The sequence below is a fragment of the Rana temporaria genome, chromosome 3, assembly GCF_905171775.1.
Source record: "Rana temporaria chromosome 3, aRanTem1.1, whole genome shotgun sequence".
Lineage (NCBI taxonomy): Eukaryota > Metazoa > Chordata > Amphibia > Anura > Ranidae > Rana > Rana temporaria.
In genome coordinates this window covers 130691914-131268629 of record NC_053491.1, presented here as the reverse complement: position 1 = coordinate 131268629, position 576716 = coordinate 130691914, and the positions used below count along the sequence as shown (strand labels likewise).

At 40.8% G+C, this 576716-nt stretch overlaps 1 protein-coding gene across 2 annotated transcripts; it reads right to left on the bottom strand.

Moving 5' to 3' along the window:
* Positions 1–139749: 139749 nt before the first annotated feature.
* SEMA3D (semaphorin 3D) lies at positions 139750–392360 on the bottom strand. Of its 2 annotated transcripts, none has more exons than XM_040343436.1 (18): positions 391795–392360; positions 326184–326367; positions 293565–293728; positions 271726–271788; positions 268370–268489; positions 264806–264899; positions 242034–242162; positions 239244–239386; positions 209597–209711; positions 207624–207693; positions 203166–203310; positions 170734–170956; positions 168674–168762; positions 166856–166897; positions 165431–165588; positions 164693–164757; positions 162931–163070; positions 139750–140844 (listed from the first exon to the last, which is right to left on the bottom strand). In XM_040343436.1, the coding sequence occupies exons 1-18, from the start codon at positions 392002–392004 to the stop codon at positions 140419–140421; spliced, it is 2580 nt and encodes an 859-aa protein (XP_040199370.1). In that variant the 5' UTR covers positions 392005–392360; the 3' UTR covers positions 139750–140418. The 2 variants fall into 2 exon arrangements, with proteins under 2 accessions (XP_040199370.1, XP_040199371.1); XM_040343437.1 differs by having other exon boundaries at positions 391855–392360.
* Between the last annotated feature and the right edge of the window lie 184356 nt (positions 392361–576716).

The window sequence follows — 576716 nt, the reverse complement described above, 5'->3', positions numbered from 1 at the left end:
GTGTGTACAACCCAGCGGATTTTTTTCGGGCCGACCGATTTCCAGCGGATAAAAATTTCTTAGCATGCTAAGAAATCTATCCGCTGGAATCGGCTCCAGCGGATTGATCCGGTGGTCTGTACAGACTCACCGGATCAATCTGTCCGATTCCATCCCTCGCATGCGTCGTAATGATTCGACGCATGCGTGGAAGTCCTTATATTACAGCGTCGCGCACGTCGCCGCGTCATCATTGCGGCGACGGCGCGATACGTCACCACGGAGGGAATTCCGCGCGGATTTTGATTTGATGGTTAGTACAACCATCAGATCAAAATCCGCCAGAAGATTTATCCGCGGAAACGGTCCGGAGGACCGTTCCCGTGGAAAAATCCTCTCGTGTGTACGGGGCCTAACATGTGAAGGGATGCACAGGGAAACAATAATTTCTAATAGCACATATAGCATAGAAAATTCGAGAGAGTAAATCTTTGCAATAAAATCTCACAACATCTTTTATGACATAGCAATAATTTAAACCAACACAGATAAAAAAAGTAGCATAATTAATTATAAACATCAGTATACTGTGTTATCTGGCTTTGTAAATGTATTTGTCAAACAGATGTATGTGCAGATCAGAAAATACATTCACTAGATCTTTTGCTGACATACCAATTATTTTTGTGCTGATATTCTGTTTCTTGGTATCACATATTTTTGTTTGATTTTTCATTAGATAAAACAATTCAGTTCCAAAGTAGACATTTAAAGAAGGGAATATTTCCAAACCATACCATTTATTTTTTCCAACCACACTAACTCTTCCAATTATTTTTGTTGTAATAATTGGGTGAATGGATGAAAAATATCAGTCATTACAAATTTTAAATGCATGCATCCATTTGATTTGCTCAATTTGTTGAGCATTTAAATCCAACGGACTGTAGCATAAATTCTGTGTATTTCTTCAGAAGTAGCTGAAAGTGAAAAGTAGGCAGGTGGCAGTTCAATGGTAGACATACAGTATTACAGGTGCATCTCATAAAATCATCAAAAAGTAAATGTATTTCAGCAATTCAATTCAAACAGTGAAACTCATATATTTTATATTGATGCGTTACACACAGTGATATATTTCAAGCATTTCTTTCTTTTAATTTTGATGATTATGGCTTACAGCTAGTGAAAACCCCAAATTCTGTATCTCAGAAAATTATAATATAACATAAGACTGGATTCACACCTATGCAATTTTAGTGCTTTTTGCTGATTTGCCTTTTAATATGGATTCCCATGGAACACGTTCTGTAGGGCAAATCTGCAAAATGCAAAGGTGTGAACCAGCCTAAGACCAATAAACAACGGATGTTTTTGAATATAGAAATGTTGGCTTACTGAAAAGTATGCCCATGTACAGTATAGTATGCACTCAATACTTGGTCGGGGCTCCTTTTGCATGAATTACTGCATCGATGCAGTGTGTCATGGAGGCGATCAGCCTGTGGCACTGCTCGGGTGTTATGCAAACCCAGGTATCTTTGATAGTGGCTTTCAGCTCATCTGCATTGTTGGGTCTGGTGTATTTCATCTTCCTCTTGACAATACCCCACAGATTCTCTAGGGAGTTTAGGTCAGGCGAGTTTGCTGACCAATCAAGCACAGGGATACCAAGATCAATAAACCAGGTATTAGTACTTTTGGCAGTGTGGGCAGGTCCCAAGTCCAGCTGCAAAATTATATCAGCATCTCCATAGCTGGTCAGCAGAGGGAAGCATGAAGTGCTCTAGAATTTTCTGGTAGAGGGCTGTACTGACTTTGGACTTCATAAAACACAGTGGACCAACACCTGCAGATGATATGGCTCCCAAAATCATCAGGTTGTGGAAATGTTTACATTTCATTTGGAAATCAAGATCCCAGAGTCTGGAGGAAGAGTGAAGAGGCAAAGAATGCATGAGGTCCAATGTGATGTTTCCACAGTCAGTGATAATTTGAGGAGGACCTGTATAAAAAAAAGGAATTATTATAATGTGCAATTAGAAATTTGGAGCATTTCTCAGTCACCAAAAATATTGAGCATAATAGAATATCATTCAGGGCACTGCTGAAATCCTCTAAAATCATTTAAGAGAATTATTTACAAAATGTAATTGAAAAAAATTAATTTGAAAATAACAAATTGGTTAAAGGGCTTGGCATAAAGAAAGTTATGGACAATTTAGGTTGTTGTTATTGCACAACGTGTGGCCTTAAAGCAGAGTTCCACCCAAAAATGGAACTTACGCTTTTCGGAACCCCCTCCGGTGTCACATTTGGCACCTTTCAGGTGTCAGCTATTAGTGTCCATCAGTGCTGCCAATCAGTGCCTCACCATCAGTGCCCATCAGTACCACCTCTTAGTGCCACCTATCAGTGTAGCCTCATCAGTGCCTCCTCATCAGTGCTGCCTCATCAGTGCCCACCAGTGCCACCTCAGTGTCGCCTCATCAGTGCCCATCAGTGCAGCTTCATTAGGGCCCATCAGTGCCACATATCAGTGTCACCTCATTAGTGCCTATCAGTGCCCATATGTGCAGCCTCATCAGCGCACATCAGTGAAAGAGAAAAATTACCTGTTTGCAAAGTTTTATAACAAACTATGGAAATGTTTTCTTCTTTGTTTTTCGATTTTTTTGTTTCTTTAGCAAAAAATAAAAAAACAAGTAGTGATTAAATATCACCAAAAGAACGCTCTAATTGTGTGAAAAAAATAATAACAATTTAGTTTGGGTATAAGATTGCATGACCCTGCAATTGTTGTTCAAAGCACGACAGTGCTGAAAGCTGAAAATTGGCCTTGGCAGGAAGGGGGTATATGTACCCAGTAGGCAAGTGGTTAATACTGTACATGAAGTTTTTACATTACAAAAAAAAACTAAAGAGAGGAAAAGCAGAAAAGCAGGAAAATATGCATAGAGTAATCATACACCTGGCAGAAATTCTAAACCAAATAAAATGTAGAAACATTTTTGTTTCTACATTATATCATGGTATATGATCTATTATGACTATACCTAAGCAGTGCATTTTAAGTTTACCTAATATCTCATGATAATTACCTTTTAAGCTTTAAATAGTAAAGGTATATAACAAATCATATTTATTTTTTATGTCTGGTATTAGTCAGTGTTACTAACTAACCTAGTTATTGATTACATTTTGTTAGACAAATTGCACTATAAATAACATTAAATCACACTGGTCTAGACTCAATTTCTGTTAAACACACTGATGGCTCTAAAACTACAAATAATGGGACAATAAGGTGAAATTGGGCTCTTTAGATAAAAGTAATGGATTTATAGTATACAGACATATATATCATACACAAACAAAAACATTTTTTTAAAAATTCAGATGTTTTGGGATTAATGAACATTTGATTATGCATTACAAAGCATGTATACATTTTCCACAACTGACAAGAAGTTTAAAAATACTGCATGGATGATAGTGGAAATAAATATATTTCCTGTTCAGTCCCCTCAACAGGCATGAGAAACTTGTAGGAAGAATATAGGCAGCAGGTGTTCATAGAGACGAGCGCTGAGCACCTGCTGTGATATGGGAGCAAGTCCATCAAAGGGTACTAAAAGACACATATGGCTAACAAAGCACTTGCAGGAGAAGCACTGCTGTAATTCATCACCTGTGAAGAGAGTGTGTGTGTGGAATGGAAATAAAAAATAAACAAGGCATTTTTGCTGTGTGGTAGGTATTGCAGATTGTTATCAAAAGTTAGCGAATTACATTTTTTTGAATGTGTTTTTTAATTCCTTTTCAAGAAAGAATTACATGACATATGTCTGCTTGAGTCTTACATATAGTGTACAGTCACACGGTAATAATTCCTTCAGTATTGCTAACAGATGTAACCATGTAGTAAATAATGACTCAGAAATGAAATGTGTTTTTTTATAGGATCTGCTTACCTCATGCAAAGAATGTTAAATATTATTTGAGGGCATTTTCTATCATAACGTCAATCTTCCCCACTGCAGTGTCTACAGAAGAGCTTTTGAGTATAATGTTAGTAATATAAACCTTTACTTAAAGTGGATGTAAACTCTCACATATACCTAGTGAAGTGAACAACCTCAGATGATACATAGAGATAAGACAAATCTCCCTATATAAGTTTTACTTTTACTTTTATCTTCTGTCTTCAGCTTTCTACAATGTTTAGAAAGTAAACAAATTTGTTAGAATTTTTTTTCCTGTTCCACCACTGGGTGTAGAGTCTTGGGGAAAGGGAATAGCGGCTCCAGGTGGGAACCCAAACGAACATCCACCGTTGCAGACAACTCAGGTGCAGGCAATGCACTTAGCAAAGCAGGGACAAGGATTGTCTCTGGACAGCCGCACACTGAACAAATTGTAGGCTTTATTGAAAAAATGACAGCACTACAAGTCACAGCAAAGTGAAGTAAAATAAAACCCATCCTCTGACGCGTTTCACACTAACACTAGTGCTTAGTCATAGCTCGGGTGTAGAGTCTTGGCATACACTGTGTGACAGCTGATTGGAGGAAAGAAACACACCCCCTCGCCACATAGGCAGAGGAATGAAGAAACATGCAGAGCTGCAGTGTGAATAGACCAGCTCTCTGCTTATCTGTCTCTATGCACCCACCCCGACACAAATTTCCATCTGAGGAAAAAAGGGGAGAGTGTCGCCTCTTTTAGAATAAAAATACAAAAAGTGACAAGGTGCCTACATCCCATTTGATATGAAGAATGAGTTTGTACAGATACTCAACATCAACGAGTTTAATTTAAAGTTTACGGTGGTGTTTGATGAAAGCCAGGTCCCCTTTTTGGACCTGACGGTCATCAAACAGGCTGACGGCACATTATATACCGATCTCTATAGAAAACCAACAGCGGGTAACACCCTTCTATATGCCTCCAGTGCCCACCCTAAACCTCTTATTCGAAGTATCCCATTCGCCCAATACTTACGGTTGCGGAGAAACTGCACAATATCAACAGACTTTAAAAGACAGGCGGACGAACTATGAGACCGCCTCCTTGCCCGTGGCTACACCCACACTAATTTAAAAAGGGCCTACAACAGGGCGTGCCTTCGACCTAGACACTCCCTGTTGTATGATCCCTCAAAAAATATAAAAAAACGCACACATGAGTCAGTACGATTCATTACAACGTACTCTGCACACCATAATGAATTGCGCAATATATTGCAAGCTAATTGGCACATCCTCGCTGAAAATAATATTCTGAAAAAATATGTCAAACAACAACCTGAAATGGTGTTCCGCCGGGCCCACTCACTGCGCGACCGATTGACCAAGAGTCACTATACCACAGAACATACAACACATACATCACCCAGGGGCACCTATAAATGTGGCAATTGCCCAAGATGCCCGTGGGTAATGGAAGGTGAACATTTTTTATTACCCAATGGTGAAGATTTTTACCCCCCCTTCCTTGCCAATTGTGGCACAAAGGGTATTGTTTATCTTATGATTTGTATCTGTGGAGCCTTTTATATAGGCAAGACTTTTAGAGAATTTCGGCAACGTATGGGTGATCACCTTTACGATTCAAATGTAGGGAAACTAACAACAGTAGGGCGTCACATTGGACTATACCACAGATATGATCTCTCTGTTGTAAAGTTTTTCATTTTGGAAATAATTCCACAACACCCACGGGGGGAGACTGGAATAGGACCATTTTACAAAAAGAATGTCTGTGGATCGAGCATCTCGATGCCACGACATTCCCAGGATTAAATGAAATGAATTCCTACAAATCCTTTTTACACTAACATCAATAATCCATTAATGGATCCTCTCCCAGTCTCCCAAACCCCCCCCCCTCTTCTTCCCCTCCCCCTCCCCTTGCCCCCTTCCCCCCTCTTCTCCTGATTCCTCATGTCCCTTCCCTTTACCCCCATACCCCCCCTTTTTCCCCCGCCCCCCTTCCTCCTCTCCTCCCCCCCCCTTCTCCTTGCCTTCCCTTGTTGATGTCCTAATTGCCATTCATCTTTAAATAGGTTGTGGCATCAATTTGGAGGCTTTAGTTTGCCTCAATATATACATATATATGGACACTAAAGGGTAAATGTCTGATGCTACCCCAGCACCCCGTCTTGGCAATAATTAACCTTGAACTCTGAATCAATAGCCAAGCATCATGGTGGACTAATCCCCCGCCATTTATATGTATTCAGTACTGATCTTGTTTATTGCTGTCCATGCAATGTAAATGTCTATGTATTTTTTGTTTATAATACGGTGCGTTTTCTGGAGCTCTGACAGCCTGGTTGATTGATCGGGCCTCGGACCTGGTTCTTTCCCTTTGATTGGCGCGTGGAGTGTCGTCCCCGGCAGAGAGCACCAATTGGAGCTCTCTGCTTGCAGCCTATGACCTGGCGTCGTGCCATTGGGTCAGCAGCTGCACACCCTTGCACTCATGTGCTGGGATTGGTGGGACGTTGGACGGCGGCGGCGTCGCAATTCGATGACGTCACGCGCCGTCCAGGGATGCTTACAAAAGCGGCTGACACAGCCGCTTCTGTGAGTTAGCATGGATGCTCTCCCTGGGGACACACGTGGACACTCTTGAGCCTAGGTGAGTAAGATTTATGCCTAATTACAAAGGCTCCTTTCCTACTGACCCTTTAATCATTTTTATGGCTAAAAACTCCTTCCTTTGGACTCCTCAGTTGGATCGAGTGCCTAATGTTTGCCTTTACCCTGGCATTGTGAGATAGTACACACAAGGCTATTATTGTCCGGTTCTCTGTGCCCCAGTAATCTGCGTACCTTTGCTGCAGTCCTGGTAAGGACCCCTTGGGGAGTATGTATTGTTGGTTGGTCACCCTGGTGATGGACTCTTCTAATTCACTGACGTGTCTGTTGATGGGCTTTTTCCATTCACCACCTTCCCATTTCCATGTATCCCTGTATATAACAATGCACTTCCTGTATATGCTGATGTTTTCCTATCAAGGTCACTAACTTTACGATCCTTTCTAGCCCTCTCACTGCCCCTTCCATTCCCCTGTCCCGTCTCCCCCTCCTCCATCTCCCTTATCCAACACCCTCCCCCCCCTTTTTTTTCCCCTTCTTAAACAAACCCCCACTTCCCTGTTCCCCCACTTTTCCCCTCCCCTCCCCCTCCCTTTCCTTTTCCCCCCCCTGTCCCTCCTCCACCCCACACACTCCACACACACCCTTTCCCCCCCCCCTTCCTTACACACCCCCCTTCTTCCCCTTTTTACCCCTTGTCCAGACACTTTATGCACCACTTCACTAGTCCTCGCTGATCCTTCTTCCTTTCCCCCTTCTTTCTTTTCTCCTTTACCCCTGTTTTTCCTCCCCTCTTTCTTTCCCTTTCCCATCCTTCCCTTGATAATATTATCCAATTGTTTACCCTTATCCTCAATAATACCTGTTCCCCCCCTCCCTATTTCTTCCTCCCCCTATTCCCCTTTCCCTTCTCCCCTTCTCTTTTTCCCCCCACCCTTTTCCTCTCTTCTCCTCCTTCCCTCCCTCCCCTCTCCTTTCCCCCTTTCACGTTAATCCTAACCTAATTTATTTTAATTCCCAAACCCCCCCCCTTCCCCCATTTCCCTTCTCCCCCCCCGCCCTTTTTTCCTCCTCCCCCCCCAAACAACCTCTCCCTTCCTCACCCCCCCTCCTTTTTTCCCTCCCCCAATTTTCTACCCCCATCCCTCTCTTTCCTCCTTCTTTTCCCCCCTCAACCTTCCCCCCCCCCCTTTTTTTTTTTTTTTTTTTACGTCACCCACACACACTTCCTTCCACTCACTGGTGACCCACACCTCAATAACTAACTGACCATTCCCTGTATATTTGATTTATTCTACTCCTCACCTTAATAGAGCCCGTCTAAATAAAATATCCCCCTCCACGCGCCACAGAAGGCCTATACCAGGCTCCACGTCTGATCACATGACCAACCTGGGTGAATACTCGGCTCCATTATATAACGCATTGTATTGAATTGTACACAATGTATACACATGTTGTATATCCTGCTTGTTTATTTATATGTTTATGCATACTTTTTAGAAGAGAAAAGAATCTCCTCCTGAAGAAGCGGTAAATCACCGCGAAACCGGTTGAGGTCATCGATTCCTTACATTAAGACACAGTCTGTTTTTTGCTTTCTGTTGTGAAATGTGGGGTTTGTTCTTAATTGTCTATGAACTATACTTATTTTCTTTTTTGTTAAATAAATATTGAATTTTTATCAGATTGTCTTTATCAGTGCCGCGAAAAGTCCCTTCCAAAATCCCTCCCCCCTTCCCTCGACCTAAATACTGACACACATTGGCCCCAAGCAGCCAAATGTTGTCAAATTATTTTTGTCACATTACAAATTTCCATCTGCTTTTATCTCCTGTGTCGGAGAACTTGTCAGAAGTTATAATGCTGATAACAGAGACATGGAGCATCAGAAAGACACAGGACTTGGAGAGAGATAAGTAAACACTGCAGATATACTGTATGTGCCTAAATCAGGGTTTACATCCACTTTAATAAAATAATCATGATTTAGGTTTTTAAGATAAAATAAGATAAAAAATTAGGGCCTATTGAGCCAGATGGCTCAAACCATAGCCCAATATGTAGTAGAAGAACATCAAATAATTTGTAGGTGGTGGGCCTTTTGACTGGTGTTCCCATGGGTACATTCGAATATATCACAAACATGCATATAGGTATTATTATGAAAATTTAAAAAAGTTTTTTATTATTGGTACATATAATATATAATATCAAAACACAAAGGCAACAAATAAGCCCAAAAAAAAAACATTTACATGTATCAGACAAAGTGTAGCCAGGGCAGCCATCACAAATTATGGGGCCCCTTGCACAGCTTTAGGCAGGGCCCCCTGGAGCAGAGAACTGGGGGGCCCTCCTCTCTCCTACCGCAAGATAATAAGCGGGGGGGGGGTTGTGGTATTGAAAGTGTCATCTCTTCTCTTCTCTCTCCTGCCGCGAGATGATAAGCGGGACGGGGGGGTTGGTTGGTGCTGACGAACAAAACAAGGTCAAGTCAAATCTTCTCTTCTCTCTCCCGTCGCAAGTTTCTAAAGTCAGAAGGAAAAGAAAAATGGGGGGCGGGCCCCTGCCGCGAGTTGCTAAAGGTGGGGGGTCAGACGAAAAATTATTTAATAAAAAAATATACATATAAAAAAAATGGGGCTTCCGGGCACCTGGGGACCATTGGGACCCTTACGGGTGTAATTCCTGTACCCCCCTGATGGCGGCCCTGAATGTAGCATGTCATACAGAAACTGCCAACATGTTTTGCGGTGCAAATTGCTTTTTCAGGGCTTAATTATCCATGTCTGACTCAAAGTATCTAGTATTTACATAAACCAAGACACAATTAATGGCTATACAGAAAAAAATGTACATTTATTCGAATACATATACACGTGTATATTCAAAAATCTGTCCCCTGGCAGGAATGGGAAGGAAAAAAAAATATTGGAATTTAGATATATATAAGTATACCTTAAAAATCTGCATTGGATGTATTCAAGCCAAGGGGAGAGTATTATTGACACTGCATCTCGCTGGCATGAGATAGAAGCAGAAAATAGGCCTCAAAGACAATATCGGTCTGAAAAACAAACAAATATAAACAAGATGCCCAAAAGGAAAATGGTAGAAACAAGACCCAGTTCAAACATCGGTATCACCAGGTATGTGGGACAAACAAATGAATACAGATATTACACTGACCTGTATAAAGAAACAGCATGCTCGGACATTAAAGAGCAGGACTCAGAATATTGCCCAAACAATCTATGAGCCACCAGTATTTAAATGGTAAAAACACTATGGGATCAACAAAACAAATATACAGATAACTAGATTTTCCTTTATCGCATAACCGTCCCACTGCAATTTTATTATATTTATTTATTTATTTATTTATTTATATATTATAGTGAATTACACTACTACAGAACTATAACAATATTTTGTGGATTTACCAGTTAGAACAGAAAATCTACTGTAGTTGGCAGTATACTTGTGTTTCCCAGATCATAAAATAGCTTGAAACCACTAGATCAGCTAACCAATGTGTATAACACATTTCTGCGCCCATAGATTTTACAGGTAAGCCCTTTCATAGGTAGAAATGAGCCAAAATACTGGGGTTCAGTTCAAATAGGATTCAGAAAACTTCAATGGAGTTCGAATGCCAAACCTGAATTCAAATGAAGTCAATAAGCGCCGAATCTGCCATATCAAAAATGCCAATTTTCTGGGCTAACACTGTAAGCAATAGGTTGTCAAAAAATAGCATTTTCTTGGGGAACACACACCAATGCTATATTTTTTTAATTATTATTCCATTTGGCTGGGCAAAAATGAAAAACAAATGTTTAGCACAGATTCCATCTAAAACGCATAGTTTGAGTTTGGTATGGGTTTACCCCATGCAAGGTCCCTATAAAAAATCAAAACCAGACCCTTAATCTGAGCAATCAGCCATCACCACATGCCCTTTTCTGGGGCGACATGTTGATGAGGACACAATCCTCTTCCACACAACCCTGGCCAGTAGTTGCACTTCCAAAAATCCTTTTATTGAAGCTTCATATGAAGTGGTTGACAGATGGAGCAGGGGACAAATAGGTAGAGGCGTTTCGTGCAAATATCAGTGCTTAGTCAATGACTAAGAGCTCTTATTTATGAAAAACGCGTCTACTGTACCTTGTTGTCCCCTGCTCCATCTGTCAACCACTTGTCATATGGAGCTTCAATAAAAGGATTTTTGGAAGTACAGCCGCCCGTAATTATTTCTTCAGGTTACACAGCATGCGAGCTGGGCTAGCAACTGACTAGTGTGTGTGGGGATTAACCAGAGACTTACTCACATGGAGCAGCTTTTCTTGTTTCCTGGCCAGTAGTTGGGGGAGACCTATCAGAATCTAGAAGCCCTCTTTAATAATAAGGGGTTCCCAGATACCATTGATCCCTTATGTGAATGAGTTGGGGGAACATAGTACCCCTACTCATTCACAAAATAAAATTTAACCTATTAACCACTTAAGACCCGGACCATTATGCAGGTTAAGGACCTTGCCCCTTTTTGCGATTCGGCACTGCGTCGCTTTAACTGACAATTGCGCGGTCGTGCGACGTGGCTCCCAAACAAAATTGGCGTCCTTTTTTCCCCACAAATATAGCTTTTTTTTGGTGGTATTTGATCACCTCTGCGGTTTTTATTTTTTGCGCTATTAACAAAAATAGAGCAACAATTTTTTTTACTTTTTGCTATAATAAATATCCCCAAAAAAGATATATAAAAAAAGTTTTTTTTTTCCCTCAGTTTAGGCCGATACGTATTCTTCTACCTATTTTTGGTAAAAAAAAATCGCAATAAGTGTTTATCGATTTATTTGTGCAAAATGTATAGCGTTTATAAAATAGGGGATAGTTTTATTGTGTTTTTTTTTTTTACTACTAATGGCGGCGATCAGCGATTTTTTTTCCGTGACTGCGACATTATGGCGGACACATTGGACAATTTTGACACATGCTATAAAAATGCACTGTTTTCTGTTAAAATTACAATTTCAGTTTAGGAGTTAACCACTAGGGGGCACTGTAGGGGTTAAGAGTGACCTTTATATGTGTTTCTAACTGTAGGGGGGTGGGGCTGGATGTGTGACGTCAGTGATCGTCTTTCCCTATATCAGGGAAGAGACGATCACTGACACTGCCACAATGAAGAACGGGGAAGGTGTGTTTACACACACCTCTTCCCGTTCTTTAGCTCTGGTGACCGATTGCAGGACACTGGCGGTGATCGGGCGTCGTCACGGAGCTTCAGACCGGGTTGGCGATGCACTCGCGACCCCAAGGCTGGGCTTAAAGAGACACGTACAGGTACGTGATTGTGCCCAGCCGTGCCATTCTGCCGACGTATATCGGCGTGAAGGGGTCCTTAAGTGGTTAATAAAGATACCCACATTGACAAACCCTTTATTAAAAAAAAATAGAAGTTCTAAAAAAGGCTCCTCATAATAAATCCATCATCATTCACCAGGAAAAAAACAAACGACCCACACACACGACCGATCCTATTGATACCACTAACCTAATTACAGATACCCCAAAAAAATCCAAAAAGGCCTAGTATCCTGGGTGACAAAATATATTTTCTGGCTGCTGTTTGTAAACAATGTTACTTGTTACTACTTGCTGACTGCACACTGTAGTTTTACTGCTACAGTGAATCTGCTCTTCGGTGTAGTGGGCGCTCGTGCCACTGGGTATGCTGTGATTAAAGCTGATTAGAGGGTATCAGCCAAAGGAAGATAGAACAGAGCTCTGTCTATGTAAACATTACAGAGCTCTGTACTGTCAGCAGGGAGCAGCACCTCCTTTAGTGAAAGCACCTCACAGTACACACATAAACACTTTTAACCCTAAGATCAACCTAGTTGTTTAACCCCTTCCCAGACAGTGTCATTAGTACAGTGACAGTGTATATTTTTAGCACTGATCATTGTATTAGTGTCCGTTAGGGTCAGACTGCCAATCATACTCCTGCAGTCCCACTATAAGAAGCTGATTGCCACCATTACTAGTATAAAATAAATAAATACAAATTACAGTATATATCCCATCGTTTGTAGACGCTATAACTTTTGGGCAAACCAATCAATCCATGCTTATTGGGACTTTTTTTTTACCAAAAAGTATGTAGTAGACCACATATTGGCCTACATTTATGAAGAAATTAGATTTTTTTTAATGTTTTATTATTATTATTATTATTATTATTATTATTATTATTATATAGTTTTATAGTAGAAAGTAAACAATATTGTATTTTTTCAAAATTGTGTTTAACTCAGTGAAGATCAAATACCACCAAAAAAAAACTTTTTTTTTTTTGTGGGGGAAAAAATATATAATTTTCAATTGTGTTTAGGGTTGCATGACCGCGTAATCGTCAGTTAAAATAACAGCGCAGAATAGCAAAAAACAGCCTGGTCATGAAGGGGAGTAAATCTTTTGGAGGTCAAGTGGTTGAAGAAGTACATCCTACTGCTCTGTATCTTCTCGTAAAGTCTTAAGGCATCCCCAAAACATGGTATTTGAGGATTTGTGTATTTTTAATGCTGTCCTTTAAGCTGTTCTAAAAATCTCTCTTCCCACTAAACTGCATTTTTATATAAAAACGTTTTTACAATAGTACATGTCCTTTGTCCTATGTACCTATGCCCTTTGTTTAACAAAAGCTTGCAAGTCAGCCCAGAAAAACAACAAATTCAGCTCCCATAGACTTCAGTGGGGTTCAGTGTTATTTTCAGTGTTTGCAAACTTCTCGCTTGGTTCATAAACCATCCAGCAAACCTAACCTCCACTAATCACTTCACTACCAAGAATTTTCTCTTCTCCCCATACCCCTCATCTGCTTATCCCAGAGGAAGTTTAAGGCAGGCCATACATTATGCAATTTCCTTTCTTGCAACCAAGGGTGGAACCCCTTCTCGTGAAGCTATTGTATTCTGACAGCGAGGGGTTTCCCCACCACCAGAATACAATGATCACTGCTTGCAGCTATAGCCACTGGCAGTGATAGAAAAAAAAAAAAAGACAGGCTGGTTGTCCTGAAGTTGACTTTAGTACAACCATCTTGCCCATACATGGATCAAAGTTTAGCCAGTTCCTGCTGAACTGGCAGAATTTAAATCTGTCTATGACTGGCTTAACTCTGTCTGTGTTTCCACCTTGCCTTTTCCATCCTCCGTTGTGTAAATACATTAGGAATCCCACCTGATTAGAGACAGCTTTTATTGTTATGGCTGTGTTTGGTATATGGACCTGAAAGAGAAAATCAGTAAGCTAACTGCCTTAGAGACTCATACAGTAGTAGGAGGTGATTAAGTGATTTATAATGTACAGTATCTAAATAAAAAATAAATAAATACAATACAGCTTCCCATATTGGTTTGCCCTTTTCCTGTATTTTCATCTGCTGATCTTGCCAGAGATAACTCATGTTGGGGTGATAAATTTAAATGCAATCCTAGTTTAGCGTTGTAGCTCACTGCAAATTATTATGATATATGGGGATTTTCTTTCTTTATTTTTTTAAATCAAACAGCTGTAACAAAACATTTTTAATGGCATATGTATTATGCCGTGTACACACAACCGTTTTTAATGTCATGGAAAAAAACAACGTTTTTCTCGATGTGATTCTTGTCAAGCCTGCCTTGCATACACACGATCAAATTTCTCTTCTCATAACTTGCCTCTGAGCATGCACGTTTTTTTTTTCTCGTCGTTAAAGCCTACACATGACCGTTTTTCATGACGACGTGAAAAACAACGAGAAAAAATAGAGCAGGTTCAACATTTTTAATAGAAGAAGGAAGAAAAGAAAAAGGCGCACCAGCCTAGTGTGTTACCGTTATACCTATTTAATAGATTAAAAATATATAAAAAACCCTACTCACAAGGAAAGACTGACTGCTGGGCTCTGATGAAGAGGTCTTTGGAGATTTGAAACGCGTCAGCCAGCAGTGACATCCCCCCATTTGGTGTGTGGTTCAAGGATTAGCCACTACAGCCTTTGTCGATAAGCCTACTGTCATTCTTTCCTTGTGAGTAGGTTTTTTATATATTTTTAATCTATTAAATTGGTATAACGGTAACACACTAGGCTGGTGCACTTTTTTCTTTTCTTCCTTCTTTTGCTACTAGGATATTCCCCATCCATGAAGGGCAGCAAGGCCAGTGTTACTGTTTTTGGAACTTTTTCCATGGAACATTGACTGTTGGACAATCCACTAGTGCGCTGGAGAATTTGTTTTCTTTGTTCTAAATTTTTAATGCCCATTTTTCTCGTTGAGAAAAATGCTCTGGAGCCTACACACGGTCGTTTTTAATGACCAGGGTGGAAGGCCAGAGGCCAACTCGTGATTTGCTCTGGGGTCCTATTTATTTATGTGCATAAATAACTGCTGCATTAATATTTCTATGAATAAATATAGATTGTGTTCCTATATGTCTAGCTGAGACCTCTTAGGTTACCTTCATTTTCCATTATTCTTACAATAAATAAAATAATTGCAAATAGTAAAACAGTAAAAAGTCTTACTATTTATTTTACTTATTATTTTTTTTATCTAATGATAGATCTGTGTTTATCTCTGGATAACATTATTAAAAGATGACCTGCACATAATATACAGTCATAAATCATGCACGTGCAATCAAGTGATTGTTTGAAATAAAGTCATTTTAAGAAAAATACATAATAATACAAAAATGCAAACACTACTTGCATGAGAATATGTATTTAATTAAGTTTATAAACTTGACAGACTTATGCTGAAGGCACCCACAAAAGAGCACATAAGTCATATAGCAGCTGCAGAGGGCAAAGCTTCACAGTAGAAGATAAAATCAGATCTTGCTATTCAGCAATTTTATCTTCTATTAGTTTGGATATTGTACATTGAGTAGTACAAATCAGCAATTTCTTAAACTTAATGAGGCATAGCAAATAGCATTGCAGCATACAGTGATGGTTTAAACTTTCATTACTCTAGCTAGACAGATCATTACTTTTTGATATGGTCTGATGAGCATATTGCTTATCCAATATGCTTCCTTCTTTGAACCCCAGGAAAATCAAAGGACAAGCATCAAAACAAGCTTGCAGTAAGAAGCTTAGACATTTCTTCATTGCACTGGTTAACTGAACTTTTCCACGACATCTGAACAGTGTTAACTGTAGGGAAAAAAATATCTGCATGACTGCTGTGACTAGAAAGGATGAAAGTTAGTTAGCCTCTTTTAACAATTGAACCATTCAAATTAATACTAAGAACATGCAGACAACATTGTAATGGTTACTGTTTAACTGAAATAAAACATAATGGCAAGCATAGTTTAATCAAATGTAAGATTAATGTCAAAGCCACTTATTATTTTCTGTTATGATGATAATGATGATGGGATTTTTAGTAGTAGTAGTAGTAGTAGTAGTAGTATCATTACTATTATTACTATTAACATACAGAGTCTAATCTTCACATTCTTCTCTACTGCTCACAAGTCCTCTCCTTTCCATAATCCCTTTCCACATACCTGTACTATTTGGCATTTTCAATTTTTTTAAATCCTTCTATGCACATTTAAAGCACATCTCCTTCACTTACCTCATCCTTCGATTTTGCTTTTAAATGTCCTTATTTCTTTAGAGAAATCCTCACTTCCTGTTCTTCTGTCTGTAACTCCACACAGTAATGCAAGGCTTTCTCCCTGGTGTGGAGTGTCATGCTTGCCCCCTCCCTTGGACTACAGTAGAGTCAGAATGCTCTCTACGTTGCAGTTAGAGAAAAGAACTATGTGTTAGTAGGCGTCCTGACTCTCCTGTAGTCCAAGGAAGGGGGCGAGCACGACACTCCACACCAGGGAGAAAGCATTGCATTACTGTGTGGAGTTACAAACAGAAGAACAGGAAGTGAGGATTTCTCATTAAAAATAAGGACATTTAAAAGCAAAATCGAAGGATGAGGTAAGTGAAGGAGGACTGATAATGAATGTGATGAGCGCAATAAATGTGCAAAATGTGAAAATGAGCACAGCTGCGTCCCAAACTAGCAATGTGCTGAAGGTGTAACTTATATAAATAAGTACAATAAACAAGTGATAATACTGAAAAGCAGATGAGCTAACAATGTAGCAAATAATAAAAGTAAAGAGTCCCAATAATAAACACTTCGTGAGGTACTGAGACAGTGATGATGATGATGATAATGTTCTTTCAAAAGATCTTCTAACGTAAATCTTCAATGTAGTGGGCTCACAGAGCGCTTACCTTCCCAAAGTGATAATGGTGCCTTGAGTATATGGATCTCTGTTAGTAATGGATGCGGCTCACCACATGTCCGGTTTCTCCTGGCGTCCTGCGATATGGGCTCAATCCTCCAGATGAACATCAATAGTACTCAGGATAAAATAAAAAGGCATCCCATAGTGAAGTAAATAAAATCCTATTTAATAAAAAACGCTGCTTAGAATAGAAAAACTAGTGGAATGCTTCCTGATATGGTTCCTTAGTCCCTTACATGTTACGCCACGTCACGTGGCTTCATCAGAGGTGATGGATTGGCTGCTAGGCTTGTCTTTTATGTATAACTACAGGAAATGACCCAGCGGCCATCTTGCCAGAGTTTGTGTCTCTATACAGGCGGCGGTCATTTTAATGGTTGGTATTGGTTAACATGACATCGATATACTGAGCATAGACATAGATAATAACATCTTGAAAAATGCAATTAAAATATAGAAAATATAATTAATGTATACATAACATGTATAATATCAAAGACTTCATTAGATGTCATACGGAGGGAGTGGTCTATGTATTGCAATGCACTTGCAATTTGCAGTATGCAGGGCGAACAAAAATACCCCTCATGGTTAGAATCAGGGAACACATTCAAAACATCAAAAAAGGTTTCCCTAAGCACAATGTTAGTAAACATTTTTCACAATTTCACGAAAAAGACCCCACACACCTCACCTTTCTGGGGTATAGAAAAATACAAAAAAACATGGAGGGGGCACATATGGTGAGATCCATCAGTCAGAAGGAGTCCAGGTGGATCCACAGTTTACAAACTATGGTACCTGATGGTATGAACGTGAAATTTGACTTAAACTGTTTTTTAAGTAATTTTTAATCTAATTTTATACACATTATTGAACGTACTTGTATCGATTTATTATCAATTTATTATGGCCCTTTTTATATATCCATATATTTTGATATATATTCATTTATTTTGGTATCCCAGTTCCATTATCTGCTACAATGTTTTAATCAGAATTTATTATGTGTTATGTATACATTATATATATATATATATATATATATATATATATATATATATATATATATATATATATATATTTTAATTTCATTTTTCAAGAAGTTATTATCTGTATGTCTATGCTCAGTATATTGATCTAGACAGCACCCACTTAGCATTTGCCAGCAGCAAACAGTGGCTTCACACAGTCTCTAAAAATGATTTATGTATGTGAGACTGGGTATTTTCAGCTTCAGAATTAGCCACACATTGTAATCTCCCACCCACTTAATGGCGCCATCCTGGATGAAGATGGGTGCTCCAACAAAATGGCCGCCGGGAGCCTATTGCAATAATATACAATCTAAAATGTCATGTTAACCAATACCAACCATTAAAATGGCCACCGCCTGTATAGAGACACAAACTCTGGCAAGATGGCCGCCGGGTCACTTCCTGTAGTTATACATAAAAGACAAGCCTAGCAGCCAATCCGTCACCTCTGATGAAGCCACGTGACATGGCGTAACATGTAAGGGACGGGCAGACTAAGGAACCATATCAGGAAGCATTGCACTCGTTTTTCTATTTATCATCATCACTGTCTCAGTCACTCACGAAGTGTTTATTATTGGGACTCTGCTTTTATTATTTGCTACATTGTTAGCTCATCTGCTTTTCAGTATTATCACTTGTTTATTGTACTTATCAATATAAGTTACACCTTCAGCACATTGCTAGTTTGGCATGCAGCTGTGCTCATTTTTACATTTTGCACATTTATTGCGCTCATCACCTTCATTATCAGTCACATATGTATTTATTCATTCATTTACAATTAGATTGAGCAGCATTATTCACACTTTATCCTCACATATACCACTATTTGAAGGCGCGAGAACTCTCTACATATTTTAAGTGAAGGAGGACTGCACTAAGATAAAGGAAGCTATTTAGGAAAACAAAATTGTACCTTTACAACCCCTTTAAGCCCGAGAATTGAGCGATCATATGACTGCTCATTCTTGGTCTTCAATGAACAGAGAGAAGTGACTGTCAGTCTCAATGCTCATTGGGGCACCAGGCTATGGGGAGACAAGAGCAGCTGTCTCAGGATCTCAGCAGCACGCTGAGACAGCTGCTTGTCAGGCATCTGGGTTTATCCTAACATTGTTGTCAGGATCCTTCCAAAGTGGAGCGGCTCTGCACCTTTAACAGGCGATCTGCGCGCCTGTTACTTTCTCTATGTGACAGGTGCTTTCAGCGCCATAGTGCGTTTCATGCTGGAACGCATACGGCGCTCGCGCAATGATGTCATCGCCCGGCGCCATCCTGCATTCCAGCGTGGAACAACGAAGAGCGCCGTGGAGTACGGTGGTCTCTTTTGAATCAGTGCGATGCACTGTAGCTGCATACCTGCCTATAAAGGCACTCATTACACTCTCAGGCGTTGTTCTATTATTGTCAGCCGTAGCTCGGCCACGCTACTGAGAAGGGTGTCATCGCTCCCTAAGCCGGAACAGCGCTCCAGCCGCAACTACTCCTTTAGTACCATCTGCAGCTACTGCAACTGGGAGCCATTGCTGGGGACAACCTAGAGACTTCCTTGAAGAACATCCTTCACCACAGAATCCCTACTACCTATACTGAAGCCTGCAAAATGGATAAGTAGCTATTATGTTACTTGTAGTACTATAGCAAGATCTGCTACTTATGTGCCAGCTATACAATTGCTATTGTTTATCATGCCTTCTGTTGATGAACATATCTAGGATATACTGTTGTGTTAAAGGACTGTCTGCAAAAGAAATATCTTAAAGGGACATCTATGCTCAAATACCCTGAGCTATATTCACCTCTCATATATAACTATTAGTTGTTACTACAGCTCCTAATTACTATATGTACTCTCAAAGTACCTAAGCTATATTCATTTCTCATATGTAACTAATAGTTATTACTACAGCTCCTAATTACTATATGTACTCTCAATGTACCTGAGCTATATTGCCTCTCATAAGTAACTATTAGTTGCCACTACAACTCGTGTATTACTACGTGTACTCTCAAAGTACCTGAGCTATATTGCCTCTCATACGCAACTATTAGTTGTTACTACAACTCATATTTACTACTTGCTTGACAGAAGTATAAATTACTTATAGGCCTTGTCCTAACTGTTTGAACATGTTCGCTTTTCTATGCTAGGGGTTGATGCTATTTCATGGCATCTCCCTTAGTGGCCTAATACATCCCTATATGCTCAAAGTGATATGATGTAGAGAACCCCCAAACTCCTGTTGCGAGGAGTGACGCCTGGGGTCCCTTAATGATAATCACTTGCATATTGAGGTGTATTGGAATATTGACCTTGAACTATAATTTTAAAAGCTAAGGGCCAGATTCACAGAAGAGATACGACTGCGTTTCTCTGAAACACCGTCGTATCTCTCAGAGTATCTATGCGACTGATTCATAGAATCAGTTACGCATAGATAGCCCTTAGATCCGACAGGTGTAATTGACTTACACCATCGGATCTTAGGATGCAGTACCTCGGCCGCCGCTGGGTGGAGTTTGCGTCGTATTCCAGCGTCAGGTATGCAAATTAGCAGTTACTGCGATCCACAAAGGTTTTTCCCGTCGTTTCGTCGGCGCAAGTCTTAGTTTCACGTAGCAAAGTTAGGGCTGCTATTAACATGGTGTAAAATTACTCCACCATGTTAAAGTATGCCCGTCGTTCCCGCGTCGCTTTTTTTTTCCCGGCGTAAGTACGTTACGCTCGTCGCGATTCACAAACACGTTGCGCCGCCGTATTTCGCGCAAAGCACGTCGGGGAAAATTGCGAACGGAGCATGCGCAGTACGTCCGGCGTGGGAGCGCGCCTAATTTAAATGGTACCCACCCTATTTGAATTGGGCGGGCTTGCGCCGGACATGTTTACGATACACCGCGCAAGTTTACAGGTAAGTGCTTTGTGGATCGGGCACTAACACTGTAAACTTGCGGCAGTGTAACGTAAACAGGTTACGTTACATGGCCGCAATTGTATGTGAATCTGGCCCTAAGCTCTCTCTGGTCGCATGTTGTAATGCATCCATGCTTAGTAGATCAACGCATTTCTTTATGTGACACAGAGATGATGTATAGATCCCCAAACTCCTGTTGCGAGGAATGACGCCTGGGGCACAATACTGAGTTGTCGCATAGAGAATCGCATTGAAATCTTTGCTAACCGCAGTTGTGGTTAACTCCGTTCACCAGTGCTGTTACAGCACTCCTGTGACCCACATGAGAAGAACGGCTAAAAGAGCTTTGGCCATTTTTCTCTTTTAAGACAAATATCTCATCCAGCATAATATATTTTCTTCAATTACTGAGCCAGTACGGTTTGTATCATCTGCTATTTGATAAAGCACACATTTTACCTTATATAAATTGAGTTATAACCTTACCTTTTCTTTCTACTCTTTTAGATTGTCACATGAGATTATGGGATGGGAATCTCTACATTCTGTGATGTCATTGACATAATAAGGAAGTAATATATTTCCTTCTTTCTTTCCTATAAGGATATGATAACCCTTCTCTATTAGGACAATGGTATCACACAGGGGATGTCCTGTGTGTGTGACTTATGATAGATATGTATCTTACAGTAACAATCTTAAGCTGTCCTGTCACTAACTTTACAAGTCTGCCTGAATAAATCCAACATGAGTTACAATATATAACATTATTTTTAAGAATAACCTTTTATCACTTAGGGCAGTGGTGGTCATCAACCCTGTCCTCAGGGCCCACTAACAGGCCAGGTTTTATGTATTACCTTGGGGAGATGCAGACTAGAATACTGCAATCACTAAGCAGCAAATGATATCACCTGTGATATATTTCAGTTATCTTGCAAACCTGGCCTGTTAGGGGGCCCTGAAGATAGAGTTGATGACCACTGACTTAGGGCCCATTTATTTCTATGTGTTGTGCTCATGTGGAGCAACATACACTATATTACCAAAAGTATTGAGATGCCTGCGTTTACACGCACATTAATTTGATGGCATCCCAGTATTAGTACGTAGGGTTCAATATTGAGTTGGCCCACCCATTGCAGATATAACAGCTTCAACTCTTCTGGGAAGGCTGTCCACGAGGTTTAAGTGTGTGTCTATGGGAATGTTTGACCATTCTTCCAGAAGTGCATTTGTGAGGTCAGGCACTGATATGGACAAGAAGGCCTGGAACAGTAAGTTGGGAGTATGAAATTGTCCAAAATGTCTAGGTATGATAACTCTTTAAGAGTTCCCTTCACTGGAACCAGGGGCCAGGCCCAACCCCTGAAAAACAACCCCACACCATTATTCCTTCTCCACCAAGTGATTTAGAAGGGTGGCCCAATACATTTTCCAATATAGGCCCGGATACTTAAACCACTTACGCTGACGTATCTTTATATACGCCGCGTAAGTGCACTGATGCGCCGTCGTATCTATGCGCCTTATTCTTAATACTAGATACGCCTGAAATGTGGCTTCATCCGACCAACGTAAGTTTCCTACGCCGTCGGAGCCTGGGCGCATATTTACGCTGGCAGCAAGGGGCGCTTCCATTGATTTACAAATGACCGAGATACGCCGATTCACGAACGTACTTGCGCCCGTCGCTGTAATCTAAGCCGTTTACGTAAGGCGTACGTCCGGCGTAAAGTTATTCCACATAAAGCCATGTAAGTTATGTTAGGGTATGGACCAGGGAACAGCCGTCGTATTTTACGTCGTAAATCGTACGTGAATGGGGCTGGGCGTAGGTTACATTCACGTCGTAGGCATTGAGCCATCATATCTTAGGGAGTATATGCGACGTGATTCTAAGCATGCGCGTGCTTGCGCCGTTCGTTCGGCCCTTCATTTACATGGGGTCATGCTTCATTTTAATTGTTCACGCCCACTACCTTCCTACTTTGAATTAGGCGGGCTTACGCCGGCCAATTTATGTTAGACCGGCGCAACAAAGGGAGCAAGTGCTTTGTGAATACTGTTCTTGCCTCTCTGTGTTACGTCGGTGTAGCGCATATGAGATGTACGCCGCTCTACGTGAATCCGGGCCAATGTGTGGATGAGCGAGCTCTGGGCGGAGGAACTGGCCTCAACTTCAATAGAACACCTTTGGGATAAATTAGAGCTGAGACTGCAAGCCAGGCATTCTTGTCCACCATCAGATCCTAACCTTACAAATGTGCTTCTGAAACAATGGTCAAATATTCCCATAGACACAATCCTAAACCTTGTGGACAGCCTTCCTATAAGATAGGAAGCTGTTATAGCTGCAAAGGGTGGGCTAACACAATATTGAAGCCTACAGACTAAGACTTGGATGCCATTAAAGTTCATGTGCATATAATGGCAGGTGTCTCAATACTTTTGGTAATAAACTGTATGTTACATGCATTTCTGTGTTGGGGTGACATTTATTTTGCACTAAGGCAATGCATTGCAGCACGGCACACAGCAACACACCATAATGCATTCAAAAATGTGTGGCACATTTTTAGGATACTTTGGTGCATTGGCAGCCTATATATTTCAATGGGATGTCTTACCATGGTGCATATTAACGTGTTGGGCGCCCCTTTCTCCTTCACATGGTATATAACTGAAGTACCACTACCATCATAGCAGGGACGGGACAATCTCCAGGGTGCCACACAGTGGCCAACACTGTAAATTCCTCATACCCCAAGCGGAGAAGGAATATCTGATGAGTGCAGCAATAATAAGAGCACGGATAAGTCACGAATGCTGTGATCACTTATTAGAATTTTTCAAGAGCACACAGCACGGTTCTTATTACCAAGCACTAGAATCAAAGACAAAGACTTTAATACATATGTTTTCTGATGCACTGTATTGCTTATTTTGCACGTTTTTTAAATTAAGCACTTGACTAAATGGAAAAAGACTTTATTTATTTATATATGTCCATTTGATGTATTTCATTGCTAATTTGCACATTTATTTCATCTATTGCATACAATCACTTACCTTTAACACAGCACTTTATATATAGCTTATGGGTACCCAGGATGGTATATACATCTATTGCACACCATTACTTACCTCTAACTCAGCACTTTATATAGCTTATAGGTACCTAAGTTGGTACATACAAATTCTGTTCCTATATTTTTTGAGAAATCAATAGAACAGCGCTACATCTACCTCACCTGCTCTCTGCATATTAACGTGTGACATAAGGCAGTACACTGGTGCACCATAAAAATGTAAATAGACCCCAACACATCCTCAAGCTCCAGGTAAATGACTAGGATTATGTTAAAAGACTGTTGCAGACAGGCTAAAATATTTGCCCAGTCTCCCGTTCCCCAGTGATGGGACTGAAACAGTTTTAAATATGTGTAAACACAACCACATAGCCACCGGGATATAGGTGATTGTGTCATCTCTATTGCTGCGTACAGACGATCGGACATTCCAACAACAAAACTGTGGATTTTTTTCTGACGTATGTTGGCTCAAACTTGTCTTGTTTACACACGGTCGCATAAATGTTGTCGGAAATTCCGAACGCCGTCACATACCACAGGTACGACGGCACTATTAAAGGGAAGTTCAATACCAGTCGTGTTAGTAGAAGTTTGGTGAGAGACAATTTGCGCTTTTCAGCCTTGTGCTTTTCAGTCCGTTACAGCGTGATTAATGAGCTATCTCCATTACGAACGCTAGTTTTACCAGACCGAGCGCTTCCGTCTCGTACTTGATTCAGAGCATGCGTGGAATTTTGTGCATCGGAATGTAAAAGAACAGATTTTGTTGTCGGAAAATTTGAGAACCAGCTCTCAAATATTTGTTGTCGTAAATTGCGACAGCAAATGTCCGATGGAGCCTACACACAGTCGGAACTTCCGACAACAAGCTCCCATCGAACATTTGTTGTCGGAAATTCTGAGCTTGTGTACGTGGCATAAGTCAGAAGCCCTAGAGAAGCCCTAAGCCCCAGAATCCCTAGAGCTCTAGCCCTAGATAGTACCAAAACAAATTATGATTTTTCCTTTTATAAAGAAAAAACGACAAAAGGTATTGCCAGAAGTAATCTTGTGTTCTCTGGCAGATGTAACACTTACACATTACCTAGCATGAATTCATATATTTCAGTATTTGAAATTACAGTATATCTGATGCAAGGATCTCTTTAAGTTGAGATGTTACAGAGCTATAGAGTCTATCACTGAACAAAAATTTGATCAAAGTAAAATGAGAAGATGAATGTCACAGACTGAAGGCTGGTAAAGGTTCATTTATCCACAGGGGTATTACAACATTAAATAAGTGCACTTTCTAACATATGGTTAGAGTATGTTATGGTATCTGTATGTGGTTAATTTGTTTGATAAGTTGGTCAGGTAACACATAAAACCAGAAAATGCACCCCGGAAAATCACAGCAAACAACGTTATGGCATTGTGTTGGAATTATTATCTTGCTATTTCTTCAAATCACGACGCATATTGTGGCAAATACAAGTCTGCCATGCTTTTGTTTTATTTAAGTGGTTTCACTAACCTTCTGCTAATTGAATTCAGATGCAAATGAATCATCCTGGTCTCTAAGGCAATAGGCAAGTAGAGCATATGTTATAACGTGTGGACAGCTGAGTAATTTAATTTATTTTCCTTTTATAGATACACATGTGACATCTAATTTAATCCAGTGTCATGTCCCTTTTTATTCAGTCTCCCTTGTTTTATTATCACTTCATAAATACTCCCATAGATGTTAAAGCCGAAAATATCAATGCAAAATCAAGCATTGCATGGTCTTCATATGCACATTAACACCAGCTAAAGACTAATAAAAGGGAAATTTCCAGCTGTTAAATGCACACCACATGCATTAAAAAGCTAATTGAACTTCATTTGTTCTGTTTTATCCTCCATATTTAATTGGAAGAAATAAAGTTCAGTGAGCTACAAAAAGCTTTAACAGAAATGTATGCTTTCATGTTTAAGGGATAACATTTGAAAAACCTCACTCAGAAATCAAAACTGTGAAGTTATTTCATATTTGCAGCAAATAGTTATCATGTTATCAAATCCTAGGGTTGAGGTGTAATGGAAATGTTTTACAGCACTGCTTTTTTTTATTGAAAACTAACAAATCTTTGTTTTTTACTTCCTAACCTTTTCTAGAAAAAAAGACAGCTGCCAAGGAAATTAAACACAATTATAATTTGATATAATGGCACTACAACTCCACTAGCTGTAAAATATGCAGCAAATATAATTTTAATAATGTATGAGTATTGTGCCAACATAAATAGTGTTGTCTTAGGGTTTGTTTACACATGATTTACCCTCTGATGACCTATCTGCAGTGTATTGCTTTTCAGAGGGAGTTTGACAGGTTTGTGTCCTGTTTTAACCTCCAAAAGTCCACACCTCTGTGCCATAAATACATGCATTTTGCAGTGGTTGGGGCATGGCCCTGTGCACTTGAATGGGTCATGTTCAGCAGGTGGTACTGCCCACCAAACACAATGGGGCGTATTTTTTGCTGCACTGCAATGCAAAGCCTCGTGACTGCAGGTGGGATACACCTCCCTCTGAAACCTTTGCAAGCTTGCTTTAACAAGCTTTTCCACTAAGAAACACATGATGCCTGAAAATAAACTATCAAAAAGTTTTAAGAGTTGTTATATGCAACATCACTTTATTGTCCTTACATTTGTTTTTGAAGTTAGCAAAGTAATATCCTGAAGGACTAAACAAACATATAAGCCAGATTATTATACATGTAAGGCTTATTCCACTTTTCTAACCATATTTATAAAAAGTTGCAACTGTTTGCCCTTGGGACTTTTAATGATGTGCGACACGCCCAATGATGAGATATTGTATTTTAGGTGGAAGACACCTCTCGCCCATATGTGACTTGCTGCACCCGTTGGGCCATGTATTTTCTGCATTTTTATACTTTGATACCTTGTGATACTTTGATATGATGTGAACTTTTCAACCAATTGTCCCATGCTCCCTTCCCTGGAGCAGAAATTGGTGTCTCTGTCCCAGGAGCTGTGATGTTTCTTCATCCTTCGTGGTCCCCACCCACCCAGGATGGTCCTGCGAGAGTTTCGGCATCACATGGGGAACCCTGTGAAAGGCACCGTCGCCCCAGCCGTGATGTCATCACTTCAATTATCAAATCATGTAAACAGAAATTTTCTTTACACATAATTGTATAATTGTAGTCACTCTTCACACATTTTATTGTTTTATTCTCAAATCTTTTAGTAAATAAGCCTTTGTGAGGCTAGTTCACTAAGACACTGAAGCTTGCTGCTCAATCAACATGGTAAACAACCTACAGACTATGCTGGAATTTAATAGTTTACCTTTGAGTTACATTTATATGTCAATAAAGTAAAATGTAGTTGATATTTTCTGCCAACAGCAAAATAACAAATATATACTATATGTAAAGAAGCTCCTTATTGGGTCCACTCGATTTAACTGCTTGGATTGTTTGGCCACCACAGGTCCTAATATGGGAAGTGTGTCACTATGCACTATATAGGAAAGTTCATAGGATGTATTTCTGTCTAAAAAGAGGTGCGTGTTTAGTTATATATAGTAGTTTGATTCACTAATTAGTGATAAGTAAGTACCGTATTATTGCACAAACCTTAAATTGATATTAAAGCTTCGTTTTTTTCTTTAGATAACAAACATCTTAATTTAAAGTGTTAATAAACCCAGTAATATACAAATAGTTCATCTGCCCCCCCCCCCCACCCCCCACAGTGCCCACAGCTTATAAATATTCGTTTTACATTACAATATTGCCACTATATACCTTTTTGTATGATCTGTATTCCAAGGTCAGTGATAAACTGCACAGTTTCTCCAGTGCTGACGGTTCAGGAAAGAGGAGATTTCCACTTCAGCCTGTATACACACCCACATGTGTGATGCCAATATCATGTGACCTGGCTAGCTTTGAGAACAAGTAAATATTCTTTCCAGCATAAAACACACAACTGAGCATGTGCAGGTGGCTACCCTTCCTGTGTTAGCTGCCCTTCCCCAGATAGACAGTGCAGGAGGGGGAGGATCTGTGCATACTGGATAAAACAGACTTTTTACACAATGCAGAAGATTAACCCCTTAAGTTTCACAGTGAGTATAACAAGCATGCTAAGCTGCATAACATACAGATTTTACTGTTGTGGGTTTAGTAACACTTTAATTGTTCTGTGCAGTGGTTTTGTACAAAGGAGTTCCATTCCTCCTCTTTTCGATTCCCCCGTCAGTTCTCCTGGCTCTTCCCCCTCGAGCAGTGCCCGCAGAAAAAGCAGCTTGCCTTGGGGGCATGTTGCATGCTTGCTCCTGAGCTGCTGCTCTATGCGTCCACAAGACACATAGAGCCACGGTTCAGCCCTGCCCCCCACACCCTGCAATCCTCTTTGGCTAAATGGCTGTGATTGATACTAGTGAAAGCCAGTGGGCTCCCACTGCTGTCTCAGTCATGTGACTTTACATCGCTGGATCAGAGGGGGCTCAAATAAGGATTGGGGGGCTGGGGTGGCTGCTGCACACAGAATTTGTTTTCCTTATCTTTATAACGCATAAAGGTAAAAATACTGCCAGCCTTTAGAACTACTTTAAAGCTAAACTCTGTGATAAAAAAATACAGTCTAAATATAAGAGGAAAGCATTTCTTCTAGATATGTGCAGTAATCCTGTGTGAAACATTACCTCTGTGCATGAACTTCTTGTAATAAAGACCAGTCACTGCTGCTCTCTCCCCTTATGAAGGGTGACTGGTCTTGTCTCCACCCCTGTAGTTTGCTGCAGACAGCCTATAGTGGATAGGTTTGTTGGCCTCTCCCATCCCTCTGCTCTCTGCACAGGTTATCTACAGCATAGTCATGATGTCCCTGTTGCTTGTAATGATAATATCTGTGTTTAAAGAGGCATTTGGTATACATAAAGTAGATATATACTGTATATTCTTTGTGGCTAATGAGGAATATATTTGAATTAACATTTTTTGGCCTAGAGTTCAGCTTTAAAGAACTAAACCCTGGGTAGTAACTTCTGACTAGGATTTAATACTGATCAAATAAAAAAGCATTTTCCTATTTATGCAACCACGTCCTTTGTGAGTATGTACCTACTGATGATGTGGGGCCACACTTCTGAATGTGTAAGTGTCAGCACAACAGCCTGTAGTCCAAATCCGGGGTGTACCTACTTTTTCCCCGTGACAAATCTGACATTGGTAATTAAGGCTGGGTTCACATATGAACATGCAGCGGCTCACAGCAGGAGTCTGTGTGTCCTTGTTCACCGTCGCCATCGGTTATTTATCCATCTGTTAAAAAAAGCCAACTTGTTTTAAATTTAACCAATGGATTCCTAACCGATAGGAAAAAAACGATCGTTAGTAGGCACAATCATTGGTTAAAAATCCACGCATGCTCATAATCAAGTCGACTCATGCTTGGAAGCATTGAACTCCGTTTTTTTTCAGCACGTCATTGTGTTTTACGTCACCGCGTTCTGACACGATTAGTTTTTAACCGATGGTGTGTAGGCACGACTGATCATCAGTCAGCTTCATCGGTTAACCGATGAAAACGGTCCATCAGACCGTTCTCATCGGATGGACCGATCGTGTGTACAGGGCTTCAGTCACAATCTCCTGCTGTGCGGATTGGATGCGGTGAAACTTGCATCCAGTTCGCACTAGTGTTAAACCACCCTAACGCATATGCCCATATACTGACCTGTAGGAAGAACCATGTTAAATTGACATACTTAAATTTGTTTTGTTTTATTTAGACAGGTCTACTGTATTTTTTCTAAACAGTTTTTGTTATGCCTGTCATTTACATTTAGGCATTGTGACAGAAAAATTGATTTTCATTATATATTGCATAAAGAAATAAAATATACAGCCGATCAATTATGTTTGAAGACTCTTTAAGGCTTTGACTACCATTGTCAAATAAATCTAATCAAAGCAGTGTATCTGTTTGTTAGATAAATTAGACTTTGTATATTGTAGTCTAAATGGCTTGTCTGTCTTATCAAAACAATCATTTACAATTATCATGTAGTTTTTCCAGTATGAATAAACGGATATTACTGGTATTGTTATTATTACCAAATTCAGGACCAGTGGAATTAATCCTTTTCTGAGACAAATTATATTTCATGTTGTATATTGCATTAACAAAACCTGCACGTTTTTCCTGGTTAATCCCACATCTTTCTGTAAACGGATAACCTTTATTTTGGTAGTAACAGTTAATATCTTTATTATATTTCTCTCAAAGTTGACTAAGAAAAAGTTGCCAGGGCAAGGTAAACATGTCTGTAAGCCAGAAAATTAAACTATAGAATGAACAGTGAAACAAATAGTACTAATGAAAAGTAGAGATAAACATAAAAAAATATTCTTAATTGACATACAAGCAGAATATACATGTATATTTAAAAAATGCTATTTTATTTGCAGTCAACCATAGCGATGAGTCATATATTGTATATCGGAATTTACTGAAGCCCAAACAAAAAGAAAAGGCCATTATAAGATATAAATCACTGTTGCTCAAGCAGCGTTTGTAATCAGTATTTATCTTGTTGAAACGTGTTAATAACTTTGTAATTTCTTAATTCCTATGCTCTAGTATCTTTATTTATTAACCACTTAATAAGCATCTCCCTCCTGTGTTGGTCTTAGACCCCTTTCACATTGAGGAGTTTTTCAGGCGGTACAGCGCTAAAAATAGCGCTGCTATACCGCCTGAAAAACTCCTGCCCAGCTACCTCAATGTGAAAGCCGGAGGGCTTTCACACTGAGGCGATGCGCTGGTGGGAGTAAAAAAAATCTCCTGTCAGCAGCATCTTTGGAGCGGTGAGAGGAGCGGCGTGTATACCGCCCCTTCCCATTGAAAACAATGGGAAACCGCGGCAATACCGCCCGCAATGTGCCTCTATAGAGGCGCATTGGTGGGCGGTATTAACCCTTTATCGGCCGCTGGCGAGGGTTAATACCGCACCGCTAGCGGCCGATTCCCGCGGCAATCCCGGCGGTATAGCGCCGCTATTTTTAGCGGCGATATACCGCCACTGCGGCTACAGGTCCAATGTGAAAGGGGCCTTTACATATACTAAGCACTGTGAGTAAGTTGTAACAGAAGCTCTTATATATATGTAGCACTACCCCCGGAGGAGCTGCTGGCTTGTTTTGGGTGGCAGATTTACCTCATGACTCTTCTGAATTCCTAGGGGTGAACGGTGCATATAGCAGAAGTATAGGAATGTCCGCAACAGGTGCTCTTTGCTGCGCTCTTTATAACCCAGCCGGATAAAAAATAATACATTTTGTGATGAGGAAAGTAGAATTGAAGGAAGAAGGAGAATAGCAAATTCAGGCATAGCAATAGGGAAACAGTCCTGCTCCCACGTGTAACACTTCTCTGCGCCACTCCTGCCTGAGTGGGAATAGCATACCTGGACAGGCCTCTCTCACTGACCTGGCAGCCAGAGTATCACTCGAACCTTTGAGGAAAAGTCTCTAACACAGACCCTCCTGGAATGAACTTGGATTTGAGGAAAAGTCTCTGTCACAGATCCTCCTGTTTGGACTTCAGGGAGACACCTCTGCCACAGGCCCTCTCTGATTGCAAATACGGAGGAAGCCCTCCTCAGAAGAATTATGCCTGGATCTCCTTCTTACGTCGCCCAGGTACCGACTGGCAGGTGATCATTCCTTCAGTGTCTGGCTACCTTGATCCCTGGTGGTTTGTCGAAATCCTTTTGGACTGCCAGCCTCTCAATGGCGCTCCTCAGATGGACTCCCTACCGAACAGCAATACCTCTTGGGATCTTCAAAAGTGGGGACCCAGTCGATCACTGGGTCCCCGCCGCTGCTTAAATGTTCCGGACCAACATGGTCCCAGAACCAGGAACACCACGTGGCACGCACGCCCCGGCCAGGTAGGTCGCAATTTCGGGGCGCCGTGGTGCAGACACCCTAAAGGTGGATGCCGCACTTGAAGAAGACTCAGAACCAATGGCGTCTGCCCCATAAATACCCTCCCCCAGCATGCACAGCGAGGCTCAACCCTCCTGATTGGCTGCTGGGGAAGAGCACCCAAACCTTGACTCCACTGCTGCTACCTACTGCACTGGGGTGGGAAGAACACCCCAGCACAACAGAATGAGCCCACAGCACAGGCAAGCTGAGACAGAGACCCAATTTGAACATTTTAACCAGATCAGAGTTTAACCTGCCTGGCGGTATCCCCGAGCGTGACTCGGGGTGTTTTTTTCATGCTGCGATCGGTATCCCCGAGTCACGCTCGGGGTAGCTGTGCAGAGTGTGCAGCGGCGTGGCTTACCTGCTCGCAGAATCCACAGACAAGTTACTCACCTTGTCCCTGCATCCTGCGATGCATCCCTGCTGTGTGAGCGAGCGGGACCTCCTCGCTCGATTCACAGTGTCCCCGTGTGCCGCCTATCTCCTGCGACGTTACGACGCACGGGGGGCGGAGAACGGCGCCAAATTCAAAAAAGTAAATAAACACAATACACACAGTATACTGTAATCTTATAGATTACAGTACTGTATGTAAAAAATACACACACCCCTTGTCCCTAGTGGTCTGCCCAGTGCCCTACATGTTCTTTTGTATAATAAAAACTATTCTTTCTGCCTGAAAACTGTAGATTGTCCAAAAGTGTCCCTTTATGTCAAAAATGGTTTTAGAGCAGCTAGAAAACAGCGATAATAAATTATAATCACTTGCAGAATTGTGCGATAGCGATTTGTGGGGAAATACGTCATAAAAAAATAAAAGTAATGACAGCGACAATTCTGCAACTGAGCAAATTTCTGTGATTTTGAGTTGATTACATTATTGAATAATTTTTATTATAATTATATTATTATTTGTTATAATTATTTATAAGTATTTATTATATTATAATTTATAATTTTTTTTTTTTTTTTTAAATCATACCCGGGATGCCTACAAGACTCTTGTTTGGTCAGATTTAAGTGAGTTATTCCTAAAAATTACAGACCTACAGTATAAAACGCCAAATTTCCTTGCAAAATAATTGTACCGCTTTTGGTACGTAATTCCAGACAGAATCATATCGCCAGGGAGGTTAACTACACTCTGATCTCCCTCTAAATTTAAATAGCACCGGTACTTTGAAGTAACAAGGCGCATATATATATATATAATCATTAGAGTTGATCCAGAAATTTGGATATTGGTAAATTTGGACCAAATTTTATGAATTCTGATTATCCAAGCAGATCTAAATTTCAGAATTAATTTTGTCAGTTTGGATTCCCAGAAGGGATTAAAACAGTAAGGCCGCGTACACACGATCGGTCAAAACCGATGAAAGCGCACTGAAGGATTGTTTCATCGGTCCAAACCGATCGCGTGTAGCCCCCATCGGTCAGTTATCCTTTGGTCAAAAAAAAGAGAACTTGCTTTAAAATTGAGCTGATGGACGCCTAACCGATAGGTCAAAACTGGTCGTTAGTATGCAAAAGCATCGGTTAAAATCAAGTCGATGCATGCTTGGAAGCATTGAACTTTGTTTTTTTCAGCACGTCGTTGTGTTTTACGTCACCGCATTCTGACAGGATCGGTTCATTAACCAATGGTGTGTAGGCACATCAGACCATCAGTCAGCTTCATCGGTTAACCGATGACAACGGTCCTTCGGACTGTTCTCATCGGATCGACAGATTGTGTGTACGCGGCCTAACAGTTGTTTCAAATGTTGTTTCTGCCAAATAACTGTTTCTGCTTTTGCTGGACATCTATAATTTGATTTGGAATACAACAAAAGTTTTATCAGAAACAGGAACAGGCAAAGGGTCAGGGTGGATGACAAACAAGAAGTTAATTAGCATAGAAACAGGAATGCTGAAAATAGCATGGAATGTAGGCATTGGTTAGAAAATTAACCTAATGCTCAGGCTACAGGTGTTGTGTCTGTGCACAGCTAAATAGTAAGCTTGATTAATAGGCTGAGTCATCCTCTAGGTCAGTGATGGCGAACCTTGGCACCCAGATGTTTTGGAACTACATTTCCCATGATTCTCAACTCCACTGCAGAAAGCATGAGCATCATGAGTAATGTAGTTCCAAAAAATCTGGGGTGCCAAGGTTCGCCATCACTGCTCTAGATGCTAGGAAGGAGAGACCACATGCTAGGAAGGAGAGACCACCCTGTGCCCAAATGGGCATAGGGTGACTGAGAAATATTAATTAGAAATTACATGAGATGGGACATTACTGTTAATTCATGTATTGAGCCAGGAAATAAGGGACATATGTTGGATTGTTTTAGCATGGACAGTAATCCACAATACATTCCTTAATGTCTGCAAAGAACTAATATGCTGACCCCACCGGTCAGTAATGACTCATTCCTCTGTGTAACATAGGCTGTTGATATGCTAAATGAGTCTGGACTGGGGTGAGGTGGATTTGAGCTTGGTAGACAGCCTGGCTTCTGGATCTCTCATTATGTATGCTAAATACTGTTTTGTGTGTGGAATGTGACTTGTCAAGCTGTGGTAATTACCTCCTCTAATGCGGAGACAGGCTGTCTGGAATGTTTAGCAATTAGCCCATCTGAAGGTGTATTGAAGGCCCCCCAGTGTGTGATGTGTGGGTGGAGAGTTTGATTGTTCCTGTGATTACTGAAACATGCCTTGTAAACTGTATATAAACCTGAAGGCTAACCATTAAAAGTTCTCATACATTTTGACTCAGAAAACTGAGCTTGTCTCGTTATTCTGGGAAATGGGATGTCTGATGTCTGCTAGATTGTGGAGTGTCAGATAAGCTGTCGTGGTTGATGGAAGGGATATCGTAAACAGTGGTGACCGTTACAGTCATTGTACACCATCCCAGAGTTATCCAACTGTGCTGTAGCCATCATTTGGCTATGGTCTGACCGATAAGTAGTTAAGGATATATACCCTGTGAAAACAAACATGCAGGTGCTTGGCACTGAAATGCATGTGGACTTCTGGACAGGCTGTAAAAAACTAATTGTAGCCAGCAATTTTAAAAACACACATTCAGCCTGTTATATTATGTAGACAGTGCATGTGTAGATGCTGTAAAGTGTCTGTAGAACACACATAAGCAGCATTAAGGTGTAAAAAATCCTTCGCTCCTTCCACTTCAAAATTCCCAAAGATGCACAACATTTTGCTACAAAAATGACATTCACTGAAGGCTTTATTTACATCTACTTGAAGAGACCTAAACTTATCTTTCCCTATGCACTTTATCAGCAACACTTCCTAAGCTTTCCCTATCAGAGCTGAGAGCATTGTTATTTTTGCTCCTGGGAACCTTGGCACATAACAAAGCCCCATGATCTACGTTCAGAAGTCAGGAAGTGCATTATTGGCATTGGCAGTGAATGCTTCCGCAAACTTCGAACAGGTTGGGTTTGCCTTAAACCCAACCTCCACCTAAACCTGAAGCGCAATACTATTCATAAGTGAGGCTTGTAGGGTAGGGGGAGAGGACAAAGAGATATGCCTAGGGCCTCAAACAGATTTCATTCTGATGTGTATGACCTCAACAAGAGCCTCTATATGGCAGGTAAAAGCCAATTAAGATACAGCGTAGTTCATCAGGTATCTGCTTATAAAATTCCTAGTTTTCAAGAAAAACATATTAATCACAGTCCTGATCAGATAATGCGAAGAAGAGCAGAGCAACTTTGGATGATTTGTGGGAGTTTTATTGTTAATCAGACAGCTTGGTGGCTTAAATGACATATAGGAGTTGATTTACTAAAACTGGAGAGTGCAAAATCTGGTGCAGCTGTGCATGGTAGCCAATCAGCTTCTAATGTCAATTTGCTCAATTGAGCTTTGACAAAAAACCTGGCAGCTGATTGTTTTCTATGCAGAGCTGCACCAAATTTTGTACTCTACAGTTTTAGTAAATCAACCCTATAGAGTCTGTCAAAAAGGGTTTAAGGATTTTGGATTCTTTTAAGTCATACTTTTATTGATTTATTTTTGCTATCAAAGTTATGCTTTGGAACTACAAGGTCAAGACAATTTAAAATATCCTAATTTGGGGGGGGGGCGTGGCTAGCCAGCGAGCTGAATGGACGGCTGATCCCTCAGCTCCCGCACGGACCGGAGATTTGACCCGCTAACGGCACTGTCCCGAGCACAGAAATGCACCAACAAGACCCCCACACGGGGGGGAACCAAACAGGAACCTCCCGCAAGAGAAAGGAGTACCGGGCCCCTCGGAAGCTGACAGACTTCTTCTCCTCAGCGCCCGGCGGCCATATCCAAGATGGCGCCCGCGACCGCTCTCCGCGCGGCGAGCGGGCATATACTGACCTGCCTGATGAGGAGGACGTGTTCACCCAGCCACACAACGCATCCCCGGATCCCTCCACTGCTCTTGGACCTCCGTCCAACTCCAACAGCCCGGCGAAGGCGCGGATGCGGCTCGACTCAGGCATACAGGCCTCTGAGGTAAGGCCTGCCCAGGACTCGCTCCCCTCACTACTCCCCGCACCATCCCCTATTGCGGCCTTCCCCACGTCAGGCCAGCCTGTCGTGGACACGCAGCTGAAAGAAATGCTTACCTCCCTGCATAGTTCACTGCACAGTGACATTTCCTCTATGTTTGCTGCCTTTAAACTGGAGATGGGATACATAGGCAACAGGATGGGGCATATTGAAAGTCAGATGAGCGCCATGACAGGCACAGTAAACGACCTAGTGGATGCCCACGACCATGTCAGAGATGAGCAACAGTGGGTACGGGCCAAAATGGCGGACCTCGAAGACAGGTCGAGACGTAATAACGTCAAAATTCGCGGTATACCCGAATCGGTCACCCCAGCAGATCTAAATGCCTATGCTAGGGAAATGATTTCCACCTTATTGCCTGACCTTCCACCTGTGGAAACGATAATAGACCGCATACACCGCCTGCCAAAACCCCCCCACCTACCGGCAGAAGTCCCCCGCGACACACTAATGAAAATACATTTTTTCCATACCAAGGACATGCTCCTATCCAAAAACAGACGCCTGGACCGCCTACCGCCACCATACTCCAAACTGCAACTCTATGCGGACATTTCCCAATACACTAGGCAACAACGCCGGCAGCTACAGACCATCACCAAGCCGCTTATCAATCATAAAATACCCTACCAATGGGGGTTCCCGACCAAACTACTAGTGACCAAAAATGGAGTGAAACATGCCATACACACAGTGGAGGAGGGAATACGCTTGCTTACAAAATGGAAGGTTATCCCGGACGGGATACCACCACCCCACGCACTCACTGCAGGAAACCAACTGCCTCCCATGAAAGGCCCGCACTCCGGTGGGATCAAATGACCATGTTACAGGGATGCCATGTCTGTACTTTCACTAAACACTCCGGTCCGGTGCCTGCTCGTTGCACCTAGTTACAAACTTTTACCCTCCAGCTCCGCTCAGTGGTTCTGCTGATATACCACTGATCCTTATTGGTACTTACTGCTCCTTCCCCTCATTTCCTTACCTGATTCCATTGCATATCCGTTTTATTGCATTAACTGTTATCCTCTTCTTCCCCCCACCTATCCCGTTCCGGAAGAGCACCTCTCTACCACTACATAGCCTCCACTGAAGAAACTACCGTCGTACCCTCCAGAACCTCAGGACTCGCGAGCTCATTCCAGGCACTGATCCAGAGCCACACGAACTGTGAGTACTACCTCTTTCATCTACGCACCACACCCTTTTGCCTCCACGATGCCGAAATTCCTATCCCTAAATGTAAAGGGCCTGAACCACCCGGCCAAAAGGGCATCTTTATGGCAAACAGCCCAAGACTCCAAATGTGATATCCTCTGTGTACAGGAAACGCACTTTCAACTCACTGCTGAACCAAAATGCACGAACAAGAACTTTCCCACCATACTCAAAGCCTCGGGACCTGACAAAAAAAATGGCATACTGATGGCCTTCAGGTCCACGGTATCTCTAGTCATACACAATACTCTCACCGATCCCAATGGTAGATTCTTAGCACTAGACTGCTCTCTGAATGACGTCAGGCACACCATTGTGTCGGTATACGCACCAAACAAAGGCCAAATTCGCTTCTTAACCAAGCTGATGAAAAAAATAGACCGCTTTAAACAAGGCCGCATGGTCATATGCGGCGACTTCAACATCGTACCAGACAATTCAATCGATGCCTCTTCCAGGCTTAACAGAACGGCATCGCCTATGGGCACTTTCATACGCTCACATGACCTGTACGATGTATGGCGTTGCCACCACACCACCGAAAGAGACTATTCTTTTTTTTCTCCCTGCCATAACTCCTACACTCGAATTGACTACTTCTTAGTTGACAAGTGGACCCTGCCCACGGCCTCAGCATCTGAGATAGGTACCATCACGTGGTCAGACCACGCACCTATAACCCTGACTACAAATGACTCTCCATCTGCCTCTGCAACGAGAATCTGGAGGGCTAATTCAGCTCTCATGAACTCTCCGCTTTATTCAGATTATATCAAGACGAGTTTGGAAGAATTTTTTGAATTGAATACTGGTTCTGTTACCGATAATTCTGTATTATGGAATGCCCATAAGGCATTTATACGAGGGATTCTCATCCAGATTGGAGCTAGAGAGAGGAGGAGGAGAACACAGCGTCTAAATTCCCTGACAGCAGAAATAAAATCACTAGAAAACTTAAACCAAACCCAACCCGACAGGGCCCTCAAACATAAATTAGGTCTCCTTAGACAGGAGCTGAGGTCCCATCTCTTAGACTCTTATGAGAAAGCCCACACACGTTTCGGGGCTAAACACTACTCCACGGGCAATAAAGCCGGTAAAGCCATGGCTGCTAGGATCAAAGGGCATTATGCCAAAACCAAAATCGCCCACTTATATCACCCTGCCTCCAAACAAAAACTAGTAGACCCCTCGGCCATCGCCGAGGCTTTCCGCCACTATTATAATACCCTCTATAATCTGAAAGAAGATTCCTCTGTACCGCAGCCCTCCCCCCAAGACATTTCAACATTCCTAGAACACATTAACCTTCCCAGATTATCCAGCGACCAGCTCTCGACATTGAATACCCCGTTTACTCCTCCAGAACTTCTGGAAACCATTTCGAAACTACCCTCTAACAAGTCCCCGGGCCCAGATGGACTCACTAGTGAGTACTACAAACTCTTTGGACAAACACTAGCACCCTTCCTCTCGAATGTCTGCAACGACGCTGCCTCGTCCTCCTCTCTCCCTCCTGAAATGCTATCCGCCTTGATTATTACACTACCGAAGCCAGGCAAGGAACCCACCCAAGCGCAGAACTTTCGCCCTATATCATTGCTCAATATAGATACCAAGATTTATGCCAAACTCATAGCCAACCGGCTGATTAACTTGATGCCCCTGCTCATTCATAAAGACCAATCGGGTTTCACGAAGGGGAGGCAAACATATGACGCTACCCGCAGGATTCTCAACATCATACATGGTGCTGGATCCACCCGAACGCCTTCTCTGCTCCTTTCTTTGGATGCAGAGAAGGCGTTCGACAGAGTCCATTGGGATTATATGAAAGCGACTCTCATTAAATTCGGATTTCGGGGCCACATACTGTCGGCCATATTGGCACTATATTCTTCCCCCTCGGCCCAAGTATATACCTCGGAGATGCTTTCACAACCATTCTCCATAACCAATGGCACCCGCCAAGGCTGCCCTTTATCCCCGCTCATTTTCAACCTGGTCATGGAACCGCTCGCGGAACATGTCAGATCCCACCCCGGTATAACAGGCTTCCGATTCGGCGTCAAAGACCACAAAATCAATTTATTCGCGGACGATGTGATACTAATGATCACAGACCCAATATCCTCCCTGGCTTCGGTACAACTGCTGCTACAGAAATTTAGTGCTGTTTCGTATTACAAGGTAAATGAACAAAAATCTCATATTCTAGACCTGGGCTTGGACGCAATTACCAGTAACATACTCAGACACAAATATCCTTACTCCTGGGCGGAGGATGGCATAACATACCTGGGTGTAACACTTTACAAGTCACTAAAAGATACCTCAAAGCACAACTACACTTCCATTAAACAAATGTTGATCAAAGAAACTAACAAACTCTCAAAATACGAATTCTCATGGGCAGGCCGCCTTGCGGCATTCAAAATGATGCTGCTCCCCAGGTTGTTGTACATCTTCCGCACGTTGCCCGTGCCTCTCACACGCTCATATCTCAACTCTTTACAGTCCATCTTAACACAATTTGTGTGGCAAGGGAAAAAATCCCGATGTGGCCATTCTAAACTCATCAAACACAGGTCAGTAGGAGGAATGGGCCACGTAGATATCAGGGACTACTATCTAGCCTCGATCCTCTCCCAAATGAGGGACTGGTTCTCCTCTTCGCCATCTACACTATGGGGAGATATAGAAAACACCGCAACACCGGGACCTAACCTAGCCAGATGGATGTTTAGCATGTCCACAAAAAACACACCACTGACACTTTATTCGCCCACCGTCCAAGCCTCTGTTAAGGCATGGAGAATCCTTCACAACACCCGATGGACGAACCGTCCGACTAAGCCAATACCGGTCCCACTAGAAACATTAGAACTGCTATCACCTGACCTGACTATCCCGACTTGGCTTGCAGACCAAGTAAAATCTACATCTGACTTACGCTCCCTGGTGGCTACCACTTCCTTTCTACAACTACAACAAAGGTTCCTCGCTCCCACCAGGGACTATTTCACATATTATAGAATACAAAAGTGCCTAGCGGCAAACCCCTCCATAGAAGGCTCGTTACCGATTCACATCTGGAACTACTTCCTCAACGACGTTAGTAAACCGAGGGGTACCTCCATACTATACTCCACCTTCCAAGATAAGACCTTGTTCCAAAAAACTAAACCCCTGGACGATTGGGAAACTGATGTCCAATCTCTTTTTACTGAGGAGCAGTGGCAAATAGCAATTAAGTCCGTTTATAAATACACATCTTGCACCTCCCTGTGGGAACTAACCCAAAAAATAGTAATGAGATGGTACATGACACCACATAGGATAGCCAAATGTTACACACACGCCTCTGACACATGCTGGAGAGATTGTGGCATACCGGGTACACTCCTACACATCTTTTGGACATGTCCACTCATACGGCCACTCTGGTCAGCAGTTGAGGCGACCTTGCAGGACATCTTTCGCTTCCCCATACTTCTATCTCCACACCTAGCGGTCCTCAATCTGACTATCGAAGACCTACCACCGACACACCGACTAGTGACCACACACGTTTTCTTAGCGACGAAACTACTGATTGCTAGGAAATGGAAAACAAAAGATACCCCCACACTCACGGAAGTCATTAACCTAGTACAGACACACTACACATACGAAACAGTTCTAGCTCGGGGGAAACCCACTTACTCTAAACTGCTCGCCCTCTGGAAACCTTGGAATACCTGGTACACGAATACATACGCTAAGTAATACACCTCTGATCTAAATTACAATCCTCACTGGTGCTCTTCCTCCCCTTCCCCCCCCCCTTCCTCCCCGCACCCCTTGACAGGATCGCACCTACCCCCTATCTCCCCTACCCCCCCCCCCCCCTCTGTATTATGCTTTTTAAAGTTATGCATATTGTGTTAACACCAAGACCCTCCTTCTTGGAATGGCCTTTTGTTCATTCCGATGTTACTATAATACTAGAGTTATACTAAATCATCTTTGATGCACCTTAGCATGCTCATAGTACTTGCATAATACTCATCATAGATATGTTGTCATTCTTCTCTATGACATATTCTACTCTTGTTATTGTACGCATATATTGTAATCTGAAAACCACAATAAAAACTATTTGAATATAAAATATCCTAATTTATATGGTAGTTGCTCTTAGAAGCATAAATATTTTGTTGCTGCAGTGTTGCCTGTGACATGTACAAAAAGATACAAGCTGATTGCTGATTGACTGTTTGGAAGAAGTTTAAAAATAAATACCATGGAACAAATTTTTTGTAGTATAGATTACAAAATGAAATTTAATATGTAATTACCGACCAGGAGAAACCTCTCTGCATTATTTTTTGCTGATATCAATCAGCCCTGATCTCTGCAGAACCTATTTATTTTCACATGAATACGTCCTATTTATTTAATGTCAGCATCCATTAAACAACTTATGTCAAATATTTTCAAGCCATAAATGGCTTATGCGTTTGCAGTAATTTAGTGAGTAATATGTGCAGATAAAAGTTAGAAGTCATCTTACAAATTCAGCACATAAATAGTGGAAGTAATTAAGCAATGTTATTCTGCATCTCTGATTAATTGTGCACTGTTGCAAAGAATTTTGCAAGCACAAGATACAGTGCTACTTGAAAATATGATAAACCAAAAATAAATCTGTAATATACAATAAAAAAGTACACAAATCTTCAGTTGCACTAGACAGTAAGGCATACACTTAATCAACTTTTCTAAATGGATATTTAATTTATTATATAAGTATATTTGAAAAATGATTTTGTCATACCAATAATGTTGATCTTTGGTTATATATTTGACATCATAATCCATCTTCTATCATTAGATATTTGAAGTCAAGTGGAATTTTTCATCCTAAATGACCAGAGTTTTTATTTTATGTCATATAAGTTGACAAAAAAAGAGTAGTATCTGAAAGAAACAGCATAAACCTCTATAAATATTAATATTACTGAAAAAATGTGTTTCGCTATCAATATAAAGTGCATAAATTCATAACAATTAATCAGTCAAGTACAACATTCATTTATATCAAAAACTGTAAGAATGTGTTAAAAAATATTCATAAATAATCCAGTAAAATCCACCAGAAAAAAAGAAGAGAAGTACTCTTGTGCAAAAAGTTAATTTCTACTTTTGTATCAATAAAAATCCATAATTCAATAGGAATAGCAACATCTTCACCCCCCCCCCAAAAAAAAAGTGGACACCCAAATTTTAAGCCACTTGCCAGCTACTGGCTGCACCTTATCCCAGTATCCCCATGAGATGGATGGATGGATATCAGGAGACAAGATTCCAGGATGGTTACCATACAACCAGGATGTTTAACAGTGGGGTCAGAAAAGGGGAGAGACAAAGGAGGAACTCATATTGTAGTAATTAAAATCCCAGTCTTTTTAATGAAGGTTAAAACTACTTACAAGAAGGCAGGAGTAAAATTGCATATAAAATAACCAATCAAAGTCACTGTAGTTCCTCCCGACTAGTTTTATTCAAAAGAACATTATTAAGGGATAAACCTCTATACAGCAGATTAAAACATAATAATATTCAAAAAGATATGAAACTATTAAAAACTCTGATCACACTGGTTTTATTTCTTAAAAATCTGTGCATCTATAGTAAACCCCTATTATAGATGAGGGTCTGGTAAAGATGTTAATGGGGGACCCCTACACAGAAAACTGTGCATACCAGACCTTTATCAAAGCATGCAGCCTGGTTGGCCAGGAAAGAAGGGAAGAACGTGAACTCCTCTCCTCACATGATTGCTGTGAGGAGGGAGAGAACCAGATATGATTCCGGTTTGTTGACAGTGATTGTTCTGTCCAATTGGACAGAGCGATCACGTGGTAAAGCACCACTGGGGTTGACCCTTTACCCTGATCCGTGACGTGCCGGGTCCCGAGAACCGAGTGGTCATGGACATTCCCAGGTGCACTCCCCAGGGGGTGCATGGGAGCGCGATTCTGGGAGAACACCATTGTATGCCCTCCTGAAGTTATACGGCCGTGCTGATAGGCTTGAAATGGATAGAGTGCATAGAGCTTTTGCTCCACGGAAACCTAACAGTTTGTCACTGTTATTCTATGTGGGGATTCTAATGCTACAGTTCTCCCTTTTCTTGATAAGTCTCCATCAGGTCCTACCGATAACTTGTCTAAACTAACATTCCACCATTTACTCACTACACACTGTTTATTAGACACGTGGCAAGAAATAAACCCTTCCAGTAGACGTTATACTCATTATCCACACAAATGTTTATCGCGCATTGATCACATCCTAATCCCATCTAGTATGTTGCCTGAAGTCATCTCTTCCAAAATCATCCCCTTTCCATGGTCTGACCATTGCGCAGTATTTACTACTATTTTCTCCACTATTCCCAGATCACACATTAAAACCGGGTGTATTAATGACTCAATCTTGACTCACCCATCCCATAGCACTGAAATTGAGAAATTGATAACTGACTACTTGAACACTAATGATACAGATGCTATTGACGTTACTCTTTGGGAGGCTCATAAAGCTCTCATTAGGGGAGGTTTGATACAACAAGCATCTAAACTTAAAAGAGAATGCAAATTATTATTCGCTAAGCTTGAGACTGTTTTCAATTCATGCCACTCAGTGTTTCAAACCTCCACGAATGCCACTAACAACTCCAAATTGGAAAAGGCCCGTCTAGATCTTGATCTCTTCTTGACAGACTTGGCTGATAAACTTATATGCAAACGTAAACATATACAATATCTCAAGACTAATAAACCTGATACTCCCATGGCTAGAAGCCTTAAATACACACAACATTCACAGGTACCCATCAGGTTGAAAATATCCCGTGAAGCATACACCAGTAACCCAGTTAAGATTTTAGAGATTTTTTGCTCTAATTTGGGAAAACTATATTCCCTTGCTCAGAACTTTGATGTTACAAAAGCTGACTCTCTGTTTTCCAATATCAACCCTTTCCAACTCTTGACTAAGAGCAACGTTTTCTTCTTGAAAGCCCTATTACAGACACAGAGGTTTTAAATGCCATAAAAACCCTAAAACGTCATAAGAGACCGGGCCCTGATGGGTTTTCGGCAGCCTATTATAGGACATTTTCACATATTTTAACACCAGTCCTTACCAGAGCCTTTAATGCGATCTAGACTGCACAAACTGAGACTTTGACCTCTATTATAACTATGATCCCTAAACCACACTCCGACTCTACATCCTGGGCCAACTATCGCCCCATATCACTCCTAAACTTAGACATCAAACTAATAGCCAACATCCTGGCCTTTAGATTAAATAATATAATTAGCCGTTTAACCACTTACCCCCCGGACCATATTGCTGCCCAAAGACCAGAGTACTTTTTGCGATTCGGGACTGCGTCGCTTTAACAGACAATTGCGCGGTCGTGCGACGTGGCTCCCAAACAAAATTGGCGTCCTTTTTTTCCCACAAATAGAGCTTTCTTTTGGTGGTATTTGATCACCTCTGCGTTTTTTATTTTTTGCGCTATAAACAAAAATAGAACGACAATTTTGAAAAAAAATGAATATTTTTTACTTTTTGCTGTAATAAATATCCCCCAAAAATATATAAAAAAACATTTTTTTTCCTCAGTTTAGGCCGATACGTATTCTTCTACATATTTTTCGTAAAAAAAAAACGCAATAAGCGTTTATTGATTGGTTTGCGCAAAAGTTATAGCGTTTACAAAATAGGGGGTATTTTTATGACATTTTTATTAATATTTTTTTTTACTAGTAATGGCGGCGATCAGCGATTTTTTTTTCGGTATTGCGACATTATGGCGGACACTTCGGACATTTTTGACACATTTTTGGGACCATTGGCATTTTTATAGCGATCGGTGCTATAAAAATGCATTAGATTACTATAAAAATGCCACTGGCAGTGAAGGGGTTAACACTAGGGGGCGGGGAAGGGGTTAAGTATGCCTGGGTGTGTTCTTACTGTGGGGGGGGGTGGCCTTACTAGGGGAAACACTGATCTTCTGTTCATACATTGTATGAACAGAAAATCAGCATTTCCCCTGCTGACAGGAACGAGAGCTGTGTGTTTACACACACAGCTCCCGTTCCCCGCTCTGTACCGAGCGATCGCGTGTGCCCGGCGGCGATCGCGCCCGCCGGGCACACGCACGGGAGTCGGGGGCGAGCGGGGGTGCGCCCCTAGTGGCGGAAAAAAGGCAGGACGTCATATTACGTGGTCTCGCCTAGGAGAGCCACCTTGTGGACGTATTATGACGGTGCGGCGACGGCAAGTGGTTAATAAATAGAGAACAAACAGGTTTTATACCTAAGCGTCAGGCCAAAGATAATATAAAACGAGCACTCTTAATTATCCATGTGGCCAAGAATAGGCGTATCCCAGCTTGCCTACTGTCTCTAGACCTAATGAAGGCATTCGATTTTGTTTCATGGCCATATATGCAGTACACTCTTCAAAAATGGGGTTTTGGTAATCATTTCCTGACCTGGGTCTCCTCCTTATGCAACAACCCGAAAGCATACATTAAATATGCCGGTTACAAGTCACCAACGTTTGATATTCAAAGAGGTACTAGACAGGGATATCCCCTTTCCCCTTTACTTTTTGCTTTACTCATTGAGCCCCTAGCACAACTAATTAGAACCAATCCCGACATAAAGGGTATAGAATTAGGTGGTCATCACCAAAAACTATGTCTCTTTGCAGATGACATCCTCATTTTCATGTCACATCCTCACATATCAGCTCCAAATTTATTGAAAATATTAGATAATTTTGCCCAAATCTCAGGACTTCATGTTAACACCACAAAATCAAATGTGTTAAACATATCTCTACCACAATCAGATCTTCAACTCGCTCAAACCTCTTTACCGTTCAAGTGGGTTCCAAAACAACTTCCTTATTTAGGCATTCAACTCACTATTTCTCTTAAAGATATCTTTGACACTAACTATCTACCTCTTTTGAGACAGACTTCAGGCTTAATGAAATTATGGACTACTCTTTCAATGTCTTGGATGGGTAGACTTAACGCTATAAAAATGTCTATACTGCCTACATTTTTATATTTATATAGGGTGCTTCCCACTCCATTACCAGCTTACTTCCTAAGACTCATTCAAAGTAAAGTCATTTCTAAATCTACTCTTTATCTACAGTAGGTGCACGCGATATTGTGTCAATCTCGCTCCCTTTCTCGGCGAGATTGAGCACCTACGAGCCCCATCGCGGGAGCCAGCGCCGAGCTGGCTTGCCGCGATGGAGACAGAGCCGTCATAGAAGCGACGGGAGATCCGACTTGGATTCCCGCCAATTCTACACGTGTGCGGCGTTTGTTATGAATCCTGAGGGGGAAGTCCCCGCCGGATTTTAACTAAAAATCCGGTATGGGTTCCCCCCTCAGGAGCATACCGGGCCCTTAGGTCTGTTATGGGTTGTAAGGAGAGCCCCCCTACGCCGAAAAAAACGGCGTATGAGGTCCCCCTACAATCCATACCAGACCCGTATCCAAAGCACGCTACCTGGCCGGCCAGGAAGGGAGTGGGGACGAGCGAGCGCCCCCCCCCCTCCTGAGCCGTATCAGGCTGCATGCCCTCAACATGGGGGGGTTGGGTGCTCTGGGGCAGGGGGGCGCACTGTGGCCCCCCCACCTCAGAGCACCCTGTCCCCATGTTGATGAGGACAGGGCCCCTTCCCGACAACCCTGGCCGTTGGTTGTCGGGGTATGCGGGCTGGAGGCTTATCGGAATCTGGGAGCCCCCTTTAATAAGGGGGTCCCCAGATACCGGCCCCCCACCCTAAGTGAATGGATATGGGGTACATCGTACCCCTAACCATTCACCTGTAGGAAAAATGTCAAAGTTAATAAACACACCACACAAGGGTTTTTAAAATAATTTATTTTTCTGCTCCGGAGACTCCCCCTGTCTTCTTTATTAGCTCTTTTACCAAGGGGAGCTTCTTCTTTGACGTCTTCGGGTGGGTGGGGGCCGCCGTCTGGTTCTCTTCCACCGCCGGGGGGGGGGATCGCTTTTAAAAAAGCCCCCACCCCCCGGCGGGTTTCCTCCGGCGTCTTCGGCGGGGGGGCTTCTTCTTCCGCTATCCCGACGGGTCTTCTCCGCTATCCGGGGGGTCTTCTCAACTCTCCGGGGGTCTCCTTCTATGTTCGCCGCTCTCCGCTGTTGACTCGGCGCACCCCGGTTCTTCCTCTCGCTGTCCGGTGCCTTCTTCTTCCGTGCTGTACGTATTCTTCTCCTTCCGTGCTGTGAGTTCTTCTTCCGTGCTGTGACGTCATGTTCTTCACTTCTCTTCTTCTCCCGATGTTGCCACGTCGCCTTTCCTCGCTGCAATGACAGGTGCGCGGCTTGCATCGGAGCCTGTAGGGGGGACCTCCTACGCCGTTTTTTTCGGCGTAGGGGGGCTCTCCTTACAACCCATAACAGACCTAAGGGCCCGGTATGCTCCTGAGGGGGGAACCTATGCCGGATTTTTAGTTAAAATCCGGCGGGGACTTCCCCCTCAGGATTCATAACAAACGCTGCACACGTGTAGAATTGGCAGGAATCCAAGTCGGATCTCCTGTCGCTTCTATGACGCGCTTGCTGGGATGTGCTGTCACTATTCCAGTGAGTGCGAGATGTCGGCGAGATCTCGGCACCATGTCGCCGAGAATCAGCGCGATGCTGTCATGCTAAAAACACAATATAACAAACACCTACTGTACATAAGTTGAAAGGTGGATTGGGATTACCTAACTTCACTTCCTACTATAACGCTTCACAAATTGCATCTCTCTCTAAATACCATGCTGCGGTGAAAACACCTCTATGGGTTGCTATTGAATCAGTAGATACTGATCCCATATCAGTGGCTAATATGTTATGGCTCAAGCCCGCTGATAGATTTAATTTTTCTAACCCAATAACGAAGCATTCCTTAGCATTATGGGATAAATGTAAAAGCTCACATAAGCTCCAATCCACACACAATCCCTTGCTTTCGTACCTCAAGAATCCCGCCTTCTATCCAGCCTGGAAATATCCAAACACATTCTCAGCATGGTCATCTGCAAACTTGATCCGTCTACACAAACTAACATCTATTACAATTTTTCACACATTTCCTGTACTTTGTGAAACTTTTGGGCTTCCCAGAACTGAATATTTCCGCTATTTACAAACAAAGAATTTTTACGAACCATTCATCAATACAGATTCATCGCTTACTCAAATGTCTCAATTTGAGCGGATATGTATAAGCAACCCACATACTAGAGGACTCATTTCAACATTATATCAACTACTCACTGCAAACCCTAATGATTTATTACCCTTATATGCAACCAAATGGGAACAAGACTTGAATCGTTCTTTTGACATCAAAGACTGGTCAAGTATATGGCTAGCCCCGAAAAATTCCTCTCCAAATTGCTATGCGGTAGAGACAAATTACAAGGTTCTAGTGCGCTGGTACCTAGTCCCAGCTAGAGTTGCAAAATTCGTCCCCACTTACTCACCGAATTGTTTCAGAGGATGAGATTTACCAGGCACACATTTCCACATCTGGTGGCAATGTCCGGTGGTCCAAGATCTTTGGACGCATATATTTTCAATGGCATCTAAAATCTTTGATTTTTCCAATTCCTCCAGACCCTGCTACTGCTTTACTAAACCTTAAGCCTTCCACACTTACCCATACTCAATTTCAATTACTAATTCATCTCACTACAGCTTCCAAACAGACTATTGCCAAATCTTGGAAATCAAACTATCTAATCTTGGCAGAGGCTAAACATAGAGTGAATAGAGCAATGTTATATGCAAAAATGACAGCTATTGAAGAAAATAACGTAGTACATTTCGTAAAATGTGGCAGCCTTGGGTGAAACATTACCTCCCCGCCGATTTTGACCAGTCTTTGTTGTTACCAAACTAGAATCTTTTAAATTTTTCAAAGTATATGTATATGTATGCCAGGAGTCAGACCACCATCCCAGGTGCTTATTATTTCTCTCATATTCTTGACTCCCCTCTCCTGTACCCTTTATTATTTTTATTATCTACATTTTTTTTTATTTATCTTATTATTTTTTATTTTTTATCTTTTTTTTTTGTTTACCGATAGGATAATCACGAGGCGATTTAACAGATATTTTTTTCTAAGGTTACTCACTCATAACTCTATTATGGTTTCATGTTCTATTACATTATAATAATTCCTTGACAAATAGTTGGATCGATACATCTTCTATTTTTTCCTACTTAGTTTGTATACTCACTTAGGCCCGGATTCACAGACAGCGGCGCACATGTATGCCGCCGTAGCGTATCTCCTGTACGCTATGCCAACGCAGCGCAGAGAGGCAAGCACTGAATTCACAAAGCCAGTGCTGCCAAAACTGCGCTGGGTTTCCTAGGCGTAAGCCGGCGTAGGTAGAAGTGGGCGTGAGCCATGCAAATGAGGCGTGACCCCATGCAAATGATGGGCCGAGCGCCAGACAGATATGTATAACGAACGGCGCATGCGCCGTCCCATGGTCGCATCCCAGTGCGCATGCTCAGAATCACATCGGAACTACACCCTAAGATACGTCGGATCACTGCCTACGGCGTGAACATAACCTACGCCTAGTCATATTCACGTCCTACGTAAAATACGTTGGCTTGTGTTCCCTGGTGCAGCCCTTTGCATGGATGCTGCTGAGTTACACCTCCTTTATGGGGCATAACTTTACGCCGGACGTATGACTTTACGTGCACTGCGTCGGACAGACGTACGTTCGTGAATCGGCGTATCTCTCTCATTTGCATATGTGAATAGAAAATCAATGGGAGCGCCCAATACGTCCAGCGTAAATATGCGCCCACTCTGCACCGGCGTAGGCAAGTTACGTCGGTCGGATGAAGCCTATTTTCAGGGCATATCTTAGTTTCTGAGTCCGGCGCATAGATACGACGGCGCATATTTGCACTTACGCGGCGTATCTGGAGATACGTCAGCGCAAGTGCTTTGTGAATCTGGGCCTTAATTTTCTGTGTGTATTTATTAATTATAGGGAACAGTTAACTGCATATGTATTAATTAAATGTGTTGTACTAGGTACTGCAAATGTGACACAGATATATATATACACTTATGTATTTCAGTACATTTCCTTTTTTATTTTCTCCTCCCCCAACTTATGTTCCCCTATTGAAATCTCAATAAAAACATTTGACAAGAGTAAGCACAGTTTCAGGACGAAACATGTTGGGAACTACACTAATGTCGCTGTACTAATAAGGACTGTATTATGAGTCTACTGTACTGTATTACATTGTTTTTATGCGGACATAATACCCTTTAAACTAATATCTGAAATGAATATAAATTATTTTTAACAATCTTTCCTAAAATGCTTCTAAAATGTACCTAAACAGTCCAAAAAACCTGCAACTGTATATATTATTGAGGGATGCGGTGCTATAACTATGGTGTCCTGTCCAGAATAAACTGTGTCCTAATAGAGGAACACTGTCCACCATTGATAATTCCCCAAGAAATCATTAAATAAAATAACATTCTCTTTAGATTAAACGTTGTACAATAGGTGGACAGGAGTAATGGGAGGAGATGGTTGACTGGTCATTGCCATATAAATATGTTCATACATAAGAGTGTCCGATGTGTCCGCCGTAATATCGCAGTCATGACAAAAATCGCAGATCGCCGCCATTACTAGTAAAAAAAAATAATACAAAAAAAGTAATAATTATATCCCCTATTTTGTAGGCATTATAACGTTCGCACAAACCAATCACTATACGCTTATTATGATTTTTTTTTTACCAAAAATATGTAGAAGAATACGTATCGGACTAAACTGAAAAAATATATATATTTTTTTTTAAATGGGATATTTATTATAGCAAAAACAAAAAAATATTGTGTTTTTTCAAAATTGGTTATAGCGCAAAAAATAAAAACCGCACAGGTGATCAAATACCATCAAAATAAAGCTCTATTTGTGGTGAAAAAAGGACGTCAATTTTGTTTGGAAGCCACGTCGTGCAATTGTCATTCAAAGTGTGACAGTGCCGAAAGCTGAAATTTCGCCTGGGCAGGAAGGGGGTATATGTGCCCAGTAAGCAAGTGGTTAATCCGTTACTGCAGCTCTTGCAGAAACGGCAGATCAAATGTCAATGGAGGTCCCCCTTCCAATGCTGGGTCCACCACAAGGGCAAAATTGCACAATTCCACACCTTCGGTTACCTATCAAACTTTCTCAGTATGCTGAAATTGCCAAAAGTTTCCCTGCTGGATTGACCTTTTCTCCCAAGGACACCAGGCCTACCCTTCCTTCCGCAGTGGCAAAGAAAAGGCAAGCAGAAGTGTTCCAGATTTTCATCTCAGAGTTCCCCGGATGATTGACTCATACAGTATATTTTTTTCCCCCCTAAAAATCTTTTTTAGGTTAACAATGCATCCTGCCTTCATATAGAACTTTTGCACTACTCTTGGGACCATTTAGGGTCTGACCTACAGGTCCTCAATGATGACTCTTCCCACTACTAGACATGTGCCGTTCATTTTGTTCTGAATTAAAATTTAGACACATTTTTGTAAATTCGGATATATCCAAATTTCTGAATTAGAATTGTACCGAATTTAAATTAATCCGAAATAACGAAATTTTAATTTGGATGAAATTTGAATAGTTTTCGAATTCAAATTGTTTTCCAATTTCCATAGAGAATAAAATAGAATAGAAAATAAAGGAATGGAATAGAAAAAAATATATATTTTTTTCTGTTCTATTCCTTTATTTTCTATTCTATTTAATTATTTTTGGAAATTGGAAAACTATTTGGCCTGTTTAATTTTGGCATGGGGTTCACCTTAAAAGCAATTCCAGACCCAAAGGGCCAGGTATGAAATGGGGGGGCGCTGTTTTTTTATTGATTTTTCATCTATATTGCCAGAACCGGCAATACATTACAGCCTTGAGTTAAAAATGTCATTATTTCTGCGGCATGTTCCATACATCCCATGTATCTTTCTTTTCCAGTGCACATTTGCTTGTACACTGTAAAAATGTACACAGCTGCCTTAGGTGGGTGGTAGGATGGCTGGGATTTGAACTCGTAACCTGAGTTTTTTGTCACAGCACCACAGCACAGCACCAAGCCATTGTGCTAAATATACTGAGACCTGCATAATAGTGTAGTATGATTAACCACTTATAGATCACCCGCCATCATTATACGTTGGCACTTTGAAGAGGAATATCGTTGTAGGTGCCATAATCCTGGAATCTTCTTCTTCAGCGGGTGGTCAGCTTTTAGATAAAAGTGGTGTCTGTGGTGAATTCATTGTGAGATTATTTTTATCGGCGGTGGGACATGACCCCCTGCCGTGCTCCAGTGCCCACTGCAGCTTCCTGGACGGCGGAGGCCATCGGGTCCTGTCCCCTCTGTGGTATGGAGCTGAGTGGGGGTGAGATGGACCCAACCCGACTCCATACCATTGCAGGACGGAAGCTACGTGAAAATGTCACTTCTGCCCATAGCTCTTAACCACATCCATACCAGCCCATTGTAAAATGACGTCCACAAAGGACCTCTAACGATCCGGGTGGATGTCATATGACGTCCTGGGCTTTGTGGGGGAATATCTGAATGATGCCTGCAGCTAGAGGCATCATTCAGATATCCTTCTCTTCTGCTGGCGATTCTGCACAATGTAAGAATAATCATAGCGGCGGTTCCACCGCTAGATTGTTCTTACAGGCGGTGGGAGGGGACATCCCCCCCTCCCGCCGCCATCCAGTGCTTCTCCGGGCTCTACCGGGCCATCGGGGGCCCGGAGAACGAATCATCCAGCGCTGGCAGGAAGCATAGAGATGACTGGTGACCAGATGGTCACCAGTCATCTCTATGACCGTCGGAGGACCCGGGCACGATGTGATGACGTCACACCCGGGTCCCCGTAGGTAAACAAAGCCGCAATTGCGGCTGCTAAGCAACACTGATCATGAGATCGGTGAATTTTTTTTCACCGATTTCATGCTTTCCAGCCTGGAGGAGAGATGTGGGGTCTTATTGACCCCGCATCTCTCCATAAAGAGTACCTGTCACACACATTCCTATTGCAAGGGATGTTTACATTCCTTGTAATAGGAATAAAAGTGATAATAAAAAAAAAAAGTGTAAATAAATATGTAAAAAAAGAAATAAAAAAAACAACATTTTAACGCCCCTGTCCCCAGTAGCTCGCGCGCAGAAGCAAACGCACACGCAAGTCATATGTAAACGCCGTTTAAACCACATATGTGAGGTATCACCACGTGCGTTAGAGTGTCAGCAACAATTCTAGCACTAGACCTCCTCTGTAACTCTAAACTGGTAACATGTAAAAAAATTCAAAGCATTGCCTATGGAGATTTTTAAGTACCGAAGTTTGGCGCCATTCCATGAGTGTGCGCAATTTTAAAGCGTGACATGTTAGGTATATATTTACTCGGTGTAACATCATCTTTCATATTTTACAAAAAAATTGGGCTAACTTTACTGTTTTGTTATTTTTTAAATTCATGAAACAATTTTTTTCCAAAAAAAAAGGCATTTGAAAAATTATTGCGCAAATACCGTGCAAGATAAAATGATTCAATGACCGTTGTTTTATTCCCTAGGGTGTCTGCTAAAAAAAAATATATAATGTTTGGGGGTTCTGCGTAATTTTCGAGCAAAAAAATTATGATTTGTACACGTAGGAAAGAAGTGCCAGAATAGGTCCGGTATGGATGTGTGTGTATAACAGCCCTGTATGGAAGAGGTTAAAGGGACATTTTTTTATTTAATTTTTTTCAAACAATTTTTTTTATTATTATTGCATTTTAGTGAACCGTGACCTGTTGGGTATCAATTTACTCAGCATAACATCATATTCCTTGTGTCATTTTTGTTATGTACATGCTATGTGTTGGAAATATCTTATAAATGGACAACTTTGTGTAAAACAAAATGCGTTTTATTTTTTTTTCCACATTTATTAACCATCCATGCGGGCGTTTCCATTGACCTGGTGCTCCAGGGCCTTCAAAAGTGTAATAGGTGGTTGAGAGATTAGATGCGTAATTTATGCTCCTAGAACGCCTGAAGGTGCTACTTCAATGTTGGGCCTCTCTATGTGGCCAGACTATGTAAAAGTCTCACACATGTGGTATCGCAATACTCAGGAGTAGCAGAATATATTTTGGGGTGTCATTTGTGGAATGTATATGCCATGTGGGAGAAATAACCTGTTATAATGACAATTTGGTGTGAAACAAATAAAAAATAAACAAAATCTTAATTTTGCAAAGAATTGTGGGAAAAAATGACAACTTCAAAAAACTAACTATGCCTCTTACTAACTACATTGGAATGTCTACTTTCCAAAAAGGGGTCATTTGGGGGCATTTGTACTTTCCTGGCTTGTTAGGGTGTCAAGAAATGAGTCAGTACATCAGCTGTGATCAGATTGATACATTTTCAGTGATTGGCACCATAGCTTGTAGACTCTATAACTTTCACACAGACTAAGTAATATCCACTAATTTTGGTTATTTTGCCAAAGGTACAGTATGTAGCAGTATAAATTGTGGCCCAAATTTATGAAGAAAAATTACTTATTTTCTAAATTTTATAACAAAAACAAAGAAAAATATTTTTTTTTACAGAATTTTCAGTATTTTTTTCTTTTATAGAGCAAAAAAATTGGTGGTAATTAAATACCACCAAAATAAAGCTCTATTTGTGTGAAAAAAAAGACAGTGGCCCAGATTCAGGTAGATTTGCCCATTACTTACACCTGAGCCGCTCAGCTGAATTTCTCTGCGCTGGAGCAATTTTGCCAAATTGCCACCTGATTCAGGAATCGTTTGTTCATTTAATTTGCTCCTGTTTAAGGCAAAGCTGAGGGCGCAAGGCCGTGCAAGTCAAAGTGGGTGTGCCCCTATGTAAATGAGGAATTTTCGGCTCAGCAGAGGTTTGCTAGCATAATTTCAGGGCAAATCCTGCTCAGCTGCTTGCACTGAGCAAATAAATAGGAGCAGACTTGCGCAGGTTCTTTGCTGAATTTCATCCTGCTTTTTCCTACCCCCCCTGAGCAAGGAAATTCAGCCCTTTTGCAAGACATGGCACCTCCCAAAGGGACCAAAAAAAGGAAGGCCAACTTTGTGGCTGCAGAGATGGACATCCTGATTGCTGCACTCCAGCAGCATAAGGAAGTCCTATATGGTGCCCAGCGGGCAAACACCACCATTGCCCAAAGGAGGGCTATATATGAAGCCATTGCCCTGGACATCAATGCCCTGGGTAATGAAGTGCGTACCTGGGATGACATCCAGAAGAAATTAAATGATATGAGGCGCAGGGTCCGTGAAAAACTGGCTCTTATCAGGAAGCATACCGGTGGCACGGGAGGTGGTCCGCGATGTATGATCCGGCTCAATCAGGAGGAGCAGCTTATTGCACAAACGTTCGTGCAGGAGCAGGTGGAGGGACTTGAAGGGTACGACTCCACTGTTGGGAACTTGGGGACTGGTAAGTTATTTTTCTTTCATATCTGCTGTGCATCATGGGAGGGGGTACAAGTGAACATATTTGTGAGTAGAAGTGAAGATGTAAGTATTATTTTTCTTTCATATCTGCTGTGCATCATGGGAGGGGGTACAAGTGAACATATTTGTGGGTAGAAGTGAAGATGTAAGTATTATTTTTCTTTCATATCTGCTGTGCATCATGGGAGGGGGTACAAGTGAACATATTTGTGGGTAGAAGTGAAGATGTAAGTATTATTTTTCTTTCATATCTGCTGTGCATCATGGGAGGGGGTACAAGTGAACATATTTGTGGGTAGAAGTGAAGATGTAAGTATTATTTTTCTTTCATATCTGCTGTGCATCATGGGAGGGGGTACAAGTGAACATGTGAGAAGTGTGTTGCACCAGCAAAATATGTCGTTTTGGTGTCATCCACAGGTGGTGATGAGGAAGAAGAAGCTGGGCCGTCTTCGGCTGCGGCTCGACCCAGCCCATCCAGACCAGAGCCAGGGGTCCAGTCAGGCCCCATGGACATTCTGGCTATGCTGGTCCAGGAGGAGATCCTACCGGGGCCAAGTATGGTGGAGGAAGTTGTGTTGGAGGAGGATACCTTTCTCCTCATCCAGGAGGACTCTGGCTCCCTCCAGGAGGATACCACCATCCCTGTGCAACCCACCCCCCCCCCCCCCGCCCAGCACGTCATCCCCCTCCAGGGCAAGCCCCTCCAGGGCAAGCCCCTCCCTTGTGGACCCCTCCCCTTCTCCCTCTGTCCGTGGCCGAGCCTCTCCTCCCAGGAAGGCTCTGTCCAAAACGAGGCATATATCCTCCAGCCTCCGTGACGGTCTGCTGGAGGAGCAGGCCCTGCAGACCCGCCATATAGGGGCCATGGTGGGAGAGGTGCGTCGTCTGGCGGACAGCATGGCATCCACCTCCACCTCTATGCAGCATGCCCTCACCCTGCATGAGGACCGGGACAAACATGTGGCACAGAGCTTGGGGGAAATTAGTGGCAACTCTAAGGCCATAGTCACCTGCTTGGTGGCTCTGGAGACCACACCAGCTTTGTTAAGCAGGATGACAGCTGCGGTGGAGGCCAATACCGCTGCTGTGCAGGCCAACACCGCTGCAGTGCAGGAGGAGGCGAGAGTTACCCGCCGGCATCAGCGGGATACCACCACCCGCCAAATGCGGATGTTGGCCCAGACCAACACCATCCTTGCCCGCCTGGCCAACGCCATGGAGGGCATGCAGCCACCACCTGCAAGGAGTGTGGAAGTAGGGGTTGATGCTCCTCCCCCCCCTCCTCCCTCCATCCCCACCCCATGCCTCCTCCGCACCACGGAGATTGAGGAGCCAGAGCCGGGGCACCCTTGGCCCAAAGAAAAAAACAAAAAAATAATTTTATGTCTACATTTTTTTGCTCAACACAATATGATTTTTTTAATTATTTTTCTATATGCTCAGGGTATGAGATTATTTTTTTTTTATATGCTCAGGATATGAGTTTCTATTTTTTTTATATGCTCAGGATATGAGTTTTTATATTTATTTGTAGTCCCTACACACGGTGAGGAGTGTATACTACAGTGTGACTGGTGTGTGAATGGGGGGGGGGGTGGCACTCCTGCAGGATTGTTACCAACTCAAGGATGACTTCAGGGCTAAAGCGAAACGTGCGATACACCTCAGTATCAGTCATCTGAAAAAGGTTGTAGCGCCCTCTGTAAATCCTCTCCCGTGCCCTCCTACGAGTCGGCTCAGTCAATAGAATATCAAGAACCATAGCTGCCCCTGGCATGTTGGTGCATAGATGTGAGGTCCCGAAAATGTGGGTGCTCTGCTTGTTCAGCTCGTCTGTCTAGGTGCTGCTGAAGTTGCGCGCTCCTTCAGATGACATTTGGCCATCTTTTGCTAACTTGCCCCTGCTTTTAACAGGAGCAAGTTTGCCCAGGGAAAAAAGCTTGCACGCTTCCAGTGCAAGATGCGCATCACACGCGCATGTTTCTGAATCATCGGCAGTACCTAATTTGCATATCCGCTGAGGGAATTCCATGAAGGCGCAACTTACACCCCGCGCAAAATTGCGCGAAAATTGAGCTGGAACAGCTAGGCTGCGTGCGCGGGAAAATGGCCGCATTTCAGGCTTAACTGGTTTACAGAATCAGCCGCAAATTTGCATAGGAGCAAATCAGTACTTGCGCAGCGCAAATCACACTTGTTCCCGCGCAAGTGCTTCTTGAATCTGGGCCAATAATTGCATATGGGTACAGTGTTGTATGACTGAGTAATTGTCATTCAAAATATGAGAGCGCAGAAAGCTGAAAATTGGTCTGATTAGGAAGGGGGTTTAAGTGCCCAGTGGTCAAGTGGTTAAAGAATGAACATAAATAGTTACTGCTTTATAGTGACATAAAAAACAAAATTAACATAAAAAAAAACAGGTATGTAACTGTAAATGTTAAATACATGTAACTTTACAGAATAGCAGACATTACTCTGTAATACTCATTCATAACTGCATTCGTTAGCAAAAGAAAAAAAACTAGGAGTACTAATTGGAATATACATAAATAGGTGAAAACGAGGTAGAGCACATCTCACATAAAAATGTTTTATTCACAAACATGTGACCATGGCTGCAGTGCAGTTCCATATAATAAACTTGGCACGTGCAACTCTGCGGAAACGCAGAATAGCGCCGGTTCGGCATTTAGAAAAACAAATGTTCGCTGCTAATAGAGCTCTTTTTTATTCACATGTTCTCATAGTTGAAGTCTTAATTGGCTTAGTTGGGCTGTATTAAATGTACACCGACCATTACTTTCCGATTTTCCTTATGCGGATTTGAATTTACCCTCAAAGGTCTGATACCTACAATTTTGGTATATCTTTTATCAATGTCCCATTTTTGTTATTGGGAATCTATTGTTGATTCATTGTTATATGCAATAAAAATCTATTTCTCTCTAATCACAGCATGTGCATGTCCCCTGCCAGGAAATGCAGAATCACATATATATATATATATATATATATATATATATATATATATATATATATATATATATATATATATATATAATATGTTTGTGTGATTTTGTGCAGAGCGGCTTCCCTGTTGCAGAAAAGCTACGTGGACCAGTTGGGAAGTTTTCTTGACATGTTTATTCATTACAGAGCTGCCATCACATTTGTAAACATGGCAACAATATGTATGAACGTGCATTTACATTAATAGGCTGCATAATTTATTTACAAGTCTAATGTATGTCACCCTTCTTATGTCCATTGTTGTTTCTTGACATTTCACTTACTCTTCTTTCATTTTAATCAATAAACGTTTTTTCAATAAAACTGTTTTTCTGTTATCAACAAGTAGATCTCTTACCAATTTAAATTAATTCACTTTTACATTGGTACAATTTAATTCCTCTATGCATCAGCATGTTTTAACAGTTTCAGAGTAAGTTACTGCTATATTGTGTTTATCTAGTCCTGAAGTTTTATTTTAGCAAAAATATCTTTTTTACAGAGGTTCATAATTTATTTTATTATTCATCGACATAACCATGAGAACAACATTGTCTTCATGAATAATCATTCTTACAAAGAGAAAAGAGCCTGTAAATTACCCAGTGCCAGTTTAAATCTAAAGTCTAAATCTTTTCAGGATAAGGTGCAGCTTTAATAGTAAATAAAAGCTATTAAAATTAGATTTCACGGACTTCAATTCCCACAATGTTTTCTGGGCATCAGATTTGATGACCATTAACAGCCATTAGAAACCTTCAATGTAAAAATATCCTTTGAGGTTCCAAAGTAGAAAGAAACAGTTTTATACAGGACATTTTGATGCAAGTTGGAATTGTTTCAATTACATTTAAACTAAACACCAATAAGAAAGGAATGCCTTTTATATCATTTGCATATTCAGAATTTTTTCCCATCAGTTGTTACATTTTTAAACCCCCAAAAACATTTTTGCACTAAGTTGAATAGTTTTTACACAACAAAGGCCTACAGAATTGCAGGAAGATGATTGTTAAACTACAAATTAGCTTAAAAAGAAAGTGTCTTAGTTGAACAACTTTGAAACTAAATGCAAGACTCAGAAGCAACTGATGAGATTGAGACTAGATAACAATAACACATGATATAAGAAAACTGCTAAAATTCTTCTTTGAATTTAACATTTAAATATAAATATTCAATCTTAAACTAATCAGATTAAATAGACTTTTCCAATTCCATTTGCCCATCATCTAATAAGAAAGTGGAAAATCCTCTTACTCAAAAGCAAACGAGCATACAAAGCCAAGTTCACCGGAGATTAACTCAGTCCAAGACTGAATTGCTTTATTCTGGTTGTTTGCTAAGAGGAAACTAAAGAACATTTCCATTTAGGAAGTGTCTGTTTAAAAAGTGAATTACCAGACTTCATGCCTATATAGTAATGGTCTCCATCGTGGAAATATATTTCTTTGTGCCTATAGATCCACTAAGCTTTACAAATTAAATAATGAGAACTAAAAGACTACCAAATCATAGTATGAGAGCAAAATGTTTTTTTCATCCTGATGGTGGTGTGTCTACTACATGGAGCTACTATATTAAAGAATACATTTTCTACATGTGTTCACTTTGAATACCCAGTCATGTGCCGAAAATTTGTAAAAACTGTCATTCCCATTGCATGTCATTGGATTAAGTGAGGGTTCCTTTAGTCAACCCCATTTACTTAGTTTCTCCTTTTTTCTTTAAGGTGGTCATTTAGTGGCAGTGCACAAGACAACCTCATTTAAACATAATTAGAAAAGTATCCACTTGCTATTTAACATACAGTAATTGTTAACATGGCGCAATCAACATAACTTCATGGTACATTTTTGTATCTATTAATGTGATATCATATATGGTTGGGACCATATTATAACTTCTTAGTCTCACCATGAAGGTGTACTCATAGGGTCATGAATTTTAATGAAAAAATAATACATAGTCTTACAAGCTAATTATCAGTTATATTTAATATTTTTTTGCAAGTCCTAGAAGATGATAGGCTAAGTCAATGCAAGAGCTCAGAACTCTGACAAAGTGCACTTAATTTACTAAAGCAAATAGGCTGTTTACTTTGCAAGGCAAGCTTTCTTTAACTGGGGGAATTTTCACAACAATCACTAAGCTATAGGAAAATCCTCTTGCAAAGCAATAATTCTCTTGTAAAGGTGCCATCGTATTTGCCTTTAGTAGACTAATTCCACAGGGGCGGATTAACTAAAGGAAAGTAGGCTGTTTACTTTGCAGTGAAAGCTATACTTTTTTAGGGAGATTTCCATAGAGCTTAATAAATGTGGTGAAATTGTACAAAGAATATCCAATCATGTGCAAAGACAATTTTTAAAAAACAGCATTTTTGTTTGCATGTGATTGGATGGTGGAAGTCAGGGATTCACTTCAATCACAAAGTTCTGGGGAAAATTCCCTTGCCAAATGCAACTCGCCTTGCAAATTAGAACAGAACTTCAGTATTTTTTTTTATCTTTCCATCTATTAAATCTTCTGCCCTTGTTTTTTTAACTTTGGATAGTAAAATATTTTTTTCTGCCAATAAATACTTTATACAGCCCATTTCCTGTTTCTTGTCTGAAAAAAACCCTAAGCTTATGACATTAGGCCAAAAAACAAACCAATCATTTTTTTTATGACATCATGCACAGCCCTCACTCTCGTAAGAGTTTGCCAAGAAGGAAGGGGATGAGTCATAAGAGGTTCAATGAGAGCTGCAGAGCTGGAGGTGTGCCTATGTGTGTCTGTGTAAATCCAGGAAGTGAACAGGCAGCAGCTTCAGCTGCCCACAGTTAAAATGGATGCAGCCAGACTTAGTGGAGGGAGATTTCTGCAGCATATTTGGCATGTACAGAATCACATTATATATAAAATAATATGCAAAGTGGTTGGAGGGAAGGTTCAGAATGGCAAAGATGTTTTTATTACAAATTATGTGAGCAGACTGCAGTCCCTCTTTAAGTACTTCAACCCCACACTCTCATACAGCTAAACAAAAAGCCCCAGTAGTGGGAAAAAATAAAATGGTTATAAACCCTTACATATACCTGCAAAAAAAACAAAAACATCCTACATAAGTTGTACCTGTTTACTTGCAGTCCCTTCTATCTACTACAGCAAGTCAATGTACAGAATTTAGAGAACATTTCTGAGTCCCAGAAGGCAAGGGGCAGGGATCTGATGTCATACACTACACAACAAAGAAGAAGGAAATGATTGTAATCTGAGACCTACAGTAGGTGGAGGGAAAGAATGCACCTCTATATACTCATAGGAAAAGTGCACAACTGAGGCTGTCAATCACCTGTCAGCATATACTATCAGTAGTGACTCAAGGCAAGGCAAGCACACACTACAGAAGATGATTTGTTCATTTTTTATTTCAGAGGTTTACAACCTTTTTAAGTGCACTAGACACACACAATGAAAGAGACACAAGGTATACATTTCTATAATACTTCTTGTTTTTAGCCAGGCTGACAAAAAAAGAAAATGATTAATAACTGAACATTTAAAATCTTGGGATGTTCAGCCGCCGAGTGAACCACAATGCACTGCATGCTGCATAGTGCATAGCTGGTTGTTAATGAGCAGGCCGGGAAGCTGGCTGCTGCGTCCTTAACAACAGCTGAGTCGTCAGCCATCAACAAGTGAAAAAAATGCGTGGGGGTCCCCCAATCCAAGCCAGGCCCTTTAGGTCTGGTATGGTTTTTTTGAACCCCACGTCAAAAATGTTTTAAAGAATTTCATGGGGTCCTCCCAAAATCCATACCAGATCTTTATCCGAGTATGCAGTCCAGCATGTCAGGAAAGGGGGGGTGACTCTGTCCCCACCCCAAAGCACCTTGTCCCCATGTTGATGGGAACAAGGGCCTCTTCCCAACAACCCTGGATGGTGTTTGTGGGGATCTGTGGGCAGAGGGCTTATCAGAATATGGAAGCCCACAGCCCTACTCATTCACATAGGGAGGAGGCTGGGATCTGGGGCTCCCTTGTTAAATGGAGCTTCCAAATTCCAATAAGCCCCCTGCCCACAGACCCCCACAACCACTGCCCACGGTTGTTGGGAAGAGGCCCTTATCCCCATTAACATGGGGACAAGGTGCTTTGGGGTGGGTGGCAGGAGCATTCTTGGAAGGACATCATATCTTGTCATCCTAGAACAACAGTGTTCCCGGGTGCACTGTTGTTTTGGGACGACATGGGACAAGGTGTCAATATGCACCTAGTTTGTCGAAAATCTCAGACCTCTGCTCAGCAGTGTGTGGGACCAAATGATAATTTCAGCTACTGTATTAGAAGTGAGCTCAAAGGATTATGGGGAAGAGTCTTAGTAGGTTATGCCATAAAAAGGAGGTCTAGTACTCTTTATTAAAGCAATGTTGTCTCAGGGGACAATATTTGTTCAATTGAGCCCTTTTACATACAGTAGGTGTATTGTAGAACATGGCAAACATTAGCTCATTGCAGAGCAGTTTTGTTAAATAAGTTGTAAAGGATTTTTTTTTTGCTGAAATTACTGTTTACAGGGTATAGAGACATAGGCCAGGATTCAGAGAGATCGGCGCATCTTTAGATAGGCGTAGCACATCTGATATGCACCGACGTAACTTGGAGAGGCAAGTACTGTATTCACAAAGCACTTGCTCCCATATGTGCGCCGGCGTAACGTAAATGGGCCGGCGTAAGCCCGCGTAATTCAAAGTAGGCAGGGAGTGGGCGTGTTCTATTATAATTAACCGTGACCCCATGTAAATGAATGGCCGATCGAACGGCGCATGCGCGTGCATGCTCAGAATCACGTCGCAAATACTCCCTAACATACGCTGGCTCAATGCCTATGACGTGAACGTAACCTACGCCCAGCCCCATTCACGTACGACTTATGTAAACGAAGTAAAATCCGACGGCTGTTCCGTCGTCCATACCTTAGCATTGGCTGCGCCTCATATAGCAGGGGTAAAGTTACGCCGGACGTACGCCTTACGCAAACGGCGTAGCTTACTGCGACGGGCGCAAGTACGTTTGCATATCTAGCTCATTTACATATTCAATGGGTAAATCGACTGGAGCGCCCCTAGCGGCCAGCGTAAATATTCACCCAAGATACGGACGGCCTAGGAGACTTACGTTGGTCGTATCTTGGCATAATTCAGGCGTAAGCATATAGATACGACAGTGCACATTTGGACTTACGACGGCGTATCTGGAGATACGTCATCGTAAGTCCTTTCTGAATCTGGGCCATAATAGTTAACTGATTCCTTTTAAAAAATGATTAAAAATAGATAAAAATCAATCATATAATGTACCTGTAGTTTCAGTTTAGTTTTTGCATGCTGTTTCATGCTTCTGTGATGAACAGAGACAAAGAGCCAATACAGGGCAGTGATGGTTTGTAAAACTAAACTGATTGGTGTTGAGGGGTTTTAGACACACAGTAATCACACCTCCTTGATTAGTAACCACAGAGAGAAAGCTCCCATGACTTTTTTCATCAACAGACTGTCGAGAACAGAGAAGGATTACAGCAACATCAGAGCAAAAACGAACAATGAGGACATGAAACCAGGACTGCAGTAAGGTAAAGGAAGCTATTTAGCTAAAAAAAAAAAAATCCTTTAGTGACCCTTTAAGTTCAAATTCTAGATTCTGTTGGAGTGCACACAAGGCCTTCATGAGAGGTGTTCTGATGAAAATCAGTGCAATACATAAACGGAAGAGGACGCAGCGATAAGATGAGCTTTCATCCCAAATTGCCTCCCTAGAATCACAACATAAAGCTGACCCTCGTTCCCCACCCCCTGCACAACTTTATGAGCTACGTCAGGAACTACGGGCCCTACTCCTCCACTCTTACGAGACTGAAAGATACCACCTACTCCACTTCCAATAAAGCTGGTAAACGCCTGGCTCAGCGCCTTAAGGGCCAAAGGGCCAAGACCAAGATAAATCGACTCTATCATCCCCATGACCACACCCCGCTCACCAACCCCCAGGAAATCGCCAACGCGTTCAGCGACTAATATAGTGACCTGTATAACTTAAAAAAGGATCCTTCAACTCCACAACCCTCACAAGATGACATAGACAGATTTCTCCGAAACCTTCATCTACCTACCTTGACCGCTGATCAACTCTCTTCCCTAATGCCCCTTTTACAGAACAAGAATTACTAATGACAATTCGATCTCTCCCCTTGAACAAAGCCCCAGGGCCTGACGGCTTCTCGGGAGAATACTATAAATGTTTTTCTGCCCAATTAACTCCCCACTTGTTTGAGGTTTTTAATATGGCTGCCTCCTCTTCGTGATTCCAACACGAAATGTTAAATGCTCTTGTTATTACTATACCAAAACCGGGGAAGGAGACATCAACCCCCCAAAATGTTTGCCCGAATACCTTACTCAACCTTGATATCAAAATTTACTCCAAAACGATAGCGACGAGGATGTTGGATATAATGCCCACTATAATACACAGAGACCAAACGGGCTTCACGAAAGCAAGACAGGCATCAGATGCCACCAGACGACTTATTGACATTATACATCACGCAGAATCTACTGGAACGCCGTCTCTGCTCCTCTCCCTGGATGTAGAGAAGGCGTTCGATAGAGTGCACTGGGAAACTGTGCAAGTCTACAAGCAGTCAGCAAAATATCCTACTATCCGAGAGGGGTCTCTGATCACTCTCCTCTTGTGCTGTCACTTAGCACGGGGAAAAAATGTCCTTCAGGTAATTGGAAAATAAGTCCTTTCTGGCTAGAAGTGATAGGGAAGCCAGAAGAAATTGGCATTAAATTAAGGGAATTTCTGGACTTCAACACAGGGACAGCATCAGAGGGGGTGGTGTGGGACGCCCTTAAGGCATTCCTCAGGGGTATATTGATCCAGCAGGTAGCGAAGATTAAGAGGAACTCTAGGGAATGGGAGGAAAAAATTAGGGAAGAGGTTCTAGAGGCTGAAAAGCAATATGTGGAAAATCCAACACTGACAAAACAAAGGCTATGGTTGGAGAAGCAACAGGAATATAAGCTGGTGGTAAATAAGAAAGTTGAAAATAAGCGCCTATTTCAGGAGCAGATCGCTTTTTCGGAGGGAGAAAGTGTAGGTCACACTTTGCCCCTTCTAGCAAAAACTAATATGGCGCCCTCTAATGTTCCCGCAGTTAGGATGGTAGGAGATGGGATATCATCTGAAACATCTGTAATAGTAGACACATTTGCGGTATATTATAAAGATCTATATAGAACAAAAAAGGGGGAAGCTAAGGTGCAAATGGAAGAATTCTTCAGAGAAATAGGAATCCCAGTTCTATCAGAGGAGGACAGAAATGCTATGGAATCTCCAATTACATTACTGGAACTACAGCAGGCAGTCAAAGGGCTTTCCAATCAAAAGTCCCCAGGGCCAGATGGCCTACCAGCAGAGATTTATAAACAGTACAGTGAGGTGCTGCTCCCGGAATTATTAAAAACGCTGAACTGGGCAATAGAAGGAGGAAAGCTACCCCCCCTCAATGTTAGAAGCAATCATTATAGTGCTCCAGAAGGAAGGGAAGGATTAATTAGATACATCATCGTATAGACCAATATCTCTGCTCTGCTCAGATGTAAAAATTTTGGCCAAGGTACTGGCAATGAGAATAAACAAATATATTCAGAAACTAATACATCCAGATCAATCTGGATTTATTCCAAATCGGTCTACGAGTATAAACATAAGAAGGTTGTACCAAAACTTACAGACCCCGGCGGAGAATGCGGGAGATAGATCTATCCTATCATTGGATGCTACCAAGGCCTTTGATAGTCTGGAGTGGGACTATCTCTGGTACGCTCTGGAGAAGTTTGGGTTTGGTCCATCTCTTATTAAATGGATAAAGCTATTGTATAATTCCCCAAGGGCCAAAATAAAAATAAATAATGAAGTTTCACAGTCGTTTGAATTGGAGAGGGGAACGAGACAGGGATGTCCACTGTCCCCCCTCCTTTTCGCCCTGGCAATTGAGCCTTTGGCGGTTGCAATTAGAGCTAGACAGGAAATACAGGGGTTCCAGAGAGGAGCAGAGGAGGAAAAAGTTGCGCTTTATGCGGACGATATCCTCCTTTTCTTGGGCAATTCTACAACCTCCCTTAAAATTGCAGTTCAAACAGTAGAAGAGTTCGGACGATTCTCGGGCCTGGTAATAAACTGGGAAAAATCGACACTCTTACCAGTGGACCCGGTAAGCAATATGGATGGGATAGGAACCCCTCAATTAAAAATTGGGGAGAAGATGGAGTATCTGGGAATTGTGGTAACACGTAACCCAGAACAATTTATAAATAATAATCTAGTGCCACTGCTGGGTAAGTTTAAACGTAAAGCAGATATATGGGGACATTTGCCACTGTCAGTAGCCGGCCGCAGCAATCTTATTAAAATGATCTGGATGCCACAATTGCTCTATATACTTCACAATTCCCCAGTGTGGATTGATAACCGATGGTTCCAAAAGATAGAGACCCTCTTTAGAACCTTAATCTGAAAAAAGGGAAAAGCAAGGATTAGTCTTCGAACGTTGCAATTACCAACAAATAGGGGAGGGTTGGCGGTCCCACACCCCTACAGTTACTTCTTGGCAGCACAATTGCAGCACTTGGGGGGGTGTAGCATAGAGGGGGGAGGAAATGCAAGTGGGAAAATTATGTTAAGAGGGTCACCACATAGATCTGTAATAGAGACCTTAGAGGCCAACTCTTTTCTGGTAAAAAGCCCAACAGCAAAAATGGTGGTAAGAATATGGCAAGCGGGAAAACTAGCTTTGGGTTATAAAGGATTAACAGAATACTCTCCATTATGGGAGAATAATAACGTAAAAGAAATTTTGGCTATGGGGAAACTAAAAGAATGGGATAAACGTGGGGTAACCAGAGTGGCACAACTGTATACAGATTGCACATTAAAACCCTTTTCCGAGCTAAGTAGTGAATATAGCATTCCAAACTCCATGTTTTTTACCTATTTACAGGTCAGACACGCACTACAAGCCCAATTTAAGGAACAGCCGGTAAGATGGCAAAAGCTTACGCATCTTCAAAGACTAATTAAGACGGGGGTCATGAAAGGTCTTATCTCAGAACTATATGAACGGATTAGCGATCAGTTAATAGGAAAAGAGAAGCTGAGTAGGAATAAACAGAGGTGGGAGGAGGACATAGGCCTCATAACGAACGACCAATGGGACAGGATATTGGAACTGGGGACGGCAGTCTCACTAGCCCCGTCACAACGGGTTTCCTATTTATTCCTCCTCCATAGGGTTTATTATACCCCCAAGAAATTATATGGATTTGGATGGAAGTCAGATGATAAATGTCCCAGATGTCAAAATACAGGGGACCTCATCCATATGATGTGGAAATGCCCAAAACTGCATAGATATTGGGTTAAGATTTTGGACATTATAAATGCAACCTTTGGAATCACTCTGGAACTTGAAGCCAGGGTCTGTCTATTAGGATGCATTGAGGAGAGAATGGGGCAGAGGGATACATTAGAAGCAGTTATAAGATGCCTGTTTCAGGCGAGGAAATTGATAGCACTTAAATGGCAAGCACAAAATCCACCCACAGTAGCGGAATGGCTCAATGTAATGAACAGCACAATAGGGAAGGAGAGGGGAATATGGATTAGACGTGGTAACCTTAAAACATTTCATGCAATATGGGAGCACTGGTTATGTAAAGTAGGCCGTTCACTTTAATCAAGGAAAGATCGGTAAATAACAATTTAATCTAAGGAAAATAATAGGATTAAAAACGTGTATGCACTTTAAAAGAGAGATAGGAGGGCGGGAGGGGGGATGGGGTTTGATGGATATTTTTAGCCTTTGTTATTAATTAACATAAAATGCACTGAGTGTAAAATATGGATTTATATTTCCTGTTTTGTATTTGTTTGGAAACAATAAAAAAAAGCATTGAATTAAAAAAAGAGTGCACTGGTCGTACATTAGATCAGTGCTTCAGAAATTCGGCTTTGTTAACCACATCCTAAGCGCTATCATGGCACTCTACTCCTCCCCCTCGGCACTAGTCTTCGTGGAGGACATGACCTCCCGTCTGTTCCCCATAACCAATGGCACCCGCCAGGGATGCCCCCTATCCCCCCTTAATTTCAACCTACTCATGGAGCCCCTGGAATCCCACATTAGACACAACCCTTTTATCTTGGGCATTCAAATTGGCCAAGCTTCTCACAAAATCAGCTTATTCATGGACAATGTGATCCTAATCCTTACAAACCCAGCTTCTTCCCTGGTAGAGGTACAAAAGGTACTTCAACAGTTTAGCTTAACCTCGTACTACAAAGTAAATTCTACAAAATCACTAATACTAGACATCAACCTAGGTGCTACCACAAAAAAACTTGCTACAGATGCAATATGAATTCAATTGGGCAGAAAAAGAAATCCCCTATTTAGGAATACACCTAACCAGAGCAACCAAATCCCTGTTCTCAACCAATTTTGTACCCTTGATTTCTAAGATACGGGAGGAATCCCTGCAAATCTCGAAACACAAACTTTCTTGGTCAGGTAGGCTAGCAGCCTTCAAAATGAAATGTCTACCACAAATCCTGTATTACTTTAGAACCCTACCTATCCCGATCCCACATCATACTTTCAGTCCCTCCAAACAGTTTTGAACGCCCTTCTATGGAAAGGGAAGAAATCCAGATGTGCTCATTCCAACTTGATTAAACACAAGCTGGTGGGTGGAGTAGGCTCAATTGCCTTCGAGGACTACTACCTTGCCGCTGTCCTAGCCCAACTGCCAGACTGGTTCAGGCCCCAGCCTGCTTCTCCCTGGGCCCAATTGGAAAATTCCCTCCTCCAGTGCTCTAATTTGAAATCTTGGCTACTGAGTGTCCCGTTGGGGGCGAAAATTCCATCCTCCTTCCCTCCTACGATGAGAGTCTCAGTCTTATCATGGCAAAAACTTGTCACCCTTGTGGGCTGTGTCCCCTCTTCCCCATATCACCAAATTCCCCTGGAATCCCTACATTTCTTATCCCTAGATCTAAATCTCTCACAGTGGTCCCTTAAAGGGATCCGTTCGCTACAAAGTCTGCTTCTCAACTCTGCTCCCAAGCCCTTCTCTGTACTACAAGAGGAGTTTGGCCTCCCCAACTCAGACTTCTTCTCCCACCTAAGCATAAGCCATTGTCTGAATAAGGTTCCCTTGCCCCTATACGCCATTCCCACAAAGACCTGGGACTTTCTAACTAACAATGGGTCAAAGGTTAAAGGTATCTCCCACTTTTACAACTTCCTCCACTTCAAATGACAGTTCTCCAAACTGCCCTCCTGTCTCCAGTGGGAGAAGGATCTGTCTTTCTCCTACTCTGATGACCAATGGTCCTTGGCCCTTCGCTCCATCTACAAATCCACGAAATGCGCTGCTCTCTGGGAACTCACACAAAAAATTACCCTCCGGTGGTACATGACCCCGGCCAGAATAGCGATGTTTGCCCCACAATCCTCTAACCTGTGCTGGAGGTGTAACTCCTCTATAGGCAACATGTTGCATGTGTTTTGGTCCTGTCCCTGCGTCCAACCCTTCTGGAAAAAGTTTTTTAAACTCTTGTCTGACACTATTAATACCAGGGTGACCCCCTCTCCACAATTGGCGCTACTAAATCTACAGATTGAAGACATACCTTTCCCCTTCAGATATGTAACTTCTCACATACTTCTGGCATCCAGATTATGTATTACAAAGATGTGGAAGTCAGAAGTGACCCCTCAGGTTGCCCAAACTATTGACCTGGTTAACCTGCACTACTGTCACAAGTCTATACTAGCTGCCAGCAATGGCCTAGGCAAAAAAACCCGGAGGGCTTGGAACCCCTGGGCATCCGGTGCTAGAGTTGTGTTGTCATCAAATCCTTTCTCATAATTTTCTTGACCGAGCAGTATGTGTAAACATGTTCTTTCATTCTATTTGTTGTGTTTTAATGATTCTGTTACTAATGGTTAATAAAGCGTACTCTTCTAAGCGGTCAAACCCCTAGTTCGTTCAGGCGACGGTGGCCTGTTCTCCTCCGGAGCAGCAAAAGTGCTCCCAGTCGGGGTGGTTCCCGGGGGAGAGGAGCCCATAGACTCAGCAAATGTAATCCTTGTTAAATTGACATTCCTCTATTGGAGAAGCTTGTTCGTTATTCACATAATGTACCTATGTATGTCATGATGCATAAGATCTCAATGCTTTTGTACTTTTGTGTTAAATCCAATAAAAAATTTTGAAGAAAAAAAATTCTAGATACTGTGCTTTCTCATCATTAGTTATCTTAAATATTGTGTATACATTTTCAAAATTCAATTGAATAAAGATAAAGTATTTACTGAGTGACAAACAAGCAAATATTCAACAATTTTCAAGTAGACTTTATACTACTGTATATATCTTTCCATTTCCATTTCCTGAAAGCATAGTTGACTGGTATACCATATGACATCTTTTAATACCTTGTTACATTTAATTTTTTATCTTTATTTCATTTTGTTAGATTTGTCAAATGTTTGTACAGTTACAGGTGGTAAAATTATCTGTACTTTAAAATGTAGTTTAATATACTGTATGTCTGTGTTTTTTTCCTTAGTGGCTGTATTTAATAAAACATTATCATGGAAAAGTATTTCTCACAGATTTAATGTATGAAATGAGTAGCTTTATTATTTTACAACATAATTAGAAAAACAAAGCTATTTTCAAATTTGAAATTACACTTTTTTCACACTACCCACTTATTTTCACTGCCATTTCAGTGGTTCTTTTCACATATTTTTAAAACTATAGCAATTTATTTAGAAAAAAATTAATGCAAATGTTATTATAAATATTTTTTGATTACATAATTCCCCCGCAAACAGATAAGGAAACAAAAGTCAATATTCTATGATCTAGTTTTGCTAATTTAAAATAAATATTACTGGATTCAGCAAACTTTACAGTACAACTTCTGACAAACCTGTTTTTTTATAGTTTGAAGGATTACAACACTTTTTTATTAGTGTCTGTAGTCCCACTGATAACATTTCCTCTCACTGGTCAATGGTACAGGAAATGAGCAGAAATTTCTTCAATGAGTACTCAGATATCAATAAAAACACTCTCTTTAACAGGGTGGGAAAGACTAAAGACCTGCTGTGTTTTTCTCACTTTCTGTGTGGTAATTGGAATAAAAATTGTGGGCCAAAACCTGAAAAGAAAAAAAAAAAGACAGATGTTCTAACTCTTCCCCATAATGCTATAAAATAAAGATTTCTCTGGAGTTTGACTTTTATTTTAATGTCTACAAAAACTGAACTGTGGAGGTGACCCTGAGAAAGCACATTTACCTATAATTAAAACGTTTAGGAACAGAACCAAAAGTTACCTCATCAAGAAAGTGCTGTAGTTCTGTAGGCTAAGAGAATACTCATAATTTAGTTTGATTGCATTTACACTCATAACAGATTCATAAATATGATAATTTTACCTTGAACCCTGGTACCACTAAGTCCTTCTTACCCCTCCCAAGCACTCTTTCTCTAAACACACATTTTTTTTTAATCTCAGTCTCAACCAATCTCCAGCATCTGTACTCCTGCAAGTGATATCACTAGGTCTCTTTTGAAATGAAAAATAATTCTGGTTAAAGCACTTAATGAGATCATGAAAGCTACATACTTTGCAAAGGAATAAAGTAGTGCACAAGAGGGAAACAATATGAAGGATAACACTAATGCCGCGTACACACGACCATTTTTCATGTCATGGAAAAAAACAAAGTTTTTCTCGACGTGATTCTTGTCAAGCCTGCCTTGCATACACATGATCGTGAAAAAATGCTCTAGCAAAGCGCGGTGACATACAACACGTACGACGACACTATAAAGAAGAAGTTCCATTCAAATGGCGCCACCCTTTGGGCTGATTATGTAAATTTCCCTTCTCATAACTTGCTTCTGAGCATGTGTGTTTTTTTGCCGTTGTTAAAGAGTACACACGACCGTTTTTCATGACGTGAAAAACATCAAGAAAAAATAGAGCAGGTTCTTAATTTTAATTTTAACGGGCATTTTTCTCGTCGTGGAAAATGCCCTGGAGCCTACACATGATAATTTTTAATGAGCAATATAATAAATTACATTTTTCTCGTCATGAAAAATGGTCATGTGTACGCGGCATTAAAGTCAAAAAGCTGTCATTGATTGCAGTGTAGGTAATGATGGGTATGATAAAGCTAATGGAGGGAATAGTATGTTTGGTCAAAAAGCAATTGATGACTTTTCTTCTGGTCTCATATGTCTCATATGAGGACAATAATAAGTTAAATGATATTATATATTTTTTTAAGTTGAAAATTCACATTTGAATACAACCCAGCTCTTTAATAAAATGTGATCACTTCAGAAGATTATGTACCTCTTTCCCAGGTGACAATGAGAGGAAGACCGTGTTAAAGAAGATATAATAAGCTGCAGGATGTCTCTCAGCTGGATTGCTCTGGCAGAAGTTATGCTTCCCCTAGCTCTCTCTCACTCTTAAGCCTAGCACACAGCACTAGTTTATTTCATTCAACCCAGCGGGTTAAAAGAAAAAAAACTATCAGCTCAGGTCGGAGCTGCTGTAGTAACATGCTATTGTCATGGATGGCCTCTTTTCTGCAGGAGAGAGTTCAGCGGGTAAGATTGGGACCGTATTACTCTGCTGATAGTTCTCTCTCCTGTGGGGTCCCTCAGGGTTCGGCATTATCACCCATCCTGTTTAATATCTACATGAGACCATTGTTGTACATCATACGCCGCCATAACCTTCTCTTTCACTTCTTCGCAGACGACTCCCAGATATACTTCCGCCTTCCCAGGACCAACGAGAAGCAAGTTGATCTTGCCTCTTGTTTGGAGGAGATTAGAACCTGGATGGGAGCCAATTACCTCAAGCTTAATGGCTCCAAAACTGAAACTATGATCTTCAGTCCGGTACCAGTCTCTAAGGTCAGGGACCTGGGGGTTATCCTTGATTCTAAGTTGGCATTGTGTAGCCAGGTGAATCAAGTGGTAAGTGTATGCCACTTCCACTTGAGACTCCTGAGATCTACGTTTCGCTTTATCGAGGACTCTGACAAAATCTCTATAGTCAATGCAATGGTTGGTAGCCGACTTGATTATTGCAATGCCCTGTATATGGGTGTGTCTAAGAACATCTTGCACAAGCTTCAGCTGGTGCAGAATGCAGCTGCCAGGCTACTCACGGGCGTGGGCCGGTACGATCACATCACTCCATCCCTACAAGCCTTACACTGGCTGCCCGTGGCACAACAGGCTCAGTTCAAGACTAGGGGCCTGATTTACTATGCTCTGTGCGCTGCGCTGGTTCATGCGTTAATTAGTACTCCGGGTGGAGGCTTAATTGGGCGCATGAACCAGCGTAGCAGCCGGCGCATTGAAAGTAATATGTTAAGCCGCGCCGAACTCCCTATAGAAGTCTATGGGAGAAATCAAAAGTGTTCATTTTAAAGGCTAATCTGCTAGTTTTGTCCTAAAAAGTGTTTGGGGACCTCAGTCCTGTCCCAGGGAACATGTATCAATGCTTTTTTTATTTTTTAAAACGGCCGTTTTTTCGGGAGCAGTGAAATTAATAATTCTTAAAGTGAAACAATAAATGTGAAATATTCCTTTAAATTTCGTACCTAGGGGGGGTGTAATGTCAGCATGTGAAATAGCGCATTTTTCCCGCACTTAGAACTCCCCCTGCACAAAATGACATTCAGAAGGAAAAAAGTCATTTAAAAATTCACACGCGGCTATAATGAATTGTCGGCTCTGACAATTCTAAAGGGATTCATTCATAAAACAAACAAAAAAATGTGTAGGGGTTCCCCCAAATTAAATTTCCAGGCCCTTCAGGTCTGGAATGGATATTAAGGGGAACCCCGCCGTAAAAAACAAAAAAAAAAAAGACGTGCGGTTCCCGGCAAATATCCATTCCAGGCCCTTCAGGTCTGGTGTGGATTTTAAGGGGAACTCCACCCCAAATTGAAAAAAAAATGGCGTGGAGTCCCCCTAAAAATCCACACCAGACCCTTATCCGAGCACGTTGACCTGGCCGGCCGCAGAAAAGAGGGGGGGACAGAGTGCGGCCCCCCCCTCTCTCCTGAACCGCACCAGGCCACATGCCCTCAACATGGGGAGGATGTCCCCATGTTGATGGGGACAAGGGTCTCATCCCCACAACCCTTGCCCAGTGGTTGTGGGGGTATGCGGGCGGGAGGTTTATCAGAATCTGGAAGACCCCTTTAACAAAGGGGACCCCCAGATCCTGACCCCCCCCCTGTGTGAAATGGTAACGGGGTACATTGTACCTCTACCATTTCACCCCAAAAAAAATGTCAAAGTGTTAAAAATGACAGTAGCCGGTTTTTGACAAATCTTTTAATAAAATCTTCTTTTCTTCTTTCCTTCGGGTTTCTTCCGCTGCTTCTTTCTTCTCGTCCACATCTTGCCCGACGTCTTCTTCTATCTTCTCCGTCCGTCCTTCAGCCTTCTGGTCCCGCATCTTGTGTCTTCTGCGGTCTTCTTCTCGGTCCGCCAGCCTTCTCGTCCGCATCTTGTGTCTTCTCCGGACCCAGCGTTTGAATTTGAATTGGCCATCGTCTTCCCGCTCCTGGGACCCGCCCCCCTCTGACGCCACAAGTAAACTCCTTAGAAGGTCATGTGCGTCAGAGGGGGGCGGGGTCACATGAGTGTGACACGGCGGGAACTTCTTCTCCGGGCGGCGCGATTGAAATTGAATTCCCCCGCTGTGTGACGCTCTGTGACCCCGCCCCCCTCTGACGCCACAAGTAAACTCCTTAGAAGGTCATGTGCGTCAGAGGGGGGCGGGGTCACAGAGCGTCACACAGCGGGGGAATTCAATTTCAATCGCGCCGCCCGGAGAAGAAGTTCCCGCCGTGTCACACTCATGTGACCCCGCCCCCCTCTGACGCACATGACCTTCTAAGGAGTTTACTTGTGGCGTCAGAGGGGGGCGGGTCCCAGGAGCGGGAAGACGACGGCCAATTCAAATTCAAACGCTGGGTCCGGAGAAGACACAAGATGCGGACGAGAAGGCTGGCGGACCGAGAAGAAGACCGCAGAAGACACAAGATGCGGGACCAGAAGGCTGAAGGACGGACGGAGAAGATAGAAGAAGACGTCGGGCAAGATGTGGACGAGAAGAAAGAAGCAGCGGAAGAAACCCGAAGGAAAGAAGAAAAGAAGATTTTATTAAAAGATTTGTCAAAAACCGGCTACTGTCATTTTTAACACTTTGACATTTTTTTTGGGGTGAAATGGTAGAGGTACAATGTACCCCGTTACCATTTCACACAGGGGGGGGGTCAGGATCTGGGGGTCCCCTTTGTTAAAGGGGTCTTCCAGATTCTGATAAACCTCCCGCCCGCATACCCCCACAACCACCGGGCAAGGGTTGTGGGGATGAGACCCTTGTCCCCATCAACATGGGGACATCCTCCCCATGTTGAGGGCATGTGGCCTGGTGCGGTTCAGGAGAGGGGGGGGGCCGCACTCTGTCCCCCCCTCTTTTCTGCGGCTGGCCAGGTCAACGTGCTCGGATAAGGGTCTGGTGTGGATTTTTAGGGGGACTCCACGCCATTTTTTTTCTCAATTTGGGGTGGAGTTCCCCTTAAAATCCACACCAGACCTGAAGGGTCTGGTATGGATATTTGGGGGGACCCCACGCCATTTTTTTTCAATTTGGGGTGGAGTTCCCCTTAAAATCCACACCAGACCTGAAGGGTCTGGTATGGATATTTGGGGGGACCCCACGCCATTTTTTTTTTCAATTTGGGGTGGAGTTCCCCTTAAAATCCACACCAGACCTGAAGGGTCTGGTATGGATATTTGGGGGGACCCCACTCCATTTTTTGGGGGGGGGTTTATGGCGGGGTTCCCCTTAATATCCATTCCAGACCTGAAGGGCCTGGTAATTTAATTTGGAGGGACCCCCTTTTTTTTTTTTTTTTTTTTTAATGAGCAATGACTGTATTCTTTATAGCCATGAGTACTTTAAACTTCCTTTTTTTTGTTTCACTTCAGAAATGACATCTTGTACAGGGACAGTTCTAAGCACGGGAAACATGCGTGTACCCCCCCTCCCCCCCTGTATGAAATTTAAAGGAATATTTCACTTTTATTATTTCACTTTAACCACTTCCATACCGCGCCTATTCTGGCACTTCTCTCCTTCATATAAAAATTATATTTTGTTCCTGGGAAATTAATCAGGACCCCCAAACATTATATATAATTTTTTAGCAGACACCCTAGGGAATAAAGTTAGCGGTCATTTTTTATTTGATTTCCAACGGTATTTGCGCAATAATTTTTCAAACGACTTTTTTTTGGCCCAAAAAAAAAACACGGTTCATGAATTAAAAAAAAAAGTAAAGTTAGCCCAATTTTTATGGATAATGTTAAAGATGATGTTACACCGAGTAAATAGATACCTAACTTGTCAATACCTCACATGTGTGGTTTGAATGGTGTTTACATATGTGGGTCCTGTCAGGACGTCCTGTCAGGATTGTGTAACCACTTCCCGGACGTAAATCGGCCATAGGCTGGGCGGGAAGTGGTTAATTTGCATAGTTTTTCTCTCACTTCCTGTTTGGCTATGGGGCAGGAAGTGAAGGCAAATCTCCCCAATTGGACACAGATAATACAAAATAAACTGACAGGGCCTATAACCCTCCCTCACTCTATGCAAAATTAAAGAAAATAAAACTTGTTGATTATAGTTCTTGTCAGGGGCGGACTGACCATTGAGTCACTCGGGCACTGCCCGAGGGCCCCATGCCACTAGGGGGCCCCATCCGGGTTGCCAGGCTCAGTAAAACCAGGGACAGTATGTAAAAATCTGTGTTTTTTTTAGATCTGTCCCTGATATGTCCGAAAATGACATGCTTTTAATGTGAATATCCCAAGATTTTAGCTGCCCGCCTCTGCACTACCTCCTGGCGTGGTGGTCATCTGTAAGCCAGAGGGGCCCCATAATCTTCTATTGCCCAGGGGCCACATGAGTTGTCAGTCCGCCCCTGGTTCTAGTTTAAGCACAAATTTCATAGAGTTTTATTGAGAGCCCTAAGAAAATATAACCATGCCAATAGGCCAGGATAGAGCGTTGCTAATATGTAGGAATGTGTGTGTTAGAGCACCCCACCCAATGTTAACTAAAAAATTATTAATTTGCAAATAAGTATTATCTGCTCATTTTTTGGGGATGTCTGCACCCCTGATAGTGACAACATTTGTGAGGTGTCTTCACCCTTTCTAATTCATTCACTTCCTGTCACATAGCCAAACAGGAAGTGAGGGTAAAACCTTACTAATATATTTTCTTGGGGACACAGAGATCAATCTAAATAGTTTCCCATTATGTAAATTGCACTCTAGCATTTTGCTGTGTACACCCCAAATTATTAGGGATCTTGGACTTTGGGGTCCATTGACTAAAGGCAAATCCACTTTGCACTACAAGTGCAAAGCAAGGAAGAAAGAAAACAAAACAACTTTGCTTCTACAGGATTGGATGTTAAAACCATCAGTGCTTCCTCTCTGATTTTCAGCAACTATGCTTGTACTGCAGAGTGGCTTTGCCTTTACTAAACCCCAAACTAAATAATCATTTGGGGCAGGGATCCTCAAACTACGGCCCTCCAGCTGTTTTAGAACTACACATCCCATGAGGCCTTGTAATGCACTGACATTCACAGACATGACTAGGCATGATGGGAATTGTAGTTCCTGAACAACTGGAGGGCCGTAGTTTGAAGACCCATGATTTGGGGTGTACACAGCAGTGCTGGAGTGCAATTTGCTTAATGGGGACACTAGTTAGATTGACCTGTGTCCCCAAGAAATGACACTGGTAGGGTTTTAACCTCACTTCCTGTTCAGCTGTGTGACAGGAAGTGAAGCCAATTTTAAGAAAAGGGACACAAAGCTCAACACAAAAATAAAAAAACACAAAGCAGGGGTTCTAACACTCACTTGGCTTCCCTCAAACACCCACAATTTGAATAGGATTGCCTTGCGCTAGATTTAAGCACAGTGCTGTAAATCAGCACGTCAAGCCTGTCCACCAATAGCAAACCCCCCCCACAGGCCATGTTTGCAGGTTTTCCTTCATCTTGCACATGTGCTTTAAAATACAGTCTGGACAGCAATTCTTGATAAGAGAAATCCCCAAAACATGTCCTGTCGGGGGTACTTGAGGGCTGAGGACCACTGCAGAATAAATAAAATACTTACCAGTTTTTGTCTTTAAAGTCATGGAGAATAAACATGGCAAACATTTCATGATTACACACCAGGAAAGAAGCTTAGACAAAAATCACACATAATTTGTTAGGCCCAAACCTAGTTCAGCTGCAGCTGTCAACATATGTAGCATGAAAAAGTAACAAAAGACAAACTTAACAATTTTAAAGTAATTTTTATTGGTCAACAAAACAAGGAAAGCAAAAAAAGACAAACAAACAAAAATACATTTCAAAATTCTAAATAACCATAGCTTTACACATTTTTCATAAAATAAGGCCACATAGACAAATACATCAAAGTGAACATCATTTAAAAATAAACCAAAACCATTGGCAAAATAAAACAAAACCCATGCAACAAACCACATTTGTGTTTAGCAACAGCATTTCTGCCAGCCTGCCCCTTCTGAGGGCAGCTGAGGACTGATCGATCCAAGCTTTTTATAACAGTGCTAGTAATGAAGCAATTGAAATCACATGAACAAATTGCAGTCTCTAGTTTGGGTGAGCTTGTAATTGGGCACACCTGCAATTAATCCAAACCACGCTCTATGAGCATCCAATGAGTGTTTTTCACCTTTTAAAAAGAAAGGATATTTTTTTTCTAAGTGTTTGAGCATGCTCAGTTCATCACACATGTAGGAACCAAGCTGCAATGGAATGAGAGCTTTTTTTTTTTTGTTTCCCCTGATCTGATGCTTTCCAGCCTGAAGGGGAGGTGTTAAAGACAGAAGTAAACACGCACATTTAATAATCTATTTGTGTGAAAAAAAAGGTTGCCAATTTTGTTTGGGAGCCACGTCGCACGACTGCGCAATTGTCAGTTAAAGCGACGCCGCGCCGAATCACAAAAACTTGCCCGGTCATTGACCAGAAATATGGTCCGGGCTCAAGTGGTTAAAAATTAACAAAACACAAAAGTGAGCCCATTTTTTGGGGATAATGTGAAAGATGATGTTACACTGAGTAAATAGATACCTTACATGTCACGCTTTACTATTGGAAACACTCCTGCAATGGGGCCAAAATGAATTCCGTGAATATCCCCATAGGCGACCTTTTTCTTTTTTTTCCAGGTTACCAGTTTATAGTTACAAAGAAGGTCTAGTGGTAAAAGTATTGCTCTCGCTCTAACGCACGTGTCAATACCTCACATGTGTGGTTTGAACGATGTTTATATATGTGGGCGGGACTTGCGTAAGTCCCGCCCACATATGTAAAAATTATTTTTACTTTTTGCTATAATAAATATCCCCAAAAATATATATTCAAAAAACTAAAAAACCCCTCAGTTTAGGCCGATACGTATTCTACATCTTTTTGGTTCCAAAAAATCGCAAATAGCGTTTAGTGTTTGGTTTTTGCAAAAGTTATAGCGTCTACAAATTTTTTTTTTTTGTTGTTTTAACTAGTTATTGGGGCGATCAGCGATTTTTATCGGTACTGCGACATTATGGCGGACACATCGAACACTTTTTTGGAACCATTGGCATTTTTCTAGCGATCAGTGCTGTAAAAAATGCATTGCTTACTCAAAAAATGCCACTGGCAGGGAAGGGGTTAACACTAGGTGCGAGGGAGGGGTTAAATATGTTCCCTGGGTGTGTTCTAACTGTAGGGGGGGGGGACTGACATGTGTAAATGACAGATCGCTGTTCATGAAGGGGAACTCCAGACCCCCCAAAAAAAAAATAAGGTGGGTTCCCTCCAGGTGCATACCAGGCTCTTAGGCTTGGTCTGGAACATAAGGGGTTAAACCCGTGCAAAAAAAATAGCGTGGGGTCCCCCCCAAGATCCAAACCAAGCCCTTATCCCAGGCACGCAGTCTGGTCAGACAGGAATGGGGGTGGGGACGAGCGAGCGCCCCCCTCCCTCCTGAGCCATACCAGACCACATGCCCTCAACATGGGGGAGTGTGTGCTGTAGGGGAGGGGGGCACTGCCCCCCCACCCCAAAGCACTCTTGCCCCCATGTCGATAGGGACAAGAGCCTCTTCCCGACAACCCTGGCCGTTGGTTGTCGGGGTATGCGGGCGGAGAGCTTATCAGAATCTGAGAGACCCCTTTAATAAAGGGGTCCCCAGATTCCGGCCCCCCACCCTATGTGAATGAGTATGGGGTACATCGTACCTCTACCCATTCACATGGGGGAAATGTAAAGTTAAAAAAACACACCACACAGAATAAAATATTTTATTAATCTGCTCCAGAGCCCCCCCTTTCTTCTTTAGCTCTCTTAGAAGGGGGGGTTTCTTCTCTCCCGATCTTCCACCGGGACCCTGGGCTTCGGTGATTTCTGCCGGGGGAGGGCGCCATCCCTCGGTCCTCTCCGGAGCCTTCCGCCGGATGCCCCCACCCCATTTAAGCTCTTTTTCATTAGGGAGGGGCATCCGGACTTCGGGGTCTTCTGCCGGGGGATGGCGCCTATCCCCCGGTCTTTCCGGTGCCTTCCGCCAGGGTTCCGGTCTTCCTGGTCTTCTGCCGGGGGTGCGCCAACTCCCCGGTCTTTTCTCTTCTGTCTTCTCTGCTCCCTCTTCTGCCTGGCTCCCCCGCGGAGCCAGGGCTTTCTTCCGTCTTCTTTCTTCTCTCTTCCTTCTTCTGCCTGTCTCCTCCGCGGAGCACAGGGCTTGTCTCCGCTGTCTTCTTCCTTCTCTTCCATTCGATGTTGACACGACGAGGTTCCGCGCTGACATGCCGTGTCAGCGGCGGGCATGGACTTATATAGGGTAATGCCACCATGTGACCTCAACCCATGTGACATCACATTCCCTGGGCATGATGGGAATGTGATGTCACATGGGTTGAGGTCACATGGTGGCATTGCCCTATATAAGTCCATGCCCACTGCTCAGACGGCATTCCAGCGCCGAACCTCGTCGTGTCAACATCCAATGGAAGAGAAGGGAGAAGACAGCGGAGACAAGCCCTGGGCTCCCGGAGGAGACAGGCAGAAGAAGGAAGAAAGAAGACGGAAGAAAGCCCTGGCTCCGCGGGGGAGCCAGGCAGAAGAGGGAGCAGAGAAGACAGAAGAGAAAAGACCTGGGAGTTGGCGCACCCCCGGCAGAAGACCAGGAAGACCGGTACCCTGGCGGAAGGCACCGGAAAGACCGGGGGATAGGCGCCATCCCCCGGCAGAAGACCCCGAAGTCCGGATGCCCCTCCCTAATGAAAAAGAGCTTAAATGGGGTGGGGGCATCCGGCGGAAGGCTCCGGAGAGGACCGAGGGATGGCGCCCTCCCCCGGCAGAAATCACCGAAGCCCAGGGTCCCGGCGGAAGATCGGGAGAGAAGAAACCCCCCCTTCTAAGAGAGCTAAAGAAGAAAGGGGGGGCTCCGGAGCAGATTAATAAAATATTTTATTCTGTGTGGTGTGTTTTTTTAACTTTACATTTCCCCCATGTGAATGGGTAGAGGTACGATGTACCCCATACTCATTCACATAGGGTGGGGGGCCGGCATCTGGGGGCCCCCTTATTAAAGGGAGCTCGCAGATTCCGATTAGCCCCGCCCGCATACCCCGACAACCAATGGCAAGGGTTGTCGGGAAGAGGCTCTTGTCCCTATCGACATGGGGGCAAGAGTGCTGTGGGGTGGGGGGGCAGTGCCCCCCTCCCCCACAGCACACACTCCCCCATGTTGAGGGCATGCGGTCTGGTATGGCTCAGGAGGGGGGGGGCGCTCGCTCGTCCCCTCCCCCATTCCTGTCCGGGCCAGACTGCATGCTTGGGATGAGGGCTTGGTTTGGATCTGGGGGGGGCCCCCGCGCCGAATCGGCGCGGGTTTAACCCCTCACGTTCCGGACCAAGCCTAAGAGCCTAATGTAGCCCTGAAGGGGGACCCGCGCCGATTTCAAGTTTGAAATTTGGCGCCGAGTTCCCCTTCAGGGCTGAAAACAGCTCGGAGATTCCCGTGCGCCGCGTCACGCAGCGCAATCACGGGTACGCCGCTTGGTATTTACCAAGATTTTCACGGCGTACTGACAAGGCGCACGGGAATCCCTGACTTTTCTCTCTGCGCATGCCCAGTATGCAAATGAACCTCCCGAGGTTCAGGCGCACTGTGCAAGCGTACGGGGATCTGTTTTCAAAAAACACTTTCCCTTTCAATTCGGCCCGCCAAACACTTTAAAACACATGTCACTTCACTTCCCCTGCATCCCCCCACCTCCCCCCCTAATAAACTCCCGCCCAAACCCCCGCAATTTACAGTTTAATGTGCCGTGCGCCAGGTCTGTACTGGTGCACAATGCACCCTCTCCTGGGCGCACGGAGCACATTAGTAACTAGGGAAATACACTGCACTAGCAGCGTATTTCTTTAGTAAATGGCCAAACGGCTGCTACTCCTGCTTTTACTCCATGAGTCATGGAGTAAAGGCTTGGTAAATCAGGCCCGGGGTGTCTTGTGCATAAGGCCATCCATGGTTTTGGACCGGGCTATATCAGAGAAAAATTCATCAGACATGTGCCTACTGGATCGCTGCGGTCTGAGAATTTGGCTTTGTTGAACATCCCCAAATTTGCTAAAAACAAATGTGGTGGGAGGACCCTGGAAGTTCAAGGAGCTCAGTTCTGCAACTCCTTGCCCCTTCATATACGACTGGAAAATGATCTCCTAAAGTTTAGGAGATTGTTAAAAACATGGCTATATATCCAGGCTTTCGGGGTGACTTAAATATTAAGTATTCTAATAGCTCAAAAATGTTATATATTTAACTTTGTATGTTTTATATTTTCTTTTTCGCTGATTGTTATTGTTTTATTGTCACTTGTTTGGTCGATGTAGTTTTCGCCCCTTTTCTGTTCTGTTTTTATCCCGCCAGCGCATCGAGGCACGTGTGTAAGACTGCGCTGTTGTTTTATAAGCATTTTAATAAATAAATAAATAAATAAATATTGTTAGTACAGCGATTTACTCTGCTGTTCTTTTGTGTTCTGACAGGGGGAGCGCAGATCCGGAGCTGATTGGTTGACCTTTTTTGGTCATGAAACTTCAACAGAAGCTGGCTGAATAGACTGGCTGCCATATACACATGCCAAATGTTGGCCAGTTTCTATTGACCCTGTCGATTCCGGCTGACATTTAGCCCATGTGTACTAGACTTTAGGCTGTCAGATATATGATAAGCACTGCAATATTTTTTCCCTTCATCTCCACTCTGGCAATATTCTCAATCTCATAATCACATATATCTTACAAAGTTCACTGTATGAAATCAATAGATAATCTTTGGATGTTCTTCCTTCCCCTCCACATCCTCCTCACATGAATATTTCCTGTCTCCAGAAGCAAAATAACCAACTGTTTTTTATCTTCTACTGTGCAATTTTAATAGCAGCCATGTTACATTGTAACTCATGAGCCTGGAGACAGAAGTCACAGAGTGTGCAGTTTATTAGTATGTAATAATTAATAACTAACAACCTGGGAACTGGGGACCTTCATATTGTTAAAGGGGGCTTCCAGATTCCGATAAACCTTTCACCAACAGACCCCCTACAACTATAAGGCAGGGTTGTGGAGAAGAGGCCCTTGTTCTCATCAACACAGGGGCAATGTGTTTTGCAAGCGGGAGCCCCCTGGCAAAGTACCCCCAATGTTGAGGGCAGGTGGCCTAGTAAAGTGTGAAAATAAACCTGTGCTATGTGTTATTATTGATAATTGGACCTGAACCATAAAATGTGGCTTAGAATGATTCAGGTTGGGGGGGATGCACGCTCATACCCCCATTTTCCTGGCCAGTCAGGCTACATGCTTGGATAGGGGTCTGGTATGAATTTTGGTGGGACCCCACGCTATTTTTTTCTCATGGGGATGCCATTAAAATCCATACCAGACCTGAAGGATATGAATTTGTGGACCCCAAGCCTTTTTTAAAACACTAGCAATTTGTTTACAGTCAGCTTTCAGCCAGGCATAAGTCACTGGCTGAGATGAGTTACTGGTTGTTAGGGTGCCGGTGGGTACTGGTGGGTGCTGGGTTAGTTTCAGTTTCTTCTGCAACTGCAGGCTTGACTCATGTGTTTGGCTGTTCACTGAACCTCCCAAACAGTAAACCAATTTGTTGCTTTTAAACATCGCAAACAGTGTTGAGTTGTCATATTATTTCCCCTGCTGGTCAAATGTTCTTGTACTACAGGGTTAGGCTAATTTCTCTATTGTTACTCTTTTGTTCTTTAACACAGTCCCTGATGCAGAGACCAGGTTGGCCAGGACAGGAGGGACAATAATAACAGGTGTCACAGCTATGTCTGTGTTTTTCACAGCCACATTTTCTTTGGTATGCTCTTTGGGTAGGGGTACCAGGGAGGGCATCCAGAAAATGCCTCTCATGCAGCCGGCTCACTGCATTTGGATTGGGAAGTTGAGCCACAGCACCTTCTGGAAACAGATAGGCTGTGATAATCTCTTCCTGGAATTTTAGTCAGCTATGAGTAAGCACTAAGTATCAGTATTTTCTTGCTGTGGCTTGTAGTGTTTTTTATCCAATTTTACCAATAAAGGCAACCAAAGGAATCTTCCTGGAGTGCGGCTGTCCAAATATTTTTCGTTCTTTGCTATACGCATTGCCAGCACCCTTGGTCTCTGAGAGGAGGTTGATTACCAAAGCATATCCACCTTGAGCGGTCACTCCCTTTCCCCTGGAATTTTAGGAAGGATCCCATTTGTCCAGACACTTTGTACAGTACATAAGTGTTGAACAGAACCAATTAGAATAGGTGTACATACACTTTTTTGTACCAGCGTCTGGACTTATGGGCAATTAAGTACAGAGTCATCATCTGGTCATTGAAGTCCACCCCTCCAATTTTAAGGTTGTATTAGTGTACACAGAGGGGCTTCTCAACAACACCAGTCGCTGTAGTAATTTAGACTGCCATGTCTGTGTGAATGAAAGACAGAAAGAAAACTTTCCATTTGTCCTTCCATCTCATGGCAAGCAATGTATTGGACCTCAAGCAGACTCTCTCCCCCATCTAAGTCAGGTATCTACAAGCTATTGGGGGAAGCCACAGTAATAAGATTACACAGTGCCACATGTGCCAATTCCTAATTGAAAGAGGTGTCTAAAAAGTGGCACGCTTGCATAAAAATTGTCCATGTATAAATGGTACCCCTTTCGGAATAAGATTTGAAGTTCCACTAGCTGCAGAAAAAGGCGTTTTTCCATCTACATCTATTGAGTTATTCGAATTTCAATTACTTTTAGATAAAATTGTCAAAATTCAAGCTATGATTTCCTGTTTTTTAAGACGTAAGAACGTTTTGTTAATCACTTGCCGCCCACCATATAACAGAATGACAGCAGCAAAGTGGTTGTTATATCCTGACCGGACATCATATGACGTGATTAGGATATCACAGCCGTCGCGTGCCCATGTGGGCGATCGCAGGTGCTGTGTGTCAGTCTGAGATACATAATTTTTCGATTGTGGTATGAAGCCTCTGATCGCGTGAACCAGGAAGTTCCGGTAAACGGCTTTCCTCAGTTCACGCTCCCGTCGGAGTGTGGTCTGTGCTGATAATCAGCACATTGATTATCAGCACAGCCCCCATCAAAGGGTGCCAATCAGTGCTCAACACCTGCCATCCTGTCCCCTAATAAATGCCTGTCAGTGCCCACAACAGTGCTGATCAGTGCCTACAACAGTGCCAATCAGTGCCCACAAAAGTGCCAATCAGTGCCCTATTATTAATTCCTGTCAGTGCCTCATCAAAGTGCCAATCAGTGCCACTCAGTAATGCCTATCAGTAGCTCCTCATCAAAGCTGCCCATTGAGTGCCACCTATCAGTGCCGTCAGTGCCGTCAGTGCTGCCTAACAGTGCCCATCAGTTTTTTTTTCTTTAAATTGACGGTCTTTTTTCGTTTATCACGCAAAAAATAAAAACCGCAGAGGTGATCAAATACCACCAGAAGAAAGCTCTATTTGTGGGAAGAAAATGATAAACATTTAGTTTGGGTACAGTGTAGCATAACTGTGCAATTGTCATTCAAATTGCGACAGCGCTGAAAGCTAAAAATTGTCCTGGGCAGGAAGGGGTGAAAGTGCCCATTATGGAAGTGGTTAAAATACATTATTAGGGCTATTAGCATTTGGGACCAGAATTATGCCAGTAGACATGATATTCTCTCTTTGCCTATATTTATCTCCATTTGTGCATATGAGATTGACAGCACATATTAAGGAGGACCTTCTGGTATGGATGAAATACTTATATAATGGGCATTGCTGCTTTCAAGAGGAATTCGTACTTTCATTAGAACTGGAATTATATACCGGGTCTTGTGGTTTGTCTGCAATATGGAAAACTCACTGGTGCTGCGATGTATGGCCAGACAGATAGATACAAATTAAAGCCACTAAGAGCATAGTTCTGCTCGAATTAGTTCCCTTGGTAGTAGCATTAGAAATCTGGTGTGAACAATTTTCTAATAAAAGAATAGTAACTTCGACAATAAGGGAGTAATTAATGCAGTAAATTGTTCATCAACAAAATCATGTTTTGTGATAAAATTACTTAGGTACCTATTTTTCCTATTCCTATTTCCTTAACATCTGGTTAAAAGCAAAACATGTTCCAGGCAAGGAGAATCAAATTGTGGATGTCTTATCTTTGTTACAGATATTCAAATTCCGTCAACTACTGTCCAACATGGACAAAGAAGGTCAAGATTGTCCCGAACATTAGAAATTCTGATGAATTCAATCAAGCATTCGGTGGCTGGGAGTACATGGCTGAATACACAGCCTCATGGCACCGGTGGATAAAATTCACTAAAGAATTTGGACAGCAGTTTGATTTTGTTTGGTTTTGCTTCAGAAACCGACATTCAAATATTTGTATGCACTCTAATGCAGTCAGAATTATCCTAAAGCCACATTGCTAAGATACTGGCAGGTGTAACATTCTTCTTTAAATTGCAAGATTTTCCTCCATGTTCATCCTTCTTTTCCATACAATAGGCTCTTAAAGGTTATATCAAGAATCATTCTTATCATATACTAGAAGGTCTATGTTTATCCCATTAGGGCCCTTTCACATGTACGGACAAACGGTCCGTTTTTTACAAGTCCGTTTACGGCATTGTAATGTATCCCTATGGGATTGTGGACGTTAGCGGATGATGCATCCGCTAACGTCCGTAACGATCCGCCTCCGAAAAGATCCGCTTTTTCAGACGGAAGAAAACCCTATTTTTCTTCCGTCTGGCGTAACGGATCGGATGAATATGGACACACGGTCCGTATTCATCCGATCCCCTATAGGGGAGAGCGGAGGAAAGACAGGGTGGTCTCTGCACAGTGTGCGGGGACCGCCCTGTCCGCCGATAGTTCAGCGGGGATTTACGGATGATCCCCGCTGAGCTGACGGACACACACGGGGCGGATCAATACGGATCCACTCCATGTGAAAGGGCCCTTACTCAGATAAATTTGTAGGGTTACCAATTTTGTATGTTGCTCAGAATTCAAGTCAATTTAAATTAAAACTGCCTTTGTACTAACAATTTATGGCGCAATGAGAATATCTGAATGGTTACCTAAAAACAAAAGGTAAATTGCTGGTTTGTTAAAGCATCAAGTGATAGTTTATAGAACAGGGATAAATTATATTTATCCCTAGTTCAAAAACAGATAAAACAGGTAAAGGTATGTGGATCTCTCTTTATAGTTGTGAAGATGTGGATATTTGTCCATTAATGATAGTAAAAAATATCTGTCAATTAGGCCGTCCTGTGAGGGTACCTTTTTGGTTCATTTGAATGGGTCTCCACTCACAAGATACCAATTCAACATTGTTCTCAAAAAATGCATTAGGAAGTTAGGACTACATCTACTGAATTTGACCTCCCATTCATTTAGAATTGGAGCAATGATGGAAGCTGCAAAGATGGGCGTTGAAGATGCCATAATTAAAAAATTGTGCAGATGGGATTCTCACCGATTTCAGATTTATATCAGACCTGATCTCTCTCTTTAATTTTTTGTAGGGGGTAGAAGATATATTTGTATCCTGGGTCACTCTTTTATTTTCTTGGGCTAACAAAAGAAGAAGTGTTGCTATACACCCAATCTGTTGTTGGATTCTGAGAAATTTCAAGTTCTATAGAAAGGAATTTGTGACCTTCAATGGTTTAATCTTTTTTTTTTTATCTCTCCAGATTATTGGAAATGTGTCCAGTTCTGATGTGGAAATGAGGGAAATGATGTGGGTAAAATTAAAATGCAGGATCTTATGTTTCTGATGAAGCACGATCTTCATGGATTTAAATAATGTTCCTCGAATAACACAATATTTTTTTCTGAAATAGTGGCAAGGCAAATATGGGTGCAGGATGCCTATTTAAAAAACTGGGAGAACAGTTTATGCCAATTATTGCCCATTTTTCCTATAGACATAGATTAGAGGGAAGTTTTGCAGGTTCGTATAGGGCAGATGGATTTCATCTGACAGAACTAGGGTTAGACATTTTGTAACATTACAAAATAGCATTGGATTGGCCATGGTTGTGGGGTATTCTGTATTGCTCAAGTCCTTTAAGACTGATCTGTTTTTTGTACTTATTATGTACAAGTTAAGAATTTAATGAATTAACAAAAATTATTAAAATTATGTTGATTTTTTTTTTTACTACACCAATAAATGTGTCACAGCCATTTATATGCCAATCGTACAGTAGTTGCTGAGAGCCTTTAACCTCTTCCCGCCCGCACGGCGGGTTTTTACAGCCACATTGTGGTTCTTAATTGCCGGGAGGCCGTCTATATACAGCCTCCGGCCTCCAGGCCACTGGGGGGGGCACGCGAGCGGTGTCGGCGGCGCGCACGCCCTGCGTCAGTCAGGTGCCGATGCGCGTGCCTGGCGGCCGCGATGTCTTCCAGGCATCTGCAATCGGCAGTCACAGAGACAGGGACGTGGAGCTTTGTGTGTAAACACAGAGCTCCACGTCCTGTCAGGGAAAGGAGACCGATAGTGTGTCCCTTGTACATAGGGACAACCATCGGTCACCTCCCTCAGTCACCCCCCTCCCCCCACAGTAAGAATCACTAATTAGAGAATACATTAACCCCCTCCTCGCCCCCTAGTGTTAACCCCTTCCCTGACAGTCACATTTATACAGTAATAAGTGCATATTTATATCATTGTTCGCTGTATAAATGTGAATGGTCCCAAAAATGTGTCAAAAGTGTTCAATGTGTTCAATATCGCAGTCCTTACAAAAATCGCAGATCGCCGCCATTACTAGTAAAAAAAAATAATAATAAAAAAAATTTCACAATTATATCCCCTATTTTGTAGACGCTATAACGTTTGCGCAAACCAATCACTATAAGTTAATTGCAATTTTTATTTTTACCAGAAGAATATGTATCGGACTAAACTGAGAAAACATTTTTTTTTTTTTATTATTATTGGAAATTTATTATAGCAAAAAGTAAAAAAATTGTGTTTTTTTTTTCAAAATTGTAGCTCTATTTATGTTTATAATGGTGAAGGTGTCCAATGTTGCAAGTATTTACACCTAAGTCCTACCACATCCCTAAAAAATAGACTAACTGTATACACTCCGAGGAGTGTGTTTCCTCAGTGGGACTTTAAATTGGGAGGACTAGGTTGATTGAGTGACGAGACAAGTCACGAAGTATTCAAAAAATATATAAATTGGTTTTATTGACAAAAAAGTATATATATGTATAGAGAATTTTTCTTTTTCATAATAAAGGCTACACTACACATTGGAACGCTGAAGGGCTGAAGAAGAGGGGACAGCACAAAGTGGGAGGCAAACAATTATTATGTTGAGAACACTGACAACACATAAACAGACAAAGAAGATAATACAGAGCCCAGTTCTGTCTATAGGGTGAAGACAGATAACCCATAGGGTTGTATTCTGTCATACAGCAATTTTTGTAACTTTAGTAACCTATTGGTTTTAAATATGAGACTAGCATGCAGAAAAAAAGAGCAATCATTCGTTTGATATTCTTATCGGGTGTAAGATGCTTTAATTGCACTAGCAAATATAGGTGGACTTGACTAACAAGTTAAAGCTTAACTCCTGTTAACACTTTTAAGCATTTACAACAACACTGTTTTCCTTTTGGGAGAAAGGTTTAACATAAATGAATAAAATTGATAATGGGGAGGGTAGTGCTGCGCTAATCAGTGGTGAATGGATAGGTGAATAAGCAGGTGGGGGAAGAAAATGAAAATTTGTATAAATGAAATGAGGAGCAGTATAGCCCAAATGGCATCAGCATAAAAATAAATATAAAATGATCAGTGAACAATAACAGTACTGGTGCAAATCATATAACTCCACAGGTTCCTCTTAATGTGATGAAATACACTATGAATAAAGTGATAGGTGGTGCAAAAAATTCCCAAGTAACTGTGCTAGGTGACACTACTAAACTGGTGATAAACAATCCATCAACAAGGCTTGAGAAATATCAGCAAAAAATATATATAAATACAATTTCAAAAGTCCAAGAAGCAAAAGTGCAAGTGTGGGTCCGCAATATGAAGTGGAAGGGGAATGGGTATCCAGTGATCCTTTTAGGGTGAGTAAGGATGTCCCCTTACCTTACTGCTGTAAGGTAACAGCATATAGATCCAACCACATTAGATGGTTCTCTCGATGGGCTCTGATCCAACAATGGCAGGTCCTCCTTGGAGTTCTCGTCCCAGATTGGTCAGTTTCTCGCCCCAAAGAAATAAAGCATCGATAGTGTGATACCGTTTTAAAATTTTAATTCTCAGAGATAGTAGACAGGGGTACTCACATAATCTAAAATACAATTGAGCATGTAAAAAGAGGGGCAATCTGTCGCCAACGTCACCTCCGATACCTCTCAGTGGACTCATGCGCATTCGTCACTATCATGTGACTTCCTCAGGAAGTCCTGAGGAAGTCACATGATAGTGACGAATGCGCATGAGTCCACTGAGAGGTATCGGAGGTGACGTTGGCGACAGATTGCCCCTCTTTTTACATGCTCAATTGTATTTTAGATTATGTGAGTACCCCTGTCTACTATCTCTGAGAATTAAAATTTTAAAACGGTATCACACTATCGATGCTTTATTTCTTTGGGGCGAGAAACTGACCAATCTGGGACGAGAACTCCAAGGAGGACCTGCCGTTGTTGGATCAGAGCCCATCGAGAGAACCATCTAATGTGGTTGGATCTATATGCTGTTACCTTACAGCAGTAAGGTAAGGGGACATCCTTACTCACCCTAAAAGGATCACTGGATACCCATTCCCCTTCCACTTCATATTGCGGACCCACACTTGCACTTTTGCTTCTTGGACTTTTGAAATTTTATTTATATATATTTTTTGCTGATATTTCTCAAGCCTTGTTGATGGATTGTTTATCACCAGTTTAGTAGTGTCACCTAGCACAGTTACTTGGGAATTTTTTGCACCACCTATCACTTTATTCATAGTGTATTTCATCACATTAAGAGGAACCTGTGGAGTTATATGATTTGCACCAGTACTGTTATTGTTCACTGATCATTTTATATTTATTTTTATGCTGATGCCATTTGGGCTATACTGCTCCTCATTTCATTTATACAAATTTTCATTTTCTTCCCCCACCTGCTTATTCACCTATCCATTCACCACTGATTAGCGCAGCACTACCCTCCCCATTATCAATTGCTTATGGTTTGATACACCTTTCAGTGCCGCAGCTGTACCTCCACTCCTCCTCACTTCCATTCCCCCCCCCCCTTTTCTTTCTTCCCCTCCTTTGATAAGCGCGGTAATATCCATTTTTTCAATAAATGAATAAAAGCTTAAAAAAATAGCTGGGCAGCTTGGTCTGTTGAAAAAAACTGACTAACAGGATCAACAGGTGAAAATAAAAGAAAGAAAGCTTAATAAAAAAATGCAGCTACCATATCTAAGAAATGGTAAGCTGTAACATAACACTTTTGCTTTTAATATCACTTTCATTTACAAATTTTGTGCCTGGCTTATGTTTAAAATAACTTAACAACAGAATAAAGATCAAAATGTAAGTTAGAATTGTGTATTGTTCATACATGGTCAGCTGATCACAGTTTGGTAGTTTTCAACTAAACTCATATGCCAGGCCAGTATATATGTACAGTATATAGTGGATTTAAACATCTATGAAGTGCACCCTAACAAGCAAGTTAATTTTTCACCAAGTTAGTGCCTTTATAGTAAAACATTTTCGGACACTTACTATATTTTCTATTATATAACAACTTTACTATAGATATTTCACATATCATATTCATGTTTATTAGAAAGTATTTAAGAGTTGTGTGGCTCAAATGTATCCAATATACTATAGCAGGGAAGGTATTTTGCTGGTACTGCCAGAGTCACATAGTAAATTCATTAATCTTACAAGTTATAATTATGCATACATATTCAGGAGTATGTGGGTTATTCCATCATATGTGGCATGTTTGATGTGAGAACCTTATATGTGTTGAAATCTTTATTTGTAAAATTGATATATTTGCCTATTAAAAGATATCACATCCTACCCAGCTGCTTGGCTTGTTTGTCAAATAGATTTTTCTAAGATATTTCAGAAACTAGCAAGAAATACTTCACACAAGGAACCATATAAACAATACAATAGACCCTGGGATACAGTAAATCAAACAGTACATTGTCACAATACCTCATATAACAGACATCCTGTAAATTACCTCTACACTTCATTCTAAGATAATGACATTTCAAGGTCATCAACCCAGGACTATAAATTTCACTATAATACAGATGTTGCCACAAACAGATTAATTTTACAATATAAGATCAGTATCAGGCTGATGTGACAATAGAATTATTCTCTTGCTAGTATTTTCTTGAATATATATTTCCGACTATATAGAGTAAAGACACTTCTGATATATCAGCAAATACAACAGTCATTTTTTGTTTTACAGAAATATTTCTTTGATATCTGTATTACTTTAATAATTGAAAATATCATTGCCCTTTAATAAGAAAAAAAATATGTTATGTTTTCATGTTAGGTTAATTAACATTTAGAATTCTGTTTTTGATTATTTTTAAGGCATCTTCCACACAGACGGCAAGGATGAAGATAAGCATCTATTTTTGCCATCCCTGACTGCCCACATCCAAATGAATGCTTGCAGTTTTGGTGTGTGCACATTTGAACTTAGCACATTGAGTTTGGCAGATGGCACCACCTGTCAAACTTAGGCTCTTGAAGTCAACGGGACTGTTGCACAACCCCAAGTCAAGCGCTTTGTTAGCTGCTGTGTCACCAAATTCCAATACAAAATTTGCTTTCAGTTGGGAAAGCAGCCAAACGAACAAGCATTTGGGAGGTAGCTGTATTGACTAATAAAGGCCTGCAATCTGAGACATGGTAAAGACTGCCACCTGTGTGAAAGAAGCCTAATGGCGCGTACTAACGATCAGGCTTTTGCCCGGCCAAATCACATCGAAATTCAAACGGAATTCCATCAGAAAATGATAGACCATGTTCTATATCTAAAGTCCGATTGAATTCATCTGAGTTTCTGATAAAAAAATCTCCTATGGGGCTACACACGATCGAAAAATCCAATGGAAAAAGTAAATTTTCCACCGGAAATTTCAATAGTGTGTACGGGGCATAACAGTAGCAAACAAAAACTTTGGAAGCATGTCGAACAACAGTAAACAATTGCATAATGTAATAGTGTAGTATTTTTTTCTATTTTAACCATAAAATCTACAATTACATTATTAGTCAGGTTTAAAAAAGACTAATATTCAATTTTCATCAGTGCCACATGGAATTAATGTGGGTACCACATCCTGAACATATTAAAGATTATTTGGAGAGGACAAGAATTTTCTTGGTACCCCCAGGAACTAGACATACAGTACAACCTTTTCATGTAAAATTACAAAAGAATTTTTAATTCAGAAAAATATATTTGACCACTTCCATACAGGGCACTTATACACCCTCCCGCCCAGACCAATTTTTAGCTTTCAGCGCTGTTGCACTTTGAATGACAATTGCGCGGTCGTGCTGCACTGTACCCAAACTAAATTTTATAATTTTGTTCCCACAAATAGAGCTTTCTTTTGGTGGTACTTGAGCACATCTGGGATTTTTATTTTCTGCAAAAAAAATAAAAAATGATCGAAAATTTAGAAAAAATTTTTTTTTTTTGTTTCTGTTATAAAACATTGTAAATAAGTACGTTTTCTCCTTCACTGATGGGCACTGATGGTACTGCACTGACATGCACTGATAAGGTGGCACTGATGGGCAATGATGAGGTGGCCAAACTGATAAAAAACAGCGCTAATATGTGGATAATCATCCAAATAAATAAATAAGGTGGTGAAACCTGAATGATACTGATGGTGTGGAGGGTGATCTATAGCTGGTATAAGTGCACCTGGCACCAGATATTGCACCAATGATGTGGATAAATCCCAAAACAAATAATGGGATGTGTGCTTACCACAAAAAAAAAACCTTCAGATCAAACTGGTACTGTATGGGTTAATACTCAAGCAGGGTCATATGTGGAGACAAAAAGACAATAACATGATCATGGTACAGTATTGTCTACACAACAGCCCATTAGCCAAGCTGGATGACAAGTCCCTAGTGTATGCCCGTACAGTGATTATGAATGAAAAAAAACAAAGAAAACGAGTTCACCGCCTCTCACTGGTGTCCTCCCGTCCACAGGGGCCACGCTAGTGCTGCGGATGCGATGGTATGCTGTGTCCTGGATACGGTTGGATGATAGTGGAGCGCAGTGGAACGCACAAAGACTTCCTGTGTAGCGCTGTGTAGCCACGCCCTGCCGCGTTTCGTCACTTCCGACTTCAACTGAGGGCGTGGCTACGTGGCGCCGTCAATATCCCTTTATACCCATGTAGCTATCGGCTATTGGATGAATCATCACTGCCTGTTGGATCTGATTGGTGCTACTTAATCCGGATGTCAGGCAGGACATCAGCCGAGCTAATAGTGGGTTCAAAAGAGTATATATCGGGGGAGTCTGAAATTATAAACTTTAATGTGATCAATCATATCTGACCTTATGGAATAAAAAGAGATCAATGACCTCATTGTTAAAAAACGTACTACTTTATTGATTCTACTTGTTATATACTTGAAAGGGTTTCACCTCCCTTTTTTAAAATAGCTGCTCACAAAGTCTATGCCATTTGACTACCTTTGGCATAACCTTTTCACAGCATACTTTGCTTTTATTATACACATTTGTTTATCTCCACCTCCAACACACTCAGGTTGAGTCACTCAGTCTCCTTGGCGCCGGAAGTGCAATCTTAGGCCGCTCACGTTTGCACCTTTTATATAAATGATGAGGTGGCACTGATGTGGTGGCATTGATGGGCACTGATGATGGGCACTAATATGCAGCACTGATGGGCAGCACGGATGGGCACTGATAGGCGGCACGGATAGGAGGCACGGATGGGCATGGATAGGCGGCACAGATGGGCACAGATAGGCGGCACGGATAGGTGGCATGGATGGGCATGGATAGGTGGCACGGATGGGCATGGACAGGCGGCACAGATGGGCTCGGATAGGCGGCATGGATGGGCACTGATAGGAGGCATGGATGGGCATAGATGGGCACTGATAGGTGGCACTAACGTATGTGTTGTACTAATGGATGCTAATCAGTGCCAAACAATGCCTGCCAATCAGTGATGCCCATTGTGGGCACTGATTTGCATCCATTGCGGGCACTGATTGGCATCCATTGTTTGTGTATTTGTGTATCCCTGGTGGTCTAGGGTGGCATACCTTTGTTTTACAGTGGTCCAGTTTTACAGTGTTTTACAGTGGTCCAGTGGGCATCCTAGGGGGGGCTGTGCTGATAATCGATCAGCACAAACCTCCCCTGTCAGAGGAGCAGCCGATCGGCTCTCCGCTACTCGCGTCTGACAGACGCAAGTGAGGAAAAGCCGATTACCGGCTTTTCCTGTTTACATCGTGATCAGCCGTGATTGGACACGGCTGATCACATGGTAAAGAGTCTCCATGAGAGACTCTTTACCTAGATCGGTAAAGATCGGCAAGATCGGTCTTGCAACAACGATCGCCGTGATGCGTGCCCCCGGGGGCGCGCAGCGGCTCAATATCCTGAGGACGTCATATGATGTCCACTCAGGATATTGAAACCACTTTGCCGACGTCAATCTGTCATTGGCGGGCGGCAAGTGGTTAAAAACATAACGGTCATAAAACCCAATGTATACACAATCTCCCAAATAATTGGAGCACTCTTCCCACACTATAGATGTACAAGGATTACACTCTAACAGTGAATTTTACAAACAAGCATTTAGGGAACAGTCCCACAGTCAAAAACTCTCTACATGTTTCACGCTTCTATGCCGCTTCATCAGAAGACAGCAAAGCTGACATTGTCAGGCTAGGAGCATATAACAGTTCAGGTGTGCTAACTTTACAAACAGTTCAAGAACAAGCACATACAGTACCATGAGCAGGTCTGATGAGCAGGTCAGCTGGGACTTATAGTTCACCGCTGCAGATGAAGGTGGGATGAGCAGGTCTGATGAGCAGGTCAGCTGGGACTTGTAGTTCACCTCTGTAGATGAAGGTGGGATAAGCAGGTCTGATGAGCAGGTCAGCTGGGACTTGTAGTTCACTGCTGCAGATGAAGGTGGGATGAGCAGGTTTGATGAGCAGGTCAGCTGGGATTTGTAGTTCACCGCTGCAGATGAATGCTGCTACAGGAGAATCAGGTAAAGCATAGTCTAGGCAAGCTGGGTCATACACAGGTAGATCAGATTTCAAACGGTACCGAATCAGAAACGAACAAACAGGGACAAACAAGTCGAGTCATACACGAAATATACAGAGCAAAAGTCAGGCTGGATCACACAGTGGCAAGCAAAGGTAACTCTATCATGAGCACTGATTGGGTGATGACACAGGTGATTTAAAGGTGAGCTGGCCAATCACTGTTGTTTCCCAGGCAAAGGCTGTGTCAGGTGAGTTGTGCTGGGTCCTAAAGGGATCCTAGTACTGACAGACATTATCTATAAATAAAAACAAAATACATAGTAATAAACATTCACTTTACCACACCCCCTCCACACTGAAGAAACCCCCTCTAATTAACCTGACGCTCTGTAGTTTTAGAGAAGCATGTACAAAACTACACCTCTCTTCTGTTCCTGGACCCCTTACTCCTATAAAACTTAACCCAGTCTTTCCTAACAAATCAATTTTCCACCCCCAGAGATATTGACACATCATTTATTTTGCGATAGTACTTTCTCAGAACTTCCTGCCTTAGAACCTAATCTGACCAACAACCATCTTCCTCTCTGAACTATTCGCCATTTCCTCTGGGATATTGACCGCAATTCCTCAATCTCATGAGCACTCACTCCCTTTGAACACTTATGCTCCCAATCCATCCCCCAACAACATTTGATCTCTAACATTTACACTATGCTTTTTGCAGACATCTCAACTAAGTCTGGAAAGGCTTGCACAGCATGGAAAAAAGAAATACATTCAGAATTGTCCAAAGACCAATGGAAACGTATATTTATGATAGCCCACAAAGGCTCTCTAAACATCTCAATCCAAGAAAACAATTACAAGACCATGACTTGTTGGTACCGAACTCCAGCAATTATAAACAAGTATAATCCTACCATTCCCAGCAAATGCTGGAGATGCACCAGAGAGCAAGGCACATTTCTACATATCCTATGGTCATGCCCACTAATTCAGACATTTTGGTTACAAGTCAAAGAACTAACCATACTAATTTCCACATACTCTTAAGAACATACCCCAACCCAATTCATTTTTCCTCACTCTGACATACCGGCACACCATTATTGTAAAACCCTAATTCTGCCTCTGATTGATGCAGCCAATATTTGTATTCCTCGACATTGGGGCTCTTCCCACATACCGACCATCCCTCAATGGTTAATTTTTTTTCCAAAATCAATGAAACGGAAGACCCTATCTTCATATCCCGATTCTCCAGCAAAATACTGAAAGACTTGGACATGTTGGAACCACTTTAGATGGATACCTGACACTAATGGGACAACCCTAACCTGACTACTAATGCTAAACACTCACTGATTGTTACTGCATGTCACACCCAATCCCCCCCAGCCCATTTTTTATTTTTTACCATGAGACATGGACCTCCCACCCCTACCCAAGGGATGAGTCTGGGAGGACCCCTGTCAACATTTCTCCATCATTTTACTACATTATTATGCAGTAATTAATGAATTCCTAGCAGAGACTTGGGAGAGATCAACTAACTGACCCTCCCCTTAATTTCCCCTCCATTTTCAATTCCCCTTCTCTGCCCTCTCCTTCTTTTCCCTTTCCCCTCTATCCTTTCACCTCTATAACTGTCTTACCTCACTTACTAAACCCCAGTAATATTACCTATTGCTATTTGGGTGTTCAAGACGGAACACCCAGTTGACAACAATATATTTCTAATATCACAGATATCATACAAATATCTAAATTGCCATCTATGTTTATGAAACTTGCCCGGAATACTTTTAGCCAGAGACAGAAGACTTGACATTGTATCAAGCAATAATTGCTTTAAGCTTAACTACAGTTGATCTTTGTTCCTTACTTAATACTTCATTTCCCATTGGAATGTACTCAATATAATTGTTGACATTTATACGCCTTTGTCAAACCTGTTTTATCCACAACAAACTATGGGCCAGATTCACGTAGAATCGCGGCGGCGTAACGTATCGTAGATACGTTACACCGCCACAAGTTTTCATCGCAAGTGCCTGATTCACCAAGCACTTGCGTGAAAACTTACGCCGGCGGCCTCCGGCGTAAGTCCACGTAATTCAAAGGGGCGTGTGCCATTTAAATTAGGCGCGCTCCCGCGCCGAACCTACTGCGCATGCTCTGTTTTGAAATTCCCGCCGTGCTTTGCGCGAAGTGACGTCATTTTTTCGAACGGCGACGTGCGTAGCGTACTTTCGTATTCCCAGACGTCTTACGCAAGAAGAAAACATTTTTACATTTCGACGCGGGAACGGCGGCCATACTTTATACAGCACATAGGTGTGCTGTGCAAAGTTAGGGCAGGTAAAACGACGACTAAAATTGCGACGGGAAACTAGACTAGCGACGACGTACCAAACGCGAAAAACCGTTGTGGATCGCCGTAACTGCTAATTTGCATACCCAACGCTGGAATACGACGCAAACTCCACCCATCGGCGGCCGCGGTATTGCATCCTAAGATCTGACAGTGTAAAACAATTACACCTGTCGGATCTAAGGGCTATCTATCCGTAACTGATTCTATGAATCAGTCGCATAGATACTCTGAGAGATACGACGGAGTATCTGAGATACGACGGAGTATCTGAGATATGACGGAGTATCTCCGCTGTGAATCTGGCCCTATATTTTTTGTGTTATTATATTGTAAACCTAATACTGTTATCCAAAAAAACTTTTGAAAAAAATAAACATTCACAACATATGTGTATAATACAGAGGAAACATTTTTAAATATTTATGGTTTGCGGATCTTACCCAAGACCAGGACGTCTTAGTTTGGTCCACCTTCTGGTCTTGGGTAAGATCTGCAGTCAATATATGGGTTTGATTTGTCTAAAAATATTTCCTCTGTATTATGCACATACAGTATGTTGTGATGGTTTATTACTGTGTATTTTGTTTTATTTATAGATATTGTCAGCCACTGTCATGGTGACAGTTGGAGACGGCACTCAGTCATGCTGTGGTTTCTCCTTAATTCTTCCTCTCTTCATGATGTCTTCTTTTGCTAATTTTTTCTTTTGGACTTGAAACAAAAATGATTACTATTTCTGTTGTTGGTGTGAGAGTAATCCACCACTGATAGCTTTTGCAAAGGGAAGATTGTGATTTTTTTCAGCCTTTCAGAATTTGCTTAATTAAAATTCTGTCATCATTATACAGTTCAGTGAATCAATAGTGGCCAAATTACAAATCATTGACAACTGAACTGAGTGAGCCTTCAAATGCTCAATAACCAACCTTCATCTAATGTAATGTAGATTGAAATTCGCAAACCACTTTAACTGAATTTTTCTTCCATATACATGAGGCCAGTCATTTATTTTTATTTTTCAAATGAATGGCACTCTGTATAGTTGTTTTACCTTTTGCTGTATATAATTAATACATTCTTGTAGGAGTTTCTGCTGAAGTTAGTTAGCATTCTCTGTGTGAGAATATGCAGAGGGTTTTAAGTAAGAGTATGCAGTGCCTTGAAAAAGTATTCATACCCCTTGAAATGTTCCACATTTTGTCATAGTTACAACCAAAAACATGAATGCATTTTATTGGGATTTTATGGGATAGAACAACAAATTGGCACCTTCTTCCATGTTTGCTGTGTCCCCCACATGGCTTCTCACAAATTGCAAATGGGAATTTTTGTGGCTTTCTTTCAACAATGGCTTTCTTTTTGCTAAACTTCCATAAGAGCCAGATTTGTGGAGTGCACAACTAATAGTTTTCCTGTGAGCAGATTCTCTCACCTGAGCTGTGGATCCCTGCAGTTCCTCCAGAGTTACCATGCTTCCCTGATTAATGTTCTCCTTGCTCCCCCTGTCAGTTTAGGTGGACGGCCATGTCTAAGGCCTTGTACAGACGACCAGACATGTCCGATGAAAACGGTCCACGGACCATTTTCATCGGACATGTCTGCTGGGATCATTTGGTCTGATGCGTGTACACACCATCAGACCAAATTCCCCGTGGACAGAATACACGGTGACGTGGCGGCAACGATGACGCGGCGACGTGCGCGAACCCGGAAGTTCAATGCTTCCACGCATGCGTCGAATCACTTTGACGCATGCGTGGGATTTCGGCCCAGCGGACATGTCCGATGAGTCATACTGACCAGCGGACATGTCCGACGGACAATTGATGGGCACAGTGGCTGCGTTTGATGGCACAGTGGCTGCGTTTGATGGCACAGTGACTGCGTTTGATGGCACAGTGGCTGCGTTTGATGGCATGGCACGTTTGATGGCACAGTGGCGACTTTAGATGGCACAGTGAGGCTGCAATTGATTTTTTTTGTTTGTTTGCCCCCCAAAAATTTTGAGCACCAGACGCCACTGCTCAAATTAATACATAGAAATACACAGCAAGTAATTGCCAGCATGAGAGAAGGGCTGTGAGCATGTGGACCTGCAATCCCATATGCTTTTAACGTGGATCTAAACTCAGAAAGTGAAGATGTGCTATATTATATAGAAAGGGGTCTTTGATTTTATTTTGTTCAGGCTCAGTATAGTGAACTTGTTTGGCACACAGGCAAAGCCACCTTTTGTTAGCAACACATCACTGCACACTATTATGGTCCAATTTACTGCACCAATGCACAGTGTCAAGTGCACCAAAGAAGAACATCCTCAATCTCCCTGTTTTTCTAGCTGATGAACAATTAGGCAATTACATATTCTCATCAAGTCAGGGAGGTTTAAAGGAAGATACAGAGGTTCCTTAGCTAGTAGGGAACAAACAGGTTATGCAGGGCAAAGTGGTGATCAACCCGCACCTATGAGAGAAATGGCAAGTATTCCTTTGAGTGAGTGAGTGAGTGAGTGAGTGCAAACTGAATTGCCTCTGGGCGCTGTAACCATTCTGTTGGTAAAACCCCTTGACCTCAGAAGAGATGGGGGTATGCTATGCAGGCAGAGCTTGTGGTGAACGTGGTTAAGTGTATAACCAAATCTTCACCACCCTCTTTCTCCCAGGCACAAACTAGCACAGTGTCATAAGCAGATGCAAATGTGCACTCTTTTGCAGTATCTTCAACATCTAATCTCACCTTAGACTAACTTAGGGGTCACCTGAGATATTTAGGCACACCATCAGTCACTTGTTGTAGGAGGATGCACTTCATTTTATCTGATGTTGTTTGGGGATGAGCTCAAGGTTTAGTTCAAACACAAGTTTGGAGCAAACTTTGTGTGTTCAGGCATTCTATTTGCATGCCAAACTTGCTTGATCGGCAGGATTCAAACTTCATAAATATGACGTGATCAGGATAACAAGCCATAGCGCGCCCACAGTTGTGTGCAGCGCGGTGACTGACACACCACAACTATGATTGTGGTATGGAGCCTCTGCCAGAGGCTTCTTACCATGTGGTCAGCTGTGACCAATCACAGCTGATCATCGCGTGAACTAGAAAGTGCCGATAAATGTCTTTCCTAGGGTCATGATGACAGGGAGAGCCGATCGGCGGCTCTCCCTGTCAGAGGGGGGATCTGCACTGATAATCAACACATTGATTATCAGTGCAGTCCCCATGAGATGTTCCCATCACCTGCCAGCCTGTGCCCATCACCTGCCTGCCTGTGCCCCATAATAAACACCTACCAGTACCCATAAAAGTGGCAATCAGTGCCCACAACAGTGCCAATAAGTGTCCATAAAAGTGCCCATCAGTGTCCCATAAGTAATGCCTGTCAGTGCCCTTCAGATGCCACTCAGTCATGCCTGTCAGTAGCTCCTCATCAGTGCTGCCTATCCAGTGCCACATGTGCCCATCAGTGCTGCCTATCAGTGCTGTCAGTGCCACCTATCAGTGCTGCCTATCAGTGCATATAATTTTTTTAATTGTCGGTCTTTTTTGTTTATAGCGCAAAAAAATTAAAACGCAGAGGTGATCAAATAACCCCAAAAGAAAGTTCTATTTGTGGGAAGAAAATTATAAAAATTTAGTTTGGGTACAGTGTTGCATGACCGCGCAATTGTCATTCAAATTATGACAGCGCTGAAAGCTGAAAATTGTTTTGGGCAAGAAGGGGGGATGCCCAGTGTAGAAATGGTTAATAATATCACTACTCACCACACCTCACTGTGCTACGAGTCCCCCAGGAAGTGCCCAGCCCTCCTTTTATTTGAAAATCCCAAATTGACCCCACTTCTGCATTCAGGTGTATGCATGTTAGAAAACTCAGAAAAAAACTAGCACTGTAAAATGCAGATCAATCAGGGGCTGTGTAGCTATCCCTTAAATGTCAAGATAAAGTCGGTAGACAATCTGTATAAAAACGTGAAAAACTTTGACATTTTCCACATTTTGTCAAGTTACAACCAAGAACATAAATGTATTTTATTGGGATTTTATGTGACAGACCAACACAAAGTGGCACTTAATTATGAAGTGGAAGGAAAATGATAAATTGTTTTATTTATTTTTTACAAATAAATATGTGAAAAGTGTGGCGTTCCTGAGTCAATACTTTGTGGAACCACCTTTCACTGCAATTACAGCTTCAAGTCTTTTTGGGGATGTCTCTATCAGCTTTGCACATCTAGACAGTGCCATTTTTGCCCATTCTTCTTTGCAAGATTGCTCAAGCTCTGCCAGATTGGAGGGAGAACATCTGAAAACAGCAATTTTCAAGTTTTGCCACAGATTCTCGATTGGACTTAGGTCTGGACTTTGACTAGGCCATTCCAACACATGAATATACTTTCATCTAAACCATTCCATTACAGCCTCTGGCTGTATGTTTAGGGTCGTTGTCCTGCTGGAAGGTGAACCTCTGCCCCAGTCTCAAGCCTTTTGCAGGTTTTCTTCTAAGATTGCCCTGTATTAGGCTCCATCCGTCTTACCATCAACTCTGACCAATTTCCCTGACCCTGCTGAAGAAAAGCATCCCCATAACATGATGCTGCCAACACCACGTTTCACGGATGGTGTATTCAGGGTGATGTGCAGTGTTAGTTTTCCGCCACACATAGCATTTTGCTTTAAGGCCAAAACTTTCACTTTTGGTCTCATCTGACAAGAGCACCTTCTTCCATATGTTTGCTGCATCCCCCACATGGCATCTTGCAAACTGTAAATGGGACTTCTTGTGGCTGTCTTTCAACAATGGCTTTCTTCTTGCCACTCTTCCATAAAGGCCAAATTTGTGGAGTGCACAACTAGTAGTTGTCCCGTGGACAGATTTTTCCACCTGGGCTGTGGATCTCTGCAGCTACTCCAGAGTTACCATGGGCCTCTTGGCTGCTTCTCTGATGAATGCTCTCCTTACCCAGCCTGTCAGTTTAGGTGGACCGACATGTCTTGGTAAGTTTTCAGTTGTGCCATACTCTTTCAATTTTTCTATAATGGATTGAACAGTGCTCCATGAGATGTTCAAAGCTTGGGATATTATTTTTTTTATAACCTAACTAGTTTAACTTTTTCGAGAACTTTATCATTGACCTGTCTGGTGTGTTACTTGGCCTTAATGGTGCTGTTTGTTCACTAACATGCTCTTACAAACCTCTGAGGTATTCTCAGAACAACTGTATTTTTACTGAGATTAAATTACACACAGGTGGACTCTATTTACTAATTAGGCGACTTCTGAAGGCAATTGGTTCAACTAGATTTTAGTTAAGGGTATCAGAGTAAAGGGGGCAGAATACAAATACTCGCCACACTTTTCACGTATTTATTTGTAAAAAAAATTGAAAACCATTTATCATTTTCAGTCCACTTCACAATTATATATGTAGCGCCCCCCCCTTTTAGTTAGTGGGGCGTTACGCTAAAGTTAGTGGGGAGTGGGAGATCTAAGTTGCTCCCACTCACAAATTGTTTAGTTTGTGCTGTTGCCAGTTTGGTACTGCCTCATGGGTCAGTCTGCGTGCCAGGGGTGTGTTATCACCCCTGGGCGACAGTTGGCGCTAGAGGGGTTCTGACGGACCTATCTTTCCTCAGCAGCCAATCAGAGGGGTTTTCCCTCTTCGGGCATGCTGGCCGGGGGTATATCTTTGGCGACCGCCATGAGTAGTTCTGTTCTACACAGGGCCTGAGTCCCAGGTGCGGCATCCACCTTCAGGGTGCGCGCATCCATGGGCCCCGCCATCGAGGCCTGCCTGGCCGAATCTATGCACCTACCGAAACCACACCTTGTGATGCTGAGAGGGACCCCAGCGGCTCGCTGGGTCCCAGATCCTAAGCTGGGAGCTGTATGATGGGGGTCTGCTCGGGAGAACCTAGATACAGAGGTTGTCTGCGAGGTCTGGATGTGCCTTTGGGGATCTGGTCACCACGCCGCATGACAGGTACATTTTAGCTGTCTACTGGTGACCCTGAATTGGACTTGCTGGGAGGATTCGCTAGTTCTACCATTTAACCATATTCAAATATATACCAGGCCTGTGCAGGGGCCCTGCTTTCCTCCCAGTGACTTTATTTGCAAGTGACCTTCTGGCTGCCAGGCTCAAGTTAATCACCTGTCTGGAGGCACTTTACCTACTCCGGCGGGAGTGGCGACGTTTGAACTGTCTATGCTGAGAGCAGGCTTGCTCTCCATGCTCTTGATATCCAAGGCCTGATACTGCAGTTTTTTCTCTTTGCTCATCAACCCTTTTCCTATTGTGTGCCATGTTCATGTTGGCTATGTTGGCCTTGGAATAAAGCATTGGAAACTCACACTGTTGTCTGAACATTTGCTCCCTATCCACACTCACAAGTTGTACCCCTAGACAAGAGAACTTGGTAACTTAAATGCCGATCCCCAAATTATCCAGCGGCTCCTTTGGGGGTGAGCGCTACATATGCCACTTTGTGTTGGCCTACCACATAAAATCCCCAAAAAATACATTTATGTTTTTGGTTGTAACATGACAAAATGTGGAAAATTTCAAGGTGTATGAATACCTTTTCAAGGCACTGTATGTAAAAAACACAAATAAATTGCATTTACATAATCCCAATGGACACAAGCATCACTGAGAAACCAAAATCCGGCCAAGGTGGTAATCCATCTGCATGAGACTGAATGTCAAGGCACCAGCCTGTGTCTCTGTTTGCAGTATGAACTCCCCCACCTTCCCCAGTGTGTATTCAGAGGGAGAAAGGAGAGGGCACTCAGCCACACTCGTGACTTTGTTGCAAGTGCCAAAGCCGTGAATGGCTCTTTGTGGTGACATGTTCCTAGAAGGAGCGTCAGGTTGCCATGGTCACAATGTGTTTCAGAGCGCCTCCATTTTCAAGTATAAAATTACTTGAAAAAGCAGCCACGCCCTCATCCTGGGGGCCAGACCATACATGAGTATTTATGAAAATATGGCACAACTTGAGCTTGTCTCTTCCTCTTCAAATGTGGCCTTGTAAAAAGGTTTACATGATGTGTAGTGTGTCTCTGTAATATTTCTTCTTTGTGTCTCTGACATAATGCACTGTGATTTTTAAATCTGGTCTAAAAAAGTGCCTCTATGTTCTATCTATGTTTAAATGCAGCCTAATAAAAACAATGTGCAATGCGTCTGTAATATTTATGCTTTGTGTATTTGGCATAATTCACTATATTTGATATTTCTGGATAAAAATGTCCTGTTCAAATGAAGCCCACTAGAAAAGCTTACTTAATTTTATTTATTTTTTTTAAATCTGAGCTATCTCCTCCTTTTTTTGTGCATTCTGTGTTGACATTTTATTAAACTTTGCAGAAAGTATTGTACTGCACTTAACGAAGATAAGGGGCTATGCTATGAAACTGAAACAGGTTTTACCACAGTTTGGCAATTTTCATGAAGTTGAGGGTTTTAGCTTTATTTTATTTTGAAGTGGTAACCTGACTGATAAATATTAGAACTGTTCTATTTGCTACTGAACTGCTCAGGCCCCGTACACACGGCCGAGGAACTCGACGTGCTTGGCACGTCGAGTTCCTCGTCGATTTCTGGGATGAAGCCGCCGAGGAGCTCGGCGGGACGCCTTCTCCCATAGAACAACGAGAAAATAGAGAACATGTTCTCTATTTTCTCGTCGAGCTCCTCGGCGGCTCCATCGAGCCAAAACTGTACAGACGACAGAGTTTCTCGGCAGAATCCGGGTTTTGACCGAGTTTCTCGGTGAATTCTGCCGAGAAACTCTGTCGTGTGTACGGGGCCTCAAATTTGCCTAAAAACTTGTTATAGCAAAAACAACCTATTTTTTTACACTTAAATATATAGGGGTGCTGATGGTTTATGTAAGCTTAGGAATAATGTACAATTCAAAACAAAAATATTATACATGCAAATTATATGAATGTCTGCATGCTGATGATGTCCCTTCTTTGTAAAAAAAATATATATTAAAGTAGTAGTAAAGTTTGCTATATGTTTTTCTTTTTAGGGGTCCCCTGCATGTACAGTATATGTCAATAGTATGCACAGCATATTAGCACATTATGGCAGATTTACCAGCCAAAGAAACCCCAGTGTGATTGATTCAGTGGGTCCTAGGCACTTATATATTCGCCCAGTCTTTCTTTTGGGCTCTGTGTCTTCAGCCACTTGAATGGTTGGACCATGATGATGTCACTCATGATTGAGGGCAGTAAATGTATGCTGGGCTGGGCATGCATGGCTCAATGTACATGGTGGCTGACAGGCAGTAGGAAGTCTACTTGTTTAGTTAAATTTGTTTATTCCGTTTAATTTGTTTTCAGAATTTGTTTATTTTATTCGTATTGAAATTGTTTTCAAATTCAAAAAGTTTTTAAATTCAAATTGTTTTTCGAATTCGAAAGCTTTTTGAATTTGACAAGTTTTACAATTTCCAAGGAGAATAAAAATAGAATGGAAAATAAAGGAATAGAATAGAAAAAATATAATAGGATCAAAAAGAATATAACAGAACATAAAAGAATAGAATATAATATAGTAAAATAGGACAGAAAATAAAAGACCAGAATATAAAGGAATAGAATAGAATCGATACGAATATACTAGCAAAAAAAATGAAATAGAAATATATAAAAAGAATAGAATTAAATAGATTTTAACTATCTTCTGAAATTTAAATATAAAATAATAGAATTTAAAAAACAATAGAATAGAATAGAATAAAATAGAAATAATATAACCATTTTCCAAAATTCAAATAGAATCAATTTTAATTTGTTTTCAATCTCTTTTTATTAGTTTTATACAAAATGTATACAAATTATACAATGCAAATACATTCATATACTTTTATCGTTATTTCTTATCCTGTATACATGACAGGGGACCATAGTTTATAGTATAAGGTCTATTTACCTTCGTTATTCCCTTCTTTTTTTCCCCTAACATATATCGGGACTTCCAGTTTCCTTTTTTATTTTTCCATTCATTCACTTTTACACACACACACACACGTCACCTCCGTGGGGTGACATGTTCCTATTCATAGATATTTTATTAGGTTTGTTGAGGATCGAAATTCATCCCATTGTTGCCATATTTTTGGCATATGATTCTCTATAAACCTTCCTTCCCTTATCTGTTTTACCATATGCTGGATTTCGTTAATTTCACAAATCTATTTTGTTATTGTCGAACTTTTTGTTTTCCATTATCTACGGGCTATTAATGTTCTGGCTGCTGTAATCATGTGGTGAATGATATCCGTCTTTAGACCCCTTTCACACTGAAGCGTCTTTACAGTGTTAAAAATAGTGCTATTAAAACGCTCATAAAACGCTCTCCATGCATCTCAATGGACCCTTTCACACTGAGTCCTGCGAGCAGCCATTTGGAGCAGCTTTTGGGCGCTGAAAAAAACGCTCCAAAAATGCCCCTCTCCATTGAAATAATTTTGAAAGCTCTGTAAAAACGTCTTAACCTTTCACACTGAGGCACTGCAAAAATGCCCTAAAATGTTAGGGTCTTAGCGGTGCTTTACCAGCACATTGGGATTGCAGATGAGGCATCGCTCGAATAACGCTCGAATAACACTCAAATAACGATTGAAAAACACTCGAATAACGCTCAAAAAACGCTTGAATAACGCTCGAAAAAGGCCCCATAGTTTTTATTGATCCTGGTATTATAGATAATATTGCAATATTTATATTTGGATACATTTCACATCTACACATTTTCTGATATATCTCAAATTTTCTATTCCAGAAGTCCAGAGGGAAGTAGTAGATTATATACTTTAGACAATTTTTTTGTCGTTTTTTGTTCCTCTATTAATATGTTTTCGAATGTAGTTATTGGTAGTTATTGGTCTTTTAATCATAGATAGCTGTATCTTGGATTCAATATATGTATTTAGTTGGAGGTATTGTATCCAATTATTTTTATATTCAGGCCCTATATCCTGAAGTTTTGGGAGTTTACCGTCCATTAAGAATTTGAGTAGAATAGAAACGAATAAAGTAGAACAGAATAGAAAATAACACAATAGTATAGAAAAAAACACCAGAATAGAATAAAATAGAATGAATATAACCGTCTTCCTATTTTAATATATTATTTTCTATTCTATTCAAATTGATTCTATTTGAATTTTGGGAAATGGTTATATTCATTTTATTCTATAGTTTTTTTTAATTGTATTTTTTTTTGCTTATTCTATTCTATTGTATTTTCTATTCTATTTTATTCTATTCTTTTCTATTCAAATGTATTGTATTCAAAATTAGAATTTTGGAAGATGGTTATTCTTTCTATTCTATTCTTTTTTGTATAATATTCTGTTATTCTCTGTTCTATTCAAATCTATTATTTTCTATTCTATTCAAATATGAATTGATTCTATTTGAATTTTGAGAAATGTTTATATTCTTTCTATTCTATTGTTTTTTGTATTATTTTTTACTTTTCTTTTCTTTTCTATTATAGTCCTATTATATTCAATGTTTTCTATTATCTTCTATGCTATTATTTTCTTATGTATTCAAATTGAAATTTATTCTATTTGAAATTCAAATTTCAGAAGATGGTTATATTCTAAGTTATTCTAATCTATTCAATTTGTTTATATTATATTATAGTCTATTCTATTCTTTTATTTTCTGTTGTATTCTTTCCTATTCTATTATTTTTTTCTATTCTTTTTCTTTATGTTCTATTCTTTTTTATTCTCTGTGGAAATTTGATAACAATTTGAATTCGAAAACTATTAGAATTTGAAAACTATTTGAATTTGAATTTAAAAAGGAATGATATTCAAAAAGTATTCAAAAAGTATTCAAATTTCATCCGATTATTTTTTTTGTTATTTCAGATTTGTTTAATTTCAGTACTATTGCAATTTGGAAATTCGGATCTGAATTTCCAAAAAATGAAATTTTGTCAGAATTTCAGTTTAGAACTAAATGAACCGCACATGTCTAGTTTACATCTCCAGTATCATTGATGCAGTTCTGGAGGATAGTACAGTCCTGTAACCCTACATATAGCTTAAATGTATCTCTAAACCAGGTAATTTGAACAAGTGGTGTTTTTCTCATGCTGCTTTTCAGAGTCATCCTAGCATTAAGGGTCTTCTCCCTTCCAAACAATATTTTTGAATTTTTTGCATTGACTATGTCCCTCCTGTCAGTGCTTGGCTTCCCAAACGTAGGCAGGTTCACTCATCACTGGTTTTCCCCATTTTATTTACAGCTATCATGCATGATTTAGATGGGAAAGGGACAGTATGTAAAAAACAAACTGTGCCCCCCTTAATAGAACTTTACAGTCATATAGGAATGTTAAAAAAGAGTGGTAATGACCTATTATCAGTAAAGTACAACTTGACCTCTCAAAAAGACATGAGGCTATGAGAATATTTTAAAATTAAAAATACGTTTTTAAATTGTTGATATATGGTACTGTCCTATTTAACCCATACAAAAACTAAAATAATTAAACCTAGATAAACAAGATTTAACCCCTCTACCAAATACAAAATAATCAGGTAATATTTTAAGCTACATTTTAATTATACAAGTCTATCCTCAATACCATATGTGGCATATACAACGGATAGATATGTTAGCACAGCACAAAGCAATGACATTAAAATAAAATTTATCTTTATAGATTTTCTGTTTGTGCTGTCTGTATTAAGAAATTATTATTTCAACAAAATGAATTTCTGAAACTCCTGGCTTGTAACATGAAAAGGTCATTTTGAGTCCATTGATGATTTACAATCAGTAAACAAATATGGCATAGGCCTCTAGCATTAAATCACCCACACACACACAAATGCACACCAATGTCAAGTACAGAAAATAAATGTGGAGATCGCTGATGCAGCAAAGGTCACATCATCATCAATGAGGATAAAAACAATATATTTTTTTTATGAAGGCACAAATTTATTGCTACATTAATTAGCATGCATCAGTTTATGAAATTGTGTAAAATCGCAAAATGAGAAACCGAGAATTGTGCTACTTATTAACTACATGACCACTAGAGGGATCTACATGATCAAATAATACATATAAGTGAACTGAAACTAGAATATGTTTTTGTGTTGTAGACAAACAAGGTGATTCTATTTCAAATCCCAAATTGTTAGTGGACTAAGTTGAAAATTGTAGAAAAAAATACTGCGCTCCTCCAACAAAATAAATGAGAAATAAAAAATAAAACAGCAAGCAACTATAGGTGTTATATTACACTAAAAAACAGAATAGATACAAAAAGCTGCGCAAGTGACTATATGGAGATCCCTCTCTAATAGAGAAAATTGAATAATATAAATAAATAAAGTAACCCAAGTGATGGGTGTAAATACTAATTAAGCCCAGATATTAACAATCCAGATCAGTGAAACCAATGGCTGGGTTTAAACTTGTTAATATATAGAAACATGATAAATTGATAATACAATGTAAAAAATACAACAACCCAGTGACATGTGTATTTATAAAGTCCAAAAATAGCATAATCCGCCAAATAGCAGCGGCATCTCAAGACTGAGTGAATTCAGTGTAGAAAAAATCTCCCAACTTCCAGAAGAACATGAAGATAGGAAAGCCACCACCTTAGATAATACTGCCTCTTACCAGCTGGATTGATCTCTGATTAGGAGATCGCAAGTGCATGAGACAGATAACTCTCAACAGCTCTCCACCAGAGAACTCCTTGTAGTAACATTCACGTGTGAAGATGTACCATGGAAAAAAGGACTCGCATAGTATAAAATCAAAGGTGACTTTAATATTAAAGCGGTAGTTCACCCTCCTTAAGAACAATGCAGCATAAAAATCCGGCATAGTAGCGCGAGCTACACTATGCCGGTCTTAATTTTTTTATCCCGGTACTCACGGTTATATCGTGCATTGACGATTCCGTCTGCCGCGGGGAATGGGCGTTCCTAGCAAGAGGGAGGGTGATTGACGGCCGGCTCTGGCACGTCACGCTCCCCGAAGACAGCCGGAGTAGGTCTCGGCTCTTCACGGCGCCTGCGCACAGGCTATGCGCAGGCGCCGTCAATCACCTTCCCTGTCCATAGGAACGCCCATTCCCTGGAATCTTCTATGTACGCTATAACAGTGAGTACGGGGAAAAAAAAATTAAGACCGGCATAGTGTAGCTCGCGCTACTATGCCGGATTTAATGCTAGAGGGAACACATTTTTTTTTTTTTTTTATATAGGGTGAACCCCCGCTTTAAGTATAAAAATGTGCACTTAGTCAATTGTTATGGAGCATGAGAATAAAATCGAGCCAGCCGGCTCCTCGATGTGCCTGCCCGTGTCTTCCGGGTTCAGCTGGTGTCGCGGTGAAAATGCAGTAACTATTGACAATAAAACAACTTGTAGATGAAAGAAATATTATGAAATCTATTGATATCTGCACTTTTAGAGAAAATAGACAACACAAAACGTAATTCAGAAAAGTTTATTATTTGTTTATGGGAACATTGTAGGTTTACATTCTTTACTTAAAGCATATCGTTCCAGTTTTGGATAGTTTACTTAAGGCTTTAACCCCAGACTCAACAGCGTTTGGGAGAAAATTTCTGCAAAGTGAGGGAAATGTTTTTCTTAGACAGTTGTCGCAGATACAAGTGTCTTCATTGGAAGTTTTAGGTCTCATCTACACTGGGAATTTTCCCGCTCCTCTAAACCCCATCTACATCTTAGACATGTTTAACCACTTAAGGACTGCCGCGCGCCTATTTAAAGCGGGGGTTCACCCGAAAAACAAATTTTTAACATTAGATTGAGGCTAATTATGTGAAGCACAATCGGGTGTTTTTTTAAAAAATCAATGCAGTACATACCGTTTTAGAGATGGATGTTCTCCGCGGCTTCCGGGTATGGTCTGCGGGACTGGGCGTTCCTATTTGATTGACAGCCTTCCGACCGCCGCATACGGCGCGTCACAAGTTGCCGAAAGTAGCCGAACGTCGGTGCGCAGGCGCCGTATAGAGCCGCACCGACGTTCGGCTTCTTTCGGCAACTCGTGACGCGCTGTATGACACGGTCGGAAGGCTGTCAATCAAATAGGAACACCCGGTCCCGAAGATCATACCTGGAAGCCGCGGAGAACATCCATCTCTAAAACGGTATGCACTGCATTGATTTTAAAAAAAACACCCGATTGTGCTTCCCACAATTATCCTCAATCTAATGTTAAATTTTTTTTTTCGGGTGAACCCCCGCTTTAAGTAGACAAAATGGCACGGACAGGCATATGGGCATATAGGTACATTCCCTTTGAAACGCTGACCCTGCCGCGCGCTCCGTGAGCCCGACCGTGGGTCCCGCAGACTTGATCGCCATGAGGATACCCGCGATCGTCTCGTGGAGAGATAGAGCGGGGAGATGCTAATATAAACAAGCATCTCCCCGCTATGCCTAGTGACACTAACACTGGTCTCCGTTCCATGTAATCGGAGTGGAGATCAGTGTCATGTCACACACAGCCCATCCCCCCTACAGTAAGAATCACTCACCAGGTCACACTTTACCCCTAGAGTGCCACCTAGTGGTTAACCCCTTCACTGCCAGTGTAATTTTTACAGTAATCAGAGCATTTTTATAGCACTGATCACTGTAAAAATGACAATGGTCCCAAAATGGTGTCAAAAGTGTCCGATGTGTCCGCCATAATGTCGCAGTCATGATAAAAAACCGCTGATCACCGCCATTACTAGTAAACAATAATAATAAAAATGCCATAAAACTATCCCCTATTTTGTAGACGCTATGGGCCAGATTCATGTACCTTTACGGCGGTGTAACGTATCCCCTTTACGTTACACCGCCGCAAGTTTTCATCGTAAGTGCTTGATTCACAAAGCACTTGCGTGTAAACTTGCGGTGGCGTAGCGTAAAGCCGTCCGGCGCAAGCCCGCCTAATTAAAATTGTAATTCCCGCGCCGAACATACTGCGCATGCTCCGTTTTTAAATTTCCCGCCGTGCTTTGCGCGAAATGATGTCACCCCGACGTAATGTTTTGAACGGCGACGTGCGTTACGTACTTTCGTATTCCCGGACGACTTACGCATAAAAAAAAAATATTTGAAATTCGACGCGGGAACGACGGCCATACTTTAACATGGCCTGTCTATTGTTACACCACCTAAATAGCAGCCGTAACTTTGCGACGGGAAAAGCCGACTAGCGATGACGTGAGGCCCCGTACACACGACAGAGGAACTCGACGTGCTTTGCATGTCGAGTTACTCGTCGAGTTTTGGGATGAAGCCGCCGAGGAGCTCGGCGGGCCGCCTTCTCCCATAGAACAACGAGAACAACGAGAAAATAGAGAACATGTTCTCTATTTTCTCGTCGAGTTCCTCGGCGGCTCCATCGAGCCAAAACTGTACAGACATAGGTATGAGGGATGGGGGTGGTGGCGCTGTCTGTTGTATACCCTGTGTGACCAGGGTGTGGACCTGTGAACAATCCTAGTGCTGAATAGCAAGGATCAACAGGATAAATGAATAACCAAACTGAATACTCAGTGATATAGTGATACTAAGTGTACACTAGATGGCGGTATATGAGAATTACCTAAATTAAATGTAGTAATAAAAAGTAAAAGTGTACTCAAAATGTGACCAGTTAGAAAGTATTAAACCATAAACAATAATATATCAGGTGTATACATAAACTCTTCAGCGGCATACAGATTTATGTATGTTATACACTGTGAACATAATTCTACCATCCACAGCTGGAAGCAAAACGTGTAACAAATCAGTGGTCAATCAGGTGGGCATTCATCTGATAGTGTGATCAAAAAAGTATATATATAAAAATTGAAATAGTCCTTCCAATTTAGTAACTCTGAAGTGTAAAAAATAAACAGCAGCAGATATAAAGTTCATTCGGTGGGTGTCATCTTGGTGACTTGCTGGGTGAACAGACAAAATGATTTAAGTGCAGTCGCTGTGGCTCCGGTGCTCCCCCTTATGTATCCCCACTCACCAGAGTTGAACACCCCTGCAGGGGTAACAAGCGTAGGTAGGGATTTCCACCAGGTGCTCCTCAGCTCGGATCTCCAGGCACTCGATTCTCCCAACGTTCCCTTTAGATTCCACAGCGGGGCAAAAAGATATAAAGACGGCTGTCTTTATATACCTCCGGAGATAAAAAGGACAGGGACTCCCATAGTGTAGTAATTAAGAGGTAGCACTCATGCACTTTCCTGGTGGAAATCCCTACCTACGCTTGTTACCCCTGCAGGGGTGTTCAACTCTGGTGAGTGGGGATACATAAGGGGGAGCACCGGAGCCACAGCGACTGCACTTAAATCATTTTGTCTGTTCACCCAGCAAGTCACCAAGATGACACCCACCGAATGAACTTTATATCTGCTGCTGTTTATTTTTTACACTTCAGAGTTACTAAATTGGAAGGACTATTTCAATTTTTATATATATACTTTTTTGATCACACTATCAGATGAATGCACACCTGATTGACCACTGATTTGTTACACGTTTTGCTTCCAGCTGTGGATGGTAGAATTATGTTCACAGTGTATAACATACATAAATCTGTATGCCGCTGAAGAGTTTATGTATACACCTGATATATTATTGTTTATGGTTTAATACTTTCTAACTGGTCACATTTTGAGTACACTTTTACTTTTTATTACTACATTTAATTTAGGTAATTCTCATATACCGCCATCTAGTGTACACTTAGTATCACTATATCACTGAGTATTCAGTTTGGTTATTCATTTATCCTGTTGATCCTTGCTATTCAGCACTAGGATTGTTCACAGGTCCACACCCTGGTCACACAGGGTATACAACAGACAGCGCCACCACCCCCATCCCTCATACCTATATTATTTATGTTTTCCTTGGACAACATGTTTTAGGGGGGGCAGCAGTCTGTTACACTTTTCTTTTCTCTTCCTCATACCTACTTTACATACGCGCAGGCAACACCTTCTTTTTTCCTTTAAAACTGTACAGACGACAGAGTTTCTCGGCAGAATCCGGGTTTTGACCGAGTTTCTCGGTGAATTCTGCCGAGAAACTCTGTCGTGTGTACGAGGCCTAAGAGAATGCGATGAACGCGCGTACCTTTGTGAATTGCCGTAAACAGCTAATTAGCATACCCGACGCGGAAAACAACGCGATCTCCACCCAGCGGGCGCCGAAGTATTGCATCCTAAGATCCGAAGGTGTACGAAGCCGTACGCCTGTCGGATCTTAGCCAAATGCCGTCGTATCTTTGTTTGTGAATTACAAATAAAGATACGACGCGGCAAATTTGAAAGTACGCCGGTGTATCAGCAGATACTCCGGCGTACTGTTTCTGTGAATCTGGCCCTAAAACTTTTGCGCAAATAAATCAATAAACGCTTATTGCGATTTTTTTCACCAAAAATACATAGAAGAATACGTATTGGCCTAATTTGCATTTTTTCACAATTGTCGTTATTTTTGTTTATAACGCAAAAAATAAAAATCACAGAGGTGATCAAATACCACCAAAAGAAATCTCCATTTGTGGAAATAAAAGGACGTCAATTTTGTTTGGGAGCCACGTCGCATTACCGCGCAATTGTCAGTTACAGCGACGCAGTGCCGAATCGCAAAAAGTGGCCTGGTCTTTGACCAGCGAAATGGTCCGGATCTGAAGTGGTTAAACACTAAAGCCCTGAGCCTCTTTTTGAAACTCAAAAAGTAAAAGTATTTTTTTGCTAGAAAATTACTTAGAACCCCCAAACAGTATATAAATATTTTTTTCAGACACCGTAGAGAATAAAATGGTGGTCATTGCAATACTTTATGTCATACTGTACAAGCACAATATTTGGGGAAAAATAAGACAACAGGAAAGTAAGCCCAATTTGTTTCTATTTTGTGAAATATAATGTTACGCTGAGTAAATTGATACCCAACATGTCATAGTTCAAAATTGTGCCCGCTCGTGGAATGGCGAAACACGTTGGCACTCAAAAATCCCCATTGGTGACATTTAAAAATGTCTACAAGTTACCAGTTTCGAGTTACAGAGGGGATCTAGTGCTAGAATTATTTTTCTCACTCCGACGATTGCGGCGATACCTCACATATGTAGTTTGAACACCGTTTTCATATGAGGGCACGACTTGTGTATCCAGTCGCTTCTGCGCACAAACTTGGCAGAGTTTATTATTTTACTTTTTTTTACACTGTCTTTAAAAAAAAAAATCAGGTCACTTTTATTCCTATTACAAGGAATGTAAATGTGAGATCTGGGGTCAAAAAGATCTCAGATCTCATACTTACACTAGAATGCAATAAAAATAAATAAAAAATGTAAATGCCATTTAATTATTATTAAAAATTTGCCGCAGTGTCCACTTTTATCCTAAAGAGAACTGCACGCTGTTCCTGTTAGCATCAAAGTACGGACGTACAGGTACAACGATTTGCGTGAAGTGGTTAAGCACGTTAAGTGTTTGGCATTCATTCATTCTAGTGACCAGAATAATCATTTATTCCGGCCATTGAAATAATGGAATGCTCAAGCACACATGCCCAGATTCACAACCGAGATACGACGGCGTATCTCCAGATACGCCGTCGTATCTCTGCGTTGCGCCGTCGTATCTATGTAACTGATTCTTAGAATCAGTTACGCATAGATATCCATTAGACCCGACAGGCGTAAGTCTCTTACGCCGTCGGATCTAAACTGCATTTTTTTTTACCGGTAGGTGGCGCTTCCGTCGAATTCCGCATCGAGTATGCAAATTAGCTAGATACGCGAATTCCCGAACGTACGCGCGGCCGACGCAGTAAAGTTACAACGTTTACGTTACAACGCTTTTCCCGGCGTAAAGTTGCCCCTGCAATATGAGGCGCAGCCAATGTTAAGTATGGCCGTCGTTCTCACGTCGAAATTTTTAAAAGTTACGTCGTTTGCGTATGTCGTCCGTGAATGGGGCTGGACGTCATTTACGTTCACGTCAAAACCAATGACGTCCTTGCGACGTCATTTGGAGCAATGCACACTGGGATATTTTTTGGACGGCGCATGCGCAGTTCGTTCGGCGCGGGGACGCACTTGATTTAAATGATACACGCCCCCTACCCGCCGAATTTGAATTCCGCCGGGTGATTTATGCTACGCCACCGCAACTTACGGAGCAAGTGCTTTGAGAATACAGCACTTGCCCGTGTAAGTTGCGGAGGCGTAACGTAAATCAGATACGTTACGCCCACACATTTTTGCGCGGCTGTACGTGAATCTGTCCCTAAATGTGCTTGAGCATTCAGATGTGTTTAGATGCATTTAGAAATGTTTAGGTGTTTAGGTGCAGCAAGCATTTTTTTTTTCTGCTCAAAAGCTCCTCTCCTGATCACGCAAGTGATGTTTTTAATTTTTTTTAGCTTTTAAACACTATTCTGTCTATGTGTGCATGGCCACAAAGGCTAACATTAAGAGCTTTGTGAAAAACGATCCAAAAACTATTTTTTTACCTTTTTTCATTTTTCATTTTCTAATTATAATTTTTTAAATTTTCTTTTTTAATTTTTGTAACTGCCCTCTTGCAAAGCATTTGGTGAAATATCAGGGGTCTAAACAGATCCCTTATGTCTCACATTTGAGATGGAGAAAGGGACTGAGAACATAGATTCTTTAGTCCTTTTCTCGGCAGCCCCAACTGCACTGGACAGAGAATGAATGAGAAGTGCCTCGAGGCTTGCCGTTCATTCACAAACTGAAGTGATAAATGGATACAGGAGCGATCAGTATCATTGCTCACTGTGTTCAATCAGGAATGGACGGTGCCAGGAAACATGGCATATTTACTGGTCCCCTCCCAGCTCTCCATCCTAAAACCAATCCCCCTGCATGTTTGCAGCGGCTACCAGTGGGAGAGGTGAGAAGGGAAGCCAGCAGTGCTGTGGGGAAGGGGAGCACATAATGGGGCTTGACAGCATGTGGAAAGGGGCACGAATCTGAGAAGCGATTGCCCTGCAGTGCAGCCAGATGGAGAAAGAGTAATAGGAGCTGGCAGTGCTGCAGGGGTATCCACAAGAGTCACAAGTGTCAGCAATAAGGCAGTAAAGCCTGCCCTCCTGCTTAGAATGTTTCCAGGAACCCCTTTTGTACTGATGGGGCCTTGGCCCGGTATGGGGGGTGGCTGTACTGCCTTGCAGAGCGCTATAAAAAACTAACAGAGTTTCTAATCCTTCCCTATTTCCATTCAAAACTAAAACACTACACCAACTTGATTTTTAATAGAAACCTTTAAAATGGAGTGCCCCCTACTTACCATGTGCAGATACAGGTTCAAGATTCTCACAATCCCCTAGGCATCTCTACATGCCAAGTGAGTATAAATTGCTTTGTCTCCATCCCTCGGATGCTCAGAGAGACTGGGTATGTGAGCTGTAACTAGGTGTCTGGTCCTTCATTATGAATCCCAGTGTATGGACAGCCACATTGGAGCAGAATTGAATGCAGCTTCTTGAGATAACCAAGTCATCACCATGACTTGTGCAAGATGTGTCTGTAGTGCTGAGCCTAAAGTGGGGGGTTTTGTGCTTGAAGTGGAGGTACACCCAAAAACCTTTTTTTAAACATTAGATTGAAGCTCATTTTGTCAAGGGGAATCGGGTGTTTTTTTTACAATCGAAGCAGTACTTACCGTTTTAGAGATGCATCTTCTCCGCCGCTTCCGGGTATGGGCTGCGGGACTGGGCGTTCCTACTTGATTGACAGGCTTCCGACAGGCTTCCGACGGTCGCATACATCGCGTCACGATTTTCCGAAAGTAGCCGAACGGCGGTGCGCAGGCGCCGTATAGAGCCGCACCGACGTTTGGCTTCTTTCGGCTACTCGTGACGCGATGTATGCGACCGTCTGAAGCCTGTCGGAAGCCTGTCAATCAAATAGAAACGCCCAGTCCCGAAGACCATACCCGGAAGCGGCGGAGAAGATCGCTCTCTAAAACGGTAAGTACTGCTTCGATTTTAAAAAAACTACCCGATTCCCCTTGACAAAATGGGCATTAATCTAATGTTAAAAAAAAATATTCGGGTGAACTCCCGTTTTGAGTTTGTCTGTGAGCCCAGATCGTAGATTCCTTCTGCCACTTGCTTGTGAAGCCAGTCATAGGATTCCTCCATCTTCTCACCTGGACAGCAAGACCCAGCCTACCTCACTATGAGAGGGACACTGCCCTATGGAATATGTTTTTTATTTGTTTGCCTTGTTTGTAAAATTAATCTTACTCTGCCTTTATTCAGTAAACTCCAAGTTAAAGCTACTAAATACCACTTATTTCCTGCACTAGGCAAACTTCAAAAGAAACTCCCAGCTGCTGGTAAACGAATGCCCCCTTGTGTTTATAACCATAAAATGCTTCATATGAACCAGCGCTTACGTGATAAATATACTAAATAACACCCTTATTTAATCATCCAGTAATAAAATCAAAAACCCAAGAGAACCACTTATAATATTACAGAACAGTAATATAGTGTGGAAAGTGACATTAAAGTCTTGATTTAAAAAAATAAATAACAAACATGTTATACTTACCTGCTCTGTGAAGTGGTTTTGTACAAAGCAGCCCAGATCCTCCTCTGCTCAGATCACTCGCTGGTACTCCCTCCCTCCTACCAAGCACCTTGATGCTCCGGGTTTTCATTCAGACGCAGATCCGCAGCTCAACCCCCCTCTCTCTTCATTGGCTCACTGACTTTTATTGACAGCAGTGGGCGCCAATGGCGCCCACTGCTGCCTCAGCCAATGAGGAGGGAGAGTCTCCAGACACCCAAGGCTCTCATTGCTGGATTGAGGTGGTGCTCAGGTAAATATGAGGAAGCTGAGGGGGGCTGCTGCACACAGAAGTTTTTTTTTAAATTCTTTGTACAGAAGGATTTGTATTTTAATGCATAGAATGCATTGAGATAAAAAAACCTTCTGCCTTTAGAACCACTTTAAACCACACCCTCAGGAAAAGGTTTGGATTCACAGGATAATTTGCAGATTTGAAGCAATCTATAGCCAAATGACAAAATTAGGGGACCTTAGGGTCCATTAATTGGCAGGAAGCAGAGACCATACTGCAATAGGGACTAGAGCTCCAAGACATAGCAGTAGAGATCCACTGTATAGAGAGGGTCTGTGTAGGAAGTATCCGAAATTTGAAGTTCCATGAACTGTTAGAAACAGCTTCAGAATATTCAGTGCAGAACTACAACAAAAGCAACAAAAAACAAGGCGCACCGGCCTAGTGCACTAGTGCATTACCATAAAACCTTTTATTAATAAAAAAAATCAAATGTACTCACAAAAGTACAGGGTAAAACGCATGTAACACCATCCTATTCAATCCTTAATGCTGTAGCATATCCATGCTGAAGACTGTGGTTTATGCGTTTCAAGGCCTGTTTCCTCTTCATCAGAGCAGGGGTTCATTGGTGGCTGTCTCCTGTTCCTTCAATTTTACCTCTCAGACCTCAAGGTAGAGCCATTAAACTTGTTGATGTTGCAAGCCCACTGGCCCCCCTGCTTGAGTCCATGATCCTCCTGTGGTGACCTCTGGACCACCATCCACTGATGTGCCTAAAGGCAGAATGCTCTGCACTGGATAACTTTAGTCTGAAAACTCACCATGGATGGCAAGTTCAAGGGGGTGGGGTGTAGTGTGGTGCACAGATTCAAGCTCCCTTAACTCTGTTTTTCACAATCCTCTAGGCTCCCATACATACCCAGGCGGTATAAACTGCTTTCTCCCTCACCCCTGGTTCTGACAGACCAAGTCTGATGAGACAGCAGTGACTGGACATGTGAGCTTTTACTAAGTGACTGGTCCACCATATGTTAATATTGACGTGTGAGCAGCTGGGTTTGAGCAGAATAGCATATCTTCTTGAGAAGCCCCAGTCACTACGTAAAGCTCTATGTCTGGAGTGCAGAGCCTGAAGTTGATTGATTCTGTGCCTGTAACTACATGTGTCTAGATCTGGGAGTTCTTCTGTCACTTGCTTGTGAGTTAAGCACAAGTAGCAGTTTACATGTACTGCCTATTTGTCCCTATTGAACATCCCCTAGACTGAATTGTACTGTGCTACCTTCTTGGGACCTGATTTGGAAACTGCTTTTACTCACCTCATTTTATAAAACAGCTTCAGTATTTGCTAATTATTATTATATTACAGTAAAAACATAAACATACGCATCTCAGGTCTAGTTGTGATATAGACAGACCTAGATCAATTAACATTGGAAGTGATTGCCCTCCATCTTTATGATCATTTTAGCTTCTATTTGACTTCCATTATACCTTCCTGATGGACCCAAGATTATTCCTATTTTCTGATTATGGTGGATTGATTCATATTTTAGTTTAACTAATGTAAAACAAATCAAAATGTAGTACTTCTGGATTTGCAAATATTCAAAATATATATCTGCATTTTTATCATTAAAATTGCGATCAAAGAAACAAAGAAAATTTGTGTAAATCAATAGACATGTGCACACTGAAATATTTTGTTTCGGAAATTTAGTTTTTGTCCGGAAAATTAAATTATTTGGTTACTTCCGAAATTCGTTATTATTTATTTTGTTTAGTTAAAAAATGCATTGGTCCGAAAACCCGAATTAATTAAGGTAGAATCTGTCATTGAAGGCTTATGGTGTCTGTCGAATGTTCTAAGAAGATTTGACGAAGCAGCGAAACTGTACGACGCCGCAATCATACATTTCCGGTCGAATGCTCTGCCCACAAGCTATAGTAGAATTCTAATGTTGTATGACTAGTAATAATTATATTTATTAATTATTATTACTAGTCAGCCAACATTAGAATTCTTCTATAACCTATGGGCAGAGCATTTGACCATAAATGTCTGCTCGTGGTGATCGTATGTTTTTAGCTGCTTTGTCGAATCTTCATGTCTCTATAATGTTGAATCTTTTTTCTCTATGATGTCGAATATTTTCTCTCTATGTCGAATAATCTCGGACTTATAGAGTTAGGTTAGCCACATTCAACCGCAGATTCGATAGACACAGATCGTTATTGTCATCGTCATGTCGAATCTTCTATCTATATCGATCTCTATCGCAACAAAACAAAAATAAAGCTTTTTTTATGTCAGATCTTTTGGATTTAGGACTCTGCACATTCGTTTTTGTTTGTTAAAATAAATGAAATTTCAGACAAAAATGCATTTGGACGAAAGCGAATGCCTATGTCTATATATCAAATAGTTACAATCATTTGAACTATATATAGATAGAAACTTTAACATTTGCAGTGACAAATCCAAGAACCATTCTTTCAGAAAACAACTACCCAGAATTCATTGTGTTAAGATACCTACTTTCATCTCAAAATCTATTGTTATGATCAATATTAGTGAGATAACCTTAAATAATCCTGTAAGGATCCTGTAAAAGCTGCCATTGGCAATTTTCTCTTACAAAGTTTGTTTAGTGAATTGTGACCATCAGTTTTTTTTTTTTTTAACATCTGGAGGGTAGGGAACTGTTTAGTGCTTATCTGTGATCGGCAGTACTGATATGTCAACAACTTTTAGAGTATTTAGTTCTTCATGAATAGCTATGGAGACATCTCTCCCAACATTTAGTTTGTCTGAGCTGCACTGATCACATACAAAAGGCTAAGGGTTCAATACGTTTTTAGCTCCTAAGTGAAAGTTAAATAGCTAAAGGCTATAACACACAACAGTAGTTAAAAGTTAAAAATGTTCCTGGAGAGCTTAAATCGTATTTTTTGGAAAATTGTGTATTTTGAAACGTGGGCAGCTGTACAAGTATTATTAAGAACAAGTTTGGGAGAAATGTCACTTGAGTATGCAATGTTGGAATCCTTAGAGACATATATTATACAGCCATGTATAATTTAGACATAAAAAGAGCATTCATAACTGTGCCTGACCTAAGAAATAAGGACTTGATTAACAAGACAAGTACCTTGCAACATGTAAGATCTTCTCTAGGGATCAGAAATAAATGAGTCTAGTCCAAACATATGTCCCCTCTTCAGATCTAAATGAAGGTTTCAGCAGATGAGTGTTTCCATTTGGTCTTTTACTTTCCATTATGAAAATCAAACTTGATGCTGCCATGCGACAGTCAACAGCAACTGCAGAGTGTTTAATTATATCGCTGCTTATCTAAGACACCAGCTCCTTATGGTGGCCCTGTTGATTAACTAGAAACAAATGTTCATCAGTGCCATCTAATTTAATACTTTCAAAATGTCAAAACATTGTGGGTAATACATACATCTACAAAATGAACGTGTCCATACAATTTTCAAAGTATCATTTTCTGTACTGATTTAATAATAATGCCTCGGGATGGCAAACAGGGATGCTAACTTTCTATGTATTAATGGGCATCCCATGAAAATAAAAATTACCCCCAAACTCGATTTATTTGTATGTTCATATTGTGGAGGTAATATGTACAGTTTATGCAATGTCATTGATCCCTAACATGTAACAGTGACAGTAGTCTCAAGTCTGTAACGTGCAGTGGATCTCTAAATCTCCTTTCAGACTTTTGCACTGAAACCCATGGGTATAACCTTAAATGTGCAGTTTTAATACGAGGAAATGTTTTCCAATAGAAATCCTATTATTTATTGAATGCTGGAAAAAAAAAACACTAGTTTTAAGTGCAGAAAATTAATTAACAAACATGGCTGAATTGTAAGTGTGCTCTGTGGTTATAGGATATCTAAACTCAAGAGGAAAAATGCAATTTACATTGCAGCCTAACAGTCCTTAGATATAGTGGATGCATTTGTTTTCTTCTTTAAGTTTTTTCCTGTTCTAGAGTGACAAAGCTTAAAGGGGTTGTAAATGTACAATTTTTTTTCCTAAATAGCTTCCTTTACCGTAGTGCAGTCCTCCTTCACTTACCTCATCCTTCGATTTTGCTTTTAAATGTTCTTATTTCTTCTGAGAAATCCTAATTTCCTGTTCTTCTGTCTGTAACTCCACACAGTAATGCAAGGCTTTCTCCCTGGAGTGGAGTGTCATGCTTGCCCTCTCCCTTGGACTACGGGAGAGTTAGGACACTCTCAATGTTGCAGATAAAGAAAGGAGCATCCTGACTCTCCCGTAGTCCAAGGTAGGGGGCGAGCACGACACTCCACACCAGGGAGAAAGCCTTGAATTACTGCGTGGAGTTACAGACAGAAGAACAGAAAGTCAGGATTTCTCAGAAGAAATAAGGACATTTAAAATCAAAATTGGAGGATGAGTTAAGTGAATGAGGACTGCACTAAGGTAAAGTAAGCTATTTAAGAAAAAAATAAAATTGTACCTTTACAACCCTTTTAATCACTGTATTGTATCTATGAAGGGCAAGAGAATGGAATTTGTTTACCATGGCACAGATCATTCTCCTCTCCTTTTTTATAAAATGGCTGTCAGTGTGGAGTCTAAATAGCAATGTCTGGCTGGTCTGCGTGTGTGTTCCAGCAGCCAGCTTAGCCAGTAGCAGTAGCTACTATTTGTGAACCAGAACTTGCAGTTCTCACATTTTTGAAGAACTTAAAGTGGTTGTAAACCCACATTTTTTACTTTTACCTACAGGTAAGCCTATAATAAGGCTTACCTGTAGGTATAAAGAATATCTCCTAAACCTGTACGGTTTAGGAGATATTCCCCCCGCAATGCGCCACTGATTGCAGCGGCGCATGCGCAGCAGGGATCCTCGGCTAAAGGACCGGCAGCCGCCGGACCTTGCCGAATTGAAATCTCCCGCCGCTCCAGCCAATCACAGCGCTGGAGCGGCAATACCCAGAAGACACGCCGAGTCAAGATGACATCTCGCTCGGCGTGGACCAGGTAAATTCCTCTCACCTCGTTCCGAGGTAAGTATTTCATAATAAGCTAATATGCGGTGCATACTAGCTCATTATGGCTTTTGCCTTTCAGGTGAAAAAATAAATAAAAAATAATCGCGGGTTTACAACCGCTTTAAGAGAAGCTGTCAGTTCTGTTATAGAATTAGCAGCTGCTATTGCTTGCTGATCTGTATGCATATTCCTACACTATGCCTCAATGGGTGGCTATGATCATAACATAATTAAATAGGGGCACAGCATAGGAAAAATGGCTACCAGGAAAGGCCTGCATATACAGACTTGCTGTAAAGTGTTAGATGCCTTTGCTCAGCTGCTGCCGCTAGTGAGGAAGAGAGAAGACACTAGAGGGCACACATTTTTTGCACTCACACCTCAATGTTGCTAGAGGTTAACTCACAATTCAGGTAATTTGAATGCTTACTTGCAGCAATTTTCCTTTCCCATAAACATTTATGTTTTTCACTTGCAACATGCCTTTCAATTTGCTAGAAAATTTGACCACTCCAGGAAGAGTCAGTACCCTAGCATAGCCAACTGCCTCCTGCCACATAATAGTCATCTTCTAGGAGTATCTATTTACACTCTGTGCTTGGCCAGCTCTTCCTCCCCTCCCTTGACCTCCCTACCTAATTGAGGGAGGATTACTATAGAGCGCCACTTGCTGGGGCTGCTAACATCACATCCAGCAGCAGCCGCAAAGCTTTATGGGAGACATACAAGAGGTATTTACAGGTAAATACCATGGGCCAGATTCTCAAAGGAGTTACGGCGGCGTATCTCCAGATACGCCGTCATATCTCTGAGTCTGGGCGGTCGTATCTATGCGCCTGATTCTTAGAATTTCTATTAGATCCGACCGGCGTAAGTCTGTTACGCCGTCGGATCTTAACTGCATATTTACGCTGACCGCTAGGGGCGTGTACGCTGATTTACGCCTAGAAATATGTAAATCAGCTAGATACGCAAATTCACGAACGTACGCCCGGCCGACGCAGTACAGATACGCTGTTTACGTTAGGCTTTTCCCGGCGTAAAGTTACCCCTGCTATATGGTGGCGTACATGCGGCGTACCAATGTTAAAATGTTAAGTATGAACGTCGTTCCTGTGTCGAATTTTGAATATTTGACATCGTTTGCGTAAGTCGTCCGTGAATGGGGCTGGACGTCATTTACGTTCACGTCGAAACCAATACGTCCTTGCGGCGTACTTTGGAGCAATGCACACTGGGATATTCCACGGACGGCGCATGCGCCGTTCGTGAAAAACATCAATCACGTCGGGTCACAAGTTATTTACATAAAACACGCCCCCATGTTCCAAATTTGAATTAGGCGGGCTTATGCCGGCCTATTTACGCTACGCCGCCGCAACTTATGGAGCAAGTGCTTTGAGAATACAGCACTTGCCCGTCTAAGTTGCGGAGGCGTAACGTAAATAGGATACGTTACGCCCGCACAACAATACGCCGATCTACGAGAATCTGGCCCCATGAGTTCAAATTAAGTAAAATGCACATAAAAGCTTATTGGAAGATTGTTGTTAAATGGACTGGTCTGGTTCTCTAGGAAAGTGCATCTTCTAAAAATACAGAAAATACCTGTTATTCTTGGCTGAATATTTGAAACTTGTAACCCCTGCACTGAACCTTAAACAATACTATCAGCATTCTCAGCTTTGTTATATAAAATACAAAGCAATGACCATACATAATGGAAATAAGGAGAAAGGGAGGTGTTTGTTGTACAAATAAGCAAAGCAGCCAAGGGTGGCAAAGTTGCTCTTCCATGGATATGACAGACTGCAAAAATGTTCTTTGTGTAAGTTTCTTTCTTCTTGTTTACTGCTTTGAAGTGAAAATGAGGTTGATTTACAAGAATAGAGGGTACAATTAAAGTGTTTCTAAAGGCAGGACATTCTTTACCTTAATGTAATTGCTACATTAAGGTATACAATGTCCCAGTAGTAGAAGTATCGCCCCCTCACCTCCCTATATACTTAACTGAATCCTATATCACTCTAACACTGTGCCTATTTGCAGAGGCGCTGGTCTCTTTCCCTCTCCCCACAGGACATAGAGGCAGCAGTGGAAGCCATTGGCTCCTGCCGCTGCCAATCAAATAAAGTGAGGAGGAGACAGGGGAATGGGGCTGCGCCATGTGTGTCTATGGTCACACACAGTCTGTCTCGAGAGCTAGCCCACAGGTGTGCCCTCATAACAAGTGGCTTGCTATGGGGGCACACACAGAAGAGGAGTAACTGAGAAAGCTGGTGGAGGAACCCAAAATAGGAGGTTCTTGGCTGCTTGTATTGGTAAGATCGTATTATTTTAGGAAAGAAATACCTTTACAACCACTTTAACAAAGATGAACAAAGAATGTTCACTTTGGCAAGTGTATGTTTGTATGTAAGGGGTCAATTTAAGGGATACTGTTATCCTCCTATAGTAATAGTCTCTCTTAACTGACAGGGTGAAGCTTGGAACAATGTAAGATGGTTCTTGGCCAGGTTAAGGATGCTGAGAAGGAGAAGGTTCTTGAAAATATGAACTAAAAAATCTACATCTAGTTCTAAGCTTTCTGTAGCAAGTATAGAAAAATACATCTTGGTTTAGGTGCACTGATGCAGGGTAACCCATGAAAAGTGAGTACAGAGTTTTTGGTTAGAGAAGCATAGGGGGTTTACTTAAAGCGGGGTTCCAACCACAATTAGCATTTTTTAAATGTATGTCCTTTCATCATGCGGTTTTATAATATAAATCCGGTCACTTACTATTTTACAATCCGCCGCTCCGCATAGTTATTCAAAAAAGATGTCCACACCGTTGTCATTTTGCTTGTGGGCATTGTGAAGCCCACAAGCACTTCCTTCCTGGAAGTCTTGGATGGGGAGTGATAATTGGGTAGCGCACTGCATCCTGGGAAATGATGACACACATTTCCCAGGAGCATTAGAGGGAGATGATGTCACAATCCTAGGTGATTCCAAAGGCAGATTTTGTGGGACCGCATAGCAACAGGCATTTCCAGATGAGTAAAAATTGTATTTATTTTTTATTTTTTTATTTTTTAGGTCTAATGAGCAGTGCAGTCACTGTAGATTTGAGGGGGACATGCAAGGAAAAAAAAACAGCATTTTAGCTTGCACATGATTGGATGATAAAATCAGCAGAGCTTCCCCTCATTTCAGATCTACCCCTCAGATTTGCAGCGGCTGCACTTCCAAGTGTACTTTTACAAGTACACTTGCAATACCCAGCCATACTCTGCAATACCCTGCCATACCCAGCCATACTCTGCAATATCCAGCCATACTCTGCAATACCCTGCAGTACCCCGCCGAACTTTGCAATGCCCCGCCATACTCTGCAATACCCAGCCATACTCTGTAATAACCTGCCATACCCAGCCATACTCTGCAATACCCAGCCATACTCTGCAATATCCAGGCATTCTCTGCACTACCCAGCCACACTCTGCAATACCCAGCCATACCCTGCCATACTCTGCAATACACAACCATACTCTGCAATACCCAGCCATACTCTGCAATACCCAGTCATACCTTGCAATACCCAGTGTGAGGGATTAGCTCGTGGGGATCACCTTTTCTGAAATCACAGTCTGTAAGCAGGCACTTTCTTTTAAGTCTGGCGGATGCCAGATTTTATTTATAAACGGTTTGCAGATTAAAATAAACAAAACAGTAAATTAAATCCTTGCCGTCCGGCGCTAAACTAAACAAACAGGATCTCCTCTCTATACAGTGTGGGGCTAGTCCCTGACACCCACAAAACATGTATTAAAGCAAACCTTTTCAGTCCAGCACTCAGCGCTCCCCTCACTCAGGTCCTTTCCTGAGTTTCAAGCCAGAGCCCTGTTGTGCTCTCTTCCTGGACATTTAAAGTCCAGCTGATTGTGGACTCCAGTGGACCCAAACATCCGGACCGGAATCCTAGCCAGGCCCAGAGACTGTAAAACCCGGAATGGATTCCGGTTCAGTCTCTCATAATAGAACGTATGCGAGGTGAAATGTACCTATGATCATGTATCGCACCTCGCATACTGTCACATATCCTCCCCCTCTGCTCAAGCCCCTGCGGCTGAGCACTTGACCCAACCATACAGTGCACACGGGAGAGGGCATCTGCATTATTTTGGAGCTTCCCTGGCCTGTGCTCCACCGCAAATTTAAAAGGCTGTAGAGCCAGGAACCACCTTGTCACACGAGCATTTTTCTCCCTGTTATCACACATCCACTTCAGGGGAGCATGGTCTGTGACCAGCTTAAATGACCTCCCCAGTAGGTAATACCTCAGGGAGTCTAAGGCCCACTTAATGGCGAGACACTCCTTTTCTACGATGGCATAATTTTTCTCGTGCTTGTTCAGCTTCCTGCTCAGGTATACCACTGGGTGCTCCTCACCATCCCTGATCTGTGACAGTACGGCCCCTAGTCCCACCTCAGAGGCGTCCGTCTGTATAACAAACTCCTGGCTAAAATCCGGGGTTACTAGTACGGGTACCATACAAAGAGCCTGTTTTAACTTCTGAAATGCCCCCTCGGCTTCGGGGTTCCATTTGACCATGACCGACCCCTTACCCTTCGTTAGATCGGTCAAGGGGGCGGCAATGGTGGCAAAATTGGGTATAAAACGCCTGTAATACCCCGTAATGCCCAGGAAGGCCCTCACTTGTTTTTTATTGACTGGTTGGGGCCATTTTTGAATTGCCTCAATCTTATTGGTCTGCGGCTTGACCATCCCCCGGCCAATAATGTACCCAAGGTATTTGGCCTCCTCCAGGCCTATGGCACATTTCTTTGGATTGGCCGTGAGACGTGCTTCCCTAAGGGAATCTACGACCGCTTGTACACGGAGCAGGTGCGATTCCCAATCTGGGCTGTGGATGACCACATCGTCCAAGTACGCCGCTGCATACGAGCGATGTGGTCTCAAAATTTTGTCCATCATTCGCTGGAATGATGCAGGGGCTCCGTGCAGACCAAATGGCATCCGCTTATACTGAAACGAGCCCTCAGGAGTGGAAAAGGCAGTCTTCTCCTTGGCCAATTCAGTAAGCGGTATCTGCCAATAACCTTTCGTTAGGTCTAGGGTCGTTATGTAGCGAGCCTGTCCCAACCTGTCCACAAGTTCGTCGACCCGGGGCATCGGGTAGGCGTCAAATTTGGACACACTGTTAAGTTTTCTAAAATCATTACAAAACCTAATACTGCCATCAGGTTTTGGGACCAGCACTATGGGACTTGACCACTCACTGTGAGACTCCTCGATCACATCCAACTCTAACATATTTTTTATTTCTTCTGCAACTGCCTCTCGCCGGGCCTCTGGAATTCTATATGGTTTTACATTTACCCGAACCCCTGGTTCCGTCACTATGTCATGTTGGATCGTGTTGGTCAGTCCGGGTAAGGGGGAGAAAAAGTCTCTATTTTTCTGCACGAATGCCCTAACGTCACTTTGCTGTGCTACGGACAGGGAATCCGTGATGGGAACGTCAGGTATCACGGGTATCCGGTCTGTTGGAAGTGGGGACGTGGCCAGTAAAGTCTCTCGGTCCTTCCAGGGCTTTAAGAGATTTACATGGTAAATTTGGTGTGGTTTCCTTTTCCCTGGCTGGTAGACTTTGTAGTTTACCTCCCCCACCCTTTGGACAACCTCAAAGGGACCCTGCCACTTGGCTAAAAACTTGCTTTCTACCGTGGGAACCAGTACCAACACTCTGTCCCCCGGGTTGAAAGTACGGACCTTGGCACCCCGGTTATAGACCCTCCTTTGGGCCTCCTGGGCTCGCTCCATATGTTCCCGTACTAGGGGCAGAACGGCTGCGATTCGGTCCTGCATCAAGGAGACATGCTCTATGATGCTCCTATATGGACTGACCTCTCCTTCCCACGTTTCTTTAGCAATATCTAGCAGGCCCCTGGGATGCCTACCATACAAGAGCTCAAAGGGGGAATAGCCTGTGGAGGCCTGTGGAACCTCTCGTATGGCAAACATGAGATATGGTAGCAAAAAATCCCAGTCTCTCCCATCCTTGTCGACCACCTTTTTCAACATACTCTTCAATGTTTTATTAAACCTTTCGACCAGACCATCTGTCTGGGGGTGGTAGACAGAAGTACGGAGATGGGAGATTTTGTACAATCTACACAATTCCTTGGTAACCCTTGACATAAAAGGGGTGCCTTGATCGGTCAAGATCTCTTTTGGGATCCCCACTCGACTAAACACCTGGACTAATTCCTTGGCAATAACCTTGGCGGAGGTGTTACGCAAGGGTATGGCCTCAGGATAGCGAGTCGCATAATCCAGGATCACCAGAATATGCTGGTGACCTCGGGCAGATTTCACGACCGGCCCCACCAGGTCCATGCCAATCCTTTCAAAGGGGACCTCAATTATTGGTAGAGGAACAAGGGGGCTGCGAAAATGGGGCGATGGTGCTGACATTTGGCACTCGGGGCACGATTCGCAGTACTCCTTGACCTCTGCATGCAAACCGGGCCAGAAGAATCTTTGGGTGATTCTCTCCCTGGTTTTTTCGACCCCGAGATGTCCCCCCATTACGTGACCATGAGCCAGGTCTAGCACCATCCTGCGAAAGGGTTTGGGAACCAGTAGCTGTTCTACCTCTTCCTCTCCATGTTTTATCACCCGATATAACAAATTGTTTTTAATTGCCATGTAGGGAAAGGACACCACCCAATTAGGATCCACCGGTTCCCCATCCAACACCTTAACATTTTCCCTGGCATTCATGAGGGTGGGCTCTCGCAGCTGCTCGGTACAGAAATCCTCCCTCCTGACCTCCAAGTCGGGTACCACATTTTGGCTACTCTCCATGTCAGGGTCAGGCGAGGTTTCCTGTTCGTTACCCTCAGGCTGGGTGCTAGCTTCTAAGTCCTCCGGTTCCCCAGCCATGGCAGGGAATGGTGGAGGATCTCCGGCCTCCTCGATCCCACCAACAGCCTGCCCTTCCCTTTGGCAAAACGGGTCTGGTGAGAGTTCCCGTGTTTCCCCAGTAGGGGGAGCGCTATCTACGGGCCTCCCTTCACTCTCCCATAACTTCCAAAAATGAGGAAAGTCTCTCCCCACTAAGGCTTCATGGAGCAGTGAAGGTACCACCCCCACTGAATGTGTTACACAGCCCCAGGGGGTATCAACCTCAACCACCGCTGTCTGGTAGTCCCGAGTGTCCCCATGGATGCATATTACCCCAATACAACTGGGGTGTAGTTTTGCGGGGTCTACACACGCACTCCTGACTAAGGTCACCACACTACCAGAGTCTAGCAGGGCTGTAAGAGGCTTGCCATCTATTGAAATAACGCACATTTGTTTTTCAAGGCGACTCTGACTTGTCGCAACACATGCGACCTGTGCAAACAGAGAAATGCGTCTTACCCTATCAACATAATCACATTGCATAGGTTCATCATTTAGAGGGCAATCTGCAGCAATATGGCCTAATGCATGGCAACGAAAACACCGTATTTGCCCTACCCCCAGTCCTTTTAACGGTCCCAAAAACCTTCCTGGCTTCTTTGGCCAGTCTCCAGGTCTAGGACCTACCGTCTCATCTGCTGTAACAACAGTCTTATCCACTCTCCCCAAACTCTTGAACCCCGGAACAGTCTTACCCGAACCGTTGGGAGATCTTGCACCCCGAGACACACCGAAGTGGGGCGTAGGTGGGTTTATCAAGTCCTCAGTAGCACTGTACCTCTCCACTAGGTCCACCATTTGGGCTGCAGTGTTGGGGTCCCCCTGTCCGACCCACTTTCTCAGGGTAGCAGGGAGCGCACGCAGGTACCGGTCCATTACCACACGCTCCACAATCTGGGGGCTGGTCAGAGTCTCTGGCTGCAACCACTTCCTGGTGAGGTGGACCAGGTCAAACATTTGTGACCGAGGTGGCTTGTTGCTGGAATAGGACCACTGATGCACGCGCTGGGCCCGGACTGCCATGGTGACACCCAAGCGTGCGAGTATTTCTGTCTTTAGAGTCTCATAGTCCTGGGCCTTATCTGGTTCTAGGTCAAAATAGGCCTTTTGGGGTTCTCCTGTTAGGAATGGGGCCAATAGTCCCGCCCACTGCTCTTTTGGCCATCCTTCGCGGTCAGCGACTCTCTCGAAAGTCGCCATGTACGCCTCAACATCATCCGCCGGTGTCATCTTTTGCAGGTGGTAGGAAGCACGTACAATCTTTGGTTCCGCTAACACCGGAGGTGCGGACCCCTTTTTCAGTTCCACCAGAGCTTCGGCGAACTGTCGGTTCATCTCCTGCTGGGCAGCGTGTTGTGCTGCAACGGCCTCTGCGACTTGGCGGTGTTGTGCTGCAACGGCCTCTGCGACTTGGCGATGTTGTGCTGCAGCGGCCTCTGCGACTTGGCGGTTTATCTCCTGCTGGGCAGCCTGTTGTGCTGCAGCGGCCTCTGCGACTTGGCGGTTGGTTTCCCGCTGGGCTGCATTGGCCTGTAGCAGGGCCTTTAATATTTCTTCCATTTTCAGAAAAGTGCCCGCTGAATCCACCACGTGTGAGGGATTAGCTCGTGGGGATCACCTTTTCTGAAATCACAGTCTGTAAGCAGGCACTTTCTTTTAAGTCTGGCGGATGCCAGATTTTATTTATAAACGGTTTGCAGATTAAAATAAACAAAACAGTAAATTAAATCCTTGCCGTCCGGCGCTAAACTAAACAAACAGGATCTCCTCTCTATACAGTGTGGGGCTAGTCCCTGACACCCACAAAACATGTATTAAAGCAAACCTTTTCAGTCCAGCACTCAGCGCTCCCCTCACTCAGGTCCCTTCCTGAGTTTCAAGCCAGAGCCCTGTTGTGCTCTCTTCCTGGACATTTAAAGTCCAGCTGATTGTGGACTCCAGTGGACCCAAACATCCGGACCGGAATCCTAGCCAGGCCCAGAGACTGTAAAACCCGGAATGGATTCCGGTTCAGTCTCTCATAATAGAACGTATGCGAGGTGAAATGTACCTATGATCATGTATCGCACCTCGCATACTGTCACACCAGCCATACTCTGCAATACTGTGCAATACCCGTCAATACCCGACCATACTCAGTGATACCCAGCCATACTCTGCAATACTCAGCGATACCCAACCGTACCCAGCCATACTTGGTGATACCCAGCCATACCCAGCCATACTCGACTATACCCAGCCATACTCAGCCATGCTCAGCCATAGTCGGCTGTACTCAGTTGTACTCTGCCTCTGTATGAAAGTCTCACACATGTGGTATCGCCATACTCAGAAGGAGTAGGAGAATCTATTTTGGGGTGTCATTTTTGGTATGGTCATGCTATGTGTTAGAAATATTTTATAAATGGACAACTTTGTGTTTTAAAAAAATGTGTTTTAACCACTTCCTAGCCGTCATTTGATGTCCTTGACTTTGTGCAGGGATATCTGAATGATGCCTGCAGCTATAGGCATCATTCAGATATCAGCTTTTTCAGCCGGTGATTCCCTACACCATAAGAATGATCATAGCGTCTGTTCTGCCGCTTAATCATTCTTACGGAAGGCGAGAGGGGATGCCCCCTCCTTCCGCCGCTCTCCGGTGCTTCTAATGACTCACTGCTACAATCGAAGCCAGGATCATTTTTTTATTTTTTTTATTTCAGGCTTCCCAGCCTAGAGGTCATATTCCCAATACAAGGGATGTTTACATTCCATGTAATAGGAATAAAAGTGATCAGAAAATGTATTTTTGGAAAAAAAAGTGTCAAACTAAAATAAATAAAGTAAAATGAACAATAATAAAAAAAAATTAAAGCGCTCCTGTCCCCGTGTGCTCGCATGCAGAAGCATCCTCATACGTAAGTCTTGCCCACATATGGAGACGGTGTTCAAATCACACATGTGAAGTATCGCTGCGAACGTTACAGCAAGAGGAATAATTTTGGCCCTAGAACTCCTCTGTAACTCAAAACATGTAACCAGTAAAAAAAATTAAAATGTCACCTATGGGGATTTTTAAGTAGCAAAGTTTGGCACCATTCCACGAGCGTGTGCAATTTTGAAGGGTGACATGTTATGTATCTATTTACTCGGCGTAACTTCATCTTTCACATTATGCAAAAACATTGGGCTAACTTTACTGTTTTTTATTTAAAGCACAAAACATATTTTTTCCCAAAAAAAATGGGTTCGAAAACTTGCTGCGCAAACGCCTGAAGGTGCTCCCTGCATGTTGGGCCTCTGTATGCAGCCACGCTGTGTAAAAGTCTCATGCATTTGGTATCGCCATACTCGGGAGTAATAGCAGAATGTGTTTTGGGGTGTAATTTGTGGAATGCATATGCTGTGTGTGAGAAATAACCTGCTAATATTAAAATTCTGTGGAAAAAAAAACAATCTTGATTTTGCAAAGAATTGTGGGAAAAAAATACAACTTCAAAAACCTTACCATGCCTCTTTCTAAATACCTTGGAATGTCTTCTTTCCAAAAGGGGTCATTTGGTGGGTATTTGTACTTTTCTGGCATGTTAGGGTCTCAAGAAATTAGATAGGCCGTCAGTACTTCAGGTGTGACCAATTTTCAGATATTGGCACCATAGCTTGTGGACGCTATAACTTTCACACAGACCAAATAATATACACCAATTTGTAATTATTTTTACCAAAGATATGTAGCAGTATACATTTTGGCCCAAATTTATTAAGACAAATTACTAATTTGCTCAATTTTATAACAGAAAAAAAGAAAATTAAATTTTTTCACTTAATTTTCAGTCTTTTTTCTTTTATAGCGCAAAAATAAAAACCCAACAGTGATTAAATACCACCAAAAGAAAGCTCTATTTGTGTGAAAAAAGGACACAAATTTCATATGGGTACAGTGTTGTCATTCAAAATGTGAGAGCACCGAAAGCTGAAAATTCGTCTGGTTAGGAAGGCGGTTTAAGTGCCCAGTGGTCAAGTGGTTAAAAGTCAACAAAGTATTACCATGTTTAAAAAGCTAAGTGAGCATTCACTTTACAAAGTATAAGTAGAGTACAAACATTCCAAATACACTCCGTACCAATACTGCATAATAATGTCTTTATGTGATTATGGGGGTTATTTACTGAAGGCGAATTCACTTTGCACTACAAGTGCAAACTACAAGTGCAAAGTGCACTTGAAATTGCACTGAAAGTGCACTTGGAAGTACAGTAGCTGTAGATCCGAGGGGGACATGCAAGGAAAATAAAACAGCATTTTAGCTTGCACATGATTGGATAACAAAATCAGCAGCGCTTCCCCTCATTTCAGATCTACCCCTCAGATTTACAGCGACTGCACTTCCAAGTGCACTTTCAGTGCAATTTCAAGTGCACTTTGCACTTGTAGTTTGCACTTGTAGTGCAATGTAGATTTTTCTCTGTAAATCACCCCCAATAAAATACTGGCTGCCCCACTTTTCTTAAAAAATGCATAGAAACAAATGGGGCAGATTTTTAAAGCAGTGAATGTGACATTCACTGCATGGTAATCTGTCTGCTTTATGTGTTTAATTACACAGTAAATGATTGGTCACAGTGAATGCTCGGCAAATGTCACATTTACTTTTTAACACACTATTTAACACATTATTAACACATGTATTTACATTTGACTGGATACAATAACTTATACAGTATATCTAAAAATATATAAACTATAGATTACCATCAATATTACCCTAATATACCCCCCTCCTCTTAATTACTAAGGCATAATGTCAAAGTATAAATAGCTTCTGGACAAAAATGAAGCAAAGAAGAATTAAAAACTTAGGAAGTTCAAAAAATATATTTTATTGTGCGCAATTTCCTGATGTCGGAGAACTTTAACATTTTGGCACCTTTAATTTGCTACAAATACAATTGGAGTAGTTCATCGTCATTATTAATAATGCAGATTTAAAAAAATGTTTAAACACTGATATTAAACCATCAATGAATTTTAGAGCAGCAAAGGAATCCTAATTGATGTGTTATTACTGTTGATTATTTTTGCACATATTTTGCACCAATGTTGCTGAAAATTGAGTCTCGGAATCAGGTAGTCTTAAAAAAAATACATTTTTCATAATAAAATAAAAACATTACAAAAAGGTAAACATCCCAATATTAATTTATAACTTACAAAAAAGAAAAGAATGCAACACCTAAAAAACACAGTTTAATAAATAAAAGCCTGAATGACCAGTTATTATTAACTTAACCCAAAAGATAGAGCTACACACAAACAACACTACACAAAAAAAAGGATACTTATACCCCCTAAATCCATTCTAGTTTCTGAAAGCTGTAATACAAAAAATTGTGAATCGGCTTCACTTTTCTGTGATATTCTTGGTACTACATTGTCTTGTACATATTGGATCTTCCCAGTTCAAAAGGGGAATATGAATACAAGAAATGTACACAATGGAATAAGTGTATAAAAGTCTATACAGTCTATACAGGTAAGATTTTAGTAAGCTTCTCCCTTTGTTCATGGTGTCTCCTGTTCCTACTCTTTTTAATCTCTTGGACGTGTTTCCACTTTGCTCCACCTTTATTGCGTTGTCTCTTCTTTTCCTTGTGCCACATTTGCTCACAATACTCATCCATACTGAAGGTAGGACTGCTTAAAAGTTGCAGATAGTCTTTATACCTCAGCCTTGACTCGGGCATTATATCACGACTTTTGCCCTCCTCATCCTCCATCTTCTGTGTCTGTTCCATCTGCTCATTTTCTATGACTTTTACATTGAGTTTTACAAGGGTGTGAATGAACGTGTGCTCTTGTGCCTTACAATAGTAAATTCCAGAATCCTTCCTTTGTAGACTACGAATCAGAAGTCCATATTCAGTTTTAATAACCCTTTCATCCAATGTTATCTGTAAAAAAAACATACATTTTATTTAATATTTATAGATATAGAAAAACATATTATTTTATTACTTTAACAAAAAAAAGGTTAACAAGTGAATTTGTTATTTTGTTTCTACAGAAGCCTGCAAAATATTGCATAGACGATCAGTGTATTGCAGGTGCAATATCAAGCTCCTTTACACTCTCCCTCCAACTTTCTGCCCATACCTCTGAATCGGCTTTCAGTTTGAAAGCTGGAGGGAGTGTGAATGGACTACAAGCATGCTCATCTGAACGCTCAAAGTCTATTGAAACTACAATGCTGCCTGCTGCAGTGGAAGACGTGACTTGTCATTTATTCATTCACAGATCACTTTGATTAACCGACACAACTGTGGGGGTGTGCACCGTCACAAGGAGGGGGGGTGAGAGTGGTGCTTAACATGTTACACGTTACACCCTAAATACAGGTGTAACATGTGATGTGTTCAAAAGGTCAACCTATCCTTTATTCAATTTACAAATATAAATGCATTTGAATGTAGTATATTGTTCTTATATTGCTGCATTTACTAACTACTATTTTAGTAAAAAGAAAAGCTGACATCTCCTTTCTGTAAATCTTAACAAACTGATTCTTGCCCACATGTGAGGCCCCGTACACACGACCGATTTTCTCGGCAGAATTCAGCCAGAAACTCGATCGGAGCCGTATTCTGCCGAGAAACCCGGTCGTGTGTACATTTTTGGCCGAGGAAGCCGACGAGGAACTCGTCGAGCCAAATAGAGAACATGTTCTCTATTTCCTCATTAGTCAATGGGGAAACTTGGCTCGCCGAGATTCTCGGCGGCTTCACAAGGAACTCGACGAGCAAAACAATGTGTTTTGCCCGTCGAGTTCCTCAGACGTGTGTATGGGGCCTGACAGTGCTTGGGTCTCATGAATGGCTGTTCAGACATGTAGTGCTGTGTTATTCGGGAGCAAAGAAAAATTCATGTGTTCCCTCATACTCCAAATGCTTAAGATATATTGGGGGGCTCTTGTGGCTGATTACAGCTCATGGGGTTTCCTGAAAAGCAGTGAAGGACCAAGAGGTATATCAGTCCATCACAGGTACAGCCAATAAGAAGCAGAGTGTATCATGAAGATCATTTAGCTGGATTGATCTCCTGCCTGATGGTATCTGCATAGTTCTGGTGTCAAACATCAGAACCTGAAGTGCACGTGGATTGCCCTCTCGCTAAGGTAAGCAACCAATGTTGTCTGTAAGAGGTATTCATTCTACTTCCCACACATTTTAGAGACATTCCACTCATTGATTAATAATATAAGGGGCATTCTTTTTTTTTTTTTTTTTTTTTTTTTTTTTCTTTTTTATTTTTTTTTTTTTTTTTTTTTTTTTTTCACTTCAGACTCTACCTCATAGAGTGCGGATATATGCTCATGTTCTACGTACCAGCCCATTGCATCTCTATTTTGGTTTTGCATCATTAGTGTCGCTTTTCTTTATAAGGGTTTCTCTTTTTTTTTTTTTGTTTTTTTTTTAATTAATATATTATTTATTTATTTATTTCCTTTTTGTTATAATTTTTTTTTTTTTTTTTTTTTTTTTTTTTTTTTTATACATATGCTATTATAACATGCGCATATACAATAAACCCATATAAACCCATATATACCTCCTCTTGCAAAAGAGCAAATAAAAATACCAAAAGGTTGACCATTTCAAATTTTTACCCCCCCTTACCTCTACCCCTCCCCCCCCTCCCCTGTCTCACCTTAGACATTTTCTTCAGACCTGTAGATCTTTCTAATTTTCTTCTAGGAGAGCGTTTAAAATTTTTCCCTTAGCTTTTCTGCGTAGCTCCAAGTTTTCTTGAAGATCCTCCAGTTTTCCCATTTTGTACTTAATAAAATATTATTGCCCTCTAAACCCTCTTTCAGTTCTTCCATTTTGTATGTTTCTTCGACTGCGTCGATCCATTCCCAAATCAGAGGGGGGTCTGGGTCTTGCCACCTTCTAGGGATTAATCTCTTGGCGGCGTTCAGGAGGTGCGGTATCAGTGATTCCCTGTACCTTTTAATACCTTCATCTCCCCCATGAAATAAAACAACCCATGGGTCCATCTTGATCTTTTTCTTTGTGATCTCCTCAACGCATCCCAATATTTTTTCCCAGTACTCTTTTATCTTAGGGCATCCCCACCAAAGGTGTGCCATATTTCCTAGTGTGCTACACCCCCTCCAGCAGTTCCCTGTCTGCCCCTCTTTAAATTGTTTTAATTTATCCGGTGTCATATACCAACCGGCAATGCATTTAAAGCACATTTCCGCCGTGCGGCTATCCACCGCGGAGGAGTGGGTCAGAGTCAACATTCTCTCTATTGTAGTCCTATCCCGCTTTGTGCCCAATTCCCTTTCCCATTTTTCAATGAATGGGGGTATACCCGGCTCCCCCATCTTTATTAAGATCCTATAGAGTTTTGAAACAATACCTTTGGATCTTTCCGTGGTACAGATTTTTTCCAGGTCTGACAGCTGGTCTCCTGACCTCAACGGGTGTGGGAGACCTTGGATAAAATGGTTAAGCTGCTGATACCTCCACTCATTGATTTCCATTAAGTTTTTATTAAGTTTTAACTCCTGCAGTGTTCTAATGTGACCCTCACTCATTATATCTCTTAGTTGTGCCGTGTCTTTTTTAATCCAATGCCCCCCCACTTGTGTCTTACCCGGTGCAAAAAAATCATTGTTTTTCAGTGCTATGAGAGGTGAGTTATATTCTTTCTCAATTTTTTTATATACTATATCCCATGTTTTCAGTGCCTTTTTTGTTATCTCGTGTAAGTTTATGTCCAGTGTCCTAAATTTGGGGGGGTTCCAAATTATCTTATCTAACCTTGTCTGTGATAATTCATTTTCTAAACTTACCCATCTTTTTTCTTTATTGAGTCTGGCCCACTCCACCACCCTTGTCAAAATAACCGCATCGTAGTATCTCTTAACATCCGGAACGGCGAGTCCTCCCTTTTTTTTTGGTTGCATTAATGTTTGAGAAGATATCCTGTGTTTCTTGTTCTTCCATATAAAGTTCATAATTAATTTATTAAGGGCTGAGAGTAGAGTTCTCGGGAGGGCTATGGGGATCATCTGGAATTTATATAGGACCTTTGGCATAATGACCATTTTGCAATAATTGATTCGTCCTATCCATGATATTGCTCTATTTTCCACCCTTTTTGTCTCTTTCTTAATTTCGTTTAGCAATGGGATAAAATTTATCTCGTACGTTTTTTTAATTGATTTGGCTAACATGATCCCAAGGTATTTAAGTTCACTGACCCAGTCGAAACGATGGTTTTTTTTCAGGGATTTTTCTTCTATCTTACTAACATTTATGCTCATGATCTTCGTTTTGGTGATATTTAATTTAAAATTAGAAATTTCTCCATATTCATAGCAAAGGCTTAATAGGTTTGGAATTGATGTTTTGGGTTCAGTTAAATAGAAGAGGACGTCGTCTGCAAAAGCTGCAAGTTTATGTTCCTCCTCCCCTATTTTGATCCCTTTTATTTTTTGGCTATTACGAATCTTGGCTAGCAGGGGTTCCATTGACAACACAAACAGCAGTGGTGACAATGGGCACCCCTGCCGTGTTCCATTTTTCATTTGGAATGTTTGCGAGAAGCTGCCGTTTATTTTAATTTTGGCCATAGGGGACTGATATAGGGCTGCCACCCAGTTCATCATCCCCCGGCCAAACCCCATTTCCTTTAAAGTAGAAAGCATGAGTCCCCAGTCTACCCTGTCGAACGCTTTTTCTGCGTCTATTGACAGGAGTAGACCTGGGGACCCCATTGTCCTCATTTTCCTGATAATCAAAAGTGTTCTGACGCCATTGTCTCTCCCCTCTCGCCCCTGGATGAACCCCGTTTGGTCTGGGTGCACCAATTTATTCATTTCCTGCTTAACTCTCCCGGCCAAAATCTTTGCGAACAGTTTTATATCCGTGTTTAGCAAGGATATTGGCCGGTACCCCGAGCATCCTTTCAGGTCTTTGCCTTCCTTCGGGATGACAGTGATAATTGCTTCTGAGGCCTCCTTACCTAACTTGTACCCCTTCCCAAGGCCGTTGAAGTACTTACATAGCCTTGGTAGTAGTATCTCTTTACATTTTTTGTAGTACATTACTGTAAAGCCATCTGGGCCTGGGCTTTTACCTGAGGCTGAGTTTGTTAATGCTAACTTAATTTCATTCTCCGTGATTGGCCTGTCCATCCCCTCTGCGTCAAATTGACTAATTTTTGGGAGTCTTGCTTCTTTTAAAAAGGTTGTGATCTTATTTTCTTTCTCTCCTATCTGCCAAATTTTTTGTTCAACTGAGTATAATTTTTCATAGTATAATCTAAATGTTTCGGCGATTTCTTTTGTTGTATGGGCAACCTCTCCTTTATCATTTTTGATTTTGTCAATGTAATTCCTTAATTTTTTTTTTTTCACCAACCGAGCCAGATGTTTGCTTGTTTTATTTCCCCACCTATATCTTTCCCCTGCTATTAAGTTGAATTATTTTCTTGTATCCTGATCCATGAGATCTTTAAGTTTATTTCGTTTGTTAACAAGGGTTAGGTATACATCTCGTTGCTTACTATCTTTTTTGTGTATTTGTTCTAGGCTGAAGATCTCGTCTATTAATTTAACTTTTTTGCTGATCGCTTCCTTTTTTCTCCTTGCTCCTTCGGAGATCAGGACCCCTCTTATTACTGCCTTATGGGCATCCCATAGGGTAGCCGCCGAGATTTCCTCCGTTTCATTGATCTTAAAATATTCTTCTAGTTCTTTTTTGACCCTTGTTACGCTTCTCTCCTCGATCAGTAGTTCCTCATTTAATCTCCAGCTTTGATAGGGCCTTTGATTGCCCGAGATTTTTATAGAAATACTAATGGGCGCGTGGTCAGAGATCGTCATGGGCTCTATTCTCGTCTCGACCACACCCTCCAGCATTCTATGATCAACTAAGATGTGGTCGATCCGAGAATAGCTACCATGCACCTGGGAGTAAAAAGTATAATCTCGTTGACTAGGATTAAAAATCCTCCATGTATCCACTAGCTGACTTCTGTATAAGCTAGCTTTGGCCTTTCTTAATTGTGTGTCCTGAGTTTCTAATGTCCGGTGTGATTTATCCACTTTCGGATCCATACAGAAGTTTAGGTCTCCTCCTAGTATTATCTTTCCCCTACTGAAGTCTTTTAATTTCCCCAAAATTCCCACAATGTATTTCATTGGGGAAATGTTAGGTGCATATACGTTTACAAGGGTATAGTCTTCCTCCTCAAGTTTTCCTCTCAAGAAGAGGAATCTCCCTTCTGGGTCAGTTAGTCTATCTGTAAGCACAAACCTTGTACCCTTGGCTACCCCAATTGCGACCCCTCTAGCCCTCTTGGAGATGGTATCTCCATAATACCAAGTGGGAAAGTCTGGCGAGTACATCCTGACGTTTGATCCTATTGTCAGATGGGTCTCTTGTAGGAATGCGATATCTGCCCTGTAATATTTCAGTTCCTTCAACACCTTATGTCTCTTGTATGGGCTATTTAGTCCCTTAACGTTGTATGATAGGCATTTAATTACTGGCATCCTCGTTTTTTTTGTTTTTTAATCCTCGATCTAGATCTACAATTTTCCTTTCTATGGTTCACGCTCACTTCTAATTGTCCAGGTGAGACAGGGCGTCTTCCCCCCCCCCCTCCATCCCTCCCCCCCCTTCCCCCCTCCCCCCTCCCCCCTCATTCCCCCTCCCCCCTCCCTCTTTCCCACCCTCCCATTTGGTCTATTAAAGACCACTAGACCAACTACCATGTCTTGGTCCAGATCGCTCTGGGTGAGGTTTAGAGTTTTCCTCCCCCTCCTCTATCATTTAGATAGGGGTGGAGGGGAACAATCTCCAATCGTCTTCCCCGTGACCGCCTGAGGCCCTCTCGGGTCCCGGAAGCGGACCAGGGTGATAGATAGAAACAAGGAGAAAGAAGGAAAAAAAAAAAAAGATACAAAAGAAAGCACAACACCCCAAGGGGGCCCTCAAAAAGGAAGGGTCCTAACGTGGCACAATGTGCCAATGGTCAGGGCTGGGAAGGGAAGATTGGAGAGGACAGGGGGGCCTCGGAATAGAGCCCCCCCCGACCCCCCCCCCGACCCCACCCCAAACAGATTTGGTGCCCAATGTCCAGTTCCCCGCAGCGCCCGCCAAGCCCTCAGGAATTCTTGACACAGTAGATCTCCCCTCTCAAGACCCAGTTCAACAAGCGGGAGAAACCCCGGGTGATTTTGATCCTTTTGAGAAAAGAAAGACCTTGCTTCGACGTCCTCTCCCGTGTCCAACATGTGTCCCCCCCGTCCCCCAGGATAGATGGAAGGAAAGTAAGGAGAGAAAGGCACCATCGAAGGGGGTCCTAAGGGGGCAGATTTTTGCCTAAGTAGGAGCCGGGGAGGTAAGAGAGGGGACGGGATGGGGGGTCTCCTAAAAGAGCTCCCCTTCTCCCTCATCCCTCCCCCCCCTACTCCCAACCCGGCAAGTCGGGGATCTGAATATCCAGTTTCCTGCAAAATTCACTTAAGTCCTCGGGGAATCTCAAGGTCGCAGATCTACCCTCTCTTGACCCTATCAAACATGCTGGGAAACCCCAGTTATATTTAATATTTAAATCCATCATCTGTTTTAGGAGTGGTTTTAACGACCATCTCCTAGCCAAGGTTTCTGGGGCCACATCTGTAAATATCCGGAGATCCGCCCCCTCAAAAACTATCGGGGGTTTCCCCCTCATCTTCTTCCATATTTCTTCTTTCTCTTCGAAGAATCTGAATCTTATTATAACATCTCTAGTTCGCTCTGGGGGCCCTCTTTTCGGGTTTCCTACTCGATGTACCCGTTCAATCTTAATTGGGTTGTCCTCTGTTCTTTCTAGTACAGGGTTAAATATCGTTTGCATGATTGCCCTGAGATCTTCGCCCCTCTTCTCTGGTATTGATTTGATCCTCAAGTTTTGTCTCCGATTTCTATTTTCCTGATCTTCTAATTTGTAGAGAATATGCCTCTGTTGTAATTTGATCTGCTCGATCTGAGTTTTTATTGAGTTTGATTCCTGTTCTTGTTTCTCTATTTGTTCCTCTGCTGATTCTATTCTGGAAAGCATATGACCAAAATCTGCCCGTAAGTTCTGTATCTCCCCCTTTATCACATTTTCCAACTTAAGCAGCATCTCTGCCATTTCTCCCTTTGAGGGGGACTGTGTATCTGCACTTCGTTCTTCCATCCTGCTGCTTTCCAGTCCACTTCCCCTGGGCCCTTCCTCTCCTAATTCTATAGATGTTTCTCTGGAGGTGTCACTCTGGGGTATCTTATTATCGGTCCTTTTGATTTTATTTGCTTGTTGTTGTTGCTTCGTTGTTCCCTGGCCCCCTGGGGCACGCGGGCTTTCCCCCCTGGTCACAAATGGTCTAATTGAGCTTGTCGCTGTTGTATTGCTTGGGGTGATTGGGGGCCCCCCTTTAGTTGATCTACTCGTCATTCTACTCATATTCTTATTTTCTCTCCTTCTAATTCTCTTCCCCAGCTTGACCTCTTTTTTCGAATTTTTGAGAGAATTGGCGATTGGGGAGAGGTTCCTTTGGACTGGGGTAATTCATGTAAAATGCTGGGATAGGTGGAGCAGTAGATTTTTTCTTTCCTTCTTTCCCCCCTTTTTTATGTTTTTTTTTTATTTATATATATTTTTTTTTTTTTTTTTAAAGGTGAATTTTAAAGGCCTCTTCCCCTGTTTGTTTAATCGTCTCCTATTACAGGACGTTGCCTAGTCTTAACCGGGGGGTAATATTCCGTCCGCAAAGAGTTACGATCAGGCGGAGACCCCCTATTTCCCTTTAAATATAAAGGTTTTGTAGTAGAGGAAGGGTAGATTGGCTATGAACTTCCTTCTCAGACCTTTTCCCGGTATTGCAAATCCCGTCCAGCCTCCAAAAGATTAAGCAAGACCAGTGTATGAGCCTGGCCTATATATAGCACCTGGGGTTTTTTTTTTTTTTCAGGTCCTATGTATGTAATTCAGAATAGAGAGGGAGCTATACCCGACAGTTCACTATGTTTTTTCTCCCCCCCTGTCTTCCCCTAAAATCCGTAAGTATGATCCGTTTTTCACCAACAGCCTCTTAGCTCCGAAATTCAAACATCTTCCGCCATCATTTATCATGTGGTGATTTACACTGCGTCTCTTCATGTATTACAGGTCCCATTTGACTGGCACACATCAATATACCTGACATTTAATATTCACAGCGTAGCATATACTTAATATATAGTGGATCTCCTCCTCAGTGAGTCAAAAGAATTCAATCAGTTCAGTCATGCTATAATTAACAGACTTTCTGGATCTTTTACATCTATTGCAACAGAGATTTTTCACAGCTTGCAGGGTACCTCTCTACCTGGTGCATCAAAGAAGGGGAGTACAGGGATGGATCCTCTAGGCTCAGCAGACCCACTGGTTCCACATACTCACATCAGTGTAGGTGGATAATCTGATCGTGGATGACAGGTGCCTCCTCCATCTGCTTGCCCCGCTTACCATACCTTCCCAGCTGATGGTCGTGGCTCCCATGCGTCTCGTGTCTGTCTTCCAGCATCAGCTGTCCTGCGCTGCGTATCCCGTCCGACCGACCCGCCGACCCTACCACACTACGGTAGGAGCGGGCTTGGAGATCCAATGCAGGGCTGTTATAGTGAGAGCGGAGGGGGAGCGGGGACTGCAGGGAAGCTGGCGTCTCTCCCCCTCATTCGGCGTTCGGCACGGTCCGTCCTTCCTCCCAGCAGCTCATCTCGCACCCCCACCCATGAGCGCGTCGTTCCTCACGTCCTCACGTGCACACGCACGCCGTCATCTGAGCCTGATAAGGGGCATTCTGACCACTGACCACTAGTAGGAAACATTCTTCTCATTGACAACTAACAAAATGTGAATTTATCCCCCCACTGACCACCAATGTAAGGTTTATTTTTTCTTTCTGAACACTAATGAAATTATAATTTTCCCACTAACCATAAATTTAAGCAGTGTTATTCCCACTAACCGCCAATGAAAGGGTAATTATTCCCACTAACCACAAATGAAAGGATGCATTACTTTAATATTTTTATCATAGAATACCCACACACAGAAGTAGTTTTAAGCTACTTATATTACAGGTTTTGGACTTCATGACAGTATATTTTTTATGTAAACCATGTTTTTAAGCTGCCAAACTGATACATGGTTAATCACTTGCTTACTTGGCACTTTCATCCCCTTCCTGACCAGTTTTCAGTGCTGTCACATTTTATATGACAGTTACGCGTTCATGCAATGCTGCACCCAAATACATTTTTTATAATTTTTTTAAATAACAAATATAGCATACTTACCTTCACTGTGCAGTTCTTTTTGTACAGTGTGGCCCCAATCATCGTCTTCTGGGGTCCCCCGGTGGCGCTCACGGATCCTCCTTACGTGCTAAACCCCCTGGGAGAAGATGCATTTGCATCTATAGACACAGAATGCCAGACTTGGCCCTACCCACTGGCGCCTGCGTCATTGAATTTGATTGACAGAGCCAATGACTGTGTCTATCCAATCAAGAGCAAAGAACCCCGGGCAGAGAGGAAGAGCGGGTCTCCTCTGAGGGATCGAAGGGCTCAGGTGAGTAAAATGTGTCAGAAATGTTTTCAACATAATGCATAGGATGCATTAGATGAAAAAACACGAAGGTTTACAACCCCTTTAATCACCATTGGATTTTTTCTTTTTTGCTAAACAAACAAAAAAAGACCAAAGAATTTTGCACTCGTGGGCACTGACAGGCTGCATTGATGGGCTTTGATGGGGCTGCACTGATGATCAGTGCTCTGATTATCAGTGTGAATGATTTCATTAAAGCCTTTCCAGTTAATGGCTCTCCTTTCCTCCCACAGACATGGCGTGGGAGGAAAGGAATGCAGATAACCGGCAAGTCTGTTTACATGTGATCAGCTGTGATTGGACACTGCTGATTACATGGTAAAGGGTCACTGTGATTGGCCCTTTTCCTTGATCTGTGATAGAAGGACACAGAGTGTGCCTAATGCACACCACAGGAGGCGCAAAGGGAGAAAGGTTCTGTGAGGACATCTTTTGATGCTCTCCCAGAACTGGACGACTGCACTGTAGCCATCATTTGGCTATAGCATGGTCGGTAAGTGGTTAAAATGCAGTCACCTACTGTTGTGTCTGCATACACCTTCAAACATTTTCATGAAAGACCCTCAGCCCCAACATTTAGTTTGAGAAGTTCAGAGCTGGCTTAAGTTCTACTATCTCCCACAGCTGCCTGACCAGTTAACCTGCCCATGAAACAGTTGGTTAGAAAGGTAGGTTCAAGTAATTTAAAAATGATAGGATAGAAATTTTAGGGCAGCTCAAATAACGGTGTGTGTTCATGTATGTGTGTTCAACTACTGTATGTGCATGAATTTTAAGGTGCATTATATACTAATTTTGGTGATGAGTTGACTTTAAATATTTTACAATGTCCTAATAAAAATGTATTTTACACATGTTCAGCTAGCATTTAAAGTTTGTTTTCCTTTATTCACAAACGTATTGCTATCTGAAAATGTAATTACACAGTGTACACTGAACACGTTTTTGTGACATCATCTCCATACTGTATAACAGATATTTGGAATGCATTCAGGTAATTTTATTAAAGGTTGTTGGCTCAATAGGAGTCCTTCTAAACCAAACTCAGTTGAGTTTTGTGTTGATGAGTGTATTTTTATATTAAATTTGTAACAGGTATTTGAGACTGTTGATGCATTTTGGGACATAGTTAGTTACTTTTGGTGTATGAGTTATGTACCATGGGGAAGTATGTTATTATATTATTAATTATTGAGATCACAGAAAGAAACAAAACTGCTGTTTTCTAGCATATTACCCTAAATAACCTTCCTTCTGATGTGGAAGACATTACTTTGCCTAATTAAAGTATTCATGTTAAGACAAATATGAAAATAGTTATTTAACAAACATTCCACATCTGAAGAAATCTGAAAGTTTAGATGACTCAGTTTTATTTAGGAAAGAAAAGAAAAATGATATAGACTATGAGCCTTATATTTGCACAAAATGGAGGGGTCTTTGCTTTGACATTACACTAGTGAAATATTTCCAGGGCTATAACAACAGAATTACTTACAGTACCTATGCCCCCCCCCCCCCCCCCCCCCCCACACACACACCTAGGACTCTTACAACTTTGATTAGGAAAATATAGATACTTAAAGTGGTTGTAACCCTAGGTGAAAACTAGAACTGATAGAAATCTGTAGGCCACCAATAGCCATTTTTTTTCTTAACTCCTTCCCTACCGGGCCAATTCTGGTACTTCTCTCCTTTATGTAAAAATCCAAAATGTTTTGCTCGAAAATTACTCAAAACCCACAAACATTATATATATATTTTTAGCAGAAACCCTAGGGAATAAAGTGGCGGTCATTGCAACTTTTTATCTTGCACGTTATTTGCACAATAATTTTTCAAATGCCATTTTTTGGAGAAAAAAAACAGCTTCATGAGTTAAAAAATAACAAAACAGTAAAGTTAGCCCAATTTTTTTGTATAATGTGAAATATTATGTTGCGCTGAGTAAATAGATACCTAACTTGTCACGCTTTAAAATTACGCACACTCATGGAATGGTGCCAAATTTTGGTACTTAAAAATCTCTATAGGCGACACTTTCATTATTTTTACAGGTTACCATGTTAGAGTTAGAGAGGAGGTCTAGAGCTAGAATTGTTGAACGTGCTCTAACGCACGCGGCGATACCTCACATGTGTGGTTTGAACACCGTTTATATATGTGGGTGGGTCTTATGTGTGTGTTCGCTTCTGAGCGCGAGCTACCGGGGACATGGGTGTTTTAATTTTTTTTTTACACTTTATTTAAAAAAAAATAAAAACATTTGTATTCCTATTACAAGGAATGTAAACATCCCTTGTAATAGGAATTGTTAGTGACAGGTCCTCTTTATGGAGAGATCTCTCCTCCAGGCTGGAAAGCATGAGATCGGGAAAAAAATTCACCAATATCATGCTGACAGCCGCCATTTGTGGCTTTGTTTACCTCCGGGTACCCGGGCGTGACATCATAACGTCGCGGCCGGGTCTCTAACGGTCATAGAGATTATGAAAATATTCTGTTTACTCAACAAAAGGAGTTCACTCAATTTGCAATGACCACAACAAATGTATACAACATTTTTCTAGGTATTGTTTTTACACATTTTAATCTCTATGGTCCTCATCTGCACTGGCAATTCGTTCTCCGGGTCCCCAATGGCACAGGAGAGCCCGGAGAAGCACCGGATGGCGGCAGGAGGGGGGACAGAATTGACGGCAGAAAAAAAGGATATCTGAATGATGCCAGTAGCTGCAGGCATCATTCAGATGTCCCCCCCCCCCTAAAGTCCAGGATGTCATATGATGTCCTACGGTAGGGAATTTGTTAAGGAAATATTATTTGACTGCTTGTTTAACTTCAACACCCTCAAAGTTAATGGTCTAGAAAAAGCATGCAGCAAACAGTTTCCTAAGTGCAAACGGTTAGTGCTTAAATAAACCTAATTCTTGTATGCAGTCAATTCACTGAATATTAAAAAAACACTGCAAGAAGAGCTAATTGGAGTGCAGCTGGTATTTTTTTCCTATTTTCAATTGGATATCAGTGGTATTTAATATTGACAACAGAATAATTGCATCTGTGTTTATTTTTACATTGACTCTGCACTGTGGGATGTATCAATAATGACAACAGAAGTTTTCCCATCTTTGTTTACAGTAAAGAATGCAGCAATCATACCACTGAGTAAATTAGGGATGTAAAATGTGTAAAAACAATACCTAGGAAAATGCTGTATAAATTTGTTGTGGTCATTGCAAATTGAGTGAACTCCTTTTGTTGAGTAAACAGAATATTTTCATAATTTTCTAATGCACATGTGGAGATCTACACAGCTGCTTTTGTGTGGCAACATCTTCAAAGCATACCTTTCATCATAAACCAAAAGACAAGGAAACATTAGTCACAGTGATTGATTGCTCTCATGAAACAGGAAAACACAGGTAAGGAACTGACCGATGTGGTAGATGACAAAAGTTTTGTACTTCCATATTTCGTTGTGTTTTAATCTCAAAGTTCAGCATTAAAAACTGCTTTACATAATAAAATTGTGTATTGATTTTCAAGATTAAAGATTCTCTTATTATTTGAAAATGACGTATAACCATTGTCTAAGGGCCCATGCACATGGCTATACAGTATATGGGGCATACAGTGTGCAAGAGCATACAGAACCTGTGGAAAATCATCACTGGGAGCCCCAACTGCTTCGTATAGCCACCTTTAGAAAGCAATTACAGGATGTGGCTGTATGCAGGCATACATTGGTACTGGCGAATGATCGTGTACAGACATGCAACCCTGCATGAAGATATTCTTCTACCAGGTTTCTATGTTCTTGCATGTGTGTGGCTCTACCCTAGTACCAGGTTATACTCCTGTACAGCTGCATCTTAATAGTTTCTTTCTATGAACCAAAGTATTGAGCAGATGGGGCTCGCAGGATAATTCAGTATACTCGTTTATTGTTATTATTTTTATTTTTATTATTATTATTATGTTATAATTGGTACAATGATAACACAGTTCATTATAGAAGAAATAGGTTGTGGAATTTTGCTACGTAGCTCCCTTGCAGCCATGTGCATGAGCCCTAAGAAGTTAAGTTTCACATTAAGTTTCGCATGTTGTGCTGAGTCCATCCATCTACACTGAAATTCACTGGCCAATCACTTCTTTCTTAGCCTTAAGAAAAATTTATTATGTCACAATCCTTTCCTATCATTGCATAGTTATATAGTTGGGTTGAAAAAAGATACACATGTATCAAGTTCAACTGATAGAAAGATGAACTAAATAAATAAATTGAAAACCTTCAAATACAGAACCCTAAACCCACAGTTGATCACAAACACAAAAAACCCTATAAAAGCATTGTCTAATATGCAAAAATAAAATAAAAATAATGATTCCTTATGATAATCAGTTATTCCCTGGATGCAACAATCTATGGTTTTATACATTATAATAAAAACAATATGAAAACTATTAACTGGGTTGACTAGAATTAGCTCCTGAGAAAATGTATTCCACATTTTCATGACTCTTAGGCCCCTGACATTCCACAGGCATTCAGATTTTTCAGGTGGACTTGATCGAAAGATCCATGCAGACTTATGAAAAGACAGATGCAAGAGGACTTTATATACACCCACCCATCTCCGGGTCTGTCCAGATCCAGAAAAACAAACAAAAAATAACTACATCCTTTTCTGTTTTTGCATACCGGACCCAAGATAGCCTTATGTAAATGGACAGCAGAGTTCGTTTACTCGTTTACCATAGAGCTGACACTGACAGCAGTCCACCCATGTCCACCGAGCAGAAACTAAATGGGCACAGATGTGACATCTGTCCTGTTTGGCTCTAAACAGCAGGGCATCTTCACGCAGATGCCCTGCTAATTGGTGTGGACTCGTCTCCAGGAGTAAGGAGACTTACTGAGAAAAATACATTTTGTATGTGGATGGTAAATCTTTTTTCCTCCATATGCAAGGAGTGCATAGGTGTGCGCAGCCTATTGCATTAGGGTGTGCACCCCAAACACACACTACCAATCGCTCACAGTGTTCATTCAGAAAGGGAAGAGGCTGGTAAATTACATATTTACTGGCCCCTTCCCCACTCCTAAAACATCCCAGAAGCAACAGCCAATAGGAGAGGAGGGAAGCTGGCAGCACTGCAGGGGGAAAGATGTGAGCCAGGGCAGTAGGGGGAATCTGTGCTGCACAGGGTGATTAGGTTGTGCCTGGGCACACCTGGCACACCCTGTGCGCACGCCTATGAAAGAGTGCCTTTTTGTCATTTGCAATGGACTTAAAGTGAAAAACTTTGCACAAACGTTTACTATATAGACCAATTATGCATTTATACAAGGTGACTACATCTCCCCTAAAATGCTTTTCCATGTATTAAATGATAAGTTCACCCTTATGAACATGTTACATGTTACACCCATGTTTAGAGTTCAGCATATGCCTGCTCTCCCCCAACCCTGCCCTCCCTGTGACAGTGGGCTGGGGATCCTCACTCTGCACCCATTGTAACTATTCAAAAAGAGTGTGGGCATGCAAGGCTCTGCCCACACGACTGTGTCATTCATTCACAGAGCTCTGTGAATTAATGAACTACAAGTACCAATAGCCTTTGCGGCTGACGGATTTTAGTTTTCAATGAACTACCAGGATGCTGATGAGCGATCTAGGTAGTTCATTGATATTTTTGCCATTTATTAACTGTCTGCCCATACTGGAGGTATGGGAAGCCGTATTGGAAGTATGGGCAGACAGCTTCACAGCTACACAGACAGTCTGCAGGAGCATGGCATTACACCTGCAATCTGCTTACATCAGGTGCGATGCTTTACAGGCTCCTAAAAAAAAAATGGGACTAAATTAGTTAGGGTATTACCAAAGGCAAAATCCTGAACAAGGCCACCAATATAAAAATGTATATATACATGCAGGGTATAGAGTCCCCCAAGAAAAGCAGGTACTTTACTTAACAAATCAAAAAATCGCTTTATTAAATGTTCCAAACAAAGCCAAAGGTGTGGGGAAAAAAGACCATGTTCAAAAATTAATAATACCTCCACCCATCCACAGTAAAAAAACTGACCACGGTGTCAATCACTTAAAAACCCAGAGTCTGGAATAATGACATGACAATAAATGTGAGCTGATCAACAATTCTTATACAGCAATTCACCCACCAGCTCAAAAAAGAGCACCAATTTTTCATTATCAAATGTATGCATTAAATTGTAAGTAGACCATTGCGTTGATTCATCAGGTGATCGCTGAAGTTGCAAGTACTGTAAGAATCAATTGAGCTCAGCAGAGTAAAGAAATTGTAGCCAGTGAACTGAAGAATAGCAACTAATACTGAGCGGCAGTTAATGATATACAGGATCGGTAGACAAACCGATGTGCTTGTTATTTCCCAGTCAGCTGGGATAATAAATGCACATTTATTATTATTTTTAAAGGTGAACCTATCCTTAAAAAATAAATAAAAAAACACCATACCACTTTGTTTAAACGTTCACCCCACCCTCAAGGCAACCATACCTACCAATGGGCTATTGTATCCATCATACTAGCAGATTACAATTTTGACTAATACCAGAAAAAGTTATTTTTAAACTAAATTATGAAAGGGCAAGTGTTTCTATTTGCTATGGGTAACAAAAACAGTTCTCCGTTTAAACACTTTTATAAATAAGGTAATATAAACTTGAGAATGGACAGAAACATATGATGCAATAATTACAGCTGGGCCACTATCACTGAAACCAAATCCTCACCACATCATATGTGTCTTAAAAAGATCTGCTGCCTACTTACTTTGCACTTCTGTGCCCTTATCTAAGTTAGTAGACCTTCTGGGACTCAGGAGGCAGTAAAATATGTATATGGGTCACTTGACTATTAAATCAAGCCTTAATCCAGAGCCCATGGTGTCTATAATTTGCTGAATCACAGCAACATCTGGCCAACCAGTTTGCTGGCTTTTATACATTACTTAATAGCTTGGGGACTGAATATGTACACTGTTGCTATGCACACTTGAATGTCGCCTCTGCACCAAAGAAGATCAAAGCTACTCCATGTCCCACTTATGGAAAACAGGCCTCTAGCAACACCAAGAACATCTCCCCATACCTTTACCACAACATAAAACTAGATTCCAACAAAAGCCCCTACCACAGCTTAACTAACCTATATATTTAAAAAGACATATTATCTATGAAAATATTTCTATCCATATGTTTGAACTGAAACTAGTTTGGTTCTGAAGAGATGGTAACCCCTTTTCCACCTTATTGATATCAGTGGGTAACAATAATGAAAATATGCGTTGGGCATAAGATTACATATTTCCAGCAAGCATGCATGTTTCAATTTATTAGAATTACACTTGCTTATTTTCCGTTACAGAAAACATGGACAGATGGGCTGAATCACTGGAAGGTCTGTGGGAAATGTAATATGTATGCAAATATAAATATTTTGAATTGCAGCGTGTATTACAAGTGATTTATTGACGATGTGTCTAAACTGTTTGGTGCTTACATGAAATGCCTCCTACGCCATGGATGTGCATGAACAAGCAGACTTTATAATTCCTTAAATAAAAGAAAAATAGCAGTGTTGCGCACAATAACCAAAAGGAATGAATGTTTTCACTTTTTATTCTGTCCTGTAATCAAACTGGATAGCTTCATAAGTTGATATACCCCATGTTTATTAAATCTATGAAGAAGATGATGGAGACAAGCAATTGTCTGAGCATGTGTATGCAAATCTGCCCATTTTGCAGAATAATTAAAGGAGTTGTAAAAAAAAATGTTGTTGCAGAAATGACTGTTTACAGGGTATAGAGACATAATAGTTAACTGATTCCTTTTAAAATTGATTAAACATAGATTAAAATCAATCATATAATGTACCTACAGTTTCGTTTTTGCATTTAGTTTAGTTTTTTAATGTTATCCTGCCTGTGTGCTAGACAGAGCCATAGAGCAGTGATGGTTTGGAAAATGAAACTAGAATCTCCCAGTACTGTGGTTCATCAGGAAACAGACAACCAGGAGGTGTTCAGAAGAGAGGAGGATTACAGCAACATCAGAGCAAAAAAACGAACAATGAGGACATGAAACCAGGACTGCAGTGAGGTAAAGGAAGCTATTTAGCTAAAAAAAATATTCCTTTAGTGACCCTTTAAACCCAAAGCAGAAATGGTCAAGTCCAAAGACTCCCTCTGGAGGTGAACGGGATATAAATACAGCTCTGGAAGACTGCAAGCCATGGTGCTTGAAACATGACTTAAAGGTAATATATTATATTGGCATCTTAAGTTGCAGGGCCAAACAAAATAGTACAATTATTAACAAAGACCATTTATTCTTTACTAGTAAACAGTTTGCCATTAAGTGATATGTTTTTGTTTTAACAATTCAATTTTACAACATCTGTATGGCTCCAGTTGTGCAGCTTTTTTTGTATAAGAAAACTTTTCCATTCTTTTTTGCAAGAAAATTATTTAGGAAAATTAGATTTTTGTATTCACAGTAACATCATTTTCTTGGACGTCCATTGATGTACACAGGATTTAGAGACAATTTGAATATACTACTGCCTACGGGGAAGAGTTGCACACTGGCAAATAACAAGCAGTGCAAGACCAGAAAATCAGAGGAATGAGACCTGTGTACACCAATAAACATCCTAGAAAATGGTTTTACTGTAAAGCCCTGTACACATGATCGGGAATTCAGTCAGGAAAAACACGTCGGTTTTACTGACGGGATTCCTGGCAAGCTTACCGTGAATGAACTGCTGTTTTTTTGAATGGCAAGAACGCGGTGATGTCATCGACTACGATGAGCTGGCGCTCGTCACATTTGATGTCGTCACCGCCATCTTGCTAAACCCTACACCTCTTCCTCTATTTCCCTCCACTCCATCCCCTCTTTCCATCCTCTTTTGGTATTGTGCTGTGTTATTTTTTTTACCTTTTTAGCTAAAAATGTCCAGCCCCACCTCCCAATGTGTGTCAGTCCCTTAGGCAAATGATACGCACACTGCCTGCTGTGCCTACCGGGATATGCTTGTCACATACCCCAGAAGGCATAGCCTTCCATTTAGAAAAGAAGGGGGTGGGCCAATTGGCACGTCATCAGGAGGGCCATCCGCTGAACTAGGAAGATCTGACAGGCCTCTTTTTTTTTTTTTTTAAAGTGTATTTTGTGCGTGTACTCGAGAGAGGAGCCGGACTGCAGGGGTTGGGAGTAGGCAGGCCTCCCCCAGAGGCAATCTGCCACCTTTCTCCATGCCCCGGGTGGCAATGGCGGGTGTGGGCCAATTGGCACGTCATCAGGAGGGCCATCCGCTGAACTAGGAAGATCTGACAGGCCTCTTTTTTTTTTTTTTTAAAGTGTATTTTGTGCGTGTACTCGAGAGAGGAGCCGGACTGCAGGGGTTGGGAGTAGGCAGGCCTCCCCCAGAGGCAATCTGCCACCTTTCTCCATGCCCCGGGTGGCAATGGCGGGTGTGTGAGGGGGTCCTCCCACATAGCCCGCCCTACCTGCTCCACTTTGAAGCCCAACGGGGCAGAGGGACTCCCTATAAGGGAGTGAGAGGATCTAGCCCGCTCAACCAGCCCCGTTAGTCCTTTGCCTCTCTTTTTTAGAGACCGCGTGGTCAAAGTGCGTGCATGTTAACCCAATTTTGAGTGTGTGTAAGTGTGGTGGGCGTACTAAGCGCAGGCTTACCTCGCATAGCACACCCACTGGGAGCCGGGCTGAGACCACCAAACTCAATTCACATGTAGCCGAGACCGGGATCCGAACCCCTAGCTGCAGAGGTGAATGGCTTGTCAGTGCAGTGCCAATCGCAGAGCCACCACAGCTCCCCTGACAGGCCTCTTGATGACATTAGAGAGACCATGGCGGTGCAGGACGGAGATGTGGCCAGGCATGATAGGATCTCATTGTGGATAGGTAAGTATCTAAAATGTGCAGATACCACCTTAAATAAACAAAAATAATGGGGGGATGGGTGCAGATCCTCTTTATCTGATAGGAGGTTTGTGCAGTGGTAATTTGAGGGGAGATATCCACTAACCTATCCAGTCAGTAGTGAAGGATTGTTGACATACACTTTAATCTCTCTACTAATAGGGGATTAGTGTGAAGTATATTTGGATCCCTTGTTATGAGTTTAATTAATTCCCCTAATGTTTGATAGACTAACATCATGACTACACAAGGGTGTGCAATGCAGGGAATGCTAGCAAAAACAAGGCTGGGGTCCTTAAATACTGGCACATCCTCTACAGGAACAGGACTCTTCTGAATCAACTGTGGGAACCACTCACTGTTTGATAAAGGCACCTTCAAATGGGTACTGGATTGCAAAACATTTTGGAGGTGTAAATAGTTTACCACAATATTCCCATCTGGAACAAAGGATGTCCGGGAATAGTGTATGCATGAGAAAAGTATTAATAGTCATAGGGCCTCTTAGGGAACTTCTGGCAGCACTGGTGGAAGTTACAGGCTGCTCTCCCATCTCTAATTTGGCAATGACCACACAATCAAAGATGAAAAGGTCTCTCTGTGCCTCAAGCCCCGTACACACGGCCGAGGAACTCGACGTGCCAAACACATCGAGTTCCTCGGCCAGTTCAGCCCTGAAGCCGCCGAGGAGCTCGGCGGGCCGAGAGCTCCCATAGAACAACGAGGAAATAGAGAACATGTTCTCTATTTCCTCGTCGAGCTCCTCGATGGCTTCCTCGGCCGAAAGTGTACACACGGCCGGGTTTCTCGGCAGAATTCAGCCAGAAACTCGGTCGGAAGCTGAATTCTGCCGAGGAAACTGGTCGTGTGTACGGGGCCTGAGAGTTATGGCTGGTGCTTGAGACTCCTCAGGGTAGTCACATCCTGCAAGGATTTGTGAGACTTCCCATCAGATAGAGTTTTCCCAATTCAAGGCTCAGAGGTCTAAAAATGATTCTGCAGGAGAAGGCGCTGATGTAAGCGTGTGTCATCTATAGTTAGAGTCAGCAGCTAAAATGACAGTTTGATCGATAAAATCCTGAATAACTACACTGAAATCCCCCCAGGAAAAGATAAGGAGGTGGCTATGCCTGATAGTGGATGTGGTGGTGTCAGGTCTTTGAAACAGAACACTGCAGGCTGTTCATGAATCATGAGCTACAGACACATACAGTGGGACTGCTTCTTTTGTGTTTCAGATTTGACATGTTGCACCATGAACAGGGTTGCCTTATCTGTAATATAAGGTATAACTTTGAATACTTACACCAACTGCCAATATCAGGAGTGTTTCTAAAGGCATGAGTTCACCCGGTCACTGTAGGTGGAAGCAAGGACTTGGAAGCAATGCTTGGCACACATAGCCTACACTTTAAAGAGTCCTCACAGACTGTGTCAAATCTGGGGCTGTGCTACAGCTCTGAAACTTGGAAAGTGCTTTGCAGCTAACTATCATAGTACACAGAGGTCTAGAAAGTGCCACAAGCAAGGTCTCTTTCAGTGGCTACAGGAACGGCCCCCAAAACTATTGGTAAAGATATGCCGTTTGAGTACTAAGCTCAAACAGCACATAGATGAAAACAATTATCTTGAGAAAAGAAAAACTGGTATTTTTGCAGTAGAGAAAATGTATCCTTCCTTCTAGGAAACTAGAGGAAAAATAGGGCATGCCGGGATTTGAGGTATATACCAGACTGGGCACTGTTTTTTTGTTTGTCATTGTCCAAATTCTCCTACAGGCAGCAGTATAACCTAATTGTCTCTAAATCCTGTGTATCTCAATAAATGAGAAACAAAGTATTTTTTTCCATCAGCATCTGTTCACTCACTCTCAAACTTTATATTTTATAAACTGGACTAAACACCCTTAAAAAAATGTCCAGGTACAGTACAAACCTGGAATTAAAGGGGTTGTAAGTCAAAGAATGAGGTAAGTGGAGGACTGCACTAAGGTAAAGAAGCTTTCTAGGGAAAAAAATGTACCTTTACAACCCATTTAAGGATCTTTTCACCACTACCAAGAGTGATCTTTAGTTTTTTTACCTACTTTAAAATTTGGCATAATTTCTTTTACAAAGCAAGCTGACTTTCAAAGCTTGGCAGTGTCAGAGAAAGTTTTCCTTGATCTCATAAAAAAAGGAGAAATAATGGGAAATCATACAGGATTAGGAGTGCCTTCCTCTGAAAAAGATAACTTGTTTCCAGTATAGCATAAAACCCAGTTGGCAAGGAAAAGATAAAAAAGCAGTGATCGGCACATCTGATTATATTCTATTGTACACATTTCATCAGGATGACTTACCTCTTCCTGACGATCCTCTCCTGTGTGCTGAATAAACCATCTGATAGAGGCTTGCTGTGACTTTGGAACACATTCCAAAAAAGTAGAATTGAACTCAATGCCAAATATGACTTTTTCTTCAGGAGCTTCATTGGCAGCCCCTAAAAAATAAACAAAATAATTTTTTAAGGAAAAGTATTACACAGTGAAAAGGAGTAAAAAATAAATCTACTACCAGCAGTAAAGACCAATATCTGCATCAGTAACTATAGAGTAACTTTTCTCCACTAAAAATTAAACAATAAATAATCTTAACCTGTTATGTGAATATATGTATATGATGCAAATGCATGCATACACAGTGTTTCAGTACTATTGTACGAGGTAAAAGCATATACAGTACTATTTCACATCTATGTTCTTCCAAAAGTGTGTGTGTGTGTGTGTGTGTGTGTGTTTGGGGGGGGGGGGGGGATAGATGTGCTTTAAGGTCCCTATATTACAGCATTTTAAAGGGGCTGTAGAAATAAAAACTGACATCTAGTATCACTTTCCTTTTCAAAATAGTTTTAGGGGAAGATCTTCACATTCATTTATTACTAAAACTATTATAAATGACTAGTAAAGAAATTACAGCTATTGTTGCATAGTGAAAAATAAGGGGTTTTGGGACTTTATATGAAGCAATGACCTACTCGTATAACTCCCTGTCAATATGAACAAAAAAGGAGAAAAGGAAGTGGGACTTTGTATGAAGTACGCATTTGCAAATAAATACGTTGATTAATTAAAAATTATGTTTACTGGTGCATATATTAGCAATACAATCTTTATATGTGTCTGTATCAGAGTACAACATAATTATACATAATAGTAATACATATTCAATCAAATTCCAACACATACTGTAAAATAATACCTAGGTGACCTGTGATCTCTCTAATATTGTTGAGTATTACCCGGAGGTACTTTTTTTTCCGGTGAAGCTATGACCTCATTGCTGATGTATTTGATCAGCTGATCTATATAACTTTAAATAACTAGTAAAAAAAAATCCAACTATTGTTGAGTATTACCCAAAAGCACTTTTTTACAGCACATTGCTGGATGGTGAAGCCATGAACTCATTGCTGATGTATTTGATTGTATAGCAAATGGATATGTGGTGAACAGTTGGTTGGAAAAAATAAATACATTTTTTTACCTACTTACATGAAAGCCAGACATTCTTTACATAGAAAAAGTTATTTCTTGTGTAGTGACTAGTGAGAAGGAGAGGGCTGAGGCCTCGTACACACGGCCAAGAAACTCGACGGGCAAAACACATCGTTTTGCTCGTCGAGTTCCTTGTGAAGCCGCCAAGGATCTCGGCGAGCCAATTTTTCCCATTGCCGTCGGGGGAAAAGAAGACATGCTTTCTTTTTGGCCGACGAGATCCTCGGCGGTTTCCTCATTGAAAAGTGTACACACGACCGGTTTCCTCGGCAAAAAAAAAAACCCAGCAAGCTTCTTGCTGGTTTTTGCCGAGAAACTCGGCCGTGTGTACGAGGCCTGAGAAGTACACACATGGGTCAATTTGGCACCCAGCTTAAATGCTAGGACCAGGTCAAGAAGGGTGAGCTAATAATAAAAATTCAGTTAATCTAAACCCAGTGAAAAATACTGTTAAATTCATAGGCTGTACCTACAGATGTGCAGTGTAATTTTCTAGCACTATACTCATTTAGATTCATACCACATACAGATTAAGCACTTCACATTAACACCTCTGAAAACAACTTACTTTCATCCACATCCCAGCATTGTGTAAGGGGATCTCCATTCTTTACATCTTGTCTTCTAGAACGCCTTGAGAAACAGAAATATGTACAGGTAAAAAATACTGGCATAATGAATCTTCTTGCTCAACAGATTAGGGGGAAAAAAAACCTTGAAAGAACGCAATTACTGAGATTGATAGAGAGGCACTGATTGCATTCTTTCAACACCTCTGTTAAAACAAACAACTGCAATAGGAAAATATGAGGGGAGTTTGCACTATTCTACACCTGCAGAAATAAATTATACACTAATATATCAAATCACAGTTTTAAAAAAAAAAACACTTCTAAGACTTGTCTTTACTGAATAATCACTTGTATTCTCTAGCCCTGCTCTAGTTATTCAAGATTAGCACTATAATTATAAATATGTAAAAAATGGGTTCCAAAAGGGTGTAGTGATTTTATAATTTTACATTATAAGGTGAAATGTAAAGGTAACCGTAGTGAAGTTATTATCTCTACTATTCTAATAAATATATATATATATATATATATATATATATATTCATATTTTATATGAAAAATGCCATACATAGCAATGATCTAAATGGCATGTAGTCACTAGTTAGGGAGTTTAGTGAACTACAGTAACAGTCCGTAGCTGCATATCTGTTAATGTAAGACCATAAGCATCCATAAATGCTGCTTCCAAGACATTGTTATTTTAGAAATATGAAATTGTTTTCAAAGGCATTTACCTTTTTAATGTTGGTATATATCTGGAGCAGGAGTTTCCATCCCAGGCACAGTATGGATCTCTTGCAAGGCAGCAGTCTGTACAAGCCTTCCCATATGTATCACACCTATGTGGTGAGAGCTGAACCAGGCCATCACGAGATGTTATAAAAAGTTGATGCTGAAATTAAACAAAAGCAATTGATGTTACCCATTTATTAAAACAAATTTGTTGATGTTCTGAAAATTTGTGTTAGACTTTTAGTCTGTACTGGATGTAGAAGAGCCTCAAAAGCAGCATATTTTTTTATCAGCATTCCACACCTAAAATAATGCTGTAAAAGAGCACTGCATGAACAAATTCTTATGCCTCATACACACGATCAGTTTTCCCGGTGGTAAAATCTCCGCCGGGAAAACCGAGAACCTGCTCGGTTGCTTTTTTCCGTGTACACACGGCTGGTTTTCCAGACAGGAAAACTTCCATGAGAGCTTTGGTCGGGAAAACCAGCCGTGTGTATGCTCCACTGCAGTGTTTCCCAACTGCCGAGCAAAATAACGCTAAGAATCGCGGCGGGAAAAAAAAGAACAATTACTTATTTTTTTGCTCGCAGTTTTCCTGTTGGGAAAACTGCTATGGAGCATACACATGGCCGGTTTTCCCGACCAAAAGCCAACATGGCAGTTTTCCCGAAAAGGGAAACAAGGCATTAGTCTCTTAGATATTTTGAAAAATAATGATAGAAATGTATGCAGTTTAGGGTGAAGAAGAGTTTACTGGGGGTTATTTACTAAAACTAATGAGTGCAAGATCTGGTTCAACTCTACATAGAAACCAATCAGCTTCCAGGTTTTATTGTCAAAGCTTAATTGAACAAGCTGCAGTTAGAAGCTAATTGGCTGCACCAGATTCTGAGGATAAGGGCTCTTTCACACGGGCGGCCCATTCAGGTCCGCCTGCAAGTTTTTTAGGCGGACCTGAACGGGCGCTCCGTGCTCCTCTATGGAGCCGCGGACGTCTGACCCGCTCCGATCCGCCAAAGTGTGACGGAGGAAAAAACTACTTTTCCATCTGTCTGGCGGATCGGATTGGGTGAACACGGACAGGCGGTCCGTGTTCATCCGATCCCACCATAGGAGAGAGCGGAGAAAAGACAGGGCGGTCCCGGCTCAGAGGGGATCAACAGAGCGATCCCCGCTGAGCAAGCGGAGGTTCACGGGGCGGATCATTACTGATCCGCCCCGTGTGAAAGGGGCCTTACAATTTTAGTGAACCTACCCCACTGTATTTATTTATTTCAAAACCTCTAACATAATTTTATTGCAGAGGGTACATCAGTATCTATATACCACTCAGTCTGCCCACACATTGGCAGCTTTATATACCACATTTCTTACACATTTAAAAAATATTGGATTGAGATTTGTTGGTGGCAAATGTAACTTACTTGTTTGATTGAAAGCACTATGTTCGTAATAGGTGAAGGTTTCTAATAATAAAACAAAACATTTTCATTAGAATTCATAAATTTTCTACAAAAAAAAACAAAAAACAGCATTTTAGCTTGCACATGATTGGATAATAAAATCAGCAGAGCTTCCCCTCATTTCAGATCTACCCCTCAGATTTACAGTGACTGCACTTCCAAGTTCACTTTCAGTGCAATTTCAAGTGCACTTTGCACTTCTAGTTTTCACTTGTAGTGCAAAGTGGATTTGCTTTTCGGAAATAATCCCCATAGCCTCCTTTGTGTTGGCCATAGTTGCCAACAAGATTTAAAATTCACATCTCCACTGTCAAAATGGTGGAATGTTATGGGAAGTCCTGGCTACCTAGATAGCTCTATACTTAAACTATATTGATCAATGAGTCCAGAATAACACAGAATTAATCTAGTGTTAATATTTTTAGGCAAATTAAAGATCCACAACTGTATAATACTAGGTTCTCACTTTACCTCCTGGCTAAAAAACACTCCTTTCCTACCCAGCAACATATGAAGCAGACTGCTGTAGCTCATTCTCTGCTTTGTGCAGTAGCTGGTATAAGCTGAAGTACCAGATAATTACACCACCCCTTGTATGCCCTTCATCCTTTTGGGGATTTGTTCCAGAAAGTAGAACTAAGTAGTAACACCTGACATTACAATAAATTCTGCTTGCAGGCTGTATGTTGTTTCCTGCAGGGATTTTCTTCCAAGAAGAGCCTACATAAGGGATCGAGGTCAGAGATCATACCAAACTGACTATTTCCTAAGATATGCCATTAACCTCCCTGGAGGTATGATTATGTCAGGTTTTTGATGCTGAAAGCGGTACAATTGTTTTGCATGGAAATTTGGCTTAAATCTGTCCAAACAAGAGTCTAGTAGACATCCCGGGTATGATAAAGTTTGAAACACGAAATCATTAATTATAATATAATAAATAACTATAAATAAGTATAACAAATAATAATATAATAATAACAATTATTCAATAATGTAATCAAATCAAAAACACTGAAATTTGCTCAGTTGCAGAATTGTCGCTGTCATTACTTTTATTGTCTGATGACGAATTTCCCCACAAATCGCTATCACTCAATTCTGCAAGTGATTCTAATTTATTATCACTGTTTTCTAGCTGCTCTAAAACCACTTTTGACATAAAGGGACACTTTTTGGTTGCTATTGACAATCTCCAGTTTTCAGGCAGAAAGAACAGTATTTATTATATAAAACTGCATGCAGGACACTGGGCAGACCACTAGGAACAAAGAGGATGTGTAATTATTTTATACAGTACTATAATCTGTAAGATTACAGTATACTGTATGTGTATTGTGTTTTTTTTTTATTTGGCGCCGATCTCCGCCCCCGTGCGTCGTAACGTCGCAGGAAATGGAAGTCGGCAGCACTCGGCGCTGTGAATCGAGTGAGGAGACAGTTCGATCACACAGCGGGGAGGCATCGCAGGATCCAGGGGACAAGGTAAGTAATCTCTGCCTGGAAACTGCAATGCAATCCCAAATCTTGCTCGGGGATACCGCTAATGGTACTGGATTTCCACCCCGAGCCAGACTAGGGATTACCGCCAGGGAGGTTAAAGGGTAGCCTGTGAGTTTATTTCAGTATTCCCTTCTGGTAACACTGAGCAGATAGACTCATGTTAAACACAGATCACTGACATCCTACAGCATTGACCATTGTCAATTTTGGTCTCCATGACACATCCACACACACTCATACGCCACGCATACACAAGCACAACCATACTCAACATACCTTAAATATCTGTAGTTCTTCAAGTAAAACTTCTTCCATGTTCCATAAATCCTTTGTAACACTGATGACTTTGAGAACTGTTCCAACATCTAAAGGTGCAAAATATATGTAAGCGTGTGAGAAAAGGCATCAAAGAAAACCTGTGATTAGAAATATATTGAGACTGCCATAGATGACCTGTCCTAAAACACTAGTTACCTGGCTGTTATTTATTAAACTGACTACTTTGAGTCACTGACACTGAACAAGTATACAGATAAGGGCTTGACTCCAACTTCCCTGAACTGCACACTTGTTTTGGACCAATGACCAATTATTGAAGTTGGCAGGTGAAAATAGGGTTCCTGCACCACCTTTCTCTAGGTACCTATGATTTGTAAAAACCTAGTGCTCATCAGCACAGGAATGTAACTTTGCTGCCACATAATGGATCACATTCATAAATAAAATTTATAACAAAAAAAAACAAAAAAACAACACATACATTTAAAGAGTTGAAGTTGACAATATTTACATTGGGTACAGTCATAGGGCACATCTAAAAATCTGCTCTGAAAAAAAAATAACACTGACAATTTTGTGCAACACACATTGCAAAACTGTTTATCTCAGTTTTATCTTACTGTCTGCTATGAGTTACTGTGCTGTATTCTGAATAGAAAAAATAAAACATCAGCACAATGTGATGCAGTGTCTTGGAATCATTACCTTTATAAATGAAGAAGTGGCTCCCTCTGCTGTCTAAACAGCATGCAGAGAATATGCTTTACTGAATATCTGCACAACCCTAAAGTCCTTACATTTCCTAAAATAAGTATATGAGTTGCCCTTGTTAACCTTCTTCTGAAAATGCTAGTTTTCTGGCTATTATCTGGCTTCAACATTTTCAATGATCCAGAACAAGTGTGCATGTTAGCAAAGTCATCAGAAATGTCCTTATCTGCCTCTTTGTTCTAGGTCAGTGACTCAATGGGGGTTATTTACGAAAGGCAAGCCCACCTTGCACTACAAGTGAAAACTACAAGTGTAAAGTTCACTTGAAATTGCATTGAAAGTGCACTTGGAAGTGCAGTCGCTGTAGATCCGAGGGGGACATGCAGGGGAAAAAAACACATGATTGGATAATAAAATCAGCAGAGCTTCCCCTCACTCAGATCTACCCCTCAGATTTACAGAAACTGCACTTCTAAGTGCACTTTCAGTGCAATTTCAAGTGCACTTTGCACTTGTAGTTTGCACTTGTAGTGGAAAGTGGATTTGTCTTTTGTAAATAACCCCCAATAAAACAATAGGCTGCATTTTGATTAGTTAAAAAATGCCTGTATGCCTGAAAACACTCTATTTTGACAGCAGTATGCAAGAGTCCTAAATAGTTCCTGAGAGGACCATGAAAGCTTGTATTGCCTATGTTTAATTCTGAAAATTCTTGGTGCCTGGCTGTTATGTTGACCTTCCAGTTTCAGTATGTTGGGGGTTATTTACTAAAGGCAAATCCACTTTGCACTAAAAGTGCAAACTACAAGTGCAAAGTGCACTTGAAATTGCACTGGAGGTGCAGTGGCTGTAGATCCGAGGGGGACATGGAAGGAAAATAAAAAACATCATTTTAGCTTGGATTTGCCTTTTGTAAATAACCCCCAATGTGCCTGCACACACAGCGCGTAAACATGCGCTGCATATAGATGAGTAAAAAAATGTAATAATCTGAGTTTCTGGTCAGTATTTTACTTACATATGCACATGTGTGCGCAAATACGCACATATGCATATACAATGTTAATTTGAAGAGGTCAGATTTATTTTAATTTTTTTCTACGAATACGTGCAAATTAAATGCCTGAAATTTCAGCTAGAAATACTGCTGTTCAAACATCAGTAAGCATCAGTCCTGTGTGCAAGTACCTTTAGGAAAATGCTTTAAAATCGTATTTATTTATTTATTTAGGAAAATGCTTTAAAATCGCATTTATTTATTTAGTCATTGAAATGAATAATAATAATAATAATAATAATAATAATAATAATAATAATAAAAATAAAATAAAAGTAATAGTAGTCACCTGTCCCAATAAACATTACATCATATTGGCCATCCTCTGCTACCACGTGATCCACGGCAATCTGAGTTAATTTGTAATCCATATTGAGTCTTGTGAACACAGGTCTTCCATGAAGGGGATACACAGACTTGTACATTAGAGGATGGCTCTTTACAAAGCTAATGACATCATCTGGAAAATCTTTGGTAGATTTAATCGATGCATCAAAAGTTTTGCTAGGACACTGGAATTAAAGGAAACATTGAGTATTAAATAGGATGCATGTTAAAATAAAGTATTTTAGAGGCTGTATATATTTTAACAACAAAACCAGATGTGGTCAATTATGTTGAGTATATTGCATATTGTTAGAAACGAATAGCTGTAGTCAAATACAGATATACAAGTAGCGAATTTTCAAAGCTATGCTGCCCTCTAGTGTTCAAAAAGGATATTACTAATTCACTGATTCAAAACAGTCTGAAATGTGACATACGTAACATAATAAAACTAGAAACTGAAAAGCCTTTTAGTGTACCTTAATCTATATGCACACTGCTATATAACTGAATTGTAAAGTAACTGTTAAATGTTTTGTTAGTATTATATTTACACAAACTGCAGAGGTTTAAGTGGAACAGCAGACAATGATCCAGATATACATTTGAAATGCACTGCATATGTTTAAGACTGTACCTGTGAAAGGGTTTGTAATTGTATTTGGCCTCTTTTTATACACTTTTTGCACAACTCACAGCTACAAAAATGTACTTATTATTGTGTATTTATTTTTAAATCATTTTAAGTTACGTATTCTTATGTTATTAGTGGTAAATCAATACATACAGATTGTACTGTTTGATATAAACAAAACATTTTATAACAGTGTAGCAAAAGTACTATTCCCTAATTTCTAATGTATGACAAAATATTTCTCAAAAGTTGACTCATTCATTCTTTTCTAGGACTGTTACTGATTAAAACTTTTTTTGGAAAAAATTCACTTTTTTGAATTAAAAAATAAGACAACTGTAAAGTTAGCCCAATTTTTTAATATATTGTGAAATATAATGTTACGCCGAGTAAAATGATACCCAACATGTCACGCTTCAAAATTGCGCCCGCTCGTGGAATGGCGTCAAACTTTTACCCTTAAAAATCTCCATAGGCGATGTTTAAAAAGTTCTATAGGTTGCATCTTTTGAGCTACAGAGGGGGTCTAGGGCTAGAATTATTGCTCTCGCTCTAACGATCGCGGTGATACCTCACTTGTGTGGTTTGAACACCGTTTTAATATGCAGGCACTACTCACGTATGCATTCGCTTCTGCGCGTGAGCTCGTCGGGATGGGGCGCTTTAAAAACATTTTTTGGGGTTATCTTATTTATTTTTATTTTTTTTGTAAATTTTTACACATTATTATTATTGTATTGTTGTTGATTTTTGCCACTGTTATTTTTATTTTCATGTATAATCAGAGTGTACTATATGTATATTATCTACATTATTTTACAAATGCTCCAACCATGTTGTACATTTTATTGTAATTCAATGTTGAAACCAAGTAAAGATTTTAACTTCAATATCATCCAACCACTCTTATTTATTGAGAACATCATGCCGCTAAAAAACCCCACTGGGGGACCTTCCCATTTTTGTTTTTGCATTTTCGGGGTGCGCGGCACACGGACTCCATATATGCGTTTTTCCTTGTCTCATATCTCATATTTAGACTTAAATGCAAAAAAAAAAATCTGTCATTTGAAAAAATGACAGGAAAATATTGCTTTAAGAAGCATGGGCTTGCTATGCTATGGGGACGGGTGGGGGCCATCTTGCCCTCACTCGTATCCCTGTCGAGCAGGAGAAAGGACCCAATTGCCTCCGCATCTGCCGACGGCTCCGGTAAGCGGTGGAGGGTGTGGGAGAGAGGCGGGAGGGGGGGACCCTCTCGCACCGCCGATAACGGTGATCTTGTGGCGAATCCGCTGCAGAGACCACCGTTATCGTTTACAGGACCGCTCACTAAAACGATGGAAATCTCGGTTGTGGCAGCAGTTGCTGCCGTTACCGAGATATCCATCTTTAAAAACAGGACGTATATACACATGAGCGGGTCCTTAAGTGGTTAATTATAACTCACATACATTTTTCGGATCACCACCATATAAAGTCCCCACTGTAATATCCACAGACATCTCCCCCACTGTAATATCCACAGACATCTCGCCCACTGTAATATCCACAATCTCCACCACTGTAATATCCACAGGCATCCCCCCACTGAAATATCCACAGACATCTCGCCCACTGTAATATCCACAATCTCCACCACTGTAATATCCACAGGCATCCCCCCACTGTAATATCCACAGACATCTCCCCCACTGTAATATTCACAGACATCTCCCCCACTGTAATATCCACAGGCATCTCCTCCCCTGTAATATCCACAATCACCCCCACTGTAACATCCACAGACATCTCCCCAACTGTAATACCCACAGACATCTCCCCACTGTAATATCCACAGACATCTCCCCCACTGTAATATCCACAGACATCTCCCCAACTGTAATACCCACAGACATCTCCCCCACTGTAATCCACAGACATCTCCCCCACTGTAATATCCACAGACATCTCCCCCACTGTAATCCACAGACATCTCCCCACTGTAATATGGTCCACATCTCCCCCACTGTATAGGAAGATTAGTGCTTGCTTAGTCTTACCAGAGAAGCCGGCCGAACACGAGCAGTTGAGGCTGGGTGATGACGTCAGCGCACTGCTCTAGGCTCACCTAGGCCGCCGCCAGGAGAACCAAGATAGCTGCCACTCCGGGAGCTAGGCCGAAGCCGCAGCCTTTCCTATGGCTGAGGCAGCAGCGGAGCTCTGCGGATCACGTGATGTGCTGATCCGCATATGGTGACCCGTTCATATCGCGGATCATTTACGATCTGTTACACCACTAGTACCGATCAAAAGTATTTTAATCGAGCAAAAGAATTAACGATTAATCGAGGAATGAATCTTTACTTTCCACACCCCTACTCTTTTCTCATGCAAACATTCGTTTTTTCTAGGATATTTGGTTGTATGATTTTCATTGTTATCTGATCAAAATTGTTATAGTAATATTATTATAGGTCTATAATTATTATGGTCTTATTAATTGTGTCTGACTTGTATTTATGAATTGTAGCCTTTTTATATCAAGACCCTCAAATAACACTCTCTTTACGCAACATTTCCGTGCATGATAGGTAATATTATAACTCACATTACACTTTATTTGGACAAAAAAAGAAAAACCCTAAAAAAAATTATTTGCAGTGACAGGCCTTTTTTTGGACAAAAAAAAGAAAAACCCTAAAAAGATTAAAGCCTTCTGATTATAAACACAAAGCTGCTATTTTCAGCTGAAATCCCCATCTGATACAAAAGCTCATAAACAACAGTGGTACACTTAGTCCATACATAGGGCCATATTTAAAGATTGTATGTACAGCTAAACAATGTTGTTCCTTCGTAAAGTGTGGCTTAGTGGTTAGCAATTACAGCAGTAAGATCAGAGGTTACTATGACACTTTCCCTGTACTTGCATTTGGTTTCTTCCTTACTCCCAAGACATTTTTGTAGGTCAATTAGCTTTTGTCTAAATTGGCCCTAGTATGAATGTGTATGCATACGAGAAAGAGGTACTGTATAAGGATGTAAAGTCCTTGAGGGCAGGGACGGATGTGAATGTACAATATATGGAAATTGTCAGTGCTATGTAAAAACATGTAATAAATAACCTGCCTAACACAACAGCCACATTCTAGTTACAAATATCCTTTACACTGGAACTGATACTGAATTATACTGTTTGAGGGAAAAAAATGTTATAAGAACAGTTTAAGACATGCTACAGAGTTTATGGAAACTTGGTGTATTTGGCAATAGTCTTAGAGAAATACATTAAGTTATTCTGCTCTCTGTAGTTTCCACCCAGAATGTATGTGTCATACAGTAATTTAAGTAATCTAAGTAGCTGTTTAGGGAGTTTCATAAAAAAAAATCCATATTGCCACATTGGTCCCTCTTTTCATAAGTACTAACTCAAGGAATAAACAGATTTAGAAGAGTAGACAAAGCCAAATCCCATCACTGTTTGTTACACATATCTTTAGAGATGGATTTTTTATTGTGCAACAAATACTTGTTGCAAAATATTTTCATGTTAATTCTGACCCTTCATATTTGTTACCGCTGATAAAAACTCTGGTGCTAGAATTTACATCTACAAATAAATACAATAATTATCTTGAAAACACAAGAGAAATGGTATTTGAAATCTAAATCTATACACATCAACTTCTGGCAAGCCCTTTTTGGAAACATAATCAAGAAATGTGGAGTTAAAGCAATAACGATCGCACAATCAACTATACTAGAAAATAATTATATAAAAACCATCGGAATTAATAGTTCTCACCCAGACACACACTGGGCCAGATTCAGAAAAGAGATACGACGGCGTATCTCCTGATACGCCGTTGTATCTCTGAATGCGGTCGGTCGTATCTATGCGCCTGATTCAGAGAATCAGTTACGCATAGATATCCCTAAGATCCGACAGGTGTAAGTGTCTTACACCGTCGTATCGGAGGCTGCATTTTCAGGCTGGCCGCTAGGTGGCGCTTCCGTCTGTTTACGCGAGGAATATGCAAATTACTATTTACGTAGATTCAGAAATGAACGACCGCCCGGCGCTTTTTTTTTACGTCATTTGCGTTCGGCTTTTTCCGGCGTAAAGTTACCCGTCGGAAAGTATAGTATGGCTGTCATTCCCCGTCGTAAAGTAAAGTATGGCTGTCATTCCCGCACCGAGTTTTGAAATTTTTACGTTGTTTGCGTAGGTCGTTCGCGAATACGGCTGGACGTAATTTACGTTCACGTCGAAAGCAATGACGTTTTGTGGTGGATTTTCGAGCATGTGCACTGGGATGTTTTCACGAACGGCGCATGCACCGTTCAAAAAAACTTAAAATACGTGGGGTCAAGCCAAATTTAAGTAAAACACGCCCCCAACATCCCCATTTGAATTAGGCGGGCTTACGCCGGCCCACATACATTACGCCGCCGAACTTAGGGCGCAAGTTCTTTCTGAATACGGAACTTGCGCCCAAAGTTACAGCGGCGTAACGTATCTAAGATACGTTGCGCCGGCCGGACAGATACACCATTGTATCTGAATCCGGCCCACTGGGTTTAACCTAATAAAATAAATGTTAATTTTGCAAAGTAAATGCTAGTGAAAAAGATGAAGCTGTCATTACTTTGAAAACCCACTTTGAAATGTTTTTTGTTACATAGTAGGTGAGGTTGAAAAAAGACCATCAAGTCCAACCTATGTGTGTGATTATATGTCAGTATTACCTTGTATATCCCTGTATGTTATGGTCGTTCAGGTACTTATCTAATAGTTTCTTGAAACCATCGATGCCCCCCGCTGAGACCACTGCCTGTGGAAGGGAATTCCACACCCTTGCTGCTCTTACAGTAAAGTACCATCTATGTAGTTAAAGGTTAAACCTCTTTTCTTCTAACTTTATTGAGTGTCCACGTGTCTTGTTAAACTCCCTTCCGCTGAGAAGTTTTATCCCTATTGTGGGGTCACCAGTATGGTATTTGTTGTAGGATGTGATGTGATATGCAAAGTAAACACACCTTCACCTTATTCACTAGCATTCCCTTTGCTAAGTGAACAGCTTCTACTCCTTTAATATTCCAACCCCGCTATAATAGCAACCTTTGTTTCTCTGAACTTCACTCACCTCACATGGCAACCTGCAGATGTGTTAAAGTATACTGTGTGTAAACCCTTATTTTAAGGCCTTGTTCACACTATCTGCAGAGACCTGCATTTTTTTGCATTAGAAAAAATGAAGGTCTCAGCAAGACTCACAGAAAACATTTGTTTTCTTTGTCTTATTCACACCCAAATGCTGGTGTGATGTGCAGTGTGGAGCTGTGCGGATGTGTGCAGTATACCTGAAGTTTTCCTCACAGCTTTGCACATAAACTCAGGGAAACTGACAGAACCGCTCTGCACTCCACGTAACAGACAGTGGAGAGGACAGCAGAGCGATGCCATGTGTCCAGACTGTTATGCCTACAGAGTCTAAACTGTGATGGTGGAACAGACACTGTTGGCAATAATCTTGTGGAAACTGGTGGTGGAGCACTGATGGTGAGCTACTGGTGGTGGGGTACTAACTGTGAGGCGTTGATGGTAAGGCACTGAGAGTGGGGCACTGAGTGTGAAGAACTGATTGTGAAGCACTGATGGCAGGGCACTGATGAGGAAGACACTGATGGTGAGGCACTGATGAGGGATGCACTGCTGATGGAAACAGATGAGGGGGCTCTGATGGGAGGGAAACTGATGTGGGTTCTCTGATGTGGGTCACTGATGTGGGGTCATTTATGAAGGGGATTTTGATGCAGGGGTCACTGATGATGAACACAGAGAGCAGGAAACTAATGGAGGGGGGGGGGTCTGAAGCAAGGGCTCTGATAGGGACTACAATGCACAGGGCTCTGATGGGGACTATGATGTAAAGGGAGGCTCTGATGGAGAATATGATGTAAAGGGAGGCTCTGATGGAGAATATAATGTACAGGGGGGCTCTGATGGTGACTGTGATGTAAAGGGAGGCTCTGATGGAGAATATGATGTAAAGGGAGGCTCTGATGGAGAATATAATGTACAGGGGGGCTCTGATGGTGACTGTGATGTAAAGGGAGGCTCTGATGGAGAATATAATGTACAGGGGGGCTCTGATGGAGAATATGATGTACAGGGGGGCTCTGATGGAGAATATGCTGTACAGGGAGGCTCTGATAGAGAATATGATGTTAAGGGGGGCTCTGATGGTGACGATGATGTAAAGGGAGGCTCTGATGGAGAATATAATGTACAGGGGGGCTCTGATGGTGACTGTGATGTAAAGGGAGGCTCTGATGGTGACTATGATGTAAAGTGGGACTCTGATGGTGACTACAATGTGAAGGGGAACTCTAATAGGGACTATATTGCACAAATGACTCTGCTGGGGACTGTGATGTAAAGGGGGCTTTGATGAGGACTATAATGCACAGGTGACAGGTGAAGGGAGGAGATGACACAGGATTGTGTGTCTGTAAGTGAAATGTGTTCTTTTTCCCATCAGTTTTCCGCATGTATGGTGTAACAAGGCCTAAAACGTGGGAACTACATTCAAATGTTCCTCATAATCAACATAACATTCATGTATATTTATGGACTTCATTTTTAAAAACACCAAATACCTGTCAATCTCCCTTGCTTCCTCTAGTTTTCTAACCACACTATCCATAAAATCATATTTGTGCTAGTGCCAATAGTCCTATAGTCAATCTGTGATATCATAGACTAAAATGTCCCCCACTTTGACTGGCAGTAACTCAGAGAAGGTACCACAGTGTCACAAGAGCAGCTGTGCTTTGTTATGCCTCATATTTAACTACACCTGCTCCCAGCCAAAAAAGGGCATCACATTGAAGGCTTGTGGACCACTGAAAATTAGTGAGTTTTGAGGTACTCTTCTGAATCGTTAACATCTTTTATTGTTTTTTTGGCTAAACAGTTCACATAAATTTGAAGCTTCATGCACACTGGATGTTATAAAAAGCCAGTAGCTTTAGCTGTTGAATAGCATGTTAAAAATTTGACTTGCTGCATTTTAGCATTACAGTTTTTAAGCGTATTTTAGCATTTGCGTTTTTTGCATTTTTTAGTAAAACTATACTCCCACAAAAGTCAAATTTTTCAGCGTTATTCAGAGTTAGAGAGTTTTTACAGCTGAACAACTAGTCTTCAAACCAACTCGTTTTGGGGGGGTTTCCCAGTCAGAAAATGCACCTGCCAAAAACGCTGGGAAAAGGCTATGTGTACATGGGCACATAGGATAGCATGCTTAATAGTTTACTGGCTGCAGAAAAAAAAGCCTGAAGCCAAAAACAGCAGCTTTAAAAATGTCCAGTGTGCATGAAGCCTTAATGTTCATATGATCAAATGATGAACTGGCTGCAGTTACAACTGCCTGGCATCTTCCTATCCACAACTGCTGCTGGTGCAAACTGGGGTACATAAAATGTAAAAGACATTAGCGCACGCCTCATCAAATACACATCATGTAACTCAAAGGATACCATGATGGCATAGTAACAAAAATCTAATTTATGTTTCCAGACTGTATGCATGCATTTTCTATTTATGAATGGAACTTTTTACTTGAGTGGACATATGCCCAGATGTTTTGGTTTACCTCTAGCATTTTTTCCAATTAAGATTTGTTTACATTGACTGTGTGTGGTTGCTCCAACACAGTTGATCATAAAGTTTCATAGAAGCAATGCCAGACTACAAAGACACGGAGCAGCAGCCATATTGGCACAAGACAAAAGCACAAACCTAAAAAGGAAATAGCATGTATTTCTAAAACAAAATGCCAAGCTTGAATCTAAGTATATGGGCAGACTAGATTTTCCATCTGTCAGGTTTTGTCATTTTTTCCAGCTTGGTATGAATAATTGAGTAGGAAATCCAGTCTATCAACATACTGTATGGTATTGCATGTAGATGTGCAGAGATAACATCCATGTTAGTCACCTGAACACATTTCAGAACACTTTCTTTACTGTGGGCATTGAGGTGATTTACTGACACTAGAAATATATGCTTCCCCACCAACTAACAGATCTTTCAATAGGCATGCTTAAATGTTTCTGCATATGAGTGATGTGTAGTTCTTTGTATACCTGTTTCTTAAAATACATTAAAATGTGTGCATGTTTATTCATTTTTATCTTAGTAAAAATGCTAGTTACAAAACCATACTGATCAGAATACCCGCTGCTTTACTTCTCATACACAGGTGGATCTATTTTGGGATTACAACGTCTGCCCACTTTTGTACAGACCCCTGAGTAATTAAAGCAGAACTAAACTCTCCTATCCAGGACCATTACAGGCAAGGAACCTGCCATCTTAGGCTGTGTTTAATCTGCAGCTGCCATGGTGCTGCAATATGATCAATTATGACACCAGTAACAGTCATTATTCAGGATATGTGGAAATGGGGGGGGGAAAACTGTGCTAAACCACAAAAACAAGAAAGCAGCCAGCATTCAAACAAACAAAGTAAATGGAAATATGGGTAATTACCCATATTATTAATATTATTCAAGATATGCCTTGAAAGTAATGGTTTTGGGAAATAGATAAATTGATGGGTTTTGTTTCGATTTAAGGTGGCAAAGTAGCTTTTCCATTTGACATGTCTGAAAATTAGTTTGACAAATGCACAACATGATTTTTCGCTTTTCTGTAGAGCTAATTAACAACTTGATCAGGGAGACCTTCCACCATGCTGGGTTGACTATGGGGCTTCTGCTAAAGACTATCCTTGCCTGAGAAAACATGACTATCACTTACATGCACAGTGGTTAGCACTTCCACCTAACACTAGGGTCATTGGTTCAAATCCCAACCGTTCTCCCTGTGCCTGTGTGGATTTCCTCCAGGTACTCCAGTTTCCTCCCACACTCCAAAAGATGCTGCTAGGCTAATTGCCTATCTGTCTAAATTGGCCCTAGTATATATGAGTGTGAGTTAGGGACCTTAAATTGTAAGCTCCTTGAGAGCAAGGACTGACGGGAATGTACAATATATATGTAAAGCGCTGGCTATATTGACAGTGCTAAAAAAGTAACTGTAATCAATAATATCTCTTACAATGAGTTGTAAAGGCAGAAGGCATTACGACAAAAAGCCTTTTGTGTGTAGAAGCTTCTTCAGCACCCCCTAAGGCCCCGTACACACGACAGAGTTTCTCGGCAGAATTCACCGAGAAACTCGGTCAAAACCCGGATTCTGCCGAGAAACTCTGTCGTCTGTACAGTTTTGGATCGATGGAGCCGCCGAGGAGCTCGACGAGAAAATAGAGAACATGTTCTCTATTTTCTCGTTGTTCTATGGGAGAAGGCGGCCCGCCGAGCTCCTCGGCGGCTTCATCCCAAAACTCGACGAGGAACTCGACGTGCCAAGCACGTTGAGTTCCTCTGTCGTGTGTACGGGGCCTAATACTTACCTGAGCCCCATCTCTATCCAGCAATGTCCACGAGTCCCTCAGCCGTCCAAGATTCTCCCTCTTGATTGGCTGAGACACAGGTAACTGGTCGTGAGCTACAAATAATTTTGGGGTTTTACAGCCCCCCCCCCCACAAATGTAAAGAAGCCCTACAGCCCTGAGATATATATAATAAGGCTGCTTTCACACACGTGCTGTGATTTACCTGCAGCTTTGCTATAGACTTCTACTACATATTGTGGGTGTGGTGCACTTTCAGAAATCGCACCAAACCCACAGGATATAGTAGAAATCTATAGCTCAGTGCAGCTTACCTGCAGGAAAGCCATAGTTTGAAAGCAGCCGAATAACCCTTTTCTTAAACTACTAATGTGCCCATTGCAAAACGATATGATGTTTAATAAACTGACCTTTTTCACTTCCAACTTCTGCTGGCATTGCGGTTGGGAGCCCCTGATTTAAAGTATTAACACTATACTCAGGGATGAATTTCAATTCCTGATGCCTGTGGGAGAACCACATTTGGCACCTAAAGAAAATCTTCCTGCCAGAATGACATTTCCTTATTTTACTGGTCTTTACTTGCCTTGGAATATTGTAATACTGTGTAGCTTATATAAAGTGTTTCTACCAATGATAGGAAAAAATGTGTGGCCAAGTAATTCACATGAAATAGCTTCACCTTTGAACTGGCAGCCTATAGGTACAGATCTAGTATGGTAAATGCCTACACATCTTCTCTCGCTCATTGTTCAATAGTGAGGCAAAAATACATGTATTTTTGTATGTTGTGTGTATGCATATACAAAATCCAAGTCTACGTAAAACATAACAGTTTTCGAGAACATTTGTTCATTCTCAGAATTAGTGCGATACTAAGATATCAAAGATCAAAGATTTTCTCAACTCTCCCTGACCGGATCCGGAGCACCATAGGACACTTGTGTGTCAGGGTGGTGCAAAAAGTACGGCAAATAATCTGACACTAATCTAACACTGATTTTGTTTAAATGCTGGGATTAGGTCAAAACTAAAACATAACAATTTAAATACAAATGCTTATTGTAAAATAAACAAATCAGCATATCACAAGGTTCAATTCATATAAATAGCTCAAAGTTTATCAATATAACAAATTACTTTAGAAATTGTTTAGTTTGCCATTTCTTGAATTACTGCATTCAACCATATCAGCTTCCAACGTGAGTAAATCTGATTGATGATGTAATCACAATTGCTGTGTAAACAAATGAAATAACAAAATAAATGTATATTTAAGAAACAGGACATAGCCTGTTTATCAAACAGAAAAATGGAAATGTATCAGTTAAAACCAAAGAATTCTTCACAATGTCTGATGGACTTGCAAGTCTCTTGGTATGTAGATGCAGCTAATTTTTCAAATGAAGCGGTATTTTAGCAAGCAGACAAATGAATGGCTCCCAAGTCTCTGTTTGCTAAATGGAAACCTTAGGGCAACAGCTGAGTTTATTTATCAGTGACGCATTTTGTAACTATTACGTTCCGTTACTGGCATCTGTTTTTTATTTGAACAAGATATTTATCTTTTTTTTTTCTCTCTAATCCATTTCCCTCTGTGATAATGACTAAACATAGAGCTTTTTAAAAAACGTTATGACAAAACCTGTAGAGTTGTTTCTCTGGATTGAATATTGCACTGTTTTAGTGTACACACCTGCTTATTTATATGATAATACAGAGAATGTCTTAGGCCAGCCATATACTGTTCGAATCTCGACCAGTTCAGCAGGAACCGGCAAAGATTCAAATCATTAATGGGCAGGCTGAATGTACCAAGTTGATTAATATATTAACTTGGGTACAACCAGCCTGCCAGATGTGCTTGCTATTTTTTCAAGCGGCTGCTGTACCTGCTAGCGATAATCACTGTATTTTCCCGGCTCCACGGCCTCCCCTGAACACAATTGCTCAGTAGGAGAGATTCCCTTGTCAACACTGTCTGTGTTGATTGGGGAATCATGGGAATTTCTTTGCAGGAAAGAAATTTGCATTGTCTATGGCCTTAGACAGAAAAGTAAACCTTTAGTGCAATTTGCACGTGCACTTACCTCAGAGCTTAGTAAATGAGGGTAGGTTCTGCTGACTTCCATCGTCCAGTCATGTGTGAGCAGAAATGCAGTTTATATCCCTTGCAAGTGATTGGGTATTCTTTGCAAAGTGAAGCTTCACCTCATTTACTAAGCTCTGGAGCAATTGCACTTGCAAAAAAAAAAAAAACTCACACCATGGAGCTATTGAAAAACAACCCAGTTTACACATTCCAGGCACAAAAACCAGGCACAAAAACCAATGCATCATTAGACCTGTGTTGCTGAAATAACATGTGTTCAGTACAGAACATGGATGGGGTTATGCATTCCCACCCCCAACTACTGACCTGTGAGAGATTTATTAACTGTTTGTAATTGATCATGTGATCTCTCCATAGAACCCCATGATCATAAATACAATATGGCATCTGATCAATAGCTGTGAATGAAAAAACAATATTTTTTACCTAACAAACTAGTAAAAAAAAACGGTGGGTTGGTGGAAGCTTTTTACTGTAGTGCTGTTTATATAAGGCACCATTAGTTTATTGTGGGTGAGAGGTAAGCTCCACTGTTCAAATCTGAAAAATAGAATATGGTATCTATTCAATGGCAGTGAACAAAAAGGCAATATTATCTGCTTAACCACCTTAGTACTACACTATTGCAGAAAATGTTGCATTGTTTTTTGTTTTTTTTCTGGTGGCTTATAATACCTGTGAGCATGCTGTCATTAGATAGTGCAGGTCACAAACACAGGAGATCAAAGTGGCTTTGTATCTTGTGATGGCTGGGAACCAATCACACCGGTTTTACAAAAATAAACAGTATTAAACCTAGTTTAATTTTCACTTGCGTTGTGTATATTCCTTTATTGCCAATCAACACAGGACATTCTAAAACCTTCCCTAAAAGATTAAACTTGACAAATAGTAAACAACATTTAAAAATGTCCGTTTTGCCGTGTTTACATGCCGCATTTAGCCGCGTTTGCATTAAGGAGCATTTAATATTTTTTTTTTCAAATAGTCAAAAATGTATCTCCATTAAAAATGCCTGTAAACAAAACGTGGCTAAACGCAAGCTACCACGTTTACAAGCTGTTACAGACATTTGGCATTTCAAATGCCTCTGAACATCCATCCTGATTTTTTTTGCTTTCCAAAAAAAGCTTCTAAACTCAACTGCCTTAGGAATTACTATAAACGACCCTGTGTACATGTACTGATAAGATAACATAGGGGAGAGGTCAGGGGCATCTGAAAAAAAGTGCAACTGCTCCTAAACGTCCGTTTATCAGCAGCAGTTTTTTCAATGACTGAGTAGTGGAAGTGAATGAAAGCTAGGGTAAATTAACCATTTAGTAAACTAACCCCTACAGTTAATACATCATTACAAATTGCTGCACCTAATAAACACAATGGGCCAGATTCAGGTACATTGACGTATCTTTGTGCCGGTGTAGCGCATCTCATATGCGCTACGCTGACATAACATTGAGAGGCAAGCTGAGTATTCACAAACACTTGCTCCCATATTTACGCCAGCGTAACGTAAATAGGCCGGCGTAAGCCCGCCTAATTCAAAGTAGGCAGGTAGTGGGCGTGTTGTATTAAAATGAGTCGTGATCCCATGTAAATGAATGGCCATACGAACGGTGCATGCGCGCGCATGCTCAGAATCATGTCACATATACTCCCTAAGGCTCAATGCCTACAACGTGAACGTAACCTACGCCCAGCCCCATTCACATACGACTTATGTAAACAATGTAAAATACGATGTCTGTTCCGACGTTTCCGACGTTAATACCTTAACATGACTTACCCCTGCTTTATGAGGGGTAAACTTACGCCGGACGTACGCCTTACGTAAACGGCGTAGATTACTGCAACGGGCGTAAGTACGTTCGTGAATCGGCGTATCTTGCTCATTTACATATTCGACACGTAAATCAATGGAAGCGCCCCTAGCGGCCAGCGTAAATATGCACCCAAGATACGATGGCGTAGGAGACGTACGCCGGTCGTAGGAAGTCAAAATTCAGGCGTATCTTGTACTGTGAATTAGGCGCATAGATACGACGGCGCATCCTAGAACTTACGCGGCGTATCAACAGATACGCCGGCGTAAGTTCTCTCTGAATCTGGCCCAATGTTTGTTCCACATTCCCAAAGATGAATTCCTGCTCCTAAACAAGAAAGCAGTCATTGTCCCTAACATTCTTCATTTCTAGAAGCATTTTACTTTAGAAGAACGATAGCACACTGGAACTATTATGTTGCCCAGTCATATTCTTAAGCCTCTTGACATTTTTATCTGATATGTTTTATAACAGGAAGTAAGGCTAACAGGTTTTCTTTCAAAGTGTTTGATCTTTGTTTCTTTGCATAATACAAAAATGATTACCTCATACCTGATCTTAATGAGTGCCTCTAAAAGAAAGCTTTATCTGTCTCAAAAAAAATAAAAATAAATGTTTTTGATACTATTCAGCTTTACCGAGTAATTGTCAGTCCGATTAACACAGCATTTAAAGATGGCCTGGTAATGAAGGGGCACATACAGGGTAGTTTTAAATCAATTGTATATTAACTTGGTTTAACTTATGGCATTAACCTCCCTGGCGGTATGATTATTTCAGATTTTAGGTGCTGAAAGCGATACAATTATTTTGCATGGAGATTTGGCGTTTTATATTGTAGGCCTGCAATTCTTAGGAATAACTCACTCAAATCTGTCCAAACAAGAGTCTAGTAGACATCCCGGGTATAATAAAATTTGAAAAACAAAATCATAAATTATAATATAATAAATAACTATAAATAAGTATTACAAATAATAATATAATTATATAAAAATTATTCAATAATGTAATCAAATCAAAAACACTGAAATTTGCTCAGTTGCAGAATTGTCGCTGTCATTACTTTTATTTTTTGATGACAAATTTCCCCACAAATCGCTATCGCTCAATTCTGCAAGTAATTATAATTTATTATCGCTGTTTTCTAGCTGGTCTAAAACCACTTTTGACATAAAGGGACACTTTTTGGTTGCTATGGACAATCTCAGGTTTCCAGGCAGAAAGAACAGTTTTTAATTTTATAAAAGTACATGCAGGACACTGGGCAGACCACTAGGGACAAAGGGGGTGTGTATTTTTTACATACAGCACTGTAATCTATAAGATTACAGTATACTGTATGTAATGTGTTTATTTACTTTTTTGAATTTGGCGCCAATATCCGCCCCTGTGCGTCGTAACGTCGCAGGGAACGGAGCTCGGCAGCACACAGGCACTGTGTGAATCGAGTGAGGACACAGCTCGATCACACAGCGTGGAGGCATCGCAGGATCCAGGGACAAGGTAAGTAAACCATGCCTGTGGACACTGCAAGGCGATTACGAGTCTGGCTCGGGGTTACCGCTTTTGGTTCTGAAATTCCACCCCAAAACAGACTCGGGAATACCGCCAGGGGGGTTAAATAAACTTGCTACCTACCTTAATTGATATAGTGTGTCATGTTATATTAATTCTTAATATAACATGACACACGCTATCAGTTTAGGTGGGTAGGCAGGATGCCTGCACAGGCCCATTCTGTAGTGCTATGGCCCCCATAGGGCCCCCCCCTCTCACACACACACACATTTGTATTATTATTTTTATTATTATACATGATTTATATAGCACCAACAGTTAACGCAGCACTTTACAATGTATTAACACCAGTATGTCTGGGAGATTTTTTGGAGGTGCATTATGCAAATTCCATGAATGAAAAAATCAAGCAGGAATATTTTCTGAGAGTGTAAATGGCCCACAAAAACATTGGGGATGATGACAACTGAACAATAACCTAAATATATGTAGCAGAAAATATCACACTGTTACTTCTCAAAGTGGTAAGATAGGTCTGGGAATTCTAAATCACTGCAGAAATAAACATTACCTTGCACTACACACAATATCCTTGAAAAAGTAAGTTTATCTTTAAACTTGCTAAATCTTTGAAAATCATCCTGTAAAAAGGTATACGTCATGCAAAATATGACATGATTATAAAGGCCACGTGGGTATAGGGTGAACTGCTGTTAAACATCAAGTAATTAGAGATGGAATGCTTTTTTTTATTCCAGAGGTACTGAAGACCATCTGTCCATTTCAGAGCTCAGAGGGAGCGATATAAAAAAGGCATATAAGCTGGTATATTCCAAAGTTATACCCATGAAACAAGCTTGTTTAAAGGAAAAAATATATATATACTAAAATTAAAAACACATGTTGCTACACATAATTCATTCATCACTACCTGTCTAAAGACAGATAAAAAGTATATTGAGAGACAGATTATAACACAGGTGCAGTGCACATCTGATAGAAGACTGTATTATACAGAATAGTGAACGCCTTTGATTGATTGATGAGGCTTGCTTGCCTGTAAGACGGCAACCTAAAATCGTATTATCTGTTAAAATCTCAGAATTCTTTACTGACATCTAACAATCTGCTATAAGATCAGAGGAGATAGACTAGAAAAAAAAAGATAAAAAATGTGTCCACATCTTGAAAATGCCATCCTGGATCACTACTATTTAACCACTTCAGGACCTGCGCACAACTATGTACGTCCTCTTTTTGAAGAGGAATATCTCGGTAACGGCAGCAGCTGCTGCCACAACCGAGATGTGGTCTGCGTGGTGGATTTGCCGCAAGATCACTGTTATCAGTGGCGGGAGAGGGCCCCCCTCCCACCGCTTTTCCACGCCCTCTGCCGCTGCCGATGGCTCTGGGTCCTTCTCCCTCTCTGGCATGGATACAAGAGAGGGCAAAATGGCCCCCACCCGTCTCCATACCATAGCAGGGAGGAAGTGTCGTCAAAACGTCACTTCCGCCCATACGTCTTAAAAGGTCAATTTCTTTTTGTCATTTTTTCAAATGACAATTTTTTTTTTTTTTTTTTTTACATTTTAGCCTAAATATGAGATCTGAGGTCTTTTCGACCCCAGATCTCATTCTTAAGAGGACCTGTCATGTTTTTTTTCTATTACAAGGGATGTTTACATGCCTTGTAATATGAATAAAAGTGATCCAATTTTTTATTTTTATTTTAAAAACTGTGTAAAAATAAATAAAATCAAGTAAAATAAATAAGAAAAAAAAATAAAAATAAATTTAAAACGCCCCTGTCCTGACGAGCTCGCGTGCAGAAGCGAAAGCATACGTGAGTAGTGCCCACATATGAAAACGGTGTTAAAACCACACATGTGAGGTATCACCACAATCGTTAGAGTGAGAGCAATAATTCTAGCCCTCCTCTGTAACTTAAAACATGCAACCTGTAGAATTTTTTAAACATTGCCTATGAAGATTTTTAAGGGTAAAAGTTTGACGCCATTTCACGAGCGGGCGCAATTTTGAAGCGTGACATGTTGGGTATCAATTTACTCGGCGTAACATTATCTTTCACAATATAAAAAAAATTGGACTAACTTTACTGTTGTCTAATTTTTTCCAAAAAAAGTGCGCTTGTAAGACTGCTGCGCAAATACAGTGTGACAAAAAGTATTGAAATGACCGCCATTTTATTTTATAGGGTGTTAGAAAAAAAATGTATAATGTCTGGGGGTTCTACGTAATTTTCTAGCAAAAAAAACTGTTTTAAACTTATAAACACTGAGTCTTAAAAACAGGCAAGGTCCTTAAGTGGTTAAATATAAGCTACGGTATATACTATTCTATTTGTAAATTATGTTACCATCACTAGTCTTTATGTTAAATATGTTTATATAGCATTTCACAGAATCAGTTACGCATAGATATTCCTAAGATCCGGCAGGTGTAATACTTTTACACTGTCGGATCTTAGGATGCAGTACCTCGGCCGCCGCTGGGGGCATTTCTCGTCGAAATTCCGCGTCGGGTATGCAAATTAGCACTTACGGAGATCCATGAAGCGGTTTCCCTTTGTGAAGTCTCCGTAAGTTGTTAGTTTGCAAACGCAAAATTAGGGCTACTTTTACAAAGTGTAAAGTTAGTACACCATGTAAAAGTAGACCCTTCTTTCCCGCGACGCTGTCAATTTTTTTTTTTTTTCCGCCGCATCTCTTTTTTTTCCCGACGCAACTTTTTTTACCCGGCGCGATTCACAAAACTCGGCGTAACGTAACTTCGCGCAAAGCACGTCGGGAAAATCGCGTCGAGAGCATGCGCAGTACGTCCGGCGCGGGAGCGCGCCTAATTTAAATGGAACTCGCCCCATTAGATTGGGCCCGCCTTGCGCCGGACGAATTTAAGTTACACCGCTGAAAATTTCTAGGTAAGTGCTTTGTGGATCGGGCACTTAGGTAGAGATTTTGTTGCGGTGTAACTTAAATAGGAAAAGTTAAGTTACGGCCGCTCGTTGTGGATCTGGCCCTAGATGCTTGCTTGTCTGCACTGCAAGAATAATTCATCTGGTTGGTTTGCATGGGTAACACTTCCACTTTCATTTCCTTTCCTTTTTATGAATGACCCTCATAATGCTTCAACAAGATACAAATATAGTTCTGAATGGTAAAGCACCAGACTCAGTTATAGTAGTTTATAAAGTATACTATTTCCTGTAGGCATACAGAAAGTTGTAGTAAAGGAAACATTCAAGGGAACAATTTAAGAGTTGGTTTTGTAGAAGAACAATAATATAATTAGGCGTCTTTCTTTTAGATGCTGGAAATAATTAGTCTAACAGCTTCAATTTATGATCTTCAGTGGAATTTTTATATTCCGATGTCTGTGGAGATAAGCGCTGTATAAATAATTCTGTTTACTTTGATGCATTTTCTGTGTGTCCCACAAGACAATGACCAGTATAATCAGAGGTTACCATCTTCCTATTATAAGAAACACGCAATAAAGAAAACACAATTATTCTGGAGGGTATAAAGAGTCATTTCTACATGCAGGGAAACCAGAAAAGTATAAATAAACCAGCTTCTACTTTTATCTTCAGTGTTTTCCTATGTTATAATTTACTTTTGTTCCTTTTTTTTTTGCCATTTTAATATACTTTTTTGTTTATAAGAAACTATTAATTGAATATTACATACTTATTCAGTACCTTGTACAGGCAGTCCTCAGGTTACATAGGTTCTGAAAGTTTGTTCTTAAGTTAAATTTGTATGTATGTTGGAACACGTACATTTTTTCAGTGAAGCCTCGTATGACCGAGGAACTTGACGGGCGAAACACATCGTTTTCCTCGTCGAGTTCCTTGTTAGGCTGTCGAGGAACTCAACAAGGCAAGTTTCTCCATTCCCATCGAGGAAAAAGAAGACATGCTCTCTTTTTGGCTCGACGGGATCCTAGACAGTTTCCTCGTCGAAAAATGTACACACGACCGGTTTCCTCTGCAAAAAAAAATCCCAGCAAGTTTCTTGCTGGTTTTTGCCGAGAAACTCGATCGTGTGTACGAGGCCTAACTCTTGCCAAATTTTTTTTTGGGTAGCATAGGGAATGGTTAACACCCCTGCAACATTTGTTTTGCTGTCTGTTCCCCTGTTCAGAAGATTTCACCTCACTTTCTGTCCCAATAACAACTGGATTTTGAAAATTGTGGGTTGACATGGAAACAAGGATTGGTGATAGAGCTTCAGTTGAGACACCTTTTTCCCATGATAACTTTTACATGAGTGAATTTCCCTTCCTAGGAGTAGATTTCCTCTCACTTCCTGTTGTCTCCCTTCATTTGTAAGTGAGAGTCATACAGTATGTACATTGGATGTTTGTAACTCAGGGACTGTCTGTACAGTAAAATTGCAAAAGGAAGGAAATCAACATGCATACAAATATAAAAAAAATAATTATTGCAAAAATTATAACTGTAATTATAATATTCAATATATTTTTTTTAAATGTCCTTTTCTCACCAGGTATACAAACTGAAAATATAAGTGTAACAGACCCACAGCAATGCTAAAATAACACTTCCCCTACACTTTGTTACCTTGTGGCATTGAGGAAAATAAGGCCAATATTAGCTCCAAGTTGTTCCTATTCAGATCTCAGATTACTCTCACTGCCACGTGTAACACTGCTGCTGCCTAAGTGGCCAATTACCAAGCACTAGTGCTTGTGACTCACTCCCTTCAATCCAGTATGGGATTCCAGTAAGGGAGTGGGGTGGCATGTTCCCGGGGGAATGAAGGGTATCAATGCTGTTCTCCCTGAACTTTAGCTGCTCAGAAAACTGCCAAACTAATTAGACTATTCAGACACCCATCAACCATCAGCTATTGGACAAATTGGTCTGCATGGCTGTCGTGCCAGAAGGAAACCTCTTCTAAAGATGATGTACAAGAAAGACCAAAAACTGTTTGCTGAAGACTAAGGACATGGATTACTGGAACCATGTCCTGTGGTCTGATGAGATCAAGATAAACTTATTTGGTTAAGATGGCGTCAAGCATATGTGGCGGCAACCTGGTGGACAGTACAAAGACAAGTCAAACAGGCAAGCATGGTGGTGGGAATGTGATGGTTTGGGGCTGCAGGTGTGCTGCCGGCACTGGGGAGCTACAGGTCATTGAGGGAACCATGAATGCCAACATGTACTGTGACATACTGAAGCAGAGCATGCCCCCCCTCGGAGACTGGGCCGCAGGGCAGTATTCCAACATGCTGACGACCCCAAACACACCTCCAAGATGACCACTGCCTTGCTAAAGAAGCTGAGGGTAAAGGTGAAGGACTGGCCAAGCACGTCGCTAGACCTAAACCTTATTGAGCATCTGTGGGGCATCCTCAAATGGAAGGTGGAGGATAACATCCACCAGCTCTGTGATGTCATCACTGAGGAGTGGAAGAGGACTCCAGTGACAACCTGTGAAGCTCTGGTAAACTCCATGTCCAAGAAGGTTAAGGCAATCCTGGAAAATAATGGTGGCCACACAAAATATTGACACTTTGGGCCCAATTTGGACATTTTCACCTTAGGGGTGTACTCACTTTGGTTGCCAGAGGTTCAGACATTAATGGCTGTGTGTTGAGTTATTTTGAGGGGACAGCATATTTACACTGTTATACAAGCTGTACACTCACTACATTGTAGCAAAGTGTAATTTATTCAGTGTTAACACAATGTAATGACCCAAGCTGTGTATGCCACTAATAAGTATACTTAGGAATGTCTTGCCCTGAGAACATGAATGTCAACAGCACAAGAACTGACTGTGCTTTATCACATGCAAAATCTTGTAAGAAGGAAACAGCTAAGCACAAGTTCAAATGTAAAGTATACACTAGATACCATTACATTACCTACTAACCCTGGAGTCATGAGCATGTCATGTATAAGTTATTACACAGACAAACTTAGAAAATAGACAGCCAGATTAAAAGTAAGGTGATAGATAGATAGATAGATAGATAGATAGATAGATAGATAGATAGATAGATAGATAGATAGATAGATAGATAGATAGATAGATAGATAGATAGAAAAATAGATAAATGATCACAACTGATTTAAAGGAGAACTCCTGTATTTAATATGACAACTACAACAGGGTTTTGTTTGTCGGATCCATTAATTCACAAATGTGTTCTAATTTGTGTTACCCTGCATGAAACTACAGAGTTAAGTGCAGTGCTGAAAGTAGGGACTCACTGGTTATAACCAAATGTTTTACGTTTTTAAATTTAAAAGTAAGACGACAACTCTTTTACTTTTAAATGGCATTGTTTTTGTTTTGTTTTTTGAAATTTCTTTCTGTTTACAAATTAGAGTTATATTCCAGTTAACTGACACATACTGACACATACTACTAAATTTGAAGACACGTGGAAACACTGCACACTGGCAATCAACCACTATACAGAAACCACTATACTTCTTCAGCCTAAGCTCCTCCTGACTACAGTCCTCTGACATGTTTTGTCCCACCCATGGGGCTTAATCATAAATTAAGAATTTCCACCTTCTGTCTTCTGATTTGCTCCTGCTAGCCTGGATGAGCTGGTTTGAACGCTTGCCTTTGTTTGTGCTTTTAATTGCAGGAGGGATGCTTTGTAGTGCTTTGAGTGGCGCTCAGTATGGATCACTACTAAATTTGACCTTAAAATCTGGGCTTCAATGTCCTCTAGTTTTGAATAGGTTTACAATGACTGCTATTAATCATATTTGTTGTGAATTTAAATAGAAGTATGGCCAAAGCTCTTAACTGTCAGCTGACATCACCGAGCCGCTCCAGTCTCTAAATGTATCCTGACAATAATGTCAAGATCAACACAGCTGCCTGGTCGGCAGGTGGCTCAACCTCTCAACATGCCACTGAGAGCCTGAGCCAGACACTCCCACCCTTTCTCCTGCCCGATGCTCCAATGAGCGCTGGAGAGGCCGAGCAGAGAGCAGTGACAACAGTCATTGTTCTGTACTCAGAGTGGACTTGAGAACTGAACGATCAGTGATCACATGATCACTCAGTTCTTGGGCTTAGAAATTTCAGCATATACATACTGTGGGCCAGATCCACAAAAGGGATACGATGGCGTATCTGCTGATACGCGTCGTATCCCTGTTTCTATCTATGCGACTGATCCACATAATCAGTTACGCATAGATAGGCAGAAGATCCGACAGGTGTAATAGTTTTACACTGTTGGATCTTAGGATGCAGTACACAGCCGAAAATTTCTAGGTAAGTGCTTTGTGGATCGGGCACTTAGGTAGAAATTTTGCGGCGGTGTAACTTAAATAGGAAGATTTAAGTTAAGCCCGCTGGCTGTGGATCTGGCCCTGTATTTCTAGCTGATTCAAGATGCTTGCATAGTCCCACTTCCAAATGATCATAGTGGTACTCTCAAGAGTTGGCACTTTGGATGCATTTTGATTGTAATGACAATCTTTTTTTTCTTACTGGTCTTTCTTACTGGTCTTTCAGCACTTATTTGGTTCTGGTTCAGCTTTCACTGAATATGGAACTAATACAATTGTTGCAATATATACAGACTGCATGAGATACAATGTACCTATAAGTTGCACATGAGATCTATTTCTATTTTGAGGCACGGGTACTATTTATACATGGCTGAACATATAAGCTGATTGCACAGCTTGCACAGCTTGCACCTTGCACAGCTGAACCAGTTTTAGTCAATTAACCCCACTAACTTCAGCTTTGGCAATAAAACCTGGAAGCTAATTGGTTTCTATGCAGAGCTGCATTAGATTTTTAGTAAATCACCCCCAGGTTTATTACTAAAATTATAGGTATCTAAAAAAATCAACAAATAAAAAAACACACAATATTCACTGTTTAGCACCAATTTAATAATCCAATTAGAAGAAAATAGGAAAAAGTGATACAGACTGGCCTTGAACGTTTTCATCATCCTACTGTACTAAAGTTTAGCTATCTGGTCAGATTACACATTTTGTTGATTTTACACATGCTAAGCAGAGAGCAAAGTTAAACATGGCATATTTATATAAATATTAATATACAATTAGTATTTATTTGGTGAATTTAATAGACTGAAAAAAGAAAACATATAGTGTGGCATCCTTCCAGCTAATTCAGTAGTGTTACTTTTTGTAGTCAAGTCTAAGAATTGAATTGATTCTAATTGGTGTAAAACAAATGTCACCTTTATTAAGTGCTAAATATGTTCTTAAATTAAAGTGTATGTGTAAGAACTATTTTTTTTTGTTTTGTTTTGGATAGGTTAGAGAAGGGCTAAAACCTCTATCAGGTTGTTTTTTGCATTTTCTGCAGAGGACCCCATTAGATGATCCCGTTAGGGATTAACGACTATTATTAATCATTATTATTATTATTGATCATTAATGACCCCATTAGATTTACCTCCTCCTCTTGTTCTGGCGAAAACAATAGAATGTTTAGATTTCCCATCATGTTCTATTGCCGAGAGCTGGGCCAGCACAGATGGTAATTAAACACTCCTAGTGGACAAAACACTCTAGGAAGCTCAGAGTCACATTGCAAGTAGACAAAACATTGCATTTTAAATATCTTACTTTCATGTGCTTCTACCTGCAATTTTTTATGTTGGTTCCGTGGTCTCATTAAAAAAAATATCATGACAGAAACAAATATGTAGGTTGCTCTTCTGAACATACTAGTTTCCTGCCATGCTGAGCCACTTGTTTCAGTACAGAACACCCCAAGATGCCTCATTTACTGGTTATGGGACTAATGTTCCACTTATTACAAAACTGGAAAGAATCATATGGCTATAGCTAGCAAACCATTTACAGGCATACCCAACTTTTAAGTACACAATGGGGTTTATTTACTAAAGCTGGAAAGCCCAAAATCAGGCTCAGCTTGTTCAATTAAGCCTGGTAAAAAAACCTGGAAGCTCATTGGTTTCTGTTCAGAACTGAGCCTGATTTTGCGCTTTCCAGCTTTAGTAAATAAACCACATTGTGTACTTAAAAGTGGGGTATGCCTGTAATTCAGTACCTAAGAAGTAGGACAAGAGGGGTCTGCAGATACTTTATAAGGCACCAACAAACACCAATAGGACCGTGGCTGTTACACAAAGTGCCCTGAATGCTTGCAACATATATACGTAATATGAAATGGATTTTTTGTTCTCAACGTATTTGAAATTGCACTTAAAAAAAAATGCCTCTGTGTGCTTTTATGATCTTTTTCATTCATTATGAAATTGATCATTTTAGTTACCAAGTCCAGGCTGGGAGATGTGACTTTTGCCACCAGGGTAAAATAGTAGATGACAGCTTCATAGATGTGTAAATTTGATGTGCTTTTAACACATTTGTGTGCTTAGGAGCTGTCATTATCACATAGATAATTCATTTTACACGTTTTTGTACCGAGCAATAAATTCACTCCTACAGATGTTTTCTATTTTCATATTTCTATAAACATTGACATATCCAACTCCCTCCTTTTTTTAAATGTCATACATTTTAGAAGATAAAATGTCCCCATTTTAGCTCAAACTTTAGGTGTACTGTCACATGTCTTCATAGCTATAATGTATGTTCTTTATTATAATGGTTTACATACATCATGATGTTCCATTTCTTTAAAGAAAAAAAAAATCTGCAGAGGCACACGTTATAAATCTTCTTTCTTAATACTTCCCATAGTCTGTTCTGTTACTTTCATATAATAGGATTATTACGTTGTGCAGACTGTCTAAATATAACTTTGCTGTTGAACAAGCCGTGGAGGTAGACCAAATGTACTCAATAATTGGAAATTAGTGACAGGACTGGTCAGATACACCCCTTTGTTCCTCTACAATACAAGTCTGTGTGAAGACTTGTGAAAAAGGTTGTGAATGTTTTTTCAGCGTAGATCAAAGTACACAATTAAAAGAGGCAAGCATTTTAGGCCTCCTATATATTTATATTGTGACTCCTATGGTTGTGTTTAATGCTCTCCTTTCTGCATAATAACAGGCCTAAAACAGGGATTAGCTAATTTATGGCACTTTGATTTGGTGATCCATCAGTGGTGGTGCGTCCATAGAGGGTGCAGGAGCGACACCCCCTCTCGCTCCGGCACCGCCACTGAAATACAATACATAGATTAATGCATTGCATGAATATATGTATTGTCGCTGCCGCCCACTATTCAGATGGCTGGCCCCCTGGTGAGCGCCGGCCATCTGAATAACGGCAGCTGGGTGGCTTTGGAAGTGTCTATCAGAGCCAGCGATTCTGATAGGTTTTCCAATTACAGCCCTCGGGCTGTAATCGGCTTCCAAATAGTTAGCCAGGGGACGCACAGGGGGTGCGTTCCCTGGCTAACACTGACAGGCGTCTCAGCCAATCAGGTTCATCGGTTCTGGTACCGGTAACCTGATTAGCTGAATCATCATCGAGGGCGGGAGAAGACATCAAGGGACCGTGGAAGGAGGATGGCTGACCCCAGAAAGGTAAGTGCCGGGCGAGGGGGGGGGGGTCTGTCTGGCAGCATTTTACAGGGCACAGTGGGGACAATTGATGTGGGCACAGTGGGGACAATTGATGTGGGCACAGTGGGAACAATTGATGTGGGCACAGTGGATATAATTGATGTGGGCACAGTGGCTACAATTGATGTGGGCACAGTGGCTATAATTGATGTGGGCACAGTGGCGAAAATTGATGTGGGCACATTGGCAAAAATTGATGTGGGCACAGTGGTAACAATTGATGGCATGACACAGTGGCTGTGTTTGGCATGGCACAGTGGTGACAATTGATGGGCACAGTGGCCAAAATTGATGGCACAGTGGCTGCGTTTGATGGCATGGCTAAGTGGCTGCGTTTGATGGCACAGTGACTGTGTTTGGCATGGCACAGTGGTGACAATTGATGGCACAGTGGCGACAATTGATAGCACAGTGGCGACAATTGATGGCATGGCACAGTGGCTGCATTTGATGGGCATGGTGGCTGAATTTGATGGGCACGGTGGCTGCATTTAATGGGCACAGTGGCTGCCTTTGATGGGCACAGTGAGGCTGCAATTGTCTTTTTTTTGTTTGTTTGCGCCCCCCCAAAAATTTTGAGCACCAGCCGCCACTGTGATCCATACACATTTACTTAGCCAATCTAGCAGGTTATTGTTTGAATGCAACGTGATGAAACATGGACGATGCTGGGAATCACAATCAAGCTGTTTAATAAACCATGGGGTTGATTTACAGCAAATAGGCTATTCACATTGCAAGGGAATTTTAATGTTCTAACATTTTTGAATGTATTCACATAAGCACCAAAATCGGGAAGAAAAAAAAATAACTGATATTCTTTATGAAATAAAAAGGGAAACCAAATCTCTCAAACTGCATCAATAGCCACTAGAGGTCACCTTGTTGCATGCTTGGAATCCTCAGCTAACTTGCAAATTCACTGGCCATAAATGAGCAGCGGTCAGGCAAAAACATACATTCATTAGATGTTAATCACGGATTTGAACTTTGTGGATAAATACTTTCTACATTGCTCCAGAAACAGTGATTTTAGTCCAGCTCAGCAAATCAGATATTAACTCCTAAAAGTATTCTTTAAATAAAGAAATTGGGCATGACTGAGAATTACAATCTGGTCATTTCGCTGTCTCTGTGAATCTGGTCTTGTTTGCAAAGCAAACGAACAACAGACATTGAGTGTATTAACACTCCGTGAGAACGCAGTTGTTTTTTAATACTTTTTTACTTGTAGTAATATTTAGAGGAATCTTTGCTTTAAGCAACAGCAGCTACTATTAATTCACATTTGACTCTATGCTCTACACTGTCATAAAAAATAATAATAATAATAAAAAATACAGCATTATTTATTTTTTATGACAATGAAGGAGTTAAAGGGAGGAATCTGGAAGAGTTGTATATTTAGAGCTATTTGGCATTTTGGACTGCTGGTAAGTTCCACCGGGTACATGACTATATACAGAAACCTTTAGGTGTCTACTTTACATACCTGCTTGCAGTTTACAACATGTAAGGTTAAGTCAGGTTCAAGTCAATGAGACTCCTTAAAGCGGTGTTCCAGTCATTTTTAGGTTTATTAGAAGTCAGCAGCTACAAAAAGTGTAGCTGCTGACTTTTAACCACTTCAGCCCTGGAAGATTTAGCTGCTCAATGACCATGCCATTTTTTGCGATATGGCACTGCGTCGCTTTAACTGACAATTGCGTGGTCGTGCGGCACTGTACCCAAACAAAATTCACATCCTTTTTTCTCACAAATAGAGCTTTCTTTTGGTGGTATTTTATCCCCTCTGCGGGTTTTTATTTTTTGCGCTATAAACAAAAAATGAGCGACAATTTTGAAAAAAACACAATATTTTGTACTTTTTGCTATAATAAATATCCCCATTTTTTTTAAATAAGCTAATTTTTTTCCTCAGTTAAGGCCGATATGTATTCTTCTACAATTTTTTTGTTAAAAAAATTGCAATAAGCGTATATTGATTGGTTTGAGCAAAAGTTACAGAGTCTACAAAATAGGGGATAGATTTATGAAATTTTTATTATTATTATTATTATTATTAATATATATTTTTTTACTAGTAATAGCGGCCATCTGCTGATTTTTATCAGGACTGCGACATATGGTAGACAGATCGGACACTTTTGACACATTTTTGGAACCATTGACAATTATACAGTGATCAGTGATATAAAAATGCACTAATTCCTGTGTAAATGTCACTGGCAGGGAAGGGGTTAACCCTAGGGGGTGAGGTTCCATTGTGTGTCTTCTAACTGTAAGGCCCTGTACACACGATCAGTCCAAACTGATGAAAACGGACTGAAGTTCAGTTTCATCGGTTAACCGATGAAGCTGATTGATGGTCTGATGTGCCTACACACCATCAGTTCAAAAACCGATCGAGTCCAACGCGGTGACGTAAAACACAACGACGTGCAGAGAAAAATTAAGTTCAATGCTTCCAAGCATGTGTCGACTTGATTCTGAGCATGCCCGGGTTTGGAACCGATGCTTTTGCGTACTAACCATCAGTTTTGACCAATCGGTCAGGCGTCCATCGGTCCAATTTTATAGCAAGTTCTCTGTTTTTGGACCGAAGGACAACAGACCGATGGGGCCTACACACGGTCGGTTTGGACCGATTAAACTGAACATCAGTCTGTTTTCATCAGTTTGGACTGGTCGTGTGTACAGGGCCTAAGAGGATGGGACTGACTGGAGGAAATGACAGATCGTGGTTCCTAGCTAGAAGGAACACACAATCTGCCTCTCCTCTCACAGAACAGGGATGTGTGTGTTTACACACACACGTCCCTGTTTTGGCTCTCGTGCCCGCGATTTGCGCATGGCTGACGGTCATCGTGGCCACGAGCATTGGCAGCCCCGTAGTGCAGCGGCCTGCTATCCCGCTTAAAGGAGCCAACATACAGCTATGACGGCTTGTGGGATCGTGCCGACCTGCCACAGTAGAATGACGTTGGCTGATCGGCAAGTGGTTAATAAACAGACACTCACCTGTCCCATGGTCCAGCGCTGTGGCCGCCTAAAGCCTCACTCCTCTCCTCTCCTGACGTGTCCCAGAAGATTGCAGGAAGGGGTTCGTGGAGGATTTGCCGAGGTTGTGGCGAGAGCAGAAGTGGGAGCTGGGTACATGTCAAAACTGGGTACCCGCTCCCCCCAAAAATGACATGCCAAATGTAGCATGTAAGGGGGTGAGGTGTGCTTAAAGCGGAAGTTCCACTTTTAGATGAAACTCAGCTTTAAATGTTGGCAAATCATGCAGAAATAAAGAAACTTCAAACTGCAGCAACTTTTCCTAATTTTGAATAGCAGCAGGGGTCACCTCTGACATGTTTCCTTGAAAGTTATTTTCTCAAACAGCACAACTACACATCAGCATCCAGTGTTTGCAAAAGGCTTTATTGACCTAGATGATCAGGACAAGCTTTTTGGAGAACACTGAATGCCGGTGTGCATTTGCACTGTTTGTTGAAAGAGCTTTTCAGTCTCAAGTCAACTATAGTTCGTTTAACCACTTCCCCTTCATATGACGTCCTGGACTTTGGGGGGGGGTATCTGAATAATGCCTGCAGCTACTGGCATCATTCAGATATCCTTCTCTTCTGCATGCGATTCTGTGCACCATAAGAACGATCGAAGCGGCAGTTCCATAAAGAGGACCTATCGCTAACAATTCCTATTACAAGGGATGTTTACATTCCTTGTAATAGGAATAAAAGTGATACACAAATGTAAAATAAAGTGTAAAAAAAAAAAAAGTAAAATCAAAAATTAAAAATAAAAATAAAATAAAACGCCCCTGTCCCCTGTAGCTCGTGCTCAGAAGCGAACACACATGTAAGTCCCGCTCACATTTGTAAACGATGTTCAAACCACACATGTGATGTATCGCCATGTGCATTAGAGCGCATGCAACAATTATAGCACTAGACCTCCTCTGTAACTCTAAACTGGTAACCTGTAAAAAAAATTAAAGCGTCGCATATGGAGATTTTTGGTACAATAGTTTTTATTGTGAAAGAGAAAAATAACAAAGAAAGCACATAGTAAACACAAATAATCACATATAAAGAGCATCAAATGAGACAAAATACACAGTGATCTCACATGAAAAAAGAAGGAAAGAAATGAAAGAATAAAAAAAACAATCTAGGAGAGATAAACTCCAATCAATCCAGATCGCAAGTACTTATAAAGCAATGAGATAAACTAATATCCTCCACCACAAGGCAGAGAGTCAAGATAAAAAGGGACCACCGAGCGAGGGGGACCACCCCCAGAGATTTTTAAGTACCGAAGTTTGGCGCCATTCCATGAGTGTGCGCAACATTAAAGCGTGACATGTTAGGTATCTATTTACTCGGCGTAACATCATCTTTCACAGTATACAAAAACATTTTATCTAAAATTACCGTTTTGTTATTTTTTTATTTATGAAACCGTTTCTTTCCCCAAAAATGGCGTTTGAAAAATGATTGCGCACATACCGTGCAAGATAAAAAGTTGCAATGACCACCACTTTATTCCCTAGGGTGTCTGCTAAAATATATACATATATATATATATATATATATATATATATATATATATATAATGTTTGGGGGTTCTAAGTATTTTTTTTGCAAAAAAAATATGATTTTTACATTAAGGAGCGAAGTGCCAGAATTGGCCCGGTAGGGAAGTGGTTAAATAAAAATTGTGGTGTCTCATGGGTGACACTGGAGTTCAATATTGCACATTTCTGGTTTTGAACAGCATAGTTATAATTCCCCTTTCCAGTCCTTTGCTAAAGAATAATTATTTACTAGTGATAACCTATACCTCTGTTAAATATTTAGATATTGAATAAAAATAAACAATTACAACCACATACTGATCTATATTGTAAGGTAATTCAACAAAATTATGTATGCCAATTACACTTTCAGATTTATGCTGTGAAATTTGAACATAGATGACTAAACCAGATATTTCAAAAATGACATTTGATATTTGGATGGCATCCTAGGTAAAGTGACTTACAAAAATAAAGGAAATTTAAAAAACTGACAAAATTTCCCCTTTATGGTTTAACACAGACTTCTGTGTTTCAACTGCCAAATGCAACTTTCCTCAATTTAAGCTCGGACATATAGGCTGCCAATTCCTAAATGTTCTGTGTATTAATAAGGTACTATGAATGAAAAGCAATACCAAGGAATATAGTGCTTGCTTTAGTTTATTTTTTATAGAAATCTCAGTAAAACATTTTCTCATTTTATTTTCATGGTCAGCAATGTCAAATTGCTGAAATATACATTTTTTATCCCGGAAAAAAGATGACAAGTTTTTCTTTTATGCAGAGTTTGCATTTTTGTGTCCGTTTTGAACTCAGTTGTTTAAATTGTATCAGACATCATTTTTTTAACCTTTGCTGTAGAGTAAGATAATTTAGACATTTTAAATATATTATGTGTAGGAAGAAGTAAGACAAAAAAGACCAGTGATATAAATGGACATTACGGTACTTTAAGTTATAGTCACAGGAAAAGGCAATCTTTTTTTGGGTATAGTAATGGAACATCTTAGTAGGTCAGCTAAGGTTGTCTGATGATTGCAAATGTATCTCTGTTCTGGTATATTAATCTGCAGAGTGACCAATTGCCATTTTTCTTTTTGACAATCTAAAATGTTAAATAACAGTCAATATCTTTTGAACTACAGAGATTGGACACTAAATGAATTAAGGAGGTTTAAAGCCATATTCTAGCTACAAGTTTTTATTTTTTATTTGGATAGAGTGTGGGGAGGTTAAGTCAGTTTCAGGACAATCCATCATGATTTGTCGCTATTTACTTTTATATTGACTCAGTTTATTAACAAATTCTTAGTCACAATGTTAACATTAGCTGTTTTAAAAGAGGAGCCCTTCTTCGAGGCACCCCTCATGAAGCATGTATCTGGTTTCATGTTATGATAGAAACATAGCAGAGGACCCAAATATTTGTGGCCAGACAGACTGGAAAAAAAATATCAAAATGGTGGCTGAGTGGATCCAAACCTGAAGAATTCTTACCATTAAATCAGTGGAAGCAGGTTATTCAATATTTGCTCATCTTACATTTTAGGGCGACACTTCTCAAATTTTCATATAAGTTAAACTAGGTCAAGTAGATGAGTGATATTAACATAGTTTCAGTGGAATGCAAAACAGCTGAATGAAGTTACCTTACAAAGAAGAAAAAAAAAGATACATACCGTACCGGGACGAGGATAAGGAATCCTTCCATCATACTGTACCCATTTGTGATCAGGACTTTCTTTATGGGCATAGGGTCCATTGAAAACTCCCCTGATATCTGCCATGCTATATACACATACAGCAGATGCTTTAAATATAGAGCTAAAAGGGAAATGGAAAAGATATTCCAGATGTTAAGACCAATAAAAGTAAAATAATAGCTCTAACCACTGGTGTTGTATGGTTATGTGGTTAATATAAACTTTCCTAACAAAAGACAAAATGATCATGATATCTTATAAAATGTATCTTCCACAGTATTAGAAAAAATAGGAAGCAAAGGTTTGTTCAGTATTGTATAGTTAGCCCAGTCATATAGCTCACTAAAATAACATAATGGAATAACAAAGTCACTTGGTTTATGCTTGGTTTAAACTGAAGAAGACATATGGAAGAAAAGTTTCCAGACACATTTTTTATCTACCTTAATTAGTCAAGTGACTTACATATATATTGACTGTAGAAAAGATTTTGGCCTACACATGACATAATCTTAATAGGTTATAAACATAATTATATACATAATCACAAAAGCATAACTACTGTAACATTTTGAAAAAGACAGCTAAGCTGTCCAAAAAATTTCCATTTGTGTTTGAGCTGTGATGGACTGCCTCGATAGGGGCATTCTTAATGAAATGAAATAAACTAAAATGATATATGAAGGCCAAGGGATTTCTCCAGTAAGATAAACTTGTACACACGATCTGGCTTTTGACCAGCCAAATCACATCAGAATTCCAATGGAATTTCATCGGAGTAAAATAGAACATGTCCTATATCTAAACTCTGATGGAATTCATCGGAATATCCGATGAAAAAACTCAGATGGGGCTACACATGATCGGAATATTCTATGGAAAAAGTCAGACAGACTTTTTTCTTTTTTCAAAATTCTTTATTTATACACAACAATGAGCGTCACCGCCCGGATCACAGTTAGAGTGCAAAACATTGTGCCAATTCTATGTACATAAATAAACTACACACCAATCACACATATCATGCCAGTAAATTTGTGCTGTCGAGGATCCGCGGATCCGCCCACATTTTCCCATTTTCCGAGAGGTGTCAGGAGCAAAGAAAGGAATGTTAGCAGACAATAGCGGCTCCCAGGCCGTGGTCTGGGGAGCCAAGAGAAATGGACCCCCCGTGGGCTGGCAGCCCATTTGGGGGGCCCAGAAAGGAGGAAGGGGGGAAGAAGGAAGAAAAAAGAGAAAAGGAAAGGAAAATAAAAATAAAATAAAAAAAGGATGAAGGGGGGGGAAGTGGGGTAACCCGCGAGCATGGGTCCACTCGTTTTAAGCGATCTCAGTCTTATTTAACTTGGTACGGTCTGTCTATCACTGTGTCGACAAGGGAATCAGTCCATCTTTCGTTTCTAGGTCTGGTCTCTAAGGCTCTGTCCCTCATCTGAATAAATGTAGATATTCCACAGCTGCCATGTAGCCTTGTAGGCTTCCTGTCTGTCCTGGCTTGAGAGGATCAAATCCTCCATCCTGCTAATGTCGTCCACTTTCCGCAACAGACAGACTTTTTTCATTGGATATTCCGACCGTGTGTACAAGGCATTATAGACATTATGTATTCAGAGCTAATGAAATAACTGACATCAATAAAGACTAACAAGTGTTGCAATCCCTCTCCACTTTATCCCAAAAAAATAGGGCTTTAGGTATACTGTAATGTATGGATTGCATTATGATAAAAATGTCTTGGCTTTATGACTAGTGTTGCTCACGAATATTCGTATTGCGAATATTCGGCTTGAATATGGCATATTCGAGTATTCGCGATATATTTAGAATTTCGCGGTGAATATTCGCAATTCCGAATATTCGCATTTTTTCAATTTTATTTTTAAAACAGATCACATTCTATCGACGTCTAAAAGCATTGCTGGTATGATTAGAGACCCTGGGCCGAGTAGCTAAGCTGAGGCGATCCTTTTATGTTGCCGAATATAAAAAAAAAAAAAAAATTGCGAATTTTCGCTAATGCGAATGCGAAAATGATTGCGAATTTTCGATAACTGTGGTAGGAGAACTCTGATTGTCTCTGATGCAAAAATGAATATTTGTATGTTTGATATTATTTTTTTTTGTAAGAAGGAAAAAATTGCGCATACCTTAAAAAAAGGGGAGAATACAGCAGCAACTCAAAAATGTTATACAACATAAATTAATACAAGACAGAAAATGGAGTCGCTCTACAAGAATAAAAAATATGTCTAGTGACAAGACATGTGGGCAAATTATAAAATAAGCAAGCGCAAATAACTTGTGAAATACACAGTGAAACAAATATATAAAGAAATATAGTCCCAATAATAGAAAAATAATCTTTCATAAAAATGTCTTTGATATGTGAAGTGCAAAAAAGTCCAAAGCATGCAGCATGAACGTGTTCAATCTTCAAGGTGTTTGATTGACAAACGGCTGTGACAGATGGATAGAGTAAAGAATCACCACCAATGCAAAACACTTTTTATTTTCTATTGTAAAATATCACGAATATTCTGAGCCAATCAGAGTGCTCCTTCCGCATTTGCCGAATATTCGCAATTATTTTGTATTGTAAAATATCAAGAATATTCTGAGCCAATCAGAGTGCTCCTTCCGCATTTGCCGAATATTCGCAATTATTTTGTATTGTAAAATATCAAGAATATTCTGAGCCAATCAGAGTGCTCCTTCCGCATTTGCCGAATATTCGCAATTATTTTGTATTGTAAAATATCACGAATATTCTGAGCCAATCAGAGTGCTCCTTCCGCATTTGCCGAATATTCGCAATTATTTTGTATTGTAAAATATCACGAATATTCTGAGCCAATCAGAGTGCTCCTAGCGCTGTTGTCAAAATTTCGCCATCAATATCGCATTCGCATTTTGCGAAATTTCGATAAAATATCACGAATATTCTGAGCCAATCAGACTGCTTCTACCGCAGTTATCGAAAATTCGCAATTATTTTCGCATTCGCAATAGCGAAAATTCGCAATCATTTCATTTCGATAAAATATCACGAATATTCGAATTTAGCGAATATATCTCGAATATTCGACTATATATTCGAGATATATCGCGAAATCGAATATGGCATATTCTGCTCAACACTATTTATGACCAAATTAAGGTGTCGTTCCCATCTAGGCTTTTCTTGCGATCCCTGACACTTCCAATGGCTCCCCAGTCCTGGCACAATTTTGCTGCGATCGCCCAATGAATCACAGTAAAATCACCCAACCTAAATCGGAAACAATTCTGGAACTTCTTTTGGGCGACAGGCATACCGGGATTCTGTTTGTGCGACTTTACCGCAATTCGTTGGGAAAAAATCGTGAAAAAACATACCATGATTGGGATGCCATTGGGAGTGAAGGGATCACAAGAACATCCTGCGATTTGTGGTAATTTGGGATCGCATACAGAATCGCGACAATTTCCTATTTGTCTTGGATTTTATGTTAAATTATTTATTTGGAACAAGCATGCATTAGAATGTTGGAGTGAAATAAGGACCATCATACGTGTTCCAACTAAAAAGGACACCTTCAAATCAGCATAACACCTAGGGAACTAGTATTTTCAGCATAAATCCAGCAATAACAGTCTCTATGCTGCGTTTTTTTACTGGTTTACTTTAATGAACAAATAATATAATATAATTAACACAGAGTAGGTAAGTAAAAGAAAAATCTATGAATGTTAAAACAAAGGTGTCAGTAAAAAAGTAACATTAACTTTCTTTCTCAGTGCCCATTTGAAAAAAAAAATGGGACAATAGTTGTGTATAGAACAAAGATGACTTTTACTATGGATTATTATACCCCATGAGATAATTAATAGCAGAATTTAAAAATGACAATGGTTTTACTTGCAAATGTTGGAACCCAGACTAGAGTAAAGCCGGCCGGCCGGCCATACATGGATCGAATGGGGGAATCAAGCAATTTAATTTCCTTCCACTTATGGTGGAAGGAAATATATTCAAATCATCTATGGGCTGCCTTAGGATAAAATGGAAATATTTTGATCAAGGGAAATGTTCTGTCTGTCATTGTGGTGTCAGAAAGGTATATCCACCCCCCAAGGCCTCTTTGGGAGTGATTACATCTGAAGGACTTGTATCTTTTTTACAACCAGATAACTACACCTAAAACCAGTTAGCAATGTGATTAAAATAACCAAAGACCATTCTAATAACAATAAATTATTAGAGCTTTGTACAATTTCAAATATATAATAAATGTAATCCAACAGCAAGTTACATATTGCACATACAGTGTGGCACAATGCTGATACATGCATCAATCAGATTGTGAGCAGTGGGTAATATAGGTTCTACTAATCAGCTTTATTTTATCTACAACTAAACCTGAAATGCAATTATTCAATTATTCAAGTCAATACCTTGTTGTAGTAAAAATTCCATACACAACTGGGTTCCTTTCATCTTTAGTTGGCAGCACAAATATATCCTCTGTAAAATATAAAATTTGAATTGAGTGATATTAGTTTTAAGGCATTAACAGTATATATATACATATATCCTACTATTTAGGCAAACTCCATGCAGGTAGTGTCGTGGTTGGTGTTATAATTAAGCCATTATGATTATACTATTAACTAGAAGATTTTAGCATACACATAAATAGTGTGTTTATTGTGTGTGTGTGATTTTTTTACTTGTTTAGTAAACAATGTAATAATAAAATCCTGAAATATAAACTCCTTTACTGACTATATTACTGTAGATGCGTACATACAAAATCAACTGTTTCTAAACAGAAGTGAATAATGGCATCTGTCATACATTATACTTTGTAGACCAGCAAAGGTTTAATCCACAGCTTAAATTGAAGTAAGTATCTGCATTATTTTTTTTATTATTTAAAGTTTATTTTATTAAGTTATAAAAAGCTATTTCCACCGTACAAAATGCATATACATACAAAACAATTATTTGTATAACATCCATAATAATTCAGATAGGGGCTGTGGATTATCTGTCACTGTGGATATTTATACGGACAACTTAATTGTTGTATTTTTAAATTTTTTATAATCGCCAGTCACAGTATTCGCTACTTAATATCAAGGTCATTTGTGGGGTTTTTTACTCCCTCTTTATATTTATATATTTTTCTCTCATATGGACTGATATATTTGGATTTATTCTTTCATTGATGATTATTTCTAAACTTTTTTTGGGTGGTAATTCAGTGAAGTTTATTGGCACTGATATGCCTTTTGCACCTTTTTGAGTTTATATTCACATTTATAGAGTTATGATATGTTTATTTTTTGGTCATAACTTTTTTTGTTCATTATATATTTCTTTCACATCACCGTTATTACTTTTAAATTTTTTCCTACTGATGTGAGTACATTTATACCAGTACGGTTGGTTATTGTAACACAGATTTATATATTTAGCGCAGCTTTTTCTCTTTGCATAATCTTCTTAAAGCCTAGGCCATCTTATGTAGAGCAACACTTCTTTCTTTTACAGATCCTCATTGAGTTATTTGCCATGAGGTGTCATGTTGAACTTCCAGTGACCAGTATGAGAGATTGAGAGCAATAACACCAAATTTATAACACACCTGCTCCCCATTCACACCTGAGAGCTTGTAAAACTAACAAGTCACATGACACTGGGGAGGGAAAGTGGCTAATTGGGCCCAATTTGGACATTTTTAATTAATGGCTGTGTGTTGAGTTATTTTGAGGGGATAGCAAATTTACACTGTTATACAAGCTGTACACTCACTTTACATTTACATTTTTTTTCTATATTAAATTCCGATCGTCTGTATGCAATTTCTGATGCACAAAAATCCGACCCATGCTCTGAATCAATTTGCATGCAATTTGCATGCTCGGAATCACTGAACTTCATTTTTCTCGGCTTGTCGTAGTGTTGTATGTCACCGCGTTCTTGACGTTCGAAATTTCCGACATCATTTGTTTGACCGTGTGTATGCAAGACAAGTTTGAGCCAAAATTCAGTTGGAAAAAAATACATGGTTTTGTTGTTGGAATTTCCGAACGTGTGTATGCGGCATTAGGCAGTAAAACGAGTCAAGTCCCAAAGTGTGTTTGTAATGCCATCATTCGCATTGGCTGAAATGTTTTGGATGCAGAATGGTAAGAGTGTTGTCAGATGTAAACACATTTTTATCTGTTTGAATATACTGCATGTTGCCATGGCACTTTACTATATCAGCCAGGTGATGTTAGGAGACTCTTTCCTGAAGCAATGAGCTGTATGTTCTTGTCAGAATATAGCAATCACAGCTGGAGATCAACCTGATAAAATCTAACATGCTTTATGTACATTTTCAAAAGATGAGTGATGAGGGAGATTACAAACAACTTACGCAATTCATCAAAGAATGTGTCCCCTCCGTCTGGTCCTGGAATCGAACACACCAAACGTGCTTTTAGAAATGTAGTCCATTTATTTATCAAGCTGCGCTGACCACCAATATCATTCTAGAAGAGATGTAAAAATTGTTGTATAGTGATAAGAATACAGAATCGGTAATACAGTCAAAATTTGTTGATGCATGTTGGAGCTACAAGCAAGGGTTGAAAAAAGGAAAAAACTTTTGTGCCTAAGAAACAATAAATAACGAAATCAGTGATCATCAAAAATAATTGCCAGCAGCAGTGTGAATGTGAGCTGACTGGCGTCACAATGGGTAAGAAATGGATAAACACTGTGCTTAGCTAGTATACAATCGAAACACAATGAACATCATTTGATAAAACAAAACTATTCAAATTTGATCAAAGTAATCCAGTGAATCGTCCCACTTTGTGAAATAAAGTGCTTGTTTGTAGTCAAGTTAAAGGTGCTCCAATATTCAATGTGCAGACAGAAGTGCCCCATGTGGATGTACACTCACCCTTACACTTTGACCATCTATCGCTAGAATAGTCGTTTGCACTTTGTGGGAATATGTAACCCCTGGATGATGTATTCTAAGTTTCCTGATGACGGCCGTTCCTATTGGCTGAAACGCATTGAGGTTTAGTCACGTCATTGCGACCAAACATCCGCCCGGGAATCAAACACAGGGAACCAAGCCTCACCGCCAACAAGCAGCGTTCCAATGGAGACTGAGCCAGATTTACACTATTCTGATTACATATGCTGATCACACCGGGTGCCAGGCATAGGCACCATACAATGTGAGTGTATCATAGATGTACTACTAATTGTTTTTAATAAATTATGGTTTTACACTATGGGAGCCCCCCCTATGTTATTTCTCCCCCTCTCCATGGAGGATTATCCTAAATGCAGCTGACTTAGAATACATCATACAGGGGTTACATATCCCCTGTATGATGGTCAAAGTATAAGGGTGAGTGTACATCCCTGTGGGGCTCTTCTGTCTGCACATTGAATATTGGAGCACCTTTAATTGAATACACACGAGCACTTCATTTCACAAAGTGGGACTATTCACTGGATTACTTTGATCAAATTTGAACTGTTTTTTTTTTTTTTTTTTCACCGAGTGATGAACATCATGTTTGGATTATATACTAGCTAAGCACAGTGTTTAACCATTTCTTACAAGCAAGGATTGTTATGCTTAAATTTATTGACTTTAATTGTCATCATTTGCTGCATTATTATGAATAAATATACTGGGGAGCACATAGGAGGACAGGAAGGCTGCGGCCGATGTAGGGACACCCTCTGACCATGGTGTCAGGGCTCAGCTGCCCTGATTATCATGGTCAGTTTACAGGGAGGAGGGTATAGCCAGGCAGGATCAGCCAGGTATTACAGGTGATACAGGGGGGCCAAATGACACAACGCAAGCACTGTTCTATATAACATGCTTTAAGGAAACAGGATTAAAAAAAAAATTGGGGTTAACAAACGCTTAAATCTTGCATTGGACGGATGATAGCAAAGTGAATTATGATTAACAGGTAGCTACTTTTATTTTTATAGTCATAATATAGATGTGAGACCTAATTGTTCCTATGTTGGAAGTAAGTAACCACAAAATGCATCAGCTTATCATTTTATTACATAATGATCCACATATTTCTAATAAATGTAAATATGAACAATGTTAACAGTGTACTCTCTTTACTTATATTATAAAGCTTTGACATATCTGTAAATACCCCCCGATTTTCCTTTTTTCTCGGTTAATCATTTATTTGTTCTAATAAAATAATTAATAATACAAATCCTTTTTTGAAACAACTTTAACAAAATAATTAATGATACAAATCCTTTTTAAAACAACTTCATGTATGTTGTCATTATATTTGTCACTGAATAGTGTGCAAATACTTTCTAGGCTTCTAAGAATTGTGCACCTGAGAATGCCTCATACCAAACTGCAGCCCCTTAAAACACCTAAGGCAATGTCAGTTGTACAAGCTTATACAAGAAACCTGTCCTTTTCGTTAGTACTAAACATACACCTACATGTACTGGACTGTAATTCTTTGTTCTGTCAGCAATGGGAGTACTACAATGTGACAGATTTATTAAACTCCTGCAATGGGACAGATTTATTCAAACTAAAAAAGAGAAAGGCGTGTGTATTGTTAGCATTCAGTGAACATCCAGCTGTTGTTTTGTTGCATGCGGCTGTGACATACGCAACTATTCCTTTCTTATTTTTATACATTTTCACAATTATAAACAACATACAAATGTTATATGGTAACAGAGACAGAAAGGAAGTCAAATGGTATGCCATATGGACACGTGATGTAAAGCTTCACCAGTTCACCAATTTAGGTACAAGAAAATTAAGCTGAAACTGAGACACATGCTTCACCAATAAAGTCTGGATAGCCAATTCCTCTCCTTTTCCACAACTGGTACCCAAATAAAGACTCAACCATGACTTTATCGGAAAATATGAGGGCTTTATTAAACAATTCAGTTTTTAAAAACACTACTGCAGCCCTCTAATGCCCTGTACACACGATCGGTTCCTCTGATGAAAACGGGCCAATGGATTTTTTCATCAGATATCCGATAAAGCTGACTTTCATCAGTCTTGCCTACACACCATTGGTTAAAAATCCGATCGTGTCCAACGCGGTGACGTAAAACACAACGACTGAGAAAAATGAAGTTCAATGCTTCCGAGCATGCGTCGACTTGATTCTGAGCATGCATGGATTTTTGACCGATGGATTTCCCCACAGACGATCGTTTTTTTCTATCAGTTTTTAAAAAATAAGAAAAATTGAAAACAGGTTCTATTTTTTTTCACCGATGGGGCCCACGCACGATCGGTTTGTCCGATGAAAACGGTCCATCGGTCCGTTTTCATCAGACGAACCGATCGTGTGTACAGGGCATTAGACTCCCCTCAGGCCCATATGCACTCAGCTCCAAAGTCCCTAAAACATATTCTTGGCCTGCTTGGGCTCCATTCTGCAGCTAAGCCCACTTGCCCTCAGATGGGAAGGTTAAGATGCACCCTCTTTTTTAGAACACCCACTGTGCCGACCATACACCAACTCTGCCTCCCCTTTCACTGCAACAGAACTTTACTTCTATTCTGCTTAACAGTCAGATCTTGTTCCCACTTGCAGCCCTGAAATGTTCCCAAATCCACCTTACAAGTTGCTCAGATTTGCCACCATGAATAAAGTAGGGCTCCATGCCCAATGTCCCCTCTAGTCGACCCCCTACTTTATTTATTTTCATGTAACCTGTAGAAAGACCACCATCTGTCCGGCTCATTCTGTAGTCCAGGGATATGCAATTAGCGGACCTCCAGCTGTGAGTTCCATCATGCCTCTGCCTCTGGGTGTCATGCTTGTGGCTGCTAGAATCTTGTTATGCCTCATGGGAGTTGTAATTCTGCAACAGCTGGAGGTCCGCTAATTGCATATGCCTGCTGTAGTCCATTGTTGAAAATTTACAAACCCTCATCGGAAAAGTGCACACCATCACCTATGGACAATAATTTTTGATTGGCCAAAATTCAAATCCTCATCTGACCTGCAATCTTGTCCATCCAACACACTTACAGAGTAGGCTGCCATGTAAGCAAGTGGCTGACACTGCCAGCGCTCAGCCTGGCAAACCGTTTATTCCAAATAAACACTTTCCAAAACAGAGAGAACTACTGTATCTGTCAGAATAAGAATTAACGTGAATGAAGATCTAAGCTCTTTTGTGACTCTGTAGGAAATCCCTCCCAAGCTCCAACACTGTACAAGTCTGTAAAGCATATCACACCTTGGGACATAATGAACTATGCCATATGTTTTAATGTATTTGGTCAAATACATTTTCTATCATATGTGTCTTACATGTCAGTATCACTTTATACCTAAATACATTACAGCACATTTTTTATTTAGAATTGCAGAATTCAGAAATATTTTTTTTTCCTTACACCTGATAGCAGATTACTATAAATATTTTATAGCAGAAAGCACAATATTATCATCAATGTTTATTGATTTTATTCATTCCAGACAAATGGACAGAGTGGAAAAACCTTGACAGTTAAAGACGTAATAAGTAATGTATTCATATTTGAATGAAAGTATGAAAGTAACCATAAATTTAAACATCTGTGATAAAAACATGTTCTACAGTATATCAATTTTCTTCATGATCACAATTTTTTGGAACGCACGCATCTTTAGGAACGTGGAGTGTCTCGATCTGAATCACTATAGGCAAACATATTTCATACAGTTCATAAACATACTCTGTTCACCTTGCATACCATTGCAATCACGCTATCAAAATACTGCTCTGGCTATAAATCAAGTACTGTTTTACTTGAATGTGTTTCTCATTGAAGTAGAAAATGCAACAGTAAAAAAAGTTACTTTAGTACTTCTTTAGGTTACCAACACTACAATTGGATATGTTCTTTCTCTATTCTGCTTTTTAATTACCCCCCATTTTAGAAAGAAGCATTCTCAGTTTTACTAACTCATTGTAATGGCATACACATGGCACAAATGACATCAACTGATTTTAGGCTTACAATAGGATCAATCTGTATTCACAGCAATTTTTAAAGTTTAACTTCAGGATCAAGCTTATTTTTCTGTAATAGTTCCCTGTCCCTTTGCACATTCCAAATCTTACTTGTTCTTATTTTTTGCTGTTTGTGACCTCACCGCTCAAAGCCACCATTTTTGGTATAGCTGGATATATGGAAAAAGTTTCAAAGAGGAACTGCACATCACATTCAATGTGATGTCAAAGACAACTACATTTCCCATGAGTCATTGGGAATGAAGTGACATCAGTGAGTGGATCTGTGGGTGAACAGCAACAGTGCTGTTACATCTAGAGGAGCTATTTGCATGGCTGCCAATGAATGCTTGTGGGCAGGGCATGATCAGGTGATCTGCTGACTGGACCCCCCACTGAATGCATCATGATGTAATTATTGTTGAAATAACAGACCTACAAACTGGTACTGGCTTCATTGGGAGAGAAGAGTGGAAGCTGGTCGTGCCCTGGACAACTGACATTTTTAGGCACACAATAGCTGCCAAAGCTGTATAATATAATAAAATAACAAATTACAGGCCAAAGGCACACATCTCACTTTCAGTTTATAGTGTTTGTTTCCTGCCTGGAGTTTAGTTTAAAACAAAATTATAAGATTTCTCTCAATCCAGAAGTATACCAACCTATAATGAGTTTAATGAGACATTATTCCGATGCCTGAAGGGCCATGCGTGTGTATTCCCCTGCCATACTAGTTCAAGGTCACGTAGGCATCAGCACTGTGGCATTGCTTTAGAAAGGTTCCTATCCCCCAAAAAAGCAGTGCCTATTCCTCAGGAATCCAGGACATGTTGTTAAAGTGGGGTAGAGGTTTATTTACCACTTACTTGCACTTCAATTTGGGTTTAACCTAGCCCGCCTGCCTATGGACTCCAATAAAGGAAATCCAGCCCCTTAAAGCTGAACTGCCTCCTTTCATGGTTGAAGAATGTCCAGCATTGTCTAGCCCTTTTGTCCCCAGCCTGACTGACCCTTTCATTCAATGAATTTCAATCCAATTCTCAGTCACGGGGGCTTAGTATTGCACTAGGTCATTACCACAGCTCTCTGGCCCTTCCCACTAGTTATGATTAGTCTGCATTGCATAAAGAAGGAAAGAGATCTAGTGAAGCTATCTCTAGATCTAAAATAAGCTATGCAATAAAATGGACAGGTTTTATTTAATAATGTCATAAGCATGTCGCATGTTGATGAGAAGGAACCAGGGAAAATATGAGTAAGTTAAACTTCAGCTTTCACATTGAAAAGCACAGATTACCCTTGCCTTTGGCATAACTTAATCAGTCCTGCGAATGACACAAAAATCTTGTGAGTACCATGCTGTTATTTTTGAATTAATAAAATTAAGGAATATAAAGGATTGTAAATGCAATTAACTAAAACAGTGCACTGCAAATGAAAGGGTTAATGCTGTCATTAAAAGATTAGCTTTTCCATAGCATTTAAAAATGTAAATCTCCAAATATATGGGTCGTGTTGTTAAGTATCATGCAAACTGTTGGTGCTATATGAATCCGGTATAATAATATGGTTACATTTTTGGAACATAACAGACTTTCTTGGCCATGTATAGATGCCTTAGGACCGCTTTAAGCAAACACACAGAGAAAAGGATCAACTGTAAGTATAGCATAAAATAAAGCACTCACGAAATAGAAAAAAACATTGCTTCCCTTTTAGTTTCAGAATGCTATGTTATAAAAAGCATTTTAAAGGATTATTATGGGTATTCTATTTTGTCCTTGAAGTCAAGGAAACTTTAATATAATTTAGACACTACAATGATAAGCCGCTATTTTGTTTGGATTTCACAAACTATTCATTATTGCTTTAGTTTATCATGTTATACTCCCAAAAGCAGCCAGAAATATTTTCTGAAATGATCGCAGCAATAAATATTTCTTTTGGAATTTAATATACGACATGCCTATTCATATTATGGAGGATTTTGCAAACCTACACCTTGCACAGGAGATAAGTGGAACAAAGGGAACATTGTTGAATTTACAGATAAAGATGCAGCTTTCTGCAAGCAGCAGAACGGGAAGATAGGGAGAATCGGTCGTCATTAATTACCTATAAATTTAAAAAACATTGTGCACAACTTCAAGCTGAACTCTGACAAAAAAAGTATATATGCATATATATATATATATATATATATATATATATATATATATATATATATATATATATATATATATATATATATATATATATATATATATATATATATATAATATTCCTGAAAAAACTGTAAGGATACAAGTCTGCTTTGTGTGCACCAAATGTCTGCTGAACACCCAGTTATTATTGTACTGCACATTTAGTAGACTTTGCAAAAAGTAGAGCTGTAGGGTGGCCTCACACATAGCAGAACAGAGACCAGCCAGGCACACAGGGAACCTCTGGAAGGGAGCCCTGGGACATTGCTGCTGTCACTGTACTGGGCTGCATCACTCCGCCCTGTGCCACAAGTAAGGGATGGAGGGATGCAACTTTGTGTTGTGTACCCTTTATGTGGGCACCTGGGGGGATGAGAGTGGATAACCCCTGGTAAAGCTTTTCTCAATGGAATTAGTATGCAGTGCAGCCAATCAGACAGCCATCTTCTGGGTGCTAGGAGTGTGGGCATAGGAGGTCTGTACCTGGCACCTTCCCCCCTGGACTGTGTATGTTTGTATATGGGGAGCTGTGGGAATAGACTGTGTGTGATTTGTATTGCATGGAGTCTGCACAGTGAACAGTCCATATAGGACGTGTATGGTGGGCATAGTCAGTGGCGTATCATCTGGCCACTGTGATCTAACACACAATGCACACATGGAGGAGCTGCTGCTGCTCCACGTGTGCTTCCAGATGTCCCCCCTCCTTGCTTTTGCTCCTCCTTTCCTCCACCACCAATGCCCTGTGACTTCTCTGCAGCTGTTGGCTTCTTGTCGTTTCCACCAATTTGGAGCGCCGCAGGGGAGTTTAACTACAATAATAGATTCCCCACTGCTCCGACCCCATACTGACCCCCCTCCCCGATGACCAGTGCCCCCTCTCTGTAGCACTGCTGGCCGGCTTCCCTCTGGCCAGCTTCAGCTACTGCAGGGGAGCTTCAGGCCAGGCAATCCAAATCTGTCAAAGTATCCTCTTTCCTCCATGGCACTCTAACACTTCCTGTACTGGTCTCCCCACACAGCACCAACCTGCGCCCACCTCCCTGCAGCTGCTGGCCAGCTTCCCCTCCTCCCTGTCCTAACAGCTGTAGCTGCTGCTGGGGTGAAAAATCGGTGCAGCTGCTGGAGATGGAGAGTGGTGGGCTGGTAAACATGCCATATGAACACAGTGAACGATCGGTACCGATTGCTCCTGTGTTCATTCATTACTGAAGCATAGTAAACTGTTTAAGAATGCCTCAGTTTGTAAATGAATAGGAGCCTCTGTTTAGAGACTTCTATTCATTTACAGGCAGTACAGCCGCTACTCTAGATTTGACATCAGTGTGGGTGCAGGTGCATGTCCCTGTGTGCCTCCACACACATGGATGTCAGATTAGGTGCAGTTTCTGTGCCCATGCAGCCGCTGTGTCCCAATTGACATGCATGGGACTGCCTGCACAGAGATGCATGGAACATCTATGCATCCCCATGCATGTAAACATGACTTTCACAAAGGTGTACACTTTAGTACGCCCCATGTGAATGAGGCCTTAGAAGAAATTTAACTATATGCCTACCAGGCCAATTCTGACACTTCTCCCATGTCAGCATTTTTTTATGCTAGAAAACGACTTAGAACCCCAAACATGATATAATTTTTAAGCATTGGCCCTAGAGAATAAATTGGTTGGTGTTGCAATTTTATATGTCACATGATATTTGCTCAGTGGTTTTTGAAGTGCACATTTTTGGGGAAAAAAACATTTTAATACATTTTAGTGCACACAAAAACGATATAATGCCCAATTTTGGGGTAAAATATAAAATAAGTTTGTTATACCAAGTATATAGATACCAAATATGTCAAGCTTTATTTTATTTTCTTTATTATTTATTACAGGTACTTATATAGCACTGTCAATTCATGCAGCGCTTTTACAGTATATTATACTTTCAAATCAGTCCCTGCCCCCGAGCTTACAATCTAAGGTCCCAAAACCGGCGACCCTCGGTGCTGCTTTAAAATTGCCTACGCCCGTGGAACAGTGCTAAACTATAGTACCTAAAAATCTCCATATGCGACGCTTTAAAAGTCTTTACAGTTTACCAGTTTAGAATTATACAGGAGGTCTGGCACTAGAGGTATTGCTCCCGCTCTGACATTTGCAATGATACCCCGTGTGTGGTGCGATTACTGTTTACACATGCATGCGGGACTTTATATATGTGTTTGCATTTGCTCATAAGCATTGGGGGGGGGGTAATTTATTGTTTATTTATTGTATTTCAAACATTTAAAAACTTTTTTAAATCAACGTTATTGCTATCACAAGGGATGGACAATATCGCTTGTGATGGCATGGGCCGTGACATGTCCTCATTATGGAGAGATCTGGGGTGTATTAGACCCCAGACCTCTCCTCTGGCCTCCAAAGCAGCCAATCACACACAGATAAGCTGATCGTCTGTTTCACTGGGCACTAACCAAAAGCCAGAAGTGTCACAATCCTTGTCGCTTCTGATTTTTGGTGCCTTGATTAGAAAGGAACAATGTCAGTTCCTCTCTGTGCAGTCCACAGAATGCTGCCGGTTGGAGCCGTTCCAGGAGAGCCCGGGAAAGGCAGCAGTGATGAGGGGAAGCACCCAATTCTGCTGCCTGTAGAAGTGATAGAGTGGCTTTACAGCAACTCAAATCACCCCAACAAGAAACTGCATTGCCTCCTGAAAAATTTGATACCTTGAGATATTTCCAGAACCTACAGGTAAGCCTTATTTTAGGCTTACCTGTAAGGAAAAGTGCTTATACAGGGTGTACAACCACTTTAATACATTAATTCACCTAATTGGGCATAGAACACTAGAATAATAAATGGAAAAATGCTATCATTATTAAACACACTGAGGTTATTCTTCATTCTTTTTTTTTTAAAGAAACATACTTTGTAGACACATTCTGGAAAGGATGGGAGTGGAGGCGGTTGGTTATGGTTTAACAAGAAAAAGATAACTTGGCATTTATAGTCTGTCTTGACCAACATAGTGTATATATTTTAGCATTCCACTGCATAGGAATAATAAGCATATAATTAACTGGAGCACTAAAAAAAATAATATCAAATGCTAAAGGCATCAAGTTTAGTCTATAACTAGTTGGACTTGAAAAGTACATTTCTGGGCAGAAGTTTGAAAATGTGGTATATACCTGGCAGGGGAGAAAGGATACACTTTAAACAATACACATATTTGGCAGTGCTAATATTTTGACTCCCTAGCCAGTGGCACTATCACGTGCGGTTATTCAAACAACAATAAACCGTAGAGTGCTGAGCTGTGCCAATAGACTTTATAATCAGCAGCTCTAAAGGGAATAAACCACTAAATACACAACTCACAAACGGATGTCTGTTACTGATCTGATCTTAAATATGCCCACTTTAAAGAGAATAAATGTTGGAGGTGATGGCACACACACACATATGTATATATATATATATATATATATATGTATATATATATATACACACATTAGCTTGAAAGCTATGAGACATATGGGCCTCTGCCAGAAATACCGTTTGTCTGCATATAATAAAAGTGTACCAACTGTGAAAAGAGAAAGGGTTATTATAAAGTGTCTTGAAGAAGCATACTGTATAGCTGGAGGTATTCTGGAATCACCTCAGACAAACCTTTAACTTCATAGTTTGCAGTAACAGAAAAATCTAAACTAGTAATATATCACTGTTAAAATAACCAACTGCAATTGTAATCACAGTGTTATATTCATTCTTTGAGGATTGATTACAAAAATAGTCATATCCTGGACATGATATAATTGTGGGGTTCATCAGATATTACAATTGGTTTCCCAAAGCAATTCTCAATCTAATGCTGCGTACACGCGGTCGGAATTTCTGTCAACAAATGTTCGATGTCAGCTTGTTGTCTGAAAATCCGACCGTGTGTAGGCTCCATCGGACATTTGCTGTCAGAATTTCTGACAACAAATGTTTGAGAGCTGGTTCTCAATTTTTCCGATCGTCTGTAGCCAATTCTGAGGCACAAACATCCTTTGCATGCTCGGAATCAATTTGACGCATGCTCGGAATCATTGAACTTAATTTTTCTCGGCTCGTCGTAGTGTTGTACGTGACCGCGTTCTTGACGTTCGGAATTTCTGACAACATTTGTGTGACCGTGTATATGCAAGACAAGTTTGAGCGAACAATCTGTCGGAAAAAAAATCCATGGTTTTGATGTCGGAATGTCCGATCGTGTTTACGCGGCATTAGGAATACCCATGTCTGTAAAGGTAAATGACTACTCAGACAACCAGACAATTAAAATTCCTGCTCAGTTTATAGAAATGTTTAACACTAATTAAGATGGCCTTAGTGAGGCATATCCTTCAACAAGAATGACTGACAGTAAAATATCGCTTTGCATTTCAATGCATGTTTATGTAGCTGGGACCTGTTAGGAGCTTATCTCTGTGTCAACTGGGAGTGAATACTGTGCAATTATTTTTTACTTTTCTCCATAGAAAATGAACCATTTGGTGACCATTCACAAAAATCTCTGTACAATAACGAATTTACTTTCCAATATGTATGTTCACTTAGCATAGTAAGTAAGGTCAAGCCGTGTTCACTTAAATCACCTGTAAAGGTTGGTTCAAGAGGTTAACACACATCAGTTCTGTTTTACAGGGAGTTGGCCATACAGCATAGGTAAAACCTTACCTAGTGGTAGCTCTGCCACGACAGAGTGGAAATTATTTTTCAAAAGCCCCTCACACTTTAGCTCCTTCAATGGGTCTTGCACTTTTTATGACACACTATTCTGGTGTGCCCAACTCTACATGCTTTTTTGCCGTAAACAGGACTTCAGGAGACTTCAGTCTATTACCGCTCTACTAGTGCTGTATCTGTTTATTATGGACACAGCATCACCAAGCTTGGAGTTTCTTTTATGCAAGTAAGGAGTTGCCATTCCCACACACATAGTTAACTTTTGAACTTATTTTACTAAATAGTATTTTGTGCTGAATGAACAACAGCAGATCTTTATTTTAAAGCGTAGGTCTTTTACCATATGATGATCAAAGTTTCCACAGGGATACTTTCTTCTAGGCAGCTTACTCAGCATGTAGTACCAATTATTCTTTTTTTCTTAGCCTCAATTACACAGAAAAGGCCTCCCCTCAACACCATGCGTCCATGGGTTAGGAGAACCCAGACATCAACTACATTGCACTTTCTAATCCACAGTTAACAGCACAGACTAACAAAACAATTGTCTGCCTACTAGGTCTCCATGATACCACACCACACTGCATAAACCAATGTGCTCTGTCCTGACTGGGTACGCCTTAAGGTAGAACAGAAGTGAACATAGCTGCACCCCATTTTCTAAAAGAACATTCACTATAGTAAGTGAACTCTGCTCTTATAGTAATTCAACCCCTTAACCGTTTGCCGACTGCGCACAAACTTACATGTCGGCAGAATGGCACGGACAGGCAAATGGGCTTACATGTACATCTCTTTAAATTTGCCGCTGTGTGGTCACATGTGCGCGACCCTGCCGCAAGCTCTGTGATCGTGCCCGCGGAACCCGTGGACTTGATGTCTGCCGTTGTCCCGCGATCTGGTCACGGAGCTGAAGAATGGGGAGATGTCAGTGTAAACACAACATCTTCCCGTTCTTCCTAGTGACAGATCACTGATTGTCTGCTCCCTCTCCTAGCCCCTTAGTGGTTAACCCCTTCACTGCCAGTCACATTTACACAGTAATCAGTGCATTTTTATAGCACTGGTTGCTGTATAAATGTGAATAGTCCCAAAAGTGTACAATGTGTCCACCATAATGTCGCAGTCACAATAAAAATCACTGATCGCCACCATTACTATTAAAAAAAAAATATTAATAAAAATGTCATAAAACGATCCCCTATTTTGTAGAGGCTATAACTTTTGCCCAAACCAATCAATAAACGCTTATTGCGATTTGTTTTACCAAATATATGTAGAAGAATACGTATCTCCCCTTCTCAAAGGTTCCGAGGGCGTTCGGCCCCCACCGACGCAGCCACTCGAGGCAAGGGAATTAGCTAGTTCAAGTCCACAGGACACCGAGTGATCAACGTCTTCCCTGGGACCCCCAGCAGATGAACCTTCATGCTAGATGGCTTTTTTTAACGCTCCTTTTGTGAGTACACATCTTTGTGAATTGATTTTATCTTATTATTAAAAATATCAACTTACTACGCTTAGAAAGCGCCGCTCTGTTTCTTTTTTGTGTTTCTCCAGATACTTCATCTGACAGCAGGCTGCCACTAAGTGAAAGTGTCATGTGTTATATATTAATGGACATTAATTATGGACTGATGCAACTCCATTAATTGATTATTTTTAGATTACTGGCTGTGACCAGGGTTCCCTTATCCAACAATTATCCCACAATTGTTCCTTTCCCTACCCACCCTCTCTCTTTTTTATAGGTTTGTCAGTACATCCCAGGAGTGCGCTCAATTATCTGTGTTATTTGTGTAAACTGAGGGAAAACAATTTTATATCTTTTTTGGGGATATTTATTTTAGCAACATTTTTCCAAAATTGCCGCTCTATTTTTGTTTATAGCGCAAAAAATAAAAACCACAGAGGTGATCAAATACCACCAAAAGAAAGCTCTATTTGTGGTAAAAAAAGGACGTCAATTTTGTTTGTGGAAAACTGTAAAGCAAGGAAGACACTTTTTAGAGTGTTGCTAGGCAGTAGCTGTCAGGCATTCAGAAGATGATCTTGACACCTGCAGAACAGCAATTTACAATGACACTAATGCACCACAACTGACCAAACATTTGACTTGCAGTTGTGGCACAAACCCATTGACTTTGAATAGACAGTTTTAAGTTTTACAGGCAATGCCACCTTTAAACTCAACACGCCACATTAAATTGGCTGCAGCCGCAATGCAATCAAGGTCGCAGCATGTGAACAGCCCCCTCGGGCTGTATTGTGGAAATTAGATAGGAAGTCAGTGGAGGTAAAAACACGTCTCAAACTCCTATTTTTACCTCCTGTATTGGACCCCCTGTGTAAAAGAGGCCTAATGAGATTTCCCTAAATGTCGCTTGGAAGGGTCTATAGTAATTTGCTTGTCATCAATAATTTTGTTTCCAACTAATTTAAAATTGGCCTGGCATAAGTGTTTGTTTTTCTTACAGCATAGAAACATCAACAACAAGTGGACCATTCTATAGTATCTGATGTCTCATCAGCTATGCATGCTAAAACAATCTTCACCCCTAAATAATCTGGAAGACTGAACAATGTTGTGTCTGTTGCTAGTAAGCACCGAATACAAATTTTGGCCCTCAGTGTGTATTTAATTACATTGGCTCATGAGACAGATTTACATTTAGCTAGAATTCACCATGGAAAAATGTCAGAAAAAAAGAAAATCATTGTATAAATGCTATTTTATAGAGTATGTTTATAGCTTTCTGTATCCACTCCAGAACACTGACACTGTAACAATATAAAGTTTGAAAATATCATGTAGCTTTCAACATAAATACCCCCTAAAAAAAGTGGCTTGCACCAGCATCTAAATAATAATATTAAAGGTAAAAGTTTTTTCACCTTAATGCATTCTATGCATTAACCACTTCCTTACCAGGCACTTACGCAGCTTCCCGCCCAAGCCAATTTTCAGCTTTCAGCACTGTCGCTCTTTGAATGGCAATTGCGCGGTCATGCTACACTGTACCCAAACAAAATTGGCGTCCTTTTTTCCCCACAAATAGAGCTTTCTTTTGGTGGTATTTGATCACCTCTGCGGTTTTTAGTTTTTGCGCTACAAACAAAAATAGAGCGACAATTTTGCAAGGGATTGCCCCTTAGTGAATGTGGTTCAATTTCACTTTGCAAAGAATAGGCAGAAGACGGTTCTTACTGAGGTGCAGGCTCAAAAGGTGCAAAAGCTGCTGGTGGTGCAGATGTTGCACTAAAGAAAGTAGTAAAAGTCAAAACCTTGGGATTGCATAGATGGCAGCAGCCAACAAATCCTTTAGGACCAGAACACACTATATTATCATAAAGTAGAGTCAAAGTCAGGACAGGCTGAAGGTCTGAGTTGGCAACAGAAAAGCAAAGCCAAGAACCAAGCAGAAATCAGAGCAGGTGGTAGGTAGAAGGCAGAAAATGGAAAAAGTCAGAGTCATAACTAGGCAAAACTAAATTATATTACACAAAGCCATATTAGAATAATAACAGCTTTTATCAGGCTCTGATCTGAGTTTAAGCAAACAAGCCTATGCCTAGTCTGTCCCCCCTGTTCTTCCCCAAGTGGCCATTGTGTTACTATGACTGAACCAGGTGTACGCCGTAAATTATTCAAAGCCATAGGACCAATAACCAAAGTACTCTGAAACCCCTTAAGGTCTGTGCAAGGGCTGTGTCTCTGAGCCTTGCCTATCTCAATGTCCCTGAAATAAGCGCTGCTATGGACAAACAGAAACCACTGCAAACAACTAGCAGCATTTTATTAAAGATAACAAAAAAGAAAAAAAAACACAAAGTGGACTAAGTAGTCAAATAAAAACATTACAGAATTACAGCTTTGGAAAATTCCCAAATGTAAATTAGAAAAATAACAATTATTACTGTGAGGGCCTAGACATTTCCTAATAACCAAACAAATATCATCTGAGTAAATATTTCATCATTTTACCATTCCTGTTCTTTGTAATCTTTAATTCTTTCCTTCTGTGACATTTAAAAAAATGCCTCTGCGATTTTTTTTTTTTGCGCAACAACTAAAAAAAGGCTGAAATTTTTTTTCTGTTAATTTTTTTGTAAATAAGTTTTCTCTTTCAATTACGGGCACTGATATGGCGGCACTAATGGGCACCGATGAGATGGCACTGATGGACATCGATGAGGTAGTACTGATGGGCACAGATGAGGTGGCACTGATTGGCGGCGCTGGTATGCGACACTGATGGGCACTCATAGGCGGCACTGATGGGCACACATAGGCGGCACTGATGGGCACACATAGGTGGCACTGATGGGCACACATAGGCGGCACTGATGGGCACACATAGGCGGCACTGATGGGCACTCATGGGCGGCACTGGGCACTCATAGGTGGCACAGATGGGCACTCATGGGCGGCACTTATGGGTGGCACTGATGGATACTTATGGGTGGCACAGATGGGCACTGATAGGTGGGCACTGGGCATGGATGGGCACTGTGGGGTGGCACTGATGGACACTGTGGGGTGGCACTGATGGACACTGGGGTGGCACTGATGGACACTGTGGGGCAGCACTGATTTTGCCAGGTTGCCAGTCAGTGCCCATTTGTGGGCACTGATTGGCATCTTTTTTCTTTTTTTGAATGCTTTTTTTTTTTTTTTTTAAACGTCTTTTTTTTTGCAGGCTTTTTTTTTTTTTTTTGCCCACCCTGGTGGTCCAGGGTGGGCATCCCTGGTGGTCCAGTGTGGCGATCAACGGCTCTTCCTGTTTACATCGTGATCAGCCGTCATTGGACACGGCTGATCACGTGGTAAAGAGTCTCCGCCGGAGGCTCTTTACCGAGATCGGAGATGCAGGGTGTCAGACTGACACCCCGCATCACCGATCGCCGCAATGCGCGCCCGCACGGGCGCGCGCGGCATGAAATCCTGCAGGACGTTGTGGAACGTCCTGTCAGGATTTCATAACCACTTCCCGGACGTAAATCGGCTATAGGCCGGGCGGGAAGTGGTTAAGGTGAAAAAACATCTGTGAATTAGCGGCCCTCCGAGCCCCCCCCCATTTACTTACCTGACTCTTCGAAAGTCCCGCGCTGTGAACTTGCAGGCTTCTCGGCTCATTCATTGGTTGATTGAAAGCAGCGTAGTCATTGGCTCACGCTGCTGTCAATCACATCCAATGATGCGGCACGCCGGGGGCCGGGGCCGAGTGATGTGAGCTGCTATAGCGGCCGGCTGTATCACTGGAGCGCGCTCACAAGAACTAACCACCATTCGCGCTTGCTCGCATGAAGGTGGTGAATTCTTGCAGGGAGGAGCCAAGACAGCCACCGAGGGACCCCAGAAGACCAGGTTTGCGGCCACTCTGTGCAAAACGAGCTGCACAGTGGAGGAAAGTATAACATGTTTGTTATTTAAAAAAATTTTTTTTATCTTTAGTGTTCCTTTAAATAAAGATAGTTGTGTATCATAAAAATAGACTTGTTTATTTACAATGTCATGTCATTGTTGCCTGACAGGTACAGTATATGAACCTTTTACAGGGCGGCCCTCCAGTTGTTGCGAAACTACAAGTCCCATCATGCCTCTGTCTGTGGGAGTCATGCTTGTAACTGTCAGCCTTGCAATGCCTCATGGGATGGTTATTTTTTCAGAAGCTTGAGGGCTGCCAGTTTGAGACTCCTTCTCTAGAATAATGACTTCATGAAAGGTGGGTAACTTGATGTAGGTATCCTATTCCATAACATGGTGTTATTAGAAAGTGGCATGCTCTATAAGAGGGCACATAAAGTATAATATGTAAACTGGAATTAGCCAGCCAGGCTTCCTTCTTGCAAATTTCAGACTGCCACAGAGGAAAAATAAGAGTAAGAAAAATTATTTAATAGCACAATAACCTTGTAATCGTGATAATGGTTATACTTTAACTTCAAACCATAGAGCTATTCACTCTGCGAAACTGCATTTGTTCTGTGTAAATGAGGGGCAAAAATAAATGTGATTAGGCTGCTATCTCTTCAGGTCAAATGTTAATCTTCAAATACAGGATATTCAGGGAAAATGTGGCCACTAGATGGAGCTGATGTGCATAGAAAATAAACACTTATTTACCATGATTGTCAGCTTCATCTATTATCTATTAGCATAGAATAAATTTGTAAAAAGTGAAATTATGTGCAGCGCTGAAAACATGAAAATACATATAAAAAATTTCATCACATGCAACACTGAGGGTGTCGTTTATATGTTAGAATGCGACTGCGGCCTACAATACATAGGCCGCACCTCAAGGTCACTGGCGGTGAGAGTAGGCGAGCATGTGAACAATATAAAAAATGGCTTTCGTTATCACAGTGTCTCAAGACATTTTAAGCAATACCATAACAAGAATCCCAAATGTTTAAAATTTTGGGGTCTGGAGAAGGTAAATAGACACTGGAGGGGAGGTAATTACACACGCCACATCAGCCAGAGAGAATCCTTTTGGATATTTGAGGCAAAGGTTCTCACCCCTGAAGGGTTAAATGTGGACTTCGATTTGAATTGTTTCATATCAAATAAATAGTAACTTTGTTTTTAAATATTAATATTAATTTTAACTGGGGATTTTATATTGATAATTTTATATGTAATAATAAAATGGTTTATATGTTTTTTATTTTGAAAAGTTTTTAGATTATTATGCAGTATCATGTAAAGATTTATCATGTTACTATAGAAAAATATAGATTTTATAGCAATGTTTGTACATGGACAGCTTTGAGCGATTTGATTAATTTTATTATTATTTTAAAATTAACATTCGGATGCAATTTTCTAAATTGTCCACAAGATGGCGATATTCTAGTTCTATACCATGTGTGTGTGAACAATAAAGTTGCACACATTTGAACAGGATGCTGGATGTTCTGACATTGTTTGCATCATTTCCTGAACAATCAGCTGTTCAGGATTCAACGTCAGGCCCCACACGCCATTCTGATGCTTGTCCCTATGACAATGAGCAGCTATTTAAAGACAGGAAAGCGACGCAACAGGCCCCGCCCCGCTGAGGAAGTTGATATAACGTAACGCGTCCGGTGGTTTAGGAGCCTGAAACATCACGTCGCTCATCTGCTGTTCATTCCTAAAGATTGTTACTTCATGCCGTTTTTTGTCTGGCCAAATGTGAGTAGCCTGACTTTTGCTTCTTTTAAAGAATAAATCCACACATTGCAACAGTGAGCACTTAGTCTGTGATTATCTCTTTACATGCACCTGTCCTTTGCGGTTTGGTTGTCTTATGAGGATCTAATACATCAGCCTGGTTCCTGTTCATGACCTGCCAATTTGATTTGCTTTACTGACCATCTGTTAACTCAGTGGTCCATATATGAAGGTGAGAGTAGCCATCTACAACGGTGGAGGGATCACTTCAAAATTTTGGTGGATTGTCACGTGGTGGAGATTTATTTTCGTTTAATTCACTCATCTTCTGACACTTATGGACTTTTGGACTGTTTGTTTGAATTGTATTTAATTTTTAATATTTTTTTTTTTTTTTTCATTCATTTTTTCTGCATATTCATATTCACACTTATGGTATTGGTGTTTGAGTATACCAATATCATTTATATATTTGAGTTTTGCGCTGCACTTTTTCTATTTTATTTTTTACTTGTTTAGGATTTTTGCGAATTTCCCTTAGTGTTCAGCTGGCATTACCAGTGATCTGAACCCTGGGGGTCTGTATCACATAAATACACTTTAATATCATCATTTTTTGATCTATATATTTGCGCTGATTGCACCCTGTTTTTTATATGAAAATACATATGTATACAAACTAATGTACACTGTACAATGACCACAAAAACTAATAATAATGAAAATGGGATGGCAAATTCACACCCAAACTAAAGTCCATGTGCCATACTTGGCGCCTTGGCTGGACCCCCTGGCACTCGGCTGGCTTTCTGATGCGGAGAGAGAAACTTTAGTGAGACCCATTACCCCAGAGGAGGTTGTGAAGGCCATCGGATCCTTTCCTGCTGGTAAATCCCCAGGCCCAGACGGCCTCCCAATAGAATTCTACAAAGCACACGGGGACCTACTTGCTCCCAAACTAGCCCAGCTTTACTCTCACTGTCTGACGGAGGGCACCCTTCCCACATCAATGAGCCATGCACACATAATCCTAATCCATAAAGCCCCTAAAGACCCCACTTCCTGCGCCTCTTATAGGCCTATCGCCCTACTTAACGCAGACTTCAAAATTCTCACCAAACTGCTGACTACGAGACTACAACCCCTGTTGCCGTCTGTAATTGAGACTGACCAAACTGGTTTTATGGCTAATAGAGCCACTGATGTCAACCTGCGACGCCTGTTTACCAACATACACGCACAACACCTCAATGAAGGTTCCCGTGTGGTGGCCTCCTTGGACATAGAGAAGGCCTTCGACACTGTGGAATGGCCTTTTCTGTGGGAGGTCCTCCGTAGAATGGGGTTCCCCATGATATTTATCGCGTGGTTACAGACTCTGTATAAGCATCCTACGTCGGCTGTCAAGCTCGGGGGGGGACTGTCACAGCCCTTCCCTCTGTCCAGGGGCACGCGGCAGGGTTGCCCTCTTTCTCCGGCCCTTTTCGCCATTGCGATGGAGCCGCTGGCGGAGGCCCTACGCACCTCCCTGCACATCAGGGGTCTGCGCGTTGGCTGGTTGGAGGAGAGGGTCGCCCTGTATGCGGACGACCGCCTTCTTTTCCTCAATGATGCAGACTCTTCGCTCACGGGGGCATTGCAGATCCTGAACTCTTTCTCAGCTGTCACGAGCCTCAGGGTTAATTGGTCTAAATCTCTCTTGTTCCCTATAGACCCCGCAGCCCGCACCACCGCCCCCTCCGATATACCCCTACAATGGGTTGAGAGCTTCAAATACCTTGGGGTGGTGATCTCGAGGCAAGCTTCAGATTTTTTGCCCCTAAATCTATCCCCTGTGGTTCGGGAGACACGGCTGAGACTGAAGGCGTGGGAGTCACTTCCCTTATCATTGCTCGGTCGGATAAATCTCATAAAAATTAAAATCCTGCCCAAATTTATTTACTTACTCCGTCAGTCTCCGCAGTGGATTCCTAAATCCTTTTTTACCCGGCTGCATAGCCTCTTCGCCTCCTTTATCTGGGGGACCCAGTCCCCCAGGTACGGATGGTCAACGCTAACACGCCCGTCCTCCCAGGGAGGACTGGCGTGCCCTGACCTACATAAATATTTCCTGGCCGCCCAACTAGTTACAGCGGCCTGGTGGCTTACTCCCGATACGACAAACCCCGCCACCATGGTTGAGGCAGCGGTGGTAAAATCGTTGGAAGCGCTGAAATTTTTGCTTTTTCGCGGTCCCAAGGCCCCATACTCATTGACCCCCTCCATGCGCACCACGCTTCGTGCTTGGGGGGCGGGACTTAGGATTGAAAGATTCCCTAAAAATGCACTCTCTCCAGCTGCCCCCTTATGGTTGAACCCCACCCTTGAGCACATTTACAAATTGCCTGAACCCCACGCTTGGACCAAATTTGGTGTTAAAACAATGGCCCAGGTGGTCTCCAATCAGTCTCTGGCCCCACTCCCCAAACTGATTTCGGACTTCAACATCCCGCGGAGTTATTTTTTTAGATATTTGCAACTCTCCCATGCCTTCGGTCATCAATTCTCCAGTTCTCCCCCTCAGATCGTCCAGTCCTCATTAGAGACCCTCCTCAGGTCAGGGTGTACAGACAAACCCACCTCGCGACTGTACTCTCACTTAATAATGACCTCCCTCCCTACTCTGGAAAAACTCAGGAACAAATGGCTACACGACATTCCTGACTTTGACAATGACGACTGGGACGACATATGGGACTTCCCTTTCAAATCCCTGGTCTCCCTGCGAGACCGACTAATACAGTTCAAGATGGCTCACCGCGCGTACTTTACCCCGCACAGGTTGCACAAAATGAACCCCGCCTCCCCCCCGGGGTGTTGGCGGTGTGGTACAGTACCTGGTGACTTTACCCACATTTTCTGGACCTGCCCAGCCATTGTCGACTACTGGAAGGAGATATTACGGGTCATTACACAGATCACCACTATATCGCTTCAACCCTCCATAGAAGTGTGTATATTAGGTCTCATAGAACAACTGATTCCCACTGTGGCAGGTCGCACTCTGGTCGGGCTGCTTCTCTTTTATGCCCGCAAGGCCATAGCCCTTAGCTGGCGTAAACCTACTCCCCCTCCTCTCTCCCTGTGGAAGCAACTGGTCAACAATAGCCTGCCTCTTTACAAAGATTGCTATGCTAATAGGGGTTGCCCTCAAAAATATGATAAGGTTTGGTCCAAATGGCTGGCGGATCCTTCCACAGCCACAGACCCAAACTCCACTTAATTCTCTGTTCCCTGCTGTTGCATAGGATTCCACGACTGCAATATATCATGTGTCTCTGAGCTGCAGAGTTTTTTCTTTTTTTTTTCTCTTCCCCCCCTTTTTGCTTTTTGTTTTGCCCGGAGTTGTCCTTCTACCCGTGAATGATGGCCCGCTGAGACCATTGTGATGACTTGAGCTCCCCACCCTAATTTATGTAACCAGATTGCCTCGTATCATATTTCTGTACGTGCCTTAGCCAATTTTGTCATGACCAATGTCTGTTGTTTTCTTTTTTTTTGTTGAATGTTTTAAAATTCAATAAACAGATTTGCAAAAAAAAAAAAAAGTCCATGTGCCATCATACAAAAGTTGTCTTTAAATAAACAGTGAAAACAAATTGCGTAACTAGAAGTGAGATTCCATGTGGCATCAATGTTGAGGTGAGGACACAGACAATAGAACCACCATCAGTTAGTGAGGAGGCTTACCGGAGTGAGATGACTCAAATGGGCATATGCTCAATGAGCCAACAAGGCTTATGGTGCAACCACCAAAATATGGGACCTCCACGTCTGGGTTCCAGATTAAGTTGGAAGTTAGAATAAATTTGTATGCAGTTCCACAGGATGAATAGCTCTAATTTTTTATACATATACCCGTATGATTGGCTATAGAAAATAAGAATGAGGCTGAGTTCACACTGATACTACATGACAGTCAGTCATACGACTTTCATCCTACTTTGCTCTGTGACATCAGTCCTATACCGGTCCTACATCGGTCCGACATCCATCCGACTTGAATGAACAGGATACTACTTTGATCCAACTTTGTGATAGTCTGATTTGTCTTTTGACCAATCAAAACAATCCCAGAGTGAGATAAATTCCTTTTACTGCTGCTGTAATCACCATGTCGGATGTCAAAAGTCGGATGGTTAGGACAAGGATCCTACTTTGATTCGACTTCAATGACAGTCAATGGGCTGAAGTATGATCAAAGTCGGACCAAAGTAGTACAGGGAGCTTTTTCAAAGTCGGACCGACTTGTGTCGGACCAGTTAAGACAGCTCTCATAGGGAAACATTGATTTTCACACGTCATGCAACATGAGCTCCCAATGTCGGAGCGTTTGTCGGGCAAGTGCGAACCCAGCCTTAGTGCATATATTGAGTGTGCATAACCAAGATGTAAACACAGGCCTTAATCAGGAACAAATGTTAACACATTTCACAATCTTATACTGAAAGTAAAAAAACACAATAGCTTATAAGAAGAAACACTCAGATCTAGGTTATTTAAAAAGTACAAAGTAGTAACAACTCCAAACAACCAGTTAAACACAGAAAGGAACGGCAAATAATGGAGCTGTTTAATTTCTGATCAGCCTGTGATTTACACAATTCTGCCACACATCACAGCCAGGTAAATTACACCACTATGTTACATTTTAGGAATGCATTGCTGTCACCTTCCTGCCACCAGGCTGCTGATTGCATAGTATAGAAGAAGCACAGGAGTGATAAGCTCACCCCGCTCTTTACTCACTCTCCTCCAGTCAACATGCTCTGTTAGTATATGTGAATGCAGCACACCTGAATAGTGCCACGTGCTTCCCCTCCCTCTTCTGGTCCACGCACTGCTGTAAAGAGGCTGATACCATTCAGGTACTTACACTAGTTGCATTAAAAAATATTGGTTTAGTAATGAATACAGGCTTGCATTAAAGGGGTTGTAAATGTACAATTTTTTTTTCCTAAATAGCTTCCTTTACCTTACTTCAATCCTCTTTCACTTACCTCATCCTTCGATTTTGCTTTTTTTTATGTCCTTATTGCTTCTGAGAAATCCTCACTTCCTGTTCTTCTGTCTATAACGCCACACAGTAATGTAAGGCTTTCTCCCTGGTGTGGAGTGTCATGCTCGCCCCCTCCCTTGGACTACAGGAGAGTCAGGACGCTCTCTACGTTGCAAACAGAGAAAGGAGCTGTGTGTTAGTGGGTGTCCTGACTCTCCTGTAGTCCAAGGGGAGGGGGCAAGCAGGACACTCCACACCAGGGAGAAAGCCTTGCATTACTGTGAGGAGTTACAGACAGAAGAACAGGAAGTGAGGATTTCTCAGAAGAAATAAGGACATTTAAAAGCAAAATGGAAGGATGAGGTAAGTGAAGGAGGACTGCACTAAGATAAAGGAAGCTATTTAGGGAAAACAATTGTACATTTACAACCCCCTTTAATGTTTGTCTTTGATATTTTCCTGGCGTTCAGCTTTAATGCTTTACACATTTTATTGAAGCGGAAAAGTGCAGCTACTTATTTCGCCTTTGCTTCTGTATTGTAATATATGTTGGATATTTTCTGTTTGCAGTTATATAGTGTGTTCTTATTACTTAGAATAAGGAGTGTGCTTTTAAAATGATATTTTTAGGTTATTGCTGAGACCGGGTAAGTGTTATATCGTACCTTCTTATTAAAATACCATACAGCAAAGCATTCTTCACACTTACTGGAGATGTGTTTAAAGATGATATACTGTATAGGACACAAAGTTTAAACTGGAAAAGCCACAGATGTTTGTCCTCGGGCAAATTATTTTAAGGATTTTATAATTTTCTAGGCCTTATACCAAATAGGAAGCAGACTGTAGTAAGTAACAGATGTCCCCTTAGGGAAAGCAATGGGGCCAGTACTTACTGGTGGAGACATCTCACTGCGGTAATATTAAAGGTAATTCCAAAAGCATGAGATATTTCAGCAGCAATGGACTGACTTTTATGTGTACAGTCACAGACATTTAAATCATAGAGGTCGGGAACAGAGTTTATATGGAAACCACCCATCATAGATTATGTTTCATTTGTGAATGGATTTTTAGCAAAATACAGTATTTCCTCAAATTAAGGTATATTCAGGTTTTATATTATAATAACCAACTATTTAGTGACCACTCATTCCCCTAATACTTTAAAACATGGTTAATGCATCACAGCTTTGAAACCTGGAATCATTTATTTCTAATGCAAAGTCTCTAGACTCCTATTTTCTTTGTAAAATGCTATAATCCAATTGTGTAGGAACAGAGGTAACAGAAGCTGCAAATGTTAACATGTCAGTGTTCTTTGGGGTTGGGATGAATGAAAACCCCTCAGTGAGCCAAACTAATGATGCTACCACGATAGCCAGGACTCAGAGGAAAAGGGTTGAATGAAACTGGCCATTTTTTCCGCAAAACATCTAGTAAGGGAAAGGGATTACTGCTAATCACAGCTCTGGATACCACTACTTGGGTATTTAGATGCATTCACGGAATGGGGGAAAATGTACAACCTTGCTGTGAAGAAACGTAGGAATATGTCCTTTCCAGGTAAAAGTTCACTGTTGTGATTGCGATTGTAAAATACAGTATCCTCGGCTTACTTCCTAATAATGCACAGTATGCATTGCTCTGCTGCTTCCACCAGACTAGGACTGGAAATGCTATAGAACAAGTAGAAAGTACACAAGCACTGTGTGATACATTCATAAAACCTTTATTAACCCCTTGGTGCTTAAGGGTTAAATAAATCTAAATGCCTAAGCACAATTTTGCAACTTTGGCCCAAGATATTAAAAAAATATATACTTTTTAAAATGTAGCTGTATATTTCTTGGTACTACCATAACCTTCAACCAAAGAACAACCCAAATTAAATTCTCCTGCTCATGACAATCGCAGCAACAACACATATGTATATTTTAGTATGTACAGCCCAAAAACAATAGTGCACATTTTTTTTCTTTTTATTCTACCTAAAACACTGACATTAACTGCCACTGATACTAATTTTAAATGCTGCCCCCCCCCAAAAAAAAACAGACCCTGACCTTGACTCAAACCACTAACCATAGCACTGACCACAGTGAGACCCTGGTCTCCCAGCACAAAGGGAGATACGCAAATATGCGGCCCCACGAAAAAAAGCCTGGCGTGATTACATTAGTAAAATGTGATACTCCCAAACATTCTTTATAGACTTTCTTTATCACATAAAATAGCATCCAGGAAGATATGTCTCTATCCCCCTGAGGAAGCTACGAGTTAATCCCGGTATCGACACACGTAGGGGAGAGGACGGGACTGTGCAGGAGGCAGTGGAGCATTCTCAGCTAAAGGAATCCTAATCCCTGAGCTTGTATGGGTGCACTGTAGCACCCACAAAATGTGAGTACCCCACAATAGGGGCTAAGTTTTATTTACACAATAAAAAATGTTTTCATCATACACATGTGGAACACATTACCAGCAACCGGCCCAGGATTCCAACATAATCACTGAACCTAGAGGTGGTTCATATGCGTGTTCTGACCAGGCTTAATTGCAGAGTCACATGCTCTAAGATGAGCGCATATACTGAAGGGGGGAGCACCAGAGTGGACACAAGGACACGTTTTGCTATCACCAGTTGCTTTGGATTTTTTTGAACTGTGAATGGACTGGATATATTATGCATGTCATTTTGTGAATCATGCAAAATAGTACTTTGCACTTAGCACTTTTGTAGTGCATGGTAACATGTTTGTGAATATTTTGAGCGCAATTAAATTTGATCGATTTTTATGACAGATGTTGTTATTTGAGCATTAATGCATATCATTTTTATTTGTCAAACAGAATCACTTTAATTAGCATTAAGTTGTGGCACTAATTAGCACCTTATGCATGTGATCTTCTATAGGCAATTAATAGAGTGTAGATATATGGATAAGTAGAGAAACTAATTAATTAATAGTTCACATCCTGCACTATAATTGAGCACAGAGTTACACTAATTTTAGTTAGTGGTGTCATCGTTTTTCTCTTGTGGTTTTCTACAGACATAGTCTAGTCTAGTGTATATATGTGTAAAATACACAAAGGCATATTTTTTTAATGGAGCGCCTTTTTCTGTTCTTTTATACTGAATGCACAGCCTCATGGGATGTGATCAGTGCTAGCAGCTGATTATATTGGAACTGACAATTTGTGTATGGTAGCTTGCAAGATCGTCAGTGTTTAAAACAGTAACAAGTCCGATTTGCAACCTCAGAACACCCAATAAGGCGAAAATATGCATCCAGACTAAACTATGTGGCATGTTCACCATTGCCAGGAGTCTGGCAGACAAGATGGGAGAACTAGAGCTACTGTTGTACAAAGAGGATTTAGATTTTGGGGGAATTTTAGAGACTTGGTTCAATAGCTCTCATGATTGGCTGGCAACCATTCAAGGGTATTCCCTATATTGCAGGGATAGGGAGGGTAAAAAAGGGGCAGGGGTATGCCTGTATATCAAAAATTATGTAAAGGTGAATGTGAGGGACCACATCACTAATGGAGCAAGGGAGGAGGTGGAATCCTTATGGGGAGAGCTACAAAGGGAGGAAACTAAGGTGAAAGTAATACTGGGCATATGTTATAGGATCCCTAACTAGAGGAAGGAGGGGGCGGCGGACCTCCTATTACAGTTTGGATTCGTGGGAGGGATGGAAAGTGTCAATATAATGGGGATTTTAATTATACAGACATAGACTGGGTGGAAGGAACCGCACATTCATCTAAGTCTCGCCATTTCCTAAATGTCTTACAGGACAATGTCATGGGTCAGATGGTGAATACACCAACAAGAAGCAAAGTGTTATTAGACCTACTGATTTCCAACAATACAGACCTGATCACGAATGTGGGAATTGGGGGCAATTTAGGAAAAAGCGATCACAGGTCAATTCGTTTCAGTATAATTCACACAAATATGAAACATAAGGGAAATACAAAGACACTGAATTTCAAAAGAACCAACTTCCCTGAACTACGATCCTTGCTAGAAGATACTAAGTGGAACTAAATGGAACTAAATACAAACAAAGAAACACAGAAAATGGATGAAAAATGGGTATGCTTTAGGAGCATATTAAATAAGGGTATTATCCAGTGCATCCCAATGTGAAATAAATGTAAAAGAGCTAATAAAAGTCCTGGGTGACTAAACACCAACATAAAAATGCATATAAAAGCAAAGGAGAATGAGAAGAGTAAAAAAATCCCAAGAAATTCTTTAAGTCTATAAATAGTAAGAAATGGAGGTCAGATCATATTGCCCCATAAAGAATGATGAAGGGAATCTGGTTACTAAGGATGGAGAGATGGGGAAGGTATTGAATTTATTATTTTCAATCTTCATGAGGGAAACAGGGGGTTTCAGTAAACACAACTGCAATGTTTATCCTCATGCCAAGTCACAGGGAGCACCCTCATGGCTAACATAGGATAAAATTAGAAATAGACTTGAAAAACGTAACTGTAATAAGTTACTGGGACCAGATGGCTTGCAACCGAGAGTCCTTAGCAACTCAGTCAAGTAATTGCCAGATCATTGTTCCTAATTTTTACAAACAGTCTACTGACTGGAATGGTACCAGCAAATTGGAGAAAAGCCAATGTACCACAAATATTTAAAAAAGGGCCAAGATACATCCCTGGGAATTACAGACCATTTAGACTAATACCAATAGTATGCAAGCTCTTAGAGGGTATGATAAGGGACTATATACAAGATTTTAGTAATGAAAACTGTATCATTAACAGTAATCAGCGTTGATTTATGAAGAGTCATTCTTACCAAACCAATCTATTAACCTCCTATAAGGAGGTAAGCTGGCATCTAGATAAAGGAAGGCCCGTAGACATGGTGTATCTGGATTTTGCAAGGGCATTTGATACAGTTCCTGTACAAACTAAGGTCTGACAGTATGGACCAAAGGGTGAGTATATGGATTCAATACTGGCTACAGGGGCGAGTTTAAAGGGTAATGATAAATGGGGAGTACTTAGTGTGGAAAGCGGGGTCCCCCAGGGTCCTGTCCTGGGGCCAATCCTATTTAATTTATTCATAAATGACCTGGAGGATGGGATAAACAGCTCAATCTCAGTATTTGTTGACGATACTAAGTTAGGCAGGGCAATCATTTCTCCGCAGGATGTGGAAACCTTGCAAAAAGATCTGAACAAATTAATGGGGTGGGCAACTACATGGCAAATGAGGTTTAATGTAGAAAAATGAAAAAAAAAATGCATTTAGGTGGCAAAAATATGAATGCAATCTATACACTGGGGGAGAACCTCTGGGGGAATCTAGGATGGAAAAGGACCTGGGGGTCCTAGTAGATGACAGGCTCAGCAATGACATGCAATGCCAAGCTGCTGCAAGCAAAGCCAACAGAATATTGGCATGCATTAAAAAGGGGATTAACTGCAGAGATAAAACAATAATTCTCCCACTCTACAAGACTCGGGTCTGGCGCACCTGAAGTATGCCATACAGTTCTGGGGACCATTCCTCAGGAAGGATGTGCTGTAAATGGAGAGATTCCAGAGAAGAACAAAGCTAATAAAGGGACTGGAGGACCTTAGTTTTGAGGAAAGATTATGAGCATTGAACTTATTCTCTCTGGAGAAGAGACGCTTGAGAGGGGATATGATTTCAATGTATAAATACTGTACTGGTGATTTTAAAAAGACACGTGCCCATTTACTAAAATTAGAAGAGAAGTGGTGTAACCTTAAACAAGACGTTTGTCTTTTTTCAACCTCACCAACTATGTAACTATGTAACATTAAGTTGTTTTTTTAATATATGAGACAAATAAAACTTCTACTTCATTAATTCTCACCTTACAGACTCTTCCGACTCGAGAATATATTGTTTTTTCAGTAGCGCTGCCTTCTGGGGATGCCTCTCGAAAGAAGAAGTAAATCTTGTCATCATCAGGGTTGTATGTGTCTGGGATAGAATATGCTCCAAAAAATTTTGCTCCTGAAAAACATATAGAGGTTTAGTTTAAACACTTTGGATGGAAGCAATAAAGAGTGTGCACAAGAAAAAAAGTAAATCTATTGCTATGCAAAGAGTGCCAAATCAATACACTGTAGATTGCTAATTTGGCACATGGGGAAATATAAAAGTAGAATACAGGCATACTCCACTTTTAAGTACACAATGGGATTTATTTACTAAAGCTGGAAATGGCAAAATCAGGCTCACGTCTGCATAAAAACCAATGTTGTTATTTCCAGAGAAAAATATACAGTGAGGAAAACAAGTATTTGATCCCCTGCCTTTGATATAGTGAAGTTGTCCTGTTCCCTTAGCTGAAAAACACTCCCAAAGCATAATGTTTCCACCTCCATGTCTGACAATGGGGTGGTGTTCTTGGGGTCATAGGCAGCATTCCTACAAACATGGCGAGTTGATGCCAAAGAGCTTGATTTTGGTCTCATCTGACCACAACACTTTCACGCAGTTCTCCTCTGAATCATTTAGATGTTAATTAGCACAGGTCTGTACATGTGTTTTCTTTAGCAGGGGGACCTTGCGGGCGCTGCATTTGTTTCCTTGGTGACTATGGTCCTAGATGCCTTAAGATCATTGACAAGATTATGCCGTATATTTCTGGGCTGATTCCTTACCATTCTCATGATCATTGAAACTCTACGAGGAGAAATCTTGCATGGAGCCCCAGACTGAGGGAGATTGACAGTTATTTTGTGTTTCTTTCATTTCTGAAAAATCGCACCAACTGTTGTCACTCTCTCACCAAGCTGCTTGGCGATGGTCTTGTAGCCCATTCCAGCCTTGTGTATGTCTACTGGTCTACCATCGTGTCTCTTGGTCATGATGGAGAGATTGGAATCTGATTGATTGATTGCTTCTGTGGATGGGTGTCTTTTTATAGGTAACAAGCTGAGATTAAGAGCATTCCCTTTAGGAGAGTGCTCCTAATCTCAGCTCGTTACCTGTATAGAAGACACCTGATTATTTTCAGTTAATTCATTATCAGCTGAAATACCCTCTTTTTGTTTTATGTATACCGGTTTGCATTTGGTGTACTCTGTAGAAAGTTTTCAACTATAGTAATGATGTGCGTTGGCACACTGGTCATACTACTTAACTTGGTACGCAAGTTGCACTCTTTCTGTGAAATAGGCTTATTGATTATTTAACTTGGCCCAGGCATTTCCTTCCTTGGTTCTGTGAATTCATTCTAAAGCATATATGAATGTAAATTCCCACTTTTGTTTTCATTTAACCACTGTACTATATGCTAAGCTGATCTATCAGATATCATCATATTATGTAATTTGCAGTGAGAATGAAAACTGAGAATTTCTCATGTTTTGTCATACTTGGAATTATACTAGAAGATGGAAAAGCAACCCATAGAAATCTGAAACTTTTTTGGTCTGACATTTCTATACTAAGCTGCTGAAAATTGGTTGCTTGATAGGGGTAGCTCCTTGAAATGTCAAGTCAAATTACAAGTTGCATGCTAATCATGAAACATTACGTCTTTTTCCTTCTGGGTAGGCGATGACCTTTGTAGAATTAATGTTGTACCTTAGGGGTACATTTTATTAAATTAACTCTGTTTAATTTTATATTGACATACCTGCTCTAGAAGAGGACAGATAGGCCAAACCTTAAATTATATGCAAAGCCAAAATGTTTTTATTTTTTTTATTATTTTGGAAAAGCTAAAAACTGTCAGTTTTTATTTCTGGATCATGTTTATCTGAGGTTCTGGCTTCAACTCATAAGTAACAAATATGGCAAAATTGCTCTGACAAGGCTGCTCTGAAATACACAGAGTACCCCTTGACTGAGTTTGGAATCCACATATACAAAGTCCAATTAAAATATGAAATCTATCAACTCTCAGTTCAAATTCTTTTAATACTGGGGTTTAACAGGACAATATAAAACAGCCAATACATTTAGGGGGCTCATAGATCTTCCTCTTTCTTAAGGCTAAAAAACAGATACAAATTTGATATAAAACTGTTGTAACAAACAATTTGGCACTAATGATAAAGAAAAAGTTATGATAAAAGGGAGGTAGGAAGAGATCTTACCAAAGTGTGGGAAATTCTCCTCTAATGCCCTGTACACACGATCGGAATTTCCGATCGAAAAAGTTCTATATTTTTACCATGGAATTCCGATGTGATTTGGCCGGGCAAAAGCCAGATCATGTGTACGCGGCATTAGACAATGGTCGCCAAAACAGGTTTACCTGTTGTAGGATTTCTCTTCAACTACTGTTTCTTTGACAAAATATTGGATTTCCCTTCACTTTCTGTATTAAAGACAATATTCTGGACCACTAGTAAGCGAATACACAGACAGCAATACAAATCTGACAGGGTTTTATTCCATTCACATTCTATTTAAATGAATGTAACCATTGATATTGATGATATTAACAATATTAATCAAAATATAATAAACTACAATGAGCAATGCAACACATTTCCATAAAAAAATCCTTCATACTGTGAAGCAGGTAAAGATACACAATACACTTCACAAAGTGGTAGATGATTTTTCAGTGCGCCGACATCCATTTTTTTTATTTATGCACATGAAGACACTTTGAGAACATGTTTTTTATAAGTGACCTTACCATTAAGCCAGTAATGATCAGAGGTATCTGTTCTTATGAAATGATGGTCAAAAGGTGGTCCAAGAGAACGTGTAAATGTAGTTTCCTTGCCAAGAAAATCTGAAGCTGTTCCAGCAAAGAGGTATTCATCTACAAAAAATTTATTTTAAAGTTCAATTATTTTTAATTCACTGTAACAATTGAGGGTTTGTAAGCATAACTTTCTCATATTTCTTAAAAAAAAAAAAAAAAAAAAACACAAGAAGCTATAGAAGTTCTAAGTAAGTATTTTTTGAGTCACTGACCTGAACTAAGTATGCAGTAAGTGAAGTCAGAACTTCTGATCTGCAAATGTGTGGCTGGTCAATGAGTCAAAAGCTTTGTTCACATGGCCATGCAGTGTACATGCCCAGGGACCTGCTGCTTTGTACAAGCACCCATTAGGGTGATTTAGAAGATCGAACTGTATGCAGTTATGTGCTGGGGGTTAATGGATGCTTTATGTAGCTCCGGGAACATAACCATGCACAGCCACTCCTTTTTATTCATCTCAAAGGACAACTGTACATAGGAGGGACAGGTCCCTGGAAAGTGATTACACTCTACACACTGTATGGCTCCTGTATTGCCATGTGCTTGCAGCTGAAAATACAAAGGATATGCATAATAGGCAAGTAAGCTGATCAGAAATGGCAGCTTATATGGGCATTTCAGTGAATCGCTATTCATTTGAATGGCGCTCCATAGCACATATAACGTGTAATCCAACACACCTGGCCTTCAGTGCACAGCAATGCAAATATGTGGATCCACTGTGTTTTGCTCTATACTGCATTGCCCCACAAAAGTGCAGTTTTTTTTTTGAGCATTGAGATTTGGCATTTGTGAATGGGTTACCGTAGAGCAGTGGTCTCCAAGCGGCAGCCCGGGGGCCGGATGAGGCCCTTTGCTTAATTTTATCGGGGGCACTATTTTATTCACTGACACCAACGAAGGGGCACATTTCCTCCCAATGACACAAACAATAGAGCACAATTCCTCTCACTGACACCAACAATTGGGCACCATTCCATCCACTGACCCCAACAATGGGGCATTATTCCTCCCACAGACCCCAACAAAGGGGCACAATTGTTCCCAATGACACAAACAATAGAGCACAATTCCTCTCATTGACACCAAAAATTGGGCACCATTCCATCCACTGACACCAACAATGGGGCATTATTCCTCCCACATACCCCAACAAAGGGGCACAATTGTTCCCAATGACACCAAAGATGGGGCATTTTTTGCTACCACTTATGCTAGGACCTTTTCTACTCCCACTGGCCACAACCTGGCCCCCCAAAGTCTGAAGAACAGTAAACTGGCCATTTGTTTAGAAAGTTTGGAGACCCCTGCCTTAGAGCCACACATGTCAACACACAAGACATGCACATAGATATGAATACGCTATTAAACAAAGGGCTTTTAGAACACCTAGGCTAAACACAATGTAACTACTTTTTGCTAAATAAAAATAAAAAAAACATTAGTGTGTGAATGTGCAGATTTATGAAATATGTGGTTAGGATTATTTATGAACTTACGGTATATGACTTTTAATAGAAAATATTAACTGTGTGTTTTATTAAATCCTACTGATATACTATAGTCCACATTGCTTTTACCTGTAGAGATAACTAAAAGTTTCTGGCCAATTATGCTGTCAAGTAAAACAAATTGCCATTGTCTAGAAGACTGTTAATGCTTCAGGCAAACATACATTTCCGCCCTATGAAAACTCTTCACCCTAGTTATTATTTAGTCCCATCATTTTAGACAACTTAGCAGGGTTTTAAAGTATCAATTGTCAAACTATGAAGAGAGAATGTCACAATGAATAATTGATAATGTTTGTTTTAATCCTTATAGCCACAGTTCAGTCATTGACAAGCCTTTGTTGAAAAGGAATGCTCAGAGGTTCGCTGTGACACAATGATACATATGTATGTGTTCCAGGCAGATCCTAGTGCAGACAGCGATGTCTGCAGCCTCTTTCATCTCTTCACTTTGTCAAATCTACATATAGCATAACATATTGGTTTTGTATTTCACACATTTTAGGTGAAATATTACACTTAGTGATAACGCATTTTCTGTTCTTGCAACATGTTATTCTTACAAGCACATATATTTGTTCAAGCATGTGTATCTTAAAGATACCAATACAATTATAGGAATGTGTTTCAATCTCGAAAAGGCCACACCGCTGCTAGCTTAAATTTGTAATTTAATGTAGATGATTAACTAAGTGGATGAATCTCTAACAATGAAGTTCTCTTCTTTGCTTCTATTTGGTCTGGTAAATATACCATTCAAATTTTTTGTTAAGTCTTTTCAGAATGTCATAAAAACATATTGCTCCTGGTGTCCTGTTTGCACTGCAGTGTTATATCAAACAATGTTTTTCAAAGTATAGTATGACTACAAAACACCCCCTATATTATGAGGGGATGAAGGAGATGAAGAGAGGAAAAGGTTTTCTGTAGTTATAACACACTTTTTATCCAAGGTTTTCAACACTCCTACTCTATAGATACAATGCAGTGAGTAAGCGTTGTCACCCAAATGTGAAAAATGAAAACAAAAAAACAACTAACACATCCAATGACTGGTAAGCTGCAAAAAATATTTTTTTTGTGTGTAAATACACTTCAAATAAAACTAAAAATGAAAGCAAAAAAAAAAAAGCTAGCACTGCTGATAGCAACTAAATAAATAACCACGTAACCTTATATTGTAGCCTGCAATGAAAGGAGAGTTTTGAATTTGACTGTTGGCTCTGGTAAACAACTCTGTACTAGTTTGTATGAATGAGCATCTATGTACCTGAAAGTACAGATAAACACTGCACTTTCTCACATGTGTAGTAAATTAAACATTAACGTATACTGAAATAATAATAAAAATAAAACAGAACTGCAACTGTGAACATGCAAAACAAGCTAATGCCTCTACTGTAGAAAAAACTGGATTCACTTGTAAGTCAATTATGAGGTCTCTGCACTACTATTGGTATGTAACTGAGAACCAAATCTGCTAAAAAATTTAGCATCTCCACAGAATGGCTTTTTTCACACCACATAATTTGTGTTCTGTTATTATTGTTATTATATTAACTTGAATATTATTTATATCATTGTTATGATGCTACTTCATGTTAGAACAGTAGATTCAGGTAAGCAGTTGCAATTTGTTAAAACCTTTACTTTGTACAAAGCTGAATTGGAGGGATTTTTTTTCAATTGGAGGGATTTGGAGTTTCCCAAATCTTAGATTTCCTCAGACAAATAAACACTTCAGCCAAGGGGCACATTATAAATAAACATGATCAAATGACAAGCTTATCATGTAGAACAGCCCAATTAGCTCCTCAATCGTGTGTTTATTGATATATTAATTATTCTGAAAAAACACAACACTTTGGTGAAGTTATCCTTTAACCCTTTTACTGATGCAGATGTAATGATTATGGTAGAGCACAATTTCTTTTCCAGCTAGCAAGCTCAGTAAACCTTACAGTAGCTGAATTCTCCTAAGTTATAAGTTTGTGGTTGCTTCAACGACCATGAACCTTTAGCAGAAGGGTCCCTTAGGCCCCGTACACACGTCCGAGGAACTCGACGGGCAAAACACATCGTTTTGTCCGTCGAGTTCCTTGTGAAGCCGCCAAGGACCTCGGCGAGCCGAAATTTCCCATTGAACAACGAGGAAATAGAGAACATGTTCTCTATTTCCTCGCTGAGGTCCTCGTCGGCTTCCTCGGCCGAAAGTGTACACACGGCCGGGTTTCTCGGCAGAATTCAGCTCCGACCGAGTTTCTGGCTGAATTCTGCCGAGAAACTCGGTTGTGTGTACGGGGCCTTAGACTCTGCTGATTCATGAATAGTTGTGATCAGCCGCTGTAAAGCCATCGATCACAGCCATTGATAAAACAATGATTGTGCACTTGTAAAACCTTGGTTTGCGAGCATAATTCGTTCCAGAAACATGCTTCTATTTCAAAGCATTTTTTTCCAGGGTATAAAATACGTTATTTACTAAATAATGTACCTTGATTAAATGTAACCATATTGCTACACTTAGAGGCTCCTCTCTTCTTTTTTATACTCAATTGTGACATGACGCTACTCTTATATCAAGACATCGCTTGTATATCAAGGCAACATTTCTTAAAACATTTTGCTTGTCTTGCAAAACGCTCTCAAACCAAGGTTTTACTGTACACAGTTTGTACACTTGCTTCCACATCTTTGGTATTTGTTTAAAAGATCAACGTTTGCAGGACGTTCAAGTCGCCTGTGTTCTTTTTACCCTCCACACTAGACGCTGTGCTCTTTCCCCCTAATGAAATATCTCTGACATCTGGATGGGACTTATTCTGTATCTTATTGACAAGAGAACATCAAAACACACTCAGATTATCAAGAAGATTAGGTAGCTTTAGTTCTAATCCAATGATACTGGCTGTGTCTGTTATTCAGCTTTAAAAACTGAAATCCACCCCGATATTGAATAGCTAGGAAAAATAAAGTACTCATATGATGATAGCTACTATACCCCAAAGCTTTTTGTATTTTGAAATATGTGTGTAATCAGAGTGTTCAGATTTGGTTAGGCCAATGGATATCCAAATTTGTTAAAGGATATGCCATCAGGGCATAAAACTCACGCAGCAGGCTTGGTTTACGTATGTAGATGTGTGGTTTACTTACTAAAGAAATAGAGATTGTTCATTTAGCAAAGCGAATGCTCACTTTACAAAATTAATGTTCACTGAGCTTAGTAAATAAAGTGAGGCTGTGTCCGCTTCAACAAACAGATCTTATGGTAGCAAAATTATTGTTTCTTTAAATTTATTACATATATAATTGAGGATCCAAAGTGAACATATTTAGCTTATTAACCTACATTGTTTAGCAGTTTTCTTGTCACTGTTCACTTTGCAGTGGGACTTGCCCCAGAGCTTAATGAATGAAATTATTCTCTGTAAGCTCCCATCATTTCATAATTTTCAAACACAAATGCTGTATCCTTTCCAAAGTGAAACTTCACAAACATTTTTGCAAAGTGAAGCTTCCCTTTTAAAACGAACAGCCAATTTTGCTTTAATAAATCAACCCCAGTGGGTGCAAATGAAGATACAGAAAAGCCATCACTTGGAGCAAAGTAGATTAGTGAAGACTGAAAACTAGAAAAAGGTTCTTCCAGGACCAGTAAGAGAGAGTCATCAGGTCTGCCACCTGGTTACTTACACAAGTTCAGATATATGCTCATATTAGCAATATACACTATATTGTCAGAAGTATTAGGATACCTACCTTTACACAAACTGAACTTTAATGGCATCCCAGTCTTAGTCTGTAGGGTTTGAAATTGAGTTGGCACAGCCTTTGCAGCTATAACAGCTTCAACTTTTCTGGGAAGCCGTCTACAAGGTTTAGGAGTGTGTCTATGGGAATATTTGACCGATCTTCTAGAAGCGCTTTTGTGAGGTCAGGTGGGCCTGGCTTGCAGTCTCCACTCTAATTCATTCCAAAGGGGTTCTATCAGGTTGAGGTCAGGACTCTGTGAAGGCCAGTCAAGTTACTCCACTCCAAACTCACTCATCCATGTTTTTATGGACCTTGCTTTGTGCACTGGTGCACAGTCATGTTGGAACAAGAAGGGGCCATCCCCAAACTGTACCCACAAAGCTGGGAGCATGAAATTGTCCAAAATGTCTTGGTATACTGATGCTTTAAGATTTCCATTCACTGTAACTTAGAGACCAAGCCCAACCCCTGAACAAGCACCCAGTACCATAACCCCCCCTCCACCAAATGATTTGGACCAGTGCACAAAGCAAGGTCCATAAAGACATGGATAAGTAGGTTTGGGATGGAGAAACTTTACTGGCCTGACCTCAACCGAAAAGAATACATCTGGGATATATCAGAGCGGAGACTGCTAGCCAGGACTTTTCATTCAACGTCAGTGCCTGACCCCACATATGTGCTTCTGGAAGAATGGTCAAATATTCCCATATACACACTCCTAAACCTTGTGGACAGCCTTCCCAGAATAAATGAAGCTGTTATAGCTGCAAAAGGGATGGCCGACTCAATATTGAACCCTACGGACTAAGACTGGGATGTCATTAAAAATCAGGTGCATGTAAAGGCAGGTGTCGCAAAACTTTTGACAATAGTGTGTATATTCTAAACATGCAAGCAGATAGGACCAGGCTTTTTTCTTCCTGCATTGTGTTTAGTTGAGTTGTTATCTTACTATACAGTATGCCTTGAATAATATCTAAACCAAAAATCTACAACTCAGAATTGTGAATATTACATAAACTAAACTAGATATTGGACTAGTTTTAAGAATAGGCAATGAAATTTAAAAATAGTGGGAATGTAGTAACCACAAACCATGCTTACCACTAGCAAAATTATGTATAATTCAGTTAGAGATCAAAATAAACTCTTCTTTGCATTGGGAAATATATATATTAATGTCTACAAATATTACCTTATAATGCAGCTGAAGCTATGTTTATTACTGCTGGATGGCATTAAATAAAATGTGTAAAACATTGGGCAATCCAGAGGAAGAACAACATGGCTAAGGTCAAGCTTCAAATTTGTCTTCCAAAATACTCATACACAGACTGAAAATGGTCAGTCTGGCATGCAATTAAACACTGATGGTCCTTCCTATAATCAAAAACTTCTTTATGTTTAGCTTTAATCTAATTGTTGTATATTTTTAAGAAACCTAGATGCTGATTAGTGAAAGGCAAGAAAACAGAAGCACACAAACTCCAGTGACAAAAGAGGCTTTGAGCATAAGTTGGATGTGGAGGTCAGACAGATACTGAATGTCACCAGATGTTAGACCACACAGGTCTGCTGTCTGGCAACTAGGAATAAACAGCACACTAAAATATCACCTCTGCCAGGTATTTTGCATTAGGACAAAAATGTTATTTCATGTTGTGTTCGTGATATGGATACTCATAATGAATAAGCCACAGTAAATCTAGAACAGCTGTAACGTGAATGCATTTTCATTCCAGTAATATACATAGGTTTGTCTTAAACCTGTATTAATAAAAAAAAATATGAAATGTTTAGAGTAGGGTTAAATGGCAGGCACCCTAAGATACTTACGGTAAATTGCATCCCCCCATCTAAAAAAAAAACTTCCAAGTTTGGGGCACTCAAATTTAAGCCCCCTATTTCCCATAGTTTAACTCTGGGTGTTTGCAGGGCCAGTAACAGGGCTGAGCACCCTCTATTTAGGGGATGTAAAGTTCTATGCAAATATCAACTTATACAAACATTAACAGATCGGGGCGACAGGGAAGAAGATTAAGGCAAGCACAAACATACAAGGGCGCCTGCTAAACAGTCTGTTTTTTTTCCTTATTATAGGTTTATTTTTAATCAATAGGCATAAAAGATATCCAAATCACGTATGCATGAGGACATATAATAATTATGTTAGTTAAATCATCATTAATGGCAATTTCAGATGAGTGTATCCATTATGTTCACAAACCATACTATGAATAAGATTTAGTGTAAAATGCATTTGCAATCATTTTTTTCTGGGGCATGGATGTTTTAAGAATCTGTAGCCATAGTTTTGGGACCATTGGCTGCTGCTCAAATTTCCCCTATACCTGCATAAACATGGTAAGGACATATTTTGGGGAAAGAGACTGCTGTGAAAATTACTTGTTAAATGCTTTTTCACATTTTTCAAATTTTAGTTTTTTTGCTGATATGTTCTGCACTTAGTTATGATGATTTTCTTTTTTCCAGTAGTTTTTATTATGGTTTTGTGGAGAATTTGAAGACCCCAGCATTTCTCATTAAAGCTGAAATCTGGAAAAAACAAATGTTGTGAAAATACAAGAGTCATGTATATTCTTACTTGAATCTTACAGGTGGATTACTGAAAGCAATTAGACTCTGAACTTTGCAAGTGTATTTGCATTATTTTTCCTCAGAGCTTAGTCAATGTGGTAATGGTCTGCCAATTTCTATCATACAGCCATGTGCAGGCAAATTTGATGTTTTTGTTTTTATTTTCCTTGCACCTCATTGGATATTCTTTACAAACTGAGGCTTCAGCACATTAACACATTAAGTGGAAAATGAGTGCAACTGCACTGGCGAAGTGCCCAGTCTATTTGCCATTAGTAAATCTACCCTTTAGTGTCATTTGTGTATTTCTTTCATATCTGTGCATATCTGTAAAATAACATATTTTGCTTTTGTGCAGGAGTTTCCTGTAATAAAGACTGGTCACTGCTCCTCTTGTGCATGCCCTCTTTTCAGCAGACAGCCTAAAGTAGATGATTCAACTGGGCCTCACCCATGGTTCTTATCTCTGTATAGGTTATGTGCAGCACAGTAGTGATGTTAGCACTACTTTTAGCAAATAATATCTGAGTTGGCAAAGGTATTTGGTGCACACAAAGTGAACTTGCTTCCTGTTAAAGTCCCAATTTAAGTTTCATTGCTTATCATTCCTATCTAGAATTTTTTTTTTTTTTAAAAAGTAGCCACTTTTAGCAGATATTCTCCCATATCAATGATCAGTCAATGTGTTAGCCATCCACTTAATACTGAGAAAAAACAGCATCGGCAACCAAAATTATGCATTCAAAAAACGTATACATGACCTCAACCTTATAGTGATCCTTTAAAAAAAAAAATGACAACTGCATTTTACTGAAAATTATACTGAACAGACACCTGATAAAACTTTTTTTTTTTTTTCTAAGTGTAACTGTAGATCATCTGCCTATTTATTTTTAAACACCTGCAAAGCTGCTGTTTAAATAGTAGTGATGTCATTCACACCAATGCCATTTGCTCTAGCGTTAAGCTTACTGAATAATCCCAGACTCGGTTAATTAACAGAATATAAAAACAAGCTGGTACGTGAGTTACACCTGGACAAATATAACCCAAGTGGATAGGGTCACATTAACATTGCTAATTTTCGTTAGATTATAATGTTCTACAAGAGAACAAATTAAATATAATTAGTTTGTAATCAATACAACACTACACAATACATTCAAATTATTTATCTCTGTTTTTTGATGTACGTGGTAGTAAATTTACAATGGGGATTATTAAAGTATATAAACTATCCAATGCACAGGGAAATTCTAAAAATCTCTTTGAATGTCATGTCTATATAAAATACAGACATTTATCAAACCTTCAGATCTTGTGGCTGTAGAACATTCAAACACTGGCTAAAATTCCAAAACATCTAGTACCTGGAATCCCTAGTTCTTCAATTATCTTACGTGAATAATCCATCAAGTAAGAAAAGTATTTAGATGTGGCTTTTGAGTGGAACTAAGAATTCTACCAGAAGTTTTGTGCAATGGCATGCCAAAGAAATGCAAAAACCTTGTACAGGAAACAATGCTCAGCAAACACTCAAAAATTAAATATAAATTTTGATGGCGATGACATTTAAGACTTTTAGTTATGTACCAAATCAAATACAGCACAAAAAGTCACTGACTAAATATATAGCAAATTAGATTTCGTTAAGATATTTGTTCTGTAAAGCATCCAAAAATCACATGTTTATATTTGCATTGTTTAAGGAACCCAAAATCGTCCATAGAGTTTTTTAAGCAAACACTGACCAATACAATAAATCAGTTGCAAACCTGACCATACAATGAGATATTCAAAATAATATTGAAAACTTCCATACTGAAAACCTGGAGACCATTCCCCACTAACCAGATTTTTATATTCTTGGCTTTTCAGTCTACTTTACTTGGCAGGAGAAGATGCATAATGTTTTCCTCCTTCATTTCATATTTTAAATGAAAGCTTTAAGAAAGTGCTATAACGTATTGCAGGTTATGAAAAATTAGAAATCTGATACTAAGGACATGCATTTCTATTTATCTATTAATACTGATTTCAATATCTTTAAAAATGTGCTTGACTGTTTTCAGATGAGCTGCAATTTTGACCCTAGTACTTGTAATGTAGAGGTGTTTGGTGGCTTGTCATGTTGTTACTATAGTTGCAGAAAATAACTCCCCTGTTATAAGTATGAGGCCTCCCTACACACTCTGAAGCAAATACTTGCTAATTGCATTGTGGTTAGTGTGAGGACAGTACAGAAAAGGATGAACTGTGTAATACTGCCACCAGTTGAGTTGTAAACTTCTTTATCTGAGCACTGATGTTGGTCTGGAACTCCAATAAAAACCAGGCAGAATGCAAACTGGATCAAAGGATGTTAACACTTTTTCTACAATGCTTTTGTGTACAAATTGGGACAAACTATAACACTGCCAGAAGTTCTTGAGCAATTTAGCAACAGTGTTTTATAAGAAGAAGATTTAAACCATATGTCAAAATGACTGTTGTAAGTATCCCTGGCAGTGTTATTGTTTGTCTCAACCTCTATCACTGTCACTTTTGCAGGACAGCTTGGACTGCATGTGAATGTGGAGAGATATAAAAATAAAGGCATGTAAAATAAAAAAGTGAATCTGTACACCACATGCTAAAATGATGTGTCTTAACTGTAATACACTATTTTTATAATAGTAGTCCTTTATCTGTCCTTTTTTGTCTTTTCAGACTGCTTTAAAGTAAACATAAGACCTGTCTCAGTTTTAGTAAAATGTTTCTGTATAAGTCACTCTTAGACAACACAAGTCATTCATCTTACCCAACCTACAAGAACAAACTCTTCATATCCACTCTGAGGTATCACTGTCTCTCTCTCTGCTTTTCTTGTCATCTTTCTGACTGGCTTTTTTCTACTCTGCTGGTGATTCTCGTTCTCTCTTGCATTCTACCAGTTCCACTTTGCTGCTCAGTCACTACATGGCCAATTCACTGGATTATTTTAGCTAAACTGTACGATAATACCAGAGATAGATGACATGGCTCCCTGTCATTAGCATTTCTAGCTATCAGTCTCTGTGTGTGGCTCAGGGTATGCACCTTGTGTAAGCCAATGCCACAGTTCAATTTACTGGCTTATTCACTGAATAAGCAATGAAATTATTAGAAAATGGCAGGCTACCAGAGTACAGTGCAGAGCACAATAAACATATATGAGAGGTGTGTTTATCTTATATACAACCTTTAAAGGTAGAGTCTCAAAGCGCTTTACAAAGACAATTAAAAATAAAGCCACAATAAATACACAGGGAAAAACAAAGGAAAAAAAGGAAGGGACAATTACATGAAAGCTTGCCTAAAGATACAAGTTTTTAGATTTGATTTAAATGAGTTTAGAGACGATGGCTTTATATTGTTCTTGGGGCATAGCTGGAGAAAGCTCTGTCTTCCATTGAATGTAAGTGAGCAGGGGACACGCACAAAAGATCAGAATTTGAGGAGTGGAGGTTACAGGTACAATTTGTTCAGTGAAAAAGTATCCTATTCAATAGCTATGGGTATTGCACATTACACATTTAGTTTTGCTTTATTAACCACTTTCCCACCGGAACATTTGTCAGCCTTAAGACCAGAGGTGTTTTTACAATTTTCCACTGTGCTGCTTTAACTGGTAATTGCGCGGCCATACAATGTTGTACCCAAACAAAATTTGCGTCCTTTTTTTCCCACAAATAGAGCTTTCTTTTGATGGTATTTGATTGCCTCTGCGATTTTTAATGTTTGCGATATAAACGGAAAAAGAGCGAAAATTTTGAGAAAAAATGATATTTTCTACTTTTTGTTATAAGAAAAATCGAACAAACTCAATTTTAGTCATACATTTTGGCCAAAATGTATTCAGCCACATGTCTTTAGTAAAAAAAATGCCAATAAGCGTATATTTATTGGTTTGCGCAAAAGTTATAGCATCTACAAACTAGGGTACATTTTCTGGAATTTACACAGCTTTTATTTTATGACTGCCTATCTCAATTCTTGAGGTGCTAAAATAGCAGGGAAGTACAAAACCCCCCCAAATGACCCCATTTTGGAAAGTAGACACCCCAAGGAACCTGCTGAAAGGCATGTTGAGTCCATTGAATATTTTTTTTTTTTGTAACAAGTGATTGAATAATGACAAAAAAAAAAAAAAAAAAAAAGAAATTACAAAAAGTTGTCACTAAATGATATATTGCTCACACATGCCATAGTTATATGTGGAATTGCACCCCAAAATACATTCTCCTGCTTCTCCTGAGTACGGGGATACCACATGTGTGAGACTTTTTGGGAGCCCAACCACGTACGGGGCCCCGAAAATCAAGCACCGCCTTCAGGATTTCTAAGGGCGCAAATTTTTGATTTCACTTCTCACTACCTAAGACAGTTTTGAAGGCCATAAAATGCCCAAATAGCACAAAATCCCCCCAAATGACCCCATTTTGGAAAGTAGACACCCCAAGGAATCTGCTGAGGGGCATATTGAGCCCACTGAATATTTTTTTTTTTTGTACCAAGTGATTGAATAATGACAAAAAAAAAAAAAGAAAAAAGAAATTACAAAAAGTTGTATATGTGGAATTGCACCCCAAAATACATTCTGCTGCTTCTCCTGAGTACGGGGATACCACATGTGTGGGACTTTTTGCGAGTCTAGCCGCGTACGGGACCCCGAAAACCAAGCACGGCCTTCAGGATTTCTAAGGGCATACATTTTTGATTTCACTCCTCACTACCGATCACTACCTATCACAGTATTGAAGGCCATAAAAGGCCAAGATGGCACACAACCCCCCCAAATGACCCCATTTTGGAAAGTAGACACCCCAAGCTATTTTCTGAGAGGCATTTTGAGTTCATGGAATATTTTATATCTTGCCACCAGTTGCTGGAATATGACAAACTTTTTTTTTTTTTTTTGCACAAAGTTGTCACTAAATGATATATTGCTCACACATGCCATGGTTATATGTGGAATTGCACCCCAAAATACATTCTGCTGCTTCTCCTGAGTACGGGGATACCACATGTGTGGGACTTTTCGGGAGCCTAGCCGTGTACGGGGCCCCGAAAACCAAGCACCGCCTTCAGGATTTCTAAGGGCGCAAATTTTTGATTTCACTCCTCGCTGCCTATCACAGTTTCGGAGGCCATGGAATTCCCAGATGGCACACAACCCCCCCAAATGACCCCATTTTGGAAAGTAGACACCCCAAGCTATTTGCTGAGAGGCATGGTGAGTATTTTACAGCGCTCATTTATTTTTGAAAATGAAGAAAGATATATATATTTTTTTTTTTTTTTCTTTTTTCAATTTTCAAATCTTTGTGACAAAAAGCAAGATCTGCAAAATACTCAACATACCTCTCAGCAAATAGCTTGGGGTGTCTACTTTCCAAAATGGGGTCATTTGGGGGGGTTTTGTGCCATCTGGGCATTCCATGGCCTCCGAAACTGTGATAGGTAGTGAGGAGTGAAATCAAAAATTTACACCCTTAGAAAGCCTGAAGGTGGTGATTGGTTTTTGGGGTCCCGTACGCGGCTAGGCTCCCAAAAAGTCTCACACATGTGGTATCCCCGTACTCAGGAGAAGCAGCAGAATGTATTTTGGGGTGTAATTCCACATATGCCCATGGCATGTTTGAGCAATATATCATTTAGTGACAACTTTGTGCAAAAAAAATAAAATAAAATAATAATAATTCTCTTTCCTACAACTTGTGTCAAAATATAAAATATTCCATGGACTCGAGATGCCTCTCAGCAAATAGCTTGGGGTGTCTACTTTCCAAAATGGGGTCATTTGGGGGGGTTTTGAACTGTCCTGGCATTTTATGAACAACATTTAGAAGCTTATGTCACACATTACCCACTCTTCTAACCACTTGAAGAAAAAGCCCTTTCTGACACTGTTTGTTTACATAAAAACATATTATTTTTTTGCAAGAAAGTTAAGTTGAACCCCCAAACATTATATATTATTTTAAAGCAAAGGCCCTACAGATTAAAATGGTGGGTGTTGCATTTTTTTTTACCACGCAGTATTTGCGCAGCGATTTTTCAAATGCATTTTTTTGGGCAAAAATACATATTTTTTTATTTTAATGCACTAAAACACACTATATTGCCCAAATGTTTGATGAAATAAAAAAGATGATCTTAGGCCGAGTACATAGATACCAAACACGACATGCTTTAAAATTGCGCACAAATGCGCAGTGGCGACAGACTACATACATTTTTAAAAGCCTTTAAAAGCCTCTACGGGTTACCACATTAGATTTACAGAGGAGGTCTACTGCTAAAATTACTGCCCTCGATCTGACCTTCGCGGTGATACCTCACATGCATGGTACAATTGCTGTTTACATATGACGCCAAACCGACGCTTGCGTTCGCCTTTGCGCAAGAGCAGGGGGGGACAGGGGTGCTTTTTTTTTATTTATTTTTTTATTATTATTTAATTTGCTTTTTTAATTTTATTTTAAACTGTTCCTTACTTTTTTTTATTATTTTTATAATTTTTATTGCCATCTTAGGGCATGTAAATATCCCCTATGATAGCAATAGTTAGTGACAGGTACTCTTTTTTGAAAAAATTGGGGTCTATTAGACCCTAGATCTCTCCTCTGCCCTTAAAGCATCTGACCACACCAAGATCGGTGTGATAAAATGTTTTCCCACTTTCCCAATGGCGCAATTTATATCCGGGGAGGGGACATACCCTCCCACTGCTTGTAAAAGCAGTTTAGAGGCTAATTAGCCGCTAGGACTGCTTTTACATGAAAGCCGACCGCTGGCTGAAAAGAATGATACCAAGATGATGCCTAAACCCGCAGGCATCATTCTGGTATAACCATTCAAAGTCCAGCAACATACCAGTACGTTGATGGTTCTTGTTGGACATGTATTGTAATCTTTTTTTTTTTTCATGCAGCCTGTTGGCTGAACGAAAAAAAGATTGATCGGTGGGTATGCCCACCATTAGAATACCTCCCTTCATCCACCCACTTCTAATGATGGGCATACATGCACCATTTATATATGCCAAAGCATGGGGGCATCCTCCCGCAAAAAAGTTATGCCGCTCACACACGTATGTACGCCGCATAAAAAGTTATGGCGCATACACACGGTCGGACTTTTCCACGGGCAAGCTTCCGACGGAATTTCGACCGTATGTACGCGGCATTAGGAGCAAAATCGCTCCTCCGCCCCTAATGCCCCCATGCTTCGGCATATATGCTCTTTTTTTAACTGTGGTGGTGAAATCACCTCCCACAGTGTTGGAGTCGCGGCTTTATGTATCGTGGGAGCAAACGCTGTTGCTGTCACGCTAAATAAATCCGCGCTGCAACTGAATGGCGTACCTGCTAAGCAAATGATGGTTAACATTATAACAAAGTAACATTACATTTTAACAGTAAGATCTTACCATACCATACCTGCAAAGCAAATATCAAAAACAAAACAAAACATTTTTTAACGCAACCTGTGCCTAAAAAATATATATGCCGAAGCATGGGGGCATCCTCCCGCAAAAAAAGTTATGCCGCGTACACACGGTCGAACTTTTCCACGGGCAAGCCTCCGTCGGAATTTCGACCGTATGTACGCGGCATTAGGAGCAAAATCGCTCCTCCGCCCCTAATGCCCCCATGCTTCGGCATATATGCTCTTTTTTTAACTGTGGTGGTGAAATCACCTCCTACAGCGTTGGAGTCGCGGCTTTATATATCGTGGGAGCAAACGCTGTTGCTGTCACGCTAAATAAATCCGCGATGCAACTGAATAGCGTACCTGCTAAGCAAATGATGGTTAACAATAAAACAAACATTACAGTATAACATACCATACCTGCAAAGCAAATACAATAAAACATTGTAAAAATAGAGAGAATAGATATAGAACAATAGTGAGTGGACAGTAGAGAGTGAACATAAGAGAACAATAAAGAGAGGAGAAAAATACAACCACAACTATTTTTGGATTTTTTATTTTATATTTTTTTTGTGTTTTTGTGTGTTTTTTTATTTTTTTTCTACTTTTTTTCACTTTTATGAAAACTATAAACTGAACGTTGCAGATTATGGTCTCTCAAAATGTGATGGCCATCACATATTCCGAGACCCTGTGTTGGTGTGCCTAGGACTGTGTGGTGCTGTACCCTACGCTAAAACTCAATTAGTGTGTGGTAGCGTTTGAAACATACACCAATGCAGAGACCAGGTTGGTCAGGACAGTCGGGACAATAAAAGCGGGTGTCACGCCTAAATCCGAGTTTGCTGCAGACACGACATCTTTTTTGGCGGGTTCTTTGGGTAGGGGTACCAGCGAGGACAAAAGGAAAATGCCTCTCATACAGCCGGCTCACTGCATTTGCGTTGGGAAGGTGGGGCACAGCACCTTCTGGAAACAGAAGGGCTTCGACGATCTCTTCCTGGAATTTTAGGAAGGATCCAGTCCGTCCTGAAGCTCTGTATAGCACATGAGCGTTCAGCAAAGCCAATTGAAACAAATACACTGATACTTTTTTGTACCAGCGTTTGGACCTCCGGGCAATTAGGTACGGCGCCAACAACTGGTCATTGAGGTCCACCCCTCCCATGTTAAGGTTGTACTCGTGGATACAGAGGGGTTTCTTCACAACACCAGTCGCCGTAGGAATTTGGACTGCCGTGTCTGCGTGAAGCGTGGACAGAACGAAAACATTCCGTGAATCCCTCCACTTCACTGCTAACAAATTATTACACCGTAAGCAGGCTCTCTCCCCCCGACTAAGACGGGATTCTACAAGCCGTTGGGGGATGCCCCGGCGATTAGGTCGCACGGTGCCACATGCGCCAATTCCATAATCAAAAAGGTGACTAAAAAGTGGCACGCTTGTGTAATAATTGTCCACGTACAAGTGGTACCCCTTTCCGAATAAGGGTGACACCAATTCCCACACTATCCTACCAGCGCTCCCTATGTAATCAGGGCAATTCTCCGGCTCTACGTGACTGTCTTTTCCCTCGTAAACCATAAAGCTAGATGTATAGCCTGTTGCCCTGTCACAGAGCTTATACAACTTGACCCCGTATCTGGCACGCTTGCTGGGAAGGTATTGTTTGAATGACAAGCGGCCAGAAAACTTAATCAGGGACTCATCAACGCAGACAACTTGTTGGGGATTATACAAGGCTGCAAACCGTTCGTTGAAGTGGTTTACGAGGGGCCGAATTTTGTAGAGCCGATCGAATTCAGGGTCTCCCCGAGGACGACAGAGTTCATTGTCACTAAAATGCATGAACCGCAAGATCTGCTCGTATCGTGTCCTGGCCATGGAGGCAGAGAAAATGGGCATATGGTGAACTGGGTGCGTGGACCAATATAACCGCAGCTCACTCTTTTTAGTAATGCCCATATTGAGGGAAAGGCCCAGAAAGATCTTAAATTCGGAAACCGTAATTGGCTTCCAATCTCTGGCAAGGGACAGCTGGGGATTAGCGGCGAAGAATTGACCAGCGTACAAATTGCTTTGGTCCACAATAGATCTATAGAGATCTTCGGTGAAATACAGCGAATAAAAATCCAGTGACGTAAAATCAACTGTATTCACCTGAATTCCGGGTTGGCCAGTGAATGGGGGAAGTACGGGTGCTGCAGAAGTGGTGGGTACCCAATCAGGATTGGCGAATGCAGCAGGAAGGACACTATGGGGACGGGCCTGTCTTTGTCGTCTTCTTCTTCTTGGTGGCAGCGGGACACTACTAGTGCTTGCCACCTCTCCAGCTTGAACTGCACTTATGGGACTCGCCACGTCACCAAGTGTTACTGCAGTGCTGGATATATGACCAGGATGTACTAGGCCGCTGGTGCTTGCCAGTTCACCAGAAGGAATAGCGGCGCTAGTACTTCTCTCCTCCATACGAGAGCCCTGCGGTTCTTGCACCTCAGCGACAGCAGAAGATCGGGGTCTGGTACGCCTGACCCTAGCAGGGACCACTCCGTCGTCAGAGCTATCTGTCAGGGAGCCACTGTCGTCTACAGGATCGTATTCTGAGCAAGAATTTGACAGATGCGTGACCTCCTCATCACTATCTGACAGGCTCATAAACAAGTAGGCCTCTTCATCACTGTACCATCGATTTGCCATTTTGGGCTCTAAATTTAGGGGTACAGTGGTGAGATTCACAGGCAAAAAAGCACCTGACCTGTTAGCGACTGAGTCAAGCGCTACCAAAAAAACTGTTAGCGATCGCAGAGATCAGGCCTGACTCTGCGAACGCTGCAGTTATGTGTTTTTGTGTTTTGTGTCAGTGATCGATCGATCGATACTGCACTTCGGTGGGTTGGGCTGGGCGAAGGGGCTAAACGCAGGTGCTAGCAGGTATCTGGGCTGATCCCGCTAACAATGCGTTTTTGGGAACCCTAAACTGCAGGGGACGCTAGTATAGATCTGATCAGATCAGGTATCGATCCGATCAGATACTATACCACTAAAGGGAGGCGTATGGTGCGTGCGTGGGTGTTAGCGCTACTGGCACTAATCTGACGCTGCCTGGGGCGACGCAGACCCTATCTGGCGCTAAAACCAAACTTTTATCACACGCCGGGCGATCAGGGGGTTAAAACTTTATTTCAAAAAATATGGCGGGTGCCCTGATGCTATAGAAAATAAACAAACTAAACTGCGTCACCTGTGACACTTATACTGTGATCACTGGTGACAGGGGGTAATGAAGGGGTTAAACCTTTATTGGGGGGGGTTAGGGGGGGTCCCTAGACTTTTTATGGCCTAAGACTGATTACCTAAACACTTATTTTTGTCACTAATGACACTAGTACAGCGATCAAAAAAAAATCTGATTGCTGTACTGGGTGACACAGTGACAGGCAGTGAATGGGTTAATTTGGGGGGTGATCAGGGGGTTAAATGTGTGCCTATGTGACCTGGTGTTAGAGTAGTGTTGTGCAACTCACGTTTCAGATGCTCTCTCCCTCTCGGTCTGGAACGGAAAGACCGACAAGAGGGAGAGAGCATGACTTCCCCTGCCAATGTTTACAAAACATTGCCAGGGGAAGACAACCATTGGTGGAGGTGATCACCAGGTCCAGGCCAGATTTTATTGGCCTGGACCTGGTGATTGATCAGTTCTGAAACGAATCTGATCATCGGGAACGGCGGGGGGGCGCGCGCGCGCGCCCCATCGCCGTTCACGCGCAGGACGTATAGCTACGGGCTCTCGCCTGGGAGAGCCGACCTGCCGCCGTATTATGACGGTGCGCGGTCGGCAAGTAGTTAATGTGTGTATATAGTAAATATTTTCTCTTAGTTTTGTATAGAGCATGCTGAAGGGAAAAGCTGCCTTTAGCTATTTTTGCCACTCCCAATACCCCCTTTCCCCTTTGCTCACCTGCCCCAACATGCAATAAATGGTCTCCTAGAGCAATGCAAATGCTCCTTGTGTACACACGCACATTGAGTCTGCAACGAGGGACCTATTCTCGGTCTCAGTGTCTGCCTATGTGACAGATACAGTGGCTAGGTAGGGAGCTCAGTAATTACAGCCCTACTGGACACCCCTGAGATTGGAATGTTAATATGTATACCCCACCCTCAGTGCAGCCCTTTTCATGAGTGCCATGTGAGGCAGCCATCTCAATTTCCTGCTCTCACAGGACAGACTAAATGCAGTGTGAGCCATTGGCTCCTGCTGCTGTCAATCAGATCCGGTGCGTAGGGTGTGGGGGTGAGGACAAGTCTCATTGTTTGTCTATGAAGAATATGTAAGTATAAACCTGTTTTTTTCATGTTAGCCCCAAAAAAAGTGCCTTTAAGCTCCATACACACTTGTATGACTCCAAAGTTGCACCAACTCAGGAATGCAACTTTGACGCAACTTGGCTTTGATCGGTGATAATGGACAATTATTGCACAACTGTTGCATTGTATAACATTCAGGTATGACTTTCCTGCAGTGTTTGAGAGTTAATGTGTTTGTTAATCCACTATCTCATCTTTATACCATCCCCCCTGTCAGATAAAAAGCTGTATCCTAGTGCCTGTACTTTAAAAAAAAAGAAAAACTGATTTCTATGTGTTTTAACAGCATTTTCCAGGCTCTCTACCCTCCCAGTCTCATAGCTCCAGCAGGTGGGGCCGAGATTCCCCTGCTGGCGTCAGCCGGGGAGGTGAGGAGTCACGTGATCACTGGAAGGTGTTGTTAAAACATGTAGAAATCAGTTTTTTTTTTAAATAAAGCACAAGCACTAGTAAACAGCTTGTTATCTGACAGAGGGGATGATATAAAGATGAGATAGTTTTGAAGCAGCAGGGAGAGGAACAGAGCAGAGCTAGTGAGAGCTGACAGGCAGGAAGGGGAGGGGGAGGAGGACAGAGGAAGACAGAGGAGAACTGTAAATAGCAGCTTATGATGGAGGCACGTACTCTGACCACAGTGTCAGGGCTCAGCAGCCCTGATATAGCATGGTCAGTTTAAAGGGGGAAGGGTATAGCTAGGCAGGATCAGCTATTTCTTTCTATTGCATGATTTCCCCTACCTCTTGCTCTGGTGAAAACTCTAAAGAATCGTCACCTGGACCTGCCTTTATATACTATTTAATGTATATCTAAAGGCAAACTTTTTTTTAACAATTTTGGATAGAGTAAGGAAGTATTGAAACTGCCATTTTTTTCCATAAGTGTCTCATTAGAGTTGTTCCTTAATTTCATTTTTTGTAGACTCAACAGGAAGTGGCATGATACCAGTCCAATAAAGAGGTTTACCCGCTTAAGGCCCATACACACGATTGGATTTTCTGGGAATTGTGTGATGGCAAGCTGTTGTCGGAAAAGTTTGTATGCTCCATCGGACAATTGTCAGATTTTCCTGCCAACAAATGTGGGATAGCATGCTTTAAAATTGTCCGCCAACAAATGTGTGTTGTTGGATTATCCGATCGTGTGTAAACAGGCATGCTCAGAAGCAATGCTAACCATAACACAACTTTAGCAGAAGTTGCCCAAAGGGTGACGCTAAAGAGCTGAAAAACCATGTAGTTTTGTGTTTGTTGACCGACAATTCTTTGCCGTTTGTATGCAATACAAGTTCATGGCCAAAGCCCTTCAGACAAAAGTCCAAGGCTTTGTCCGCAGAAAGCTTGATCGTGTGTAGGAGGCTTTAGACATTTCTCATGGGAACAAGTGTCCCCATTGGAAGATTTCACCTGTATTCCTGTTCCGATGGCAACTCAAAATTTAGTATTTACCCTTCATTTAATTCCTGGTGACATTGGTAAACAGAGTGAATTTCTCTAACAGGGACAAGACAGCAATAAAAACCTGACAGAACTTAAAACTCCCTACTATTCAATTCAAATCTAAAAAAAAAAGTTTTGCTGCCAGTTATATTATAAGCATAATGCTGCTTTGTGGGGACTGGGAACATGGCTAGAAACTTACAACCACAGTGCACAATGAAGTAAACTATAGCATCCAATCATGCTTCCTTTTGCCATGGTCATATTAGCAGCTCTGGCTGGTTGCTATGAGTTATATTTGTTACTTTGTATAACAGACTAAAGTAGTTCTAAAGTCTGAAGGTGTTTTTACCTTAACACATTCTAATGCCGCGTACACACAGTCGCTTTATGTGATGAAAAAAACGACATTTTTAAAAACGTCATTTAAAATGACTGTGTGTGGGGAAAACGTTGTTTTATATCTTCTGAAAAACGACAAAAAAAAAATTCGAGCATGCTTCAATTTTTTGTGTCGTTTTTCAAAACGTCGTTTTTTGTGTCATAAAAAATCACTGTGTGTAGCTAAAACGATGTTTAAAACAACGTTTTTAAACCCGCTCATGCTCAGAAGCAAGGTATGAAGTGAGCTTCAATGGAAAAGAGTGCTGAACGTAACCGCGCTTTGCTAGAGATTTTGAAAAAACGATGGTGTGTAGGCAACGTCGTTTTTTAAAATTGAAGTTTCAAAAGCGTCGTTTTGTTTCATGATATAAAACGTTGTTTTATTTCATCACAAAAAACGACCGTCTGTAATCACCATCAGGTAAAAAAAAAGTTCTGAGCTGCAGGATCCCCTCAGCCCTCCCTCCCCCCGGATTCTTACCTGAGCCTGATCCCAATCCAGTGATGTGCACAAGAGCAGAGTCTCTCACCACTGTCTACCTCCTTAATGGTCAAATTGATAGCAGTGGGAGCCATTGTCAATCAAATGATGTGACAAGGGAGCAGGGAGTGGAGCAGAGCCATCCAGTCTGTGTCAATGGATGCAAGCAAGTTGGCTTGGGAGCGTTTTTCTATGGGGGAACTCGCCGAAGTGGAGGAGCCTGGAGCGCCCACAAGGGACCACAAAACTGGATCCGGCTGCTCTGTGAAAACCATTGCACAGTGCAGGAAAGTATAACACAGTTATTATTTTCATTAAAAAAAAATTAAGGTTTAATGTTACTTTGTGTCTGCACATATGTTACTTGAAATTTACTGAACCTGAAATCCATTTATTTTTTATTCATTTTTAAACATAACTGATAACTAATTATGCAATGAAAATAATGTGAACATTCAACATATGTGTGTTGTTTACACAGGAACAAGATGCTATCATGTAAAACAAGCTGGAACTATCCTTTTTGGGAAAATACACGTTACCCATGACACTACAATCCATCATCTCTTTCAAATCTTTCTATAAGAGGCACATTCATTATCTAGTCATTATTGAGAACTATGCACACATGTGAATGAAACTGTTGTCTTTAGGTTTGTGAACAGAATAACTGTTTAAAGGTTTCTGGCCTCCGTGTATCTTACCTGTCATTATGGAAGCAAAAGGCGGGTGAGGATCAAAGGGGCACTTCAATCTTCCTGTCTCCAGGTTTTGTGTATCAAGCTTGAATACTATTTCCTGCGAGAAAAGTACTTGTATTATATCGTATTAGAATGATTCTTAAGAAAAATAAAATGTCAACATAAGCTAACTATAATTTTCAAGATAGCAGGCGGAAAAGATACATAGGCCCAAAGACAGATGTAGATACTATCTAGTAAATATAAAAATAACATTGGTCATTTATTAAAGATAGAGATATTGTATGGTAAGTTGTAATAGAAACTGTTGTATGTACTGTACATGCAAAAATATTCTACATTGTATTGTAGTATATTGATGGATTGCCCTGGCACCACATCTGGAAATGAACATAAGTATTTACGTAAAAAAAATAAAAAAAATAAAAAGGTACCACACAGCATTCAGTAGTATAGTTAAAATGTTAAATATCTTTTTTAGTTTTCATAAAAGTTTTAAATCATACAATATTTCTACTGTATATAAAAGAATTGTATTGATACAGTTTGTTAAATCTTATATTGTTTTAAACCAGCTTATGCTTTACCTTCACCTTCCACTGATCCTCTATAGTATGCTATATCATACTCAGCTATGTACATATAATACTGTATATTCATATACAGTATATCAACATAATTATTGCTGTCAGTCCAGTGGGGTGAAGGCAGCTCAATGCATTTTCTTATGTATTCTTTATAATTAAACTCCTATGGTAATAGACAGGTTAATCATTGCATGAATGATACTCACCTACAATCCACAACTATTCCCTTACGTGACTATATAAGATATAATAACACTGATAATCCTGGTGGCTCATTTCTCCATCTATTATTGCCCCTGCATTTGCCTAACTGAAGTTCATCTAAAGCTGCGTACACACGATCAGTCCATCCAATGAGAACGGACCGATGGGCCATTTTCATCGGTTAACCGATTAAGCTGACTGATGGTCCGTCGCGCCTACACACCATCGGTTATAAAAACGATCGTGTCAGAATGCGGTGATATAAAACACAACGACGTGCTGAAAAAAGCGAAGTTCAATGCTTCCAAGCATACGTCAACTTGATTCTGAGCATGCGTGGATTTTTAACAGATGGTTATGCCTACTAACGATCGTTTTTTCCCATCGGTTAGGAATCCATCGGTTAAATTTAAAGCAAGTTGGCTGTTTTTTAACCGATGGTTAAATAACCTATGGGGCACACACACGATCGGTTTTGACCAATGAAAACGGTCCATCAGACCGTTGTCCTCTGTTTAACCTATCATGTGTACGAGGCCTAAAGCTCTCCTGATGAAGCAGGCAATATTTTGTCTGTGAAATGCTTTGAACCACCTTCACCTCACTGGATTTACAACATTAACCACTTTGACATATACATACTGTATATACATTGATATAAACTGTACAGTATATAGAAAATGTATGTTAAACTTAGTATGACTCGGTATGATACTATAGAAGGTCAGTGGAGGGTGAAGGTGAAGCACAGAGAGGTTTAAAAGAATATGTGTTAATACAATTATTTTATAATGAGAATATTTATGCCTTTACTCTAATGACTAATAACTATATTTAACTTTATCATTGCATACTGTTTGGTGTGTGGACGATCCTAAATGAAGGGCTGAATGACCTCCTTCTAGTGCTACACCACAAACAGCATCTGCCCTATAACACAAAGTGACATTTAAGTAAGCTGTGTTTCTAACCAGAGTCGTAGCTTGAAGTTTGTGGGCCCTGATGCAAAAGTTGTCCTGGGGCACCCCACTACTATCCGCCCCTTCCACTGTGCTCCAAGATACTCCCATTATGCGCCAAGATAACCCCATTATGCGCCAAGATACTCCAAGTGGCTAAAGAGTTATTTCCGAGATTTATGTACATATTGAGATGGTAATTAAAAATATGTTGTAGAAACCATCCTAGTAATCACATGACCTTTTCCCCTTCCCCCAAGGAATGACATGACCTCACCCTATCCTAGTAATGATATGACCTCGCCCCCCCATCCTAGTAATGACATGACCTTGTCCCTTCCCCCCTCTATCCTATTAATAACATGACCTAGCCTTCCCCCATCCTAGTAATGACATGACCTACCCCCTCCCCCATCCCAGTAATGACATGTCCCCAGCCAATAAAAGCAGAGGAAGGGTGTGGACTGGGGAGAAGGAAAACAGCTGGAAGCGGATTACTGGATTTTAGAACTTGGCCACAGCCCTGGTAAAAATAAGGTGGATTGGAGCTGGACTCCAGTTCTGGGATTTTGTAGATGAAATCAAATGTAATATGACAGCAGGGAGCAGAGCTGTGAGCCCCTTGGAGCTAGGGGTGGGGCCACAATTGTGACCCCTGTGACTCACTGATAGTACGCCCATGTTTCTAACAAATGAAAGAAGTTTCTCTAGTGGTCCTATGGCACATTTTGAAGCTAAGATTTCAGGTTCTCAGTAAAGCATTTAAAAAAAGCAATGTCTCTTTGTATTACTGATAAAACTGACCTGAAGAGCTTATGTAGGGAAAAGGGGCCCTCAATAGGTGAGGTTAAAGATAAGCTTGATTGTGATTATGTAGTAACCCTTCAATGTGTGTGAGTTGGGCCTTATATGGCCCTGTCTTATAGAAGCTGCATTAAAAACCAATGGATCCCTGTAGTAAGCCTTATCTGAATCTGAAGCCTGGCTGCTTACAATACACAACTGCACATAACACTGAGTTAATAAATAAGCCTGAAAATATATCAAAGATATGTGTATCCTTTATAACATTAAACCCACCTCCATACTGTGAAAAACTGGCAAAAGTAAAGGTTACTTTCAAGCACTTGTTAGCCTTGTCTCACTTTCCTATAATTCTGTGGCTATAGACTGCTTACTTCTAAGGGAGATGGTACATGGGCAGTATAGACAGGCAGAGTACTCCTGAGAATGAGGAGCCACGGGCAGTGCTAATCTGTGTCTTAGTGGATAATGTCAAGTCTAACACAGATTCAGAATAGTACTTGAATTATTCTTCTAGGGTGCTTCTCAGTACCTTGTCTTTCATTAACATGGATAATCATTGCTGTCAGCACCTGGCATGGATACTCATGACTACTTAGCTGAAATCATTGTATGTTTTTGATTCAATGTTTTGTTTCACTAGGTGAATTTAAAGGTTAGTTTTCCATTCACCAGAGAAGTAATATTCTATTTTTCCATAAGCAGATCTTGAAACTGAAAGGGAACCCAAGTGAATAAAAAGGTGAAAGCACAGTTTTAAAATGTCATCACCTTATTAATCTTCTTTATTTTTACAATTTTTCTTCTTCAGAACTCTTATAGCAGTATTAGTTTTTCTAACGGGGTACGATTTACACATCTGAAAGCTGTGAACAAATTTCTTTACTACCCGACTTGTGATTCATCATCTGCCAGATCGTTGGAAATACATACATTTCTGCAACCTGTCATAAAAAAAGGTGATAGATGATGAATCTCAAAGGTTATGTCAAGTTTACATCTATATAACATACCTCTTTTTGACTTCCAAGTTCGACATATCCACACAGGGGGTGAAAGGCCCCAGTTCCACATGTATATAGATGGGTCCTGTTGTAGTGATGAAGGACTTTAATGAAATTTGCACATTCCTCCTAAAAAAATAGTTCATGTGTTATAGGTATATGTAATATAGTATATATGTCACAGATAAATAAAAATATATTTACTACTAGATATTATAACATGCATATACTATAGCTAGAACTAACAATCCCCTTAAAGTGGAGCTCAACCCAAAAGGGGGCGCTCCACTTGTCTGCCACCTACCCCACTATGCTGCCACATTTGACACCTTTTGCAGGGGAGTGGGTACCTGGTTTTGACAGGTATTTGCTCTCACTTCCAGCTGAGTTTGCCACTGCAAAGTGAGACAGAAGTTCAGCCCCCTTCTCCTTTCCCCTGCATCTGGCCCATTTGCAGAGAACAGCACGATTCCCGCATGCGCAGTAGGAAATCAGCAGTGAAGCCACAAGGCTTCACTGCTGGTTTCCCTTAGCCGAGATGGTGGTGCCAGCACCCGAGATATAATTCCAGAATTGGCTCGGGTGAGGACACCGCTGGATGCCTGGACAGGTAAGTGCTCTAATTATAAAAGTCAGCATCTACAATATTTTTAGCAGCTGACTTTCAATTTTTGGAAGGGGGGAGGGGCGGAACTCTGCTTTAAGTATTATGAAAACCTTACTATATTGTATTATTATAGACCTAAGTGATGCTTCAAAGTGATTGAGATGTGAAAATCTCCACAATTACTGCAACACATTATAGTAATTTCATTTAGTGAGCTATAATACCACCATGCAAAGGGGCATATTTATAAAGCAATTTATGAGATACTAACAAAATATTTTAAATGATTCCAAAGGTTTTTTTTTATAACAAACATGCCATACTTATCTGCTCTAGAGCTCTAGAGCAGCCCTGAACCTACTTTTCTGGGATCCCCTACCAGCACTTCTGGCTTCTCCTCTCTTCTGGCTTGCTATGCTCCTTCCATAGCCAGGCTATGTGTATCCATTGACACACACAGCACTCCTTGGCCCCCCCTCGCTCCCTCCTCACAGGATTTGATTGACAGTAGTAGGAGCTAAGGCTCCTTCTTCTGCCTTCATGTCCAATGAGGAGAGGGATAGAGAGAGCATGGCTGCTGCTCTCAGGCAGAAGTCTAGTTCGAGATTGGTAAATATTTAGGGGGGGGGGCAAAAGGGGGGGTTAAGCTAATCATACAATGTTTTTTGTAACCTTAATGCAGAGAATAAATTAGGATAAAAAACAAAGTCTTCTGCCTTTCCAATGACTTTAATTCAAGTGAATCTTCCTGCGACATGTGTTTTAAATTACAGGGAACAATTAACCACATGTGAATATTTGGTGATTGTCACTTTCATTGCTTTATAAATATGCCTTAAAATATTTTTCTGGAGTCTGTTATGGTTCATATAATCTGTCCTTATATTACCTTTTTAAATGAAAAAAATATATTTTAAATGTACTGTACATGTAGTATGTGCCTCATATAATTATACATTTCAAAAGTAAACAAATTCCTTGTAAAATGCAATATTACTTCAATTTACACTGATCACATTACTTTATATAAACCATTTTACAGTTTATACATTTAAAATTAACATGAAAATGTTGACATAACAATAAAATAGACAATACATACAGTATGTGCCGGTTCATACACGGGCAACTTGTCAGGTGACTTAGCCGCCTGACAAGTTGTGCTCCGTTCGGTACTATAGAACCATTCTAATAGGAGTGACTCAAGTCGCTCCAACTTAGAAAAAGGTTCTTGTACTTCTTTGGGACGACTTCAGGGTGACTTGCATTGACTTCTATACAGAAGTAATTTTGCAAGCCGCCACTGAAGTAGTGTGCAGATCGCCTTGCAGAGTCGCGCTGCAAGTCATGCTGTCTCTGTGTGAACCGGCATTTAAGTATAATTGTATAAATCACATTGCTGTTATACAATGTTGTTTATGCAACAATATTAAATACCCAATATACAGGTAAAGACTAGCACAAAAAGTACCGAGGTCCAGTCTTGATAAAATGAATACAGTTTAAACAATAGCATTAGTTAGTCTAATACAATTTTGAAATAACATTAAATACATGATACAATACAAATGTGCTATCGTTTGTCAATATTGATTTTTTCACTCCCAAGCCCAATTTCATAAGAAACCTTATCACAAGTAAGGTACACCTCAGTGATAGCTGAATGAATAGTATTATTTACAAGGTGCACTTTTTATAGGAGATTAGATACATTCTACTAGGTATGGGGTAATAAATAACTAATAAAGAAAGGTGTTTTATTATGTAAGGAAACATTATTCAACTCTTTGAATTGAATTGAGCTTGTAAGCCACATTCCAATATAAATGCTGCAGAATACGGCCACACTAATAGCTATACTCAGTACAGCAAAGCAACATGCAATGAACATTTGACATGAGAAAATTCCAGAAACCCATCAAATTACATTTTACTATAGTCATTTCAGTTAAGAGATCATTTCTGATACGCCGCTCCTACCTAATGCACTTCATAAATCATTATTGCACTCTTTACATTCTTTTTGAATATTTTCTACATGTTGTTGAACTATAATAGCACTCAAAAACTGTTAAAACCTTAATAATAATAAATATATTGAGCAACCATTGCTTGACCCCATGCTAATAAGAAGCATAAAATTCAGCAGCTGTAGAGACAGCCAAGTAATGAGCACCTGCTAAGGAAAAATTAGATTCCCAAGGAACCAAGTTGGGGACTATGGAGTACAATTTTTTTACCATTCATCTTTAATTTCATAGCACCTTAGTTCTTTTTAGTAACTTAGCCAAAACCAGTTTTTATGACCTAATGGATTTTGGTGCACCAAGGCTATATCTTACAAGTTCATATACCTTGCTTTAAAAATGCTCTGTATCCACTTAGTCAATTAAATATATTTTTTTGTGAAACTCCCCTGCTCGTTTTACTATCCAGCAGATTCAGGTGAACAAATTACTACTTCCTCTTAAATTAAAATTTCTAGTATTTAGATATTCATTGACCTTATTCAATGACTGCTGGTCCTCCCCATGTCCAATTTTTATTTACAATAGTTGGCCTTAAAAATGGCCTGAATTTAGGATTCAGAGTGTTACCCAACAGGCTGAAACGGGATTCACTGTGCAAGTGTCTAAAAGGGATTCTATGCCTTCCCTCAGCTTCCTCCCCCCTCCCAATATGATCCTAGGTAGATTCACCCATCACTAATGAGCATATTATAATTAAATAGAGAATTAAAGAAATAAAGAACACTTACATTTGAATCTTTTCCAGCAAGTCTGCAAAACTCCACTCTTTCTTTAGGTGCAGGCCAGTGAATCTAAAATAGTAAAATGTGAAATGTCAGTATATCCACACACATGAATATTGCCATTATTAGAATTTATTGTTCATTTGAAAGACTAAATCAATTAAGTTTTTTGACATCTGTTGCTAGGCCTAGTTCCACTCCATAGTTTATACTTGAGCAAGTGGGATGCTGTCTAAAAGGACATGAGCAGTGTCCGATCCATTTTAGGTCATGCAAAACTCTAACCAGTGACATCAGCTGTGGTATGTGTTTATTATATACATCTCTGTTTTACAACAGTGGTTCTCAGCATGCGGTTGATAATATCCATGTTGTTATATATCATTTTCAGAACAGAATTAAACTTGCAGATGTTATAAATAAAGACTCATATCCACTTTGAATAAAGTGGAAATCAACTGCTCTCTTGGTCAGCCCAAATGATGTTGCATATTTTTCCACTGATGTATTAAATAATATTTGATAAGCTACTTTGATTTGTAAATAAAAAAATAGCCCAGTCTAGTTTTTATATCCAGAATTTGTGTGTAAACAGAAAAGGAAAATGCAATGTTCACCTTTGCTTCTAAAAAAATAACCACAATTAAAGTAGTTGTAACTGAATTTTTGTTTTTGTTTTGACTTGAGTGATTAAGGGGTAAGAACCTCTGTCTTTATTTTACTGTCTGTGGACCAGCTGGGGATGATGTGTCTCTTTGGATCTGAAAGTGAGGGAAAAATCGAAGAATATGTATTGTCACCAGAATATGAATAGAGGGGACATCTTGTTACAGTGACAACTGCCTAAAGTAGATTTTCCTGACTTTTGAGAGTCTACAGCAGAGGAAGTAAAGCGAAATCCCCTGAATAGATCACAGATTTAAATAAAACTGTTAAGCATTCCCTTCCTATCCATTAAAATAATAAAATACTTCTGTTGGATTTAGATATACATTAGAGTATATGAAGTTGACGTGGCCATTTACGTAAATACTAACCAATGCAAACTAAAATGATGCACAGCTATTTTATATTCATTCTTTATTTTATTATCAGGATGTTGGTGTTAGTATCTATTTTTCTGCCAAAGTAATTCCACCTCTGCATTCCTTAGGTATCATGGCAAAACAAGCATAATGGAAAACGATTTCTCTATATTTTAAAAGCAGTTGATTGATGTATGTCATTATTTACATTCTATATTGTGCTTTAATCCTTTCATATTGTTTTTATAGTTCTTCTATTGCAACTTTTATGAAGAACATCTGTTTCCTGGTTTATCTGTGCCAACGTCATGTTGTCGATCAAACCACGGCATTATTAATACTGAGTCCAATGTTTTCATATTTGCACAGAAATATAAAGGATTTACTCAAAAACTCACTGCTATTAAAAAGTAGTGTGCATGTGATATAGAAAGAATGCTTTGAAAGAAAAGGTAAACAATTAAATCAATGCCTGTAATATTTGTTAACTGGCTCGTCCTCATGTAAGGTGCTCAAAAAGGAAGTTGGCATCAGTGTTTACATTATTGTTCCTTTGTACTGATTATAGAAGCCATGATTTTCAGAGTAATTACAAATGCAGCTGTTTGTTTTGGTATACCTGTGGTGTAAACATTCATTGTCCACTTAGTAGGCAGCCATTATTGCAAGCCAGCATTAAACATTTACTATAACACACAGCCAAAGTTAACATGCTGTCAGATTAGTTAAAATTGTTGTTTTTAAAATATTTGCTCAGACCCTTGATTATTTGTGTTTGGCAATCCTTTTTTAAATAGTTTCAACATATTAACCGCTTCAGCCCCGGACCATTTTGGTGGTCAAAGACCAGGCCACTTTTTGCGATTCGGCACTGCCTTGCTTTAACAGACAATTGTGCGGCTGTGCGAAGTGGCTCCCAACAAAATTGACATCCTTTTTTCCCCACAAATAGAGCTTTCTTTTCGTAGTATTTGATCACCTCTGCAAATTTTTATTTGTTGCGCTATAAACAAAAAAAGAGCGACAATTTTGAAAAAAAAAACAATATTTTTTACTTTTTGCTATAATAATTATCCCCAAAAAATATATATATATTTTTTTTTTTTACACAGTTTAGGCCGATACATATTCTTCTACATATTTTTGCTAAAAAAAAATCACAATAAGCGTTTATTGATTGGTTTGTGCAAAAGTTATAGCTTCTACAAAATAGAGGACTGTTTTATGGCATTTTTGTTGCATTTTTTTTACACCATTTTGAGACCATTGTCATTTTTACAGCCATCAGTACTGTAAAAATGACACTGGTAGTGAAGGGGTTAACCACTAGGTGGCGCTGCAGGGGTTAAGTGTTCCCTAGGAAGTGATTCTTACTGTTAGGGGGCGTGGCTACATGTGACACATCACTGATGACCGTTCCCGTTCACTAGGCAGAATAGGGGAATGCCTTGTTTACAAAGGCATTCCCCTGTTCAGCCCTTGCTGACCGCAATCGTGGGCCTCCGAGGAACATCGAGTTCCTGGGACCCGTGGCCGCACTAGACAGGTACGCTGGGCGGCAGATTTAAAGGGACGTATCTGTACGCCAATCTGCCTGCCCGTGGCATGTTGTCGACGTACATAGTCGTGCGGTGGTTGGCAAGTGGTTAATTTAACAGGTTAGCCCCTCTGTATGTAATTTCTTTGGGGTCAGATGTGTCTCTTTATATATGTCTGATTTGTCAAGGGCTTTAAGTGTATACAACTCCTATTTTTGTTGAATTTGGGTTTACCCAAGATTTTCTTCATGTGCACATTCATTATCTATGAATGAAAGTGTTCTTTGTGGGCTGCAATTTTACTATACATTGGCAGGTTCCCTCTGTTAGTTATGCACACATGGTTCGACATATAACACATAAAGCTGTTAGCTGTGTAGCATTGTTACAATGACAATTGAAAAACTTAACTGTAGCAAAATAATTAGCAGTAAAACTTAATTGGCAGCTTGTATCAGAAAACATTGAAATAACAAACAAGTGGTATATTCTGTGCAGTGGGAACCATGTCTGTGTAATCACTGCTAAATGAGTTCAATTAAATTACATGTAGTTTAAGTACCGTAATTTGATCTAGAAAATAAGTTGCTGCCATAGACCACACACTGGTCAAATTAAGAGAACTTATATAATAAGGCAGAAAAAAAAGTGCCATAAGTAAAAAAAATATATATACATTTTTTTTTTAAATATTTAAACTAATTCAGAAACATATTAAGAATAATATTGTCCACAATTTATTATTATTTAGGTACTTATATAGTGCCGTCAATTTACATAGCGCTTTACATATACAATGTACATTCACATCAGTCCCTACCCTCAAGGAGCTTACAATCTAACGTCCCTACCTCACATTCATATACTAGGGCCAATTTTGGCAGAGCCCAATTGTCTTTGGGGTGTGGGGGAGGCCAGAGTGCCCGGGGGAGGCCCACGCAGGCACGGGGAGAACATGCAAACTCCAGGCAGGTGGTGTCGTGGTAGGGATTGGAACCAGCAACCCCTTTTGCTGCTGGGTGAGAGTGCTACTCACTACACCACTGTGCTGCCCCACAAATAAAATGTAACAGGAACAGAAATCTCATTCTTTCAATTTACATGATGTCGTTTAGCTACTCAGTAATCTTATTACAGCAGAATCCATTTATGGTCACCTAAGCAAAGTTATAGACAGGCTGAAGGCTCTCTAAGAATAACAGGAAAATAATCGTGCCCACCATCCACTGGACTGCTAGAGCTCGGGCAACAACGGAGATCTTTTTGCCTAAATCAGGTGATGAACAGTCAAATTACCTAGTAACATGGATGACTGTGACCAATTAACCACTTTAGCCCCGGACCATTTGAGTGGTCAAAGACCAGGCCACTTTTTGCGATTTGGCACTGCGCCGCTTTAAATAACAATTGCGTGCGACGTCCTTTTTTTCCCACAAATAGAGCTTTCTTTTGGTGGTATTTGATCACCGCTGCGGTTTTTATTTTTTGCTCTATAAACAAAAATAGAGCGTCAATTTTGAAAAAAAATCAAGATTTTTTACTTTTTGCTATAATAAATATCCCCAAAAAACATATACATTTTTTTCCTCAGTTTAGGCTGATACATATTCTTCTACATATTTTTGTAAAAAGAAAAATCGCAATAAGCGTTTATTGATTGGTTTGCACAAAAGTTATAGTGTTTACAAAATAGGGGATAGTTTTATGGCATCTTTATTAATTTTTTTTTTTTACTAGTAATGGCGGCGATCAGTAATTTTTTTCATGACTGCGACATTATGGTGGACACATTGGACACTTTTGACACATTTTTGAGACTATTGTCATTTTCACAGCGATCAGTGCTATAAAAATGCACTGATTACTGTGACACTGATCTCCGCTCCGAGTACACAGAGCCAAGATCAGTGTCATTATCACTAGGCAGAGCAAGGAGATGCTTGTTTGCACAAGCATCTCCCTGCTCTATACCTCCGTGAGACGATCGCGGGGATCCCCGCGGCGACCACACAGCAGGCATTTAAAGGGCCATGTACAGGTACGTGATTATGCCTGTCCGTGCCATTCTGCCGACATATATATACAGTGGGCGGTCCTTAAGCGGTTAAGCAGATATTTCCCAACTAGTGGAATAATACACGTACGTCAGAAGGAAAAATATTTTATTGTTTTAGATAATTTTGTGATTGTAATTTTAGTGACCTCAGAAAAAAAAATTACAGAGAGGCACCGTTTTCTGGTAAAAGAAAATCATTTTTGCTAGCTTTTTTCTTTTTTTGCATGTGCAATATACTGTACATTTCAGATATCTGTAAGATGCAAAAAAAACTTGTGTCAAGGGCGGTGCAACACCATTGCACATGTACTGGATCATTGCCTCATGGCTGAAGAGGGCTAATATCAGCAGCAGAATAAAGGCGTCTGCCAAGATAGCACTAGTTTCTGAAGATTAATAAGGGAAAGCATTGATCTTTAGCAAGGGAAACCCAGACATAATTCTGTGCATACTTGCACATTTGCAAACCCTGTCACTGCTCCCCATGCTATCGTTTTCTTTAAACACTTGATTTCTGGATATTACTTCCAAAGTCTAGGTAGTGTATGGAAACTATTATGCTATTTTTTCTGTATGCAGCTTAAACTGGTTTCAGCTCTGTACAAATGTGATTTACTGTTTGCTTAATAAATAGTTTAGATCTTTTTTACTGTGCGTCAGAGTCCTTCAGCTAATGCTTGATGTATATTAAAGATAATTCTTCTTTGTTGAAAAACTCTATTTATAATGAAAAATGGTCTAGGGAGTTTAGAAATATGAACATTATCTCATCTACCAGCACTGCTTCTGTGCAATATTGGAGGTTTGCGTTGCCAAATGCATATTACCTTTTACTTTGTATACATGGATCTAAAAACTAAGCTAAGAAAACACACAATTTTTACTTTCTTACTATGGTAAGGACTTTAAAAAGCATTTCTTCTTAAGATGTAATATTCTTCAGAATCAAATATAAGCCTAGTTTCACTCAATATAGCTTTATATTAGCTTTTAGATTTGTATAGTTACAGTATACTTTTAGGTGGATTTACTGTCCCAATGAGAGAATCATAAAACTGTAGCTAGCATGGCATAACAAAAGGATTTTTTTTATTGGATTCATTCAGTAGTGCAATGCCAAGAGCAAAGTAAAGTGCAGCAAACTATAGAAACCAATTCGATTTCACACTTCTGCTGAAGGTTTAAGAGATGGTTGTTGATTACTTGCTAGGGTTACTATAATTTTTATATCTCACATTGAGTATCATAAAAGATCAAGTGAGTCTTCTGCTTTCAAGGATCAAGCTGCCTTAGACATTAAATGATCCTCACCAAATTTGGACAATATGAACCAGCTGACAACTAATCCTTGTGTGATGTCATCAGATTGCAGCCCTGTCTTCGGGTTTGTTTTGTGGTGGTGAGCAGGACAGCTCCCTGAGGCCAGCACCTGATACACCACAGACTGGCGGATCACAACAGGGCTTCAAGCCAAACTCATATGTGCAATTTGCAATTACAAGAGTTCAGCGCATGTGGTCAAAAGTCCTTAGTGGAGTTGGAAGCCCCTGACAGCAGGGGAGGGGACCCAGCCCCACCTGACATCACTAAGTAAAGCTGGATACACACTATACACATTTCTGTAGATTTTTTTCCTTCAGATTTACAAAAAACATATAATAGGAGGTCAAATTTGTATGCAATCAGATAGGCCCTTGCACTACATGGTTTGTCGGAAAATCTAAAGGAAATCAGACAACAAACGTTGTACAGTGTGTATGGGGTCTAAGACTCTGGTGAAGCAGACCCATTAACTATAGGGGTACAATGTTTCATATTGCAGGTGCTGGCTTCCTCAGAGGATACCAAGTAGACACCCTACAGAACCATTAGGAGAGCATGGGCTGGGATCTTCTGTAGCAGCCAGACTGCCCCTCTGTGTTTATGTGCAGACATGTTTCACCCCTCTATAAGTAATGCAACTAGACCCAAAGTGCAAGGCAAGGTATTATGTACTCACAAACCTGTGCAGCTGGTGCTGATGAGTGTCATGTGGATGGAGGTGACCATATCACTGTAGGTAGACAGTAGGAACAGACTGGATTATGGAGTTTCATGTGGTGCTTTCATTAACCCTTGCTGTGGTAAAAATGGCAGTGGTGGGACATTTATTTGAAAGGCACCCAACTGTGAAAATAGTGAGGTAACTTCTGGTGTTGAACAGTCTTATTCACAAAGTGAGTGTTCAGAGACAGGGTCATGATGGCTTTTATAGTACACTCAGGTTTTGAATGTACCATAATGCAGAACACACTGCCTGGAGGTCATTTTCCATGTTAGTCCAGCATGTCCAATCCAGCAGGGTTCAGGTACGACACAGTCTGGCTCCAAGGTCAATCTAGATAATTTATATTTATACGATGCAACAAGGAATTATTTCTGAAGTCAATGGTAGAGATAATTCACAAAAAAAACTCACCAGATGAAGGCTTGAAAATATTGGTTTGATGGAAAGACATCAGCAAAACACAGGCATGCTGGGTAGAGGGGGTGTAATTCTGGGGACTTGCTTTTAATTTTCATATTTGCGAGTGTACAAAACATGACTGTATCTGAATTCCTTTCTCCCTCAACACTCAAAAAACACAAAATATGTGTATTCTTTCTCTCAAAATATTTTTCAAATTGTGTTATTAATAAATTTATCTGTGAGATGTAAGAATGCTCACAGAGTTTACTGGAAGGACAGACATGCAGAAAGTGTCTATCTACCTTATTCAGATCAAATGGGTGAGCACGTTGCTTATTGTACAGGAAGGGGAAATACCAGGTAGACATCCTTGTTTCCAGCCTAATTCTTTGAAAGCTTAGAAGTTGCAACTAAAGTTGCCAATATCTCATTCCATAAAAAACAGCTGCCAAAAACATCAGTTCTGCTGTATAGACTATGAGATTTCTTTCTGTCTGTATGCTCTTCTAGGCAATGCTGATGAAAAGCATTTTCAAACTGTATCCCATTTAGTTAGTTTTAATTCAATCTAATTTTATTCATTTATAAAACAAAACCAACCAAAACGGGTAAGGGGGGGGGGTGGAATTAGAGATGGCAACAAGTAAAGTGCCCTATTTCAAAACCTTATGCCCTCTACACACGATCGGTCCATCCGATGAAAACAGTCTGATGGACCGGTTTTATCGGTTAACCGATGAAGCTGACTGAGGTCAGTCGTGCCTACACACCATCAGTTAAGAATCCTATCGTGTCAGAACGCGGTGACGTAAAACACAATGACGTGCTGAAAAAAATTAAGTTCAATGCTTCCAAGCATGCGTCGACTTGATAAATAACCGATGGGGCCTACACACGATCGGTTTGGTCCGATGAAAACCATCCATCAGACCGTTCTCACCGGTTTGACCGATCGTGTGTACGCGGCATTACTTATCTCAGTCCTATTACTTTATATAATTCCCCAGGAGCATTCTAGTTTCTTGTCATTTCCCTATACACCATCCAGGGGGCCCATGTCCGGTGGAATTCCTCATGAGTGTCAAGTTCATGTGCTACGAGTGTCTCCATTTTCTCTATACAGTCCATTTCATTGACCCATAGAAAAGTAACGTTACCCTAATAATGAAATAGCAACACATTTATACTGAAAAGAGCAAGGCTACAGCTTTATTAACAAATTTCATTAACATAAGCGGTATAAACACTCACAATATAAAATACTATGCCTGTGCACCTAACAATCTCAGAATGACCTATATGCCTGTCATTATCGTGAGTCCTGGATAGGTATGTACCTGCCACAACAACCCACCCACTGATGGCCATAGCAGTGAAATAACAGCACAAACACTGACCTGGTAACAAACACCAATAAAATTGTGAGAATCAAATAAAATAGGAGCAGGTGGACAGGGAAGTTTTTGTTTGGCACAAGTCAGTATCTATATCCTAGCACTAAATTAAATAGACTTCCATGTTCAGCCCCGCGTCACACAACCGTAAAAAGCTAATTTTAACCTGAACAAATCTGTAAAACCATTAAATTGCCTTATGCCGGGTCCACCCAAGCGTTTTTTCCATGTCATGGAAAAAAAAAAAACATTTTAATTGACGTGATTCTTGTCAAGCCTGACTTGCATACACACGATCGTGAAAAAAATGCTCGAGCAAAGCGCGGTGATGTACAACACGTACAACAACACGTACAACGGCACTATAAAGGGGAAGTTCCATTCGGATGGCGCCACCCTTTGGGCTGCTTTTGCTGATTTTGTGTTACGATTCACGCTTTTCAGTCTTCGTGCTTGACAGCATGACGAATGTGTTATCTCCATTACGAACGCTAATTTTACCAGAACGAACGCTCCTGTCTCATAACTTGCTTCTGAGCATGTGCGTTTTTTTCACGTCGTTAAAGCGTAAACACGACCGTTTTTCACAATGAGAAAAACGACGACGTGAAAAACGATGAGAAAAAATAGAGCAGGTTGAAAATTTTGAATGCCCATTTTTCTCGTCGAGAAAAATGCTCTGGAGCCTACACACAATCGTTTTTCACGACCAATTTAAAAAAAATGCACTTTTATCATCATGAAAAACGGTTGTGTGTAAGCGGCAATACTCCCAGCAGTCAACGCTCCTATTACTAATGCCCAAAAAGGTACAATTCCTAGTGTTTTGTGTGTGCAGTTTTATGGTCCTCAGTGTACACAGCAGGTCAACAAATAATCTGTACACAATATAAATATAAATAAAATAGAAAACGTGCACAAAAATGTATAAAACAGCTGTATATAAAACTGCACATGCTCAGAAGCAAAACTGCTTTACAACTGTAAAATGTTGAGATAATGGGCACAAGCCCCTTTTTATTACTAATGAATTAAAAACAAGAACAAAAATGTTATTTCTGCTACTATAAAGAATACCACCTATTCCATTAGTTTGTAATGTATACATATTAAAATAGTCCTGTCATGTTATGTTATGATGTCAAAAGCCACACTGTCAAAGGGTGAAACAAACCAGAAACATACTGTATTCCTGATGGGGTTCACATTTCACATCAGATGAAAACACATACAGTGTTTTAAGCAATGTGCCAAATTTAACAGAAAAAAATTGTACTATACTTAATGCCATCACAACATTATAAATAGTTAAACAAAATGGGATTCAGGGATTTTGACAGCTACTTGACAGCTACTTCATAGTTCTCATTTTATATGAAGGCTCTGAAGCATGATTATTATATACAGTCTTTAGTCAAAGGGATCAATCTAATCAGTAGAAGGTTCCATTTATGATGTAAATTCTATTGAGAACTGTTTCATGATGACTGTATGGAACCCTTAACCTCCTTGGTGATATGATTCTTTCAGATTTTTGGTACTGAAAGCGATACAATTGTTTTGCATGGTCGTTTTATATTGTAGGCCTGTAATTCTTAGGAACAACTCACTTAAATCTGTCCAAACAAGAGACTAGTAGACATCCCAGGTATGATAAAGTTTCAAAACACAAAATCATGAATTATAATATAATAAATAACTATAAATAATATAATAATAATAAAAATTATTCAATAATGTAATCAAATCAAAAACACTGAAATTTGCTCAGTTGCAGATTTGTCGCTGTCATTACTTCCAGTGTTTGATTACAAATTTCCCCACAAATCACTATTGCTCAATTATGCAAGTGATTATAATTATCACTGTTTTCTAGCTGGTCTAAAACCCCTTTTGACATAAAGGGACACTTTTTGGTTGCTATGGACAATCTACAGTTTTCAGGCAGAAAAAAATGTATTTATAATATAAAAGTGCATGCAGACCACTGGACAGACCACTATGGACAAAGGGGGGCGTGTAATTATGTTATACAGTACTGTAATCTGTAAGATTACAGTATACTGTATGTGTACTGTGTTTTAACTTTTTTGAATTTGGAGCCGATCTCCACCCCCGTGCGTCGTAACGTCGCAGGGAACGGAGCTCCATGGCCCTCCGGGCACTGTGTGAATCGAGCGAGGAGACAGCTTGCCTTACACAGCGGGGAAACATCGCAGGATCCAGGGGACAAGGTAAGTAACTCTGCCTGGATACTGGGATGTGATCCCGAGTCTAGCTCGGGGGTTACCGCTATTAGTACTGAAATTCCACCCCGAGCCAAACTCAGGAATGGAGGTTAAAGCAGTCGTGTTTTTGAATGCGATTTTCAAATAGGATCCCATAGATGTTTCATCAATCTGCATCTGAATAATAAGTCAGTATTTTATAATAGACTACACTAAATGATTTTAGATTTATAAACAATACTAAAGCAGAACACAAATGTTACTAACCCTGACAGCACATCTTTGACTCATCATTTGGGGAGGATTTAATCATTTGGTCTGCTGGTTATAGTAAATGCCGAAATGGGTATGTTCCTGCATGGTTTGATCCAAATAGTTTGAATTACCCCACCACAGTAGCAAAAATCTTACTGTCGCCATGGACATGAAAGAAAAAATGTTTTTCTGTCTTTGGCAGAGGTTGTATAAACAGGAAGGTAAACAGAAGCTTAACATCTGTCATGGCAATTGGTGTGGTAGACATAGAGGAAATCCTTAAGCCCTGTACACACGGGCTAAATGTTGAGAGACAATGGCCGGTTCAATAAAAAATGTCCGATATTCGGCCCGTGTGTATGTCAGCCAGTCCGACAAAAGTGGACAATTTGGCCGACTTCTGTCGGATGAGCATGCTGGAAAACCAGCAGCTGACTGGCTCCCGATGGCTGAGAGTGCTGACCACTCCGCTGAGCTCTGCTGAGCTGTTGTGTTCTGGCGGGGGGAGGGGGGCATCAAAATGGCCAACAATGACACTACCTGCCTGGAGTTTGAATGTTCTCCCTGTGCCTGCGTTGGTTTCCTCTGGATATTCTAGTCTCCCAAACTCCGAAGACATGCTGGTAGTTTAATTGTCTCCTATCTAAGTTGGCCCTAGTATGTGTATGTATGAATGTGAGTTAGGCACCTTAGATTCTAAGCTCCTTGAGAGCAGGGACTGATGTGAATGTACAGTGTATATGTAAAGCGTTGTGTAAATTGCCTTAAATAAATAAATAATAAATACATACATAATCACTTCAATTACTTTTTTTGTGTGCTGATAAAGTAAATCGATTTTTTCTTTTTATATGATTGAAAAATTTAAATGAATATTCACACAATTTATTGTGCTAAAGTTCTCAGCTTCTTCAGTAAATTAACCTCATGGTATGTACCCAAATTTGGAAAGGGCTGTAATCAACTCGTCTGAACATGAGTTTATTTTATTGCAGTGAAGCATATATAATACAAAAAAAATAAAATGTTATAATTTGCAGCTTACCGGTACTTACATGTGGTGGCTACATATGTTTTATTTTTTCAGATTTGTTTCACCTTTATTTTTACCTGTTCATTCTGACAGTAACAAACTCTCTGTCATAGTGTGACAATGCTCACTCACTGTACATCTATGGAGAAAGGGTGTTGATGTTACTCTTTTTGTTTGGACAAACACTAGCTCCCTCCTCATCTCAAAAGAAGCAGATGTTCTGTAGTTTACAGAAGATAACCATGAAGGCTGATAAACATGGGTTGAGCTTTAAAGCGGTAGTTCACCCTCCTTTCCATCATTAGACCATTAAATTCGGCATCGTAGCGCGAGCTACGGTATGCCGGTCTTAAATTTTTAATCCCCGTACTCACTGTGGTATCGATGATTGAAGAATCCGACTCCCGCGGGGAATGGGCGTGCCTATGGAGAGGGAAGGTGATTGACGGCCGGCTATGGCACGTCACGCTCCCCGAAGACAGCCGGAGTAGGTCTCGGCTATTCACGACGCCTGCGCACAGGCTATGCGCAGGCGCCGTGAATAGCCAAGCCTATTTCGGCTATTTCCGGAGAAGCGTGACGTGCCAGGGCCGGCCGTCAATCACCTTCTCTCACCATAGGAACGCCCATTCCCCGGATTCTTCAATCATCGATAGCACAGTGAGTACGGGCATAAAAAATGTAAGACCGGCATACCGTAGCTCGCGCTACGATGCCGAATTTAATGGTCTAATAAAAAAAAACTTTTTTTTTTTTTTTAACAGGGTGAACCCCCGCTTTAAGTATGGTGCACAGAGTATTGTAAGGACACTGTACTTGAAGAAAGTACACTTAACTTAAAAAAGGAAAATTAATGCAGCCACCACATCCAGTAAAGGGTAAGCTGCAATGGATAAAAAATGTTACGCTCAATCAACCTTTAGGTTTTTATGGTTGTCCTCATCTTCAAATGTTTGGTTCATCTTTAGAAACAGATATTTATGAAAGTATTTACTGACCCACTTTAACTACTCCCCCCCCAGCCACTGTACATATACGACCGGGTGGGTGCTCCCTCCTTCTGAGTGGATGTTCAGGAACGTCCCTCAGAAGGAGGAAGAATCGTGCACGAACATTCTCACGCAGTGATGCGATCCCGATGCGCTCATGTCACCCTGACACGGCGCATCTCACAACAGCAGGTGGGCTCTGTGATTGGCCCTCCCGATCACATGATGGCCATGTCCAGTCACAGCCGTCATGTGATGTAAACATAGAGCCGGTTTCTAGGCGATCGGCTCTCCTCACACATTAGTTGTTGGTGAGGAGAGGAGAGTAGATCGCTGCAGCTGGCCGGTTATCAGTGAGTATGAGCTGTTTTTTACAGCTTTTTACTCACTGATCACCAGTCTAGTGTCCCCACAATGTAAAACACACATGTCCCCAAAACACATGTCCCCACACATGTCTCCACATAGAAAAAACACCTGTCCCCTACATATGTAACAGTAAAATCACATGTCCCAATGATCATTTGCACACATATGTCCCTGATCACCTGCGCACATCTGTACATGATCATTTGCATACATCTACACTTAACGTGATTTTTTTTTAACAAAAACATGTAGCAGAAAACATTTTGGCTTAAATTTATGATAAAATTTGATTTTATTGGATATCTATTAAAATAAAAAGAAGAAAATATATATTTTTTTCCAAATTTCCGCTCTTTTTTCGCTTATATCGCAAAAAATTTAAACCAAAATCGTGAATAAATACCACCAAAAGAAAGCTCTATTTGAGTGAACACAATTATAATTTTTTTATTTGGGTACAGCGTAGCATGACCGCGCAATTGTCGCGAAAATTGGTCTGGGAAGGAAGGGGGCAAAAATGCTTAGTATTGATGTGGTTAAAGCAATAAACTCAATTGTGTTAATACAGAAAGGATGATTAGGTACAAATAGAACACATCACTGGGGGTTTACTTAGGTCCAGATATAGAACAACTGAAAATAGCTGGAAGCAGATGTCCTGGCTGTGCCACATACAGATGACATTAGTTCTTCCCAGCAGAACGCTAAAGTAGAACATATTTCTAAATACTATGTCAGTGCAAAGAATATCCAATTAACTGAACTGACAGACTGGTATTTACCATAAGGAGATGAGCAAAATGTTTGTCCTCAGTGTTATTTCTTAATTTTTTTTTAGGCAGTACAGTACATTTGATCTGGTGTACAGGAGGTGTATTAAATAAATAAAATAAAAAAATACTACATATATCAGCATTTTTTTGCTCACCGAGTCAAACAGACTTTTTTGGAATAATATTAATGTCTGCAGAGTGTAACACATTATTTGATATTGGTAAAAGTTTGAAAAGAAGAATTCATGAGACTCGGAATTCAGTATTTGCTTTGCAGTGGTTAACAGTTTAGGTTCAGAGATCAGGTTTTCTTAGTGAGTGAGGTAATTATTTAATGTGGGATTCGTGATTGTGGCACATTGAGTAATCCACTAAAGGTGAGGCTGGTAAATAAAGTGAACACGTGTTAGCTTTAAATGCCCAATTATGTACAAGGGAACTTACATATAGGACTTTTCTAGCACGTGACTGGGTTTTCAAAGTGAATGCAATTTTACCTTATTCAATACCATTCATATTGCAAAGTGAAGATATGCCATGCACAGTGAACATTTATTTTACTAAGTGAACGGCATATACCTCTTTAGTGAATTAACCCAGTGAGTTGTGCAATAGGCTGTAGATAATGAATGCTGCAATACCACTGGCATTCCTTAACCTTCCTTGTGGTATTCCCAAGTGTGACTCTGGGTTAATTTGCAGTACCAAAAGTGGTAACCCTGAGCCATTCTTAGGATTGCATCACAGGATCCATGTACCGTTTACTTACCTTGTCCCCAGGATCCTGTGATGTCCTCCCACTGTGTCCTCAGGCGGATCCTCTTCCCAATGTATTACTGATCCAGGCTCAAGGGGAAATTCAAAAAGTGCAAAATACATAACTCACACTGTATTCTGTAAAATTACATTACTGTAGCAAATCATTTCACCTCTCTTTTGTCCCTAGTGCTTTGTCCAGTGACCTGTCTGCAATTTTATATTATATATACTGTTCTTTCTGCCTAGAAACTTAAGAATGTCCATGACATCCAAAAAGCATCCATCTACATCAAAACCGGGTTTAGACAAGCTAGAAAACAACAATAGTCAATTAGAATCACTTGCAAAATTGAGTGATAGTGATTTATGGCGACTTCATCAGACATTGAAAGTAATGACATTGACAATTTCACTGTATTTGATTTGATTACATTATTGAATAAATGTTCTTATTATTATACAATATTATTATTTTTTATAATTATTTATAGTTATTTGTTATAATATAATTTATGACTTTGTGTTTCAAACGTTATCATGATGTTTACTAGACTCTTGTTTGGACAGATTTAAGTGCGTTATTCCTAAGAATTACAGGCCTACAATATAACACGCCAAATTACTATACAAAACATTGTACTGCTTTGACATTCAAAAATCTGACATTATCATACGGCCAGGGAGGTTAAAGAGGTATTAAGCCCAACAACAATTATTTTTTTATATTGCCACTTACCCATTATTCATGTGGTGGCTGCATTTATTTTTGTCTATGATGCCGCCTACACACGACCGTTTTCCATGACGAGAAAAATGCAATTTTTAATTGGCCAATAAAAACGATCGTGTGTAGGCTCCAGAGCATTTTTCGCGACATGAAAAATGGGCATTAAAAATTTAGAACATGCTTTATTTTTTCTCAACGTTTTTCACGTCGTGAAAAATGGTCGTGTGTAGGTTTTAACGATGTGGAAAAAAATGTGCATGCTCAGAGGCAAGTTATGAGAAGGTAAATTCGCATAATCAAGCCCAAAGGGTGCCGCCATTCGAATGGAACTTCCCCCTTATAGTGCCGTCATACATGTTGTACGTCACCGCGCTTTCCTCGAGCATTTTCTTTTCACAGTTGTGTGTATGCAAGGGAGGCTTGACAAGAATCACGTTGAGAAAAATTTTGTATTTTCCATGACATTAAAAACAGTCGTGCATTGTGACGCTCACAGGGAATGGAGCCGTGCACAGAGAGGCATCGAGCAGAGGACACAGCCCGCGAGCACAGCGGGGGAACATCGCAGGATCCTGGGGACAAGGTAAGTAACCTGCACCAGGATCCTGCAATGCAATCCCGAGTGTGGTTCGGGGTTACTGCTAATGGTCCTGAAATTTAACCTCGAGCCACACTCGAGAAAACCACCAGGGAGGTTAAATAACACAAATATAAAAATAATATACAACTTTATACAGAAGGCACCATTATTAAACTGACCAGTTGTATCTACCACCAAAGTCAACTTCAAGACTCCCAGCTGCAAATACACTGACTCTGGGACAATTTACAACCAAGATACCTTCAATACAGCCAAATAACTCTTATTTGTCACCACCGTCCTAACTTAGATCAGGAAGGTACACCCATTCCTCAGATGGGCCCAACCCATCATTCACCAAACACCAATCGCTGTCTTCAAAGACCCTGAGACCCCTACCATGAATGCCCAAGCATGACATCTTATGCTTATATCTGGTCAGCAGGACAGAAAGAGAGAGAAGCTTCTTCTTTGCTGTAACAGCCATAACTGACCCTGAGGAGAAGGTCACACCCAGCATCACCCCATCATGGCTACACCCTGCCCCACCCTTGCTTCCTCCAATCTGGCAGTATTATTTGAAATAAAAAAAAAGCTAACTTTAGCACTTTTGATTCAGTTTGTCCTGCAAACCTAGTCATGTCAGGACTTCCACCTATGCTGCTCATATAGCTCCAGGCCTTGTTCTTTTCTGCCATCTTTTCAGGTCTCTAAAATGCAGAAGTTGTACTTTTGGCCCTTATGCCACGTACACATGGTCGGAATTTCTGACAACAGATATTCCGACCGTGTGTATGCTCCATCGGACACTTACTGTCGGAATTTCCGACAACATATGTTTGAGAGCTGGTTCTCAATTTTTCCGACAATAAAAGTTCTTGTCGGAAATTCCAAATGTCTGTATGCAATTCCGACGTACAAAAATCCTACGCATGCTCGGAATCAATTTGACGTATGCTCGGAATCATTAAAATTATTTTTTCTCGGCTCGTCACAGTGTTGTACGTGACAGCGTTTTTGACGTTCAAAATTTCTGACAACATTTGTGAGACCATGTGTGTTCGTGCAAGACAAGTTTGAGCCAACATTCCGTCGGGAAAAAATCCATGGTTTTGTTGTCGGAATGTCCGATCGTGTGTACGCGGCATTAAAATAGCAATTTTCTTTATAAATTATTACTCTTCAATGCTGCAGCTGAAAGAGTTTCTATAGAGGCCAGTTTTCTAAAGTCTTTTTTGTATGGCTGCAGGTTGAAAGGAAATAATTTACAAAGTATATGGCCATCCAGAGATAGTATTTAAATCTTTAGACAGTTCAACAATCCAGAAAATAGTGAATTTAGACACATACTGTAATAGAAAAGGTTGTATTGCTGATTTTTTTGCAAGATGAGAGTAATACTTTGATAGCGGACAGCAGAGTGAAGTGTAGATAAGGAGGGAAAGCAAACAAACAGGGCGGTCTGAAAGAATATAAAAACTCCAAAAAGAGAACTGAGGTGTGAGAATTGTGTACCATACATGTCTTATCCATTTTACACCGTTTGTAATATTCTTTTATATATCAGGAGGATTTTATAAAACATGAAACCGAGTAGCTTTTCATCTGGAGCATACTGTAGTTGTGCTTAATATTTCCCAGATGGGAACCTTCTGTGCTCTTAACTATTGAGTGTGAAAAGGATTCGTAATTACGCAGACGGGACTGTTATATTTTTAAGACACTATTCTAGCACTTCTGTTGAAAATGTTATAGAGAGGAATTTATCAAAGCTGGATCAGCTAGAAGCTGGAGCAGCTGTGTATGGCAATAATCAGTTTCTGCCTTTCATTTTCAAAGTTTAAAGTGGAACTTTACCCATAGCAGCTTATTAAAAAAAGTTATTTAGCAAGGAACACACATACCACATTAATAATTATGCTACCAAAATAAGTGAGTGCTGTAAATTGCCTCCAGCATTGCTCAATTTTCCTCTTGCTGGAGGCTGCCATTTTACTGAAGCCCAAAGCCCCTGAACAGCTGTAAATCATAAAGCAAAACTAAACACATCAATTTAACTGTTTCAAAAAACAGTTACATTCCTGGAATGCCAGGATTGCTAACTGTCACATTTGCTTGTGTCCTCAACCAAACTGTCAAACCATCAAATGGTCGGTGTCATAACTGATCACATGTGCAGCACCATGGTAGTTGCAGATCAAACAGAAGCAGCTTCCTTTGCTGTTAAAGAATAAGATGGTTTAATTCCACTTTAAGGCTGTCAGCAGATCGGCCTCCACAAACTCAGCAGTACCTAAAAATACCTAAAAACTGAAAGCAACTGAGCATGCAGGGAGCAGGGTGAAAGAGTGTATTACTGGATTTTAGATAGTATAGACACTTAGGCCCAGATTCGTAAAGGACTTACGACGGTGCAGCGCCATGTACGCCGTCGTAAGTCCTAATCTGGCCCGTCGTATCTATGCGACTGATTCTTAGAATCAGTTACTCATAGATATCCACTAGAGCCGGCAGGCGTTAGTCTCTTACGCTGTCGGATCGTAACTGCAATTTTTTTTTTGCCCGCTAGGTGACGCTTCCATCGATTTCCGCGTTGAGTATGCAAATTACTTAGATACGCGAATTCCCGAACGTACGCGTGGCCGACGCAGTAAAGTTACGATGTTTACGTTAGGCTTTTCCCGGCATAATGTTGCCCCTGCTATATGGTGGCCTAAGTGCGGCGCAACAATGTTAAGTATGGCCGTCGTTCCCGCGTCGAAATTTTAAAAAGTAACGTCGTTTGTGTAGGTCGTCCGTGAATGGGGCTGGATGTCATTTACGTCCACGTCAAAACCAATGACGTCCTTGCGACGTCATTTGGAGCAATGCACACTGGGATATTTTAGGGACGGCGCATGTGCAGTTCGTTCGGCGCGGGGACGCGCTTCATTTAAATGATACACGCCCCCTACCCGCCGAATTTGAATTCTGCTGCATGATTTACGCTATGCCGCCGCAAATTTACAGGCAAGTGTCTTGTGAATAAAGCACTTGCCTGAAAAACTTGCGGCGGTGTAACGTAAATCGGATATGTTACACCGTCGCATAGATACGCCATTCTACCAGAATCTGGCCCTTTTTTTTTATGTTTTAGGGACCAGCCTGAAGTGATCAAGTAGGGCTTCATTTTCTTAATAAAGTTCCACTTTATAAGGAACAAGCTGAAGATTTTTATAGGCTTATTGGAAATGTATAGAAGCTATATTTTTGTGTAAGGCCCCATACACACGAGAGGATTTATCCGCGAATACGTTCCAGCGGAACGTTTCTGCGGATAAATCCTCTCGAGGATTTCAGCGGATTTCTCATGCGATGGAGTGTACTCACCATCGCATTGAAATCCGCGCCAAAATCCTCTGGCGATGACGTGTCGCGCCGTCGCCGCGATTATGACGCGGCGACGTGCGCGACGCTGTCATATAAGGAATTCCACGCATGCGTCGAATCATTACGACGCATGCGGGGATCCCTTCAGACGGATGGATCCGGTGAGTCTATACAGACCAGCGGATCCATCCGTTGGGATGGATTCCAGCAGATGGATTTGTTTAGCATGTCAGCGAATATTCGATCTGCTGGAATCCATCCCAGGGGAGATATATCCGCGGAAACAGATCCGCTGGAGTGTACACACCATAGGATCTATCCGCTCAAAACCCATTCGCTGGGATTTTTCAGCGGATGGATTCTATTGTGTGTATGGGGCCTAAGAAAAAACTGAATAAAACAAATTCAAAAACAGAACAAGCTGAAGATAGAAGCTGATGAGTTACTATGCAAAGCTGCTCCAGGTTCTTCTTGCTTCAGTTATGATAAATTCCCCACTACGTGTTTAACATAAAGTGTAGTTTGCAAGAAGATGGACCAGACGCTGCACTAGTTTCTGTTATATCAATTCTGGAGTTCTTAACTTTATTTGTAGTAGATGGCATAGACAGGCGGAGTTACAATTTTTAGCTTGAGAAGAGTAGGTAATACAGATCTTGGATCCATTAGAGACAATTTACTAATGGAAATTATCAAACACATGCATACAATTCCTTTGGCCTGCATAAGCATGTGAGTCTACACATGCATAACTGTCATGATGCCTGAAATTACCGGATCATACACTAATGTTTAATGCTTTTGATGAAGTGCCCATTGAACATCCAAATAATGATGCTTTTGTGCATTCAGTGCAAAATATGTGTCAACATTTTACCATTAAAGTAATATTAAAGGTTTGTTTTTTTGCTTCAAAATAACAAACATGTTATACTTACCTGCTCTGTGCATTGGTTTTGAACAGAGCAGCCCCGACCTTCCTCTTTTTGTGTCCCCTGCTGATGCTCTGGGTACCTCCCCCCACCAGGTGCCCCATCACAAGCCACTTGCTATGGGGGCATTTGTGCATGCTCGCTCCTAAACCCTGCTCTGTGTGTCCATAAGACAGGGCTCTGGTCTGCCCCCTGCTCTCTTGTCACTGGCTCTAATTGACAGCAGTGGGGGCCAATGGCTCCTGCTGCTGCATCTGAGTCAATGAGTAGTGAGAGAGCTGAGGGAGTCTCAGCTCTCGTGCAAATCGCTGGATCGAGTTTAGGTATGTATTTGGAGGGGGGAGGCTGCCGGGGGAAGCTGCATGCAGAAGGTTTTTTACCTTACTGCATAGAATGTAGTAATGTGAAAAAAAACTTCTGCCTTTACAACCTCTTAGCACCGGTGCTTTATGGCCCATTAAGAGGTTTATGATTTCGGGAGGCGGGGAGTGACTTAAGATCACGGCAGTCAAGTGGTCAGAAAACTCCTTATGATCGGGAGCTTTTGGTTAGGTGATGGTTGCTGTGCCGGGAGCGTGCATCACCCGCGCTCTTGGCACAGGTTTATTGGGAGTAATTGAATACAAATATGCGGCCCTTTGGCACCAAGGACCGGGCTCTGAGAGCGGCATATTTGCATAAAGGGGTTGGAAAAAAAACATATTCTTATTTCAGACAAGCTTTGGCCTAGCCAACATACATTCAGATAGTGGCGCATACATTCCATGGAAACGTTAGTAATCCAGTTGGCGCTTACATTCGATATCAAATCATATTTGTTGTAAATTCAGTGAATGTTCTCTGAAGCTTATGCACCGGTTTCTGTGGGCATACTGAGCTCATAATAACAAACGGGAGTATAATATTTGGTTGCCTACATACAATTGAGACCCAAAAGTATGCACATATCTTTTAATTAATAGGCTCCATCGGGCAGATGGAGAAGTAGAACCAAAGGGAGGGGGAAAACATTAGTCAAGAGGAGCAGGAAAAGGGTACATGGGAGTTCCCAGTGAGACAGAAACAAGAAGGCAGGAAAACTGAAGTCTTCATTTATTATCTATAGGATTGCTGTTACTATAATCATCCTCATCATTGTTGTCATATTGCCATAATCCAGCTTGGTGGTGGTACTAGGTTATTTAGAATACAGTGTATACTATAGCATATCTATATTTACATCTAGTAGGAATATAATCTATCATTCTGTCTATAAAAAGTAAATTGAACACAACTAACCATCTACTGAAAGCGTTAGAAAGTAAGTGTACCATGAAAAAATTGTTTGAAAAGGCATTAATCAAAACAAAGTTATTTTAAACACACTGACCTTTCTGATATTTTTGTTTAAATCAACCAGGTTGAGCATATAGATGTAATCTTTCGCACCGAGAAATAGCCGACCCCTCTCTTCATCTAGCAGCAGGGTCTGAAAACCCAAACTCTCTGGTGTGGAGTCCGAGAATGGTACGCAGCTGTTTGACAGCAGTAGGTCTGAGGGAAAAGGAAAGCAACAGTCAGAATGGAACTGTTTACTTAATAGAAACTTGCCAGCATGAAGGTTGCAGTTCAAATAAGTAGTCCTTATTTCTTAGTCCAGTGTGTTACACAATTGTATCTCTGCTACTGTAGGCATGTATTAAAACAATATTTGTAAAAATAAAGTTTATATGGGTAATTATCCAGGTGATGATTTAAAGAGATCTCTGAATCAACACCATTTACGTCATATAGCATGCACCACAAACTTGTAGAAGAATATTATTATTATACATTATGTTTGTCATATCGGTGTGTGTGCACAGGAATGGGGGACAGCAATAGTGTAAAAAGTTCAGTAACTCACAGCAACCCAGTCTAATGCCCTGTACACACGGCCAGGATTTCTGACGGGAAAAAGTCAGTCAGGAATCCTGGCGGGAAAAAAAACACCCAGTTCTCTTTTTTTTCCAGTCGTTTTTGGCAGTTTTCCCATCGGAAAAACTGCGATGAAGCATACACACGGTCGGGATTCCTGGCCAAAAGCTCTCATCGCAGTTTTCCCATCGAAAATCCCGGCCATGTGTATGGGGCATCAGTTTAGTGTAGTCAGCAAAATGAGTTTGACCCAAACCCAAGTTGTTCTCAGCTTGATAAATGGGTGAACTTAATAGCCAGATGTTGCCAGTTCTTCCACCTGTCCTAATCTCTGGCTGCTATAGCCAGAGGTCATTCATTTAGTGGCAGTATCACTATTGTCACTAAATGAGGACAGCCTCTCACAGCCCATCGGCTTGTTTCAAATATTAAACAAGGCAGCGGGTATTATGGATATGGTAATTTATAGAACATCAACTACATCAGCCAACATCCTCAGTCAGTTTTCTGACGTTCAGCAGCAAGCCAGGAAAATTGTCAAAAAATAAGAGGATTGTTGTGGCACGGCTCAATTGGGCATCAGTCATCTTGATCGAAGATGCATCTACATTGCTGAATGATATGACTGATGTTGGATTTACTTTGTGAGACATGTTTTTCTTGTTTGTCTTTTGATAGAATACTTTTTCGATGTTATATGTGTTTTGTATATTATTCACTTTTTTTTTTGTTGTGAATGAGTAACACAAAATACTACGGGGCTTAGAGATTCTGATAAGTCCCCAAATGCAGACCTTCACATCCACTGGGCCAGGGATATGGGGATGGGGCATTTTTTCCCTTCAACATGGGGACAAGGTGCCTTGCCATGTTGCGGACACATGGCCTGGTATGTTTCAGAAGTAGAGAGGACAGTGCCAAGCTGCATGCCTTAAAAAGGATCTAGAAAAAGTTTGTGAATAAAAACCGCGCTAAGCACAAACAACAGTCTTAATGATAATATTAAAAATTATAAATAAAGCAGCAATTCCCCTGTAAAATATCAAACAGTAGAGCACAATTGGGTAGAAATAGAATCACACTAAAACAACTTGACGGTTCATGTATTAAAAAAGTCCACCAGTGTTTGCAACTATGAGCTTAGTCAAATAGTACATCCACCATCTTCCGCATGTGAGTTCCACCACCAGATGAAATAGATGTTTCCTTACCAGTTCACCATAACCCCCATTACAGAGGATCACAGAGTGCCCGTAATAGCCTAGGTCTTAGTCAAGGAAATCAAATTTATTTCTACCCAGATTTTTTTGGGGACCCCACACAAAAAAGTCCAATTCTCCTCAAAATCTGTATTAGACCCTTATCCTTTGATCCCCCTCATAATTCATACCAGATCCTTATAGAGGCAACCCCCAAACCATATCAATCCATATTCCCTCAACATGGAGAACGTACCTCCAACTTAACAAAATCTGAATGCCCCTTTAAAACACTGTTGAAAAGCAAATTAAGTCAAACAAATGCCCACAATGTAAATCCCCTGTCAGCCACATTGTCAATCATGATGAGCAATACCCTAAGGACCATAGAATGATTGTCTCCCAAAAAACCCAATCAAAAATGACAGGTCCCCTGGGCTGCTGAAATGTAAACAGCAACGCTGGGATACCTGGCTGATGTCATTGACCAAAAATGATCATGATCTTATTTGGTCAATGACATCACTGGCTGTTGTTTACAAAAAAGGCAAAGGACCGGAAATGTAATCTAGCAACATTTTTTTTTAATTGTCACTTTTGCTGGGGTACATCCTACTGCTGCACCATCTCTTTTGCAGGTTTAACACATTTTGGCTTTTAATTTATTTTTTATTGATTGTTAGTAAGAAAACAAAGAAAACAACAAGAAAACAAGTAAAGGGAAACATTGAATAGATATCCTACCTAATACAAGAAAAACTCATACATGACACAAAAGGGAAAACAAAGAAATAAAGAGATGTATTTCCAACTGAACAATGATCTTTTATCATAGCAACACTATTCATTCCCAGTTCAATGAAACAAAGGAAAGGAAGAAGGCCTCTGATTTTAGATTGTACTTCTTTTACTTATTGGTCCACATAAGGCCCAAACACACAGTCTGACTTTTTGCCAACAAACTTCAAAATGTGCAAGTTTTTCAAAAAATCGGACCGTGTGTACGCTCCATCGGACAAACTGTTTCTGTTTTCATCGGACAAAAGTTCGCTCTGCAAACGGACAAACTTTTCGGCAAAAAAAATCAGACCGTGTGTACAGAAATCCATCGGACTTTTGTCCAAAGTACAAACACACATGCCCAGAACCAATGTTAAAATCAACCAACAATAGCAGAAGTTGACCAAAGGGTGGCGGTAAAGAGCAGAAAAGAGCAGAAAAAACATGTGATGTTGGGAATGTTTTAGGAAAATTTGCAGAAAAGTCCAAGCGCGTGTATGCTATGGGTGTGCCCGGCCAACTTCCTTCAGACAAAAATCCACGGAAAAGTTTGTTTGAAGTCCGACCGTGTGTACGAGGCTTTAGACTTATTCAAGACAACTCACTTAGAAAACATATTCCTGAAATGTATTAAATCCTCCTATCTACACCATACATTCTCCCTACCTCTCCCTTACCCTAAGCATATTTTTATTATGGCCCTTTAAATGGGTTGTATAGGCAGAAGGTTTTTTATGTTAATACATTTTATGAATTAGAATAAAAAGCCTTCTGTGTGCAGCAGCCTTTCCAGCCCCCCTAATATTATCTGAGCCCTATCTCTGTCCAGCGATGTCCACAAATATCTCGGCCATTCCGAGACTCTCCCTCCTGATTGGCTGGGACACAGCAGCGGCGCCATTGGCTCCCGCTGCTGTTAATTTAAAGTGGGCTAGCCAATCAGGAGAGAGAGGGGCAGGGCTGGGCCATGGCTCCATGTTTGAATGGACACATGGACCTGCAGCTCGACTCAGGTGCCCCCATAGCAAGCTGTTTGCTGTGGGGGCACTCAGCAGGCGGGAGGGGCCAGGAGCACCAAAGAGGGACTCGAGAAGAGGAAGATCGGGTTGCTCTGAGCAAAACCATTACACAGAGCAGGTAAGTATAACATGTTTTGTTTTTTTATAGAAAAAAAAGCATTTTTTCTTTTTTTGCATTGATACATGTCTCCATGTCAGTGCTCAGCTACCCAAGCTGTGTTCTACCAAAAGCTTGCAACATGGCTTTGAAAGATTCAGCTTCCATAGACTTCAGTAGGTTTCAGTTCAGTTGTCCGGTACATGTCCGGTAAACCAAATTTGCATATTTTGCTTGAGTTTTTGTTTGTTACTATTCCACCCCTAAAGGAATCTTCAATACTGGCTTGGTCGCTGACTTGAATTATTCACCTGAGACACTACACCGATTTTATCACTCCTATGAAACAGGGCATTCAATTCACATTCAGGGGGGTAAAGCAGTGTTCACTTTGACCAGGTGCTGGCAAATATCCATCTTTTTTATTTTCCCTTGCACAACTTATTTGCTAATAACCGCTTTGCACAGTGAACAGGAACGTTGCATACTGAACATTGGTTTCCTAGATGAACAGTCCAACTCCTATGTTTACGAAAAAGGAAGAATCATTTATGGAAACCTTGATTTTCATTATTACATCCCCCCCCCCCAAAAAAAAAACCTGATCTTTTTCATTGTGTATGCACCAAGCAAAACGCAATGCAATTGAAAGTGACAGATGTAGAGCTATGTATCGTAGAAAAGCACATTTTAGGATGGGCAGATCTCCCAGATGAGATTGGCTCATTTATGTCTTCCTTTTTTGGAGAAAAGTAAGAATTAGATTAAGCAGTTTTACATCTAGTTCTCAATAATTACATTGTACTGAGATATTCTTGGGTGTATTACCAGGCACTGCTTGCGTCTGCAGATAATGATTTCCGTGCAAAGAGAGAACATTATGCAGCTATGAGGAGTTTCTAGAGATGAATTCAGAGCTCAGAAACATGCAAACCTCTGTGTGACGCCAAGCTCATGTATCCCTTTCACAACAAGCTCTTGCGCAATCTCTGGTTTGTGCATTATTTCCAATAAACACTCTCAAAGTCATCTGCGGATATGGGAGCTCGAAGGTTCAGCCAGCATTACGTACCAAAGATAAATAAACAAAACCAAACAACTGTGTATTTTTTTTACAAACAGAAAACATTTGCAGAGTTTACATACCCTGTATCAGTGTTGTGCATTTCTCTTTCATTTTCAAACACAAGGATACCATCCAATTGTCATTTTGACTTTTAGTTACAATTATTGGATGGAGACAACGATTAATGACTCATGCTATGAATTGTTGAACTTGGTGGACTTGTGATTTGACATGTTACGTTTTTGGAGCAATCCAAATAAAATATATTGAAAGTAACTGAATTCAAAACAGACACTTCAAATAATTAATGTGGTTATGATTTTATTAAAGCAAGAATGTAATCACTTAACCGCTTGAGGATCACCGCGCGACGATATTCCTTCGACAAAATGACACGGCTGGGCACAAGGGCATACATGTATGTCCCCTTTAAGATCCCAGCCGTGGGTCGCGAGAACGCCGGTGGCATGCTCGCGACCCGGTCCTCTTCTCCGTGACCGTCCCCGCGGATCCGATCGCCGCCGGTGTCCCATGATCGGGTCACAGAGAGGAAGAACGGGGAGAGGTGAGTGTAAACAAACCTCTCCCCGTGCTTCCTAGTGAGCCTGTCACTGATCGTCTGTTCCCTGTCATAGGGAACGACGATCAGTGACGTCACCGAACAGCCACGCCCCCCAATAGTAAGAATCATTAAGGCACAATTAACCACTACAGCACCCCCTCCTGGTTAACCCCTTCACTGCCCGTGTCATTTTTACAGTAACCAGTACATTTGTATAGCACTGTTCGCTGTAAAAATGTGAATGGTTCCAAAATAGTGTCAAAAGTGTCCGATGTGTCCACCATAATGTCGCAGTCACGATAAAAAACGCTGATCGCCACCATTACTAGAAAAAAAAATTATTATTAAAAATGCAATAAAACTATCCCCTATTTGGTAGACACTATACATTTTGCGCAAACCAATCAATAAACACTTATTGCGATTTTTTACCAAAAATATGTAGAAGAATATGTATCGGCCTAAACTGAGAAAACATAATTTTCTTATATATATTTTTGGGGGATATTTATTATAGCAAAAAGTAAAAAAAATTTTTTTTTCAAAATTGTCACTCTATTTTTGTTTACAGCGCAAAAAATTACGCCAATTTTGTTTGAGAGCCACGTTGCATGACCGCGCAATTGTCAGTTAAAGCGACACAGTGCCGAATTGCAAAAATGGGCCTGGTCTTTAAGCTGCATAATGATCTGGGGCTTAATTGGTTAAATTTATCTTGATATTAGAATCCTTTAAGTCCCCTACACAGCAACCCCATACAGGGAGAGGTAGGGCCATCACTGGGAGTCAATTTGGCCTGCTGCAGTGAACATACAGTATGCTGTAAGTTAACATACAGACGGTTATATAGCATAGTATGCAGACAGTGATTTTTTGGCCAGGGTGCCTGGATCACAAGAATGACAAAAGAGGATTAAAAATCCTCTGGCAGGTAAAACAGTGTCCATATATGTACTTCAATTGTGTAGCCAGCTGTGTGCCTGGAGTTCAGTTGTATTGTTTGTTAAAGCAACCCAGTCAGGGAACAAAATGTTGAGAATAAAGGTACCTTGCAAAAGAATAAAATGCATACTCACCTACCCTGTGGCTTGTGTGTTCTGCTTCCCCTCCAATCCAGGATGCAACATCTGCCATTGTCTTTGGCATTCAACACTTCTAGGAGTTTCAGATATCTGTGTCCCCTGCTACATTCCATAGTTCAATTACTTGACCCCTGTGACCTATCGGTTAGGCGTCCATCGGTTCAATTTTAAAGCAAGTTCTAACATTTTTGACCGAAGGATAACTGACCGATGGGGCCCACACACGATCGGTTTGGACCGATGAAAAGGTCCTTCAGTCCGTTTTCATCGGTTTGGACTGACCGTGTGTACGTGGCCTTTTAATGGATAACAAAACCCCTAAAATACCTTCAGTGGAGGGCACTTAAAAGGGTAAGAAGGGCTTTGTAATGGGGCAGCATGCAGTCCTGAGTTGGATTTTAAAGCCACACTCGCAGGCATAATTGTTATCTGCATTTATTTATCCACAACTCTGCTGACTACAAAGGCATGAAACGAGAAAGTAGAGCTAGCCTAAGATGGGTAGAGGTGATACTCAGTGCCCAATTGTATGCACACAACAAAAAACTAAATTTCCCATGGGACTTTTAAGGAGCACACCTCAAGTAAAATGTATAATTAATTAATTTAACACACATTTAAAAACAATTAGCACAGAAAAGAAGAGAAAAAAAACATATTGAATATCAGCATGTAAATCAATTTTGCATTTTTGTCATAGGCCTTTCCATGAGATCTGAATGTGTCATGCAGAAAACTGTCAGTAGTCTAGGATGGCTGTGCTAGGTCTCACCTAGCACAGCCAATATGGCTACCTGGAGGAGTTCTGTACACAGAGGGTGTACAGAATGCCCCCCAGAAATGTAATTTCCTGCTTGTGTCATTGGCTTACTGGTTTTCCCAGAAGCCTGCACTACGATACAAATAAGATGTTAAGCATCATCATTTGGGATTTTTGGTGAAACACTCCCAAAAGGAAATGACATTCTAAGGGCTGCAGACTCTGTAACTTTCCTCATTAGAGCCCTGCAGGTGCAGCAGCTGGCTGATAATTATAGAACCACTCCCATACAGAAAAAAAAGAAAATAACAAACATGTTATACTTACCTGCTCTGTGCATTAGTTTTGCACAGGGCAGCCCGGATCCTCCTCTTCTCAGGTCCTATCCTGGCGCTCCTGGTTCCTCCGTCTCCCTCCTGTGGGGTGCCCCCACAGCAAGCAGCTTACTGTGGGGGCACCCAAGCATGTGCTCCCAAGCCACGGCTCTGTGTGTCCATTCACACACGGAGCTGTGACTCAGGCACGCCCCTTCTGTCTCCTGATCGGCTCACTGGCTGTGATTGACATCAATGGGGGCCAATGGCTCCCACTGCTGACAAAAGCCAATCAGGATTGCGAGTCCCCAGAGAGGCAAGGCTCTCATGGACATCGCTGGATCGAGAAGTAAGACTTAAGGGGGCTGGGGGGGATGCTGCACACAGAAGGTTTTACTATTTTAAAGTGGAAGTAAACCCACTCTCATCCTTTCTAAACTACTGCCATAGTGCTGATCTATAAGGATATAGATGCAGTATTCTTACCTGTCAAATGTCCCCCCTCTGTCTGTTATGAGACCTGAAAAACTACAGATTCTGTGGGTGGATCTGTTGTCTGGAGCTCTGTGGATGGAGTTGTGATGTCAGTAGGCTCTCCGCCCACCTCTACACTCCCCTTGTCAACATGCATTTTTTCCTATGTATTTCTTACACTGAATTCTGCTATGATCACTAACATCCAGTCAAAATACAGAAAAGTAACCACATGATTTCAGAAAAGGAGTGGGGGTGAAAATTAATAAATAATGCCTGTGTGAAGCTAGTGCATGAGGTATGTAAATAACCTGTCATTCACAGCAAGTGGGCGGAACGGACTAAGGTTTTTTTTCTGTAAGTCCGTTTTATTTCACTGAACAATAAAAGAGGATTGCTCAGAGCTGGATTAACTCTTTGTGGCAAGACTGGGCACAGATGATAGGAAATCTTATACTCTACATTGTGACATCAAAATCAATTCCAGTTTGCATCCACTTTAATGCATAAAATGCACAAAAGTAAAAAAAAAATTGTGCCTTTACATCCACTTTTAAGGTTTTATTTTCTCAAGGTAATGGTTCTTTTATGAGCTCGATATTTTCTGTGTTATAGCAACAGCAAAATGTGTATTGATTATGAAAATTTGGAATGGAACTACATGATTTCATTGAAATTCCACAGTCAGCAAAAAAAAAAAAAGACCACTTTATAAACTCAGCTAATTCCCTCTTGATTTGTTATTTGTCATTTATCAGGGTTCATGTGTCCTTTAGACCTGCCAAAGAAAACTCATTACAAATTTGCACATTAGTCAGGGACTATCCGTTATCCTTGGATTTCTGATTAATTTTTAATCATGAATGTGTTAGGACTTAACATTTCTAATAACAGTTTTTATAAAAGAGAGTGCCCATAAGGTAGTTATTCGGTTAAAATAAAACTGCCCTTTCAAATTTTCAGATGTAGCTAATGAAGAAGAAATTAATTCTAAATCAATAAGGGTTTATGCAAAATAGAAAGATGGGCAAAGTCTATAAAGTCTTTTTTTTTTCATCTGGATTTCATCTGTTAGAAACTATCAAAGATTAAAGGATGATCAAAGCTATTTGAGAAAACAGAAATACATTAAACACAGTTAATTCTTACAGCATCATGTTACTAGAATTTGCTTTTCACAGCTTTGAAGTTTAAATAGATTTAAAATTTGGTTTTATATCATGCACAGCATTTATGATTTTTATCTGTTCACTCAAACAGAAATAAACACAAAAATACAAAACAAAACCACTCGGGCAAAAAAATAAATATCAGGCTGGGTCCAACAGTTTCTTTTAACTTGCTTAATGAAGGCAACTGCATTTAAAACAGGAAGCACATCAGAGGAAGTAAGGATAGAACTGGAAAGCATTATATAGATAGACATATAAACTATACATTTCTCATATGGAAAATGAGCCGCTGGGCAGTCAGGTGTTAGTTGTAAATATATAACCAGTGCTAAAAATAAGACAGCTAAAATTTGCTTGGTTGACATTGGTAATAATTGTATCTACTTAAAAATGTGTAAATGAGCTTCAATTATATCTGGAATATATGTGTTAATCAAATAATAAATCACTTACATGACCAATTCAGATGCTCAAGTCACATGGGACCTTTGCAGCCATGACGGATTTATGCTGCAGCTTCTGGCTGTTACAACCATAAAGTATTTCAAGCAGAGCGTGGTTATTATTATAGGCTAAGCCCCTGGGAACATCTTGCGTTATTGAATTTAAAGTCTGGGATTAAGTTATATCAACTACATTTTTAATCAGATGAGGGTTTTCACATTTGGCTGAGGGGAAGCTTGACACCACTTTTAGTCAGACAATCAAACTGCTGTTAATTAAAGTAGTGCTATTCCCAAATCGACTTATTTAGCTTTGGATAGGCTGTAGCAGGGTCTTATTCTCTGATACATTGTTTAACATGGTTGTAAACCTCTGAAATAAGAATCAAAAACCCATTCCACTATATTGTGTATTTGCCCCAATCCAAAGCACCAAGTGTGATTTCTGTCTCCTCTCTCTTCCCTATGCTATCTATATGAGCCACTTCTCAGGTCACGAGGACACCACATAATCTGAGGGAACGGTCCTACCCATCCAGCCATCAAATAAAAGGTGATTGACAGCCTCAGCTGTGCACGTTCCTTTTATGACATTGTGTAGAGGGGGTGGGTCCATTCCCTCTCCTCAGGTCTCAGATTCTGCTCAGCTTAGTGCTCTATGTTGTGCAGTGTGTGATGCAAGCTCCAAGGTTCCTCTGCCTTCTGGAGCTGAGAAATAGAGGTTGATTTACTAAAGGCAAATAGGCTGTGCACTTTACAAAGTGCAGTTGCACTCTGCAAGTGCTGTTACTCCAGAGCTTAGTAAATGAAGTAAAGCTTCACTTTGCAAACAATACCCCATAACGTGCATGGAAAATAAATAAAAACATCATGTTTGTTTGTACGTGATTGGAGGATGGATGTCAGCAGAGCTTTTGCTCGTTTACTAAGCTCTGGAGCAACTGCTCTTGCAGAGTGCAACTGCACTTTCCAAACCAAACAGCCTATTTTTCCTTCAGTAAATCAACCCCATAGTCTTAATTTAGAGAAAAGAGTGCTGCAGATAAACAGGTACAACTTATGTAGTAGGGTATGTTTTATCTCTGTATCATCTGAGGCTTATCAATTTAGTACATGGGTCTTCAAACTACGGCCCTCCAGTTGTTCAGGAACTACAATTCCCATCATGCCTAGTCATGTCTGTGAATGTCAGTGTGTTACAATGCCTCATGGGATGTGTAGTTATACAACAGCTGGAGGGCTGTAGTTTGAGGATCCCTGCTTTAGTGGGTGTGTAAGGGATTACAACCACTTTAATGTCTCTCGGTCTCCCATTGGCCTGATAAAACAGTATCACTCAATCGTACTTAGCAATTTAAGAAAATGTAGCTGTTTAGTTGGCAGTTACCCTAAGCAAGGCCCGGAAGAGGTCTGTCATGACCATATAAAGGTATAAGAATATAAAACCCTGTCCCAGTTCACTCAAAAACAAACTTTTTCTATTTTATATTGAATATTGTTTTAGCACAAATAGATAATTTCTTTAAAATAACTGTAATTATAAGTGCATTAAAAGAAAAGTGTGGGAATCTAAAAAAAAACAGACATTTATACTCGCCCAGATGGCTGCAGAATTGATCCGATGCTGCAGCTGTCCTCCGCTGCCTCTACACTGAGAATTAAGAGATGTAAGATTGCTGATCGTTCAGTTCTCGGTCTTCAGTGACTGACAGTCATGGCCCTCTTCTCTGGCCCTCCAGCGCTCACTAGAGTGATGGGCTGTGGAGGGAGTGGGAGTGGCTGGCTCAAGCTCTCAGCAGACTTCTGAGAGGCGGAGCCAGATGCCAGTCAGGACTCTGGCCAGATCCCAACATTATTGTCGGATCCCTTCAGAGCTTGGAACGGCTTTGTGATGTCAGCCAACAGCAGACTTTAGCCTGAAAGAGCTTTGGCCATACTTCTCCTTAAAAGATTCCTTGTTTTTAATCAGCCCTAAATGAGTCATTAACTTTTTGTCTGAAAAACACTTTTCTTTGGCAAATATTTTTATTTTTTTTATTCTTCTCGCAGCAGCATATTTCATTCTAATGCTACTATCACACCCTGCGTTCATTTTTAGAATACTATGTTAAAATATGACATTTAAATAATAAATATTCCAAAATGGCAAATCATTTTACATGTATTTATTTTATTTTAAAAGTGTATGAGCACCCAAAAACAATATTACATCTGAAAGCAATAGACTTTCCTAAATGTTTTCTATGTCACAATGACAGATGTTTTAGCTGCATGTGCCTTGCTTTCAGACAACCATGTGGTCAACAGGATGAAAACAGAGTCATTGATCTCTGTGCTAAAAGGGCATTACGTACAAACTGTATGTGAAACTACGGAAGGAAGGAAACATAGCTAAATCATGTATGATGTATGGACAGTACACTCCAAGTAGTGATGAAATAATTGATCACTGGAAGGGCAGAGCAGAGGGCCAAGCTATAAAGACGAGCACTGTTAAATATAGTAAAGGATAGTTTAGTACATTTAAAGCTAAAGTTCTGCTAAAAATGATTTCTTCCTTACATCTTTAGTGACCTAACTTACTTAATGAAGTATGTCCCATATCTGGCTGCTGGATCCTGTAGAAATCTTATGTCCATTAACCACTTAACCCCCGGACCATATTGCTGGTCAAAGACCAGAGCACTTTTTGCGATTCGGCACTGCGCTGCTTTAACTGACAATTGTGCGGCCGTGCGATGTGGCTCCTTTTTTCCCCACAAATAGAGCTTTCTTTTGGTGGTATTTGATCACCTCTGCGGTTTTTAATTTTTGCGCTATAAACAAAAATAGAGCGACAATTTTGCAAGGGATTGCCCCTTAGTGAATGTGGTTCAATTTCACTTTGCAAAGAATAGGCAATTACGTGCAAGGAGAAAAAAAAAACAACAACAACAAAAAAACAGTACTTTTACTTGCACTGTTGCACATGATTTGATGATGGAAGTCAGCAAGGTTTCACATCATTCACTAATCCCTGGGGCAAATTCCCTTGCAAAATGCCGCTTCCGCTGCAAACAGAACAGCCTATTTGCCTTTAATAAATCAACCTCACAGTGTGGGGAGGAGAGATATGCATCATACAATACAATGCACAGTGTGAGCTGGTGGGATGTAGAGATCGCAAGACCCCCAACAAATTGAAATGTTAATTTGATTATTATTCTCTGAGACATAAGTTCCATGAACAAACCACCAAACACACTATGGATGCACAGGAAAGATATACCAAAACAGGGAGCATGGCAAGATAAGTGACATGCAGTGTGACATGAAAAGATGTCTCTTGTGTCACTGACAGGCAGAAGACGGTTCTTACTGAGGTGCAGGCTCAAAAGATGCCTGGTCTTATCTGGAGCTGCTGGTGGTGCAGATGTTGCACTAAAGAAAGTAGTAAAGTCAAAACCTTGGGATTGCATAGATGGCAGCAGCCAACAAATCCTTTAGGACCAGAACACACTATATTATCATAAAGTAGAGTCAAAGTCAGGACAGGCTGAAGGTCTATGGCCCCGTACACACGTCCGAGGAACTCGACGGGCAAAACTCATCGTTTTGCTCGTCGAGTTTCTTGTGAAGCTGCCGAGGATCTAGGCGAGCCAGCTTTCCTCATTGAACAACGAGGAAATAGAGAACATGTTCTCTATTTGGCCCGACGAGTTTCTCGTCGGCTTCCTCGGCCGAAAGTGTACACACGGCCGGGTTTCTCGGCAGAATACAGCTCCGATCGAGTTTCTGTCTGAATTCTGCCGAGAAACTCTGTCGTGTGTACGGGGCCTGAGTTGGCAACAGAAAAGCAAAGCCAAGAACCGAGCAGAAATCAGAGCAGGTGGTAGGTAGAAGGCAGAAAATGGAAAAAGTCAGAGTCATAACTAGGCAAAACTAAATTATATTACACAAAGCCATATTAGAATAATAACAGCTTTTATCAGGCTCTGATCTGAGTTTAAGCAAACAAGCCTATGCCTAGTCTGTGCCCCCTGTTCTTCCCCAAGTGGACATTGTGTTACTATGACTGAACCAGGTGTACGCCGTAAATTATTCAAAGCCATAGGACCAATAACCAAAGTACTCTGAAACCCCTTAAGGTCTGTGCAAGGGCTGTGTCTCTGAGCCTTGCCTATCTCCATGTCCCTAAAATAAGCGCTGCTATGGACAAACAGAAACCACTGCAAACAACTAGCAGCATTTTATTAAAGATAACAAAAAAGAAAAAAAAAACACAAAGTGGACTAAGTAGTCAAATAAAAACATTACAGAATTACAGCTTTGGAAAATTCCCAAATGTAAATTAGAAAAATAACAATTATTACTGTGAGGGCCTAGACATTTCCTAATAAACAAACAAATATCATCTGAGTAAATATTTCATCATTTTACCATTCCTGTTCTTTGTAATCTTTAATTCTTTCCTTCTGTGACATTAAAAAAAAAAAAAAAAACAGGGCCCCAGACATAAACTGCCAATGTCATTTACAGCATATATAATGCATAATACAAATATTGTACACATTACAAAATCTTTACAAAACATGAGGAAATTATTATCTTTAAATAATAAGGAAGATCATTTTAAACTAGTATGAAGGAAATTTATTGTATATAGCCCCTTATCCTGGTAATTTTAGATTGCTCTGATTCAATATAACTACTGAAAAATGTCTCTTGAAATTAATTTTTTGAATATGAAATTGTGATCTGTAAGGCCTCGTACACACGACCAAGGAACTCGTCAGAAAAGACACATTGTTTTCCTCGACGAGTTCCTTGTTAGGCTTGGGAAAAGGGAGTAGCCGCTCCAGGTGGGAACCCAGATGAATATCCTCCCTTGCAGACAACTCAGGTGCAGGTAATGACTAAGCACTAGTTTCAGTGCGAAACGCATCAACAGTCGGGTTTTATTTTATGTTGCTGTGATTTTTAGTGCTGTCCTTCTTTTAATAAAGGCTACAATTTTTTCAGTGTGCGGCTGTCCAGAAACAATTTTTGTTCCTGCTTTCCTTGTTAGGCTTGTCGAGAAACTCGACAAGCTTTCTTTGCGTACACACAGTCAAGACCAAATCTCCTCGTTCTCAAACGTGGTGATGTACAACACATAGACGGTAGGGGAAGTTTGATTCCACTGGCACAACCCTTGGTGCTGCTTTTGCTAATCTCATGTTACTGCGTGTGAAGTAAAAGTTTGGTAGGAGACGATTTGCACTTTTCAGTCTGTTACAGCGTGACAAATGTGCTATCTCCATTACAAACACTACTTTTACCGAAGGTGCGCTTCCGTCTCATACTTTATTCTCAGCATGCGTGGGTTTCTAAGCATACACACGTAAGTGTTTCTCGTCGAAACCCAGCCCGACGAGGAACACGACGAGGAAATTGGGACTCCCATTGAGGAAAAAGAGAACTGTTCCTCGACAGTTTTCTCGATGAAAAGCATACACACGACCGTTTTCCTTGGCAAAAAAGCTCTGCCACCAAGTTTCTTGATGGATTCTGTCGAGTTCCTCGGTCGTGTGTACGAGGCCTAAGTCCTCTTACCAACATAAAGTAAGATAAAAGGATACTCGGTGGTACATCATGCTTACTACTATCTATTGTCTGGTTGGATTACTTAAAGTGATTGTAAACCATCACCTTGTAAAACAACCCATTCAGTTTAAAATAGGAATGAAAGGCAAAATGTTTTTGTATAGATATAAAAATACAATATAAATACCTTGTTTTCCCTTTTGTATAAGTGATCACATTCTCTATGTTCTCAGCTGCATAAGAGCTGGGGGGGTCAGCAGGAGCACACTGAGCTTCCCAGTGAATGGCTGTGCAGCAGGGGCTTGTCAGGACAAGTATGGTCATTGGAGGAGAGCACACTGAGCTCCCAGTATAGCTAATAAACTTATAAGGGTGTGTTTTCCTGCTTAGTGTGGTTAGTTTTTAATAAGAAAGCAGAGGGACTGTCAGGAACACCAGAGATTTCACATAAAGGAAGCAATTCAAAGAGAACAGGATACTTTCTCATACAAGTAAGAAAGGCTTTAAAGGCAAACTCTATTTAAAACTAATGTTTAGGGTTGCCTGCAAGCTAAAACAAATAGTGTTTTTAGTAGATCTTCTCCAGTGTACAGACATCCCCACCAGATGTCTTAGATCTGTCCCACTGGCCCAGTCACTAGAAAAGTAAAAGATGGTCTCACTCTGCATTGATTGATTCCCTTTACTGTCCAGGACTGCTATGAGAGAATGACATCTTTGTTATATCCTTCTGGGGATAGGTGGCGACATAAGATCTGTCAGACACAATTGCATTGTGGACAGCTCAGTGTTGTTATGGCTATATGCCTCTAAAATATTGATAAGTCCTTATTTTATTGGGCACTTGTCCCTAAAAAATATATAATTTTGGTTGACACCTTTGGGTATTAGCTGGTAAAAGGAAATTATGAGAAATGTATATTTTCCTCCTCTATATGTGTACAATACAAATGAAAGCGCAAAGGGTTTTGAAAATGTTTAGACTGATGCAAAGCAATGCAAATGTTTCAAGCATGAATTGAAATAAATGGGGTAACCACAGCCTAAACTTATACTTAAACTCTATGTGAATGCCATCAAGATACATTACCTATTAATGTCTTATTGGAGGGACAAGATCCTGCTAGAATTTACAGGCAAACTCACTACAAAACAAACTGTTTCGCAGTCCAGATGGATTCTCCAGAGTGTAGACTAAACACATAACCTGGGAGTCTAGCTAAGAGTTTATGGAGGGACACTGACTACTGCAGGAAAATCTTCACACTGAAGTTTGCAAGATACTTTATTAAACAGATTGCAAATTCACTGATAGTTGCCCAACTAAAGCTAAAGTGCTAGTTTTGGGCTAAATTTACCCATTTAGTCTGATCAGACTGCAAAAACAACATTTATGTGTCCTTTTTAACATGCAGATACATTTCTCATCCCATTTGCTGCAGAGAAATGGAGGCAGGCTTTGTACTTGTCTATGTCATTTGAGTAAAAGCAATAATTAGGATGTCAATAGATTACGAAATTTATCTGTTATTGACTTATATAAAAAATGTATGGAAAAAAAAAGATTACGAAAATATGTTACTTTAATAAATTAGTGAACTAAGATTTCTTTTAGCGACAGATTATTTCTAAAAACGAAAAATAATTGTTTTATTCTGTAATACAATACTATGATCGTGTGCTACATGTGACCAATCTGTATTGATCAAAGTTCATTAAATATTAAATCTATACAGACATGCTGTTTTTTTCATTTTCAAGTAATCTGAATAGAAAGACCCAATACTGTTTTAAAATTACTTTAATGGCCTTTTTTTTTTTTTAACTGCTATAGAACACAGATCTTCATGTATGCTGCTATGCTGTATGTGGAGACAAATTTGAAGAAAAAAAATGGGAGTTTGCCTCTAATTCACAGGGTCACCAAGAATGAAAATTAGTACTCTGTTCTATGTAGTTAAGAAAATGGAACTCTCCACCCAGTCGTTTTATAATCTAAAGGAATTATGAAAAATGACCAAGATAACTGGTCACCGTATTGGCCTGTTTCCATCTTAGGGTGTGCCACATAACTCTGCAGAGAACATTAATCACAATCTAGGTCATCATGGTTTTCATTTGGAGATCATTGTGAGTTTCAATGTTATGCTTCTGCACACAAGAAAGTATATCAGGTGACATTTAAAAAATATCATATATATTCCAATGCACAACAATTAGCACTTTTATTTGAAGTTTTTTATTTTTTTTGAGAAGATGTTAGAATTACTTCTTTATGCACTTTTCCTCAAACACAGACTTAAGTCTCTTTTTTTAAACAAGATTACTAAAGGCAAATAGTTAAAGCAGTAAATACAATTGATATCTACTGTAAGTTCATTGTAAAAACAGAAACGTTTATTTAGGAGTTTTCAGTTTTCAGTTGAGTTGAGTTTTCATGGGTGTGTTTGCTAATGAGCAGATCTGGAATGGATGATGCATGAATATGACCATGAAAGCATGCCACCTATTTAATCTGGGTCCCTACTTCCATGACAATAAAATAGCATCCCACATTTTGTGAGAAGACTTTCCAGCACAGTACAGTAAAAGAGTGTCTTCTTTTAACATTTAGGCCCCGTACACACGACCAAGAAACTCGACGGGCAAAACACATCGTTTTGCTCGTCGAGTTCCTTGTTCGGCTGTCAGAAAACTCGTCGAGCCAAATTTTCCCATTGCCCAACGAGGAAATAGAGAACATGCTTTCTATTTGGCTCGACGAGTTTCCCGACAGGTTTCTCGGCGAAAAGTGAACACACAACCGGTTTTCTCAGCAGAATACGTCTCCCATCGAGTTTCTTGCTGGATTCTGCCGAGAAAACCGGTCGTGTGTATGGGGCCTGATATGCAGCTTTTTGCCATAAGGGTGAGGGCCCTGATTAACTTTTGAGTGTAAGGTTGGTTTTACCTATTTTTAACTTTTATTTATTAAAGTGGTAAACAACAAGCAACACTTTAAAAAACATAGTCTTTTTAGAGGAAACTTGTAAAAGACAAACATTTGTGATCCATCACTGCTAAACTGTTTAGCAATTATACAATTTTTTTGATGTCCTTGCCCTGGTACTTCCGGAATCTAAAGCCTGAAAAAAACATGTACATACGAGTTGTCCTGAGACCTGATATTACATGCTTCTTTCAGGTCAGTGACTCACTAGATTGTAAAGAAAAAAAGATGACAGCCCAAAGTAAGCACCTTCAAAGGCAAGAAACCAACAGCAGCTCCTATATTCTTACATGTATTTATTTTAGTTGTCATACATACAGAGAAATAAAACAATTCCATTCATTCATTAATCATATGAGCTCCTATCTTAAATACATCTGTTATTTGAGATAGTACCCATTCTATTTTCCGTTAGACCTGCTTCTCTTGTATGCCCTGACAACATACTTTACTAAGAAGAAACACCTTTACATATCTGAAGAGGCAAAAGGAGAAAGTAAGAAGCCCCATAAGGGAAAGAATACAAAATAAATAAATAGAAGACAGAAAGAGGAAAAAAACAAGCTGATAGGGGAGGGGGAGTCAGAGTTGGAGGGGGAATGGACCGAGGTAAATGTGGGTTTACTAAACCATTATTCAGTGAAGTGAGGGCACCCCAAATGCCCCCCACTCTTCTCTTTTTCAAATACTCTCAGGAGCAAAGAGGGAACTCCCTTCCTCTGAGAATTTAAATATATTCCATCTGCCCCAAGTTTCTAAATATGTCTCCTTTCGATTTTGAGCCGATAGTAACAAATCCTCCATCCTATTAACCTCTTCAATTTGTGTGACCCATGTAAGAATATTCTATATTCTACTCTGACAGCTTCCTTTAACTGCTTGCCGACCAGCCGCTGCAGTTTTACACCGGCAGGTCGGCTCTGCTGGGCGAGAGCACGTAGCTATACGTCACCTCTTCCAGCAGCCAATAGGGGCGCATGCGCACCCCCCACTCATCCCTGACTCCCGTGCGCCTGCCCGGCGTGCGCAATCGCCGCCGGGCACCCGCGATTGCTCGTTACAGAGCAAGGAGAGGGAGCTGTGTGTGTAAACAATGTATGAACAGCAATCACTCATTTCCCCTAGTCAGGCCACCCTACAGTTAGAACACACCCAGGGAACATACTTAACCCCTTCCCCGCCCCCTAGTGTTAACCCCTTCCCTGCCAGTGGCATTTTTATAGTAATAAATGCATTTGTATAGCACTGATCGCTATAAAAATGACAATGGTCTCAAAAATTTGTCAAAAGTGTCCGAAGTGTCCGCCATAATGTCGCAGTACCGAAAAAAAATCGCTGATCGCAGCCATTACTAGTAAAAAAAAAAATATTAATAAAAAAGGCCATAAAACTACCCCCTATTTTATAAACGCTATATCTTTTGCGCAAACCAATCAATAAATGATTATTGCGATTTTGTTTTACGAAAAATATGTAGAAGAATACATAATGGCCTAAACTGAGGAAATTATTTTTTATATATATTTTTGGGGGATATTTATTATGGTAAAAAGTAAAAAATATTTATTTTTTTAAAAATTGTCGCTCTATTTTTGTTTATAGCACAAAAACTTAAAAATGCAGAGGTGATCAAATAACACCTAAAGAAAGCTCTATTTGTGGGAAAAAAAGGACGCCAATTTTGTTCGGGAGCCACGTTGCATGTTGCAAGTGCTCTGCTCAGCAATATGGTCTGGGGCTGAAGTGGTTAAAAGTATTCACACACAATGGGATTGATTTACTAAAGTCAAAAAGACTGTTCACTTTACAATAAAACTTGCACTTTGCAAGGGAGTTATTCACAGAGCTTGGTGAATGAGGTGCAGCTCTGTTGACTTTCATCATCTAATCCTGTGCACGTGATTGGGTTGCAAATTTAAATTGTTTCACATTCAGCTTTGGGGAAGTTTCCTTGCAAAGTGAACAGCCTGTTCACCTTTAGTAAATCAATTCCAATGTCTAAGACAGTAGGCATACTCATTTACCAGTGCACAAAAATTGCTCACGACAAACCTTATGACAAACATTGCCATTTCTTTAGCTTTTTTATTTCTCTTTCATTATTCCTGATCTACTGTAAGTTGTGCATTAAGACATCATCTTTACATGAGAAATGTAAAATAGGGCCAGGTTAGCAGACATACAGTATCGGAAAAAAATCCTATTGTACCCAATGTCATAATAAAGAAAAAACATGCAAAAAAAGGTATTTTACCATTTTCAAAACACAACTGTTCTTTCTAAGAGGGCAGCTGGAGAATTGTGATTGTGGCAGAGGTTCTTAAAGGAAACATCAAAGGAAATATTTATTCAACTTTTCAGTTATGAATGTGGTCATGTTTTGTGGTGTCTTAAAATCAGCGCATGTGCTCGTAAGCAGGTGGTACATGTCATGGCTTTCTGTGAACTGGTGACATAAATAAATATAAACAGAAAACGACTGTGGTATGCATTCTGCATAGAAGTCAGCATGACTGTTTAAACCTATCAATTATAATCTGGAAGTATTTATTGTGGTAAAGTAAGCATGGATCTGTGGTTTGGGTGATGTATTCTGGAACAGTAACATTTGCTGTGAACTGATGGTCAGACATATTTGTAGGACAGAATTACAACACTGTACAGAAACACAATAATTTCCCATCTTTAAACATTAAATCAAAGAGGGAGTTTTAATGAATTCACAAGTTATCTATAAACCAAATGAATTTGTATTGTTTTAGGGATGTAGCCATGGCATACCAAATGTGAGAAACACAATGTTAATTACTCATAAATATAAGTGAAATTTGTGTCAAGGGAATAGTACGTTTAGATTTGAAATATTACAGCTTTTAAGTTCAAGTTTAGCACAGCTGAAAATGGAATGTCATTTTTTATTATATTTTGTTATGACTATTTTTCATGTACTTCCAGTCATTAGTGCTAGAAGCTGAACTGGTGCTGACTTCAAGGTAAATCCATACAATAACAAAATACTTCAGAGCACATATCTTCTTGATATTCTGTGCTATGGAAAGTTGAACTGTATACCGTCAAGTTAAAGGGGTTGTAAAGGTAAAAAAAAAATCCCTTAAGTAGCTTCCTTTACCTTAGTGCAGTCCTACACTTACCTCATCCTTGGATTTTGCTTTTAAATGTCCTTATTTCTTCTGAGAAATCCTCACTTCCTGTTCTTCTGTCTGTAACTCCACACAGTAATGTGAGGCTTTCTCCCTGGTGTGGAGTGTCTTGCTCACCCCCTCCCTTGAGGGGGGAGGGGTCGAGCAGGAGAGTCAGGACTCCCACTATCACACAGCTCCTTTCTCTATCTGCAACATAGAGAGCGTCCTGACTCTCCTGCTCACCCCCTCACCCCTCAAGGGAGGGGGCGAGCACAACACTCCACACCAGGGAGAAAGCCTTGCATTACTGTGTGGAGTCACAGGCAGAAGAACAGGAAGTGAGGAATTCTCAGAAGAAATAAGGACATTTTAAAGCAAAATCGAAGGATGAGGTAAGTGAAGGAGGACTGCACTAAGGTAAAGGAAGCTATTTAGGGAAGCATTTTTTACCTTTACAACCCCTTTAAGACAATATTTTTATATGATCACTGGTTCTCCACCATAGACAAAAGATAGATAGATAGATAGATAGATAGATAGATAGATAGATAGATAGATAGATAGATAGATAGATAGATAGATAGATTTGTTGATGGTATTGATGTCAAGCTATATTGAAGCATTTTCAGGCAATCTCTGCACAGATTGTATTGGTCCAGCAGCGCACCAACACCTTTGCAGCCATTGTGCTACATGCTGGGTGTTTGGTGTGCTCCTGCACCTTTAAGAAGGGGTGGCTCCCCTTCAGTCCACCTGCCCTCATCTATCCATTAGAATGCATGTGCCTCCATTGTGGGGACACTCATTGTTTAGTGTTAGTACCACAGATTACAGGGTGCCTTGGCACGGCTCTGTGGCTCACGCATGCGTTTGCAAATGCGTGCGGACAAAATCCCTGTTTTTAACGCATACTGTTAGACAGGTTAATTGGCTGTTCTGCAAGCTGGTCGGTAAGTAGTCTTGGTTTTTCCCTGGGCATTCCCCAGGTTTTGTTGTAATCTCTACACAGTAATTACTTGTTGTTCATGTTAGATGACCTTTGTTGGGTTACACTTCAAATTGTGTTATAATTGTTATTACATTGGTGACCTAATAATTAAAAATGTTTAGGGCTCATGTACACAAGGCAGTTTTCTGAATACTGGAAAATTGACAGATGGAAACCGACGGTGAAAAACGTCAGTTTTACAGCTTTTACATATCATGTTTTTGCGAGTTTAGCAGCGGTTATAAGCGTTTGAAGTTAGAAGTATTTTTTTTAAGATAACCTCAGGAGAACCTCCCAAATGCTCAGAATGTAAGAAAAGCCTTTCTGTGAGAGACGACAGAGCAGCAGCAGGGAAGGCAGTATGCTTGTAGATAGCTGTCTTATTTTTTGTGTTTTCCACTATGGATCACTACATGAGTATGTGTGAGGGAAATGCTTCTGATGTTGCTGTTGCTCCGAAGATGCAGAATATTGCGTGAGAGGACCAGAGTTTGTCGCTACTGGACTCATCCATTGATGCAGGCAACAGCATGTGGTGAAATTTGTGTTTTTTCAAAATTTTTATATGTTTAAAAAATATCAGAAATGTTTTTCCCCTTTAAAAACGCTTAGAAACAGAAACACGCATAAATGCAGTTTATCGCGGTTACACGAGGGTACAAGCATATAGCGTATAAAATTCCTGTAAATTACAGTCCTGAATGTGATTTTTCTGCTTTCAAAAGAAGGCCTGTAACCTCAACTGCCTCTAAACTAACTACAGGTTACCCCACTTTTAAGTACACAATGTAATTTATTTACTAAAGCCGGAAAGTACAAAATCAGGCTCACTTTTGCATAGAAACAAATGAGCTTCTAACCCCAGCTTGTTCAATTAAGCTTTGGTAATAAAACCTGGAAGCGCATTGGTTTCTATGCAGAAGTGAGCCTGATTTTGCACTTTCCAGCTTTAGTAAATAAACCCCATTGTCTACTTAAAAGTGGGGTATGCCTGTAACTAATGTACATGTAGATAACATTGAGGAGCGTTCAGGCACTGCTGAAAAAAATGCCCTACTGTTCCTAAACTTCAGCTTAGTGGCTGTAGTGTACATGAGACCTTAAAGTGGATGTAAACTCGAAAAAAATGTATTTATTTTTTTGATGTCACAATGTATAGTATAAGATTAACTATCATCTGTGCCCAGTCTTGCCACACAGAGTTAATCCAGCTCTGAGCAATCCTCTTTTATTGTTCAGTGAAATAAAACAGACTTACAGAGAAAAACCTTAGTCCATTCCGCCCCCTTGCTGTGAATGACAGGTTATTTACATATCTCATGCACTAGCCTGGAGACCCACCCCCACTCCTTTTCTGAAGTCATGTGGTAACTTTTCTGTTTTTTGACTGGATGTTAGTGATCATAGCAGAATTTAGTGTAAGGAATACACAGGAAAAAATGCATGTTGACAATGGGAGTGTAGAGGAGGGCGGGGAGTCTACTGATACCACGACTCCACCCACAGAGCTCCAGACAACAGATCCACCCACAGAATCTGCAGTTTTTCAGTTCTTATAACAGACAGAGGGGAAACATTTGACAGGTAAAGATACATGCAGGAGGCATGTATATCCTTATAGATCAGCACTATGGCAGTAGTTTAGAAGGGATAAGAGTGGGTTTACATCCACTTTAAAGTCTTAAGCGAGCTATACACTGACCAAATTTCAGCCAATTCCTGATGAACCGGATGAAATTCATTGATTGGGTGACCACCTACCACCTGACCTCCTTTAATTGAAAAAATCAAGCGAGACGGGCAGAAAATTGTCAATCAAACAATGGCTAAATCCAATCAAATGCAGCCGCTGTTTTGGTATTCTAACAGCTGCTGCCAGTGGCTGTCATTATGTAATAGCCCAGCAGGGGGACTAGTCTATTTGAGCTGTATTGCATGGATAGAGGAATCTATTAAATTTTTTTTGTTCCACTTGCAGGCTGAATGAAAAAAAAGAGAAGTTTCAGGCTGGGTTCACACTACAGCACACAGCGGCTCACAGAAGGAGTCCTGTGCGTCCTTATTTACCATTTCAGGTCCGATTTCAGCCCGAATTTTAGTCTGAATTCGGACCTGAAATGGACCAAAAGATGCACAGGACTCCTGTGCAATTCGCACCAGAGCAGATTCCATAGAGAGCCGGTCACAATCCCCTGCTATGTGAATTGGATGCAAGCAAACTCACATCCAATTCGCACTAGTGTGAACCCAATTTTCAGCCAATGCATTTCTATAGCATTTTATACAATACTAGGGAACAGGAAATCTAGGCGATGTATACTTAATTCTATAGCCGGATAAATTAATCTGATGACCATTGCTGTTTAACTGCAAAAGGAGCTATGTTATCTCCATATCCCTTACTTTACATCTGTTGTTTGTTTATTCAATTTATCTGTTTCACCAGTCTAAATCAGAATAAAAATAACTAGCCTTTAGGATTTTAACAAGCGAATTGTGATACAAGCAACCTGGTATTTCAAAGACATTGATTTAGCATTGTTATAAATTAGAACCTAAGGTAACTTCAAATCATGCAGTCTCACAAAGACATTAGTTCATTCTACGTCAGATTTATACACATTCATGAATCAAATTTAATAGCCATGCTTTACAGAAGTTACGTCATTTGTTTAGCTTTTTTTTTTTTTTTTTTTATTGAAACAATACTTAAAGGAAATGTTTCAACTTCATAGAATGTTAATTGGCCCTTTTCATTTGAAAAACATGCTTTACTAAATGTTTCATCTTTGAGCATATCTGATTGTCAGTATTTTTACATTAGAAAGGGAGGACAAATTTTCTTTCAAAACAACAAAAATATAAAAAAGCTGATGCTGTACAAATGCAATTAGCCCATACTGTTTTATTTGGCATGCATTTACAGTTTTGAGCAGCCTTTTAATGGCAAAGATGGCTGTAGCAGTTGTGCAAAGAATTTTAGCTTTACAATTCACTTTGGCTAAAACCTATTGACATAATTAAAAAATATATATTTTTTTGGAAGATCAACATATGTACAAAATGGGGGTTATTTACGAATCCACTTTGCACTACAAGTGCAAACTACAAGTGCACTTGAAATTGCACTGAAAGTTCACCTGGAAGTGCAGTCGTGTAGATCCGAGGGGGACATGCAAGGAACATAAAAAAAACAGAATTTTAGCTTTCACTTGATTGGATGATAAAATCAGCAGATCTTCCCCTCATTTCAGATCTACCCCTCAGATTTACAGCGACTGCACTTCCAAGTGCACTTTCAGTGCAATTTCAAGTGCACTTTGTGATCCAAATCCACTTTGCACTTGTAGTGCAAAGTGGATTTGCCTTTAGTAAATAACCCCCATAGTGTTTAGAAATATATCAGTCAGCAGGATGTCTCTTTCCAATAAATTTGCAATGGCCTTTTTAATTACATGAAAAATGTTACCTTTTAGTGTACAGCCCTTCAAGAGGCCAAATGTGATACTGTAATTTTCAAACAAAAGGTCATATCCAGAAATTTGGAGGATGTGCAGCTAAATGCCATATACATTCATAACTTCAGTTGACTAGTAGAGTAAAAGGAAACTCTACTGTGAATGTAAACCCGACCACTGAGGCCTCGTACACACGACCGTTTTCCTCGATAGAATCCATCAAGAAACTGGTGGTGTGTACGTTTTTCATCGAAGAAACTGTCAAGGAACTCGACGAGGAAAAAAGAGAACAAGTTCTCTTTTTCCTCGACGGGAGTCTCAATTTCCTCGTCGTGTTCCTCGTCGGGCTGGTTTTCGACGAGAAACTTGAGCGTGTGTATGCTAAGAAACACACGCATGCTCAGAATAAAGTATGAGACGGGAGCGCACCTTTGGTAAAAGTAGTGTTTGTAAGGGAGATAGCACATTTGTCACGCTGTAACAGACTGAAAAGTGCAAATCGTCTCTTACCAAACTTTTACTTAACACGCAGTAACATGAGATTAGCAAAAGCAGCCCCAAGGGTTGTGCCAGTGGAATCGAACTTCCCCTGCCATTGTATGTGTTGTACGTTACTGCGTTTGAGAACGAGGAGATTTTGTCTTGACCATGTGTACACAAAGCAAGCTTGTCGAGTTCCTCGACAAGCCTAACAATGAACTCGTCGAGGAAAACTATGTGTCTTTTCCGACGAGTTCCTCGGTCGTGTGTATGAGGCCTGACACCTATTAGCTGTCATAATAATGTCATTCAAAAAGTTATGTTTTAATATTTTTAAATATGCAGTATTCATTAAAATAATACTTGGTGATCCTGTCATTAAGGTCATTGTTCAAATGCTTCCTATTTTACAATGACAATGCTCTGTCCCTGTCTCCCAACTGTGCTCCTGCAATGGCACTCACATAGGGCTGCAACTAACGATTATTTTGATAATCGATTAGTTGGTCGATTATTGTTTCGATTAATCGATGAATCGGATAATAGCCTTAAAGAAAAAAATCTTTTTTTTGGGCCATTTTGTTGTTGGGCAGATTACAAAACACAAATTGCCGCAAAAACGCATTACATGCTTTTCTACAGCTTCTCCATTGAAGTATATTGAACCCCCCCAAAAAAATAGCACCGTTTTGCGTTAAAAAGTCCTTGCCCTTTCCAAATACGCAGCAGCTGAAAAAAATTCCCATAGGAAAACATGTAAATGAACTGTAGTGTGTTTCTGCAAAAAGCATTATGTTACTGGCCGATTAATCGATTATGAAAATTGTAATCGATTATTTTCATAATCGATTAGTTGTCGATTAATCGATTAGTTGTTTCGGCCCTACACTCACACAGGCTTCTGATGGGGGTTACAACTGACAGTTTCAAAACACATTACATGTTCTGCTGTTGTAACCATCAGGAGACCCCTCCCCCCTCAAAAATGCCATATCGCCACTGTTTGCATGTGTGTAGGCAAGAAATGTTTGAAAAGAGGCTGCAGGAGATGATGAAAACGAACCGATGGACCGTTTTCATCTGACAAACCGATCGTGTGTTGGCCGCATCGGTTTGTTTTCCATCGGTGAAAAAAAATAGAACATGTTTTAAAATGTTCCTATGGATAAAAAAACGATAAAAAAAAACAATCGTCTGTGTGTAAGTCCATCGGTCAAAAATCCATGCATGCTCAGAATCAAGTCGACGCATGCTCGGAAGCATTGAACTTCATTTTTCTCAGCACGTCGTAGTGTTTTACGTCACACGGTCAGATTTTTGACAGATGGTGTGTAGGCAAGACTGATGAAAGTCAGCTTCATCGGATATCTGACGAAAAAATCCATCGGATTAGATTCCATCAGATATCCGATCGTGTACAGGGCTTATTTACTCAATATGTATGTAAGAGTTAATAAGTGGATACACTTCTTTGATATCTCATATGTTGTATATATGGAAGCCATATAGACCTTAGCAAAGACATATCTTCACATCTATTGTGTTATATACTGCACGCCAGTATATAAAGTGTTAAATTTGAAAAACACAACACCAGAAAGTTCTACAAGTCATTGCAGAGTGTCAGGTCCTTAACAAGCTGCTTTTATTTCATTTTTGCCCTGTGACTCACTGCTCATAATGCTAAACAATCACTTCACAGTTCTAAGGGTGTAACGTTTTCGAAAGTTACTCACCTACACATTTTTTTCTACAGAATGCTATAAAAGCTTGGCTTGCATTTAAAGAATGTTCAAAACAGCTCATTGTATTACACATATTAGAAAAATAATAAGAACACATCTGTAAATAAAATGTTGGAAAATCACTTGATCCCTTTACTGTACTTTAAACACTATTACATTTTGATTTTTACTTTAATTTAAATTCCTTGAATTATTTCAAATAAGTAAAAATACATTAAACCACTCTGAACCATGAGATTCCCCTGCAGAGAACAATTGGTTTTATTGAAAAGAAAATTGTTAACACAGTAGTAAGTTAAAAAGGGGAATTAAAAAGACCATCAAGCCGATCTGATTTCTAATTCAGACTTAAAGAGGTTGTGTAAGCAAGATATAAAACAAACCCTGGAGATTGGAAATGGTTAATATTAGAACAAGAATTTATGTAATTATTTGCAAGCGTGTAATCAAACCCTTACACTGATTTATCATATTTGCTCCTTTTTAGCTTGTTAAATATCATTCAAGCATTTTGTTATATTTGTTTGATGAGTGAAAAAAAACTAGTAAAAGTTTAACAAAAGAAAGTTGGGAAGCGCTAACACCTTGCTATTTCAGTCCAGAAAAAATGTATGTGTTTTCTGTCCACACCAGGAAATAAAAGTATACCTATAGGCAAAACGTTTTGTTTTGGAAAGAGTAGAGAGTGATTAGAACCCCTGGCAGATTTTATTTTGTTATGTGCACCCATTAAGCAGATCCATCCGCTCTGTTTGTCCTGTTTATCATTGTCATTGAAAGTAAAAGTAAAAGAAAATCCAAAATTTTGGGTTGTCCTTAGAGAAGTAGGAGAGTGGAAATTTTCAAATGGGGAAATAGATGATCAAAAAAAACATCTGACTGGAATTATAACCCTCCCTTACACTAACCAAAATAAAAATAAATAAGTTTTGCCTATTGTTCTACTATTAAAGATGGGAGCTCTTCCAGCACATAATCCAATTTTTTTCTGTACGCCAGTACTATGCCAAGTGCAGCTGTGCTGCTCTTTCTTCCTCTACTCACAGGACATTGGCTCCTGCTGCTTTAATCAAATCCTGTGAATCCCTATTAAAAGGGGCTTCCAATGGTGGCAAACCAAGCAAAGAAGGAGCCTACAGCATCAGTGGGGGGCCTGAGAAGAGAAGGTTAGGGGTCTCTCTGTCTCATATCATTGTACACAGCAGGTAAGTATAATATGTTTATTAATTTAATAAAAATAAATAAATAAAAAACTAGGCATTACAATTTCTTCATTCTGTTTCTATATATAAATTTTGCAACAATATCAAAAAATGTGTTAGAGGCTAGAGAAAGCAACCAATTCACTTCTAACAATAATTTGATATGTACTACATATGGATGGGTGAACAGTTCGGCCCGAGCATGACTTCAAGCCAAACATTTGTCTGTTCGGCCGTTTGCTGAACCCCTGAATTTGAAGGATGTTCCCCCCGGTGAACACCCTGCAATGCACAGTGCTGCGCTGCAAAGCTTTGCCCAAACAGGGAGTAGTGTAAACTGTTTGTTAAGCAGCAGGGCGGGAGGCCAGTTGTGGCATCCTTAACAACCGATGAGTCAATGAGTCATTAGCTTTCAATGGGTTTCCCCGCTGACAGCTGAATAATAAAAAAGTGCTGGTTAAAAAATAAAGAAAAAAACAGCGCTGCCCCCCCCCCAATGCATACCAAGCCCTTCAGGTTTGGTATGGATTTGGAGGAGAACCACACCAAAATGAAAATGAAAATGGCATGGGATCCCCTTAAGATTCATATCAGACCATTATCTAGGCATGCAGCCTGGCAAGTCAGGAAAGGGGGAGAACAAGAGTACGCCTCCCCTCCTGAACCATTCCAGGCCACACCTCCTCAACATGGAGGGGTGGGTGGTTTGTGTCAGGGGGGCTCTGCCCCCCACCGCAAAGAACGAAATATTAACAAGGGGGCCCCCAGATCCAGGCCCCCCATGTGAATGTGAGTATTGTTTACATTGTACCCCTACCCATTCACCCAAAAAGTGTAAAAAAAATTATAAAAGCAAAAGATACGTTTTTGACAGATCCTTTATTAAAAAATAAAAACACTGTCCCTCGATGTAAATCCATCGTCAATCACACCACAGTTCTTATATAGGTAAGGGGTGGGGTCACACAACAATGTCACTTGGTGGGCCTGCCCCCTTGTGACATCACAGACCCAGCATGTACCAGTCCATAATGTCAGAAGGGGCCAGTGCGAACGGGTGACGTAACCAGGTGGACCTGCCCCTTACCAATATAAGAAATGTCAAAGAGCAGAGGAGACATTCGGCGAGAGGCTGTCCCATCGATTGACAATGGATTTACATAGAGGGACACTATTTTTTAATTTTTTAATAAAGGAATTGTCAAAAACGTGTCTCTTATTTTATTTGTTTTACACTTTGGGGAATGGGTAGGGGTACTATGCACCCGATACTCATTTACATGGGGGGCTTCCAGATTCCAATAAGCCCCCTGCCCGCAGACCACCACAACTACTGGCCATGGTTGTGGGATGAAGCCCTTATCCCCATAAACATAGGGACAAGGTGCTTTGAAAAAATAAAGAAAAAAATGGTGTGGGGATCCCCCCCCAATAATCCATACCGGACACTTATCTGGACAGCCTGGCAGGTCAGGAAAGGGGGGGACAAGTGAGCGCCCCCCTCCCCAAAGCACACACCGTCATGTTTAGGGCATGTGGCTTGGCATGGTTCAGGAGGGGGGCGCTCACTTGTCCCCCCCTTTCCTGACCTGCCAGGCTGTCCAGATAAGTGTCCGGTATGGATTATGGGGGGAGATCCCCACACCGTTTTTTTCTTCATTTTTTCAAGTTTTTTGCAAGACATTTTAAATGGGATTTGACTTGTTTTTTTTTTTTCTTTAGAAATTTCATTTTTGCTGCAGCATGTTTTATGCATTCTACAAATGCGCCACTTTGCAGGCAGACGAATGGGAGCCCCCATGCACTATATTTAAAGGAATTTTTAATTTTTATTGTTGCACTTTAAGCATAATTAAAATCACCGCTACTGAAAAAAAGAGGTTTGTATTGATACATGTCCCCCAGGGCAGTACCCAGACCCCCATACACCTTTTATGGCCAATTACTTGCATATAAGCCTTCAAAATGGACACTTTTGATTTTTCCTGTATGGCTCCTATAGACTTCAATGGGGTTCGCCGTTTCAGTTAGAACATTTCCCATTCGGGAGTTCTGCTGCAAACTGAACAAGGGGGTGTTTGGACCATAACTAGTACTTTATGAGAAAGACTAAATATTGTTCTGCCTTTCATAAAGGCATACTAGTACAGCCTGATGATGATGACATACATAGTTAAATGCCTGACATCAATGAACATCATTATGCATTATTGCATTTTACACTGAGTAAAGCTACTTTCACTCATTCGCATGATTGTATATCACATATACAGATATGCAGGACATTTTATGACATCAGTCTAATAGCCTTATATTAACAACAGTCAATAAAGGTTTTTATAGCAACAAAGCAGTTTTGACAGTCTGTTTTAACAGGCCGATCGCATATCCTAGGGTATCGTAAATTTTCCTGCCATGTGCCTATCATGGCAAGAGAGGTTATCTATACAACTAACAAAACACATCATGGCTAGTGACAGATTAATATGTCAATTATCACTTAGTGAATAATCTGACTCATACTTGGAGCATTTAGTTAATTTCCAATAAAGAAGTGGCTTATATTCAGGATTGAGGTTTTTATTGAACACCTGATACTTATATGTGTGTTTCAGGTCACTGCCTTACTAAATACTAAAGCAAATATAAGGATCAGAGCCCTGGAGCAAAATAAGTCAACAATGGCAACTTCCTCATTCCTGTACTGACAGGTTCTGTTCATGCCACATTAATTGTGTTTTTAAGAACAACTTCCTATTGCTTCTTTAAAGAAAATCTGTACCTTGCCATTTAGGTAAATTCTGGGATTTAATGTTGATATTTGTGCTCACTTACTGACTTGTTCACCTACCAGAAGACCAAGAAAAATCAATGCAATTATGGATCTAGCCTGGTTTAGAGCTTACACAAGGCTGAGGTTCTTGGGGGATTGGTTGCTCAGGTGCTAAAGGTGCTTCACAGGAAGTTGGGTGGAGAGCCATATGCCCCCCTTGCCCATAAGTATTGGGTATCTAATGTCACACTCAAAGATAAATGTGCAGTAATTAACACTAATAGACTCTACTCTTATAAGTATTTGTTACTTTGCATAGGCAATGTACAAGTTTGCTTTATTAGACAGTAGGGAGAAACCGTGTGGCAAAAATCTGTGTGCAGAGAAAATATGGTATCCTTTAATAATCTGTATGAACTAGCGATATGAAATATCCAATGCATTATACATTCACACAATATTTTCCGGAGGCTATTGAATAAATACTTGTGGTTTTGACACCATGCTGATTATTGAATGTAAACCTTGAATGAGTAACATATGATTATGTACAAATGTGAGATATTAATATTAGTAGGATATAGGTTGTAGTTCCAAATTCTCACATTATTAACACTAATAAATCCAAGTAAATTAATATTTTGCAGGACTCTTAGGAGGTTATTATATGTCAGCACATGTCTGTACAAGTGTGAGAACCTCTGATGGTACAGTAAATAGAGACTTAAAACATTCCATATAAGCACATGAAAAATATCACGTCACTGCAGAAGACTGTTACCTTTGTAGGAAAGCTTGAGCCGAGGAATATTCTGTTTCAAGCTGTCAGTTGTTGGCAGAAACATTAGTACGACCATTGATAGCATGGTGGGGAAATACTGGGGTCTAAGCCATCTGCTGGAACATTTGTGACACTTCTTTTTCATGGCGATGTCTCTGGCACCTCTTTCTTGGGAGCTGGCTGGCTGCAAGAAGAAAATTAGCATTATTATGTCAGAAAGATGATATGGCATGTATGGTCTATTTCTTTGCCAATATAAATAAAAAAGTAGATATAGCGTAGTCTAACCAGATTAATAAATTACATGTAAGTCAGAAGCATGTAGAATGACTAACTAAAAAGGATCTAGGCATTAAGGAAACTCTGTTACAAATACAATGTACTTCTCATAAGATGATGAACAACGGAATGTCCATCTGGACATCTACAGTATAGACAGAAACTGAGATTGATAGAAACCAATAGAGCCTTGTACACAAAAGTCATAGTTTGTAGTGGAAACCTATTATGCTATAGTACATTTATATACCTAATTTATAATTTTGTGTACTTATCTATTATAATAAAATTGCAGCTTTAATAAATAGTCAATGCATTCAATGAGCTACAAGACTATCCAGTTAACACTCAATTTGCCTTATCTATATCTGTATATATCTACATATCCAAAGACATATCTCCAAACTCACTGATATTTCCCTCCATTACCTCTTTTAGAGCAGGACCCATAGCCAGTCTCGACAATAGATAGTGTGACAGAGATGTAAAGGAAGTTACTAAATGAAGGCTTCCTCTGCTGAGTACAGCGATTGGGGATATATGTTGGAAGCTGAGTGCTGCGCTTCACATGAAAGATCAGCAGTGCTGTCACTAACTGCACCTTTCGTTCTGCAAGAGATCTGCTTAGGGCAGAACATTTCCACTTTCCACGGTCCTTCTGTCCACACTCAGGCTCAGAAAAATACAAGAAAGTAAATAGAAACGCTGGACTTGGAGCTTAGCTTTTCTTCAAATACAAGTTGGTAGTGATTCTTGTTAAATGTATCTCAGCCAGGGTTTTTGGGCCCAGGTGGGGACATTTTTACATGACAACATGGGTTCCCCCTTGACCCTGGACCCAAAACAGTGCCTTCTAGGGATTTTTCCTGACCTCCTAGACCAGTGGTTCTCAACCATTCTAGTGCCATGACCCCCCTTGATAAAATGTCCCAAGTTGTGAGGACCCCTTACAGTAAAATTATTTTCGTAGCCTGGGTTGTCAGCACCCAAGGCCAGACAAGTAATTTGCGCCCCTAACCCGTGGACATTTAGCGCTCCCTGAGTCCCTTCCACTCGTACAGTATTAAAATCCCTAGCTAGCGGGGAGTTGGGATGAGTGGCAATGTTGGGGGGAGTTCTGATCAGCCAACTTAGGTGCTCTTGATCAAGGTCATCTGGTAATCTGAGAACTGTAGGGGGGACTTTTAATGGCAACTATAATCACAGGTAGTGTTACTCACTGTGTCTCTGACTTTGTGGTGTCTCGTAGCAGTGACACCTATGCTAAAATCAGGAGATAGGGTCTCATTTAGCCCCTCCCACTTCACATTCCTCACCAGTCAGCTGACCTCTAGCCTCTGCCCCCCAGCCATGCCGTTAACTGAATGGGCGACTGCAAAGAGGCTGAGTGGGTGGCTGCGGGCTCCAGGAACAGCCCAGCTAAGTGGCCGCAAAAAGGCTGGGAGAGCAGTGTGGGCTTAAGGAACAGCCCAGGATATAGTGACCCCTGGCAAATCATCATTCGACCTCCAAGGGGGTCCCGACCCCCAGGTTGAGAACCACTGTCCTAGACAGACCCACTAAAACATTCCTACAAGAGACATTATTCTCGGCTAGAAAACTCATAGCAAGGAAATGGATGAGGCCAATCCCCCCAACTCTGTCAGAGTGGAAAGCTGAGATAAATGTGCCTTTGCCTTACAAAAAATGCATCTATATCAATAGGGGATGCCCAAATAAATATTATAAAATTTGGGATAAATGGTTGCAGGACCCTGACACCTGCTCATGAGAGTTAGCAACATCTCGCGGGATTGAATGATGAGTGTTAAGCATTGAAGTGTTTCCACCCTTCTGTATGCCAGTAGCTATGTCATACTCATAGCTGGAGAACTTTCCGGTGTGTACCGGTCGAACTGGGTATTACACAACATGACAACTTTTGTAATATATGATTATTTGATTGTCACTCGTATGGAAATGTTCTTGTAATGTATACACTGCATTCCAATAAAAACCTGTTGTTTAAAAAAAAATGTATCTCAGCCACTCGGGAGACGCAAAGTGGGGGAGACGCAGGAGTGAGAAACACCAAATTTGAGGAGTTTGCATGAATGGGGCTACTTCCGTACTACTGGTTATGACTTTGTTGTCAAGAATCAAGGATACACAGACTTTTAATTATTTACCTAGTGCTTGTTTCTCCCAATCACACTTATAGGATCAGGGCAGGAAGGTGACTTTTCTGTATTGATTGTGCAAATCACAGAATTAGACAGATAGAAATAAAAATCTATTGGAAGGTAAAACAAGCTCCCTTTAAAATATATATTTTAGCTGTGCATTTTGAGGCTTGCCAGGCATTCCGATTTAATCCTAACTAGTGACATTTTTTGTTACATCAGTTTTTTCCATGTGAGCAGTGGCAATTAGACTGTCTCAGTATCACCGGCATGTACACTCCGGGATTGCCAGATTACTGGCAAAAGAAAGTAGGGAGGACTGACTCTACCCAGCAATATTTTGATGAATAAATACACTATTAAATATGTATTTAAAGTTCTATTTTTCACTTTGAACATTTGACCAGGGTTAAGAGACATATCTGTTTATTTATATTTGCCTTTTATGCAAGCCAGATCCTTGAATGAACACAGATTACTTAGTTGGGCAAGAATTTGTGAACTCGTAATTTAATTAACCCCTTTAACATACAAAAATAAAACTGATATTTAGTAAAATTTAGAACAAACCTATGTAAAACAACACACCATGCCAATCACAAAAATGAATTTGACCAGGTTTATGACAAGCAATGTACCCTACCCAGATACAAATACCAATGACCAGACAAAAAAACTACCATTTTCTTAACACAACATTTCAGCGAGTACTTCACTTATAATTACTTTGGAAGTCATAAACAAACAACTAAGTGGAAAGATAATGACATTTCCTGCTTTGCACTTATTCGTTTTGATTTATCTGTTACCATCATACACTTTTCCCGCACCAGTCAGTCTTCCGGACATTAACCTGTGTCTTATTCATTCTTTCCAACAAATGAACAATTTGCTGCTGGACAAATACATCTATGTTCATTAGACAAGATGTACATCAGAAGATTTGGAACACTACACTGAACTTGGTTATAGTGAATTAGGTAAATACTCCATGCCAACATACTGGGTAAAAAGATCAGATTTAATGTCTGGCAAGCCTATTATTTACTAACAGTTAAACTCAAGTCAATGAATCATATGTATTAGTTTGTGTTATATAATTGCTATTCTAGATACTATATAACTTTAGTTTATTCTCTCAATATTTTAACTTTAGTTCATCTCTAAAGCTGGGGTGTGCACACTACAAGTCACAACCCCAAGTGGGAAAATCTTAGTGTCACTGGACTTTACAACCTTTTGCCCAAGTTTAATGAATTTATTGATGTTTTTAAATATCTGACCGGATCTTAAACTTAAAATCTTCAGCTTCTGCAAAATTACAAGCATATGTAATACTAACAACAATCTCTTTATTCAAATTACAATAAGGCATGGCTGCTGCATTTGATAGCAATCTGGCTCTGCTCTGGGAAAATGGGAACACATGAAAGCATCCTGTATGACTATTTCATATAGAAAAAGATGATAGTGTAAAGACAGGGCAATACCATAGTTATTTTTAAAGAAATTATATGAAAGCACAGTCTGGCCCTGGTATTTTTCTTTTTAAAACTTTGAACACATGCATCATAGTTACATAGTTACATAGTAGGTGAGGTTGAAAAAAAGACACAAGTCCATCAAGTCCAACCTATGTGTATGATTATATGTCAGTGTTACATTGTATATCCCTGTATGTTGTGGTCATTTAAGTTCTTATCTAATAGTTTTTTGAAACCATTGATGCTTCCCGCTGAGAGCACCGCCTGTGGAAGGGAATTCCACATCCTTGCCGCTCTTACAGTAAAGATCCCTTTACGTAATTTAAAGTTAAACCTCTTTTCTTCTCATTTTAATGAGTGGCCACGTGTCTTATTAAACTCCCTTCCGTGGAAACATTTTATCCCTATTGTGGAGTCACCAGTATGGTATTTGTAAATTGAATACCTCCAGAAAGAATAAGTTCAGTGCTCGCAACTTTTCTTTATAACTAATATCCTCCAGTCCCTTTATTAGCTATGTTGCCCTTCTCTGTACAAGCTCCATTTCCAGTACATCCTTCCTGAGGACTGGTGCCCAGAACTAGATGGTAGAAATGAGCCAACCCCCCCCCCCCCCGATCGGTTCACACCAGGACTTGCGAACAGGCAAAAACATTTTTGAACACGCAAACACGGTTAAAGTCTATGGGATACGAACATGAAAAATAAAAAGTGCTTATTTTAAAGGCTTGTATGCAAGTTATTGCCATAAAAAAAGTGTTTGGGGACCTGAGTCCTGCCCCAGGAAACATGTGTCAATGCAATTTTTTTTTTTAAATAGCATTTTTTTCAGGAGCAGTGATTTTAATAATGCTTAAAGTGAAACAAAAAAAAATGAAATATTCCATTTAAATAACATGCCTGGGGGGTCTCCTTAGTATGCCTGTAAAGCGGCAAATTGTTCCTGTTTTTAGAAGAATACCACAGCAAAATAAAAATTTTAAAGGAAAAAAAGTAATTTAAAACTAATCGCCGCTGTAATATATTGTCCCACTCCAGCAATATAGATACTCATTGAAAAAAAACAATATGGCTTCCCCCCCCCCCCAGTCCATTACCAGTCCCTTTGGGTCTGGTATGAATATTAAAGAGAACCCCCACCAACATTTTTAAAAAAATTGCGTAGGGGTCCCCCAAAATCCATAACAGGCCCTTCAGGTCTAGTATGGATATTAAGGGGAACCCTGCGACAATTTTTAAATCAAAATGGAGTAGAGGTCCACCCAAAATCCATACCAGACCCTTATCCAAGAACACAACCAGGCAGGCTGTAGGAAAAGAGGGGGGACATGAGAGCGCCCCCCTCCTGAACCATACCAGGCCACATGCCCTCAACATGGGGAGGATGATTTGGGGTCCCCCCAAAACACCTTGTCCCCATGTTGATGGGGACAAGGGCCTTGTCCCCACAACCCTTGCCCGGTGGTTGTGGGGGTCTGCAGGTGGGGGGGCTTATCGGAATTTGGAAGCACCATTTAACAAGGGGACCCCCAGATCCCGCCCCCCTATGTGAATGGGTATCGGGTACATTGTACCCCTACCAATTCACCAGAGAGAACACACATAGGAGAGGGGGCATGATTCACAGTGCACACAGAGCATGCACAACCCCAGCCTCTGAAAGCTGCCAGCATCATCTACAGCCCTCCATCTAATCTTTCAACCCTTTGCCTCCACTGCTCTTTTTTGCCACCTTCTTTGTACTGATAATATTCTGATAATATTCCATTGTATTGAAAGGAAATAGCCAAGTCATTACCTAATCAGGGCAGAAAGACTACAGTAGTAGCTTTAGGGATGTGTCGCTGTGTGGGCAGCACAGTGGCTAAGTGGTTAGCACTTCCACCTCACAGCACTAGGGTTGTTGGTTTGCATGCCAACCATGGTACCACCCGCATGACATTTGCATGTTCTCCCTGTGCCTGCATGTGTTTTCTCCCACACATCAAAGACATGGTGTAAGGTTAATTGGCTTCTGTCTAAATTGGCCCTAGTATGTTTACAGCATATGTATGAATGTGAGATAGAAACCTTAGATTGTAAGCTCCTTGAGAGAAGGAACTGCCGTGAATGTATAATATCTGTATGCAAAGTCCTGTGTAAATTGACAGTGTTATATAAGTACCTGAAATTAATAAATAAAAAATGACAGTGTTCTGGAGAGAAATGCCATCATTACCAAAACCACAAACCCACAACACAAGCCACTTACTACTCAACTTTTTGGCTTTGTTTTTGTGAGCTGCAACATTAGATGTAGATCTGCACAATGAACAGGAGGAACTGACAGTGGTGGCTGTAACTCCCCCCATAGCACTGCCACTTCTGATTTCTCATTCTTAAAATTCTATTTCTGTCTATCATTCCGATGTTTCTATACATTGACTCAGAACAAGAACACAGATCAAGTACTCTGACTTCACTGTTTTCACATTCTGTATGATGGTTCTAGACTAATGACGCAAAGTATTGGAACCAGAGACATCCAAGCTATTAAGCTCTGCAATGCCATTTCTCCTGCAAGATGGAAAAAAGCAAAGTGCCAAATGTAGCAAATCATAGCTAACAGTTTGTTTTACCTAATTTAATGATAGAAACTTGAACTCTGATTGATATGGGTAACTGTATATCGTACTGAAATTTATTACTAAAATCTCCTACAACAATGCTTTTTGTTTTTAACACTAGTCATAAAACACTCAGTTTTTTGTATGAGTCATTGGAAAAATGTTCTCTGTGTGTCATTACCACAAAAATAACATTTTTTTTTATCTTTTATCGAAATGCATATGAGAAGCCCACTAATGCCCATTAATGATGAAACTCATTGTTATATAACAGTGAAACTCCAGCCAAACACTCGTTCCTTGTTTTGGATACTGCAGCGAAGGCTTAGAACATTTTCCAATTTTTTTCAGCTATGTTCCTGTTGGATAGGATTTTTCTCACTTCCTTTCCCAGTGATGGAAGCCCATGGGAAGAGAAGCAGGTGAAAATCTCTTCCGCAGGGACACAAATAAAATTACTCTTATGCCTTGTACACACGGTCAGACTTTTGACCATGCAAAAGTCCGCCGTGAGTCCGTCGGAAGTCCGACGGAAAGTTAGAGAACAGGTTCTCTATCTAAGGTCCGTCTGACTTTCCGAGAAAAAAAAAGTCTGACTTTTTCTCTTGGAAAGTCTGGCCGTGTGTACAAGGCATTATTAGTAACATAGGCAGGAACTAGAACTCTTCTAGGTTTGATATCTGTTTTTTGACTGGAATATATTCCTACCCAGAGCAGTGTGCCAGAATGTGGGGGAAATCACTCCAATGAGAACACAGTAAGCATTCAAATGGCCTGTAGAAGGAGAGTGTGCTCCGCAAATGTGTCGCCAACGTCCATACATCACTTCTGGGAAGTGACGTCATGGCCGCTCTGGTATGCATTTGACGGACTCAGGAAGCACCAGGATCCATAGGTAAAGCCAACAGCATGAACCCAGCTCCATACACATGATGGACACCTTCGGGATTGTGTTGCTTAGGACCCTCTCCTACAGCGCTATGTGCCCTTCATGTTTAGCCGTTTCTAAGTAACACTCTTTTTTTATGCTCATTAAATACAGTACATGCTACACTTAGTTGACACTTATGTGCTTTTCCCAGTTAAAATGAGAGAGGCTCTAATCTTTTCTGCCCTATCCAAAATGATTCAAATGTAGCAGCAGAGGGGAGGGAGAGGCAAACAAGTGGAACTTACCCTTTTGGGTGGAGCTCCGCTTTAATAGATGACAGTTTATACATGATCAGTAAAACGTAAATCATATTATCACATTAAACGTTGGTACATTGAGCCCAGATTATTATGTAAAATGATAACTGACACCACAGCATTAATAAACTAAACCAAGTGATTTACAAAAGGCTATACAATTAGCTCCAGATCTTAGTAAATGAGGTAAAGCTCTGTTGACTTCCATTATCCAATTGTGTGCAAGCAAAAAAATGTTTTTCAAATTTTCATGCCACATGATTTTGTATTCTTTGTAAGTCCCTTGCACAGTGCAATTTCCCTTGCAAAATGAATAGCCTAGGTGCCTTTAATAAATCAAGGCCTTTGTGTTTTTAAAAAGCTCTGAAACGATTTGTTAAGAATAGGATGATGTGCACCGTATAGGATTTGTTTCGTTTTTCTATTCTCCAGTGTGATGTTGTCTGTGGAAATGGAAATAAAACAGGATGCAATTACAGCACATAATTCCCCAGCAATGTCTTTGTTAATAGATGGGTGATATCCTTCAGTATATAATGCAGCTCAGAAATACAATTACAGGTTAATGAATAGCATAGAATTTCAGTTCTTAGGTGGGATCTTTTGAAGTAAAAACAAAGTTAATACTTAAAATTCCATAACAATCCCTCCCAGCTGCTGCTGTTTTCAACTGTAGTTGAACAGTCTGTGTCATCAGAGTAATTTACATTCCCATAAGAATTTGATTTTTCTTGAGCTACTTTCAAAGAACTCTTTTCAATTTAGGTTTGTGAGGAAAACAAGAATGCTTTAGTTGAATTATGCAATCGATAGTGCATGTCCTCTGGGACTGGGATACTGCTTTTTGCTCATCCTCTAATTTCCATGTACATTTATTAACACACGGATCTTTCTTGCGAATATCCCCAGGATGTTGTTATGATGCCAGCTTTGTGACTGCTTTATGGTTTCCAGCAAATGGTTCTGATTATATAAAATTGTACACTCAGGGTAAAAACAAAACTGCTCCTAATTAAAACCTTGCTTGTGAGTGAAAAGTTTAAAATTAATAATCCTTCTTAATTTTAGAATACAATAAAGCAGTAAGCTTTCTGCATTTTTTCATGAAGAGAACACCAATAAACAACATAAAGGCCTGTGTTGTCTGGCTTTTGTTCGCTTCAAGCAGCTTTTGTATTCACATACAAGTCTATTTAAATACAAAACCCACTTGAAGCAGGTCAAGTGCAGGTCATAAGGAGGTCAACTATAGGTCAAATGCACCAATAAAGGAATTCTGAATGACCTCAGAAACATTTGAAACCAATGTCAAAGGCAGGGAGAAGCAACAACATGGCACTGGCCATCTGTGTCTAGCAGAGCTCTGACCAGTACTCCCAGGATGCGTGTTATCCCTGAGTGTTGTGCTGGATGAGACAGGGAGGAGAGGGGCAAGGGCCTGCCAAACCAGAGGAGCAAGTGAGTTCCTGCTGTAGGACCAAGCATCCAGCTGGCAGGCAGCTCCCTCTAATCCAGGGGACCAGATGGTGTACAGGATTAGAGAATGTACAGCTGCAATTCCTCCCCCACAGAACAACAGCATCCACCAAGCTACTCCAAAGGAGCTGGCAAAGACTTTTCCAACTAAATTTGACATTGCAGAGATGCTGAACTGCTGGTAGTAGACACTGAAGGGAGAGATACTCTATATGCAGACAGAGATTAAGCATGTGTTATACAGAGTGGAAGAGGTGGAAGATAGACTGTACGAATATGCCTAGGCCACGTATGAGCCCTAAGAAAGAAAAATATCAAATTGGATCGAAATAATGAACCCAGGATAGTGGAGCAAGAAACATGTTAAGTAGGAAGGGTTTAATAAAGACAATAGTCCATCCAGTTCATCCTGTGTTTGTGTACATGTGTCAAATCATTATTTCCTATACATCTGTATGTTGTGTGTATGATGCATGTCCAAGAGTCTTTTTAAAAATCTCAATACTCCCCGCTGATACCACCACTTGGGTGAGAGAGTTCCATCTCCTTATTGCCCTGACAGTGAAAAAAAAACCTACGTAACTTTTTTTTTTATAAATCTCTTTATTCATTTTCTGAAAAAAAATTCCATACAAAAAATAAAATCATACATATACATTTACATTTTCCATTTCAATTACATTCATCTGCTTTCTTCTAGAGCCTCCATATCATTTTAAATTCATTCCTTTCACCTAACACAAATACCTTTTTCCTACTCGTCTCTCTCCCTTTATTTAATGGTGTGGTTAACCTCCCCTTATACCCTATTTATCCTGACGCTGTCATAGGGTTTTCTATCCAACTCGCCCATACTCTCTCATATTTCTCCCCATGTCCTCTATTCTAGTATGCCTCTCTGTACAATGGCAGATTACTGTTTACTAAGTTTTTCCAATGTGAATGAATGAATGACTTGTATAGCGCTACAAATGCGAACTGAATCGCCTCTAGGCGCTTTCTCCAGCCAGAGTCTGCTTGGCTGGTGCGGTCATTTTACCCTGTAGGATCGTGACACGCTTGGGACACACAGTCATACACACAGATATACATATATATACTGGGCCAATTTGGACAAGATCCAATTTACTTACCAGCATGTCTTTGGAATGTGCTACCGAGGGAGCTTCTACCTTTTTCCAATTTAACACTATCGCTTTCCTAGCATAAAATAATAACAGGCCTACCTGGGTTGTCCTTCCCACCAAAACAATATTTTCCCCTACCAATCCTAGCAAACAGATCTCTGCCTCCTGTTCCAAGATTGATGTCACTGTGGCAATCATTCTCAGAACCTCTCTCCAAAATACCACTATCTTTGGGCATAACCAAAATATATGCATGAAATCTCCTGGAATGTCTGCACATCTCCAGCAGTTCTGAGGGTTTGTCGATGAAATCTTATGCAGCTTATATGGTGTATAGTGGCTCCTATGTATAGTTTTGAATTGTATTAATTTATGTCGAAGTGATACCAGTATCTGCAATGGGAACCTCCATACTTCCTCCCAATTCTCCATCAAATTTGGAACATCTCTCTTCCAATTTTCACTTAATTTACTTATATCTGGCGATTTAGTCCTTATTAAATACATATAAAATTTTGAGGTTGTCTTTTTTCCACTTTTTACCATTTGCTCCAAACCTGATTCCATTAATCGCGGGGTCCCTTCCAGAAACTGAGCTAATAAGGCATGGATAAGCTGCCTATGCCTAAACGCATAACTCTCTGGAATATTTCAAAGCTGCCTCATTTCTATATGTACCCTACGTAACTTTAGGTTAAACCTCTTCTCCTCCAATCTCATTGTGTGGCCCCATGTCCTCTTACACTCCCTGAGACTTAATATTTTTTTTACTATACTGGGATCACCATTAAGGTATTTGTAAATCGCTATCATATCCCCTCTCAAGCGTCTCTTCTACAGCGAGAATAAATTTAGTGCTTGCCTCGTAATTGAGGTCCTCCAGTCCCTGTATTAATTATGTTGCCCTTCTTTGGACTCTCTCCAGCTCCAGCACATCCCTTAAACCTCATTTGCCATCTAATTGCCCACTCTGTTATTTTGTTCAGGTCTTTCTGTAAAATTTCTATAGCCTGCTGTAAAGTTATTGCCCTGCTTATTTTTGTGTCGTCCACAAAAATCAATGGATGAGGCCTGACAGAAGCAACTCAGGAGGAAGACTTGGAAGTTATCGTAAAATTAATTTAAATTGAGAAGAGACATCACTTTTATGATTTGATAGACCCAGAATACCAAGACCCTGAACCATTATGGATGAATCCCCTAGAGATGCAATAGTCTGATTTCATTACTATGAGGACAAAGCTGGGGTGACAGAGAAATTAAGACACTCTGCATCCACTGATTTTGATGGAACAGAACTGTTTATTTTTACAGACGCTAGCACATTGCAGAGCCCCAAACCTATGTGAAACTGATGCCACTGACACTAGCTCCATAATATGAATTAAAGTATAATGCCAGCCAAAACTTTCATCTGTACTGAGATTTCTTCTCATGTCGTGCCCCGATAGTCAATATGACTAAAATAGGAAGTGAAATGTTGGAAAAAATCATAAAAATGTACATATTCTAGAACTCTTATCTCCACACACTGATGCTGAGTACACACGGTCGGTTTGTCTGATGAAAACGGACCGCTTTCATCAGACGAACCGATCGTATGTGGGCCCCATCAATTTCCCATCGGTGAAAAAACTTAGGACCTGTTTTAAAATTATCTGATGGTTAAAAAACCAATAGAAAAAAAAACGATCATCTGTGGGGAAATCCATCGGTTAAAAATCAACGCATGCTCAGAATCAAGTCGACGCATGCTCGGAAGCATTGAACTTCATTTTTCACAGCACGTCGCACGATCCAGCACAAGGAACACATTTGATCAATAGAAAATAATGCCCCTTTTGCTGATTTTTGCTTTTTTATTTTGAATAAACTTAGGCTTTAAAGGTACTTGTTTGCCCAAAAAATCTGTTATGCTACATACACACAATTGGACATTCCAACAAGAAAACGGAATGTTGTCTCAAACGTGTGTTCTATACACGGTCACACAAATGTTGTCGGAATTTCCGAACGTCAAGAACGCGGTCACGTACAACACTACGACGAGCCGTAAAAAATTAAGTTCAATGATTCCGAGTATGTGTCAAATTGATTCTGAGCATGCGTAGAATTTTTGTGCATCGGAATTGCATACAGACGATCGGAATTTCTATAACTTTTTTCAATAACTTTTGTTGTCGGAAAAATTGAGAACCAGCTCTCAAACATTTGTTGTCGGAAATTCCGACAGCAAATGTCCAATGGAGCCTACGCACGGTCAAAATATCCGACTAAAAGCTTGCATCGAACATTTGTTGTCAGAAATTCCAATCGTGTGTACGCGGAATTAGATTTTCTGCTGTTGTGTATAATAATAATAAGAAAGGTTTGGTTCGTTTTAGATTCACCGCTGATCTATTCACATAATAATATAGTCAAACCTAACCCACAGAATTTACTGTAGACCTGCTTAAAGCTTAAAAATTGCAGTGCAGAACAAATGTGTTATTAGATTCCAAAAATTGGTAACGGTTGAAATCCTATACGTTAGTAGTTATGCGATTGAATAAGCAGGGTATGAAAGACCATATACTTGTGGAACAAACCAGAAATAGTTGAAATATTATCAGACTACTTTCTTGGCATGTGCTTTCTAAAGTCAGAACAAAATATTTGGCAACAACAGAAACTCTGAAAAAACATTTTGATTGGATTAACACTTTTCCTGATATCTTATTTCATGACATAGTCAAAGCCATCATTAGCTGTCACCAGTTTTAACAGCATTTCTACTTGCTTCATGATATCCCTATATTTTTGTAAGAGCTTGGAACTTAGTTTCTAGGTTGAACAGTAATATGCATTTCACATACACATTCACTATTACACCAATGTCGGCAAACAGCATACACCACATATTCCATAATGCAAAAAGCAATGGAAAGCAATCTGGCTACCATTTACATTGATCCAGTTTCCATAAGTTAATTTGATTGGTCATTAATATTAAATTAATAAATTGTGCACTCCGTCACTGCTATGTGTATGGCTTAATAAACAATCAGACATACACATCCTATAATATATTATATAGCATTCAAAATTGAATATGTGCTAACGATCCTGACTTATCATTTAGAATTATGTTCTTGAAAAACAAAAGAAAGAATTATGTTAATTTTATCAGCAAATGGTATGTATATATCATAGAACAGCAAAGGGAGGGTGTCAGGTATGGTACGAGTAAAAAAAAAACAGTAGCACTTTAATTCAATTACACTTATATCTTGCAAACAGCATGCAGGGCTGGTGAGGCATCAAGACAAGCAGCTGTCAAAGAGGAATGGAAGACCGCTATGTAGCAAAGCTCGGACCCGCCATACAGGAGTCTGACACCGGCGGCATCTCTGGCTCTCACGAGCCGCTGACAAGGAAGCAAGAACACACAGGCTGCGGGGCAGGCCAAGAAGTGCTTTCAGGGCTCCACCTCCTTCATTCCCCCTGTTTGCCTTGATGCCACACCAGCCTAGGATTGCCACCTGTTTGGGCATTCACACGGACAGTCCGGGTTTTGAATCATGTGTCCGGATTGAAACCTAGACACATTATTCAGACTGGACTGTGGCTCCCCAGGTAACCATGATAGTCACACACAAATCTGTTGCTCTGCGGGAGCTGCGGGTAGCTGTCTGGGGGCAGGTTCGACATTACTTGGAGACAGGGCAATGACATCAGCAAGAGCAATTTGGCCACACCCACTGCTCACTATGCGCACAACATTACTACTTTCCTTGGGGCACCCAAAGGTGTCCCAGGCCGCTAAAGTGTTCGGGTTTGGCTTAAAGAAAAGGTGGCAACCCAACACCCACCCTGAATGCTGTTTGCAAGATACCCTGGTGTAACTATAATTGAAATAAATTGCTACTGTTTTTTTACTCATGCTTACCTAGCACCCTCCTTTTGTTGTTTGTTTCTGAATCCCCACTCCCTGTCCCACGCTGCCAGTGAACGTGTGCCACCACCACCTGCCTGTGGATCCGTCTATCAGGTGACAACTTTTGTGACATTTTCTCATTCTTATGGACTGTATGATCTACTTTCTATTTTATTCAATTTATTAATTTGTTTAAGTTGCTGTCAGTGAGCGCAGACTCACACACTAATTTGCTAGTTTGTGTATTTTTGCTTATGTATATATCATAAAGAACTTCTTGCTATCATAAATATACCAGCTCACATTAATTCCATCCTATCCTTCAAGTTTTATTTACAACATATAAAGTACTGTAACTGCAGTGCTATTTGTACTTGTAGTTGCCCCACTAACTTAAATCAACCCTTTCTTTTGTCAATGTTTACAGAAACAGCTGCCAAATATTACCAAGTCAGTTATAAAAAACCTCACTGGTGCATACGGTAATTAGTGAAAAAAAAATGCTTTCAAGTCTGTCCACCACTGGACACAAACAGATTGCCTCTCGCACAGTACAGACACTGTCAATCATAACTCACAAGTCAAAGACACCATGCCTTTCTTTTGATAGTCATGTATTCTTGCAGTCAGATATCAATAAAGAAAAGTAAGAGGGGCGCCAAGCCTTTTCTTTCCTGTTCAAAGCTTTGGGGTTCCCAGCTTGACAGAGATGGCAGCCTAGCCTGTAGTCAGCTCACCACTAATTAGAAGTTGCCCACAGCCTCCAGATGAATCCTTTTACAAGCTGTCATTTGTATATCTATCAACTGTATTGTGTTTCTTTGTTTGCATTTGTTATGTATATACTGTATATAAACAGACAATCTGGGGTAGATTTACCGAAACTGGAAAGCACAAAATTTGGTGCAGCGCTGCACAGATACCAATCAGCTTCCAGGTTTTTTGTCAAAGCTTAATTAAACAAACTGAAGTTAGAAGTTAGCTGATTGGCTACCATTTACAGCTGCACCAGGTTTTTCAGTTTTCAAGTTTTAGTAAATCGACTCCTCTGCTTTCAGCAAGCTGCTACACAGCAACTCTCAGGAGTCGTTTTTTTGCTATGGTTATTTATTTTATTCCAATTTGTCTATTGTTTGTATTTTTATTTTTATTTTCCCTATGTGATGAGCGGCAGACAGTCATTTATTTTAATTTTTATTTTTTTTGCAGATATCAATAGCTAGGGGGAGCTGTGAGAGATAAAAAAAGATTTAACTGCTGACTTTTTACAAGTCAACATTTGCATATTAGTATCAAGCCCTGTACACACGGCCCAGAATCTCGTCAGGAAAAAAACGTTGTTTTTCCTGACGAGATTCTTGCCAAGATTCTGTTGCCGGCCGAGTGTACACACACTCCATTCAAAAGAACCGCCGTTCTTTTGAATGGCACGAACGCGATGATGTCATCGACTATGACGAACATGCGCTCGTCACATTCAATGTCGTCGCAGCCATCTTGCTACACCCTACCAATGCCTTGGAAGCTACCGCGCATGTGTCAAAGTCATTTCAAGCATGCGCGGGTTTCCATGGAGAGGTAAGTATACAGACGCTCGGGTTTCTGGGCAGGAAAACACTGCCAAGAATCGCGACGAGAAAATAGAGAGCAGGTTCTCTATTTTTCTCGTCTAGATTTTGGGCAGTTTTCTTGACAAGAAACCTCAAAGCCTCCTACACACGCACGGTTTACTCGGCAGCAGCTCTGCCAGCAGTTTTCTTGCTGGTTCTTGCCGAGAAAACCAAGCGTGTGTACGAGGCTTGAGTCATCGTTAGTGTTCGGGATTAGAAAGCGTGTGTTTGAAACATGAATTTGTGTATCCTTTTGTACAAGAGAACATTTTCCTATTGTGTCCATAAACAGGCAAAGCGAGCAGACAGTAAAAAATAAAAAAAGTATAAAGTGCTTTTTGGAAGTTTGCCCTGTAAAGACACCCTTCTCTGAGAAAAGATATGCCACTCTTGGAGAACAAAGCTGGTCCTATTCAGAGTAACAGAAGAGATGCATAATACACACACAATGGAAGAACACATACACAGGAACAGCCATGAATCACAGGTAAGATAAACCGTCACGCTGCCTAGAAACCCTTTCCCTGCATTTCAAAACAGATTAGCATATAAAGCAATGCAGAGAAATAATAATTTTTCTGTCTGAAATCCAGCAGTGCTTTGTGCTAGAGTTTCGTAACGCATGTCCCTGGGCGACAATGGCAAGACAGGGGGTAGAATATTTGTAAACCACTTCTGAGTGATCATAATTTATAAAGTAGGTTGGATGGAGGTATCCATGTTGTAAATAGATGAAGGGGATACATTGGGCCTGATTCTGGTAGAATCTGCGGCGGCGTAGCGTAAGCCATTTACACTACGCCACCGCAAATTACTGGAGCAAGTCCTGTATTCTCCAAGCACTTGCTCCGTAATTTGCGGCGGCATAGTGTAAATGGCCCGGCGTAAGGCCGCGTAATTCAAAGGGGGCGGCTTGTATTTAAATTAAGCGCGCCCCCGCGACGATCGATCTGCGAATGCGCCGGGCATAAAAATAGCCCAGTGCGCATGCTCCAGCTCACGACGGAAAACGTCAATGACGCCGACGTGAGCGTCATTGATGTAAAGTCGTATTCGCAAACGACTTACGAAAATGATGTAAACGACGGAAAAAGACTACGCTGACCTGACGCCATACTTAACATGGCTTACGACGGACCTTCGTAAACTTGCCCCTCATATAGCAGGGGCAAGTTTACGCTTACGGAAACTTCGTAAATTCATTGCGTCGTCCCCGCGTACGTTCGGGAATCGCCGTACATAGCTAATTTGCATAGACGACAGGGAAAACGACGAGGCGACACCTAGCGGCGGGAAAAAAATTGCATTTAAGATCTGACAGCGTAAGAGCCTTACGCCTGTCAGATCTAAGGGATATCTATGCGTAACTGATTCTAAGAATCAGTCGCATAGATACGCCGGGCCAGATTAGGACTTACGACGGCGCAAATGGCGTTGCGCCGTCGTAAGCCTTTTAAGAATCTGGCCCAATGTTTCTGTTGCTGTGTGTGTATATTACATTGATCAGATAGTTGTAGCATGCCACAGAAGAAAAATGTATGCTACACAAGAGGTGTAAAAACATTTAGAATGACTTAGAATACACAAGGACAAAAATATTCTCAACAGTGCATAAATCTTTATATTACAAAGATTTATGCACTGTTTTAAACAGCTGAACCTTTGCCTCTTTTTTACATTATTTTCTGAAAGATGTCAGTTTATCTTAAGTGTACAGTAATGTACATTATTTGTACAATGGTGACATTTGTTCATACCGTAAAATGTAAAATGACACACTTGTCCCAAATTTACCACACATGGAGTAGAATGTACACTTTTTATTTGGACTTTATACTGAATTAATCCCTTTATTTCAGAAGGATATGTCTTGTGACAGGTGCGTACGTTGTGGCAATTGCTGACACAGCTGTGCCTATTTTTGCTAAACCCACTGTCATACTAGAAGACAGGCATGCTTAAAGGCCCAATACCATGATAAATATTGCATTATGCTAACTGTATGTGGTTAATGTATGTAATGATAGTATTTGGTATTATAAATTCCTTATTTATTGTTCATGCCTCTATTAATATATTATTATGTAAGCCAAAATATCCAGCAAAATTGACTGACGTAGCTTGAAATTAAAATACTGTTATTCCAATATTGTAAAAATGTATCTACAGTTTGAATCTTCCCCTGCACTTCTTTTTAATGTGTTTTATGCATTACTTAAAGTATTTCTTACCCTAACATTTTATATTCCTGATATGTGCCTTCTATACCCTGTACTTGTGTGAAAAAGTATCATGTTCTTTTCGTATTGTTTCTATTGTATGAAATACCTGGTGTTCCTGCCAGTCCCTCTGATTTCCTATTAAAAACTGACCACACTAAACAGGAGAACAAACCAAAGTTCAGTTCTCTAGCTATGCTGGGAACTCAGCCTGCTCTCCTCCAATGATCAGACTTGTCCTGACAAACGCTGGGTCTCCAGCGCCAGCCTCTTTCATTGGCAGAGCAGGGCTGACATCAGCTTCAGCATTACTGAATTTCTACAGTTAGCTGTGCATTCGAAGCTCACTATACATGGGATGACAGGCAGGTAAGTAACTTTAATGTAGAAGAGACAAAGAATGTCTCTTCTGCATTAAAATGCTGCCCATTTGCCCATTTCCACTTTAAGCCCTGATGAAAGGGTAGTGTGTTTGGCCTCCAAAATTCATTGACTTTATTCTGCATTGAATACATTTTACAATTAATGTAGAACTAAAGGCATTTCTTTTTATTTTGGATAGAGTAAGGGAGGGTTAGAACCCCTGTCAGTTTTTTTTTAATCTGTATCTGATTGGGGACATTTATCTGACAGCGTGAGGGGAAAAAAGCCGATAACCGGTTTCTGTTTACTTCCACGATCAGCTGTCATTGACTGACAGGAGGATGTCCATGTATGCCTTCCCGGCATTTTAAGCCTTCGCTGTAGTTGCCTTTCTGATATAACGCAGGCGCCAAGTGGTTAACTGGCATTCCTGTCCACAGATGGTAGGTATTACAATTTATACGTGTGTTATTTAATGACACGGTCCAAAGCTTATTTCAGGGGAAAGAGGAATATGAACTTGAAGGAATAGAACTGTTTACTTTAAAATCAATTCTTCTAACAGTTGTAACAGCCAGCATTCTGGGACCACACATTCATACCGTGCAGAGACAAGGTTAGAAAATAAGAAGATTTGTGAACAATACATTACTTATTTCCTGGGTGCAATGTGGGGAGAGCTTACTTTCAGTTCATTGTTACAGAATTAAAAAGAAGGATTTACAATTGTGATGAGACTGTGTGATAATAAGTGATAAGCTTATGGGAGAATCTGAATATTTATTATTATTATCCTGGATTTATATAGCACCAAAGGTTTGTGCAACACTTTAAAATACAAAAGGAGACAGTACAGTTACAATACAATACAAGAGGGTTCAGATGGCTCTGCTCGTGATCTTAAAATTCAGTAGGGTGGGGCACGTAGTACAAACTGTGCCCCAACTGTGATGGATGTTCAGTTCAGTTGTTAGGTAGAGGTGGGCTATGAATAGATATGCTTTCAGGGATTGCCTAATGGTGGCTGGACAGATTGAGATAGAGATTCCAAAGGATAGGAGAGACTCTGGAGAAGTCCCAGAGATGAGAATGGGAGGAGGATACAAGGAAATTAGCGAGTAAGAGGTCTTGGGAGGTGTGGAGCTGACAATTTGGGTGATATTTAAAGGCACGATTGGGGATGTAGCTTGGGGCACAGTTGTGAATGGCTTTGTATGTTGTTAGTATTTAGCCTTAAATTATCATACATGTGGTAAAAAGATTTTGGCCAGGCTTACAGGGGGTTGAATTTATTTCCTGCAACCATGGCCGAGCCATTATCTTTTCACGATGGGGGGGTGCGGTGGAAGCCATTCATGCCAGGAGAAGACAGTGATTATTGCTAGTGGCTATAGCAGCCACTAGCGATGATCACAGGTAAAACCCGGTCCGCCCATACACAGTTCAAATCTTGGTCGGTTCCTGCTGTACAGGCTGACATTCAAACCGTGTATGGCCTGCCTTAAACTTACTTCCTCTATGTAGCTTAACAACAGCTCAGCAGACTGCCTGTCCTTATGTTGATAGATACTATCACCTAGGTGTCAGTCAGTCATGAAAACTGATGGTGAGAACAGAAATAGAGAAAAACTCTTCTAATGGAGACACTTTTTCTGATTACAGCTAAGACTGAATTTCTTTTATTTTCGAAAAAAAATCACTTTCTGGCAAAGAGAAATCCCAAAATGGGACTGAAGCCTCGTACACACGACCGAGAAACTTGACGGGCGAAACACATCGAGAAAAAAAATCACTTTCTGGCAAAGAGAAATACCAAAATGGGACTGAAGCCTCGTACACCCGACCGAGAAACTCGACGGGCGAAACACATCGTTTTGCTCGTCGAGTTCCTTGTTAGGCTGTCGAGGATCTCGGCGAGCCAAATTTCGCCATTCCCATTGAGGAAAAAGAAGACATGCTCTCTTTTTGGCTCGACAGGATCCTCGACAGTTTCCTCGTCGAAAAGTGTACACACGACCAGTTTCCTCGGCAAAAAAAAAAAACCAGCAAGTTTCTTGCTGGTTTTTGCCGAGAAACTTGGTCGTGTGTACGAGGCCTGAGATGGCAAAAACTGACGAGTATTTTAACCATTGTTCCAGAAATCTATAAGGTTTTCATGAATTCAACAGATGACTGATCAGTGTAGGTCATTGTAAGCACCCTTGTTAGTGTTAAATGGTTTGTTTAATCCCTGTAAACTGATAAAAATGGAAGCGAGCAAGTTGTTTTGCAAAACAATAGACTTACTGGCTGGATCACCAGGTCGAAATAAAGGAAAGAAAGAATGCCTAAAATAGAAAATGAATGAAGCCATCACATCTAAAAGATTGTTAATCTGCAATATAACAAATGTTTGCTTGTAGGTTTAATACTGCTTTAAGCAGCCTAAGAAAACAAAATATCATCCAGTTGGCATTGATAACATTTGGAATCTACAGATAGTCATAAACATTAGATTATTAGGTGATATGAGATGATTCATTTGCAGCAAGAAGAGCTTCGGCTGGCTTCCATATTTTGGCCAGTACACTGCTGTTAGCTTGAGATAAGGGTAGTGCTGGGAATTCCTGCTGTGTACATAAACAAGAACACTTGCAGGGTGAAAACTTGCATATGTTTGCACTTTGTAGCATTATCAATAAGTCAACCAGCTAATTTGTTTCGGAACACCAGCTTGATACTTACTTTTTTGGCCAGTAAACCTGTAACATTGGCTGACAAACTAAGATAATGCTAACTGTGTATAGGAGGTCAAATGTGATCTCATTTCATATGTGACAGATGTCACAGGCAACAGTTATTTTACCCAAATAGTGGTACTGTTACTCATAGCAACCAGTCCGATGTGTGTTATAACCTCCACAACCAAGACTATTTCTAGTGTGCCACACTGATGGTCACTATGAAACTTCTATGACCCTTTGCTTTTTTTATGATTCACTAAATCTCTTTATTTTTACATGGCTTTTGTAAGGTCTTGTATAAAATATTGCCAGTAGCATTAAATTAAATCAATGTTATTATTCTTTTGTTTAAAAAAGAAGAAGTAATGTACCATTAACTAAATAACCAAAAGTTCAAATAGGCAACACGTAAAGCTTTTAAATGTTTAATGAATGGAAAAAAGACTTTGCAATTTATAAGTATCTTCCATAAAACTTTAGACCGGCTGATACGTGGCTTTATTTATCCTCCATACCAAAGTAAGTCAGGAAAGTTCCTACAGAGTTTAACTGCACTTTGGCTGGTCCTGTGACAACACACGTGGAATAAAGAATCATTTGGAAAGTAATGAGGAAAACAGACACTTTTTCATTGAAGGTTATTTTTTTTCCTATCACTAGGTCATTTTCCATTTCTAAGGTACATAAATATATTGAATGCTTGAAAGTACTAAGAATGCATTTTTGCATTTTGTTTTATGTGCGTAAGAGTGGGGACTGCTATCGACTTACTTTTCCAGTACTAATGTACTTTCTGTGCCAATGAGAATTTAGGAATCGACTTTTCCCTTGTGTACTATTCAGACAGCATCACATAGTTATGTAGCAGGCTAAAGAGCTCACATAGGCAGAATTTTGGGGACTCAGTGATAAGGAGATTATTTAGTATAGAATTAGTGTATGATTGCTATATATTACTTTTTTTTTTTTACAAATAATGTACCTGTGCTGGTTAGTTAAAATTTGATTTCAACTTCAGACAATATATCAAAGCAAAACAACGCATGTGCTAAAGTACATTTTATTCTTAGTTTGTTTAACCACTTCAATAATGCCACCTTTACCCCCTTCCTGCCCATGCCAATTTTCAGCTTTTAGTGCTGTTGCATTTTGAATGACAAATGCAAAAGCGGTCATGCAACACTGTACACAAACTACATATACATATACATATATATTATTTAGTCTTTAGGAAAGGTATAGAGTCTAAAATCTATGGTATATATCTGAAAATTAATCAATCCTGATGTACTGATGGACTATCTCATTTCTTGAGGCCCTAAAATGCCAGGGCAATAGAAATACACCCAAAATAGCCCCCTTTTTGGAAAGTAGACAGTCCGATGTATTTAGTAAGAGGCATGGCAGATTTTTTTAAGTTGAAATTTTTGGTCATCATTTACTAGAAAATGAAGAAATAAAAAAAAATGTCACCATTTTTTTTACATAGTGTCACCAGTGCAGTACAGCGTCATAATATGATCAAACTAAGCTCTAATGAGCTCTCTAATTCCTCCTGTATTGTATTGTAACTGTACTGTCTGCCCTCATGTAAAGCGTTGTGCAAACTGTTGGCACTAAAAAATCACGTATAATAATAATAATAATAATAATAACTGGTGGTGATCAGGAACACTAGTGACAGTATAAAAAAAAATAAAAAATGTTCTTTCTTTATTTTTTATTACATTTATTTTTTCTCTGTCATTACTTTGACACAAATTTCTCCACAAATCACTATCACTCAATTCTGCAAGTGATTATAATTTATTATTGCTGTTTTCTAGCTGGTCTAAAACCACTTTTGACATAAAGGGACACTGGTTGGTTGTTATGGACAATCTCCAGTTTACAGGCAGAAAAAAACTGTATTTATAATATAAAAGTGCATGCAGGGAACTTGACAGACCACTAGGGACAAAAGGGAAGTGTAATTATTTTATACAGTACTGTAATCTGTAAGATTACAGTATACTGTATGTGTATTGTGATTTTACTTTTTTGAATTTGGCGCCGAGCCCCGTCCCCGTGCGTCGTAACATCACAGGGAATAGAGCTCGACGGCACTCGGGCACTGTGAATCGAGTGGAGGAGGACACAGCTCGCTCACACAGCGGGGAGACATCGCCAGGATCCAGGGGACAAGGTAAGTAACCATACCTGGATACTGCGATGCGGATACCGCTAATGGTACCGGAATTCCACCCCGAGCCAGACTCTGGATTACCGCCAGGGAGGTTAAGTCAGTATATGGGCACTCTTGTAAATTTCATCTATAATATACTAGTATTTCAGACACTCTTAAGCTGGCCCTAGATGGATGGAACTTCAAATGAAAATTCTTAGGAAAAGCCTTAAGAAAAATTGTACAAAAATTCTCAGAACATTTGTTTGTCATCCGAAAGATTTTATTTGCTCTTAACATACAATTTTGGAATGAATGGAGTTTACCAAACAAAAATCACATACACACATCACATACACAATTTTATAAAAGGCAATCAGCCCACACAAATAAAAAGTAACACAATGCAAGCTAACACAATACACCAAAGGGTAAATCACAAAACATCAAAATAAATATAAATAAATGTAAAAGTGCAACGCAATAAGTAAATAAAGTCCATATGGTGAATAGAACAATGGAAGAATAATGATATACCCTGTGATGTAGAAAATCTTCAATCGATATCCTCAAAGTGACAGATCCTTCACCAATAGAAGTGAGCACTCTTACCAAATGAGGTGGACCATTGAGTGAACAAATGGTCAGACACGCTTTTTCCCACAAAGGGGTAATGATGGCGATGATGCAGTCCAACGAGGTGGCAGCCAGGCGTCAATCAATATAGAAAAGCGTATGAGGGAATAAAGTATGGAAACGGTCTCAGTGTAGACTGATAATTTATTCCAAGCGTACAAATGAATAAAACAAGTCAGTAAGGCGCAATGGCCTGTTAAAAGTAGCATATAAAAAAACAGAAGTACAATGCATATACAGCGGTAAAACAGCGGCAGTGAGCCGCGAGTAACAACAGAAGGTGTGTGGGTGATGTCACGAACGACATTCCCTCATACGGTTTTCTACATTGATTGACACCTGGTTGACACTTCGTTGGACTGCATCATCACCGTCATCACCCCTTTGTGGGAACAAGCGTGTCTGACCATTTGTTGACTCAATGGTCCACCTCATTTGGTAAGAGTGCTCACTTCTATTGGTGGAGGATCTGTCACTTTGAGCATATCGATTGAAGATTTTCTACATCACGGGGTGTATCATTATTCTTCCATTGTTCTATTCACCATATGGACTTTATTTACTTATTGTGCTGCACTTTTACATTTATTTACTGTTAGAAATTTGTTTATGTGAGAAAAAATGTCCAATTTGCTTCTTCAAATTTTCTCATCACTGCAGTCAAAATCAAATGTTAACTTGTTCCGCTAATAATTACAAAGATGAACAAATTTTCTTAAAACCTTCTTTTCCCAAGCATTTTTGTTCAAAATTGCCAGTTTTAGACATTATGGACTCAGATACTTATATCTCTGCACACCAATACCCATCATACCAACACCCACTATACCAATACCCATGATAGAAATTGGTATTATCATTTAATGACAAATGATGAGAAGAACTTACAAAAGTATTTGTATCAGAGCAAAAAGCTCGTCTGTTATGACAGTGTATTATTATATAACATTACTAACAATTATTAGCTAACAACAATTCTGTTTTGGGGAATTAAAGAAAAATTTCATGTAAGAACAAATCCCACATTAAAATGACACATTTTATGTTGCAAGGATTTGTATTTTGACATCTGTAATTCCATCAGAAACTTTAGAAGAATCCATGGGCAATGGCAATAATCTGAACAGAAAACTTAGTCATCCATTAGCGAAACTGCCTCAAAGCGGCTGATGACTATTAGCTTCCAGCATCAATCATATATGTACACAAAAAAACCTCAAACCTATTTCCATGCATTTAGTAGGAAGCATGGAAACATTTAAAGCATAGTTCCACTTTAGCTTAAAAGAGTATATAACAAAAGGGATTGTTTTGCATAGATAACTTTAAAAAAAATGTGGTTGTTGTATGTGCTTCTTTCTGGAGTGCAAATAGAGATAAACTTTATTTAAATGTTTAAAATGATATAGGTGACTCTAACTATAATAAGGCAAATGCAAAAAAAAAAAAATGTATTCTGTTGTTTCTTTCTGTGTGTACATTTAAAGAAAATCATATTGATTTGGGGGTCAATATATATCATATATATTTAAAAGAGCTGCTTTGATTAATATCATCAGCAAGACCCATGAGTCGCATACCTTGTTTGGATTTGCATGGATTTCTTGGGTGAGCACATGGGCATTTTTCTCACACACAGAGTGCATACCCTTGGAACTATAAAGCATAGAGTTATCTAAAATGATAAAAACGGTATTAGTTACCGTATTTATTGGCGTATTACACGCACAGGCGTATAACACGCACCCTAACCTTAAGAGGGAAGTTTCAGGAAAAAAAACTTCCACAGCCTCCTGCGTATAACACACAGGCACAGTTTACTCTCTATTTTCAGGGTAAAAAAGTGAGTGTTATATGTCAATAAATACAGTATTTACTTTTTTAAACAGAGCCAACTGTATTGAAACCTCTGATAAAACTGTCCAGGAGGAAAGGAAAAAAAAAGATGGACGAGTTGGTTATTAACTATTTTTTTTCTAAAATTTAGCTTGAGCTGTTAAACTCTGTAAACAACAGGTTTTTACAATAACGGGGGCAAAAGATTCCCTAGGAAAAGCAAAAAAGGATCCTTGAAAATAGAATACAAAATAACAATATAAAACATATTTTCAAAAATTCATTTTTTTCAGTGCTGCTCATGATAAATAAATAATGTCTGTAATCACTATGTCTGCGTTTGTTCACAAAAATTACTCATCTAACATGACTAAAGTGAGGGCAGATTTGGGATGCCCCCAGGCATACCTGCTATCAATGTATTCATTGCTATATATGTTCAAAGATGAAGACTCTCATAGATCAAGTTTGGGGACTACACTTTATAGAGTGCTCTTGATAAGGCAGTGTGGCTTCCACAATAATTAGTTTTATTTTTAAAAATGTCATAAAAACTAGAGAACTACTATACCCATCTCAACAAAGCTGACTAAGAGGAGAAACCAATCAAGAGTATATAACTGGAAACCCTTGCCACATCACAAATAAAGATAAATTGTAGAAAGGGATGCCCCAGGGATATTATGGACAAGGGAAATAAACCAGAATTTAAAGGAGTAGTATCATAAAAAAAATTAATTTTCTCAACAAAGCTGGGACAAGTGACACGCTCAACAATTACACTGGTTGCAAAATATTAGGGAATTCTTTTAATCAGCTATAATTTAGGCAGTTCAGATTTACTATTTTTTCCAGATGACCATACATGCACACATTGCAATGAAAAACATATGATCATTCATTCAGAAACAAATGACCCTCACTGCCAGATGAGAGCTGAAATGTAAGGGCATACTTTGAAATATTTCAGTCACAATGTTGTGTTGGAAAAAAATCTGTCTTGTCCATCTGCTTTTCTGTACAATCTCAATGTTTGGATGGCCTGTCTACAGTTGTGTTATCGTATATGAACTGAAAGCTGAATGCTTATGTCAGAAACAGTTGGGCTGCACAGAAAAATTATACCATATGTCCAATATTATACACACATTTGGATTGCCATTAATGGGTTAAGTTGCCCTTTAGCTCCTGTGGAAATATAGTTCAGAATGAGAGATGTCAGCTATGCAAATGGAATTGGTTTTATCAGAGCTTTTTTTCTCAGAAAATAGGTGCAGGAACTCAACCACGACCCCGTTCAGATTTCACAAACAGTAGAAGGGTCTTAAAGGGGCATTAAATACCAGGATTGCATTACATACAGAGTGCAGAGTTCAGGGAGTTACACACAGAGTGCAGAGCTGTGACTTGTAAACACAGAAACCAGACTTCTGTGTTTACAAGTGATTGTGGTGAGCAGGCACCAAAGGGTCTGAGCCAGAGGTGGTGGAACTGAGTTCCCCCAAGTTCCCCCTGAAATAAGCCCTGGGTTTTATTTTTCATAAGACTGATTAAGTCATCAAGTTCCTTTTCTTTGCATGCATCAACTAACTCAACTAAAAGCCCAATATAAAGACTGTACTATGTACTACTATTATTACTACTACTAATAATAAAAATATTAGTAATAGTAATAGAACATGCTGACAGAAGGGGACACATAGAGATTACCGCACAACTCTGTTGCTTCTCCTTCACTGTCCAGTTTGCAAGCTCAAAACAGAAGTGACCATGCTGTATGGATTATGCAATAAAGAAAAGTCACTAGCCTGCTTGGCAGGGCTGGAAAAAAAAAACCTCTAAAACAAGTCCCACATGTGTATTTAGTGGAGTATTTAGTGATTTGCCTAGAGTTCAGCTTTAAGCTACATGCTTCAACCCAAGGGCATTGCTAATGCAGATACAGTTTAAATAAATGGTCTACGCTAGTAATTCTATCCAGGAATTTGTGTGTCTATTTGATACAGGATGTAGATGAGATGTTTAATGTGCCTCATATATTTTTTACATTTAAACCCAATTTAATTGAAATTAACATGAACACCGGCTAATGCAGGATTAAACTCCACATCTTTCAAGTAGTTGCATTAATGTTCCAGCCTGAATAAATTAATCTCCTAGACACTGAAATTCATTTCTTTGGCCTCCAAAACCCTCTGCTTAAATCCCCATTAGAGCTGCTCTCTGTTCAGGGCTGAGATCACTGTTACATGAGGATCACTGACTTCTATATTATGCTGAGCTGGAGACTCCCCGCACAGACATTATAGAAAGCAGAGAATGAACATAAAAGGAAAACGTAGCTGATCCATATACCATTCTTCAGCTTCTGTTTAGTTCATGACTTTTTGTTGAAGACTTTAATAAATAATCTGTAGTCAAGATATAAAAAAAAGATTGGTATACTTCCAAAATGGCCTTTCTCCAAACTATTAAAGTACTACTTTTCTATATCAGTGTTTCTCGATTTTATCAAAGGGGTTATGAAGGTTCGTTTTTATTTTCTAAATAGGTTCCTTTAAGCTAGTGCATTATTGGTTCACTTACCTTTTCCTTCGATTTCCCTTCTAAAAGGTTTTTTTTCTTTGTTTACTTTGTCTGAATTTCTCACTTCCTGATCCTCCTCAGTAAGCTGTTCTGACTGACTTTCCACCGCTCGGATGATGGTGGCAAGCTTACTGAGGAGAAACAGGAAGTGAGAAATTCAGACAAAGAAAAATAACATTTAGAAGGGAAATTAAAGGAAAAGGTAAGTGAACCAACAATGCACTAGCTTAAAGGAACCTATTTAGAAAATAAAAAAACAAACCTTTGCAACCCCTTTAACCCCTTTGCGCCTAAGGCTAAAACAAATCTTAATGCCTAAGCAAAATTTTGCAACTTTGATATGTGTAAGTAAAAGCGTACATATCATCACAACTACTTTGTGCATTCAGGCAGATTATACCTTGGTTTTTTTTTTCAGGACAAATTGAGCTTTCATTTGGTGGTAAATAGTAATCAATATGGATACCTCCTGTGTTTTTTTTAATTATCAAAGGAAAACAAAAATAGTAATACATTTTTTTTTTCAAAAGAATTTATTGAAAAAATTAGATATACAGTTGAAAAACTTGCACGCAACGGGAGATCCCTCCACATCACCAAAGACATAGAATTTTTATAACATGTAAAGACATGTAGCAAAGGATCCAATAAATACCTGAGACATATGTAGTCGGTACATAAAAAATACTGAACTGGATGGATCCCTAAACTAGCTGGGTATAACTAGAGAAAATAAAATAAATTAAAAAGAGAATAAAATAAATAAAAAAGGGGGAGGAAAGAAAAGGGGGGGAAGGAAAACAGGTGGAGGAGGGGAACATGCATCATTTTCCATTATGCATACAATACTAAGCAGTTCATGAGATCACATATCAAAAATATCGTAGATAGCGAGCCTATGCGGAAGGAGTGAAACAAGCCTACCCACAACTGGAGGGTGTGTGGGTGAGAGGGAAAGACCCAGGAAGTTCAGGGTGAAGAGTCGTCATCTGGACGTGTCAGGAGAGTTTTGTAGTAGACGAAAAGGCTGTGTAAGGACTTGTGAGGGTCAGAATGATTTGTTGCAGCCATAAATGCTTCCCATTAAAAGAGAAATCATTACTCTGCTGTCGTATGATTAAAATCTGTTGTGATTTTTTCCTTGTGGAGTTGCATGTGGAGCTCTTGTTTGACGAGAGATATCGTTGGGGAGGAAGAGGAAGTCCAGTTTTTCAGAATTGCACTCCTTGCTGCAAATAGGGCGATGAGGATCCATTCTTTGTGTCGCCGGTCAGAGTTGGAATACCAGGTTAAAATTTGCTTGTCCCGGTAGCCAAAGATAAGAAGTAGGGGGTTTTTGGGGAGGTGCAACAGGGTGACTCCCTCGATGAAAAAAATGACTTGCTGCCAGAAGGAAGAGATGAATGAACAGGACCAGAAGCGGTGAGTTAGAGTAGGTTTTGGTTGGTTACAAAGCGGACAAAGAGTAGACTGGGGGGTAGTTTTGCCCTTGAGGAAAGGAATGTACGCACAATGTAATATTTTCATCTGGGTTTCTCTCCAGTGTTCGCAGGGTATCAGTTTGGTGAGTTTGATGTAGCCTTGTAAGAGTTTGTCGGTTAGTTCTGGATCTGGAAAGTCTTTGTCCCAGTGTGCAACAGAAGAGGATGCTAGAGGGGGGTAATCTTACGAAGCAAGGGTTTATAGATACAAGAGATAGTGTTAGAGCCAGACAATAGCAGGCCGTCGGTGATGAATGCTTTCAATCTGTTGCTTCCTTCCCTGCAAGAGGCATGTATAAAGTTAGTGCATTGCCAGAAGTAGAATAAGTGAGCATTCGGTAAGGAAAATTTACTGGCTATGGCCAAAAAGGCTAATGGTTGACCGGAGTCCGTATCACAAAGGGAGAAAAAGTGTTTGAGTCCATTCTTAGCCCATAAGTCATACATGTGGCAGTCCAATCCTGGGGCGAAACAGGGATTGCCTTGAATAGGTGTGTGTCTGGATAGGAAGGGAGAAAGTTTCTCGCATTTCCGTGTTTCTCTCCATGCTATAACGTTGTCCCGCAGGAGTAAATTATGTTGTAAGTCTGGGCGTATGGATTTCCATGGAGAATGCAAAAGTGCCACTAAAGAATAGGGATGAGCCATTGCCGATTCAAGAAGAAAATTTGAGTATCTAGACGATTTTGGTATCCAGTCAAGACCTATCCTCAACAAACAAGCTAGATTATATATCCTAATATTAGGCAAACCAGCGCCACCCTCGCCCCTGGGAAGATGCAGTTTCATCATGGCTATGCAAGGCCTCTTCTGCCTCCAGATAAATTTGGACGTGACTTTGTTCAATAACTGAATGTCTCTGTGTTTTAAGAGTAAAGGAATTGTTTGGAGCGGATAGAGGAGCCATGCAAAGCTTACCATTTTGAAGAGGTGGCATCTTCCTAGTAACGAGAGAGGCAGATCCATCCAGTTCTGGAGTTCTAGTACAATTTTGTTTATCAGAGGAGGGTAGTTTAAAGTGTATAAAGAGGAAGGAAGTTTACCAATCCTGACACCTAGGTAGATAATATGAGATTTAGCTATGGTATGATGAGAGTGCAGCCCAGGGAAGGTTTGGGGTGGAACCCACTGGAAGAATCTCGCTCGTATTATAGTTTATACGCAGACCTGAGCATAATCTGAAGTCATCAAATAGATTTTTAATAGTGGTCATGTCTTATAGAGGTGTGCGTCGACATGGGCTCATTTAGTAAGTTCCATAATGTCAGCCCAAGTGTCAAAGTCATTTTTGGCGTTGCGCCAGTTCTCTATATTTCTAGTGGAATCTGAAGCAGCCAGGGTAAGTTGTGCTTTTTTGAGTCAGAGGCTGGTTGCCTTGTAGCTGGCCAGGGATAAAAAAAATGTATTTAGCTCTATATATTTGTTACTACCATAACCTTCCACCTAAGAACATCCGTAGTACATGTTTTCCTGCTCCTGACAATCACAGCGATACCACATGTGCATGTTAGTTGTTGTTTATATCCATAGTACAGCTCAGAAACAATAAAACACATGATTTGAATTCCGAACTGATTTTATTTCGAAAATCTTTTCAAAGAATTGTTGTTCGAATTTTGTGCCATTAGTGGGACACAGCAACGCCCAGTTTTCGCTTTTGAATTTGAAAGATCGGAGTGATTTTGATTTTTTTTAAAACGATTTTCTAATCAATGATGGGAGAATCATGTGAGGAATATAATTGAAAAGGGAATGCACATGAGTGCAAGAAAAGAAACCTCCCAGAAAGAAAAGAAGATTCCCAGACATTAAAAGAATTTCTGTAGCAACATGAGGTGAAATTAAAGGCTTGGTTGCTCGAATTTCAAAATCAATGGTGGCACCATCGGATCACAAAACGCACCAAATTGCTGGTTTTGAAAAGAAAATTTGTTTGGAATTCGACCATGTATTCTAAAAAAAAACCCTGTCCAAAAGAATACTTACCCTGACCTTTGACCTTGACTTGACCTTGGTTTGGGAATGGCCATAGATGGATTGCAATTCAGCCAGTCCCTGCTAAACAAGCCAAATTTAGAGTCATCTATGGCCAGCTTAAGGCAACAAGTGATGACCGTTTGACTGAACATCCTAATATTTAGCACACAATTCTAGAGGCCTGTTTCTTTATTGAATATGGACTTTTACAACTTATATTTTCAAGTATGTTTTATACTGTATATTATTTTAGGTATTTTTCAAGCCATGGTGTACATTTTCTAAAGACAACAGAAGGTTTTGTAGATTTATATCTGGAAATCTCATTAATAAATGAGGAGCAAATGTCATGTTGTTATTCCCCCCTTCTGTCTTGATGCAGTAATAAAGTGAGGATGAGGACTGACCTGTTGTCATTGCCTGAGGTTGGGTGTTTTGGCTGTCAAGTTTCAGCAGCAATGAAGTTCACACAAAATAAATGCTAAAAACAACAAAAACTGCAAGCACTGAGGCACAAATCTATCAACATCAAGGGCCCCACCTGTATTACATAGAATTACTGTGTTCCATCTGGCTACTTGTACATATGGGAAATTTAGCATTTCATGAATTTCACAAATGTCAGGTCAAAAGAATGTCAGAAATGTTGATTTTGGCATTGAAACTTAATTTGCTGCAGTAAAAAGGTAAAATGATTTACAATTTAATTATTTTCTTACAATGCAAAACTGTGCTCCAGTAATTAGAGTTAACTAGTATGTCCAGATTGCCACTAGTTGAAATAATTGCATATGAATTTATATGAATACTTAAAGTAGTATTAAACTCAAAAGTAAACATTTAATATGATGCAAAACTAACAAAACAAAGGAGACCTCAGCGCTTGTCCTAAAAAAGCAAAGAAAAAAAGTGTTACAGCTTAATCACTATAGTGTGTTCAATTACTAGTTATGAAAAACGTAAAAAAAACAGCACAACCACATATATAGGTACTTTGATTAAGTCACTACCGGTAGTCATAGGACCAAATGTGCCAGTAAGACGGGGCTGTATGACGTCAGGATGCCCGGAAGTACGATCTTGGTCATTTTAGCATTGCTCTATGGAAGTCCATTCTTAACCCCCCTGGCGGTATTCCCGAGTCTGGCTCGGGGTAAGATTTCAGTACCATTAGCGGTATCCCCGAGCCAGACTTGGGATCGCCTCGCAGCATCCACAGGCACAGGTTACTTACCTTGTCTCTGGATCCTGCGATGCGCCTCCCCACTGTTTGAGCGAGCGGCGTCCTCGCTCGATTCACACAATGCCTGTGTGCCGCCGTTCTCCGTTCCCTGCGACGTTACGACACACGGGGATGGAGAACGGCGCCAAATTCAAAAAAGTAAATAAACACATTACATACAGTATACTGTAATCTTATAGATTACAGTACTGTATGTAAAAAATACACCCCCCCCCTTGTCCCTAGTGGTCTGCCCAGTGTCCTACATGTTCTTTTGTATAATAAAAACTGTTCTTTCTGCCTGCAAACTGGAGATTGTCCATAGCAACCAAAAAGTGTCCCTTTACATCAAAAGTGGTTTTAGAGCAGCTAGAAAACAGCGATAATAAATTATAATCACTTGCAGAATTGAGCGATAGCGATTTGTGGGGAAATTCGTCATAAAAAAATAAAAGTAATGACAGCGACAATTCTGCAACTGATCAAATTTCAGTGTTTTTCATTTGATTACATTATTGAATATTTTTTATTATAATTACATAATTATTTGTTATAATTATTTATAGTTATGTATTATATTATAATTTATGATTTTGTTTTTCAAACTTTATCATACCCGGGATGTCTACTAGACTCTTGTTTGGACAGATTTAAGTGAGTTATTCCTAAGAATTACAGGTCTGCAATGTAAAGCGCCAAATTTTCATGCAAAATAATTGTACCGCTTTCAGCACCTAAAACCAGAAAGAATCACACCGCCAGGGAGGTTAAGGGAGCCATGGTTCTTGCTTATTATGGTTTAATGTGAACCTTTTCATAAATTGGAAAGTCTTCTCTTGATACTGCACCATGGGGGTATTGAATGGCCTATGTTGAATGGCGATGGGAGTATTCACTTTTTTATACCAGTTATTTTGAGGCTCTGTGGATTACATCGTCCAGGTGGCTGGAAAAGCACTTTTGGTCCTTACCTTTGTAGGTCTAAATCTGAGGTAAGGGGCCACTTTGAGAGGTGGTGGTGCATTGTGGTGGATTGAAGTGTTACTAAACCCAGGACTAGGGTGACCACATTTCCAAACTACCATTCAGGGACACCCCCCCTTCCCAAAAATCAGCTTGTGCTGTAACGAATCACGGCACAGTGATTGTACACAAGAGGCAGGATTTATGATTTCTCCAATCACAAGCAGGGGGTGGGATTGTGTTCCTCCAGGCATTCCCGGCCAGGATAAGTACTGTCAGTGAGTAAAGCAGTGATGTGGTGGCCTATTTTGGGGGCATCAGATTGGCCCGGGGAATGGCTGTATAAGTTTCATTCCGGGACACTGTATTGTCCTGGAATGAATGTGCCCGGGACAGACCTGCAATATGCGGGACTGTCCCGGGCAATCCGGGACATGTGGTCACCCTACCCAGGACCCTGCCTGCATTCACTGTAGGCAGTCTTAGGCCCTTTTCACACGATCAGCCTGACCAAATGGGACCCTCCATTCACCTCTACAGAGCGTCAGATGTCCGTTTATGCCCACCTACCTCCAATTCGAAAAACAGAAGGGACTTCATCCCCTTCTATCTGGGTGAATCGGAGCGCCTATAGAGTAGCCGTGACCCTTCATCTGCCCACTCCACTCATTGTGGCCTGGGACTGGTTACCAAGTTGCTTAAGTGGTCCTCGCTCTCCAAAAGTTTGGGCACCTCTGATGTAAAACTTTCATCCCAAATGGAAAAAAAATGTTTGCTGTAACTGCTTATATTATAAGTATTAGTCAGAGTTTGGCTTAAATTTGTTACTATATTTAAATCTGCTAGTATATCTAACATTCCCCTCCTCGAGACTGACAATGCTGCTGTCCAAACATGCCCCCTGTTCTCATTCATCCAGAGTGGGGACACTGTTATACAGGAGGTGTGTTACTGGCCAAATCATCACGTGAAAACAGAGGGAAAAAGCTTAAGAAAAGAAAACAAATGCAGCCCACCACATCTAATGACTGATAAGTTTTACTATATCACATTTTTTGTTGAGGCTTTAATACTGCTTTAATTAATAGAAAAGTATTTTAGGGCTAAAGTAACAATTTTTTTAATTATTTTATTCAGGTTACAAAAAAATGTCATATTTATCACATCCACCTGGTGCAGTTCTTGTCTTTTTCTGCTTTCCTAAGCCCTTAAGGCCAGTGCATCCTGGTGCCTACTGGCCCTTTTAGAGATTTGCCAGGAGGTGGTGGGGTGCGGTTTCTGATCATGTGAAAGCCGTGATTGGCTGCCACAGCAGTCACATGATTGGAAAGCTCCCTATCGCAAGTAAAGAGCTTTCTGTAAGCCACCAGTTACTGTTAAGTGCGCAGGGGGGCCCGTTCTTGGCACAGCTGTGTTTACATTCTGGTAGGCATATAAGCAGCTGCTTGGCATTAAGGCCCACCCACCGAGAGGCTACTAATATGTGTGCTGCTAGCGTAAAGCGGTTAATGTGTTATCTTTACTGCTTTGTGCTGCAAATAGACATACATTGCTCTATTTAAATACACAGATTATTGAGTAGGGAGGAGCTATTCTACCTGGGCTTTATTTAGAGCCAATTTCATTAAACATCCTCAAAATCCAGAAAATCCAAACCTCATTGAGGTTTATCGGTAGTGTTTCTTGATATAAAATGGTTAAAAGGGTTCCTTTTGTAGTGCTAACAAACTGTTTTAAAAAAAGAGACATATGAACCTAGGCATTGCCATTGGGTGCATTTACCAATAGCAATTAAAAAAAATGTACAGCAGGGAGAGGGCCTTTCCATGTGGCTTTAAGGGCTACATTGAGGATACGCAAATCCATTAAAGTATACATAGATTAAATCTGTACTTTGTGTTAAGGAACAGTATGTTGTTCATGGACAGCCTTAGAGGGGAGGATGGGAAAGAGGGTACATTAGTACAGTAGCTGTCAGACAACTCGCTGTTCTGTGGCTGGGAGGATGTAGGTGTAAAAGATTTTGTCAGTCAGTCAACTACCTGGTGGGTGTTCTGTGACTGATTCAACTACTTTGAGAAATAAAGGCATAGTACATTACATTTACTTTGATTGGCCCTACAACAGATATATCCTGCAGGCCCTGCTTTCCCCCCTTCTACTGATAGTCCTCGTACAAACTTGCTGTTTTTCTTTTTTTTTGCCGAGGAAACCAGTCATGTGTACATTTTTCGACAAGGAAACTGTCGAGGATCTTGTCGAGCCAAAAAGAGAGCATGTCTTCTTTTTCCTCAACGGCAATGGAGAAATTTGGCTCGCCGAGATCCTCGACAGCCTAACAAGGAACTCGACGAGCAAAACGATGTGTTTTGCCTGTCGAGTTTCTCGGTCGTGTGTACGAGGCCATACTTGCTTGTTGCTCTGACAGCCTGGCTGCATAGAAACCATGGGGGATATTTACTAAAGGAAAATCCACTTTGCACTACAAGTGCACTGCTAGTGCACATGGAAGTGCAGTCGCTGTAGATCTGAGGGGGACATGCAAGGAAAATAAAAAACAGCATTTTAGCTTGCACATGATTGAATGAAAAAATCAGCAGAGCTTCCCCTCATTTCAGATCTACTACTCAGATTTACAGCGACTGCACTTCCAAGTGCACTTTCAGTTCACTTTCAAGTGCACTTGTAATGCAAAGTAGATTTGCCTTTCGTAAATAACCCCCTATTTGTTTCTGCCTGTATACTTGGATGTTTACCCTACATGGCCAAAATCTAGTTGGTTGTTTTCTACTCAGCGCTTTTCTCCATTATGGGATGACACTTATATACAACAACTTGGCTCTACTCCTGATTTTACTCCATTCTTGCAGAGGCCCTTCTGAGGTTATTCTGTCCATATTCTAATGCCCCCAGTGGCTTTTCTGGTCAGATTGCAGAGGTTCCCATATTATATCTGGCTGCTTTAGGACCCCTTTCACACTGAGGAATTTTTTTAGGCATTTAACACTAGAAATAGCCTATAAAAAGCGCCTCCCATTCAGTGCAATGAGTGCTTTCACACACGGGCGGTGCGCTTGCGGGCCGTTAGAAAAAGTCTGGCAAACAGCATTTTTGGGGATATTTATAGCCCTCCCAAAACACCCCTACCCATTGAACTGAATGCGTTTTGAAAGCACCGCAAAGTGGGATCTTTTTCCTTTTTTAAGGTCACGTTATAACGTGACCTTAAAAAACCTGTCCCGAAAAGTGCTGCAAAAGCGCCACTAAAGCACCGCAAAAGCGAACAACGCTTTAGCGACATTTTAGCGGCTGTTTTAGTGGCGCTTCAGTGTGAAAGGGGTCTTAAGGCGGCACAACAATCTTTTATTTTTATGTTTTTTTTTTGCTTGTTTATTGGAGGCAGCGCATATGGCCTGAATGCCCATTGTATAAGGCCTGAAGAAGATTGTTAGGCCTTATTTTCGAAATGCATTGAATGTCTCATCTTTTCAATCTCTCATATTTTCTAGGTTAAGGTTTTGGTAGCCATATTCCTGAGCTGCTTCCATACATATGTACACAAACCATATTCTTTTTAATATCAATTTTTATCTTGATATGTAAAACTGTTTAAAGTGTTTTATATTACTGCCTCCAGAGTTCCTTTTGTCTGTAAAGCCTATAAAAGTCCTGAACCTATTGAAGGGTATTTCTCTTTCCTTCTATTGATATGTGCATACCTCTGCCTCTCATTTTTGACCTGCTTTTCCTACCTTTTTTGGGAGATGAACAGAATGCTTAGCTTTTACTGTTATAGCTTTAGGGCAGAGGTCTCAAACTGACGGCCCTCCAGCTGTTGTGAAAGTTCCATGGGGCATTTCAAGGCTGACAGTTACAAGCATGACTCCCACAGGCAGAGGCATGATGGGACTTGTAGTTTCACAAACACTAGAGGGCTGCCAGTTTGAGACCCCTGCTTTAGGAGGTGAATGTGCAATGCTTTTGATGCACAGTAGTTGCCACAAAGCAATGTGGCAGCATGCTGCATTCTAAGGGCAGATCCAAAAACTGTCTAGCAAAAAGTGTATGCTGTACTAAACTAAACTTAAAAAAAAAAAACCCTAGCAAGACATAAAGTTTATAGAACTGTGAACACAAAGATACACAAGGGTATGCAGTTCACCTCACTGCAATCTACGGTATAACTGTAGAGCATAGTATACATAGCACTGAGCGATCAACAGTATAGCACTGTATAGTAAAGTATGTCTCCCTACACATATGTTTCCCTAACCAGCTCTAACACAATTGAAAATGCTAGGAGACCATCTTCTTATAGTGAGGGGCTGGATTGTCCATTCTTTCAGATTATTGGCTCTCAGGGATCCAAATGACCAGGGACAAGAGGTATTCAGTATATTATGAATTCAGGGGCACATTGTTGGAGTTTTGATGAGCCACGAAACCGCTGGATCTGCCTAAAGCCCAAGGTGGCTCTAAACCCAAACCTCTTCCCTATTAATGAGTCAGAGGGATATACAAACCCACACTCCATGCATACTAAACCATCTGGATTTATAACTATGCTGAGCCAAAATAAGTATCCAGCTTTAAGTAAAACACACCAAAACCATTATAGTTTTAAATCACATCAGAATAAGAAATAACTAAAAGCTGCTACTGAAGCAGTAGCTGGTGGGTACTTACTGTAACCTAAAACTTTGCCTCCAGGCAGTAAATAAAAGTAATTTGCATTTAAAATGTATACATACCCCCCCCCCCTCTCTTTTCCCATCCATCACAGACTGTGTAGCAAAAGGAAAACTAATACTGTGTATTACATTACCAAAATATATATATTTTACTCTAGCCTTGAAAAAAATAAATGATCATTAGTAAAAAATAAGTACCAAATATGATGACTCAATAATATATATATATATATATATATATATATATATATATATATATATATATATATATATATATATATATATATATATATATATATATATATATATAATTATTTATATATACATATGTATATATATAGTGTGTGTGTTTTAAAACAATCAATCATACATATCTTCACAATGCAGCTGAAAACAGTGTCAGCATTGCACAACATAGTCTAGAAAATACAGTTGGAAGTTAATTGATTGCGTTAAATAACAACCTCTGGATTTCTTGTGATCCAAGCTTTGGTTTCAAATAATGGAGACACTGTTTAGGGGATCTGAGCTTTTGTTGTGAAATATATTGTTTACTAGAGAAGTGTTGTCCTCTAATAGGCTAATATTTCAATATGCAGTGTTTTTATACTACAGGTTACATAGTTACATAGTTACATAGTTAGTCAGGTTGAAAAAAGACACAGGTCCATCCAGTTCAACCACAAAAAATAAACAAACAAAAAAGGGACTCATATTTACCAGGTTTATATAATATTGTCCATAAACTAAACAAAAGTTTCTTCTGACTCTACAAACAGCCCCTAGACACAACCCATATATGGACCAAACGATTGTTCCTTTAGCATTCGGGTGAGTCTATGCATAAAATATCTTTGGTTGGTTTCCGATGACAAAGATTGAGGACTACCACTCTAAACTTTTCACCTTTGTTGATGTAATGGTCCTTTGAAGTCCTAATCGCCCTCACATGGTGTCATCACTTTCGCTCTTGTAAAATGTTTATACACTTGCATACATTACATTTTACCTCACTCTGTAATGCCAAAAGTCTGCACTTTGTTCAGCTGCAGACAAGACAGATTATTATTTTGTAACTTTTTTTAAATTGTCTGCAACAGGCAAAATGCAAAGTATACATCGCAACAGATCTTAGAATGTGATTTCACTTAACCATTTCAGCAAGCTATTGAAGTGGAAGTAAACCCGCCTATCATTTTCAGCCAAGGAAGCTGCCATCTTGGCTTTTGTTTAATCTACAACTGCGATGGTGCTGCACATGTGATCAGTTATGACACCAGCCATTGGGTGATTTTACCGTTTGGTTGAGAGCACAACAGGGGCGGACTGACCATTGGCACTCTCAGGCACTGTCCGAGGGCCCCATGCCACTAGGGGGCCCCATCAAGGTTGCCAGACTCAATAAAACCAGGGACAGTATGTAAAAATCTGTGTTTTTTTTTTACATCTGTCCTTGATATGTCCGAAACTGACATGCTTTTGATGTGAAAATCCTGAGATTTTAGCTGCCCCGCCTCTGCACTGCCTCCTGGCGTGGTGGCCATCTGTAAGCCCAGGGGCCCCATAATCTTCTATTGCCTGGGGACCCCATGAGTTGTCAGTCCACCCCTGGAGCACAACCAATCGGAGTTAAGGAAACTTAACTGTTTTTTAAACTGTTAAATGGATGGGTTTAATTCCGCTTTAAAACAAAAGTGTCAATTTCCATATGCCTGCATCAAAAGCACAAAAATGAAGTAGCATACAGATATTTGTTCATTTGTTGCATGGTGGTGGTGCTTCAGACTCTTAGGCCCCGTACACACGACCGAACATGTCTGCTGAAACTGGTCCACGGACCAGTTTCAGCAGACATGTTCGGTCACGTGTAGACCCGAGCGGACAGGATTCCAGCATACATTTGCCCGCCGGGCCTTTTTCCAGCGGGCAAATATTTCTGGACTTGTTTTAAAACAGCCCGCTGAAATTCTGTCCGCTTGGACATGTTCGGTCGTCTGTACAGACCTACCGTACATGTCCGAGCGCCCGCCATCCCTCGCATGCGTCGAATGACTTCGACGCATGCGTGGAAGCATTGAACTGGCAGGGCCGCCACCGTCGCCGCGTCATCGTCGCTGCGACGGCGCGGCCACACCCCACGTATTGTTTACGCGCGGATTTCTGTATGATGGTGAGTACAGCCACCATACAGAAATCCCCGGGCAGACATGTACGATGAAAACGGTCCGGCGGACCGGTTTCATCGTACATGTTTGGTCGTCTGTACACGGCATTACAGGTTAACTTCAAAATACACCAAAATTTGGTCCCAAAGGTGAGGTAATTTTTTGCTGTGATCGTCCTAAAATATTTCTTCTCTTTCTTGCATCTCGCTGACTGCCCATACACATTCCCCCCTCCTTCCCAGGCTGTAGTGATGATTGTCTCTGTCAGCCCCTCCACACTTCAGTATTTACGTCAGTCTGGTAATGGTGTATATTTTAGAACTATCTAATTATAGAAAAAAAAAAACAAGCCTCTCCAAACCTGAAATACAAGCTTAAGCAGACTTCAGATCACTTGATTTAGTAAACGAACCTCTTTATTTAAATATAAAAAAAAAATATATAGCAACTATATTGTTTCTCAGCAAACACAGTGTGGTAAATATAATTTGTACAAAGCAAAGTTTTTCAACCTTTTTCCAATTAGAATGCCATTGAAAAGTATTTTTAGTCTAGGGGCACCCCACTCTGAGGCTTAGTTCACATTACAGTGTGTCGTTAAATGTGTGCAAAATTGCACGCATTCCTGACACGCAGACAAACACACCGCTCTTTAGCATACATGCAGGGATGTCATTAATGCTTAATTGTACCTCAAAGCAATGGCAAACACAGAGCATTTTCAGTGCAGCACAATATATATATATATAAAAAAAAAAGATTGGGTAATTCTTTCCCTGTGTTTCTTTGGGACAACCCATTGAAATGAATGTGCTGGCCTATATGCAGCATGCAGCCACACAGATGTAAACCATGGGCTGGGGGGTGGTAATACCACATGCTTGAGCTGAGTTTTAACCATCCCTATATGCTCTCCATTTAGCTGCAACGACAGCAGCTGGGGGTGAACACATGTTGTAGCTGAAGTTGTAAGTATACCCTCAGGTGAATGGGACTGTGCTGCAACTGCCCCACAACTGTGTGCATTGAACGTAGTTGTGGCATGGTGATGTTGCATTTAAGGGGTTAAAACAGGAGGTGTGGAGGCAACATATTGCCTCTTCACTGCCTGTCAATTACCTTCAAAAAGCGCCGATCAGCACATGAATCACTTTTCAGAAGAGTGGCATTTTCTTGCTGGTATTATGAATAAGTCATAAAAAGCTCTAACCATATAGAATTAGGAGTCGGGACTAAAAGTAATGTACATACATACACATGCATGTAAACACACATATACGCACATAAATACACACACATACATACATATACACGTACTGTGTATACACATACACACACATATATAAACACACACACATACAGATAGCCTTTTAAAAAAGTACTTTACCCTCAGGCTGGGTTAACATTTTCTGTGCGGAGCGGCTCACAGCAGGGGTCCGGTGCGTCCCTGTTTTCTGTTTCAGGTCCGATTTTGGTCCAAATGTTTGGCTGAATTTGGACCTGAAATCGACCAGAGCTGTGTGAACCGGCTCCATAGAGAGTCGGTCACAGTCTCCTGACATGCAAATTGGATGCGGAGAAATCAGCATCCAATTCACAATTGTGTGAACCCAGCCGTACTCTGACTGCTGGGTATTGCACTGTAGGGAGAGGCAGAACACACACTTGGCAAGACAACCCTCTCCCTTGCTTTCACATTGCATTCACTGTTTGACTAAACTCTAAAGTGCTGATTTACAGTTCGGCTGGGAATAGGGAGGTCAGGCTCATGTGACAGCCATTCTCCAGCAGGATGCCGTGGAACCCCTGTCGATCTCAGGATGAACTCTGGTTGAAAAAGGCTGGTATAAAGGAACAATTCACCTAAAACTGATATTTCAGTTTGCGGCAGATACTGGAACATTTATCCACGTAAATCATTTTGCATAAGTTACTAGGTCTGTGCACATTCCACAGGTTTTAGGGAGGAGTTCCATAATATGAAGAATGGTAAGGCTGCTTTTTCAGGCGTTTCAGCGCTAGAAATATCCTCTAACGCCAGAAAATCATCTCCCCATTAATTTCAGTATGGCGGTGCGCTTGCGGGACATTCTAAAAAGTCCTGCAAGCAGCATCTTTGGGGCAGTTATTGAAATGAATTGGCAGCGCTGCCGAAGCGTCTGCAAAGCGATTCAGCAGCGCCGCAACACGGTCGTTTTTAACTCTTTCCTAGGCCGCTAGCAGGGGTTATAAGTGCCTCACTAGCGGATGAAAAGTGCCCCTAAAACAGTGCTAAATCGCCGTTAAAACTAGAGGTGATTTACCATTGACGCAGAGCGGCTACAGTGTGAAAGTAGCGAAAAGGAGTGGGGAATGATCTACAATATTAAGAAGATTGTGTGTCTTAAAGCAGCCCTTTAATTTTGAATGAGCCTTGATATGGAGCTAAACACTGCAATTCTTTACAGCCAAGGAAGCTGTCATTTTAGCCTCTGTTTAATCTGCAGTTGTCATGGTGCTGTATGAGTGATCAGTTTTGATATCAGTCATTTATTGACTTGGCAGTTCAGTTGAGAGCTAATATAAACACACTAGTAACTGTATCCGTTATTTTTAGAATCATAACTTAAATGTAACTGTTTTTTGATACAGATCAGTAGGTTTAGTTACGCATTAATGAGCCTCAAAGGGTAACTAAAGGCAAAACTATTTTAATTTTTTTAGTTTTGGATAGAGGGGAGAGGGATTAGAATACCTAGTCTAGTAAATCTTCTAATCGCACACCTTCCTGGGGAAACGGCTCAAAAGTAAAAAATGGGTGCTGAAGCGATCACCGGCTGGGTACTGGAACAATCAACCACATGAACATATTCGCCAGCACACCGCGGATCGTATATAACGTCCAAAAAAGTTTTAATGCACAGAAAACATCACAAGAGGTGCAACGTTTCGAGGCCGCATAGGACCTCTTCGTCAGGCAAGTGCCTGACGAACTTGCCTGACGAAGAGGTCCTATGCGGCCTCGAAACGTTGCACCTCTTGTGATGTTTTCTGTGCATTAAAACTTTTTTGGACGTTATATACAGTGTTCTGGTGAATATGTTCATGGGATAAGAATACCTGTCATGTTTTATTGATGTCTGTGCCTTCGTTAGGAAAATTTGCTCTCTCTATTTGTCCTGTTTACTGTTATCATCGAAAGTAAAACCCCAAATTTTGGGTTGACATCGCAACACTAATAGAAGGTAAATGTTCCAATAGGGACATTCATTCTAGTGACCCTGGTGATAAACTTGCATTTCCGCCTTTTGGAGGGATTTTCTTTCACTTCTTGTTATGGAACAGGAAATGAAGAGTAATCTCCCCAATGGGACACAGATGGCAAAAACACTGACAGGGATTAAAAACCCTCCCTTTCTCTACTCGAAAAGAAAAAAAAAGTTTTTCCTATAGTTACACTTCAATGCACAAAATAACATACCAGCACTACTTTGGGCAAAGCAGACTGTGGTGCACTGCAGCACAAGTACATTCATTTTTCCTGTAAGAAACCTGAGGCAGGTAGATAGTAGTAATAATTATAAGAGATTCACATTCAGTTTCTATGGCTGAAGCAGGTCTGAGGAAAAACTTTTACCCAATAAAAGGCTGGCAGAAGGCAAAGGACTAGTCCTCAGTATTGTCTGTGGTCTACTTGCAGCTGATCATTCCCCCATTACTGACTTACCATGCCTTGTTATGCACTGTGTCTCTGTGTGAACAATGCCATCCAGGTAGAGCCAGGTTCTTGCCTCCTCCTGTTACAGCCTCTATCCCTCCAGCAAGGAGAAAAGTAAGCAGTATAGTAGCGATATCACCAAATCTTGCTCCTTTAGGCACAGAAGAGCCTAGGCCACCTCCTATACCTAAACCTTCATTGCTATTTTTTCGGGAGCAAATCCAAAAAAAGGTAATGCTTAGGCACAATAAGATTTCTAGTTGTCCCCCATAACATAGCAAATCTTTACAATTTGAGTTCAGTTCCCCTTTAAAAGAAAATCAAGAGATTGACTGTCAATCAGCCTGAAGTTCGTGATGAATCCAGGTTAAAACCCAACATTTGTTTCAATCATCTCTATGTTCTATGTTATCTCTTATGTTTATGCAGACTGAAATAATAATAATAATAATAATAATAATAATAATAATAATAATAGTAAAAAAAAACAGCAATTTCAATGACTTTTAATCCCATAACAAATAAAAATTAAAGTAACTTTTTTATGTCCCTCACATTGTACATTCAAAGAATATGGTACCCCAATATTTCATATTCCTGATATGTGTCTGCTGTACCATGTTCTTGTATGAATAAGTATCCTGTTCCCTTTGTAGTGATTCCTTTGTGTGGTGTTCCTACCAGTCCATCTAGATTCCTATTAAAAACTGACAACACTAAGCACGGAAGCACAGCATGATCAGGTTTCTGGCTGTCCTGGAAACTCAGCTTGCTCTCCTCCAAAGATTTGACTTTGGTGACACCCCCCCTTCTGTACAGCCATTCAGTGTACTGCTGTTTCTCCACCCCTAGCTCTCTGAGATCATTATGCAGCTGAGAACAGAGGGTATTTGATCACTTAGACCCCTTTCACACTGAGGCTTTGTTCAGGCGCTTTTGGACTAAAAATAGCGCATGTAAAGCGCCTGAAAAATGCCTCCCCTGCAGTCCCAGTGTGAAAGTCAGAGTGCTTTTACACTGGGGCGCTGCGCTGGCAGGACATAAAAAAAAAAGTCCTGCAAGCAGCATCTTTGGGCCAGTGAAGAAGCAGTGTATACACCGCTCCTGCCCTTTGAATTGAATGGGCAGCGCTGCCGAAGTGCCTGCAAAGCACTTCGGCAGCCGCGCTACACGGGTGCATTTAACCCTTTATTTGGCTGCTAGCGGGGGTTAAAAATTCCCTGATAGCGGTCGAATAGCACCACTAAAACTACAGTAAAGCACTGTTAAAACTAGCAGCATTTTGCTGTCAACGCCTGCCCGCCACAGTGTGAAAGCAGCCTTATAAAAAAAAAATAGGAAATAAATGTATTTTTAATGCTTTTCATATGAATACACACATGTTTTGCCTTTCATTTCTATTCACACATACTTTGGTAGTTATTTTACCATCAAAAGTTGTCAAAGTTAAAAGTAGCGGAAATTGCTAGAAAATTGCACTTTGTATGACCAGCATAAGTCTTATGAGCATCAATTAAGTCACACATACACTAAGACGTAGTTGTACTTAGTACTGATATACACGGTATGTTGATTTCATCATGTTAATGGTATGCATCAACAGGAACTACTTAAAAGTACATTAATTATGCTATTACGCAAAAAAAGATACAACTACACAGTGCAATTCACATACTATTCTTTACTTATCTGGTAACTACTGTAAAGATCTCCTGTCTCCATTCTAATTGGCCTATCATCTTCATCTACTATATTTTGAACAGTATGCCTTCTTTTTAAAGCCAAGAACATTAAGTAATTCTCTTTAAGTTCATACCCACTCATTTAAGTCTTATCTGTCTTTCACAAGGATCATGCTGTCTCTGTTGGCTTTGTTTCATCTCGGAAAGGAATGAACCCCCTCTGGCTACTCTCCTATATTTTCCAAGTTTCTCCATTGTGAATTAAATCTTAGGTCAGATGAATATTTTATGATCACCACATGTCCTGCCACAAGAATATGATTGGCTTAATAATTGTCTAGCATGCAATGAAAAGTATGTATAGTTTTATAGAAAATTGATTTTTTACATATATCTCTGTTGTACCTCGTGGGGTAAATCTTTTCAACACGGGCTTCAATATTAAGTATAAATGATAAAGACTGTTGGACAGTTAACATGTTAAGCAACTCATTGCAACTGAACATCCAGAGAATCAATTGCAGCTGCCTGTCCTTTGGTGTCATATGATTCTACTTTCACTGTGATAATGTTACTCATATTTACCTGCCCTTTGCTTTTGTAATATACTACCATAAAATGAAATGTGACATAAAAAGTAATGCAAAAAACTGTGTAAAGTAAAATCAGTGCAAGTTGGTATGTAAAAACTAGGGGTAGGGGGTTCCAGAGCCATTGAAAGATGAACTTTTGGCAGATGTGAAAAAAATGAATAATGTTTTACATTAAAATGTAAATCTTTTTTTCTTTAAAAAAAAAGTTAGCATAAGTATTTCAATCAAACCAGATTTTAGTATGCAGTAAACTGGGACAGGGAGGATCAGTATTTTGAGCAACTTGCGTCTTTTAAAGGGAACACATCTCATAGGGGAGAGCAAAGAGAAGATCTCATCCAGAGTGTTGATCTTCTTCCTCGTACAATCGTAGGCTGGGAAGAGGGCTGGATTAGACTGCATGTTAAAATTTCAGTATAGTCCACATGGAGGTCCTGGGCCTTTTCCAGGAACACCAGGATGTGTTGAATTGAATAACAAATACTTTGGCAAGTAAACAATCTCTGTATATGTATTTCGGCTATGCATTACTTATATGTCTGACATTTATCTTTCATAACCCAGTGGTGGTTCAAAGCTTGCCTATACTTCATCCAAAAAAAAAAACGGGGGTAGATTCAGAGAGCAATTACGCCATAGATATGCAGCGTAATTGCTAAGTAGCGCCGGCGTATCTACTTTCTGTATTCAGAAAGCTAGATACGCCGACTTTAGCCTAAGATACGACTGGCATAAGTCTCTTGTGCCGTCGTATCTTAGGGTGCATTCTGACGCTGGCCGCTAGGTGGCGCTCCCATAGATGTCAGCATAGAGTATGCAAATTACATACTTACGCCGATTCACGAAGTACGTGTGCCCGGCGGTAGTTTTTTACGTCGTTTGCGTACGTCGTTTTTCGTCGTAAGGCTGCTCCTGCTATTAGGAGGCGCAGCCAATGTTAAGTATGGACGTCGCGATTTGAAAATGTTTACGTCGTTTGCGTAAGTCGTCTGTGAATGGCGCTGGACGCCATTTACGTTCACGTCGATACCAATGACGTCCTTCCGACGTCAATTACCGCAATGCACGTCGGGAAATTTTAGGGACGGCGCATGCGCAGTACGTTCGGCGCGGGAACGCGCCTAATTTAAATTATCCACGCCCCCTACGGGATCATTTGAATTACGCGCGCTTACGCCGGCCCCTTTTGCGCTACGCCGCCGCAACTTTACAGGCAAGTGCTTTGCGAATCAAGCACTTGCCCGTAAAACTTGCGGACGCGTAACGTAAATGTCATTCGTTACGCTGCCGCAGTTTTGCGCGCCCCTACCTGAATCTGGCCCATGGTCATTTCCAAAAGACAGTTATTGGAAAGGGAAAATATTCACCAGTTCACAGCACGTGACAGACAGTTGTTGCAGACCCATTGCCTTTGCAAATCCTGAGTCAACCCTTCAATGGTTTCACAAGCAATAAATACCAGGATGTTACTGGATATGGCACAATGGGAAAATCTGGAATTTAAAAGGTTCTATATTCAACATGATTGCAGTTAATCTAATTTGATGATAGTAAACACTGACCTTTGGTTGGTGGCTATAGGCTACTGCCTTTTACACAATGCTTGTGACTGAATCACACTACTGTTAAAGTAAAAAGAAAGGCATAACATTTATTTATTTTTTGGAAAGAGTAAAGAGGGTTTTAACCCCTATAGTTTTTTTTCCCCACCACCAATGTCTTATTGGGGATATGTCCCTTAATTTTCTATCCCATAGGTAGTGGTTGTGATTTGGGTCACCATAACTAGTGTGCCCATTGAAGGATGTTTCCTTTCTTCTTGTTCTGGTGACAAAACAAACATTTGCAATTAGCATCATGGGCCCCTGGGCAAAGTAATGCACTGGGCCCCCTACCAGCCCACCCCAAAGTAATGCACAGGGACCGCTACCAGCCTACTCCAAAGTAATGCACTGGGGCCCATACCAGCCTGCCCCAATTTACGCACCTACTTCCAAGAATTAAAGTATAAATCGTTTCTAGAATTACTTATTTATAATTATTTATTAGTACTTTAGAATTGATTTTAAACAGTAAGAAAACATGGCATGAATCAAAGACCAATGGCGCAGAAAGGGGGTTGCAGAAGGGCAGAGTACAGGGGAAATCAGAAGGGCACAATACATGTTCTGGGACGCTGCCTGAGCCACCCCGGGACAGCTAAGTAAAAAAGCATGACTGCCTGGTATAATATATTTCAAGATTATTATGGGTCCCCCATGCACCTTGGGCCCAGGGGTGCCCATGCATTAAGACAGCCTTGGCAGCCACCACATCTAATGATTGATGAGCTGCATTATATTACATTTTTGGTTTAATACTGCTTTAAGTATAGTGACAGGGTCACGTCAAAATATTCACTTCTCTTTCCCCATGCAGAGGATGTAGGCACATTGAGCAAACGTAGATGCATTTTACAGGAACCCTAAACACTCACTGCTAATCACAAGACACCTTGTAGTCATTAAACTCAATAGGCCTTAAAGTACAACTCTGTTTTCTGCACGTCAGCTGATGTCCTTTAACACACATTCAGTGCATTCATAAAGAGTTTGGTGGAAAGCTTCAGAGATCACCACAAGTAAACTCACTGTGGCAACTAGCAATTTTGGGTTAGCTTCCATTGATCTCCTTTAAAGCCAAGAAATCCCAGAAGAAAAATAAACAACCATCAAAACCAAACTTTGCAGTAAACACTGACATTTGACAGGGCTGTGGAGAATATAAAAAGGATCATTCCAAAAAAAAAAAAAAAAATGGCATCACATCATACTGTCTTTTACATTTGCTTTTCATTAAATACAAAAAAAAAAGTGGAAAATATTTGATTCCTCTTATTATGCTGGGGTCTAACAATTGTTGTTTGTATCAGGATCATAACTATAGCACTTTATTCATCTTTAGTGAACAGATTACAAATCCTACACTTGGCTGTTGTCAAGAGATAATAATGAATTGCAATTCCGGAAACCTGTAGGGGGGATTCACTAGGATTTTCCTTAGCTTGCGAAATGAGATATAAAAATATTTAACAGCAATAAATGGTTTATAGATAAGCTGGTGTTGATGATTTGCTAAAGTCTTTTCACAAAAATTCACTGCAGATAATTAAACAGTATGGAAATAAAAGTCTGTACATGAATGTCAACTGATTGAATGACCTCTGGCCACGTGAAAGTGAGATCAGAAGTAATACAGAAGAGGCAGGGGAAATACAAAACTCTCTATAGCTCATGTAAAAAAAACAGCTAGCTATCTCTTGTCATTCTTGATATGAGTCGTTTTCAACCCAAGGCCAGCTCTTGCAAAAAAAAGTGTTCTAGCCTTAATTTTTCCTTTATACTCATATGACGTGGTTACGATCATGAAATATGAGCTGCACTTAGGCAAGTGTCTGCCAGATCCCTTATGTTATCCTTTCAGCATTAAAGTGGAGTTCCACCCAAAAATGTAACTTTTCGGAATCGGTATTTTGCTCCCCTTTCCGGGCATAGATAGCCGAGCCACCAGCGGCTATCTACGCCACGTCCGGCGCCTTCTCTGCCCCCCAGCTGTCTTCTGGTAGACACACATGTCCCAGAAGACAGCAGGGACCAGTGGGATTACACAGCATGCGATCCCACAGCACGCAGAAGCACTTACAGCACTTACCGAAGATGGCGTTGGCAGCACCCGAGAGCCGAGGAACGGATCGGCTTTGGGTGCCCGACAACGCGGGCACCCAGGACAGGTAAGTGTCCTTATTTTAAAAGTCAACAGCTGCAGTATTTGTAGCTGCTGACTTAAAAAAAAAATTGGCGGAACTCCGCTTTAAATAAGAAAATCATTAACAAGTATTAATTTGATTATAAAGGCTTGTTTTTTTGTTTTGATTTTTAAATAGCAAACATGTTACACTTACCTCCTCTATTCGGTTGGTTTTGCACAGAGCAGCCCGGATCCTCCTCTTCTCGGGTCCCTCTTTGCTTCTTCTAGTCCCTGCCTCCTTTGAGTGCCCCATAGCCAGCATCTTGCTACAGGGGTCACCTATGCTGAGTCAGAGCTCCGTGCATCCATTCAGACATGGAGCCCCAACCTGGCCCCACCCCCTCTCTCCCCTGATTGGCTGGCTTACTTTGATTGACAGCCACTGGCGCTAATAGCGTCGCTGCTCTGTCTCAGCCAATCAGGAGGCGTGTGCTGGATGACTGAGGGGGATCATGGACATCGTTGAAGAGAGAAGGAGCTAAGGTTGGTTATTCCGGGGGGGGGGGGTGCTCGGGAGGCTGCTTCACACATAAGTTTTTGATCGTAATGCACAACTCCTTTAATCACAATGACTCAAAGCAAAAAGCCATGACTTTGAAGAAGCCTTAAAAGTCTTTTTTTTCTTTGCTATTTAATAAAAAACACTGTCACTGTCACTTAGGTCATCAATAAACCTGCTGTCCAATGAACTGCCTAAAATATGTCTCTTACAGATCACCATGATTTTACAAATACAATGTCCAGAGTTAATTCAGGCTATGCATAACATCCTCACTTTGCAGTGGGCACCAATCATTATGTCTGCAACAATTAGCGCAGTCTAAAATTAAACATTCTCACCTAGCGCCTGAGACGTATTCCAAACTTTAAACTTCTGAAAAGTGTAATTACTCTCATTCTGTGTAGTGCAAAATTCTAGTGAACTGGCCCTTTGTTTAGAAAGTTTGGAGACCTCTCTGTTCTAAAGGATGCAAGAATGCACAACTCTAAAGAGACTGTTGTGTGCAGTTGTATTATATTATCAGTGCTTATAAGTTTGGTTATAGGTCACTGCTAATCTGTGTGATTAGCAACCATTAGAGTTCACCAGATTGTATGCAAGATTTGCATCTGCCTGTGTGTGTGTGTCTAGCCAGTTAGTCTCCCTCTAGTGGTGGCTGGTGGAGAAGAGATTGTGAGTGTATTTTTACGCTAACTCTATAAGTGATATTGCCTGGTTAAGCTGACCTATGAATGGGTCTGTTCTGCAAAAGCCTGTGTGCCAGTCTAGCTTGACCATAGAATGTCTTGACCAAATATATACTGGTTAAAGGTGTTCATTCATTTTTGGCTGATGGCAGCATGAATCTTAGTGCGCATGCTATCTGTGTCTGGATTTAGTACAATTAGGGCAAAACAGTTGTTATCTATATGTCTACTGTTTATGTGTCTACTGGTCTTTGGTGATACATTTTTTAATGCTTATGCAGACTTTTGCTAAGAGAGCTCTAATGTTATTTTTGCAAGAATAAATAATTACAATTAATAACAGATACATAGAAAGCACTTTCTTTCTTGCCCATTCAAGGACACGGGTAATACTGTCATCTACAAGACTGGACATTAGCAAACAATAAAATTGTAGGTCAGCCCCAGATAATACCTACTAACAGAATGCTGTTATTGATCATTTGTCAATCAAATTACAGATTTTCTCTTGACGAAGCGGCATTAGACCGCAAAATTAGTTGAGATGCTATCCGTGCCCAACTATCCCACTGTGATCTTCCCCTTTTGGGAACCATCATATTGGTTATATACATGGATTGTTACCATGTTTTTAATTTGTATCTGATTATGTGTTATCTGTTATAACATTTTTTATTAATAAAACGTCATATATCATTTTTTATATACGTGTTTATACAATCTTAGCTTAACCTGTACCAAGATGTGCCCTTGTTCTCTAGGGAGGTTTGGTTGGGGACAGTGGAGGTGCGTCCATAGAGGGCGCCGGAGCGCCGCCCCCTCTGGCTCTTGCACCGCCACTGATTACAATACATAGATTCATGCATTGCATGAATCTATGTATTGTTGCCGCTGCCGCCGACTATTCAGATGGCCGGCCGGGTGGTGAGCGCCGGCCATCTGAATAACGGCAGCTGGTTGGCTGTGTGGAAGTGCCTATCAGAGCCAGTGGTAACCTGACTGGCTGAAGCGTCATTGAGGGCGGGAGAAGACATCGAGGGATGTGGAAGGAGGATGGCCGACCCCAGAAAGGTAAGTTGCCGGGCGGGGGAGGGGCATTTTACAGGGCACAGCGGTGACAATTGGCACAGTGACAGTGGCATTAATTGGCACAGTGGCGACAATGGGCACAGTGAAAGTGGCATAAATTGGCACAGTGGTGACAGTGGCATCAATTGGCACAGTGGCGACAATGGGCACAGTGACGACAATTAAAGGGCACAGTGGCATCAATTGACACAGTGGCAACAATTAAAGGGCACAGTGGTGACAATTGGCACAGTCGCGACAATTGATGGGCACAGTGGCTGCGTTTGATGGCAGGGCACAGTGGTGACAAGTGATGGCACAGTGGCTGCGTTTGATGGCATGGCACAGTGGCAACAATTGATGGGCACAGTGGCTGCGTTTGATGGCATGGCACAGTGGTGACAATTGATGGCACAGTGGCTGCGTTTTATGGCATGGCACAGTGGTGACAATTGATGGTACAGTGGCTGCATTTGATGGCATGGCACAGTGACTGCGTTTGATGGCATGGCACAGTGGTGACAATTGATGGCACAGTGGCTGCATTTGATGGGCCCAGTGGCTGCATTTGTTTTTTTTTGTTTGTTTTTTCGTTTGCGCCCCCCCCCCCCCCCAAAATGTTGAGAACCAGCCGCCACTGGTTGGGGACCAAACTTCAGATTTCCATATCTCAACATTTCTGGATGATGGTACTATTGTCTATATTTCTTCTACTACTATTATGGTTATAGAGGCTACATTTATTTTTCTATACTAACAAAATCCCTTGGTTTTTTGCTAATGGCCTAGAATGGTGTCATTTGTTCAGCTCTGCTGTGTTAACGATGAACCTATTTTAATGCTAGCACTTTTTTTTCTTCAATTAAGACTATTTTCTGCTTTGCTGCTGGAGCTTGTCCCTCCTATTGCAGCTATCCAGTGCAGTCATCCTAGGCCTAGCTTTTGAGTATTTCATTTGAACCCCAATAAACTGGACATTGTGGGGATACCCTGGAAGTTACCTCTGGGGTCAGGTTCTGTATGGGATGCTTTTCAGACTCTAATCTGATACAAATTAGCTGCAATCCAATTTCCAGGTCCAGAGCCACTAGTATTGCCTTAGTACTTCTGATTCTGAATATTCACTTAGTGCGTAGCCAAATAGTGCAGTTACAGCTTAATCATTTCTAATTTGGTGCCATTATTCCTTATTCTCACCGGTTTTGCCATGGAAGGGGTTAACTCTGTGGGAGTGAGCAATGAAACCATCTGCTGGATGGTGGATTTGATAGTTCCAAGCACTGCATCAAAGCCATGGGCACATTTTTTAATACTTTTTGGATAATAGTATGAGTGAACATTTAGCAGTGCCTAAAGACAAACTTATTTTTAAAATAGTATTAAACTTTAATACTGAGCCAAATGTTGCATGCTCATTGTATTAGCTAATGCTCCTACAATAGTAAAAATACATAACAAAATTAAAACAAATTGTATCTTTTATATTTAAAGGCAGCCTAAGCCTAAGAAAACCATACTGAGAGACTGATGCCAAAGAAGCTCTGCAGCCTCCCTTTCCATAGTAAACACTGACACTGCTGTAATACTGTTACTTTCTGCCAACTCACAGAGTAAGAGGCAAGCAGCTGATCTGTGAGAGACAACATGCATGCACGTGGCCTGAAAAGAAAGAATACCGCACAGAAAACGGAAAACATTCCCGTGTCATTTATGGGTCATCTTAACCCAGAAAATAGATGATGGCCATGCATAATGCTAATAATGGCACCAGCTTTCTGGAGGAAAACAAAGAAGACATTGTCAGGGAAAAAAAGATCTCTTTGAGATACTTCTGTTACACTTAGGTCCCATACACACGAGAGGATTTATCCGCAGATACGGTCCAGCGGACCGTATCCGCGGATAAATCCTCTCGAGGATTTCAGAAGATTTCTATGCGATGGCGTGTACACACCATCGCATTGAAATCCGCGCTGAAATCCTCTGCCGATGACGTGTCGCGCCGTCGCCGCTATTATGACGCGGCGACGGGCGCGACGCTGTCATATAAGGAATTCCACGCATGCGTCAAATCATTACGACGCGTGCGGGGAATCCCTTTGGGCGGATGGATCCGGTAAGTCTGTACAGACGAGCGGATCCATCCGTTGGAATGGATTCCAGCAGATGGATTTGTTGTGCATCACAGCAAATATCCGATCTGCTGGAATCCATCCCAGAGGAGATTTCTCCGCGGAAACAGATCCGCTGGCGTGTACACACCATAGGATCTATCCGCAGAAACCCATTTGCTGGGATTTATCTGCGGATGGATTCTATCGTGTGTACGGGGCCTTACATTTTACATAACATGCATGCACTTAAAATGAAGAAAATAGCCTCACCTTCAGTCTTGCACAGTTGTGCAGGCTCCTTTATTGTACTGAAATTGCGTAACAAACATGTTATACTCACCAATTATGTGCAGTGGATTTGCACAGAGCAACCTGGGTCTTCCGCTTCTCGGGTCCCTCTTTGCTTCTTCTAGCCCCTCCCTCTTCTTGAGTGTCCCCACAACAAGCAGCTTGCTATGGGGGCACCCGAGCTGAGTCACAGTTTCCTGTGTCCATTCAGACAAGGAGCTGCCATTCAGTCCCGCCCCATCTCTCTCCTGATTGGCTAACTGACTTTGATTGACAGCCGTGGGATCCAATACCCCCTGCTGTGTCTCAGCCAATCAAGAGGGAAGCACTGGACGGCAGGGGGGACTTGTGGACATTGCGTGACAGAGATGGGGCTCAGGTAAGTATTAGGGGGTGCTGGGGAGGCTGCTACACACAGACGTTTTTATTTTATTTTAATACATACAATGCATTAAGATAAAAAAATAAACTTCTGCCTTTACAACTCCTTTAACGCTTCCTAAAACTGTCCACAGCTGGATTGAAACTTAGCAGGGACCGGACGAATTTTGATCAATCTATGGCCGGTTCTGTTCGAGAGCAGTCAATCTATTCATTGACTGCTCATTAACAGGCTTGCTGGAAAACGTTAGCTTGATCAGGGCTGCAGCATTAAACACTAGATTCTGACAATGGAAGAGTCCAGCTGACTCCACTGTTGTCAGAATTCAATGACACATTGGGGAGGATTGCCACATCCACCTCAAATGTGTGGATAGGAGAATAAGTAATTTTTTTTAGTTTAGCCCGCTGGCTGGACTTAAAAACTGAGTCATGCATGGCCCAGCTTAAAGTGGAGGTTCGCCCAAAAACCTTTTTTTTTTAACATTAGATTGAGGCTCGTTTTGTCAAGGGGAATCAGGTGTTTTTTTTTACAATCGAAGCAGTACTTACCGTTTTAGAGACGCATCTTCTCCGCCACTTCCAGGTATGGGCTGCGGGACTGGGCATTCCTACTTGATTGACAGGCTTCCAACAGGCTTCCGACGGTCGCATACATCGCGTCACGATTTTCCGAAAGTAGCCGAACGTCGGTGCGCAGGCGCCGTATAGAGCCGCACCGACGTTCGGCTTCTTTCGGCTACTCGTGACGCGATGTATGCGACCGTCGGAAGCCTGCTGGAAGCCTGTCAATCAAATAGGAACGCCCAGTCCCGAAGACCATACCCGGAAGCGGCGGAGAAGATCGCTCTCTAAAACGGTAAGTACTGCTTCGATTTTAAAAAAACTACCCAATTCCCCTTGACAAAATGAGCATCAATCTAATGTTAAAAAAAAAATTTGGGTGAACTCCCGCTTTAAGAGACAACCCAAATCATCAGTGCTGAGGCCTCTCAAAAGGAGTGTAGAACAAGTGCTGCTCTAAAGAGTATATGGTAACTGCTAAATGTCACACTTTGCAAAACGATGTCTTTGGCGATTGAAAGATTATCTAAATCTTACTGATGACTATCAAATAATTGTAACAAAGTGAACAGAAGATGGTAAATCAAACTTTTCATAATATCCCAAAACACAGATGTGTACTAGTGCCACACACAGAGGCTTACCACAAGAATATGGCACTCTATACTAGAGAAGCCACATAGCTCTCAAAGCCATCAAGTACACTCCAACAGTAAGTCAAGGGTGTTGCCAATTCAATTCACAGTAAATGTCACCTCTGGTTCAGCAGGACATACAGTATATAGAAAGGCAGAAAGACGGCTTCCTGGTTCTGTAGTATGTGGTGGTATCACCTCAATAGTGTTTGGTGGAGTCACCGCTCACTAGGGAACCAGGGAGTGGTCCACATTTATCCCAGGACTTTTTTTTTTACAGAGTTGTATAATCATATGTGAGTAGATACTTTTGAGTTTAATATTTTGGAAGTGGTTTTATGCTACGTGGAGCATGTGGCTCTTCTTTTCTGTCTTCCTATGTTTCCTTATGCTGCTGACTGCTGCTTTTGTTTAGATATGCTGTTCCCGAATGCCCATCACCACTGTAATCTTCTGGTGCTGTAGGGACTAATAGAGCTGAGGGAGCTCTCATGAATGCAGACTTTGCATTCCGCCTTTCCGCCTCCTCCTCCATTCATAGAGGCTGTAGTATAGCTTTATTGATGAGCGCATATGACAGGTCCCTCAGCTCTTATTAAATCTGTCACTCAAGAAGATCACAGTGGTGGGGTGGAGGGATCTGTGGAGGAAGATTTTAACGAGAGAAGGCGCCAGAAGCACAAAATACATCATATTGATTGCAAGTATGGTCCCTTGTGCTGATTTTAATTTTTTTTTACTTTTGACTAAACTTAGACTTCAAGAACATGGTAACTAACAATAAATATACATTACTTCTGGGCTAAGTGTATTTTATTTTCAATGTAATACTGAGAGCTATGATATTTTTTAAGGTATATACAGTGTGCTCTTTCTTGATTTTGAAATCCCTAGCTAAATACAGAGTGCCCACATTCAGTTGTAAATCTTAGTAGTAATTCTTGAAAAAAAGCAAAACAACTGTAGTCAATTTGTGTGGAAATCTTTCCTAATACCATATGTATTAGTTCCTCTGAATGCCGTGTGTCAGCATGAAATATGGTTGACAGTGCAGGGTAAAATAAACCTAGTTACTTGCTCTTTAAAGTAAGGTTAAACTACTGATATTCGAGTAGAGTAGATGTCTTCTTGTACTAGTTCAATACAACTCCTAAATTAGTAATAGTTACATTATAGTTACATAGTTAGGTTGAAAAAAGAAAGTCTATCCAGTTCAACCACAAAAAAATAAACAATCAAAATAAAAAACACAATACAATCCCATACACATAACTCCATGCCCACAGTTGATCCAGAGGAAGGCAAAAAACCCCAGCAGAGCATGATCTAATTTGCTACAGCAGGGGAAAAAAATCCTTCCTGATCCCCCGAGAGGCAATCGGATTTACCCTGGATCAACTTTACCTACAAATCTTAGTACTCAGTTATATTATGTACATGTAGGAAAGTGTCCAGACCTTTCTTAAAGCAATCTACTGAGCTGGCCAGAACCACCTCTGGAGGGAGTCTATTCCACATTTTCACAGCTATTACTGTGAAGAAACCTTTCCGTATTTGGAGATGAAATCTCTTTTCCTCTAATACGCGCTATGTAAAACATAATCACTGCATTTGAATGTCATAAATATTGGTAATAAATACTTTTTATTCCTCAAGAAACCATGTACATGTTCTTATCCAGAAATGGCACAGTTTTCTCCTTTTGACCTGCTCTATTCACTTACAGTCAATCTGGGCGCAAACAATATGGCCCTGGTATCTGATGTTGGGACTACATGTCCCTGTATGCTTTGTGCAAGATATTGAAATTTACATGCTCCAGTAGCTATCATAGACATCTCTCTGGACTCTGTGCCACCTGTGAGCATGCAGGCCATATTTGAGCTCTTTATTTCCTCTTTATTGGATCAGAACTCACGTTTCCAGATTTATTTCATAGGGCCACCTACTGTTGATGATCTTAAAATTCATATGAAAGCTTAAAGGGGTTGTAAAAGCTCATGATTTTTCACCTTAATGCATCCTATGCATTAAGGTGAAAAAACATCTGATGTTTGCCGACCCGCCGGTTTACTTACCTGAGCCATCGAAAGTCCCACGTCGAGAACGCGCTTGATCTGTGCCCGGTCTTCTCAGCTGTTTATTGGATAGATTGATAGCAGCACAGCCATTGGCTCGCACTGCTTTCAATCAACACCGATGATGCGAGGGTCGGGGCGGGGACGAGTCCTGTAGCTGGCAGCTATGGACACTGGAAACAGGACTCGGGAGCGCTCCTGCAAGGTAACCCCCTTGGGAGAGCATTTCCCAGGGGGGTTACCAGAAGCGGGGAGGAGTCGAAACAGCCGCTGAGGTACCCCAGAAGACGAGGATCGGGGTCACTCTGTGCAGGTAAATATGACCTGTTTGTTATTTTTATTTTTTTTAATGTAAAGCTTTACAACCCCTTTAAAGGGATTGTAAAGTCTTGTTATTTTTCCCATAAAAAATAACATGCTTTGCACAGAGCAGCCCGGATCCTCCTCTTCTCAGATGCCTCTTCTGTGATCCTAGTGCCTACCTCCTGTTCAGTGCCCCCACAGCAAGCAGCTTGCTATGGGGGACCCAAACCGAGTCACAGCTCCCTGTGTCCATTCAGACATGGAGCCCCTGTGTCTCAGCCAATCAGGAGGGAGAATCTCAGATGACTGAGACGCTTGTGGACATCGCTGGATGGAAAGGGAACTCAGGTAAGTATACCTCAGGGGCTGCTGCACACAGAAGGTTTTTTATCATGCATAGAATGCATTAAAGGGTTAGTAAAGGAAAAAAAAAATCCTTTAAAATAACTAACATGTTATACTGACCTCCACTGTGCAGTTCGTCTTGCACAAATTTGCCCCGATCCACGTCTTCTGGGGTCCCTCGGCGGCTGTCTCTGGTCCTCCCCGCGAGTACTGACCACAGTCATGCGAGAGAGCTCGCATGGTGGTAAGTAATTGCGGGCGCGCTCCCGTGATACAGCGAGCGGCTATATCACTCGGCCCTGCCCCTCGGCGCACCACGTCACTGGATGTGATTGACAGCAGCGTCAGCCAATCCGTTCTAGCCAATCAGCGGCCAGGCTGAGCGGCGAAGAGGATCTCGGGAACCGAGCGCGGGATTTTCGAGGGGTCAGGTAAGTATAACGGGGGCTCGGGGGGGGGGGGGGCATCAGATGTTTTTTCACCTTAATGCATAGATTGCATTAAGGTGCCATTTTTTTTCACTTTACAACTCCTTTAATATAAAAAACCTTCTGCCTTTACAACCCTTTTAATACTGTGACATTAGTTGCAGACATTAGCGTTTTTGCAGCGATTTTACATGTGCGGGTGTGCCATTCAGTATGAATCATCCGGCTATAGCCAGTGGTGTTGATCAGTGTTTTCTGCCAACGGGGAATTCTCCCTGCTATTAGAATACAATAGCTTGGTGGGAGGGATTCTTCTATCCACATTGAATGTGTGGATGGGGAAATCAATAATTTTCTTTCAGCAGGTTGAACAATAAAAAATTACTGAATTATAACACGCCTTAGAGCTGGGAGGAAGAGCTGGATTGCTAATTGGCCCGCACTTTAATTCTTTTTTTAATACAAGATTTATATAGCGACAAAAATGTACACAGCATTTTACATATAGTGTACATTCATATCACTCCCTGTCCTCAAGGAGCATATAAACTAAGCTTTAGCAATATAATATGTATGTAAATTTTAACTTGGCCTGGAAAACCAGTATCACGGGATGTTTCATTCTTTACATGTTGGCATGCAATAGATATGCCACGTTGTACTGTACACAATGCCTATAACACTGCTATTTTTTTTTGCTCCAAGCTGTAGAGTTGGTGCTTGGTTTTCCAGACAATTGGGTTATCATTGTCAAAATGCCAAATATAATTTGTATCACCCTATTGAGCCATTCAAAGCTTGTGCAGAATGAGTTTCAGATGACATGAAAAAAGCACACAACAAACACACTAGTGTAAGTGCTTCCTAGGCTATTGCTAAATTCCAAACAACCGAACAATTGTTTGTCAAGACCTCTGTGAGTGCTGCATGGAGAAGATAAGCACCTATTATTGAGGCAGGAGTTGTAAAAGTGTCATTTCAAAGCTGGACAAAATACCTCATGTCAGAACATCAAAAAAGAAAAAAAAAAGTTATCTGAAATATACTTTATGAAGACGTTTTGTGTCTCTCAGATCTGAGCAAGCCAGTTAAATTAAACATCATTCAAGTGAGCTTGAAGAGAAGCTGTTCTGTTCAATTTCAAGTAACTGTGAAGTCAGCGATACATTGCAGGCATGATCTATTTTCAGCTGGTTGCTCCACATTGCTATGGAATAAATCGTTTAATTTTGCTATGGTCTAATTACCTGGATTAGTAACAGAGATGTATCTGGAACCAGCAGATTTGGGGTCTAGTCTATCAATGAAATGTTACAGCAGAGGTCATCACAGTCAAGGCTGGAAGGCTGAATAATGTAACCAGCATAACATAGTGGGGGCCAACACTGTAAACACTATTATGTACAGCTGTATGCTGTTAAACATCTTATTTTACTAACACATCATGTAATTGCAATTTGCTACAGAAAAAAAATATATAAAAAAAAATATGTGTAGCCTTACATAGAACTTACTTTAATGACAACTTTTAGCATTCAAGCTAGCATTATGGAGATGTGAACTGTTGACACAAAGCAGAATCTGGAGAATCCCACTACTAAAATAGCAATATCCTGTTTTGACAATATCTGACTTCCAGTATATATTAGGTCACAAAGGCAACCCCCCCTCCCTCAGTAATTGCCACTGACATTAAAGAGCCTGATATCTCTCTAAAGCCTTGTACACGCGACTGGTTTTCCCGGCAGGAAAACTGCCAGGGGAGCATTTGGCCGGGAATCCTGGCCGTGTGTATGCTCCCTAGTAGTTTTCCCGTCAGGAAAACAGCCAGGAATCCTAATGGGAAAATAGAGAACCCTGCTCTCTATTTTCCCGCCGGGATTCCCGGCAGAGTGTTTCCTCCCGAGAAAACCGGTCGTCTGTATGCGGTGAAAAAATGCGTATGCTCGATAACACTTCGACGCATGCGCGGTATCATACAAGGTTAGTGTTGGGTGTTGCAAGATGGCGGAGATGGCATTGAATGTGACGAGACACCGGCTCGGCGGTTCTTTTGAGTGGCCGTCTGTATACACGGCTATGCAAGGCAAGCTTGCCAGGAATCCCGTCAAGAAAACCGACTATTTTTTTCCTGACAGGATTCCCGGCCCTGTGTACAGGGCTTCAGTAGTATTACCACACGAAGGAAGTCACACTGGGCTGGACTGGATCTATTTTTTTTAAACCGGGGGTTCTCCCTAAAAATTTTTTTTTTTTTTTTAGCATGTCATTCAGTATAGTAGCGTGAGCTACAGTATGCCTTTATATATTTTTTTGGTGCCGTACTCACTGTTTAATCGCGTAGTAAATTTTCAGGGGAATGGGCGTTCCTATGCAGAGGGCTCGTGATTGACGGCCGGCTATGGCGCGTCACGCTTCACGGAAATAGCCGAAATAGGTGTTTGCTCTTCACGGCGCCTGCGCAGTCAGCTCCGATGTCTGTGCGCAGGCGCCGAATAGCGCCGTGAAGAGCCGAGACCTACTCCGGCTATTTTTGTGAAGCGTGACGCGCCATAGCCGGCCGTCAATCACGAGCCCTCTGCATAGGAACGCCCATTCCCCGCGGGGAGTCTGAAACTTTACTACGTGATTAAACAGTGAGTACGGTGCCAAAAAAATATATAAAGGCGTACTGTAGCTCGCGCTACTATGCTGAATGACATGCTAGAAAGTTGTTTTTTAGGGTGAAACACCGCTTTAAGTAACATGGATACAATCATGTAGTTTAACTGTGTGTACTAAAAATGTAATGTTGTATTGTGAACTTGTGATAAATGATTGCATTTGGACTACCAGCTGATATTTCAGATCAATTTGATAACATCAGACAGTTGGGCATACTATTAATGGATCTGACTTACTAAGTCTTTGCTATAGCAGCAGGGCCAGTAGCCAACAGGGACCAATCTGATTTCAGCTTTAATAAATCGAAAGCAAGTAGAGTTTTGAAAGGCAAATGCTGATTGGTTGCCATTGTTAACTTTGGCTCATATATTTAGCACAGATCAATTTGATAAAGTGAAACTGTCTTCTGTTAGTTTCAGCTATTAGATTGTAAGCTCTTCTGAGCAGGGCCCTCTTAATCCTCTTGTATTTTATTGTATTATAAATGTATTATCTCCCTTTTTAATATTGTAAAGCGATGCGTAAACTGTTGGCGCTAAATAAATCCTGTTTAATAATAAAGATAATAATAACCTGTTCTGAAAAATACTTATCAGCTCAGAAAGTACTGCAACTTTTAGCTATTATACTGTGTTTTGTTATCTAAATATGTGATAACTACATAAACTGCTTATAAAAGGAACCATGTGTTATGTATCTGTTCCATGTCACTAAGCATATCACATCCCATCTAGATTCAACAACTTTAATATCAACTTTAATATCAACAAGCCAAAAACGTTTCTACATATTATGCCGGATAGTGCCTATGAAAAGCTCATCATTACAAGATAAGTATAAACGGTTATTAGGGACTTATAACTACAGACTTCCATCAAATCCCATAAAATATATATATTCTGGCAAAGCAATATGTCATGGTAATGTCTAGGTCTCAGTCTGCAACATGTAGACTTCCCTGAAAAAGTTGGCAGACTTTCACCAACTAGGAAATGACTTTATCTGCCAATGTTGAGGCATAAGGCATGCTGAATATTTGGAGGTTTCTGTAATCCCCCTAAAATCAGCACATGGCTGTTAGAGAATTTAAACACATGCTGTACTATGTGAGTCACTGTACTGCCACATAAATGATAATACAACATCACTTATCTGAAAACAGCACACTCAAATATGCTACAATGTGATTACAAATAATTGCAGTTAATTACAAAACAATGAAAATACTCTGCAGATTGAGAAATTCAATGTACCCAGCTAGGCTTCACCAAAATATTTATACTCTTGATCCTAGGCAGTTCCCTGCATACACAACACTAAATCTGATCATTAACCTTAGGCAGATCATGTCATCTTACATGTGTTTTACATTGTACAGATGATCACAATCTTACATACTGTATGCACAGGTGTGTCATAGCCAGCACAGTATCTATCTATCTATCTATCTATCTATCTATCTATCTATCTATCTATCTATCTATCTATCTATCTATCTATCTATCTATCTACAGTATCTCTTCTTGACTTGTAGGCACATATATGCCCAAACTAGTACACTACAGGCTATATATGTCTATATGTCTATATGTCTATATATATATATATATATATATATATATATATATATATATATATATATATATATATATACAGTATATCTATCTATCTATCTATCTATCTATCTATCTATCTATCTATCTATCTATCTATCTATCTATCTATCTGTCTATCTATCTCTCTCTCTCTCTCTCTCTCTCTGTCTCTCTCGATCTATCTATCTATCTATCTATCTATCTATCTATATCTATCTATCTATCTATCTATCTATCTATCTATCTATCTATCTATCTATCTATCTATCTATCTATCTATCTATCTATCTATCTTTCTCTCTGTCTGTCTATCTGTCTGTCTGTCTGTCTATCTATCTATCTATCTATCTATCTATCTATCTATCTCTATATATGTATGTCTATATATATATATATATATATATATATATATATATATATCTCGATAGATAGAGATAAAGAGAGAGAGAGAGAGAGAGAGAGAGAGAGAGAGATAGATAGATAGATAGATAGATAGATAGATAGATAGATAGATAGATAGATAGATGCCTATAATAAAGCAAGGTATAGAATGAAAGAAAATATATATCTATATATATAATATACATTGACTTGTTGGTACAGACGTGCCCAAACTAATACAGTACAGGGTGTATAGGTATATATATATATATATATATATATATATATATATATATATATATATATATATACATATACACTATGTTGTGCTGAACTAGGAAAATAACTATACTTTGTGCTGAACTGGTGGGGCACATCAGTGCCTACAATAAAGCAAGGTATATATATATATATATATATATATATATATATATATATATATATATATATATATATATATATATATATATATATATATATCCTGTACTGTATTAGAATGGGCACATATGCCTACAAGTCAAGAGGTTAAGGTTTAGAAAAACATATGAATATACCCTGTACTGTACTAGTTTGAGCACATATGCCAAAGTACAGAATACACACATATATATATATCTATATATATCTATATCTATCTATCTATCTATCTATCTATCTATCTATCTATCTATCTATCTATCTATCTATCTATCTATATATATACCATGTACTGTATCAGTTTGGGCACATATGCCAAAGTACAGAATACACACACACACACACACACATATATCTATCTATCTATCTATCTATCTATCTATCTATCTATCTATCTATCTATCTATCTATCTATCTATCTATCTATCTATATATACACACCATGTACTGTATCAGTTTGGGCACATATGTGCCTACAAGTCAAGATTTACAATACATATATAAATGTATATAAATACAGAGTTGTGTACCTGTACAATATGCCGCATGTCCATTAAGTATCTCAGGATAGTAGAAGTCGGTGAAGTTACCTCTTGTGTAGACGACCCTCCTGGAAGATGAAGGTTGCCTGTAGAGATGCAGACTTGTGCAGCACTCCTTAGGAAGTGATGATGATGAGTGTGGGGATCGGGGTGTACTATGGTAATACACAGAGAGCTGTCACGCCTAATAAATCCCATGCAATGCCGGCCAGGGTGGAAGGAGGAAAGTCACTACTGACTAGTTAGGTAAATGTGGTGAGGCAGCCCGATGATCAGCCTGTGTGGTGTGCTGTGTGATGAGCCTGTGTGGTGTGCTGTGTGCTGTGCTGTGTGGGGTGCTGTGTCCCTGTGCGAGTGTCGGGTGTCATAGATCGGAAGGTCTCCTCTGCCTCATTCCTCCAGCAGTAGTTCCCTGTGTCTGTCTGTCAGTCCGGCTGTGTAGATGGGAGGGGATCGAAGCACACAGCCCGTTACTACTCTGACATTCATCCACTTGCTGCGCTGGCTGGGCTCTGCTCCCTCCTCGGATCTGACACTTCATACAGCTCAGTGTACTCCCAGCAATCACAATGTGACACACCAAGAGCCCAGAGTGTGTGTGGACTGCCTACTTCTATTACATACTGTACTCACTGTATGTCACACACACAACTGTCTCCTTCTACTCCACACTGTATGGAATAGAAGGAGACAGTTGTGTGACATAGAGTACAGTATGGAATAGAAAGAGACAGTTGTGTGACATACAGTACAGTATGGAATAGAAAGAGACAGTTGTGTGACATACAGTACAGTATGGAATAGAAGGAGACAGTTGTACAGGGGAGGGCTGGCAGCCTTTGGCCTGAGAGGCAAGTCCAGTCAAGTGGCCCATAGAGTGTGGAAAAGTGATGGATCGAGGAAAACGGTCTAATATTTTTTCATGATCACATGAGTCCGCACAGAGGCTCCCCTTACATCAGAGTCCGCACAGAGGCCCCCTACATCAGAGTCCGCACAGAGGCCCCCCTACATCAGAGTCCGCACAGAGGCCCCCCTTACATCAGAGTCCACACAGAGCCCCCCCCACATCAGAATCTGCACAGAGGCCCCCCTTACATCAGAGTGGCACAGAGGCTCCCCTTACATCAGAGTCCGCACAGAGGCCCCCCTTACATCAGAGTCCGCACAGAGGCCCCCCTTACATCTGAGTCCGCACAGAGGCTCCCCTTACATCAGAGTCCGCACAGAGGCCCCCCTTACATCAGAGTCCGCACAGAGGCCCCCCTTACATCAGAGTCCGCACAGAGGCCCACCTACATCAGAGTGCGCACAGAGGCCCCCCTACATCAGAGTCCGCACAGAGGCCCCCCTACATCAGAGTCCACACAGAGGCCCCCCCCTACATCAGAGTCCGCACAGAGGCTCCCCTTACATCAGAGTCCGCACAGAGGCCCCCCTTACATCAGAGTCCGCACAGAAGCCCCCCTTACATCAGAGTCCGCACAGAGGCCCCCCTTACATCAGAGTCCGCACAGAGGCTCCCCTTACATCAGAGTCTGCACAGAGCCCCCCTACATCAGAGTCCGCACAGAGGCTCCCCCTACATCAGAGTCCGCACAGAGGCCCCCTTACATCAGAGTCCGCACAGAGGCCCCCTTACATCGGAGTCCGCACATAGGCCCCCCTTACATCAGAGTCTGCACAGAGGCCCCCCTTACATCAGAGTCTGCACAGAGGCCCCCCTTACATCAGAGTCCACACAGAGGCCCCCCCTACATCAGAGTCCGCACAGAGGCTCCCCTTACATCAGAGTCCGCACATAGGCCCCCCTACATCAGAGTCCGCACAGAGGCCCCCCTTACATCAGAGTCCGCACAGAAGCCCCCATTAAATCAGAGTCTGCACAGAGGCCCCCCTACATCAGAGTCCGCACAGAGGCCCCCCTTACATCAGAGTCTGCACAGAGGCCCCCCCCTACATCAGAGTCCGCGCAGAGCCTCCCCTTACATCAGAGTCCGCACAGACCCCATATACATCAGATCTGATGTAAGGGGTGTTCTGGGACACTTGATTTAAGGGTGCATGCTGTGGACTTTTGTGTAAAGGGGGTCTCTGTTCAACAAAGCCTGCCCCCCTCCCCTTTAAAAAAGTTCACAGAGCACCCCTTTTTTACACTGGGAGGCAGGAGAGACTAGAGAGGATGAGCTTACCAGGATGGAGGCTGAGGCGCAGGCAGGCTGTCTGATGCTTTTTTGGGTTCAAACTTCCTGTCCAGTGCCCACACATGCCCGGTGAGTGTGGGCAGGGCAGACTCAGTAGGAGGAGGAGCAGATGAGCTCTATCTCTCCTCGTGTCTGTGTAGAGAGAGAAGAGGATGTCAGCGCTGGTGTGCTCTGAGGCTGAGCTATGTGTGAAAAGAGACATAGCTCAGCTCTGCAGCCATCTACCTCAGAGCTGACACAGGCATGGCTGCACAGTGAGAGGTGAGCAGCGGTCGTGACCTGTGTTAACAGAGCTTCAGCAGGCATATTCCTGCTCTGCAAAAACAGCATTTGGTAGTGGCGGCCAATGGCTGAGATTTCCACCCTGCCCCCCCCCTGCCAGTCCTCCCCTGCAGTTGTGTGACATACAGTATGTTATGGAATAGAAGGAGACAGTTGTGTGACATACAGTACAGTATGGAGTAGTACTGTATGTCACACAACTGTCTCCTTCTTCTTCATACTGTACTGTATGTTACACAACTGTCTTCTTCTATTAAACACTGTACTGTATGTCACACAACTGTCTCCTTCTATTAAACACTGTACTGTATGTCACACAACTGTCTCCTTCTATTAAACACTGTACTGTATGTCACACAACTATCTCCTTCTAATCCATACTGTACTGTATGTCACACAACGGTCTCCTTCTTTTACACACTGTACTGTATGTCACACAACTGTCTCCTTCTATTACACACTGTACTGTATGTCACACAACTGTCTCCTTCTACTTCACACTGTACTGTATGTCACACAACTGTCTCCTTCTATTACACACTGTACTGTATGTCACACAACTGTCTCCTTCTATTACACACTGTACTGTATGTCACACAACTGTCTCCTTCTACTTCACACTGTACTGTATGTCACACAACTGTCTCCTTCTATTACACACTGTACTGTATGTCACACAACTGTCTCCTTCTATTACACACTGTACTGTATGTCACACAACTGTCTCCTTCTACTTCACACTGTACTGTATGTCACACAACTGTCTCCTTCTACTTCACACTGTACTGTATGTCACACAACTGTCTCCTTCTAATCCATACTGTACTGTATGTCACACAACTGTCTCCTTCTATTACATACTGGACGCTGTATCCAAACAAATTTGATTTTTACACTATATAAAAAAAAAGAGTATAGATGAGGGAAAATCGAGACTTTGAATGATGTGTGTGTGTGGTGGAGCCAAACAGAATCATATGGGTATAAAAAATTAATGTTAATTAATAAACCAATAATTGGATTAGCATAAAAAGTTTAATATGCATAGTAAAAATATATAACACTATGGCACATACCGGTAATAAATTAAATTCTATATATAATTCCCCATGTAAAAGATGAACAATGTCACAAAATGGAATCTAAGACGTGGTAAAACCATCTAAAATTCTATGGGTATGGTAGATTTTATTCAGAGTCCACTGAGAGGTATCGGAGGTGACGTTGGCGACAGATTGCCCCTCTTTTTTACATGCTCAATTGTATTTTGGATTATGTGAGTACCCCTGTCTATTTTCTCTGAGAATTAAAATTTTTAAAACGGTATCACACCATCGATGCTTTATTTCTTTGGGGCGAGAAACTGACCAATCTGGGACGAGAACTCCAAGGAGGACCTGCCGTTGTTGGATCAGAGCCCATCGAGTGAACCATCTAATGTGGTTGGATCTATATGCTGTTACCTTACAGCAGTAAGGTAAGGGGACATCCTTACTTACCCTAAAAGGATCACTGGATACCCATTTTCCTCTCACTCCATATTGCGGACCTACACTTGCACTTTTGCTTTCTTGGACTTTTGAAATTTTACTTATATTTTTTGCTAATATTTTTCAAACTCTGTTGATGGACTGTTTATCACCAGTATAGGAGTGTCACTTAGCACAGCTACCTGGAATTTTTGTTGCACCATTACTTATAGTGTATTTCATCACATTAAGAGGAACCTGTGTAGTTATATGATTTGCACCATTACTGTTATTGTTCACTGATCATTTATATTTATTTTTATGCTGATGCCATTTGGGCTATATTGCTCCTCATTTCAATTACACCTACTTTCATTCCCCTCCCCCACCTGCTTATTCACTTATCCATTCACCACTGATTAGCGCAGCACTACCCTCCCCATTTTCAATTGCTTATGGTTTGATACACCTTCCAGTGCCGCAGCTGTACCTCCACTTCTCATCACTTTCATTTCCCCTCCCCCTTTCTTCCCCTCTCTGTTTCCCCTCCTTTGATAAGCGCGGTAATATCCATTTTTCCACTATGGTAGATTTTATACACTATAGAAGTTCCCCCTACCACGATACAATGACCTTTCACCCAGAATATTCCATGGAGAACCAGGCACTTGCTCCCGGTTTTTCCTGTTGGTCCCCTTCCTCAGCTCCCGGACGTGACTCAATTGGCAGATCCCTGGCATGTGCTATCACACGGTCCCTTTTATCAGTCCATACGTGAGTGTTTTTTGGCATGGCTAGGTGTTTTTCCATTTATTTTTATCTTCCTCATGTTGGCAGTCACATTAGATCATTGGTTTTCTATCTTCCCTTTTTTAGAACTTTGATGTATTTTGCTCCTGATGAGTGGATAAAAGTCCACCAAAGGCATCAAGCCTATTTCTGATGCATCTACCATACACCAATTTTAGATGGTTTTACCACACCTTAGATTCCATTTTGTGACATTGTTCATCTTTTACATGGGTGATTATATATAGAATTAAACTTACGCTGCCATATTGTGATATATTTTTATATATTTTTACTACGCATATTGAACTTTTTATGCTTCCATGCATGCTATATTATTTTATGCTATGCCAATTCTTGGTTTATTAATAAACATTACGGGGCAGATCCACAAAGAAATTACGCCGGCGTATCTATTGATACGCCGCGTAATTTCAAATTTTGCGCGTCGTATCTTTGTTTTGTATCCTCAAAACAAGATACGACGGCATCTCGGCTAGATCCGACAGGCGTACGTCTTAACCAGTTAAGCCCCGGACCAATATGCAGCCTAAAGACCCAAGGTGTTTTTACAGTTCGGGACTGCGTCGCTTTAACAGACAATTGCACGGTCGTGCGACGTGGCTCCCAAACAAAATTGGCGTCCTTTTTTCCCCACAAATAGAGCTTTCTTTTGATGGTATTTGATCACATCTGCGGTTTTTAGTCTTTGCGCTATAAACAAAAATAGAGCGAAAATTTTGAAAAAAATGCAATATTTTTTACTTTTTGCTGTAATAAATATCCCCCAAAAACATATATAAAAACATTTTTTTTTCCTCAGTTTAGGCCGATACGTATTCTTCTACCTATTTTTAGTAAAAAAAATCGCAATAAGCGTTTATCGATTGGTTTGCGCAAAATTTATAGCGTTTACAAAATAGGGGATAGTTTTATTGCATTTTTATTAATTTTTTTTTTTTGCTACTAATGGCGGCGATCAGCAATTTTTTTCGTGACTGCGACATTATGGCAGACACTTCGGACAATTTTGACACATTTTTGGGACCATTGTCATTTTCACAGCAAAAAATGCATTTAAATTGCATTCTTTATTGTGAAAATGACAGTTGCAGTTTGGGAGTTAACCACAGGTGGCGCTGTAGGAGTTAGGGTGCACCTAGTATGTGTTTACAACTGTAGGGGGGTGTGGCTGTAGGAATGACGTCATCGATCGTGTCTTCCCTATAAAGGGAATGACGCGATCGATGCGCCGACACAGTGAAGCACGGGGAAGCCGTGTTTACACACGGCTCTCCCCGTTCTTCAGCTCCGGGGAGCGATCGCGACGGAGCGGCTATAAACAAATAGCCGCGCCGTGGTCCCGGCGGACCCGAGCGGACCCGACCTCCGCATGTAGCGGGGGGGGGGTCCCGATCGGACCCCCCACCCGCTAATAGGCGAGGACGTACATGTACGCCCATGTGCCTGTACGTGCCATATTGTGGACGTATATGTACATGCGGGGGGTCGGGAACTGGTTAATACGCCGTTGGATCTAAGCTGCAATTTTTCGGTGGCCGATAGGTGGCGTTTACGCCGAATTCCGCATCGAGTATGCAAATTAGCTATTTACGGAGATCCACAAACGTACGACCGGCCGGCGCATTTTGTTTACATCGTTTGCGTTCGGCTTTTTATAGTGTATAGTTAAAGCTGCTGTTATGAGGCGTACTCAATGTTAAGTATGGCCGTCGTTCCCGCGTACAAGTTTGAACTTTTTACGTCGTTTGCGTAAGTCGTTCGCGAATAGGGATTTGCGTAGAATGACGTCACCGACGTGAGTATTGGCTTGTTCCGGGTTAATTTCGAGCATGCGCACTAGGATACCCCCATGGACGGCGCATGCACAGTTAAAAAAAAAACGTTGTTTATGTCGGGTCACGACGTATTAACATAAAACACGCCCCCATCATAGATATTAGAATGGCGCGCCGTTACGCCCGCCAAAGATACACTACGCCGCCGTAACTTACGGCGCAAATTCTTTCAGGATTCGAAAAAAAAGCACAAAGTTACGGCAGCGTAGTGTATCTTAGATACGCTGCGCCCGGCGCAAAGGTACGTGGATCTGCCCCTACTTGTTTATATCCATATGGTTCTGTTTGGTTCCACCACGCAGACCTCATTCAAAGTCCCGATCTTCCCCCCTCTATGCATACGGATAGGGAAGGGGGGTGTGTGAACCTTCCCTCACATTTCATTTAAAGTACCAAGATTTCCTCACCCTTTTTTTTCATAAAAAAAAAGAGCGTAAATTTTGAAAAAATAAATATTTTTACTTTTTGCTATAATAAATATCTCCCTTTAAAAAAAAATATATATATTTCTTTATCAGTTTAGGGCCAGTGATGTCCAAACTGTGGACCGGGGGCCGAATGTGGTCCTTTGCTTGCCTTTATCTGGCCCTTGAAGCATATGCCTCCCATTGATATAAGACACTAGTCTGACAACTGACATCAACAGTTCCCAGAACACCATTTCTCCCAATGATACCAACAATGAGGTATTGTTGCTCCACTAATACCAAATGTTTATTTCCATTGATGCCAGGAAAATTATATTCTGCTGGCCACAGTCTGGCCCCCCAAAAGTCTGAAGGACAATAAACTGGTCCTTTGTTTCAAAAGTTTGGAGACCCCTGGTTTAGGTCGATATGTATTGTTCTATACCTTCTATACCTGATGATGGGGCTGGTCGGCAAGTGGTTAAGCGTCGTTTCACACCACAATTTCTGTGCTCTGGATGCATTTCTGAAGATATATTTTTCCCCTCTTTTTTTTTTCTCATCTCAATTAAGGGCATGTGTGTTCCAGTGCATTTTTGCTGCATTTTGCTGCATTCCATACATAAAAAAATGCATATTGTTCTTCTTTTGTTGACTGCACTGGAACTCACTGCTCTGGTGTGAACTAAGGCCATTGGAATCCATGTTAAATGCTGCCCATTAGATTTGGATGCAGAATAAAAATGCACTGGAGTACATCTGGTGTGAATAAGCCCTAAAACCCAACTCTGGGAAGCTAGAAAGAATGACACTTAAGCTAGCCATAGAGGGATCAAAATGCCGTTGGTTCAGCAGGAACCAGCCAAATGTTGATCCCTCTATGGGCTGGTTGTACTGATATTGATCAATAGTCTGTTGGGTTTTTTCACATGATTACTGCCCCTAGCTAAGGCCGTGGTTGAAGAAAAGAAAATTGCATAATGTACTGTATGGCCATCTTTCCAGACCCTTCAGATACTTCTCAGTAGGAAACTACTAGATATGAAAAGTTTTATTTAACCAAGCTGGACCAATGTAAATTTAAACTCTTGCCCCCCCACATAGTGCATATGTGTGACAGCAGAGAGGGTGGTCTTTAAAGCGGAACTAAGGGGATACTTACTTTTCCATTGCTGGCGCCAGCGTTTTCTCCTTTGTACCGGTCTTGAGCCATCATGGCCAGCACGGGATGATGACATTCCTATGCAAGCTGTGCATCAGCAGCTGGGTTTACAGCACCAGAGAAGACAGCGAGTATGCAGGTGGGGACATTTTATGTCAGAAGAGGCATTGCATGCCTCTTCTGCAACAAAAACTTGCCTGCTCCCTGTTTTTTTTCACAGTGGGACTTCAGTTCCACTTGAATGCCAGCAAGTCACATATAATGCATCCACAGACCCCTGTGTGCGCTCAGCACAATGACTTTTCATAAACAGGTCTGGGTGTCTCATTATGATGAGAATCCGGCAGGACAAACTACAGATCCTAAACCCCCTCCAATAGGTGTGCACAGTCTATTGCATTAGGGTGTGCAACCCCAAAGCTCAAACATGCGTGCGTGCGTATGTGCATGTATGTATGTGTAATATATACACACACACACTCTTATAAATAGATGTAACAAAAAAAACATTTTAAAATGTATTTAAACTTGAACAATGTTAGTAGAGCAGTGGGCATGTCAGTAGCACAGAGGTTGGTGTCAGTAGTTTTTTTTATTTGATACCTGTATTATTTAAAAATAAAATAAAATTAGGAGCCCCATTGGGTGGCTTTAGTGAAAAATCAGCAGGGGGGGAATCTGCACCACATGGGGTGATTAGGGTGTGCCCGGGCACACCCCCTGCGCACACCTATGCCCCCTCCTCTGCTCTCGGGTGTATAGGAATTATAGGGAAGTATAGGGTTAAAAGAATGTCGGGGCTGGGCTTGAAAGGGTTGCGAAAGATTGTTCCTGGAGTTCTGCTTTATTATTAATGATAATACAAACAGTTTTGATACAAGGTAGGGCTTCACAGAAGGATAACACAACAATGAAACATACAAATATATCCTTTACATAAGTAGGAGTAAAAACAAATTAAAACTGAAAGAGCGAATGGAAAATGAAAGAGAAACCACAAGCTTTAATAGGGCCGGTCTTTTCAAGTGTAATCAATTACTACTGCCCTGGCAAAGAATTAGTTAACACTTGCATTTTATACAGTCTATAATCCCCGGGGACAACCTTTCACCTTTTATCACTCTGGTGTTACCATAGGGATTGATTGAGTCTTTTAGGTTGTCACTGTTATAAATAACCCAGACATCTGACACAAGAAATAAGCAGCCCATGCTTAAAATGTTGTTCAGGTAACAATATATAAAACATGAAAGCTGTATTCTAGGCTGCTATAAAAGATACAAATGAATTCAGCCCTGTAATTATTAATACTAAATGTATTTATTATATGTAAGTATTTGAATTTGATCTTATCAGCCTGTTATGCTCCCTGTGGAGCAGGACTGGAGTGTTAGAGGAAGACATTAATGGAGCTAATTAGTTTATGTGCTGACAAGAAGAAGGCTAATAGGAAGAGAAAGCATAGTGACAGAGAGTTGAGCACATCCCTGTGCTGCTTCTCCTTTACTGACCAGTCACATGCTGGAACAGGTCAAGGATGACCTGGGCTCCTAGGAAGTGGATTAAATGATGCTGTTGGTTGCACACTCTTAAGCCCTGTACACACGATCGGTTTGTCCGATGAAAACAGACCGTTTTCATCGGACAAACCGATCGTGTGTGGGCCACATCGGTTTGTTTTTCATCGATGAAAAAAAATAGAACATGTTTTAAATTTTTCCTATGGATAAAAAACCAATAGAAAAAAAGATTGTCTGTGTGGAAGTCCATCGGTCAAAAATCCACGCATGCTCAGAATCAAGTCGATGCATGCTCGGAAGCATTGAACTTCATTTTTTTCAGCACGTCGTAGTGTTTTACGTCACAGCGTTTTGGCACCATCGGATTTTTGACTGATGGTGTGTAGGCAAGACTGATGAAAGTCAGCTTCATCGGATATCCGACAAAAAAATTTATCGGACTAGATTCCATCAGATATCCGTTCGTGTGTACAGGGCTTTAGTGCTACCAATGGTTTTTCCATTCTAGGAACAAGGTAGAATGTGGGGGTTGTTAGCTGGGAGTTTTTTGGCCAGACTTCTGCGGAGGGGGGGGGGGGGGGGGGGGTTGCAGCCCTGGAGTTTGTATTTATAAATTAGCAATGTCCGTATTGACATTTACTCCTTGACATGAATCTGATGGTTCCTTAGATCAGGCAAAAGACTACATGTCCATGTTCTCTGTACAGACTGCTAAAATACACATTTTAAAAGCTGATTCAAAGTATTAATTTTCGAAAGATTACCTAACTGAGTCAACCACACAGCTTTTTGGTTGTTTCATTCTTTGGTCTGGTCTGTTCAGGGTTTCACAGGCTGAGAATTTGAATGCCCCCCCCCCCCCCCTGTCTCGGACCTAAGGAGGGAGAATTCAAATTATCAGTCTGAATATTAAGCAGGGCCTAGCCAATCCCTGGGGAGGTGTGCCCAGATGGTGGCTAGGATTCTGTTAAATAGCCTGGAGCCCTGAGGAGATTGTCTTCTTCCCCTCTGAAGGCATGGATCTCTGAGCTTCCCCTATAGCTCTTTGGATTGGATGATGGACTGCTTTACCAGAGGCTGTACCTATGAACTGATTTTGTTCCAGGAGTAAAGTGCACCTATGAACTGATTTTGTTCCAGGAGTAAAGTCTCATTACTTGTACTCAAGTTACTAGCCCTGAACTGTGGACTTATTCAGTCTACCTTTTATCTGTGTTCAAACTGCTTTAAGACCCCCAGCCGCAAAATGTGGACTGTTCTAGTCTGCCTTTATCTGTGTTCAAACGACTTCATAGTCCCCAGACGTGAACCGCAGACTGTTTCAGTCTACCCCTAGGGTTACTGCTAACAATACATTTAATTTTGGAGTATTCAGCATCATCCCAAATTCCCCTCTCCTTCCAAGTTCTACAAGCAAATAAACTCTCAAAAAGACACCCCCTAGACTGCTCAATGAGCCAAAGTTATTGTAATGTTGCTGTGTGCCTGGTTGCCTTTCACTGTTTGGGAAGGAACCTGTCTAATCTTTAGTAGCCCCTATGAGGGTAGCGAAAAAAGTGTTCATTAACCCAATTACTACCTAGTTATAACAGGTGACACATAAATCTCCTTTTAGAAATTATTCCAATAATTCCAGCTTCCCTATGTACCAATATACAATTATTGTACTGTACCTCTGTTGCAGAAAAATATTTCTGCGACAAGCAGAAAAGTTTCAAAGTCCCCTCCCCCAAACAAACCTGTACAGAATGTGAATGGGGCCTGGGAGCTGAGTGTCTCTGTCCACTCCCACAATTTCCTTTAGATTTAGCAAAGGAATAGGGGGACCCACCTATATAACCATTCGCTCTGTATCCAATCAAGCAGGCCCTTGCACTACATCAGGGGTGCCAAACCCTTGGCCTGTGAGCCACATGCAGTCCCAGCGAGTTTAAAATGCGGCCCGGGCCCATCTGGAGGGATGTTGGGGATGCCGTGCAAATGTAGCAGCTGTGGCAGCCTACATTGACATTCTGCCCTTACCGCTATTCACAGAACTCCTCCTATTACTGTTTCACAAAGCATCAGATTCTTTGAAAGTGCAGGGGAAATCCTCTTATTCAACTACTCCGCCTCCATTTGCAGAATATGATGCATTGTGGGTGAACAATTATTAATATACATGATTTATCTAACGCTAATGCCGCGTACACATGCTGAGAATTTCCGACAACAAATGTTCGATGGGAGCTTGTTGTCGGAAATTCCGACCGTGTGTAGGCTCCATCGGACATTTGCTGTCGGAATTTCCGACAACAAAAATTTGAGCGTTGGATCTCAAATTTTCCAACAACACAATCCATTCTTGTAAATTCCGAGCATATGTAGACAGTTCCAACGCACAAAATTCAATGCATGCTCTCAATCAAGTACGAGACGGAAGCGCTCGGTCTGGTAAAACTAGCGTTCGTAATGTAGATAGCACATTCGTCACACTGCACATTTTTTTATCTTTTAATGCAGAGCATTCTCTTCTTCTTTATAATGCTAGAATAATGAAGTTGATTTGCTGCTGATATTCACACAGAGTTCTGACAAACTGATTTCTCCGAGACTCCGAGAGATCGGGAACAGCAGCAGATGACATATAAGCGTAAATCGTCTCTCACCAATCTTCTAATAACACAAGATTAGCATAAGGAGCCCAAAGGGTGGCGCACTTGGTATTGAACTTCCCATTTATAGTGCTGTCGTACATGTTGTTCGTGACCACGTTCTTGGCGATCGGAATTTCCGTCAACATTTTTGCGACCGTGTGTATGCAAGACAAGTTTGAGCCAACACACGTCGGAAAAAAATATGTTTTTTTTGGTCGTAGTATCCGATCGTGTGTACGTGGCGTAACAGTTTGTGAAGCACTTTACAACATGACGGCAGAAAGTACAACAGTGGGAGTTCTGTCAATTGAGGAGAGGGCAGAAGGGGGCTGGTGAGCCCTGCAACTTTTCTCAGTAGCAGTGGCTTCTGTTAACCTTTACAGCACTGGAAGGCAGCCACTAAGGGCAGTATCTGATGGAGGTGAAGGAGATACTATATAGAAGATTTTTACTAGAAGTATCTGCCTTCAAGGAATGAGATATACACACTGTTATACTGTACATAACAAAAGTGATCAAGAAAAAAAAGTCGTAAGGGAAGAAATACAGCACCTCTTATTAAGCTGCAGACCAATATCATTGTAGTTTCATATTGTCAGTGTGAAGACGCTTCTGCTGAAGTGGTTAACATTATACTCCAAGGCCAGCAGGAGTGCTGTGTGACCTTGCCAAGTCGTTAGATGTTGCCTGCTAGACCAAATTACAGAGTAAGCTCCTAGTGACAATGGTGTTTCTTAGCTGTGTTGTCTGAGCAGTGCACAGATAAGTCAGTGCACAGATAATATATTTTCTGGTATACAGTGTATAATTTGTCTCTTCATGGTTCAAATGGCAACAGACACAGTTTGATTTATTACACTGTGTTTATAACAGAAACATTCTTTTTCTGTTCACCAGGCAGTTCAACTTTTTTGGCTACAATTGCCTAAAAGAATGTGAGGAGTTGCTCATCATAAACTGCTTGGTGCCATTCACTGTAAGCTCTGTTATCTTAACAAGCAGCTTGACTACACTTCGCTGTAGCACTGCTCCCTTAATAATCCCCCAGTTAGAGATCTGTGAGGAATCGTAGCATGACACGTGGTGGTTTTTTGCTTACTGCTGCCATTTTCCCGTAGAAGCACATTGCGCATTTTATAGTTTGACAGGTACAAATAAAAACATATCAGCAAGCTATCACATCACTAAATATTTTCTGATTATCATACTACTTGCTGTTTTTTTTTATAGACTAGGGATGGCTATAGATACAAATTGGTCATTGAAACATTTCTACTAATTATGCTCCACATTTGAGGTTGGCTTTCAATTATCCAGCAATTTCTGTATTTCTGTATTCTTACAATTTCTGTATTCTTACATCGTGCAAAATTTTGCCTAGTTTTGTCCAACCTGTTGGAAAACATTCCTGTGAGGCCAAATTTCCTAGTGATAGGACTTGATTCACTTCTCTGCAATAGAGCCAGCCAGTGTCAATCATTGATTGCAAAAAGCTACTGCACAAATCTGCTTCTCCCTGATTTAAAGGACACAGGAATTTCTTCAGAATAACAAAATGTAGGAATCTGCAACAAATTTTGTTAAAGCGGGGGTTCACCCAAAAAAAAAAAAAAATAATTAATTGCATCTAGCAGATCCAGCATGTTAAGGACATTACATTTCGTCATTTTTTTTTTCTCGTTACATACCTTTATATCCTGATGTTGTCCAGGGCTTCCGGGTTCCGATGACTGCAGGACTGGGTGTTCCTATCCTTCCGTTTGATGATTGACGTCTTGTGAAACAGGTGACCTGTCGCACAACACGCGTCACCAGACGTCGGGAAAGAGCCGAGCTGCGAGTCGGCACTATACCGCGCCTGCGAAGTCAGCTCTACACGGCGGGCGCAGGTGCCGTATAGTGCCGACTCTTAGCTCGGGTATTTCCAGAAATCTGGTGACGTGCGTTGTGCGACAGGTCAACTGTTTCACAAGCCGTCAATCATCCAACGAAAGGATAGGAACGCCCAGTCCCGCAAGCATCGGAAGCCTGAGGCAGGGATAGGAACGCCCAGTCCCGGAGTCGTCAGAACGCGGAAGCCCTGGACAAACTCTGGATATAAAGGTAAGTACAGAGCAAAAAAAAAAAAAAGAACTGCCGAAATGTAATGTCCTTACTATTGTACTTTTTAATGTAAAAAAAACGTTTTTAGGGTGAACCTCCACTTTAAAATCCCTGCAATGTCCCTGCAATGTGCATTGATCACCCAGATGGGATGTTTTTATTTATTTTTAACAAAAGTAGAGTTACTCTTTAAACATGCTTGGAACATATATCTATACTAAACAGACACACAGGCGAGAATCCCGTCAAATAAAAACTGTCGGTTTTCTCGACGAGATTCCTGGCAAGATTTTCTTGCCAAGCCCTGTGTACAGATGCACATTCAAAACAACCGCTGTTCTTTTGAATGGCAAGAACGCGATGACGTCATCGACTATGACAAGCATGCGCTTGTCACATTCGATGCCGTCGCCGCCATCTTGCTTCACCCTACCTATGCCTTGGAATCTACCGCGCATGCGCCAAAGTCTCATTGAGCATGCACGGGTTTCCATGGAGGCAGGTAAGCATACACACGCTTGCCGAGAATCCCAAAAAGAAAATAATAATCTTGACGAAAAACCATACACACGAACGGTTTTCTCCGCAAAAAGCTTTGCCAGCTGTTTTCTTGCCTGTTTCTTGCCGAGAAAACCGATCGTGTGTACGAGGCTTTAGACAAAAAGACTGTAATTTCACTGGATCACACCAAAAGTAGTGCATGCATCACTTTTAAAAACATACTGCAATCGGATCGCATGGTACTGTGGTACCAATGATCTGGTGCAGGTACACACACTGTATTATACTTTTGGGGTGTTGTTAGAAATATATTGACACCTGCAGCAGACTGCACGCCCACCTATCTGATTTACGTTACGCCGCCGCAAGTTTTTGAGGCAAGTGCTTTATTCAGAAAGCACTTGCCTGTAAAGTTGCGGCGGCGTAGCGTAAATCCCCCGGCCAAATTCAAATTCGGCGGGTAGGGGGCGTATAATATTTAAATCAGGCGCGTCCCCGCACCGAATGAACTGCGCATGCGCAGGTCGCAAAATTTCCCAGCGTGCATTGCTCCAAATGATGTCGCAAGGACGTCATTGGTTTCGATGTTAACGTAAATTACGTCCGGCCGTATTCGCGAACGACTTACGCAAGCGACGTAAACATTTCAAAATTCGGCGCGGGAACGACGGCCATACTTAACATAGGATATGCCGCACATACCCCTCATATAGCAGGGGTACCTTTCCGCTGGAAAAAGCCGAACGCAAACAACGTAAAAAAAATGCGCCGGGCGGTCGTTCGTTTCTGAATCGGCGTAACTCCTCATTTGCATATTCGACGCATAAAAGATACGGAAGCGCCACCTAGCGGCCGGCCTGGAATTGCAGCCTAAGATCCGACGGTGTAACACAGTTTCACCTGTCGGATCTTAGGGATATCTATGCGTAACTGATTCTCTGAATCAGTCGCATAGATACGACCGGCCGGCCTTAGAGATACGACGGAGTATCAAGAGATACGCCGTTGTATCTCCTATCTGAATCTGGCCCACTGTGTTTTAAATGAGCAGTTGGAAACACTCACGCACCATGTTCTGGTGTAAATGAGTCTTAAAAAAGTAAAAAAGAAAAAAACTTGTCTGCCCTCACTATTCTATGTTTATACAAACCCAAGGCCTAGTGAATTGATTTACTGATCTCTCCTAATAACGCCACACCAAAGCAAAATATGTTGTTAATTTGTATATAATATATTTGTCTATTTATATACTGTATATTCTGTTTTAGTAATGAAGCAGCGATATTCGAATCCTATGGTCACTGGCATTTGCCATACGTTTTAATGAGCACTCTTGTACTACAGTATACAATAGCATATGTACTCTAAAGAGGTTTTCCACTTGCATTAAAAATATTAAAACCTCTTGCACTCTTTTGTAACAATACAAGCCTCTCCATTCCACAGATTGAAAGCATTTCCTGTAGCTCAAGGACTTATGCATTTTGCCCATTGTCGTGTGCTTATTTAAAAGGTCTAACTATCAGCTACTGAAAAAGGAGCAGTCATTTTTTTTTGAGGGATGGCAGATCAAGTGAATTTCAAAGCTCCTATATGATCTCCAGTCTATGTGTGTAGTAATTTTTGTTTTGTTTTTAAAACACTCATGACCCCCCTCCTCTGCTGCAATGTACTGTTTGGTTCTGGTTTTTGGGACCACAATGATTGTGAGCCATGCAAGCACTGGTTGGGTAGCGTCATTGTTTCCTTGACTACTCTTCTCTATAAATATCAGGTTGAGGCTCGTGGCCCTGCCCCCGCTGACAAAGTCCCGTAGGACGTAACACATATGGGAGGAGGAGCCACGTTCCGCTAACAGCTCCCGCTGCCATTGGATCTTTTGTTTATTACACAAGCTGCGAGGTGGCTCTAATCATGCTTTACACAAGATGTGGAGTTTGGAAATGCAAATTTTATTATTAAAGTGCGTGTTTTAATACTCAGTGAGCACTTAGATTATTTATTATTTTCATGGTTCCCGTGATGACCTGTTCCTTCTGATATATGTGAACCTGGACGGTATTCACCTGCATTTGCATTACCCCGTATGAGTGGGTAAACTGCGTTCTTTGACCTATCTGTGAGAACATACAGTAGGGCAATTGTTGGAGGTGAGCGAAGCACTATCTTGGTGGCAGGCTCTTTTTACACAAGGAGACGTGTTTTGTCGTTTGGTGAATTTCAAGCACCCAGATCATCTTTATGACTTTCCTTTTGTAACATATATGATTATATGGACTTTTTATTATGCACTGCACTGCTTTATATGATCTCCAGACTAGTCATATACATTTCTCTGTGCCAGCTGCTAACGCGACCATCAAAACACCCAAAACAGGGACTGCATCTGATTGGCTGTAGTTACTGTTCAGCCAAAAAAATTCTACCCAGCTGCTTTGATTTTGAGATTGATGTTATCGAGCTGGGTGCTGCTAACAGGGCCACCCACGGCTCAACTTTTGGCCAATTTAATAGAAATCAGACAAAATTCAAGCCATGTTTGGCCAGCAATGTACTGTGGAAAGTAGTCTTTGCTTTCTATTGTATTTTTGATGCATTGTTAAACATTGAAAATGAATAGAAAGCTACTACTGCATAAATTATATTTATCAAGTTAAAACCATATGATTACTGTATATGAACAGATGCTCACAAAACAGAATAAGATGGGATGAATTAAAGATTTTTATCTCAAGTGGGAAACTTGTTTATCGCACTTGAAGATTGCGTTCAGAAAAGCTGGCCACCCGCAGTCAGATTTATACAGTTGCTGGTAATTTTTTTTTTTTTATCCAAGGGATATAATCTGACTAAGTTTAGCCAAGTTTAAAAGGCAAAACCTTATGTGAGAGCTAGTCATTGATTTCAGACAGATGCAGTAACTATATTCAGACGTCAGAAAGTGTACAATCAACACTATGTTACAATATATGCATCCATGATTTAAAATTTAGGGAACAAATTAATAAAATGAGTAAAGAAAGAGAAGGTGTCTATCAGTGAATATTAAAATGAAAGAATTCACATTAAGACAAGGAGATGTGTCAAAACTTTTGGTTTTCATCCAGTGATACTTTTAACACACTACAGCTTAAAATCTCTTGTTGCTAGTAATCTGATGTCCTGGCAACAGCATCTGCTAAACCATTGTATTGTAAATGTACTGGCTTGCCAGCTGGAAAAGTTACTGGCAGTCTGACTGATTACAACCCACTGAAGTTTACTACAGGAATAGATCAGGTGATTTACCCATAGAGCGTTACTCCATTTTTTAGACATAGGGCGATCTAGTGTGCAACCTCTGTTCCTAGTTAAAAACTGGAGCTCTCTAAAGCTTTTGTTTTCTTTCTTTCAAGTGTTTTTTATTGAGATTTTTCACTTGTACAGGTAAGTAGGTACAATAACAAAGTAAGAAGGATAACTTAACCTGGCAATATACCAAAACAGTATAATAAACATGTGCATGTGTGCACGTCTTAAACACGCATAGTCCAGTGTGGAACGTAAACGTCAACTAGTCAATGTGCTCATCTATGACACTGGCGGTAAGGAACTGCAGTGACATAGTGCACCAGTAGTGTTAGATGGGGGGGGGGGGGGGTAATGGGGGGGGGGGGGGGGGGGGGGAGGGGGGAGCAGATAAAGGGTGAGGGAGGTGGAGAGCAGCGTCAAGAGAGTATATTCTATACCGTTATGTAATCATTTGTCGTGTGTGTTCGTGTACCAAAGAATCCAGGGGTTCCATAGGTTTATCACCTTAGTGAATGTGGGTTTTCCCCGAGAGAGGATAGTTTCATAGGTGAAGTGCGATTGCACTAATGCGATGACTTCTGTGAGTGTGGGTGTGTCTTTCGTTTTCCATTTCCTAGCAATCAAGAGCCGTGTGGCCAGTAGAACATGAGTGGTTACTAGTCGGAGGTTCGGTGGTATATCTTCGATAGTCAGATTAAGGATGGCTAGATGTGGAGATATTGCGATGGGGAGATGAAGAATCTCCTGTAGCGTCCTCTCTATGTCAGTCCAGAGTTGTCGTATGTGTGGGCAGGACCAGAAGATATGTATAAGTGTGCCCGGCAGGCCACAGTCTCTCCAGCAGGAGTCAGAGGTGTGTGTGTAAAATTTTGCTATCCTGTGTGGCGTCATATACCATCGCATTAGCAATTTTTGAGTGAGTTCCCATAGGGAGGTGCAGGATGTATATTTGTATGTAGACTGAATTGCCATTTGCCATTGTTGGTCAGAGAATTGGCCCTGGAGGTCAGTTTCCCAGTCGGTGAGGGTTTTGAATTTCTGGAATGTGGTCTTGTCTTGTAAAGTGGAGTATATCAGCGAAGAGCCTCGGACCTTGGGAGCGTCCGAGAAAAAGTATTTCCATACTTTGAGGGGCAAAGTGCCCTCCAGGGAAGGGTTTGCTGCCAGGCATGTTTGTAGCCTATAATAGGTAAAATAGTCTTTGGCAGGCGCCCCGAAGTCAGATTGGATGTGCGAGAATGATTTGGTAGTCGTGATCTGGCGGAGGTCAGAGGTGAGTGTCATACAGTCAGTTAGCCAGGTGGGGAGAGTCAAGTCCGGAGACAACAGTCGTAGTGTCCTAAGGGGGACAGGTACAGGTTTGGTGATTTGATTCTTCCAGTGGGTGTGATGGAGCAGTTTCCATGCTCTGACAGCGGCCTGAATGGTAGGGGAGTACAGGGTCAGTGGTGAGTTTTGTGCGACCGCACTGAATAGCCAAGTGGATAGGTTTGGACCCGGTGTCGCAGTGTTTTCTATATTGCTCCAGAGTGTGGTAGGTTTCGCTGTGAACCATTCCGTCATTTGTGCAAGTACCGTCGCTAGGTAGTAGTCTCTGATATCGACGTGTCCCATCCCACCCACCGACCTGTGTTTGATGAGTTTCGTATGACTGCATCTAGATTTCTTACCTTGCCATAGAAAGTTGGTTAGAATGGACTGGAGGGAATTGAGATAGGAACGTGAGAGGGGTATAGGTAGTGTGCGAAAGGTGTATAGTAGCTTAGGTAGCACCATCATTTTAAAGGCCGCGAGGCGACCCACCCAGGAGAATTCATGTTTGGAGATTTGTGCAGTTTCTTGGGTCAACAGTCGTCTAAGTCTATCGTAGTTATGAGTAGCGATGTTTTTCAAGGACCTGAAGAGTGAGATACCCAGGTATGTTATCCCCTCGTCAGCCCAGGAGTATGGGTAAGTAGTTCTGAGGATGTTGCTCGTGACTGCATCTAAGCCTAGGTCTAGAATGTGGGACTTGTGTTCATTTACTTTGTAGTATGAGACATTACTAAATCTTTTCAATAAAGTTTGTACCGAAGCCAGGGAGGTGAGGGGGTTTGTAATCATCAGGATCACGTCATCAGCAAATAAATTAATTCTATGGTCAACCGCCCCAATTTGGAAGCCCATTATATTGGAGTGAACCCGGACGTGTTCCGCTAATGGTTCCATCACTAAGTTGAAAATAAGCGGGGACAAAGGGCAGCCCTGGCGGGTGCCATTAGTGATAGAGAATGGTTTAGAGATCATTTCCGAGGTGTATACCTGTGCAGAGGGGGAAGAGTATAATGCCATTATAGCCGACAGGATAGTCCCCTGAAAACCAAATTTGACAAGGGTAGCTCTCATGTACTCCCAGTGGACTCTATCGAACGCCTTCTCCGCATCCAGGGAAAGGAGCAGAGAAGGCGTTCGACTCGAGCCAGCACCATGGATGATATTAATGATCCTTCGAGTAGCGTCAAAAGTTTGTCTGCCTTTTGTGAAGCCAGATTGGTCATTGTGTATGAGTAGTGGCATTAGATCAATCAGCCTATTGGCAATGAGCTTGGCATAAATTTTGGTATCAAGGTTAAGGAGCGATATGGGTCTAAAATTTTGTGGAGTAGTAGGTTCCTTGCCTGGCTTCGGCAACGTAACAACCAGTGCGGATAGCATTTCTGGAGGGAGAGAGGAGGATGAGGCAGCGTTATTGCACACGTTGGTAAGGAAGGGAGCTAGGATAATTCCAAACTTTTTGTAGTACTCGCTAGTGAGTCCATCGGGGCCTGGGGATTTGTTAGTAGGCAGTTTAGAGATTGTGAGCAGGATTTCTTGGGGGGTAAATGGGGCGTTCAATGTTTCCAGTTGGTCTCCGGAGAGACGAGGGAGTTTAATCGCCTCTAGGAATGATGATATATCCTGAGGGGAGGGTTGGGGAATAGAGGTATCTTCTTTTAAATTGTAAAGCGTGTTATAGTAATGACGGAAGGCTTCCGCAATAGCTGAGGGGTCCGTTAGTTTTTGATTCGAAATCGGGTGGTAGAGGTGGGCAATTTTGGTTTTGGAGTAATGACCTTTGATCTTGGTGGCCATAGCCTTCCCTGCCTTGTTACCAGTGGAGTAGTGTTGGGCTCTAAAGTGGGTATGGGCCTTCTGAAAAGAATCTAAGAGGTGGGTTTTCAGTTCTTGTCTGAGGAGGTCTAGTTTGCGTTTGGTATCAGGGTTTGGGTGAGATTGGTTATGGGATTCTAGCACTTTAATTTCGGCCGTGAGGGTGTCTAGACGCTGGGATCTCCTCCTCCTCTCCCTAGCTCCAAGTTGGACAAAGACCCCCCGTATGAATGCCTTATGGGCATTCCATAGAGTTGACGCATCATCAACAGAACCAGCATTAAGGGTAAAAAATTCTTCTAGGCAGTCTCTGAGGTGTACTGAGTAGGTTGGGGAATGTATGATATCTGCATTAGCTCTCCACATCCTTGTGGTGGCTGAGGATGGGGAGTCGCACAAAGTCAGAGTGACTGGGGCATGGTCCGACCATGTAATGGTAGAAATCTCAGATGATGAAGCTGTAGTCAGAGTCCACTTGTCAATCAAAAAATAGTCAATTCGCGTGTAGGAATTGTGGCATGGAGAAAAATAAGAGTAGTCCCTCTCGGTAGTATGGTGGCAGCGCCACACGTCATACAAATCGTGTGAATGCATGAAGGAGCCCATAGGAGACGTTGGTCTGCTAGATCTGGAAGAAGCGTCTATGGAGTTGTCAGGGACTATGTTGAAGTCTCCGCAGACGATGAGACGTCCGTGTTTGAAGCGGTTAATTTTCTTCATCAACTTAACCAGGAAGCTGATTTGCTTTTTGTTAGGGGCATAGACCGTCACAATGGTATATCTGATGTTATTCATGGAACAGTCCACTGCGAGATATCTGTCATTGGGGTCAATCAGGGTGTCATGGAGTTGGAAAGACACTGTGGTTTTGAAGGCAATGAGTACGCCATTTTTCTTGTCAGGGCCAGAGGCCTTGAAGATGTTGGGGAAATTTTTGTTAGTGCAGGAGGGCTCCGCGGTAATTTTAAAGTGTGTCTCCTGTGCACAGAGGACATCACAATGGGAATCGTGGGCAGTTTTCCAGAGGGAGGCCCTCTTGACCGGGTGGTTTAGTCCTTTAACGTTGAGTGAAAGAAATTTCGGCATCTTGGATTTGGTGTAAAGTGCAAAAAGATAGAGAGTTATTTACAGTTCGCGGGTAGTATAGTGAGGTCAGTAGTGGAATCCGTGAAGTCCGGCGGAACCCGAGAGTCACTGATGAGGAGCTTTCAGAGAAGGCTGTGACGTGGTAGGTGCTCGCTCTCCGGGGTACAGGGTGAGCAGGAAGAGAAACAAGAGTACAACAGTTAGTGTAAGGTTGGTACAGGGAGGGAGAAAGGGCACAAGTGAGGGGGAATCAAAAAAAAGAACAGGGGTCAGTAGTATACCAGTAGAACTACTGAGTGTTGGCGGAGGGTGAAAGTCCGTGGACTATCTGCAACGAGCAGGCACTGAATCGGAGTGCAAAATCAAACTGGCAGGATGAACGCACTGACCTCAAGATCATTTGGTAGTAGTGGAGCGAGAGCTTTTGAAGGGGTTCTGGGAGGCCTCTGAGGGCGATGCATGCGGTGGGGTGTCGCTGTCAGGAAGGATTTTCCATTGCCTCAGGAGTTTGATACCTTCTTCCACTGTGTGGATGCTGTGCTTCACGCCATTTTTGGTCACCGTGAGTTTAGTCGGGAATCCCCATTGGTAGGGTATCTTGTGGTTGTTGAGAGGCTTGGTGATCGTTTGAAGCTGACGCCTTTGTTGCCTGGTGTATTGGGAGATATCGGCAAAAAGCTGTATTTTTGAGTAAGGTGGTGGCAATTGTTCCATGCGTCTGTTTTTTGCCAGCAGCATATCTTTAGCATGAAAAAAATGGATCCTCATCAGGGTGTCGCGTGGGACCTCCGCAGGGAGATGAGGGGGTTTTGGTAGGCGGTGGATGCGATCGATGATGGTCTCCACGGGAGGGAGTTCAGGCAGCAGGGTAGAAATCAGTTTTCTAGCATAAGAGTTCAGATCCGCCGGGACCACCGTTTCTGGTATACCGCGTATTTTGACATTATTGCGGCGTGATCTGTCCTCGAGGTCCGCCATTTTGGCCCGTACCCACTGCTGTTCATCTCTAGTGTGGTCATGGGCATCCACCAGGTCATTTACTGTATCTGTCATGGCACTCATTTTATGCTCAATATGTCCCATCCTAGCCCCCACGTGCACCATTTCAGTTTTAAATGCTGTAAACATGGTGGAGATGTCATTGTGCAAGGAGCTGTGTAGGGAGATCAGCATATCTTTTAGCAGCGTGTCAATCACAGGCTGGTTTGTAGTGGGGAAGGCCGCAATGGGGGAGGAGGCCGGAGGCAGCGTGAGGAGATTATCTATGGCAGGTCTCACCTCAGGGTTCTGAGCGCCGGTGTCCAGGCGCATCCGCGCTTTCGCTGGACTATTTGAGGCTGAGGACGATCCAGTGAGCTGGGGGACACTGTGTGGCAAGGTGGACGGGTCCTCCTCGTCAGGTAGGTCCGTGTAGGCTCTGTCTCCTCGCGGGGAGCGGTCGCGGGCGCCATCTTGGATTTGGCTTCCCGGCGCCATAGCAAAAAAATCTGTCAGTTTTCTCGGCAGTCTGTATTCTTTCCGTTTGCGGGTGGTCCCCGTCTGGTTCCCCGATGTTTGGGGGTCTTGGTACTGCATTGTGGGTGTGCTGGTCAGTGCTTGGAGCGATCGATTCTCCGTTCAGTGCAGGAGCTGGGATCTCAGGCGTCCATACAGCTCGGCGGTTAGTCACGCCCCTCCTAAAGCTTTTGTTTTCATCCCATCTTTACATCCATGTCAGGCATCACTCCTTTTCGTGTAAGTGTCTAACTGTCTATATTCGTAGACAGAAGTTTCCAAAGTGGACTTGATCAGTTACACCAGGAACAGAGGTGATTTTTATAAAAGCCTTTAAATTTTTTCAACAAGGGGGCGCCCACATCCCTCCCCCCTATGTGAATTGGTATCGGGTAAATTGTACCTCTACCCATTCACCAAAAAAGTATCAACAAGAAAAAAACACTAGAAACTGTTTTTGACAAGTCCTTTATAAAAAAATAAAAAAAATTGTGTCCTTCGATGTAAATCCATCATCAATTATGACTCCCACCGGACCTGAAAATTAGAGGGAAAAACCTGCTCCACCTCCTGGGAGGCCTCCTGCCCGCTTTACGCTTTGACAGTTCTTACTGTATATAGGCAAGGGGCGGGGGCCCGTTTGTAGCTACATAATCATCAGTTGATGAGCACTCCATTGTCGGCTTCCCGACCTCGCTCTTTATCAACTAGCTTACATGGCCCCCTGATTGTGCAGAGCAGAATGCACTGTGCAGCACTCAGTGCATTACAAGGTGTTTTTTGGGGGGAACACCCTGCAAATTCGGGTGTTCAGTGAATAGCTGAACAATCAAATATTCGGGCCGAACCGTTTGCCCATCCCTAAATAAAACTCCTAGAGATATTACTCTCACTCTGGCATGTGGGGTGATTTGTAACATGTGTAGCACAATCAACATTTTCATACATAGGTGCCCCAACAAATGTTTTAACATTTGTGTGTACATGGAGGCCAGGCAGCCACAATTTTTTTTTGGGGGGGGGGATGCGAGGGTTAAAGTGCTTGGGTATGGCTTTAATTCGTTTTTTTAATTTAGCTTTTTCACCTAACTTTATTTGTATTATGTAAGGAACCGAAAGTCCCCTAGGTGATAACATTTTGTTGTGACAGTTTATCTTTAAAAATACATGTAGCAGCTGCCATCTACTAAAGTTAATAAAGTATACAGTATATGGTGCTCCATTAACTTCTACCCCTTCCCCAGAGGGAAAGTGGCAGCAAGGGAAAGTGACAGCTGAACCCTAAATTCACAAATATATTTGCAAATATGTGTGACTAAACTCCTTGTTTTTAATGTGAACTGTTAGACAGGGTTAATTTGGTTTTGTTGCAGGCTAGATGGTAAGTGATATAAACAAAAAAGTCAGTGCTGCTACCCATACATCCCATAGAAAGCAAGGTTCCCGGGTGCTCAATCCACAGTCGCTGGTAGAGTAATGAAGAAAAGATGATCTGCACTCCGGTCGTTGCTCTTAAAAATTTGTAGTGTTTATTAACAAGCCACAGTGGACAAACGCAAATAGGAATGGTTGACGCGTTTCAGCCTATAAGGCCTTAGTCATAATCCATGGTAAGTGAGCCAGGAATTTTTGTTTTGTTTTGAATCACAAAGTGACATAATGCACATTGCTTTGTCTTCATTCTAGCTAGGGAAGATCAGGAAATTGTGTTCATTGGTCTCCACATGCCAACAAGTAGGACAGCAAAGCCTTAAAACATGGTGAGGGGGGTTGCATGTGGAAATCACACTACATGAGGACTGTGGAAGCAATTGGGTGACTGTATCACCTCTGGATCTCTTTGACATGACAATCGACAGTCGGCTTGTCAGAATTACATGCACTCCTAGTTCTAGAAGTTAGAAGTGTATGTAAAATCCCCCCTGCAACCTGTATGAACAGGTTAAATGAATTATGTTTATTAAATGTTGTTTTTTACCCACTTGCCGCCTGTCCACTGTTCAATGATGGTGGAGCTGTGCATATCTCATTCGGGGACAGCATTATATGACGGCGCCCAGTTTAGTCACGATTGAGCACCTGCTGGGGCATATGGTGATCACGGGAGAGCTGTGTTCCTGGGACCCCGGCACGACCCTTGGGCTCTTTACCCATATGATCGGCTGTGTCCAATCACAGCCGATCACATGTAAACAAGGACGTTTATCGACTCTCCCTGCCTCATACTGACAGAGTGTGAGGTGAGGAGAGCCGATCAGCGGCATCTCCTCACAGGGAAGATTTGTAAAGGTAATCAGGGCACTCATCATGCAGCCCCAGCAGTACCCATTAATGATGCCACTTTGAGCCCATCAGTGACACCAGTCTGTGCCCATTAGTGACACCAATCTGTGCCCATCAGTGACTCCAGTCTGTGAGGCCAATATATGCCAATCAGTGCTACCTTTCAGTGCCCATCAGTGCCTGCCTATCATTACTGCCCATCAGTTGTGCCCATCAGTGCCAATCAGTGCAACCTAACAGTGCCCATCAGTGCTGCATATTAGTGCCTCATCAGTGCCACCCCATCAGTGCCTTTCAGTGTCGCCCCATCAGTGCCCATCAGTGCCACCTATCAGTGCCCATCAGTGCAGCCTAATCAGCACACATCAGTGAAGGAGAAACATTTCTTTTTTTTAGCAAAATATTAAAAAAAACATTGATGATTAAATAACACCAAAAGAAAACGCTATTTGTGTGAAGAAAATGATAACAAAAAACTGGGGAACAGTGTTGCATGACCATGCAATTGTCATTCAAAGTGCGACATCGCTGAAAGCTAAAAAAAAATGGCCTGGGCAGGAAGGGAGTGAAAGTGTCCAGTATTGATGTAATTAAAAAGACCCACTAGCCACAAATTATGTTTACAAAACGTTCATCCATGACAGCACCCAGCTACCCATGCCCTTTTTTTAACAAAAGCTTGCAAGCTTGTCCATGAAAAAATAATTGGCGATTGTGATTTTTTAAATTTGTTTGATAAATGTCCAGTGAACCAAGCTTTGCTTGGTTTGCTCATCACAACTCTTTAAGTGTGGCTGTTACTGTATTATAACAAATGCATCTAGGCTCAGTCAATTCCTTCCTAAATTCTAACATCCTTAAAATTTACAATAGTGAATATCATATCCAAACTACTAGAATGTCCTGTATTGAAATTTCCTTTAAATACCTCTGGTTCCTTCCCAGTACTGGTGCTGGAACAAGGCTTCTACGCAGTGACCAAGTTGCATGAAATGAGTACTAATGCCAGCCTGCCAAGTCAGCATAGTTGCAGATAACAAAGTTAGGAATTCTCAGAATAAAACAAAATATTGGTTTCATATTCGGATCATAGAGGTATTATTTATTTCCCTAGTCCTCTCTCCACTGATTTCCTATATTTTCTTAAAACTGAACTTGGCACCAACTATTAATATTGAAAGCAATGCATCAACCCCAGCCATCCTTTTTATTTTTGTCTATGGTAGCTTGACACATTTAAGGCCTGCATGCATCCCTAGCTACTTTCTTCCATTCGTCTGATTTAAAAAAATTGAAAATGAGTTTAATGTTTTATGTATCACCTGTAATAGCTTGTATCTCTGCATTAGGCACAAAAATTAACAGATACCGTATTTATCGGCGTATAACACGCACCGGCGTATAACACGCACCCCAATTTAAGAGGGAAGTTTCAGGATTTTTTTTTTTTTTTTTAAATGAACCACTTAGAAGCAAAATAATGGTATCTGAGCATCAATGCAGCCTGATCTGTGTCTATCTGCAGTCTCAATGCAGCCAGATCTGTGTCCATCTGCAGCTTCAGTGCAGCCTGATCTGTGCTCATCTGCAGCATTGATCTTCAATGCAGTTTGATTGGTGCCCATCTGCAGCCTATAAATGTATCAAAATGCTCTCCCTGTTCAGTGCCAATCTGCAGTTTTTACCTTTCAGCGTCAGATCATCTCTGTTGTCACCGAGGGAAGAGGGGGAGCTAGATCGCCGCTGAATTACATAGAGCTGTGATCTCCTTCATTTCTGTTGTCACCGAGGGAAGACGGGGAGCGAGATCACCGCTAAATTACATCTGAGGGAATAGGAGCGAGCACCGCTAAATTACATAGAGCCGAGATCTTCTTCCTGTGTATTCGGCGCTCCGACACTCACAGCCGCTCCTCCTGTCCCTGCTCATATGATAGACAGTACAGTAGTCCAATGCAGGGCCAGGAGGCATGGCTGTACGTGACGGAGCGCCGGATACACAGGAAGAAGATCTCGGCTCTATGTAATTTAGCGGCGCTCCTCTTCCCTCAGACAGCGGGGATCGGCGTATAACACGCACCGACAATTTTCCCCTGATTTTAAGGTAAATACGGTAAGTTGCATTAAAAGTCTAAAGTTTATCCTACACCGCCTCCCTTTGGCACTTTGGCATATTAAAAAGCCATGCTATAGAATCTTATTGCACTTTTTTGCATTTTCAGCTTAGACAAAGTAAACTGTTGATTCCTTCCTATAAGGCCTCGTACACACGACCGAGTTTCTCGGCAAAAACCATCAAGAAACTTGCTGGGAGATATTTTTTTGCCGAGGAAACCGGTCGTGTGTACATTTTCGTTGAGGAAACTGTCGAGAAACTCGATGAGCCAAAAAGAAAGCATGTTCTCTATTTCCTTGACGGGAATGGAGAAAATTGGCTTGTTGAGTTTCTCGACGGCTTCACAAGGAACTGGACGAGCAAAACGTGTGTTTCGCCCGTCGAGTTTCTCAGTCATGTGTACGAGGCCTTAGATCAGTAAGTGGATAGTAAACCCGTTTTATTTTACACTGGTCGTTGATAAGTATTGGTCAATTAAACTACTATGTCTCTATCAGAATGTAAAGTGTTACACATTATCAATGCCCACTAGGTGTTTTTTTCCAAAGTGCATAGCAATATTTCTGTCTTAAGCCAAGAATATACTTCTGTCCTAACATTTTGTCATGTACTTAGAGAGATTAGCACCATTTAGTAAGCCTGAGCACTAATCTAGTTCCCTAGGATCCAACCACCCACTTCATGGAATGCATAGTGAGCCTTCCAGGAGTACAAAGATTAATAAGATTAATATAAATACATAATTCCAGGACGGAACAAATAATCAACATTATTTTTGTCTCAACTCCATTCATTCTGCCTAGTGGTTACAATGTAGTTATACCTATCTTTAGTTCTAGGCTACTTAACATACAAATGTAAAATGTAGAAGCGAAGGGGGATTTATTTATAGCTTTGTTTTGTTATTGTGTTCACACAATAATACACCACTATTTTTAGTTTTATATTTTACTTTCTTGCCTTGGCTGATGTTACAAGTTAAACATTTGGTTATTTAATTGGTTTTCTACCATTTATATACATTTTAGTTTTAAATTGTATCTTTCTACCTTTCGGCGATCCCTGAAACACCATCTTTTCAAAGAGGCTTACCCTGCTTACCCTGCCTCTAATAAACCGTACATTTTCTCCATCAGCTCATCACTAATCGTTTTTACCTGTTGTATCACTTGACCCTCCATTTTAGATCAGAAGCTTTATTCTGACTCTGATTGTTGTGAAGCGATCTATCCCTTGTGAGACCTCTATGCCTGGCCTGTATAAAAAGATATATTCACTGAGGACAGTCCTCATTAGATAGCTTGAACTCACCAAGTACCAATTCTATTCGTAGAGGTGCTTTTATTCTGAACATCAGGTTACAGCAGATGACAGGATACAACAGATGAATAGGTTATGGTACTTATGCAGTCAAAAGATGATATTGTCTGTAGCTTACTATGCAGAATACATGTGCCCATGTTACATGTGGCGTGTTAGCTGTCTCCATTGCACAGGAAGTACAAAACTCAGAAAGGAAGTGAGTCATAGATCAGAGAAAGAAACATGGAAAATAGGTGCATTACCACAAAAGGTCACTAGATGGCAGCTTGTGAACTAAACATAACATCCATAGAAAATGGTTCAGAGAAACAATCTATATAACAAATTCTATGCCCCCCTTGGGATGGCACAAACTCTATTGAGCAGGGACCTCTGATTCCTTGTGAGTTGAATTGTATTGTAATTGTACTGTCTGCCTTAATTTTCTAAAGCTTGATGCAAACTGTTGGCTCCTTATAAATCCTGTATAATAATAATATTATTAATCCGGTAAGATAAAAAGTTATATTTGGGAATGTGGTTCAATGTTTATTGATATTAAATTAATTCTTTTGATTTATTCTAAATAGTGATACAAAAAATCCCAGATGAAGATTGTTTTAAATATGACTACTTGAAACGCGTTGGCTGAAACAATTTTCTGTCACCACCAGTTGATCTGGAGGTCTCCTAAATTTAGGGCAGATAGTATCACTTTATCTGTTTCATCAAATCTTAATGTTTTTAATGTTCAATATAATATATTGGAATGTCAATGAATGAATTTATAAACTTATTCTTGTATAATAAATTATTTTTTTTCACAACATTTTTTGGTTTTGTTGCCTTAAAAATCCCACAGTAGAGGTTTTCTATACTTCTTAAGTTAACAAGGGATGATGGCAACTACATGTCCAATTACATGAGTCGCCCAAATTTAGATAATTACCATATTTATTTAAAAGTAGGAGGTTTCATAAATCTACAGTAGAACTCTGTGTACAGTATTTTGCTTAAGAGAGTAGTAGTATCCTTCCAGTCTACATTTCTAAATTCTGGTCATTATAACCAGAATGAATGACCCATCTAACCTTATTGTCTGTCTTTAAAATGACTGTCAAAAGGCAGACATGGAACTGCTGGAGAATCTTCCCTCTTCATTTATATTCCTGCCTTTCATCAGTCAGCTTGTCATAAGCAGATGGCAGGAGGGGGCATGAGATGACCTGGTCACTCACTGGCTTGTCAGCATGCTAAGTCTGAAAGGGGAAGTGAAGTCAGTGAGTAAATCCACATGAGAAGGTTATTCACTCATGTACCTCCCTGTAAGCAAGACACTTTCACTACTTTCTACAAATACATTGGGAAGTCTTATGTGGCTATACAATTATACAAGTGTATTACTTGCTCTACATTTCAAATGCTCGTAGTCTCTGCAGTTTGAATGGCTTACAGTTACTGGCAGACAGTAAAACACTGTCACTAATTATTACATTATTTCTCTCATGGGATTCTAAGAGATGACTATATCTGAAAAACAGCTATGTCCCTGCTAGGGCATGTTTTCCAACACGTTTCACTTTCTGTTAATGATTAAAGACTATTTCAAAAATACAAGTGAAATTTAAGTGGATCTTTTTTCTTTATTCTGAAATGTTGGGTTGGTCTCTACATCTGCTTCGGTTCAGTTTTTCTTTTTCTCCATACTTTGACAGATAGGTCTGATGATTATTTTTTTTATATATATTCTACAGTCTTGCATATAGGTTGATTTAACATTGTTTTTCATTATTCATTATTACTTTTTTCATTGACTTATTGGGGCTTGGTTTTGTGTTCCTTAAACTGTCATTTGTGCAGTGATAATTATACACCTTCTGACATTTGCATTCAAAATGTTTATCAATACGGATGCTATATACAATTTCTCTAATACTAGATTTGATGACACCACTTTTTTGTCTCATGTTACTAATACAAATCCTAATAGTGTATACATGGCGTGCATAAGGACTTGTTCAGATGGGTCCTGGCTTTTGAATTGCGTGCCGAAGGCCTTTGTTTCTGCATGTGAATCAGTCAGCTGCATGAAAGCAGCACATGGAAGTGGATGCAAACCCAGTGGTTGCACAGACACGGTTGCACTTCAAAATTTGACAGTCGTGCAGAAGCATGGCCGAGATGTAGAGTGTGCCTTCTGAAATTTGCACCTGCTCCTGCATGGCTGTCAAATTTGGCATGTGGCTGTCCTCATGCATCCACTGCATCTACCTCTATTGGCTGACTGCAAGCAGCTGGGAGTGGATGAAGATGCCAAAAAAAAAGGCCTAATGCACACAGTGTATGGTTGGAAGCACCTGTCTGAATGAGGCCTAATTCTAATCATTTGTTCCCTATACATCTTAACCATTGTCTGACTGAGATACCTGGGACCCACCAGAGAAAATCTGAATAAGGGCCCACTCTCAAGTTTCAACCAGTACACATAGCACACCACAGCAGAAAGTAGGTGCTTCTTACTGTGAGTGGGCATGTGTTGCAGAGTGTTGTTAAAAAAAGCAGGTCTGATTTCTTGGCCAGTCCATCCATTTTGCGGTGCACATTAATGCCAAAAAAAGTGTGCTTTTCACCACACGATTAGGTGTAAACTTAGCCTTAAACCCTTTGTGCCTGCTCCCCTTTTCACAAGTTATGTTGATGTATAGGGATAAGCCAAACACCCCCCGGTTCGGTTTGCAGCAGAAAATGCGAACAGGCAAAAGATTTGTTTGAACACGCAAACACCATTAAAGTCTATGGGACACGATCATGAAAAATCAAAAGTGCTAATTTTAAAGGTTAATATGCAAGTTATTGTCATAAAAAGTGATTGAGGACCTGGGTCCTGCCCCAGGGGACATTTATCAATGAAAAAAAAGTTTTAAAAATGGCAGTTTTTTCAGGAGCAGTGATTTTAATAATGCCTAAAGTGAAACAATAACAGTGAAATATTCCTTTACATTTTGTACCTGGGGGTGTCTATAGTAAGCCTGTAAAGTAGCACATGTTACCCATGTTTATAACAGTCTCTGTACAAAATTACATTTGTAAAGGAAAAAAAGTCATTTAAAACTACTCGCGGCTATAATGAATTGTCTGGTATGGATTTTAAGAGGAACCCTGCACCAAAATAAAAAAAATGGCGCAGGGTTCCCCCCAAAAATCCACACCAGACCCTTATCGGAGCATGCAACCTAGCAGGCCGCAGGAAAAGAGGGGGGGACGAGAGAGCACCAGGCCACATGCCCTCAACATGGGGAGGATGTCCCCATGTTGATGGGGACAAGGGCCTCATCCCCACAACCCTTGCTAGGTGGTTGTGGGGGTCTGTGGGCGGGGGGCTTATCGGATCCTGGAAGCCACCTTTAACAAAGGGGACCTCCAGATCCTTTTTATCCACTCGCTCCCAGCATATGCCACACAGGCCCTTATGTTGCCCATGTCCCTGTAAATTTGTCCACTCTCCTCCCTGTCTGGCTTGACCAGCAGTGTGTGACATTTCCATTTGACTCAGGGAAAATGGCGCAGATACAGCGCCTGTCAGCTCACTATGCTGACTTCAACAAAATGGCCGACGCTGTGTCCAATCACCCGGACACTATTTAAAGATGATACAGTGCTCTAGTAACCATCCCCTGATGAAGTCACGTGATGTGACGAACACGCGTCGGGACACCAGAGCACCAATCTGGAGCAGCACCAGACGGACGGCAGACGAGCGCGGCGCTCGTGGATTTGCGACCGTTCCATCACTGCTCCATGTGAGTTTTTTATCGTCACTTTTGTGTTTTTATTAAACTTTTGTTGTACCGTTTTACGCAATGTGCCCCCCCTCTCTCACTTCTCCCTCCCCGGTTTCTTCCACCATACTACGAGCAATCGGCTCAGAGGATATTGAGGGATTAGAGCTGTGGTGGAGAGAAGTTAAAGAGACGAGCTCGGCGCTCGTGGAGATAGGCACCCTTTCATTATACATTGTGTAAGTAGTGTAAGTGTACACTTACCCACCTTGGCAAAACCTTTTCCTTATATGTGGCAGGAGGATCAGGTTACACTATATATTCTTTCTTCCTATATGTATGACCAACCACCAAGATCCTACAGAGTGACACCCACCTAACAGGAATCTGGAGTATTGGTAACTGTTTTTGGCTCTAAGTGACAGCTGGGAGGTAAGCTGACAGGATCACTTATGGTGTGGGCTGCATGCTTTGTGGATTCGATTAGATTGCACACCTCCACCCATTTGAATTTGGATTCTGTTTTCACTTTTTTTTTTTTTTTTTAATGTTTTTTTTTTTTTGGTGTATTTTTTGTGCGTGTGCTCGAGAGAGGAGCCGGACTGCAGGAGTTGGGAGTAGGCAGGCCTCCCCCAGAGGCAATCTGCCACCTTTCTCCATGCCCCGGGTGGCAATGGCGGTTGTGTGAGGGGGTCCTCCCACACAGCCCGCCCTACCTGCTCCGCTTTGAAGCCCAACAGGGCAGAGGGACTCCCTATAAGGGAGTGAGAGGATTAGCTCACTCAACACCAGCCCCGTTAGTCCTTCGCCTCTCTTTTAGAGACCGCGTGGTCAAAGTGCGTGCGTGTTAACCCAATTTCGAGTGCGTGTGTAGGTGTGGTGGTTTTTGTGGGAGGGGGGTGGGCGTACAAAGCGCAGGTTTTCACTTTTAACCATTCACCTATTCCATCAACTTCACCTGGAACTGGTGTTTTTGTTTGCTTGGATTAATCCGGGACTACAGTAAACCTTATTTTTATCTTCATTTTTAGTTTTATATTTTTTATTTACATTTTTCCATTATGTATATGGTTTCTCACTGGAGTATTTACACCATGGACTTTTAACACAGTCCAGTCAGGACTGCACCTATAGATCATCATCAAGGTCCCTTCTATTTTGTTTGTATAGTTTTCCACTTCCCAGGTTCACATCACCCCACTCTTTCCCCTCCCCCCCCCTCCCTTCCCTTTGCCCTCTTAACCACTAGTTTAATTCACAGCGCAGACACTTACACCTTTTTCATCGACCTCCAGATCCCGCCCCCCTATGTGAATTGGTAAGGGGTACATTGTATCCCTACCATTTCACAAAAAAAGTGTCAAAATTCTTGATCTCCAGCAATGTAATCCATTCTCGAGCAAGATTACGACACAGGATACGGATACGACACACGTGATCTTGTCTCCATGGAAGGCACCTGACGAATGACGCGCTCCAGCCTAACAGCTCCAATATAGCTGAGGGCAGGGCTACCCGTCACGTGACCACGCCCCCTTCCGACACAAGGGGAAATGCCGGGGTAACCCAGTGATGTGCATGGGTGACCCCGCCCCCTCTGATGCAGGTTTCCCATTGGATCAGAGAAGGGCAGGGTCATCTGTACAGGTCACTGGGTAACCCTGGCCTTTCCCCATGCATCAGAGGAAGGCAGGGTTACCCACCCACGTGACAGGTGGCCCTGCCCTCAGCTATAAAAGAGCTGTCAAACGGGTCACGCGTCATTCTGCCGTGCACCTCCTATGGAGGCGGTATAATTCATAGCAGCAGGATTGAGTCGGCTTTTTTTTTCTCCGTATCACTCGAGAATGGATTACATCATTGGAATTTTTGATTTCTTTTTTCTTTTTAATAAAGGACTTTTCCCAAGCTGAGAGATGCAGTGGGCGACGCTGAGATTTCCCTGCTGATGTCAGTCTGGAAGGAAGGAGGAGGGGAGGAGGAGAGGAGGAAAGAGCTGGCTGGTAATGTGATAGCAATCTCGGCTCTTAAATTAGGTATATACAGCATTTATATTGAGGCTTGGTTCACACCTATGTAAATTGAATGCGTATTTCTCCGCATTCAATTTGCATAGAAGGAGAATGTGACTGGCTCTCTATACAGTCGGTTCACATATCTCCACAGCGGGTCCGGTGCAGTGTGCAGGAAAAACTTGTGCCTTTTTTGGTGCTTTTCAGGTTCGATTTCAGCCCAAAATTTGGGCTGAAATCGGACCTGAAATGGTGAACCAGCACGCACCGGACCCCTGCTTTGCGACGGATGAGGCGACGGTGTGAACCGAGACTTTTAAATCATTCACAGAGGGGGACACTGATATAGAAAGCCGTGCTGATGGTGTATACAGGTTAGTAGACATGTGCACACTGAAATATTTTGTTTCGTAATTTCGTTTTCGTCTGAAAAATAAATGTATTTAGTTACTCCCGAAATTCGTTATCTTCATGTCTCTCTATGTCGAATCTTTTCTCTCTATGTCGAAATCTTCATGTCTCTCTATGTCGAATCTTTTCTCTCTATGTCAAATCTTTTCTCTCTATGTCGACTCTTCTTCATGTCTCTATAATGTCGAATCTTTTCTCTCTATGTCAAATCTTTTCTCTTTATGTAGAATAATATTGGACTAATAGAGTTAAGGTTAGGCACAATTAAGGTCGAATCTGTCATTGAAGGCTTATGGTGTCTGTTGAATGTTCGAAGAAGAAGAAGAAGAAGAAGAAGAAGAAGAAGAAGAAGAAGAAGAAGAAGAAGGAGAAGAAAAAAAAAAAAAGAAGATTCGACAGAATCTTTAAAAAAAAATAAAAAAATTTGACTCTTCATGTCTCTCTATGTCGAATCTTTATGTCTCTCTATGTCAAATCTTTTCTCTCTATGTCGAATCTTTTCTCTTTATGTCGACTCTTCTTCATGTCTCTGTAATGTCGAATCTGTTCTCTGTATGTTGAATCTTTTCTCTTTTTGTAGAATAATATTGGACTAATAGAGCTAATGTTAGGCATATTCGACCGCAACAAAAACAAAAATAAAGCATTTTTTATGTCAGATCTTTCGGTTTTCGTTTTCTGTGCTTTCGTTATCGTTTTTTAAAACGATAACGAAAATAACTGAAACTCAGACGAAAATGCATTCGGACGAAAACGAATGCACATGTCTACAGGTTAGTGTTATGAGAGCAGCAGGAGGGGGAGGGGCGGCTCACGTACAGACAGAGATGGGAGGGGAGGACATAGGAGCAGAGAGGAGAGAAGATAGCAGGCTGCTGATGTCAGAGGCATGTAAACTGACCACATCAGTTGGTCTCAGAAACCATGTTACACCGTGGTCAGTTTACAGAGGGATGGGGAGAAACTGCCATTTTTTTTAGGTGTTACAGGGGACCAAATGACACAGGGGCAGGATTTGGGTTTACAAACGCTTTAACTAAAATAGCATTGTTTTGAAATGGTACTCCAATAACACACACAGTCTTTGATTTCAGAAACATGTTTACAGTTCGAATTCAACTGGAATTCAATGTAAAAATTTGATTTGAATTTCAATTAGAATTTTGGAAATTCAGACAAATTTTGTTTCGTTATTCGTTTATACTGTAATTTGGGTATTCAGATATATCCGAATCTCCGAATAGTGAAAAATGTGTCAGAATCTTTATTCGGAATGAAACGAACCGCACATGTTTAATGCTTTGAACACTGCAGAAATATTGGCATGGGTCTCTGACATTAGTTACCTTTCCTGGTCCAATGTACAATAATTCCCTTATAACAATTCTTCTTCAATATTGTATAGTTTATTATGGGATGTATTTAAATCTGGCATAAGGGGACTATATGTAAGTAGTATTGTTGCAAACTGCAAACAAGCTTGAGCCAAATAGTAAATAGAACCAATAACATCCCTTTAAGACCTAGGACTATGTTGTTCTATAAACCATAGCAGTGCTTTACCCTGCAATGGTGTAAAAATAGTTTTTTTTAATTACCCAAGGTTCTCATCTAGGCGGATGGGAAATATAGATTTCTTTTGGTGGCGCTATAAACAAAAAAAGAGCAACAATTAAAAAAAAATAACAATGTTTTTTACTTTTTGCTATAATAAATATCCCCAAAAAAGAAAACTAATAATTTCTTCATCAGTTTAAGCCAATATGTATTCTTCTACATATTTTTGGTAAAAAAAAAAAATTGCAGTAAGCATATATTGTTTGGTTTGCACAGAAGTTATAGCATCTACAAAATAGGGGATATATTTACGACATTTAAAAAAAAAATATGTTTTACTAGTAATTGCGGGGATCAGCAATTTTTAGCAGGACTGCGACATTGCGTCGGACAAATCGGACACTTTTTTGGGACCATTGACATTTATACAGTGATCAGAGCTAAACATAGACACTGATTACTGTATAAATGTCACTGGCAGGGAATGGGTTAACACTAGGGGGCGATCAAGGGGTTAAGTGTTTCCCAGGGAGGTGTTTCTAACTGTGGGGGAGTGGACTGAGAGGGAGTAGAGAGAATTTTCTGTTCCTGATCACTAGGAACATCAGATCTCTCTCTACTTTTCTGACAGATTGGGGATCTGTTTGTTTACATTTACAGATCCCTGTTCTGGCGTCTCTATATGGAGCGATCGCGGGTTGCCCCCTATAGCCCTTAACAGCTACGGCCATTCGCGCAGGAGAGCTAACCTGCTCCCATATAACGGCTGGTCGGCAAGTAGTTAGGGAACAGAAGAAAGCCAGTGCAGCAAGGATCTGCTAGTTCAATGTACTGAGTTTGTGTGAGAAGACTGTCTGAAGGATAAGGGACTGAAGTATGAGACCAGAGGAGCAGCACTGCAAATGCAAGCCAGGAGGCTAATCAACAGTTGTTTTGCAGCAGAGAAATGCTGAAACCCCAGTGAAGGAAACCCATGTGATTTCATAATCTTTGTTTTAATAAAAGTAGGCAAGAAAAGCCTTAAAAGCAAAATTTAAGGTAATGGCTGTGTCCTAAGCTACTTTAATACCGGGCACTTTCCACCCTTCCTGCCCAAGCCAATTTTCAGCTTTCAGTGCTGTCACTTTTGAAATAACAATTGCCTGGTCATCTTAGACTGTACCAAAAAAAAAAAATGTTATAATTTTGTTGCCACAAACAGAGCTTTCTTGTTGTGGTGTTTGATCACCTCTGCGTTTTTTTTTTGCTAAACAAATAAAAAAAGACCGAAAATTGTGAAAAAAAGTTTCCCTTTGTTTCTGTTATAAAAGTTTGTAAATAAGTATGTTTTTCCTTCACTGAAGGTCGCTGATAAGGCAGCAGTGATGAGGTGGCACTGATGATGGGCACTGATAGTCAGCACTGACAGGCAGTACAGGTCGGCACTGATAGGTGGCACTGGGATGCAGAACTTATGGGCATTGATAGGAGGCACTGATGGGCACTCATAGATGGCACTGATGGGCACTGAAGGGCTGCACTGATGGGCATTTATGGGTGGAACTGATAGGTGGCACTGATGGGCACTAATAGGTGGCACTGATGGACACTGATGGGTGGCACTGATAGACACTGATAGATGGCACTGTTGGACATCACTGATGTCACTGGCACTGACAGACATTTCTGATGGGCACTGATTGGCATCTGTCTGGGCACTGATTGTCATACCTGGTGGTCCAGGGTGGCATACCTGGTTGCCATTTATTGTTAGCATCCCTGGTGGTCCAGTGTTAACATCCTTGGTGGCTCTGTGCTGATAATCAATCAGTACAGACCCCCCCTGTCAAGAGAGCTGCAGATCTTCTCTCCTGCGTGACCCATGGACTCAGGCCGTTTGTTATCCTGAAAGTCAGGATAACTGAACCACCACCTGCCTGTCATTCTGCTATAGGCTGGGCAGGAAGTGGTTAATGTGCTACCATTTAAAGCTGGCTCTCACAACACATTAAGTGGTTTAGATTCACTGAAGAGATTTAAACCCACCACATATCAATATGCCAATTAAACTTGCCAATGATAAGGTAACCAAGTACAAACTCATCTTTAATGTTGTTTTAAAGGCTCAAGATGTTTTACCTTCATGCATTCTATGCATGAAGGTAAAAAAAGTCTCTGTGCAGCAGGCTCCCCAGCCCCCCTAATACTTACCTGAGCAATATCTGGCACCAGAGATGTGCACGAGAATCTCGGCTCCGTGGGGACTCTCCCCTCTCCTTGGCTACTGCTACTGTTAATCACAACCAGAAAGCGAATGAGGAGAGAAAGGGGGTGAGACAGAGCTGCAGCTCTGTGTGAACTGGGGCTCCTGAATGAGCCTACTTGGGTGCCCCACTGCAAGGTACTTGCTCTTGGGGCACTAGGCAGAAGGGAGAAGCCAAGAGTGCTAGCGAGGAGCTGCAAATAGGGTCAGGAATATGACATCTTTGTTATTAAAAAAAACAAAAGCCTTTAATATCACTTTAACCACTTAAGACCCGGACCATTATGCAGGTTAAGGACCTTGCCCCTTTTTGCGATTCGGCACTGCGTCGCTTCAACTGACAATCGCCCGATCGTGAGACATGGCTCCCAAACAATATTGTCGTCCTTTTTTTCCCACAAATAGAGCTTTCTTTTGGTGGTATTTGATCACCTCTGCGGTTTTTATTTTTTGCGCTATAAACAAAAATAGAGCGACAATTTTGAAAAAAAATGCAATATTTTTTACTTTTTGCTATAATAAATATCCCCAAAAAAGATATAAAAAAAGTTTTTCCTCAGTTTAGGTCGATACGAATTCTTCTACATATTTTTGTAAAAAAAAATTGCAATTAGTGTTTATCGATTGGTTTGCGCAAAATTTATAGCGTTTACAAAATATGGGATAGTTTTATGCAATATGTATTATTATTATTTTTTTTACTACTAATGGCGGCGATCAGTGATTTTTTTAGTGACTGCGACATTATGGCGGACACATCAAACAATTTTGACACATTTTTGGGACCATTGTCATTTTCATAAGGGGAAAGTGCTATAAAAATACACTGATTACTGTGAAAATGTCAATTGCAGTTTAGGAGTTACCCACTAGGGGGCACTGTAGGGGTTAAGTGTGACCTCATATGCGTTTCTAACTGTAGGGGGGGCGGGGCTGGATGTGTGACGTCAATGATCGTCTTTCCCTATACCAGGGAACAGACGATCACTGACATTGCCACAATGAAGAACGGGGAAGGTGTGTTTACACACACCTCTCCCTGTTATTCAGCTCCTGTGACCGATCGCTGGACACCGGCGGCGTTCGGGTCCGCGGGTCCCACGAGCGCGGTCATGGAGCTTCGGACTGGGTCGCAAGTGCGCCGGCGCACTCGCGACCCCATGGCTGGGCTCTTAAAGGGGACGTACAGGCACGTGTTTGTGCCCAGCCGTGTCATTCTGCCAACGTATATCGTCATGAAGGGATCCTTAAGTGGTTAAAAGATGAGGCAGCCCAAACAAATTCAGACCCTTAGTTTGAGAAAATGAATGTTGTGTTGGCTTGAGTACACCATGTTCATTGAGCTAAAGTTTTTTGCACAGCACTGAATACCTATGTTGTGAACAGGGCACATAGAAAACAACTGCCTTGTTCATACTATACACAGGCCCTTAGTCTGGCATGGTTCTTTTCTTATAAGAGATGTTTTCTTTTGGTAGGTTGGGATGAGGAAAAGAGTGAATGAGAGAGCTTATAGAGTATGGGTTATTTATGAAAGGCAAATCCCCTTTGCACCATGATGCCGCGTACACACAGTCGTTTTTTGTGATGAAAAAAAACAACATTTTTAAAAACGTCATTTAAAATGACCGTGTGTGGGGAAAACGTTGTTTTATGTCTTCTGAAAAACGACAAAAAAAAAAATTCGAACATGCTTCAATTTTTTATGTTGTTTTTCAAAACGTCGTTTTTTGTGTCATAAAAAATGATCGTGTGTAGGCTAAAACGACATTTAAAACAACGTTTTTAAACCCGTGCTTGCTCAGAAGCAAGTTATGACGCAAGCTTGAATGGAACAGAGTGCTGCCGTACGTGCTGAATGTAACCGCGCTTTGCTAGAGCATTTTGAAAAAACGATGGTGTGTAGGCAACATAGTTTTTTAAAATGAAGTTTGAAAAACGTCGTTTTTTTCATGAGAAAAAACAATGTTTTTTTACAAGACAAAAAACGACCGTGTGTACGTGGCATCAGTGCACTGCAAGTACACTTGAAAGTGCAATTGCTGTAGATCGCTGTAAATCTGAGGGAAAGCTCTGAAATGAGGAGAAGCTCTGCTGATTTTATCATCCAATCACGTGCAAGCTAAAATGCTGTTTTTTATTTTCCTTGCATGTCCCCCTCAGATCTACAGTGACTGCACTTCCAAGTGCACTTTCCGTGCAAAGTGGATTTGCCTTTCGTAAATAACCCCCTATGTGTTTATATATCTACTAAAATAGTGCTGCTACCCCAAAATAGCCCTTAATGATAAACAGGATGAGATGGAGCCTCATGTGCTCGGATGGCCCCAGTATACTCAGGCATCCAAATATCAAATCAAAGAGAAAAAAAATCTGGCACCACGATGTCTCAAAAATAAAACATGTATGATTTTATTTAATTATTATTATGACTAAGGCCTACTGTATGTAAGAGGCTGAAACGCATCACAAACTACTGGAATTGATTTATTTTATTGGATGGATTAAATGAAATCGTACATGTTTTATTTTTGAGACATTGTGGTGCCATTTTTTTTGTTTTTTTTTTCTCTTTGATTGCATATATACAGTACAGATCAAAAGTTTGGACACCTTCTCATTCAAAGAGTTTTCTTTATTTTCATGACTGTGAAAATTGTAGATTCACACTGAAGGCATCAAAACTATGAATTAACACATGTGGAATTATACATAACAAAAAAGTGTGAAACAACTGAAAATATATTTCATATTCTAGGTTCTTCAAAGTAGCCACCTTTTGCTTTGATTACTGCTTGGCACACTCTTGGCATTCTCTTGATGAGCTTCAAGAGGTAGTCACCTGGCGCAGCACCCCATCACTCTCCTTCTTGGTCAAATAGCCCTTACACAGCCTGGAGGTGTGTTTGGGGTCATTGTCCTGTTGAAAAACAAATGATGGTCCAACTAAACGCAAACCGGATGGAATAGCATGCCGCTGCAAGATGCTGTGGTAGCCATGCTGGTTCAGTATGCCTTAAATTTTGATTAAATCCCCAACAGTGTCACCAGCAAAGCACCCCCACACCATCACACCTCCTCCTCCATGCTTCATGGTTGGAATCAGGCATGTAGAGTCCATCCGTTCACCTTTTCTGCGTCGCACAAAGACACGGGGGTTGGAACCAAAGATCTCAAGTTTGGACTCATCAGACCAAAGCACAGATTTCCACTGGTCTAATGTCCATTCCTTGTGTTCTTTAGCCCAAACAAGTCTCTTCTGCTTGTTGCCTTTCTTTAGCAGTGGTTTCCTAGCAGATATTCTACCATGAAGGCCTGATTCAGTCTCCTCTTACCAGTTCTAGAGATGTGGATTTCACACTTTTTTGTTATGTATAATTCCACATGTGTTAATTCATAGTTTTGATGCCTTCAGTGTGAATCTACAATTTTCATAGTCATGAAAATAAAGAAAACTCTTTGAATGAGAAGGTGTGTCCAAACTTTTGGTCTGTACTGTATATATTTATGTTTGTGTTGTTTTATTGGCACAACCTGTTTGTTGCTAGTTTCTATGCAAGCGCAATACAAAATATAAAATATAAAAACATAAATTCTCAGCACCAATATCAGTATCCCCAGGCTGGCATTCCCCTAATGAAGTATTTAACATTTTGGAAAGTTCTATGATACGATAATTGGACAAAAGACCACTTAGAAATAAAAAAGACTGATTGGGGACACCAAACGATGTTTTGTTTGTTGTCAGTCTATTTTTCTCTCTTATAATGTTTCATGTCTTGGTCTTGGTCTATCAGATTCCAGGTGTTTTGTTTGTCTTACACTTTAAGTTTCTGGATAATTGAATTCCCATCATGGTAGGCAGCATATAAGTGTCTTTTAGGCTAAGGTCTTTTAGATTTCTTTTACCATCTGTCACCTTCTCTTTAGTCTGAATGGTGGTAATGCCATTATATTTTTTTGCTTCACTGGTGTCAGGTGACCCAGTCACGTTCTGCCATTACATTTCAATAGCCTGCAGGCATCCAGTCTTTCTGCTTGGAAAAATACCAGGCTTCCAGCAACTGAAGATGTGAGGCTAGCCAGATCTAGAGAAAATACTTGTGTTTGTATTTTCCTGTGGATATCTACTACTGACTCCAATATTTTGTTAACACAAATTTCCTGAGAAAGAACAAAAACACTTCCTTAGTTCTCCAAAAAAGGGCAGTAACCGGTAACCCCTTAATTGCAGCAAGTGTTTGAAGTGCCAGATAATGTCAGCACCATTTTTGATTCAGATGACCTTTTTAAAGCTGACATGAATTCATTTCCCAGAGAGACCTCGCTGTTGGTCAAGTGCATGAGTGAATATTGTACTTTTAAAGAGACTTCAGTGTATATTTAGTAATAAGTGAAAATGTAACATATTTTTCCAAAATTCTGTTTCCTAACACATTACAAATTTGTCAAGGTGTGTGAAAACAAGAAGTTTAAATTTAACCACTTGTCCACCGAGCCTATTTTGGCACTCCTTCATGTAAAAATCATTTTTTTTTTGCTAGAAAATTAATCAGAACCCCCAAACATTATATATTATATATATATATATATATATATATATATATATATATATATATATATATATATTTTTTAGCAGACACCTTAGGGAATAACATGGCAGTCATTGCAACTTTTTTTCTTGCACGGTATTTGCGCAATAATTTTTATTTTTTGGGGAAAAAAACGGTTTCATGAATTAAAAAATAACAAAACAGTAAAGTTAGCCAATTTTTTTTGTATTATGTGAAAGATGATGTTACGCCGAGTAAATAGATACCTAACATGTCACGCTTTAAAATTGCGCACACTCATGGAATGGCGCCAAACTTCGGTACTTAAAAACCTCCATAGGTGACGCTTTAGCATTGTTTACAGGTTACTATTTTCGAGTTACAGAGGAGGTCTAGTGCTAGAATTGTTGCACACGCTCTAACGCACGCGACGATACCTCACATGTGGGGTTTGAACAGCGTTTACATATGTGGGCGGGACTTGCACACGTGTTCGCTTTTGCGCGCGAGATAACGTGGACAGGTGTGTTTTGAAAAAAAAAATTGTTTTATTTTATTTTACTTATTTTTTTATTTTTACACTTTTTTTTACATTTTTTTTATCACTTTTATTCCTATTGCAAGGAATGTAAACATCCCTTGTAATAGGAATCAGTGTGACAGGTCCTCTTTATGGAGAGATGTGGGGTCAATAAGACCCCACATCTCTCCTCCAGGCTTACAAGCATGAAATCGGTAAAAAAAAATCACTGATCACATGCTGACAGCCGCGATTGCGGCTTTGTTTACTTCCGGGTAACGGGCGTGACGTCATAACGTCGCACCCGGGCCTCCGATGGTCATAGAGATGACTGGTCATCTCTATGCCTTCCAGGCAGCGCCGACCGATTCACTCTCCAGGCCCCCGATGACACAGGAGAGCCCGGAGAAGCACCGGAACCGCCGATTTGATCGTTCTTATCGTGCACAGAATCGGCGGCTGAAGGCGGCGATATCTGAATGATGCTTGTAGCTGCAGGCATCATTTAGATATCACTGCACAAAGTCGAGGACGTCATATGATGTCCTCCGGTGGACAAGTGGTTAAACAGCGCTAACTTGCCTGAGCTTTGATACTTAATATTTGTCCATCTGTTTTCCAATGAAAAACATCATACCATTTACCAACAATGAAGGGTATTGCACACTAGTCAAAATAAAATTGTTTAAGAAAAAACATTGTCACTCTGAAGTAAAGAGGCCTTTTATGTTACATGTATGTTTTAACTGATATAATCCCCCAAGTTCAACATAAGCCTCTTTATTACAAATTACATGGACATTTCCTAAAATACAGTAAAACCTTGGTTTGAGAGTAACTTGGTTTGAGATCGTTTTGCAAGACAAGTAACATTTTTTAATACATTTTACCTTGATATACGATGTCTTGATATAAGAGTAGCGTCATGTCACAACTGAGTATAAAAAAGAACAAAGGAGCCTCTAAGGCCGCGTACACATGGTCGATCCATCCGATGAGAATGGTCCGACGGACTGTTTTCATCGGTTCACCGCTGAAGTAGACTGATGGTCTGATGTGCGTACACACCATCAGTTCAAAAACCGATCGGGTCAGAACGCGGTGATGTAAAACACACGACGTGCTGAAAAAAATGAAGTTCAATGCTTCCAAGCATGCGTCGACTTGATTCTGAGCATGCGCAGGTTTTGAACCGATGCTTTTGTGTACTAACCATCGGTTTGGACCGATGGTCAGCCGTCCATCGGTTTGATTTTAAAGCAAGTTCTAAAACTTTGGTCCGAAGGACATAAGTCCAATGGGCCGTACACATGGTCGGTTTGGACCGATGAAACTGAACTTCAGTCCGTTTTCATCGGTTTGGACCGGTCGTGTGTACGCGGCCTTAGCCCCCATTCACATTGTAACGCCGCGTACGCGGCGTATTTTGCCGCGATTAGGTTACTTTTTTTTCATAAAGAATTGCCATTGATGTCTATGGCCGAACGCCAATGCCGCCTGAAAAAAAGGGTCCGGGACTTGTTTTCAGGCGACAGGCGTACGACGTTTATGAGATGTGAACCATCTCCATAAACATCAATGGCAATTCTCCCCTCCAGCGGCACGAGCGTCGGGCGTCGGGCGTTTTGTCGCCAAGGTGTGAATGGAGCCTAAGTGTAGCAATATGGTTACATTTAATGAAGGTACAACATTTAGCAACTTAAATATAACCATATTGCTACAGGCTCCTTTCTTCGCTTTTATACCCTATAAAAAAAATGCTTTGATATACAAGTGCTTTGGATTACAAGCATGTTTCTGGAACGATTTATGCTCGCAAACCAAGGTTTTACTGTAACATGTTATGGTTCTAAATGTTGTAGTACAATTAATATTCTAAAAATACAATAATTCCTGTCATGTGGAATCCCTACTAATTTATTATAAAAAGTAAAATATTGTGATTTGCAACTCAACCCCCCAGATGTAACAACCATATTTTGCATTATTGGTGACATATTGAATGACAGTTGGGATGGGTACTGTATGTATACTGGCTCCAGTCATAATATACTTGAAGTCTTGATTTTAGCTACTTCTGTATCAAATAATAAAGTGTATGTAAATCCTTACGATAAACTCCTCTAATCTGCTCCATTTTGCTCTGTTAAATTTGCTATTGGAAGTGTTTTGTTATATCTGTAAAGCACAACAAAATACCTGTTGCTCTCTGTCTTTGCTGACTGTTATCAGTTAGTATTGTTCCTAGCCATCTTTATGGACTATTGAAAATCTCCCATTTATGTTATGGAAATTAAGATAGGGAGGTGTTCTGTAGTCCTAAACCAGTCAGGATCACCAGGTGAAAATAAAGAGAAAAGGCTGCAAAAGAAAATGAATGCAGCCACCACATCTAAGGACTAATAAGTGTAATATATATATTTTTTTTAGATAAAGATATGTTTTAAGCAGTGAACACCTATAGCTTAATTTTTTACTTGTTTTGCAAACCCATGATGTCATACTGTATAGTTAACTCGTAGGGGGTTAAAGAGTCCAATAGCATTCAGGTAAGGAAGGGGCACATGCTAAAGCTTTTATTTTACAAATGATACCATGAACTGTTTTTTAGTGTTAGTGAAGCATGTTGTATGCAACATAACTAGAACCACAGCAGTCTTCTCTCACATTGAAAATACAGTCCCGAAAACACTATGAAAGACCATGGAGGCTGCTATGTATACCTTCTTGAATCTATAAAAAACTATTTTTTTCAAATTGTAAGATGTGGTACTAAAGCTGCTCATCCTATACTCCTTGGGGAGGGCAGGGGAGGGGAGGGGGGGGGGGGTTAGAATGGTGATATACTTACTGTCTCCTCTCTGCTGGGGTGCATCCGCTCAAGTTAAATAAATTGTGATGACCTTCTACCTGAGCTACATTCATTTTCCCATTCTCTTTCATGCATGTGTAATAAGGACCAGACACTGTTTGCAGCTGAATAAAATACCTCCTCCTGAAGTTTGCATTTCAGTAACAAAAATGATTTGGGGTTGATTTACTAACGGTAAATAGACGGTGCACTTTTTCAAGGGCTTAGTAAATGAGGTCAGGGCTTTTTTTCAGGGGGAACTTGGGGTAACTCAGTTCCACCACCTCTGGCTCAGACCCTTTGGTGCCTGCTCACCACAATCACTTGTAAACACAGAAGTTGGGTTTCTGTGTTTACAAGTGACAGCTCTGCACTCTGTGTGTAACCCCCCTAAACTCTACACTCTGTATGTAATGCAATCCTGGTATTTAATGCACCTTTAAGACCCTTCTACTGTTTGTGAAATCTGAACAGGGTCGTGGTTGAGTTCCTGTACTTATTTTCGGAGAAAAAAAGCTCTGAATGAGGTAAAGCTTCACTTTACAAAGAATACCCAATCACATGTTAGGAAAAAAAACATGATTGAAGTCAGCAGAGATCTCCCTCATTTACTAAGCTCTGGCTCTGGAGCAACTATACTTGCAAAAGTGCACATTCTATTGCCTTAATGCACTTAATGTGAAAAACTTTCTGTGCTGTAGCGGCCCCCAGACCCCCCTTTACCTTACCTGAGTTCATCCGATCCAGCAATGTGCATGAGCACATCAGCTCACTCCTCTGTCTCCCACGATTTCCCCCCACTGCTGTCAATCAAATCCAGTCACATTTGAGCGGGGGCGGGTCCAAGTACCTCTGTCTGCAACAATGCACACAGCAGTGGGACTTAGGAGTGAGCACGCATGGGAGCCCCCACAGAATTCCCCAGAGAATTTCAGCGTTTTTGATTTCATTACATTATTGAATAATTTTTATTATAATTACATTATTATTTGTCATAATTATTTATAGTTATTTATTATATTATAATTTATGATTTTGTGTTTCAAACTTTATCATTCCCGGGATGTCTGCTGGACTCTTGTTTGGACAGATTTAAGTGAGTTATTCCTAAGAATTGTAGGCCTACAATACATATCACCAAATTTACATGCAAAATGTTTTACCACTTTTGGTACAAAATTCCAGACATAATCATACCGCCAGGGAGGTTAAGTGGAAGTTCAGCTTAAAACTAAATAACTCTAAATCTACTGACAGCCACATTCTAAGACTAAGCTATCTAGCCCTGTAAAAAAGAAATCAATATACATATCTTTTCTAATGCCGCTCCGGTCCTGTCCAATGCTGAGCTGTCAGCGGCAGCTTCTCTGGGTAGGCAGGTGCTGATGAGACAGACAACAATGGAAGCCCCATAGAAACTCTATGGGTGAAGTCACTTCCCAGGCATTTTCCAGCCGTTGTCGGCTGTCTCTTCTACACGGCACTGGAAACCGGACCGGATCGGCTTCAGAAAATGTATTTATAGAGATTTTTGTTTTACAGGGGTAGATAACGTAGTCTTATGCCTCGTACACAGGACCGGTTTTCCCGATGAGAAAACTGAAATTTTTTAGATTGGTCGGGAAAACCGGTCATGTGTATGCTCCATAGCAGTTTTCCAGACGAGCAAACTGTCCGCAAAAAATTTGAATAGTCTCTATTTTTTCCCATCGTGTTTCCTGTCAGTATTTTTCTAGTCACGAAAACCGCTCGTGTGTATGCTTTTCAACGTGCATGCTCAGAATCAAGTATGAGAAGGGTGCGCTCGTTCTGGTAAAACTAGCGTTCGTAATGGAGATAGCACATTCGTCACGCTGTAGCAGACTGAAAAGCACAAGGATTGAAAAGTGCAAATTGTCTCTCACCAAACTTTTACTAAAACGAAGATCAGCAAAAGCAGCCCAAAGGGTGGTGCCATTTGAATGGAACATGACCTTTATAGTGTCATCGTATGTGTTGGATGCCACCACGCTTTGGTCAAGCGTTTTTATTGACTGAACATGTGTATGCAAGGCAGGCTTGAGAGAAATCACATCGGGAAAAACATTGGGTTTTGGCATGTCAGGAAAAACCGGTCGTGTGTACAGGTCATTAGAATATGGCTGTCAGTAGATTTGAGATAGTTTTAGGCTAAACTGCCACTTTAAGCTCAGTTCACAACGGACTTGCCAACAAAAACCTACCATTGTTAGGTGCAAACTACTATTCCCATCACCACCATGGTGAAATTAAAATAGTATTCTAGCATTTAATTATTCCCCATTAAGGATGAGCCGAACACCCCCCTGTTCGGTTCGCATCAGAACTTGTGAACACACCAAATGTTTGTGTGAACTTTAGAACCCCGTTAAAGTCTATGGGACTCGAACATTTGAAATCTAAAGTGTTTATTTTAAAGGCTAATATGCAAGTTATTGTCCTAAAAAGTGTTTGGGGACCTGGGTCCTGTCCCAGGAAACATGTATCAATGCAAAAAAAAGTTTTAAAAACGGCAGTTTTTTCAGGAGCAGTGAATTTAATAATGCTAAAAGTGAAACAATAAAAGTGTAATATTACTTAAAATTTCGTACCATGGGGGGGTGTAAAGTCAGCATCTGAAAAAGCGCATGTTTCCCGTACATAGAACTGTCCCTGCACAAAGTGTCATTTCTAAAAGAAAAAAAGGCATTTAAAACCGGCTTTGCGCCTCTAATGAATTGTCGGCTCTGGCAATTCAGAGATGATTCATAAAGAAAAAAAATGTCTGGTGTGGATTTTAAGGGGAACTCCACCCCAAATGAAAAAAAAATGGCGTGGAGTCCCCCTAAACCAGACCCTTATCTGAGCACGTTAACGTGCTCGGATAAGGGTCTGGTTTAGGGGGACTCCACGCCATTATTTTTTTTAATTTGGGGTGGAGTTCCCCTTAAAATCCACACCAGACCTGAAGGGCCTGGTATGGATATTTGCGGGGAACCCTACGTAATTTTTTTTTTTTTTTTTACGGCGGGGTTCCCCTTAATATCCATTCCAGACCTGAAGGGCCTGGTAATTTAATTTGGGGGAACCCCTACACATTTTTTTTTTCTTTATGAATGAATCATCTCTGTAATTGCCAGAGCCGACAATTCATTAGAGCCGCAAAGCCGGTTTTAAATGCCTTTTTTTCTTTCAGAAATGACACTTTGTGCAGGGACAGTTCTATGTACGGGAAACATGCGCTTTTTCACATGCTGACTTTACACCCCCCCCCTAGGTAGGAAATTTTAAGTAATATTACACTTTTATTGTTTCACTTTTAGCATTATTAAATTCACTGCTCCTGAAAAAACATCCGTTTAAAAAAAAAAAATTGCATTGATACATGTTTCCTGGGACAGGACCCAGGTCCCCAAACACTTTTTAGGACAATAAATTGCATATTAGCCTTTAACATTAACACTTTCGATTTCTCCCATAGACTTTAACAGGGTGTTCCACGGCTTTTCGAATTTGCCGCGAACACCCCTAATTGTTCGTTGTTCGCCGAACAGGCGAACAGGCAATGTTCGAGTCAAACATGAGTTCGACTCGAACTCGAAGCTCATCCCTATTCCCCATTATTAAAATCTAATTTACACTGCTTCTATCAAGGCAAAATAATGACAATTCAGTCAGAAACAAGTAAAAAGCAAGTTATTGCATAGTCCACAAACGTTATCAGATTTCAAGTGCACTACACACTTTAAAGTAATATTATTAAACCCCAAAACATTATTGTATTATTTGTTGCAAATAATCAATCCTTAAATGTGGTGGCTGCTTTAGTTTCCTTTTTTAAGAGTTTTTTTTTTTTAACTTTATTTTCACCTAGTAATCTGGTCAATAACACACTTCTTGTCTTGGAGTCTCTAGATGGAGGAACAATAGAGCCACCTTTAAACAGAAGCATTGTCAATCTGGGCAGAGGGCGGTGTTGGATCCACGAGAAGTTTTTGATGGACTTGATGAATAAATGAAAGCCCAACTCAAGCTAACACTTTTTAAGCCATCACAGCAACAGTTTTTTTTTTCCTTTCAGGATTAAGGTTGTATACAGTATAAACAAATAAAAGCTGATCATTGTAAGCACTCTTGTCAGTCAGTTAAATGGTTTGTCTCAACACCCTAACTGCCAGTTAGCTAGACAGAGATTGGTCTGTTAAAGGAAGTTACAAACTTACTGGTAGGATTAATAGGTGAAAATAAGGGAAAAAAGCATGAAAAAAGATAACTAATACAACCAACACATCTATGTATTGGTAAGCTGCAATATAATACATTTTTGTGTTGGGTTTAATATCACTTAGCAAAACTACAATATTTATTTATTTATATAAGAAAAAAAAATATTCAACGTAATTCTTATATCCAGATGCTCTACCAACCTCTGGCTGAGGGTACAGCCCAGTCTCTCCCCACACCACTGCCACCAGCAGAGGAATGGAAAGTGACCCCTGGCAGGAAGGACTTGTGTCAATGACATTGGGCTTGCGTCAATGGCATCATGCGTTTAGGTACAGTTTCAGTTTACATCAATTTTAGGTGTTTCTGAGATCAATCATGGTTCAATGATATGAACATTTGACCTGCTTTTGACTTTTAAAGCTGCATTAACCTGCTACCTGCTGTGTTTGCAATACCATCAACTTGTTTGGGAAGAGAAGCATTTATGATGCATGCAAAAACCAATTTACACAGACCATAAAGATGCAGGGAGATTTGGGGTCGTGTATCCCATGCGTTTCCAAGCTTACAACACTGTCTATTACACCATATGAATTATAATATATAAAATAGTACATTTTTTAATATAGCTTAGGGCAGGGCTCAAAATTTCAAGTCCTGAGCTACTAGCCAGGCCTCAAGAGTTACTCGCCACCAGTTGCCCCACCTAATTCATACACTGCTTCATGCCTAATTGCACCCGTAAACACGCCCTCGTAGATTATCTCATGGAATGACAATGTTTTATGCAGAATCAAGTTACAAAATTAAATATTACCAACAACAACTTTAACAAAATGGGACAGGGCACTGGGGGCAGACCAGAGGGACAGTGCACTGGGGGCAGACCAGAGGGACAGGGCACTGGGGGCAGACCAGAGGGACAGGGCACTGGGGGCAGACCAGAGGGACAGGGCACTGGGGGAAGACCAGAGGGACAGGGCACTGGGGGCAGACCAGAGAGACAGGGCACTGGGGGCAGACCAGAGGGATAGGGCACTGGGGGCAGACCAGAGGGACAGGGCACTAGAACTGGGTCTCTTCCCCATTCTCTTCCTGTCTCCTCTGCAACTCCCATCCATCCCCTCTCTCTCTCTCCCATTCATCTCATCATCAGGAGCCTGTGTGTGCGGCTCCACGCTTGCATGTCCCTACTTCCCCCTTTTATTCAGGCTGGCAGAGAGGGGAGGAGCTGCAGCACAGCGGGAGGGAGTACAATCCAGCGCTGAGATCCACACAACTGCACAGCCATTGACACCATAGCACAGCGCACACTGACAGCGCACAGCACACATTGAGACCAGTCTGTTCACAGTGCTCAGGCTAAACTGTTGGACACTTACATAGAGCACAAGGAGAAGAAAACTGCACAAACTAGAAGGCTGTCGCTCTCATGTCAGGGCAACTTTCAGTGAGCGCTGCACCGGAGTGGTAATTTTTGCAATCCTCCACCTCACTCATTACTTTCTGCTCTCCAGCTACATTATCAAAATGTAATATGCAAATACAGTGCTACCTAATGTGAAAAAAGGTATCAAATGTGATATTAAGCAGCGCTCAAAAGAATCAAATAAAAAAACACACATATAATATTGCTAGACTATTAAGTGAAAAATAATGAGTGATCCACCCTCTATGTGAAACAATATATCAGTGTCAAAAATAGGTGCCAATAATACACCGCAAAAAAAAAAAAAAAAAAATCCATAAACTGATTGTGTGAACGTAAATGAAGTTCATAAATGGAGAACAGAAGAAATCCCTTCACGATCTTCAGACAGTGCTTTCACCACACCACAGTGACTGCGTGATTCCACCACCCATCAGAATGCAAACTCACCACAATAAATGGCCTGACACTCTCGTGTTAAGGCACACAGGCTTTTTAACTGAACCACTCAGTTTAATTGATGGAACTCCCTCTTTGGAAACTGGAGCACTCAGTTAAATAAATGGAGATCCGTTGGAAAAAGGAAAAACTCCAAGATGACAGCCACAGGTATAATGAAGAGAGAGAGCACAATAGTGTGATATTGCAAAACAACTTTTAATAAAAACACTAAAAATCTCCCAATAGATGCACTCACAAAAATGACTCTTGTCATAAGCAGTGATTAAATCCAAACATCACACGGTGTAAACACAAACGAAAATTTTCCTCCAGGTGAACCAGTGGTCACGGCGGACCAACAAATAGCCCAGGTTTACTCACAGCCCTATGAAGGTGTACTGGAGTCGCTCTTCAGATGACTATGTTGGTGACAGATGGACCGTTCCACGCCCCGACATGTTTCATCATACTGATTTAATCAAATAACGCTCACAGTGGGCTTGTCAAGCCCAGGCAGGCTCATCGTGGAGGGGAGGAGTAGGAGCGATCTGGTGTGTACAGTGCTGGGGGGACACGCCCTGTCTTCTCCCATTGGCGGAACGTGCGCTCCTACTCCTCCCCTCCACGATGAGCCTGCCTGGGCTTGACAAGCCCACTGTGAGCGTTATTTGATGCTCGCAGGGCTCCCGAGCAAGGCGAAGTCCCATCCGCACACGTGATTGGAGACATGCACGTTTAAAACGGGACAGGCTGCCCATGGAGCCAGAGGATATCTCCCCAACGTAGTGGCGTGTGAGACAGCAGATGAATCTGGGCTTGGTGAGTACTTTGACAATCCCTGCTTGAAAGTCTTGGCTGGTTGGTGTAATCTGATACACCTCTCTAAATGGGGCATGTTACTTACTTTGAACATGTTTTGTTATTACTCTTTCTGATTAGATACCCCTTCACACTACCGCAGCTTTATACAGGGTTCTGGTCTTCACATGTAAGGATATCTTCCTAACTCTTATGGGAACAATCCCCTTCACTCACATTTATGCAGTCTATATTTGTGCTCCTGCATCTATCCCTAACCTGGACCAGTCTTTTAACCGCTGTGGTATATACATCTGGGTATGTATACTGACATACACTTTCCTAGTTAAAGGATTTTTTTGTCCCTTTCTGATGGGATAAAGAACCCCCTTTGTTGTGGTGGAGTTCTTATCAGTATTTTTTTCTTGGCCCTATTAGGTTCATCTACCAGCCTACCTCTCACTTTAATCACCTTTGTTTTGAAGTCTGGACCCTGTTATTTCTTGATCCAGTCGCTCCATTGGAAACTCCACTTACCCTCATCCATTACCGTGGATGGTAGATTTACCATTGCCCTCAGCCTTCTATTTTCTGCTGTCTTCACACATAGATTAATCCACTTCCTATCGGTATCTAGGGGCGTTGTTCTAACCTCTTCTCCTGTCCTCACCATCATTGCTACCTTGCTCTCTTATCACCCAATTGCACCTTCAGTAGTTGGCGAACTGTCCACACTGGTGATGTTAGGTTCCTGCATGGACCTATTTGTTCTACTGATATTGGCATGTGGCATGTCCCTACACTTCCCACACCTGGTCCCTCTCTGTGCTGTCCTTATTGTGGCGCTGTGGCAACCTGAGTCATTGATGCATGCTTTATTACAGTGCATTTCTGCACAATGGATACAAATTGTTGGTACCTATAAACATGTAATGATAAACCAAAAAGTGAAACCAATAATAGTCTATGTTTTCCTTTTTAGAAAGTCTATAGCTCCTGAAGAAGCATTCAACTGCGAAACATGTAGAGCTCATGTACAAACACGTCGATCAAACCATACGTTTGTTCATCAACCTCTGTTGTTGTCCTTAGTGGACTCATTGTGGTTTCAGCACAACTCTATTGAGTTGGTAGCATCTCAGAAATACTCTGTGTCTACTTATGTTTTTAATGTAATTTTGTATCTATTTGTACTGTAAAAATTGGTTCAACTACCCAGGTGATTGGGTTTGCATCAATAAATATTTATTCTGTGTTAACCATTGGTGCCTAGAAAGTCCATTATTCCTTCAAACAATAAATTTCTCTACTACTTCTAGGACGTGGCACTGCAGTACCCCAGGACACCCATAGTCCATCCTATGGTTTGTGTACCTTAATTTTTCTTTTATACAGATTGGAGGGAGATTGGTCATGCAGCCCTGTCATCACTCGCCCCCAGCTTAAATCCACTCGCCAAATGCTAGTAGACGAGTGGAAATTTTGAGGGCTGGCTTAGGGAACCTAACATTAATGATTTATCTTCATAGGGTTTGATTCCAGTGGGGATAAAGACTAATATTTTTTTAACCACTTCCCATCCGGCCTATAGCAGAATGACGGCTGAGCAGTAGTTCTGTTATCCTGACTGGGCGTCATATGATGTCCAGCAGGATATCATGACGGTGCACACCCTAGGAGGTGCGCAGCGTGGTGATCAGTGGTTCTGTGTGTCACTCTGACACACCGCATCTCCGATCGTGGTAAGGAGCATCTGACGGAGGCTTCTTACCATGTGATCAGTTGTGACCAATCACAGCTGATCACAGCGTGAAACGGGAACTGTTATTAAATGGCTTTCCTCGGTTTGCGCTAGCAAAAAGAGCCGATCGGCGGCTCTCCCTGTCAGAGGGGGGTCTGCGCTGATCATCAGCACATTGATTATGAGGTTCAGCCCCCGTGCCACAACAATGCCAATCAGTGTCCATCAGCTGCCAGTCAGTGCCCATCAGGAACGCCTGTCAGTGCCCATAACAGTGCCAATCAGTGCCCACCACAGTGCCAATCAGTGCCTATCACAGTGCCAATCAGTGCCCATCAGTAACAACTGTCAGTACCTAATCAGTGATGCCCATCAGTGCCATCAATTAGTTTCCATCAGTGCCACCTGTCAGTGCCAATCAGTGCTGCCTATCAGTGCCCATCAGTGCTGCCTGTCAGTGCCACCTATCATTGCTGCCTATCAGTGCCCATCAGTGCTGCATATCAGTGCCACCTATCGTGCCCATTGGTGCTGCATATCAGTGCCGCCTATCAGTGCACATCAATTCTACATATCATTGCCTCCTCATCAGTGCCCATCAGTGCCACCTTATCAGTGCCCATCAAGTGCTGCCTCATCAGTGCCCATCAGTGAAGGAGAAAACACAATTTTATAACAGAAACTAGGAAAAGCTTATTTTTTCAAAAATGTCAGTCTTTTTTAGTTTGTTTAGCAAAGAAAAAAAAAAAAACACTGGTGATCAAATACCACCAAACGATCTATTTGTGGGAAGAAAATTATAAAAATATAGTTTTTGTACATTGTTGCATGACTGTGCAATTGTTATTCAAAGTGTGACAGACTGAAAATTGTCCTGGGCAGGAAAGGGGTGAAAGTGAAAGAGTCTGGTATTGAAGTGATTAAACATAAAGAGAAAATTACACACTTTTTTCTTCATTTTAAGAAGAGTTCTACTTAAAGCGGGGTTCCACCCACATTTGTTTTTTAAGTCAGCAGCTACAAACACAAATAAGGACACTTACCTGTCTTAGGTGCCCGTGATGTGGGCTTCCCTGTGGCCAATCGGGATTTTGGTGTATTTTGGTGTATTTTTTTTTTTTTGAGTGGACCTCCACTTTAAAATGAAGAGAAAATGTGCATGCAGTAATGCAAAAAATAAATAAAAAAAAGGCAATATGTAATCTCCTTCTTTTTCATATTATTATTATTGTTGTGAATATTCACCCCCTTATACTTATTATGACAAACAGTTTGACTCAACGATTTGCTTTTGAATGGAATCCGACAGGTGTGTGCTTTGTTTACCAGCTTTAAACAATTGAACAGCTCTTCAAAGAACAATTATTTGGTTGATGTCAACAAAATTATTCTCTGCTCTCTCAGTACATAATATTCAACCAATAACAAAACGTTATTTTATTGATTCCAATTAATTTCACAATTGCTTAAAAACATAGGGCTAGATTCACAGTCGAGATACGACGGAGTATCTAATAGAATCAGTTACGCATAGATATCCATAAGATCCGACAGGTGTAATTGTTTTACACTGTCGGATCTTAGGATGCAGTACCGCGGCCGCCGCTGGGGGGAGTTTGCGTCGTAAACCAGCGTCGGGTATGCAAATTAGGAGTTACGGCGATCCACGACGGATTTTCGCGTTCGCTACGTCGTCTGTAGTCAAGTTTCCCGTCGCAATTTTAGTCGTTATTTGACCTGCCCTAACTTTACACAGCAATCGTATTGCTGTATAAAGTATGGCCGTCGTTCCCGCATCGAAATTTTAAAATTAACGTTGTTTGCGTAAGCCGTCCGGGAATACGGAATTACGCTACGCGCGTCGCCGTTCGAAAAAATGACGTCACTGCGCGCAAAGCACGGCGGGAATTTCGAAACGGAGCATGCACCCATTTAAATTACGCGGGCTTACGCCGGAGGCTGCCAGCGTAGGTTTTCATTGCAAGTGCTCTGTGAATCAGGTAAATCAGATTCTACCTGAATCTGGCCCATAATCACAAAAAGAGGAAATAATAGTGAAAAATACAGAATATATGTATATAATATATATTTATATTTATATATTTATAGTGTAACGTTATTGTCCTAATAAACATTACTTTCTGGGGCCTCTTTCCTAGGGTCCCCTGAATGTATCATTATATTTCAAAAGTTCTAGTGGAATAGGGCCAATCAAACATGATTTGTATAGTCAAAACTTTTTCCAACTATTAAAACCAGGGAGTAAATAGATATCGCTGTAGAAAACAAAGGTTACATTAAATCAGGATTCATTTTTTGCTAATTTTGTCAGATTGGGGTAAGGTAGACTTACTATGGGCTGGAGGCTTTGAGCATGAGATTACACTGTAGGCTGGAGGGTTCCTTATTGGGGCAAGGTGGGGGTGGATGTTCAGCAGAAACTTAGCTAGAAGGAACCTCGTTATTTTTTTATTTGTGCTTTATATTAGCTGTGGAATATATTCAACAAAAGTATTTACTATACTGTAGCATAATTTGAAGTTCATATAAAGTGATGACTGCATATTCATATTTCTACACTTGGCAAGTTTCAAAGGTTCATAAATCTGTAAATGTTATTTTAACTCTACCAGATATGCCAGCAGTGCACATTAACCATTGCTTAATTTCCATTTGAAGCCAGAAAAAAAATTGTAAAGGTATGGTATATAAGGCAGTAGAGGGATATATAATGAAAACTAACATACGACTTATATGACCAGCTGCAGCGCATGTATGTATATAGCACTATTTGTTATGAAATATTTTACATCTTTAGGAAAATTGTAATTACATATGTAATTTTATCATTGACAGGTGAGTCTGGCCACATGAATAGTAGTTCTTTCATTCCATTTCAGACAAGAAAATCTAAAGGATCAAATTTTCCACTCCAAAGGATGACTGATTTTCAGATGTGAATGTAGATTTAACCTTAACTTCAAAATAAATTCTGCACCACACCCAAAAGATAATTTAAGTTACCACAGAGATAGGCTTAACCTTCTTGAGATCATACGTTTAAACAGAAGGTCATGTCAGGCTGTGTGACTTATGTTGCACATGCTTTTCATTTCTGAGAGTTAAAAATGAAAATGAGGGTTGGGTAGTTGCCCTCTGATTGCAGTTAAATAGTGTTACTGTACCACCCAACCCAAAATGAAATATCAGCAGATTCATCTATACAAGAGATATCATCGTTTGGCAATACAATTATCATAAAACATTGAACATATAACCTCTCAATAGTAAAGAATGAATGAGTTTACACCAAGCAATATATAATACATCCAAGATTTCCAAGAAGAATTACCTGTTTGTGGACTGATAAGTTATTAGACCTTGCTATCTTAAGAATGAGCCTTTCAAACCGACCGACGCAAACAGTATATCAGTGGGCCACTGAAGAAGCAGTCACATAAATCATACCATAGGCAGTTTTAAGTGAGAGTCATCAGAAGGCCAAGGGCAAAGTTCTATATAGTAGCCACATTTGTACAAAGCTTTTTCTTGAAAGTCTGCAAAGAAAGCTTTCACGGTTATTTGCAGTGTATCACAGGTACCAGCTTTCCGAACACTTTCTATAACATTGTTTGGTTTGGGGTATGCAACAACCCTTTCTCAAGCTAAGGCTGATTAATTAAGCAATACAAAGAAGAAAAAATTGGAACGTAAGAAAATGAAAGCCACCTGGCACGCAAAAAAAAAAAAAAAAAAAACTACTACATACATTATATTACCAAAAGTATTGGGACACCTGCCTTTACAGACACATGAAATTTAATGGCATCCCAGTCTTAGTCCATAGGGTTCAATATTGAATTGGGAAGGATTTCTTGGGATTTTTTGCTCTCCTCCGCTATGTGTCTTTCATGTTCTATCTTAGCCACCCTAATTGCACCCTTACATTTCTTTATGATCCCTCAACCCTGTATTGTTATGGCCTTCTCCTTTGCTTTTATATGCATTTTATATTGGAGTTAAGCCACCCAAGACTTTTGTTCGCTCTTTTAAATGTATTACCCAAATGAGATGCATTGGCTAATGCCCTTATTTTATATGCTCTTAAAGAAAACCCATCTCTTCTCCGTGTTCTTTGTTGCTAAGATTTTATCCCAATTTATGTCTCTTCATCTCCAAAAAATGTGGCAAAATATTAGATCACCTTGAAGTTTTCTGTTTTCCAAAAAAGAGATAATATGGAGGTGATTGTAATGTCTTGGCATTTGATATTTGATATGACATTTGATATGTTTTATACTAGAAAATAATGTAAACAAGTTTTTTTTAGCAAGATTTCAGATATTTTCTTTGTATAATACAAAGTAAACAAACAAAAAAAATGTGGCTAATAAATACCACCAAAAGAAAGCACTACCTGTCTAAAATAAATTATGTCAAATTTATTTGGATGACTGAATAATTGTGAGTCAAACTATCACAGCCGTTAAAAAATCAAAAAATGGCCTGGACATGCTGGTCCTAAAGTGAATTAACCTGCCTGTGAAATTGTGCACCTGTAGGATGCACTAAAACAAAAGGGACATTCAGAAAGAAGCCAGAATTGATTTTAATGGTTATTGACATCCCCTTGCCTATAATCATTTTCCAGGGTTATAGGCAAGGGGATGTCAAACAAAGAGCCTGGGAGCTGGACACTGCCATGGGGGACATGTACCACTAAAATTCAAATACAAATAAATACATAAAGAAATAAAATAAAAAAGTATAATTTAGGGGGTAGCAGCTCTGTTAGCAATACTTAAAATTCAGCATTCTAAATACACAAAACCTTTACATAACACACTTGGGGAATTTTTAAACCTGTGATGTTGCCCACCTGTACGATGTATTTAAGCAAAAAAAAATATATAAAATTCAAATTGCTGTTTAATGATATTTCCCATCTGTTTTGTTCTGTTTGTAAACAAAGCAGTCGCGATTCCCCTAAATATACAGACCAGACCCTTATCCTCATATGGCATGTAAGAGAGATCCCATGAAAAAAAACATTGTGGGTTTCCCTTAAAAAAAACATACCAAGCTCTTATCCTTGATTAGGTCATGCACTGGAATTTAAGGGGGACCCCATACAAAAACAAAAAAGTGTGGACCCCCTTAAAAAAATCCTAACCTGAGCATACATCTTGGCTGGCCAAGAAAGAGGGGCAGAAAGCTTGTGACCCCCTCTCTCCCAACCCATACTAGGTCACTCAACAGGGGGAGAATGCCTTTCCAGGGGCTCCCTCCTGGAAAAGCCCCTTGTTCCTATGTTGATGAGAGGTAAGTGCAGGAGGATCTATGGAGCCTGGAATATACTATAGAACAGCTTTCTCATTTTACGGAGTTGAGAAGAAGGGGAAGTGCTCTACAATCTAATACAGTTTTTGTCCTAGGAAATAAAACTGATCCTCCATTAACAGAGTACAGTAAGTGAGCAATGTCTCTCTAGGGCAGGAAGAAAATCGTTATAAAACAAAGACAATGCAACCACCACGTCTTAGGATTTGTGAGGTGCAATACATTAATTATTTTGGTACTTTAAAGTATATATGAAGCCAAAACGTTATTTTTAGTTTTGGAGTGTAGGAAGCATAGATCCTTTACCAGGTTTCTATTGCTATCCTTATGTTCTAAGGTGACTCATTCTTTATATTGGTCCTTGTGAACATTGTACTAAATTTTACTAAATCCCTTTCCCAGTACCTGTATTACCAATTTGCAGCCAGACAGCTTGATAGGAGCCAATACTTGAACACAGTTTGAAGCCCATTAAAAGTAAAGAATTAACATTGGAGTTACTCAAATAAATCCCCAAATCTTATATATATATATATATATATATATATATATATATATATATATATATATATATATATATATATATATATATATATATATATATATTAGTAATACCCTAATACCTTAAATATTAATATCAATATCCAGTGCTGGAAATTAGGTGTTATAAAACAACATGCATTGTAAACACTCCACATGTGTCAATATACTGCATACACCTTCAATAACACAGCATTTCCAGTATTGGATATTGATATTTTTATTTAGACCTCTTTCAAACTGAGGTGTTTTTCAGGTGCTTTGGGGCTAAAAATAATGCCTGCAAAGTGCCTGAAAAACGCCTCCCCTACAGCCCCAGTGTAAGAGCTCGAGTTCTATCACACTGGGGTGGTGCGCTTGCAGGACGTTAGAAAAAGTCCTGCAAGCAGCATCTTTCGGGCGGTGCGGGAGTGGTGTATACACCGCTATTCCACCACCCGTGCTATTGAAATCAATGGGCGCCACTGCTGAAGTGATTTAAAAACGTTATTTAGCCGCTAGTGGGGGTGAAAGCGCCCTCCGGTAGCGCCCAAAAAGCGCAGATATAACAGCGGTAAAGCGTTAACACCCCCGCCCCAGTGTAAAAGTAGCCTTAAGGTATTAGGGTATCACAATATATATAGTTTATGCACATAGATAGTGCTGCATTGATTTTGAAATTATTGGTAAAAATTTGGGTTAATTATTTGGTACACACCTCAAACACCTTGTCTGGTTTGTTGCTCAGCATTTTATGTATTATATTAATAAAAAAACTAATATAAATGATCAGGTTTGTCCTGGTAAAAAAACAAGCACTTGAAGTAGAAATAAACTCTCTCAATCAACATGAACATTTTTAATCCTTATGCTGCTAGACTTAGTAAATAGATCAGGAGTATATTATATTTACTGGTTTATGGGCTAAGCCAAAATTATGCCATACATCCCAAGAATCGTCTTGGGAATTTTTTTTCTTTCATCTGGAAGAGATGAAGGAGGGACTTTCTCAGCTACGCACACCCTCCTGCCCGCATGTTTAAAACTAAAGGTAGATGGATTCCAGTGAGTAAATGCTACATGAATCATCTGCCCTATGTCAAGATGGCTAGAAAGGGGTGATTTTTCAACAAAATAAAGCATGGAGACACAGATGAATGATGAGTTTGCTTTAAATAATAAAAATAAATTAAATAGTTTTTTTAATTTGTGGTGCTCCGATACTATTTAGTTTTGCTTTGAAGAAAATGCCACTATAATTATTATGATAGATCAAGAAAAAAAGAAGTGAAAATGCAAGAAAATTATTTGGATAGTACAACAGAGACACATTAGGAAGCACTTGGAGCAAGACTGTAGGGCCCAAGGATGTAGCTGTTTGTGTTTCACTTTCAGTTCAAATATAGCAATATGAAAAGAGAAATGCATAAAATGACTTGGACTGATCCTAACAAGTATTAAATGTGATAAGTTGCCCGGGTCTTTTTAACGTATAAACAATTAACTTGTCATTTTTGTGTCACTGCTTGTTGCTTGTCTTGTGTTGTTAAATATAAAGTTTGAAGGCCAGTAACAGCAGTGATATACACTATATTACCAAAAGTATTGTGATGCCTGCCTTTACACGCACATGAACTTTAGTGGCATCCCAGTCTTAGTCTGGCCCACCCTTTGCAACTATAACAACTTCAACTCTTCTAGGAAGGCTGTCCACAACTTTTAGGAGTGTGTCTATGGGAATGTTTGACCATTCTTCCAGAAATTCCTTTGTGATGTCAGGCAATGTTGTTGGACAAGAAGGCCTGGTTCGCAGTCTTCATTCTAATTCATCACAAAGGTGTTCTGTCGGGTTGAGGTCGAGACTCTGTGCAGGCCAGTCAAGTTCCTCCACCCCAAACTCACTCATCCATGAGTTCATGTTGGAACAGGAAGGGGCCATCCCCAAACTGTTACCACAAAGTTGGGAACATGAAATTGTCCAAAATGCCTGATGCCTTAAGAGTTTCCTTCACTGGAACTAAGGGACCAATCTCAACCCCCGAAAAACAACCCCACATCATAATCCCCCCTCCACCAAATGATTTGGACCAGTTAAAGCTTCAATTCTTTTTGGGATGTCTCTACCAGCTTAGAACATGTAGAGAGTAACTTTTTTGCCCATTCTTCTTTTCAAAATAGCTCAAGCTCTGTGAGTTTGGATGGATAGCGTCTGTGAACGGCAATTTTCAAGTCTTGACACAGATTCTCAATTGGATTTAGGTCTGGACTTTGACTGGGCCATTCTAACACATGAATATGCTTTGATCTAAACCATTCCATTGTAGCTCTGGCTGTATGTTTAGGGTCATTGTCCTGCTGAAAGGTAAACCTCCGCCCCAGTACCAAGTCTTTTGCAGACTCTAACAGGTTTTCTTCTAAGATTGCCCTGTATTTGGCTACATCCATCTTCCCATCAATTCTGACCAGCTTCCCTGTCCCTGTTGATGGTGTGTTTTGGGTGATGTGATATGCAGTGTTATTTTTCCACCAGACATAGTGTTTTGCTTTTAGGTCAAAAAGTTTAATTTTGGTCACACCTGACCGGAGCACCTTCTTCCACCTGTTTGCTGTGTCCCCCACATGGCTTCTTGCAAACTTCAAACAGGACTTCTTATGGCTTCCTTTCAACAATGGCTTTCTTCTTGCCACTCTTCCATAAAGGCCAGATTTGTGGCATGCAAGTCTAATAGTTGTTCTGCGGACAGATTCTCTGACCTAGGCTGTGGATCTCTGCAGCTCCTCCAGAGTTACCATGGGCCTCTTGGCTTCTTCTTTGATTAATGCTCTCCTTGCCCAGCCTGTCAGTTAGGTGGACAGCCATGTATTGGTAGGTTTAAATATTCTTTATTAAAGTCTTTTCCATTTATAAAACATACGTTTGAAACATTTCACCAACGTATTTTCCAAGGGTAATGTTTTTCTTACATATCATTCAACCTGCATTTACTCCCCCCTGATAACCCCCCCCCCCCATTCCCCCTCCCTGAACAAACATATATGCCTGCATTTCACCTTTTAGTTTTACCTCTCATATCTACAAACATTCCCTCATTAACTTTGCCCCTTCTCTACTCTCTCCACCTGTCTTCCCGTACCCACCCAGTGTTCACTCACTATTAAATACTACCCATCTCATCCTGGGTGCTGTCTGTTGTGCCCTGAATTTCTTGTCTATTATTTTTATTCAACATTGAAATCTCACTGTGAATACTATTTCCCTTATGCGTAAGAAATTACCTTGGGCCACTACGCCAATCCTCTTTCCCATTCTCTCTAAGGGGGATAACCCATATTTCCCAACCATGGCTTCCACATCTTTTCTCATTTCTTGAAATTACCTAGTTTGGTGAATACCACTTTTTCCTTCCACACTGTCTCATTTATGGCTTTAACCCATTCCCCAGATGACGGAGGCCTCACCAACTGCCATCTATGTGCTATTAATTTTCTTGTTTGGAATAGGCACCTCAATACCACAGCTGTAGTACTAACCAACTCTCTAAATTCTTCCCTATATCCCAGCAGGCAAAGCATGGCTTCTAGTTCTAAGGTGGTGCCATGTATTGTGTTTACGATATCGATAATCTCTGCCCAATACAGAAATAGCTTTGGGCATCTGTATAAGGTCACCTGTCTCCTGGCACCTGGGGCATTACACAGTCCATTGATTGACCACATCATGCATATTTTGTGATACAAAGCTGAGAATTATTATTATTCAGGATTTATATAGCACCAGCAGTTTGCCCAGATCTTTATAGTATAAAGGGAGTGCATTTACAAAAGAGGTAAAATACAGAAGGAATAGGAGGGCCCTGTTAATGAAGCTTACAATCTAAAGGGAGGGGTAGGTGGTAGAAAAAGTAATAGCTGTAAAGGTATGATCTGATGGAGTGGGTCTAACTACAGTTTTTAGGTGGAGATGGTGTACGCTTCCCTGAATAAATATTATTATTATTATACAGGATATGTATATAATTTGTGCAGTGCTTTACCATAGAAAGGGAGACAGTACGATTACAATACAATTCAATACAGAAGAAAGAGGAGGACTAGAGTTATATTATGTCAGGGATTTAGAGGAAAATTTTATGAAAAAGATCAAAAAACTATTTGATAACCAGGAATAATCCAGGGCATAGGACTCTACTGCTTGGTCCATCACTGCCAAGCAGAAGTATGATTCATACTTAGCAGATAATATACACAACACAGTCAACTGTATTGTAATGGTGCTATATCAACCTTTGTGTAATTAAGTGGTTGACATCAATCTTGTGGTTAAAAATATACATTTCCTAAGAAACTTAACCCCACTCTACAATGCATAACCCATACAAATTGACGGGTCAGTGGTTTAAATAAAGAGGTAGTTTTCCCAATTGCTTTCTTTACATACTGTTAAACAGTGTGGTCCACCAAAGCTATTATGTGGTCAGGTCAACAGTCTTGGTTTCATTGACATACTACGTACAGATCACCCAGAAGGCTACCTATTACTAAGGTAAACCAATTATAAAATCATTTAAGGCTGCACAGACAGAGCTAGTATTACATAAATTCTTTCTAAATGGTAATAACATATCTCTTGTTGCAAAATAAAGCTTGTAGAGTTCGATAGGGGTTTACATGGTCACATCAAACCACAGGCTTTGTTCTGAAACTCCATGAAGAGTTTAAAACACATACTATGTATCAATGGGAAACTTGTTTGTTGTTGTTTGTATTTGTATTTTTGGACAGTTATGAATGCTATTTGACATTTTAAAAGCATGTGACACCTATGAATAAAGGAGATATTTCAGCTAATGGGAAATTCCATGAAGACTAAATATTGGCTGGTATAACCACAAGTGGTCACAAGTTTGGAATCAGTAACCACAAAAGGTATATTTATAAAGCAGCGAATGTGACATTCTTTTTTAACCACTTGAACTCCGGAAGGTTTTACCCTATTCATGACCAGGTTATTTTTTGCCATTCAACACTGTGCTACTTTAAATACAAATTGCACTTACTTTCATGGATGGTTAACTTTCACTGCCAACACAGCCATTACAGGGGTCTGGAAATGTGAAAGCCTGGCCTTCTTCCCCTTCTTTCCTTTGACACACCAGGATGGATCAGAATGAATCGGATTAGTCAAAGCAATCATTTGCCAGCAGGTAAAAAATCAGAATCGCTCTGATCAGTCCTGGAAGAAGACCACAGCTTTCAAATCCCCTGAACCTCTGTACCGGCTGTGTGGTCAGTCCATGGAGGTAAGTGCAGCAAAGATCAGGGGGTAGGGAGGGTGTATACTTTAAGTTCACCTTTTAATTGTAATCACTTTAAATGCTTGTAATTTAAATGCTTGTAATTACCATAGTAGAACAAACCACACATTAGAATAAACAATATTCCACTTCACAGTCTGTTTAAGATTTTGAGGAAAACAATTTCTGGAAAATCTCCTGGACCTGATATGTTGGCTCATCTCACATTATAGATCTTGGTCAGATAAAGTTCAGAACTTTTGCCCATTCTGCCCTTTGTTAGACAGTAGCCAAGCATCAAATATAGAGACCGTATTTCTACCATTTGACAACTTTCCACTGGTAATTGTTATTAAGTAAAGTTCTGGTGTGGATTTCTTGGGGACCTCACTCATTTTGATAGACTGCTCTCCATTTATTCTTGCTGTAGGATGTGCTACAGCAAACATGACAAGCACAAAGAGACAAATTATAGAGTTAAAATTGCTGCAAATGGCATTTTTTTGCTGGCTTCTTTTTAAGAAAACAAAAGGCACCCCTCTAAAATCCCCCTAAATATTTTTGAGAACCTTTTTAGGGGTCTGTGTGCCTTTTTATTAATAGAAACGAGAAAGAAATTTGCAATTTAAAACTATTTGGCAGTGGCAGTGGTCCCGGACAAATTTATATATATATATATTGCTTACTAGCCCAGAAAATGGGCATTTTTTATTTTACTGTTTCAGCTTTCATTGATTTCAGGGAAATTCAGCTCATCCTTAGGGTTATGATTTTTTTTTTTTTTTTACTAGGACTGGAGATATATGGATCATTTTCAGGAAAGTGAGGAACATCTATGTTTTTTTTTTAAGGTTTAGAATTACTTAAATATGTGATTAATTATGATTACAAAATATAGAAAAACAGTTTTAGATTTCTGCATACAATTTAGTGGCACTCCAAAATATGTTGTTAATCAGGCTGGCTTTACTGCACAATGCAGTACTGTCTTCACTTAAAGCACAGACTAATCTCACATCCATCTTTTCACATTTGCAGTATTTTATGGATAATACTAAAGGAATAATAAAAATGGTACAAGGCTTATTTAGCGCATCACCTTGAGGGCCGCAGATGAACTGGGGTCCCCCACCCTGGTTAATCTGACACAGCACTTAGTCAGATTTTTCGCAAAAGCCTGTTATAGGCAGGAACCCAAGGCCCCTTGGTTGTGTAGCAAAAAGTCAGTGTCCAGCATTCATCCCTGTGGCTATTGATGCCAGCAGCACCACCCCTTCAGGCACTGCCAGCCAACCTGGCTACAGCTGCCCCTTTCACTAGCCCTCCTGGCTAACCTCTCCACAGTCCTCCCAGACTGACGCTCTCTCCACAATCCTCCAAGACTGAACCCTTACCAGCCCACTCGGCTGACTGCTCAGGAGATCTCCCAGACATGTTGACCTGCTCCCGTGGGCCTTTCCTTGCTCCTGTGCCTCTAGAAAAGGGTTCCTTTGTTTGTTGTGGGGGATCATTCCAGCACCTGAACCCCAGGCCTGAGGTCACCCTACCAGACTAGGGGGTACCCTCAAGGGCATCCAACAGCCTCTTCAGCACTCTATCTTCATCTTCCACCCAAGTGCTTCTGCTGGCATGCCTGAGTATAGTATTTCTAATTGACTAAATTATAGTACTTATTTTTACGAGAATATTCTATCAGTAGACATATAGAGATGTCTGTGATCAAATGCAAATAGGATATATTTTAAAGGAGAAGTACAGCTAAAGCTCATGTGGCTGTACTTCTCCTGTGTGGCCTGTTTTTAGCAAACAGCAGGTTGAAGCCCGCTTTTGATTGATGTCACTGAACCAGTCCAGGCTCTGGAAAGATTGCGAGCATTTGGTCAGCATCTGCCCACATGCCTGGACCACCACCTGGTTCAGTCTCTCAGCAAGCCGCTGAGAGGCTGAACTGGCTGTTTCCACCCCCTCCACAGCTCAGCACTCCAGTGAGCATGGGGGGGGGCAGGGAAGAGAGCTAGACACTGACAGCCACCAGCTCTCTGCTCTCCTAGAACAGAAAAATCTGTAATGTTTCATCTTTTGGTTCTCAGTCTTTGAGCCAGGGTAAGTATGATTAAAAAGAGAGACATGGTTGGAGGAGAACTACAGATTCATATCTGCTCAAATCTGAATTTTGCAAAAGAAATTAAGACATTGTTGTGCTCAAATCCAAATAGCTTATATTTTTATGGCAGAGCGTGCCAGTGTCACTGTTTAAAATGGCAGTCTGGGCCAGGTTTTCTGGGAATTAAACACACTAATGATGCAGGTGTGTGCTGAATTCATCCTAGAGCCAGGGTTAGAGCTCAGGGCCCCACCCCCACACTCTTGATGGGGTCAGTGATTGCAAGGCAGCCATGAAAGGTGCATGTTGCACCATATTGTCCAGGACAGGACAGATTGAGGCACACGTCTGTGAGAGAGAGACAGTCTGGCATAGACAGAGCAGCTGAGATTCTGCAGAAAAGACACAAAACTGATGTACAGTATGTGTGCACAAGCATTGGATGTGTTTATTGGTCAGGTAGACCAAAACTAATAAACTGAGCCACAGGGATGATAAAGAGCCGGGGGGGCTAAATGTTGTTTTTCCTTATCATATTAATGGTGATAACCCCTTGCATTGGAAGACATCCTTGTGAACTGTTGTGTTATTTTTAATTAATAGTGGGCAGAAAGAATTCTAAAATGTACTTCTGACGTGGAGTAAACTCACTGTTTGGCGCTACCAATGGGCTACAAATTCCCCAACGTCACAATGTATAACACATCAGATGCTAAAGGGCTGTGACCAGATGTTAGCACTGAACATTCTTACTTAACCAGCACATTGCTATACACCCTTAAAGGATAAGTTCACTTTTAGTAACATGTTATGTGCAAGACCCATATTTAGGGCGTAACATGCAACATGTTACTATGCAACACCCCTTCTCACCCCCGCGACACTGTCATGGGTGGTGATCCTTTCCTTGCACCCGCTGTCACATTTTAAAATCCATGCAGCTGAATCTGTAAATAAAAAAACCTACAAGTCACATCTGTTACCACAGCAGACAGACAGTGGTACTTTATGAACTATGAGGGGATTAATAGACATCATAGTTCATTCACACTTCCTCTAGCTTTCTAACAGGAAGCTTGTACAGAGGTTCAGGCAAGAAAGCTGGAGGAAGAGGGTGCAGGAGATTTACACACATGATCCAGTGATCACGGTTGCATTGCTCTGCATGCTCCAGAGGGAAGAAAAACAATATATGCACAATTGTTTTACTTGAAAAACATGTGCATTTTTATTTTTATTTAAAAGGTGTACAGGCATACCCCACTTTTAAGTGCACAATGGGGTTTATTTACTATCGCTGGAGAGTGCAAAATCAGGCTCACTTTAGAAATCAATGAGCTTCTTACCCCAGCTTGTTCAATTAAGCCTGGTAATAAAACCTACAAGCTCATTGGTTTTTGTGCAGAAGTGAGCCTGATTTTTCACTTTCCAGCGATAGTAAATAAACCCAATTGTGTACTTAAAAGTGGGGTATGCCTGTACATATAATTATAAAGGACCAATATGGGTCAGGCAGACATAGGAGAGCTACCAAAATACATCAGTTTTTATGCAAAAGATTAAAAAAAAATTAAAGGTGTATAACAGCATGCAGAGGGTTTATTCAGAATGTTCAATATTGTATCAGACAATATAGAAAATTCATACTGTAGTTAGAAAGGTCATCTGTACATATCCTGATGACATCAGTGAGAGCATCCTTGTTTTTTCCCAGTCACAATGCTTTCCTTCTGTCATTTCCTATCTTTCTTCCCACTGAATTTTCTCTGCTGCGGAAAAACTAAAGAAAAGGTGAATGCTCAATATGCCTTCTAAAGAAATCTGTTAGCTGAATAGAATGATGTCTGAAATCCTCAAAGCTGCATGTACCAAATAATCAGACGTAGCCTAAAACTTTAAACCATATATCAGATGATGTAAAAGAATAATGCAGCTTGACCAGATTATTAATTTACCAGATCTCTATGTCATGTAGGCATTCATAAATCCTGAAGTTTAAGCCATTCAAGACCTAAAATATATGCATTGGACAGGCATAATTAAAGGCATACCATAACAACACACATAGGTAAATAAGACTACCATACAACTGAAGGTTGATAGCCAATAATTGTTGTCAAAATTAGTTATGGGTATGACACTAAATGAAAATTATAAGGTATCATTTTGACCTTTTCTATTCAAACAGTTAAGCTGGCTATTTAACTTCATCTGGTGGATTCACTGAGCACTCCAAAAATGGAATTCAGAAGACTTCAGTTTGGGATTCAATATGTAATCCCAGTTTATCCAAGGCAAGTACCTAGAGACATAGGGTGAAAGTTGCCAAATCTAGGCTCATTCAACTGAATGTGCTTAATGTCCTTGGAGCTCTGGAGCTTGACAACTGCCTCCTGTAATGGAGTAAAAGACAATTTATACTTCCTGAACCCCCAGTCTTACTCTCTTTTGCAAAACCCAACCTACTTATTTTGACTGGATATTACTACTACACTGACAATCCACACAAGGCACGTGTGCAAAGAAGCTGAAAGAGGCAGTTTACCCACTCTGCATGAGCACATCTATAGATTAGGGATGCACCGATGCTAGTTTTTTCAACTTGAATTTTTTATTAAAGTATCAAATATATAACAAATATTTTTGATACATTTACAATTAGATGCAAGAAGATAAACACATTCGATACCAGTTTATTAAGACCAATTGGAGTACTGATAATTTTTCACCGATATCAATTACCAATACCTATTTTTAGTGTCAATAATTGATCAAATATGTGCAGGGCAAGTTTGCAGAGAGACTTAAACCCACGTCCGGTGCAACTTTATTTGTTCAACTGAGCTGAAAATTGTGCTTTTGATTCACATGTCAAACGAATCAGATGCGGTTGAAAACACATCCAATTTGCATATATGTGGACCGGGGTAGGTTTACGTTTTACTATCAGAGCATAAAAACTTGCTAGCAGTTTGGTTTTAGATGTACTAAATGAAGAGGTGAATTGTATCTGCATAGTACACTGTGCAAAGTGCCAAACTGTTTAGGAAAAGCAACAATGAGAATCCAGTTAGACTGTTTTGAGGCAGTCTAAAAGCATTCATCATACACAGGAATGTGTTACTGGCAACAAAAAATGTGGGCGGTTGTGTGCTGCTGCAAACACAGCCTATATTGGTTATCAAAATTGGCAGGTTAGAAAGCATGTTCTGATCATTATTGCTCTCTCTGTGATAAGTGTGCACCAGCTGTGATTCATTTCCTTCCCCACTCTCTGTAAAATGTATTGGCATGCTCTTGTAAAGAAGATGCAGCAGGTTAATTGCAAAGTGAATCATATTTAGCCACTTTAGCTCTTTTTTTATGTAATCTATAGGTACATAAAAATGAAACAAAAACTATTATATACAAAAATTGGACTATTCTTAGTTTAAAAAAGTAGTTTTACTGTAAATATAAAAAAATACTATTATTTTATTTTATAATTTGTCCTGTTTAAGATTGCAACAAAATTATGTTTCTGGTACAAAACATAGAAATGTTATTTGCACATGAACAATTTGTATTTTTCAACAGTGAGAAGCATGCCAAACAAAACATTTAAAAGAGTAAAAACAATAGAATTTGTAATAAAAATCATCAAAAAATAATAAATAAAAAGGAGAAGGGGGAGAAGGAGTTAATTGGTATGGATTATTGTTAAAGATTGATGAATAAGTGGTTAAATGGGAATTCATTGTATGTATCTTTCTAACTTTTTTTCTTTAAGTGATATCATTTGCAGGTAATTGGGATGGAACGGAGGGAGACAGAGGAGAAGGGAGTGGATAATACATGCTAGAAACATTGTTGAAGTGGTTTAGGAAATATCTACTTTTGAGGTTTTGAACTGGTTAAGGAAAGGCTTTCTTTAAATAAGAAATGTACTACTTTTGCCCTATGCATGACACACTTGTACATATTCTTATACATGTATACTGTACATTGTATTTTGCAATTAAAAAAGTAGCTTGGTTTCCTATAGAATTATTTGTATATTTTGAAACCATACTCACCCCAGCCTCATTTTGGCATGTACAAATTTTACATACAGAGCTAAAAAAAACTACTATGTAGGGGCGCATGCGCGGTGCGAAGCTGATGGGACGTGCCTGAGCACAGCTCCGTCGTACCCGGTCCTCTTAGACCATGTCCCCAGGGCTATTTAGCTCGGATCACGGCGCAACACATCAGCACCCCTGAGGGAACACAGCGTGCATGCCATCTGCTAAAAAGAAGCACATTCGGAGACATCAGCACAGCCTTACAAACTTTCTCCTTGACATGGAGCAGAGGAGCGGTAAGGCGTCCCAAAATGGCGCCTGCAGCCATGCATGGGGAGAAGGAGATCTGGTCTCACAGCCATCCAAAGCCAGGTTGGCCATCTAAAGCGGACCCTGATGAGAGTCTCACACTGATTTATGACAAGTTAGTGGAAAAGATTGAGAAAGAAGTGCACAAGTCCACAGCTGCTCTCTCTCATGAGATTGCTAGCATTGGCAGTCGCACTGACTTGCTTGAGACTAAACATGATGAACTTTCATTGGCCCATAATGATCTAAGGAAAGACTATGAGAACCTTGCAGACAATTTTGCCTTTATGCAGGCACAGGTCGAGGATTTCGATAACAGAAACCTCCGCCAAAACATCAGGGTGCGCAGTGTCCCAGAGTCTGTTACAGACTTAATGCCTGCAGTATATAAAATCTTCCATGACCTGCTCCCAGACAAGCCAATGTCAGCATATGCATGTGACAGGATTCACAGGGCCCAATATTTTTAAAGACCCTGATAGTCGCTACATTATTCTCAAGGGGACCCTAAATAATCGTGATATCACTATTGCCTCTGTCTATGCCCCAAACGACTCCCATACCGCCTTTTTCACCAAATTTTTTGAGTCCATAGATAAATATCACTCACCCCATTTGGTGATCAGTGGCGACTTTAATCTGGCTGCTCATCCAGTCCTGGATAGAAGCAAGGTCTCTCCTCACACCAAATCCTTCTCCAAAACCATTAACCGCTACATTATCAGGATGCAGCTGATAGACTCTTGGAGAGCACACAACACAGGCATTAAGGCATACACCCACACGACTGCTATGCCAGATTGGACTATCTATTCTGTACCCCAATCCTTCTGGCTAACTCCACTCAGGCTCAAATTCACCCATGTCCCTGGTTAGACCATAACATCGCTTCATTCGATACATCCTACATCGGCCTAGCCCCTTCCCCCTACAACTGGCACTTTAACGATTCTCTCCTAACTGACCCCATAAACAAATCAAATATCTCCACTCACATAGAGCATTATTTTTCAGATAACGCAAATGAGGATACAATGCCCACCTCACTTTGGGTAGCCCATAAAGCGGTCTTGAGAGGTCACATCATTAATATTGCGGCAACCAAAAACAAAGGGAGACAAGCGGATATTAAACGCCTTACCAATGAATTGCACCATTTATATATCAAACTTCACCATTCTCTTGACCCACTCATTACACAACAGATACAAGAGAAACGCCAAGCTCTAGATCTGATCCTATCTGCCAATGCAGAGAAATCTTGCAGGTTCTCCAGGGCCAAATTCATGCTACATAGTAACTCTACCTCGGCAATGTTTGCCAGAAAATTGAATCAGGATTGTAGGCCCACACATATTTATAAGCTCAGAGATAGTAATGGCAATCTAGTTACTCACCCACAAAAGGTGTTGGAGATCTTCACCTTCTTTTTTTAAAGACCTTATGTCTGACCCCAACAGCTCTCCCGGAACGGCCTCCAAGGCATGGTTGGAAGGCCTTAGCCTCCCTTGCTTAAACCAACAACAAGTAAATTCCCTCAACTCCCCCTGTACAGTTGAGGAAATAACCCATATAATTTAATCCCTCAAGACTTGTACAGCCCCAGGCCCTGATGGCTACATATCTTCATACTACAAAAAATTCGCACCGCTCTTGGCCCCGTACCTAATGAACCTGTTTAACTTTATCTTAGGGTAACAACTTCCCAAACGAGATGTTACTGGCCAATCTCTCTCTTATCCCCAAACCTAATAAGGACCATACCCTTCCACAAAATTTCCGTCCTATTTCGGTATTGAACAATGACCTTAAGATTTTCGGTCGGATTCTTGCGGACAGACTTGCTAAGGTTATATCACCACTTATACACATTGATCAATCCGGCTTCATCCCCAATAGACAGATCACAGACAACATTAGACTAGTAACCAACATCATTCAAGACGCCAACCTTCACTCACGCCAGGCCTGCCTACTCAGCCTAGACATCCACAAGGCCTTTGATAGTGTCAGTTGGACATATCTGAATCATCTCTTACCTAGATTTGGAATCTCAGACACATTTTTACAGGGCTTCAATGCCCTTTACAGCTCCCCGCAAACCCGCATTAAGATTCCCGGTAATAATTTCTGAATTTTTCCCTTTGGGTAGAGGAACTAGACAGGGCTGCCCCTTATCCCCACTTCTATTTGCGTTGGCCATTGAACCCCTTGCACAAGCGATAAGATCAAACCCAGATATCAGGGGATACATTAAGGACCATATAGAATACAAGGTTAGTTTGTATGCAGACGATGCTTTGATCTACCTTACAGATCCTCACACCTCTATTCCAGTTCTTCTTAAGGAATTGGACCTTTTCCATGATATATCAGGTCTTAAAATTAATCTAAATAAATGCTCAGCTCTTCCCATCAATATCCCCCAAAACAACCTCAACCTGCTTCAGGTCAACTTCCCTCTCACTTGGAACTCATCCTTGATTAAATACTTAGGTGTCAATATTACTCCCAATCACAACGGTCTGTTACATTCCCCTCTTCACCCACATTAGTTCACTCCTGAATACCTGGTCCACTTATCACATATTCTTCCTAGGCAGGATTTGTGCAATCAAGATGACCATCATTCCAAAGCTTTTATACTACTTCCGCAGTCTCCCCATCAACATCTCAAAATCTAAATTAGAGTCCATACAAAGGCTTATCAACAAATGTATATGGGCGGACAAGAAACAAAGGTACGGTTATGCACTACTACATAGGCCCCAATCTAGGGGAGGTCTGGGCCTCCCTAATGTATGGAAATATTTCATAGCAGCAAGACTCTCTAAGTTGTCCCAGTGGTTTTCCTCCTCTCAGGATGTTCCTTGGAGAAAGTTTGAGTCTACATCAGTGGACCCACTGTTCTTACAGGGAATATTGTGGTCCAACTATGTCCTATACCACAATCTCCTTAAACGTAATGTAATTGTTGCCCATTTGTTTCAATTATGGCTCAAGATAAAAGACTCTTTTTTTATTATCCTCATCCATTTCACCACTCATCTCTTTTTTGGGTGACCCCAGACTCGCCTCGGCATACAACGATAGATCCTCATTTTCACTCTGGGTGAAGTGTAAAATTACCTCCCTGGGTTCATTACAATCCAGATGGAGATTTAGATCATTTGAATCCCTTCAAAGAGAGTATGATCTCCCACCCTCCGAACATGAGAGATACCTGCAGATTAAATCTTTATTTTCCACATACTTCTCACTCTCCTCTCACTCCACCATCACAGTATTCGAAATAATATGCTTGTCCTCTTCCAGAGACAGGGGCATGATCTCCAGGTTATATCACTACCTTAATGACATCTCCATTCCCGACAAATCACACCCAATGCTCCAATGGGAAGCTGATCTGGATCTTACTCTCCCCCCTGACACTTGGTACTCCATGGCAGAGAACCTTTGGAAATGCAATAGGGCGAATTCCTTTAGGGAGACCCCAATTAAGCTATTTACCGGATGGTACCTCACCCCATCCTAAATTTATACATACTACCCATCAGTATCCCCTAACTGTTTTAGAGGTTGCCCTGTAGAAGGATCATTACTTCACATATTTAGGAGCTGCCCTTACTTAACTCAAATCTGGGCTATGGCATCAGACAGATTCGAAAATTCCTCAAATCACAAAATCACTCTCACTCCCCAGATCTGCCTGTTGTATGCTAAAATCCTAGATGTCCCTCCCCCTGCTATAGATTGTTCCACTCCCTTTGTAGTTCAATTCAATGGATGATAGCTCTTTATTGGAGAACAAATAACATAATATGGTCGCAGGTACTAGAGAGAATGGAGTTGCTCAGACTCTCTGAGAGAGTTTACCACACCCTCAATGACAGTCTCCATATCTTTGACACCAAATGGTCGTACTGGTCACTTACACAATAATCCCACTATCACCTCCATTTGTCACCATGTTTATTTTATTTTGCTTTTGACATGAATAGACTTATAAGGATATGCCATTGTATATGCCTCTACTCATTTTGTTTCCTGATGAATCCCTTTATGTACCTTTGATATTGTTCTGTACACATTGTCTTTGTTGGTATACAATTCAATCTTTACAATAAAAACTTTTGTAAACAAAAAAAAAACTACTATGTAAATGACCAACCCCTAATGGGTCTGCTATGTATTTTGGGGGACCTTTGAGGTCTGTGTGCTGTTTTTTTTTTTTTTAAAGGAGGTCAGAAGGCCAGAAGGGAGATGTCATTTGCCAGCAATTTAAAACTCTTTTATCTTTGTAAGTGACAGAAATTAAATTTGTTTGACAACTTAAGACTTGTGTGAATCCATGCTGCCTGTTGCTTGAAATACTATTTTCTAGCAAAAACTCTTCTATGTGGTCTTTCAGTAAACTATCAAGTATCTTTCTGACCATAGCAGTCAAGCTAATTAGTTTCTAACTAGATCCCTTTTCAAATATAGGCACCACTTTGACCTTGCACCTATCAAATGGAGCCATGCCAGTTTTTAAAGTTTTAACTCAGGTCCATGCAGGTAGCACATCACACAAAGGGGAAAACAGCAGAAAGGTCTTGTGTGGGCTGGCCTCAATTCAGGGTTTATGCAGGTAGTTCATCACAGGAGGGGGGATACACAGCAGAAAGGTATTGAGTGGCCTGAATGTAACTAAGGGGCCACACAGGTAGCACATAGCATGAGAAATAACATAACAGTAAGGTCTTGCATGGTCTGGCCTCCAAACAGGGTCTACACAGGTAGCATTATGCAGGAGGGGAGACACAGAATGAAGCTCTTCTATGGCCTGACCTCAACCCAGGGTCACACATCACACAAGAAAAAACACCCTGACAATACTAACAGGGCAGTAGAATTTTGAAGGTACAGGTCTCGAGCCCCTGGCCACAATTTGGAGTGTACAAATGTAGGGTTCAGGATTGTGCTATGTACAGAGTGCAGAGTTCAGGAGTGCATTACTTTTAGAGTTCAGGGCTGAGAACTGTGCTATGTATAGTGTTAAGGGTTCAAGCACGGGCTATGCACAGTGTGCAGGGTTCAAGCGTTGGCTATGTACAGAGTGCAGGGTTCAGGATTGCTCTATGTGCAAAGTGCAGGGTTTAGAAGAGTGTGACATTCAGAGTGCAGGGTTGATGATTACGCTATGTACAAAGTGCAGGGTTCTGGAGCTTGTTACATTCAGAGTGCAGGGTTCAGGATTGCACTATGTACAAAGTACATAACATGTGTGCATATCTCACAGGCCAGTTTACAACCCCCCAGTACAGAGCTACAGAACCTCCAAATGCTTATCCACTCCCCCCAGTACAGAGCTTTTCTACCTGTCCAATGCAGAGTGCCCCTCTTCTTCCAGACTTTCCCTCTCCTCCCTGTCTAGTACACAGCGCTTCTATACCCCACTAATAATGTACTGTAACTTACAGTAAGATGTCAGGCTATTGGTGCAGGCTTCTGGAGATGCTGTGGGCACTGTGCATACCCCACTGTCCCCCTCCTCTGATGTATATGCAAAAATAGCAGGGAGGGTTTTAAATGTGCCACCGGAATAGGATCGCTGTCACTTATAAAACACAGAAGCTGAGCTTCCATGTTTATTAGTGACAGCAGTGAGCAGCAATGCAAGGGGCCAGTGTCATGGGTTCCAGCTGGAAAAAAACTCTGTGTATACTACTGTATTGGAAAATAAATTAAAACGGCCGGCTGGCCAGGCCCCCCTGTCAAAGTGAAGGGCCCCTACAGGAGGCCCAGAGGTACCCCCATATCAGTGCCTGTGTTCACAGGGAAACAGGGTTAGGCAAGGAATATGAGGCATCTGGGGGTGGTGCATCCCTAGCACTAGGCCACAGCTCAGATTGAAAACAGATAGCAGAATCACATGCAAGGATGAAAAGGAGGATGGGTCCAGTGGGGAATCACAAGGTCTTGGAGTTGGTGGAGGGCCTGTGTAACCTAACTGCTTCATGTAGAAAGGGCAGAGAAGACGATCGCCAACATAGCCTTATGCTTAAGTATTTAAATACCTGAGCTGGGGCCCAATTCCATTGACAGACAACGCAATGTTTGGTGTCTAGTTGCTCTTGTGACAGGCTTTGCCCACTGCAACCATGCTGGCCACACAAGAGTTATAAATGGGCAACTGGTTAGCATGTTTAATGCAGTTTTATATGCGAGTCTGGGACTAGGACCTAATCTCCTCTGTAGCCCAGTCTATGTGTGGGTTGTGAAGTTTAAGCCAGTGATACCCTAATATAAGGGGATAGATGGGAGATGAGTTCAAGTAGAAGCTAATCGTCTCCCTATGAAATTCCCCAATGGTCAGGGTAATAAGTGCAGTGAACAAGATCACCAGGCCCATGGACAAGAGGAAGTTATCAACAGCTAAGACCTTAGTCACTGGAATCTGTAGACGGTGTGCTAGGTCCCTATCAATGAAAATGCTAGCAGCACCAGAATCTATGAAAGCTGAGAGGCGGTGAAAAAACCTGGCCAGCAAAAGTTGTGCAGGAACAAATAGTTTATCTTTGAGGGAAACTGACACAGTATAGTCTATAGAAGCAGACCCCACCCGCACTAGACTCTTGGCGTTTCTCAGCTTATTAGGACAGCTAGTGACAAAGCGGCCGTGGTTGCCACAGTATAAGCAAAGTTCCCGAGATCGCCTTCTAGCCATTTCATCAGGGGATAAATGGGTAGCGCTAATTTGCATGGATTCATCCTCCTGGAAAGGTTGAGAGGGCTCAGGAAATGAAGAAAGGGTGGGCAGCATACTAGGGGGCAAAGAAACAAACCTCTGTATGCCTTTCCTGTAAACACCTGTCTATACGGATGGCTACTTGCATGGCTTCATTCAACGACTTTGGTTCAGGGTAGTGTACCAAAGAGTTTTTGATGGAGTCTGATAAGCCTAACCCGAACTGGCTTCTTAGAGCTGAGTCTTTACCCCCTGAGTCAAGTGCCCAGAGGCAGAAATCAGAACAGTATTGTTCAGCAGTGCGTTTATCCTGACATAATGACCCAACGTTAGCTTCAGCTGAATGGGCACGATCAGGATCATCATACAGTAAACCTAAGGCCTTGAAAAAAGCTTCAACTGACCCTCTGGCTGGGTCATCTGCGGGGAGACTAAATGTCCATGACGGGACAGGATCTCCCTGCAACCATGTAATGATCAGGCTGATCCGCTGTGCTTCAGAACCAGATGAGTGTGACTTAACCACTTCGTTACCGGGCCTATTTTGGCACTGTTCTCCTTTATGTAAAAATCAAAATTTTTTTGCTAGAAAATTAATCAGAACCCCCAAACATTATATATTTTTTTTAGCAGACACCCTAGGGAATAAAATGGCGGTCATTGCAACTTTTTTTCTTGCACGGTATTTGCGCAATAATTTTTCAAACGCCTTTTTTTAGGGAAAAAAACAGTTTCATGAATTAAAAAATAACAAAACAGTAAAGTTAGCCCAATTTTTTTGTATAATGTGAAAGACGATGTTACGCCGAGTAAATAGATACCTAACATGTCACGCTTTAAAATTGCGCACACTCATGGAATGGCGCCAAACTTCGGTACTTAAAAATCTCCATAGGCGACGCTTTAAAAATGTTTACAGGTTACTATTTTTGAGTTACAGAGTAGCTCTAGTGATAGAATTGTTGCACACGCTCTAACGCACGCGATGATACCTCACATGTGGGGTTTGAATGGTGTTTACATATGTGGGCGGGACTTGCATGCGCGTTCGCTTCTGCACGCGAGCGACCGGGACAGGGGCGTTTTACATTTTTTTTTTATTATTTTATTTTATTTTTTTACTTCATTTTTTTATTTTTACACTTTTTTTGACATTTATTTTTTATCACTTTTATTCCTATTACAAGGAATGTACACATCCCTTGTAATAGGAATCACTGTGACAGGTCCTCTTTATGGAGAGATGTGGGGTCAATAAGACCCCACATCTCTCCTACAGGCTTACAAGCATGAAATCGGTGAAAAACATTTCACCGATTACATGCCGACAGCCGCGATTGCGGCTTTGTTTACTTCCGGGTACCGGGCGTGACGTCATAACGTCGCGCCCGGCCCTCCGACGGTCATAGAGATGACTGTGACCGTCTGGTCACCAGTCATCTCTATGGTTCAGCAACGCGCGCCGGCCGATACGCTCTCCGGGCCCCCGATGGCACGGAAGAGCCCGGAGAAGCACCGGATGGCGGCGGAGGGGGGGACGTCCCCTCCCGCTGCCTAGAAGAACGATCGAGCGCCGCTTTGATCATTCTTCTGGTGCACAGAATCGCCGGCTGAAGACAGAGATATCTGAATGATGCCTGCAGCTGCAGGCATCATTCAGATATCACCACTCAAATTCAAGGACGTCCCAGGACGTCCTACGGATCTGAAGTGGTTAAAGCTTAAAGTATAGCATATAACTATTGTTAAAGTTGGAAAACACATGGGGGTCACCAGAAAAAGATCAGGCGGGTTAACTTTGGGCTCTGGCTCCTTTGTTACTGCTGGAGGTGCATTTACACGCACAGACAGTTCCTGGACTTGGCGTGTCAGTTTGCAAATTTCCTCAGAAAATAAACAAACCTGTATAGAGTCCATCTTAACAGAATTGTTTTTTGTTAAAGGCTTGTGATAATGTTATGTCTACCCCAACGCAGTAGGTTGAACACTATAGCTGGCTACTGTGTGCTTCACCTATATCAGCCCACTTTACCTTACGGCAATCAGGCCTACCGATACTTGGTTGCCCCCAGGACTTATACACAATGCTATAGTGCCTGGCCACCATGCCAGGGCAGATGTGAACGAAGCAATCAAACACAGACAGGAAGAATGCAATAGCCAAAACCCGGATGCTGGAATGAGGAGCAGTTTATATTCAGGCAAGCCCTTGCACTACATAGTTGATGGTAAATCTAAAGAAGCTTGTACAATCAGATTGTCTAGTGTAGGGATGCACAGATATATCGGCCGAAAATAGCAATTTTAGGGACAAGCCGAAACAAATTTAAATTTAAAATCGCAGATAATGACCGCCCTCCGTGGGCAGTACCATTTCGTCTAGGAGGGGGCGCAGTTCTTATACAGATGGATTAGCGGCCGTTAGACAAGTACAGAGCGCGGGCAGCTGCAGTGGCACTGTACAAATTGTGTGCCGACTGCCGATCGCGCTCCACCGGAGTCCTCCTAGCTCCATTTCCTGATATTTTTACTCCCCCTACGGGAGTCTCTTGGTACAGTCCAGCGGCGTGAGCCGCGTGACGTCACGGCTGGAGGTGAGGGAGGACTCGGAGCGCTGTGTCGGAGCTGCCTGTGACACAGAATAGTCACACTGCCTGCTTAGGAGGAATCGAGCAGTGTGCTCCAAAAAAAGTAAGCACTAGCAGAGCAACATAACCTGTTAGAAATGAAGTTAGAACTTAGATCATAGAACAAATGAAATCGCTGGATTGGGGGGGGGGGGGTTAATACTGACTGAGGTGACTGACCAGCACTTAATGAAAAAATGGCAGATAAAAATAAAAATGATCTGCCATTTTTTCACAGTGGCACAGTGAGGCTGCATTTGATGTTTTTTTTTGGTAGTCAGAGCAGGCAAGCATGGCTCAATAACACAAAAAGTTTTTTTTTTTTTTTTTAAAGTTTGTGTGTTATTGAGCCATGCTTGCCTTCTCTGACTACCAAAAAAAACATTAATTGCAGCCTCACTGTGCCATCACATGCAGCCACTGTGCCAACACACGTCGCCACTGTGCCCATAAAATGCAGCCACTGTGCCCATCAAACACAGCCACTGTGCCATCACATGCAGCCACTGTGCCATCACATGCAGCCACTGTGCCCATCAAACGCAGCCACTGTGCCCATCAAACGCAGCCACTGTGCCCATCAAACGCAGCCACTGTGCCCATTCAAAAAATTTTGAATAGGGGGGAAAAAATAAGTCATTTTCGGTTTCGGATTGATTTTTTTTTATTTCGGTTTCGTTTCGGTTCTGAAATTTCCATTTCGGTGCACCCCTAGTCTAGTGTATGGTGAGCTATACAGAACCCAGGACATACGTCTTCTGTTTTCAATATTACAGCTCTATCCACATAGGCTGTTATATGATTGCTTAGCTCCTCCACATTTTACCAAATGAATGAGCCGTGCATGTGTATTTAGGCCTGGTTCACACCTATGCATTTTTTTAGTGCATTTTCAGTTTTGCAGAAACACACTACAGTCCATATAACATGGTTTCCTATAGATGTATTTCACATCTCTGCATTTTATGGAAAGGGCCAGGGTCGTTTTTCTGGTTTTTAGTTCCATTGACTTCAAAGATACAAAACATGTATTGAAAAACGCAAAAACGGCCAGGGTCGTTTTTCTGGTTTTTAGTTCCATTGACTTCAATAGATAAAAAACATGTATTGAAAAACGCAAAATGCATCTTGAGTATGCAAACGGCAACCTTCATAGGTGTGAATCAGGCCTTAGGCTGGGTTCACACTACGGTTTTCCCGTCCGTCAGCCGCATACGATTTATATGAAAAAACGTATGCGGCTGAAACGGACGGGAACGTATGGCACCGCACATATGTGCGTTTTCCATTAACATTAATGTTAAAGGAAAACGTATGCGGTTGCCATACTGTTTTAAAAACGACCGCAAAACCGTGGTTGAACACGGTTTTGCGTACGTTTAAAAAACGTTTTGCCAGCAAATCGTACGCACCCGGATGCATCTGAGTGCATACGATTTGCAATGCATTCTCTATCTATACGTTTTCCCGTCCGGGCCCGTACGTTTTCGATACTGAAATCGTATGCGGCTGACGGACGGGAAAACCGTAGTGTGAACCCAGCCTCAGTGGGAACAGTATTCACTGATTGCATGGGAAAAAGTGTACACCTGATGAGGGGTGGTAGTGATTGGCTGTAGAAGGGTAGATGATGCAGGGTTTGCGCTAATAAGGTCAGCTGGCAAACTCCTTCATGTGTCAAGTCCCAAGGTCTGTCCAGAAAGCAATGGAGAAGTTTTTTCATCCAGTTAACTGTGGACAGACATAAGACATGTGTAAGATAAATAGAAAGCATTTTTATTTCTGCAAAAGAAGTACACTGACGGTATATTGGTACATATAGAAAATTGAATTTAGAAAATTTAATTTTGTACTTTAATTTTAAGAACTTACCGTAACTACCGCTTTAAGAACAGAAACAGGTAGGAATCTGCTAAAAAATTTGATAAAATCCTTGCAATGTACATAGATCATCCAGAGGGAGTTGTTTTCTCAATTAAAGTAGAGTTTGTTGTTAAAGCAATCCTACTTTGTACTAGCTATGACTAAGCACTGAAGCTACAGTGCGAAACGTTAGCTTTTGTTCAATTTTTTTTTTGCTGTGGCATGTTTATTTTGTGATCGATTTTATTTAAAAGAACATTTTAGTTTTTTTTGTTTACAAACTTTTATTGTTGAAAATAAATGGTGGTACAAGTCCATAACATTAAGGCATATACAGAAAGAAAGATAAAACATATGAGAAGTCTATTTGTGTACATACTATAAAGCGGCGTGTAAGGGGCACAGTCGATTATTCATATTAGCAGAAAACCTAAATACTGGAGTAACAACGTAAATCAGACAATGTCAACTAGCATATGACAAGTAGGGGAAAATTAGATAGGGTTAAAGAACAAAGAAGAATGCTTGAACCAGGGAGACGGTTTGTTGCTATATATATGATTGGTATTTTGTAGGGTATGAAATATTTTTTCAATTAAGCTTATGTTATTAATTCTTGATTTGAGTGGGGCTATGGGTATCGTAGGTGATTTCCAGTGGAAAGCTATTAACCATTGTATGGCAACGCATATTGTGTGTATCAATGTTAAATGGCATGTGGACAGACCTGTAATTGGGGAAAATAGAAGGCAGTTTTGTATTGTTAAAGTAATGGTCTTGTCAGAGATTTTGGAGGCAAATTTCTCCAATTGTAGCCAAATGCCTTTAATTTTGTCGCAATACCAGAAGATGTGGGAGAACGAGCCCAGGGAATTGCAATCTCTAAAGCAAGACGGAGAAGACATAGGAAAGATTGAGTGAAGTTTAGTTGGAGTATAGTACCATCTCGTAAATAGCTTCAATGCAGTTTATTTAACAGAAATGGATTTAGTGCATTTATGTAAATTATTTATACAATTGTCCCAATTAACTATGGAGTATGTGAAGTTTTCTTCTTGTTCCCATTTAAGCATGTATGGACGTTTGTTTGTGTCTGTGTTGTTAATTAAGTTAGAGTAAAGATCAGAAATTAAACCACGTTTTCTGGGAGATTTAAGGCAAAGATTCTCGAAAAGGGTGGGGGGTTGGATGTTCAAGGTTTGGAAGTGTGTTTCAAAGAATTGCTTGATACAAAGGAAATTATCATGCTCTGAATCTGGGGCTTGGTATTTTGATTTCAGTAAGGCGAAGGAGGTAAAGTTGGTTCCCATTATAAACTTGGAAAATTAGGTCAAGTTATTTTCTATCCACCATGTTAGAACATTTTTGGAGTGCGGCTGTCCAAGTTTCCTTTGTATTTTTGCACCTACTTTGGCTCTAAATGCAACTACACAGGTAAAGTGATTGTAAACGATCACTTTGTAAAACAACCTATTCAGTTTAAAATGGAAGTGAAGGGCAAAACATTTGTATACCGATATTAAAAAAAAAAACATTATAAATACATTTTTTCTCTTTTTTTTTATAAGAGATCACATTCCCTCTGCTTCCCAGCATAGCTAGCGAACTGACTACAGTGTGCTCGTGTGCTTAGTGTGGTGAGTTTTTATTAGGAAAGCAAGGGGACTGGCAGGAACACAAGAGATTTCACACAAATGAAGCATTACAAAGAGTACAGGGTACTTTTTCATACAAGTACAGAAGGCACATATCAGGAATATTAAATGTTAGGCCCCATACACACGGGAGGATTTATCCGCGGATACGGTCCAGCGGACCGTTTCCACGGATAAATCCTCTCGAGGATTTCCGCGGATTTCCATGCGATGGAGTGTACTCACCATCGCATGGAAATCCGCGCCTAAATCCTCTGGCGATGACGTGTCGCACCGTCGCCGCGATTATGACGCGGCGACGTGCGCGACGCTGTCATATAAGGAATTCCACGCATGCGTCGAATCATTACGACGCATGCGGGGGATCCCTTCGGACGGATGGATCCGGTGAGTCTGTACAGACCAGCGGATCCATCCGTTGGGATGGATTCCAGCGGATAGATTTGATAGCATGTCATCAAATATTTATCCGCTGGAAATCCATCCCAGGGGATAAATATCCGCGGAAACAGATCCACTGGAGTGTACACACCATAGGATCTATCCGCTGAAACCCATTCGCTGGGATTTTTCAGCGGATGGATTCTATCGTGTGTATGGGGCCTTAAAGTAACAAACACTTTAATCTAACATTGCTGTGAGTTATACAATGATAGCCTAACCAGAATGAACCTGTAACTGAAAAATATGATGTAACAAGGTAGCTATATACTATTTATTATAAGCCCCCGTTCATGCCGAATCTGACTTTGAAATTGTGTGACTTTACTTTACTTTAAAACACACAATTTCAAAGCCGCATGTCAGTGCAACTTCAGGTGCAATTTGCCTGAAATTTGTGCAAGTTCATGCACAGATGTCTATGCAATTCACACCTGAAATCGGCAAATATAGTGCAGGAACATCTTTTTCCGCAAAATCAGCATCCCTCCGATTTGAACAGTTCCATTGCCGACAATAGGGTGCGACTTGTCATTTGATTTGGACCTGTCAAATCACATGACAAGTTGCACTGGTGTGAACTGGCTTAAAGTGGTTGTAATTGTGGTGGTTGTAAGCCTAATTTTTTTTTTACCTTCACTACTTCAGGCCCAGAGGATTTGGCTGCCAAAAGACCAGGCCACCTTTTGTGATTCCGCACTGCGTCTCTTTACCTGACAATTGCGCGGTCGTGCGATGTGGCTCCCAAACAAAATTTACATCCTTTTTTTTCCCACAAATTGAGCTTTCTTTTGGTGGTATTTGATCACCTCTGCGGTTTTTATTTTTTGTGCTATAAACAAAAATAGAGCGACAATTTTGAAAAAAGCTATATTTATTACTTTTTGCTATAATAAATATCCCCCAAAAATATATAAAAAAAATATATTTTTTCCTCAGTTTAGGCTGATATGTTTTCTTCTACATATTTTTGGTAAAAAAAAACGCAATAAGCGTTTATTGATTGGTTTGCGCAAAAGTTATAGGGGCAAATCCACAAAAGAGATACTCCGGCGTAAGCCGTCGTATCTCTGGTTCTAACTTTGGAACTGATCCTCAGAAGCAGTTTTCCTAAGTTAGGCAGAAGATCCGACATCTGTAAGGGACTTACACTGCCGGATCTTAGGATGCAGTACCGCATCCGCCACTGGGGGCATTTCGAGTCGAAATGCCTCTGTTAGTATGCAAATTAGCACTTAGGGCGATCCTCAAAGCTTTTGTGCCTAGTTTTTTCGCCGTAAGTGTTAGTTTGCCTGGTGTAAAACTAGGGCTGCTTTTACAAAGTGTAAAGTTAGTCACACCTTGTAAAGGCCCATTCAAGCGACAGCATTTGGTATGCATTCCCGAGGGAGAACTCCACGGCAATTTGTAAATTCCAAACCGGCATGGGTTCCCCCCCAGGAGCATACCAGGCCCGTAGGTCTGTTATGGGTTGTAAGGAGACCCCCCTCCGCCGAAAAATTGACGTAGGGGGTCCCCCTACAATCCATACCAGACCCGTATCCAAAGCACGCTACCCGGCCAGCCAGGAAGGGAGTGGGGATGAGCGAGCGCCCCCCCCCCCCCTCCTGAGCCGTGCCAGGCCGCATGCCCTCAACATGGGGGGGTTGGGTGCTCTGGGGCAGGGGGGCGCACTGCGGGCCCCCCCACCCCAGAGCACCCTGTCCCCATGTTGATGAGGACAGGACCTCTTCCCGACAACCCTTGCCATTGGTTGTCGGGGTCTGCGGGCGGAGGCTTATCGGAATCTGGGAGTCCCCTTTAATAAGGGGGCCCCCAGATACCGGCCCCCCACCCTAAGTGAATGGATATGGGGTACATCGTACCCCTATCCATTCACCTGTAGGCAAAAAGTAAAAGTTAATAAACACACAACACAAGGCTTTTTAAAATAGTTTATTATTCTGCTCCGGAGGCCCCCCCTGTCTTCGTTATTAGCTCAATTAGCAGGGGGGGCTTCTTCTTCCACTCTCCGGGGGTCTTCTCCGCTCTCCGGGGGTCTTCTCCGCTCTCCGGGGGTCTTCTCCGCTCTCCGGGGGTCTTCTCCGGACTCCGGGGGGCTTCTTCCATCTTCTCCCCTCTTCCGCTCTTGACTCGGCGAACCCCGGTTCTTCTGCAGCTCTCCGGTGCCTTCTTCTTCAGCGCTGGCTGCCTGCTATGTTTGTGTGTTAGCTCAATTACGAGCAGGCAGCCGGCGCGGTCTTCTGTGGCGTCACCACGTGGGTACCTACCGGAGCATGATGGGACGGTGATGCCTATATAAATGTGATGCAAGGCGCGCTTCCATCATTACAGCGACAACAGGCGACGAGGCAACATCGGAAGAACAGAAGACCAGAAGAGAAGATGACGCCACAGAAGACCGCGCCGGCTGCCTGCTCGTAATTGAGCTAACACACAAACATAGCAGGCAGCCAGCGCTGAAGAAGAAGGCACCGGAGAGCTGCAGAAGAACCGGGGTTCGCCGAGTCAAGAGCGGAAGAGGGGAGAAGATGGAAGAAGCCCCCCGGAGTCCGGAGAAGACCCCCGGAGAGCGGAGAAGACCCCCGGAGAGCGGAGAAGACCCCCGGAGAGTGGAAGAAGAAGCCCCCCCTGCTAATTGAGCTAATAACGAAGACAGGGGGGGCCTCCGGAGCAGAATAATAAACTATTTTAAAAAGCCTTGTGTTGTGTGTTTATTAACTTTTACTTTTTGCCTACAGGTGAATGGATAGGGGTACGATGTACCCCATATCCATTCACTTAGGGTGGGGGGCCGGTATCTGGGGGCCCCCTTATTAAAGGGGACTCCCAGATTCCGATAAGCCTCCGCCCGCAGACCCGACAACCAATGGCAAGGGTTGTCGGGAAGAGGTCCTGTCCTCATCAACATGGGGACAGGGTGCTCTGGGGTGGGGGGGCCCGCAGTGCGCCCCCCTGCCCCAGAGCACCCAACCCCCCCATGTTGAGGGCATGCGGCCTGGCACGGCTCAGGAGGGGGGGGGCGCTCGCTCGTCCCCACTCCCTTCCTGGCTGGCCGGGTAGCGTGCTTTGGATACGGGTCTGGTATGGATTGTAGGGGGACCCCCTACGTCAATTTTTCGGCGGAGGGGGGGTCTCCTTACAACCCATAACAGACCTAAGGGCCTGGTATGCTCCTGGGGGGGGAACCCATGCCGTTTTTTTCATTGAAAATTGGCATGGAGTTCTCCCTCAGGAATGCATGCCGAGCGACGCTGTCATTTTTTTTTATAATTATTTGTTTTCCCGGCGCATCTTTTTTTCACCCGTCGCAACTTTAGTGTCCCGTCGCAATCCACAAAGCCGCCCGGCGTCAATTACGTTCGCGCGATGCACGTCGGGAAAATGACGTCACACGCATGCGCAGTACGGCCGGCGCGGGAGCGCGCCTCATTTAAATTGTAAACGCCCCCCGGAGAGGAGGAACGCCTTACGACGGCGGCACTTAACTTACACTGCTTGAAATTTTTACGTAAGTGCTTTGAGGATCAGGCACTTAGGTAAAAACTTTAAGTCAGTGTAACTTAACTGCTGAAAGTTAAGTTACGCCGCCTGGCTGAGGATTTGGCCCATAGAATCTACAAAATAGGGGATAGTTTTATGTAATTTTTATTAATAATGTATTGTTCACTAGTAATGGGTAATGGTGACTGCGACATTATGGCGGACACATCGAACACTTTCAACGCCATTTTGGGACCATTGTCATTGATACAGCGATCAATAATATAAAAATGCACTGATTACTGTATAATTGTGACTGGAAGGGAAGGGGTTTACCACTAGGGGGCTAGGAAGAGGTTAAGTGTGTCCTAGGAAGTGATTGTAACTGTATGGGGGCCGGGCTTACTGTTACACGACACTGATCACTGCTCCCGAATACAGGGAGCAGACAATCAGTGTCCTGTCACTAGGCAGAACAGGTAGATGTCTTGTTTACACAGGCATCCCCCCATTCTGCTGCTCCGTGACACGATCGTGGGACACCGGTGGACATCAAGTCCGCGGGTCCCTCGGGCACGGATTTTGTGGCAGAGGCGCGCGCGCCCACACGCCGACAAATTTAAAGGGACGTACCTGTACGCCCATTTGCCTGTCTGTGCCATTCTGCCAATGTATAAGTATGTGCGCTGGTCGGCAAGTGGTTAATGCTTTCCTTGCATTAAGTTGCAATTTTTTTAGGTGTCAGCATCCCCCCTTTTACTTACCTGAGCCCTAATTCCATGCAGTGTTGTGCACGTCTGTAGCTCTTCTCTCCCCTCACTCTCCCCTCACCATGAGCCATTAGCTTCCAGTGCTGTCAATCAAAGCTAGTGATGAGAAAGAGGGAGGCAGGGCCGAGTCCCGCTGTCTGTGTCAATGGATGCAGCAGCAGGGTTCGGGTGCACACACGAGTACCCCCATGGGAAGCGGCTTCCCATGGGGGCACAGGACAGAGGGGATAGGTGTACCAGAACTTCGGATCAGGAGTACCCACCTACATATCTATTCACTCTGTATCCAATTGGACAGTCCCTTGCACTACATAGTTGATGGTAGCTCTAAAGGAATTTGTACATTCAGATTTTTAGCGTATAGTAAACCTTACTGAACCCAGGACACACTTCTCCTATTTTCAATATTACAACTTTATCCATCTCTCATCTCCTGCACACTTAACTTTGCCAAATGAATGATCTATGCAAGTTTAAAGTTAATTTAGGGGAAAAAAGAAATGCCTGTGTATTTAGTGAGATCACTGACTGATTGCTTTTCATTTAAAAATGGTGCAACTGAAAATAGGTGGTAGATAGGAGGGTGGATGGTGCAGGGTGTGTTCTAATGAGGTCAGCTGGTCAACTCCTTTCTGTGTCATGACGTATAGTCTGTCCAGGAAGTAAGGCAGAATTAATGGAGAAGTGTTTTTAAAGGGTCACTAAAGGAAAAAAATGTTTTTGCTGAAATGACTGTTTACAGGGTATAGAGACATAAAAGTTAACTGATTCCTTTTAAAAATGATTAAAAATAGATTAAATTCAATCATATAATGTGCCTACAGTTTCACCTTTGGTTTTAAACTGGTTTAATGTTTCTGTGAAGTAAAGAGACCCACAGAACAAAAACAAACAAATCCAGGGCAGTGTTTTGTTTTTAAAATTAATCTGATTGGTTCTTGTTTTAGACACACAGAAATGACAGCTTAGACCATCGTGAAAAGCTCCCAGTACGATGGTTATAAGGAAACAGGCAACCAGGAAGTGTGGAGATCACAGCAGTTTTACAGCAACCCCAAAGCAAAAGCAAGCAATGAGGACATGAAACCAGTACTGCAGTAAGGTAAAGGAAGCTATTTAGCTAAAAAAATAAAAAAATCCTTTAGTGATCCTTTAAACAGCCATGAAGACAGTGAGGTAAGCGTATGTAGAATAAATGGAAAGCTATTTCATTTTTTCTAAATAAGTTAATTATTGCTATATTGATACATAGGGGAGCTGGAAAAAAGTGAACAAAGCTGAACTTAGCCTTTAAGGTCATTCGGACTGTCAAGAATACTACAAAGGATGATTTTTTACAAAAGGGCTGATCAATGCTATGAAATAGTAATCAGTAGAAGTGCTTTTATTATGGTTTTATATGTTATAATAAGGTATGTAACTTTATTTCTGATACACTGCCTGACAGTGTCATATTGATGAAATGGTGCAACATAATTTGTTGACTTTGAAGTGATGGCGGCTAAAAAGGTTACATTGGACTTTGTTTTGTTTAATTGCTTTCAGGTTTCCTTTTACAAGCAATATTCCCAAATGATCAGTGAATCTTTTTTTCTTTAAACCAAAGATAATCAATTGCCATGGGATTACTAGGCAGTATAATAAATCATGCTATGGTCCAGCAGAAGATCTGAAGGTGTCACAACTGTCAGAATGTAGAAGATGATCCCTTAACATTCAAATTTTGACAGGAAACAGATCTTATTTACACACCTCAGTGAGGCAGTCTGGTAAAAGTCAGATTTTCCATAAAGCAAATGTTCTAGATTGGACTGCAATAATAACAAAAATACATGGTGGTATATAGGATAAGCATAAATAATGTCTCAGAATGGTTGGTTACATAGACATTTCTTCATTGCAAATAATGTATTAAAAGAAGTCCAAACTATAGTGGAACATTACTTTTAATGAAAAAAATATATATATAAAAACACGTTGTTCTTTTTGCCTACATGTTCAGATCTTTCTACATATTCCACATATTAGTGAAAATGTTAAATCCATTTGAAAGGACAAATAGATTTTTATGACAAATAACAAAAAAATTAATATAGTCATTAGTATAAACAGATTTGCGTATTGGAGGCAGATATGCAGAAAGATTTACAGAATATGGAATATGTGAGTGAGTCCCCTACATATCTTCAAATTTTGTACAACGTATAAAAGATAAAGACGTTTTCAAAATGAAGAAGTCCAAGGAGAAGGCAGCCCTCAGAAATTTTTTGGCCCCTTACACAGCTTAAGGTCTGCCTCCCCCCCCCCCAGCCTGACCACCAACATTCCCCAGGGCCTGCCCACGTGCCTTCCCACCAAATCCGCACACCGGCCACCTCACCTGTATGCACTTAGCCCCCCTCACACCTGTACACACGCAGTCCCCTCCTTACACCTGTATGCATCAGCCCCTCTCCTCACACCTGTATATGTCAGCCCCCCTCACTCATGTACACACTCAGCCCCCTCCTCACACCTGTACGCACTTAGCCCTCCATATCAATCCTGTAAATATGTCAGCCTCACCCTCACACACCTGTATATATGTCATACTCACCTCCACACACCTGTATATATGTCAGCCCCCCTCACTCCTGTGTATATGTCAGCCCCCCTCACTCATGTATATATGTCATCCCCCCTCACACCTGTATATATGTCAGCCCCCCTTACTCCTGTATATATGCCAGCCCCCTTACATCTGTATATCTGTCGGCCCACCACCTCACATATGTGCTGAGACACATAAGAGCAGCAGCAGCCGATCACGATACAGGCAACACACATGATGGGTGCACATGCACATAGTATCCAGAAGTGGCAGTTAAGAGCTTGATGTCTGAGCTCAATGACACAGAGCATCAGAAGTTGCTGAGATCATTTCTGTGCTGCACAACACGGCCCCCCTCCACCCGCTCCTGCCTTCTCCTGGCCATACTGGACCCCTCCAGATGCTCGGCCCCCTTACAATTGTATCAGCTGTCCCCCCATGAAGATGGCCCTGGAAGGATGCACAACTGGGGGCAAAACTTTATTCCCAGTAATTTTAACTAAGCAAAAAACCCCACTCACAAACATAACCACAGAAGACACAGGATCAGAAAGTTCATCATATACTTCAAGTTCAGAAATTAGTAAGAGGATATGTGAAAAAATACTCAGACTGGATATAAATGTAAAAGGAAAAGTGTATAGTAATGGCCTTCAATACACCACTCAGCGCCAATGGATAATGTAGTTGCTATTCAAAACAGGAGAAATTTGGAAAACAGAAGGATTAGCCTTTCAGCCATAAGTTTCTACTTCCATTTATGGATATCGCCAAAGTTCACAATTTTATGGACATTCTTCCTCTTCTTGTTTCATGAATTTTGACAAATATGACATCTACCAAGTTATCTGTTACTTTTAATCAAGAGTCAATAACTCAGGGCATGGGCCAATGATATTAATTGTGCAGCATTACAACCTTGGACATTGTACTTTGGGCACCGGCACATCATCCTTGTTTGACCCCCCATGCTCCTCCATGTCAGCACTGGGGTCATGTTAGCCGTGTGGGGCAGAGAAAATTAGGAAAAAGAAAAGCTTGAATACTATACAGTACCAGTGTGCAAAAGTGTATTTGCTTTCAAATAATAAATCACCTCTAATGTTGGATGTCCTATGTGTATGGATGCTGTTGCAATACGTAAAAATATTAGTTTTTTTTTTTACATTTTAGAATGGGGTGCCTCGAGACTGTGCAGAATGTTAAAGGGTGCCTTGACTGGAAAAAGGTTGAGAAACTCTTCTCTAGAGTCTAGGGGGCAGATCCATGTACACGGCGCATATATAGGCCGGCGTAGCGCATCTCATTTACGATACGCCGGCTCAACTTAGAGAGGCAAGTACCGTATCCTCAGAGTATTTGCGCCCGAAGATACGTAAATTCCTAGGCGTAAGCCGGCGCAATTGAAAGTAGGAAGGAAGTGGGCGTGTTCAATTGAAATGAGCCTTGACCCCATGCAAATGAAGGGCCGAACAGACGGCGCATGCGCCGTGATGCTGAGTATGTTCAGCGCCTCTCTGCGCATGCTCAGAACTCGGCCCGGCATAATCAGCGAGATACGAACTAGGCCCGGCGTAATTAGTGAGATACGCCCAGGGTATAAATACGCCCAGACATGCGCCCGTCCAGTGCAAAAGTACATCCGTTTGTTTCCCCCCCTGAAGCAAGGTACTTTTGTTCTTTTGTTTGTAGCTGTTTGTTATATTTAGAGCCATGCCTGCTCCAGCAGCTCCGAAGAAGAGAAAGCACAATTATACCCAACAGGAGAAGGCAATTATTATCAGGGCCATGGCCCAGATACCACCCAGGCCAGGAGGAGGGAGATCCTGGCACAGATTGCTGATGATGTCAATGCATTGGGGAGTGAGACCAGGAGCCCCCATGACATTTTAAAGAAGATCAATCATCTGCGGCGCCTAGTCCGGGGTAAGCTGGCCAGGATGACCACTCATGCCAGGGGCACTGGAGGGGGACCAGCAACTACGGAGACGCTCACTGCTGAGGAGCGGGTGGTTGCCCAGTGCCTCCACAGGCATCAAGTGGAGGGAGTTCCTGGCTTTGACTCCATTGAGGAGGCCTTGAGGACAGGTAAGTGTGTTTTATCTCCTATCTGGTGTGTAGCATGTGTGGGGGTGGAAGGGAACATGTGACAAGTGTGTGGATCCTCCAACATGTGAATGTTTTGTGTCATCCACAGATGTGCAGGAGGGTGCTGGGCCATCTGGCCAGTCCACACCATCCCCCGGACATCAGGCTGCGTCAGACCACCTGGCAAGCCCAGAGTCCTCAGTGGAAGGGAGTGGCCACACCTCTCCTCAGGAGGTGGTTGAGGAGGAGGAGGTGATGAGTGGGAATGAGGTGAGGCTCCATTTGGAGGAGTCTTCCCCTGTTGCTGGCACCAGACAGCCCTCCATCAGGGGTAGCCCCTCCTGCTCCTCTCCCAACAGGGCTTCCCCTCCAAGGGTCTCCCCTTCTCCTAGGCCCCAAGCCACATTAGGACCCAGGAAGGTGACCAGGAAGACAAGGAGGGTGGCAGATGTTCTCCAGGAACACCTGAGGAGGGACCAGGCCCCGCCAGACCCGCCATCTGGGTGAGGTTGTCCAGAGTATGGACCACATGGCCCAAAGCATGGCCTCCGTGAAGGAAGCTGTGGAGGATTTGGGCTGCAACTCCTCAGCTGTGGTCACCTGCCTGTCTGATCTGCAGGCCACCACAGCAGGCATGGGTAAGGAGGTCTACGCCCTGACAGAGGCTGTCAGGGTCAACACGGCAGCCATCCAGGCGGGGGTGAGGCTGCAGGAGAACACCAATGTGGTCCTCACCCGCATCGCCCTGGCGTTGGAGGGCAGGCCGCCAGGCGTGCAGAGACCAGGGGATGCTTCTCCTCCTGATTTCCCCCCCCCCATGAGTCTCCCATGAGGAGCCAGGGCCGTGGCCGTGGCCGCGGCAGGCGTGGGGCACGGCAGCGCCGTTAAGTTTTTATTTTTTTATGTTCGACTCCGGTTATGAGTGTTTTATGTTTATTTTTGTATTATACTCAGGTTATGAGTTTTTATATTTTTTGGTATTTTTTGGTAGCCCGGTTAGTAGTGCAGGCTACAGTGTGACTGATATATGAATGTGGGGGTGACATTCCTGCCAGAAAGGAAGAAGTGATCCCCAGGACCAGGGAGAAGTGATCTCCAGGTCCGTGTGAATGGTGTATGAATGTACAGCAACATAATTGGAGCCTTGGCATGGCGTTGCTGCTCCCAAGTCCTGATTGGTGGACTTGGGCTAATCCAATTTGATGAGGATGTGTGGTGTGCTAGGGACCACAGTGGTGTGCATGCGTGCATTCTCCTTGTGCCATGATGAATGTGGGCGTTTAACGTGCAAAGATGCCTACTGTGAGGCATCTCCTGACTGCTCTTCCCTCAGAAGACGGGGTAGCCTCGGTTAGGGGGGGAATGTCTGGTTTGTGCAGCATGCAACATGCACCGATGATCTGGCACACAAAGTTTGGGGAATACAACAGGGTACCCCCAGACTTATCCAGGCATCAGAAACGGGACTTCAGGAGGCCAAATGTGCGTTCCACCACTCCACGGGTACGTGCGTGTGCATCATTGTATCTTTGCTCTTCTGGGGTTTGGGGATTCCGGAATGGAGTCATGAGATGGGGCCCAAGTGCATATGCAGAGCCACCTGGAAGGGAAAAGACAGGAGGATGTTAGTCATGCATGTGCCCCTCATGATGTCTGCATCATGGGGTAGGACAGACATGCCTGACACCCATGTCACTCACCAACCAGCCAGCTGTCCCCATACATGTTCTGTTCAAATTCTGTTGGGATGGGGCTTTGACAGTATATGTAGCTGTCGTGGCTGGACCCTGGGTGTTTGGCACGGACGTGCCATATGAGGGATTGGGCATCGGCTATCACCTGTACGTTGATGGAATGCCAGTGCTTCCGATTGCGGTATATGTGCTCTGTGTCAAGGGGGGGCCGTAGTGCCACATGTGTGCAATCAATGGCCCCACGGTGCGTGGGAATCCTGCAATTCTGATGAAATGCCGTATTGCCTTCACCCGCAGGTGCTCCTGGGTGGGTCTGATGATTTGGTTGGCCATGCGTCTGAGGATTGCGGGGACGGTGCTGCTGAAGCTGACCTGCACACGTCTGGTGCAAAGTTAAAGCTGCTTTTATGAGGGGTAACTTTAGACCGGACGTATGTCTTGTGCGCGGCGCGCGTAGCCCGCGTCGGGCGCGCGTATGTTCGTGGATCGCCATATTTCCCTCATTTGCATATTTGAATAGCAAAACAATGGTGCGTCCAGCGTATATTTGCGCCCACAATGCGCCGCCGCATAAAAATTACGTCGGACGGAAAAACCTATTTTTCAGGCGTATCTCGTTTTGTGGATACCGCACATAGATACGACGGCGCATATTTACACTTATGCCGTGCATCTCGAGATACGCCGGCATAAGTGCTTTGTGGATCTGCCCCTAGATCTTTATCTACATGTGCAAAATGTGCATTATAAAGTAAATGTATGAGCTGCATACACTCTCCCTTCTGTGGATCATTTTTAATTAATTAAATACATTTTTCTGATTTCTTCCTCCTTTCATGATGTGCAATCATTAACTATTTGGAATAAAATCCATTGTCAGTATATATAGGTCATATGGAGGAGGCAACTTTATGTGGCTGGAGAGGTCAACAGTAGGATGATTTGTATTTGTCACTGAGGTTTCTCACCTATACTAGATTAGAGTCTCCATGGTTTGTGTTTGCAATGGAGGAAATAAACGTAGTTGTTCCCCCAGTTTTTAATATGTTCTTGTCAAGGATCAGAAATTCAGAGGCTTTGTAGGCCTTGCTTATGCTTGCTTCAAAATTTGGCATATGTCCCACATTTTGTTAAATACTCTGAATGCCAATCAAAACAGCTATCACTAAATAAAATGATTATCTTGCAGTCCTTCACACACTGCTGAGTTTACGCTGGTTTACTTTGCTTCAGAATTTATACCTCTTGTCACTTACAGGTATATATGAATGTATTTTTTTAATGAAGCGCCAAGATAATTTTTCTGTCAGTGGTAACGCCTTAAATTGGTCTTGATCCTGGCTATAGGTATCTGAACGATTTATCTATTTTATTTTTTTCCATTCTGTTGAATTTTGTTTCACTTATAACATGCATATATGCCATATCAGGTGTATTGCTTTTTGTTCTGATGACTGGATTCCCTGCGATGTGTGTGGGTTGCACCGTCGAATCACTTAATTGGTAGCTGACTTCTACATATAAAGGGGAATAGCTAGTTTGGCATTAGCTATGAATAAGCACCCATTTGTGGTGTGAAACATGCAAGCTATGCCTTGTCCTGTTCCTCTGGGATCGATGTGATCGTTTGTGACTATTTGCATTTATCTGACTTCAATAAAGGTGTCTTAATGGAGTGTGGCGTCCAGCCATTTTTTGCTCTTTCCTTTTTATATTTTGGTTGAGTGATACTCTCTATGCTACGAGAACCTGCTGCTGGCTGAAGAGGCTGACTGTTTACAGAACAATAAATAGGTACCAGAGTTGCCAGTTGGTTTTGGGGAACCCATTAGGGGGAATCCAGTTAGTCAGGGATGGACTTTAGTTTTGTTAGTTTACCGATTATGACAGGTTTTTGTAATGGAATGTATGATTGTTGCAAGTTTTCTTTATGTTCATTTTGTTCAGCACATGGATTATAAAGTCTTCACTTTTGTGCAGACACAGCAAGTTTATTTGTTTTAAAACATTACAGTAAATTCCAGGAGATGAAGTTCTGCTGACAACCCTTATTATCCCATCAGTTATTTATTAAATGTTATTTTCTAGCCCTTATTAATGCTTCCTTGGTATTGTAAGAAATTTAAATTCAGTTACTACCACTTCTAATTTACTGCTACAAAATGGCTCATAGATGTTTTACTATACTATAAAAACAGAAGTTTAAGTTTTATTCCCTGGTCATCTGCTTTTTTTTTTTAAATCTTTCTAGACTTTTTAAATATGAGAAGCATTTGAAAGTACAGTATGTTAAAATGCAAATAAAAAATGCTGGGATATAACATTGGTAAGCTAACAGTATTTTAAAGTTTCACAACTGTGAATACAAAAACTTATGACACCAGCCATGGGATGGTTTGACAGTTTGGTTGAGAGCACAACCAATAGGAGTGTTACATTTCCGGCTTGTGCCGTAAATGAAACTGTTTTATAGATTGGTTTACTTTCGCTTTAATAAATGATGGGATAAGAAGGATTGTCAGCACAACTTCCTCACCTGGAATTTACTGTAATGTTTTCAATCAAATGTGCTTTGGGGGTGTGGCCATATCGGGCATGTAAGCGGACCCACATCATGGAGATCCTGGCCATTGTCCTGGCCCAAAATTAAGTGGACTTGCCCAGCAGGGAAAGACAACCCTGGGGACAACCTTTATTACACCAGAAAGCTGACTGAGCTAGAGGGGCAGAGCATTGCTGCTGAGGAAGCTGATCCCTTAGAGACACAGCAGGAGCATGGGTCAGAACTTGGAGCTGAGGCAGACAACATCTGCACTGAGGAACGTTTCTAATCATTCCCCGGTAGTAGTGAAAATAACACTAACATTTATTTATTTTAGACTCTATAACTTTCACACAGACTAAATAATATACACAAATTTGGGTTATTTTTACCAAAGAAATGTAGGAAAATACATACATTGGCGCTGTGGGCCAAAGCCTAAATCCAGGTGCAGTTAGCTGGCTGCATTCGAGGCATTTTCCAGATGTTCTTTCAGGTACCCCAACCCAAAGCACACCCCAAATAAGATATTGTATCTGTAGTTAATGTGGAATGAGGTGCGATACTAATTTTATTTTGTCCCACCTGTTCTGGCCAACCTGGCCTCTGAATAAAATGACCCAGAGATGACCCCTTTTTGGAAATTAGACACTCCAAGATATTTTCTGAGAGGCATGTTGAGTCCATGAAGGATTTTATTTTATGCCACAAGTTTTTGGAAAACTACAAAAAAAAATGTACACAAATGTGTTACTTTAATTAGATATTTCTCACACATGCCACAAGTATATGTGGAATTACACCCCAAAACACATTCTTCTATTTCACCTGTGTATGAGGACACCACAATACTTTTGGTGAGTCTAGCCACGATAGAAGGCCCAAAATCCATTATTTTATTTTTTCAAAACCTTGTGACAAAAAATAAGATTTGTAAAATACTCACAATGCCTTTTCAGAGAATACCTTGGGGTGTCTACCTTACAAAAAGGGGCAATTTGAAGGGTGTCTGAACCATTATTGCATTGTGGGGACTACAAAACTGTGATAGGTAGTTTGGAAGTGAAATGAGGAAATGATGCCCTTTGAAAACACAAAGGTGGTCAGGGCCCCATATGCCACTAGGCTCCCAAAAAGTCTCACACATGTGGCATCCCAATTCTTGTCAGTAGCAGAATGGGTTTGTGTGTGTAATTACACATATACCCATGGAATGGTAAGAAATATCTCATTAAAATGACAACTATGATATATATTTTTTTTAATTTTCCAAAAACTTGTGGGAAAAAAAACCTTTCATGAACTCAACATGCCTCTCAGCAAATTCTTTGGGGTGTCTACTTTCCAAAAAAGTGTCATTTGGGTGGTATCTGAACTGTCCTTGCATTTTAGGGACTCCAAAACTGTGATAGGTAGTCAGGAAATAAAATGGAAGTTACGCCCTTTGAAAGCCTGAAGATGATGATTGGATTTTGGGCCCCTAAAAGCGGCTAGTCTCCCAAAAAGTCTCACTCATTTGGTATCCCCATTCTTGGGAGAAGTAGCAGAATGTATTTTGGACTAAAAATCCACATATATCCAAGGAATTTTGAGAAATATCTCATTAAAGTTTTTCATTTGCATGAACAAGAGATTCCTAATTAACCAGCTGAGCGGTATCCCCAAGCCAGACTCGGGATTGCATCGCAGGATACAGGCAGGGAATTACTTACCTTGTCCCTGGATCCTGCGAGGTCTCCCCGCTATGTGATCAAACTGTGTCCTTATCGCTCGATCCACAGTGCCGAGTGCCGCCGAGCTCCGTTCCCTGCGACGTTACGACGCACGGGGCGGAGATCGGCGCCAAATTCAAAAAAGTTAAAACATAGTACACATACAGTATGCTGTAATCTTACAGATTACAGTACTGTATGAAATAAATACAGACCCCTTTTGTCCCTAGTGGTCAGCCCAGGGTCTTGCATGCACTTTTATATAATAAAAACTGTCAACCAAAAAGTGTCCCTTTATGTCAAAAGTGGTTTATGACCAGATAGAAAACAGCGATAACAAATTAGAATCACTTGCAGAATTTGAACGATAGCAATTTGTGGGGAAATTCGTCATCAAACACTAAAAGTAATGACAGCGACAAATTTCAGTGTTTTTGATTTGATTACATTATTGAATAATTTGTATTGATATTATATTATTATTTGTTATAATTATTTATAGTTATTTATTATATTATAATTTATGATTTTGTGTTTCAAACTTTATCATACCAGGGATGTCTACTAGACTCTGGTTTGGACAGATTTAAGTGAGTTTATCCTAAGAATTACAGGCCTACAATATAAAATGCCAAATTTCCATGCAAAATAATGGTACCGCTTTCAGCACCTAAAATCTGAAATAATCATACTGCCAGGGAGGTTAAAGTAGCGCAGTGCTAAATTGCAAAAAATGCTCTGGTCATAAAGGGGGTAAAACCTTCTTGAGGTCAAATGGTTAAAGCTTATTGTTGCTATAAACCCTTAGCCTTTAAGACATCAATGTAAGCTTATCACTGTAAGTGTAATGGTTCAGACAATGCCAGGTCAATTTTCCAACAGGGAACTTAAATTAATTTAAAAATGATCAAGTATGCATGGGCTGTTCTTTAACCATTGCCACATGTCATTCCTGCCTATTGAACTTGCCTAGCTTAATCCAGGAATATACTGCAAAATGAGTCACAAAGTGGTGCATACGAAATAAAGATCAGCCAACATTTCTTCTGTTTGCCAGCAAGAAAATATGTTTCCTATTTACAAGGATCCCTCTAATTTATAACATACCAGAAATGTTCCAGCTTTCATATCTTCGTATGAAGTGTGGATCTGTCTTTGCAGGTGCAGACTACGAGATATCATTTGTCACTATTTAAAAGGTTCAAGATTAATATTTTATGATTTCTTGTACAAGGCACTGGTCCTGGATTTAAAAATAATCTTTGAATATTATTATTGTTTTTTTATTAAATATCAGCTGTGAAATACATGTGTGAAATTGTTTTGGCAAATTGCAAAGTTATTACCGATTTCTTCCTTTTCTCTCCTGGAAAATCATGAATTAAAAAAAAAAAAATAGTCATCTGGATTTTTTAAAGACACAATTTTTGTTCTCTTGTTTTATTTGGAAACTACAGTTGTAAAGATTTTGGCACATTTTCCTGGTTAATATTAAGAAAGTTTAGAGATAGAAAAGTGTTTCCAGAGTTTAATGTAGTTTCCTCTATTTTTTCTGAAATAAAGGTTGTGTTTCTGGCTGATGGGGGTGATTACAGGGAAACACTGGTGCTAGTGACTCACAGACTGTGGTTGGAATATAAGTACAGAAATGTTTCCTCTTCGTTGCTATTTAGAGCTCTTTGAAAAGGAAAACTTTTATTTTTTTTATACCCTGGAATATACTGTGGGACAGACAAAGGTAAAGGAAACATTGAAATGTTAGTTTAAGGGCTCATTTACACTTGCTTCAGCTTCAACACACATTAACGGCTAGTTTACAAGACTTCGGACACACTTTGTTAAAGCTCTCTGAATGCTAGTCAAAGCTTCTGTCACTAAATAAAACGGTTAGCTTACAGTCCTGTTTACACCTTGCTTTTGCTTTGCTTTGCTTTGCTTCAGCATCACTTCAAAAACAATACCCCATGTAGCTTTAGTTGTGCTTCAAAGCGTCTTCAAAACCTCCATAGACGTCTATGGAAAAGCTCGCTTGAAGCCCCACTTAAGCCTCATCAAAGCCCCACAAAGCCTCACCGAAGCCACACCAAAGGCTCATTGAAGCCTCATCGATTCTCCACCAAAGCCTCATCGAAGCCCCACCAAAGCTTTGTCATAGCACCAAGCAAAAGCAAGGTGTAAATAGGACTTTAAGCTAACCATTTTAGTGACAGGAGCTTTGAATGGCGTTCAGAGGGATGAGTGGCAATGCTGGGGGGAGTCCTGATCAGCCAACTTAGGTGATCTTGATCAAGGTCATCTGATGATCTAAGAACTGTAGTGGGGACTTTTAATAACAACTCTAATAACCGGTAGTGTTACTTACTGTGTCTCTGGCTTTGTGGTGTCTCGTAGCAGTGACACCTATGCCGTAATTAGGAGATGGGGTCTCCTCCAGCCCCTCCCACTTCACATTCCTCATTAGTCAGCTGACCTCTTCTCTCTGCCCCCCAGCCATGCCGTGAACTGAATGGGCAGCCGCAGAGAGGCTGAGTGGGCGGCCGCAGGCTCCAGGAACAGTCCAGCTGGGCAGCCACAGGCTCCAAGGACAGCCCTGATGGGGGGCCGCAAACAGCTGGGAGAGTGGTGTGGTCTTCAGGAACAGCCCAGGATTTGGTGACCCCCTGGCAAATCATCATTCGAGCCTGAGGGGGACCCAACCCCAGGTTGAGAACCAATGGTCTAGGGTTTTAAAATGAACTGAACATTTTGTTTTTATATTATGAAAATTTTTTAAAACCTCCAGCCTAATTAAATAATAAGCATTTATTATCTTTAGACTATAAAAATATATTAACAAAGAATGTAAATGCTTTTCCTATTTTTTTTTTTTTTATTATTGCAAGAGATCAAATTTTCAAGTGTTTTATTATATAGGCACAATTTATTACAGAAATACGTTGTATCATACATACTAATAATCGGGGACATATGTATTAATAGTGGGCAAACCTGGACAGCTTGTTTGTTTTAACTTGGATCAGGCAGGTGGCAGGTGGGAAAGGCAAATGTCAGCAAACAAAAAGTGAATAATTGGCAAACTGGTTAATCGCCGCTTTTTAAATATAACTCCTAGTAATCCTACAACATGTCCTGTTCATCCTGCAAAGATGTTAAGAGAAACAGTTCCAATATACCAGGGATATGCAACTAGCGGATCTTCAGCTGTTGCAGAACTACAAGTCCCATGAGGCCTAGCAAGACTCTAACAGCCACAAGCATGATACCCAAAGGCAGAGGCATGATGGGACTTGTAGTTTTGCAACAGCTGGAGGTCCGCTAATTGCATATCCCTGCAATATACTGTATTCTACTTATAAGTCTGTCCCTGTCCATATTTATCCTGCACAGATCTGGAATCCAGCAAGAAGTACAAAGTGTTTAAAAAAATTCATTGTGAATTTGTGAATGAGTGAGCATAAAATGACACCACATGGGGGTAATAATCACCATATAATGACACATTTTTTGTTGCACAAAATGGGTGGCACTGCATAGTTTGACATAGCCTCTTTTTAAGTCCAAGATCAAGTAGATATGAGGTGCTGAATTAAGATAGTTGGTTAAGCTTGATGGCTATACTCCAGCAGCTCTATCACAAAGCAAAGTTCACCGAAAGGCCAAAGACCTCCACTAAAAAGTCTAAGTTAAATCAACAAAAAAAGGGTGCCAGCCAGCTGTCTTAAGAAACCTATATTGCTTATAACATTTAGACTACAGGAAAGTAAAGGGGGGCCAAAGCACTCTGGGAGCTAAACAATCTCTTTTCATCAGAACTTCCTATAGGACTCTATTTACAAAGGCCCCAGGATAATGTTCCATACCAGAGAGGCAACTTGGAAGTCTGTATTGATGTGTGCTGGGAAAAATCATACCTGCGTGTAGACACATCAATGTTGCACTAAGAAAAAATGGGGATTATTTACTAAAGGCAAATCCACTTTGCACTACAAGTGAAAACTACAAGTGCAAAGTGCACTTGGAAGTGCAGTCGCTGTAGATCAGAGGTGGACATGCAAGGAAAATAAGAAACAGCATTTTAGCTTGCACATGATTCAATGATAAAATAAGCAGAGCTTCCCCTCATTTCAGATCGCTCCCTTCAGATTTACAGCGACTGTACTTCCAAGTGCACTTCGCACTTGTAGTTTGCACTTGTAGTGCAAAGTGGATTTACACAAATACACTGAGGCCTCGTACACACGGCCGAGGAACTCGACGTGCCAAACACATTGAGTTCCTCGGCCAGTTCAGCACTGAAGCCGCCGAGGAGCTCGGCGGGGAGAGAGCTCCCATAGAACAACGAGGAAATAGAGAACATGTTCTCTATTTCCTCGCCGAGCTCCTTGTCGGCTTCCTCGGCCGAAAGTGTACACACGACCAGTTTCCTCGGCAGAATTCAGCCAGAAACTCGGTCGGAAGCTGAATTCTGCCGAGGAAACTGGTCGTGTGTACGGGGCCTGAGACTACATGCATGCAGTCTTATACGTGGGTACAGTTACATCATTTTAGGGAACATATGGGGGTTATTAACTAAAGCCAAATCCACTTTTCACTGAAAGTACACTTGGGAGTGCAGTCGCTGTAGATCTGAGGGGTAGATCTGAAATGAGGGGAAGCTCTGCTGATTTTATTATCCAATCACGTGCAAGCTAAAATGCTGTTTTTTTATGTTCCTTGAATGTCCCCCTCGGATCTACAGCGACTGCACTTCCAAGTGTACTTTCAGTGCAATTTCAAGTGCACTATGCACTTGTAGTGCAAAGTGGATTTGCCTTTTGTAAATAACCCCCATGGTATTGAATGCATATAGTATTTCTTATCTAGAACTGAATTCATGAAATGTAATTACCAATTACATGCCCATATATTAAATCAGAATTTCAGTAAAAAAAACAACATATAAACGTTGATAGCCCATTAACTCGTTTTGCTGCCAGAGTCATCTTTGGATTTTTTGGCACACAAGATTAGTTAAAGCACCTAGACATAATATAGTTTCTGAATACAGAGAACCCTTGAGAACGAAATATACTACAGTTATTTTTAGTGCACACAAATTTAATATATTACCCATTTTTTGGTAAAATTTAAAATATAAGTTTACACTGCTTAGTAAACCGATACCAAACAAATCAAGCCCAAATAATTATTTCTCTTGCTCTGGCTTCACAGTACAGTGCAATTGATGCTTTTACACATAGGCTCCCTGACGTGTGCTTATGTTCATATATGCGTGTATGTGGGGTCGGGGGAGGGGGGATTAAAGTGCTTGGGGGTAACATTTTTTTTACTTTTTCAACGTTATTGCCATGGGGCTAACAAGCCACCTGTATGATAGCACTTTGTTGTGAGAGGTTCTCTTTACTGTTAAAATGCACATATTCGCCACATATTCCTGATCACATGCCTAGAGAAGGGGTCCTTCATGGCTTCAAAACAAAGGGGTCCTGCATGTCTTTTGTGATGTGATCATTCTTCAATAAAGATTTGGATGTAATTGCTGATCTGTGGGCTCTTGCAAATATGTTTGTTTGATCTTTGATTTTTCCTGTTCCAACTAGTTGCTACTGAAGCTCCTGTTACTTCTAAACCCGTATACAGGAAAGTGTGTGATGACAATATCAATACTAGGTTCTCTTTGCTGAGACATCAGGAGTCTATTTGACCCCTGATTTCACCCCTATCCTCAGTTGAAGCTAATGGAACACAGGTTGTGCTCCATTCATTTCTTCCCAGCCACAGAAAACAGGGAAAGTGATTACTGAAACTGGAAGTAATGTAATTGTCATCACTTCCAGGTTTTTACTAGCTGGGGAAATCAGTGAATGGACATTTACAGTACTGGTCACCTTCCCTTTTACCAGGCGACACTCACCATGCTGATCCCAGGTCTGCAGGCAGGACAGTAGAGCCCGGTAAATTTTGTTGGGGTGTCTGTTCTGAAAGCCCATCAAAATGGTCAAGTTGCTGTACAACCACTCGATCACTTCCATCTGAAAGCCAACAGTCAGCTGTAGCAGATGTGAATGTGTGTACAATTCTCTGCTTCTGCAGACATAAATACTGCAAAAAAAACAGTGAAATGGTTAAAAGATATGACAAAACTAGCTTTTGCTGCAATAAGCACTTTTAATCCTGAGATTTGTCACACATTACTCTTTTCTTCCACTAGATGTCTTCAGTCTTATGGCCAGCATCATTCAACCCACTTCCTCTGAGTCCAGGCTGCCCTGGACCTGCCTCAGCTGGTGCTTGGATGGTGAAAAAAGTAGCAGCACATTTCAACTCTTTTCACTCTGCTTTCTCTTTTATTAACTGATTGGTTCCTTGTACTGTTTCTCACACTCCAGCCCTGATTGCAGGATGCTGAGACCAGGTCAAATTCAGGTAATTTGACCAAATCCTGGGCTGTTCCTGAAGCCCACACTGCTCTCCCAGCTGTTTGCGGCCCCCCATTCAGGTATCTACACCGTTTGCATTTAGGATACATTTTATTTATGTATTAATGATTACAGAGGTGCAATAAATTGTGTATTTTACATCTGCCTAGAGTTCAGTTTATACCATGTTTATATTCACTACTTGCTCTGTATATCTGACCTTCAGTTGTGTGAGTAAAAGAAAATATTTCCATTCTGAAGATGCTGGCCAACACTATGCTACATGATATTCACTTAGAGGCAAGGGAGTAAAAAAAAACTAGGTTGTTTCCCTCAAATGGGTTTTCGTTTTCTTAAAATTATAACTTTGCTTATATTATGGGCTAGTTTTGATGACGCTAAATGGAAAATAGTAAAATATAACTAGAGCACATTTAAGTAGCAGTTGAGAGGCTCAGCAATAACTGTTCTTTGCTTTATTTTACACTTGCCTTATTTTTTGGGTATCTTTGTAGAATTGTATTGAATATTGTTTGTTTGTTTTTTGACCACTTGCCAAACACTTGTCTACTAATAATGTGCCTGTTTTATTAAGTACATTTCCATAATCATTTATTAGCATGTGGATTTAGTATTGCTTTCCTGGTAAAGGCTGGATTCTGTTTCTCAATCAGTGATGGTGGTAAAAGGCAATCTTTAATATGATTTGTTTAAAAGTTTGATACAGTTGTTATGATTTCTCATCTACTTTGCAGTTTTTGTTAAAGTTTAGGGACGAGCTGACTCTGGCTTTTCAGGTGTTCATCATTTGGTATTCTGCTTGACTTAATCACTACTGGCAAATGATTTTGTGAAAGCCATGATTATGCGATAAATGCAGAAAGATCAGACAGGCAAATGTGTGTGAGTGAGTGAGTGAAAAACTTATATAGCGCTGCACATGCGAACTGAATCGCCTCTAGGCGCTTGTTTGACCATTTCTCCTTTGACCTCAGAAGAGATAGGTCTTGATCTTTCTCCTAAAGGCCAAGTGGTTCTCCTCCAACGAATGGAGGTTGGTAAAGTGTTCCAAAGTCGAGGGGCTTGGATAGCAAATCTTCTTTCTCCTTTGGACTTGTATCTGGTTTTGGGGAATGGAGTAGGTTTTGGTTGGAGGATCGCAGAACGCGATTGGAGTTGTAAGCCTTTAGTTTTTCGCATAGATATGGGGGCATTTCCCAAAATACATTTATGTGTCAGACAGAGTGCTTTGAATGTGATTCTGTCTTTCACTGGCAGCCAGTGAAGGCTTCTCAGTGAGATTGATTCCCAAGGTTTTTTCCCAGTCACCAGTCGTGCAGCAGTATTCTGCACGACCTGTAGGCGAGTGATTTGGTACTTTGGGAGTCCGAGATAGAGGGCATTTGCATAAACAAGTCTGGAGTTAACAATTGTTCCCACCACGACTGCTATGTCCTCTTTGGGAATAAATGGAATAAGTCTGCGTAGTAGGCGCAGCAGATGATGGGATCCGCTGACTACTGACCCTATTTGTGCATCCATTGTCATGTAGGTGTCAAAGATGACTCTGAGACTTTTGACTTTGGTGCTAGGGGTGATGATTTTACCCAGAATGGGCGGAGGTGTCCAGGTTGTTGCCGGTTGATTCTTTCGATTGGCGTGAAACAGGAGAAGTTCTGTTTTTGACCCGTTGAGTTTAAGATAACTCTTAGTCATCCAGTTCTCTATCAAAGAGAGGCATTTCTCTAGATCGAGATGATGATCCTTTTTGTTGCAGATGCGAAAGTACAATTGTGTGTCATCCGCATAAGAGTGGTAGAGCAGCTTTTGACTGCTGATGATTTAAAAAAAGGGGCGAAGATAGATATTAAACAGCACAGAGGGGATCCTTGAGGGACTCCGCATGACACTGTGTGTTTTTCAGAAGTGAACGGTCCCAGTTTCATTACTTGAACGGTTTTCCAGAAAGGAGGAGAACCAGGATAAGTCACATTCCAGCAATAGTTTGTGGTCTACTGTGTCAAAAGCTGTGCTGAGGACCAACAGTACTAGAAGACAAGATTCTCCTTCGTCTGCAGCCTCGAGAGCATCATCCCATATTTTGAGCAATGCTGTTTTTGTTCCATGCCCTGGCCGGAAACCAGATTGAAAAGGATCAAGCAAATTATGGGTGTCTAAATGCTGTTGCAGCTGTTGTACCACTACTTTCTCCATTACCTTGGAGAAGATGTTCAGGCCTGTTATGGGACGACGATGTTCAGGGTCCTTGGGGTCAAGGGTGGGTTTCTTTAGGATGGGTTTGATTATACCTTGTTTCAGCAGGGTGGGCACTGTGCCTTCCCTGAATGACTGGTTAATCAGCTGCTTGATAGGTGGTGCCAGAATATCGGCACATTTCTTTAGCAGTTTGGTGGGGATGATATCATTAGGCGCTGTGCTGTTTCGCAGGGCGCTAATGATATTTTTTGTGGCCTCGATGGAGATGGGTTTTAGAGTAAACATTGTTGATTGGGGCTGATTCATGCGGTAATTGGGCGGGTGACTGAGGGGGGGATTGGGGGGGGGGCCGTTTTGCTGAATGTTTTTACGGATCCTTTCGATTTTGTTAATGAAATGATCCGATAATTCATTGCAAAATTCTTGGGTATCTGAATTAGGAGCTTCTAGACAGACTGGATTCATGGTCTGGGTGACAAGCTTGAAGAGTTCGCGGGGACGATTTAGGGCGTTTGTGATGATCTTGGAAAAATGTTTTTTTTTGGCCTTGAAAATTTCTTTGTGGTATTTTTTTGTTATTTCTTTGTAGGTGGCGTGGTTTTCGTCTGTAGTGCTTCTTTTCCAGGCTGCTTCCGCTCTTCTGCGTTCTTTCTTAAACAACGCCAGCTGGTCATTAAACCAGCTGGAGTTGTTTTTTCGGATGCAGGTTTTGTGTTTGGGCGCTACCAAGTCTGCTGACTGTAGTAGAGCTGTGTTAATGGCATCCAGGGTTTCAGTGGCTGATTGGTGTGAATGGATTGTTTTTACTTTGTTCCCTAATGTTATTTTGAAGAGTTCCGAATGGAGCTTCTTCTGAGATCTGGTCCAGTGTGTTGTTACTGGTTTTGGTGTTTTTATAAAAGGGGCCTTTTTGGTAATCAAGAATTTGATTACGTGGTGGTCTGTCCATGGTACCGGCTCATTTTCCAGAATTTTTACTTCCAGATCTTGTCTGAAAATAAGATCGAGCGTGTGACCAGAAGCATGTGTAGGTCCACATGCTAGTTGTTGCAGACCTAGTCCTTCCAAGTGGTCAATGCAGGCGACGGCCACGGGATCCTGTGAGGAGTTGGCCCAAAGGTTGAGATCCCCAAGCAGCAAAAGATGTTTGCTGTTTAGTGTATAAGTGGAAACAAATTCTGTCAACGATGTGAGAAGCTGCGATTTTGGACCCGGAGGTCCATAGCAGAGTAGAATATGGACGGTCTCCTGGGGGTTTGTTTGAAGCTGTAGGGAGAGGGTTTCCATGAATGGAAGTTTGTTTTGAAGGACTGGTTTAGTGATCGAGAGGGAACTCTTGTGGATCACTGCCAGGCCTCCTCCTCTTTGCCCCACTGTTTTCTGTTATTATGCGATAATTCTCTGGCACCAGTTCGTCTAGAATGGTGTTACAGTCAGCTGTGAGCCAGCTTTCTGTAATAAAGAGACAATATAAATCGCATTTTAGGATGAGATCATGAATTTCTGCTCGGTGTCTTACTGCCGACCTTGTATTGACCAGAGCGCATGATATGCGCTTTGGTTTGGATACGCAGGTGTAGTGTTTGACTGTCGATCGTTGATTGATTCTAAACACTCATTAAGACTTTTTTGGTGGCGGCTGGTAATATTGAGGCAAATGGCTTTAGTCCCCAAATGGTTGCTGCCAGGTAACTCAGTTTAGTCATAATTGCTGATGCACTGGGGGGAAAATGCCGATAAGGGGGGGGTATTCAGCAAATGATGGGAGGGAACGATTCGCCGAATCCTACCTCCCCAGTTGATCCAGAGGAAGGCAAAAAACCCTGTCTGGGCTATGCCAATGAGCCGTGACAGGGGAAAAAATTCCTTCCTGACCTCCTAGGGGCGATCGGACGTGGCCCTGGATCAAATACTGAAAGAAAGCAGTGGCGGTGACCTTGAAGGGAGAAAGGAGCGGGGGGGTACCCAACTGGTAGTTATTGGGTAATGGATTCGGTTGGGGGTGAGAGGTGGGGGTACCATCAACTACAGCGGTGTACCAAGATGGCCCCTCCTGAAAAATGGTGCCCCAGCCACTCTATTTATAAACGTGGGCGCCGTGGGGAGAGACCTGTGGGGGCTGGGGGTTTTATTTGTGAAGGGGGGGGTTTAGGCTGGGTGATCGTGGGAAACCACACTAGGCCGTGGCTGAAGCCGCAGACTTTCCTGGCTGTGGAGGCGGGGGCCACGAACCACTAGCTGGATAGTGTGGACTCAGGAGGTAACTGAGAGGATCCTCCTAGGGTACCAGGGAGAGTTTTAGAGCCGTTTGGGGAGGGATTTCTGGCAATAGATGCGGCGTGCCCCTAGGCAAGTGTGAAGTGAAGCCGCAGTGTTTCCTAGAAACGGCCGCCGCAAATCTTTCCAGGAGGTGGCGGGGGGCGCGGGGGCCAAGGTAGAGATTACGGGTGGTTGGGGGACCGAAAACTGAGGCGGGGGTTGGCGGGTGATGCCTCAATTGCCGGAGTCCGTTTCTCCGCAGAGATTAGGCCGCTGCCGCGGCTTGTCCTTAGAAGGACGGCCGCCAGCGGAGTCTGGGGGGGTGGATTGCCCTGAGAAACAGGGGCTTACCTTGTTTAGTCTCGGGAGGAGATGTCTGCGGAGTACCGGGGGGGAAGCCCAGGGGGAGGAAGAGAATCGCTGGTCCTGGTCCTGGTCCTGGCTGCTGTAGTAGCGGGTAATTGTTAGGTGTCTCAGCAGGGGGCTGATGGAACCTGCCTGCCTGCCTGACTGACTAATCCCTGGGTGAGAGCAGACTCAAGAAGCGCCTGCTCACCCAAGTGCTACAGACTAACTGACAGTACAGAGCTCCTGTCACACACGCCCGATACGCTTGACCGTGTGTGCGGATTGCTCTGAGAAGCGGTAAATGGTCAGAGAGATGTGTGGATTTGCCAAATTTCATATACAGGGCCTTCTGTCTGCAAAGTTACTACCACATGTCTTATTAAAGTTTGAACATAAAGTTGTGACATTTCAACCTCAGTTGTTTACTTGCATTAAATACCAAATGTATGCCTTTTACATGATCTTTATCTTCTGAAAATCGTTGAGCTTTCAGATCATGTAACGGAACATGGATTATTTAGTATAAAGACATTGGGAGGACCTTTGGGAGGACAAATTCTTTGGATTTCTGTGGATCAGAATTTATAAAATTTACTTGTCTGCAAATGTAATCAAACAATCATCATGTTGCTTGGAGGGAAATAACTGCTTTAAATTCCTCCATTAACAAAGCTGCCCTAATTATACTAATCACTTGACTACAAGTTTAAGTTAGTTAATGTAATACCTAAACTGAGGACAAAAGTCATTAGTCAGTTGAGTAGGAGAGACATGTGAAGATAAAACTAAATGGAGGCACTGTGTGAATGTTGGCTGTCTCCTGCTGACCTCTTGACTTTATCAAGAAGCTCTTGTCCACAATGGCTTTAGGGATAGTAATTATATTTATGTGTATTATTGTTAATCTATCTATCAATTTATTTTCCTTCTTTGCTCAAACCTATTAAGTAGGGTTGTCCCGATACCACTTTTTTAGGACCGAGTACAAGTACCGATACTTTTTTTCATGTAGTCGCCGATACAGAATACCGATACTCTTTTTAAATGTCATGTGACAGTTTTCAAACCACAATACAGACTAAGGATATTTTCTTTAGAATTATGAAGAACTCTAACTCAAGACATTATAAAAGAATAAAAATGAGTAAAAATGAATAAAAATGTTTTATTTGCTTGTCACGCAGTAGTAAAAAACTCAAAGAATTTTCATAGAACATGTTGATAAATACAAAAAAAGTATTCTATTTAGGTATCGGGAGCATTTGCGCGAGTACGAGTACTCCCGCAAATACTCGGTATCGGTCCCGATACCGATACTAGTATCGGTATCTGGACAACCCTACTATTAAGGTTAGCAGATTTAAATGTGTAACAACAAGACCAACAAAACTTACCTTTTCAGTTAATGATGGTCATTCATCAGTAATTCTCAGTGGACATACCTGCTCATTTGGTCTTGTCAGGGTTCTCTAATAACTCACACCCAATCTCTGTTATTAAATGTTTTTAGTAAATGATCAGTTTATGTTTGAAGAATGGTTTAAAAATGGCCAACAGTATTTATACTGTTTATCAAGTATAGTTTTGGTGTTAAAATACATTAAAGTGAGTGGAAGTAAATCGGCACGTATAAGTAGCAACCTTCCTTGACATACATACTTGTGTAGTGTGCATTAGCATAGACAATTTGTGACATAGAAGTTCCATGATTTTTACCAAAAGATGCAATGATACAATGATTTAGTATCAATACTGGCTATTTTAGAAAGCAGAATGTGGGGGAGACATAACAAAACTACTGCACCCAGAATCTGGTGCAGCTGTGCATAGTAACCAATCAGCTTCCAGGTTTTATTGTCAAAGATTAATTGAACAAGCTAAAGTAAGAAGCTGATGGTTACTATGAACAGCGGCATCAGATTGCGTGTGTGCACCAGTGATAGTAAATTTTCCCCCATGTGTTTTTTTTTTATTTATTTAAATCCTAATAATATATAATAATGTTTATTTTGTTGCTGAATTGGGCTTTAAAATCATTCTAACTTTTCAGTAGGTAATACTGTTAATAAGTTCTTTCAGTTTTCAATGAGTGTGCTCTCTCCAAAACCTCCATACCCCTACACATCATCCTTCTTTTTGTAAATCTGTTTCTATTCCTGGAAAGCAGCAAATTAGAAGCCAAGAAGAAGGAAGTACAAATATGAAAACCGTTGTTTATAGGTCTAAATATTAGGTGAAAATGTAAGGAAAATGTAGATCTATAGGGATACTTTTCTTTATGTCAACATCAGTTGCAAAGGTTACAGAATGATTAACTGCTTCCCTCCTGGAAAAATTTAGGAAGAAATGCCCCTGGGATTGTACGGACTGGACTATAATAATATGGAATGTAAAGCAGGTATATAAAAAAGTAGAAATATATTTTATTAGAGTACAAAAATAGACATATCGCAAAGACAAAAAATTATTATCATTAAAACTAGCAGTTAGAATTGCCATAATACATAGAGACAAACTCCAATGTTGACAGGTGGGTCAATATACATGGGAGTTACTCAAAGACCGACATGTTTTGGCAATATATGGCTGGATTTGTTTTACAACTCCTTCTTCAAGGTTATGTATAGGCAATAAGTATTTAGATCCCTCGAGGATTATTATGAGGGATCCAGGCCGGATCCTTCCATCCTGGGGCCATTATAAAACGACTACCGAGCGGGAGCCCTATTGTTCTGGGTGGACAGGCCACGCTCCAGCATGATCTGTCACCCACTCTGTCGGTGGACACAGCAGATGACTGATCAGTGTACCGGCTCACTGATCACTGTGACCAATCACAGCAGATCACATGACAATTGTAAACAATAAATGGCTTTGATTCATCCCATTCATTGTGTTCAATTATGGTGCTAGCTGTGATTGGTCACAGTGATCAAATAGTATGGACGGGGCCAATCACGGGTCATCTGTAGAATGTTATTATTTGTGACCTATCACAGCTAATCACAGCAATACACACTGAATGCATCTATTTCATTCAGTAAAAATGATTGCTTATAGCAGTGAAATATACTGCTATAAGCAATCACATTGTGTAAAAAAAAAATCCTGATCACCTTCCCAGAGTAGTACAGTGATACTATGGTAACACGGCATTGCTCTGGTCACAGTGTGTAAAAAAACAAAAAGTAAAAAAAAAAATATTATTATTTTTTTTACAAACTGTCACCAGTCAGTGTCCCTGCTCACTGCCACACCATATGACAACACTGTACTGCACTGGTGACAGTATGTAAAAAAATTAATTGAATTGTTTTTTTATTTCTTTATTTTACAAAAATTGTGATAAATAAATACAACTTCAAAAAAAAAAGGTGCTAGGCTTTTTTGGGTCTCAAGAAATTTGATATTCCTACAGACTAAATAATATACACTGTTTTCTGTTATGTTCACCAAAGAAATATAGCAGAATACATGTTGGCTTACATTTTTATAACAGAAACAAGGACATTTTCTTTTTTAAATGTTTTCATATTTTCATATATTTAACAAAAAAAAAATAACAACAAATAAAAACCCCAATAGTGATTAAATACCATCAAAAGAAAGCTCTATTTATGTGAAACAAAAAGATACACATTTCATATGGACACAGTGTTGCATTACTGTCATTCAAAGTGTGACAGTGATGAAAGCTGAAAATTAGCCTGGGCAGGTAGGGGGTAAAAGTATCCAGTTTTAAAGTGGTTAAATATCATTGTTTTTGCTTTGAGGTGGTGCTAAAAGCTTGCACAAAGTGTCAGAGTATCTAATGTCAGGCTTGTTGTTCATTACCATTCTCTATTCTAGCATGTGGTTATGATATACAGTACTTCTAAAATATCTTCAAAATCAATCTTAATTCACATCTCATTTTTTTCCCTTTGATCAAACAAATGTATTTACTTTAAGTGATGAATTTGTCATAGTAATATGTTGGTATGCTACAGCTAAATTTTTTTTTTTTTGCTGTTGTTTATTAAAATTCTGAAATGTCCACTTCTCAGAAAATATGAATATTGCCCAGTTTTACTCTGCATGCAGTACAAACATTTTCTTTATTTATTGCTGTTACGGATCAAATCCAAAAATCACTTTATGATGCATTAAGGTCTATTTGTGATTAAGATCTAAAAATATTTAGTTATTTACATTTTATATTTTACTTATTATTAGCCTACTCCTATTATTCGGAAGGATCTTGAGGTTTGAAAGCATATTAGTTGTATTAACCCCAGCTGTACCAGAAGATTTCTGTGGCAGGGGTGGTGGTGGTGGGGAGCAGAACAGATGAGGATTACTACTAACAATACTAACAGCAGAGGAATACACACTAGGGGCACATTATTATTATTATTATTATTATTATTATTATTATTATTATTATTATTTTTCATGATTTACAGTATATAGCACTGATAAAGACCCCATCCTACTGATTGTAAGTTATGTCCCTTGTGAGATTTAAAGAAGAAAACCAGAGTCACAGGAGGTGTCCCTGATGGTAACTAAGCACGGGACGCCAGTGCTACAAGACCATCTATAAAAAAAATCTATGTTTTCTTCAAATCAGAAGACCCCTGTTCCTTTTGCAAATCAAAATTGAGGTGGGGAAAATTTATAATTGACCAATTAAATTTTTTTAAAGAAAGTTTACATCCTTTAATGATACAATAGCAGTTTCATGAAAAATAAAATTTTACTGGGTCTTTAAAATAAATGTATAATGGTTTTGTTTTTTCATTTTTGAAAGTATACTAACTGGAGCTTTGTAACCATTGTTTATTTATACACCCTCTTATATTACAGACATGCCACTTTTTTTTTTCAAAGTCCAGCATTATCCACATTCCAGAATGAGCCCTGTGGGGTTTATTTACTAAAAGAATAGAACAGTTTTTTTACAAGCCAAATGTCCACTTGTCTCGTAGTATAAGGCAAAGCTTTGTTTACTTTGAATATGCCATTATGTGCATAAGAAAAAATAAATCAGAAGTTTTGTGAACACATGATTAGATGATTAAATCAGACACAGGTCACTTTACTAAATGAACTGTCTTTATAGGGGTTGATTTACTAAAGGGTAAAAGTTTCTCCAGAGCTTAGTAAATGAGCAGAAGCTCTGCTGACTTTCATCATCCAATTACATGCAAGCAAAAATACAGTTGTTTTGTGTTTTCCTTCCATGTGATTGGGTACTTTTGTAAGTGAAGCCTTGCCTCATTTAATAAACTCTGGAGCAACTGCACTTGCAGAGGGCAATTGCACTTTCTATTTGCCTTTAGTAAATCAACCCCCTTAGTATCAAGTGTAATTTGCTATTGTTACCCTCTAGTTGTAATTCAGCCTCCAGAAAGCTGTTGCTCTCGCCTGGTGCTTCTAAACTTTCTAGCTGTAAGTGGTGAATATGAATATTTTGTTATGTAAAAAAAAAACATCTCCCGAATGTAATTAAAAATAAATTACATTAAGCGCTTGCCAACCGCCGCACGCACTTTTACGTCTGGGCAAATAGGCATATATAAACGTCCCATTTAATTTGCCGGCCGTGTGGTTGCTCACAAGCTCCGTGCCCGTGGGACCCGCAGACTCGATGTCCACCGTTGTCCCACAATCGGATCACAGAGCTGAAGAACGGGGAGATGTCAGTTTAAACACATCTCCCCGTCCTTCCTCCTTCCCCTGATATGTCACTGATCGTCTGTTCCCTGTCATCAAAAACAGCGATCAGTGATGTGTCATTGCAAGCCACGCCCCTTAAGAGATAGAAGCACTCCCTAGGTCACACTTAACCCCTTCAGCGCCCCCTACAGGTTAACCTCTTCATTGCCAGTATCATTTTTACAGTCATTTTTATAGCACTGATCGCTGTAAAAATGACAATGGTCCCAAAATGGTGTCAAAAGTGTTCGATGTGTCCACCATAATGTCGCAGTGACGATAAAAATCGCTGATTGCCGCCATTACTAGTAAAAAAAAATATTAATAAAAATGCCTTTAACTACCCCTATTATGGTCGGTAAGTGGTTAAAGTGGCAGGTCGGTAAGTGGTTAAATGTGTCTCCTTATTCACATTATAAGTACTCTGTACTCTGGTTTATAAGAAATACATTTTGAATACTTTCTTATTATTAGTCAAAGTAGCAAAGCACTGAGTTAATCTCTAAAGCCAGGTACACACTACAGTCCTGCAACCCAGCTATATGCGAGGTTAGTTCAGTGATCGACAGAAGGCAGACCGACATACACGCAGGCCAAATTTTACCCTTTTTTTTAACCTGCCATTGTCTCCCAACATTTGGCCCATGCGTACAGGGCCTTTACTTTGTATTGTACTGAATATCATCCCTGGTCATCCAAAGTTTGTGTAGCAGTTTTTGACATTTTTCTGCATTTATAGTTCTGTGGGATTGCTTTAAAGGCTTATAGGCACAGAGGAGTGTCATATTCTTGTAACATCTCCTTCTCAATCTTTGTCTCAGTCCTTATGCTTACTTTTAAAATCTTTGTCATGCCTACATTTTCTCCAGATTCACAAATATTTTTCCACTGGATATTGCAGATAATCGATGCTGGGTAAAAACTTGATGCCTCCAGCATAGTGTTTCCTTACTGTAGTGTTGTATACACTCTACTCATGAAAACAAATAGATCCAAGAATTATACCTAAATGTAAGATTTGGGGAACCATGATTTTATAGGACTATGCCACAGAGCGCAAATCTCCCCAGAGGCAGAAATAGAAAATTATGACAGAGGGTCTAACCCTTTTTCACTTTATGCAAAAAAGCTTTGCCTATAAATATACTTTAAAATATCTCCCCTCTAATTATAATAAAATTATCAGATTATAAAGGTGAATATGCTGTGTTATTGTAGTCGTAAGCCTCTAGTAAAAAGACTAGTCTAGACCTGCTTCTATTACACTCATGTAAAAGCTGGACATTTCATGTCCCATTGCTGCAAGCTATTGCTATGGACTGTGCCTAGAATGTCTCTCCTCAAGAGCATTGCACAGCAATTATAGGAGCTCTTTTATCTTTAGAGATATTTTACAGCTGTCTAGACAGGTCTGATGGGTTGATCTTCTTGTGTGTCAAAAATGAATAAGCATTACATGGGTCTCAGTGGTGTACAATTCCAGAGATAGGGATGTATTTGGTGTTTGCATATCAATAAAGGCTATTGTTCAGGAAAAAGTAAGAATTTATAGGCGTGACAAATAGGCAACTATTACTCAGTGTGTTTGCCCTCCATGGTGCCTTGAAATCGTATGTTACCATAGCAAACATTACATATACTGTATTATGTTATATAAAAAGGGATTTCAAATTGTACATAACAATTTTTTTTGTTGCCTTTAGTTTGAATATTTTAAATGTGTCTAGCACTTTAAATGTTGGATTATGGGTTAAACTTTACTAATTTACAGACTGTTAAGCATTGACTTTTGTTTTTCTAGCTGTAGACATTAGATGGAAGTTAGTTGAGGGGACATGATCTGAGTACCCAATGACTGTTTTAATAAATATAATTGTTTTATGCTTGTAACACCCATATGCACATCTTAACTTAGTGAAGTCGGGTTAACAGACACCCCGGTAAATTGTTTTATTTAATTTCAGATATAGTTGTGTTAAAAAAATAAAAAAAGAAAAAAGAAAAAAATAAATAAAAGGTAAATTATAAAAAATGTCTGATTTTTGTTTGGGCATGAATAACTTGTTTGTTCTACTGGGTGCTGCATAACGGCAATGCAGACCTTCAACGAATTAAGAGATCAATGATAGGTAAAATATGTTAGAATTTAGTCAAGAGATGCAATTATTTCTTCCCTTACTTTTTCAATAATGATCTACCAATATTAATACATATATTTCTATTAAATGTAACTAAAGATGAAACAAATGCACACAGGTAAACCACTATTCAAAGAATTTCAAGAAACTTATAAGGAATCCTATGGATAGAACAACAAATGCTATTGCCTTCTATGGACTTTGTAATATATAGTTTTATTTATCATACTTTTTATAAAACATATGTCTAGCCCTAAAAAAAAGTTCTGAAATTTCAGACTAAGCTGGACTCTGTATAAATAAATCCTACGAAGATTACTTTGTATATGTTTTGTTCATTCTCATCACTTTAGGGCTGAGGTTCTTGAACTTGGATTTAACATTTTACACCCGTATAGCAAATTCTTAACATCATTATTAGTGTTGGAAATGTTTATTTGCATGCTTAGACTTTCACAGCATGGGCTATGTCAGGGTTATATTTAATGTAGTCTATTGCTGGCTCCCAGGAGTCTAACTGAAAGCTACTGTATAACTGATTGCTGTCATGTCATCTGCAAGAGTCCAACATCAAAAGAGGAGTCTGTGTTCTGTGATTGGCAGATGAAGCCAACCATTTGGCACCACTGTACCCTTTAAATGAAGCATTCCTTCTAATCTATGTTTTTGGTCCATAGGTCCTTTGATTTTCCCATACATCCTTAAGTAATATCATATGCCAACGTTATTGTGACATGTCATTTAAATGAGATAAACCTAATATGCTCATACTTCACAAATATGTACATATTGACTAAAAGGTTTCACATTTTTTCTATTAGGGCCAATGTAATTACTATATCACTGAAGCCTCGTACACACGACTGAGGAACTCGACGGGCGAAACACATCGTTTTCCTCGTCAAGTTCCTTGTTAGGCTGTCGAGAAACTCGACAAGCCAATTTTCTCCATTCCCGTCAAGGAAATAGAGAACATGCTCTTTTTTTTGGCTCGTCGAGTTTCTCGACAGTTTCCTCAATGAAAATGTACACATGACCGGTTTCCTCGGCAAAAAAATATCTCCCAGCAAGTTTCTTGCTGGTTTTTGCCGAGAAACTCGGTCTTGTGTACGAGGGCTAATAATAAAATTTTATCAGATGTTTCACTCTACTCAGAATACATACCTTGCAAAGCATTTAATAAATATATTAAAAGTTTAAATAAATAAATATATGTATATATGGGCACCCTCCCCCAAATGTACAGCTGGCTATACATGGATCTAAATTCAACTGGTTCAGCATGGACCAGATGAATTTCAAATTATGTTCAATCTGCCTGTTGGAAAATTTCCACTTGATAAGTGTTGCTGATATACTGCACAGGGAGAGATTCTAGGACATATAGGCACTGGAAGGTTTGTTAGAGAGACGATGTAAAACCTTACCTAATGTCATATAGGTAGCAAAATTCTGTGTATTTTGGAGAGTTGGGGGGTAGATAAGTTTTTTTACTATTTTCCAGCCTTTCTTTACATTCTAATGCTGTGTTGATACCCTGCAGCCTCCTTACATCCTGTCTCTGTCTATATGCAATGCAGTTAGAAATGGTTGAAAGTGATTATTCATAAAGCATATTTAAAAAAAAAAAGGCAACAACAGTAATAGATAGCTGGGCAATGTGGATCAGCACTGAAGTTTCTTATGGGTGATCATGTGAATGGGTGATTTACAGGCAGGCAATTAACGGAGATGGGAGAAGAACCTTCCCACCCCATAATATAAAGTGTCCAAATATGGACTTTTATATCAGCATTATCAGCTATTATTTTCATGAAAGCTTATGAATAAAATACAAATAGGCTTTCCAAGTGATATTATCAGAATATTATTAGAGATATTATTATTATGATTATTCAGGATTTTTATAGTTTGCACAGCGCTTTACAAAATGAGGGCAGACAGTACAGTTACAGTACATGTTAACACAGGAGGAATCTAAGGCCCTTGCTCGTTAGAGCTTACAATCTAGGAGGGAGGGTCAAGTGGTACAAAAAGTAACAGCTTTGGGGGATGATCTGATGGAGAAAATAAAAGTACAAGAGAAAACACAATTAGGAAGTGTGGGACTTTATGGATGCTGCTTGATATTGTAATTATATCACAACTCATATAATAATTTTTTTTATTTTATTACAAAAAGGGAATACAGGCATACCCCACTTTTAAGTACACAATTGGGTTCATTTACTATCGCTGGAAAGTGCAAAATCAGGCACACTTATGCACAGAAACCAATGAGCTTCCAGGTTTTATTACCAGGCTTAAAGGAACACTAAAGGTTCATTTTTTTATTAGATCAATTGATTGCTGTAAGCTAGAGCATTTAAATATCACTTACCTCATTTTTCCTTTTGACCTCCAAAATACAGTAATCCAGGTTTGAAAATGCCATTTCCTGTCTCTCCTCTTCTTGCTTTCCAACAGCATCTGAGCCGTTTTGCATGGTGGAAAGCAGAATGTGCTCACCCCCTCCCTATGACTAAAGCCCTGCGTGAAGATGCTCTCTTATCCCTCACAGGCATAGAGGCTAAGCCTAATGGGAACTGTAGTTCCCATTAGGCCATGATGTAGCAAGAATGAATGCGCACCGCAAACCAGGAAGTCAGTGAGAATAATGATTCAGGAGTGATGGAGGTGAATAAAACAGCTCGATTTCAACAGGTATCAAACTAGTTATAATGCAAAACATTACTTTTTACTTTATCAGCTACTGTCAGACTTTAATTTAAGAGGAAAATATTTTTGTCTTTACAACCCCTTTAATTGAACAACCTGGGGGCGGAGCTAGCCGGAGACCGGAATGGCCGCGCTGTAACAGAGCTCCGGATCCAGCGGACCTAAAGCGGCCTAAAGCAGCTTATCCAGCGGGGTTTTCAACACCCTATAGCGGCGTTCTACCTCCCAGAGAGCCGAGGAAGCCACCTTAGCCATGGTGAGACGGAAGACGGAGGGGAATCGTCCCCTTAAGCTCACTGAATTCTAAACAAGATGGCGCCGACGCGTCCTCCACACCGCTGCCCAGGGATTCACAGGCCTCGTCCAGATCGGGGAAACCTGCTAAACGAAGCAGCCCTCCAAGACATCTGAACTCCCCACCTGCCACCCCGTCCTCGGGAAGCCCGGAAAAGGCAAGATTCAGACTGGATGCAGCGGATGCCAGCCATGAGGTGAGCTCACATGGAATCGGGAGATGACACTAGGGAGCTGCCTGACTCCATAGACTTATTCCCCACTAACAACAAGCCAGTATTAGATACTGTGCTGAAGGAAATGCTAGTGTCCCTCAGAAGCTCCCTCCACTCTGATATGGTCTCATGTGTACATAAATTCAGCTCTGACCTGCGACATGTGGCTGACAGGGTCACTCATGTGGAGACCAAGATGGGAGAATATGCCTCCACCATTAATGCCCTGGTAGATGCTAATGAAAATAATGAGGACAATATAGAGTCACTCAAGGCCAAAATAGCAGAAATGGAGGACAGATCAAGGAGGAACAATTTAAAAATAAGGGGGATCCCTGAGTCTGTGAGACAACAAGATCTGCGCCACTATGTAGCTCAACTGTTCACAGATGCATTGCCTGACATGTCTGAACTAGACTTCACAGTAGACAGGATTCACAGACTTCCTAAACCTTCCTATCTGTCGGATAACATCCCGAGGGATGTGATCCTCAGGCTTCACTTCTACCACACCAAGGAGAAGCTTATGGCAGCCTCGCGCCAAGCAGAAGGGATACCAACACAGTATGCTAACCTCCAATTCTATGCAGACCTATCACAGCACACACTGCAAAAGCGCAGAAACCTTGCTACGGTCACAAAGGCCCTCAGAAATCATAAACTGACATACAAGTGGGGCTTCCCGACGAAACTGATTGTAACCAAAGATGACAGGGAATACGTGATGGACTCCCTCGAGAAAGGATTGACCATGCTCCAGGCCTGGGGCATAGTTCCGGATTTGCAACAGCCTCCACGTCAGCGTACCAGCAAAGGAGACCAAGATCAAGAATGGCGTACAGTAGACCGCAGGAATGCTCGCTCTCATAATTAGCCTGGATTAAGCCAGACCATTAGACAGTTCCGCTGGAGAGATGGTTCTTTTTTGTTGCTGTTTATTTTTCCGTCTCTCCCAGCTCCAATAACTTGATACCCCCTACTTACCTTCTGAGTGACCGTGAGTCACACCCTCTGCATTTTTCACTTTGGCCTTTGGCCTTTACTGTTTTGTTATGTTTTCCTTGTTTAGATTTTTTTTTTATGCCTTGCTGACCAGGCCCACCAAGATGCTCATCGCACTCCAGAGATCAAGCACCGATCTGCCTTCGCCTCCACCACAACCAGATCCTTCATCCAGGCACACCGCCCTGGGGACTCGGACTACTTGCTACGTAAGTGCTCTACTACATATCTACACTTTTAAGCATTCCTTGTACCTACCCCCATGGCGGTGAACTTTCTTACCCTGAACACTAAGGGTCTTAACCACCCAGCCAAGAGAAGATCTCTCTGGAAAGACGCTCTGCAGAACAGGTGTGATATTTTGTGTATCCAGGAGACGCATTTTGCTCTCCACTCGCACCCTAAATGTGCACACCCTAACTTCCCTCACTTGTACATGGCGAATGCTACAGTTAAAAAGAGAGGGGTGATGGTAGCGGTGAGGGACTCTGTAGCTTTTCACCTCCATGACATGATTTCTGATCCACAGGGCCGCTACCTTATATTGGTATGTGAAATCAACTCCACCATGTATACAGTGGCAAATGTGTATGCCCCAAATATTCGACAAACTAGATTTTTTCATAGAGTTATGAAAAAAGTGAGAGCGATACAGAAGGGTTTGTTGGTGGTGTGCGGAGACTTCAATATAACGTCCGACCCCTCGGTGGACATGACCTCCTCTCCTAAGAGGATCCCGCCTTCTCTGAGGGCTTCTATACAGACTCATGAGATGTATGATGTATGGCGTTGCCTGAATGCAAACGAAAGAGATTTTACCTTTTATTCTACTGCACATAGGTCTTATAGCAGAATTGATATGTTTCTCGTAGACAGATCACTACTTTTCAAATGTAAAAAAGCCAAGATAGGTAGCATCACGTGGTCGGACCATGCCTCGGTAGGATTGACTGTAGAGGATTCTTCTTCTCATAGCCCCACCTATTTGTGGAGAGCCAACCCTGGCCTGCTGAGGGAAGGTCCGTCCAGGTCGTGCATTGAAAAAAAGCTAGAGGAATTTTTTGATCTGAATCAGGGGACGGTAGAGGATCCGTTTGTATTATGGAATGCCCACAAGGCGTTTATAAGAGGTATTATGATACAACAGGGGGCGAGACTGAAGAGGGAGAGGCGGCAGCAGACCGAGCAACTTATCTCCCAAATAGACGCGTTAGACAGACAAAATATGGAACACCCATCTCACTCCCTAGCGAACCAAATTTCCCACCTACGCACTGAGCTCAGAATTAAGTTCCTTGGGGACTATGAGAGGGCCTCAAGGAGACTAAAACTCTCCTACTACACCAGTGGTAACAAAGCTGGGAAACTTTTGGCCTATAAACTGAAAGGACATAGAATTAAATCCCAGATATCCCACATACTTCAACCCCATACCTCAATTAAACAAACCCACCCACAAGCGATAGCTGATTCTTTCAGCCAATACTACAGTTCGCTGTACAATCTTAAAGAAGATCAAACAGTCCCACAACCCACGGAGGGCGCAATAAAGGCCTTCCTAGAAAAAATTGACCTTCCGCAATTAACACAAGTCCAACTCGAACATCTTAACACACCCATCACTGAACTAGAGGTAAAAGGAATCATTAACTCTCTTCCACTCAATAAATCGCCAGGCCCGGATGGGTACACTGGGGAATATTACAGGGCATTTAGGGACATTCTGTGTCCGCATCTGGTAGGAGTGTTCGGTTCTGCTGCTGCGTCTTCCTCATTCCCCCAAGAGATGCTCAAGGCAACAATTATAGCTCTCCCGAAGCCAGGGAAGTCCCCGGACGTCCCACAGAACTTTAGGCCGATTTCACTGTTAAATAATGATGTTAAGATATATGCCAAGCTCTTAGCTACTAGATTGATGACTATACTGCCGGGAATCGTGGATATTGACCAGACAGGGTTCACTAGGGGCAGACAGACAGCGGATGCTACCAGACGCCTAGTCAACCTGTTGCATATCGCTAAACGTAGGGGAACGCCTTCTCTGCTCCTATCTTTGGACGCAGAGAAGGCATTCGATAGGATCCACTGGGGATTTCTGGCGGAGGTCCTACGAAAGTTTGGCTTTAGGGGATGGATGTTCTCGGCCATTATGGCGCTATACACAAGCCCATCGGCTCAGGTTTATGTAGCTGGTACACTCTCAACACCATTTCAGATATCAAATGGCACACGCCAGGGGTGTCCCCTATCCCCACTTATTTTCAATTTAATGATGGAACCCCTGGCCGCCCAAATAAGGTCGCACCCTCGAATTTCTGGTATAATAGTGGGCCCAAAAAAGCATGTCATAAGCTTATTTGCTGACGACATCATCTTAATTTTATCTAAAGTAGAGGAATCCTTGACAGCAGTCCAAGACACACTTCAGTCCTTCTCTTCCATATCATACTACAAAGTGAATGAGGCGAAATCCCACGTGCTGAATATGGGTGTTGGCGAGGAGCTGAAAGAGGCCTTACAAAGTAAATTCCCTTATGTGTGGCAAGATGAGGGTATAATATACCTGGGGATAAAACTTACCTCCAATCCTGAGGATTTAGTACCTGCTAATTATACTCCCCTTTTGAACTCCCTCAAATCAAAGCTTCAAAAACTGGCCATATCTGAGTTGTCGTGGTTGGGAAGGTTGGCAGCCTTCAAGATGGTTGTCTTACCTCAAATTTTGTATATATTTAGAACCCTCCCTATCCCCCTGCCCAATATCTATTTTAAATCTATACAAGCCATCTTAAACAACTATTTGTGGCAGGGCAAAAGAGCTAGGTGCGCTTTTGGTGAGATAATTAAGAGTAGATCAGCGGGGGGAGTAGGTCATGTCCACCTACAGGACTACTACTTTGCGTCTATTCTAGCTCAACTAGCTCACTGGTTCAACCCCGATTCTGAAGTACAGTGGAAAGACCTAGAACAGAGACAGATTCCAAGGGGAAGCCTCAGTGAGTTTTTACTCTCAGCTCATCTTACTAAATCCTTAGACAAAAGATATGCCCCTCCGATTTTAGCATCACTGAGAGCTTGGGCCCATCTACGTACAGCTTACAGATGGACTGGTCCCACAGAGTCGTTTAAATTCCCCATAACAACCATTCATAACCTAATCACGGACATCAATCTCACTTCCTGAAGGGACAAAGGTATAACTCACCTAGAAGACACAATAGAGGGCCCTAACATGATGTCCTTTGAAGCTCTGCAACAGAGGTTCAGCCTTTCAGCTAGTGAAAGATACAGGTACATCCAGATTTCCCAAATGCTCAAAAAATCTCCTCAGATTTTTACCCACATTCCAGTCCAGATGACAAAGTTCTTTCTCCATCCGTCCACTAAACCCAAGGGCATATCTATCTTATACAAGGGCCTACAGGAGAAAGACACATTAGTCAAAGAACATAATATTATAGCTTGGGAGCGAGACTTTGGGGTAAGTTACTCAGTTCAATCCTGGGCAAAATCCATAAGGATTCTGACGGCCTCCACCAGGAGCACCAATCTCCTTGAGATGCACCAGAAACTGTTACTTCGTTGGTACCTCACCCCCCATCGCTTGGCCAAGATGTTCCCAAACGCCAATGCAACTTGTTGGAGGCAGTGTGGAGAGAGGGGTACACTTTTCCACATAATGTGGGAATGCCCGAACATCAGGGCACTATGGTCACAGGTAGAGGACGTTCTGGCTGGGGTCTCGGACTCCTTCCCACCACTTCATCCTGCCATGGCTATACTATCCATGGGCATTGATGCAATCCCTAAATCCCAGACAATGGTAGTTTCACACATTCTATTAGCCACCCGCCTAGTAATTCTTAGACATTGGAAGAATATAAATCCCCCCACAATGGCAGAAATTATAAACACGGTGCACACTCACAGCACCTACGAAATCCTCCATGCTTCGGCTTTGGGAAAGTATGAAAAGATCAACAACTTATGGGCTCCATGGCACATTAGACACAGCAGCAAATAGGTAGTTGGAATGCACTATAACAATAATATGAAACAAAGGTGGGTCATGGTCAGCTAGGGCGTACAACAATGTTGGTAGTGTCAATGTTAATGGACAACAGCCTTTCTGTCCTGTTTTTGATACACTACTCTGATATTTCATTCTTTACTTTTCTCTTCTCTTTATCTTTTTGTTCTATGCTTACTCTTCCTTTGTTCTCCTCGAATTTATGAATACAAGCATATCTTTTGTCACAGTCATATCACTCAAAAATCTGCCACAGCGGGAGAGACTTGGGGGGTGAGAGTGGGGGTACGAACCATACTTCCTATATAAGGAGCTGGCCTCCGCGACCATAGAGAGGGATCGCAAGGGGCTAGCTATGGCTACCTACCCTAGGAAAGCCTCCCGGGGTCTCCACACAATTTTGGGACACATGACACTGCAAAAGAATATGAACATGATACGCCGCAGAATGTGTTAATGTGTACTGATACCTATCGTTCCAATGATTTGTGATACTGTACTCATCTAAATCTTATGTATATGTCTACTTCTTCATTCTGTAATGCATATACTACTTTCCAATGAAAAATTTAATAAAAATTATTGAAATATATAATTGAACAACCTGTTAGGCCGCGTACACACGGTCGTTCCAAACCGATGAGAATGGTCCGACGGGCCATTTCCATCGGTTCACCACTGAAGTGGCCTGATGGTCTGATGTGCTACAACACCATCGTTCCAAAAACCGATCGGGTCAGAACGCAGTGACGTTAAACACACGATGTGCTGAATAAAACGAAGTTCAATGCTTCCAAGCATGCGTCGACTTGATTCTGAGCATGTGCGGGTTTTGAACCGATGCTTTCTGTACTAACCATCGGTTTGGACCGATCGGGCAGCGGCCATCGTTTCGATTTTAAAGCATGTTTTAAAATTTTCGACCGAAGGACAACAGACCGATGGGCTATACACACGGTCGGTTTGGACCGATGAAACTGAACCTCGGTCCATTCTCATCGGTTTTGTCCGACCCTGTGTACGCGGCCTCAGAGTTAGAAGCTCATTGATTTCTATGCAAAAGTGAGCCTGATTTTGCACTTTCTAGCGATAGTAAATAAACCCCAGTGTGTACTTAAAAGTGGGGTATGCCTGTGTGTGTATATATATATATATATATATATATATATATATATAAAAACATTTTTTCATTTTTTGTAATAAAATTTATTTTAAAGAGATGATGATGCCAAACAATTAAATCTGGGAATTGATCACTCTAATATATAATTTCATTTTAAAATAAAAGTACAGTTGTTAGGTGGGGGCAGATAAGGCTTCTCTGAAGAGAAGGGTTTTCCGGGATCTTTTAAAGTTGAGGTAGGAGATAGTCAGATAGATTGGGGTAAAGAGTTCCATAGGATGGAAAAGGCTCAGGAAAAGTCCTGGAGGCAAGCATGGGAGGAGGTGACACGGAAGCTAGAGAGCAGGAGATCTTGTTTTCCCTGACGAATTTCTTGGAAAGAATCTCTTGCCGCCCGAGTGTACACACTGACCTTTTCAAAAGAACCGCGGTTCTCTTGAAAGGCAAGAATGCAGTGACGTCATCGCGTACGACGAGCATTCACTCATGCCGATCTGGCTTCACCCTACCTATGCCGTGGAAGCTACCGCACATGTGTCAAAGTCATTTTGAACATGCGCAGGTTTCCACGGCAACAGGTAAGTATACACACTCTCGGATTTCTCGTCGGGAAACAGGCCGACAAGAATCTCAACAAGAAACAAGAGCGCAGGTTCTCTTTTTTTTCTCGTTGAGATTCTAGCCAGATTTCCTGACGAGAAACCTGAAAGCCTCGTACACACAAACGGTAATCTCTGCAAGAAGCAGTTTTCTTGCTGGTTTTTGCAGAGAAAAACGGTCGCGTGTACGAGGCCTCAGTCACAAATCCCCCTGCTTTACTAAAGGCCCTCTCTCACATGACACTTGCAGGGAAGCCTAGTACCTAGAGTGCATATTAGGCTACCTCCAGCCAGTGGTACATCATCAAAACCCAGAAGTCCATTTTATTTACAGTCTTGCTCTCCCTGCCTGTGTCTGCCTGACCAAAGTAGAAATAGAAAAAACATTTAATTTTTCAAGTTGAAATAAATAATATTGTGGCTTTTCTGCTGTATTTAGGTGAGGCTAAATGTTAAGATAAAAAAGCATTTACCCATCCAAACTATGATGCCAGAGTACTGTGTCGCTAACACTGTCCATGAAAATTTGTTTTGTTCTCTAACACCACATACAGATGAAATGCATCTTCCAAGCATGTCATTTTTTTATTCCCCTCAAATTCGCATTGGTATTGTACATGTTTTCTGTGGCAGTGCCCAGCTTCCCATGCTCGTTTTGAATAGAATCGATTGGCTATTAGCCTCAAAAATTTCCAGAATTAATATCAAGAGTCGTCTGAAGAGACTTCAATGGGAGTCGCTGCTAAACTCAGGTTCAACATTTTCTGAACCCTACACGACAAGCTTTGTCTATTAAAGCTATCACTGCTGCCACAGTTGTCATGCTAAAACACGAAATAGTAAATACAATTAAAAATCTCCATGTGCATAAATATTAAATGCAAAGCACCCATTTTACATTGATCGCTATGTAGGACACTAATTATAGTTGTAATGAACCTTTTAATGCCTAATATTATAAGTCTTAACTTTTTGAACATGATAGCAATGATACAAAGCAATCTGAAGTTTTCATTTGGCATACATGCTTTAAAGTCCACAAAACTATTTACACCAATTTCTGGAGTGAGAAAGGTTTTTTAAGGTGAACTTTGAAAAGACAGTGTAAATATGGAATTCCGGTATCTTGCATACTAACGGCATTGAAATATAATCAGATTCTGTTTTAGGCAATGTTGACAAGATGCCATTTGACCTGTTTTGCTACTTTCTATATTGTATTGTTTGGGCAGTAGTCAAGAATCTGTGCTTATGAATTCACACCTGTTGTTGTTTTTGACATTGATAAGGTTACAGTTATATACACTACACTTGTGCTCTGATCAGGTCCACAGGATATCACAGCTGTTTTGCACATTTGCACTTTACCTTGTTGCTCCCTGTGTGATGCTGTCAGCATAATGGTCTGAGAACTAAAATGGATTGATGAAAAGTTTGGGCCATGTTCATTAGACATGTGCACACTGAAATATTTTGTTTCGGAATTTCGTTTTCGGCCAAAAAATTAATTTATTTAGTTACTCCGGAAATTCGTTTTTATTTATTTCATTTTTTGCTAAAAATTGCATTAGTCCAAAAATCCAAATTAATTGGTAGAATCTGTCATTGAAGGCTTATGGTGTCTGTCGAATGTTCAAAGAAGATTAGACGGAGCAGCTAAACTGTTCGACTTCACAATCGTATATTTCCCGTCAAATGTTCCCCCTACAAGCTATAGTAGAATTCTAATGTTGTATGACTAGTAATAATTATATTTATTAATTATTATTACTAGTGCAAACTTCTAGCTATTTTACTGCTCCAACTCTTTGGTTACAATCAGCAAATAACATTCATCATTATCATTATTTTTATTTTACTTCCCCCACCCAATTTCAGCAGCAATGTTTTCTCTCTATGTCGAATTTTTTCTCTCTATAATGTCAAATCTTTTCTCTCTATGTCGAATCTTTTCTCTCTATAATGTCAAATCTTTTCTCTCTATGTCAAATCTTTTCTCTCTATAATGTTGAATCTTTTCTCTCTATGTAGAATAATCTCAGACTAATAGAGTTAAGGTTATGCACATTCGGCCACAGGTTCGATAGAAACGGATTGTTATTGTCAGCGTTATGTCGAATCTCCTATCTATAACTGTTGTTGCAACGAAAACGAAAACAAAGCATTTTTTTATGTCGGATCTTTTGGTTTGCGGTTCCTGCGGCTTCGTATACCTGAAATTCGGACGAAAATGCATTCAGATGAAAACGAATGCACGTGTCTAATGTTTATTAATACCTTGTAATTCTCATCTACCCCTACTATTTATGTTTACATTGCTTTGAATCTTGCATCCTTTCTGAATGTACTGTTCTCTTTATTAGATCATGAACACACTATTAAGAGCATGTCCTGCAACAAAAATTTATAAAAAAAATGGTCCTGTATATTTTTATTATTTACCCATTAGAGAGATATCCCCTTACTCATGTAATGGCAGCAACATTTTTTGCAATTGCCTGTTATCTTGTGTGAACACCTCACAATATCATTTTGACGCATAATCATTACAGATTGATTGCTGCAATGGATCATTTGTGTAGTATTGTATGAACAACCGATAATATTTACTGGGAAGTTACAGTGCTCCAATATTATACTGTCCCTGTTTTGCTGAATATATGACTTCATAAGAGTGGGGGAATCACCCAGGAGTCATGAGAGCACATAACATTTTGAATGCTTGTGTTTTATATGACTTTGAATATACTTGCCCTGGATCGACTGTCAGAAATACCATTGAAAAGAGTGGTCCCAGCTCCAGATAAAAGATTATATTGCCCCTAAAAGAGTTATGAAGTCTTATGATTTGTTACATGCTGCTATGTTACAGGACACATGGAGTTCAGCAGAAGAGACCATGAAGTGCTGTGGGGGTGGGTTTTGATTTAATGAATGGTCACTTTAAAGTGTAAGTATAGGCATCCCATTAACAAGCAGTTAAAATATATGTGTAATGACTATCTTAAATGTCAAAGTATTTGTAAATCATTGAAGTCAGTTTTATAATTCAAAGACCCATACTAGAAACTATATAGAGTTCTGACCAGTTACTTTACCACTACAGTTAAAGCATTATAGCTTTGTTGTTGCTCTGACTGGATAGTAAAGAACCAGCAGCTCACTAATTATGCCCTCCCTGTGCTCATTCATCCAAACAGCAAACTATATTTGAAAAAAGTATAGCTTCTATTAAATGGAATTTTATCTACGAATGGAGGAAGCAAACTTTTCAAACATTTGCCCATCCTCAATATATAGATCAATTTTAATTCATAGAGGGTACTGTATAATAGGACTTCTATTAATGGAGGAGATGGACAGAAAGTCAGGCATGAGTGTCTATCACAGGTCTGTCTGCTCTATTAACCCCCTCCACATTGGAATATTATGGTGGTAGGGGTAGGGGGGATCAATAGAGGAGGATTTCAGTTGATAGAAGAGCTAGCAGCACAAGACTGTAAATAATCTCCTTTGTGCTTATTTTTTTTTTAATTGGGACTAAAATTAGGCTTTAACACTTCAAATGCAGCAGCTGTAAGTATGGCAATGGCAACATCAACATGTAAGCTACTAATAGTTGTAACATTAAAGTGGTTGTAAAAGCACAAGGTAAAATACTTCTGTGTGCAGCAGCCCCCCCCTCCCCTCAATACTCACTTGAGCCCCCTCTCGATAGAGGAATGTCCACGAGAGCCTGTCCTCTCTGGGGCCTTGCACAGCTTTTGGCAGCAGCGGGAGCCATTGGTCAGTGAGCCAATCAGAAGATAGAGGGAGCGGGGGCCGAGCCACGGCTCCATGTGTGAATGGACACACAGAGCCACAGTTCAGGAGTGCACCTGCTGGGGTGCCTCCACAGCAAGCTGCTTGCTGTGGGGGAATCCAACAGGAGGGAGGAGCCAGGAGTGCCGGCATGGGATCCAAGAAGAGAGGATCTGGGCTGCTCTGTGCAAAACCATTGCACAGAGGAGGCAAGTATAACATGTTTGTTATTATTATTTTTTTTAAACAAGGCTTTAATATCACTTTAAGTAAAAGAAAAAGCTTTAAGTAATAAAAAAATGTATAATACATTGAATTACAAATAAACAAAAGCCCTCCTGCAAACGCAAATATAAATGAAACACATATTAGATATTACTGCACACTCTGGAGTGAGACAAATATCCTTAGTACCAGAATTCGTTGATGTTAAAGTGGTTGTAAACCCACTTTGTCATTATCAGGCAATCCCCTGTCTTCATAATGCTAAGTGCCCTGTATATGTGCCTTATTATAAAAAAAAATGCTGCTCTATACCTTATTTCCTTGCGCCGATCGGCGCTCACGTGACCGGCTGCATCTCCCCTCTCTCGATCTGACAGCTACAGCAGGAGGGGCCGAGAATTCCCTGCAGACATCAGTCGGAAGGAGGGGAGGAGAGAGAGATGTGGCCTGTCACATAAGTGACATAGAAAAATTGCAACTAGCATCATTTGATTCTTTGGGTCCTCTGAGTTCCCAAAAACATTTGGGAATTTTCAAGAATAAAATGGATAGAATTGTTTGAGGTTAAAGTCCTTGTCATGTATTTATTTCTATCTGTGTACCTATTAGGGATGTTCACTCTCTCTAAAGCTCTCGCCACACATTGCAGTCTGATTGTAGAATCTGCCTTAGAATTGTGAAAAACTATATAGTACAAGGGCCTTTCTGATTGGATGCAAATGAATTGTATGGAATAGGTGGGTCCTTATATTGCATAGCTTTGATAAATCTAAAGTTGATTGTAAAACGATTGTATGATCCGATTGTAACATGCATTGTGATCCTAACTGTTCTGATCACCATTGTCACTGAAAAAAGAAAATGAGGGTAGCAGGAATAGAAGTAAAACTTGTTTCCCTTAGAATATTTGTTTCCCTATAGCTATATAAGGGTTGATATCCCTCACATTGCAAAGATATCTGCCTGCTTTCTAACTGAATCTCTTAAGACTCCCTACACATTTACTTTTATATAAGTGTAGATGCACTTTAACACTCACCATCAATAGAGATGGTGCTGACATTTCTCATGCTTGGTAACAGCACAATGAATAAACATAATGACATTTTGCATGAGATCACCTATTGTGTGTTTCCAATAAATTACTTGTTTTGACTACCATGGGCTTCCTCAGACAACTTTACAACTTTACAATAACTCCATGCAGAGGCAGCTTGGATAGATTATAAAGGCTGTGTACTGTGCAGATCTATGCAGATGTCTAACCAGAGTCACTACTACTAAGTAATTTATAATACTGGTACATACAGCCAGGGCTGTTTTTAATATTGATTGGACCCTGGGCAAAAATTGTATTGCTCACCCCCCCCCCATGCAGTTTTGCTCTCCACCTAATCTGAGACATACATAGGTAGATTCAGGTACATTGGCCTTACTTTAGGGCGGCGTAGCCTAGCCTGTTTAGGCTACACCGCCGTAAATTAGTTAGGCTAGTAGTGATTCTAAATCAACTTACCTGCTAATTTTCGGCGGCGTAGCTTAAAACGAGCGGGCGTAAGGGCGCCTAATTCAAATTGGTTGGAGGGGGGCGTGTTGTATGGAAATGAGGCTTGACCTCACGTTTTTTTAAATTTTTTTTACACTGCGCATGCACCGGGCGCCTACATTTCCCAGGGCGCATTGCGGCTAAGTACGCCGTACGGGCCTATTGATTTTGACGTGGACGTAAACAACGTAAATCCCGATTCGCGGACGACCTACGCAAACGACGTTAAAATGTCGAATTTTGCGGTGGGAACGGCGGCCATACTTAACATTGGCTAGGCCACTAGAGCATAGCTCTAACTTTAGGCGGCCTATCTCTTACGGAAACAATGTAATTCGACTGCGGCGGCCGCGCGTACATTCGTGAATCGTCGTACCAGCTCATTTACATAATCTACGCCGGCCGCAATGGAAGCGCCACCTAGCGGTGAGCCAAAACATTGCAATCTAAGATAGGACGGCGCAAGCCGTCCTATCTTAGATATGTTTAAGTGTATCTCTGTTAGAGAATACACTTAAACATAGGTCGGCTTAGATTCAGAGTTAGGTCGGCTTATCTGTAGATAAGCCGGCCTAACTCTTTCTGAATCTACCTAACAATAAATAGCAGATAGACTCAAAATCAGTTTACTGAATCAGATCAGGCAGCATTTGTGATTGGTTGCCAGAGGTTACAGTGTGTCATTACTGCTCATTGACTGGTTGCTAGAAGTTACAGCACACATTATGGCTCACTGATAAGTTTCTAGCACATGATTACTGTTCAAAGATTAGTTGGTAGAGGTTACTGCACATCATTACTTCTTACTGATTGGTTGCTAGAGGTTACAGCACATCATCTCCCCACTGCCTGCACACCATGGACTGGGGAGGTGAGGGGACCCATTAATAGACAGGAAACTCCTAAGCATCTTAGGACTCATGGGATCAGTGGCAGTACTGGGGGGAGGGGAGGGTGTGATCAATGGCAATATTCATTTTGATTACCGACTACCAATATAAAGAGGCGTTTCAACACTGGCCACCAATGCAGTAGGGGTTTACACTGACCACTAATGTAATAAAAGCATTCACAGTAACCACCAATGAAAGGAGGGATTTACACTGACCAGTAGGGATGAGCCAGTGGTTCGAGTCAAAGTACAGTGCCTTGAAAAAGTATTCATACCCCTTGAAATCTGGCTTTCTTATTGCCACACTTCCATAAGGCCAGATTTGTGGAGTGCACGACTAATGGTTGTCCTGTGGACAGATTCTCCCACCTGAGCTGTGGATCTCTGCAGCTCCTCCAGATTTACCATGGGTCTCTTGGCTGCTTCTCTGATTAATGCTCTCCTTGTTTAGGTGGACGGCCATGTCTTGTTAGGTTTGCAGTTGTGCCATGCTTATTCCAGCACTGGATTGAACAGTGCTCTGTGAGATGTTTAAAGCTTGGGATATTTTTTATAACCTAACCCTGCTTTAAACTTCTCCACAACTTTATCCCTGACCTGTCTGGTGTGTTCCTTGGCCTTCATGATGCTTTTTTGTTCACTAAGGTTCTCTAAAAAAAACTCTGAGGGCTTCACAGAACAGCTGTATTTATACTGAGATTAAATTACACACAGGTGGACTTCTGACAGCAATTGGCTCCACTAGATTTTAGTTAGGTTTATCAGTGTAAAGGGGGTTGAATACAAATGCACGCCACACCTTTCAGATATTTATTTGTAAAAAAAATTGAAAACCATTTATAATTTTCCTTCTACTTCACAGTTATATTACACTTTTGCCGCATACACACCATCGGACATTCCAACAACAAAACCGTAGATTTTTTTCTGACAGATGTTGGCTCAAACTTGTCTTGCATACACACAGTCACACAAATGTTGTCGGAAATTCCGAGCGTCAAGAACACGGTGACGTACAACACTACGCCGAGCCGAGCAAAATGAAGTTCAATAGCCAGTGCGGCTCTTCTGCTTGATTCTGAGCATGTGTGGAATTTTGTGCTTTGGAATTATGTACACACGACTGTAATTTTCGACAACAAAAATTGTTGTCGGAAAATTTGAGAACCAGCTCTTAAATTTTGGTTGTCGGAAATTCCGACAGCAAATGTCCGATGAAGCCTACACACAGTCGGAATTTCTGCCAACAAGCTCCCATCAAACATTTGTTGTCGAAATTCCGATCGTGTGTACATGACATTTGTGTTGGTCTATCACAGAAAAATTCCAATAAAATATATTTACGTTTTTGGTTGTAATATAATTAAATGTGAAAAATTTCAAGGTGCAGAATAATTTTTCAAGGCACTGTAAGTCCGATTCGAACATCGGGGGTTTGTTTGTTCTAAAACAAACCGAACATATTGGGCGTTTGTGGGAAATTTGAGCGTCAATGATTTCCCCATAATGCACTGCAAGATCGCAGTGCATTGCGGTATGATGATTGGCCAAAGCATGCACCTGACCTGCATGCTTTGGCCAATCATAGCTCAGGGGGACTAAGTCCATGCCCCACACTATATAAGGCTGCTTACATAGCGACTGTGTATAGCGTGTGGACAGAAATAGATTGAGCTTGGTTAGGCAGGCAGGTTAGTTAGCGGCAGTGTATTTGATTGTGTGTGTGTGTATATATATATATATTTTTATATATATATATATATATATATATATATATATATATATATATATATATATATATATACAGTCTAGCATTCAGTGTGTGGCCTATATATACAGTGTATATTCTATATTAATTGTATTGAAGTGGTTAAAATGCCAAAATTTAAAAGAAATATGGCGTGGGGTCCCCCCAAAATCCATACCAGACCCTTATCCAAGCATGCAACCTGGCAGGATGCAGGAAAGAGGGGGGGATTAAAGAGTGCCCCCCCTCCTGAACCGTACCAGGCCAGATGCCCTCAACATGGGGCAGAGGACAAGTGCCTCATCCCCACAACCCTTGCTCAGTGGTTGTGGGGGTCTGCGGGTGGGGGGCTTATCAGAATCTAGAAGCCCCCTTTAACAAGGGGCCGCCAGATCCTGCCCCCCTACCTATTCACCAAAAAAGTGTCAAAGTAAAAACAGGAGACAGTTTTTGACAATTCCTTTATTTAAAAATAAAAAAAAGTGACATCAGAAGGGGGTGGGATCACTCGTTATCTCACTGGGTGGCCCTCCCCTTGGTTATAGAACAACTGTCAAAGTGTAAAAAACAGAGGGTTTTTTTTGTTTTTCTTCACTGGACCGTCGGCTCCATGATACCAGTAGTTTTGTAGCGTAGCCGGCTACGGCTGACAATAATAGAACAGCATGTATACTGCACGCTGTTCTGTTTATAGCAGAGAGGCATGTGTGCTGGATAGAGCGTTGATTACGCTCGGCACTTCCGCGTTCCAGGCTGGAACGCACGCGGCGCCGGGCAATGACATCATCACGCGGACACCGTATGCGCTCCAGCGTGGAACGCAATACAGCGACAGAAGCGCTGATTACAGTGCGGTAATGTTATAAACATGCGCTACTTTACAGGCAGACTAAGGAACCACCAGGCACGATATTTAAAGGAATATTTAATTTTAATTGTTTAACTTTAAGCATTATTAAAATCACTGGGGTAGATTCAGGTAGGGGCGCGCACTGATACGGCGGTGCAGCGTATCGTCTTTACGATACGCTGCCGTAAATTACAGGAGCAAGCGCTGTATTCACGAAGCACTTGCTCCGTAATTTGCAGCGGCATAGCGTAGGTAGGGGGCGTGGATCATTTAAATTAGGCGCGTTCCCGCGCTGAAAGTACTGCGCATGCGCCGTCCCTAAAATTTCCCGACGTGCATTGCGGTAAATGACGTCGCAAGGACGTCATTGGTTTCGACGTGAACGTAAATGGCGTCCAGCGCCATTTACAGACGACTTACACAAACGATGTAAAATTTTCAAATCGCGACGCGGGAACGACGTTCATACTTAACATTGGCTGTGCCTCCTAATAGCAGGAGCAGCCTTACGCCGAAAACTAGTTACGCAAACGACGTAAAAAACTACCGCCGGGCGCACGTACGTTTGTGAATCGGCGTAAGTATGTAATTTGCATACTCTACACCAGAGGTGGGCAAACTATGGCCCGCGGGCCGTATACGGCCCGGCGGACCTTTTAATCCGGCCCCCGGGCGGATCGCTAGAAATCTGAATTTGAAGTCTGAATTTGCAGCCAAAAGAATTGCGGGTGTTAGCCGCACCTCTTTGCCGCCCCCCCGCTGGTGCAGCCGAAGAAACCCGTGGGTGTTAGCCGCGCCTCCTTTCCCGCCCCCCGCTGATTCAGCCGAAGAAGCCATTGGAGCTGGCCACGCTTCCTTTCCCGCCCCCCGCTGACGGCATTCCCAGCCGCCCGTCACCACGTGGAGTGAGTGTCCCCGAATTCAAAAAAGTCCCCCAATTCCCGTAAAGTAATGACCGGTCCCGACTCCTCACCTCACACTGTGCACACTGCACAGGCTGCTGTAGGAGACCCGAGACGGCCGAGGACTGCAGGCAGCAAAACACTGACAGGACAGAGATTTCATCATCATCATCATCAGGTACTTGCTTGATGGCACACTGGCAGCAATTGATGGCACACTGGTGGCACACTGACAGCAATTGATGGCACACTGGTGGCACACTGGCAGCAATTGATGGCACACTGGCAGCAATTGATGGCACACTGGCAGCAATTGATGGCACACTGGCAGCAATTGATGGCACACTGGTGGCACACTGGCAGCAATTGATGGCACACTGGCAGCCATTGATGGCACACTGGTGGCACACTGGCAGCAATTGATGGCACACTGGCAGCAATTGATGGCACACTGGCAGCAATTGATGGCACAATGGCAGCAATTGATGGCACAATGGCAGCAATTGATGGCACAATGGCAGCAATTGATGGCACACTGGTGGCACACTGGCAGCAATTGATGGCACACTGGCAGCAATTGATGGCACACTGGTGGCACACTGGCAGCAATTGATGGCACACTGGCAGCAATTGATGGCACACTGGCAGCAATTGATGGCACACTGGTTTATGTATGTCTTAGTGATTGATTAACATCACAACTTCATTGATTTGAAATTGATACCCTTATTTTGTGTATGATTTTTGCTTTTGCTCATCACTGCCACACACATGCAGCCATGCATTGCACGTGTGTGGCAGTAATGAGCAAAACTAAAAATCATACAAAAAAAAAAGCTATCAATGAAGTTGTGATGTGAATCAATCACTAAGACAATAAGACATACATAAACCATAATTTATGACACAGCATACATTGTCGTTTGGCAGGACTTTATGGGCACAATGTCTGCAGTCTCTGATCCTCTCTGGTATCATGTGTGCAGTCTCTGATCCTCTCTGGAAATTTTCACTAATATGAGTCACAAATAGTGAAAAATGTTCATTGTTTTGGGAAATTTTGTTTAATAAATTTTTTTTTTTTTCTTGTAAGGCAACCTCACTTTTTCATTGTTTAACTATAACAAGTACTCGTACCAGTTGTCCAACAATGATATTTACTGCTTTTTATAAAGAAATACAATTGATTTTATGCAGTATTGAGTTTAGCCTTTTGGCCCGGCCCTCCAAAATATTTTTAGTTTCTCATGTGGCCCCATCGAAAAAAGAATTGCCCACCCCTGCTCTACACTGACAACTACGGAAGCGCCACCTAGCGGCCAGCGTGAGAATGCACCCTAAGATACGACGGCGTAAGAGACTTATGCCAGTCTTATCTTAGGCTAATGCCGGCGTATCTAGCTTTCTGAATACAGAAAATAGATACGCCGGCATAGCTTTGAATTTACGCGGCGTATCTATGGATACGCCGGCGTAAATCGTTCCTGAATCTACCCCACTTTTTAAAAAAAAAATAGCTGTTTTTAAAAACCTTTTTTGCATTGATACGTGTCCCATGGAGCAGTACATTTTATAGCAATAACTTGCATATAAGCCTTTAAAATTAACACTTTTGATTTTTCACATTCGCGTCCCATAGACTTAACCTCACACATACCTTGGAGGTGAACCTGACATGCAGAGGGAGACCTCTCGTACAGCCCTGGTTCCAGAGTCACTGAAATTTGGGACAGTGATCGTAGGAGCACAGTGAGGTATGCTGGGTTCTCTTAGACTGGAGTTGAAGACCACTGGTGGAGACAGGAGCTGACATGAATGCTGAGGATGCAGGTCAGCAGGTGCGGATTAGTGGATGCAGGTCAGCAGATGCAGGTGCGCCAAAGAGCAACATGTGTGCACAGAAGCAGGTGCATGCAGCTGGCGAAGACAGAAACCGGCTTGAATGCTGAGAATGCAGGTCAGCGGATGCAGGTGCGCCAAGGAGCAACAGGCGCATGCAGGTGTGAGCAGCAGATGGGAGCAAGGTCAGACTAGCCAGGTAATACACAGCAGATCAAATACAGGCAAAGGATGGTCAGTGTTCAGGCTGGATCAGCAACGGAGGATCAGGCAGACCGATGAGCAGAGCAAGGTCAAGGAAGCCAAAGGTCAGGATTGGATATAGCAGAGAGGTCAGAGAGCCGGATCAAGCAAGATCAGATGCAGGTTCAGGAACAGGTCACAGGATAAGCTGCAGATCAAACAGCAAGAAACTGACCAGCATAAGCCCCATTTTAAAGGCCACTGGGCGCCAAGGCATCACTGTGCATGTGTGCACGATTTCCGTGATCTGCGCATTAGCGCACATCTGTTTACTGCTGGAAAGTCTGTTAGCAGGGATGCGTCCAAGCCAGGGGCGGACTGACAACTCATGGGGCCCCCAGGCAATAGAAGATTATGGGGCCCCCCGGGCTTACAGATGGCCACCACACCAGGAGGCAGTGCAAAGGCAGGGCAGCTAAAATCTCAGGATTTACACATCAGAAGCATGTCGGTTTTGGACATATCAGGGACAGATGTTAAAAGAACACAGATTTCTACATACTGTCCCTGGTTTTACTGAGCCTGGCAACCCTGATGGGGCCCCCTAGTGGCATGGGGCCCTCGGGCAGTGCCCGAGAGCCCCAATGGTCAGTCCGCCCCTGGCCCAAGCCCTGTTGCGGGTCTAAGAGCGGTGTGTCCATGACATTACCGGTCTTCAAAAATGTTTTTGTCTGTTCGCATGTTCTGGTGCAAACCAAACCGGGGGAGTGTTGGGCTCATCCCTACTGACCAGTGACCAGCAATGTAAGGGAGACCTTCACAGTGGTCACTAGTGTGAATGAAAGTATTATACACCAAGCACCAATGTAATGAGAAGATTTACACTGACCACCAATGTAACTGAGACATTTAGCCTGCGTTCACATTTGTTTGTGTCAGGAACGCATGCAAAATCACTTTCCTGACACCACAGAAACGTGCTGCCCTTTAGCAGATACACAGCAGTTCCATTAATTTTTAATAACAACCTCACACATCTGCTGAGATGTGCCTTTGCACCGTGTGATTTGGAAAAAGGGTTTTAGATTTTCTTCCGCATTTGTAGCGCATAGAAAATCCCATTAAAATGAATGGGCCACCCTCCACGTGACCTACATCTTTATCCACCCTGTCAGTCCACCTTTGCATCCTAAAACCTATGCTAACCTCTGCACCCCTAACTCTGCCTGCCTCCTCTGCTCATCTTTGCCTCCACCTTCCTTACCTCCATACATCCCCTCCTTGCTCGCCTGTGCACCCCAAACTGTAATTCCTCCACTGCCTACCTCTGCACACCCCATACTTACCTCTGCAGAACAGGCCGATGTTAGGCTTAATGACCACAGTTGTAGGCAGGACTTTCAAGCATGCCCCTTTATCTCCCCAGTGGGCGGCATTCATTATAGGTGACGGTGGATATGACCACAGGGGGCATGATATACTACCTCTATTTACATATGAATGGCGCCGCTATTTACATATCAAACCCAGTATTTACATATAAACACAGGGTCTGCAGGTGAGTCATCTGTACACAGCAATAGAGCAGACCTGGGCAGCATCAGTAACGGAACTTTACACTGAAATACCAGGACACTGCATGGGACTGAAACCTCAAGGGACGAGAGAATTTAAACTGGGATAGTTGGCAAGTATGAGGCAGCTGCTTTGGGCCACACAACAATAACAATGCCTTAAAGACGGCCCTGCATTAGGCGGTTAAAATAAGTATTAAAGATTTTTTTTAGGTAAATCTATTTCTAAAGGTGCTATTAACATAAAATTGTCACCACATGTCAGTACCAACCCCTGCAATCCATACATACAAATACATTCAGAAATGAAGTTTCTATCAGTAATTATAAAGCAATCCTGCCCATTGTCAGTGCAAATTAACCACTTTAGTCCCGGAAGGATTTGCCCCCCTAATGACCAGGCCAGGCCACTGCTTCACTTTAACTGACAATTGCGCGGTCGTGCGATGCAGTACTCAAACACATTTTTTACCCACAAATAGAGCTTTCTTTTGGTGGTATTTCATCACCTCTGTGGTTTTAATTTTTTGCACCATAAACAAAAAAGACCACTATTTATTTTTGTTTTTTTGCTTTCTGCTATAATTCATATCCCCGAAAAATATAAAAAGAAACAAATGTATTCATCAGTTTAGGCCAATATTCGAACCAACACTTCTCAGTGAAGAAGATTCTCAAAAAACACTGGAACGTTCTGAAGAACGACCGTGTTTTGGGTCCGAATATCCCTGATCGACCATCTGTTATTTTCAGGGGTGCACCTTCATTGCGACATAGGATTTCTCCCAATGTGATCGATCCTCCCAAAACCATACATTTCTTTCAGGAAATGAAAGTTTTTTTTCCTTGCCGCAGGTGCAATATCTGTAAAGTAAATGCATTTCAAGGACGGAAACTTTTATCCTTCCAATCAACTCAGACCAATAAGTCCTATAACATTGATTCTTTTATCACTTGCTTTAAGTGAATATGTTGTGTACTTGATACAATGCCCCTGCTCTAAGCAGTACATCGGCAGGACTAAAAGAGCCCTTCATGTTAGGTTAGAGGAACATGTAGGAAATGTGGGACGGGGTTTCTCAAAGCATAATCTGTCCAAACATTATGCTAAATGTCACGCTCAAAACATTAAGGGCACCCTCTTTTTACCCATTGAGAAACTGAGCCCACATTGGAGGGGTACCAACAAAGTTCGCTCTATCTCAAAACTTGAGACTCGCTGAATATTTGAAATGAAATCTTTTGTTCCGTATGGATTAAATGTTGATTGGGACATCAACTGTTTTTTAAATAATGCTTAAATACCCCCCGTGTCTTTTATATATAACTATATTTTTATACCCCCCTTTATATATTTAATATATTTTTTAATATTTAATATATTTTTAAGTAAGTCTTTATCTCATAATAAGGTCATTTGTCTTCCCTATGTAGGGGTTTTACTAGTATGCTTGTTATGAATTGTACATTAAATATTTGTATGTCATATGGGGATTATGTATGGCGTTCCCTCATTGTTTTTTCCACTGCTGCTTAGGAATCCATTTTTTTGCCTGTGTTTCCCTTCTTTACCACAAGATGGCGACCATCGATGTTTTTTCCCAACTACACAGTTGTCTATGTACTTTTTTTCCTCACGTCTATCACACTTAGCTTGCGTTGCACATCAATTACGTGGACGCCTGCTTTTGCCCTTCTCCTTTAGGTCCTGTTTATACCGGCCGCCCACAGTTAAAATGGAGGTTTGCGGCTATTTAAGAGACCACAGTGATGACGCACAGCCAGCAGCCATTCCCCGACGACGTCCTGTATGTGACGAAACGCGTAGGCGTGGCCTAGCTTGTGACGTCATCACGCACCACCCGGAGACACACGGCGACGGAGTGCTGAGCGAGACGGAGGAAAAACAACAGAGGAGACGCCACTCCATATACAACCCCCCTTATTTTTATGCTGGTTAACGTTCTTCTAACTGTAAGTGCGCACCTTTTTACCGAATTAAACCCTTTTTCATACGGATTCACACTATGTGGCTCTTTATTGTTTTATGTTACATGGGAGCCTGAAGGGATCTTTTTGGTGGTATGCACCCAGCATATGAGAATTATCACAGCATTCAAGGCAGTCTTTTGGGAGGACTTCTAAATATCCCTAGGCTTAATTAAGACCGCTGAAATATCGGTCTTACCATCTGGTAAGGAGACTACAACTTTATTTTCATCGGGTGTCTTCTACGGTGGAGGATTTTCTACTTTTCAACATCACTGTTTATTTACATACTATGGACTCATATCACATTTCTTAGTCCTCTTGTGGACCTTTACTGAACTTTTTTTGTTCTCATTTTCACTAATCATTCAATATTTTTTGTGATCATCTTATATGTAGCGCCGTACCTTTTTTTATTTTTCTTGTTCTTTTTACTTTGGTTATAGGTAATAGGTACTGGCTGCTTCTTACACTCACGTGTTTTTTCATTTATTATTTTTAGTTTAGCGCAGTGTTTTTTTCTACCACTTTTGTGGTTTGAAAATATTTTTTCCAATATATATTATTCTACATATTTTTGTTAAAAAAAATCACAATAGGCTTCACATTGGTTTGCACAAAAGTTATCGCGTCTACAAACTTTGGTATAGATTAAGGGACTTTTTTTTATAGTTTTTACTGGTAATGGTGGCAATTTGCATTTTTTAGCGGGACTGTGATTTGCGGTGGAAAAATCTGACCCCAAATTACACTTTTTGGAGGCCAGTGACATTATTACATTGATCAGTGCTATAAAAATGCACCGATCAATGTAAAAATTATACTGGCAGGGAAGGGGTTAACACTAGGCGATGAGCAAGGGGTTAAGTGTGTTTCCTGGGTGTTTTCTAACTGTAGGGGAGATGGACTGCCAGGAACATGACAGATATTACTGTTGCCGATCACTGGGAACAGTAGATCTCTGTCATGTCATTAGGCAGAACAGGGAATCGCCTTGTTTACATAAGCAGTTCCCTGTTCTGCCTCTCCTCACCGTGATCGTGGGTCACCGGCAGACATCGACTCATTGCACGGACCAATGTACAGGTACGTTGATTCACGAAGAAGAGCCGTCCTGTCACAGTATATCTGCGTGAGCTGGTCGGATAGTGGTAAAAAAGGAACTGCAGTCTGCTCACAATTTTTTTTAATAATAACATCTTTGCCATTCTGAAGCCACCCTTTAACCACTTTGCATATTATTTTATAGATACCGTGATTCTGTATTTGCCAAATATGCTGCAGAAATCTCCCTCCACTGAGTCTGTCTGCAATAATTTTAACTGTGGTCAGCTGAATCTGCTGCCTGTTCACTTCCTGGATTTACACAGACACACAGAGGCACACTTCCAGCTCTGCAGCTCTCATTGGCACTCTTATGACTCATACCTCCTCCCTTTCTGGCAAACTCTCACAAGAGTAAGAGAAAGAGCTGTGCATGATGTCTTGATTTGAGACAAGAAACAGGAAGTGGGCTGTATAAGGTAAAAACAAATGTTTTACTATCCAAAGTTAAAACAACAAGGGCAGAAGATTTAATAGATGGAAAGGTGAAAAAATGACTAAAGTTCCACTTTAATATCAACTGGTTCAGTCTCAATTGATGACCTATAAAAAGGTATCTCATTACCAAGATGTCACACAAGAAACATCTCATGATGGGTAAAAACAAAGAGCTCTCTGAAGACCTTTGCAACCCTTTTGTGGCAAAACATACCAATGGTATTGGTTACAGGATTTCTAAACTTCTCAATGTTCCAGTGAGCACTGTTGGGACCAAAATCCAGAAGTGGATATAACATAATTTCACCATAAACCAGCCATGACCAGGTGCTCTTCGCAATATTTCTGACAGAGGAGTGAAAAGAATTAGACTCAGTTGAGACTCAGACAAGTTGTCCAAGAGCCAAGGACCACTTGTGGAGAGCTTCAGAAAGACCTGGAATTTGCCAATACGATTGTTTCAAAGAAAGTAATGCACTCAATCACCATGACCTGTATGCACGCTCACAACACAAGACATTGCTGAAGACAAAGCTTGTTGAAGCTCATTTAAAGTTTGCAGCAGAATAGTTAGAAAATCCAGTGAAATACTGGGAGAATATAGTCTGGTCAGATGAGGCCAACATGGAACTCTTTGGATGCCATAATACACACCATGTTTGGAAGTCAAATGGCACTGCAGATCACCCCAAAAACACCCCCATACCAATAGTGAAGTTTGGAGGTGGGGGCATCATGGTGTGGGCAGGGCTGTTTTTTAGCATACTGTACTGACAAACTTCATATCATTGAGAGAAGGATGAATAGAAAAATGTACCAATACATTCTTGATAAAAATCTGCTACCATCTACCAGGATGATGAAGATGAAATGAGGGTGGACATATCAGCAAGACAATCATCCCAAACACAAAGCCAAGGAAACTCTCAATTGATTTCAAAGAAAATAAAGCTGCTAGAATGGCCCAGCCAATCGCCTGACTTGAATCCAATAGAAAATCTATGGAAATAACTAAAATAATGCTGCGTACACACGATCACTTTTCGGCATGAAAAAAAACGTATTTTTTAAAATGTCATTTAAAATGATTGTGTGTGGGCTTCACATCGTTTTTCGGCTTCTGAAAAACGACAAAAAAAAAAATCGAACATGCTGCATTTTTTAATGTAGTTTTTCAAAATGTAGTTTTTCGTGCTGTAAAAAATGATCGTGTGTGGGCAAAAACGACGTTTTAAACCCGCACATGCTCAGAAGCAAGTTATGATACAGGAGCGCTCGTTCTGGTAAAACTACCATTCATAATGGAGTAAGCACATTCATCACGCTGTAACAGACAAAAAAACGCGAAACGTCTTTTACTAACACGGAATCAGCTAAAAGCAGCCAAAAAGGCGAATAGAACTTCCCCTTTAGAGTGCCGTTGTACGTGTTGTACGTCACTGCGCTTTGTTCATCATTTTTCAAAAACGATGGTGTGTGGGCAACATCGTTTTTAATGGTGAAGTTGGAAAAAAATCGTTTTTTGGACATGCTGAAAAATGTCATTTTTTTTCATGCCGAAAAACGACCATGTGTACGCTGCATTAGAGTTCATAGAAGAGGCCCGCGGAACCTTCACGGTTGAAGACGGGCAAAAATCACACCTGAGCAACGCAAGCGACTAGTTTCTCCATACAGGAGGCCCTTGAAGCTGTCATTACCAACAAAGAATTTTGTACCAAGTATTAAAGAGATTTCAGTTAGCATTGAAAATCTCTTTTTCCCAGTGTCATGCAATTTTATTACACATAACTTAATTTCTGAACTTATTTGTTTTGGTGTGTTTGCATGTATGGATTGCATGGGTTGCATGTGGTGACAATTTCAGGTTAATTGCACATTTAGATAGATATTTATCTAGAAAAATGGTGATGTTTTCAATACTTATTTTACCCGCTGTATGTATCAGTATTGTAGAATACGTATAGTAGTAGGCTAGACATCTACATAGATCTTCACAATACACATACTCCAAGCTGCCTTTGCATGGAGTTATTGTGAAGTTATCTGAAGAGGCCCATGGTAGTCAACACAAGTAATTTATTGGGAACACACAAAAGGTGATCTCATGCAAAATGTCATTATGTTTATTCGTTGTGCTGTTACCAAGCATGAGAAATGTCAGCACTATCTGTATTGACAGTGAGTGTTAAAGTGCGTCTACACTTATATAAAAGTAAATGTGTAGGGAGTTTTAAGAGATTCAGTTAGAAAGTAAGAGGATATCTTTGCAATGTGAAGGGTATCTACTCTTATGCCGTGTACACACGATCAGAAATTCCATGGATTTTTTTCCGACTGAATGTTGGCTCAAACTTGTGTTGCATACACACGGTCACACAAAATTCCAATTGTCAAGAACGCAGTGTCGTACAACACTACGACGAGCCGAGAAAAGTTAAGTTCAATGCTTCTGAGCATGCATCGACATGATCCCGAGCATGCATGTTTTTTTTTGCGCATCTGAATTGCATACAGACGATCGGAATTTCCGACAACAACTTTTCCCGTCTGGAAATTTGAGAACCACCTCTCAAATTTTTCCTATGGAACATATGTTGACAGAAAAAGTCAGATGGGGCCCTTGTACTACATAGTTGCTCACAATTCTACAGCAGATTCTATGATCAGATTGTAACATGTGTGAACATTTTGTGTCAATATCACCTTTTTATCATAGAAAAATGGTGAAATTTTCAATACTTATTTTTTTTTAAATCAGAAAAGGTATTTATTGAAAAAAAAGAACCATACAAGATTACAAACATACACATTGCATTGTGCAGCAGAAAAAAATACCGGGTACAGGCTTTAGCCTAACACATTTCTCTTCTCGCACAAAAGGTTACTGAACAAGGTATTCTGTACCCAAACAAAATGATTGACATTGTCATTCATAGTGCTGTACCATATAACAACCAATTCTTTTCTCCCCTTTTCCTCAACTCAGGGAAACTTATTGAGAAGAAACAAAGTACCGTATTTATCTGCGTATACCGCACACTTTTTTGCCCTGAAAATCAGGGCAAAATCGTGGGTGCGCGGTATACGCCGATACCCGCTTTTCCGCGCTGAGTTTTGAATACTGCGGCGACATATACCGAGCGCAGTACACTCGGGTATAGTCGGGCAGTCTCGGCTCCTTCCGCGCTCACGTCCTGGACGTACAGGACGTCAGCGCGAGAGTTGCCGAGCATTGCCGACAATACACGAGTGTACTGAGCTCTGTATATGTTGGCGCAGTATTCAAACTCGGCGCGGGAAATGAGCGGGGAGGACGCGAGGACACCGCAGAAGGACGCCGGACCCGACGAAGAGGACACCCGAAGCTGCAGACGGACGCCGGACCCGACGAAGAGGACACCCGAAGCCGCAGAAGGACGCCGGACCCGACGAAGAGGACACCCGAAGCCGCAGACAGACGCCGGACCCGACGAGGCTGCCGATGGACGCCGCGCAAGACACCAAAACTGTAAGTACAAAAAAAACTTGTTTTCCACAGGATTCGGGGCAACTTTAGGGGTGCGCGGTATACGCGGGAGCGTGTTATACCGCGATAAATACGGTAAACAAAAAAAAAAAATAAAACAAAAGGAAAAAGAAAAAAAGGAAATAACTGATATCACAGGGAAAATAAAAAAGGGGGAAAAGTTTCACAGCTCCTATATAGGTCACACATTCAATACTTATTTTACCTGCTGTATAATGTACAGTATAGTTTTTTGAATAAAGATGGCGGATGTTCATCCTCTGACATCCACAATCCCATAGGGATACATGTATGTCCGAATTTCATCCGAAAATTGATGGATGAAACACGGACATACGGTCCACATGTCTGAAAGGGCCCTAACTGGACATTGTTGTGTTTTGTTTCTATGAACAAGTCACAATCAGATACTTTTTTGCCTTTTCAGGTGTGTTGGTAATGGATATCTTCATAAACAAAAGTGAGGGGGGAAAATGTGTTGCTGGGTTTGGGATTGCAGTGTCTCTCAGGCTGAGCTTTCATATACAGTAGTAGTTCATTCTAAGGATGTCAAATCACATACAGCACATTACAAGACCAGGTCCGTTTTTTTAAACCAATACTCCAAAAGATGTAATAAAACTTTATGGTGAGTTTTATGTTACTTTTGAAAAAATATATAATAAAAAGTTAGTGTCAAAATATTTGTTTAAAACAATATGCGTAGTAGAAGGAATTACAGGTGTATGACTTTGGGTCTTTGCTCCTTATGTAAGGCGTACTTGTTTATATTACAAAACCAAAAGGTTATTTCTTTATATTTATTTTTCATGTCTTGTAAAAACTGAAAAAGTGGTGTTCTGTACACAGACGAAATCAGGGTTATCTTATTTTCTTGCCCAAGAGACAAGGTCAAACCAAATGTCACAGAAACTTGTTGAACTCTTGATTGATATGATTTATGTTTGTTTTAGTAGTCCTTTTCTTACTTAAATCTGAAGGACACCGATACCGTGTCCAAAGTATATTGTGAAAGGTTGACCCTAACATTACATTGTAGATCCTTCTAAATTATTTGAAATCATCTTCAATGTATGCTGTTTGTTTTTCTCCCTAGAGAAAATGGAGATTTATGACTGCCAATAATTGAGCATGCTTAACTGCACATGGCCATTTATTAATATTTGTTACAGATGGTGGCCAGCCCTACATTCTTAGGCATGGAGCTTTCAGCAATAGATGGTTATCCAAGAGATTATGGATATTGAATGAGGGATCTGTGCCTGTTTTGTTCTGTTCCTGATCCCCCATTCCAACTGAATTGCTTTTTTGCAAGTTACAGAAGTATTTTTAATCAAAGAAATCCCTATGATTAAATTAAGTAACAGTGTTTTGACCCATAAAAAAGGCATGCCTTTTCTCTTCACATGATTATTTGTTTATCACCATTTTTTGTTATTTTGTTTTTGCTAGTGTATGTTACAATGAATCAGATTGCTTAAAGTGATGCTATTGTTGTTTTACTATAAAAATAACAAACATGTCATACTTACCTGCTCTGTGCACTGGTTTTGCACTGAGCAGCCCAGATCCTCCTCTTCTCGTGTCCCTCGCCGTCACTCTATTCCCTTCCCTTCTGTTGAGTGCCCCCACAGCAAGCAGCTTGCTATGGGGGCACCCAAGCCGAGCAGCAGCTCTGTGTACTCATTCAGACACAGAGCCAAGGTTTGCCCCCCTCCTCCCTCCTCATTGGCTAACTGACAGCAGTGGGAACCAATGGTGCCACTGCTGTGTCTCAGGCCCCGTACACACGTCCGAGAAACTCGACGGGCAAAACACATCGTTTTGCTCGTCGAGTTCCTTGTGAAGCCGCCGAGGATCTCGGCGAGCCAAGTTTCCTCATTGACTAACGAGGAAATAGAGAACATGTTCTCAATTTGGCCCGACAAGATCCTCGTCGGTTTCCTCGGCCAAAAGTGTACACACGACCGGGTTTCTCGGCAGAATACGGCTCCGATCGAGTTTCTGGGTGAATTCTGCCGAGAAACTCGGTCGTGTGTACGGGGCCTAAGCCAATCAGGAGGAAAAGTCCCAGATGGCTTAGGCACTTGTGGACATCACTGGATAGAGATGGGGCTCAGGTAAGTATTAGGGAGGCTGAGGGGGGCTGCTACACACAGAAGGCTTTTTATCTTAATGCATGGAATGCATTAAGATAAAAAAAGCTTTTGATTTTACAACCACTTTACGCACTACTAATGAAACCTCAAATCTATACTTTTCAATTGTTTCTGTAACTGATCCAAACACTTGATGATGGTTGCTCCTATTGCCAGCCAAGTATTTTCATCCTTACAGTACCTGTTCTGTGCAATTGTTTTGCACAGTGCAGCCCAGATACTCCTTTTCTTGGGTCTCCTGGCTCCTCCTACATGACCAGTGCCCCCAATGGCAAGTCACTTGCTATAGGGGCACTGGTGCTTTCTCGCTCCAGAGCCCCACTCTATGTGTTCATAAGACACATAGTGCTGTGGCTTGGCCCATCCCTGCTCTCTCCTCATTGGCTCTAAGGCTGTGATTGTCACAGTCAATTAGGAGAGAGAGACCCGGGGCAGCTGAGGCTCCCTTGCACATCACTGGATTGAGAGGGGGTTCAAGTGAGTATTGGGGGGCTGTGTGGGTAGTAGCACACAGAAGGTTTTTACCTGCATGCATAGAATGCATGAAGGTAAACAACGTTCAGCCTTTACAACCGCTTTAAGAAGTTTGTTTGGACCAAACTGGTCCAAATGTACTATTTTCTTCACTAACACATGCGCCCACTATGAAAATTGTATAAATTGTATGTAGCATCAGCTACATATAATATACAATGATGTGTTCTGAAAGTTGTACAGGGACTTCCCTTCTTATTCTTGGGACAAAATTAAGCCAGGCTAAGCTCTGCTCAGCCATTCAGAGTCAGCTTTGTATTTTATCAATGGATAAAAGGTTTCGTCTGATTTCCTGAGGTGGAGAAGTGGGTGGATGATGTCAAGTTTTTTCACTTCAACTAATCAGAGAAATCCTTGTATTTGTTCATAAAAATACAAGGATTTCATGTAAATGACTGAGCAGCACTCAGCCCAACTCAATGTTGTTCCAGGAATGAACGAAACACATCCCTGTATACACAACTAATGCTGCATACAGTTTATGCAGTTCTCACGGTGGGTTCATGTATTAGTGAAATGAATTGTTTTGTTTGCACCAATTGCTCGGAATACAGTAATTCTGTAACCATAGTAGATCCTCTTTCCTGTTGGATGTACTCAAAGGGCCTCCCTGGGGAATGTTTGTATGATGCCAATACAATTTTTAGTGACACCTATAAATTTAAAGAAGCATCTCAACTATCCTGCTTTACCCAGGTACCCCTATAGCAGGAGAAAAAAGTTATTTTTTTCCAATTATTATTTACCCGATCATGTGCAAGGAAAAAAAAAAAATAACGGAATTTTTGCTTTTGCATGATTGAATAATGGAAGTCATCAAAGCTTCACCCCATTCAATACGGCTAATTTCACACTAAGGTGCTTTTCTGGCATTTTAGCGCTAAAAATAGCACCTGCAAAGCGCATCTCACGCCTCCCCAGTGTGAAAGTCCGAGTGCATTCACAATGGGGCAATGCGCTTGCAGGACGGGAAAAAAAGTCCTGCAAGCAGTGTCTTTTGAAACAGTATACATCGCTCCTAAACCGCCCCTGCCGTTGAAATCAATGGGAAGCGCTGCCGAAGCTCCAGCAAAGCGCTTAGGCAGCAGTGCTTTTCGGGTGCTTTTAACCCCTTGTTACCACTTCTTTGGAGTTAAAAGCACCCCGCTCCTGCACGCACAGCGCCAGTAAAGCACCAGTAAAACGAGCAACGCTTTACCGCTAGCGCAGGGTGGTGTTCAGTGGGAAAGGGGTCTAAGCTCTGGGGCAAATTCCCTTAAAAAAAATCAACTTTTCCTGCTAAGTAAACAGCCTGTTTACTTTTAGTAAATCAACCAAAACAGCCATCTCAAGTCAATTGTCTGTTGGTATGAAAGTTAATAAAAATGATCTTTACAAAAGAATTAGAGAAAAAAATCTGCTCACATTCCTAGACGTGCTATTTTTATATTATGACACGTACACACGATCGGACATTCCGACAACAAAACCGTGGATTTTTTTTCGACGGAATGTTGGCTCAAACTTGTCTTGCATACACATGGTTGCACAAATGTTGTCGGAAATTCCGATCGCCAAGAACGCGATCACGTACAACACTACGACGAGTCGAGAAAAATTAAGTTCAATGATTCCGAACATGCGTAGGATTTCTGTGCGTTGGAGTTGCATACAAACGATTGTTATTTCCAACAAGAACTTTTGTTGTCGGAAAAATTGAGAACCAGCTCTCAAACATTTGTTGTCGGAAATTCCAACAGCAAATGTCCGATGGAGCATACACAAGGTCGGATTTTCCGACAACAAGCTCACATCGAACATTTGTTGTCGGAAATTCCGACCGTGTGTACACAGCAATAGACTATATAGTTTGTGATTGCAATTGTCAGATTTTCTGGAAATAGAATGCATTTGTGTCTGTGGAAAGTTGTTTCATATGGACCCCTGTACAACTTCAGAAACTACACAAGTTTGGTGAAATCTATCTATTGTGTTTGACTAGTATTGTTCTTACATAGTAACACTTTGGTGTAATACTGCAGTTATGTTCTCTGACACTGAGGATTGGTAGTTTTATTTTAAACCAGTAGCCTACAGCTCACTGTCATATGACAGCGCCCGCTGCGTCACTTGGGACCCGATGCGCATGCCCAGTGGCCATGATGGCCGCCAGGCACCTGCGATTGCCCAGTAACTGAGCAGGACCATGGATCTGTGCGTGTAAACACACAGATCCACGTCCTGTCAGGGTGTGTCCCTTGTACATAGGGACACGGATCGGTCACCTCCCCCAGTCATTCCCCTCCCCCCACAGTTAGAATCACTCCCTAGGGAAGACATTTAACCCCTTTATTGCCCCCTAGTGTTAACTCCTTCCCTGCCAGTCATACAGTATTTATACAGTAATCAATGTATAAATGTGAATGGTCCCAAAAATGTGTCAAAAGTGTCCGATGTGTCCGCCGTAATATCGCAGTCACGATAAATCACAGATCGCCACCATTACTAGTAAAACATTTTCTTTTATAAAAATGCTATAAATCTATCCCCTATTTTGTAGCCGCTATAACTTTTGCACAAACCAAACAATATACACTTATTGCGATTTTTTTTTTTTTTACCAAAAATATGTAGAAGACCAAAACTGAGGAAACAATTTTTTTTATATATTTTTTGGGGATATTTATTATAGCAAATGGTAAAAGATATTGCTTTTTTTCCAAATTGTCGCTTTTCTTTTGTTTATAGCGCAAAAAATAAAAACCGCAGAGGTGATCAAATACCACCAAAATAAAGCTTTTATTTGTGTACAGTGTTACTTGGCCGTGCAATTGTCATTCAAACAGTAATGCCGCGTACACACGATCGGTCGATCCGATGAGAACGGTCTGATGGACCGTTTTCTTCGGGTTAACCAATGAAGCTGACTGATGGTCAGTCGTGCCTACACACCATCGGTTAAAAAAACGATTGTGTCAGAACGCGGTGACGTAAAACACAACGACGTGCTGAAAAAAATGAAGTTCGATGCTTCCAAGCATGCGTCGACTTGATTCTGAGCATGCATGGATTTTTTACCGATGGTCGTGCCTACTAACGATCGTTTTTTTTCTATCGGTTAGGAATCCATCAGTTAAATTTAAAACAAGTTGGCTTTTTTTTAACCTATGGATAAATAAGCGATGGGGCCCACACACGATCGGTTTGGTCCGATGAAAACGGTCCATCAGACCATTCTCATCGGTTTGACCAATCGTGTGTATGCGGCATAACAGCGCTGAAAAAATGGCTTGGGCAGGAAGGGGTGAAAGTGCACTGTATTGAGGTGGTTAAAGGACCTAGGGGAAAATAAAATTAGGCAGTGCTTGGAGATACTATATATATATATATATATATATATATATATATATATATATATATATATATATATATATATATATATATATATATATGTTTTTTCTACATTGAATGCAATGTTGTCCTGCTTGTTACTAGTCAGATGTTGTAGGAATCTTGTTACTGGTATTTCAGCAATAGACTATATAGTTTGTGATTGCAATTGTCAGATTTTCTGGAAATAGAATGCATTTGTGTCTGTGGAAAGTTGTTTCATATGGACCCCTGTACAACTTCAGAAACTACACAAGTTTGGTGAAATCTATCTATTGTGTTTGACTAGTATTGTTCTTACATAGTAACACTTTGGTGTAATACTGCAGTTATGTTCTCTGACACTGAGGATTGGTAGTTTTATTTTAAACCAGTAGCCTACAGCTCACTGTCATATGACAGCGCCCGCTGCGTCACTTGGGACCCGATGCGCATGCCCAGTGGCCATGATGGCCGCCAGGCACCTGCGATTGCCCAGTAACTGAGCAGGACCATGGATCTGTGCGTGTAAACACACAGATCCACGTCCTGTCAGGGTGTGTCCCTTGTACATAGGGACACGGATCGGTCACCTCCCCCAGTCATTCCCCTCCCCCCACAGTTAGAATCACTCCCTAGGGAAGACATTTAACCCCTTTATTGCCCCCTAGTGTTAACTCCTTCCCTGCCAGTCATACAGTATTTATACAGTAATCAATGTATAAATGTGAATGGTCCCAAAAATGTGTCAAAAGTGTCCGATGTGTCCGCCGTAATATCGCAGTCACGATAAATCACAGATCGCCACCATTACTAGTAAAACATTTTCTTTTATAAAAATGCTATAAATCTATCCCCTATTTTGTAGCCGCTATAACTTTTGCACAAACCAAACAATATACACTTATTGCGATTTTTTTTTTTTTTTACCAAAAATATGTAGAAGACCAAAACTGAGGAAACAATTTTTTTTATATATTTTTTGGGGATATTTATTATAGCAAATGGTAAAAGATATTGCTTTTTTTCCAAATTGTCGCTTTTCTTTTGTTTATAGCGCAAAAAATAAAAACCGCAGAGGTGATCAAATACCACCAAAATAAAGCTTTTATTTGTGTACAGTGTTACTTGGCCGTGCAATTGTCATTCAAACAGTAATGCCGCGTACACACGATCGGTCGATCCGATGAGAACGGTCTGATGGACCGTTTTCTTCGGGTTAACCAATGAAGCTGACTGATGGTCAGTCGTGCCTACACACCATCGGTTAAAAAAACGATTGTGTCAGAACGCGGTGACGTAAAACACAACGACGTGCTGAAAAAAATGAAGTTCGATGCTTCCAAGCATGCGTCGACTTGATTCTGAGCATGCATGGATTTTTTACCGATGGTCGTGCCTACTAACGATCGTTTTTTTTCTATCGGTTAGGAATCCATCAGTTAAATTTAAAACAAGTTGGCTTTTTTTTAACCTATGGATAAATAAGCGATGGGGCCCACACACGATCGGTTTGGTCCGATGAAAACGGTCCATCAGACCATTCTCATCGGTTTGACCAATCGTGTGTATGCGGCATAACAGCGCTGAAAAAATGGCTTGGGCAGGAAGGGGTGAAAGTGCACTGTATTGAGGTGGTTAAAGGACCTAGGGGAAAATAAAATTAGGCAGTGCTTGGAGATACTATATATATATATATATATATATATATATATATATATATATATATATATATATATATATATATATATATGTTTTTTCTACATTGAATGCAATGTTGTCCTGCTTGTTACTAGTCAGATGTTGTAGGAATCTTGTTACTGGTATTTCAGAAGCTTTCTCTAGACCTTTTTGTGCACTAGCATTTCAAATGTAAACAAAAACTATTTTTAAAGGGCTCCAATGTCTCCAAGTCAGATTAGAACAGTAAGTGTAACCAATATCAAACTAATTTGGAAAAAAAATACGAACATTGCCCAGAGTTTAGCAAGACTAATTCTTTTGTTTGCCGTCCCAACAAATAAAACAAATTCAGAAGTCTACTTTTAAATGCGTACTTTGAAAGATGATTTTGTTTAAGCATCTATCCTAAAGGTGTCTTCTAATTGGCTAGACATTGGTCTGAGATGCAGAATGACTTGCAGCACTCCAGCAAAATGTAAAGATAAAACCACTTAAAAGCCCCAGCATTCTTTAGAGGGCTTAAAATGTTTAAACAAACTGTGATTTTAAAAGTAACAGTAATTTCAGAAAAGCATGTTTACCTTCTTCTTAGCTTCCTTAAAGCAGACTTTAGCGTTTGGGTTCCCATTGCAATTAATGAATTGTAACTTGAACCATTTTATTTTCACAGAAAGTTAGCCACAGATGAGAAGTAGCATTACTAATTATTGACTAGAAAGAAAAATCTTTATAACAGTTTTAAAATATTTTGTGGTTTTAGGTGCAAATCCTACTTTTTCCAAATAACCTTAAATCAAACTTAAACTTTAGTATGGGTTACTTCTAGATTCTTACCCACCTATCCCTGTTTCAGATAGACAGAGGCCATAAATCCTTACCAATATTGTAAAATCAACCCAATCCTTTTACTTTAGAGTGCATTTTTACTTCACTATAAAAAAAAAGTGCATATTGAACATGCCACCATGTCTTAGAATTCAGTCTTGTGGGTTCTGATGTACAGAATGATGTAAATTCCATATCAAACAGCAAATGTATTTAAAATCACACAGATTTTTTTCTGCTAGATGTATTACTAAATCTGTTGCTGGTTTAAGATGCAAAACAAGTTTTCTGGAAAACATAATACCCCTCAGTTTATTAATATACATTGCAATTACTTTATTACATCTTATCGCAGATCCTTTCCTACCTCTATAAGGCCAATGCAATATATATGGCCCATCCTTTGCAGCTATAACAGCTTCATATCTTCTGGGAAGGCTGTCCACAAGGTTTAGGAGTGCATCTATGGCAATATTTGACCATTCTTCCAAAAGTGCATTTGTGTGGTCAGGACTGATGTTGGACGAGAAATCCTGACTTGCAGTCTTCACACTAATTCATCCCAAAGATGTTCTGATGATCGGGTTTAGGTCAGGACCCTTTGCAGGCCAGTCAAGTTCCTCCACCCCAAACTCACTCATTCGTGTCTTTATGGACCTTACTTTGTGCACTGGTCGAAATCATTTGGTGGAAGGGGGTTATGGTGTGGGGTTGTTTTTCAGAGGTTGGGCTTGGCCCCTTACTCCAGTGAAGGGAAGACTTAAGGTGTTAGCATACCAATACATTTTGGACAATTTCATGCTCCCAACTTTGTCAGAACAGTTTGGGGATGGCCCCTTACTGTCTCAACATGACTGTGCACTAGTGCACAAAGCAAGGTCCATAAAGACATGTATGGGCACGTTTTTTGTGATGGAACTTGATTGGCCTGCACAGCGTCTTGACCTCAACCCAATAGAACACCTTTGGAATGAATTAGAGCAGAGACTGCGAGCCAGGCCTTCTCGTCCAACATCAGTGCCTGACCTCACAAATGCACTTCTGGAAGAATGGTCAAACATTCCCATAGACACACTCCTAAACCTTGTGGACAGCATTCCCAGAAGTGTTGAAGTTGTTATAGTTGCAAAGGGTGAGTCAACTCAATTTTGAACCCTATACACTAAGACTGGGATGCCACTAACCACTTGCCGTCCACCTTCCGCAGATATACTGCTACATCTACAGATATACTGTATGTCAGTCCATGCATGAGATAGTGTGGGTGTGCACACCCTTTGCGTGGTGGGGGAGCGTGCACGGGTCCGGCGGACTCTATGTCTGCCAGCCACCCGCAATTTCGGTACAGAGAGGCATAACAGAGATCTGCCTATGTAAACAAGGCAGATGCGCCTTCCTTACAGGAGACAACACTAAGATCTTATGTTCCTAGTGATCAGGAACACCTTTGTGTTGTCCCAGTAAGCCCACCCCCACACAGTTAGAACACACCTAGAGAACACAGTTAACCCCTTGATCGATCATTTATACATTGATCAGTGCATTTTTTTTAGCACTGATCACTGTATTGGTGTTAAAGGTCCCCAAAAAGTGTCACTTGGGTTCAGATTTGTCCACCGCAATGTTGCAGTCCCGCTAAAAATCGCAGATTGCTGCCATTACCAGTAAAAACATAAAAGAAAAAGAAAAGTCCATAAATCTATCCCTTATTTTGTAGACACTATAGCTTTTGTGCAAACCAATTAATATACACTTATTGAGATTTTTTTTTATACCAAAAATATGTGGCAGAATACATATTGGCCTAAACTAATGAATACATTTTTTTTTATATTTGTATTATAGCAGAAAGTAAAAAATATTATTATTATTATTTTCAAAATTGTCAGTCTTTTTTTGTTTATAAAAATTAAAACAGCAGAGGTGATCAAATACCACCAAAAGAAAGCTCTATTTTGTATGTGTGTGTGGGGGGGGGGGCATAAATTTTGTTTGGGTACAACATCGCTTGGCTGGGCAATTGTCAGTTAAAGCGACGCAGTGCCATATCTCAAAAAATGGCCTGGTCATTAAGGGGGTTAATCCTTCCTTCCTCAATAGGGATGAGCTTTGAGTTCGAGTCAAACTCATGTTCGACTCAAGCATTGCCTGTTCGCCTGTTCGGCAAACAACAAACAATTTGGGGGGGGGGATGGCAAATTCGAAAAGCCGCGGAACACCCTGTTAAAGTCTATGGGAGAAATCTAAAGTGCTAATTTTAATATGCAAGTTATTGTCCTAAAAAGTGTTTGGGACCTGGGTCCTGCCCCAGGGGACAAGTATCAATGCAAAAAAAAGTTTTAAAAAAATTATTTTTTTCGGGAGCAGTGAATTTAATAATGCTTAAAGTGAAACAATAAAAGTGAAATATTCCTTTAAATTTCGTACCTAGGGGGGGTGTAAAGTAAGCATGTGAAATAGTGCATGTTTCCCGTACTTAGAACTGTCTCTGCACAAAGTGTAATTTCTAAAGGAAAAAAAGTCATTTAAACCGAGTTGCGGCTATAATGAATTGTTGGCTCCTGGCAATTCAGAGAGAATTCATTCAAAAATAAAAAAATTAAAAAAAGCATGGGGTCCCCCCAAATTCAATAACCAGGCCCTTCAGGTCTGGTATGGATGTTAAGGGGAACCCCACCATCAATTTACAAAAATTACCTGGGGTTCCCCCCAAATATCCATTCCAGACCCTTCAGGTCTGGTGTGGATTTTAAGGGGAACTCTACCCCAAATTTTAAAAAAATGGCGTGGAGTTCCCCCAAAAAAACACACCAGACCCCTTATCTGAGCACGTAACCTGGCCGGCCGCAGAAAGGAGGGGGGACAGAGAGTGCCCCCCCTCCTGAACCGTAGCAGGCCACATGCCCTCAACATGGGGAGGATGTCCCCATGTTAATGGGGACAAGGGCCTCATCCCCACAACAATTGCACAGTGGTTGTGGGAGTCTGCGGGAGGGGGGCTTATCAGAATCTGGAACACCCCTTTAACAAAGGGGACCACCAGATCCTGCCCCCCCTATGTGAATTGGTAATGGGGTACATTGTACCTCTACCATTTTACCAAGGAAGTGTGAATAGTTGTAAAAAAACACACACACACACCATGGAAAAAAGTCCTTTATTAAAAAAAGAGTTTGGTGTGTTCGCAGGTTCTGGTGCGAACCGAACAGGGGGGTGTTCGGCTCATCCCTATTCCTCAAGTGTTTAAAGTTCATGTGCATGTAAAGGCAGGTGTCCCAATTCTTCTGACACTATAATGTGTGCATATATGCATGTGTGTGTGTGTGTATATATATATATATATATATATATATATATATATATATATATATATATATATATATATATATATATATATAAAAATCAAATGCTATAGCTAAATAGCAGTGCTAATAAATAAACAGTTCAAGATTTCCCATAAATGTTTAATGCATTCCACAACATCTATGTCAAACAAGCATGTCCAAAAATTCAATAATTGTGATGCACCACTCTGTATACATTAAATCCACTAACTTATTAGGACCAGCACTTGTCCTTAAAGTATAAAGAAGATCAATAGCACTCAATTCAAGTAGGAATGGTGAACAACTCCTCCTCTCCAAACTATCAACTGATATATTTTAGACAGTGGCTCCTCTAGTGAAGGTAATTCATGATATCTGCTTTTTTCATATCAATCTATCCACAAATAGACATGGGTCTGGTGTGGATTTGAAGGGGAACCCCATAAAAAAAACAGCGTAGGGTCCCCCCAAAATCCATATCAGACCCTTATCCGTGCATGCAGCCTTTCAGGTCAGGAAAGGGGGGGGGGCGAGTGAGCAACCCCCTCCCTTCTAACCCAAACCAGACCACATGGCCTCAACGTAGGGGGGCTCTTTTTGGCCAGTTTTATTTGCCCATTTTTACCTTGCTCAATTCCAGTAACATAATCCCCTGTGTCAGTGAGCTGTGACTGGAGGGGAGAGAAGGGTGCACTCAACAATGGCTGGAAAATTATAGGAGCCATGACATCACTGATGGGCTTCCATATCCCAGCCATTGTCGATGCTCCCTCATGTCCCCTGCAGCTGCCGCTGACTGATACAGGAAAACTGGAGCCACAAATCATAGGACTGGACTGAAACAGTCATAATAAAGTAGCTTGCAAGGGTCATTCGTTCATCCATGCTGTTTAGTGTGTATGGATTAATCTAATAGATTTCTCTCACTTAGGCCATGGGCTGAACAAGAGAAACCTACATGTTTATGGCAAGTCTTATTTTTTTCTCTCTCCTGCTTTATATGTTATGCTATGCCAAATCAAACTATTTAAATGTAAAAGCATTGTTTTTTTGGACTTGGTTATCCATCATTAAATTGATTTACAACTGTAAAGAAAACAATGAATCGATTCTGTGCCACAAATGTTACGTTGATCCATGAACCATCTCTGATAATAACAAGACAAAGTAACACTTCCAATCATAAATTATCTCAACCAAATTGAACCACAAAGGAAAAGACCGCTTTCCATGGGTTTGGACATACTCCCAGAAAGATGTAAACACTGGGGAACAATGAATTTGGTCATAATTGTGATGTACATTGCAAATGAGTTATTTGATATGCTAGCTGATTTTCCATATTAAGCCGTGTGTATCACAAACATATATCACTAGAGGCAAACATATAAAGGAAATGAGTAATTCAGAACAAATTGGTTTTGTTAAGACTAGATAAATCAAACAATTATTGATATTTTTAGCATATTTTAGCGAAAACACACAGCTAATAAGGATTATTCACATGTTAGTTAATAAGAATTATTATGTCCTTTGGGCTTTTTTTTAATTTGTGGGATTTTTTTTATAATACATGAGAACAAGTATTTATTTGTAAGTAATAGGAGAAGTGTGGTAAGTGATTCATTTATTTTGGCACAGCTTTGTTTACATTTCACATTGACAATTATCTAGATTTTCTGGTGGGTAAAGATGCCACACCCTGCATCTTTGAAAGATTATTTTGATAATTAATAGTTACTAAGTCATAACATAGTGATTGTGGCATTAAAACATTCTTAATGGAAGTTAATTATGTCAGTTAAAGATTTCTTTAGTAAGAAATCTGCCAATTAAAATGTCACATTCCCCATGACATATAAAGTGAAATATAAGAAAAACATTGATTAAAAACAGTGGCCCTAATGTAAGAAGACAGTTTTGGTTCAAGTTATTTTTTTTTTTTTTGCTGCATGTTTAAAACTGAAAGGATTGGTAAAAAGACAGCGTGAATGCTGCATCCTATACTTGAGAGTAGCAGGTCTTACAGACCTATATCAAGTGTTACACATTATGCAATTCATGTTTACTTTTCCACAAATACTTTGAGAACCAAGGATGCTATAGTGTAGCTTCCCTCCTTAGTACAACAGAAATATTGGTGGGAATGTAATGAATATGCTAAATAGAAATGAGGAAATAATTTGTCACAAATTGCATCCTATACCAACTGATGATATTATCTGTATAGCTTTACAATATTTTAATTTCCTGATAACATAGTGTATGTTAAGCTTTCCCTTGCTGCCTTGCATACCCTCCCTACTTCCCGTGTCCATTTCCCAATTCTCATCACCTAGCAGACATAGTTATGTCATAACCTATAAAGGCATTACAGTACCAAAGCAGTGATCATTTTCTGTGTGAATTGGTATAGGATTAAATTTGGAGGTAGCAATATTCCAAATGTAAAAAACAAAAATAACTCTGCGCCGGGGAAGATTTTAACACATAAAAGCAGCATACACCAAAATCTGTGATACCAAACTTGTGCATAAATAAATGAAATAGTGTGGACCTGAATCATTACAATATAATAGTAAATATACAATGTGAAAAAACTGGTGAATAAATATATATGTGCCCTACTTTCTTTACACACCTGCCTAAAAAAAATATTATATATATATATATATATATATATATATATATATATATATATATATATACACATCTAAAGCTGCTACTTAAAATATTTAAATAAGTGTGATAATTTTGAATAAACAAAATAGTAGCGCTGTGTTCACAAACTAAATGAACATACGTATAGATATAAATGAATCACCCCATGAAAAAAGTGTCAAATATTATATCTATAGAAAAAATATATAGCATAAGTGTTCATAACGTTTATCCAATAACCAAGTGATTAAACAATCCAAATCAAGTCCATAAACGGTTGTGTTATTTCCAAGTGCTTAACCGCTTGCCGACCGTCCACCGTAGTTTTACGGCGGCAGGTCAGCTCGGCTGCACAAAATCACGTAATATAACGTGATTTTGCATTGCGGCACTAGGGGCCGATGCGAGTGCCCGGCGGGCACACAGCTCCCGGTTCTTTCAGGGGGAGAAATGACTGATCGTATATTCATACAATGTATGAACAGCGATCTGTCATTTCCCCTAGTCAGCCCCACCCCCCCTTCAGTTAGAACACAATGAGGGAACATAATTAACCCCTTGATCGCCCCCTAGTGTTAACCCCTTCCCTGCCAGTGACATTTCTACAGTAATCAATGCATTTTTATAGCACTGATCGCTATAAAAATTCCAATGGTCCCAAAAATGTGTCAAAAGTGTCCGATATGTCTGCCATAAGGTCAAAATTTCAGATCGCCGCCATTACTAGTAAAAAAAAAAATATTAATAAAAATGTCATAAAACTATCCCCTATTTTGTAGACGCTATAACTTTTGCGCAAACCAATCAATAAACGCTTATTGTGATTTTTTTTTTACAAAAAATATGTAGAAGAATACATATCGGCCTAAACTGAGGAAAAAATATATTTTTATATATTTTTTGGGGAATATTTATCATAGCAAAATGTAAAAAATATTCATTTTTTTTTTCAAAGTTGTTGCTCTATTTTTGTTTATAGCGTAAAAAATAAAAACTGCAGAGGTGATCAAATACCACCAAAATAAAGCTCTATCTTTGGGGGGAAAAAAATACACCAATTTTGTTTGGGAGCCACGTCGCACGATGGCGCAATTGTCAGTTAAAACGATGCAGTGCAGAATCACAAAAAGTGGCCTGGTCATTGACCAGCAAAATGGTCCAGGGCTGAAGTGGTTAAACTCAAATAAACAGGTGATCTTCTTATAGTAACTTGAAAAAAATCTTCCACCACACCATTTGAGTTCAGTGACTCCGCTCCCTTAAAAATTGCACACACCAATAAGGTATGCCTTGCACTCTCATGCTCGGCAATATGGCTTAATATTCCCCCCAGGGATATCAAACAATTCCAACGGTGCTCAACAAACAAAAAAGCTCCACATGTAAAAATAAAAGTGCTTCCAATAGTGAAGTAGAGTAAAACTATATATTGTAAACAGCACACAAAACCTTCAAATATTGCACTTACATCCTTCAAAACAAACAGAGGCACTTCAAAAACAATTTTCTATAGAATATCCATCGAAATTAGGAAATTTCTTTAAAATCAGACAGTTTTATTTAATAATTTTTATGATTTTTAGTATAGCTCTCTTAAGGGAGCAGAGTTATGCTCTGTACACACGATCGGTTCATCCGATGAAAATGGTCTGATGGATTTTTTTCATCAGATATCCGATGAAGCTGACTTTCATCAGTCTTGCCTACACACCATCAGTTAAAAAAACGATTGTGTCAGAATGCGGTGATGTTTACACAACGACGTGCTGAGAAAAATGAAGTTCAATGCTTCCGAGCATGCGTCGACTTGATTCTGAGCATGCGTTGATATTTAACTGATGAATTTCCCCACAGACGATCGTTTTTTTCTATCGTTTTTTTAACCATCAGATCATTTTAAAACAGGTTCTACGTTTTTTCATGGGATGGGAAAAAAACGATGGGGCCCACACACGATCGGTTCGTCTGATGAAAACGGTCCATCAGACCGTTTTCATCAGACAAACCGATCATGTGTACGCGGCATCACTGAACACAAATGGTGTGGTGAAAGATTATTTTCAAGTTACTATTAGGCCCCGTACTCATCGGTTCACCTCTGAAGTGGCCGTACGGCCTGATGTGTGTACACACCATCAGTTCAAAATCCAATCGGGTCAGAACGCGGTGATGTAAAACACACGACGTGCTGAATAAAACCAAGTTCAATGCTTCCAAGCATGCGTCGACTTGATTCTGAGCATGCGCGGGTTTTGAACCAATGCTTTTCTGTACTAATCATCGGTTTGGTCCGATGGGGCAGTGGTCCATCGATTCGGTTTTGAAGCATGTTTTACAATTTTGGCCCGAAGGAAAACAGACCGATAGCCTATACACACGGTCGGTTTGGTCCGATGAAAATGAACTTCGGTGTACGGGGCCTAAGAAGATCACCTGTTTATTTGAGTTTAAACACTTGGAAATAACACAATCATTTATGGACTTGATTTGGATTGTTTAATCACTTGGTTATTGGATGAACGCTATGAACACTTATGCTATATATTTTTTCTATAGATATAATATTTTACACTTTTTCACGGGGTGATTCTTTTATATGTATACGTGTTTAGGTATGTTCATTTAGTTAGTAAATATACAATGCTTGATGTGCATGAAACTAAAATATATCAATAAAAAATAAATCTCAGTTAATAAAGTGAAAAAAAATATGAAATAAATTCATAGTTACACTTCATAAATAATCACCAACATAATAAAATGAGTAAAATAAAAAAAAATCAATAGTCAAATTCTAAAATGATATAAAACATTCCTATTCATGAACCAAATAATCTAGAAAATTGGTAATTCATGTGCAATACCCCAAAAAAGTAGTCTCATATCAAAGTGCAAATAGATGCTGCTTCTGTCCAATTAGTATAAGCAATCCAAGAAATTATTTTTTTATACATCCATTGCTGATCACCACAGTGATATCACTCATGATACAAGATAAGGTAGGCTCCTCATCATATAGTATGGACCATAGTAAATGGTCAACAGCGCATTTAAAATAACTAGGATGTCTTCCTGTCACTCCTCATCCTCTTGCAGCGAGCTCTTCCAGCAAAGAATTACAAAGCAAGAAAACTACACATGATAGCACAATATGTTTAAAAATATATGTTATAATTTTTGGTTATCAGAATTGGAACTTTCTATTTTTGTTTTTTCGTTTCATACATTTTATTATTTTGGTGATTTATTTATGAGGCCTCGTACACACGACCGTTTTCCTCGACAGAATCCATCAAGAAACTTGGTGGAAGAGCTTTTTTGCAGAGGAAAACGGCCGTGTGTATGTTTTTCATCGAGAAAACTGTTGTGGAACTCGACGAGAAAAAAAGAGAACAAGTTCTCTTTTTCCTCATCGGGAGTCTCAATTTCCTTGTCGTGTTTCTCGTCGAGCTGGTTTATGACGAGAAACACGTTCGTGTGTATGCTTAGAAACCCGCGCATGCTCAGAATAAAGTATGAGATGGGAGTGTGCCTTCGGTAAAAGTAGCGTTCGTAATGGAGATAGCACATTCGTCACGCTGTAACAGACTGAAAAGTGCGAATCGTCTCTCACCAAACTTTTACTTAACACGCAGTAACATGAGATTAGCAAAAGCAGCCGTCGTATGTGTTGTACGTCACCGCGTTTAAGAACAACGAGATTTTGTCTTGACCGTGTGTACGCAAAGAAAGCTTGTCAAGATTCTCGACAAGCCTAACAAGGAACTCGTCGAGGAAAACGATGTTTAATTTACGACGAGTTCCTCGGTCGTGTGTACCAATTTTTTATTTTATATATTTTTATCCTCAAAAACAACCTCTTTATCACCTTGTATACCATTACATCCATATTTCACATCAACTGATCATCTCCTATTCATTATATATCGTTCTTCCTCATATGCCTACCACCATATCAACTCTCCCTTCACTTATTCCAGTATGACCCTTTTCCTACTCTTACTTCCTCTGACTTATCCAGTCGGAGGAGTATTTTAAATAAAGGGAGAGACAGTATCCCTATTACCCTCCCACAAAAAAAAAATGATATTCCTCTCCCCCCCTCCCCTTCCCCCCTCCTCGTTTGTAAGACTGCCCTTAAGGATTTTGTTCCCTGTACATAATATATGGGGTCCAAATCCTCCAATACTCCTCCTCTCGCTCGGTCGTGTGTACAAGGCCTTAAATGTAAATTTGCATTTATTTCATATATTTTACTTTTATTCATTTATTTATTTTTATTGATATATAGCAAGTATTGTATATTTTCTATTATGTTGTATTGATCTAGCGCCACACTATTTTGATTTATAAATACTCCAAATGTTTGGAATAATTTAGCTTGTATTCTTGCTTCATTTATAATAAATGGAACATAACATGCTTATTGCTGTTAAAATACTGTACAAGTGGCTACCCCCCCCCCTGACAAGTGCCCCCTTAGCAAGCGGCTCCCGAGCTCAGCTCTGTGTGTACATAAAAACACGCAGAGCAGGGCTCATCCTGGCTCCTTGCTCAATCATCACTGGCTGTGATTTTACAGCATAAAAATGGCTCCCACTGCTGTATTTGAGCCAATGAGGAGAGAGAGCTGAGAGAGCCTCAGCGTTTGTGCACATAGCTGGATAGAGATCAAGCTCAGGTGTGTATTTAGGGGCATGCAGTAAGGTAAAAAAAAATCTGCCTTAACGACCACTTTATTAAAAGTATTTTTTTAGTATGTTTAATCTGCAGGTTTCATTAAATTTGTATCTGGTGATCCTGCCATGTAGGTCTTCGATCAAACTCTTCCTGTGATTGGAGCATAACACTCTGGTTCCTGATTGTTCTCTTATGTTGTCAACCCATCACACGCTTGATGGGGACTACAAGCAGCTGTAACAGCATACATATAAGTGAGACTAAACTCTAGTTAAAAAAAAAGTATTATTAACTAAAAAAAAGTACATTCTATTGCTCTCAGGCTCCTTTACATCTCTAAGGCTACTTTCACACTGAAGGCGGTTTTCAGGCTTTTTTTGCACTAAAAATAGTGCCTGAAAACTGTCTCTCATGACTCCCCAATATGAAAGCCAGAGTGCTTTCCCACTGGAGTGGTGCACTAGCGGGATGGGAAAAAAAGTCCTGCAAGCAGCATCTTTGGGGCGGTTTGGGAGCGATGTATGCACCGCTCCTAAAACACCCTGCCCATGATGCCTGAAAAGTGATTTGGCCGCTAGCAGGTTTAAAAGCTCCCTGCTAGTGGCCAAAAATCACCACTTAAACAGCTCAAAAGCACAGCTAAAACGAGCAGCGCTTTAGTGCTAAAGCAGTGTGACTACAGTGTGAAAGTAGCCTAAATATCCAATTTTTTTGCTGCTAAGATTTGAATTCCTATCGGAGGGTGGTTACATTTGTTCTCCAGTGCATGTTAAGAGCATGTATCCTCACACATAAATGCTCGATCAGCACGAGATACCAGGAGATATCGTACAAAGTTTTGACCCAATGGTATCTCACCCCGCACAAAATCAGACAATGGACCCCAACAGAATCTGATCTCTGTTGGCGCTGCAATAGAGACATTGGAACCTTCCTACATATATGGTGGGAATGCCCACTAATCTCTGATTACTGGTCACAAATCATACTCTGGATTAAACACATAACAGAGACTGAGATAAACCTAAACGCTGCTGCATGCCTACTTCATATAAATTCTTACTCTTTAAGCAAATATAAGAAATCTTTAACCAGACACCTATTGCTTGCTGCCAAGACTCTCATTCCATTGCACTGGAAAACAACACACACCCCGTCGATCAGAGATTGGCTGGACAGGGTCAATTACATTTATAGACTAGAAGAAATCACAGCAATGAAGAAGGAAATTGGACAGGCTTTCAACAAAACATGGAAAAACTGGTTAATATTCATATACTCCAAAGAATATCAGACTCTTATTTCCCCAGATACTTAGAAAATATAAGTGACCATGAATAAATCATAAACTGTATTCTTTTGCTGTTCATACAACCTCCCAGGTAACTTATATACCAAAGCTATGAGTGAGGCATGTCATAATGTCATTTACCACTTTCCTATCCCTCTCTTCCTCATCCCACCCTTCTCCCTCCCTCCCCTTCTTTTTCCCCCCTCCTTTATATTTTAACTCATAAACTTGGAATTTCTTCAAGATCAGTCCTAACATTTCCAAACTCGAAACTATAATTAATGACTATTACAATGCATAGTCCTTCATTTATCTTAGCGCAATGTGAATATTATGTTATTACAAGATAACTGTTATCTTTTCATGTTACAAAAGTTCGTTCAACATGTAACTATGCTATCCTTTTCTCAATAAAATCATTTGATTGTGAAAAAAAAAAAAAAGAACACAGCCACTCTCTCTTGCTATCTCCCCAGATAGACTATGGTATATATATAGTGTGCATAGAGCAATGCACATGACCACAACTAATGTGGATCGCTTGGTTGTTGTCAGTTCTTCATTCTTTCTGTCCTGAAATAGTACATTTAAAGAGACATTAAACTCATTGTAGGCCCCCCTGTCAGTGGTAGATGGTTTGTCTCAACATGCTTAAAGTGGATGTAAACCTGATTCATGAAATTTTTTCTGGGCACATATATCTGCAGTGTTTTCTTATCTCTCTCCAAAGCACTAAGTCCTGTGGCTTTCTCCTGCTCCATTCTTCTGTTATCAGCCTGATAACTTCTGACAAGTTCTCTGTCAACTGAGATAAAACCAGGCTGAATTTTGGGTCGTGGGAGGTTGCTATAAATAGATTAGCAGAGAGCTAAAAGCTAAACTATTCACAAAACAGCTCTGCAAGTCTGCCTCTGTCTATGTGGAGGGGGGGGGGGTTGTGCCTTTCCTCCAATCATGTGTCTTGGTTGTATGCCTAGACTTCACTTCCCTGTGTATCATCTGAGGCTGTTCACTTCACTAAGTATATGTGAGGGTTTACATCCACTTTTAACGGATACATTTGATTTCATGATAGCTGGTGTGTTACACAATTAAAGTGGAATTCCATTGCCATTAATGCAAAAATAATATAAAATTGCAACACAATTCATTTTATAATTACATTTTATTAAACATTACCTTTCTATTTAAAAAAACGAAAACTGTCAAAAAATGCAATGTAACAGAATGCCCACAGAAATGTAATTTCCTTAATTTTTGGCATGATACTCCTTAAGGCCCCACGCACACTGATTGTTTAGGCCTGATGCATGGGGCTCTGAAATTACATCTGGGGGTGGATAGGCTGACAGCTGCTGTGGCTGAAGCAGGCTGGATGAAACGTTTGTACCACTATGGTGCCACATCCAGCCTCCTCCAGCCACAGCAGCCATCAGCTTCTCTGCAAAAAAATCTATTTGATTTTAATATGTGTGAAATTAGAACTGCATGCATGTCTATTTTTACTCATTGCTAAAAAAATTCTCTAAATTCTGTAAAAAAAAAAAAAAAAAAATATGTTTAGAAGTATAATTGTTGCTTAACAATGTGCAGTGTGAACCCATCTATACCAGTTCAAAACCTTTGTTTTATACAAACAATACTAAACAGTACTTAAATGAGTAGGGTTGTATCATTGTATCAAAACGATAAGCAAAGAACAAAAAGACGCAGAGTTGCTTTCAAGTTGCTTTGTAATTGTGATGAGCGTAGGAGTGAGAAAAGTGGCCCACACCCATTGACAATAGATGCCCCCCAGATATTCTCCCTTCATCTTCAAAGGCTGATTAAAAAATAAATAACAATTAATGTTTGCACTACATAACTATAATACAGCTAAAGTGTTACAAACATGATCTATCTAAAATGATTTATTTTATCGTAGAAGGACTCAAAATATGCTAGCTTGAAGTATGTGTAATCCAAGAAATCTGTAATTAGATTGACAACACTAAAGGAAAAGTTGGAAAAACAATGCCACATAATTACTCAGAGTTTCCACATCAATCAACATGTCTACAACAAATTTGTGTGAACCGGGATGAGTCTGATTTTCTCCACCTAGCACTGGCATGACCCAGACTAAAGATAAAAGCTTCTAAGTATTTCCAAAAAGCACTACCCTGGTTAAGCTATTAATTATGTTGCAGAAACACTTTTAAGAGGCCTATGGAGTTAACCAAGGGCTGGGTGTTACATCATAAGAGACATAACGCAAGTGACAAAGATATCATCTTGAGAGAATTCTGTATTTTTTGACTTGTCAATACACTGCTTCTTAAACTTGATAGAGTGTTTAGTTACTAACTGAAACAAAGAAGCATATATACTGTATATGGTGTGCATTTACTACCATATCATTAATAGAAAATAATATATTTGCAATAGTTGATGATTCCAGTGGTTATCCTGCAATGACAGTTGTAGCATATTCAAGTCTCACCTTAATCTAGCTCCTAAATACCTGAGCCTAATCTAATAAGCCGATCCACACCTACAAGAAAATCTTTTCCTGCAGTAACTATAAGCAGGAGAACTGAAAGACACAATATTAAGAATTTAGTCACATAATTTCAACAAATGTCATAAAAACAGAAGCATACTGTAGTAGAGTTGTTTAAAAGTAAAGTTTGTATATATCTCAAACAAATCTTATTTGCTTTTTCCAGCAGTTGATAGTCTAGGTTCCAATTCACATGATTACCAAATCAACCTGTATTTCTTTACTGATAAAAAGCCTTTTGTTTTGCTGTATTAAACATTTTAATACGTGCACACTTCTTCTATTGTTTAGTTACACAATTTTTTTTCAATATAACCACTTTAGGCTGGGTTCACACTATTATGAATTTGGATGTGGGTTTCCCCGCATCCAATTTGCATTTCAGGAGATTGTGATTGGCTCTCTATGGAGCCGGTTCACACATCTCTGGAGTGGCTCCGGTGTGAAATGCACAGGAGTCCTGTGCGTCTTCTGGTTTGTTTCAGGTCCTAATTCAGCCAAAAAATGTGGGCTGAAATCAGACTTGAAACAACGAATATAGACGCACTGGAACCCAACTGTGAGCCCTTCCATGCTTCAGTGTAAACCCAGCCTAAATGTGTCCTTTACTGTGGTTTGTTATGCAGAACTACTGTCCTATCAGAATGTAACATTGATTTCAATTTGTTTTTTGATTGGTGTGGGCTCATGTGCACAATTTCTTTAGTTTATCCCATGCAGATCCCATTGCGCGCACGGTATCATTTGTACAACATTTGATGAGACACAAGAGAATAAGTTTGAAGTTTCAACAGCACACAAGATTTTTGGGCATTTCTTACATCTCTAATTTCTGCATGTAAATGTTTTCATTAATGCTGGTCTGCTCAAAACACTTCTGACTATGGTCTTTCATGAAGTGGGAGGTCATTTGCAGGAAAACAGAGCAATACCTGGCAATATTCTATTAGACAACTATAATAGAGTATGGGTTGCAAGTAATTGTCTGCTTTGTTGGTGGTGTTTAAATTACAGTAAAAAAAGAATCTATTCATAAAAAAAAACTATTTATTTTCTTTGCTTTTTGTTAACATTTATTTTTTAATTCTTAGACTCCAACAAAGTTTACTTATCATATACTGCACAGAGTACATATAACCATTCAGATCAACTCCAGTCCCCTACAGAGGCTCAAAGTACAGAGTTAAATCTGCTAAACTTTACAGTCCCTTACACATCAATTTTCTAAGTTTTCACCTTTGAATGTTTAATTTTATTATGTTTTTGCTTCTCTTCATCAGTTAGGTTATTAGGTTGTTTCCAGTTTGCTAATTTTGTCAATTTCTTTTTGCTTTTCCTTGCCCCTTTTCACATCTCTTCAACTTCATCCATTTAAAAAATGGTTGAAAAATCAAAAGTGAACGGCTAGTGAAAGATTGATGAATTAATTGGTGCCTTTATAAATAGTCTCATTGAAAATGAAAGGAAGAAACTAGGTAATGTGGGCAACACAGACAGTTCACTTAGACACTGAGATAAATGAGGTCATTGTGCTCTGTATGTTCTATCTGAATTGTAATATAATACAAACTATGATTAAAAGCTAGGAAATACTAAACTGCACATTTCTGTTAACAGCAAGCGTAGATTAGATAAAGAGAACAGCAGATAGATAGATAAATAAATACTGTAGCATACACGAGAAATGAAGAAACACAGTGTACATGGAATGAAGGAAAGTATAAAATCATACTTTTAACCATACATTAAGCTCTATGACTTAAAAAAAGTATATTTTTAAATGTTTTTACATAAGATTCACGCAACTCCAGTTAGAAAACTGTGTGATTCTTGGGTGAATGTTGAGTGAAAATATTTATACATAGAACCCAAAGGTATGTCCAGACAATAGTTATTAGATTTTTAGCTGAAAACGGTTAAAACCCCAAACATGTTTTATTATTTATTCTGTCCCCAATAGGGAGATTCTTCTCACTTGCTGTTGTCCTGCTGACAATGACACTAGACATGAAGTTAAGGTAACTCTACAACAGCAACACAGATAAATTTTTTTTTTTTTTTTTAGCAGATCAGGAGAAGACTAGAGCGTCTTTCAGATTTAGATGTATGTTTCTATATACAATGAAATGTTTAGAATATAATGACATTTACAAAAAGGTATATCTACATATCAGTTAGCGATAGGGCTTTCACCTGCAGCAAAGCTGCCAGGTCAGGTTGGAACTAGCCATTTAAATGAGTTGACTTTAAAATGAAATGAATTTTGACAGTGTGCAAATGAAAAGTCATACTCTAAACGACTAAGAAAGAATAATTAACACCAAAAGGTTTCTTTAAACAGCTCTTAAGCTGAAGTATGTAGACCTTTGCAGGAAGGGGACTACACAGAAGTAAAAACACTATCCTTTTACAATAACACAACCCTTATAATAAGCCCTATTCAGAAGGGCAAATTAGCTTTAGCTCAAATTCCCATCACTATGCAAATGGTCTGACCCAGGAGTGAGCTTGGCAGGTTTATACTAAGTAATTATTCTAAGTTTTCTTTGTTTGGTTTCTGCTGTCCAGGGCAGGGTGCTCAAAAGGGTGCTCAACAGGGAGGTAGATCTGATAATTTAGTGCAAAATGGTAACTTAAAAACTCAGTATATACTACTTCACACCATTACATAATTAGGAACTACTTGCTTTTTGGGAGAGCACTTTGGTAACTATGTCTCACATCACTGATTTGTATGTTCTTTCTTACACTGAGTGCATTCGCTGACCTGCTCTTCATTCCACCATTAGGTGAAGACAAAATAACAGGCAACTGAGAAAGGGTTGAAGTTCCATCCAAACCTTTGTCATTTTTTTTTTCTGATAGCAAACAAAATAAAAAAAGTCACCATCTATTTTTTAAGGTCTTCTCATAGCAAACCTGGTATTTGCACAGTATGTATACCTAACCATTTAGGTTTGTATTGGATAAAGATTTAATACAATTTCACAAATACAATTACTGCCTTATTTATACTCTTTTATATCTGATATCATTCTCAATTTTGTGCTTGTAAAAAATATATTCTTTTTCATTGGGAGCCAATCTTTGTTTATTGTAAGTGACTCTGATGACAAACCGTGTCTGTTCTTCCTGCCTCTTACAGATTGCGTGACAGAATAGCCTGCGATTCAGACATTACAAGAGAGAAAAAAAGTGCTACATGAACAGGCAGGCATCTTTAGACACCTATAATTAACACCTCCTAGAAGCTTTCCTTTTATTAAAGTGACAGGGTCACTTTAATCCACACATTTTTTTTTATCCTAGTATAGTTGTCCCTTAACTGTCATTAATCTTGTGCTCAATTGACAGTTTCTGAAGCAGTGCTTTGTGTTGCTTAGTATCGGTAGACATTAGTAACACACACAGAACTTAAAAGAATTGTGCTTATACAGGCATTTTATTATGCTGTATGAGGACATCTATATTAGCCTATGTGGCCATACATACAGGGGGTTATTTACTAAACTAAACCAATGTTTCAAAATGAACATTTACTTAGCTAAATTATTTTTTCTTTCACCTTTCGTAAATCAACCTCACCGTTCTGATACTGATTTATTAAAATCTTAGAGTATGTTTACTTTCAAAGTGAATTTTCACATGACTGGATTATTAAAGGCTAAGTTTACCTTTTTACAGGTAAAATGTACATTTATTTTTTCTTAGGACCCTGTAAAGCATTGCACCTGCCATCTGCTGATAGTGGGTGGAATGTCAGGCTCTTGCAGACTGTCAGTGTAACTGTCTGCTCATACCTCCGATATAGGCAGGCAGTTACTGCAGTCTAGGAAGATCAATAGACTAAGAGAGCACGCATCTGTGCCCTGGCAGTTCATTGATAACTACAAGCTGTCAGCTACAATGGTAGTTCACTCATTCACAGAACTCTGTGAATGAATGATATGGCCGTGTGGGCAAAGCCTCACACAACTGCGCTCTTTTTAGATTTTGACAATGAGTGTGGGGTGAAGATCCCTCAATCACTGTCACACGGAGGGGGGGAATTGGGGGGGTGATGTGGTGGACGCTCGACATGTTATATCCTAAATACAGGTGTAATATGTAACATGTTGAGAAATATGAACTTATCCTTTAACCACCCTGGCAGTATGATTATGTCAGATTTTTGCATACATTGTTTTGCATAGAAAATTGGCGTTTTATATTGTATGCCTGTATTTCTTAGTAATAATACACTTAAATCTGTCCAAACAAGAGTCTAGTAGACATCCCAGGTATGATGAAGTTTGAAACATGAACTCATAAATTATAATTTTTTCTCCCAATTCACTATCGCTCAATTCTGCAAGTGTTCTAATTTACTATTGCTGTTTTCTAGTTGGTCTAAAACCACTTTTGACGTAAAGGGACACTTTTTGGTTGCCATGGGCAATCTCAAGTTTCCGAGCAGAAAGAACAGTATATATAATGAAAAAAGTGCATGCAGGGCACTGGAGAAAGCATTAGGGACAAAAGGGAGGTGAAATGATTTGATACAGTAAGGTAATCTGTAAGATTATAGTGTACTGTATGTGTTATGTTTTGTGTACTTTTTGAATTTGCCACCGGCTTCACCCTCCATGCGTCGTGGCGCTCGCAGGGAACGGAGCTTCACACACAGAGGCATTGGGCAGAGGACACAGCCCGCAGACACAGCGGGGGGGACATCACAGGATCCTGGTGACAAGGTAAGTATGCTGCACCAGGATTCTGCAATGCAATCCCGAGTGTGGCTCTGGGTTACCGCTAATGGTACTGAAATTTAACCCTGAGCCACACTCGGTATTACAGCCAGGGAGGTTAAATTCAGCACAACTTTTCGACTGAAAGTGAAAATTCATTTTTAAAAAGATACAATTCTTTTAGCCTAGTTAACGAGAAGAGCTGTGATGACTTCAGTTTACCAATCATGTGCAAGAAAAATGCAGTTTTTATTCTTTGTTCCTTTTGAATACATCAAATTTTCACCACAGTTACTTAAATATATGTGAAAATGCACTTATTCCTTGTGTAAATCAATCTCTGTTTTCTTATGCTAATACATTAAATTTGTGTATGTGGCAATATTTATACATCTTTTTAAGATAATTGATGTCAACCCAACAGCTTTAAAACAATAATTGAATACATAATTTTATTTTTTATATTTGCAGATGTATTTGTTCTTAGTAATAATGGTAGAAAAAAGTTAGTTACTTGGCCATAACTTTATTATGCTTTATAGCAGTGATGTAGAATCTGCGTTACTAAAAAAAAAGGGGACTAGCCTTTTGTTCCAAATGTTTGCCTTTAAAATTACTTTTACATTTGGTTTAATAAAATGCTGTATAACATCTTTAGCACCAATTACAGTGCATTCGTCTTCCATGTTATTATTAGGACACAAATTAGAAAAGTGAAAGCAGAACAGGGGGTCCAATGTAAAATTGCTCATGTTGGAAGGTAGGTACTAGTGATGGATTAGCACATATGTTCTTAAGCACAATATAATAAGTAGTGCAGGCTATCAAAATAACTCAGAGCAAACCGACTGAAATAGCATGTCAGTATTACATAAAAAGACATCGATCAAATTACTTGCAAGAAATTACAAACACCTGAAAGACTGTGGGTAATGTTTTTCTTATGGAGTTGATAAGATACCAGTCCTTGAAGCATTCATCGCCTTGACCGATGGTCATTGAATTAAGCCACAATGCATGTTTTCCTTATCCTTTAGCCACTTACCTAGAAACTTGAGATGAGTTTAAAAACGAGTGCAGTAAATCTTCCTGGGCTACCTCTACTGGTGCAAATAATGTACATGTGCTTTAATGTTTGAACTGGAAATGTATCATGTGAGAAACTGTCAACACTTGACACAGAACCACCTCAGAAGAGATTCATGCCATGTTTCTTTAAAATGTATATAATGTGAAACAGTTGAGAATTTAAATATCTTGGATTCTGGGCAGAGTATTATGTATGATATGTAGAGATCTGTGTGAATCAAATGCAGATTCTCATAAAAGGTTTATTTCTTGAGATGTTCCAGTTTCTCATATTTGTCTGCTTCACATTATAATGGCAGTCACACATACCACTGTTAATGGGTGATAGTTTAGTCATGCTGTGTCATTTCTATTAGAAGGCTAAAGTCATGATGGGGTCACAATCTGTGCATGTTGCTGGTACGTTTTTAATACATTTCTGAATCTAAGCTGAGGTATATAATGGATACAATGATGAATATCTAGACATACAGAGGCTGATTTACTAAAGGAATGAAGTATCTTCAGTCATCGAATCAGGCAAATTCCTCACTTCGTAAATTATGTGGCCATGATTGGATAACTTGCTCTTTACATAATTGTATAAAAAGTCAATATTCACACAATTTATTATGCAAAGATAATTAACCTTTTTAGTGAATCATACTAACAGTATGCACTGCGTGCATAGCTGTATCTGTTTTATAATTTATAATTTAGGTAATCACGTATAACTAGATACAATGAACAATTATTATTTTGCATGCAAATGTGTGTGTTGGTTGGGGGATAGATAAAGAAGAACTCAAAATATGGATATTTTATACACGATTACAATAATCTAACTACACTGAGCAAAACTATAAATGCAACACTTTTGTGTTTGCCCCTGAACAAGGGGTTACTGCCAAACGTATCCTGAAAGACTACAGTGTATTCCTAAATGGGAATCTGGCTCCCTCTGATGTCCGATTTGGGTTATACTGTTGAAGTTGTTGAATTCAGTCATATTATAGAGCAAAGCATGGTGGGCATTGCAGTGTGAGAGGAAGTGACTCTGTTGCTGTGGGTTGGACTGAGACTACAATACACACAATGCCACCGTGCTACCTAATTGCAGTGCGCCATGCACAGCCTGCTGGGGAATCGGATATAAGGACAAGGAAGGCCTTAGCTCGCTCTCTCGGGACGCCATCTTTCAGCTGGCGGGAGGCCTGCTGTGAGGCCTGCTGTGAGTGTGCCTAGGCCGAAGAAGCCCGTGGCCTAGACTGGATAGGGAATCGCCTGTGAGGGATCCTCGTAGACAACCCTGTCAATCGAGCTAGTGAGGGACCCATCTACACTCTGCAGCATCTGAAGTTGTCCACCCACCGTTACCTCGTAAGGGGCGACACGGTGAACGGGCGTCAGTTTGCCTGACGAAGGAACCAGGGAATCGAGGACTCTTGGTGGTGAGAAGGCACCTGCCTACCCAAGTAGTTAACTGACTAGCAGGAGAGTGGTTCTTAGGATCAAATTCATACTTACTGACATTGAAAGTGTTATAGCCAGGGAACCATTTCTCCTGAGAGCTGTATAGCGGCCTGAGAGACCTAACGGTTCTTTTGTCATTACTCAAGGGGATCACCTTTTTCTCTTTACCTGTTGTTGGAATACAATCACGTGCACCAACAAAGCTAGCAGAAGACCAAGAGACTTAAAGGAACAGTTATCCTTTTCTTTGCTCCTTCTTCAAAGTTCATCACAAAGGGACACGCACCAGGTCGAACTGTCCACTAGAGGGAGCCACATAGCTATAAGGGTTTTAATGTTTGACGTGAATGTTTATATTGTATCTGTTATTCTGCTGTTTTGGTGAGTGTGTGTGAGACTTGGTGGGGAAGTGTCCCAGTGCCGATATCATAGCATTGGGAGATTCCTCCACCATACACTCCTTCACATTTTACCCAGGTTATAGTAATTGGGTGTGTGATATAGAGATTTGGAACCAGTTGTGTCCATTGACTTATGCAGGGATCTGTGTAAAGTTCACTTTATCTGTATAACCATTGTTCAACCTTTCTCAAGTACACCTTCCTACAGCTGGTTAAGCTATATCTTGTGTTTGACTCTATCTAGTGCAGCTGAAAACCAGGTGACCAATTCCAAGGTAACAATAATTTACATATTACAGTGTGGTATTTCTGTGGTTCCCTTTGCCATTGAGTTCCGCATCCATATTCTGTCCAGTTGTGCCAGTGGGGGCTAGAGCCAAATTTCTGGGGTTGACAGGCAGAGTGCAGGCCCAAAATCTAATCCAGCAGCTCCTACGGGGGTAGTGATAAACCATATATATCATGAGCTGTGATCAAAGATCTACAACTTTTTCTATGTACACAAAAGGCCTTTTTCTTCCAAATATTGTTCACAAATCTGTCTAAATCTGTATTAGTGAGCACTTCTCCTTTGTCAAGATAATCCATCAACCTCACAGGTGTGACATATCCAGATACTGATTAGACAGCAGGATTATTGCACAGATGTGCCTTAGGCTGGCCACAATAAAAGGCCACTCTAAAATGTGCAGTTTTACTGAATTGGGGGGATCGGGGGTCTGAAGTCAGTATCTGGTGTGACCACCATTTGCCTAAAGCAGTGCAGCACATCTCCTTTGCATAGAGTTGATCAGGTTGTTTATTGTGGAATGTTGGTCTATTCCTCTTCAATGGCTGTGCGAAGTTACTGGATATTGGCAAGAACTGGAAAACACTGTCGTATAATCCGATCCAGAGCATCCCAAACATGCTCAATGGGTGACGTGTCCGGTGAATATGCTGGCCATGCAAGAACTGGGATGTTTTCAGCTTCCAGGAATTGAATACAGATCCTTGCAACATGGGGCTGTGCATTATCATGCTGCAACACGAGGTGATGGTCGTGAATGAATGGCACAATTTGGGATCTTGTCAGGGTATCTCTGTGCATTCAAAATGGCATCAATAAAATGTACCTGTGTTCATTGTCCATAGCATATGCCTGCCCATACCATAACCCCACCTCCACCATGGGCCACTCGATCCACAATGTTCACATCAGCAAACCGCTCACCCAAACTATGCCATACACGCTGCCTGCCATCTGCCCTGTACAGTGAAAACTGGGATTCATCCTTGAAGAGAACACCTCTCCAAGGTGCCAGATGCCAGAGAATGTGAGCATTTGCCCACTCACGTTGGTTATGATGACGAACTGCAGTCAGGTCGAGACCCCGATGAGGACGACAAGCATGCGGATAAGGTTCCCTGAGATGGTTTCTGACAGTTTGTGCAGAAATTCTTTGGTTATACAAACCGATTGTTGTAGCAGCTGTCTGGGTGGCTGGTCTCAGATAATCTTGGAGTTGAAGATGCTGGATGTGGAGGTCTCGGGCTGGTGTGGTTACAGGTGGTCTGCGGTTGTGAGGCCTGCTGGATGTACTGCCAAATTCTCTGAAATGCCTTTGGGGTGGCTTATGGCAGAGAAATTAACATTTAATTCAAGGGCAAAAGCTCTGGTGGACATTCCTGCAATCAGCATTCTATTCTATCTTTTTTTGTGACAACACTAAAGAAATTATACTTTTCTACAATGTATAACAGTGCAAATTTGCTGTCCCCTCAAAGTAACTCAACACGCAGCCATTAATGTCTAAACCAGTGTAAACAAAAGTGAGTACACCCCTAAGCGGAAATGTCCAAATTGGACCAAATTAGCAATTTTCCCTTCCGGATGTCATGTGATTCGTTAGTGTTACAAGGTCTCAGGTGTGAATGGGCAGGTGTGTTACATTTTATGTTATCGCTCTCACGCTCTCATACTGGTCACTGGAAGTTTAACATCGCACCTCATGGCAAAGAACTTTCTGAGAATCGAAAAAATAAAAAAATTATTGCTCTACATAAAGATAGCATAGGCTATAAGAAGCTTGCCAAGACCCTCAAACTGAGCTACAGAAGGTGGCCAAGACCATACAGGGGTTTAACTGAACAGGTTCCACTCAAAACAGGCCTTGCCATGGTCGACCAAAGAAGTTGAGTGGTTGTGCTCAGCGTCATATGCAGAGTTTTTTTGGGGGGAAATAGACAGTGGTTCCAGCATTGCTTCAGAGTTTGAAGGGGTGGGGGGTTGTCCCAGAAGGAAGCCTTTTCTAAAAATGATGCACAAGAAAGCCTGCAAACAGTTTGCTGAAGACAAGCAGACTAAGGACATGGATTACTTGAACCATATCCTGTAATCGGATGAGATTGAGATAAACTTGTTTGATTCATATGGCGTCAAGCGTGTGGGGCGGCAACCAGGTGAGGAGTACAAAGACAAGTGTGGCTTGCCTACAGTCAAGCATGGTGGTGGGAGTGTCATGGTCTGGGGTTGC

Excerpts from the sequence above, each read along its gene's own strand:
- SEMA3D (XM_040343436.1), bottom strand. The coding sequence starts at position 392,004 with ATGGGATTTATTAGGCGTGACAGCTCTCTGTGTATTACCATAGTACAC. Across the intron at positions 326,368-391,794 it reads ACATGCGGCATATTGTACAG|CCAGCCAGCTCCCAAGAAAG; the intron begins GTACACAACTCT and ends TTCTTCTTGCAG. Across the intron at positions 209,712-239,243 it reads GAGTCGGAAGAGTCTGTAAG|AATGATATTGGTGGTCAGCG; the intron begins GTGAGAATTAAT and ends CATCTCTTCTAG.